The 576,716-nt window shown below is 39.1% G+C and overlaps 2 protein-coding genes, 23 non-coding genes and 1 pseudogene across 26 annotated transcripts; 18 read left to right on the top strand and 8 right to left on the bottom strand.

The window, feature by feature from the left end:
• Positions 1 to 32,710: 32,710 nt before the first annotated feature.
• LOC117387416 (urotensin-2 receptor) lies at positions 32,711 to 115,052 on the bottom strand. Its single transcript, XM_033984925.2, has 4 exons — positions 114,591 to 115,052; positions 107,668 to 108,374; positions 94,016 to 94,394; positions 32,711 to 33,439 (listed from the first exon to the last, which is right to left on the bottom strand). The coding sequence occupies exons 2-3, from the start codon at positions 108,355 to 108,357 to the stop codon at positions 94,017 to 94,019; spliced, it is 1,068 nt and encodes a 355-aa protein (XP_033840816.1). The 5' UTR covers positions 108,358 to 108,374; positions 114,591 to 115,052; the 3' UTR covers positions 32,711 to 33,439; position 94,016.
• Positions 115,053 to 178,065: 63,013 nt separating this feature from the next.
• On the bottom strand, positions 178,066 to 491,136 carry cacna1g (calcium channel, voltage-dependent, T type, alpha 1G subunit). Of its 2 annotated transcripts, none has more exons than XM_055229674.1 (34): positions 491,029 to 491,136; positions 463,943 to 464,076; positions 422,936 to 423,033; positions 378,871 to 379,030; positions 372,642 to 372,936; positions 370,286 to 370,378; positions 368,347 to 369,145; positions 364,449 to 364,840; positions 338,547 to 338,698; positions 337,621 to 337,806; positions 336,126 to 336,240; positions 331,416 to 331,571; positions 314,590 to 314,683; positions 310,369 to 310,550; positions 304,127 to 304,483; positions 302,944 to 303,126; positions 302,152 to 302,252; positions 293,161 to 293,284; positions 284,029 to 284,097; positions 281,022 to 281,206; positions 262,908 to 263,034; positions 252,741 to 252,866; positions 252,571 to 252,660; positions 250,817 to 251,009; positions 220,475 to 220,626; positions 215,861 to 215,970; positions 209,922 to 210,055; positions 205,922 to 205,992; positions 200,646 to 200,724; positions 199,043 to 199,164; positions 195,295 to 195,759; positions 181,697 to 181,898; positions 180,343 to 180,512; positions 178,066 to 179,733 (listed from the first exon to the last, which is right to left on the bottom strand). In XM_055229674.1, exons 1-34 carry the CDS (start codon positions 491,119 to 491,121, stop codon positions 178,996 to 178,998), a joined length of 6,747 nt encoding a protein of 2,248 aa, XP_055085649.1. In that variant the 5' UTR covers positions 491,122 to 491,136; the 3' UTR covers positions 178,066 to 178,995. The 2 variants fall into 2 exon arrangements, with proteins under 2 accessions (XP_055085649.1, XP_055085648.1); XM_055229673.1 differs by having other exon boundaries at positions 220,475 to 220,623; positions 491,029 to 491,121.
• LOC117387849 (U6 spliceosomal RNA) lies at positions 332,629 to 332,740 on the bottom strand (annotated as a pseudogene).
• Positions 389,332 to 389,404, top strand: trnat-agu (transfer RNA threonine (anticodon AGU)). The gene has a single exon. It is a non-coding gene; the product is annotated as a tRNA-Thr (tRNA).
• trnat-agu (transfer RNA threonine (anticodon AGU)) lies at positions 389,653 to 389,727 on the top strand. The gene has a single exon. It is a non-coding gene; the product is annotated as a tRNA-Thr (tRNA).
• On the top strand, positions 392,496 to 392,569 carry trnat-ugu (transfer RNA threonine (anticodon UGU)). Its single transcript has one exon. It is a non-coding gene; the product is annotated as a tRNA-Thr (tRNA).
• trnar-ucg (transfer RNA arginine (anticodon UCG)) lies at positions 392,621 to 392,693 on the bottom strand. Its single transcript has one exon. It is a non-coding gene; the product is annotated as a tRNA-Arg (tRNA).
• trnat-cgu (transfer RNA threonine (anticodon CGU)) lies at positions 392,821 to 392,894 on the top strand. The gene has a single exon. It is a non-coding gene; the product is annotated as a tRNA-Thr (tRNA).
• trnat-agu (transfer RNA threonine (anticodon AGU)) lies at positions 393,107 to 393,180 on the top strand. Its single transcript has one exon. It is a non-coding gene; the product is annotated as a tRNA-Thr (tRNA).
• trnar-ucg (transfer RNA arginine (anticodon UCG)) lies at positions 393,232 to 393,304 on the bottom strand. The gene has a single exon. It is a non-coding gene; the product is annotated as a tRNA-Arg (tRNA).
• On the top strand, positions 393,433 to 393,506 carry trnat-agu (transfer RNA threonine (anticodon AGU)). Its single transcript has one exon. It is a non-coding gene; the product is annotated as a tRNA-Thr (tRNA).
• Positions 395,886 to 395,959, top strand: trnat-ugu (transfer RNA threonine (anticodon UGU)). The gene has a single exon. It is a non-coding gene; the product is annotated as a tRNA-Thr (tRNA).
• Positions 396,011 to 396,083, bottom strand: trnar-ucg (transfer RNA arginine (anticodon UCG)). The gene has a single exon. It is a non-coding gene; the product is annotated as a tRNA-Arg (tRNA).
• On the top strand, positions 396,211 to 396,284 carry trnat-cgu (transfer RNA threonine (anticodon CGU)). Its single transcript has one exon. It is a non-coding gene; the product is annotated as a tRNA-Thr (tRNA).
• trnat-agu (transfer RNA threonine (anticodon AGU)) lies at positions 396,498 to 396,571 on the top strand. Its single transcript has one exon. It is a non-coding gene; the product is annotated as a tRNA-Thr (tRNA).
• On the bottom strand, positions 396,623 to 396,695 carry trnar-ucg (transfer RNA arginine (anticodon UCG)). Its single transcript has one exon. It is a non-coding gene; the product is annotated as a tRNA-Arg (tRNA).
• Positions 396,825 to 396,898, top strand: trnat-agu (transfer RNA threonine (anticodon AGU)). The gene has a single exon. It is a non-coding gene; the product is annotated as a tRNA-Thr (tRNA).
• Positions 399,279 to 399,352, top strand: trnat-ugu (transfer RNA threonine (anticodon UGU)). Its single transcript has one exon. It is a non-coding gene; the product is annotated as a tRNA-Thr (tRNA).
• Positions 399,404 to 399,476, bottom strand: trnar-ucg (transfer RNA arginine (anticodon UCG)). Its single transcript has one exon. It is a non-coding gene; the product is annotated as a tRNA-Arg (tRNA).
• trnat-cgu (transfer RNA threonine (anticodon CGU)) lies at positions 399,604 to 399,677 on the top strand. Its single transcript has one exon. It is a non-coding gene; the product is annotated as a tRNA-Thr (tRNA).
• Positions 399,891 to 399,964, top strand: trnat-ugu (transfer RNA threonine (anticodon UGU)). The gene has a single exon. It is a non-coding gene; the product is annotated as a tRNA-Thr (tRNA).
• On the top strand, positions 400,055 to 400,128 carry trnat-cgu (transfer RNA threonine (anticodon CGU)). Its single transcript has one exon. It is a non-coding gene; the product is annotated as a tRNA-Thr (tRNA).
• On the top strand, positions 400,342 to 400,415 carry trnat-agu (transfer RNA threonine (anticodon AGU)). The gene has a single exon. It is a non-coding gene; the product is annotated as a tRNA-Thr (tRNA).
• trnat-cgu (transfer RNA threonine (anticodon CGU)) lies at positions 400,829 to 400,902 on the top strand. The gene has a single exon. It is a non-coding gene; the product is annotated as a tRNA-Thr (tRNA).
• Positions 401,116 to 401,189, top strand: trnat-agu (transfer RNA threonine (anticodon AGU)). The gene has a single exon. It is a non-coding gene; the product is annotated as a tRNA-Thr (tRNA).
• trnat-agu (transfer RNA threonine (anticodon AGU)) lies at positions 401,774 to 401,847 on the top strand. Its single transcript has one exon. It is a non-coding gene; the product is annotated as a tRNA-Thr (tRNA).
• Positions 491,137 to 576,716: the final 85,580 nt, after the last annotated feature.

The raw sequence follows: 576,716 nt of genomic DNA, 5'->3' as shown, positions 1-576,716 counted from the left end.
AACGTCAGCCTACGACCCCGCACTCTACTGTCTGCTCCGTCAATCTACATTTACATTTCCGTGTTCAACTTTTTAATCCGAGTCCGAATCTTTGCTCCCCCTGACATTACGACAATTCCGCAAATATGACCTGTATGACGTAACTGTAGGGTTGCATAAGTATCAAACATCAGATACTCACAGATACTAAAACTTTTGATTTAATGTTGAAATTCTATCATATTCTATTGTCTGAAGAAAAAATGGTTTTAATTATCATCTTGGTATTGAAAATCAGTATTTAGTTTCAAGTTTATTCCTTAGTATCAAAATTGAGTTTGAAATTTTAGTATCATGACAAAACTACCTGACCGTGTCCCTCGATACAAGGCAAACAAGTTCAAATCAAATATAGCTCTTAAATAACGTAAAAATTGTCATGTTGATGTATTTTTAACTACAAAAACAATGCACACGATGAAGCTGTTTTCGTTCTTAAGACGATCATTTAAGTTGCCAGTTTTATTGCTGAAATCCACTTGGTTTGAACCTAAAATGACCCGCCCACTTTTGCCTTTAAATCCTAGCAATTTCCGAAACGTTTTGCTGCTAAAATATGATATAAAGTTTGTGTAAAACCGCACCGAGGCTTTAAAACAGCTTTGTAGTCCGTATAGAAGTTGTTAGCGTCAAGATGCAAAATAAATTAACCACAATGACGAGGGCGGCTCACAGCAACTTCAGGGATTAGCTGAATATTAATGACAAAAACTTGTACGTGTCGTCTATCCGCAGGTTAAGACACTGGCGACCCAGGTTCAGTTGTGCGTGCAGTACCTTTTTAAAACCGTGAGCCCAGCGTCACTGCGGCACTGTCCCTTTAGCGACCTTCACTGCTCATGTCTCAGATGTCAGTATTAGCATATTGCACATTTGCATTCATAATTTGGGGCTGTGACTTGAGTGGCGATACAGCAGTAAGAGCGCGGTGTACCCAGATGAGCACATGTCCCCGCTCTGTACTCACGGGGGGGCTGCTCATCACGGCTCCGACTCTCCCGCTGATTGAGGTTTCTGATCTATGTTACAATGTTGTTTCCTCGTCCAAAACGTACCTGGAGATACCTGGAACACACAAATCCTGCATATTTAGGCTCAGTTCTGAGTTTCTCAATCAGAAAACTCGATTAATTTGGATCGTTTCAGCCCTGGAATTACCGATCTCTACTGAACAAACTACCACTACATGACATCACAAGGTAGAACGGAGTATTTTGAGCTTGACAGACTAGTAATAAAGGGCTATTCAGGTATTTTTTTAATTCGATAACGGCATTATAACGTGACTTAAAGTTTACAAGAATGCATTTTGTATAATATGAGACCTTTAAAGCATAATCTGGAATTACATTTACAACTGATAAGCCAATACTCCACAGCAGCATCATTATGTCACTAAGTAAACCAAGAAATTGTATCTTTATGTTGTATTTTGGACATTTTAAATCGCAATATTGATCTAAAACGACTTAAGAAAAGAAACAACTCCTAAACGTGTTGGAAACTGCAGAGCTGGTTTCTGCTGCTCCTTTATTTATCGTAAACGTCATCGCAACGAGCGGCCTTTTTACACGATGTTGCCGAATCCTATGCGGCTATGGCTATTTGTATCAGCTAAAGATATGTTCAGTGGTTTAATCTGTCATTTTCCCTCTGATAAAATGTACAAAACTGAACTGGATTTAGGGACTTGACTAGTTCGTACTCACTTGTATTTAATATGGTGCAAATTGCGTTAAATCAGTCAACACCACTCTTCACCAGTGAGACAAAACAACCTTAATTGTTGTTTTAATCAAAGGTACGTTTTTTTTGTCCATGTATTTCAGAAAATCTGTCTTGCCCCAGTACAGATATATTGTATAAGCAGCCCTCAAAACAAGTCCTCTTCGTGCCGTCTGCATCTTATTAAAAAGCGTTTTATGTCCGGTAATTAGCGTACTTAGTTTATACTAGTTTGTGTTAATGTTACTGTGATGGGAAACTCTGCTCTGAGGTCTGAAAGTTGTGAAAAGTGCTTATAAACCCATTATGGTGAACAATTAGGGCGCTCAGAATGCATAAGGTAAGAGAAGAGTGGCTTTGGACGACTGACAAACCGTTTAGTCTTGTTTTTTCCACATTTTAAGGCAATAAAAATCTGGTACAGCGGCTTTTAGATTATTATTGCTGTATTTTTTAACTACAATTACACTTTTTTGACAACTAATAGAACTCACCTTGATGGTAGCATGAAAAATAAATCTATTATTAAACCAAAAAAAAAGCCCAAACTAACACTAAAACCTTGAAAAGTGAACTTAACTGAGAAAAACAAAGTCAAAAAGCCACAAAAGGATGATTGGACCCAACAACTGACAACCTTGGTGCTGTCGTAACCCCTATTTCTCCTTTAATTAGTCACTCTGAGTTGATTTCTATTGATTCCAACATCTCTTGTGTTGTGTTGGAAAAACATGCATAGAAGGTAAAAAAAAACAAAAACATAATTGAACTTGGGTTGGAGTCAGAGGTTGCTCTTTGTTATCCAGCTCTCAGCTACAGATCAAATGGCTGCAAACATGGGACGAATTACATCTCGAGGCGCTGTCTATTCCTTTGAAAACACTTGGAGGACCCCAGTGTTGTTGTGAGCATCTTTGATCCCAAAAAGCCCTTCTGAGCACAGGGACAGGAGTGGAGGACATGGAACTACAAAGGACAGAAATAATGATACAGTAGAAGAAACAGTAACAAAACCATTTTAAGGATTTTTGCACATAACAGATAGAATTGAGTCTCTATAATCCTCAAGACCTTCAGCTGAAAAAAAAAGAAGACAACTCTATGCGTTGAGGGCTTTAAAACAGGACGAAACACCTAAACTCCGCCCACAATCACATTTCAAATAGAGCTGCTGAACTGGGCAGTAACTGGACGACTAAAGAAAAGACTGAAGGACGAGGAGGGGTGTGGTCTGGATATATCAGGAACAGTGTGATTGGTCTAACAGGTGTCAAACTCCGCCCCTGCAGCCAGGTGTAATGAGAAACATCTGGCTGTAATCAGGGCAGTCCCGTGTGACGTCACATGATACTTGAAATCGCAATGTCCACTGGCGACAGCAGTGTTTTTCACCACAAAGCTGCAAATTTGCCTCCCAAAAATGACAAGACACAATGACATTAAAACAGCATATACACAGTTTAGTAGCAAAAAAAGTTGATTTAGTGTTTAGCTCCACTTTAAATCAGGGATATTTGGCATTGTCCTTTCTAACTGAGTTCAAGCAGACCTGCTAAAAACTTTTTAGAGTTTTTAACCATGTTATAGTTGTTTCCTCTCACTATTTAGACTTTACTTTATTGTCCCCGAGGGGAGATTCTTTTCCACATACACAGAGCACGTCTGACACATACACAGATAAACACCAAACATCACAGTCACATAAACACATTACAAAACAGACATTATACCTCAGCGGGGCCTGTTGTTTAAGAAGGTAATGGCTGCTGGGATCAGGCTGCTACCAAACCGAGCCCTCCTGCCCCTGATCGCCCTGTACCTCCGTCCTGAGGGCAGAGGGATCACGTGGTCCTGGAGGGGGTGAGTGGAGTCCTGTGTTATGGCGAGTGCGAAGCGTCCAATAGCCCGATTATTTAGATCTGTGAGATTGGGTGTGGGGAGTCCTATGATTTTAGCAGCTATGTGTGTTACTTTTATGAGTTTGGTCTGATTTTTAACAGTAAGCGTGTTATAGAAGCAGGTGGAACAGTACAGTGGGATGGGCTGAATGATAGATTTATACAGCAGTAATAACAGGTGTGGAGAAACATAGAGTCCTTTGAGTTTTCTTATTACTGATAGTCTTTGTTGACTTCTTTTATGAATGTCCGTGATGTGATGTTCAAATGTAAGTGAGTTGTCAATTGTAACCCCAAGGTACTTCAAACTGTCCACTGTCTCTACTGTTTGGTTGTTTACTCGCACAAAGTTGTATTTGGAGTGATTCGTGCATGTTTGAGCAATCTTTAATCACTAATTTCCAAGACGCCATATTACAGATCCAGCCTCATTTTCACCACCACTGGCATATTTCCACTGCTCTGTACTTAGCAAAAGACACAATTCAATCTGTCAACTGGACAAATCATAGGAGTGAAGATGTTTCGCTGCTTCTTCAGTTCTGGTCAGATTGCTGGTGGACACTGTCTTATATCTGTCTGAAGGGAGGAGCTAACTACACTGAAACTGGAAACAGCTATTGTCTCCAGTTTCAGCTTTAACGACCCTATCCAACCTGTAACGGCCGCCTGTTGTTCTCTTTGTTTCCTGTTTGTTTTGGGTTTGAGGATAGAGTTGTAGATCGGTGAGCGATTATGTCTCAGGCCCCCATGCCTGTTTGTTTTTACTAATAAAAATAGCTTCTTTAACTCCCCTCTCAAACCATTTCTTTTCTCTGTCTAAGATCTGAACTTCACTGTGTTCAAAGGAGGTTAGTGTCTTTGAGGTGGAGTAAACATGACATGGAGTGGCTGTTTAGTTTCTCTAAAGTACCACTCACTGCACTCTTCACTACACTGAACGGAGTAGACTACATTACTTTGTTTATGGCTTGGGGTTTTGTCCTTTGGGTGAACCAGTTTCTAGTTGCTCTGTACTAACTTCGTTCTCCACTTTTATTGTCTTAATCAGTAATACGCGCAGGATTTGTCAACGTTGCGTAGTCTAATGTGCAGCTATCTATCAGAGGGGCCGATTCTTTGTTGTGGCGATGTTTACGGCGGCATCAGCTCCCATTGGGCACCACAGTTTTCTAATGCAGAAGTCAGCAAACTTTTCTTTTATTAAGTCGTTTTAGATCACATGTGTCAAACTCAAGGCCTGCGGGCTAAATGTGGCCCTCCACATCATTTTATGTGGCCCTTGACAGGGTAAATTAAAAGGTATGATGGTCTTAAAATGTCATTTTATCAGGAGATACGCAGTTACACAGCCATCTTTTTACATCTTTGCAAATGTATATGTAATATTTGTAACTTGAAGAAGTAATGAATACAGAAACATTTAACAATTTTAAAAAGTAGTTACATTTATTTTACATCTGGCCCTTTGATGGCAGCCATTTTGTGGATGTGGCCCTCAGTGAAAATGTGTTTGACACCCCTGTTTTAGATTAAAATTGTGACTTAAAATGTGCAAATCATAACCTAATGGTCCATGGGTGTAATAGATTATAACTATAGAGCAGACTCTTTAAATTGGACTAGGCCATTTATCCATTTTTCCTGCCGCGCATGTAAATGTAGAGAGTAATTCAAATTGATGGTTCCTCAATTCACAGCCATGTCACAGAACGGTTCCTAGTCTGACTGGAAACAACTTGTCAAGAACAAGACCCAAAACTGTGTCTTCAGTCACTAGTTTGTCCCCCTTGTAAAAACGTATCTAAAGAGCCTTTCAATTCTTCAGTCACATTTGAAAATTAACGGTACGTTGATACATTTATAGACTGGTGGATCAAGTCGATTATAAATTGTAGCTGGACCAGATCATAAAATAGCGTAATGGCCGTCTCATTGGTGTCAGCTCGTTCATCACATCCTCTTCTCTGGTTTGAATGATTGTCACCATTTGCTCTTCCGTTATTCGTCAGCAGCATTACAATTGGAGGTCATAACCCCCATTTACCGCGTGTCTTTAAATAACAGTTAAATAATAAATCATCCCCGGAGTATAGCATTGTTTACCACACGAAATGCTGTGTCCAATGTGTTGTCCCGTTGCTAACATTATTGGAGAATGTGCCTCTATTCTGCTGCCGTCCGTGCTACAGGACGCTAGCTTTTCACTTTGAGTAATGGGCACGTCACAGTCAAGGTAAAGACCATTAAAAGCATCGGGTTTGAGGGAGCACCAGGACTAAAACAGGGCTAAACCAGGATTCAACCGGGACTACAAACTGGACTAAACCAGGTATAAACAAGAAATAAATCAGGATTAAACCAGGTATAAACCAGGATTAAAAACACAAACTACAAGCCAGACTAAAACAAGTCTAAACCAGGATTCAACCGGGACCATAAACTGGACTAAACCAGGTATGAACAAAGAATAAATCAGGATTAAACCAGGTCTAAACCAGGAAAAAAACAGGAAGTACAAGTCAGACAAAATCAGGTCTAAAGCGGGATTTAACTGGGACGACAAACTGGACTAAACCAGATTTTAATAAGGATTATACCAGGACTACAGGTCGATCATAAACAAGTCTAAAGCAGGATTCAATTGGTACGAAATACTGGAATAAACCAGGACTAAAGCAGCTCTAAACCATGATCAAAGTGCTACAGATTGAACTAAAACAGGTTTGAACAAGATTAAAGTAGGACTACAGGCTGAACTAGAACAGAAATAAACAAGTACAAATTGGACAAAATGGATATAGGCTGGACCAAACTAGAAACGAACTACTGGGACCATCAATTATAGATCAGAGGTCTCCAACCTTTTTCTTCTGGTGAGCTACTTTACAAAACAAAAATGAGAGCTCCTCATTTTACTGGTCACAAGAAACTGGGTAAATATAAGAGCCACGAACGACAGCCTTTAGATGAGGCGCAGTCAGATGCCTATAAAATATAAACCCATATTGATTTAGGAGTGCACGCAGTTAGACATCAACATGACACACTTACAACTGTAATTAATCAAAGTTTTGTTATTCAGCACAATAAGGATAATTAAGAAATCCCTTGGTGAGCTACTTGGAAGGAGGTGGAGAGCTTTTGATACTATATACATGCAGCAGAAATAGAGAAAAACAACACTATCAGCCCTGTATTGTGTCTGCCTTTATCACATTCGCCCCTGCATTGTGACTGGCTCTGCATTGTGACCACTTTTGCCCTGCTTGGCCACTGCCCAGGCCACTATCTGACCCTCTTCAAGCTAAGTGTAGAATAAAGTGTGCCAAATGGCCTCATGTGGTCCAGGTCATTCAGCTGGCAACCAACTGGCCATGGTGTAGTTTACTTTTTTGACTGGAGTGAACTAAATAATGTCTGTGTCACTTTTCAATAAATGTCTGTCTCTGTATACAGATTTGAAAACCCCAATATGAAACAGCGGATGTTTGTGTTCCCAACTTGCCCAAATCCAAACCTGTTGGCTCACTATGAAAAATGCCCAATATGAAAGTAGAATTTTTTGCATCTTCTCGTGCATAAAATTTTATCCCCAAGTTTAGAACAAATCAGATAATGTTGATGTTTCCCGTATAAGGTAGGGGGCGCTATAGTGTATACTGGTCATATGATTATTAGTCAGTTATATTCAGGCCGGGATCATGCAACAATGATTCAAATTTGAGTTCTGTAGACCAATGCCCGTAGTCGTGAGTCGTCTTCAATAAACAGGAAATGAAGGCGTTTTTGTTGGCGTGCTACACAAAAACTGTAAGGAGTATACAAAAATAAATAAATAAATACATAAATAAATAAATGACTGAATACTGAATTTCAGTATCTCTAGATGTAGTATCCCAAGTCTGAGCTCATTCAGACTAAAAACGTAGGATTAGTTCGTTTATAAATGCAGTCAAAGTGGAATCAAAATTTCAATCCAATATGGCTGACTTCCTGTTCATCATAGAGCAGTGCTACAATTCATTTTTAGGCTTGTCTCATGGAGCTCTATTACGGTTCTGAATTTTGTTGAGTTTCAAAATTTGCATGTTTCCTCTCATAAGGGTCTACTTCTAGGCGGCGCTGTTGAGTCAGTTGGTATCGGACATTCTCGTGATGCTCATTTTTGTCGGGCCCATCATTTTTATACCCCCATGTGAGGCTTTTCGTTGATGTTCAAGGGGTCAAAAATATGTAAATTTTGTCAGGAAAACACCCTCAAAAAATACAAACCCAAGAACAATACCCCTTCCCAGTAACAAACTGTCCATAAGTCCGTAGATTCCAACATATCTTAAAAAGGAAACGGGAAGTTTAAACGCAATAAACTGCACCCCTTTCGCCTGAATCAATCTACAAATAACATCAACCAGCTTCTTTTTAACAATAGTCTCTCAACATTAGCTGGATTCACCATGATTTACATAATTTACATCAGCCTAACATCATTTCTATTGACTTAGGAATTTTCATTATCTCTACAAAACCCAATTAAACACATTCATAAAGTCTCACATACGTCTGGACCATTTTATATACGATAACACTGATAAGCATCCACAGTTACAGCAGTCTGTTCTATTGTCTATTATCACCACCAGGAATTTAATTAGCTGAGTTCTCTGTATATTTATCACATTTACGTCTTTGTTTATCTTCCTGTTTGCGTGAAATAAAAAAATAGGTTGTTCCTGCTGAACCACATTTGCAGTTTCCTCATGTTGGAAGTGATTGCATCCAGTAATCTGTGCAAAGAAAAATTAAAATTAAAATTGTACCATCTGCAAATAATACAAGTTTTGATGTATTACATAAGTCATTGATGTGAATATGAACATTTTTGGTCCTAATACTGACCCCTGAGGGACACTGCAGGGAATACCAAAACGCAAGGTATCATTTTCTCTTATGTAGTTTTTACATTATAGTATTTCTTTTTACTACGAAATGATAAATCACTATTAATTAAAGAGGGAGTATTACATTTCTATAGGGTATTAACAGCTAACACATAACATATTTAGATCATGATGTTACCTTTTATTGTTTGGAAAATTCTATATTTGCTAAAAACAAAAATGCATTAAAATGTGTCATAAGTGTCAGGGGTTTTTTTTTGACGCTCTGAGCAGCCCTCTCTTTACTCTCTGCGCTAAGTTACTTCCCCTTCAGAGCTCTGTTATACTACAATCGATGTGCATTCCGCTAATGAAGTACTGGATTGTTTTGTATTTTGTATATTTATGGAAAATTGCTGTGCAGGAGCATGGTTAACGTAGGCTTGTGGGTTGAACTTTGGATAGATTCGTGCTACTAACCGTAAAGAGGCTTTGAAAAGGGCCCAGGAGAGATCGCTAAATCAGTCAAACATGCATGGATGACATCTAAAACCTCTTCAGGAACATTTTTGAAGCGTGAACAATGTTATAACACGGTAAAAAGCCCCAGAAAATCAATTTTGTACCATACCCTCTCTTTAAAAATGGCACTCGTAAATTCAGTAAAGCACTTTGAAGGTGAACCTAAACTGTATTTTACTGAATGTACCCTGTCAAGAGATCCATAAGGGTGAGTGAGCATGTCCTACCCCGCTGTCCCACAACCCCTCAGGGCTCCAGAGTGTGACCAATCCTTGGACGCACTTCCGCACCTGTCAGATCCTCATCACATCTCTTCTCATGCATCATCTTTCCTCGTTAAATAATATAAAACTGACTAAAAGAAAATGTTAATTCACTCGCTCTGGTCCGTGTTTATCTTTAAAAAGAAGCATCAAAACCTGCAGATCCTCCACACTGTGTTTAGTTAATCAAATGAGGCTGTTGTTGCGCGAAGTGAAAAAGAAAATAAAACTAGACGGCAAAAAAACGTCAAAGATCAACTATTGAAACTGAAAGAGGTCTCACTCTGCATGTGTTATAGCGAACTGTAGAGATCCTTAAAAGTACAGACCGCTCACTCTGACTAATTTATGAAGCCAATATTTATTTAACAGTTTGGTTTTTTTTATTAATTAAACTCAAATAAGCTTGTAACTAATTTTGTTTTAACTTAAAGAAAAAGTAAATTCTTAATGTTATTTGTTATCAGATAAATTACTTTGTATATATAAAATGAGTCACTGAAATATAATTTAGTTAATTTTGATGAATTTTATGGATTTTTATTTTTAGTTTAATTTTTTATTATTTTTTTTATTTCATTTTTTCATATAAATTGTATATCCTGGTATACGTATTTTGCCCTTATTGTTGAGGCAATTTAAGGACAATACATTACGATACACAGGCTTTGGTGGATGCAGTTGTTGGTCTGAAGCCCTGCCCCTCTTGTCCCAGAACACCCCCACGTCTGATCTAAGCACCTACAAGGTCAATGTCATGGGTTTGTATAAAATATAGAGAGGGAAAACCTAAAGGGAGAAAGTACCAGGGTAATTGTAGCAAAAAAGAACTGGCTCTTTCCCAAATTCACTCACAAGGACGACAACCACAGAAAAGTGTTATATATTTATTATTGAGATGACGGTCGTGCAGATGAAGTGATGTTTGAAGGCCGGTTTCCAATGAGGCGATGAGCTCTTGGGTTTTGTATCCCCATCTTATCTAATATATGGGGGGATAAGTAGAAAAGAGTCGAGAGGGCGGGGCAGGTAAACGAGTAGATGAGAGGAAGAGAGCGGGTGGTAAAAGGCCCGTGTGAATCGACTTGAAGTGGGACTAAACGTTTAAGCTCCGCCCACAAACGTATTTCAAATAGAGCTGCTAAACTGGACGACTAAAGAAGAGAGTGAAGGAGGAGGAGGGGCGGGGTCTAGAGGTATAACAAACAGCGTGATTGGTCTAACAGGTATCGACACTTGGCTGTAATCAGGGCAGTCTTGTGTGATGTCATCAAGTACTTAAAATTGCAGAGGACAGTGGGGCCAGGACACACTCATTTTTGTACATTCTTGACCACAAATTTAACTAGTTTGCACTAAAATTGCCCCAAAAGAACAAGCAGTAAAAGACCATATACACAGATTAGTACCAAAGTTGTTTTAGTGTTTAGTTTCACTTTAAGATAACTATAAACTGCTTTAAATGTGTCCTAAATCTCAAATTCTAACAAAGATGCTAAAAATGGTAAACACACATTTTTACGTAGCGCTCTTCCACCATCAAGGTACGTCAAAGCACTTTACATCAGGGAACCACACACCCATTGACAGACACATTCATACACCGGTGTACACAGACACTGGGAGCAAAGTAGTTCAAGTGTCTTGCCCAAAGAAACAACAACAGTATTCATCTGTGAGAGCTGGAATCAGACCATTCAAACAATGATGTTTACGTCAAGATTGGGATTTGAACCACTAACTTCTGAATCACTGGACAGACACTCTACCAACTGAGCTACAGAAACAAACAAACAGAACAATGAATTTCAGGTTGCATATTCTAGTTATATTTACTAAAGTACAAGTACAGTCAAACATCATACTTAACCTTGTATAATATATTGTATGGTAATATAGTGTCGTAATGCCGGTGTGGGTGGGACCAAAAAGTGCAGAACTCGGGGCAAGTTTACAATGTTTATTTACAGAATGTGAAGTGTCAGACAGGTACAGATGAGACCGGTGAGGGGCAAGGTGCCGGGTGCGAGCCAGAGTCCGGGAATGTGTCGCGGAGAGCAGGGACAGGAACAGGGAGTAACCAGTACCGGAGTGGGAGACAGGAACAGGGACGGAGCCAGGGGCGACGGAGGCAGGGAGCGGGAACAGAGCGGAAGGCGAGGTGTTAGGGGTGCAGGACGAGACAAGGTGGTGGAGACAAGATGGACAATACCAGAGCAGGAACACAGGGTCAGGAGCAGAGCCAGATGCAGAGGAGCTGGGGCGGTCCAGGGAGCAGGAATCTGAGGGCAGCAAAAATCCAATCAGCATCAAAAGGGTAACATGAGGGTACAAAAGACGAGCAGGAATAGTCACATTTGACACGCGGACGATCTGGCACCGAGTGTCTGGTCCTGGCTCCTCTTATCCACGGCAGGTGGCATTGATTGCGCTGATGGGATGCAGGTGCGCGCGGGAGGAGCCAGGAACTCCGCCCAGCTCCAGGTTCAGGCAGGTGGGGGAAAGGAAAAGCACACCGGGAGACAACACAGGAGACAGAAAATGTGTGCATCATGACATAGTAAAGGAAAAGTTGTGGTAACTCTGCCTACTGGGACAAAGTCTATAAGTAACAAATTAATACGACTTAATTCAATACTGCTATAATGACAAGTGTTAGCTATAGTACACACAATTGCCTAAATAACTATTTCAACGCTCCAGTGCATAGCTTTTAGCCAAAAATATATTGCAATATATTGATTTTGAATGTTTTTATTCCACTGAAAAATATATCTTCTTACCGTGAGCGAGCGTTCATCTCCACAAACACGACTTTTACTTGCTCAGCTATAATATCACCCAGTATGACATAAAATGTATTTATCTCCACGGGGAATGTTTAGACGTATGGTTTTAACTTTTTATTTCCACGGAATCTAGCAGGTTTAAGATTTCATAAAAAGTATCGTAAAAGGTACTTGCGGTGGTGCCTACATTTTTTGCAGGGTGTTCTTTGGCAGATCAGTTACGCCAGATGCCTTTTCTGTCACAATTTGCCACTCTGATGTGACTGGAGTGGGAGAAGTTTCTTAAGGACACAGTAATAGCATGCACACAGTTATAGAACCAGCTACCATGTGGTTAACATATGATTCACCGCTGCCTTCAATTGTTTATCCATAGAATACATAAATGTTCAAACCTTTCAATATGCAAGCAATTTGTGCGCTTTTACATCTAACCTTTGAAGGGATTTCTGAATACACTTGTGGATACATTTGTTAAATGTCTCTCTGATTGTTTATGATGGCGGAAAGAATAGTAGTAATCAATTCAAAACAATATCAAGGCTCCAGTCCTGGGTAAGATAATGTATGTCACTTATCCTGTAACACCTGTATTTTAACTGTACAAACATGTTCTGAAATGCACAGGGTTCTTGAATTGGATTAAAGTGGGCCTATTCTGCAAAATCGACGTTTTTAGAGCTTTTATTCATGTTATGTTAGTTGTTTCCCTTCGCCATTTACTCACGCAAAGCTGTATTTGGACTGATTCATGCATGTTTGAGCAATCCTTTCACTAAACTCAACATTTTCACCGCCACCAACATAAGCCTATTGTTCTGTACTGGCATCTTTCTCCAGTTTTATTTTCCTAATCTGTGATACGCAAAGGATTCGGCAGCTTGCTAGCCTGATGTGCAACTGTCCAATGGCTCTTTGTTCTGATGATATTTACGGTGACGTCAGCTCCCATTGGGCACCGCAATTTTCTAGCACAGATGTCAGTGGACTTGTTTCTTTTATTAAGTCATTTTAGATCGATATTGCGTTTTAAAATGTCCAAATTATGAAATAGTCATCCACGGGTGTGTCAACGTTCTGTCAATAGTTCATAATAAAATGTGGACAAAATTAGTATTGAAAAAAATCCTCAAATTCTAGAGAGTGAGTGTAATTTATTGAAACCCATCATAGCCAGAGGTGGGTATATTTACCTGAGTAACTTTTTAAATTGTACTGTTATGGCTTTCTTTAGCATAAATCTTTATTTGTATTATTATGGATCATTTTGACCTAACCTTCATAATACTATCTGTTATGTATGTTATGTTGTTATGTCTTTTCTGTGCATCTAGCGGCCTCCAACCACTTCGATTAGACTAAACTGGCAAGATTGTTTTGGTGGTATAAATACTCTGTATTGTTTACATTTGTTAGCTGAGGGCGAGACAACACCGTTAGGGACACAGCTCTTTGACAATTGTGCACAGTTGATTCAATAAACCAGACCTTTGATTCAAGACAACTTCTCTGTTGATTTTTATATCTTTAAGGCTTATGACTATTAGAAATTCCACAACAGTACTTTTCTAGAAGCATACATTTACTCCTACTTGAGTAAGTGACATTACTCTTAGCTGAGTATAAGTTTTAGATACTTTTCTTTTAGATACTCTTCCCAATGTGAGTTCTGATTTGTGTTTCTTGCACTGCTCCTTCAGATGTTTTACAATTTTGGGTCTATCCTTTTGAAAATACCAGATTTGCTGTACTTTTTTTGCAAATTATAAATCAGATGTTAGGTCTGGACAGTTACTCTTTAGTTTCTCTTACTTAGTTTTCCTAAATCCTAAATTTAACTCTTACTTGAGTAATTTCCTGGACCACTACATTGTACTTCCACTTGAGTAATATTATTTTGAATATTATTTTTTGTTACTCTTACTTGAGCATAGCAAAAGATGAAGTTTAAATCTGTCAACTGGACAAATCATTGTAGGAGTGAAGATGTTTCCTTTAACAACCCTGCTATTGCTCTCTTTGTTCTGTTTAAGGAAGGATTCTCTTTCCTAACAAAAATAGCTTCTTTAACTCCTCTCTCAAACCATTTCTTTTCTCTGACAAAGATCTGTACCTCACTATCTTCAGAGGAGTGGTTAGTGTCTTTGAGATGGAGATGAACAGCAGACTGGGGTCCTGAGCTGCTCTCACAACGGTGTCGGTACATTCTCTTATGGAGTTTCCTTTTAGTTTCTCCAATGTAACGTTCACTGCACCATTCACTACACTGAATGGAGAAGATGACATTACTTTGTTTATGGCTTGGGGTTTTGTCCTTTGGGTGAACCAGTTTCTATCTTAAAGTGTTTGCAGGTTTAAAATAGACCATTTTTCAGACAAACCCGCTGTGTAAGGAATAGTTACACCTTTCCTTCTAGGTTCCGTTCTTACTTGTGTACAATTTTTTGCTATGTTACCCACCTCTGAACACAGCCTAATAGTGAGAACGCAACAGAAAAGTAGAAATCAGTCTTTCCTAATCCGTTTAACACTTTTATCCTACACTGTACACCTTCAGAACCCAGTGTTCCCATACCTGGCTGGGTTCCAGACTGTACGTTAGCGTGATGGATGTGTTGACGCACTGTTTGGGGACTTGAGGGGACTGGACAAGGGCACTCCGGCTATTTGTATTCTCCCTCTGCGATGTTGATGTTTCTGCGTCGCCGGATACAGGATTACGGGTCTATTTTGGAAGCCGGCTTGACGTGGGGTTTGGGCTGCTGGAGGTCAGTGAAAGTGGACAAGGGGGGAACAACAGTGTAAGACGTGCTAATGCTGTCGTTTTACTGTGTGGTAATGCAATCCATCTGGTTGGATTGGTCAGAAATGGTAATTAAAGGGCCCAAATTACTCTGTTTTCTGATGTTGTTTTCTTTCATTCACATGTTTAACCCACAAACCCTGCCTAATTTTACTGAGTTCTTCTCTCAAACAGAAAACACTCTGTTCCAGCTTGTGATGCCATGTGGTGATACAGGAACCACGCCACTGTGTACGACTTCAATAGAACCATTTGCATAATTTCAGCCCTGGAACTGCCAATCTCTACTGAACAAATGGTAAAAAACTAGGTGTTTACATGACATCACTTGGTGGAGCAGAACATTTTGAGCTTTGGAGATATAAATAGAGGATAAATAATGCAGAATTACTCAACATGTGTGAATGGAACAAAACAACTCTGGGTATGTTTTTGATGAGGTAACAACATTCTCACAGGGCCAAAAGCTCACAATAGTCCATTTTGCGTAATATAGGACCTCAAAAAACGTGAAAAAGCATGAAGTGTCATCCATGCATGTGTGAGTAAACTTGCTATCCGTCTTGAACACTTTTTTAACCTTCCAGTATGAGCCTGTGCAAGACTCAACCCACAAAAACCCTCAAAAACTAAACTGAAACGTATTAAACATTTCAGTACGCTGTTCTGGGTAGGTAACATGGTGATCTAAATATGTTATGTGTTAGCATTTATTACCCCATAGAAGTGCAACACTCTGTCTTCAAGTAAGTGTTTCCAAACTCATGTACAGGGACGACTTACATCATCACTTTGTAGGGCCTGGGTGATGAAAAGGCCGTCCCAGGACAGGACTGTTGAATGAATCTCTATAATAAATTCAAATGGTGCAAAAGTGGATATGTGATTACATGTGAAATTCATTGTTTTGAAATAAACATCCAAACGTATGATCCACAAATGTTGAATCTTTTGTTTGGGACTGGCTCCACAAACTTGTCATATTAATCTTATGTCATAAAGTCCTTTTAATGGACAATAATCATGTCTTTGGGGTTGAATAATGGCACCACTTCAGTAGACCTAGTAGATATTGACCATAAACCAGGTCAACAAATCTGCAATCTGACAGTTAAACAGCAAATTCTACAGACTCTACAATATTGTGATGTCATGTAAACCCAACCGTTTGACGTATTCCTGTTTTATTTAATGTATTTAATATAGTCTACTCCATTCAGTGTAGTGAAGAGTTCAGTGAGCGATACATTGGAGAAACTGTGGTGGCATTTTACATCTTGCCATAGGGACTGCAGTTGGAAACTAGCTGTATAGCTAATACTGGCGCATTTACAGAAATGTCGATTAATGTGCATTGTCCCTATTCAAATAAACTAATAAAAAAAAAAAAAAAAAAAACTAAACAGCCACTTCATAAGAGGATGTACCAACGCCATCGTGAGAGCTCCTCTGCTCCATCTCCATCTCAAAGACACTAACCACTCCTTTGAAGAGAGTGAAGTTCAGATCTTAGCCAGAGAAAAGAAATGGTTTAAGAGGGGAGTTAAAGAAGCTATTTTTGTTAGGAAAGACAATCCTTCCTTAAACACAAATGGGGACCTGAAACATAATCTGTCCTCCATCTATAACTCCATGCTCAAACCCAAAACAAACAAAGAGAACAATAGCAGGGTCATTCAAGTTTGAAAAGGGTAGTTTCAGCTGAAGTTAGCCCCTCCCTTCAGACAGATATAAGGCAGTGTCCACCAGCAATCTGACCAGAACTGAAGCAGCTTGGACGAGCAGCAAAACATCTTCACTCCTACGACGATTTGTCCAGTTGACAGAATTGAACTTCATCTTTTGCTATTTAATATAACAAATATTAACCAGCTGTCCTATACAACAGTCCACTGAAACCCTCATCCACGCTTTTGCCACCCCCCGTCTCGTCTACTGCAAGACCCTACTTTACGGTTCACCTTCCAAACTTCTCAATAGACCCCAGTAAATTCAAAACCCACCTCTTCACCTGCACCTCGTCCCTTGAACACATCACCCCTGTCCTCAGATTTCTCCACCGGCTCCTTATCCCCCAGCGCAACCAATTCAAGTCCCTTATCATCGTGTACAAGTTCCTCCATAACCTGGCCCCTACAAACCGCTCTGAGCTGATACCAACCTCCTGTCTTCACCCATTAGGACTTAAGATAAGACTTGTTGGGGAAAAGGGCCTTCTCCGCTGCTTCTCCCACGCTCTGGAACTCCCTGCCCAAACACATCGGAGACTCATCCACACTCACCGTCTTCAAAAACGCTCAATGCCAGTGAAAGTAAAGTTTTAAAATGCTCAGCAGCAGACAGTACAATCATTAAAACCATAAAATGAACTCAAAATTGGACTGAGAGCCAACAAAGAGCAGCTAAAACAGGAGCTATTGCCGGTACTCTCTGAAAAATGGCTTTTTACTGCAAAATTACTCCTCTGCCAAAATAGAAAACACAACCTAAAGACTTTTCTAACTTGTTTTTGTTTAGCAAAACCATAATGTGCCATTTTTTATGCATTGCTTTTTGGGGACAAACAGGCCGCTGAAACCCAATGTTGAGATTTTAAAGACAAATGTGTCAGTCAGGTAAAGCTCAGCGATTCTTTACAACGAATCCTTTTGACAAGAAGCTCTAACTTTGGAAACATTGTCCCTAAAGAACACCAGAGCGGAATGAAGAGTGGCTGTGTGTCAGGGGCAGTTAGGATGAGTGGCATCGAAAGGCAGTGGTGGGAACGTAATGAGGTAAAAGTATACTTTAATACTTTTATTTAAGTACATTCTTTCTTTTGATATCTTTTTTTTTTTTTTTTTGCTGTTATCTGCACTTTTACTTAAATAACAAAACTGAGTACTTCTTCCACCACTGCATATAATAGATCATATACTTTTAAACATAAACTGAAGTAAAAGTAGTAAAGTAGTGTACTTAAGTAGAAAAAAAAAACAAATTGGTATCTTTACTATAAGTAGATTTACAGTGGGTATTTTTTTTTACTTTTACTTCACTACATTTGAGAAAAGGTATCTGTGCTTTCTACTCCACTATATTTTTTTATTTGGCTAAAAAGTAAAAGCATTTTTTATGATTGTTTGAGACCTGATAGGCAGATGGATTATTTTTATGTTTATATTTTGGAGCAAACAAAAATATACAATTAAAAATAGTTAGAATAAGCTAAAACAATCAATACAATTGTTTCTGTTGAACAAAATTCAGCACAAATCTTCATCAAAGTCACTACATTTGAAGCGTTATTAGATCTCAAAATCTGCGCGAAACGGATACTTTAATACTTTTAACTGAGCAGATTTTTTTAAGGTGATACTTTTACTTTTACTAGAGTATTTCTGTGCTCTGGTATCTGTACTTTGACTTAAGTAGCAAGCTTGAATACTTCTACTACAGTTGGAAGGCGTAAATATTGTATTTTTATAACAGTAAAAGATTTATTTTTTTTCAAATTCAGTTCAAAATAAAGTTATGTACATAATAATGTAACACTAATAATGAATATTTCTTGACCAAATCTTTTTACACCTGATCTTTATATGACCCATGTGTAAAGATCAGGCAACAAATGTGACACAAAGGGGAGATAAAACAGTCACACCATCCTGCAAATCTCGTCAGACTTCAGAAGCTAAGCCGCGTTGGGTTTGGTTAGTGTGGCTGGATAGGAGACAGCTGGAAATACAAAGTTCCGCAGACACTTATACATAGTGTAATTGTGTCCTTAGGCAAGACACTTCACCCATCTTGCCTTGTATTAATGTGGTGTCTGAGTGATTGATGGTGGACGGAGGAGCTGATGGAGCAGATTAGCTGCTTTGTTTCCATGCGGAGTGAATGAAAATTATAGAGCAACTTGAGTCTTGAGATCATTATTATTTAAACAACACATATGACACATTCTTGTTCTTTCCCTTTTAAACATGCTTTTGGTTTCCTCAGGATAAGTCTTTCACATTTTATAACTCAAAAGACTGTCTACATTTGGAAAACACACTTTATAAACTACACTTATGTTTCCAAAGAGGCATTAAGAGACATTAAGAGCTCCCTCTGCTGTCAGCAACGAATGAACATTAAAAAAGTAAACAGTTGAAGTCATTATGACCTATTAATGCTATGCTAATAGAGCCATGCATTCGCTGTGAAACAATTTGACCATAGAGTGAATCCAATGATTGTTTATGGGCTTAAAAACTGCACAAAAGAAGCTGGGAGTTTTACCTATGACGCAACTAAAATGGTAAAATGCAACGGGAGGATTTTCGAGTGCTGAGAGAAGATGACTTTGGATTTACAGGAATAACCAAACAGAATACAATGGGACAACATTCAACATATGTGTTCTTTCATAATAATGATGATTGTCTGCGTTATATGTCCATAGTAAAAAAAAAAGTTATCTGTCGACTTGAATATTTCTTTTACCTTGAAGATGAATGGCAAATGCTGCTGTTTTGAATGGAGCCAGATGAGACACAGCACAAAGGAAGAACTGCTCCACACACATACATTATCTATTACCTATATTCCCTCTGAAGGACCAGAAGTACTGGCTATTATAAAAGGCTCTAAATCTGCCCCTTAAAAGCTCCTGAAGGACACAGTATTTCCTGTAATCACTGCCATGGCGCTCAATGATTCCCTGTATTCTCTTCACAACCACAGGCCGTTCACAAAGACTGAATGTTCCTGTCTTTATACTACATTTTCTGCATGGATTTGCCCAAAGATTAAGTGGATTCAAAGTCAAAGTGAGGATGTGTACTTTCCCCCCAGCTTAAATTGTTTCCAGAGCCTTATCACGGCAGGCGGTCAGACGGTTAATGGATTTGTAGCCTTTTTGAAAAGATACAGCTCTTTGCCTTATATGAGTAGACAGTGCGGAAATAGCCTTCTGATTGAAATAAAATCCATTTATTTATTGATGACGGTCGCTAGCAGCCAATCACAGGCCTCCGTGTGTGATTATCGACCAGTCACGTTTCAAGCCATGCATAGAAAACCGCGTATCCTCGTACATTTTCGGTAATTTTAACTGCCCGTCCTATGTTTACCGCAGCAATAGAACCATCAGCCCCCTCAACCTCTCTGGCAGTTCATTGTGGAGAAGGTGAAACTGAATTAACTGATTGATTTAATGAACACTGTGTAACTTTTCTACTTTTGGGTCCATCACCTGCTTGGGAGTTTTGTCTATGACGCAACTAAAATGGTAAAATGCAAAGGGAGCATTTTTGAGTGCTCAGAGGTATTATTGTTTTTTTCAGAATAGTTAAAAGTATGGTATCTTGCATTTGTTTAATTACTGTACGTGGTTTGTGTTTTATTGCTAAAATAAATGGCTGACTTTTCACAGATCTTACCTGTAACTTGGCTTGGAGGCACAAAAAGTCTCCACTCATCTCTGATTAATGTGCATATAACGAGTGGTGGAACGTTTCAAAGTAAAAGTAGTAAAGTACTTTGCTTAAGTACAAATTTTAGGGATCTGTAGTGGATACTTTTACTTCATTACGTTTAAGAGCAGGTATCTGTACTTTCTACTCCACTACAGGATTGAAAAGCTAAAGTATTTTTTATTAGAGTTTGAGACCTGCTGAAAAGTCCAAGGGATTTATTTTTCACATGTTCATAATTTGAGAAAAATGAAACAAAAATAAATAAAAACGGCTAGAACAAAAAGATCGTTATCAAAGTCACTACATTTGAAGCTTTATTAGATCCCAAAATCTGCACGAGATACTTTTACTTTTTTAGTCTTTAGGTACATGTACTCTTTACTATTTAAGTACATTTTTAAACTTTCACTTCAGTAGATTTTTCATATGATACTTTTACTTTTACTTGAGGGTTTTTTTGTGCCTCAGCATCAAAATTGACAAAACAACTGCATATGACTGATCATATACTTTTAAACATAAACTGGTCTCTGGACAGTGAGCAGTGATGTGAAGAAATGTCAATATTTAGTAAAAGAAAAATCAAATCTGTCAACTGGACAAATTGTTGTAGGAGTGAAGGAGTTTCGCTGCTCATCCAAGACGTTTCTTCAGTTCAGGTCAGATTACTGCTGGACACCGCCTTATATCCGTCTGAAGGGAGGAGCTAACGGCACTGAAACTCAAATCTAACCAGAGCTGAAGAAGCGTCTTGGATGAGCAGCGAAACGTTTTCACTCCTACAACGTTTTGTCCAGTTGACAGATTTTATTTTTCTTTTGCTATGGATCAGACCTGGACGACTGAGGGATATCACCGAAATTTCAATGTGGCTAAAAACAAGAGCTATATGTCTGAAACGTATGTAGGAAACGTAGGAGATGCATTGTAATGAAAGGCAGATAAAGGTATAACGACTTTAAAAAATAGGAAAAAATCTGTAGAACTACTTCATCCATCTGAACAAAATTAATGTCCCTCACTATATCGCGGTTCGCCTCACTGTTTCGCAGATTTTGCAAACTTTTTTTACAGCATATGAACGTGCATTATGTTCTGCGTCCTGATTGGCTGTTGGACTGTAGACCATTGTCCATCAGTCTCCTCCGTGCCGTGTCTCCTGTACAGTCCAGAATGTGTTCGGACAAATTTACATAAACGTTGGATCGCAGTGTGACTCTGAAGTGCTGTACGTTCGCAATATGTTTTCTCCCCGACAAAACCCACAATGTCGATGAAACGTTCTGCACCGACAGAGACGCCTACGAAGGTTTGAACTTTGAGAGAGTTTAAACAAGAGAGAAATGTGAGAAAATGTTAACGCCTGTGTGAGAAAAGTGTATAAAGTGTGTGGTGGGGGGTTTTACAGACAAAAACATATAGAATAATTGTAAAAAATAACCATTACATAACCCCACGATAAATGAGGCACCACTGTACATATATATTGTATTAGCAGCTCTTGAGGTCAAAATAAGACCTCAATGTTCTTATAAAACCTTTTTCTGGAGAATAAAGAGGTGTACGGTTAGCATGCTAGTTGTCCTTAACATTTCCGTGATGGCAAACTTCATTCTAGCCTCTGAAAGTTGCTTAAGTAAGTGAGGAAAACTAACTTTGGACCACTGCAAACTGTTTAAAATTATTTCAGTTTTTTTTAAGTTTTTAACACAGTAAAAATCAGGTACAGCTCCTTTTTAAAATGTAAAATACCAACACAAGCGACGCCAAAACATGCTCACAAAGCCAGTGCAAATAAAAAACGATGAATGATAGCGTGTCCTCTAAGATATTGCTCGTACATTGTGTTCCCTTGTTCATATCGATCTGTCCAGCTTTGCCCATCAGTGTCAGTGATGGGGTCCCTTTAGCAAACACACAGACTCCGGGAGGTGCAGGAGGATTACTCAGGTGTGCACGAGTAGAAGGATATACTTTTGTTACTATGGAAACACGCCGTGAATCCATTGAAGTGTTCATGTCCATTTGAGTGAGTCTTTTCAGAACGGGTAAGGGACATTTCCTCAAATAAAAACAAAACAAAACACACATTGATTTAGACTTGAGGGTTTAAATAATCAGGCAAAGTTAAATTGATCCAAATTTTTGATCGTCATGAGATTTTATGAGAATTAAAAAAAAAACACATGCGATGCAAACATTTTCCCGGGATTGTTACATCACAGGTAAAGGCCCCGGTGCAGTTTTTAAGTTCACATATAAATCATTGCCAGACTTAAGTTTAAGCCTTTCTGCCAACAAACTGTGTTCATTTTAACTCCGTGCTTACATTAGCATGTCTGGGCATGTTCCTTAATTAGCTAACTTTTTTTTCCCCTTGATAATTCACTCTACTGCCAATATATAGAGCTCTAAATCCGATTTGAGTATGGGGAGCATCAAAGCTGGAAAAATAATGTCTGGTTCTGGTTAAAACCTTTATTTTAAGTTCTAAAACATGAAATGCCAACGCAAAGGTACTTAAGAGTTTGTGTAAATGCCAATGATAATACAAATAATGCACAATATTTGTTATTTAAATGATCTATATTATGTAAAACAGTTCTGCAAGGTATTATATATATTTTATTTTATATATCAGTGCAGCATTACATCTAACTGGTATCTTGATTTACTGATACTAAGGTGAATAACACAACAGTGGATATGGAAACGTGAGGTCTTACAAGGACGTGTGGACAATAAGATAAAAATGGTGTTCTGGTCATTTTGGTTAAGGCCTTTTCTTATCTGTAGCCCCTGTCACTAAGAAATGTGTGACCCCAACTCTGAGAGGGTTATAAAACAGTCACCTTGTTCAACTTTGCCTAAAGTTTCTTAATGTGTAACGCCATGTAGAGCAGAAGAAGACCCACCTCACACAAACATACACTGAGAGACACTATAAAAGTTGTCAACAGGCACATCTCAGGACTCTCTTCTGTCCTTTCCTGAGAGTCCGTTGCTTCATTGTTCACTTTACCTGTGTGGAACTCATTAAAACCCTTCTGACTTTATGTTTGAGACTCTCGGTCCTATTTGACGCTCTACATCAGTTCTTTGGTAAATGTTCATTCTGTCTTCAGTTTTAAACTACACTGCCTGGCCAAAATAAAAGTCGCCACTTGGATTTAACTCAGCAAATGTCCTCTCCTCCTTCAGTTGGTCCGGTCGAGGTTCAGCAACAGTCTGTGCTCAAAGAATGAGGTCAGCTGACACCTGAATATACTGAATGACCAGGTTATTCCATCAATGGATTTTTTCTTCCCTGATGGCACGGGCATATTCCAAGATGACAATGCCAGGATTCATCAGGCTCAAATTGTGACAGAGTTGGATCAGGAGCATGAGACGTCATTTTCACACATGGATTGTCCACCACAGAGTCCAGACCTTAAGCCCACTGAGAATCTTTGGGATGTGCTGGAGAAGCTTTGTGCAGCGTCAGACTCGACCATCATCAATGCAACATCTGGGTGAAAAATTAATGCAACACTGGATGGAAATGAATCGTGTGACATTGCAGAAGCGAAATCAAAACAATGCCACAGCGAATACGTGCTGTAATCAAAGCTATTAGAGTGTGTAATCTTTGACTTTTTTTGGCCAGGCTGTGTAATATTCTCCTTTTATGCAGAAGGAAGGAGCATAAATCGAGTCGAGGGAGCGGTAAACAGAATTCTCCTGACAAAAATCAGACTGAAAAAGACAAAAAAAAAGCTTAGACAGCATGTGTAGTAAAACTTTTGATTAAAAAGTGTATCATATAAAGCTGAGGGGCCTGGGGGATGTTGGCTCTATACTTTTTTACTCTGGTTCTCTATGATGAATAATACATAACTTTAAAGTGCAGAGGTCAGGTTCAATTATAGATGTGTCACGGTGACCAAAGCGACCGGGTTCACTGCGCTTTGATCCACTCTGATGACGCATCGTACGACATAATATACAGTTTTTGGTGGGAAAAGTTTCAGAGGATATAATTTAAAACTGGGTGTAACGAGTTCTACGGAGTTTTTGTTCGAGGAGAAATCGTATTGTTATGTTATTAAAGGGTGCGTGTCAACCGCAATCAGCTTTTATGGGCTTTTAGAAATGCTTTTCCTTTCTTAGACTTGTATTTCGATTGACTCATGCATGTTTGAGTGTTTTGTTGTCAGGAAATGTCTGCTTTCACCTGCCCCAATTGCTGCTCACAACTCTGTACTTCTTTCTCGCAGTGTTTTTGGAAAAATTCTGAAAAGTTATGCCGAAAATGTTCAAAAGTCAAAACAAGTAAATGAAAATCTGCAGCTTGTTACAGTGAAAAGCCACCATGAAGAGCCCGGGCGAGCGTCAGAGAATATGTTCTGAAGTTCTGAACAGGAAATCAAATGACCTGTTCTTATTTTTGAGTCGTTTTAGATGAAGACTTCTGTTTACATGAACCAGATTGTTAAATTATGATCTTTATATGCAACGTAATGTATTACTAAGTGTTACCAGTGTTGGGGTAACACTTTTGTTCGTGCAAAAGATGAAGTTTAAATCTGTCAACTGGACAGGAAGATGTTTCACTGCTCGTCTTCAGTTCTGGTCAGATTACTGGTGGACACTGCCTTATATCAGTCTGAAGGGAGGAGCTAACTACATCGAAACTCAAACCTGACCAGAGCTGAAGAAGTGGCAGCAAAATGTCTTCACTCCTACAACGTTTTGTCCGGCTGACAGACTTTTGCTATGGATCAGACCTGGACGATTGAGGGATTACACAGAAATTTCAATGTGGCTAAAAACAATAGCTGGAGCTGGAGGACGTGTCTGGGGTGAGGGAAGTCTGGGAGTCCCTGCTTAGACTGCTGCCCCCACGACCCGGCCCCAGATAAGCAGAAGAAAATGGACGGATGGATGGATAAAAACAATAGCTATATGTCTTAAACGTAGGTATTAGCAGGAGATGCATTGTCTACTGTTACTAGCTCTTTTTGGGCAGTTTTAGTGCAAACTAGGTAAATTAGTAGATTCGTGGTCAAGATGAGCAGCGAAACGTCTTCACTCCTACAACAATGGATCAGACCTGGACGACTGAGGGTTTACACAGACACTTTTGTTAGTGATGCTATTAGAATACTAGAGCTGTACGATACCTGAAATGTTGGTATCAATTCAATAGTGAAGCATTAAAGCAGACCTACTCTGCAAAATCGACTTTTCGGAGCTGTTAGCCATGTTATAGTTGTTTCTCCTTCTCATTTACCCTCTCGAAGCTGTATTTGGAGCGATTCGTACATGTTTAAGCAGTCTTTAATCGCTTATTTTCAAGCTGCCGCATTGCCGATCAACCCCCGTTTTCACCGACATACGGCCAATACTGTGTACTTACTTTGGTATTCAATTCTATTTTCGTAATCGATGAAACGTGAAGGATTCAGCAGCATCGCAGAGTCTTTTTGAGACAAATGGAAAAAAAAAAAAAAAGGATCGAAGGTGCCAACAACTTACGATGATATTTACCGTGATGGGAGCTTATATTGAGCACCGCAGTTTTATGAAGCAGTTCCCAAACTTGTTTCGAGTCGATTTAGATTCAGATTATTTACAATTTACACATTTTAACACAATGATCCACAAGTGTCATAGATTATAACGACAGAGCAGACACAAGCACAATATGTCCTGTTTAAAAAATGTCTAACAGATGCATGAAATTACTTTAAATGATGCGTTTTAATACATTATTATATCCTCAAAGAACGAACACACGGTTGCGTCACGACCGGGCCTAATGTCCAATCTGCTGTGCGTTATTTAAAAATGTTCTGTCTGATGTTATGCGTCATACTTGTGCTTGTCTCGTTTGATTTAGTGCAGTGCATGTCCTTCCTCTTCCTCGTCTGTACAGTTGACGCTGCACACGCTGATCTTTGTGAGGGTTTAAACCGTGTACTTTTGTGTCACAGCCTTTAAAAATGTTTGTAGGTTTTTATTTCTTAGTATGTAGTTCGCAGACGAGTACCAGACAGCGACATAGTGCGGTTTTGATTGAGGAGGCGGAGTTTAACGCACTGCCAAACCTGCCACTAAATGTAAAAAAATCCTGTGAGGAAATAAGAAAAGTGATGTCAATAATGTGCACAAAAACAATAGGAAAACGTGAGTATATTCATTTTGGGAACAGCTCGATGCTTAAATCATTTAGTTTTCCAGCTAATGATTTTTTTAAAAATTGGTAACATGTTAGTCTTGTTTTCCTTGTTAATTACTTTTTTCAAATCTGTAATGGGTTTTTGTCCAGACCCAGCCGGTCCAGAGGCTGCCCCGGTCCCATCTCCAGAGCACGACACAAACACAACACAAACACGACACGAACTCGACACAAACACGACACGAACTCGACACAAACACGACACGAACACGACACAAACACGACACGACACAAAGACAAACACGACACAAACTCGACACAAACACGACCTCGACACAAACACGACACGAACACGACACAAACACGACACAAACACGACACGATCACAAACACAACACAAACACGACACGAACACGACACACACATGAACACGACACAAACACGATCACAAACACAACACAAACACGACACGAACACAACACACACATGAACACGACACAAACACGACACGAACACGACACGAACATGACACGAACACGACACGATCACAAACACAACACAAACACAACACAAACACGACCTAAACACGACACACAAACAAACACGACACACAAACAAACACGACACAAACACGAACACGACACGATCACAAACACAACACAAACACAACTGTCCCTGTGTCTGGTCTTCTGTTTTGTTTTGGGGTTTTTAGGTGTTAGTTTTCCAGGGCAGTAATGAGATAATATCACACTGTTAAATACATGAAATCTGCAAAGATCTTGTCAAACCAAAAATATTTTTATTGTCATTGCCCCTACACATGAATCAGCAGACTGTGTACAAAATGAACCAAAGAAAATAAGAAATTTATAGTAGAAAAGAAGAAAAAAATGAAATAACTTTTGTTTCTTCTTATTGTAAGAACTTACACGTGCACTTCTGTAAAATTCTCAGAAAATGCAAAATGTTCATTCCTGGAGAACAACTGTCCTGGCTGTTCTCCCTTTGTGCTTAAAAAAAAAAATAAAATAACTCCAACTTTTACGAAACATGTCTGGCAAAGGAATTTAAATCACTTTAAGAAGAATACACATATTGTAACAAATATGAAGAGCTGTTTATAACATTGTGCACATACTTCTGACAAAAAAAAAAACTAAAAATATTTTGTTCCAGGAAGAATAGAAGGAAGTGCTGCATTAGTGAGCGAGTGCCCCAGTGCACTATGGGCCAAACCAGGGTGCGGTGGTACTGGAGGGTCAGGTTGTGGTTGGCTAATGGCTTGTTTGGTGAAGTACGCTTTTCACCACAACGATCCAAAACAAATGACCAACACATCTGAGTTCACCTAAAACATACTGCCTTGATGAAAACAAACTGTCCCCAAAACTAATAAGCATCAAAATTGATTTACCAAAACCTTTTCGTACATTTTCTTGTCCCTAAGTAACTTCTACACACGTAATCAAGACTTTGTAGAGTTTAGAGCATTTTTCAGGGTTTCAAAAGCAAAAATAAATAAATAAAAACAAATAAATAAAACAAATGCCACACTGCATACTCTGCATACATTTTCTGGATTAGAGTTACACATAAAAAAAATAAAAAAAATAATAATAATAATAAAATAAAAATAATTAAAAAATAAAAATGTTTTGAAAAAATCTGATAGAAAGAAAAAACAAAAAAAGATGTTGATGTAGTGATAGTTTTGTAGAATATTTATCTAATTTGAACAGCTTTTGGTCAAAATATTTTGTATTTTAATTGTGATGCTTTCATTAAAAACATACTGTTGGTTCATTTTATTATTTTACTTTTACTTCACATTGTGTAAAAGAAAATATATCCGTGCAACAATTTTTTTCTGTAAGTAATTCTTCCTGGAAGTCTTGTCTGACAAATTTTAGACAAGAAATGTTTCTATACAAACCATTAACAGAGCAGTACTTTTTATTGGTGTCACAGAACTGTCAACATAGACTAACAATGAAAGAGTTACATAAACTTTAAAATTATATAAAGTGATAAAATAGAAAACTTTAAGCTGATGTAAATATATCTACGTTACTTTAACTTAAACATTTTGCCTGTTAGAAATGTGTATTCTGACATATTTACAGGTATAATTAATATGCACAGTCGTTATAATAAATACATGCACCTAAAAAATACAAATACAAAAATGAAAATGTGATATGTCATAAAGTGTAGTTAACGCCTCCTCTGCCCGCCTAGAGTCTTCCTGCGCCTCCTTCCCTGGTGCGTGGCTCCTCCCCTCCTCAAACACGGACTTCTCACAGTCGACTTACAAACTGGTGAGTGAGGAGGAAATGCCAGACACGGTTTGGCTGACAGAACGATGGCAGAGTTTATGTGGAGAGGTGCTGATGTGTGAACTCCCACACTCTCAATGGGCCGTGTCACTGTTTTCTTTTCCTCAAACACGCAACGGCGGCTGCTCTAATCTTCCCCTGTTCAGCCAATTAAAAGTAACCTTAGATTAAAGGATTATTGGCCACACGTGAACACAAGGCAGTAATGAGGAAACTTAAACATCCATTTTCTTCTGTTTATCGCGGGGGCAGCACTTTAAGCAGGAGCTCACAGACTTCCCTCACCCCAGACATTTCCTCTAGCTCCTCCGGTGGGACCCCAAAGTGCCCCCAGGCCAAATACAGTAATATAAGGACTATATGTGCTGGATCTCCCCTGAGGTCTCCTCCAGTTGGGACAGGTCTGGAGCACCTCCACAGGGCGGCGTCCAGGAGCAGATGACCGAGCCACCTCAGCTTAACGTGGAAGAGCTGCGGCTGTACTTCTCGTGTATGACTGACCCTCTCACCCCATCTCTAACAGAGCACCCCGCCACCCTGTGGAGGAAACTCCTTTTGACCACGCGTATCCACGATCTTGTTCTTTCGGCCATTACCCACAGCTCATGACCATAGATGAGGGTAGGAACAGACTGACCAGTAAATGAAGAGCTTTGCCTTTTCATTCAGATCCTTCTTTACCACAGCAGTCCGATACAGCGACCGCATCACTGCAGACCCTGCACTGATCCTCCTGTCAATTTCACGCTCCATCCTTCCCTCACTCATGAACAAGACCCTTGTTCAAGATACTTGAACTCCTCCACTTGAGGCAGAGACTCTGCTCCCACCTGCAGAGGATAAACCACCTTTTTCCATATATTATGCAAAATTGTGTTTTTTAACCATGTTGTAATGTTTTTCCCTCTTTAAAAACATACTTCATTCATGCTGGTTGCCATAATCCTATATATAAAATCCTTTCCCTCTGAACCTCACTAAACACTCCATTTGAAAGTCCCAGGATTGTGACGTCACAGGTAGATGTCCTGTGCAGTTTTGAAGTCCATTAATCATCAGTTGTCTCATTCTAAGCATTTCTGACATCAAACTGTCTTCCTCATTACCTAGTTTAATTGTTCCCCATAAGGTAATTCCCTCTGCTGCCAGTAGATGGCGAGCTGCAGCAGAGATCAGGTTATGGGGAGCCCCGAGACTGTGAAATGTCAGCTTTTTTCAATCAGCCATTATTTTAAGCTTTAAATCATGAAATACCAGAGCAGGTTTAAAGGCTACTAACAATAGAAAGTTACTCAGAAAGTCTCAGAAAATGTTATTTGGAATGTTTATCTTGTCCTTTTTACATAATCAATTAGTGAGTTGTGTAAAAATGAGACAACAGCCTCTCATCTGAAATCAAAAATTCAAAACAGTTATTATTTAGAAACTGTCCAATTATCATAATAAACTTGTCAAAACCTTTGAAAATAAGATCTACTTATTCAAACTTTATTATTCTCAGGGGAGCAGTAGTCTGAAATATTTGTCACACTATGCTGCTTCGAGACTTTAATAGCCTTTTGAATCTCAGAAAAGCACTTTTTTATGTCACTTTGTTTTCATTGGATCAGTTTTACGAGAACAAGACAAAAGCACTAAACGATGCCTTCCAAACCATGTGCCGGCCAGACGTTAATTCCCAGACACTTTTATTCAGTTAAATCCCTGCGTGCGTCACTGTAAAAACATCTTGTCCTTTTCTGATAACAAAAGCGCCCTTTGGCATAACGTGGTCGGATTTCACGTTTCTGAAATTTTAAGCGTTTCGCTTTAAGGCCAGTTTCGCCAAGTTCTTTGTTCTTCAAAAACATGCAAATTGCTTAAGAAGTTGTAACAAAACCCCTGGGTTGGAAAAGGATCTTTTATTGTGCCAGTTTTACAAAGACGAAGGTGAACAGGATAGACTGTGTTGTCGCTTTTAGCTAGTTTTTAAGGTTGCCGGTTCGAATCCAGCGAGAGTCGGTTGATGCTGTTGTTGTGTCCTTGGGCAAGTCACGTACTATCCCACTATGACGTTCACAGTCGCAACTGCGTCAGTCAATAAACCTCCCAAAGACTTATCACGATTGATTTGTTAAGCGAAGATATCTCCAAGACACTGTCGGTGGTGAAGAGGATGAAGAAGAAGATGGAGAGGCTGAAGAGGGTGAAGGTTGTGCTGCTGCTGCGGTAAAGCTTGGACAGAAAAAAGGTTGTACAGTACGTGAAACGGCTCAAAGTGTGCGCGAAGAAATGCATTTACACAGTGACTCTAGAACACATATTATGCAAAATGTACTTTTTTTTGACACTTGGAGTTATACTTTGCTTCAAAATCAACTTTGTCCCTCATCATAAAATACGCCAGAAGAGGGTTTACGTCATCCATGCATGTTTGAGTAATTTAGTGATCTCTCTCTCTCTCTGGCATCGGTTACGGTTAGCAGTACGATTTTTTTGTCAAAAGTTCAGCCCACAAGGTGACGTCAACCATGCTCCGAAAGCGTGATGCAAAACTGTACACAACTTCACAAACCTGATGCAGTAAATTCAGCAGAATACACAGTGATCTGAAGGGGGAGTGACTTAATGCGGAGAGCAAAGGGAGCGGGGGGATATTAATACATTGTTAATACATTGTACATTGTTTTTGGTGAATATAGCATTTTCAAAACAATAAAAGGTGACATGATGATCTAAATATGTTATGTGTCAGCAGTTAATACGCCATTGAATCCATTTACCCAAAGCTGTCTTCTCTGAGCACTCTCCACATATTGGCTGGTTAGTTGCGTCATAGATAAAATCACCACTGGACTCACTCTATGGTCAAATTGTGTTCACAGGGATAAAGACTTCGCTCGTTTACTTTATAAATGTTAATATCAATTGCTGACAGAAGAGGGAGCTCCAGTGCCTAAATGCCTCTTAGAAAATGTGAAATACCAAATTTTCTTGAGTATAAGTCGCACTTTTTTTCATAGTTTGCCGGGGGTACAACTTGTAGTCAGATGCAATTTATATTTGAAGTGATTAAATATATATAATTTCACATCTTCATTATTGTCACACTGAGAACTGCATGAGGACACTACGATTGTGTACCAGTATGACAGCCATCTACTTCCAGAGTTAGTGGAGTTGTTCAGAAGAGACACCGAAAATGAAGAATGCAATGGATTTAGTGATTAGGAGTGAGATGAAGAGTAAACTTGTTAGCTTGTGTTTTATGCTTTAGTTATCTGATTAACTGTTAATGTCTTACGTTAACAAACCAGACACGTGTTCAGTTTGTTGTCTATGTGTTACGTTAGCGTGCTGCACTGCTATTCAGCCTGTTGTCTATTTTATACACTGCCTGGACAAAAACAAACTCGCCACCAAAAAAAAAAGTTCACACACTAATATTTCGTTGTTCTGCCTTTAGTTTTGATTGCGACACGTATTTGCTGTGGCATTGTTTCGATTTCACTTCTGCAACGTCACAAGATTTATTTCCATCCAGTGTTGCAGTAATTTTTCACCTCTTGCATTGATGATGGTCGAGTCTGACGCTGCACAAAGCTTCTCCAGCACATCGCAAAGATTCTCAATGGGGTTAAGGTCTGGACTCTGTGGTGGACAATCCATGTGTGAAAATGATGTCTCATGCTCCTGATCCACTCTGTCACAATTTGAGCCCGATGAATCCTGGCATTGTCATCTTGGAATATGCCCGTGCCATCAGGGAAGAAAAAATCTACTGATGGAATAACCTGGTCATTCAGTATATTCAGGTGTCAGCTGACCTCATTCTGCTGAACCTAGACCGGACCAACTGCAGGAAGTTTGTACCTATTTGCTTAGTTAAATCCAGGTGGCGCGTTTTTTTTTTTTGGCCAGGCAGTGTAACGTGCTTTTAAAGATAAAATGTCTGTTCTTGGTCTCCAATTTTGTAAAATAAAGTTCCCCAAAAGTGCGACTTATATGTTTTTTCTTCATTATTACTCATTTTTTTCATTATTACTCTATTTTTTCACTGGTGCGACTTATACTCCAGAGCGACATATAGTCCAGAAAATACGATAATTATCCTGAGGTGACCAAAAACATGTTTAAAAGAAAACTTAAAGCCACAAGAATGCATAATATGTGTTCTTTAAGAGGTAAAAGTAGCAGATTGTGGTTGGTTGACAGCGACAGACAGAACAAAGGACGGAACAAAGACGAAATACAGTGAGCAGTCGTAAGATTTAGTTTTAAAGGGCACAAAACATAAGCATTCACTAATAGTATATTTGTAACCATTATCTCTTCTATTAAGTTCGTATAATTTATTTTCTGAAAAAGGCATCACAAACAAAAATTGTTCTGAAGCGTAAAGTCTTTTCACCAAAACACGTCCCAGCGCAGCGTCCGAGTGTCTCAAAACATTTACAATAAGCGACTCCTTCAGCTAGGTACTCCTGTTCCTGCTCCTGCTCAATATCTGGAGATGGGTCCCCGGGCAGGTGCACTGGTCCTGATGGGTGTCCCCTGACGGCTGTGAAGGATGGGTCGGGTGCAGAGAGGAAATTTCCCTGGGGAGACAAACAGAAAATCAGATAGTTTTAAAAAATGGAAGTTATTTTGAGCATAGTATTCTGTTTAGACAGTGTAGTATCTATAATTTCACATGGATGTTTCAGTATCAACAAAGTATTATTATGCATTAATTGTAGTTATGTTAAGTTATTAGTTAAGTTATTGTCCTTTAAACATGCTCCTTTTGTACCTCTTCACTCATGTTTTAGATCTTAAAATAATAGTTAGCTGTAAATACAGACATCATTTCAATACTTTGATCTGGTGCAGTAATGGGGAACATGTCTGGACATTTTAATACAAGCACGCAGCAGTAATGAGCAAGATTTGACGGCAGAACTGCTTCAAGAAAACATATTGTGCTTGTGTCTGCTGTATAGTTATAATCTATGACACCCGTGGATCATTATGTTGCAGTTTGCACTTTTTAAATCGCAGTATTCATCTAAAATGACTTAATAAACGACACAAGTTCACTGACTTCTAATGGATAGATGCACATCACACTAGCAAACCATGGATTATTTGGACATTTGTACCAAAATTAGGCAATGCTGCAGAATCCTACACATGTTACGAATAAGGAAAATAAAACTAGAGAATGCAATAAGTGCAGAGCAGTGGGCATACGCTGGTTGCGATGAAAACAGGGTTGGATCAGCAATATGGCGTCGTTAAAGGTTGCTCAAACATGCACGAATCACTGCAAATACAACTTTCAGAGGGTAAATGAGAAGGGAAAACAACTATAACATGGTTAACAGCTCTGAAAAGTCAATTTTGCATAAAGATCTGCTTAAAAATTCGTCTACCAGTGATTTATGGACTTAAAAACTTCTGCAGTCTCTGTCAATGACGTCATAATCCTGGGAATTTTAAACATAAGGCTCACAGACAAAGGGCTTTCTACAGAGGATTACCGAAACCAGCGGGAATGAAGCTAAATATAACTCCAGGTATGTTTTTGGTGAGGGAACAATGTTATAACGTGCTTTTTCTGAAACCTGGGTATCAAATAAAACGTGAGAAGGAAATCAATACTAAAAATGACACTGTTTTTCATTGTGGCAGACAATATAAAATAGTTGGTGTCGCAATTTATGTTGAAGATCACCTGTCTGTGCACCTTTTAGTCTCCCGTTCAAAGCCTAAATGTTTTGAATATCTGTCTCTGTCTGTTAGTTATGTAAATGATCCTGATAAAAAAAACAAAAAAACAAGGTCTCAATTAATGAATAGCCTGAATAATAAGTGGATGGAGAAAGAGTCTGAAACTTCGAAAGACCTCTGCAATGACGTGAATCTCACACAATTAATTTCTATTTCGACCAGACCTGACCATAGATATGTAAATAAACCCATTCATTAATATAATCTTAACAAACAGACCCCATAATTATAAGGCAAATGGTGTTTTCCCACTAGATTTTAGCGAACACTGTCCAACTGGATGTACCCGAAACACAAAAGAGAACAAAAAACACATCCATTTGCAAAGGTGAGAAGATCGTATAAATATTTACACGAGCTGCCTTCATCTCTGACCCGTATTACAGTGATATCGGGCTAACGTCAGCATTCCCCGACCCTGATATGGCCTTGAAACTGTAGACCGACATGAGCCAAAAAGCAAAATTAGAATGAAAAACTGGAACAATTCTTCGTTCAACACATAAATTGCAAGTTTAACCAGAGAAAAAACAAAAATGCTGCGTATAAAACTGCGCAGACAACTAGGTCAGATTTGGATTGGGGATAAATAAAAATAAATAACAGTTCAAAATGCAAAAATGTCTTACTTCATGTCTGCGGTAAGAGAGTCACAGAAATCCGGCAAACTTTTAGTAGGCGTTTTATCTCTGCGTGTGATGTTTTGGATAATAATGATGATCCTTCTGATCTTGATTATGTTGAACCTCGGGCACAAAACAGTCATATTTTCTGCACTAAAACTTCTATCACTAGCTGCTCCATATTTAATTCAATATCTATTACATATTTTTAAAGTATCAACTCAAATGTTAGATTTACCAGAATTATGGAAAACGTGTCTACAGAGGATTTCCAAAACCAGCGTGAATGAAGCTTTTTAGTCCCATTAAGGTGGGACTAAAAATGTAAATTATTGTCTTTCAAACGTTTTAGAAAAGTTAGTTGCAAATCAAGTTACAGGTTATTTAAATAATTGCTCTATTTTAAAGTCTTATCAGTCCGGTTTCAGAAAAGGGCAAAGTACTGTCAACCACAAAAAATAAGACTGTGTCGCTCTGTTTATTGATTTAACTAAAGGTTTTGTTTCAGTAGATCATAAAATCCTCTTGAAGCACCTGAAGCATGTTGGATTTGACAACATGCCGATGGGTTTAAATGATTTTTTAGTAAAGTAAAGAAGTAAGTAAAGTAAGTAAAAGAGTGCCCCAAGGCTCAATTTTGGACCCGCCACTTTTTACTATATTTACTAATTCCATTGGCTGCAATTTAAGAGAAACCCTCATATATTTATTTGCAGATGGTAACGTTTTGTATGCAATTACTCCCAGTGCTGATCAGACGCTTTAAAAACTGCAGCAAGAGTTTAATGAAATCCAAAATTCACTCAAAAATATAAAATTATCATTCTTTATACACTAAATGACACATTGATTGAAAGAGCCAACACCTGTAAATATGTTTTCGGTTGACGAAAAGTTATCCTTTAAAATACACATGTCGGAATTATGTAACAGTTTAAAATCAAAAAGATCATGTTATTATGGAAACAAATCATGTATCTTATTGATTTACAGAAAAGAAATTGTTCAAGCGACTTTTCTTTCTGTACTAGATTATGGAGATATGATATAAATACAGACTACAACTTTGAAACCTGTTCACTGTTCAAAGTACATTGTCGATCTCGAGAACAACACTGTATAAAATGTATTAATAAGGCACTACTTGATACGCTCCCTGAACAACTTGTTGATGCATAACTTGTTTGTTGAACTTTGATACAGAAGCGTTTAACACAAGACGTCGCGATTGTTTAAGTCTTGAACTGAAATGGTTCTTTTGCTTCCCAACAGTTCAAGGACATGCAAACCTGGATACTTCAGTGCCACTAATGCACTTTAATAATCTGGTGATAAACATTTATACTCATATCTGCTCTTGTTTTTAATGTTTTAAATGGACCTATGTAGTTTCGTGTTTTGTCTGGAGCTCTCATTGGGCTCTCTCCGCATAAATAAACATAAATAAATGCAAAAATGAACGGTTAAAAGCTCAAAAAAGTGAATCTCGCATTATATGTCTTCTTTAAAAGCTTGTTTTTTAAGTTTTTTAAGCCAATGGAAACAGACAATGGCAAATCTTAATGGCATATTGTAAAATTCTAGACAAAGTAATTACATCAGCCAAACATTCGAGTGAGTAAATGAGAAGAGGAAACAACTAGAACATGGTTAAAAGCTCTAAATACTCAATTTTTCATAATAGGTCTTCTATAATTGGAGGTTTAAAGTGTCTCACTAAACAGTTCCTGCATTTTGGATGGAATTTTCAGTGTTGATGACATAGGTAGAAGAAACTCATTGATATTTCCTGTATTTTTGTAATTCTAAGCATTTTCCACAAACCTCCACTTAACTGATGTAAAACTATGATAAATATAAGGTGCTATCCCACCAAACCAAAACATAATAAGCAGTCGTATGCGTTTTAAGCCGTGTAAGAATTTTCGTTTCTGGTGCAAGCGTGAAAAAAAAACAAGAGTGAAACATAAAGTCAGACGGGTTTAAATGAGTTTTACACAGGTGAAGTGAACAATGAAGTAACGGACTCTCAGGAAAGGATCGGAGAGAGTCCTGAGATGTTACAAAAACTAAAGGTGTATAAAAGAAGCTCAAAAAAAAGTTGCTACCTGGATTTAACTAAGCAAATAGGTCTGAGCCTCCTGCAGTTGGTCCGGTCTAGGTTCAGCAACTAGTCCAGACCTTAACCCCATTGAGAATCTTTGGGATGTGCTGGAGAAGCTTTGTGCAGCGTCAGACTCGACCATCATTAATGCAACATCTTGGTGGAAAATTAATGCGACACTGGATGGAAATAAATCTTGTGACATTGCAGAAGCGAAATCGAAAACAATGCCACAGCGAAGCTAAAGGCGGAACAACGGAATATTAGAGTGTGACCTTTACTTTTGGCCAGGCAGTGTACAGTATAATGGTATTTCCTCATCAAAAACACACCTGGAGTTGTGTTTTGCTTCACTCACACATGTTTAACACACTGCCTGACGTCTTCACTCAATGAAAACTCATTTCATTTGGATAATTTCAACCCTGGAATTGCCGATCGCTACTAAACAAAAGATAAAACGAACTGGAAAATGACCGCTTCATAACATCACGAGGCGGAACGGAGCATTTTTTTGAGCTTTAGAGATGATAAAGAGCATCTCAAACGTGTGAAAGAAACTGAACACAATGGCGGGTAACATTATAACATGGCTTAAAGCTCACATGAGTCAATTTTGCGTAATATAGAACGTTGATGTCTCTCCACAATAAGGACAGCCTGGAGTACGCGCATTATACTTTATCCCCTAAAGAGTGTTGAGTGAAAACAGTGAAAACAGTGAAAACAGTACTAGATCCCTCGGAGAATCATCTGCATTTCGGAAAACGCGGGGAGGAAGATTGTGTTTACATGACAAGGAGATCTGGCCAAGGGTAACAAAGACAGCAGCAGATGTAAACAGTACTTAAAATGCAAAAAAGGGCTACGTGGATTTGCGAAAACTGCTATTAACTGTAAGAAAACCTGTCTGGGTGTAACAACTGATGTATAATTTGAAGTTAAAGGGCATGTAGCGCCTGATTTTTGTATTTGAGCAAAAAATATGTCCTCCCCCAGTCCAGATGTATTATATAAGAAGCCCTTGAAGTCAAAAATAGTCCATCGCGTCCTGTCTGCATTTAATTAGTCAGCGTTTTATTGTCACATAATAAGGAACTGCGGGTTGGTTCGGCTCTGTTCGCTGAGAAGGGTGAAAAATGTTTATGAACTAATTGCGGTGAATAACTGGGATGCTCGGAATGTGTGAGGTAAGTGAAGAAGAACTTAGGACCACCGCAAACTGCTTAAAATCGGATGACAAAAATGAGAAAAACGAAACCATACATGAAGGAGTGGCGCAAGAAACGTAAATGTTCAAATCATTTCGTATTGTCAAACATAAAGCTTTTCTAAAAGTTCAAGTAAGACTGTCAAATATATAATTAGATCTTCAAATACATACGTAGGAGTAAAATTATAGCGTCTGAAAACTATACTATCCACCTCTCAAACTGAAACACATAAAAATAAAATAAAAAAATGTCTATCGGCCAAATTCTGAATCCGTTTAATCTGGTTGTTTTTAGTAAAATAATGTACAAGCTCAGCATCCGCCCTCCACTGCAGCTGAAAGTGTCCGCTCTGCACTTCTGCTCTCACGCTGCTGCGCTACTGGGACACGCTGATATCCACACGTATTACAGTTTTTATACCCCAAAGCACACGAGCAGCATCCGCCCGCAGAAGCCTAAAGGGCACTGCTTACTTTTGCAACTGCTACTGCTATAAATCCCAATGCTCCAGGTGTAATTATGTTTTTAAAGCTGGTTCCCAAACGTTTGCTTTAGATGATTGTATTAAAACACAGTACCTGATTTTTACTGTCTCAAAAATATGAAAAATACAAGTACATCTTAAAGTGTTTGTACCAGTCTTCAGTTATAGCCTCTACTTTATACATCCCAGGTGTAAATAATGTCAGTCCACTGCTGCTAATGCAGCAAACCAGGCTGGTTTAATGAGGTGAAAGGTCACACCAGACTCATGTGTGTCAATCTGAACTGAGTTCTACACTTTATCAATCTGGGACGGCTCTCACTGAAAAGGACTGGAAAACACATCATGACAATTATTTGAATCTGATTAGTCAAAAACAGCAGAACAAAACAAAAACCTAACTTTTGTTGCATCCAGTTGAGAAAAGCACAGATGTCTCCCCTGTTCACAAATGCTCAAAGCACTTCTGCATGTTTTTCACAAACAAAATAATACACATTGATGTGAGGCTTAAGTACGTCTGTCGACGCCGCCAGGTTTGGTTAAGTTCACTTGAGCTTTGGCTTCTGCACAAACCCCAGTGCTGCTCTGTGACTGCTGTGCCAGCCACCTGTGAGTTTGTGAACTCAAATATTACAAGAATCCATCTTGCTGTGCAAGGTTAGGAATCTTTGGACAAGAGCGACAAATGTGTCTCTTCTATTTATAAAAACAAACAGAAAAGAGTGGGACCAGTCAAGTCAAGTGCGCACAAACACCACAGCAAAAACTGTGGCATCAGCTAAAACGTGAAACATTTATTTGTTAAAAGGTAATTATGTCATAACGACTTGTGTTTCACATGTTAAATTTTACATTTTAACAAGTCGACTTTCGCTTAGACTGAACTTGTCGTGGGTTTTGTTGCAGTGATGACAGTCGCACACAGACGGTGCTCTGCTGTGCTGTTGTGGTCACCACCTTTAAAGTCCACACGGACCAGACCACATGTCCACGCCATAACTAAACATTTATCAGGGAAGAGGCTGCAGTGTCAGGTAAAAATAGACTCCCAACGGAATGAATGTGAAGCATCGCAGCACCTGTGCTGTGTGCTGAGGACTGAGCTCCTCTCGTTACCATTTAATAACCTGGAATGCAAACGGCCTCTGCACTTGTGCAGTCTGAGCCAGAGGTTACAGTCAGTCTGTGCCTACAATAATTGTATTTTGTGCAATCAGACAAATTTGTCAGTAACATGCGGAGTTGGATCTTTACACGGCCGTCTGTGCCAAATGAACCAGGGCCATGTGTGTCTGTGCCAGTCTGGAGCTGGTGCTTAGGTAAGTGCTGTAAAGCCTTGTGCACTTGGCGGCCAAATTATCCATAAATGCCCTGGACTTAGGATGAGATTCAGAGGAGATCTATTTACAAAGCTGGAGCTCTTAAACTCACACATCTGAATAAAGTTCTCTGTGTGTTTAGTTTGTTATGGTTGGAAATACTTAAGTCCACAGTGTCGGCCAGTTTGGACTTAGCTTCAGGTCTGCTCCACAAAAGTTGTTGTCTTGCAATTCTGCAGAGACCAGAGAAAAAATATCAAAGTACAAGTCATAGTAAAACTTAAAAAAGTAAGCAGATTCAAGTACTCGAGTATTTTACACTGACTTTACGTGAGGAGATAAAAGTGAATGATACAGATGTAGATTTATAATGACCACATCAGTCTGATCTGCTCGTCTCCAGAGATGCCCTTGCTCAACCTGGAATGATCCACAGTGGGGCATTGAACTTATTTATGTCTGTGACAAGTCAGATCTACAGAGAGGCAAGCCAGCTCACAGCGAGGATGCATGTTGTAATGTAAATACAAAAATGTGAGTATAGTTAGAAGGTCTATTTTCACTTCATTATTCCACCACTGCTTATCCTCAAGTCCAGTGAAAACAGCTCAGAGTTTGTTATGTTTTCCATGTAAAAAAGTCAAATTTGCTCTGCCCCAGCGGCCTGCACAGCTATACGTCTATATTGTAAAACTCTCTTAGGGTCCATGGAGATTGCTACATTAAATTATGAAGCATTTTTATCTTCCGCAAACCAAGGAGTAAGGCTGGAGCACTGTTAGGACACTATTTGTCGTTAGCATTACCGTGATTTCCTGCCACTGTGCTCTCTGGTCTCTGAAAGTTGTGAAAAGTCCTTATAAACTCATTAAGGTGCTTCAAACTGCTGCGTCAGGGGTGAACGCAGCATGAGGAAAGTGAGGAATAACTGGACAGAAGGTTTAAAATGAACTAGCTCTGTTTTTCACGTTTGTAAGGACAGTGAAATCGGACAGAACGGCCTCTCCGCACCTTGACAAGGCGGAGTCTTCAGCCTGAGCCACTTCATCAGTCTCCGCCTCCCTCTCCCTCGAGACGGCACATTTCTCCACACTGCGGTAACTTTTTCCATTAGGAATCAGTCACAGTATGTTCTCGCACGCCGCAGGTCCATTTTATTGATAGAGCTGGACACTAGCAGTCGCATTGCCCTTGCCCCGTGATGTGAAAGTGAATTGACGTAGGACTGCACCGTTACGAACAAGATCGTGTTAAACCCCGCACATTTGAGCAAATATCAATACTGAAACAACGTGAACAAATCGTGTCTTTGCAGAACTGTCAGAATTAGCATAAAAACACATGATGATGTTATAATAGTGATGGGACTTTCGGGTCTTTTATGGGATCTGAATCTTTTGGATCTGTTCATTTCAAAGAGACGTTCAAAGGACTGGCTCTTTTACTTTTTATTAATCGGACAGATCTCATTTTATCTACAAACTAATCACAGAGAGTCTTCAAAAATGGTTCAAACTGAGTGACAGAGTGTGTTTACCCTTTGAAATTACTAAAAATCTACTTAAAACGTTGCGGTACAATAATAATAATTTAAAAAGTAACTGTTTTTTCAATGTCAAGTATGTTTTTAATGCACAAATCTCTAACGTGTGTCGCCTGCTCTGCTTCTGTGCTGATTCTTGTGTCGGTGCAGTGTTAATCAGTATAAAATGCATAAAAAATCTGAAAGAAAATGATTCAGTTCTTTTAAAAAATGAGATCCGGATACAACTGTTCATGTTAAGGAACCGTTCAAAAGAGCCGACTCGTTTGCAAACGTCACATCACGAAATTTACTTCACTCATAAACATAATTGATTGGTAAGAAATTGTTTTTGAAGTTATATAAATTACAATCATGCAGGAATTTGAATATTTGGAAGCATTGGGAGTGTAATAATATTAAATACAGTTGAAACTATTAAACATTAACTCAAATGTTGTCAATAAACCAATCAGAAGCTTCCAAAGACGTGACATCATCATCTGCAAAGTGTTTAAATGTATAATAATCTTACTATGACATTGAAGAAATTAATGAAAAATTGTGTTTAAAAAAATCTTTTTCATTATTCAGGCATTTAGCAAATAAGAAAAAAAAAATGGTAATCCTGATTGACCTAAAACAGGAATGGTTTAGTCTGATTTCATGTCAAACAGTGAGAAAAAATATTGTGTATCTAAACTTGTTCTTGGGATTTGTTCTTCCACAAGAATATTTACAATAATAATAATAATTTAAAAAAAGCAAAACACCAAAAATGTTCATAGGATTTGCTCTTCCAGGAGAACATTTTGTGAAAAGCTAAAAATATTTGAAAAAAGGCTTTAAGTACAAATTTGTTCTTAAGAATACTTCTTGCATGAGCCCCAAGTGTAACAGAACTTCTACTTGAGTAACATTTGTGTTTCTTGTGACAAAAGCTTTACATTGATAATATGAAATGATCTGAACATTTGTGTTTCTTGCGTCACTCCTTCAGACACGTTTAACATCTTCTCAAGTTTGTAACAGATTTTGTGCATTAGTGAATATTTTTATAAATCAGATACAAGTCTCTCCATGGACCAGCACCAAAGACTAAACCAGGACTGAACCAGGACTAAACCGGGACTGAACCAGGACTAAACCAGGACTAAACCAGGACTGAACCAGGACTAAACCAGGACTGAACCAGGACTGAACCGGGACTGAACCAGGACTGAACCGGGACTGAACCAGGACTAAACCGGGACTGAACCAGGACTAAACCAGGACTAAACCAGGACTGAACCGGGACTAAACCAGGACTGAACCGGGACTGAACCAGGACTGAACCGGGACTGAACCAGGACTAAACCGGGACTGAACCAGGACTAAACCGGGACTGAACCAGGACTAAACCGGGACTGAACCAGGACTGAACCGGGACTGAACCAGGACTAAACCGGGACTGAACCGGGACTGAACCAGGACTGAACCGGGACTGAACCAGGACTAAACCGGGACTGAACCGGGACTGAACCAGGACTGAACCGGGACTGAACCAGGACTAAACCGGGACTGAACCAGGACTAAACCGGGACTGAACCAGGACTAAACCAGGACTAAACCAGGACTGAACCAGGACTAAACCAGGACTGAACCAGGACTGAACCAGGACTGAACCAGGACTAAGCCAGGACCAAAGAACATCTCCAACTAAACCAGGACTAAACCAGGACTAAACCAGGACTAAACCAGGCCTAAACCAGGCCTAAACCAGGACTAAACCAGGCCTAAACCAGGCCTAAACCAAGACTAAACCAGGCCTAAACCAAGACTAAACCAGGCCTAAACCAGTACTAAACCAGGACTGAACCAGGACTGAACCAGGACTGAACCAGGACTGAACCAGGACTAAACCGGGACTGAACCGGGACTAAACCGGGACTGAACCAGGACTAAACCAGGACTAAACCAGGACTGAACCAGGACTAAACCAGGACTGAACCAGGACTGAACCAGGACTGAACCAGGACTAAGCCAGGACCAAAGAACATCTCCAACTAAACCAGGACTAAACCAGGACTAAACCAGGACTAAACCAGGCCTAAACCAGGCCTAAACCAAGACTAAACCAGGCCTAAACCAAGACTAAACCAGGCCTAAACCAGGACTAAACCAAGACTAAACCAGACTGTCCCTGTGTTTAACATCATTCAGTCTAACTTTTCACAAATAGCTGCTTTTATATTAATTACAAATCACAGTTACAGCAACGAGATGTTTCCAAAACTAAATGTAAAAAGCCCTGACATTAGACACAGCATAGACACATTTAACACTATATATACAACAAATGTCTGAATAGAAGCTGAAACAATGGGCCTCTTTGTTCTCTGCTGCACTGGTTTTCTGTAATGACATTGAAAGAACATGGAAACAGATTTTGGATTACTATTGGCTGCATGAAGACAAATATGAATGAAGTTTAAAAAAAAGATGCATTTTTGAGTAACGCACATCTTATGAAAAGCTATACGTCCTGCGATCCAATTCTACTGACGTCATACAGTAAAAACATAAAACTTAATGCAATTTGTGTACCTAGTTGTTTCCCTAAAGCCTACTTAAACTCTACCATGCTCCGAATGGATTAACGTAGATTTTTGCGGAAATTCTAGCCTGTAATTATGGCATACTAAAGGTTTTCTTAGGACACCGCAGCGGTCTGGCAGAATGATGTCACGGTAAACTCAACAATAATGCGACTGTGGACTGATGCGTTTAGCTTTGGTATTAATGACAATTGTCCACGCCATGTTGACTTTATGGAGCGGATTTGGAAAAGGCGTCGTTGCTAGTACAAGCTAATAAAGTTAATTGTAAGTTAGGTAAAAGCAGCTAACAACGCTAGGGTGAAAAAAAAGCGAACAACTGCTGGAAATCCAAATGTAAAAAAGAGAATATAAAGTTATGATATGAAGTTATGAAGGTTGGTGCATGCTCTGGTCGTGCAATTGAGCAAGACACTTCTTTAAAGCAGTTGCACGGTGAAACTACATTTGTATCGCGCTGTATCTACACTACGGTTGTCGAAACTAGATGCTTATTCGAGCAAGAATAGAAAGTTGTAAATGCAAAGTTGTGGAATAAATAAAATAAATAGGATGCTCGGAATATGTTCAGAAAGTGAGGAATAGGTCTGGACAAATGTTTAAATTGAGCTAATTCCTGTGCTTAAATGTGGTGTGTGAGTGAAATTGTTTAGTGGTTGTAGACAGGGCTGGTTCTAGCTTTCAGGGGGCCCTAAGCATTTGACAACATCATGACTCTGCTCTCTTGTATTTGTATTTATACGACCAACATCAGACTGATTTTTTTTTTTAAATTCTAGACATTTTTTCTCTGTTTCTGGTGGATTTTAATGTGTTCCAGTTGGCGACAGTGGGTTTACATTTGCATAATGTCTAGTGTAAACACATAGCTGCTCTCATCGTTTCCCAATTCAAAAACAAACGTAGCAGCAGCAGATATTTTGCTACTATAGATATAAAACAAATCTAATTGTTTTAGATATTTAGGCTGCTGTAAACACACAAGCTCTGTGTCCAATAAAACTCTCTATATTGTATTATTTTCAATCCAAATGTATGGGCTCTTGGGGGCCCTCTGGTGGCCTCGGGGCCCTAAGGAACTGCTCAATCTGCTTATAGGTTGGACTGGCCCTGGTTGGAGGGGCTGTAGTGCAGACAGGCAGCCACACGTCTGTCCTTTACTGCACTGGTCCCCAACTATAAGGCTGAGGTCTGGTCCATTACACATTTGTTACCAGGCCACACAAAAACAGTAGATTTATCAGTGAGCTCCTCTTCTTTGACGTAACTTTCGCCTGTCCCTCATGACGCGCTAATAAGCTTGTCCGTAGATATATAATGAAAATCCGGATAGGAAATCACCAGATCTGCTCTTGTCTCCGCGATGACGCATCACGTATAAAACATCAGACACTTCGCTCAAAAGTAGAGCCACAAACTAGTGAAAATGAGCCAAAAACAAAGGTCTTTGTAGAGCCGTTTGGAAAGGAGAAAAGGCCAAAAGAGGAGCCAGAAGAGGAGACTACGACCTCCAAGAAAAAGAAAGCTAAATTTAACAGACAATACCAGGAGTTGTACTTAAAATATGTCCGCTCTGTGTAATATGTGGGGAAAAGTGAACGAGGCAATGAAATCTTCCAAACTTCTTCAGCACAGTGAGACTAAACACCCTGGATTAAGAGATAAACCTTTAGAGTTTTTTGAAAGAAACAAACGTGAACAAGAAGGAAAGAAGAAACAAACGCAGGGTTCCCACTGATTCAGCGGTATGGTGAGTTGTATTTCTTATGCACTTAACTTATTTTTGCCATATTTATCTGCCACGTGTAGAAGGCCGGTCCGTGAAAATAAAACCTACATTATTCCGGTCCGTGGTGCAAAAAGGTTGGGGACCCCTGCTCTACCGGGTAAATGTGGCTGTAGCAATATCTCGCATGGAAGAGCTTTGCAATTCAATTTATTTGTAGTCATTGTCACAGAAGAACAACGGAATTGCATTTGGAGCATCCCATAAAGTGCAAACCCATACATAATAAATACCCCTTAAACCCAAGTGTAAACATTAACCCAGTGTGGCTTCAGTACAACATGAGGCAGTTCTTGTAGCAGCATGATGGTGTCAGTAAGATGCACAAAAACAGGGACATACAGACAGGGACCTGAGAATAATGACAAAATGCAACAATGCAACCAGTTCAGTGTTATTAAGAGTTGGATGTGATTTTTGTCCATGAGAGGGGGGCAGAGAGGGGCCGAGAGGGGAGAGGGGCAGAGTTCAGGAGCCTCACAGCCTGTGGATACAGATTGTTGGCCAGTCTGGATGTTCTGGCCCGTATGGACCTGGACCTTCTCCCTGAGGGCAGCAGGTGAAAAAGATGGTGCGCAGGGTGATGTTGATCCCGCAGGATGTTGTGCACTCTTCTCAGACAGCGAGTGGAGTAGATGGTGCTGGCAGAGTCGTTCCGATGATTCTACCGGCTGCTTTCACCACCTGCTGGAGTGCCTGCTGGTCGGCCTTAGCTGGAGAACCACACTAAAAGTCCATACGTCAGAACGCTACTGATGGCACAGTTATAAAAGTTCAACATCAGAGGTCTGGAAATGTGGACACTCCTCAATTTCCTCAGGTAGTAGAGGCGCTGTTGGGCCTTCCGTACGGCTGAGGTGATGTGATCGCCCCAGGACAGGTCCTCAGTCACGGTTACCCCCAGGAATTTAAAACTGCTCACCCTTTCCACCACTTCGGTGCCAATGAGGAGAGGTAGGTGGTTGTTGTGACTTTTTTTGCGGAAATCCACAACAATCTCCTTGGTCTTTTTAGTGTTTAAAAGCAGGTTATTGTGGTGGCACCATGACTCTAGGTGTTGCACCTCCCTTCTGTAGTTAACCTCATCAATGTTGGATATGAGGCCGAGCACTGTGGTGTCATCAGCGAACTTAACGATGAGGTTGGACGCAGAGGAGGAAAGACAGTCATGGGTGAAGAGAGTGTATAGCGGAGGGCTCAGAACACACCCTTGAGGGGCCCCGGTGTTGACAACAAGTGTGGGGGAGGTGTTCCTGCCCACTCTAACACTCTGTGTACGGTTGGTAAGAAAGTCCACAGTCCAGTTGCACAGAGAGGAGTTGAGTCCCAGTTGGTGGAGTTTGGACCGAAGTTTATATGGCCGGATGGTGTTAAAAGCCGAACTGTAGTCTACAAAGAGGAGCCGAGCATAGGTGTTCTTGTGCTCCAGGTGCTCCAGTAGCGTGTGCAGCACCATGGCTATGGTGTCCTCAGTTGACCGGTTCTCTCTGTATGCAAACTGGTATGGATCCAGGAATGGTGGCAAAGCGGCTTTGATGTGTTTGGGAGGGCATCAGGGCTATTTGGGAGGGCATCAGGGCTATTACGGACTACAAGAGGAAACCAACACCACTCTCAGCTGACAGTCCTACTCTGGCTGAGGACGTAAACCTCTTTTATGCCCGTTTTGACAGGAATAACACCGACCCTGTCCTGTCCCCTCTCCCCTCGACTGACCCTGCTCCAGTCCTGAGCACTCATGAGGTGAGACGTGTGTTCCGCAGCATCAACACCAGGAAGGCGGCCGGGCGATGGAGTACTGGGCCGGGTGCTAAAAGACTGTGCTGCAGAGCTGGCGGACGTCTTCACCTCTATATACAACACCTCACTGTCCTGTTCACTGGTTCCAGCTTGTTTCAAAGCAGCAACCATTGTCCCCATCCCAAAACAGTCAAACGTCACATGTCTGAACAATTACAGACCTGTGGCACTCACTCCCATTCCCACCAAATGCCTTGAGAGACTGGTCATAAAATACATGAAGAGCTTTGCAATATTATTAAAAAACAAAAAACTAAATACAAAGTACATTTTTGGACCCTCATGTTGTCTGTCTGAAGTCAGAAACGTCTGAAATCGAAACGTAAAGCGTGACGGTCCAACCACAGCCTCTTATTTGTGTCTCAAAACAACACCTCTCCAAAACTCTGGTATCATTCAAAACAAAATAAATAGTTAAATAGGAGTTTGGGGCTTCGTTTGTTGATTCTGCAGAAAATTCTCCTCATCCCTCTGCGTTATTTTGTTCCTTTTTTACTCGTAAGCCGCTGATTGGTTAATTCGTCTGTCAATCACACCTTCCCTGGAATCGGTGAGAAACGATTCGAATCCACACCCGCACATTTTTGTAAAGTTTTGTCGAGGCGTGTGGCTCTGGCTGGACACACAAATTGTCCAGTGTAACGTTTGAAACCTGGGAGCAATTTTTGACGGGGGGAACTGAAATTTGACAGATAAATGAACGCTGTTGTATCATCAAAGCTCTTTTTTCAGCTGCGTCTGTTGGCCAAAATAAAGCCTTTTCTTTCCCAAAACAACATGAAAAGGCTGGTTGTGCTTTTATCAATTCATGCTTTGTTCATACCTAATTTTTCATCGCTAGTTTTGCTCCAGCTCCTCTAAAAGCAGAAGTGGAAGAGTACTGAACATGTGTACTCAAGTAGAAGTACTGTTACATGTACTCACGTTCACGTATAAGTACTGCTGATGATATTGTACTTGAGTAAGTAAAAAAGTGCAAATGAAAACAACTATTCTGTGTACTAGTTAGTTTATAACACAATTTTAGAAGCGTTTTATATGACATTTTTATAGAAAACTTGATCAATCCAAAAGTGTAAAACTGAAGTAGTTTTAGTAGTAGCTCTGGGACAGTTGGGGCGTGTACAGTACTCAGTAAAAAATAATAAGTACAGGTTTAAAACATTGACTCAAAAAAGTAATATTACATCAAAAATCAACTAGCGATGTAGCGATATGCAAATCTCATGTCACGATATTCATGCCATGGTACGATATTTATTGCGATATTGTGGAGATGCTTTGCCTGACAAATCCAGGATGATATCTCTCGTTTTTTTATACAGATTGATATCAGTCTGGTCCCCACGTCCTCCATTGCGTCTCAAGCCCGGTCAAACGTGATCATGCAGTCAGATTTGTTTTGTCAGAAATGAAGGAGCTCACTTGTCACTTATGACTTTCTCTCACCACAGATTAACACAGTTTAGTGCTTCGCTCATTGATTGAAGTTTTTTTGACCCTGCATCTCCCCGATTGGCTAATCCACCTGTCAATCACACCCATTTGAAAACAGGGAGATTCACCCAGGACCAGACTCACATCTTTGAAGAAATGTGTTTCTGGATCCCAGGCGAGGAGATGTGAACAAAGATTCTCAATGGGGTTAAGGTCTGGACTCTGTGGTGGACAATCCATGTGTGAAAATGATGTCTCATGCTCCTGAACCAACTCTGTCACAATTTGAGCCCGATGAATCCTGGCATTGTCATCTTGGAATATGCCCGTGCCATCAAGGAAGAACAAATCCATTGATGGAATAACCTGGTCATTCAGTATATTCAGGTGTCAGCTGACCTCATTCTGCTGAACCTAGACCGGACCAACAGCAGCAACCACAACCTATTGCATTTGCTTAGTTAAATCCAGGTGGCGACTTTTTCTTTTCTTTTTTTTTTTTTTTTTTTTTTTGGCCAGGCAGTGTAACTTTTTCCTTTTTTGGCGCTAAATTTGTGTCATATTCCAAAGAATTAAAACAGAAAAGTTCTTCATAACAATAATTTCTTCCCACTGTCTGCAAGGAAATGGAACAAAACATCAAGATCTATGTAGTTCCCTCTGGTTTTTTGCTGTAACAAACCAATGTATTTAATCAAAGCAAATAAGTTTATAAGTCATTATATTGTGATGCCCCACGATATTATTGACCCGACCTTTGACGATACAATATAATCACGATATTTTGGTCACTGTCACATGCCTAAAATGCACTCAACTCCAGTAACGTGAGTATTTATAATTAGTTACTTCCCACTTTTGATGAAATATGTTTGATTTTGCCTTTTAAAACTCATTTAAACCAGTTTACAGCCTGATTTCTCAACAGAGCGGAGCCCTCAGGAGCTCCAAAAGCGCATTTTTAAGACTACAAGTTTGTAAAATCTCCACCAACTTCAAAAAGTCAATGCTTCAGCTCAGACAGCATCTAGCTACAAGATAGATGCTGTCTGAGATCCACTCGCCGAAAAGTGCAAAGTCAAATAAACTAGTCCAGTCTTCTTTTATTTACCCACAATACAGAGTGCTACACTAACACTAACCTCCTCCAAACACCGCTGCAACAATATACACTCAATGCAGCAGGGACAGATGTGTAATATTTGCTTTCCAAGAACTTTGTCTGTCTGTCTGTGAGTGTGTTTACAGGTCACAGCGAGCGGTCCACATCCTGTATTTAAACACGGAGCTGAGAGATTTGTGCTGCCCTGGGGGACGACAACGAGCCAGAAAATTACCTCCTCAACGCGAGCGAAGGGACTCAGCGTGTGCACGGAGGAGGACCTGCGGTATTTGCTGTAAATTGAAAGTTGTAACAGAAAAAGTGACAAAAGTAGCTAAACTAACTCAAGAAATGTAAGCGATAGACTGTATATAGATGTACAAAGCTAATCTGCTAGCTGTCGTGTTCCAAAAAGGAAGCGAGCGTGGGTTTGAAGTGGTTCCTTCGAGGTCTGTTTCCAATTGACTTGAAAAATCTGTGTCTCTCTCTCTGTCTCTCTTTGTAACTGCTGTCAGGCTGCTCATTCAGGCTTTAAAAAGTATTTTTTTTAACTCGCTTTACATGATTCTGGTTGCAGATTAGCCGCTATAACTGCTAACCTCGATAGACCCTGTGCATGTTCGAGTTTCTCTTACACTAAATGTCTGCAGTGGCTCAAACTATTCTGCTTTATCCTCGTGATAACATAAAATACATATGTTATTTTTATATATAAACTACATTTTTAAATGTATTCTATTTTATTAAACCTTTATTTAACCAGGAAAGTCCCATTGAGATTAAAAACCTCTTTTTAAAGGGAGTCCTGGCCAAGCGGCAGCAGCAAATAAAAAATACAGTTACATAATTAAAAAGAGACAAGATAACAGGAAAAGACAAACAGATTATGAAAAACAAGTGCATGTTGTGGAGTCGGCCTCGAGACCTCTCAGTTTAGATTTAAAAGCATTCAAGGAAATCAACTCTGTCAAGTTCCAGTCTTACATGCATAAGGTGCAGAGTGGACACAAGCCTTTTTGCCCAGTTCAGTGCGAGCAAATGGAACAGAGAGCAACACATGATCTCGTGAACGAAGAGAACAAGAATCAGCCCTTCTCTGTGACAGTAAGGAACAGATGTAGGTCGGCAGTGGACCAAGCATTGCCCTATAAATGAAAGTGACCAATGATTTTAAGAGAGTATATTTGGTTAAAGAGTTAAGAGCCCTCCTTGCACTGACATAAGGCTTATTGTAGAGTTTTATTCACGTTCAGGTGCACTTTTATTTCGATTGTGACATTTAATGACTTTGTTTTTATTTAACCTAAACACAAAGGCATATTACTTTTACATAGGCCCTTTTATATTTAACAGTGCTGCTGCTACTAAAATACTTGTCATAAAACCTCAATTGGCAAAAATTACATCTGTCAACTGGACAAAACCTTGTAGGAGTGAAGTCGTTTCGCTGCTCATCCACGCCGGTCAGATCGCTGCTGGACACTGCCTTATATTTGTCTGAACTGAGGGGCTAACTACACTCAAACTGTAAACAGCTATTGTCTCCAGTTTCAGTCTTAATGGCGTTCATTGACTAAAATGTAATTAAACACATGATTTACTGTGAGTAAAAGCTGAGTTGTTCATTCACTGGGTGCTGTCGGCTGCTTATTCATCACCTTTTACGTGTTACTGCTGCTTCACTGTCACAAACTGTCAGTGTGATCTCCACTTTTATGTTGAAGGAGGACAGAGCTGGACCAGCCCAGACCAACGGTGAGTCAGAAGAATCCAATTTGTATAAGTGCCTTTTATGATATAATTAAAATAATCAATTCTAGGTTTATTGACGCATGAATGTCCTGGTCTTTATCAGTACTAACCAGGGTCTAAGACAATTGCTTATTACTGACACTATCAATGCGTCATGTTGAATTTACTGGAGCAAACTGAAGACACGTCTCTCATCTGTCAAGAGGAAGGACATGTCCAAGTGAAGTGTCCCCACAGCTGTGATCTGAGCACAGTGAGCACCATTCAGCATGTTTCTACTGACTCTACGGCGATGCAAGTCTATCACAGGAGTAAAAATGACATGTACAGCACCACCTGTCACAGCTGGACTGGCATGAAAAGATTAGACATTTAGTTACTTCTACGTTTATGGCAGTAAAGGCAAAGTCACATTTGTTACATAGTAGCAGTATATAGTTTTTGTTGAGCTTGTTTTTGTTAATATTGGGGTTTATACTCCAGAACAGAACCACTGAAACAGGAGTTAACACAAAATATGCTTTTATAGTGTCTTATTTCAGATTGCACAGATTAAATTACTCTAGTATCTTCTTATACAGTACATGAAATATTACGTTTGAATATGTACTGTGTGGATGCTCATTCCATTACTGAAATAAACTAGGTAAATTTAGGTTTGTGATCATGTTTAATCATATTCTTGTACTTGTAGTGGCTCATAGGTCATCTGGCAAATCTACGATGATATCTCTGTATTTTTTATACAGATGGATATCAGTCTGGTCTCCATGTCCTCTGCTACATCTCACGCCCGGTCAAACGTGATCGTGCAGTGAGATTAGCTTTTTTCAGTGACACATGTGATCACCTATGATTTACAAATAAAATGTAATTTATCTCACCTCAGATTTACACAGTTTAACGATTTGCTGTCATTGATTCTGCAGAAATCCGTCATGTTTTTTCGTCTCCTGTGATATTTATTTCCTTTATTTTGCTCGATTCGAATGGAATATGCATGTCCCTGATTGGCTAATCCACCTGTCAATCACGCCCATCTGAAAATGAGCAGATTTGTAAAGTATTGAGGACGTGTCTGTTCTGTTCTCCCAGGCTAAAGTGAAAGAAATACAGAAACTAGTGAAAAATACACTCACCAATATGACGATCTGAGCCAGCCGGGGTTAATAATAAGTCCAATTTGCACAAGATCGTGGACAAAATGTAATATCTCACACACAAGTCTAAAACAAGTGTTAAATATATTTAATATGGGTGCAAATGAGAAGTCTTTTTGCACAATCAGTTCCCCATTTAAAACGTACCTTGTAAATGATTTTATTATTGTTATAAAGAGAGTGCTTTCCATTCAAACCAACTGTGCCACAAATCACCCCCAAATGAGCTTTTATGTCTATTTTTGACCTGTTTCTTTCCATAGAGACGGTGAGGTAGGTTGAGACGCAGCTAAAACAAAACAAACACGGGATTCGGCGTACGATTTAACAGAAAAAGATCGTTGGTTTATCCGTCTAAATAAAATAGCCACATAAAAAAGCTCAATGCAATTAATTAATGCGGTTAATTCATAAACTTAATAAGACAAGTTCTGGTCCAAAATCAGGAAGTTAGACTGTATAAAGAAGTGGACTAAGTGAGTTTCAATTAAATTTATTTTTGTAAAGTCCAAAATAACAGCAGCAGTCGCCTCTTAGGGCTGAACTTGAGAATTAATTTAAGCAACAGAAAGTTAGAGAATCAACAATGAAAGAGAAACAGACAAGCAAATCAACAGAAAACCAGCAAATGGAGAACTGTCCCAGAACATCCCCTGTCCTTAGACCCTCCTTCTCGACAAGGAATAACTCAAAAACACCCAGTGGGAAAAAGAGAAACCTCGAGGGGAACCACAGTGAAGGAGAGACCCACTCCCAAGGACAGGAGTGGATGTGATGTCACTCATAGCGTTTGGCTCTAGTCAAATGAAGTTCATCGCGGCTAGAGCGGTTATAGCGGCGAATTTGGAGCCGAGGGTATCATAGCGACCAATGAGCCAATCTGGGGCGAGGCTGTTGAAGGTAACGCCCCTTCCCGCCCGCACCACTGGTTTAGCAGGGACCAGGCGCTTAGTAACGCTGTCAATCAACCTGTTGCTAACGTTGGCGAGAGCAACCTCAGTCAGAAGGCGCCTGATTTGTCTGTTATTAACGTTCACATCTTGATTTAAAAACACAAGAGCCAAATAAAAACCCCAGGATCATGTAGAGCGGGTTAATACGAACATTTTAAACCAAAATGTTTCGACCAAAATGATGAGACTCACCGCTGCAGTTCGGTCACTCTCCTTTGTGATCCAGAATGTCCCTTACTAATTAAACTTTTTTATAGGCTTTACAATTTTATTCTGTAATAATTTAAAGCTGACGCCTTTTTTCGTACATTTTCTGTTTGTCTCCATGCAGATGTAATTGCTTTGCCTGGAATGTTCCACAATATGACATAAAATTGATCCATCTTTACATTTAATAAATTGCAGGTGTTTTCCTTGCATCCTTCGAGTGCTCTCGCTTCTCCACGGATCTGACCTGTTACTCGGCCTAGTGGTGTCACATGCTTCTATCCATAGGTTTAAAGCCATACTGTGAAACATTTCAGACAAAGTAATAACATCTCTGTAGGGCAGTGACGGATGAAGTACTCAAGAGTGATACTTCAGTAAAAGTACAGATACCAAAAAAAAAAACACTAAAGTATTTCATGCTGAAGTAAAAGTATTTCATGCTGATTTTGGGATCTATAACGAAGCTTCAAATGTTGTGATTTTGATAAATATTTGTGCTGAATTCGGTTCAACAAATTGACTCAATCGTTTTTTTCTCGCTGGTTTTGAAGTTGATGAATTATGAAGTTGATAAAAACAAACCTTCAGCCTTTTCAGCAGATCTTAAACAAGAATAAAAAGTACTTTTACTTCTCAGTCCTGTTCAAATTGTAGTGGAGTAGAAAGTACAGACACCTGCTCTCAAATGTAATGAAGCAAAAGTCAAACATATTCGCTTTAAAACTGACTTAAGTGAAGTACAGATACCAAAAAATGTGTCCAAAAGTACTGTACATTACTACTTTTACTTTGTTACGTTACATCACTACTGTAGTAATGGACCTTCCACTAGAAAAGACATGCAGTAGAGCTTTAAAGAGAAACTAATCTGTTACATAACCTATTTGGATCACATTTGTATCGTTTATTTGGGTTATAAATGCAATTTCAACTTAAATTGTTGCCTTATACTCGATATTTGAGTATCAGCAGAAACATATCGGTGGGTTGTTGGTATCAGAACTGAAAAAGCTGAATCCTACTGAATCCTTAAACTTTTGATGACGCCACAGAGCTCAACAGAATCACAAACGCAAAGTATTTATTTACTTTACTGAAAAACATGTCCGATTGTTACGTCATAAAGGTCTCCACAGTCGATCCGAACAGTGGCGCTCTATTTGTCCACTTAGAGAAAACGCTTTTATTCCATGTTACCCATCAAAGATAAAAAAACATACTCATTTCCCCTCAACATGACTTCACAATCACAAATGTTTTCCCGGTTATCTGCAGATCAAAAACATACCCAGAGGAGTATTTTGAAGTCTGTTTTATGCCAACATGTTTGACTAATCATGTTTTGATTTCGGCTTTTAAAGAGCTGAATAAACGAGCTCTTGGTCGGATCAACACCGTGTTTTTTTTTTTTTTTCGTGTTTACTAAGATTAATTTGCACCTCCAGCATCAGGGTGTTGCAAGTTAGGCAAAATTTGTCTTGCCCCAGTGAAGATATATGTTGTATAAGCAGCTCTTGAAGAAAAATAATTCAGTTGTTTAATGCCCGAGAGTCAGGAAATGTGCGCTTAGCATGCTAGTTGTTCATTTCCGTGATGCAAACTCTGATCTGGCCTCTGAAAGTTGTGAAAAGTGCTTATAAAGTCATTGTACTGAGTAATTTGGAGGCTTGGAATGGCTAAGGTAAGTGAGAAATACTTCAATACTTTAAGAAGATGTGAGTCTGGTCAAAGGTGGATCATCCCGAGTTCAGATGGACGTGAGTGACAGGTGGATTAGCCAATCAGGGACACGCATGGTCTGTCAGTATCAAAACAAATATAGTTGCTTGCAAGGAAAAAAGTTAAAACAAATCAATGAGCGAAGCACTAAATACTGTTAATCTGAGGTGAGAGAAATGTTAGATGACCAATGAGTTCTTTCAAAAAACAGACTTAGAGAGACTTATCCATGCATTTGTCTCCAGTAGGTCAGACGACTGTAACGTCTTGCTCACTGGCCTCTCCAAACGAGCGTTAAAACAGCTGCAGTACATCCAGAACACTGCTGCTCGGGTCCTGACTAGAACCAAGAAGTACTTCACACATGTGTCCTGTGGTTCAGAGAATAGACTTTAAAGCAGCTCTGGTTGTGAACAAGTCTCTCCATGGCCTCTAGTGTCACTGCCATATGAAAAACTTCAGGGACCGGCCTCCTGCTGGTGCCCAGAGTCATGACTAAACATGAGGAATCAGCGTTTCAGTTTTATGCAGCTAAAACCTGGAACAGTCTCCCTGAAGATGTGAGACAGGCCTCTACTTTGTCAATGTTTAAATCCAGGCTCAAAATAGTTCTGTTTAGCTGTGCATACGACTGAAAGGTTTTTATTCTGCGCTCTTCTCTTTTAACTTTAATTTGATGATGATTATTTATATCTTGATTTGTTTTTATTGCGATTTAATGTCTTTCTTCTTCTGTAAAGCACTTTGAATGACTGTGTACAGATCGTGCTGTACAAATAAACTCGCCTTGCCCTTGCCTTGCTCTCATTTCACAAGGGTGACTGAGAAAGAAAAACAAACATAATCTGATTGCACGGTCGTGGTTTTTTTAAGACTTCACTACGAACTTCTACGAACTTCACTACGTTAACCAAGGTGGAAAACTATTTGACACATTAAAACGATTCATTCAAGATTCGGGAGACTGCATTGGAAATATTGGGCAGGACTGGAAACACTAAAGGTGGTGCTTATTTAGCCGTTTGTGCAGGAAAGTGACACTTGTGGTCTGGGGAAAAGCCTATAAAAGACGTGAGAGGATAATCAACGCTCAGCTCTTTTTTTAGTTTATGGCTGACTCAGACGTGCATCATTTACACTGCAAGTCAAGCGTTTGGACACATCTTCTCATTCAAAGTCTTTTTTTTTGTGTTACTACTTCCTGGAGTTTAGATACAGACTGAAAACATCAAATACATGAAGCAAGATGTAAAGAAAAACTGAATCATTAAATAGATCTAAATGCTCTCGCTTCTCCACGGATCTGATCTGTTACCTGGCCTGGTGGTGTCACACGCTTCTATCTATAAGTTTAATGCCATACTGTGGAACATTTCAGACAAAGTAATGACATCTCTGTAGGGCAGTGGCGGGAGAAGTACTCAATAGTGATACTTAAGTAAAAGTACAGATACCAAAAAAAATACACTTTAGTGAAAGAATCAAATGAACAAATCTGCTTAAGTAAAAGTATTAAAGTATCTGTTTAAAAATGTATGTAAAGAGTAAAAAGTAAAAGTATTTCACGCTGATTTTGGGATCTATAACGAAGCTTCAAATGTTGTGATTTTGATAAATATTTGTGCTGAATTCGGTTCAACAAATTGACTCAATCGTTTTTTTCTCGCTGGTTTTGAAGTTGATGAATTATGAAGTTGATAAAAACAAACCTTCAACCTTTTCAGCAGATCTTAAACAAGAATAAAAAGTACTTTTACTTTTCGGTCCTGTTCAAAATATAGTGGAGTAGAAAGTACAGACACCTGCTCTCAAATGTAGTGAAGTAAAAGTCAAATATATTCGCTTTAAAAGTGACTTAAGTACAGTACAGATACCAAAAAATGTGTCCAGAAGTACCGTACATTACTACTTTTACTTTGTTATGTTACATCACTACTGTAGTAATGGACCTTCCACTACAAAATATATGCAGTACAGCCTTAAAGAGAAATGGATCTGTCATATAACCTATTTGGATCACATTTGTATTGTTTATTTGAGTTATAAACGCCATTTCAACTTCAATTGTTGCCCTATACTTGATAATTGGGTAAGACGTAAAGAAAAATGGAATTGCCAAATAAATCTAACTGTTTTATATTTTAGATTCCTCAAAGTCGCCACCTTTTGTTTCGCTGACATCGCCGCAAACAATCAACCTCTCGCAGCGATCTTTATGATGAAGTCACCTGCAACGGTTTTCACTTCAGAGGTTTGTCTCGTCTGGGTTCGTTAGTGGAAAACCGAGAGTTTGCACAGCAGCGATCAAAGCAAAGGGTGACTGTTTCGAAGAATCTAAAATCTACTGTTATTGCGAACTCAAACGACCTACAGGGATTGCGCAAACTTGCCATGGCGTGTACATTTGGGGTGTTCCGATGATTGTTCTACCCGAGCGTGTCCTACCTGTTTTAGCGGTTGACTGTTGAGGATGCAAACAAGAGAATTAAAACTGTTGCTTTGACTACTGAAGATCTCTGCATGTCGTGACAAGGTTTATGACATGTGTTACAGACTTGTATTACAAATCATGAACTAGATTATACTTATTATATTATTCGGCATGTGACAGGTATTTTTCAGTCAAAGCCAAAACAGCACATCTGCTTATTAAAGTGGAACTAAACACTAAATCATTTTTTAGCTACTTAACTGTGTATTTATCGTGTTTTGATAGCATTGTCTACTGTTCTTGTAGTGGTTCTTTGGTCATTTTAGTTCAAACTAGGTCCATTTAAAAAAAAAAAAAAAAAAAAAGCCTAAATCTAAGTGCGTGCTGCTTTCAATGGTCTCTGCGATTGTAAGTGCTTGGTGACATCACACAAGACTGATCTTATTACAGCCAGGTGTTTCTGATAACGTAAAAACTGGCTGCAAGGGTGGAGTTTGAAGCGTGGATACCAGACGCCATCCCTCCTCCCCCCTTGCGTTTCCCTTTAGTCATGTAGACCCCTCCCCTTTTCCTCCCTCGCTCTTCCCTTTAGTCCTTCAGACCCCGCCCCTCTTCCTTCCCTTTAGTCCTTCAGACCCCGCCCCTCTTCCTCCCTCGCTCTTCCCTTTAGTCCTCCAGACCCCACCTCTCCTCCTCCCTCACTTTCCCTTTTGTCCTCCAGACCCCGCCCCTCTTCCTCCCTCACTCTCCCCTTTAGTCCTCCCGGTTCTGTCTAGTTTAGCAACTTTATTTGAAATGCGGTTGAGGATGGAGTTTAGTCCTACTTTAGTCCTACTTTATAGGTGCTGATATTAAAGGTAAATTATGTTACTTTTCTGGAGGGGGGTCCACCATCTGCTTGTTTCCAGAAGGATTTTATTGCATTGCCTGGAATGTTCACAGTATGGCTTCCTACATACCTACCTGGCCTGCTACCTGGCTACCTATCTACCTGGCATCCTACCTACCTACCTACCTGGCTTTCTACCTACCAACCTACCTACCTACCTGGCTTCCTACTTGGCCTGCTACCCGGCTACCTAACAACCTACCTACCTATCTGGCTTCCTTCCTATCTACCTTGCTCCCTACCTGGCTACCTATCTGGCTTTCTACCTACCTGGCTTCCTAACTACCTAGCTATCTACCCGATCTATCTACCTACCTGGCTACCTACCTACCTACCTACCTACCTACCTACCTACCTACCTGGCTTCCTTCCTACCTACCTACATACCATTAGTTCAAAGTACTTTCAAGGTATTTTTCTGCAAAATTGCCTTGAAAGACATGCCTGGTGCTGTTATTTTTTTTTGTCTCCATGCAGAAAGGTACATTTAATACAATTCTTGGCAAAGCAAACCTGTCTCCATGGAGAGGAGCAGGTGGCAGACCCTCAACCCAGCTCTAATTATTACAGAGTTGTTAGCATTCGTGCCAATTTGTGTGCTAACTGCTACATGATTTTAAAAAAAGAAAAGAAACATAAGCCAAACACGTCTACAGAGGGTATGTTTTTCTAATGAGGTTCTAGTGTCACCGAGTGTTTATCAATCGCCAAAACAGCCCTGGTTTGTCGTAGCATGTCGTGTTTGGAGGCTAACGTTCCCGTTCCGCGAACAAAAATCGAAAGAGTCGTTTTGTGCCAAAGTTTGTTTTTTTATTTATTACCACCTATGGATATTATAGTCTAGAAAAATCTTACTAACTACTGTATACACATGTACAGAACAGAATAAAAGCTGAATGCTTTCACAGATTGTGTGAGAAATCCCTCCTATTATTTAAACATGGCACCACACGCACTTCCACTTTTACCAAGGCTTAAATAATTTGCACTCAGAGCAGCCGGAGCTCTAGATGGGAACATTCTACCCCGTCCTCTCGCTCTGCCCCCGTTTCCTTTCCTCTTAGCTAGTAAAAGCCCATTTACAGCACCAGAAAAGGAACAAATAGACTGAAACAATAAATAAAGTCACAATAAAAAGTCACCAGCTCTTTCCCGATTTAAATCTAAAGAGAAAAGTTTGTTCTTAAAAGTGCTGGATGAGATCAGACCAAATTTTCAACCTTGACTGACGTAGTTCTCTTATTGGATGAAAAGAGTTTGTCCCTTGCTTCTTTACTGTTCTCGTTCATCAAAATGCCTTTTATAATTTAGCCTAGAAGAACAAGCCCGTTAACGATAAATCAAAAGCGTGTTCAAAATTATATAGGCAGCCAGTGACGGGATACCGGGATTGGAGAGTCGAGAGGATTCGTTGCAAAATCCATGGTCTCCGAGATGTTGTTGAGTAGAACTGGCAACGCAAATGAGAGATTCACGTGAAGCTCATTCTGGTTTCTGATTGGATAATCGTCTTGAGAACCAAAATATCAAATTATAACATCAACAACTTGGCTGTCATGCCCAAAGTTTGACAATTACCATCAGTAAGAGCTATATTTGAGTAGTTTTGCTCATATCTTGGGGCACAGTTCCATCAAATTTATGGCATTTAAAATCAAAATCTACCTAAAATTCTTTTAAGTACATCATTATAATTACTATGAGAGTCTATAAAGTCGAAGGTTACAGGCATAACTCTTTGTAACAGAGACTAAATCCCTTGTCCATCACTTTGAAAGAGGTTTGGAAAGACGACACAAAGACTGGCAATCGATTTGAAACTCTACATTATTCCCCTGAAGGTAAGTCAAAGTACATATTGATTTGCCGGGCCATACAAGACAATACAACCTGATAGGGCCAGTACGTTCCATCTCCATTAATGAGAAAAGGACCAACTATTCCTACAACCAATCCCCAAAATAAGACCCGGTCAAGGTAATCAGTGTTCAGATATATGGTCGATCAATAATGCTTTCAGGAACCAAAGGAATGAAGGACTCCAGATTATCTCGGTAGGCGTGACATATAGATTTGATCTGCACACATTTTTCAGGCAAATGCAAACGTGCAAATGTCCCACCTTTGAGTGCTTAGCAAAGTGACAACGAAAAGGTCAAAGAAAATATTGAGGATTGTAGTGAATATGTCAGGTTTTTGTAATTATGACATACGTTTCGTGGACTCGTACCTTTAATGGACTCGTACCTTTCGTGGACTCGTACGTCGTTAAAGTTTATCATAGTTTTACATCAGTTAGATGGCAGTTTGTGGAAGAAAAGATTTTTTTAAAAGTACAAAAATACAGGAAGTATCACAGAGTTCTGAAGCAGAATACCTCTATCAACGCCATTAACATCAAAAATTTGAAAAAAGAACTGGACGATGTAACTTTTGGTTGATGGTAGATGGTCCACCACCTGCTTGTCTTCATGGAAATGCGCTTGGCTTGAAATATAGCTCAGTATGGCTTTTAAAGAATGTATCGCCATGAACACAAGCAGATGACAAGAAGGTCTATTTACAGATCAGCTCTGTGGAGAGGTAACCCCACTCTTTGTAAAAACAGATGGTAATAAACAAAAAAAAACAACACCTTCGTTGACCAGTTATATCTACTGACCCACAGGTTGGCGATATGATTCCAGTATTCATCGCTCAAAGATGAATACTGTCGTTGTGTCCTTGGGCAAGACACCTCGACACTTCAACCCACTTCGCCCCCCTCCCCCGTGTCTGCGTACACTTGTGTTTGAATGTGCGAGTGCGAATGGGTGATTCCTCGATGTGGAATGCTTTGAGCGCCTTGAAGGTTTACCAAGATTAATGCCATACGGTGGAAAATTCCAGGCAAAACCAAACAAACCGAGCTACACAATGCACGTTTAGAAAAATGTTCCTTTGTCTAAATGAACTGTTTTATTGCAGCAGGATGAAAAGCAGAAGGTACTACAAAGATCATGACCCTTTGTTCCGCTTCAGCTAACACGAACAATGCAGTAATTAAACACAATTTCATCCATCTTGAGAAGTAATTTAAGAGAAAAATTCCAATTCTATAGTGAAAAATCACAGTCCAAACCATAAAGCAAAGAACATCGTACAGTGTGAAATTTGGCTTTTGTTCCGTATTAATTATTATTGCTACGATCATCACTAAAAAATGCTTTCTTGGTCCGTAATGTCAAATTGTCACTTTTCCCCAAACATCTGGTGTACTGCTTGTGTTATTTGTAATTCTGCTATGGAGACTAGACTCTACTCAAACAGTCATCGTAAATGCCCTGTTGTAAAAGTCCCATTTGGGAAATGAATTGCCAGTAGCCATTTCATCCAAATCTCTGGCAGCTGAATCAACTGCTGTGATGTGAAAGAAATGCCGACCAAAACTCACATTAAAGGTACAACTGCCAGATTAGAATGTTCAAAATGTTCAGGCATGTTTGAGCGACTGTGAATATATTTGTGCATGATGTCATGTTGTGGTAAGCCAGAAAGCACGTTCTGATCATGTCAACTCTCACATTGGCTTCACTATGTATCTAACCAACTTATAAGCAAACATTTGTACAAGACCTATGTAAGATTTTAATTTGGGATTCCATAAATATGATCTGTGTCACCAAATATGAGGTAAACATGATGCAATTCAGTGCAGTTTTTACTCTGTCACAGTCCCTTTTGTGCCATGTTTTGTATTAATAATAATAATGTGTTTTTGGAGGAGATCCAAATGCACCAGGATACAGCAATTTAGGACAGTTTGCATATATTTATTATAAATTATCAAATATATGGTGCAGCAGAGAGCTTAAAACCTTTTCAGCTGTGTCTGCCCCCTTCCTTTATTGCGGCGTGACAAGTGGGGGCTCGGATGATTTTGAATTGCAGTCAGTAAAGTATTGCACCACTATTCTTATGCTGATTCATTGACATTTTCAAACATTGGGCATGACGAGCTCTTTATTTATGATTTTATGATTTGATGTTTTGGTTCAAGACAATTATCCAATCAGAGAGTAGAATGAGCCTCACACGAGTCTCTCATTTGTGTTGCCAGTTTCAATGACAGTTCGTTTAAACCTAAAAAGACTCTCTCTGATCTGAATCGTCACTACCTAAAACTCCGCACCTGCAGCCGAACAATAATCAGTGCTAGTGCAGCCTCTGAAACTCAGTGAGTGAGTCCTGGAGGTTCCACATGAGACATGGCCCATTCACATATTGAGAGAGAGAAAAACTTGTATGTGTCGTCTGTGGCAACCCAGGTTCAGTTATGATTGTATTACAGTTGTCCCTCGTTTATTGTGGGGGTTACGTTCTAAAAATAACCCACAATAGGCGAAATCCGTCAGTAGTCAGCTTCATTCTTTACAATTATTCTATATGTTTTTTGCTGTAAAACCCCTCACCACACACTTTATACACTTTTCTCACACAGGCATTAACATTTTGTCACATTTCTCTCTTGTTTTAACTCTCTCAAACTTAAAATCTTCGTATATTTTATCCCTCTTCCTCGATGATCACTTTAAATGTGTTGTTCACGTGCTTCTGCTCCAGCGGTATCACTTTTAAGTCCAAAAACGTTTCTGAAATTTGTCAGTGCAGAACGTTTCATCGACATTGTGGGTTTTGTCGGGGGAGAAAACAAATTGCAAACATACAGCACTTCAGAGTCACACTGCGATCCAACGTTTATGTAAATTTGAACACATTCTGTACTGTACAGGAGACACGGCACGGAGGAGACTGATGGACAATGGTCTACAGTCCAACAGCCAATCAGGACGCAGAACACGATGCACGTTATGCCATAAAAAAAATTTTTTTAAACATGCAAAATTGTACTAAAACAATCTGCAAAATACCAAGACTGCAAAAGGTGAACCATGATATAGCGAGGGACAACTGTATATCTTTTTTATAATCCTAATTCCTTTGTTATTGTAGAAGTAGTTAGAAAAAAGATGAAAAAAGTACGAGTGTAGATGGAACATGTCTTGTTACCATTAGTCAATCCCCAGGTCAAGGCTGTCTGTAACCACACTTCTATTTGATTTCAGCTTTAGAAACACTACTAATGACTTATGCAAACATGAAAAAAAAATGATGTCCAAGTTGGAAAATAATTGCATGTCATTTTGTCCATTAAGAGATTTCAATATCCTTTCAGAGGCGTTGTTGAATAAAATGAGTGATTAAGTTATATTTAAGCAAGACAAAAACACTTATGAAAGAACAGCATTAAAAGACTAATTGCGCGCTCGGGAAAGGTCATAAATATATTTCCACAGAAAACTGGCGGACAGCTAAGATCATTCACTAAAATGCTCTTTTGATCAACTGTCTGGATGGTGGAATTAGCAAATTTTTAGCCAGCAGCAGTGAAGATTAAAAGGGCTATTACTGGCTACATGAGTCAATCTGATGTAAAACGGTTAGAGACCTTCATATTTCTAACGTAATCATTTCAAGTTTATAGCTTTGAAGAGACGTACCCGCGGCATTCGAGAAGTAGATCTGAAGGCAGAGTTCGACATTTTTGAGCTGGTTTATGATTTGAAGTTAATGCATTTGGACAGACAAAATATTCAAGTCTGTGTACCTGATTTTTACTGTCTTTAAAAGATGAAAGACAGAACTGGTTCGTTTGAAACATTTCGCAGCGGTACGAAGTTAATCCTCACTTTTCACGCGGTTTTCTTGGAGCAGAGTCACGGCAAAGCTAACAACTAGCAAGCTAACTCGCGCTTTCTGTTACTCGGACAATAAAACGTTTTATAATTAAATGCAGACAGAGGACAGTGGATTTATTTGGACCACAATAGTCGCTTACACAATATATCTGTACTGGGCCAAGACTAATCATGCACAAATACTTAAATTACTTAAAAGTTCAAGTTTGTCACCACTTGATAAAGTTGCTCCGTGGGGAACTACAGGTACATCTTGCCAAATACCAGTGTGATTCTTCAGTTTGTTTTTTCCAATATTTCCACTATTTTGAGTGGAAGGGGCAGACGGAACAAGTCCAGCGGAACTTTTTGTGCTGCCAGTGTTGTGTGGGGAATTATTTGTTGGGTCTTTCTTGATTTGAAATCACCAACTGTTAAATGCAAGTTGGTCTAAGAACCACTCTGAGAAGTGCAATTTTATCTAAAAAGTTCATATAATTGAGTAAATATAACTCAGTACTACCCAACGTCTGCTTTTTGGAATTTACAACACATTCGCAGGCAACGTGGGGGAAAAGTTCACAATACGTCTTTTGAGTACACATTTGAGCAGATTTGGCCTAGCTATTTTTACAGTTTGTTTTAAATACTACCTGAGTTGTAAAATAGTCCCTTTATTGTCTTCCGGGCTGTGGGGGAAATTTGTCTTGGGAAAAGAGGTCACATGTTTTAACACACACAGAAGACATCATCAACACTATAAGCACTTTCCAGTCCATATCTGCCACTGAACAAAAGTGAGTCAGACGCCATCAGAGGGGCTGTAACTCACTGTATTCAAATAGATATTTCAGTTTGTAAGTGCAGTTTTGATTGCACATTTCCTAAACCGTACAGTCAACCATCAGCCAACGTGTACCGTATTTTCCGCACTATAAGGCGCATTGGAATATAAGGCGCACCTTCAATGAATGGCCTATTTTAAAACAAATTTCATATATAGGGCGCACCGCATTATAAGGCGCATAGAATATAAACTACTGTAGAAGCTGGGGTTGTGTTACGCATCCACGAGATGGAGCTGCGCTGAAGGGAATGTCAACAAAACAGTCACATAAGTCACTCAGTCAAACTCACAAAACAAGTTAATGCATTCACAATATAGTAACTCTCGAAATAGTGCAACGTAAAAATAACTCAACGTTGTTCAAACGTTAATGTCCATATTCACAATATCTCCCAGCCTTGTTTAGTTGTAAACACGTGAAAGAAGCACGTAAAGCTCACTTTTTCAGTTCATTCCTCAATCACGAATCCGTCGAGTTCTTCCTCTTCAGTGTCTGAGTTGAACAGTTGGTCGAGCTCATTCAAAGTGCCCGATTCCGTCTCGTCAAAATCGCCATTATCCGTGTCGCTGCTGTTGTCTTAACAGTTCAGTGACAATTTCTGCCTTCGTGAAGCTCGGACCACAGTTGAGACTGATATATCAGCCCAGGCATCCGCGATCCATTGGCAGATTGTGGCGTATGTCGCCCGGCGCTGTCTCCCCGTCTCCCCGTTATCCCTATAGCGTCGGATCCTGTCGTTGCAGATACAGCGGGTTGCGGACTTTCCAGCAGCGTAACTCCGCGCCCAGTCGTGCTCTCATGTAAACTCAAACGGCGTCTCAAAGCGGAGACACGGGGCTATCTAAATATTTTACCGTCATTACGGTAATCTGCCTCTGTTGTCCTGAAGGTGTTGAATGAGAGCGCGGGGCTGCGGGGATTTTCCCAGTCATTTATTCGACGCGTAAAAGAAAAAATACGGATGGATGTGTAAAATAGAAGTAGTTGTGTGGAAAAAATGCAGCAAATGCTGATACTTCGTTTAACATGATTTTTATGGCTAAAAAAGAATAAAAGTCTAGATCTAGGTGAGCTATACTGGCCCATAGTGTGCTCAGTCCTTAAAGGGTTATTACCGCTATTACTTCGGCGACGTCTCCTGACTACGGGTGTCATAATTGACCAATATTGATCCATATATAAGGCGCATCGGATTATAAGGCGCACTGTGGGTTTTTGAGAAAATTAAAGGCTTTTAGGTGCGCCTTATAGTGCGGAAAATACGGTAGTTTTGATTGCACATGTCCTCAGCCTAAGTGATATTTTGATTTCACATTCTTAAAACCTTTATTGCACATTCCCTTGGACCTATGTGCAGTTTTGATTGCACATTTCTTGAAGCTTATGTGCAGTTTTCATTGCACATTCCCCAAAGCTTATAACTGATCTTTTGATATCACATTCTCTTAAGTCTGGGTCATCGTTGCCAGGTCTGTGGTTTTCCAGCAGAATTGGGGGGCTTTTTAAGACATATCATGGGTGAAAAATACTGTCCATGAGTTTGGTCGGAGACATGGCCCATGTAAAATGTATTGATTTTAGAATAATCCTATTGAAACACCTGAATTTCAGTGACACATCTTCATATCCAAATCCATCCGTGCTCTGTGGATCTTCTATTTGTTCATGAGAGAAGCCTGAGGACAAGGGTCACTGGAGGAGCGCTACTTTCATAAATATAGTGGAAAATCCAGCTGTGCCGCAGGTTTTGGGCTGTTTTTCAGACGCTCTTACGAGGGGTGGATCGCTGAAATCTGGCAACTCAGGTCTGCTTGCAGTTTTAATTGGACATTCACAAAGTTTATGTGCAGTTTTGATTGAACTCTCCGTGAATCATATTTACAGTTTTGATCACAGATTATTTAAGACATTTATTCAGCTTTGATTGGACATTTCTTAAACTTATGTGCAGTTTTGATTTCGCATAGTATGTTTTTTCTTAAATGCACTTTTTTACCTGTTTTTACTTTACTTACTAATCCTGAGAGCCATGCACAAGAATTCAAAATTGTATGGACTTTTGAGTGTGCACAAATGGCAAATAAATGTCTTGAATCTCTTGGATCTTGTCATGTCCTCGGCTTTTGTGCCGTTTTGATTGCACATTTCCTAAAGCTTATGTATAGTTTTGATTGCACATTCCCTACAGCTTATATGTGCAGTTTTTATTGCACATATGTTTTTCTTAAATGCACTTTTTAATCTGTTTTTACTTGAACCCCAGGAGCCATGTACAAAAATTCCAATGTTTATGGTCTTTTGTGTGTGACAAATGGCAAAAAAAAAAGTCTTGAATCTTGACACATCCTCAGCCTTTGTGCAGTTTTGATTGCACATTCCTCAAACCTTTATTCAGCTATTATTGCACATTCCCTTGGACCTCTGTGTATTTTGATTGCACATCATGTAACGGCAATGTGCAGTTTTGATTGCACATTCCCTAAAGCCTGTACATGATATTTTAATTCCACATTTCCTCAACCTGTGTGCAGTTTTGTTTGCATATTCTCCAAAGCCTGTGTGCAAGAGGTACCTGCATTGTGACTTTTCTAAGATGTTCACATTATTTTTTTCACCGCGCTCACCGTGTTTAACAGATTAGCTGCTAATGGTACAAAGTTTGACAAATGACCCGGTCGATAAGATGTCTGGCTGCAACTTAACGTAAACTCATTGATTCCCTGGCTTTAACTTCCACCCAGAGAGGAGATAAAATCAACTTTCTTCTCTCTAAGGTCCTTTCTAATCACGGGTGGGATGATTTTCAGTCGAAGTATCGTGGAGTTTATGCTTTTCTGGAGCAAATGATGTGGAATGGAATGCACACGTGGAGTAAGGACTTTGTTTTTCCTGTTTCTGTTGGCTACTTCCTTCCTGTACTCCAGTAAGCTCTTAATGTTAGCACGCTTCTGCATTAAGGTTTTACTTAGTGCATGGAGAAAATTGCGTAAAGCCATAGCTAGGCCTGTTTTGATAATTACTATATGGACTTATCATTCAATATGTGGAAGCTGGAACAATATTTTTGAGGGGAAATAATGATCGTTTTGGTTATTTTTTGGCCGTGTGATAAGATTTAAGCCTCAAAAGGCTGAATTAATAGCTTCTACGACTCATTACAGATGCAAAATAAGTACTAAAGTCTTTCATTCTGCTGTTTATTTATTGTAGCTTGTGATTTTATAACAATATTGTAGATTTAGAATAGTTTTGTGGTTTAAATCTGCCCTTGGTTTATTGTGTGGCATAAATAGTTCCAATAATAGTTCCAATATTATCGTTTATCGTCTATATATCGTCTATATTTACTTCAGCAATATATCAAACTTCAAGATTTGTTATCGTGATAGGTCCAGCCATAGAGGGCCTTTGGGTTTCAAATGCTCGTTCAAGTGTTTATCGTTTCAAGTGGCAGTTTAAATGAAGTGAAACTGATGAAATTGCGTAATCGTGATGTGCTCTAACCACTTGTTCCAAATAAAAACATTCATAGCTTAATTAGTGTCCGGCTTGATTAGCTGCTAGCCCACTTAGCTGCAGAAATTCACAATATAGAGCTTTGTAAATCCGGTAAAAGGCAGAGTTTTTCTTCAACACTTGATAACGTGTAGATCCCGGTGCGCAACAATAATCCACAATCTCTGAAACTCATAAAGTTTGTGCATTACGGTTGATGCGGTTAGCTTCTATGAGAATTCTCCACCGCTACCTCTTTCAGTATGGGGTAAGAAGGTGCACGTAGCGATTGCGTGACAACAACTGCAGCTCTACAGGCTCTCCATGGGGAACTATAGGTCATCTGCAAGTGATTTAACACCAGGTTCTCCGCAAACATGAGGTGCGAGATAGGAGAGGAGCAACCCGTGTTGGCCGCGTCCCAGCCCTGTCACGAACGGCTGTGCTCACCGACCCCCGTGGGCCAGTTATCCTTGACCACTCAAACATCCACAGCACTACAGTATCATCAGGTTTAGGGGGGATTCTGACTTAGCCTTCAGTCATAATCCCACAGATGGTCGCGTCGCCCCATTGGTTTCTTGCTAGACACCAGTACGATCATTTGGTTTCTTTTTCCCAATCATTTCCACTTTCCTCCTTGAGTGGAAGGGTCGGGCAAGAGCAAGTCCAGTGGAACTTTTTGTGCTGCCAGAGTTAACGCAATTATACTGTGGGTCCCTGTGTGAAATCTGAAAGCATCAACTGTTAAATGCAAGGTGACATCAAAGTTTCTGGTGAAGATTCTCTAACGTACAGTGCCCTTCATTTCATAAAAACGTAAAAAATCAATAGGTATGTTTAAAGAGGGGGGTAGTATGCAAGATTTTTATTTTTTTTTAGATATCTACTATGTTATATAACGTTGTTCGCTCATTAAAATCATGCCTGAAGAGGTTTTAGTTGTCATCATTGCATTTTTCTCCTGGTCCCTATTCGAACTGTCCTTATAGTTTAACTGTGAGAAACTGTCCAAAGCTCACAAACCTAAGTCTGCCACACTCCCACATGACACTTCCCCATAAATTTACAAAAAGATGAGACAAAACTGCATCACAAACCTGATGTGACGTGCGGTAGTTGTGTTGTGATAGGATTCTGAAGGGGGAGTGACTTGTCAAAAATGAAAGTGATGTTCTAAACTTGTTAAAATGCTGTTTTCGGTGAAAGTAATTTTTTTTTTAAGGTAACATAGTGATCTACATAGGTTATAGGTTAGCAGGAATAAAGCTTTTTTAAAACAGTTTTTTTTTTTTTCTTTTTTTTTTTTTTTTTTAGGATGCGTTTATTGTACTGAAAAACAGAAAAACATGTGTCCTCACTGTGAGCGTGCTTGCTGTCAGCGGGCGTCTTTGGCCTGAAGTAGTTTCTCCTCCTGTTCCACGTTCGCTCTCTATAATCGAATAGTCTGTCCTCACATGCAACTGATGTCTAACAAACCAAACTTCTGCTCTGTGGGTTTTGGAGCAGCTCTCGTCAAACGGCTCTTCCGACTCACTTTAAAGAATCGGTTCTTAGCGGAGGACCTGAGCCAAATGACCCATCTGCCAGGCCACATCACCGCACGCACTCATCAGGTCAGTATTTTCCCCTTCTTTCTTTCTTTTATGGAGAAAAATAGGTCTAGCTTACGGTCTAATGCAATAAGCCGCAGTATGAGGTGTCCTGAGGTTATTAGAAAAACACAGTCACGGTTGTTAAAACGCGAGCTGAAACAATGAAATTTTTTAAGTGTTGTAGAAAGTGATTTTAAAGGTGCTATGATTTCATTATGTGAGTCAGTGAATAGATTTTCCAAGCGCTACACGGCCAAGAGTCGCCGGCCAAGAATAGCAGAGGTGCAGCTGTTACATCCAATGATTAGCTAATGAATAATGAAAACGACAATACGGGAGCCTGGAAAGAACATTTTACTGTCTGCTGTTTTTATGGTTGGCTAAATGTTTATCTATCTTTGCATTTTCTTTGCCCACATTAAGAATTCCATCACTCTTGCATAATATGAAGGATTCTGAGCATAGTACAGACGTTAGGAAATACAAAAAAGCTTCTTCAAAAACAAGATGCTAAGCTAACGATAAACAAAAATGTATTTAAGACTAAATTTAGAGCAATGCAACGAAATGCAACTAAAAATACTGTTTCTTCAGCCACTTAAGCACATTGTAATTATAATAATGTAACTGTTTATTCAGGTTGGGTTCAATTCTCATGCTATCAACCGCTTAGCAACTTGGCTAGTCCGGGAAGATTTTAAAACATCGGCGCTTGTCCACTGTATTTTTTTCCAATCTGCCTTATTCTGGAATTTACCGTGGGCGGCGCCATTGTCATTGGGGTTGTAAATGGGAAACGGTCACATTTTTATATATCGCTTTTCCACCTTCAAGGCTCTCAAAGCTTTTTCATTCGCGCGCACATTCATACACCAGTGTACGCAGACACTGTCGGTCAGTGGATCCGATCTCTCAAACGACGATGTTTGTGTCGTGAGCAGGATTCAAACCACCAACCAATATGGTATCTCGTGTCTTTTTCCCTATCCACCTTATTCTGGAATCTCCCCTGGGCGCAGACATCATCATTGGGGTTGTAAATGGTAATTGGCCACATTTTTATATATATCGCTTTTCCACCTTCAAGGCACTTAAAGCTTTTTACATCAAGGAAACACTCAGCCATTGCACATTCATGGGGGCAACAGACAAAGGGCAAAGCGGGTGAAGTGTCTTGCTCGAGGACACGCAACAGCATTCATTTATGAGGGCTGGAATTGCAACGCCAACCTGTACGCCATTTGATTGAGATTCGAGATGCCACCCTTTCGTATCAATGGACAAACACTCTACCAACTGAGCTACTGTCGCCCACTTGTTTTGTATTATTTCAAATGGAGCCGCAAAGGACTAAAGAGCCTGCCTGGCCAAAAAAAAAAAGTTGCCACCAAAAAAAAAGGTCCCTCACTAATATTTCGTTGTTCCGCCTTTAGCTATTGAGCATTTTCTGTGGCATTGTTTTGATTTCACTTCTGCAATGTCACAAGATTTATTTCCATCCAGTGTTGCATTAATTTTTCACCAAGATCTCACATTGATGATGGTCGAGTCTGACGCTGCACAAAGCTTCTCCAGCACATCCCAAAGATTCTCAATGGGGTTAAGGTCTGGACTCTGTGGTGGACAATCCATATGTGAAAATGACGTCTCATGCTCCTAAACCACCCTGTCAAAATTTGAGCACGATGAATCCTGGCATTGTCATCTTGGAATATGCCCATGCCATCAGGGAAGAAAAAATCCATTGATGGAATAACCTGGTCATTCAGTATATTCAGGTGTCAGCTGACCTCATTCTTTGAGCACAGACTGTTGTTGAGCCTAGACCGGACCAACTGCAGCAACACCATCATATTTGCTGAGTTAAATCCAAGTGGCGACTTTATTTTTGGCCGGCCAGTGTATTTTAACGGCAAAACCTTTCTCAAATTCTTCGTTGAAATGAATAGAATTCCTGTTTGGTCTTGTAGCATTTAAAGGGAAAACAGGGATAACGTGGAATAAGGTGGTCAATAGATGTTAATTAATAAAACCTTTTAGTGTTTTTAGATTATAATCAGTGTAAAACAGGCATCTTAGATTAACAAATTCAATCAATCCAAGTTTATTGAACAAACAAAATGTACAAATGTATTTATTTGTGTAAATCTGGTGATCACTGAACATCGTTTTTTACATTGTTTTTTATCGTTTTTTTTCGGTCCTCAGGGCCATTTCTCAAACATTTGACCTGGTTAAATAAAGGTTAAATAAAACTAAATAAAACAACCAGATGAATGACATAAATATATATAATATGACATAAACAGTTTAAACACTTTTATATGCGTCTATAAATGCCGTTGGGTTGGGTTCACATGACATCATAACGTTTTATAATGCCAAAAACAGACAGAACATAATTTTAATAACTAATATTTGTTATGATTATTATATTTATTGTGATCATGATTATGACTGTGCTGGTTATGATTATGTAATAGTGATTGATGGCCACCCAATTATGGATAAGTATTTTTATTTTAATTTTCCATGAGAAGTGCCATTGTTGGTGCGTGTATTTGTCTAACAGTTTAATATGAAAACACACCTATAAACATTATTTAATATATTGCGGTGAAGTGAGTCATAATGTTCTAATTGTTTTAACTAAGTGAGGGCGCAGTGTTTGGAGAATTCGGTCCACATTTTGAAAGATTGTGCAATGTTTAGGGGGGAAAAAAAGGTGCTATTTATCCAGATTCTTGTCTTATCAATTATGAAAAACAGAGAGATAATTATAATAACAGCTGTTTTGATTCCCGGTTGTCTCACAGTAGCAGATAATGTGAGATGACACGCTGTGCCAAATGCCTGATAGCTGTGAAATTATGACGTGTCACTCGGCGCTTAACCGTTTGTGTCACTATGATTAAAATCACGTTGCGGCGAATTAAAATGACAAATCGCACACAAGTGGGTTTAGCGGGGCGTAGCTGAATGGGTTTGGACATCAGATCTGCAAGATTGTAACTGGATGAAGTCGATCCCAAGCAGCTTCAAAAGTGCTAGATACGGAGAGACCCTATAACAGGGGTCTCAAACTCAAATTATTCAGGGAGTCTGGGTTGGGCTTATCAGGTATCCCACAAAAAAAGCTTTGTTAAAATCTCAAACGTCATTTCTGTTTTCAATATACATGAGGAAAAATACCAATTCTTTGCCAATTCTTGTGGATTTTATGGATGTACATCGTTATTTGTTGAATCTTTATTGAAACATGGTAATGCCGCACTAACATTAAACTTTCACGTTGTCCTGCGGCCCGCAGGATATTGATGATATTGTGTGGCCCACACAATATCATCAATATCATGGGCCGCAATTGGCCCCCGAGCCGCGAGTTTGAGACCTCTGCCCTATAAAGTCCCTAGGTCATTAAAAAATAGGCGAAATTTAAAACATTCATGATTAAGATTCAAGAAAATATTTACAAGCTGGAAGTATTTTGAAAGGGAAACATTCTTCTAACTGATAAAAAAAAACAAAAGCAGTTGTACATTCTATGGAATAACCACAGTAAATAGTTTGTTGTGACTTCTCTACTCCCTAGTCCTCATGCACATGCTCAAACAAAGCTCAAAGCGATCAGTAATTAACACAATAATTCGGATCATTCAGTTTTTACTATTTTATGCGCAATTTAGAACTTTAAACGCCACATTTTTGAGCTACTGTGTCCAAGTCATTCTTCTTGTGGATCTGTAAAGTTTTTCCGCTATTTTCTGATTTGTTATGTTGTTTCCTCATCACATACAGACCTGGGGTTGAGTTTTGTTCCATTCACACAAGTTTAACACACAAACACTGCATTTTTAGGCGTTAGGAGGTCAGTCGCGTGGGAGGAGCTCGGAGTAGAGACGCTGCTCCTCTATGTCAAGAGGAGTCAGCTGAAGTGGCTCGAGTATCTGTTCAGAATGCTTCCTGGACAGCTTCCTAGGGAGGTGTGTCGGGCATGTTCCACCAGAACGAGACCCCAGGGACGGCCTGGGAACTCCTTGGGGTCCCCCCGGAGGAGCTGGAGGACGTGTCTGGGGTGAGGGAAGTCTGGGAGTCCCTGATTAGACTGCTGCCCCCGCGACCCGGCCCCGGATAAGCGGAAGAAAATGGATGGATCTCAAACAGAAAACACTTTGTTCCACCTTGTGATGTCACGTGGTAATACAGGAAGTGCTCCACTGTGTTTTTAAACTCCACACATCTTCACTAGAATCATTTGGATAATTTCAGTCCTGGAATTTCCCGTCTCTACTGAACAAAAGGTTAAACGTAGCTGTTAACTACCACTTCATCACATCAAAAGGTGGAACAGAGCATTTTGAGCTTTGGAAATGAACCAAAATAAATAATAAATGGTTAGTCAAACATGTGCAAGTGAAACAAAATACAACTCCAGGAGGTAACATTGCTTAAAGCTCACAAGAGTCAATTTTATGTAATATAAGACCTTTAACTCTGACTGAATAAAAAACACTTAATGACATATGGACTTGTGTTACCAAAAGCTTCTGGTCTGAATAAAAAGTACCTGCTCCAGGACAGAAAAGTCCCCAAAGTCTCCCAGTTCCTGTTCGCTGTGAATGCGTGTCAGCAGCAGAGATGGACTGATGTATTGTTTGGCTGAAATATTGGGTGGATATTATCAGGTATTGGCTTTCAATCTCCAGTTTAGGTCAATATTTTGTTTGAGAACCTAACTGAAATATGAAAGATATTATTTTCATTACTTTTGTACAAAAAAGGCCCTTCACGGGATGAGATTACACTGCTCCCTCTGTGAATATCCAAAATGAATTGCCATAGATATCGATTTTTATGACCCATTATGTAGGGTAGTGCAATGTATAGACAGTAATTAAGTTTATAGTAATTTCAATTCATATATTTTGGGAAAAAATTAGAAAAATGGCCCAAAATATTGAATCCAAAAATATCTTACTGCTTTTCAACGCTCAACTAATTTAGATTCTAAAATATCCACATTGGTCAAAGAAAACCCCATATCAGTCGATCTCTAGTAAACAGCAACTCACAAGCCGCTACCACAACTGCGCTCAAACACACAACCATAGACTGTATATATAAAGGAGCAAAGCTAACACTAGACGCTGTGTTCCAAATAGGAAGTGAGCACTTCCGCCTCCATTGACTCTGGCTCTGTTCGCTTTACCTTTGAAAACTGTCGCTATTGTGGCCATAAATCAAGATATGAACATTAATAACACACAAGTCAGGCGCCGTCTTTCCTCGAGGTCACTCCCGGTAGAGTTTGCAACACGTTTGGTGGACGTTGGTGCGGGCGGAAAAGGGAGTTACCTTCAACAGCTTCGTTACAAACTGGCTCTTTGGTTGGCTAAATGTTGAACTCGGCTCCAAATTCATCCATATAACCACTAATGTCAATGAGCTTAATTTGACTGAAGCGAACGCGATGGGCGACGTCACACTCACTCAGCCCACTTCTTTAAATCGTCTAATGGTTACAACAAGCCCTCCACCCATCTTACTATTTATATACAAGTGCTAAAGAAGGACTACTACATGAAGAAACACGAGATTAGACAATTGTGTTTCCTCTCTACAGATCAGACCTCCAAAGCGCTGTATTTGAATTTTATCATCTGAAAAACATGAAAAACAACTAGTTCACTTTAAACAGTTTGCAGTCGTCCAAAGTTGTTCCTCATTTACCTTATACAAAAAGTCACTGACAGTTGAAAAAAATTCATAACTCTTTTGTTTCTAAACATTTTTCTTTTATTTTTTCAGAGCATTTAGAACAACTCTTCCCATATTAATCTGAGCAAATACAGCACCGAGGAACGAACCCTCATTGTACAGTGGAACTTTGAGCCACATGGGTCAAATTCACAAACCCAGCGGTGTTAAAGTCGACATTTTAACACCAGAGACACCCCGAGCGTAAATGCCATTAAAGGAATAATAAGTCTTTTTAAAGACAGGGGGCAGTATGTGATCTCCACAGACCTGACCAGTCCTGATTTCTTCCTGTGGGGCGATCTTAAAGAAAAGGTGTTTGTGAATAAACCTCAGACAATAAACGACTTAAAACGTAATATCGAGGATCAAATAAGAGCTATGAGCCGGAAATGCTTTCAAATGTTAATGCTATTCAGTCATTTTTACTTCCTCTAGTTTAAATAGTGATAAGTTAAAGTGTAAGTGAACAATTATAACGGTATATATTGCCAAAAATCTCAGAACGTTCAATTTACCTACTGCTAAAATTTGGTGAGTATAACTTAAGAATTATAGGAGCTACTGAAGATTTAAAAGTGTCATTCTATTCTGTTGTCACGATGGTAAAATTCAACGTAAAGGCCCTGTAACTGACTTTTGTTCCCCCCATTCGCCTAATTAGAACGTGTTTTAGTTTGTAAGACAGTAAAAATCCAGGCACATCGCTTTGATTCAAAACATTACCAAGAAATAACTCTGTAAAACGCCGCTAATTATAAACCACGACCCCAAACGCAATGCACTTTCCTCTACTTTTTCTTCTATTCAACTGCCCAAACCATAAAAATTTAAAGCCCATATTTAAACGCTGTATTTTTCTGAACATTTTTGCGCACTGAAGCAGAAATAAACTTGATTGTTTTTACTTAAACCGTCCAAGAATTTTGAGTGGCGACGTTAAACTCGTGGATAGATAGCGCTGTTAGCGAGATTGGAAGACAAAAAGCAGACCTCCCTACGCTCATATGAAATTCTATTGACCAGCGCGATGCCAATGCAATCTGATAGACAGCTGGGGCAATCTGGATACTAGCAAGGCATATTTCTGAACCATACATTTTTTATAAAGGTAACGGCTTCTGCGATTCTCTCCATGGCGTTTCTCAAGGCAGTTTTTCCTTTGCTGCTTGGATCCACAGTGTTTTTTCGTAAAGAACAAAGAGCAGAACGTGAATATTTTAAAATGTGGTAATGATTTTCAGTGGCAGCCGACCAATCAGTGTGTGCATAGATGTGATCGGTGGAGCTCGGAAGTCGGAGCTTGGACTTCGGGATAACGTTTTCGCCGAGTTTCTGTCAGTGGTGGATGAAGCGCTCAATTCTGTTACTTAAAAGAAAGTACAAATACAGAGGTAAAAAGTTACTCAAGTATGAAAAACATCTACTTAAGTAAAACTGTAACGTACCCGCTTAAAAATGTACTTTAAGAGTAAGAATTAAAAGTGTTAAATGTGATGACACTGATTTAAAAAATGCACACCGACATCCCACCGAGAGGAGGCCCCAAGGAAGAAACCTCAGGCCTGGGAACGCCTTGGGGTCCCACCGGAGGAGCTGGAGGACGTGTCTGGGGTGAGGGAAGTCTGGGAGTCCCCGATTAGAATGTTGCCCCAGAATAAGCGGAAGAAAAGATGGGAACGTATTTTGGTCAAAGTAACAATACGAATCAATTTCAGATGTATTTTATGAACTTTTGTGCATTTATTTATGTTTGCTCAAAGCTGAAACTTGAACTCGAAAACTTTAGTCAAGATGTTTCTATGAACATAGTAAAAATAACCCCTCAAATCATACGAAAAGTAGTTTTTACTTTACTTTTCCTGTAAAAGAAAGTATTGGAGTAGAAAGTACAGATACCAACTTGTAAATGCAGTCAGGTAAAAGTAAAAAGTATCAACTGTAAGTATAGATACCTAAAAATTCTACTACGACTTGTACTTTTTTACCTTCGTTTACTGGTTTCTGTTTCAGTGTTTGCAAGAAAATTCTCTCACCAGTACATGACATTATAAATACAGTAACAACTTAAAAGTAGAAATAAACTAGATTTAGCAGGTCTGAACTCAAATAGGAAAGTGTTGAAATCTGCCAAACCGCGGGTCAGTTTGAGTCAATTTATTAACCTGGACATTATTTATGCAATTGTAAGTAATAAATCAACGTGTATCAACAAGTGTATTTTTGCTTTTGTTGTCATAAGCTCTGTGTAACCATTAGCATAACAGAGTATATTTATTACTGCAGAGGCTCAACCGCGGCAGACAGCAGCTTCACAGACCAGGAGAGAGCGACTAAAGTGAAAATAACACAGAAACTATCCATATTTTAGCAGTCGGATACCAAACTTAATCCATAGGGTGCAGCCATATTGGATTTCCTAGCTCGGAACAACCTCGGGTTTCTGAAATTTTACCCGAGTTTCCGAGTAGGAATTCCAAGGCAGGTGTTCCAGTGTTAATTTGCAGGTCGGAACTTGGAAAATCCGACCTCCGAGGACGACTGGAACGCAGCATTAGACGTGTCAGGAGCAGCGTGAAGGGACTGTGTTCAGAAATGTGCGCGTGATTATTCAAAGTAGGTGGTAGACACATATTACATAGATTTTTCCGTTTTTCTCTCCTCCGCCTTTATCTCTCCCCTCTTTCCCTCCACTCTTACTCTCCAAAGAAAATATTTGGCCTTCTAAGTACCACCAGATCTAAACCAGGTCTATGACAGGACTGTTGAAATTATGGCCGAGGCTGGTTTGAAATAGGACCACGCTATTTCTACACAGGCGCTAAACGAGACGAGCCCAAAAGAGGAGAGTTTACTGATGACGATACCACAATAAACATGAAACACTCTTTTTTTAGCGATAGAATGCAATTTTTATTCACAAAATAACAATATTTTTTATGTTACTATGAGATCTAGTGCTGATTCTTAGCTAAACTCTTCAGGAAAGCTAAACATTTGCCCTGTTTCGACATTAGTTTTAGCATCAATTAGCATCTGATTTTCGATATTTTTGACTACACTAATACGTTCAGAGTTTACAAGCACTTTTCACAACTCTTAGTGATGCTGTGTAGTTTTAAAGCTATCGACAACTAGCATGCTAACACACATTCGTGATAATCGGACAATAAAACGCTTTTTAATTCAGACGGAATGGAGCGGACATATTTTGACGTCAAGAGCTGCTTGTGCTATACAGTGGTCCCTCGTTTATCTCGGGGGTTACGTTCTAAAAATAACCCGCATTAGGCGAAATCCGGGAAGTATCAGCTTAATTTTTTACATTATTCTATATGTTTTTGGCTGTAAAACCCCTCGCCACACACTTTATACACTTTTTTTTTTCTCACATTTCTCTCTTGTTTAAACTCTCTCAAAGTCCAAACCTTCGTAGGCGTCTTTGTCGGTGCAGAACGTTTCATCGACATTGTGGGTTTTGTCGGGGAGAAAACAAATTGCAAACATACAGCACTTCAGAGTCACACTGCGATCCAACGTTTATGTAAATTTGTCTGAACACATTCTGTACTGTACAGGAGACACGGCACGGAGGAGACTGATGGACAATGGTCTACAGTCCAACAGCCAATCAGGACGCAGAACACAATGCACGCTGTAAAAAAAGCATCTAAAACTGCACACACAAAATCCACGAGACAGTGAGGCCACAAAAGGTGAACCGCGATATAGTGAGGGACTGAGGTAAGGCAAATTTTGCTCAAATACCTGGGAAAAATTCAGGTACAGGACCTTCAAAAGAACAAAAACAGCCAAACAAACAACTAAAATTGGACTAAATGGAAATAAGTGAAGTCTAGACAATCATAGATTCCAGAGACCCACCACTACAATCTAAAGCCTCCTGTTGTACCTGAACCACAGTTTGAGAAACACTGCTATGGGAAACTGAAAAGAATTACCACGATGAAAATGCCAATAAGCTTGACGCCTCATATAGATATATTCTTCAACCACAGCGTTGTTATGATCATCGATATCCATTGGTTGCCAGACGCTCCACTCGGGTAATCAAAAAAACTGTTATATTTATTAGCTGAACTCAAGGTTGTGAAAGAAGTGGTAAATATTGGATTTTTTCCCCCCCTCAATTACTTAACCGTCTTCAGAATCTGTCAAAATGAAAAAGGATATTACGGGACGACATATAAAAAGTCAACATGGAGCCGTCGTAATCGCCCGCTGTGTCAATACGTTCTTACGACTTGTGGTTCGGAATCGTGGGGCTTTTACTGCGTCCGATGTTTTTTCAGCAAATAACATTTTTTGGAAGTTGAAAATCCAATGTCGTATCAACAAGATACATCATATTGGGGTTTTAGAGGGACAAAAGACTTGACTGCAAAAATGTCCGAGTGGGAAATTTCCAATCACACGCCGTGACCTGATTACCCTTCACCCCTCGCACTCCCGCTCCAGTCCATTGCACACATCCACGCTTAGCAGGTTCCCCGAGAGACGCTCTAGTGCCACCTCCGGAACATGTTACGAATGAGATGGTCCGTATAGACTAGGAGAACATGCTAACGCTCTTAGCAGTTGTTTCAGCTTCATTTAATCATAATATCACATTTAAAACATGCTACTTGAACTCAAATTCACACAGGGACAAACTTAAAAACTAAATCGTAAAAGTATTTATTGAAAAATGTTCACAACATCTGCACGTTTTTCAGAAGGAGTGGATTAAATTTGAGTGAGACAACAGGTAGCAGATGCTAATGAGTGTCAACAGAAGCGGTGGGGGCCGGCGCTAACACATTTGCAAAGCATTCTGGGATTCGTAGTATTAGAGGTGCATGCGCTATACTCGTGCGGATCTCGCAGGCCAAACATATTTATATCGAGGGCCAAATTTGGTCCACGAGTCTGACATGTCTGTTTTAAATTGTTTGCAGTCGTCCAGAGTTATTTCTAACTTATTTTATACATTTCAATCGTTGTAATTATTCACCACAGTGAGTTTATAAGAGCTTTTCACAACTCTCAGACACTAAGCTTAGTTTGTGTCATTAATTCATTAAATCAAAGTCGTCTTTTCTAAGCACTCAAAAATACTAAGTCCTAAAATTCTAAGCAATAAAAAATATGTTCAAATATTGCCCTTTTAGTTGCATCATAGGTAAAACTCCAGACTTCTCCTACATGTTTTTCAGCCCATAAACCATCACCGGCCTCGTTTTGTGGTCAAATTGTTTTCTCAGCTAACACATGACTCTATTAGCATAACATTCACGGGGATAAGGACTTCATTTGTTTATTTTCTCATTGTTCATTCCTATTACTGACAGTAAAGCTCCAGCACCTTGACGCCTCACTGGAAACGGAGGTGAAGTTTCAAAAGAGAATTAAAGCCACAAGAATGTAGAGTATGTGTTCTTTAAGGTTCTGACCGCTGATAGAGCAAAATGTAACAGGGAACAAGGTTTGAGCCAATATAAACATAAAAAATACATCAAACTAAAAAAAAATATTGGTACAGAAGGTCAGAATCGTGTAATTCTAAGAGGATAACGTCTCAATGCATTAGTATGACTGTAATAACCTGCATTGTTGAAGATTTCTGCTGTAAAATAGCTCAAAAACTCTTCCCAGTCTTGTGCGTCATGATTAATTCCTTGCAAATAAAACGGATAAACTCTTAGCACGTACAGCCGCTAACGATGACACAGATTAGCTCCCGAATTGACGTCACTCTGAGCTACGACAGCCACATCTTGCGTAATAACATTAGCAGCGAAAGCACTTTACATATGATTTAACAGTGCGCGTGCCATGAAATATTCAACGGGCGCGGCGCTTTGTGAAGAGTTTACGCAAAGGTCATCGCAGAGGACGCAATGTTCTGCAGAAATGTGTAGTGTACTTCAACTTTTTTTTCGTTTTTTTTTTTCATTTTGTAACCAAGTGACTAAGTAATTATCAGAGCTCTCAGGTTTGGATGAGCGCTCGGTGTGAGGACATGGCTGCCGAAGTCATTCATTAAATTCACTGTGAGGACTAGAATGATGATGATAATATTGCAGTTATTATTTATTTATTCCACTAGATGAAAAGAAGACGTGAGATTGGGCAAGATTCTTACAATAATACATAATAAATGACACTTTGAGGCATTTTAAACGTACACGTGGCATCAAATTTTCTTCCTTTTCTAATAAAAATCAAGATAAATGGTACAAAGAGTGCTATAATATGGTTAAAATCTCTGAAAATTCAATTTGGCAGTATAAGTTTGCTTTAAAAGAACGGTACGTAAGATTCTGATTTCACAAACATGAGATATCTGTGTCCCCAAGGTAAACATGTTCAAATCAAATATTGCTATTGCTGATAACAGTGATTTGGTCTTAATTGCAAAAACACGGGACGTTAAAGCGAAGTTGTTTATGTTATAATATGGTGTTTTGGTTCTCATGATTATTATCCAATCAGAAAGTACAACGAGTCTCACATAAGGCTTTCATTTGGGTTGCCAGTTTCAGTGATGAAATCCAGTTAGTTTAAACCTAAAAAGGACTCTCTCTGATCTGAATCGTCACTAAACCCCAGCACCTGCAGCCAATCATGAATTCTGGAGGTTCTGAACTTTCACATGAGTCATGACCTGTCCATATACAGTGGTCCCTCGTTTATCGTGGAGATTACAATATAAAAATAACCCGTAATAGATGAAATCTGCCTTATTTTTTTTACAATTATTCTATGTGTTTTTTGCTGTAAAACCCCTCACCACACACTTTATACACTTTTCTCACACAGGCGTTAACATTTTCTCACATTTCTCTCTTGTTTAAACTCTCTCAAAGTCCAAACCTTCGTAGGCGCTTTCGTCGGTGCAGAACGTTTTATCGACATTGTGGGTTTTGTCCGGGAGAAAACAAATTGCAAACATACAGCACTTCAGAGTCACACTGCGATCCAACGTTTACATAAATTTGTCTGAACACATTCTGTACTGTACAGGAGACACGGCACGGAGGAGACTGATGGACAATGGTCTACAGTCCAACAGCCAATCAGGACGCACAACACAAAAAAATCTGCAAAAGGTGAACCGCGTTACAGCGAGGAACAACTGTAAAGAGGATGAGAAAAACTTGTACGTGTTCTCTGTCTGCACTGGCAACCCATGTTCAGTTGCGTAGCACGTTTTTTGAGTAATAATTATTGTCATTTCAGTTCTTTTGCGTTTTATTTTCCAGTCCATTCACGTTTCATGCAATACCTGAACCTCAACCTTGACATTTTCACACGTTTTAATACATTTCTGATGGATTGCCAGAATATCGTGGAAATGTCACCAGGATAATCCCAAACACTGAGAGTTTTATTTTAGGTTTTACAATATGAAATCCCAGATAGCCCTAGTGCCCGGTGTACCTTCTCGTCCATCGTATAGCAGCTGGACGGCTCTCATGCTGTGCTGAAAAATACAGAAAATCAGGTTTGTTTTTCCCCTCCCTGTTCTCGTGATCAGCGTTTGTGCAGTGGTTTTCAGTTCACGCACATTCACAATAGGGCCAATTTCGAAGCTCAATCTTTGCACTTCTGTCCTATTTCTTAAACTCCACCGATTAAAAAAAAAATTTAAAAAATCACAGTTGGCTGAATAAAAGATGATATGGTTCATTTTGTGATTTGAAACGTTTAAGATCCACTTCTTCACTTAAAACCGTGACCGATATTCCGCTGATGTTTGCCTCAGTGAGCTCAAATGGAAGGCTAAATGAACGGGGAGATACTATCAGATAAACAGTGTGTGGCTGCGGCAGCGACACCAAAGGAAAGCGAACGACGTCTCATTTGCAGTTTAAACACATGCATCTGACTTATATCTGCTCAAGAAAATTCTATTTACTCCATTCGTATTATAGAAAAGAAGTGATTTCTGCAGAAAAATGAGAATAAACTGTCTTACCGATACGTTTTAAAGGGTATTTGGTTGATTGAGAAACTTAAGAAAGCAACTGCCAGGGAAGGTTTACCCAATCAGAGATGGAGTTGGATGAAAACCACATGGAAACAACTGCCTGTCACTATTGATGGGTTTCAGATGGCATCACGACGTTCTACTGACCAATAATAATACAATAATACACATGGGGGCAGATAAAATGCAGATATACGTGGTAATACAGTGAGTTCTTGGGCTTAAGTCTCTAATCGAAATGATCAGGTTCAACATTTAAGAATTAACTTTTTGGAAATCGTATGACAAGGTACAGAGTAATCAACAGGGAAAAACGGGTCTTGATCCTCAAATGAGAGTATGACATCATCACATTATATGATCGGAAAGCCACCAATTCCATGCAACTCCAACTGTGGATAGTCTTTGGTATTACTTGGCGTACCTGTTTGCAAGTTTTCTCCCCGACAAAACCCACGATGTCGATGAAACACTGTGTTCTGCACGGACAAAGGCGCTGACGAAGGTTTGAACTTTGAGAGAGTTTAAACAAGAGAGAAATGTGAGAAAATGTTAATGCCTGTGTGAGAAAAGTGTGTGGTGAGGGGTTTTACAGCAAAAAACATGTAGAATAATTGTAAAAAATAAAGCTGATACTTCGCGGATTTCGTCTTTTGCGGGTTATTTTTAGAACGTAACCCCCGAGATAAACGAGGGAACGCTGTAGTTATAATCTATGACACCTGTGGATCATTATGTTATAATTTGGACGTTTTAAATCGCAAAATTAATCTAAAACGACTTAATAAAAGAAACAGGTGCACCGACTTCGCCGAGAAGCTGTCGTGAATAAACCAAACCAAAATGACTACACAACGCTGCCGAATACTATGTGTATCATCGATTAAGAAAATAAAATTTGAGAATTAAGTCAGTAGAGATCAGAGGGGATATGACGTAGCGGCGAAAACGAGGATTAATCGGTTGATGGCGTCTCGAAAAATTAAGTGATTAAAGAAAAGACAGCTCAAACATGCACGAATCACTCTAAATGCAACTTTTTCTTGAAAACCAAACCAAATGTGCTAATATTATCCACTGAATCAAACCTGATTTCCTGAGATTGTTACACACAGGCACAGGTTAATATAAAAGAGCATTGAACCAGGGTAAATGCCACACTCTGGATCTTCTACTTTTGAACCTCTATGGCTGCGTTCAGAGCGTTCTGAACAGGTGTGCAGGTCTCAAGAGTGCATCCTGTCACATTATGAAGCAGGACAAGTCTGGTGTGAAGGTGACTCACTTCGGGCTGACCCACTTTCTCCGCACACTCCTCAGGTTTGACCAAAAACCACTTAGGAATATATACGCTGCAGAGCTGACCGCTTAGAACAGAGGTGCCCAAACTTTTTTTTTTTAATCAAGGGCCACATATCAAAACATATTCAAAGCGGAGAGCTACAGACCGGTGATCAATGCAGTGCGGTGCTTTATACACAGCTTTGACAGAGCCGCTGTGTATTAATAAGGTTTGAAATACATTAATTTTAGGCCTGTATCCCAGTGCAATGTGATGTTTGAGGTTGTAATGGTAGAAATAGTTTAATTTGCTGCTTATGATCAATTGGGCCGGTTCAGCAGAAGGCGTGAGGGCCAATAAAAAGTGGTCTGAGGGCCGCATTTGGGCCCCGGGCCATGGTTTGGACACAACCTCTCATCCCAGTGACACATCCCTTCCTGTCTCATCTGTTTTTGCGCCACACATTAGTCATCTATTTCTTTACAAAAAATCAGATTTGCATTTTTTTTTTATTTTATTCCTTTCTGTACCTGATTTTTATCTTAAAAAGTGAACCACAAAACTAGTTCATTCAGATGTTTAACCGTTTGCAGTGGTCCTGAGCTGTTCCTCACTTACCTCATGCATTTCGAACATCCTAATTACTCACCGCAATGAGTTTATAAGCATTTTTCACACCTCTAAGAGACAAGAGGAGAGTTTTTCTGTCACTAGTTACATTTCCAACGCCTTGTTTTAATGTGCATTTTGAAGATTTGCATAAGTTACTGTAGACAGAGGCGCATTTTCAACCCTTCATTCGCATAAAAGTGTATTCGCTCGTTTCAGGTGGATTTGATTTAAGTGCATAACAGTTAAAAAGCATTTTGGAAGGTGGAAACACATTTAGTCACATAAACACATGAATGAATATAAAAACCACATTGCCGTCGGACTACATACCTGCACCAGACAGGAATGCACACAGTTGATGGATAAAACCAAAATAATCCCGTCATGCTTGTTGTAGTTGGCGAAAATCCTCCAGAGAAGCACAGCCAAACAAATGTTGTTGCATTACCAGCGCAGTGAGTGAGCGTCAAGCTAAAAACAACCCGGGGAAAGTTTATGGGTGTCAAATGTTAATAAAAGTGTTGCAGCCTTTAACTTGGTAGTGAAACATATCTGTACAATTATTACAGTTTAAAGAGTTTAAGTTTTACAGTAGGTATTACCAATCAGACTGTGCACGGTGCGCCCTCTGTAGGATTAGCGATGTCACAACAAAGTAGACGCATGGCCAGTTATCCGCTGGAATGCTTTGATGGCATAAAGTCACATTTTTTATGTGTTTTTCTAATGTGAATTTTGTAAATATGCACATTTTATATGGGTGTAAATGCAGTTGCTCGATTGCTAGCAACAACTACCATGCTAACGTGCTCTTCCTGAATATTAGACAATAAAACATGTTAATTAAATGCAGACAATACATAGCAGACTTATTTTGACCTCAAGAGCTGCTGGTACAGTATATATGTACTAAGCCAAAGACAAATTTATCTTAAATACATGAAAAAACCCTAGGTCCCTGTTCTCCATTTGAGATTCTGACAAAATTCTACAATAACAGCCTCCTACAAACATTTCTCAGATAATGCTAATCTTGTTTTTGGTGATCGTGCATCTGATTGCTTTGGCTTTGAATCTGGAAAATAACATCAGCATCTTTGGATCTAACTAATCCTGGGAACATTTAAGATAAAACATCTAAACCACCAGAGATTATCCAGGTTTGTTCCCTTCCACATCAAAATAATACGTCAATAAATAGCACTGGCCTCTGCACCCTGTGTTCCAGTCTATTCACATGGGAGGAGAGCCTTGTCAGATTGAAGAAGACCTTTGAGCTCGGATAATGCTCATTCGGAAAGACAAATATTGATGGGAAATCAAAATAATACACTTTCATAAACAAGTGCTCTCAATGCGAGGCACAGGCACCGCTGGAGGTTCAGGTGGTGGTCAAAATATTAAGAATTAATATACAGTGTTATGTTTTGTTTTTGTATCTTTAGACCATGTTTAAGATTAGGTATCGGTGCTTTGCAGTCACATCATGCTAAGGGTGTTCTACATGCATCTCTATGGCTGAATGTTCAGCAGTTACACAAAGCAGACACTGGCAAACACTATCAAAAAGTATTAAGAAATCATATCTCTCTGTACAAAGAACACTTGCGCTCTCATACCTTCAATACAAATGTTTGTGGTTTCGTCACACACTTTGGCTCACCCCCCAGGCTGCTGTCACTGCCCTCGTCCCAACTTGCACAAATGCTAATCAAAATTGACAGTTGTGGTAATAATAGTACTTAGAAAGGCAACTTCACTTGTGTGAAAAGTCAGAATGTCTCTATTCTATGAAGCTCTCAATCAGTTTTTGAAAATAATATGAAAAATCCATGTCAATGTACAGTAGCTTCAGATTAATAGAATTTCCCATGGTATATACAATATTCATTCACACTGACGCTGCGTCCTCTTCACCCACGTCCATAAATAAACAGTCCATATGTCACTGTTTACACTGCTGTGGAATCTAGTGGGAACATGTTTTCAGAAGAGCGCAAATCAGATCCATCTGCAGAGTCACACATTTTCGTCACCATTTTTTTTCCCCCCATGCATCTGAGCAAAATTTGTCTTGGCCCAGTACAGATATATTGTATAATCAGTTTTTGAGGTCTAAATAAGTCCGTTAGGTACCGTCAGTATCTAATTATAAAGCATTTCATCAAGGTAATCAGGAAGTACGTGGCGAGAATGCTAGTTGTTGTTAGCATTACCGTGATGGCAAAGCTTCGTGAAAAGTGCTTATAAACTCATTGCTGTGAATACTTAGGATACTTTGAATGCATAAGGTACGTGAGGAATAACTTTGGGCCACTGCAAACTGTAAAAAAACAGGTACATCGTCTGAGTCCACTGGGTCACTGGGACTGAAATCCTGACCGTATGATTTACTCTCCACAATAACTCCTCCGCCTCCCCATCAGAGTGGTCTAAGCTCCGCTCTTTACTTTTTTAAGCTCTTGAATTCTTCCAGCCTCCGTACAACAGTTACTCTGTGTGCAGTTTGGGCTAAGGGCCAGTTTATTTCAGTGACACATGGGGGAAAAAAAAGCTCATAGGTCATTTATCATTTAAATCACAGAATTCAGTTTGACACTTCAGTGCTTTGCGCCTTGATTCCATAAGATGTTTGTCTGTCCTCTTTGTACATTTTTTCCATTTCGTTTTCCCATCCTAAGATGCCATGTTTGGATCATGACTTGTCAATCACGACCATCTGAACTCAGAGTGATAAGACCATAAACTGTATATATAAATGGACATAGCTAACCTGCTAGCCGCCACGCTACAAAAAAGGGAAACGATCATGGATGTGTTTCCAGCCCCAATGACCCTAGCTCCAGTTCACTTTACGTTAGAAAACTGTGGCCTGTCTCTCGGTAAATACTGCTGTCCAGCTCGTCATTTTAGTCTTAAAATGTTCGTATTAACCCGCTCTACGTGATTCTCGTATTTTAATTTCGCTATTGTGTCCGTAACTCAAGATATGAACATTAATCGCACTCACTTAGTCCACTTCTTTACAGTCTATGGATAAAACCAAGGTCCAGACTACGCATTTATTATGTCTGGCTGCGAAACAGATGCTAGCGATGCCAATATGATCATCTCTTGGATACGATGAGTTATCTGATTATCTTATTTAAATCATTCAATATAAAAACATAGGAAAACAACCAATGCAACAGATGGGTCCTGTTTAAACTATAGGTCGTACACTGGATGTTATGCTAAAACCCAAGAGCTTCTCGCTAACTGCGTGACGTAAAAAACACACTTCACACAGTTGAATCACGCTGCCTATGTTTTGAACAATAAACCCATAGACCTACTGTCACGTTAGCTTATCAGAATCCACTTATCCTTGGTTGTATTTGCATTGTAAATCACATCTTTCTAGCATATCTTTCATTCCCATGTTTGCCGTTTCCTTTTGGTTACATTCACTGTGCTTATCAGGCTTATGGGGCCAAATCTGTACACATACAACCCAAGTGGGAACATGGCTGGGGTCCAAATGTATACAGTAAAAATAATTGCGGTCACGAAAAACATGTTCTCACAAGTATTTACGATTCTTTATGTTCAGAAAGTTTGTTTGTGAGGGATTATCCATCTGTAACTCAGTGTCCAATGCATGAACTTTATTTATATTTATGCAACTTGGCACCAGAGAAATACAATGGGCGGATAATTTGTGACTAATAACTAGTTTGAGACTGCATTTGTTTAAATCAGTGGTTCTTAACCTTGTTGGAGGTACTGAACCCCACCAGATTCATATGCACATTCACCGAACACTTCTTTATTGAAATTTTTTTTTTTTTTTTGAAATTCAAGACATATGTATTTTTACTAGTGCACAAAATAAACCGTGCATTAACATCACTGTGTTCAAAGAATAAAACCAGTACAATGCATGAACTCAAGACAAATTACATACATACCTTTTCACAAAGACTCGACCTTTTTTAATACTACCACACTGAAATTATTTAAATTTTTAACCTTATGTATTCCAATAATGAACTTATTATACTTATGCTATTTATTATTTTTAACATTTTAACACACACCCTTCACCTAATTTCCATCAGGCTACAATAATAATGAATATTTACTGCAAATCAGTGCGACTTCTGCTGTTGCCTTTGAGAGACCAGTTCAGAAACACATGGCTTCACCTTGGCCACTCTCATGTCATTTTCACAGCAAAGTCTGTTCTTTTTCTTCGTTTTTATGTCATTTTATGTTTTTATGCCGTTTGAACAGCTCATTTAAGTCGAGCAGGTACTTCGATAGGCACATCAAAGGTGCATTTGTTGAATTGGGACACGGCCAGAATCTGGAGACGCTCACAGTCCACGAATCATATGAGTCGGGTGCGTGTCTTGACCTCCACCGAACCCCTGAGACTGACTCACCGAACCCCTAGGGTTCGATCGAAGCCAGGTAAAAGAACCACTGGTTTAAATAATAGTGTCCCTTGTAAACAGGAATCTCCTCTCTTCTTGCTAATAAAACCTGCAATTCTCATAGTTTCGACCAGTGATTCCCAACCTCTCAGTGATACTTTTAGCCATGGATGTTTCGGCGACACACCCCAACATCCTTCACCCACCTGAGAAGCTATAGTCGTAAGGAAAAATGTTATTATTTTCTGGTTAATAAAGATAATTCTGTATGCCATCATCTCATTAGATTACACCCCGGTCTAGTTTAGAGCTCCTGGGAACACCTGGGGACTCTTGAGAATCTTTGGCGACCCAGATTTAGGTCTCTAGGTTGGGAATGACTGGTTTAGACCTTTGCTGGTGGACACTGCTTTATATCTATCTGAAGGGAGAAGCTAAATACACTGAAACTAACACATTTACTTGTTTCTGTTTGTTAGTTCACACTTGGCTACGTCTATTGAGCGACACTGTGTTTGAGTAATATATTGCGTCCCTTGGTCCCTAATGGACACTCGAAAACGCATTAGCACACTGGCTTTCACTATTGTTTTCCTCGTTTTAATTTAGGACTGAGGATGTACGTAGTTATAAATAGGAGATAAATGACGTCCAAGTCCCCCATTTCTGTTCAAAAATGCATTGTCTCTACTAACAAAAATTCGAAAACTGCCTTTTTAATTCTTCTCTTCAATCATTTCTTTTCTTTGGCTAAGATCTGTGCCTCACTATCTTCAAGAGTTGAATTTTTCTTTTACTATGGCTCATACCTGCACAACTGAGATATTACACAGACATCTTTCCTGGAATTAAACATCTAAAAAAGACCTATTGTGCTTGTGTCTGCTGTGTAATTATAATTCATGACACGTGTGGATAATTATGTTACATTTGGCACGTTTTAAATTGCAATATTCATCTAAAATTACGTAAAAAACATGTCCGTTGACTTCCAATACAACTTCGAGAGGTTAAATAAGAAGTGATAAACCTATAATATGGTTAAAAGCTCTGAAAAAATTGATTGTGTGATTGGTCCTAGGTGCAGGTTATTACGTGCTCCGTTTGAGCCTGGCCGAATCACTCAGGCAGCCCACAGATGAGAACATCCTTTACGCACACCTTGGGACTCCCTCCGCTTGTGTTTACCCGGCTATATCAACTGGTCAATATGCATCACACAACAGCGTCCTCAACAAATGCGAAGTGGTGATACTGTACGCCACATAAAACAAAGGGACCATCAAAAAACGTATCGGCAACAGATTTTTGGCTACCTGATACTGACACTCCTGTTTGCCGGGGATGTGCACCCTAATCATGGATCTATTAAAATAATTCGATAGGGTATTGCTGGCTTAGAGCCGCCTTGAGTTGGATTAGTGGCCACTCATTGGTACTACAACGAAAAAATCCCTTCGGCCCAGAAAGGATTTTTCTCACAGAGCGGAACGTAATCACAAACTGCACCTACAAATAATCACAACGTAATCACAAACTGCACCTACAAATAATCACAACGTAATCACAAACTGCACCTACAAATAATCACAACGTAATCACAAACTGCACCTATAAATAATCACAACGTAATCACAAACTGCACCTACAAATAATCACAACGTAATCACAAACTGCACCTACAAATAATCACAACGTAATCACAAACTGCACCTACAAATAATCACAAAGGTCGAATTTGGTGGCGATTTTCACCTATTTTCAGATCATAAACGTTTTCTCAGCTCAAAATACGTCTGTTATCACAAAAAAACACTTTCTAACCGCGAGCTTCGGCTATGCTCTACGTCCACTCTAGCTTAGCTCTAGCACTGACTGGTTAGACTGGTCAGACATAAACGAGCATTTGAGCGACGCGAACGAGCCCAACTGTCGTGCACGAGCCGGAGGAAGCATAAACATTATCATTTATGGTTTGTAAATTATGTATTATTCCTTTGTCTCCTTCACAGCCACTCTTGTCGTGCAAAGTCTCACAGAACATAGTTAAACTGCACATCGTCCAGGACCTATCTGCTAAAGGCTAAACTCGCAACATGCACCATTGAGCATGGAAGATTGACTTCGAAATGCGGCCATGTTTAGACCCCAGGAGTCTAACCTGGGATCTGTCTTGGACACGTCCTCCACTCCTTATCCCGATACAAACTTGGATAACGGTGGGAATTGGACACATCAGCATGGATCAGCGGCAGCGGTACCAGCGTTGGACAGTTGAGCGACTTCATTATAGCTGACTCCTTACTCGTACAGTACCAAACTTAGCGAGTCTCGTGCGCACACAAACAAACTCAACCCAGCGTCTTAGATCTTGTCATAACGTGAACCAAGTCATCAACAAAAAACGCCGCTTTAAACTATTTCAAACTGTCAACCACATTTGCGTTTTATGGGACACTAGTAGAGCCAAACCAAGTGACCATCAGACGTGCAGTACCTAAACGTTGCAGTTAACTAATGTGAACTGTCTAAAATCAACACAATAAAACCTCCGGTCGTTCAAAAAGAAATCAATCTCACCTCACAGGCTGCTCTTGTGGATCCGCAGCGAGGCCGTGCGAGTTAGCATGAAGCTCTCGGTGCACTGCTGACTGCTTGCCGACGGCGACCTCCGGGGCGACCTCTGGAAGCGACTGCGACGGCTGAAGTAGCTGCCGGCCGACCACGTGCGCTTGTGCTTGCGCAGGTACTCCTTGTAGTTCTTGGTGAGCAGCGTGTAGAGGAAAGGGTTGATGCAGGAGTTGGAGTAGGTGAGGCACGTGGTCAGGTAGTTGATGTTCCGTTTGGCGCGGTTGGACAGGGACAGGGACGGGTGGAACTGACACAGCAGCTGCCACACCCAGAAGGGCAGGAAGCAGGCCCAGAAGAGGAGCACGATGGTGAAGATCAGGTACAGCACCTGGACAAGCAAGAAGCAGTCAGATATGTAAGATTTTGACCTAACTGTGTCCCTAGATATGAGGTAAACATGTTCAAATCAACTATAGCTTTTACGATAACAACTCTAATGGTGATTTATTCTTTGGACATGTTGGCGAAGTTATTTATGTGGCGTTATGACTTGGTGTTTTGGTTTTTAAGGCGATTATCCAATGAGAAAGCAGAATGAGCCTCATATGAGTCTATCTTTTGGCTTGAAATCCAGTTGGTTTAAACCTAAAAACGTCTCTCTCTGATGTGAATCGTCGCTACCTAAATCAGGGTCATCCAACCGTTTCGCATTAAGGGCCACATATAAAAACACAGACAAAGCTGAGGGTCGATTGAGGGCCAGAGACAGTGAATAGTTCAAATCCATGTTATTATTACAAGTTAGACTGAACCACTAGACGTTTATTCACGCTTACATCCTCAGTGCGACACATTAAATATTTGATATGAGCTTGTTAAAGTAGATTTTCAGTTTAAGGTAATATGGGCCAATTTACCTGGAAGCTTGAGGACCGAGAAAAAACAGTCTGAGGGCCGCATTTAGCCCCCAGGCCACAGTTTGGTTTGTGCCTGACCTAAAACCCAGCACCTGCAGCCAATCATGAATCAGCACTAGTGCAGCCTCTGTAGCTCAGTGAGTGAATTCTGGAGGTTTTGAGGTTTCACGTGAGGCCTGTCCTTACACTGAGAATGAAAAATAACTTGTATGTACCTTCTATACGAGTTAAACCCACAGTATGTCACTTTTTTGCCAGTATAAACAATCCTGGATGTTTTTTAATCACACAGACACAAACGTATACTTGTCAAAACCCAAAATATGTATGCTATGGTATCCTGTTATTTCTCGTCCTGATTAATCCCTGTGTTTATGTAACGTTTACACACAGCAGTGATAATAGTTTCCTTACATTGTGGCCGCCTCGTATCTGCATCACTATATTTAACTTTGGCACAGCGCTGGTCAAATGTTCAGATAAACAATAGTGACAGTAACTAATTGACATGTGCTGAAGTCACACACACAAGTCAGTTATATAAAGGTACGAGGATAGCATTGAGTTAAAGACATTGAGTATAAAATAGGTAGTTACTAAGCGCAAATCACTCTTAATAAACTATTTGTTCACTCTGAAGGTTTAGTCTTGGTCTTCACACATGTTAAAGGCTCTGTACTTGACTTTTACTGTCTTAAAACCGTGAAAAACGTACTGTATGCAGTCTGAGTATCCTAATTATTTACCACAATGAGCTTATAAGTGCTTTTCACAACTCTATACACTACGGCGAAGTTTTGCCACGATGGTAAAGCTAACAACAACTTGCGCACTTCCTGATTACCGGACAACAAAATGCTTTATGTTTGATTGAAACACTACGACTTATTTTGACGTCAAGAGCTGCTTATACAATATATCTGTACTGGGGTTCCTCAAATGCACAGGGCTTTTAATGTTTTTTTTTTATCCTTTATGTTACCTTATTATCATTTAATTATTTTTATTGATTCTTAAATACTTTGAATGTATATAAAGATTACACAAAAACACAACAGGATGGCAGGAACTTTCAAATGGAGAGAATAAAATAAAACAAATAAATAAATGATGAAAAATAATAAATAAATTAAAACAAATTGAAAATTAAATAAAAAATAAATAAATAAATAAAATAAAACTAAATAAAATACACATACACACACATATGCATAAATAATTAGGTTGGAATTGGACATACCGGTCAGTGTCAAAATCAGATACAAAAGATTGAATATATTGGTTCCGTAATCACACAAATAAATACAATATAATAAATCAATAAAATAATATAAAAATACATAAATAATGATAATAAAAAATAAATAAATAATGGGAAATTTAAGAAAAAAATTAGAAGGTGAAATAAGTGGGATCTTTTATGTTACCTTAGTTTTTACTGTTGGACCACTACTTTTAATTGTACTTGGTATTCATAGTTCATAGTACATTTCTGGCTACTTAACGTACGTTTTTAAATACATAATGCAAAAGATATGATGTCATCTTAACCATTTTACGAGACAACTATTCTACCTACAACAAAAGTTCTCAGATTTTTGGAACATCACAAAGTACTAAAAATAAATTGTGAACGACAACTTGTTTGCTTTCACAAAACCCATTTGTCTCGGGGCGTGTAACTTGGAGTAGGAGGATGTCAGGATAAATTTAGCTGTATCATTCATCTGGGAAGCCCCCCAACTGTTGAATCTGCATGTGCTGGAAAGTGGGTGTAGATCACTTCAAATCATTATAGTTGCCACCACACTTCTTTTTGGGACATTTTTTTCAGTTTCCCAAGCAGAGGTTCAAGTTAGTACTGCGAGATTAATCGTAACTGAATCAAAATGGCGCGAATGGACGCAATTAGCGAACTGCCAAGGCTGTAATTGCTGAAGTAGTATAATTTCCTCCATCAACAACAAAATATTCTTACTCTACCGCTATGTCTGTGCTGTCTTTCGATCCTACCTTCTGTGTCTGTGCCAGGGCTGGTCCCAGCTTTCAGGGGGCCCTAAGCTGAATTTGAGCCCTCCTGGCTCATCTATTGGTGATTCACATTTGACAACGTTATGACTCTGCCCTCATCACCTTGACCAGTTGTATTTGTATTTATCTGACCAACATCAGACTGAAAACATCCAGAATATCTCAGCTACCACAGTCACAAGAACAGAACACAAACATATAAGGGGGGGAAGTCAAGATTTTTGAAATTCCAGACAAGTTTCTGTTGGATTTTAATGTGTTCCAGTTGGGAGAGTGGGCTTACATTTACATTACATTAAAACTTGGTATATTAATTTCAATATAAATGACTACAGGTGTAAATGGGCTCTTGGGGGCCCTCTGCTGGCCTCGGGGCCCAAAGCAGCTGCTTCGTCTGCTTATAGTCTGGACCGGCCCTGCCTACAGCTGATCAGCAGTCAAGCCTTCACCTCTGGAGCACAAAGGGACCAAGGATTTCTACACATGGTCCAGATCGTCAGTGTGTTTGGTTATGTTTGAACTACTTTGTTTGTTTTCCTCGTTTCTCATTCTTACAGATCCTGTTTCTTGGACCCACCTCCGACCCAGCTTCCTACGACCAGTTCGAGCACCTCCGCCCCCCAAAACCAGCTACAGCGCTTTTCCACCTTCAAGTTCAGTTCTGCTTGGCTCAGTGTGTTTTTTGGTTATGTTCAAAGTACTTAGTTTGTTTTCTCCCTTTTTTTCGCCAGATGCCTTGCACCTCCACTTCTGACCCAGCTTCCTACGACCGGTTCAAGCACCTCAGCCTCCGACCCAGCTTCCTAAAACCAGCTCCTCCAACCAGCATTCACATTCTCTAAATTGTAATAAAATCTTTTAAATCTTTACTCCGAGCCTGTATCTTTGATCCCCCCAGACGTTACGACATGCTAGTACTAACCACGTAGTTTAGATCTGTACAAACACATTGGTCACGTTTTTATACAGCGCTTTTCCACCTTCAGGGCACTCAAAGCGCTTCACGCACAAACTGGGGGCGAGGTGGGTGTCTTGCCAAGGACACAACAACAGCATTCATCTGTGGGAGCTGGAATCGTACCGCTCAAGATGTTTATGTCGAGAGAAGGACTCGAACCGCCAACCTGACCTACTGCTGCCCATGTTCTGGAATGTGATTGTAGTACTAGTTTATCTGTCCATATTTCAGTATTTTTTGTAAATTCCTCTGGACACGTTTAAAATGTTTTCAAATGCTTTTCAAATATTTAACGCTATGGGAAATTATACATATTAAACACATTAGAGATTCTTTATGAAGTTTAAAACAGTGTAATTCCAGAAAGCAAACAGAATTTCTTTAAACTAAGAGTTGTTTGTTATAATTTAAGAGGTTTACATCATTTCGAATTCGCTAAAGTAAAAACAGATGTTAAATCAATCATGCGTTCCAGTTATCGGTGTAAAGTTATGAAACGAACTAAATGACAAATTGAAATGATGTGCTTCTTTCTTAACGTTTCAAAAATGTCTCAAACCTAAAATTACCCATGATTATCAAAATTACTCTACTTTTGTCTATTGCTAACACTGTGTTTTGCTTTCAGATGTGTTACTGCGCAGCTTTTCATGAGCGCCCTGTTAAAAAGAAACAAAAAACAAACAAAAAGTCCATTTAAATCATTTTAAACAGGTGCAGGTGTGAGTATAAATGTGGGTTACCAGATCAATAAATTGCGTTTGTGGCATCAAAGTATCTAATTTTGCTTGTCCTTGAAATATATTCCATTTTTGTGAAGAAAAAACAGCCAAAAGCCCTTTTTCCCCATCTCAGTTTTGGTGCAACTCGTCCTTAGACTCATACAGTCATGTGATCTTGTATTAAATGGTCCTGTATCGATGATTAACAAGCTCATTTCATAAAGTGTTGTTCTCTTCTGACAGACGGCGATGACCAGCCGACTGTTTCACAGAGTGAACACTGATGGGTTTCAAAGCTACGTATAAAGGTCGCCTAAAAAAATATTACGCGGGTGCTACGTGAAGAAAGGCATAATATTTTGACATTAACATCGTAATTTTATGAGAATAAAGTCGTAGCCAAAAATAAAGTCGACATTTAATGATTTAGGGTTAGACGGTTCGACGCTGAATCAAAGGCAGCGCAGACTGCGAAAGACAGGGCTTGGATGGGTGAAAATCTTACATAAATGCCCATAAAGGAGGTCAAACTTTGAAATACTGGCATTTTACACGTCTCGTATGTCTCATAAGTTATTAGACAGATCGCTTTCACAGTTCAGCTGCCACCTCTCCTCCCGTACGCATAAATCACAAACTGTTGAATGAAGTGGGCTACATTTTCTCCCTGTGACTGGACTCCTCCTTGGAATAAGCCCACTGAGGTTGGTGCTCCCTGGGGCTCATTGGACAGAACACAGACTCTGTGCCAATTTGCAAATAGGTGGAGGAGTTTCAGTGCGAGACCAATCTCTGCTCTGCTTGGCTTTGCTTCTCTACTATTGTTAACATGGTGGATATTGCCGATGTTGAAAGAGGCGTTGAAAGATGTGGTGATTGTAAATAACTCTCGTTATGGGCTTGTGGAGCCGTGCGCACTGAGCAGCCTTGGTTTTACTCTCTGATAATAATGAGGCTTAATCCCTATTGCCACTGCACTGTCCTGTTTCTGTCTCCAAATGTGAACTGTTTAGTCCAGTAAACAGAGCTGGGACTGGTTTCAGATCCTGATTTATGTGGACTGGACCACAGCATATTGTCCTCACTGTTCCTCAGTGAGGGTCTGGAGCACTGTGTCCACTCTGCATATGTGGATGTTCTAGGTACATAAACATGAGCTGCCACTACCTGGTTGTGCACGGCTCCCCGGGCCTGTAAATATGTGTAAACAAGTGTAGAAAGCTCAAAGTCAAGGGAACAAATTTGGCAAAAATTGCGCTAAGACGACCTTGACGACCCCTGGGGGTCACTGCCGGAGAAAAGATTCAACAGTCCAGCAATATAAAGTTGTACATCCATTGTGCGTAGGTTTTTATTTAATCTTTTAACTCAAATAAGTCATTCTTCTGCACTCTGGTCATTTTGGCAAATTGCTCTTCTACATTTTGACATTGACGTCAGCCCCTAAAAGATTCCTGAAATTACCTCTTTACTTTGACAATGACTTTATTCTTGTAAAATTTAATGTCAAAATGTTTTTTTGTTTTTTTTTAAGTGACCCTTATACTTGTACAAATCCATCCCCTGATGAAACAAAGGGCCAAGTGAAAGAGTGGATCCACACAGAGGCTGAAGTCTGCATGTACCACCAAATATACCACAGCCCCATAATCTAGTACAGAAAAGAAAAGTTGCAGTTTCTTTTCTGTAAAAGATTTGTTTCTGTACCTAAACCTAATTCAGAGACATGTTTTTTAAAGGATAAGTTTTTGTCAAGCCAAAACCCAAGATATTTATATTTGGTGACTCTTTCAGTCAATGTACTATTTAGTGTATAAAGATTTGTAGCTTGCACATCACTTCAATGTTTTAAATTAAAAAAACAAACAAAAAAAAAACCCAAAAAACATATACTTAGTTTTATTTGCATTCAATGATAATTTAAGATTCATGAGGGAATTTTGGATTTCATTAAAATCTTGCTTCAGTTTGCAGTATTGCCTAGTGTTTATACACTGTAAATTATGTTGTTATTATTGAAAAATATATATATATATTAAAAAAAAGTGTCATTATCATCAAATTTTAACCAAATTATATTATTAAAATATAAATCTAATCACAATTGCAATATTTGTCCTAAAAATCTCAAGTAGACAGTTTTACCCAAATCGTTCAGACTCTGTTCATGGAGTTGTCCGATACTGTACTGAAGTAAGAATAATACTTCAATAGAATATCACTGAAGTATAAGTAATTGCGTATCAAAAATAAGCAAGTATTTGGTTCAGGGCAGCAACATTATCACAACCAAACTGAAATTGCAAATAAAATGATTAACACAGTAAACTGCAAACATGATCCAAGTAACATCAATTCAATTGCAAATAATAAAACATCCTGTCTTATCATGTCTCAAACCTGCTAACCCTGTAGTGTAGACCTCTATGAACATGTTCTGAAATGCATGGGATTCTTGTTTAGCAGTTCATATTAAGTGTTAAAGGTACACAATGTGACTTTTCCACTAAAGAATCTGCCACCTGCTCGTCTACATGTTCCTGCTTGACCTGGAATGGCCCCACAGTCTGAACATCTGCGTATCTGGCATTTAAATTAAATCCTGGCAAATTAAATCGTAAAAAAACATGCATTGTTACAAACAGATGTCCACAGATGTGACCTGTGAGGACCCTGTCTGTCTCCATGGCGATGGATAAGTTTACATTCCAGACAAAGCAATGGCATTATTATAAGCTACGGGTGGAACATCTACGAGAAGAGTCACATAGAGGACCTTTGATGTTCTTTGGTCTGTTTAAAGAAGGACTAAACAGCTAAACTCCGCCCACAGCCGCATTTCAAACAGAGCTGCTGAACTGGACAGTACCTGGACGACTAAAGAAGAGCGTGAGGGTGGAGGAGAGGCGGGGGCGGGGTCTAGGGGTAGAAGGAAAAGCATTATCGGTCTAACAAGTATACACACTTCAAAGTCCGCCCCTGCAGCCAGGAGTTTGTCATCAGAAACACCCGGATGTAAACAAATCAGTCCTGTGTGATGTCACGTAGTACTTGAAAATGCAGAGGAAACTGGCGGCAGCTGAGTTTTTGGCGGTTTCTGAACACAAAGCTGCAAATGTATCTAGTTTTTCGCCAAAAAAGTTGAAAAAAAATGAGTCAGTAACTGTTTAGATCTATTAAAGCGTCAAACATGTCAAACAACTACTTTTTGAACTTGTTAATTAACTCTTTCTGTACTTATTACTTTTTCAGGTTTCAAATATTGCATATCCATTTGCCTAGATGTGAAAAATATGGCTGTGGAACTGCACATCTCCTGATAAAATGACATTTTAAAACCATCAAACCTTTTAATTTATCCTGTCGAGGGCCACATAAAATGAAGTGGAGGGCCGCATTTGACCCGGGGGCCTTGAGTTTGACACATGTGTATTAAAGGCTAGAGTAAAACTAAAGCGTTGGGTTCACTTTAACGCAGAACACCCAAGGCTTATGACAAAACAGTTGTGTCACTAGGGTTTTATACCTAAACTAAACTAAAGTAATCCTCTTTCGCTTCACTGTGATTGGTTAAATCCAGCTGTCACTCACTCAGAGCGCTGCTGAGGCTGACCAATAGGAGGCGTAGGTGAGGAAAAGCGTCTTTGTTTTAGCATAGAGCCACATTCAAGGCAAAATGAGTGAAACGCAATATGGCAATTTAATCACGGGAATGAGATCACAATTGGATTTTTATCACCATATTTTGCTTCTCATCTGAAGGGTTTTTTTCTCTCTGAGCTAAGAAAAAAACATCTCAAGTGGCACGCTCATCGTCAAGAGTGTCGCCAAATGTAAGACGGCGCTCACGAAATCGGGTTTTTCCCTCTGTTGTTCTGAGTCATGGGGTAAATTTGCCAACAGATTGTTACCTGAGGCTTTCAAATGTTCGTACGTCTGTCAGAGAAGTGGCTGATCTTTACACAAGTTTGTACACATTAGTGATGAATGTGATTGAATGATTAGTACAATGTAAAACGTGTGTGTGTAGAGCCCTGATGAAGGGTGGTAGGGTCAAAGGTGAGAGGGTAAAAGTGCATGTGCTTCTGTGTTTGTCATTCTGTCGTTTTTAGAACAGTATTTGAACAATGTGAGCCAAGGCAATATCATATTTAGGTCATTTGTGTTCAGTTTATCTGTACGTTGCATATTTTTAGTATTTCCACCAGTTTGCTCTGGGACTACAGGTGTAAATGAGCGTTTGTGCTATAACCTGGTACCAGCATCTCTCCTATGAATTGTCTTGGATACTGTATTGTTGTGCGCTGTCCCCGTACAAATAAAAAGCCCAACTTTAACCCTTTAATGACTGAGCACATTATAGACCAGTACAGTTCGCCTAGACTTTTATTCTTCATTTAGCCATAAAAATCATGTTAAAGGAAGTATCAGCTTGTACTTTTGTAATTTTTCACACAACTTCCTCTATTTTACATATCCATCCTTATTTTTCCTTTGATGCATCGAATAACTGACTGTGTGTCTTTCTGTAGCGATAGCATACGATGCTATAGGGTTAAAGAGGATATATTCTGCAAAAAATTGACTTTTTGGAGCCTTTTACCGTGTTGCAATGTTATACCCTCATCAAAAACATGCCTCAAGAGGTTTTCCATGTCATCCAAGCATGTTTGAGTAATCTAGCGATCTCTCCCGGGCCCTATTCGAAATCTTCTTACATTTAGCGGTGCGATCCTGTACAAAGCTCCGCCCCCCAAGCCTACGTCACCCATACGGCCACGTCGCAATTCTTCATAAATATACAAAAACATGGCACAAAACTGCACACAATTTCACAAACTTGATGCGACGTGCGGTAGTTTCACAACCGGGATGGACGCTGATTGTGTTGTGACGGCGCTCTGAAGGGGGGGTGACTCAGCACGGAGAGCAAAGGGAGGGAAGGCTCAAAAAACAAACTTTTTAAAACATGCTAATACACCATTTTTGGCGACTGTAGCATTTTCAAAATAATAAAAGGCAACACGGTGAACTAAATATGAACTAAAACACCCCCTTTGTAACACTGGCCAAAAGTTAAAATAAATAAATAAAAATGACCAAAACCATTACTTCTTTTACTTAAGTTCAGAAACAGGATGTGTTGTAGCTAGAAGCAAAATTCCAAAACCCACTGATGGCATAAAACGTCCTTTGAAGGCCAGACCCATGAGTGTTGAGAGTCTTTAATGGCCCACCAGTTCACATCCTATCCAATGTCATTTATCCTGCGGCCAGTTTCCTCAGCTCAGACGTTGGATGAGTGGTTTTCTCATTTATTTTATACTTTTCTGAAGGACACCGCTAAATTAAAGTCCTGATAAGAAGCAAGGCCTATTTTTTACTTATGTTATATTGTTACGAAAGAGCTGAGGCCTGTGTAAAACGAATGGATATATAAAGTTTATGTTGTGTTTGACTCTAAAAAAATAATCTCAATCGCAATTTCTATTTGATTTGATTTATTAAACGGTCCTATATTACGCAAAATTGACTTTTGTGAGTTTTAAGGAAAGTTCAAGTGTTGTTACCTCAGCAAAAACATCCCTGGTTTTGCTTCATTCACACACGTTTGAGTAACTCTTTATTATTAGTCTTTCTACATTTCCAAAGCTCAAAATGCTCTGTTCCACCTTGTGATGTCATGAAGTGGTAGTTTTCAAGTTAACAGCTACATTTCAGCTTTAGTTCAGTAGAGATTAGCGATTCCAGAGCTGAAATGAAGCAAATGATTCTAGTGAAGGTGTGTGGAGTTTAACAATGGCGGATTTTTCTTCCATTTAGATCACCATGTTGCCTTTTATCGTTTTGAAAATGCTAAATTCATCGAAAACAGTGTATTAACATGTCTTATGAGTTTCACTATCATTCTTCCTCTTTCCTCCTTTTGCTCTCCGCCAAAGTCACTCCTTTACAACACAATCATGCCACTAATAAAACTACTGCACATGCATCAGGTTTGTGAAGTTGTACTGTATTGTTTTGTATCCTTCTTTTGTTTACAGTTGTCTCTCGCTATATCGTGGTTCACCTTTCGCGGTCTCGCAGTTTCGCTGATTTTTTTTTTAGCAATTTTCCATGCTTTTTTACATCGTATGAACGTGCATCGTGTTCTGCGTCCTAATTGGCTGTTGGACTGTAGACCATTGTCCATCAGTCTCCTCCGTGCCGTGTCTCCTGTACAGTACAGAATGTGTTCAGACAAATTTACATAAACGTTGGATCGCAGTGTGACTCTGAAGTGCTGTATGTTTGCAATTTGTTTTCTCCCCGACAAAACCCACAATGTCGATGACACGTTCTTTAAATCTACGAAAGTTTGAACTTTGAGAGTGTTTAAACAAGAGAGAAATGTGAGAAAATGTTAACGCCTGTGTGAGAAAAGTGTATAAAGTGTGTGGTGAGGGGTTTTACAGCAAAAAAAACACATAGAATAATTGTAAAAAATAAAGCTGATACTTATTAGTATTAGTTATTTTTAGAATGTGACCCCCGCGATAAACGAGGGACCACTGTACTATGGAAAATGACGTTTATTACACTCCACAAACCTCACTCTTATTTGGTCTGGTGTAGGTCAGTTTCAAGAAAATGTAGTTCCTTTGGTAATAATCTACAAACTTATCTATGCATGAAGAACAAAGTAGTATGTTTTTAACTTTCTATTTCTAAGGAATCATGCAGGTGACTTTCCAACTCCAGAAAGTGTCATACTGCACTTTTAATACGCAAATAAGGCAAAAATACATGTTTTAAAATGCAAATATATCCACAAACCTGTTGTGCATTTGAAACTTATCCATTTTAACACCATCAAACGTAGACCACTCATTTCACTAAAACAATTAACATCATTATATTTCAGATTTTCCTAAAGATCTTGACGTTCCCGGTTGGACAAGTGCAGTAGATGTGACAAACGTAGAGGTACTTCCATAACTGTTACCTGGCAACCATAACAAGGTCTAAATTGTCTGCACTCCACAATAGTTATGATTAGACGACACCTGTGTTAAACATTACTTTAAATGAAAGACAGAAAAATTCCTTCCGTGCGTGTAAATTGTGTTTTGGATGGAATTTTCTACGTTGATGACAAAGGTGGACGGATTCCTGTGTTTTTGTACTTTTCTTCTCACCTTTTTTTCTACAAACTGTCACGTATCTGATGTAAAACTATGATAAATATTTACCACAGGTGCAATCTCACCAAACCAAGTCAGAATTTGAAAAAAAAAACACGAAAACCTGCCATGTTAAAACCCTGAGGTGGGGTCCATACGCCATTCCAATAATCCAAAACAGGAAGTAATACCATTTCCGTATCATAAGTCATCTGTATTTTATTTTAAAACCCCAATTATATGAATAACATGGAACAAAAAGCATTGTCTTGGCGCGCTAACCGCTAATCCACTTGTATGGACGTACTGAAAGCCCAGTGCTGCCGTAAACAAAGATGGAATGTTGTTCCTGGTTGTCTCCCAGTTTTCCAATAGAACGTGAACAAAATATTAGGCAAGACATTTGGACAACAATGGAGTTTTAATCCAGTGACCAAAAGCTGTTTAAACTACAGTAAATACACTAGTATACGTTATAAAAACGCTCAAATAATGATCTGGGGGGAAAAAACTGTAAATATATACTGAATAAAAAAGGAATAAAGACATGATCATGATTTAGTGTGACGATTATGAATGATTTGGGGTGATTTGGCACAATTTGGGATGATTTGGGACGATTTGGCATGATTTGGGGTGATTTGGCACAATTTGGCACGATTTGGGGTGATTTGGCACAATTTGGGATGATTTGGGACGATTTGGCACAATTTGGGGCATTTTGGGATGATTTGGGGCAGTTTAAGAAAGGAGCTATGGGTACAGATGAAGCCTCACACACCAAATATATCAAATAAAAACAGTACCGCCTGTTTAAAACACTTTTGAACATATTTTCATTTGGGCTATATACTGTCTAAAACTAAACATGAGGAATCAGTGTTTCAGTTTTATGCAGCTAAAACCTGAAGATGTGAGACAGGCCTCTGCTTTGACAATGTTTAAATCCAGGCTCAAAATGGTTCTGTTTATCTACGCACAAGATTGAAAGTTTTTTGTTATTTTTTTATTCTGCACTTGATGGTAATTTATGATGATGATTATTTATGTTATATGATTTGTTCTATTGTGATTTTAATGTCTTTCTTATTCTGTAAATCACTTTGAATGACTTTGTGTACAAATTGTACTAAACAGACAGACTTGCCTTGACTGGCCTACTACACGGCTCTTTATCATTACATCAGATTTTATAACGCCCTATAACGCCTCACATATCAGTATCTATCAATCTAGGTATGGACTAAAATGCAGTATATTCCACTCTGCTTGTGCTTTGACTGTTCTCATTTCAAAGTTGAAAGCTAATATCTCAAAAAAAATGTATTTCTGTATCTGTTCTGTTATTAAGTAAACAGAGTCCTGGCAGAAATACATATAAAAGAAGTCATTTTAAAGCTTGATCAAACTGGACAGAAGTTAATTCGGTGTACATGCTGACGTTGATGCGTATCAGAACGACTGATTAGATTAGACGAAACGCTGAGAAAATGAAGCTTTCCAATGATGTTCTGTTTGCTAGCCTTGCCTCACAGGGTGGAACGGGGCATTTAGAGCTTTGGAGATGTAGACAGACTAATAATAAAGTGTTATTCAAACGTGTGAATGAAGCGAAACGCAACTCCAAGGGATGTTTTTGACGAGGGAACGACATTATAGCATGGTTTAAAGCTCACAAGAATTCATTTTGTGAGACGTGCTACTGTTAATTATGCTGATGTCAGATTGTGCGGTTGCCAAGCCCCAAAGTCGAAACCCTGCAACCCAAGCCCACCCTGGAATACAAAATTACCAGGACAGAAAATACGACATAAGCACATGGCGGCCGCGTTGCCATCGGAAATATGACATAAGCATTTATTACACCCACCTTTTGATTGGGCAGCTTCTTGGTCTGTTTGAACGTCTCCGTCTGAGAAACCCAGTACGTTCGCGCGAGCTGAATGTACAGGTAACCAATAATGAGCCCCGGAGCGACGATACTTGTGCAAAACAGCAGCGTGATGTAAACTTTGTACGAAATCGGCGACAGCGTGGGCAAGCACATAGTTTTGTTCCCCACCGTCATGAGTTCGATGCTGACGATCATCGGCAGCGTCAGCACGAGCGAAGCCACCCACACCAGCAGAGCTATCGCCTTCCGGTAGCTCTTGGATCGCTTTACCGTGTCCAGCGGCTTCAGCACGGCAAAGTAGCGTTCCGTGCTCATGATCGTCAGCGTGAAGATGCTAGCGTGCATGGTCAAAAAGTCGATACTGATGAGGATCTTGCAGCCAGCGTTGCCGAAGTACCACCCGCCGAGGAAATGCGTGCAGACGACGGACGGGATGGTTAGCAGGTATAGCAGGTCGGCTAACGCTAGGTTTATGATGTAGATGTACATGGAGGCCGCCGATCGCATGGAGTGGCACATGACGACGAGGGTGTAGATGTTTCCGGAGACTCCGACCAGGCACATGATGGACAGGATGGTGCCGATGGTGAAGGTGGCCGCGTTGCCATCGCCGGTTCTCGTAGGGTCCTCTGTGGCGTTCGGACCCAGGATGTCCACAGGCTCCATGAGAACAGTGTTTATCACTAAAAACAAGAAAATAAAAAGAGTGAGAAGGACTGAACTTGAACAATGGTGAGGTTTTAAACGGTGGCAACTTTTCTGCTGGGATTAATAATACGAAGAAAATATAAGAAGAAGAAGAAGAAGAAGAAGGAAAACTAGTTAATACTAAGAAGTAAAGTGAAAGGAAGCTGGATGAAATTTTTGTTCAAAGTTTGAATCAGAAGAAAGGGGTGGGATTAAATAAGTGTACACTTCTTCCCACATCCCTTTTGAGAATGTTCAATGTTTTTATAGATGATATTTTATTTTATTTTATGGACTGTAATGGACATGTACTACATGATTTATGAACATACTCAAACAAATATTCACAAAATAAATAATATTTTGTCATCTGCTTGTCTTTATGAAGATGTAATGGCTTAACCTGGAATGTTCCACAGTGTGCCATTACTTTACATTTCTTTCTTGCATTTATTCAATTACAGGTGTTTTGAAAGGAACTGTAGCCTTTGCTCCTACTGAAAAAAAGGAAAAGCAATCACAACTGAGCTTGGGTTGAAACTTGCAGATAGGGAACACATACAAGTTTTTCCTCATTCTCAGTATTTGGCCTCATGTTCAGTCAAATTTACATAAATGTTCGATCAACACTACATCGGAGCGGCGCCAGGACGAAGACGCACGGTCAGAGGAACTGTGAAATACATGTGAGTCACTATTAATTAAGTAAACAAGAGAGAAATATGAGAACATGTTAATGCCTGTGTGAGAAAAGTGTATAAAGTGTGTGGTGAGGAGTTTTACAGCTGCAAAACATATAGAATAATTGTAAAAAATAAAAAGTAAAGCTGATACTTCGCGGATTTCGCCTATTGTGGGTTATTTTCAGAACGCAACCCCTGTGATAAATGACGGAACACTATTAACCAACTGGATTTCAGCATGAAAACTGGCAACCCAAATGACAGACTTATGTGAGACTCATTCTGATTTCTTATGGATCATCATCTTGAGAACCAAAATACCAAATTATAACATTACAGTGAGTAAAAGCTATATTTGTTTACTCAAAATCTTGCATACACTTCCTTTAATGCCTTGAAAAACATTCTTAAAGGCACTGCAGTGTGTGGGCTCGCCTCTTTACAGATCTGACCTGTAACTTGGCCTGGTATTCATACTGCAAAACCAAGAAAAACAATTAAATCTACATGAAGTTGCCATGTCTCACACTAACGCTTCAGAGCTCAATGTGTAAAAACTACAATACCACATGTTACCACCGGAGGGAGTGGAGAGAGCAATATAGTACTTGTATACAGAAGTCTTAATTAAGAGTTATAAAAATGAGATTTAAATCAGTTTTTGTATATTCAGTGTACTCAGTTAACATAAAAACCTATCTTGTTATAGTGTGCAATGTGAAATGTGTTGACAGTCAACAAACTGTTGTTAAGGAGTGGAGCCAGAATCTTTGGTTTCATGCTACTCCTTCTCAAACATATTGTGACTTGTTGAATATTACATTACACTATTGTTTTTGTTTCCAATGTTTGAGACAAATACAAATTAAAAAGTACTTGGACCGCTCGGCCATGTTTTTTGGCTTTTCGACTTGAAAAAGTGATTATCTGTAAATGTGAAATGTCAAAAATATATGTAGGGAAACGGACACACCAAAAAGCAATGTCTTTTTAGAAAAGTGATTCCATATTAGGTAAAGATACAAAAACATGCACCTACGCGTTTTGGCCCACGGAGCCGTCGTCAGGGCACAAGGACAGCCCCGGCTAAGACTTTATTACGTAAGGCGGGGTCTAAAGGGTCTGACCAGCACTTAAAGGGACTGTACTTGATGTTTTTGTCATGTTTTTGAGTAAAATTGAACCAATACAGACTGTATAATGAGCTGTTTGCATCACAGTGAGGGCAAAACTCCACTTTGGCCTCTGCTATTCAAGTGCGTGTTTATGCAGTGGACCTTGGTTCTCTGGTAAATAAAGGCTTGTACTATGGATTTTTATATGCAACATTTAGATTTTATTATTAAAATACAGGAAAAGCCCATTGGAAGCATTCAAACTGTACTTTTCACGGGTGTCTGGTTCAAATACAGAAAAGTACAAACCAAAGTCCATTTAAAACAGGGCTGTCAAACTCAAAGTCACAGTGGGCGAAATGTAAAAAATTCACGGGCCAAACTCAATATTTACTGAAAAACTGACTGAAAATTTGGAAATAAATTAATAAATAATAATAAATAAGAAAGATAAAAGAATAAAAGATAAATAAAATAAATTATGTCTCTCTCTGAGGTGACTAGTAGCTTGTTAGGCTAATGAGCGTCGACTGAAAAGGAGGAGCACTCGCCGGTCTTGACTACACACCAGCGTACTAGCAAAGCACTCTGGGATTTGTAGTATTAGTGGTGCATGAACTATGTACCCGCGGAGCAGCTCAAATGCACATCTGAAATGATCTCACGGGCCAAATATAATTACACCACGGGCCAGATTTGGCACCGGGGCCTGAGTTTGACATATGTGATTTAAAACATCAAAAACTTGTGAAAGTGTGAGTGTAAAAAAGTTTGCCAGGTGAATAATTGCATTTGTGGAACTAAAGTATCCAGTTTAGCTTGTCCTTGGAAATATGTTCCATCGTCGGGATACGGAAAAGTGTAAGGAATAACTTCGGACCAATGCAAACGGTTTGAAATGAACTAGCTCTGTTTGTTACATTTTTTAAGACAATGAAAATCCAGTGCAGCTTTCAGTCTTTTCGCGTCGTAGGTGAAGTGTCTCGCCTGAGGACATAACTGCTGTAGCACGCACTGGTTGGCAGTTAAATCATTAGAGCAATCAGTCCTTACATTATGCATAGTTAAACATGGCACCGGTGCTGTTTGCCTTGGAGGAGCACGGGTGCAATTTTGTAATTAGCGGCAGTGTTGTGAAGACATCTCTTTAGGAAGCTGTTGGAATGCTCTCATTAGTGACTCCGAGAACATGGAACGTATTTCAAGGAAAAGCTAAATTGGATACTTTGGTGCCACAAATGCAATTATTAATCTGGTAACAACCTTTTTTTACACTGACACCTGCACAAGTTTTTGACGTTTTAAATCACATATGTCAAACTCAGGCTCTCGGGCCAAATCTGGTCCGCAGTGTAATTATATTTGGCCCGTGAGATCATATCAAATGTGCATTACAGCTGCCCTGATGGTATATATTTCATGCACAACTAATACTACAAATCCCAGAGTGCTTTGCTAGTACGCTGGCGTGTAGTTGAGACCGGTAAGTGCTCCTCCTTTTTTGTTGACGCTCATTAGCCTAACAAGCTACTAGTCACTTCAGCCACATTAATTACTACAGAGAGAGATATAATTTATTTTATTTATCTTGTATTCTTTTATCTTTCTTATTTATTATTATTTATTAATTTATTTCAAAATTATCAGTACATTTTTCAGTAAATATTGAGTTTGGCCCGTGAATTTGTCAGTTTTTAATTTTAGCCTAATGTGAATTTGAGTTTGACACCCCTGTTTTAAATGGACTTAGGCGCTTTGTTGTGTTTGTTTTTTGTTTATATTTTTCTGAGTGCTCTCATTGGGGTTCTCCCTGTATAATAATAATAAAATTTAAATCTTATAAATAAAATCTATAGTACGAGGCTTTATTTACCAGAGAACCAAGGTCCATTTTTAGGACGAAGGGGTTCCGAATGTTGCTGACTTGTCCATAGGTGAAACTTTGTACTCTCGTTACTAGAATCTAAAGCACGGACAGCTGGCAAAAGGTACCACCAGCTAGGTACTCCTAATCAACATCTTAGCTCAAGATCTGGACACAATAGTGCAATTTTAACTTTGACTTTAAAGGTGCGGTACCTGATTTTCACTGTCTTATAATGAGCTTATTTTAAAGTGGGTTGGGGTAAGGGTTAGGCGGTCCAGCGGTTACTCCTCACTTACCTCACGCATTCCGAGCATCCTAATTATCCCCCGTGAGGAGTTTTTTTCTGGAGTTTTGCCATGCTAACGACTCGAATGCTAACTTCCACTTCCTGATTAGCGAACAATAAAATGCTTTATAATTAGATGCAGACAGCGCTGTGGACTTATTTTGACCTCAAGAGCTGCTCATACAACATATCTGTACTGGGGAAAGACAGATTTTGCTCAAATACGTGAAGGTACAGGTCAGGTCTGTGCAGAGGCAAGCCCGCTCACGGTAACAATGTATATACAGTATTCCATGGTAGTTTTTTACACCTGTAATTGAAAAAAAGCAAGATGCATTAATGCTACACTGCCATTATATTCCAAGCAAAGGAGAGATATCGCCATGGACACCAGACCCCACCAGAAAAGTTACATAGTGCACCTTTAACCTACTGTAGGGTTAAACGGAGGTGAGTTTACCATTGGGAGATAGGACGAATGTCGACTTTGCAAATGTATTATGTACATTATTTATACTAAGAGAGAATAAATTATACAACAAGATCTCAAGGTTTAATAAGCACGTGTTTGCCATTGCGAGATAGGACCAGTGCCTTGTCAGAGATCAATGCATTTTATTATTCAAGTTTGCAAATGTATTATGTCAATTGCTTTAAGTGTTTTATTCTCCACAGACAGATCTTTTGAACATCATTTACTCCAAAATTCGAAGATCTTCAGGTTTAAAGTGCACCAGTTCTACCATTGCGAGATAGGTCCAATACCATCTAGGTTCTGCACTTTTATGCTAATTATTCACGTATTTTTGCCATACATTGTTCGCAGCATTTACTCCCAAACTAGAAGATCTCAAGGCGTAAAGGCCACTAGGTTTAAGATTGCGAGATAGGACCAGTGCCTTGTCAGAGATCTATGCATTTTATTGTATTAATGTGTTATGCAAATTGTTTATTAATTCGCAACTTTCAACATTCACAGACGAATCTTTTGAATAGCATTTACATTAAAATAGAAAATCTGCAAGTTTAAAAAGCCCTAAGTTCAGTATTGCGAGATAGGTCCACTGTCTTCTATGTTCTATAACAGCATTTGACCTGCTAATGTTATTTTATGCAGATTATTTATGCATTTTTGTCTTTTATTGTTCTCAGCATTTACTCCCAAACTAGAAGATCTTCAGGTTTAAAGAGCACTAGAGGTTTGCAATTGCGGGATAGGACCAGTGCCTTGTCAGAGATTTGTGCATTATTTTATTTTGGAAAAGTATGTGTCAGTTTCATTTTGTGTGGAATAAAATGTACTTCAAAGTGAGAAGATCTTCAGGTTTAAAGGGTATAAAGTTTACCATTGCGAGATAGGGTCAATACCTTCTATGTTCTCTTAAGAGTCATAGTTTTTTGCTGCTAAACTATACCATACTATAGGTTTGCCATTGCAAGATAGGGTCAAAACCTTCTATGTTTTCTATGTTTGTGCCTTTACTGCTAAACTTGAAGATCTTCAGGTTTGAAAGGGTATAATAAAGTTTACCATTGCGAGATAGGGTCAATACCTTCAAAGTTCTCTAAGAGTAGTAGTTTTTTGCCTTTACTGCTAAACTATACTATACTATAGGTTTGCCATTGCGAGATAGGACCAGCGCCTTGTCAGAGGTCTATGTGTGCTTCCAGGAGTGGTGAAACAAAGCAAAGTAAAAGTAGTAAAGTACTATACCTAAGTGGGAATTTTAGATATCTGTACTATACTTAAGTACATTTTAGAGTGAATGCTTTTTACTTTTACTTCATTATATTTGAGAGCAGGGATTTGTACTTTCTACTCTACTTTCTACTACATTTTTGAACTGGACTGAAAAGTAAAAGTACTTTTTTTTATTATTGTCTGAAACCTGCTCAAGTGGCTTAGTTTAACTAAGCTTTCATAATTTGAGCAAACAAAAATACACAAATACAAAATACAAGGTAGGAAAAACAACAAACAAAATTCCGCACACATTTTTTATCAAACGCCTCGTAAGACCCTCAAAATCTGTGCAAAATACATTTACTTTTTACTCTTTAGGTACAATTTCTAAAAGGTACTAATACTTTTTACTTAAGTCGATTTTCACAACACAATTGAGTCCTTCCACCATTGGCTTCCATTCAAAAATTTCAACACTTTTTTGGCAATTCCGGGTAGTTTATTCATACCTTTATCATTTTTGAAAATCCGAAAATGAAAAATCTGAAAACAACAATAACACAACTGATAATCTTACCTGTCTCGCTGTGCCAAATATGTCAACAACGTGCTGTCCTTCCATAGCTGTTACTTTGCACCTCTCAACTTCACACATGCTGCTAAAATTTCATGCTCCATTAAAGTCCAGCAGGGAATGTCCTCAAGCACGCAGGCAGGTGTACTACAGTGTGCAAAAAAAAAATTAAAAATCCCCAAAAAACCAACAAAAAATTTAAAAATAAAACACAATTTCTACCAAACTACAAAAAAATATTCCAAAAATTCCGTAAAAATATTTGTAGAACTGACAGACACATGTGAACAAAGACTGTTGTTTACGCAATAAAATTAATAAAAAATGACAATTAACAGGAAGAAAAGAAAAAAAAAAAAAATCCCAAAACAAAAAATCTAAATGGAATTCTGAGAAGCTACTAAAGGCTATAGAGAATTCCCATTCCCATTGCCGGAGAGTTAGCCAGCGTGTGCCGGAGCTGTCTGCTGTGCATGAAGGAGAGGGAGAGAAGAGGAGCAGTACCACGCGCACAGGCATACACAGAGTGGGAGGGGCCAGGAGCGCGGGGCGAGCGAGGCATGCGGGAAACGCTCTCTCCTCCCTCTCTCTCTCTCTCTCTGTTCTCTCTGTTCTCTCTCTCTCTCTAACCTCAGCGGAACGCACAGATTTTTGAAACGCTAAAGATTATAATAGGTATGTTTTTAGTCCTGGTTTAGTTCTATTCAAACCTGCTTAGACCTATTTTGCAGTTTTTGTGTAGACCAGGTTTAGTCTAGTTTCAGTTTAGTCCTGGTTTAGTTCTATTCAAACCTGCTTAGACCCATTGTAGTTCTTGTGTAGACCGGGTTTAGTCTAGTTTTTGTCTAGTCCTGGTTTAGATCTGGTTTTAATTAAGTTTAGTTTTTTTTTCCCATTGGGTTGATTCAGACCATGATCCAGCCTGGTTTTTGAGGGAGGTATTACACTTCTGTGGGGTATTTACTGCTAACACATACCATATTTAGATCACTGTGTGACCTTTTATCGTTTTGAAAATACTACACAGTGCTCCCTCGTTTATCGCGGGGGTTATGTTCTAAAATTAACCCGCAATAGGCGAAATCCGCAAAGTAGTCAGCTTTATTTTATTTATAATTATTATATATGTTTTGCAGCTGTAAGTATGTAAAATTACAGTAAAAAATCCACGAAAAGTGAACCGCGCTATAGCTGTATTCACTAAAAACTTCGTATTAATATGTTTGATAATGTAATAATGTTTCATTTAAATTTTTAACGCCTTTCCCTTTGCTAAGTCGCTCCCCCTTCAGGACGCTATCACAACACAATCAGAGTACATCTCACTGATGAACCTATAATGTATAGTTTTGTATCGTGCTTTTGAGTATTTATGAAAATTTGTCTTCTGGGAGCATGGGTGATGTAGGTTTGTGGGCTGAATTGTACTGCTAACTGTACGCACATGAACGGATAACATATGTTGTAATATATATTTGGTACAGAAACAACATTATAACATTGTAAAAGCTCCATCAATTTTGCATAATACCATAGTCCAGACCTGGTTTAGTCTGATTTTAGATCTGGCATAGTCCTGTCTTATTCCATCTTTCCTCTCCTCCTCTTTCCATGTCTTCTTTCTCTCTTTCGCCTCTTAACCTCAAGGTAAAACGTTCACATTCGCAAAGCGCTTTTCTACCTTCAACGCACTCAAAGCTCTTTACATCAAGCAACTACTCACCCATTCACACACACATCCTCACACCAGTGTACACAGACAATGGGAGAGAGTGGGGTCAAACGTTTTGCCCAGGGACGACAATAATCATTTTTGGGAACAGGACGTTGAGTAACTGTCGCTCTTTTGCGCACACCAATGTCCTTGTTTTGATTCAGTCCTAATTAAAACCTGCTTAGACCTGGTTTACTCTTGTTTAAACCCACAGTATGCTAATGTTTTTAGCCAAAAGCGGGCACCAGGTTGGTCTGTTATTAATGTTCATAGAGTATCTTGATTTACAGACAAAACAGCAACAACAGCAGGATCACGTACAGCGGGTTAATATTAACGTTTTAAAGGCAGAATAACAAGTGTGAGAGCAGCAGTTACAGAGCGAGAAGTGACAGTTTTTCAATAGAAGTCAATTGCAATCAGTGCTCAAAGGAATCACTTCACGCCCATATTCACTTCCCATAGTGTGTTAGCTGTGTCCATTTGTACAGTCTATGCTCTGTGCAGTGACTGAGCTTGCATTTCCACAAACCTGACTCTTATTTGGCGTGGAGTAGGGCCTCCTTTTGCTAGTTCCCATTGACTGTATATATAAATGGACATAGCTAACCTGCTAGCCACCGCGTTGCAAAAAGGAAGTGAGCTTGGGCGCGCTTCCAGCTCCGTCGGCTCTGGCTCCAGTTCACTTTACATTGGAAAACTGTCACGTCTCGCTCTGTAACTGCTGCTTTTACGCTCGTCATTTTGGTCTTAAAATGTTCGTATAAAGCAGGGGTGGGCAAACTTTTTGACACACAGGCACAGTGGGTTCTAAAATTTAACAGAGGGGCCAGGTCAGGATATTTTGTCGTCCACTCCGTATTAAAGACTCAGCGCTCACTATCCACTTTTCTTTTCTTTGATAAGCTCGTTTTTGCAGAAGGGCTGATAAGAGAATAAGAGAGAAATACCCGTGAACAAGGTCGATGTAGCTGAAGTGCGGCATCTTTTGGGAAACGTAAATTGAGCAAAGTTTACCCGTATCTATTTTAATATAGTTTGGTCACGTTCGACGGGCTGGATTATTAAACCCAACTAAAAAGCCACTGGTATTTTTATTTCGCTATTGTGTCTGTAACTCAAGATTTGAACATTAATAAGAGACAAATCGGGCGCCTTCTTCCCCCAAGGTCGCTCCAGCTCGCCTTAGCAACAGGTTCGATTGACAGCGTTGCTAAGTGCCCGCTCGGATTGGCTCTTTGGTCGCTATCAGAATTCCTAATATGGAACTTCCCTCGAAATTCGCCCCTTTAACTGGAGCTGAACGCTACAGGTGACGTCACAGTCCTTTCGTGCACTTCTTTATACAGTCTACGGTTGTTCCTTTGGCTTTAATATTCCACATTATGGCGTGAAACTCATTTATTTCCATGCTGTCATGCAGGAAATGTGCCTCCAGAAATATACAGTTTAGTCCTGGTTTTAATCTGGTTTTGTCAATCTTTCCATCTGGTTGATTTAAACGCTGATATATATTGCAGACCCTTTTTAAATGTGCACTTTGTCACTGCGGAGGCGTTATTGCCTTGTCGGGAATGTTCCACAGTACGGCATTGAAAGTTTCTCAACGGATACAAGCGGATGACGGCGTTAGTCCAAGTTACACGGGTCAGATCTGCGGAGAGGGGCGACGCAATCACTGTAAGAACGCATGTATTTCGAGGACGATTGAACGATAAAATAACGTCCTAATGAAACGAACGCGTTTAACGTCAAACAGTGGGACGTTCCAGGTAAAGTAGGCGGCGGGATCAATCAGAAACGTTCCGCATTACACCTTTAAGTGCCTCCCTCAAGCCCCGCCCCCACCACTTTCTCCCGTCTGACCTCTGTGCCATCTATTTCCATACAAACGCGAGCGGGGGCTGCGCCAAAACTAAATACCAGTGACACAACGCATGTCGTAGTGTCAGTCAGCACACGAGTGGACAGCCAATACATTCCGATCTATTACGACACTGGGAGAAGCGCCAGAGTGCATTATGGGTAAACCAGTGGAGCGTGCCAGGGTCAATGTCACTAATATCTCAGTGGGAGCAGAAAACGTGATGGCGGTTAGCTCCAGTTATAGCGTCATGTTGGTTTTGGAATAAAAAATACGGTTGGCAGATGTTTTTATTTTAGAGAGAGATATACCGCAAAATCGACTTTTTAGAGGTTTTAACGCTTTTAATGTTATAGCTATTTCCCGTATCATTTACCCACTTGAAGTCTTATTTGGAGTGATTCATACACGCTTGAATAGTTTTTATATTCCTCGATTTAAGGCGCCTTTGCTCCGATCAACCTGTTTTCGCCATCGTCTGTATACAGCCACTGTGCGATATTAACTTAGTTCTCCAGTTTTATTTTCGTAATCAGTGATACGCGTGGGATTTGGCAGCGTCGCGTTTCATTTTGGCGCGAATGAAAAAACATCCACGGCTCGATATCGTGACGTGCAGCTGTCAAAGGACGTCCAGACTGATCCACGGCTCTTTGTTGTGACGATGTTTACGGCGACGTCAGCTCTCATTGGACACCTCAGTTTTCTAAAGCGGAGTTAACCGTTTAAGGACTGAGCACATTATAGACCATCATAGCTCGCCTAGACTTTTATTCGTTTTTTAGCCATAAAATCATGTTAAAGGAAGTATCAGAATTCCTCTGTTTTACATATTTATCCGAATTTTTTCTTTGACGCATTGAATAAGTGACTTGGAAAATTCCGGCGGCACCTGCGCTTTCATTTGTCATCTTCGAGGGCGACGTAAGCACATTACCGTAATGACAGTAAAATATTTAAAGAGCCCCATGCCTCTGCTTTGAGACGCCTGTTTGAATTTACATGACAGCACGATTGGTTGCAGAGTTACGGTAATGGAAAGTCCACAACCGGCGACAATAGCATCCGACGCTAAAGGGTTAAGCGGACTACAGTGACTTATCAAGATCTTGTTTCAATATCATTTTTTTTTTTTTTAATATTGGTATTTCTGGTGAATTATAGATATATATGTATATTTAAAAAAAAAAACAACAAAAAAAAAAACTTAACTTTGGACACTAGTTACAGGGCCTTCAGTTTGTATTTATTACTACAGCAACTTATTTCAGCCTCATTTTATTCTTTTTATATTAGTATTTCTGGTGAATTGTGTATATTTAAAAAAAAAAAAAAAAAAAAAAACGCTGTCTAAATCTACAATATGAAACATTATTTGTGATTTTTTTTTTTTAAATAATATAAACTGTTAAATGTAAAATAAATCAATATAATATAATGTACTAAATGCTATATAAATGCAAGATAGATAAGTTAATGCCACACTGTGAAACATTCCAGGAAAGGCGGTATCATCTCCATGGAGACAAGCCTTGACCAGATCCTGCACTAATAAAATTATCCATTTGACATGAATTAATTAGAAAAATAATAATTAAAGATGACATATTGTGCTTGTGTCTCCTATGTATCTATATGACACTTGTGGATCATTAAGTTTAGAGACATTTTAAATCACAATATTCATCTAAAACGACTTAATAAAAGACACAAATCCGTTGAACTCCGTGTTAAAAAAAACTGCAGCGCCCAATGAGAGCTGATGTCGCCGTAAACACCGAGCCGTGGATCAGTCTGGACGTCCTCTGACAGCTGCACGTCACGATATCGAGCCGTAGATGTTTTTTCATTCGCGCCAAAATGTAACGCGACGCTGCCAAATCCCACGCGTATCACTGATTACGAAAATAAAACTGGAGAACTAAGTTAATATCGCACAGTGGCTATGTACAGACGACGGCGAAAACAGGTTGATCGGAGCAAAGACGCCTTAAATCGAGGAATATAAAGACTATTCAAGCGTGTATGAATCACTCCAAATACGACTCCGGGTTGGTAAATGACACGAGAAATCGATATAACATTAAAAGTGTTAAAACCTCTAAAAAGTCGATTTTCCGGTATAGGTCTCTTCTTTTTTAAAGCGGAGTTCAGCAGAAGTTGTTTTAGATGAATATTATGATTTAAAATGTCTCTAAACTTAATGATCCACAGGTGTCATATAGATACATAGCAGACACAAGCACAATATGTCTTCTTTAATTATTATTTTTTAATTAACTGATGTCAAATGGATAATTTTATTAGTGGAGGATCTGGTCAAGGCTTGTCTCCATGGAAATGTTAATGCCACACTGTGAAACATTTCAAGTAAAGCAGTAACTTATCTATCTTGCATTTATATAGCATTTATTACATTATGTTATATTGATTTATTTTACATTTAAGAGTTTATATTGTTTTTAAAAGAAATCACAAATAATGTTTCATATTGCAGATTTAGACAGCAGTTTTTTATCTTTTTTTTTTTTTAATATATATACACAGTTCACCAGAAATACCAATATAAAAAGGATAAAATGAGATTGAAATAAAATCTTGATAAATCGCTGTAGTAATAAATACAGATTAAAGGCCCTGTAACTAGTGTCCAAAGTTATTCCTCAATAATCCTAAATATTCACCATTTTCCTATTACTGTAAATCGTAAACAACTAGCATGCTAATGTGCAATTCCTGAGTATTGGACAATGACACCCTTTATAATAAGACGCACACAGTAGACTTATTTTGACCTAAAAAGCTGCTTATACAATATATATGTACTGGGGCAAGATAAATTTAGCTCAAAAATATTGGAAAAACCCAGAATATCGCCCAAACTTTTTAACCATTCCAACCATGTGCCTGGTCCTAATCTATGCAAACAGCCCAGAGCAGATAGACAACACAATGCTAATGGAGTTCAAATATTTAATTTGTTTGGTGATTACAGCTGTCACGGGCTACAATGTTTGATGTATTTCGCTATAAAAACGTATTTTCGCCACCTTTTGTAACTTGACATTTAACTAAGGCTGCAACTCACAACGGCAATTAAATATCCTGTACCAGATTCCTCTCCAAGTATTTGAACAAAATGTGTGTTGCTCCAAGACAGACATATAAGCAGCTCTTGAGGTCTAAATACGTCTTTTGCGCAATTACAAAGCGCTGTATTGTTCGATGATCAGGAAGTGCACTGTTTTCCATGACATATGACACATCATCATAATTATCATGTGTGAAAAGCTCGTAAACACTATGAATACTGTAATTATGATGCTATAATGTATAAAGTAAGCGAGGAAAACGTTGGACCATCGCAAACTAGTTATGTTTTTCACATTAACACAATAAAAATCAAGTACAGCACCTCTAAACGTTATTTTTTGAGCACTTTAAAGGGGCCGTGTTATGCTAAATCAACTTTTTGCCGCTTTCTACCATGTTATAACGTTGTTCCTTCATCCAAAACTTGCCAAAAAGGGTTTTATAAGCTACGCATGTTTGAGTAATCTTGTGATCTCTCCCGGGTCCTATTCAAATCCACTTTCAGAAGGAGCCAGACACTAGATGGTTTGATTAGTCTTTCGCCCCTTGTACCCAGCAGTATCACTCTGTCCGAGAGACCACAAGCCTACAATCTTTGCTCCCGCACAGCGATTTTCCATAAATATACAAAAGCATGTAACAAAACAACTTCACAAACCTGATGCGACGTGTAGTAGTTACAGTAGCATGCCGATTGTAATGAGATACTGTAGTGGCCTGGTCTTGATTTCTGTGGTCCAGGTCCAAGTACAAATGTGTTTTTCATTTGGCTGCCACATAAAAAAAACAAAAAAGATAGAATGTTAGCAAGGTTGTGCAGATTACCCGACCGTATTTTCGTGAACATGGGTGTCTCATCAAAACCAGTCTAACAACATCGCAGCTCTAGTATGTGACATAAACCAGTCCAAACATGGCCGCTTCATGTTTCACGGCAATAATTCACTAATAGCTACTGCAATGAGTCATTTGGTCTTAATGATCTTATTCTGCCCCGCCCACTTTTGCTATAAATTCGTGAGCGCTGTCTTTCTGGCGGCACTTCCGATTAACTGGGAATCCCTTTCGTTTCAATGGAGAATTTATGAAAAGATTTGCAGCTAAAATGTGATATAAAGTTGCTGATTTGAGTAAAATGTTGAATGTTTTTGCAACAACAATTCAACACTGCACCGATTCTCCAGGGCAGGGGTGTCAAACACATTTTCACCGAGGGCCACATCAGCAAAAGGGCCAGATGTAAAATAAATCTAACTACTTTTTTTTTTTTTTTTTTTTTACTTTTTAATTAACAGTTTCTATATTTATTACTTATTCAAGTTACAAATATTGCATATACAATTGCCTAGATGTAAAAATATGGCTGTGTAACTCCGTATCTCCTGATAAAATGACATTTTAAGACCATCATACCTTTTAATTTATCTTGTCGAGGGCCACATAAAATGATGTAGAGGGCCACATTTAGCCCACGGGCCTTGAGTTTGACACATGTGCTCTAGAGGCTTTAAAACGTCTCTGTGGTCCATATACTTGCTGTCAATATCATCAGCTTCATGCAAAATAGTACAACGTGAATAGCCATGGCAGCGCCCACAGCAACTTCTGAAATAAGGTGAATAAAGTTTGTATCTTGTAGGTCGAAGGAGCTCATAGAGTGTATAAAAAAATGGACTAAGTGAATGTGATGCCATGAAGATCGTCAAGGCTAGGGCCAAATTTGGAGCAAGTTTCGTATTAGCCGACTTAGCGAAACTGTAAATGATGGCTATTTCGAGTTTCAGTGTAGTTAGCTCCTCCCTTCAGACAAATATAAGGCAGTGTCCACTAACAATCAGACCAGAACTGAAGAAACAGCTTGAATTAGCAGCGAAACGTCTTCACTCTTACAACTTTTTAGTCCAGTTGACAGATTTTACGTTTGGCTTTTACTAAGTTCCATATTAGGAATTGTGTCCGTGAGTATCATAGCAACCAAAGAGCCAATCCAGAGCGGGCACTTAGCAACGCTGTCAATCAAGCCTGTTGCTAACGCTAGTGGCTAGTGGGAACGACCTCAAGGAAAGAAGGCGCCTGATTTGTTTCATATTAATGTTCATATTTTGAGTTATAACACAACAGCAAAATAAAAACACCAGTGGGTTAATACGAACATTTTAAGACCAAAATTACGTGAAAGGGGCGACAGTTTTCCAATGTAAAGTGAATTGGAGCCAGAGTCGATGGAGCTGGAAGCGCGCCAATGCTCACGTCCTATTTAAAACGCAGATGCAAGCAGGTTAGCTATGTCTATTTATATATACAGTCTATGAGTTAGCTCCACTTTACATAAGACAAAGGTAACACAATACCTTATTTGAACTGTATGCTATTTTAACAGTAAACACATTTGAAGATATTAGGTAATTTTCTAACCTGAAATAACCTCAAAGTTCATTTTATTTTTACAGAAGCAACAACGATAACAGTAAGTGTAGTCAGTATAACTAATGACGGCATCAAAATGGAAGCACTCAAATGCCGTTTCGGAGAGGCCAGAGCAGCTGACCTTATCTGAGTAATGCATTTGCGTTGTTGCTAAGCTTTACGGCAGGCGGTGTAGGTTTTTTCCAGGATGTCAGTGTTTTTCAAGGACACATATTATGCATTATTTGTATTGTTATTAGTCTTTAAACTTGCTCTTCGGTATTTGGGTTCATGGTTGAGAACTTAAATTAATGCATATGTACAGAAAACACAGCGCTTGGCTTTGGAGTTAGCACGGCAGTGGGAATGGTAAAAAAAAGAAAAAGCATTGCATGTTACCAGCATGCTACTACAAGACCTCTGGATTTGTGCCTATGATATAACAATCTGGGGAAATTTGAAACAAAAATTTTTGAAGTGTAAACAGGAAAAATAAAATAAAACATGCTAGAATGAAGCACAATGCATAGTTAAAAGCATGTTCCAATAATTGAATATGAAGTAACAACTTTTAGCTGTGATTGCTTTTAGCCTAATTTAGCTACTACACACTTTCATTTTATGCCATCTAAATGGACCAACATTAATGGTGTATTTCTCCAAACATACACAAATATTAAAGAAAATGATGGGAGCTTTAAGACCTGAGACTGTATATATAAATGGACATAGCTAACCCGCTAGCCTCAATGAGCGTCATTTGACTGGAGCCGAACGCTGTGGGTGACTTCACACACACTTAGTCCACTTCTTTACACAGTTTATGCCTGAGACACAGTTAAGCCTAAAATACCACAATGTTTTGGATTCATGATTTAAGTTTGGCAGACAAAGTCTCATTTGCATGATCAGATCTTTCATGTTGCTGTAAACTGTGTGGTTTGAGTAGAAACTAGTGGAGTTAGTGCTTTAGATGAACTAACCATTTGAAACCCACTTTTTCATTTGAAAAAAAGCATTAATAGTGATATGATTGAATTTTTGTAATGTTCTTGTCAAAAACACGGGGGAGTTTTCTGTTTCATTCACACGTTTGAATGATCTTATTCAGGTTGTCCCTCTCCAGAGCTCAAAACGCCGTGTTTCAGTGCAAGTGTCAAGGTGTTACCTCCTTAAGGACTCATTGTGATTATTACATGAGTCTATGAGACAAAATGTGTTTTATGCACAGATCAAACTCCTCTGTACCAGTGAGCCAGTGTGGCTTTTGTGTGGTTTCTGTTATGTCCCCTGATATTAAATATTTATTATGTAGTATACTGTCTAAACTAAACTTGGAGAGACTTATCCATGGGTTTGTCTCCAGTAGGTTAGATGGCCTGATCACAGGCCTCTCCAAACAAACGGTAAAACAGCGGGAGTAGCCGAGCCAAGCCACTTTATTTATATGGCACAATTAAAAACAACATAGTTGTACCAAAGTGCTTCACAAACAGAAAAACAAAACATAATAAGTACAAAGATATAAAAACAACTAGACATTGGCACTAAGACAGTAGTAAGTAGTAGCATTAGTTAAAAGCCAGATTATAGATGTGAGTCTTTAATAGTTTTTAAATGAGCAACAGACGTGGTATTCTTTACATGGAACAGGAGCTCATTTCAAAGTTCAGGGCGATGACAGAGAAGACTCTATCACCTCCAGTACATCCAGAACACATTCAGGAAGTACGAGTCCTGGGCTCAGGTCCCTGCAGTGGCTCCTGTGGCTCAGAGAATAGACTTTAAAGCAGCTCTGCTTGTGTACAAGTCTCCCACATGTTAGTGTCATTTGAACCATCTCACACTCAGGACTTCAGGGACCGGCCTCCTGCTGGTCCCCAGAGTCAGGACTAAACATGAGGAATCAGCGTTTCAGTTTTATGCAGCTGAAACCTGGAACAGTTTTCCTGAATATGTGAGACAGGCCTCGACTTGACAATGTTTAAATCCTTCTCTTTTAATGTTATTTTATGAAGATTATTTATGTTTTTCTTTGTTGTACTGTGATTTTAATGTCTTTCTTATTCAGTAAAGCACTTGGAATTACTTTGTTTACAAAATGTGCTATACAAATAAACTTGCCTTGCCTGTTGGGAGACATTCTGAACTTGAAGCTAAGTTACTTCCATGAGGCAGGGGGACTGTGCTGTTGTGTACTTGTACTTGTATTGCGTGGATGTTGCAGTCTGTTCGCCTGACAAATCCGGAAAGATAGGTCTCTGTGTTTTTTTATACAGAGACATATCAGTCCGGTCCCTCCAGCCAGAAACAAACACGCAATCAGATATGTTTATTTTTCAGTGGCCGCAGTTACATGTGCACCCTAAATCAGATTTTTAAAATTAACTTACAAGACTATTAAGATGACATGTAAACAGCAAAATCATCTAATTTCTTTCTGATCATGGTCCCGCTGGTTACTCCCATCGGATTCTGTTCTGTCTGCATGTCATTTAAATAGTCTTAGTCCAGATATCAGTCAATAATCCGGTTTTAGTGTGCATGTTTACACAGCCACTGACGCAAGTGAAATGAAGAAGCTCATTGGTCACCCATCATTCAGAAATAAAATGACATTTCTCTCACCCATAGACTGTTTATATAAATGGACATAGCTAACCTGCTAGCCGCCACGTTCCAAATAGGAAGTGATCATGGACTGCACTTCTGGCTCCATCGACTGGCTCCAATTCACTTTACGTTAGAAAACTGCGGCTCCTCTCTCCGTAAATGCTACTGTCGGGCTCGTCATTTTTGGTCTTAACTTAACAACTCTATAGCGTTACGGTAATGTGCACCTGCGCTCTGCTTGGTCATCTTTGAGTGACCAATGACAGTAACATATTTAAAGACCCCAGTTACATGATAGGACAACTGGTTGCGGAGTTACGGTAATGGAAAGTCCGCAACCGCGAGTCTATCAGCGGCGACAGCATCCAACGCTATACGGTTAAAATGTTCATACTGACCCGCTCTATGTGATACTGGTATTTTTATTTCGCTATTGTGTCCGTAACTCAAGATATGAACATGAATAAGCGACAAATCAGCTAACTTCTTTCCCCGAGGTCGCTCCTGCCACCATTAGCAACAGGTTTGGTTGACAGCGTTGCTAAGCGGTCACTCCCTGCTAAACCAGTGGTGCGGGTGGGAGGGGGCGTTACCTTCCACAGCCTCCAGATTGGCTCCAAATTAGCCGCTGTAACTGCTAGCCTCGATGAGCTTCATTCGACTGAAGCCAAACGCTATGGGTAACGTCACATTCACGTAGTCCACTTCTTTATGCAGAAGAGTTTGATGCTCCACAATGATTTCCAGCTCCTTGTGATATATTTTTTCCCCTTTCTTTCTTCCTCATAAGCAGCCATATTTGTTTCGATACAGACGGACCGCGCGTGTCCTTGATTGGCTAACCCGCCTGTCAATCGCGCCCATCCGAACTTGAGGAGAGAGTTGATTTATCTCAAGGGGTTTATCCTCTTACTTAAATAAACTTGCCAGCGACCAGACTCACATCTCGACCCATAAAGTATTGGGAGAAGTGTGTATTCTGGATCTCAGGCAAGTGCTCAAGTGTCATTAGACCAGGGTAAATGAATAAGTCTGTCACATTGCATTGACATCTGAATATTATAGAGAGGGGAGCAATGATTTTGATGGTTGTGTGTGTGCACAGAAGGCTCTAGCGCCAAAAGCAACAGCCGCGTTGAGCACTACAAACATTCTCACGTCGGTGGGCTCCGCGGCCGTGTCTGCTTCCGTGACCTTATTCGAGTTTGCGATGCATTCGGGAACGATCCAACTGTCCTCCTCTTCGCTATGTTTACTGTTAACATAGAAATTTCCAAGGTATCTGGGCTTGATTTTCCCTTCTCCCTCCAAACCAAAAGCAGATGTCTTCTCTTTGACAGTTTTAATATAGCGTAACCTGGATGAGGACCTACGTAAGCCCACAGTTTATGTCTCGCTGAAGCAGAGTGAGCTACCAGCCACACCACATCAGTGCAGAGTCAATGGAAGATTTACCTAATATATGCACGTTATGGAAACTAGACATCCGTGGAGGTAATCCGAGGAACAAATCCAAAAGTCCACAGAGAAAAGCCTTGAGGAGCGTCTATGGTGAGAAGTGCAGATAAGAAATGGGGTTTTGACACAGGTGGGAGTTTAGTGGAGCAGAGTGAAGTATATGGAAAGTACATCAGCTGGTGAATGCATAAGTTCCATGTTTTCATTTTATGTCCTTCTCCGACTGTGTGGCACTTACCCTGAGTGACCTTTAAGGAATATCAGTGAATTTAATAATTTTGAGGTTATGCAAAAAAAAAAAAAAAAAATACAAAAAAAAAAGCTTGATGGTTATGTAAAATGTAATATTTTTCCACAGTTGCTACGATACATTTTTAAAGCTCTATAAATTATTTTAACGCATCTTGGCCATGGGTAACACTCGAACTGGTACTCGAACCTCACAGCAAGAAGGTTCCAGGGCTTTCGGTGCAGAGTTTGTATGTTTTTCCTGAGCCTGGGTGGGTTTAGTCCAGGTATTCTCGTTTCCCTCATCAACCAAAACATGCAGCTTCAGCTAAGGTAGATCTGACCAAGACTAGCTCAAGATCTGGAGGTGGGTCTCACTGCTCCGGGTTGCACCAGCAGCACAGTTAAATGCAGATGACAAAATTCCCTACGGAGACAAAAAATGTACCTTAACCTTAACCCATCCACCCATTTTCTTCTTCTCATCTGGGGCTTGGTCACAGGAGCAGCAGTTTAAGCATGGACTTCCAGACTTCCTTCACCTCAGACACTTCTTCCACCTCATCTGGTAGGACCCCAAGGTGCTCCAAGGCCTCCACCTCGTCCTGGATCTCCTCTGGGGCCTCCTCCTGGTGGGACATACCTGGAACACCTCCCCAGAGAGGCCTTCAGGAAGCCTCAAGAGATGCCCAAGTGTCCTTAACCAAAAAATAAAAAATAAGCTCTTCGTTTAACAATAAATGTTTTATTATTAACAAAAAAACCTTGGAAAATCATGCATTATTGAGCGTGTGCTTGCCTCTCCACAGGACTGACCTGGAAATTGGATTAGTGGGAATACACATTGACATTTGTGAGAAAGCGGACAAGCGGCACTGCATAACCTTTCTATCGTCCTGAGAAATCTAGGCTAGTCCATTTTTTAAAGAATAAAATTAATTTTCTCCAGTGAAACAGCTTATTTTCTATAGCTCATGTTTGTAATATTAGTTGAGTTGGCAGTTTTTGGAGCCGGAACACACACAAAGCATAACAGTATTTGGTGCCGCACTGTTGTGTCTGCTGTTACTTTTGTTGTCCTTTTTCGCAGTTCTGTACACACTGAGAAAGCGTGTTTTGTATAAGTTTGGGCCCAATTTGTGTGTTTTATCCAATGATAAAAAAGCCACATTTACACGACCAGTCCAAAGTTTGCACACAGGTTTTTATTCATGTTTATCTGTATTTCCGTGATTATTTACGTTGTAGATTCTCGCTGAAGGCATCAAAACTATGAACAGACACATATGGTAGAGTTTCCCAACCTTTTTTGTCTCAAGTGCCCCTGAAGATTTGTCTCACAGTCCAAGTACTCCCTAATGCGAGTACCAGGAAAATAAATATGTTTACTAGTAGAATATTGTCATTTTTCTTGTTTTAATGATACTGGCGTCTGGAATACTCATAAATTATTCTTAAATGTGTAAAAAATTACTACATAGAACATGTTAACATACACTGCCTGGCCAAAAAAAAAGTCGCCACCTGGATTTAACTAAGCAAATGGGTTGGTGTTGCTGCAGTTGGTCCGGTCGAGGTTCAGCAACAGTCTGTGCTCAAAGAATGAGGTCAGCTGACACCTGAATATACTGAAGGACCAGTTTATTCCATCAGTGGATTTTTTCTTCCCTGATGACACGGGCGTATTCCAAGATGACAATGCCAGGATTCATCAGGCTCAAATTGTGACAGAGTTGGTTCAGGAGCATGAACATCATTTTCACACATGGATTGTCCACCACAGAGTCCAGACCTTAACCCCATTGAGAATCTTTGGGATGTGCTGGAGAAGCTTTGTGCAGCGTCAGACTCAACCATCATCAATGCAACATCTTGGTGGAAAATTAATGTGACGCTGGATGGAAATAAATCTTGTGACATTGCAGAAGTGAAATCGAAACAATGCCACAGCAAATATGTGCCGTAATCAAAGCTAAAGGTGGTCCAACAAAATATTAGCGTGGGACCTTTTCTTTGGTGGCGGCTTTTTTTTGGCCGGGCAGTGTATAAAATCATTCCAATTACCCTCTTGGATGTGCTTGCGGACCTCTTGGGGTCCCCGGACACCAGTTTGGGAAACACTGACATATGGGATGTAGTAAACAAAAAGTAAACTCAAAATAATTTTTAACTAACTTGTTTTAGATTTTTCTTGACCCTGACACGGCACAGCTGTGAAGCAAAAACCATGTCAGGAGAGTTCATCATGAAACTCATTGAGGGAAAGCCAAGGGTTTTGCAGTGCTGTCAGCAAAACTATCAATAACAACTGTGTTATTTTACCTGTCTTCAAGTGTAAAAGTGGATTAACTCATGGCTGTGAAGCAAACGTCTCTCAGCTTTGATATGAATGATGTTTGTCATTCTGGTATAAACACTCAGATGCTCTGCGAGGGAGGCTGAGGAGAGACTTGCTTGGGATGCCGGGAGGCTGCTGGTTGGTAGCCAGAGCAGGCTAGGCCCTGTCATGTCCATATCTGTTGTAACAAAGACAATAAACCCGCAAAAAATTAAGGGTAGGAGTGCTACTGTGTAGAGATTGTGCAAAATTGTCTTTTTGGTGGTCTTCAGTATAGGGACCAATCTTAAATACAAATACAAATACAAGCCCAGGCTGAAATTGAATAATTTTGTACTTTTTGAGTGTCTCAGTTTTTTTCAACTTTGTAAAAGAGAATAAAGAGAGAGAGAATATCTCATAACTCAGCATATGTTTGTGTAATCCCTTTGTCGTCCAGGTCTGATCCATAGCAAAAGATACAGTTTAAATCTGTCAACTGGACAAATCGTTGTAGGAGTGAAGACGTTTCACTGCTCATCCAAGCCGTTTCTTTAGTTCTGGTCAGATTGTTGATGGACTTATATCTGTCTGAAGGCAGGGGCTAACTACACTGAAACTGTAAACAGCTATTGTCTCCAGTTTCAGCCGTAACAACCCTATTCAACCTTTAACGGCCCTCCTATTGTTCTCTTTTGTTTCTTCTTGTTTGCTTGGCAGCGTCCACCAATAATCTGACCAGAACTGATGAAGCAGCTTGGATGAGCAGCGAAACGTCTTCACTCCTACAACAATTTGTCCAGACAGATTTAAACTTAGTCTTTTGCTATAACTCAGCAATGTTTCGCAAATGGATTTTGATCAATATGATTTTTCCATGATGGTAGTAAAATCGAGTTTTGTACCATTTTCCTGGTACAAGAGAACTGAACTTTTAACTGTTGTAAAATGGACATCTAAAGATATCGGTTTCCATGGACAAGCAGATAAAGCCACAAGGCCAAGTTACAGGTCAGATCTGTGGAGAGATGACCCCACTCACAATAAGAATGCATGTTTTTGAGCAATAAGACAAGCTATAAAAAGTCTGAAACATTCCTGTCCTGGCAAATCAGTAAAATCTTCATAGAGATAAGCAAGTGGAAGACCGTCCATGAAGGTTTAAAGAGGGTATTAATTGCTACAAATATTATGTTATTTAGATCACCAAATTACATTTTAACCTTTTGAAAATGCTATATTTGCCAAAAAACAATGCATGAACATTTTCAGTTTCATTTTGGATGCTCTGTGGTCCAAAACCTTTCTGGATTCAAACAGAATGTAGAAGGGACTGGCTGCTCAGGTAAGTCCGATATAGGGATGCGTTGCCCTCTGATCTAAGGTCTTGTAATCGTTCATGAAATCTAACACTGCTCTTCACAGATTTAAACCCACACTTCTGTCAGTTTGGCCCAAGGCATAAACTTATTGATCTCCATTAGACAAGCCGGGAACATTCCAGGCAATTGGTGGTTTTCAGATTCTAAAATGTGATTATGTAATTTTCCTAGAGGGATACCACAGTTCCCTATTGATTATGTTGTATTTTGCCATGAAATATCCAAAAGGTAAATTCACAAATGTCAAACCTGATCATTTCTATTAGTGACTAGACCAAATAACTCACTGTATAACAACAAGTCAAAAGTCTAACAATATTCATTTTAGCTGCTCCCATCTGTATTAAATATAATTGGTCTATAAAACGTTGTGATGTCATCTGAAACCCATCAATATAATAAAAAAATTCCGTGGTTGCCAGGGTTGTGGTTGGCTGCTCTTGTGGCTGACTGGCAGATTTAATTTTTTTTTTTTTTTAGCTTATTATTTGGGGATTTTGATCAACCACGTGCAGCATGTGCAGTTCAATTTCAGGAATTCAGGAATTTAAGGACTGCTTTATTGTGAGATTTGAGATGTTTGTTTTTTTCTGTATCCATGGCGACCTTGCATGGATCTAGTGCTGAAATGTTACAGACTTTTTAACACCGATGCAACCGGCTTTCTACGCCAAATACGGTAGAAGATGTTCCAGAGGAAACACTTCAAGAGATGGTCTGTTTCATCCCCGACATCCCCCGAAGCTTTTCTGTTGTGTCCAGAGTTCACCTGCTGTGATGCTGCAGGATACAGATGAGGGTCACTTTTGTCCTCTGGGATGTTTCTCTCCTCAAACTGCCCTGACACTACACCCAATGATCCTACCTGTTAAGCTGCACTGAGACCTTTGTTTGAACTTTTCTATTATCATTGTATTTTATTGCTCAATGCGCTTAAATTGCCCCTCGGAGACAAATAAAGTGATATTGATCAGACAGTTTTTTTGTTAGACCAATCACACCTCCAGACCCCCCGCCCCCATCACGCTGACCTTTTGCCCTCCAGGTACTGTCCAGTTTAGGAGCTCTGTTTTAAATGTGGTTGTGGGCGGAGTTTACGTGTTTAATCCCACTTTAAGGATTTTTCATATAGGGAATTGTTTCATACCAACCAGAGTGTTTTTTTCTTAATATTGCCTGAATCTTTGCGCTACTTGCAGTTTATGTCATTTCAAAACATGGAGGGATGAAATATTACTTTTGTTGTACCATTTTTCATACTTGTATACAAATTGGTGTGTTTTGAAATAAAAATGAAGCTTTTTGCTCATCATTCAATCCATCTAGAAATTTTTAGCATTTTTGTGATTGTTTCAAACCATGTGTTTGTCCCCAAACCCCAGCTCTCCCTCCAGCCCCTGCACTGCACAAAACATTATCAATCAATAAGCCATCTGTGCTTTCAGTCCTCACTCATTTATCATAAGAAAAACATAAAAATTAATGATACAACACTGATACCTTGCAGGTGTAATTGTGGTAATTTTGTTCCAACTGGTTTAACCATTTTCCTGGTATTAGAGAACTGAATCTCTGAACTTATCATTATGTGTACAGCTGAAACCACAAGTTTGACATGAAATCAGACTAAACTTTTCCTGTTTTAGGTCAATCAGGATTACCAAAATTATTTCTATTTGCTAAATGCCACAATGAGAGAAGGATTTTTTAGACAAATGTTCATTTCTTCAAAGTCAGACGTTAAATTACTATGTATGTAAACTATTTGGGAAAACCCAGATGATGATGTTATGTCTTCAGAAGCTTCTGATTGGTTTATTGACAATATCTGAGATAATTAAGAGGCATTCCTGTGGATGCATCTGAGGGCACACCTAAAACACACTGCTTCTTTGTGTAACATCATGGGAAAGTCAAACGAAATCAGCCATGATATCAGGAAGAGAATTGTGGACTTGCACAAGTGTGGTTCATTCTTGGGTGCAATCTCCAGATGCCTGAAGGTGCCACGTTCATCTTTTGAAACAAGACAAACAGAACAAGTATAAACACCTTTGGAATGTCCAGGCATCACATCGCTCAGGAAGGACACAAGTTGTGTGTCCCAGAGATGAATGTCCAAAATGTGCATATCAACACAAGAAGAAAAGCAAAAGACCTTGTGAAGATGCTGCTGAAGCTGGTAAGAGTATCTCATTATCCACAGTGAAACGAGGACTGTACCGCAGGAAGAAGGCATTACTCCAAAACTAACATTAAAAAAAACAAACAGATTACAGTTTGCAAATGCACAGGGACAAAGACCTTTATTTTTAGAGACATGTCCTGTGGTCTGACTAAACTAAAATTGAACTGTTTGGCCATAATGAGCATCGTTATATTTGGAGGAAAAAGGGCAAACTTGCAAGCTTGAGAACTCCATACGGGGGTGGCAGCATTATGTTGTGGGGCTGTTTTGCTGCAGGAGGAAATGGTGCAGTATCTAAAGAAATCAGCCATGAGGTTAAAGCTTGAGTGCAAATGGGACAAAAAAAATCCTTGTCTCATTATTCTCACATTTAGCAAATAGAAATAATTTTGGTAATCCTAATTGACCTAAAACAGGAAAAGTTTAGTCTAATTTCATGTCAGACTGTGAGAAAAAACATTTATGTGTGTATTTTTATAGAGTGCATAGTGTTAACTTCTGGTTTCAACTGTACATATATGACTGTATTACTTATATAACTACAAATATACATTTTTATGTCTATCAAAATTCTAAATTAAGAATGAATAAATAAGTATGGGACAAAGCTGAATATGATTGATAGCGAATCCGTTCTATTCCAAATGAAAAGTTAGCAGATACAATAATCTTTTGTGAATATTACAAAGGGGCAGAGACACGCTTCTCTCCTCCATTAATTATGTGAAGTCTCATATGACTGCAGACATGCTTATTTTAATTAATGTATTCAAACACCAAGCAATATGTAAGACACAAATAGACAGAGATATGTATACTTGGCCATGTCATCAACATTCTTTGGGGTATGATGCTCACCCGAGGCACTCCTCTGTCTCTAGCTCTGTTAATCAAGTTAGACTTAATCTGAGCTTTGTTTTAACACAATCTGACCTGAAAGAACAGACTTAACTGGAACTACAGCATGTACATGTACTGATACTGTTCAAATAACATTAAATTGACTTTTCAGGGCTTTTAACCATGTTATATGTTACATTTACCCTTTCGAAGTTGGTTTTAGGAGTGAGTGGTGCATGTTTGAGCAATTTTTAATAGCTTATTTTCAATATGCTATATTGCTGATCAATCCCGTTTTCACCGTCACCAGTACATGGCCTCTGGCAAGTTTATTATAGTTTAGTACAGCACAATCCAAACACAAGGTAATACAAATTGCTTTACAGAATAAAAAAAATACAATAAAACCACAATGCAACAAATGAAAACATAAATAATCACAAATCATCATCATAAAATTAAAAATACAGGAGAGGAGTGCAGAATAAAAACCTTTCAGTCATATTCACAGCTAAACAGAACTGTTTGGAGCTTGCTCAAGCAGCAGTGTTCTGGATGTACTGTTCTGTCTTAACGCTCGTTTGTAGGGGCCAGTGAGCAGGACGCTACAGTCGTCTGACCTACTGGAGACAAATGCATGGATAAGTCTCTCCAAGTCTGGTCTGCTTTGTACTTACTTTGTTCTTCAATTTTATTTTCTTAATTGGTCACACACGTAGGACTCAGCAGCGTCACATCGTCATTTTGGTACAAGTTACAAAAAAATCTATCTGCAGCTATCCACAGGAGGGGCCGACAGCTCCACAGCTCTTTGGTGTGATGACGTTTACAATAGCGACTGCTTCCATTGGGCACAACAGTTTTCCAACATGGAAGGAAATGGACTTGTTTCTTTTATAAAGTTATTTCAGATGAATATTGCGATTTAAAATGTGCACCTTATAACATAATGATCCAGGCGTGTCAAAGATTATTATTATATAGCAGACATAAGCACAATAGGTCTTCTTTTAGTCACAGTCTTTTTTCAGCTTGTGACTCTTACCTTTTTTGTTAAATGTCAAACACCTAACACAGACTCTGGAAAATGTGTTTTTAGAGTCCATTCAGTAATTTTTTCTTGATCTTCAAACTTTTTCAGCAGTGTTTGCTAATGTGTGCTTTGTGTCACCATGGAAACCATACACCTACATGCAGAACACCCCCAGAATGATGTCACTGCAAAGTATCAATGTATAATAATGGTTAGAATATAACTCAAGAAATATGACTGTTCCTTGGTGCCAGCCACGCACTCATGTACTCGCTATTTAAGTGAATTATGGATGGTGTATTATAAATCATAATAAAAGTGTGAAGAAACATGTAATTCATCCATTTTCTTCCGCTTTATCTGGGGCTGGGTCACGGAGGCAAGAGTCTGAGCGGGAAGACCCAGACGTTCCTTTCCACACACACTTCCTCCAGCTCTTCTGAGGGGTTCCAAGGCGTTCCCAGGCCAGCCGATATAGTCTCTTCAGCCTGTCCTGGGTTTTCTCTGGGGCCTTCTCCCAGTGGGACGTGCCTGGAACACCTCTCCAAGGAGCCGTCCAGGAGGCATCCGGAGTCGATACCCAAGCCAGTACAAATGCCACTATCCCTATTTAATCCATTCTTAAAGGGCCTCCACTGTTATAACGTTGTTTCCTTATCACAAACATAGCTGGAGTTGTGTTTTGTTTCATTCACACGTTTAACGCACATCCATCCATTTTCTTCCTCTTATCCGGGGCCATGTCGCAGGGTCAGCGGGCTAAACAGGGACGCCCAGACTTTCCTCACCACAGACACATCCTCCAGTAAATAAAAAAAATAAAAGCAACTACTTAACATTATCCTAGAGTATTCAACAGTAGGTCAATCAACTTTAAAACTACCACTACATGACATCATAAGGTGTAACAGAGCATTTTGAGATTTGGAGATGCAGACAGTCTAATAATAAAGTGTTACTCAAACATGTGTGAATGAAACAAAACACAACTCCAGGTCTGTTTTTAGCAATAAAGTAGCATTATAATATGACAAAAAGGAGTCCATTTTGCGTAATATAGAACCTATAAAAGAAAGATTACCTGCTAACTATTGCTTTAGTATATTTAGTACCAGTCAACCATATTCTGCTGTGTTCCATTTTCCTTTTATGTATTCCAGTTTGAGATAAAAAGATTGCACATATTTTCTTAAAACATTAACATAAACAACACTGATAAACTGAAAAAAGACGATACATTTTGTTTGTCTGGTTTATGCGGCCGCCTTGTCGATGCACGATCACGTCAGAGTTTGGAAGCTAAGTGAGGCCGGGCGTGGTTAGTACTTGGAAATACCTCAGTGGGACAGCAGTGGCTCTCGTGTCTTTAGGCAAGACACTTCTAACTGTTATGAATGTGGTGTGCGCGTGAGTGTTGGTGAGAGTACCATTGTAGCGCAGGGCAGGTACGGCTACAATAGTTATTCAATTAAAGCAGGCGTTACATTCTAAAAAAATAACCCGCAATAGGTGAAATCCGCAGTAGTCAGCTTTATTTTTTACAATTATTCTATATGTTTTGCAGCTGTAAAACCCCTCACCACACACTTTATACACTTTTCTCACACAGGCATTAACATTTTCTCACATTTCTCTCTAGTTTAAACTCTCTCAAAGTTCAAACGTTTGTAGATTTTTAAAAATAACTACATTATTATAGGTGCCGTTGTCGATGCAGAACGTTTCATCGACATTGTGGGTTTTGTCGGGGAGAAAACTTGCAAACGAACTTAAAAAAGGCATGAAAATTTGCACTAAAAAAATCCACGAAACAGTGAGGCCACGAAAGGTGAACTGTGATATAGCGAGGGACAACTGTATTTTTATTATTATGTATCAAAAATCCACATTTGTAAACCCAACCCAATGTGTATCTCAAACGAATACGGCACCTACACCCCTCATCTGGGACTATGACATCACATCCTAACATCTGAATACCACCATTAAAATAAATAACGTCCAAAAACATATGTGTTGAGTGTAGATCAGACCTTTAGTCTGGATATTTTCTGTAATCACAGACAAAACATGATTCACTTTAGGAATTTCACCTTGAGTCCTACATAGCTGTCTGGAATTTTTATTCTGACCTCAGCTCTGCTCACTTGCCTCATGTTGGCAGGCTGCCATCTGGCTCCGCTACTTTGGCGTTAGTTTTTAGGAGCTGTCACTTCACCTCTCTCTAATCCCCTCTCTCCTTCCCGCTCTCTTTTTCTTTTTCTCTCATTCTTTTTCGCTCTTCCTTTGTCCTTCTTGCTCTCTCTATTTCCCTCCCCTCTCTCTTTTCTCTCCCTCCCTCTCTCTCTCCTCCTCTGTCTCTCTCTTTCTCTCGTTCTGTCTCCATCGCTCTCTCCCTGTCTTTCCCTTTTTCTCTCGTTATTTCTCTTTCTTTGTCCTCCTTACTATCTCTCCCTCCCCTCTCTCTTTCTCTCCTCTCTCTTTTCTTTTCTCTCCCCTCCTCTGTCTCTCTTTCTCTCATTCTCTCTCCATCTGTGTCTCTTTCTCTGTCTCTCTTTCTCCATCTCTCTGTGATTCTCTCTCTCCCTCCGTCTTTCCCCTTTTCTCTCATTCTTTCTTTTTCTCTCTTTCTTGTTCTTTTTCTTTGTCCTCCTTGCTCTCTCTCTGCCTCTCTACCTCCCTTCTCTCTCTCCTTCCCTCTCCTCCTCCTCCTCTGTCTCTCTCTTTCTCTTGTTCTCTCTCCATCTGTGTCTCTTTCTCTGTCTCAGTCTCTTCCTCTCTGTTTCAGCCTCTCTTTCTTTCTCTCTCTGCCTCTCTGTGATTCTCTCTCTACCTGTCTTTTCCTTTTTTTCTCATTCTTTCTTGTTCTCTCTTTTGTCCTCCTTGCTCTCTCTCTCTCTCTGCCTCTCCCTCCCTTCTCTCTCTCCTCCTCTGTCTCTCTTTCACTCATACTCTCTCCATCTCTGGCTCTTTCTGTTTCGGTCTCTGCCTTTCTCTTTCTGTCTCTTTCTTTCACCATCTCTCTGCCTCTCTCTTGTCTCTGTGATTCCCTCTCTCCCTCACCCTTGCCTTCCCCTTCCTCTCCACTTCTGTCGTCTCTCTTTCCCTTTCTCTCTCCATCTCTCCTCTTTCAGTCGTGTGCGTGTTTGGGGTGCATTTATCAGAGGAGCAGGGTTGTTGAATACTTGAGTTTATTTTTGTGAGACGAGGTGTGGATGAAATTGAAAGCAAAATGTTTTTGACAGACACAATACAGGTCTGTTACAAATAAAATCTCTGTCATTGTTTCTCTCCATCTCTCGTCTGTCCCCCCCCACACACACACACTCTTCTCTCTCTTTTTACTCCCTCTCTCTTGTCTCTCTGTGGTTCTCTCTCTCTCACCTGTCAGTCTCTCTCCTTCCCTTTCTGTCCGTTCCTTCCTCTTTCTCCCTCTCTCTCGTTCTCTCATCATCTGTCTCTCTCTCTGTTTCTCTCTTGTCTGTTTCTCTCCATCTCTCATCTCTCTCCCCCTCCTTCTTCCCCACTCTCTTCCTCTTGCTCCCCCTCTCTGTTTCTCTCTCCCTCTCTCTGGTCTGACTCTTTCACTCTGTCTTTCTTTTGTCTGTCTTGTCTGTCTCTATCTTTCTCATCTCTCTTGTTTTACTCTTGCTCCCCCCTCTCCCTCTCCGTTATTCTTTTTCCCATTCTCTTGTCTGTCTCTCTCTTCCTTTTATTCCCATTCTGTTTCTCTGTCTCCCTCTCTGTTATTCTCTCGCCTATTCTCTTGTCTCTCTCTTTCTCTCGTCTCTCTTCCTCTTATGACTCCCCTTTGTTTCTCTGTCTCTCTCTGTCTCTCTCCCTCTCTCTTGTCTGTCTCTCACCCTCTCATCTCTCTCATCTTACTCTCACCCCCTCTCTTGTTTCTCTGTAATCTCTTGTAGTCTCTTCTGTCCTTCCCCCTCTCTTTGTTTTCCTCTCTTTCTCTCCTCTTTCAGTCGTGTGCGTGTTTGGGATGTGTGTACCAGAGGAGCAGGGTTTTTGAATACTTGAGTTTATTTTTGTGCAAACAGCGCGAGGTGTGGATGAAACTGAACTCAAAATGTTTTTTGACAGACACAATACAGGTCTGTTACAAATAAAACCTCCACCTCTGACTCCCCCACTCGTCTCTCTCTGTTGTTCCCTCCCTCCCTTTTGCTTGTCTGTCTCTTTCTTCCTCTCTCCCCCCTTCTCTCCTGTCTCTCTCCCTCCCCTTCTCCTTCCCTCCTCCCTCTCTTCCTCTATCTTCTCCTCTCTCTTTCCTTCTCTTGTTCTCTCTTCATCTGTCTCCCTTTCTGTCTCTCCCTCTCTGTTGTCTCTCTGTCATTCTCCCTCACCCCCTGTCTTTCTTTCTCTCTTGTCTTTGTTATTTTCTTTCTCCCTCTCTCATCTCTTCCTCTTGTTCCCCTCTCCGTCTCCCTCCCTCTCTCTTATCTGTCTATCTCCCCCCTCGGTCTCTCTCTCATTCCCCCCTCTGTCTCTTGTATCTGTCTCTTTCCCCTTTAAGCCTCTCTTGTCTCTCTCCCATGCCCTCCTCTGTCTCTCTTATCTGTCTCTCTCCACCATCTTTCTCTTTAATCTGTCTCTTTCCCCCCTCTGTCTCTCTTTTCTCGTTCTCATTCCTCCATCTTTCTGTCTTGGCTGTCTCTCTCATTCCTCCCTCTGTCTCTCCTGTCTCTCTCCCATTAAACCTCTCCCTCCCTCTCTCTTATGTATCTCTTTCCCTCCTCTGTCTCTCTTGTCTGTCTCTTTCCTCCTTCTGTCTCTTTCCTCCTTCTGTCTCTCTTGGCCGTCTCTTTCCTCCCCTTCTGTCTCTCTTGTCCGTCTCTTTTCTTCCTTCTGTCTCTCTCTCCTGTCCGTCTCTGTCCTCCCTCTGTCTCTCCTGTCCGTCTCTGTCCTCCCTCTGTCTCTCTTGTCTGTCTCTTTCCTCCCTCTGTCGCTCTAGACTCTTTCCTCCCTCTGTCTCTCTTGTCTCTTTCCTCCCCCTCTGTCTCTCTTGTCCGTCTCTTTTCTTCCTTCTGTCTCTCTCTCCTGTCCGTCTCTTTCCTCCCTCTGTCGCTCTAGTCTCTTTCCTCCCTCTGTCTCTCTTGTCTCTTTCCTCCCTCTGTCTCTCTTGTCTCTTTCCTCCCTCTGTCTCTCTTGTCTCTTTCCTCCCTCTGTCTCTCTTATCTGTCTCTTTCCTCCCTCTGTCTCTCTTGTCAATCTCTTTCCTCCCCCTCTGTCTCTCTTGTCTCTTTCCTCCCTCTGTCTCTCTTGTCTCTTTCCTCCCTCTGTCTCTCTTGTCTGTCTCTTTCCTCCCTCTGTCTCTCTTGTCTGTCTCTTTCCTCCCTCTGTCTCTCTTGTCAATCTCTTTCCTCCCCCTCTGTCTTTCTTGTCTCTTTCCTCCCCCTCTGTCTCTCTTGTCTCTTTCCTCCCCCTCTGTCTCTCTTGTCCGTCTCTTTTCTTCCTTCTGTCTCTCTTGTCTCTTTCCTCCCTCTGTCTCTCTTGTCTCTTTCCTCCCTCTGTCTCTCTTGTCTCTTTCCTCCCTCTGTCTCTCTTGTCTCTCTCTTTCCTCCCTCTGCCTCTCTTGTCTCCCTCTCATCCCCCCTCTGTCTCTCTTGTCTGTCTCTTTCCTCCCTCTGTCTCTCTTGTCTGTCTCTTTCCTCCCTCTGTCTCTCTTGTCTGTCTCTCTCCCCGCTCTGTCTCTCTTGTCTCCCTCTCATCCCCCTGCTCTCTCTTATCTGACCTCTCTTGTCTCTCTCCTTTCCCCTCTCCCTCCCTCTCTCTTATCTGTCTCTCTTGTCTCGCTCCCATTCTGTCTGTCTCTCCTGTTTCTCTCCTTCCCCCTCTCCCTCCCTCTCTCTTATCCCTCTCTCTTATCCGTCTCTCCTGTCTCTCCTTCTCTCTCCACACGTCTGAACGCTGCACACATGGTCGGGGGGTTGAGTTTAAGTGCACACATCTGTTGTGAACGCACTTTGGCCCTTTTATGGCCCATGCCTCGTTACAGAGCGATGTCATTGATAGTCACGTAAGGCAACACGTACAGTATGTCCAACTTTAAGGAGGGAGCATAATCCCTGTAAAAATAGCATCCGAGCACGGAGCCAGCGGAGCGGTCCCGGGGGAATTAATGTACTTTATGTTTTTTAAAAAAGCAGGAAAGAAGCAACAAAAGTGAGTAGAGGACACGCTATAAACACGTCAGTACAACAGTGACACTTGATCTTACAAATTTACTTCCTGCGTTCGACTTTTTTGAGCTTTCTATCATGTTTTAAGGTCGTTCCTTCATCAAAAACACGCCTGAAGAACGTATTTGAAGTCCACTGAATCAGAGTTTCTTTGACTTGCAATAATAGTGTCTTTTTTGTCTCTATGCAGCTTTGTACCTCAACACTTTTGAACCTAGACAAATCCGTTTTTGAAAGTAAAAATTCAAATAACTCGATATAAAATGATACCTTTGAGAATTCTTGCAGCGCACAGACAAAGCAATGACTCCACTGATTGGGAGAAAGGGAATACTCCAAGTAGTCTTATTAACTTTTTTATTGATATCAAAGCCAAAGTCAACATTTGGACCCAAGAGCCATTGTAATTATGTTTATTCAAATTCTGGATTTTTGTATAATTTATTTTGGCATATCTGACACTTTTATGAAAAATGGGACCTATATGATTGACAGTCTGAGTAACCTGCTCATGGCCTCTGATTAACCGCATGAATTTAAAGTATTTGTGTGATCAAAACATCTTTCAGTTTTTCAAAAAGTCGGTCCAAAACTTACAGTATCCTCCAAACGCTAACAGCCTGTCTGATCAGTCATAGAGTGACACTGATATTTTTGTATAATCGACCCGGTGAGTGAAAAAGAAAAGTTACACAGTGCATCATAGTGTCTGCACCTGATATTTTCCCAAGTATTTCAGGAAAATGTGTCTTGCTTATAGACTGTATAAAGATTATAGTGGCGAATTTGGAGCTGTGTTTCGATGGCGAGTGTCATAGCAACCAAAGAGCCAATCTGGAGCCAGGCTGGAGCCAGGCTGTTGGAGGTAAAGCCCCATCCCGCCAGCACCACTGGTTTAGCAGGGAGCGGGTGCTTAGTAATGCTGTCAATCAAACCTGTTGCCAACGCTAGCGGGAGCAATTTTGGGGAAAGAAGCCACTTGGTTTGTACAAAATGGCGGAATAAAAACACCACGCGTTAATATGAACGTTTTAAGACCAAATGATCAGGTTCACTGCTGCAGTTACGGAGAAAGGGGTGACAATTTTTCAATGCAAAGTGAATTTGAAGCCAGGAGTCAGAAGCGCGTCCATGCTCACTTCATATTTGCAACGCTGCAGCTAGCAGGTTAGCTATGAACATTTACATTTACAGTCTGTGGTCTTGCCCTAATACAGATATATAATGTATATCATGTATAAGCAGCTCTTGAGCTTAAGACAGAGGAAAAATTTAAAAGCTTTTTACTATTTGATAATCAGGAAGTGCACAGTTAGCATGGTAGTTGTTGCTAACTATACCACATCACAGTAAGCTCTCGCCTCTGAAAATTGTGAAATATACTATTACAAACTCATCACAGATAAGGTGTTTGCTCTTCCTCAACTGAATTTGATTTCTTGGCTTGCTCCGCTGTTATAACACCTCGACCAATCAGCTTGGAGCGTTCAGCGAGAGCTGTCCCAGATTGATCATGTGTAGAACTAAATTCAGAGGGCTATAAATCTGGATTAGCCAGGATAGGGCCTATCCATAAAACAAGAGTTAAACGTCTTCTCTGTTGGTTTAAATTATTAAAGGATTATTTTTACATTCAAAAAGTGTATTTCTGCTTCAAAAAGTGACGTGAGTGTTATCAGTGAAAAGGACTAAAAGCAATAAGATTAATGTAGTACATTTGTAAACCCAATCCCAAACAATGATAAGTTTCAACCACAGACTGTACTGTATATATAAATGGACATAGCTAAGAAAGTGAGCATGGGCCTGCTCCGGACTCCATCGACGCTCCAATTCACTTTCTATTGAAAAACTGTCACCTCTCTCTCTGTAACTGCTGCTGTGAAGCTCATCATTTTAGTCTTAAAATGTTCGTATTAAACCGTTCTACATGATCCTTTGTTTTTTATTTTGCTATTTTGTCTCTAAATTAAGATATGAATATTTAAAACAGACAAATCAGGCACCTTCTTTCTCGACTTCACTCCCGCCAGCGTTAGCAACAGGTTTGATTGACGAAGGACCGGTCCCTGCTAAACCAGTGAGGGTGGGAAGTCTCGCATGTCTGTGACCAAGTTGTATTATTTTGAATGTGACCTCCTCCGTCAGAGCGCTGCATGCCTGACAGACTGTGGGTTTGAATGTTGTCTAGACAAAACAATGTCTGAATGCTGAATGGTGACACATTACGGACATGACTGCAGCTCTTACGCAACGGGCTAGCATGTGTTGTTGAATAATCGCTCATTCTGCCTCCCTCCCCCTATACCTCCACAGCTATCCAACCCTCCTCTGTGCAGAACCAAGAGAGTGCACGTCTAACTCAACGCAAATTGGCCCCACTGCACACATTAGCGTTATTTTTTTACGCTAGCTGCTATTGGATTAGTTTCACACTGATTACATCCTTCTCCAGATGCTGTGTTTGCGCCAACTGCTGGTGTTTCTAGAACCGAATCGTCAATCAAGTCATGGCGAAGAAGAACCTTTTGCGGTCAAACCTGTGGTGGAAGAATGACACACATCACATCTCAGAAGCTAAACACGGGAATATCAGGTGCTACAGTGGCGCAGAAGGACAAAGAACGTTGTGTTCTTAAGCAAGACACTTCACCCACATTGGCTAGTATCAATGTGGTGTAAGCGTGAGTGTTGGTGGTGGTCAGAGGGGCCGATGGCGGAGATTAGCAACCTCGCTTCCGTCAGTCGACCCCAGGGCAGCTGTGGCTACGATATCACTTGTGTCGCGCTTTTGATTAAGGAGTACAAAAGAGACAAAACACATGAAAGCGGATGAAGTTATTTAAAGGTGGTTTTGAGTTTTCAGAGGTTTTTTGAAGACGGAGAGAGTGTGGATGAGTCTCTGATGTGTTTGCGGAGAGATTTCCAGTGGTTGGGAACCGAACGGAGAGTACGAGTGGGTGTGTGGTGGTGGAGGAGCTCAGAGAGGTATATAGGGGCCAGGTTATGGAGGGGCTCGTACACAGCGGTGAGGGGCTTGAACTGGACGCGCTTTGGTGGATGCTGAGTCGGCTGAGAACTCTGAGGACAGGGGTCATGTACTCACAGAAGGAGGTGTGGGTAACGAGGCAGCAGAGTTCTGAATGTGCTGGAGTCAATTGAGCAGGCTACTACAGTATCCGAGGCGGGAGAAGACAAAAACGTGAATGGTCACATGGTAAATGGTCACTTTTTATATAGCGCTTTTGCACCTTGAAGGCACTCAAAGGGCTTTACATCAAGGAACCACTCACCCATTCACACACACTTTGTACGCATATAGTGTACGCAGACACTGGGGGCGAGGTGGGTTAAGTGTCTTGCTGAAGGACACAATGACAGCATTCATCTGTGGGAGCTGAAATCGCACTAACAACCTGTGGGTCAGTGAAGCCGACCGCTCAACCAACGACGTTTACTTCGAGATTGGGATATACGTTAACACACCAGACACATATTCAGTTCGCTGTCTATGCTTCATGTACGTGTTTACATATGTGTTAGGTAACGCTTGATTATACATGTTACAGTTCATTTGTTTGACCACTAGTTGATGCTGTTGTGTTTGTAATACCTGTAAGAAAATGTACTTGACTCGTTCTCTTTTATACATTTCATATTTAATTTCCAAATTTATTTCCAAATTATTATTTATAAGACCATGAAGTGATAATTTTTCATTTGGAACAATATTGTAAATGTTTAGTTTATCATAAGTCTAGTTTAAGTTCAGAAAAACTACTTCCTGTTTTGTGGTTCCGCCTTTTACGCTAATGCAAAGTCTTACCCGACAGATCACCATTTAAGAAATAATTGAAAAGTAAAATATACAGTTTTGTGTTTGTTTACTAGCAGGCCAAAGTGCTACGTATATTTTCAATGTGTTCATATGCACTTTTGTGTGTATATGTAATATGAGCTAAAGCTTATGTCATATTTGATGCGTTTGCTAGTTCTACGGTGTGAACTGTGATGAAGAAGTAACATCAGTGAAAAGAACTGTCATGTCTCTCGTGTTTGTGGACAAGCTGGCATATGTTACATTAGCATAGCGTATCTGATTGACTGTTAATATCTTATGTAAACATACCAGAGAGTATTCAGTTCTTTGTCTATGTGTTATGTTAGCGTGCTGTACTGCTATTCAGCCTGTTGTTCTCTATTTTATTCTTCTTATTATAATTTGCCTGTAAAGATAAAATGTCTGTTCTTGGGCTTAGATTTTGTAAAATAAATTTCCCCAAAAATGTGACTTATGTATGTTTTTTTCTTCATTATTATGCATTTTTCGATGGTGCAACTTATACTCTGGAGCAACGTATACTCCGGAAAATACGGTAGTCAGATTTCTCTTTGCTTCCCACCTAAAGCAAACCCAACAGATAATGCATTCTCGAAGCAAGCTAATGATAATATAAACGGTTGTGTCTGTACCAGGTGCTACGTCTCGATGTCAAGGAAGCAGGGGTTCGATAAGAAGTTGGCGGTTTGCCCGTGAGGCGCCAGTTTTCTTGGAAGGTAGGGGAATTAGTTTGGCCCATGCCGTGCTCACTTTTAATCAGCGTGTTTGCAGAGCTCTTGATTGTTGGCATTTCCCTAATGTCGCATTGTTGGATGACAATGGTGTCGTTAATGACTTGCATGAGGGTTTTAAGCATCACGCTAGCTAGCTCACTGTCGGAAAAGATAAAATAAACAACCTATTAATATTCTAATTAATTTAGATAAAGACTAGCCGATTATTTGTATATGTAGAATACTTCAGCCAGTGTCCTCCAGTGAAGTATTTATTTTATTTGTGTAGTTTTTAACATGTTGTCAGTGATATAAATCTGCAGCTCTCCGTCCACTCAGTAAACACAGATAAAGAGATACATGTGGACAGGACGTAGTGATGCTATGAGTGAGTTTGCCAGTCGTTATGTGCACAAAGCCAATTGTTGCTGACCTGCGGTGACTTAATGGACTGTTTATGAAGTATGAGGTATGACATTTTCAGATCTTTTAAAGAGGGGGTGCTTTACTTCTATGGCGTATTAACTGCTAACACGTAACATATTGTACAGTACATCAAGGTTCCTCAAACACACCCATGAACACATCACGCCTGCTCTCCAAAACCTCCACCTGCTCCCCATCCCTCATCGCATCCACTTCAAAGTCCTACTGATCGCCTTCAAAGCCCTCCACAACCTACCTCTCTGATCGGCTGCACCCTCGTACTTCATCCCACTTCCTTCGCTCCTTCGACGCTAACCTCCTGTCCCTCTTCTGCATGAACGAGCTCCGAACCTGGGGACACAGAACCTTCTCCATAGCGGCCCCCTTTCTGGAATTCCCGACCTCAGCGACTCCGTGACTGCACCGACCTCCGCGCCTTCAAGGAAAAATATTATTTAGATCACAATGTTGTCTTTTATTGGTTTGAAAATGCTATATTCACTAAAAATAAGGTTCCGTTTTTGACGCTTTGACTCTCCTGTCCGTTTGCGCCCTATTCTAGTCTCCCCTTCTACAGAAACTACAGAAACTACAGTACATCGCATCAAGTTTATGAAGTTGCTGTGTACACTTTTGTATATTTATGTAGAACTGTCATGTGGGAGCATGGGTGACGTAGTCTTGTGGGCTGAGCGTTGGACAGACTCTCACATTTAACCGTAAAGAGGGTTCGAAAAGGGTCTGGTAGAGATCGTTAAGTTACTCAGACATGGATGACGTCTAAAACCACACGTTTTTAATGAGAGAACTTTAAAACGTGGTAAAAAAGCTCTGAAAAGTCGATTTTGCGTAACAGGTCAACTTTAAACGTAGAGAAGTAGAGATTAAAATGATTTGGACTAACATAAATATACATCCTTACTGTACTTAAAGGCACTGTTAATTAAGTAAACAAGAGAGAAATGTGAGAAAATGTTAACATCTGTGTGAGAAAAGTGTATAAAGTGTGTGGTGAGGGGTTTTACAGCAGTGAAACATATAGAATAATTGCAAAAATAAAGCTGACTACTTCACGGATTTTGCCTATTTTTAGAACGTAACCCCCACGATAAACCACAGACCACTGTATTTTAATTTTTGTTCTTTTGTTAAACATTTAGTCCTCTCACCTACTAACCTCAGAGCACTCTCTCTCATCCCGGACTCGATACGTATTTGCCGTTTGATGAAAAGCTGCTAAGGGACACGCGGTTACGGGAAGACGGAGGGACACAAATCATGCGGACAGCCTGTGCGCTGCTTTACGACTCTTCCATGTCAGAGAGCAGCTATCTGAACTCAGCAGGTGCAAAGACCACACATTTGCCCATTGTGCCAACCAGAATCAGGTCTTTTCATTCTAAGTGGCTAATACATGAAATAATTTATAACTTTTAGAAGAATAATTACTTTTCAGAGTACTTTTCTAGCTGTATACTCCTAATTGTTAAATATTTTTATTGAAGTAACAGTACTCCTACTTGAGTAAAGGTTTTGGTTACTCTTCTTCCCACTGTGAGTAAGTTTACAAGTGACAAAATCTTTACGTTGACGATATGAAATGGTTTGAACATTTGTGTTTCTTGAGCCTCTTCTTCAGATACGATTCAGTTTGTCTCATTTTTGTGTTTATCTTTTTAAAAATACCAGATTTTGTGCATCTTTTACTGATTTGTCCTTTCAATTACATTAACTTCAAAAGATAAATCAGATGTTGCGACCTGACAGTTACTCTTTAAGTTACTCTTACTTGACCACCAGTAGTAGTTTTCTCAAATACTTTTTTACACTTACTTGAGCAATCTCTTGAATCATTACTTTGTACTTATACTTGAGTAACAATATTTCATACAAGTACAGAACAATACAGTACAGTTTTTGGCTGCTCTACCCACCTCTGGATATAAAGTCCAAACATTTTGTGATTCCAGCTTGAAGCAGCTTAGTTCCACCTTTTAAAATGCCCCAAAAATGAAATGAATCCACAGAGAGCCGTCCAAGAGCAGTTAAAAACTCTTTACTGAGGACTCGCATATTTAGGTCAAAAAACTGTTTGGTTCCACTCCATGTTACTCATGGTGCACCTGCATGGGCTTCAATAAGGAGCCATAGACCATGGAATAATGCAAAATAAACATTACCAAGGCTAAAAACTAATGACTGACATGAGCAATAATTAAAGTTGAAATAGAACATAAGTAAATCAAATGATATAGTAAACAAATCACGTTCATCTGCATCGTCATGTTAACTATAATAATGACCAAAATAACCACAAAGCATTTATTTCAAGTAAATATTACCTTCTCGAATTTGTCTGAGCACTTTTAATGGCTTATTTTCAAGGCGCTGTATTACCGATCGATCCCCGTTTTCACCGCCTCCGGCCCGCTGCTCTGTACTTACTTTGTTCTTCAATTTTATTTTCTTAATCAATGATATGCGCAGGATTCAGGAGCGTCGTGTAATCATTTTGGTACAAATTGCTTTAAAAATCAAATACTTACTACTATGATCTCCAGCTCCACAACTTATTTCTTTGATTAAGTATTTTAGATGAATATTGTCATTTAAAATGTGCCATAGTCGCCATAAATTATAACTATACATCAGAAACAAACGCAATAACCTGCTTTATGAAAATAACAAAACTGGATTACGGCTCTAACACAGGATTTTTTGAATTTTTATAAGCGAAGTATTGGATGGTAATTCAGTTCTTAATGGCTTAGTTTATGACAGGATAACACAGGGGTTTTAATTGTGTTTTGCTGACCTGTAATGGACCATTTATGAGGTTTGTACAACGCACAGCTCCAACATTTTTATACCTTTTAATGATGTTTAAGTTTCATACAATGTCCTACCTGCTGCCTTTTGTTTTTACATTGAAATAGGACATTGTAATATCCTTTGTAAAACTGCCGGTCTTTATTCTCTTATGTTTCAATGACCCACAGACCGGTGGTTGGTTTTATTGCCTGTGAACAAACCAATAAGGATGTTTTTGTAAATGGACTATCACCATATGTTCCATCTGTATCTTTAACAGCCCTTCAAGTTACACAAATGAACTGTCAAATCTTATAAAGTGTATTTTTACTGGAGCGCTGGGCAAACTTGGGTGTGTTTGCACTTGTCCTTGTTAAATCCTGGTTTGGGACCACTTTAGTCCTAATGTGGTCCTGTTCTAGTCGTGGTTTCGTCCTCTCTGTACGGTTTTGTTTAGCTGTGCATATGACTGGAAGGTTTTTACTGTGCGCTCTTCTGCATTATGGTGATTATTTATGTTTTGATTTCTTTGTATTGAGGTTTTAATGTCTTTCTTATTCTGTAAAGCACTTTGAATTACTTTGTGTACGAAGCAAACTGTGCTACACAAATAAACTCGCCTCGATTCTCCTGATCGAGTCCAGGTTTAGAACAAGATCCTTTCCAGTTGTAAATCCCTAACCGTGAGTGCGTTTTGTTCAAGTACTTTCTTTTATGCTTGTAGCAAAATAAAACATTTCACAAGCAAATCTACCTTTACCTTGACAAAAACACGTGCATACAGCCCAAACAAGTCGATTCAAATAAGGCAGAACTTTACAGATCGGTCAGAAAAAAAGAAAACTATAACCGCTTTTTATTTAATTACACTGAGAGGAAATAGACACACATTGAACTTGTAAATGCTGCGTGATTATGTGGGTATAAAAACGACCAGCTGGCAGGTGTAAAGGCCCTTCTTTCATTCAATGCAATCCGCCATGGCGCGAGGTCAAAGGTTATTTTCATCTCAGCAACACGGGCATTCAAATTATCTCCCAGTTCTGCGGTATAAAATATGACACGTTGTATTTAACGTAATTCCCGTAGAACATAAAGGCAGCGTTAGTCTCAGTTTAATCACAATTGAGGTGTGAAGCAAATTCGTGATCCACAGTCGGGATTTTGGACGGGAGGAGCTAGTTTGAGGATTGTGACTCATTTACACTTAAAGAGCCCGTGATACGCTATTTTACGCTGTGTTACAATGTTGTTTTCTCATCAAAAGACAGACCTGGAGTTGTGTTTTGTTCCATTCACACATGTTTAACACACAAATCTTGCAAACTGAGGCTAAGTTCTTCTCTCTGGCAGAAAACTGTTCCACTTTGTGATGTCATGTGGTGATACTCCACACGCCTTCACTAGAATCGTCTGGATAATTTCAGCTCTAGAATTGCTCATCTTTACTAAGCAAAAAGGTAAAAGGAGCTGTTAACTTAACAACCATCACTGCATTTTGAGCTGTGGCGATGCAGACTGACTAATAATAAAGTATCACTCAAACATGTGTGAATGAAACAAAACACAACTCCAGGTCTGTTTTTGAGGAGGTAACAACGTACTAACATGGCTTCAAGCTCACAAGAGTCAGTTTTGCGTAGTACAGGATCTTGCAGACTGCCTGTCACACCAACTATAGTGTACTGCGGTGCATATTTTACTAACACAACACAGATTCATGCAATGACACAGAGAAGTACTGATTTAATTGCCCATAAACCACTTCAGACCTTTGCGGTGTATGAGAAAAACAAAAGCAGCTTTGAACAGGAATTCATAGAACTTATTTGCCTTACAAAAGTGGGACTAAACACCTAAACTCCGCCCACAACCACATTTCAAATAGAGCTGCTAAACTGGGCAGTACCTGGACGACTAAAGAAAAGACTGAAGGAGGAGAAAGGGCAGAGTCTGGAGCTATAGAACAGTGTGACTGCTCTAACAGGTGTCCACACTTCAAACTCCGCCCCTGCAGACAGGTGTTTGTAATCAGAAGCACCTGGCTGTAATTAGGGCAGTCCTGCGTGATGTCACATAGTACTTCGAATTGCACATACACATTACTTTTGACTAAAAAGCCGCACATAAGTTGTCAAAAAGGAGAACAAGAGCAGTAGACAATGCTATTAAAACCAAACACCACATACACAAGATTTTACTGTACAGTTGTCCCTTGTTATATCGTGGTTCACTTTTCACTTTTGTTCAGACAAATTTACATAAACGTTGGATCGCAGTGTGACTCTGAAGTGCTGTATGTTTGCAATTTGTTTTCTCCCCGACAAAACTCACAATGTCGATGACACGTTCTGCACCGACAAATTTCTGAAACGCCTTGGACTTAAAGTGTTTCTCTGTGGAAACCGCTGGAGCAGAGGCACGTGAACAAAAAATTGAAAGCGTTCATCGAGGAAGAGGGATAAAATATACAAAGGTTTGAACTTTGAGAGAGTTTAAACAACAGAGAAATGTGAGAAAATGTTAACGGCTGTGTGAGAAAAGTGTATAAAGTGTGTGGTGAGGGGTTTTACAGCAAAAAACATGTATAATAATTGTAAAAAATAAAGCTGATACTTTTTTCACCTACTGCGGGTTATTTTTAGAACGTAACCCCCACGATAAACGAGGGACCACTGTATTCCCCTAAAAGCATAATACCATTTGCATATAAAATGTGCCATAAATTTGCCATAATGCTTTATCCATTTCCAGTTGCACATGTTACTACACACACACGATTCTTCAGCTGCAGCCAATGACCGGAACACAGAACACAAACAACGGGATCAATAGGATTATTAGCACATGCTAGTAGCCTGGATGTGGTTATCTTACACCGCAAACAGCTGGTAGAGGATCGGCGCGGACTTAGACCTGTCTCCACTTTGGGTATGATGGACTGGACAATTTGTAACGTCATAAAAATGTTCACCTCGCATGGCCCTCGATACACTCAGGGTTTCAAATGACAACACTCCATAAGCCCGTAAAAGGGTTGAGGTCATAACAACATAACAGAAAATGTCATTAACAAATCAGATGGTTCAAAGATATGAAAATTTAAGTCAATTTGCTCATGTCCCCCATTAAAACTCATAATTTAATCCTTACTTAGTGTAATAAGCGAAACACTTGTAAGATCCTAAAGAGTATAAGCAACTTAGAGGACATTTGGTTCTCAGTATTTGGGGATAATTGATGAAGTTAAGATAAGAAATATATTAAGCCTCTTTCCCAATGGCACGGTTCGCTTGGGGCCGTCCTGGAACTGGTCTGGTTGGTGCGGTTCCTTTCAACCAATTTGTGTTTCCAGACTCCAGGCACGGCTCCCGAACATAAGTCATGTTTTCTTAATAAATTAAATCTAAATCGTACTTGAATGATAATTTTAATCGTAAGGACAATCTCAGCAATTCACAAAAATATGTTTAGTAATTCGAAGTGTGTGGTGCTGTGAGACATGGCTAAACTACTTCTTTTTGCAATTAAATGAGCTGGTATAGTTCACCTAAAGGGCCCATATTTTACGCTATTTTCTGATCTACGTTATAATGTTGTTTCCTCATCACAAACATATCTGGAGTGAGTTCTTCTGTTAAATGTACTATAAATTTCGAACTATAACCCGCTACTTTTTTCCTCATGCTTTGAACCCTGCGGCCTATACAACAGTGTGGCTAATTTATAGATTTTTACTGGCTAATGGCCACCAGGGGGCACTCTACCTGTAAACACAAAAGTGAGACAGATGTGGGGAAAGATTATGTGCTGAAGAATACACTAGTTTTAATTTTGAACTGTCATTTTGCACATCATACACACCCTCATCATGAAAAACAAGAAGAAATGCAAATGATGCAGCTTTTAAGATAAAGGCAATGGATCTGGCATCAAAGAAGGAAATAGAGCTACTGCACGTAAGTTTGGCATTAATGAACTGATGGTGCGACGTTGGAGGCGGCAGCGGGAAGAACTTAGTCAATGTAAAAAGACGACAAAAACTTTCAGAGGAAATAAAAGCAGATGGGCCGTGTTGGTGCAGTTTTATTTTCTAAACCTGCAGGTATGTTCATCCCGTGTTGATGTCGTGTTGGTGCCGTACTGCCGATTTTCAGGCACAGTTTTTTAAAAAGCGTGTCTTAAATTAAAACTGTAAATATCTAATGTTACAACATGAAAACCTGTGGCTTATACTCAAGTGCGGCCTATATATGTACAAAATGTATTTTCTTTTCAAATTTAGCTAGTGCGGCTTATATTCAGGTGCACTCTAGAGTCCAAAATTTAAGGTAAATCACTCTCTTCCACCTTGTGATGTCATGTGGTAATACAGGAAGTGCTCTACTGTGTTTTTAAACTGCATACACTTTTAAACTGCATACATACAATCATTTGGATGATTTCAAACCTAGAATTGCCTATCGCTATTGAACAAAAGGTAAAAGGAGCTGTTAACTTCATGACATCACAAGGTGGAACAGAGCATTTTGATCTTTGAAGATGTAGACAGACTAATAACGCAGGATTACTCAAGCATGTGTAAATGAAACCAAACACATCTCCAGGTGTGTTTTTGAGGAGGTAATGGCATTATAACATGACTAAAAGCTCACAGGAGTCGCTATATGGGAGTTTTAACAGTGGAGACACTTTACTGATCTGGTCCAAAGTGAGTCAATGGAAACAAGGCTTTAGCCGTATCAGGGATTTAAATATATACCGTGTTATTTTAGGTAAGCAAGTTTGATTTAGACGAGAGAAGAAAAACTTAATACTTCAAGTTTAATTTTAACATGAGTGAAATTAGAGAGTTCCACAACTGTTTTGCCCCATATGAAGTACTCCATACCAAATGTAGACCTAATGAACGTAGCCTGGGTAATCAGTCAGCAACATGGTGACGAAGATTGGAGACTCTTCAATCAGACCAGCACACGCAGCTCTCAAAGGCACAGTAAACAGACGACATCCTGAGAGCGCACATCAACGCTCCCCCCGGTCTGTCTGAACCACGCTGTACGCAGGTGTTCAACTCATTACCTCACACGTCCTTGGCCTTTTGGATGTACGGAAGGATGTGTCAGTCTAATTTACAATGGTAGTCATTATTTTTCTGTTTAAAGAGGAGGTATTGCACGTCTATGGAGTATTAACTGCTAACACGTAACATATTTAGATCCCCGTGTTATGCATGACACAATTAGCATGCATCCTGCTAATAAAACTGCTCCACATTGCGTCAGGTTTGTAAAGTTGTAGTGTGTTGTTTTGTATCATGCTTTTGTATTTTTATGCATATTCGTCATGTGGGAGTGTGGGTGATGTAGGCTTGAGAGCTGCTAACCGTAAGGAGGGTTCGATTAGTGCCCGGGAGAGATCAAACGAAACAAAGATTACTCAAACATGCCTGGATGATATATAAAAAACATGTCAGGCATTTTTTTTTTAATGAGGGAACAACGTTATAACATGTTAGACAGCTACAAAAAGTCAGTTTTGCATAATAGACCCTCATAGTCAGTGACTTTTATAACGACTTTTGGAAGTTTGGTGGGTTCCGTCCTTTTTGGGACTTGCTCCTAAGAGGGATTTTTAAATCATAACAAAAAGGTATTTAAAACCTTTCGGTAGATCTGTTATGTATTAATAGTAACATTTTAAAGTTATTTATGATGGTAAACATTTAATTGAAATGTGCACTTCTACTTACTTGGCACTCAGTGGTAAGACTAATTCAACTTTAAATTTATTACTGTCCCAGAGGGAAACTGCTTTGCGGTCTCTCTACTAAGATTTTGAACCACCAACTTATGTGTCATGGTATTTTACTTGGTATAACTCACAGTGTGGCCATAGGGAAATAAATTAAATGTATGAGACCTGTTTTGTTTGAATTCAGTTGTTGTGTCTTCAGGCACGACACCTACAATGCCTCGTTGAATATGATGTGAGTCAGACAGTGATTAATGGTGGTGGTTTGAGGGACCAATGATGCATATTGGCAGACTCGTTTCTGTTGATCTGCCCCAGGCAGCTGTGGCTATAGAAATAGCTTACCACCACAGTGTGGAGTGAATGAATAATGACTACAGTGTTACATTTCAAGAAGCGTTTTTAAGCTTATAAAGCACAAAACAAATGTAAGGTATTATTCATGAAATTATTTTAGTAATTATTCCTGCCCACGGCTCTGTACCATTTCTTTGAAAAATTTCACATTTCCATACTCAGATGTATGCAGAAAATAAAAAGACTCTATGCAGAGGACTTCTGCAGTTTTTGTCAAGAAGTCAATGGACCTCTTTCTATTCATGCTGGTTTTGAATTTCCCAGTTTTGTCACGTCACAAGTAAAAGTCTGGAGGACTTCTGTGCTGTTTTTAAGTCTATAAATGAAACTCTGCACATTCCTGCTGTTAAATCACATTCATCGCAACTATATACTTCGGTAATTGTATACATGCCGCCAAAAGTTGGTAACCCCAGCTGTGGCTTGTTTATTGAATAGTAATTCCCCATAGTGCCAGTAGATGGTGGCCTGACCCTTGTTCCCAGTCATGGAGTGCACCTGTTGAAACAGTGTCTATGGTCAGAAAATGACTATTACTTTAAAGAGAGGGTATGACGCTTCTGTTGGGTACTAAATGCTCGCATATATAGATCACCATGTTACCTTTTACTGTTTTGGAAATGCTATATTTGCCAAAGCAACAAATTAACATGTTTAATTCATTTCAGTTTAGTTTTTGACGCTCTGATTTACCACTCCCTTTGCTCCCTTCACTAAGTCACTCCCCCTTCAAAGTGACATCGCATCACGAGTCTTAAGGCTCGTTTGGACAGGCCAGTGAGCAGGGCGTTACAGTAGTCTAACCTACTGGAGACAAATGCACGGATAAGTCTCTCCAAGTCTCGTTTTAACAGTAAATCTTTGATTTTTGCAATGTTTTTACCATCTAAAAAAGCTAACAGCCACATCAAATCAGTAACATCTGCAAAGTTCAAGTCTGAGTCCATTATTACGCCTAGATTTCTAGCCTGAATTGAAGGTTTTAGAGAGAGAGACTGGAGGTGACTGCTGACACTTTCTTTATGTTTCTGCGGGCTAAAGACTTCAACTTCAGTCTTGTCTGAGTTTATCTGGAGAAAGTTGTTTGTTGTTGTTGTGAGTGAATCCACTGGTCCATATTCACCTGTTGCAGTGAGACATAGATCTGAGTGTCGTCTGCAGACTTGTGGTAGGACACATTATTGCTGTGTATTAACTGGCCTAACAGCAGCATGTAGAGACTGAACAACAGGGGTCCCGAGATTGACCCCTGGGGCACCCCACAGGTCAGGGATATTTTATCTGAGACATATTTTCCAATTTCAACAAAGTACTCTCTGTTTTCTAGATAGGGCCTTCTTTAAGTTCTAAAACATGAGTTAGGTACTCAAGACCATGTTTCAAGGCCAATATCTATACAAATAATGCATAATATTTGTTCTGTAGTAGTTAATATATTGGTCAATATCCTTAAACCTCAAAAATTGAGTGTTGGTTGGGTTCAAAAGCATGTTAAAAGGGCACATAGCCTTCCCACTTTTCCACATCATTGACCCTCTGTACTTGCCTACTTGATTTACGATTTTCATTTCTCTTTAATAGCACAATTCACCCAGCACATGTAAGTTTCCACACTATATAATTGTCCCCCCGAAGCAATCCACGGAACAGATTTGGTACCCTGCAGCCCTGATTACATGTATTTGATAATCGTCAGCTCATAGATATCGCAGTTTGAACACCTGGATTATGAATGGAGCAGGTGAAAACATAATTTGCCATAGTGTGCCCGCGGGGCTTAAGCTAATGCCCTTTTAATCTATATAGAGCTAACATGACGCACAAAGAGGAGGGAGATGGATGTGCGATAAAGTGAATTACCTTGAGACCTTGAGTTGGGCTTGTCACGGTCAACTCTCAATGAGGCACTTAAAATTCCCCGTCCATCAAGTTATATTTCTTGGTTTTAGAATAATAATAAGTTAAAGGGGACATATTGTGCAAAATCAACTTTCATGTTTTTTTGACGATGTTATAACACTGTTCATGATTATCTAACACAAAGTTGTAGTTTGATATTTTTTTCCAAGAAATGCTGATTTTGCATTTGTGTTATTAGCCTGCTTACTTAAAAGTCTTTCGACCTTTGTCACTTACATAAAAATAAGTGAAAACACAAAATATAATTTGGGCCGTGTGCGCTCAAACCTCAATTTACCACACACAACACACTAGCAGGCGTCAGAGTAAGATAAATAATGAAACTCACCCTCTACATGGGGAAATAATGTCCCTACACATTTGCTGGTGGTCCAGGGGGCATGTGTTAAACTATCACTGTTTAACAGAATCGTGTTATGGCAGCAACATGTATGTTGATCTTAATCTGACTCCACTGTCCTTATGTGTGTCACTGCTGACCACATCTGTAACCTCTTGAACCCAGTACATGGGATCCTGAATGACCACCAATACAATCTGTTCTACAATATCAGCACCTGACGTCTCTACGCACGTCTGTGCACAGCCCATAAGCGCAAGTGATGAAATGTAACTTCATTTTTTCCTATTTTTTTCTCATAATGATGCTGTCCTACTCAGATGAATATATCCACCGCTGTGAGACAGGGGGGATGTGGTTTTGTCCCGTGCGTCTTCTCTCACCGTGTTAACATGCTAACATGATACATTAGTCTTAAACAAACACGACCTGGACACATACTCCAGACTGTAACTCTAGCAAAGTCCAAACTTTTAGGGATCCATGTTGTTGTTTCTTCCTCTTTTGGCAAAAGAACAGAGAAAAGGACAGTGGACAGTCTGCTGTTGTCCTTTTCTCTGTTCTTTTGCCAAAAGACCTCCACAAAATAAAAAAGCGATACCCTGCTGTCAATGCTTAGTGCTCACAGGTTAGCACGGCGCAAATGAGCGCGTAACATCACATTCAGGTTTAGTTTATCCACAGTTTAAACTTCAGGCAACCAGTTTATTGCTGAAACAATTCAATAAAGTAAAAAATATAAATGTATTTAAAGATAAAATGTGTACTTTTATAATAATAATAATTATTATTATTTTTATCTCTGTTAAGAATAGATCTAGTTTTGCTCAGGGAGATCCAAAAACCAATGGGCCTTCTTGCAGCTCCCTGACCCTCCAGCAGGGGGTACAATAGCTCCCCCAGCACCACTAGTTCCCAGTTATGATTTCAGTTCATTCATGCATGTTTGTGTAATCCTGTATTGTTCTGTGTTTGAGGCTTGAGTGCTTTTTCAGTTTTCACTCACCCCTTATCTCCACCCACTTCTTAATTTTTCAACTATAAAAACATAAGTGAAAATCTGTTACTTGTTCTGGTGACATTTCACTACATAGATGTGGTACCAGTATCAGTTCTGCAGTTTTGAACGTATGTTTCTTTCATTAAGCCATTTTAGATCAATATTGCAGTTTACAATGAATAAAATGTAAAACAATGATGCATGTATGTTATAGTTTATTATTAAATCCAAACGGGGCAGGAAGGTTTTTCTTAAATATATCATTTTACCTTTTTCTATTAAAATGTTAAATTGATCCATCAGTGGTACCGTATGTAACTTTGTGGCGGTGCCACATCACATGATTTAATAGAAACAGAAAGTCAAAGTCATACTTTAGAGCTAGATAAGTTTTATGCCGTACAGTAGAATATTACAGCCAATATTATTGCCAAAGGAATTTCCATGGAAACAAGCAGGACTTTTAAACTCATAAATGTGACTTTTAAACCCGTAATTATGACTTCTAACCTCGTAATTATAATTCAAAACTTGTAATTATGACTTCCATTGACGCTTTTATTTGATTTTTTTTTTTAATGATACACGGATCACCTAAACAAATCCCCCCAAAAATTGGAGAATGAAGTACGCAGGGAGAATACTGTGGTCTATACTGTGGTGGTGAAAACGGGAATTGATCTGCAAAATAGCGTCTTCAAAATAAGGGATTAAAGATTGGTCAAAGATGCACGAATCACTTCACTTGAGTCAACGGTGAAGGGAACCAACTAAAACATGGTTAAATCTCTGAAAAGCCAATTTTGCAGAATAAGTTTTCTATAAAAAATACAACGTGAACAACTTAGAGTTGAAACCAGAACTTTACATAAACTATATAAAAAAGACATATGCGACTTTTTTTTCTCACTGTCTGACATGAAATCAGACTAAACTTTTCCTGTTTTAGGTTCATTAGGATTACCAAAATTATTTTTATTTGCTAAATGCGTGACTAATGAGAGAAAGATTTTTTTAAAGATAATTTTCATGACTTTCTTCAAAGTCAGAAGTTTGCATACATTTCATTAGTATTTGGTAACACTGCCTTTAAACTGTATGACTTTGGTCAAACATTTTGGATATATTCTTCCACAAGCTTCTCACAATATTTGGCAGGAATTTTGGCCCATTCTTCCTGACTGAACTGGTGTAACTGAGCCAAGTTTGTAGGCCGCCTTGCTCGCACATGCCTTTTCAGGTTTGCCCATAAATTTTCCATAGGATTGAGATCAGGACTTTATGATGACCACTCCAAAACACTGACTTTGTTAATTTTAAGCCATTTTGTAACCAGTTTGACAGTATGCTTCAGGTCATTGTCCATTTGGAAGACCCATTTGTGCCCAAGCTTTAATTTTATGGCGGAAGTTTTGAGATGTTGCTTCAGTATTTCCACATTAATCGTCTTTCTCCAAACGTAACGCTCATTAAGGCCAAACAGTTACATTTTAGTTTCATTAGACCGCAGGACATGACTCTAAAAATTAAGGCCTTTGTCTCTGTGGGCATTTGTAAACTGTAATCTGGCTCTTTTATGTTTCTTTTAGAGTAATGGCTTCTTTCTTCTTTCTGAGTGTCCTTTCAACCCATGTCGGTACAGTACTCGTTTCACTGTGGATAATGACACACTCTTACCAGCTGCAGCAGTTCTTTGGTTGATATGCCCATTTCAGACCAAAGGATGTTTATCTCTGGGCCACAGAACCCGTCTAGTTCCTGAACGGTGTGATGGCTGGACATTCCAATGGTTTTTATACTTGTTCTGTTTGTTGTCTTGTTTGAAAAGTTGAACATAGCACCTTCAGGCATCTGGAAATTGCACCTAAGACTCATGAAAGTCCACATTTCTCTTCCTGAAATCTGGGCTGATTTCTTTTGACTTTCCCATGATGTTACACAAAGAAGCAGTGTGTTTCAGGTGTGCCTTCAGATACATCTACAGGTATGTCTCCAATTAACTCAAATGTTTTCAAGAAACCTATCAAAACCTTCCAAAGACACAACATCATCGTCATCTGTGTTTTCCCAAATTGTTTAAAGTAGTAATGAAGTAATGAAGAAAATGTTCTCTCATTATTCTGGCATTTAGCAAATAGAAATAAGTCTGGGAATTGTAATTGACCTAAAACAGAAAAGGTTTAGTCTAATTTCATGTCAGACAATGAGAAAAAAAGTAAGTGTCTTTTTATATATTGTATGGTTTCAACTGTTTGTATCATTAGACAAGTAAAAAACAAAGTTACCTTCTCTGTAAGTTAATTGCACCGTGACGTCGATTTATTCCAACTAATTTCCATTTTATGAGCAGTTTTGTCCTTTTCGAATGCATTTAGTGTCTTTTTACGCAACTCCTTCCACTTTCAAGGACTTCCATTAGTCTTAAATGTCACAAGCTTCGAATTTTCAAGAACGGACTATTTTCATTGTTTCATCTCAGCATTTGAATACCGCCTCCCGTGGTCGCCGTCTCCTGGGTCCACAGCCGGTAAATGCGGTCTTACTCACCAGAGCATGTACTCACTTTGACAGGCTGGAGCTATTAGCGAGGGATGAGAGACAGGCGTACTTTGTTGTGTTGAGCAGGCAGACCGCCGTGCAGACTGGGTACAGAGCCAGTAGATCGTCCCTGGTAGGTCTGGTTTCTTCCACGTGGTCGTCAAAAGGAAAGCCTCCGGTAAGAGATAGTGAGCCAGACATGTGGAGCGCTGGCACTGCTCGTGTGGAGGTAAATACAGGGCGCGCTGAGGAGAAGTGGTTCGGAGGTAGTAAATGAGGGCAAGTGAGGGAAAATAGACTGGATATATGGTTAAAGGTTGCAGGCCTATTCTGCAAAATCAACTTTTTAGAGCTTTTAACCATGTTACACTTGTTTTCCCTCACTATTTACACTCTTGAAGCTGTATTTGGGATAATTCATGCATATCTGAGCAATGTTTAGTCACTTATTTTCAAAATGCCATATTAGCAATCAACTCTCGTTTTCGTCGGCACACAGCCATCGATCTGTACTTAGTTTGTTTGACAATTTTATTTTCTTAATTAGTGGCACAGGTAGGATTCGGCAGCGTCACTTACTAATTTTGGTATAATTAATGAAAAAAATTATGGAAAAAAAAAGAGAATCGATCTGCAGCTGTCCATCGGAGGTGCAAGCTCTTTCTTGTGACATTTACGACAATGTCAGCTCCCATTGGGCAACGCCGTTTTCTAAGTTAGATTTGTTTCTTTTAAGTTTTTTTTAGATGAAAATGTCCGAATTATAACACAATGATCCACAGGTGTCATAGATTATAATTACACTGCCTGGCCAAAAAAAAGGCTGCCACCTGGATTTAACTAAGCAAATATGTCCGAGCCTCGTGCAGTTGGTCCGGTCTAGGTTCAGCAGAATGAGGTCAGCTGACACCTGAATATACTGAATGACCAGGTTATTCCATCAGTGGATTTGTTCTTCCCTGATGGCACGGGCATATTCCAAGATGACAATGCCAGGATTCATCGGGCTCAAATTGTGACAGAGTGGATCAGGAGCATGAGACGTCATTTTCACACATGGATCGTCCACCACAGAGTACAGACCTTAACCCCATTGAGAATCTTTGGGATGTGCTGGAGAAGCTTTGTGCAGCGTCAGACTCGACCAGACTTTACGTTAGTGCCATGTGGTGGGTATCCAAACAACAATTTAAATAAGTCCTGCTTTGGTGTGGTGGTGGCTTAGTGGTTAGAGCACTTAAACTACCACAAATAAGGTGCACTTTGGCAACGACTCCAGGGCAGCTATGACTGTAAACAGCGACTGTGATAGCGCTAAAATACTACCTTAAAAAACATGCCTTCTTAAGATCTTGCACACAAGGAGATAATCTTAAATTTGTACTGATCAGACAAGTAATGGTGACCGACCGCCTGTGTGCAGTTTCCTGTGATTTGGTGCTTAGAGGAGGTCAGGGGAGCTGTTTTTTGTCTGTATCTTTTATCTGTGATGATAATTCACTGCAGTTACTTTACCTTAATTTTAGCCTCGTGTAAATCTAAACATTTGTGTCTCCCTCTGTGGCCCAAAATCTATAACAACGCATTTAGCAGTTTTTGTCTGTAAATCAAGATATGAACATTAATAACAAACAAATCAGGTGCCTTCTGTATCTTTTATCCGTGACTATACTGCGCTGTAGCTAGCTTACCTCCATTTTGGCCTCGTGTAAATCCAAAAGAACTCAAGAACTGCTTATACAATATATCTTTACTGGGGAAAGAACAATTTTGCTCAAATACACGGGGACATGGAGACACATTACATTGGTCTTGTCAGTGTTTTGTCTCCTAAACACATGATTGACTGACTGTGATTTGTGGATACAAGAAGAGCATAAAACATTTTAACTGACTATATTTTAAAATCTTAACGTGATTTTCTGTGATTTTTTATTGCAGCAAATTACCCTAGAGTATAGGTTTCAAACGAAATGGACTATATCTTATGAATCATGTGACCGCGCAGCCTAAAGTGCATATGTCGGGTTATTTATCATAGCTTTACATCAGTTAAGTAGCGGTTTGTGGGGGGAAAAAATACAGGAAGCAGTGGTGAATTCATAGCTAGTACTATGAATTCTAGCTATGTTGTCAGCATGGAAAATTCCATCCAAAATACAGAAACATTTATGCACGGAAGGCATTTTTATGACAGTTAAACAGTTAAACAAAATAAATGTGTTGTCATTCATTTTTACTAGTCTAGTCATAACTATTGTATAAATCAGACAAGTTTTCATAAGCAAGAAGTGAGCATGGGCACGATTCCAATTCTGTCGATTCTGGCTCCAGTTCACTTCCTATTGAAAAACTGTTAACCCTCTCTCCTTAACTGGACTCAGACTTGAACTTTTACAGCCACATCAAATCAATCTGCAGCCTTTTACCATCTAAAAAACATTGCAAAAATCAAAGGTGTACTGTCAAAACCAGACTTAGAGAGACTTATCCATGCGTTTGTCTCCAGTAGGTCAGACGACTGTAACGTCCTGCTCACTGGCCTCTCCAAACGAGCCTTAACACACCTGCAGTACATCCTGACCACTGCTGCTCGGGTCCTGACTAGAACCAGGAAGTACTTCACACATGTGTCCTGTGCTCAGGTCTCTGGCTCCAGTGGCTCAGAGAATAGACTTTAAAGCAGCTCTGTGTGAACAAGTCTCTCCATGAACCAGCACCAAAGAACATCTCACACATGAGCCACATGAACCATCTCACATGAGGAGGACTTCAGGGACCGGCCTCCTGCTGGTGCCCAGAGTCAGGACTAAACATGGGGAATCAGCGTTTTAGTTTTATGCAGCTAAAACTTGGAACAATCTTCCTGAAGATGTGAGACAGGCCTTTACTTTGACAATGTTTAAATCCAGGCTCAGAACGTTGTTATTCTACACTCTTCTCTTTTAATGCAAATTTTATGACATTTATGTATGTTTATTTATGTTTTTTTTTGTTGTATTTTAATATCTTTCTTATTCTGTAAAGCACTTTGAATTACTTTGTGTACAAATTGTGCAATCCAAACAAACTTGCCCTGCCTTAACTGCTGCTGTCAGGCTCGCCATTTTGGTCTTTAAATATTCGTATTAATCCACTCTACATCATCCTGGTATTTTTATTACGCTATTGTGTCTGTAAATCAAGATATGACCATTAATAACAAATAAATCAGGCACCTTCTTTCCTCAAGGTTGTTCCTGCTGGGGTGACAACACACTCCTTTAGTCCACTTTTTTATACAGTCTATGGTCCAACCAGAACATAAAATGATAAACTTCTCTCTCACACACACACAAAATAAAAAAGCTAGGCAAGATTTCTAGTAAAACCTTAAATATGATGATGTTAACTATGTTTTAGTGAAATACGTGGTCTAACCTGTCATGCACTTTGGGCCTGGATTGCGCTACTTTATGAATAGACCTGTAGTATTGCGGTGATGCGTTCTTAGCTTCAGCCAGTTCTGACAGGTCTCACCCACACCTCACAAATACCAGTCTGCACCAAGTCTGTGCCCAAATACCGCTCTGCCAATCCCAACCCTCCATCCCCAGCGTCCAACTTTCCCGTAATATATATTTTCCAGAGGTGGAATGCCACTGTCTTGGAAAGTAATCGCTCAGGTTGTAAGATGAAGGTGAGATCAGGTCAGATGTATAGTTTAATCAGGTAGTAATATTGAGCTTTTAGATTTGTGCAGCGTATATTATACTCAGTTGGTTTAGTCCAGTTGGTGTTTGCAATTTCAGCCTTTTTTGAGGGGAGGGGGGGGTTGGAGGGGTCATCCACATACCGTATTTTCTGGAGTATAAGTCGCACCAGCCAAAAAAAAAAAGCATAATAAAGAAGAAAAAAAACTGTATTTCACATATAAATCACATCTGAATATAAGTTGCACCCCTGTCCAAACTGAAAAAAGTGCGACTTATGCAGATAGTCCGGAAAATACAGTACTGAGAATGAGAAAAACTTGTATGTGTCCTCCATCTGCAGATTAAGGCTCTGGCAACTCAGGTTCAGATGAGTTCAGTTCAGTATAGAGGACACATGTACGTTTTTTTTCTCATTTTCAAAGAGAGGCTTAAATCAACAGGATTTCAGCACTGAGACGCATGTGAGGCTCATTCTCCGCTCTGATTGGATGATTGTCTTGAGAACCAAAACATCAAATTATAACATAAACATCTTGGCTATCACATCCAATACTTTTTTAATTAAGAATAAAGTAAAGGATATGTTTGATTTGAACATTTTTACGTCTTATCTGGGGACACAATTAGGTCATGTTTATGGAATTTAAAATCAAAATACGCTTCCATTAAACAGTCACAGCGGAGGCTATGTACTGTACTTTTAATAAACATCACAGAAATTTCAGATTCTGATTGCAATAATAGATATAAGAGTAAACGAATAATCATCGCATAAGCCTTGTATTTACATGGCATTTTTGGAGACCCTCAAAGTGCTTTAAAGTGCATTTTTTGCTCACTCCAGACTTGATGATGGTAATCCTCTGTAGCCACATCTGCCCAGGGGTAGAGTGAAGATGAATAAACAGTGTTATGAAATAAAATGTGGAAGGATTGTACGGTTAAGTCTGTTAAACATTACTGCTAATCATTACGTACACTCTAAACCACTTTTTCAGACTTTTCCATGACTCTTGCTTTGTTTTCCAAGCGTCGTAGTCTGGGAAACTCCAACCAAGAACTTAATCCAAACAATGTGGGCCTCATCGTACCTGGTCCAAGTCTACCACTTTGGCCAACTGTGAAAGGGAATTCTATCAGACAAAAATCGAGCGGTAACAACTTTCCAAAACATGCCGTGCTGAATAGACCGAACAGCGGCGTGCGGAGGACGGCAACATCTGACCTTGTAAAAATGAGTGAAATCACCTTCAAACCAACCGATACCACACTGACTTTCTGTGTTCTGAAAATGATGAGATAGTCAAAAGTTGTTTGGACACTATTTTCTGGGTAAAGATGGGTAACGCATTTTCAAACCATGAAAGAAGAGAGTTGGTATTTCAATTTGGTTAAACTTTGACAAAAATGTTGGTACATTGCCAAAAACAATAAAAAAAATTAAATAAATTCTCTTAACTGGAGTGAAGAAGTCAATAGACCCAACAAAAAACAAAACAAAAAAAAACCTGTAAATAACTGTTTGTTAGTTTCAGTGTAGTTAGTGCCTCCCTTCAGATTATAAACGATATATATAAATGAACGTAGCTAACCTGCTAGCCAAATAGGAAGCGATCATGGGCGCGGTTCAGGCTCCATCGACTCTGGCTCCAATTCACTTTACATTGAAAACTTGTCACCACTCTCTCCGTAACTTCTGCAGTGAGCCTCATTTTGGTATTAAAATGTTTGTATTAATCCGCTCTACGTGATCCTGGTATTTTTACTTCACCATTGTGCCTATAAGCCAAGAAAGCTCCGACCACGAGTATCGTAGCAACCAAAGAGTCAATCCGGAGCCAAGTTGTTGAAGGTTAACACCCCTTCCTGTCAATCAGTCCTGTTGCTAACACTACCGGGAGCGACCTTGGGGAAAGCAGGCGCCTGATTTGTTAGTTATTAATGTTTACATCTTGATTTACGGACAAAATGGCGAAACAAAAATACCAGGATCGCGTAGAGCGGGTCAATATGGACAAAATAATGAGTTTTTTCAACGTAAACTGAATTGGAGTCGATGGAGCCAGAAGCGCGCCCATGATCACTTCCTATTTGGAACGCGGCGGCTAGCAGGTATATTTATGTATAGTCTTTGTTGCACGATCATGTTTGTGTACGAGTCAGCTCTTTTGAATGGTTCTTTAACGTGAACGGTTGGAACTGGATCTAATTTTACAAAACAGAAAAATATTTATGCATTTTTATACTAATTACCAGTGAACCAACACGGGAATCAGAGTAGGCAATAGGAGTGAGAGCTTTATGCATAAAAAACATATTTAGCATTGTAGAAACACACTCCCGCTCTCAGTATGAAGCGTTTTAATCAGATCTTAGCCTTGGTCTTTTCTTTATGCGATTAGTTTGCTCTTAAACAAAACTCTCACCTTGGCCTCTGTCGTATAAAGTCTTTTGAATGGCTCTTTGTGATGCACACATGAACATATCCAAAAGATTCGGATCCCAGAAAAGAGTCGAAAGTCCTATCACTCATAGTTTCATAAAAGTGCTCCTGTGTGTTATTTTGGCCTTTATTTTCCCTTTGGTCACCTTAGCATTTAGTATAAAATGTTTTAGAACTTAAAATAAAGTCTATATGCTTGGAAAACGCACTTAGGTCCCATTTCCATGCTATAAGAAGACGGGCAGGTGATGATTTATGAACTTAAACTGCGCAGATGACACAGAGGACAGTTTTCCGATCTATTTCATGACGACCTGGGGAGTGATTCCTGGGTGTTCAGAGAAAGATGGCCTCGTAAACAAGATTAATGAAACAAGATGAAATGATTGAAGCTAAATACAACTCCAGGTATGTTTTTTTTTTTTTTTTTTTTTGTCGAGAGAAAACCTTATACCGGGGTTAAAAGATTAAAAAAGTCAATTTTCCTTTAAAGAGGGGATATTTTACTTGGATGGGGTAATAACAGCTAACACATAACATATTTAGATCACTGTGTTACCTTTTATTGTTTTGTAAAGTATATATTTGCTGAAAATGCTATATTAACAGGTTTTATAAGTTGACGCTCTGAGTGTACCCCTCCTTTGCTCTTTGTGCTGAGTCACGCCACCTTCAGAGCATCGTCACAACACAAATCAAAGTGCATCCCGCTAATGAAGCTACTGCACACCATCTCAAGTTGTTGTGTACAGTATTGTATCATGCATTTGTATAATTACGTAAGCATTGGACAGAATCTTGCGGCTAACTATAAGGAGAGATCGCTAAATTACTGAAACACGCATGGGCGACATCTCAAACCTCTTCAGGCATGTTTCTGATGAGGGAACAGCGCTATAACATGGTAGAAGAAGCGTTTTTGCATAATACGCCCTCTTTAAACTACACTTTTTTACAACACAATCTGCGTAAATGTCACTTACGAAACTGCCGCACATCACATCAGGTTTGTGAAGTCGTAGTGCATCGTTTTAAGTCCTGCTTTTGTTTGTGAAAAATGGTCAAAAACACTATCATTATTTTGTTTTTTTGTAGTAAACATAGCTGTTTGATTCTGACTTTTAATAAAAATACACCTTGTTTCAACATCGAAGGCACTAAAATACATGTTCAAAGAGAAAAGGAAATTACGGCGGTAGTTCAGACGGGGAGAAAACACATACTGCGAAATGTGAATGTTTGAAGTACTGAAAACCAAGAAAGAAATGGTGTCCTTGAACTTATGTCTCGGTCCTCACTGCCAAGTTATGTAACGCTGATCTTAACCAATTTTTCCAGTCCAATTTTTAAAACAAAACAGCAATCAACTTTACCTCTTGGTTTTCCTTCTTGCCTCTGACCTTGCTTTTGTGTCTGCCAATTGTATTTACATAACTACTGAGGGAATTGTGTTAAAATTATGTGTGGATAATTTGGAAGAGTTTATTGTGTTCTTTGGATGAATGCTGTATTATCAGAATATTATTTGCAATCATGGGACTTGCACCTGTACTTGAGGGAGGAGGATGTGATAAGTTGCGGAGACAAGCTGGAGAATGGCTCATTTCCTAGATGAGGTAATAATTTCACAAAATGACAGTGTGTATTGATTATGAGTCTTCATAATGACACAGAATTAATCACAGGGGCCGGAAGCTAAAGATGAGAGATGATGATGATGAAAATATTATGAAAAATACATGAAAATGCAGAGCTGTGTATGCAACTTCTGACGCGACATACACCCAGGGACAAGATTTCAATAGTTAACTTTCAAGTACTTAGTTTACAAAACACGGTGTACTTTGTTCTGGCGTTTTACACAAATAGTTTACGTATTGTTAGCGTGACACGTAATGATTTATGAAGAACCTACTAGGACAAAAATCTGGACAATGAGATCTTTTGGCAGCAATCAGGAAGTACTTTTGAATTCACGCCGAAACATCTTGATCTGTCAAACGTAGCGCTTTCAGAGTTTAAACACAACGGTAACCTGCACTGCACTGGGAATTACGACAGCGCCCCATGGGTTTAAAGCTCAGGGAACACGAGGATTTGAAGTTGTCCCACAAGGTCACGCGGATTAAGCCAAACTAATGAAAGAGGACGAGGAGACAAAGGGTAATTAGGTAAGTGGAAAAATATCTTTACAAAGCCAGTAACCTTTAATAAATCACACGAACAGTATAAAAAGTTAAATGACATTCACACCAGCTTCCACTCTTAACTCTCATCAGAAGCACACACATAGAGCCTGTCAACATGATGAAAAATATTACTTAATAGATCTTATTCCGCCCCGCCCACTGTTGCCGTAAATGCGACTAAACCATGCTTTCTTTGAGGTGGGAATCATTTTCATTTAAATGGAGAAATTGAGAAAAGTTTGGCTGCTAAAATAAATAGGTTGATTTGTGTAAAATGTTCAATGTTCATGTGACCAACAAGTCAACACTGCACTGTTTCTCTGGGAGGCTTTAAAACAGCTCTGTAGTCCATATAGAACTGATTTGCTGTGGAGATCAGCAGGCCCACGCAAAATAATACAACTCGAACGATGATGAATAGCAAGGTTTGATATTTTAAAAATATTTGTGACGTTGCTTTAAAGCTACCACCTGTAAGTTTGTTTTGTTTTTTTACCAGTAAATGGCAGATGTGAAACCTGTCCCCCCCTCCTCACCTGGCCCCTCACCTGGCCCCTCACCTGGCCTCTCCCCTCATCGGCCTTAGCCTTTAGGGGCCCTAAGCTAAATTTGCCCTTCAGGGACCCTCTCCATTTCAATGCCACATATTCATATTTGACAACATTAAGGCATCATCACAACCAGCTGTTAAAAGACTGAAAATTCTAGGTGCTCACAGCAGCAATAGCCACAAGTACAACAGTGTAAAAAACATGTAAGGAATGAGGGTCTGTCAGAGACATTTTTAAATTCTGGTGCATTTTAATGTTTTCCAGTTGACTAAATGGGCTTACATTTATCAATCCTTTATGTCATAAAATGCATAATTGGACAGAGTAGCCAAATGATGTCCTTAAACAAGGGTACACTTCAAAATGTTATCACTCAAGAAGTACAAAGTAGTGCTCCAAGATAAAAGTTGCATAAGAGAAACAGCCTGGACATAACATCAGATTTATAATCATCAGATCATTTGGACTGAACCTTAAATAAAAGAGGATTTATTACGTTATTTTTATGCTTATTGTGAGGCTTTGGATGCTGTGATTTCACATAAATGTGCATATTAATGAGTAGAGGTGCACAGATACTGACCCCAGTGGGTGCCAGTACTTGTACTCATCAATGGGCTGTCGATACCAAGAGCCGATACCACTATATCTGTGCTGCCTATTGTTTGACTCACAGCTCATCTCTCCACAGAGCTGCTCTGGACATAAAGCTGCACATTCACTGTTCTGCACATTAAGCTGTGACACATGTGACTGTCACAGGAAATATACAAATATTTAGGACTCTGATTTTACTCAGTATCAGCGAGTTCTCAAAATGAAGTACTCCTTTTTGCAGTTGTATCAGTTCATCTCTATATGAGCATTCACGACACATTCAGGAGTCGTTCACAGGTCGTTCTTTCGTTCATCAGATGTAACAGGTTTCTGTCATAATCATCGTTGTTAATGTGACAGGAGCAGATTTAACTTCACTCACATCATCTGATGTTTAGAGACAAAAGAACAGACACAACCACAAACAGACAGTGTAATAAACAGACTCACCTGCTGTCCTCATGTCTCTGAGGTGTGTCCTGTCTGTCCTCTGAGGTGTGTCCTGTCTGTCCTCATGTCTCTGAGGTGTGTCCTGTCTGTCCTCTGTCCCTCTGAGGTGTGTCCTGTCTGTCCTCTGTCCCTCTGAGGTGTGTCCTGTCTGTCCTCTGTCCTCTGAGGTGTGTCCTGTCTGCAGAATTACACACGTCCAGCTTCACTGTTTTATCTGCAGGTCCGATGGTGTAAAGTGGGACATATTTCGAGACTTCTCTGAAAAGTCCTGTCCCCAAAACATCTTCCTCTGGGCTCTTCATGTTTTGTCCCAAACTTTAGATAAACTTAACTTCACTAACTAAAGTATATTAGTCTGTAAAACATCCCTTCAAATGTCCCTCTGCTACCTCAGTGCACCTACAGCACACCCGGAGGGGAGGGGTCCTTCACACCGGTGTAAACATGTAGCTGTCCACATCACTGCCTGATTAAAAAACAAATGTAGGCATCACAAATTTAACTACTAGAAATAAAACACATTTAATTGTTTAACAAGGATATTTAGACTAGTATAAACACCGAACACCGTTTAGTTTTCAGAAAAAAAAAACCTTTTCAATCATTGTTTTCAATATAAATATATGGGCTCTTGGGGACCCTCTGGTGGCCCAGGGTCCTAAGCAGATGCTCAGTCTGCGTATAGGCCCTTTCCTCATCTGTCCCATCTCCTTACCTGGTCCCACCCCTCACCTGGACCCTCTCCTCATCTGTCTCACTCTCACGTTCAGGCTCACTTGTGCTCTCTGGTCTACTTCTGTCAGGCCAAAGCAGGCACACGATCAGACAGCAGTAATGTAGACAGCATCTAGTGGTGGTATGTGAGAATACAACAGGAGCCAATCTAATTACAGATGGTCGCTTTAAAGTGGGTCCATCCAGGACATGGAAATTGGCTGTCCTTTGTCGGCAGCACTGTTCATTATGTGTATAAAATAATGTTCCCACCTTCCTGAAGCAGAGTTATAGTATCTCACAATCTTTCAGAGTCTTTCAGTCTTTGTTCCATGTTAAATGTGAAAGTAAAAATGTGTTTAATTACAGTGCGGAGGAATGACAAGCAACATAAAAAAGCAATTGCTCAACGTGAATGAGTTGTTCCTTAGCAACTATATCTCCAAAGTTTTAGAGCTAATGCAAAGTTACTAGATGCCCCCGAATGTCTCTAACTCCATATTTGCACTTATTCAGCTCTTTGACCTGCTGTAGACTGAGACTGAAGAGTGATCTGACAGGTTTCTCTGGAGAAATGAAGCAAAAATGGGATCAGAGTAGTACTAATCGGTGGTTGTAAACGTAGTGACTGAAATGAGTTTCCTCCAGTGGTTGGGTCCAAGCTTAATCACAGTGTTGGCACGGGACCCTCACACTGACATCTCTGCTTAGACAGCTGCATCCACAACCTCGTCCAAACAGTAGATACACGACTCGAGTTAAGGAAAAGGTGTGTAAGACCCGCAAATGTAATAAAAGTCAATGAAATAAACCCACAAACGTAATAACAAGAAGATCCCTGGCCTTTGCTCAGGCGGCTTTTTCATTTCAAACCCTCAGACAGTGGAATCAGCTCCAGACAGTCTGAAATTGTCTGTAGATCTTAATCGTTTTGCTAGAAATTTGAAAAAGCACATTTTAGAAAAAGTGTGTCAGCATCAGTTAAGTTCATTTGTACTGTTCCGTATTCACTGTAAAAACTTGCACATAATATTTTTTAATACTTGTATGGGCTGTAGTATCATGTACTGGGAATGGAGACACTTGAATGGAGATGTATTTACTGCTAATGTTAATGATGAACTGTTAGTCTTATAATGTAAATGGAATGGAATGTGCATTTTTAGTGTGTGTTCACCTGCAGCTGCACCTGATACATGATCCCTGACAAATAAAGAATAAAGAGAGAAAGAACAATTCTCCACCACACACATAATATATTTGTAGGAGTTTATTACGTTTGTGGGTGCATGTTGTCCCAAAAATGTAATGTAATACAGTGTTTATTGGTGAATTATGAACTCATTTATCTTATAATATTATGGATACTTACCCACTCACAGTTGGCAGTTTGATCCATGCTACAACAACACTGCACACTGCTTTGGGTATTTGGGAAAAACATTTAGGTCTATAGTCTTTTTGAACGCCGTTAAAGTCTAATTGGAGTACAGTATCCAAACAAAGAAAGCAATAGATCTAGGATGCTAATAGGTGTAAAAGCATCCATTAAGAACTGAATGACTGTGCTAAGTATGGCTCAGGCACAGTGCACACTTAGTGTAGCTCAGTAGACCTAGCCTACAAACAGAAACTGGAGACAATAGCTGTTTCAGTGTAGTTAGCTCCTCCCTTCATGTAAATATAAGGGAGTGTCCACCAATGATCTGACCAGAACTGAAGAAGCGACTTTGATGAGCAGCGAAACGTCTTCACTACTACAACTTTTTGCACAGTTGACAGATTTTACTTTTGGCTTTTACAATATAGTATTCATTACCCTTACAGTTTGAAAATGTCATTTATGTATTTCTCTCCCTAGGGAGGTGTTCCGGGCATGTCCCACCACCTGGAGGGACTATATCTCTCGGATGGTCTGGCTTTGGGGTCCCACCGGAGGAGCTGGAGGAAGTGTCTGGACAACTCTGTATTGTTGTCCAGATTTCATTGTTTGAGGGAGTTTAGATTTGGACTCTCCCCCAGTTTGAGAAGCTTTAAACCAACTTTCACTCACACAACACATTAACATTTGAAAGATTTCAGTGCCAATACAATCGTAATCACGCTCATAAAACTGGAGTTAGTCAGGCCAACTCTGCACAGCTCCTCGTAATAAACTGGCCGAAGAAAACAAAAACAAAGGAAACATCTCAGTCCAACGTTTGGACACCATAAACCCTAACTCCCGCTTTATTTATTTGTAAATATACATTTTTTAGTTCATAGTAAAATGTTTAATTAAAAGAGCTTTTTGTGTTTACAATCAGAACATTTCCCTTTTCATTTTGAGTAAATGAAAAAACATCTGGAACCTTGAGCATCTGAACAACACATTTTCTGATTTCTCCTGTTCTGCACTGATGTTGTGATTAAAATTATACAAATGCTTTTGAGACCAAGAATAGTGTAAAAGTGTAAAAGTATCGTACAATACAGTTTCATTCATATCACCAAAGACAAGAGTGCCAACCTGTGTTTTTTATTAAAAGACTGGTGATAATTTGGAAAAAATAAGAAAAACAAGAAAATTTTTATCCTATTGCATGCGAGATTTTTTTTTTTGCTTATTAAACAAGAGATACTGGTCTATAATATGTTATAATTGGTAGCTATTTGTTCATTATTCACCATTAAACCTTGTATTCTGTTTGTGAAAAGTTATTATATTTGCAGGACAACATGTCTGCACCAACAAGCGTCATAGACCCACACAAATGCACCAGGCATTACATCTGTTATTGGGGTTATTACACTGAGTTTTATTATGTTTGCAGTGATTATTACGTTTGGGCGGATTATTACGGTTGCAGGTTTATTATGTTTCCCGGGATTATTACATTGAGTTGTATTATGTCTGTAGGGTTTACTACATTCAGTTTTATTACGTTTGAAGAGTTTATTATGTTACATTGAGTTTTATTATATTTTTATTATTATTTTATTTACAGGGATTATTATGTTGAGGGTTTTTTTACATTTAAGGAATTATTACGTTGAGTTTTATTATTTTTGCAGGGATTATTACATTGATCTTTATTATGTTTACAGGGTTTATTATGGTTGGGGGGATTATTACACTGAGTTTTATTACATTTATGGGGATTATTACATTGACCTTTATTATGTTTACAGGGATTATCATGGTTAAAGGTTCATTACATTTGCAGAGATTATTACACTGAGTTGCATTATGTTTGCAGGGATTATTACATTCAGTTATATTATATTTGCAGTGTTTATTACATTTATGGGGATTATCACATTGAGTTTTATTATGTTTGCAGGGATTATTACATTGAGCTTTATTACGTTTATGGGGATTATCACTATGAGTTTTATTATGTTTGCAGGGATTATTACATTGAGCTTTATTACGTTTATGGGGATTATCACTATGAGTTTTATTATGTTTGCAGGGATTATTACATTGAGCTTTATTACGTTTATGGGGATTATCACTATGAGTTTTATTATGTTTGCAGGGATTATTACATTGAGCTTTATTACGTTTATGGGGATTATCACTATGAGTTTTATTATGTTTGCAGGGATTATTACAGTTGCAGGTTCATTACATTTGCAGGGATTATTACATTCAGTTTTATTATGTTTGCAGGTTTTATTACATTTATGGGGATTATTACATTTGTGGGGCCAACAAGGCGCAATGCGTAACTTCGCCTTTGCCTCTCTACAGATCTGACCTGACCCTACCTGTCTCCATGGTGATATAAAACTGTAATGCCATAATGATGAGTGCTCCCCCTTCACCTCGACTACTGCTGAATTCCACCCAAAAGCTGTCAGAGGAAAATTCTCCTTATTAACCATTCGAACGGTAGAGTTTCCACCCACAAACCGATGTAAGATCTCCCTGTAGATTCTCTGGAAGGATTGGCTCGGGCCTGTCATGGCGTGAAGTAGGCGCAGGACTTTATGAATCCTAAGAATAAACTCAAAGAACTGTCAAAGCAAGAAGTGAAAAGTGTGGCTGGATGTACTGGATTAAACAAAATCCACTAATTTCGCTCTGTCCATCAAAATGAGTCAAGTTTAGTTACGAAAGATGTTTTAAATACATCATCTTGAAACCACACGGATCCCTATTGCAACACTTTATTTCCACACTGCAAAACTTTTAGAAATGTAAAGAATTAGCAACGTTTTGGAGCTTTCTACCATGTTATAGCATATGTCGTCCATGCGTGTTTGAGTAATCTAGAGATCTCTCCCAGGACTCTATTCAAAACCTCTTTTCACCCATGCTCCCGTACGACAATTTTCCATAAATATACACAACCAGGATACAAAAAATGGATACAAAACACAACAATCTGACAAACCTGATGCGATGTGCTGTAGTTTCGTTTAGCGGGATGCAAGTTAACGCTCTGAAAGGGGAGTGGCATGGCATGGAGAGCAAAGGAAGAGGAGATTCAAGAAACAAAAGAGGGGGACTCAAAAAACAAAAGAACAAAACAAAACTGAAACTAATTTAACACTTTAATACCTGCAGCAAAAAAGAACTGTTCTATATACAAGTGCACACAATTCACATTCATTTAAAAGACTAACTTGCCGTCCTCGGGTTGCCTCGGGATCCAGAATACACACTTCTCTAATACTTCGTGAAAATGTGAGTGTAGGATCAATGTGCAAAACAATAAACTCTTTTAATCTGAGGTGAGAGAAATGTCATTTTATTCAAAACGATGCGTGACCAATGAGATTCTTTGTTTCACATACGTCACAGAAATAAACAAATCTGATTGGACAGCTCTGTCAGAATCTGGATCAAGGTGTTAAGGGAGCAGTGACCAGACTGATATCTTTCTACAAACTCAAAGATATCAATCAGAAACTCTGGACAATTTATTTTTTTTGTGCTAACTAAGGCACATGACACGCTGGAAACGCAAATCTGGAACTTGGGCCAAACCTGTAATGTGACTTCGACAGACGACGTCACCTGCTGTGTGGAAACTAGAGGTTACTACATTTAGCGGTTTAAACGTGAGCGAGTTGTCCGTATCATAAAACCAACAGATCTGCGCAAGAAAGACCCGGCACCACAGTTTAATTTATTTCTAAGACAACGTCAGCAAGCTAAAGTAGAAGTTGGATGTTACCGAAAACAAAGAACGTTTAGCTTTTGAGAATACTAACAAGAGCCAATCTTACTGGTTAGCTAACTTAATGAGCGAACTCAGCAATTTTGATGTCACCAATAATAAAATCACTGTCTTTCCGGGATAAAAGCGGATTATAGTCGTCCCTCGCTATATCGCGGTTCATCTTTTGTGGCCTCGCTGTTTAGTAGATTTTTTGTGTGCAATTTTACATGTTTTTTTTTATGGTGTATGAGCGTGCATTGTGTTCTGCGTCCTGATTGGCTGTTGGACTGTAGACCATTGTCCATCAGTCTCCTCCGTGCCGTGTCTCCTGTACAGTACAGAATGTGTTCAGACAAATTTGCATAAACGTCGGATCGCAGTGTGACTCTGAAGTGCTGTATGTTTGCAATTTGTTTTCTCCCCGACAAAACCCACAATGTCGATGAAACGTTCTGCACCGACAAAGGCGCCTATGAATATTTGAACTTTGCAAAAAACCCAGCTGACTTACCTGAAGTTACAGCGAGTGTCAAAGAAGATCATTTATTTTAATTACATTTTTTTTTTTTCATTTATTTATTACCAGTTCAACCATTTCGCTCAACACTGTAGCCCTTTACAGAAGACCACTCCAGGCTCCACAAGTTGTGCTTAAAAATCCAAGCTCTGTTTAATGAATTGCATTTTTTATATATATTTATATTTATATATTATTCCTACAAATACATGGTTTTCAGCACTTTGAAAAAACGTCCACTTTCTTCAGTAAAACCAAGAAAGCTAGAAATATCCTACAGTGAAAAAAGGACAGACAAATAAAAGAAAAGTCACAACAAAAGACGTAAAAAAATAATGAAAAAATAAAAATTAAAAACAACATCCTGTACAAACACTATGGCCCAATAATTTAAGAAAATAGTGTCTCTAAAACGTCCGTATTGCTTAGTGCGTCCAGGGAGCAGCACGGGCAGTTCATGGTCCAGAGGCGCGGTGCGAATCCCCATGCGCTCTGGGTTTGGCAGTATCGTACAGAAACAAAAACAGCTCACATTGAAAGAGTACCACGCTCCCAGGGTACTTTTATTACTCTCTACAGCATTATTACTACTACTACCACCAGCCTGGAGACGCCGAGTGCACTGTGCGGTGGGTGGGGCGGGTGTGTGTGTGTTTGGGGAGGGGGGCTTCAGGTACAGTACACTCACAGGACGGCTCCATGTGTTTACAGCAGGTATGATACAAACCTCATACAGTGATCCTTAAATACCCCTTTACCCTCCTTCACTGTGGATCATAGATGTACAAAACAAGTATTTGTCACTGTGGATGTTTGATGGAGCTACCACACGTTCACATGACCAACTCAATGGCACATATAAGGAACATGTATTCTGCACTTTTCTTCATGTATGAAACACACAGTGTAAGATAGAATTTCTTACAGAACCACGCAAAGGCCTAATGAAGTGGTGCCCTGTCTCCCTGAACAGCCCCCTCTAGTGGTTGATGTTTCCCTGTGTGTTTTCCCTCAGTGAGCGCTCCTGAGTGGGCCTCCCACAGCAGAGGGAGGATGTCCTCTGTAGGGTTCAGTGCTCAGAAGTGCTCTTCTCAAAAGAGAGGCTGGGCAGAGTCAACAGTTTGGGGTTGGTGCTTTTGGGCGAGCCCCGGTCATGCCCGATGCCCTCCCCTACAGTCAGGTCAAAGGAGTCCTTGGAGTCACTAGAGGGCGCCCTCCTCCTCAGGCAGGTGTCCTGTCCTGGCAGGAGGGGGGGCAGCCCCGTGAGTGCACTCAGACCAGAAAAGTCCGGAGGGTCCACAGAGATACAGGGGGGGCTCATCTTCTTTTTCCTGCGGGGGGAGGGAAGCTGGGTGGAGGTCTGCAGACTGTCACCTCGGGACACAAACCCAGAGGAGGTGGAGGCGCTGCTGCGTTGGGGACTGGACTCTACAGATGAGCACACCTCCACAGAGTGACGACGCGGCTCGTCCAACCACGACAGGGGGCGGGGCCGGGGCAGGAGCCTGCTGCGCCCCCTGGTGTCCACACTGTGGAAGCGTTTGAGCCCGCGGCTCTCCTGTCTCTCCCCGTACGCTGTGCTGCTGGTGAGGAGGGACACCTCCTGGTCCACCAGGCTCTCCTCCTGGGGCCCACAGGGGGCGTCGCTGTGCTGCTCACTGTGCGGGGGGGCTAAAGAGAGGGGCTGCTGCACCACCAAACAGGAGGGGGGCGGGGCCAACACTATAGACGCCACATTCTCCAGTCCTTCACTGCTCTGCCCTGTGTCCGCACACAGCGCCTCCTGAGAATCAGTGGACACTGCCACCTGCAGGTCAGAGAGGAGAAGGGCATAAGGAAGGATCAGGGAAAAGAGAGAGTGAGGGATCAGAGAGCGAGAGGGAGGGGGAATGTTAGAACAGCAGCATGACCAGGAGAAGCTGCAGTGCGTCAGAGACATTCAGTTGAATTTTATTTATATAGCACATTTATATAGAACTTCATTTGCCCAAAGTGCTCCAGAAAAGAAGTCAACAAAAATATATATTATCTGATCCCATTGGATTATTTTTTAAATGATAAAGGCAGAAATTCCATCTGCTTAAAAATATTTGAATGCACATTAATAGTTTGGATTTTGTTTGTTGTGTCAGAATGATTATTGGCACATTTAAATTTTGTTTCAAAAATTGCACCGTGCAGCCAATGAGCTTGATATGAGGTAAGCATTTGGCTCCATCTACTGGATTAAACTGCCAACTACAGGCACCTCTTTTCAAATCACAGCACAATTTACATTTTCATACTGTGTCTATTTATCTTCGTAGCTGTTCTTGATTTGTGGAATAAACTACATTTTTACAATATTTTCATCCACCTTCTTGGCTCACACTTGTCGTTAGTGCCAGTCTGAACAAACACAGTGTAGATGTGTCACCTGTCTACGGAGGGGCCGGGTGAGCGTGTGGGCGCGGCGGGGAGGGGGCAGGCGGGGGATGCCCTCTGAGTCCGACACACTGTGGGGGCTGATGGGTCTGAAGAGCTCCGCTGGGATGCTCAGTTTTTGGGAGCTCTCCTCGGGCTGAGAGCGCACCGAGCTACTGGAACCTGCACAAAAACACATTCAGTTTACACGTCTTAGGAGCCTTGTACTGTTGGGACACTTATATTAATTTTCTGGAGAGCACTGCTAACCTTAACCATAATTATATCTGCGTACCTTTAACCTGAATCCCAATCTTAACCTAAATTAACCTATATCTGAACTTTAAAGACGGGGTATTACGTGAAATGGGGCTTAATGCTTTCTACCATGTCGTTCCCCCATTAAAAACATGCCTGAAGAGGTTTTATATGTCATCCATGCATGTTTGAGTAATTTAGTGATCTCTCCTAGGCCCTATTCGCATCCTCCTTCAGGTTTGATGTACAAGACCACGTCACTTCTCTAAGGCTCAATCCTGAACCCTAACCAGGAAGCTTTCCCCACGCTCCTACCACACGGCTCATCCCTGTTCAAACCTCCTCCTAGAGCACATATGTCAAACTCAGGCCCGGGGGCAAAATCTGGCCCACAGTTTAAGTATATTTGGCCCGTGAGGTCATATCAAACGTGCATTAGAGCTGGCTGCCGGTATCAATTTTTCAATAAATAGAGTTTAGCCCATGAATTTGTCTCAGTTTTTACTTGGGTCCACTGTGCATTTGAGTTTGACAACCCTCTACTCTAGAGAGACATAGCTCCGAAAAGTTGATTTTGCATAATACCCCCTGTTTAAGGTAAGAAATAACAGCTTTCAATCTTTTAACTGCTATAGATCGATATTGGGTATTTGTGTTAGATCTAAAAAAAAAAAAAGGCGGCGCATTCATCTATAGACATGGGCCTTTGCAACAGGAAAATCACTTTATATCCAAACAAAAAAACCTTCAACTGTTGAGCTATATAATTATTTGCTTGGGAGTGAGCGTGCAAACATATAAACCTTAAGGCTTAGAGTCATTTCAACTGAAAACAGTCCCTTCCTGGCACTGTGTTTACGTTTGCTGACAGAGACGGCGTAATTGTCCTTGGGAATTACTTGGCCTTTCCATATTAACGGCAAATCAGGACAAAATACCTGTTCGAGAGTTAAAAGACAACTTCTAATGGGCTAATTTGGGACTAATTGTGTCTCAAATTGCCTTTCTAAACCACCTTGCAAATTCACCTTCTTCCCTTTATCGCTATTCGAGAACAAGATAAAGCACGTGACCTTCAAAAACGACTGCGGTGCTTTGAAAAATCTCACCTGACTGTCCCCGGTGTGAGCCCAAGACGCGGTGCGGCCAGTGCGTCTGCGGGAGGAGCTGTGCGGAGGTGCTGGCGGCTGATTGGTCGAGGGGCGGGAACATGTAGCTGTCATTGGGCAGGGAGTGCGTGCGTCCGACCGTGGGTTTCCTGACGCTCAGCAGGTTTTCTTCCCTTGGACCTTCCCCATTTAGGCTCTCAGGCTGCGGGTAGAGACGGGCACGATCAGGCTTCAGGACACGAAATACTACTACTACATCACTCTCCGTTACAGTGAAGGTTAAGTACACACAGGAGAAGAACACGGGGTCTTTGTATCGGAGTTGTCAATGCAGAGAGATCGCAAAGACAAGTTCGAACTGCATATGGCATTTCATATTTTAAGTTTTTTTTAATGTGCTACTAAACTGCATATATAGCGTTTTAATTGGGTTATCTACTGCCCCTAGTCAATTTTTGGCAACTTTAGTGCAGCTTTCTGGTCAAAAACACCTAAATCTAAGTCTGTGCTGGCTTCAGTGGCCTCTGCAATTTGCTATTTCAAGTAGTTGGTGACATCACAAAGGACTGCACTGATTACGAAGCTGCAAGAGCGGAGTTTGAACTGTGGAACCTGTTCTAGACAAATCATGCTGTTTGTTTTTACCTTTAGATCCCGCCCCTCCTCAACCCTCACTCGCTTCTGTGGACCTCCAAGTACTGCCCCGTTTAGCAGCTCTATTTGAAATGTGGCTGTTGTGGGCGGAGTTTAGGTGTTTAGCCCCACATTTTTGATATTTGAGTCTGAATTTTTCTTCAAAGCCTGATTAAAAGGAGGAAAAGTGTCTGTATTTGAGCATAGTGCTGCAAAAAACTGCATAAAAATTTGTGAATCGCAATATGATGATCCCCCAAAAATAGCTTATCGTCACAGGAAATTGGCTCACGGTTTAGTTTTTTGATGAGATGAGACTGCTAACCACTCTGCAACTGTGCCAATGAGAGCTGGATGATGTCATTTTATACAAAATTTCATCAGTTACGTTTGTTAAACCCCAATTAAAATCAGTTTGGTCCGTTTACTGCATCACATTGATATAAAAAGCTTTGGAAGTTAAAAAAGGAAGAGGTCAACTCTGTTACAGTGTTTTTTACTATTACTATTTTCACTACTACTAATACACCCACATTTTTTTTTTTGCAATTATTGTGCAGAGCAGGAGGTCAAAAGACTTTTTTGGCTCAATTGCACAGATTGGAACAAATAAATGAGCTTTTTCTTAGCCAAAATGGTCAAATCTGTTACATTCAACCCTGTTACTGTCAACCCTGTTACTCGGCTTGTTATAGGGAAACATATTTGTAGCATTTTAAGAAGGCAATCTGCTACTTTTCACTAAAGTTTGGTGCTTTTTTTTTTTTATCATTTTAGCTGCTAAGTCTGAAGACAGGACATAACACGAGTATTAGAGTGAGAAGAGGACGCAGACCCACATAGAAAGCACACAGGATCAACACAGGGACAGGAGAAAGACAAGGAAGGTTTAGGGGGAAGAGAAAGAAAACGTGGAGCCGTGGAGAGGCGCACTACTCTACTGGACTGGACTGGAGAACAGACAGGAGGCTGAAAGGTGGAATGACAACATTAGATTCTCCGGGGTTCTTCAATGCTACATGTTCCACAGCTTTTCGATTTGGCTTGTTTGGGTGTTTTAGTTTGTGAACAACTTTGCAATGCCGTTTCAACGTTGAAAAAAACTCATTCGATGTGTAAATATATACATTTTTGCTGGAGAAATTTGAAGCTTGTTGTTCTGTCTTGTACAATCTTGGGAATGAAGAGTGGAGTGACAAATTCAGCAAAAAATTTATTTCACAATTTAAGATAAACACTGAGCCAGTCATATGTGATGCAGCCAAAACTGGACTTAGATTATCATGTAGCCTTGATTTGTATTGTCTGTTTGATCGAATTGAAACACTCCAGGTATGTTTTTGGTATAAGGAAAAATCACAATAACAGGTCAAAGAAAAAATGGTGAAAGATATCAGTATATTATTCTCACAATTGCTTTTTTCAGGTGTGCAAATTAGACTACCGAGTGTATCACCCACTGCAAGAAAACTATCAAATACTGTAATATTTCAGTATAACACGGTTCACCTTTCATGGGTTTTTTTAGTACTCTGAAGTGCTGTATGTTTGCAATTTGTTTTCTCCCTGACAAAACCCACGATGTCGATGAAACATTCTGCACCGACAAAGGCGCCTACGAAGGTTTGAACTTTGAGAGAGTTTAAACGAGAGAGAAATGTGAGAAAATGTTAACGCCTGTGTGAGAAAAGTGTATAAAGTGTGTGGTGAGGGGTTTTACAGACAAAAACATATAGAATAATTGTAAAAAAAATAAAGCTGATACTTTGCGGATTTCGCCTATTGCGGGTTATTTTTAGAACATAACCCCCGTGATAAATGAGGGACCACTGTGCAGTCATTTTTTGGCACATTTTTGTTACTTTTCACATTTGCAAAACTTAATAATAGCTAAAACGTCCTTGGGTAGTGCTTTTCCAGACACTCAAAGTCACATATTGTAGCCACAGCTGTCTTAGGGCAGACTGACAGAAGCGAAACTGCTAATTCGCGCCATCGCCTCCTCCAACAAGTGTCATGCCTAAGGAGAGTTTTTACTGTGGCACCTGGTATTTCCAACTCTCCAAATTCTCCCGTCAAAGTACTACCTACGCGTAGTTTCTGGCTCAAACTAGAATGTGGTGTTTCTTTTCATACTGCCCAGCACTTGTTTAAAGCTGAAAAGAGCTAAATTGCATATCCTGTGACCTTTTTATCATGAGCTACACAAACCATTGTACACAGCAAGGTGACCCTTCCTCCTCACGTGAGCAGAGGGCGCTAACGTCGATGCTAACACCGCCTACGCCGAACCCACCAGGCTGATAATTACCTCCTGACGCCGCAGTGACACTCTATTCACGTTCGATTTGGGAGGGAGATGTCCTTTACCACGGCGACTGGCTTTGGAAGTGAGGGTATTATGCAGCGATGTATAGATCCGGCGACGTTAGATAGGGCTAATGGGTCACGTGATCGCCTCAAAGAAAGAGCTGATATGTGCGGAACGACTTTCAAGAACTTATGGAGGGCAGCGGTTTTCTGTCACAGGCCCACGGTCTGCACGAGATGTTTGCGTGAGTGAGAAGATCATTGTGTGTCCAAATCCATCCAGTTCTTTTGAGTTTTGTTAAGTTAAGGACATCTCTTTAAGGTTTATGTAGCTTTGCAGGTGGAGGAGATGTTATTGCATTGCCAGGAATGTCCCACAGCATGGCATTAAACTCATTACAGGTGCTTTTATTGCTGTACAACATACTTTAAAGAGGTACTGCACTTCTGCCATTCTGAAACTGCTATGCTCTTCAAAAACAACGCATTAAGTTGTTTAATTAGTTTCAGTTTTTGATAATCTGAGTCCTCCGTCACTTTTGCTCTCTGTGCTAAGTCACTCCCCCTTCAGAGCACTATCACATTACAATAAGAGTGCATCCGGCTAATGAAAACTACTGTATTTTGCATCAGAGACAGTGCAAAATTTGTCCAACATGCTTGATTGGGATATAAAACATCTTCAGGCGCGTTTTTGATGAGGGGACAGCGTTATAACGGGGTAGAAAGTGCATCAATTTTGCGTAACACCCCCATCAATTCTTACAATTTGATGCTGGTTGTTTTCTGTGGAGCATCTCTGACAAAAGAATGATATCTTAATTTAAAAAAAAAGGGCAGGTGGAGGACTTGCAACCAAAAAAGTTCACATTTAAGTTGAGTTTGGTAAACAAAACAGCATTTCGACAAATACATCATTGTGAATAATTGCGGGTCTGTCAAATTCGATTTCCAAAATGGCCATCTTCAATCTACAATCCTGACTCACTTTAGTCAATTATTGAACATGTAGCTTTGAAAGAATCCCGGGAAAACAGTGTAACAAACTGCAGAGAGGAGAAAAGACGATGGGAGTCAAAGCAGCAGTATAGATCAGTACATTGCATTCCAGGCTGGTTAGAAAAAGAGGATTAAAATCATCGGCGGTGGAGTCGTCGGCCAGCGACCAGGATCTCTCCGAGGCCAGAGACAGAGCTTCCATCTCCGCTAGAGGGATCTACAGCAGGAAGAAACAAGCGCATGAGCACCAGCCAAACCACAACTCTACACACTACAGGCCGGGGAGGGGCCAAGGGGATACGTTAAGGTGACTGCGGGGAAACTAACATGAAAATTGACACTCCTGGTCAAACCTAAGATCATCTGTGACCTTGTGTTGTTGTTCGGGAGACTTTCTGAAGCTAAAAACCAACTAACCCGAGCAATTCATGGAGATTTGGCGCCAATGGAACTGTCCTCACAACAAAACAAGACTCTTAAACGAATTCAGAGCACTTTTGGTATGATTTTATAATAAATACACCTTATATTGCATTAACAAAGCATGGACAAATTTGAAGTTCAAGCTTATTAAGAACGATTCAAGCTCAGTAACTACTTAATAAAAGGGTTAGGGACTTGTGATATTGATTACTTACTATTAGTTCCTGAGCTTGATGCTATTATTAATGAAGTTTTTGTCCATGCTTTGTTAAGGTTTTAAGCTTTTCTTTACTCGTGTTTGCCAAAGGTGCAAATTACTAAAGCGTACCATGTCAACAAAACTCAAATGTTCATGAAAAATATTTGTAATGTTGAGGTAATCCATAGACTGTATAAAGAATTGGACTAAGCGAGTGCGACGTCAACCATAGCGTTCGGCTCCAGTCAAATGAAGCTCATCGAGGCTAGCGGTAATAGGGCAAATTTGGAGTTGAGTTCCCTATTTCGAATTTTTTTTTTGAGTATCATAGCAACCAAAAGAGACAATCCGGAGTGAGACTGTTGAAAGTAACACCCCTTCCTGTATGCAACGCTGGTTTAACAGGGAGTGGGCGCATAGCAACGCCGTCAATCAAACCTGTTGCTAACGTTAGTGGGAATGACCTTGGGGAAACAAGGCGCCTGATTTGTCTGTTATTAATGTTCATATTTTGATATAGTGAAATAAAAATACTATAATATGAACATTTTAAATTGATGAGCCTGACAGCAACAGAGAGACAGACGACGTTTTTTCAATAGAAAGTGAATTGGAGCCAGATTCGATGGAGCCGGAAGCAGCTACCAGGTTAGCTATGTCCATTTATATATACAGTCTACGGTTGTATCTAGATTGAAACTAGAATGCAACACTGAGAGACACGGTGTCAAAATGAGAGCGCCTCATGTCACGTTCAGACCATGAGTTATTGCATTATGAATTATAAATAAAAGTAGAATTTGTGGTTAGCTTTATTGCATAGAGTGACAAAAAGCCGATGATAAAGAAGGAAGAGGGGTCATTCATGGTTGTTCTAATGATAATAATAATAATAGTAATAATAATAATAATAATAATAATACTGAGATGATTAGGCTGGATTTAAGTGCATATGTTGAACTACAGGGATCTACAGCTGTGGACAGGAGACGTGGTTTAGCTGAACTGACAGAAAAGTGAATGGATTGCAGAAACTGAAGCATTAATAAAACAGATTCACTTCATGTATAAAAAGCATAGAGCTGCACAGTTTGACTTTTATGTTCTCAGAAATGAGTTCAAAAAGTCAATGTCTGCATTATGTATTACACTGCAAAGAAGTCGTACATTTATAATATTGTTTTGGTTTAAATATGTACTTTTTTTTTTAACATATTGCCCTGTTTTAATCTAGGTCTAGTCTGGGTTTAGTCAAAAGTTTAGTCCCAATCCTCATGCAGTTTATGAAGTTTGAAATTTAGTGAAACAAGTCAAACAAGTGACAGTGATAATAAAAAAACACTCTTTCTTTAGACAATTGAATGTGATTTTCAACATTAAATGCTAGTACTTTAGTATTTTATAGCTTTATATCTGTGTAATCGTCATCGTCCAGGTAATTTCCGTAGTAATCCATGTGCGTATACTAGCCTAGGTGTCTTATACTTGTTCAGAAACAGCTCAAGATCATTCTAAAACTATTCAGAAAAGGTTCATTTCCGTCCTATGAATGTGACTTTTCAGTATCCATACTTGCTCAAATGTGTATCTAGTTTTGATACTAGTTTTAATATCTGATTTTTGATACTTTTGGCAACCCTACTGCGATATAAAATACTTGGTAACATTTTATTAAAACTCAAAATTTACCTGCGGCACCTTAGAAAAAGTATTGCTGCTAAACATGTTTCTCATTCCTAGTTAAACTTATTTTACCGCATATGACTTTTTTGCAGTATAATTCCATATAAATTGTTTTTCGTGCAGCCCTATGCCTATAAACTAAAACTTTAAAACAAAATGGCGTCAAAGGGGGGGGCGGGCTCGGAGGCGGGGCTTGACCTTCTCGTCGGAGCGGGGCTTGCCGGGCCGGGGCGGGAGGGCGTAGAAGTGGCAGATAGAGCCAGAGAGGTTGTCCATCAAACTCAACTCGCCAAACTCCATAGAGCCGCGCATGACCAGGGACACCGAGTCGAGAGGCGCCCTCCGCTGGTCGCGCAGTGCAAGGACAGACAGGACACAGAGGTGATGGGACAGGAGGAGGGACAGGTGGACAGAGAAAGAGAAGACATTTATCAGTGAGACACACACAGACAGGAACAAGACAGAACTACATGTATAAAAAGGGTCCAAACTTGTGCTATATTATTATTCCGTTGGAGATGACGACACTGATTACAATAAACAAGTAAATAAGAGCAATAATTTTTACATTTTACACAATTATTTCATTATTTTTAGTACAGATGAAGGCACTGCAGGTTAGGTTGTGTTGTTCTTTACGTCTCTGCTTGACGTAGGAGAATGAACAAGTCGTTTGCCCAAGTCCCGCCTTGAAATTCCCGTTTCCCTCTATCATGGGAGGAGTCATGACCAAACTCCGCCCCTCTTTTTCCCAAACTGACGCTAAAAAACGGATTCGTGCCTTTATCTCCTCAAGGTTTCGCTGGCAGGAGCAAAAGCTTTAACACATTCAGGACTTGGACTTAACCCTCACTCCTTGAAATGCAAAGTACAATATAAATAAATGCTTTGGAATGTTCTACAGTATGGCATTAAACGATCTATCTATCTTGCATTTACTCCAATACAGGTGCTTTTTTTGTTTTAATTGCTTAAAGATAGCTTGGAAAAACCTATATTCTTACTGTGAGTGGGGGTCGTAGCTCCACAGATCTGACCTGTAACCTGGCCTGGTTGTGTCATCTGGTTGTCTCCATGGAGATAGACAACTTCCCATGGTGCAATACGATGGAGCAATCCAGGCAAAATGATAATATCTTCATGGAGACAAGCGAGTGTCGGACCCTTCTCCGGAAAAGTTACATAGTGTGTCTTTAATCAGACTCTCTCTACAGTTAGTGTATTTTTAAAGTCCATAAATCCTCACTTTTTTTCTGTTTATTTATTGTTCTAATCACCAGTCTCCATCAAATAATAAAGATTTTGGTTTTTTTTTGTGTTTTTTTTGTCAAACCAGAAAGTAAAGATGGTGCACTGTTAGCATGCTAGTTGTTGTTAGCATCACCATGACCGCAAAACTCCGCTCTGGCCTCTGAAAGTCGTGAAAAGCACTTATAAACTCATCATGGTGAATAATCAGGATGCTCAGAATGCATAAGATCAGTGAGGAATAACTCTGGATCACTGCAAACTAGTTTTGTTTTTCACATTTGGAGGCAGTAAAAATCAGATCAGGTTTATCCGCACTCTCCTCTGCTTTGGAAACCATCTCCTTCCTCCATCTCAAAAACATGACCAAACTCCGCCCCTCTCTTTCCCAACCTGACGCTGAAAAACTGATTCGTTCCTTTATCTCCTCAAGGTTTGATTACTGCAGTGCCCTCCTCGTCGAGATCCCTGGCAGGAGCAAAAACCTCAACACATTCAGAACTTGGACTTAATCCTCCAGCTGCAGCACTTTGAGATTCACTTGAAATGTAAAATGCAATATAAATAAATGTATTATTATTGTTAAATCGCTTTCAAACCATGCTGTGACGTACTCAGGAAATCTAATAACAAGCCCAGATTGTTCTATACTGTACATTTATTAACTGGAGACAATGGCAAAGTTACATGCACACTCAAAACCAGATTATTATTTGATTTTTGAAGTTATAAGACCATTAAAATCCTATCTAAACCGCAAAATTATCTGATTTCTTTCTGATCACAGTCCCTCTGATACTTGCATCTCTTTTTGCAGTTTGCATGTCATTAAAATGATATGAAAAAGTCCATAAATCAGATAATAATGAGATTTTGGTGTGCGTGTAAACTTTCACACTCAGGGGACTCTAAACCAGGGGTGCCCAAAATATTTTCCATCGTGATCCAAAATGAATACACATTAGCGAGTTTGCACAGAAAAATATGTAATTTCATTGACTTAAAAAATGAGGAAATGGACCGGACTGTCTTTCCACCTCCTGACAGTCTTTTCACTACAAACCTAAATCAAAACAGGTTATTCCTAAAACCTCAGAGCCCCCTTGTGGGCCAAATTAGCCAAGCTGGAGGGCCAAGATCAGCCCGTGGGCCACACTTTGGACACCCCTGCTCTAAACACACCAGTTTAGAGAAGGAGAAACCGGTGTATCCTCATAAACAGCGCAAACATAAAACACTTAAATCTCTTGTGCTTGATTTCTTCCAATGTTTTTGAGTTAAATGTGTCTTTCTCCAGTGCAGATATATTGTTTATGCAGCTCCTGAGGTCAAAATAAGTCAGCTGTGTACTGTCTGCATCTAATTAGAAAGCGTTTTATAGTCCGGTAATCAGAAAGTGCGTGTTAGCTCTCCTCTGGTCTCTGAAAACTGTGAGAAGTGCTTATAAACCCATTGTGGTGAATAATTAGGACGCTCTGAATGCATAAGGTAAGTGAGGAGTAACTTTAGACCACAAACTGTTTATAGTGTTTTGTTTTTTCGCATATAACACCTTTAAATTAGAACAACAGCACTCAGTCTTCATGTTAGAACACTCCTCAATACCCCAGGCTTCCACACGGGGGCACTGCTGCACTGCGTATCGCCTCCCTGCCTCCCTCCTTTCCTTCTCCCACCCGCAGTACAAGAGTCTGGGCCGTGTTTTTAGAGAGAGAAAGTCCCTGCGCTCTGGAAATAGTCTCTTTAGTCGTCAACAAACCCCAGCGGCACCGCTTTCCCATGGCACCCTGACCCCTCCGACTGGCACGTCCTCTCCCCGCGGCACTGGCTAATGTCTGAAATGCTCCTATCTATTTTCTGGACGGGGATGTATTCGGTATTTTGGATCATCATAATATCCTGGTTTATTTTGGTTTAACAGAACTAGAGCTGTGCGGTGTGTGAGTTTCAGTATTTTTGCATATTAAAGGTGTTTTTTGGCTGGAATGTTGCACAGTCCGGTATTAAACTGATGTATCTTGCGTATATTCTTGCTGTGAGCGGGTTTGACTCTCCACAGATCTGACCTGTAACGTTGCCCGATGCAGAGGTGGGCAGAGCAGCCAGAAATTGTACTCGAGTAAAGGTAATGCTACATCAAAATAATATTACTCAAGTAGAAGTGCAAAGAAATGGCCCAAGAAATGACTCAAGTAAGAGTGAAAATGTATGTAAAAGTAACTGTTAGGACGTAACATCTGATTTATAATTTAAAGTTAATGCAGTTTGAAGGAGAAAACATTAAATAATCCACAAAATCTGTTGTTTTCTAAGTATAGACAGAAATGAGACAAACTAAATCATATCTGAAGGAGAGGAGTAAGAAACACAAATGTTCAAATCATTTCATATCGTCAACATAAAACGTTTGTCACTTGTGGGAAAAGTAACCAAAACTTGTATTTAAGTAAAAGTACCGTTACTTCAATGAAAATATTACTCAAGTAGGAGTAAAATTATGCTGCTACAAAAGTACTCAAATGTAACTGAGTAGTATCCACGTCTGCTGGTTTAACATATCACTAAAGTTGTGTTTTTTCTTTCTTTTCAGTAATCCTACATATTTAACGGTGCATGATGTACCCTTTCCAGTGAAGCAGCTCCATGGAAATGTTATTGCTTAGGAATGTTCCACAGTTTGGCATTAAATGAACTAATGAACTAACGAACAAACTAACAAACTAATAAACTGACAGACAATCAATCAATCTATCTATCTATCTATCTATCTATCTATCTATCTATCTATCTATCTATCTATCTATCTATCTATCTATCTATCTATCTATCTATCTATCTATCTATCTATGCATCTATCTATGGATCTATCTATCTGTCTATGCATCTATCTGTCTGTCTGTCTGTCTGTCTGTCTATCTATCTATCTATCTATCTATCTATCTATCTATCTATCTATCTATCTATCTATCTATCTATCTATGCATCTATCTATGGATCTATCTATCTGTCTATGCATCTATCTGTCTGTCTATCTATCTATCTATCTATCTATCTATCTATCTATCTATCTATCTATCTATCTATCTATCTATCTATCTATCCATCAACCAATCCATCTATCCATCAATCTATCTATGCATCTGTCTATCTATCTGTCTGTCTGTCTGTCTGTCTATCTATCTATCCATCCATCAACCAATCCATCTATCTATGCATCTGTCTATCATCCATCTATCTATCTATCTATCTATCTATCTATCTATCTATCTATCTATCTATCTATCTATCTATCTATCTATCTATCTATCTATCTATCTATCTATCTATCTATCTATCCATCTATCCATCTTTTTTTAATTGCTAAAAAAATACCTTGTTAAAACCTATATTCTTACTGTGAGAGGAGTCGCATCTCCACAGATCTGACCTGTAACCTGGCCTGGTGGTGTCATCTGCTTGTCTCCATGGAGATAGACATCTTGCCATAATGTAACAATCCAGACAAAGCGATAATATCTTCATGGAGACAAGTAAGTATCAAACCCTCCACTGGCAAAGTTCCATAATGTGCCTTTTTATAGTCCATAAATCCTCACTTTTTCTGTTTATCACATTGTTCTAACCACCAGTCTGCAACAAATAATAAAGTTTTTTTTTTCTTTTTTTCTCAAAACAGGAAGTAAGGCTGGTGCGCTGTTAGCATGCTAGTTGTTATTAGCACCACCATGACAGCAAAACTCCACTATGTGCCTCTGAAAGTCGTGAAAAGCACTTATAAACTCATCATGGTGAATAAACAGGGTGTTCAGAATGCATACGGTCAATGCATACGGTTTAAAATGAACTACTTTTTTGCTTTTTTTTTCACGTTTGGAGACAGTAAAAATCAGGTACAGCGCCTGATTTTTACGCCCCCTGCTGGCAATGTAACAAATTCTAAAAAAAAGGTAAATTGACTCCTTTCTTCCGACTTATACATTATTCAAAGTTTATCTGCAAAAGTGTCCGAAAGTCGTTTTAAAGCTCTAAATAATGCACAGGACCTTTAAATTACTGTAAGAGCGGCTGAGGTGAGCACTGCACTGGAAATCCATTAAGAGAGACAGACCCAGCAGGTTTCAGTGTGCGACACTCAGGGGTCAGGTGAACGGGGCCGGTGCAGTTTGGCCCCTGACAGGAAGTGACCTAAGCGCTCCTGTGTCCTCTGAAACGCTGACACATCATATAATAATAATAATGATGCTGCTGTCTGTGGTTAAAGTGGATCTATACCATTTACACCCAAATTTGCATTCGGAGTGATGTTTTAAGCTAATATTTTTGAGCAACGTTGTCCAGTTTCATTTTCTTAATCGACGATACGCATACGATTTGGCAGCTTCGTGCTCATGTTCGGTACAAATGAAAAAAAATCTGTAACTTGCCGGCGTGACGTGCAGGTTTCCACAGGAGGGGCCGACAGCTGCGCAAGTTTTTGTCGTGATGACGTTTACGGTGAAGGCAGCTCCTACGGGGAACGGTAACTCGGTGGACAGCAGGCATGGGACGATGAAAATTTGTGTTGCGATTATCACGGCCAAAATAACTGCGATTAACGATTATATCACGATAACGATTAAAGCTGCTGACGGTTTAAAAATGTTATAGATATGATTTTAATTTTAATGTTAAGAATAAGTTCCTTGTTTAAACAGCTTTTGTATAGTTGTGCTTAGTGTTATCAGTGAAAACAGCTATGATTTTCTGACAGAGAACATTGTGAATAAACAAGGGCCCTTGACAGAGATTTGGGGGCCCGGAACGAGAAACCTCACAATTCTGGGCCCCTAAAACCCTGGGGCCTGCGATAACAGACCACTTTGGTGATTATCTTTGTTGGCGATTATCACGATTAAATAAAATGTCCCGCGAATTATTATCATTATTGTGTTCCCCTTTTATCACGATAAACGATATTATTGTTTATAGTCCCATCCTTAGTGGACGGTCAGCGGACTCGTCGTTTTAGATGAATGTTGAGCTTTAAAATGTTCAAATTATAACGTAATGACCCACAGATGTCGTAACTTATGACTTTACAGCAGACACAAGAAAAATATGTCTCCCTCAATAAAAATGAATCAATTAAAGGTGCACTATGCAATTTATCTGATAGAGGGTCAGCCAACTGCTCACCTCAATGGAGATATTATCGTCTGGAATGTTCCACAGTATGACATTTAAGTTGTTTATCTCTATGGAGACTACCAGGTGACGCCAAAAGTGGCCAAGTTACAGGTCAGAGTAGATCCCACTTGCACTTGCAGTAAGAATGTATGTTTTCCCAGGTATTCTAACCAATAAAATCATCTTAAAGTGAATAAATAATCTTTTTTCTATCAGGGAAGAATATGGTCAGACTGACAGAATCAATCTGGCATTTGCTGAATTCCTCGCCAATATGTCTGACAACACAGCTGGACATTTTAGGCATCATTTAAAAGCTTGGGCTCTCGTTTCTAAAACTAATAATGTATGACATAACAAACGTGCTTACATGTTGGGTTTATAACAGCTAGAATCAGCTTTGGATATAACATTTGTGTTCAACTATTGTTTATTGAGCAGAAAGCACTTCACATAATGGATGAAACAGTGGTACTCAGCATTAGGTGCATCAGTACTTAATATTTGTATGATATAAGTTTGTATTTTTACAGAGGGATATCAGTCTAGTCTCCACTTTTTCAGTCATGTCTAGCCAGATTCAGACAGTACCGTCCAATCAGATTTGTTTATTTCAGTGACACGTGTGAAACAACAGAGCTCATTGGCCACCCATTAGTTTGAACAAAATTATACTTCTCTAACCTCAAATTAACAGAGATTAGAGCTTTTCTCATTGATTGTGCAGAAATCCACAATGTTTTTCAGTCCCCTGTAATATTTTTCCTTGTAAGTAGCCATATTTGTTTTGGACCGACCATGCGTGTCCCCGTTTGGCCAATCCGTCCGTCGAACACGTCCATCTGAACTCGAGGAGATTCGCCGTTGACCAGACTCAATATCAACACAAACACCCACATTTTTGGTTGCCCCCCATTGAACTTTAAACAACACTCACCTCATATTGTGCCTCCGTCTCCTCACAGGGCTCCTCACTTTTCACACAGTCTCTCGTTATCTCCGGGACGGGCGAATCTCTCTGCCCTCCCCCTCCCCGTCCTCCTCCTCCTCCTCCGTTTGACCTCCAGGGAGACCCCCCACCACTGCCGCATCTCTCCAAGCCCAACCCGAGAGGCATGAGCTGGGGCGATCGGCAGCCCACGTCCCCCCCTCCTCCTCCACCTCCTGCTCCTCCTCCTGCTGCAGCGATGGCCTCGTTGTGGATCTCCATGTCCAGCTCGCCCTCCATCTCCGCCTCCTCCTTGGCCTCCTTGTTGCTCTCCTCCAGGTGCTTCATGAGGACGGCGATGACCACGTTGACCAGGACGAACTGGGCGGTCAGGACGAAGGAGACGAAGTAGATGGGGGAGACCACGGTGTTGTAGCACGTGCTGGTGTCGTGGGCGCAGTCGCGGAGTGTGTCCTGGTTTAAGATACAAAAATATAGTTACTTGACAAACAAAAACATATGTAAACCACCTTATTTTGTTAAATGAATGTTTAAAATACAGTGTGATTGGTCTAAACAGGTATCCACACTAAAAACTCCACCCCTACAGCCAGGTGTTTGTAACCAGAAACACCTGGCTGTGATCAGGGCAGTCATGGGTGGTGTCACATAGTACTTGAAATTGCAGTGGACACTCTCCCTAGCGTCATCTATATGTTTTACAACTCCACTCTACTTCCTGTAATTTTTCAACGTGTTATTTTTCAACTTTCTTCGCAAACTGCTCCATCATTTTATCCCACCAGATTAAGTCAAAATGAGAAAATAATCTTCACTTTAACGGCACTGTACCTCATTTTTACTGTCTTAAAAACATGAAAAACTGAGCTAGATCATTTTAAACGCTTTGAAATGATCCAAAGTTATTCCAAACTTAGCATATGCATTAAAAAAATTGGTTTATAAGTGCTTTTCACAACTTTCAGAGGCCAGACATGAGTTTTGCCAACACAGGAACAACTAGCATGCTAACAAAGTGGCATAATAGCTGCTTATACAATATATCTGTTCTGGGGCAAGTCATATTTTGCTCAAATACATCGAATATTCAGTTGAAATATTTGCTGGAATTTGATTTTTGGCACATTTCGGTCCTCGTTTGGGTTAGTCCTTGTTTAGAAGTACTAATTGCGTAGTTCTGTTTAAGACCTGGTTTAGATCTGGCGGTACTCGCAAAACCAAATATTTTCTGAGGTGGTACTTTGTGTGAAAAGTTTGAGAAGCACTGATTTAGACCCCATGTGATATATTTTCTTAAGTACTGTATTTTCCGAACTGTAAATCATTCTTTTTTTCATAGTTTGGGGGTGCGACTTATACTCAGATGCGACTTATATGAGAAATTATAAGTACATAGTTTCATGTAATTGTGTTACATTAGCGCACTGCTGTACTGCTATTCAGCCTGTTGTTATTATTATACTTGCTTTTAAAGCTAAAATGTCTGTTCTTCGTCTCGGATTTTGTAAAATAAATGTCCCCCAAAAACGTGACTTATACTCCAGTGCGACTTATATATGTTTTTTTCTTCATTATTATGCATTTTTTTTGCTGGTGCGACTTATACTCTGGAGCGACTTATAGTCCGGAAAATACGGTAATTATATCGTCATCCACTGATGTCTCTACTCACCTGTTTCAAACTGTATGTATGTAAAATATATGCATTCAACTGTACGTTTAATTTCCTGGTTTATATATTGATGTCACATGATGTCAAGTAAACAGCTGTTTCCGTTCACTTCCTGTCATAAGTCATTATACTAAACACACAATCAAATGCAGTTTGAACGTGGCCATCTGTCAGGGCCAAACTGTGCCAAAATAGTTATGGAGAGGGTACCGGGACATTAGCCGAGGGAAGCTGCCATATGGGCTACGCTAATGCTTCTCAAACTATAGGAAGAACCAGAAGAACTTCAATTATCAGATCACTGTTTTGGGCTTTTAAGTACACGATAATGCTTTTTCTTCATAAACCACATACCGGGAGTTGTGTTTTACTTTATCTATGCCTGAGAAATCTTGGTTATTTAGGTTGGCTTTACTAGCAGTATCTTCAGAGCGATTAGAAGTGGGTTTAACCTTGTTTTTAAATGACGTGTGATAGTAGCGGGAGTCACTTTGCACTTTGGTCTATGGGCCTACCTGAAGTACAAGAATGATTTATGGTACTCTATAGCCTCGTTTCCATTAGTTTACTTTGGCACGGATTGGTGTGGGCCGCAAGTGTCTAAAGTGAACTGTACCGTCCCGTTTAAGGATGGCTACACAAGAAACAAGATGATTGGACAAGACAGAATGCAGACTCAGGATGGTAAAAAGCAGATATAAACAAAAAAAAAGGATTATTTCTCACCAAACACAGACTGGATCTTATGATAAATCCCTGTATTTCGTATAGTATGGATTGAACAATAAACAATAATAACGTTTATCATGATAAAAAGGCTAGACAATAATCATGGGACATTTTATATCCCGTATTTTCTGGAGTATAAGTCGCACCAGCCAAAAATGTATAATAATTAAGAAAAAAAAAAAAATCACATATAAATCGCGTCTGAGTATAAATCGTACCCCGGCCAAACTATGAAAAAAGTGCAATTTATAATCCAGAAAATACGATAATTGTGATAATCCCCAATAGGGCCAATCACCATTAAAAACCGAATTCGCCCTGATCATCCCGTGTTTAAACGTAGAACCCTTTCATAATATTAAAATTATAATGACTCATATCCATAACATTTTTAAACTTTTAGCAACTTTAATAATTATCATGATATAATTGTTAATCGTTCTAATTTTGGCCATGATAATCAGGACACCATATTTCAATATTGTCCCATGCCGAATTTCCAATACGCTTAGCAAAACACAGCTAGCACGTTAGCAGCTGCCGTTTCGCGTTTATCGATGCACGGAACTTGCGTAAAGATTTTAAAAAAAACTGATATTTCCAGTGCATAATACATCTAACATGAGCCAACCCCAATGCATTACATAAAGAGACATTAAAATGCGGTGTAGAGGAGCAAAGAAGTGAAATAAACGCAGAAAAAACGATAAACAGGAAGTAGTTTAGCGTTTAGTCTAGCTTTGCCATGTCTCACAGCGCCACAGACTTGGAAATACTAAACATCTTTTTGTGAATCGCTGAGATCGACCTTAAGGAGGAGCCGCACCAAACCGACCCGCGCCAAGGCACCCGCAAGTGCGCCGGCCAATGGAAAAAAGGCTTACGTAACCTATTTGTTTTACCTGGAATGTTCCACAGCATAGCATTAAACATATCCATCCTGCGTTTATTCAGTTACAGGTGTTTTTATCGCCAAAAATACCTTGTATGTGACGTGCAACTTAAACTGGTGATGAGAGCGATAAGTTTAATGCCACTGTGGAACATTCCAGGCAACACAATAGCATTTCAATGGAGACAAACAGGTAGCGGACGCTCTAAAGTTGTATCATGTAACGTTTTGTAATCTAGCACTTTACGCAATCTTTCCTACAAATGTTTTTTCAGGCATAAAACTGTTGAAATGATCACACCATTGTGCATTCAACAGGCTAATGAGAGAAGGATAATAAACACATTTCTTAGGTTCAATATTCATTCATCTCAGGTAGCGTCCAAGCAGGAAAAGTGGTTACAGTGTCTTGCCCAAGGACACGATGGCTGATGTGACCGTACCTTCATAATGCCGTTCCAGTTGTCCCCGGTGGAGACCCTGAAGAGCAGCAGGAAGGCCATGCCGAAGTTCTTGAAGGTGGCGTAGCGACCCAGACCTTCACACGGGTGGAGCTCGTCACAGACTGTGGAGAAGACGTCGTCAGTGTTGCAAATGATATTATTTTTCTTTGTGATAAATAAACAAATGCGTGTGTTTGGTAGAATCGCAACACCTAACCAAAGAGATGTCTGCGTAATCCCTCAGTCTTCCAGGTCTGATCCATAGTTAGTTAAATCTGTCAACTGGATAAAACGTAGGAGTGAAGACGTTTCGCTGCTCATCCAAGCCGCTTCTTCAGTTCTGGTCAGATTACTGGTTGACACTACTTTATATATATCTGAACGGAGGAACTAATGAAGAGTGCACTGAATGTTACCTTGGAGAAAGCTCTTCTTGACCACAGTCTGTTGTACATCTCCAACTCAAAGACACTAACCACTCCTTTGAACACAGTGAAGTTCAGATCTTAACCAGAGAAAAGACACGATATCTCCCCCACAGACCCAAAGAAAACAAAGGAAACAAAGCGAACAATTACGTGAGCCAGTAGGGCCATTAAAGGTTGAATGGAGGCCATTAAGGCTCCTTTCAGACAGATATAAAACAGTGTTCACCAGCAATCTGACCAAAACTGAAGAAGCGGCTTGGATGAGCAGAGAAACGTCTTCACTCCTACAACTTTTTGTTCAGCTGGCAGATTTAACTTTGGCTTTTACTATTAACCAAAGACATATTGAAGGTGCGACAGTAGCTCAGTGGGTACAGAGTTGGTCCACCTAAGGCTAGCGGTTTGAAAATGTGACCAAGTAATTGTGCATATAAAGGCTTTGTTCATCTCCAGAGCTCACATAATACACATAATGGAATACCGTTCTATTATTTTGCGAATTAATTAATGATATCTGCGGTATAACTGAGCAACGTTCATGATACATACACTATAGTCAAAGGTTATTATTTAGTATTTCAGGATTTTTTTTTAATGTTTACTGCTTTTTACATTGTAGATACAAACTGTAAACATCAAATATACGAAGCAAGATCTGTGGAATTATATAGGAAATTAAAAAAACAAACAAAAACAACCAAACATGTCTTATATTTTAGATTCAGAATCCTCAAAACAGCCCCCGTTTGCTTCGTCGACAGCGCTGAAAACCCTTGGCCTTCCCTCAATGAGCTTCATGATAATGTCTCCGTAGTTTCCACTTCTCAGCTGTGCCTTGTCAGGATTCATTAGTGGAATCCCAAGAGTGTGCGAAGAAGTGATTCAAGCGAAAGGTGGAATTCAAAATATAAAACAAGCTTTGAGTTATTTCACTGTTTTTTGTTTACTACACTGCATATGTGTTCATTCATGGTCGTGATGTCTTCAGTGAGAATCTACAGTGTAAACAGTCACGGAAATACAAAAGTGTGTCCAAACTTTTGACAAGTAGTGTACACACAGTATCTTAAACTAGTCAGTACACGCTCTCTTTAAACCGTAGTACTTCTTTCTGCAGCTGTCTTGCTTATTGTTGCGTAACGGTGGCACTTTGAACCAAACTAGTGCATCCTTACTCAAATCCCCGAACAGCTCCACTCCCAGCGCCGCGAAGATGAAGAAGAGGAGCATGAAGAGGAGACCTAGATTCCCCACCTGCAACACACAACAAAAGCGAGTCAGAGAGACAGTCATACACTGTTTTTATGTTAAAGTTAGAAATTATAAAATTGCAGAGAAGAAAATGAAACTCATGGGTCTGAAAGTCTGACATTTTGAACATAAAAGTCATTGTTTCCTGAGCGGAAGTCGAAAAAGTACAGCACAATGAAGAGCAAGTATATAAGTAAAAAAATGAGTTTGTACTTACATATTTACTGTGTGTTGGTTGGTGTTTTATGCAAGGTGCTATATACATATTTAAAGCCACTAAATGTAACTTTTTAGCTGCAAAATAGACGAAAAAGCATGTTTTTTTTTGGTTGTTTTATTGCACTGACACAAACTTGACTCTTGTTAGGCGGCCTCCTGATTTTTTCCATAGAAATGTTGTTTGTTTTGTGATAATCTACCACAATATGACATAAAACTTATTTAACTCCATTGAGACTGTTGCAAAGTATGGTTTTAACTTTGTATTTCTGCAGGTGACACGCTACTTCCAGAAAGTTACATACTGTACCTTTACAACAAGCATGTAATAAAGAACAATTTTGTCGCAATATTGTAAACACTGCTCTTAGGGTCAAAGTGAGACCAAAGTGTGCTGTCTGCATTTAATTATAGACCATTATTATTGTCCGCAAACCAGGAAGCAAGGCTGGTGTGCTCTTAGCATTACCAATAACAGCAAAACTTCGCTCTAGCCTGTTGTGAAAGTTGTGAAAAGCGCTATAAAACTACAAAAATCACTGACACTTTTAAATCTTCAGTAGCCCCTATAATTCTTAAGTTATACTCACCAGATTTTAGCAGTAAATAAACTGAACCTTCTAAGATTTTTGGCAATAAATACAGTTAGAATGTTCACTTAAACTTTAACTTATCGCTACTTAAACTAGAGGAAGTAAAAATGTCCAAACTTTTAAAAATAATGTTTTTTAAGTGTCCACCATTTTCATTTTCGCCCTGAACAGCCTGATCCAACACACTTTACATAACATTTGAAAGCATTTCCGGCTTATGGCTCTAATTTGATCCTCGATATTACGTTTTAACTCGTTTATTGTCTGAGGTTTATTCACAAACACCTTTTCTTTAAGATCGCCCCACAGGAAGAAATCAGGACTAGTCAGGTCTGTGGAGATCACATACTGCCCCCTGTCATTGAAAACCGCTCAAAGTACCACTGTACAATGAGGGTTTGTTCCTCGGTGCTGTATTTGCTCAGATTAATGTCAGAAGAGTCGTTCTAAATGCTCTGGAAAATAAAATAAAAATATTTAGAAACAAAAGAGTTATGGATTTTTTTCTAACTGTCAGTGACTTTTGGGCCACCCTGTATAACTGAATGACTGATGGATGCTAGAAACACATTAATACTGTTTCCACGGAGATAAATGGGTTTAATTTCATACTTTTAAACATTCCAGACAAAGCAATAGCATCTTCATGGAGACAAGGATCCCAAGAGCACACGTTTATTCTATTTCTGTGCGTTTATATAACTTAAATGGCCCATATTATGCTATTTTCTAATGTATTTTACAATATTTTCTCTTCATCAAAAGCATATCTGCTCAAAAGGGTATATTTTGCGTAATATAAAGCCTCTAAACGTTTCATACGCATTGTTATGTATATAGCCTACTTCTATGCGAGTATAAAGCTTAAAATCTATGGCATCAGAAAACCCATATCCGTCGCTGCCGGCTACATTAATACTTTACATTTTCTTTTTCAGTCTCTTCAGCTGCTGAGATTAATGATGAGAGTTCAAAAAGAAAGATATATGAAACACTGCTGCAACACCTTTTCGTTTTCCCCCCGAAACACCGCCGAAGCCGCTACAATTTGACAACGCGTAACCAAACTTCTTGAAATCCACCCGCCAGCCTTCAAAACAAACCCCACAGCCTATACTCCCGCTCTCAACTCCGCAGGGGCCCCGGTTACGCAAAGACACGGGTCCCCAGAGTTAGAGGGGTCCTCCTGGGAGCCAACAACGCCCCAAAACAGCCAAACATTCGCAGGAGAAGGAGGAGAAGTGGATTATGGGGACAGTTTTGGAAGGGAATGGAATTTTAATGGATTTAACCCTGTGGAGCTCTGGTGTCATTTCAAAGTAAACTGCGCTTAAAGATGCATTATGTAACTTTTCAGGTAAAGGGTCTGCCACCTGCTTATTTCCATTATTGCTTGGATGGGAATGTTCCAGATTCCAGATTTTTTTCCATGTAGTTGAGTAAAATTTGGCTTTTTATATAAGCAGCTCTTGTGCTCTTATTGAACAAACTCCGCTCTGGCCTCTAAAAGTTGTCAAAAGCACTTATAAACTCATCTCTGAGAAGAATTAAGATGTTCTCAATGCAAAAGTCAAACAAGGAATAACTTTAGACCTCTGCATTTTAAAATAAAGTATTTAAGATAGCAAAGATCAGATACCGCACTTATTTTACCTCATACTTCATTCGATTATGGGTGTTTCTGTTGCATTCTAACTAAGTGGGCTCCCTTCTCCGCAGTTCTGACCTGTAACTTGTGACAGTGGCGTGGTAGTACCATATATTTGTGTCCTCGTAAGCTTACTGCCATACTGTGCAACATTCAAGGCAAAGCAACAACATCTCCAAAGTTCAGAGCACTTTTAAGTTGACGACTCTGCCAAAATGGAAATCAAGAACGTACGCTATCGATGGGATGTCGTTTAGCTAAAAGTATTGCATCAACCCAGAGATGACAAGAGGTATTTCGGACGTTAAACACTGCTAAACTAATTTAACTTCACACCTAGAAGCAATAATGTTGGTGCACTAAGCCCTATCCTCTTGTTGTTTCTTCTTCACCTCTTGTGTCTTCATCAATCAATCAGTTTTACTTAGTTTACCTGTGGTCTGTTCATTGCTATTCTCAGGTTGTCCCTTTCTCTCACTCTCACTTAACTCATGTCGGCATTACTATTTGTCGCAGTATTGGCCCCCAGCCATACAGCTCAGCTCATCTGACCGGACAGCTCCTTCACCTTCCTTAATGACTTCCTCACAACTTCAACTGCCTCGGTGACTTCCTTGGCTGACTGGATGATTCCCTCCATCACCTTCCAGCCCTTCACCTGTCAGATTTACTTACTACGTCTTCATCGACCTGGAAAACATCCTCACGATTGGAAGACTCCTTCACCTGTCGGCATGACTCCATTTTAAAGTATAACGTTGAGGTACAGTCTTCCAAAACTTGAACTAGTCTCGGTCAGGACTACCTCACTAGAGGATTTTACCTTTGGTGCCTATGTTTAAGGTTGATGAGGAAAACCGGTGTGTCGGGAAGAAACTCACCAAGACGTGCAAACTCCGAAAAGAAAGGCCCGGGTACTCATGTAGGAAGCGATTGCAGAACGGGTGGAGTTGAAAGACGTTTGACGAATGGTTTGATGAATGAAGGTGCAAATGTTACAAAGGAGCCATCCAGTACTTATACTCAAAGAAAGGTACTATCTATAGAAGGCTGGATCTATGAGGACTTATACTGAGTTTAAATACTGCTCATACAAGGTCATAAATGGGTAGACCGTTGCCAGAAGGTAGAATACGTCACTGAAAAGAAGTCTTGCAGATGTCTTTTGTCACAGAACAAAAGTAACAGGTGTCAGTGAAGACATCTTAAAATAAGGATGTGTAGCATTTTTACTGAGAAACAAATTCACCTCAATGTTTAAGATGCACAGTATTCAACACAAAGTTTAAGAGTAAAGTAATGAAACAAAAAAAAAAATCATGTTTTCAGCCTGGAAATCCAACCTGGAACCTTCTTGTTGTGAAGCATGAATGAAAGCCACTCCGCCACCTGCCAAGATGATGCTCTTACCCCTTCACCTGCCTCGATGATTCCCTTCGCCTTCGCCTGTCTTGATGAATAAAGCTGACCACTCGTATTTTTGGGAAAAATCTAAATGAAAAATGTAAGCTATCACTTGTATGTTGTTAGGTAAAAAGCATTCCATTGTATCAGAAGTCATTATCTACTTTTAAAACTCGTGCAATCGTTCCATCTTGGAGGAAAAACGCTGGACCACCGAGCCATATCCTCTGGTTCTTTCTACTTCACCTTTTGTGTCTTCCTCAATTAATCAGGTATATTTAGTTACCTGTGGTGCGTTCATTGCTATTCCCAGGTTGTTCCTCTCCTTCGCTCTCGCCGAAATCACGGACACATTTTTGCAGAGTTAGCCCATAGAAGGACTAGTTCAAAGCTACGAGTCGGTCACTTGTTCACCTGCCTGGTCAACTCCCTCAAAGACTTTTGATTCTTGGCCCAAGTCCTAATCTGGCCCATGTCCAATTCTTCTGCTGTGTTGTCAGTTTGGGCCGGGCCCGTGTCCAGGATGAGCATGTGTTGTCGCATATACTTTCTGAGGATGATTGACAGCTGCTCTAGCACGTTAAGATCAGCCAACGTCGTGTTTTTTTTGTTTTTTTTCTCTCAAGCAGGCCTGTCACGATAAGGCATGATATATTGTCAAAGCAAATATAGACGCTAAACGATAATACCAAACCATAAAGCAGAAATATCCTCCAAAAATGATTGCAAATGCACAATATTGTTAAAAAAATATGAGCTGCAATAAATAAAAACACGAATGCAACACTTAGTAGTACTTTTTTTGGTATTGGTTATATAATGAGTCATAGAAGTTCTAATATCATCATAGTACAGTTAAAAAAAGAAAAATCCTACCTGTACAAAGAAAAAGTACCAACAATAAATAAATAAATACCAATGACCCCCCAAAATTACAGCTCCATTTGTCACGTACTAAACGATAAGTCGATATAATATTTATCGTGACAGCTCCCGAGCAAATAAAGTGGTGAAATATGTGTGAGGGGAGGAAGTAAAGTATATGCATGAAGGTGTATTGCTGTTAAATGGAGCAAGGGGAATGCAACATGGCTAGGTTGGTCTGATTACATTAGTAGCTTTAACTGCTACGGTGCAAACCCATGGATATCTACAGTATTGGTTAATTGTTTGGCTACATCTTTGTAAAGTCTTACGTTCCGACCGTGGCATCAGGGGCGTCAGGTTTATATGCAAAGTCTACGGGATGCTATTGGTATCAAACTAGAGTCCCTGAGGAAGTATCTGCTTTAGAGACACAGAACAAAACAAATGACACTGAGATAACGGTACAAACCTGAGGCAGAGCTTGCATAACAGTGTCCAGCAAGGCCCTCATCCCGACGGCCATTTTGAGCAGCTTCAACACTGTGGGATCAAAAAAAACAAACAAGAAAATACACAAATATTTAAAAGCGGGTTGCGACAGGAGAGACCTTGAAGTTTTGCTAATGTGTGTGCGGTAGCCTGAAGTTAATGCGACGTAGCGTTAGCCTAGCAGTTAGCAAATTGTTCAATAATAGACTTTCTTACTGTAACGATTAGCATTAGCCATTAAGCGTTACGCACTGCAATCAAACGGTAGCTAACTCGAACCTCGCTGAGCCATCACGTTGGTTTAGCTTTACATTTCTGCCATCACGCGGTAATTCACACTGTTGTTACGCCGTTGGGAGAGACATTTTAACCATTTAATATGTTTGGTTTCCTGAAGTTAGCCTTAGCATCGCAGTTACCAAATTGGTCAATAATAGACTTTCTTACTTTAACGATTAGCATTAGCATTAAGCGTTACGCACACACCAATCAGAAGTTAGCGGAGTCAAGTCGCACAGTGCCAATAAGAAGGTTTACGGTTAGATTCCTGCATTAGACGATTCACTTCACCGTCTTGACTTTGATAATTAGATGTGTGAATATTTGCAGTTAGTTAACGATGAACTAAGAATATATAAATATGAGTAAATGTGTATTATAACTTCTTTTTTTTTAATCAGTGTACAATCCTTTTACATCTCACTAAACTACACGTGCTAGCTCTTCCTTAGCCTCTTCTCTCCCTCATAAGCCGCTTCATCATGAGTTCATTGCTATTTTCAGGTGAGGCGTATCCATCATGGCCGCCGCTCCTCTCTCTGATCATTTATTCCTGGCTCGGTTCACTTTGTCACGGGTCTAGTTCAGTCAGTGTCACCTTAGTGGACCCACCTCTTCCTTCTTTCTTTCTTTCTTTCTTCTTTCGACCAGTGTGTATATATTAGGAATAGTCTGATATTTGTCGATTTTTGCTGTTGTGGGCGCTAACCAATATTTGTCGATATGTAAAAAAAAAAAAACAATATTTAATCTGGGATATAATTTGTTTTTTCACTCATGAGTCTGCTCAAAAAGACAAATCAAATGCATTGAGGACAAGCTGGGATTGATACATAATTTGTGATATCAGCCCTGGGAAAATCCTTCGATAAACGATACCTGATAAACGATAAACCATCCCTAGTATTTATAGTAACAACTTAATTCAACCTCAAATTATTCGATATTGTAGGACTATTTATTTTGTTTCATTCACACATTAAAATAAACATGTTTGTTGAAGCAAAGATGAGTCGTAACCAACCTAAAGGCCAGTGATACAAAGCCTATAGCAAGGGTGTCCAAACTACGGCCCTGGGACCAAACGCGGCCCTCAGACCATTTTTATTGGCCCTCAGACCTTCTGCTGACCTGGCCCAATTGTTCATACAGACGTTTTCTTAGCAATTTAAGAATTTCTAGTGCTATAACCTCAATAATATCACATTTCATTGTGAAACAGACATAAAATGAACGTTCAAAGCTTTATTAAAAGGTATAGTGATGACGATAAAACTATGTCAAATGCACCCAACAGAACTCAGAGTATTGACTGTGGCCCTCCGCTTCGAATGTTTTAAAAGTAATAAAAGTTTGGATAGCCATGGCCTATAGGTTTGTATATATTCAGCTGTCTTGATCAGATCATTTCTAACGTTAAGACGATGTGTATTATGCCTTTTCTGGTATTCAGGGATCCATTATTTCCACATTTTGTTCATTGTAAACTTAAAATCTCTTCTAGGCCTATTCTGCCAAATCAACTTTTTAGAGCTTTTAAGCCTGTTATAGATGTTTCGTTCTCATTTATCCTCTGAAGTTGTACTAGAAGTTGAAGTGCAATCTTTAATCGCCTATTTTCAAAACGCATTATGGCCGATTAATCCCCATTTTCACTAGCACCAGTATACGCCCACTGCTCTGAACATACTTCGTTCTTCAGGATTCAGCAGCGTCGCATAGTCATTTTGGTGCAAATGAAAAAAAAACAACTGCTATTTGGTAGTGTGATCTGCAGAGGAGGGGCCGATAGTCACACAGGTCTTTGTTGTGATGTCGTTTTAGATGAATATAGCAATTTAAATGTGCAAATTATATAATCCACACGTGTCATAGCAGACAGCAGACACAAGCACAATATGTCTGCTTTAAATATCAATCTCAATATTGTTTTCATGACAGAAACCAAACCGTCCCACTGACTTTCTATCAAAATCATGGAACTCATTCTTTGCTGAAGGCCCTAACTCTGGCAATCTAGCAGCACTTTTATATCTACATGTTTTTATGTAACATTTTGAGACCTATATGTATGACCCAGAATATAAATGTTTAGAACAATCGCAAATACATAACTGGGGACAGGAACAAGCGCAGGTGCACAACTAGTTTTCAGATCACTCAAGCCTCTAATGCAGGACGATGCAGGATTACTCAAACATGCATGAAGTACTCAACTCAGACTAAACTATAACATGATTCAAAGCTCTCCAAAGTGCATTCTTCAAAAAACAAAACACATATCACCAGTATGTTAAATTTACTTTTCAACCTTTGACCCATGTTATATTGTTATCTCCTCATCAAAAACACACCTGGAGTTGTATTTTGTTTCATTCATGCTTGTTTGATGAATCCTTGTGGGTAAGTCAGGTATTTTTAAGCCCCATAAAACACACAATTTGGATTTCTCAGTTTTATGGTGTGAAAGGCAAAAGTTTAGAGTTCTCCTGAGCAGCTTTTAAGTCCATAAACCATCATCGGATCCATGAACGCACGGCTCTGTTAGCGTAGCATTCACGGTTTCTCATGGTGTTTATTTATTTTCTCATTGTTCATTCCCGTTGCTGACAACAGAGGGCGCTTTAATGCCTAAATCCCTCATTATGAAGTCTGTTTTACAAAGTTAGAAATTGTGAAATGTGAATCCAAAGGTGCCAAAATCATGTTTGAATAGGAAATAAAGAACAAAAACGCATAATATTTGTTCTTTAAATGGCTCATATTACACCATTTTCTGATCTGTTTTAATGCTGTTTCCTCATCAAAAATACACCTGGAGTTGTGTTTTGTTTCTTTCACACATGTTGAACACACAAATCCGGCATATTTACTATAGGTTGAGTTCTTCTCTCAAACAAAAAACACTGTTCCACCTTGTGATGTCATCATGTGGTAATACAGGAAGTGCTCCATTGTGTGTTTTTTTTTAATCCATACATCTTCACTAGAATGTTTAGGTAGTTAGTTGGATAAATGTCATAAAAGTAAAGTAAATAGACCCAGTAATGACTGAAATACAGGCTGTTAACAGTTAATTAATGTTTTAAAGCTGTTTTTGTTAAAGATTTAGCGCAGAACTTTTTAGCGAAAAAATAGACAAAAAGAAAAGCATGTTTTTTTTTGGGTGGGCATGTTCATTTTGTTTGTTTTTATCGTACAGAAACACTTCCCTTGACGTTCTTTCTCTAAGCGGGCTTGCATCTCCATAACCCTGACTCCTATTTAGCCTAAAGGACAGACTTTTCCGTGCTCGTTTCCATGGAAATGTTGATCCTTTGGCTGTAATATTCCACAGTATGGCATAAAACTTACCTAATTTAGATAGTTATTTGGCTAATTTCCTCTTTGAACTTTTGCCAATCTCTACTAAACAAACGGTAAAAAGGAGCTGTTAACTTGAAAACTACCACTTCATGACATCACGAGGTGGAACAGAGCATTTTGAGCTTTGGAGATATAGATGGACTAATAATAAATCGTTACTCAAACATGTGTAAATGAAACAAAACACAATTCCAGATACGTTTTTGATGAAGTAACAGCATTATAACATGGATTAAATCTCACAAGAATCATTTTTGTGTTATATAAACAGAATCGTACACATAAAAACTGATCAAAACTAGTCAAAACACAAAGATGGTAGTGTTATCCGAGACCTCGTGCGATCCTCAGGACCCTCATGATCCGGATGATGGTGGGGTTGATGGGCAGAGACGCGTTCACCTCGATCTCCTCCAGAGTGATGCCCATGATGGACAGAAGCACGATGGCCAAGTCCAGCTGGTTCCACCTGCGCAACACAAACCAACACAACAGGAGTCAGGAGGTGACACTGTGCAGCTAACGTTTTCTCTGAGGTTGTGATGCAAACTGTGTGCACTGCTCTGTCTGAGGCTTTGTTTTAACACAATCTTGACCACAAAGAACTGAGCTGGAAGCACAACAGGTGAGATGATTTTGTGCAGTTAGATAAATATAACAATCACAAGACAGACAGAATTAGCCAACAATTTCTCTGTTAGTGACTCGCACCTTTTTGTTTATTTATTTATTTGTTTTGCATTGATCAGAGGCTCCTGAAAATGTGTTGTTTAAATCCATTTTGTATTTTTTTTTCTTGAGTTTTAAAACTTTTTTTTTTTTTTTGGGAACGTGTGCATTGTGTCACCATGGTAACTGATAACCTTTCCGCCATAGACATATATGTAGATACCCCCAGCGTGTTGTATCAATGGGCTTTAGAACAGAGGTGGGTCAAGCCAAGTGAGGGGCCCAGGTGTGTGCAAGTGAGGGGCCCAGGTGTGTGCAAAATGCTGTTGGGGGGAAGATTCTTGATGAGTTGTTTTGTCCTGTACTTTTTGAGTTAATATGACACATTTTCACCAATTTCAATGTATTTCTAATCACTCAACACATATTATTTTTATTTATTTAGGTCTATTAATCCATGGTGTCAACTTTACATTGTTTTTTTTTTAATAGCACTTGTTTCTTTTATTAAGTTGTTTTCAATCAACATTGCAATTTAAAGCCAGAATATGTAACTAACTAGCCAAAAATAGACTAAAATAAACATTATTTTTCCCATTTTCATTGTGTTTATTGCACTGAAAATCACAGAAAAACACACGTCTTTACTCTGAGTGGACTCGCATCTCTACAAACCTAGCCTGAAAAAGCCCCCCCTCCTGCGTGTTTCCATGGAAATCCTGTTCTTTTGGCTATAATCTTCCACAGGATGGCATAAAACCTCTCTGTCTTTATGAATGTACCATGTAAAATGTCGTATTCATTTTCTATTTCCATTAAATCAGGTGACACAGGTTAAACTTCCTGTATCTGGTCAAATGTAACAGACAAACCACAGTATTTCTTCTTTAACATGGGGCAGAGTGAAAAGCAGGGACAGTACGATTTTCTCTTAAGTGTATCGTAAATATTAATCCGCCGCAGAAAGACCGGGGCCATGCTACTTGTTTTATTTCCCACACAACTCAGCAGCGATCAAAGAGCCGGGGCTGACTGAACTTTCCAGCTCTGTGCAATAAAAACTGAAACATGTTTGGGGGGAAAAATGCCTGCGCTTAAGACGGATCCGATGGAGAGGGACTGGAGAGAGCTCGGGTGGCCACGCAAATGCAGTCGTTCGCTACATTTGTTGTGTCCGTGAGCGCTTTTTGCTGACTTTTTGATACTTTTGGCAACCCTAGATCACAGTTCCTTTTAACTGTTCCAAGGTAATGTCATAAATCTATGGAGTTTAACAGTGACCGCCTGTCTCCAGGCTCCAGAAGTACATTTTTCATTCACTTTTCTCGTATAATTTCCAAAAAAAAAAAGATATTAAATGCTCAGGGTTAATTATTTTTGTGATAACTAATGATCACAAGACCTATACCAGTAAGTTTATTTAAAATTTGTGTCTAAAATTGTATAAAGTGGGAAGTTATTAAAATATTTTGCAGAATTTTTAAGTTTTAAATGTGCTTTTTGGACTTATGACTATTAATTAGCACGTAGCTGGTTAACCTCAATGATGTTTTTGAACTCTTACCATTTGAATTTTTTGAAAAGTGAAAGAGAAAAAAGTATTTCTGGAACCAGGACGGACTTGGAAGTGGGTGTGACTTATGAAGCAAAATGTAGAAGGGCAATAATCCCATATATTCTGTATAATTAATAATTTGTACAGTGATATACCTTTTTATGAAATACCACGTAACTTTCTAAAGGTGTAAAATCATCTGAATGAGTCCATGGAAATACAAAGATAAAAGCATAGTTCTGAACATTCTCCATAGAAATAGGTATGTTTTATGTCATACTGCGGAAGATTATGCCCAAATAAAACAGTATTTCCATGGAAACAAGCAAGCGAGGTCAAGTGAAAGTCAGATTTGCGGAAAAGCAAGCCCGCTCATAGTAACGCCGCAAGTTTTTCAGTGCAATAAATACATTAAAAAGGGGATATTTTACTTCTATGTGGCATTAACTACTAAGAAATTACATATTTAGCTCACCGTGTTACCTTTATTGTTTGGAAAATCCTATATTTGGCAGAAAAAATGAATTAACAAGCTCCTCTCCCTTTGCTCTCCAGGCTAAGTTGCTCCCACTTCAGAGCGCTATGACAACAGTGCACTGAATTTTGCAGCTAATCATAAGGAGGGTTTGAATTGGACCCGGGAGAGATCACTAAATTACTCAAACATGCATGGATGACGTCTAAAACCAGGTTCAGGCATGTTTTTGATGTGGGAAAGCGTTATAACATGGTAGAACGTTGCATAAAAGTATAATTACTTCGACAAAATAAGTTACAGACTCGATAATAAGTAAACTGTATCAAGTCTAAGTACCAGGATGTGGCGCTACACAACATAGTTTGTACATTAGCTGTTGATAATTTAATTCTTTCTTCTCGGTGTTCATTGGCGGTTTCCAGATTCAAGAATGAGATGATGTCATTCTCCCAGATGAGACCGAAGAGATTTTTTTTTTCCCTTTTAATAATTACATTGTACTTTGCCATGAAATATCCAAAAGTAAATGCACAATTGTTTAATCTGGTGGTTTTTATGAGTGACTAGACCCAAGAACTCACTGCATACAACACATGTCTGCATTTCAGCTGCTCCCATCTGTATTAAATATTCCTGGCCTATACAATGTTGTGATGTCATCTGAAACCCAGCAATACAATAACTCAAATCACAATACCCCAAACTGACATCCATTTTTGGTTATTTCATGAATATAGAACCAGATTTACTTAAAACTGCACTGCAATCATGTCTGGAGGTGCCTTTAAAGGTCCTATATTACGCAAAATTGACTCCTATGAGCTGTTAGCCCGGTTATACTGCTGTTACCTCATCAAAAACATACCTGTAGTTGTGTTTTGTTTCATTCACACATGTTTGAGTTTATTAGGCTGTCTGCATCCCCAAAGCTTGTGATGTTAGTTAGTGGTAGTTTTAAGGTTAACAGCTATTTTTAACTACTTCGCTCTATGATACAATAAAACAGGGCTGTCCAAACTTTTTTTTTTATCAAGGTACACGAAGCGGAGGGTTGATCAAGAGCCACAAACTGAAGGTCAACATAGTGAACAATGTCAGTATGTGCATTTATAATATGCTAGATTAGGCCATCAAACATAATCCCTCAGTCGTCCAGGTATCTTTTGCTCTTTTTTCAAGGTAAATTCTCAAAAAACTTGTAGTAAAACGTACTACTTAAGTCAGGGCTGTCCAAACTACGGCTCAGGGGCCAAATGCGGCCCTCAGATCAATTTGTGTTGGCCATCATGCCTCCTCCTAAACTGACCCAATTGATCAGGAAGTATTTTTTACAACAAACTGAGGAGATTCTACCTCTATAACCTGAATAACATCACACTGCATCGTGACACAGACCTAAAAATAATCTTCAAAGTCTTATTAAAAGTACAATGTCTCTGTCAAACCTGTGTTAAATGCACAATTTGACTCTCTGTATCGACACTGGTTTGTGGCCCTCTGCTTCAAATCAGTATGTGGCCCTTGGCGAAAAAAGTTTGGACACCTGGAAGCCTGATGACCAAGAAAAAATGGTCCAAGGACATGCCTCCTCTAGACTATATTTGAGTTTTTGGTTTTATTTTTGAATCTTTTTGTTTGATCTTTTGTACAGTTGAGGATGAAGCAGTTTCAATAAGGCTAAAACAAGAGCTGTAACTTCATCCGAGGCTGAAATGATCCTGAATGATGTATTACCACTTAATGACATCACAAGGAAGAACAGAGTTTTTCAGTTTTAGAAAAGAACTAGGCGTAAATATGCAGGACTTGTGCGTGAAACATGTGTAGACGCAACAAAACACAACTTCAGGTCTGTTTGTGATGAGGAAACAATATTATAACAGATTTTTTTTAAAGCACGACATATGACCTTTAACCTTTCGTGCACAGTTCCCATAGACTTTCAGGTAGAACTGTGTGCTTAAACCGAACTGACCCAAATGGATGTTGAACAGTTGGATCTGGCAGTGCGAGTGGACACAACGGAGCCTGCAGTGGTCAGCAGTTCAAACATGGCCGGCCCTTAAATGTTTGTGTTTGTTGATTATGTGGTTTGCGTTAAGGAGCCAGGGATTTCCAAGCGGTGAAATCATCCAGCAGGCGCGTTTTACGAGAGTTTAACAAGGCCGATTGAATCTAAAAGAGATGGTTTTGTTCCTACGTGACTCAGAGGTTAAAGAACGATGCTTGTATGAGGTCCAATGTTACGGGCGTTCAAGTAAAGAATGCCAGGTCGTAATAAAATGGACTAGTTTCATAAAGGAAATAGAAACACAACTGGACTTGGGTCGCTCTGAACGTCCAGAAGTCACTCACTGAGCTGCAGAGGCTGAACTAGCACTGGTTCATGGTTGGCTGCCTTGGGGTTTAGGTAGAGAGAGTGTTTTTAGGTTTAGACTGTATTAACAAGTGGACTAAGTGAGTGTGATGTCAAATGAAGCTCATCAGGGCTAGCAGTTATAGCGGTGAATTGGAGCCAAGTTTCATATTTGGAATTACAACCACGAGTATCATAGCAACCAAAGAGCCAATCGAGACCAAAGCTGTTGAAGGTAACGAAGGGGGCAGGACCTTAGCAACGCTGTCAATCAAACCTGTTGCTAATGAAAGCAGGGACGACCTCATGGAAAGATAGTGCCTGATTTGTCTGTTGTTAATGTGAAGACTTTGACTGAATCAATTAATGAAATACAAAATACTATTATTATTATTATGAATATTATTATGAATTGTAGCAAAAGACGAAGTTTAAATCTGTCAGCTGGAAAAATTGTTGTAGGAGTGAAGATGTTTTGCTGCTCATCCAAGCTGCTTCTTAAGTTCTGGTCAGATTGATGTTGGACACTGACTTATATCTATCTGAAGGGAGGAGGTAACTTCATCTGAAACTACCCTATTCAAACATTAACGACCCTGCTATTGTTCTCATTGTTTTGGGTCTGAGGATGGAGTTGTAGATGGAGGAGAGATTATGTCTCAGGCCTCCATTCCTGTTTATGGAAGGATTGTCTTTCCTAATAAAAATAGCTTCTTTAACTCCCCTCTCAAACCATTTCTTTTCTCTGACAAAGATCTGTACCTCACTATCTTCAGAGGAGTGGTTAGTGTCTTTGAGATGGAGATGCACAGCAGACTGGGGTCCTGAGCTGCTCTCACGCCGGTAATATGGAGCTGCTGTTTAGTTTCTCCAATGTAACGCTCACTATACTTGAGCAGCGAAACGTCTTCACTCCTACAACAATTTGTCCAGTTGACAGATTTAAACTTCGTCTTTTGCTGGGGGTCAGACCTGGACGACTGAGGGTTTACACAGACATTATTATGAATTGTTCCATGTATGTAAAATAAAAGACAACCAGAAAGTGCTACTGTGTATTTTGAATATCCAAACACATGGTTTCTGTTAATTTCCGGCACTTCAGAGCATATGTTTGCATCAGGCAGTGACTAAGTGTGACTTACAAATAGGAAAAAAAAAAAAAGGAAACTCAAATTAAAATGTCATATTTGAGGGATAAAAGCAGAGTACTGACTTGTCTTTGAAGAAGCGTCGGAAACCAAACGCCACCAGTTTGAAGACGGACTCCAGGACGAAGATGAGCGTGAAGATGTAGTTACAGATCTTCAGGGCCTCATCCAGCTCCTGATTGGACAAATAATAAGACAAAATTTGAACATTATCCATTAATAAGATGATCAAAGTAAGAAAAACTGGTGCTGGTGAAGAGGAGGAGATGGAGAGGCTGAGGACGCTGATGTATCTGCTGCTGCGGTGAAGCTAGCGGGTTTGCAATTTTTACAGATAAAACGCAAAGATCAAGGCTAAACCAGTCTTAAGTGAAAAATTTATGATAGAACTCAAACAAAAATCATTACTTTTCAATATCTGACTATCCACACTATACACTGCTTTCGTATTGAATAAAAAGTACGCTTGTTGCCATGGCGATTAACAGTTTTAAACTAAATATTATACCTCTCGCAGGGAGTAAAAGTGCTTAAAATGTTGCATATAACAGTCCGCAGAACCCATGAAAATATATATAATGTAGGAATATTAGGGAAAATCTTGAGCGCTGATTGGCTGAGAGACAAAAAAATACTTAGTGGTGGTTGGTTGACGACAACAGTGACGAAATAAAGATGCGCAAGCTGATTGGATTGTAGATTTTGCTTGTAAATCCATGTCTTCCTCCCCGAATTAGACGTTCTGTTATTAGATCTCCCACGCAGCACTGCTTCCCTGACCGCCCATGAAAACGCCACTGGAATCCGAGCGTCCCTTTCGGTTCGGAGAGTGCGGCGGTCTGACCTTTTTAGCCGCGAGTCCGAAGGGATTTCTGTAAACTCTCCCCGGAGCTCTCTTACGGACTTTGCTTGGATCATTTTCAATCATAGCTCAAATTTAGACCCACAGTTTATCATTTTGTATAATAAACGACACAGGGAGCTGGCAAATGTACTTAAAACTGCACTCTGTAGCTTTTCTGATGGGGATCTGATACAAATTGCACCTGAAATGTTCCACAGCATGGCATTAAATCTCTTGTTGTTTCTTGATTTCATGTTTCTTGCATTTATTCAGTTACAGGTGTTTTTATTGCTCAAAAACATGCCTCGAAAAACACGCATTCTCACAGCGAGCGTGCGTCATGTCATCTCTCCACAGATCTGACCTGTAACTTGACCTGTAGCCTGCTTGTCTCCATGGCGACAGACAAGTTTAAAGGCGCTGCACCTTTTAATGGAGCCTGTAGTTCATTTTAAACGGTTTGCAGTGCCTTATGTACCTTATGCATTCCGAACATCCTAAATATTCACCATGATGAGTTTATAAGCGCATTTCATAACTTCCAGAGACCGGAGCAGACAAATAGCATGCTAACCGTGCACTTCCTGATTCTCTGACAATAAACCGCTAAAATAGAGGGCTTATTTTGACCTCAAAAGCTGAAATACATGGGGGGAAAAAGTCAAATACAGACCGTTTAATGCCATACTGTATGATATTCCAGGTCAAGCAATAACATATCCATGGAAACAGTCAGATAGAAAAGTTACACAGTGGACCTTTATAGGCGACATGGACTTTTTTTGGAGCTTTTAGCCATGACACTCCTTCATGAAAAACACACTTGGAGATGAATGTAGCACTACGTCATTCACGCTTGTTTTGTTAATCCTGTTTATGTCGTTATGCTGTAAACAAATTTGAATCCTGATTAGATTTTGGAAGTTCGCTTTGACGAGTTGACACGTACAAGGAGGGTGTAGTCCTGAGGCACTCGCAACTCCCTCAGCAAATTAGGAAAAATGAAATTCTAATTTAAAGTACAAACCTGTTATTAACCTCCTGAAGACGATATAATACGCAATATAATAACTTCAAAGCCTCTCCAGACGTTTTCCAGACATTATATATGTTTTATTAATGCTGCGACATCAGAATGGGAAAAACTGCATAATGGAGGCGGAATGGGGAACATGAGGAAGGTTAGAGGGACCGAAACGTATTAATAAAAGTGAGCCAAGAGTGAGAAAGTGTCCGGGAGTCTTCTTTTAACCTTTCAGGAATGCGGTATCATAAAATGTTTCAAGATTTTATAACAAAACATAAGCTACAATTTGGAATTTCCATGGTAGAAATGACAATTAGTTTTCTTTACTGTTACAAAAGATGGCAAAAATAGGGGCTGGGTCGCAGGGACAGCAGTCTAAGCAGGGACTCCCGGACTTCCCTCACCCCAGACACGTCCTCCAGCTCCTCCAGTGGGACCCTAAGGTGTTCCCAGGCCAAAGAGACATAGTCCCTGCAGAGTGTCCTGGCTTTGGGAAGCTACTAGAGTATAGTAGCTTCGCAAATAGTATAATTTGTTGTAAAGTATGTAAGATATCTGTAGATAAAATGAAAAAAGTATTGTACAATCAGCATTTCTGCCTAAAAATTAAGATTAAGCCTTTAGCCTTTAGCGTTTCTAATAATCGCCTATTAAAGGTCCTATATGATGCAAAAGCCATGTTATAAGTTGTGTGTTTTGTTTCATTCACATGTGTCTGAGTAACCCTTTATTATTAGTCTGTCTACATCTCTAAAGTTCAAAATGCTCTGTTCCACCTTGTGATGTCATGAAATGGTAGTTTTCAAGTTAACAGCTCCTTTTACCTTTTTGTTCGGTAAAGATCGGCAATTCCAGAGCTGAAATCATCCAAATGATTCTTTTGAAGGTGTATGGAGTTTAAAAACACAGTGGAGCACTTCCTGTATCACCACATGGTGACATCACAAGGTGGAACAGAGCCTAACTTTGCTGGATGTGTGTGTTAAACATGTGTGAATGAAACAAAACACACATGGGCGCTTTAAATAACAATGCAAAACACAATTGTACATGTCTTTAAACTCTTTGGATTCTTGATGTCACTAATTTGCCAAACCCCTTGTTCCTCTTCACTTTCTCCATTCCAGACTTTATAATGTTTTTGTTAACACATTTTAAAAGGGTCCATATGATATACAACTTTCATTTTCCCTCACTGTTGTTATGTCTCATTGTGAGCGATTTTCCTCTTTGCAGTTTATTGTTATTGGCAGCTTGCTCACCGGACTGTATTTTTAAGTCGACCTGGGCCGTAAACCTAATGTTCCAAAGCTATTTTAGTGCGTGCGTTTTAAAGCCATTATTGATGTTTATTTATTAGTGTGACACCTTTAAGGCAAGGTCAGACGGAGCAGTTTTAGTCACAAAACCAGACAGTTTATTCACGTGTCCAAGGCTAGCAGCTAACTTTAAAGAACAATGGTATGCTAATTGAGCCATGAGTTCGTTGTGAGCAAAATTTGACCAAAGAATGAGTCCAGTGATGGTTTATGGACTTAAAAACTTTGCAGAATTTAGATTTTTACCTATGACGCAACAATCCAGGAAAATGCAAACAGAGCATTTAAGAGAAGATGATTTTGGATTAGTGGATTATTGAAACAAGCGTGAATGAAACGAAAATACAACTCCAGGTATAGTTTTGAAGAGGAGACAACATTATAACACGGTTCAATGAAAAAAGTTTTTTAAAAAGTAACATTTGTGACGTAATATGTGACGTTCATGGCGACCAGTATGTGTCATGGTTGGTTTTATGTCCATTTCAACATTCTTAACTGCAGATTCTAAAGTTTAAAATTACTGGGATTATAGTAGGAACCAGGTCTAGACCAGGATTAAACCAAGAATAAACCGTTTACTTGGACTAAATTGAGTTTTAATGGATTTAAGATTAAGGTTCTAGGAATATTGTGTTACAGCAAAGTTTTTAATAGACCGTTGAAAAAGGGGTTGCTTTTCTATGTTTTTTGAACCCGTAAGCTTAAAGTAATATTCCATAAATTTTCTACTATAAAACGCACCTGAATATAGGCCGCACCAGCTAAATTTAAGTTTTTGTACATATATAAGCCGTACCTGAATATAAGCCGCAGGTTTTTATGTTTTAACAGGAGATATTTACACAGAAAGATGGAACACAAAAGGTTTTTTTTTTTTTTTTTTTTTATTTAAGACAAGCTTTTTTTAAACTGTCTAAAAATCGTCAGTACGCCACCAACACGCCTTCAACACGGGATGAACATACCTGCAAGTTTAGAAAATAAAACAGCACCAACATGGGCCATCTGCTTTTATTTTCTTTGAACGTTTTTGTCGTCTTTTTATACTGACAAGTTCTTCCCGCTGCCGCCTCCAACGCATCGATTCATTAATGCCAAACTTACGTGCATTGGCTCTATTTCCTTCTTTGACGCCAAGTCCATTGCCTTCAACTTAAAACCCGCATCATATTCATTTTTTCGTGTGTTTTTTTTCATGATGAGGCTTTGTGCATGAGGTGCAAAATGACAGCTCAAAATCAAAACATGTGTATTCTTCAGCACGTAATCTTTCCCCACGTCTGTCTCACTTTTGCATTTACTGGTAGATATTGCCCCCTGGTGGCCGTTAGCCTGTAAAAATCTATAAATTAGCTGCACCGTTGTATAGGCCGCAGGGTTCAAAGCGGGGGGAAAAGTAGCGGCTTATAGTAAATTTACAGTTGTAATAAGAGTGATGATGGTGGTTTGTACTTTTTTTTTTTTGGACTTTGATCTCTCGACTCACCATCGGTTGCTGGTAGTGCTCCATGGACATTGTGATCACGTTGAGGCCGATGACGATGGTGATGAACAGGTCCAGGTAGTGGCTCGTGCACATCTTATGGATCAGCAGGCGCGTCGGGGAGTAGTCCGAGTAGTACGGCTTGCTCTGAGCTTCTGTGAAAAGTGGGAGGAGCACGGGGGGGAATGGGGGCGGGGATAAAGGAGGAGGAGGAGGAGGAGGATGAAGGGGGCGGGGCAGGGGGCGGTCACAAAAGTGAGATAGGGCGAAAGGATAAGCGGGATATTTGCTGGTTAGAAACGGTGGCTGCTAGAGGGCACTGTGGAGGAATAGTGGTTATTGGACAAAAAGAGGTTACCATGGAAACGTAAACGCAAGCAACATTACGCTGACGTTCACGATGCCTCAGATTCATTATGTAGTTGAATTTTAAGCACCGTTCTGGCTGTATATTGACAGTATTAGCATAAAAAGTGCAGGTAATGTTGCTTTTATACAACAAAAACATCATTAAGGGACAGATTGGGGCTGCTGCTTTTGGGCAAAGAAAAAGAGAGACCAGACAATTATTCACAAAGTTTTTTCTATGACATTTTTATGATATTTCTGTGATAAAAAAATATTATGTGAGCGTTTGATATAGAATTACAGTATAAATATAGACTAAAATGTAAAATAAATAGTCCAACACTTTACTGTAAAATCTCTAATTTGTATTTTAATCCAAGACTTTTAAGTATTTTGTGGAATCACTCGTCAATTTACAACATAATTTAATTCAGTAGCATTCAATTAAATATTTTTGAAGGTTAAAACGTAACTGCAATTGTTGGTCGTGGATCACACTGTTGAGTTAGCAAGCTTTAAAGCCACAGTGCGTAACTTTTTACCCAACAAATTGACTAAAGTAAAAGCATGTTTGTTTGTTGTTGGTTTTTTTGTTTGTTTTTTTGTTATTCTTCTCGCACTAAAAACATATGTCCTAACTAGAGTGGGCTTGCATCTACACAAACCTTACTCTTACTTGACCTGGAGGAGGCGCTCTTACTGTTTTCCATGCAAATTATATTCTCTTGATGATAACTTTTCCACATTACGGAATAAAACTTATTTATATCAATTTAAAATGTTTCTGAAGTATGATTTTACCCTTTTACTGTATGTCCATGGAATCCTGTAGGTGACATACGACCTCTAGAAAGTTACACACTGTACCTTTAAGTTTATATTCACATTTAATATTTCCAATTTCATTACAAAATGTAGAATTAAAACTGGATTCCACAACTGTGTCTGTTCCGTGTAGCTTAGCATATTGTCTTTTTTTTTTTTTTTTTTTTTTTTTCCACTTCATATGTCCCAAACAGTGTTCCGTACCCCGTGGTCTTCAAAGCCTATTAATCAACTTCAAAGCTCTTGGATCTACTTGTCTAAATGACTTTCCATTCGAGTAGATCTTCTCGGAGATAAACTAACTCCTTCCCCACTGCCTGGAGTCCACTATCCCGCTTTTTCTTCGAATAACCAGCAGCCCCATTCTCTCCTTATCTTTTTTTTTTTTTTTTACCATAAAATCCACAAAAAAAAAAGCTATACTCATCCATCACTTCGATTCTTCACCCGTTCCTCCACCCAATAAGAGCAGGACGGACAGGCTCTGCTTTCGGAGGAGGCTACACCTTATCCGATCATCAACCACGGTCCTTTGGGTGCTGTCTCTCGCCCAATTAACCCAATAGTGCAGCTGCGCAATGCTAGCGAGCTCCCCCCATGGGTTTAGCTTGGTCCGCTACAAGATATAGTAGGTGTTTGAATCGGATTTCCCTTTTTTGCCTCGGAGAAAGCCCGCTCATACATCAGCGCGGGAGACAGGTGCAGCTGAGTAAGCAAGAGGAACTTCAGTGTATAAATATAACGAATAATATATGTCTGTGGTTATATATACACCTGCAGATGCAAACGGAGGGGAGCCTCTGGTAGCGAACCCGAGCAGGTGCAGCGCGAGCTACTGGTGGAAACTGTTGCGAAGTGGAACAACTTGGAAGGTTTTCAGGTCATGGATTTTTCATTATTTTGATGATTAAAGGGACAGATTTAGATTTTAGATGTTGGATTTCATAAACGTGGCTTATCTGTGCTGCTAGATACAAGGTAAATTTGTGAAAATCGAATATTACTGGTAAAAATTGTGACACTGATGCTTAATATGGTTGTCAAAAGTATCGGAAATCAGATGTTAATCGATGCTACAACTAATATCGAGAGTGAATACTTATTTGAGCAGGTATCGATACTGGAAAAATTATTTTTAACAGACAAATTTGAGCTTTTATGAACAGTTTTAGTAAGAATTTAACCTTTATTACAACTAGAAGGTATCATGGTAATATAAAGAAATGACTACTTTATGTTGGAAATGACTATTTTACTATTACTAAAAAAAAAGCACTTTTATCTTCATTGCGGTTTTGTAATCAGCATCATCTATTAAGTCAATTCCTTATTGAGTATCGAAATCAAATCTGCAATTTCAGAATCGTGACAATACCAATTCTTAACTACAATGGTCAAGTTGTTCCAGTTATAATTTGGTGCTTTGGTTCGCAAGATGATTATCCAATAAAAAAGCAGAATGAGCCTCACACGAGTCTCGCATTTGGGTTTGCTAGTGTTAGGACATTCTTTGCCCTAAATCTTTACTTGTATTCATATGTATTATCATCTATCTGTTTGACCTGTTTCCTAAATCTTTACATGTATTGATATGTAATATTATCTATCTCTTTGACCTAACTTTCATGATTTCGTGACTATCTGTTGTTACGCACGGACATATCTCTTGTTTGTTAGTACAAGACAATGTGTCCAACAGCCGGAAGTCACTTGGATTAAGACTGGTATGATTATTTTGATGATATAAATACACTGTTTGTATTTTCATTTGTAGCTGAGTGGCTTTTAACACTTAGCCCTGTGACACTTTCTTTATTTTACTGGTGTAATGTGCTCTGTTGATTTGTATGATGTTTATTGTTTTTAATCGTGTTTTTAATGTTGTACAGCACTTTTGGCAGCTTTGGTTGTTGGAAGGTGCTATAGAAATAAAGTTTGATTGATTGGGTTTGATTGAGACGACACGATCAGGGACAACAGCTCTTTGACGATTCTGCACAACTGATTTAATAAATATGACTTTTTGATTTAAGACAACTTCTCTATTGATTTAATATGTTTTTAAGGTTTTACTATTAGAAATTCCACAACACCAATTTCAATGCTGAAATCCATCAGGTTTAAACCTGAAATGACTCTCTCTGATCTGAAAGGACACTACCTAAAGTCTAACACCTGCAGCCAATCATTAATCAATCCTAGTGATCTGTGTTCATAGATACAAGGCAAATTTGATAATTCACTATTACTGGTAACAATTGTAATACTGCTCCTTAATAGGGTTGCCAAAAGTATTGAAAATCAGACATTAATCGATACTACAATATCTGAGGAAGTGACACATTCTGCAAAATTTACTTTTATGAGCTTTTAAGGCAAGACAACTTTATTTACAAGTGAATCATGATCATGGCCCCTGTGATTACTCAAATCAGATTGTGCAGTTTGTCATTAAAGTCGTTTAAAAAGTCTAAAAATCAAATATTAATCAGATTTTGGTGAGCTTGTAACCGCAGCCATTGATACTCTTTGTTAACCTTGTACTGGATATTTCACACATCTCAAATTTCCTTCACTGTAAAGAAAGAATCTCTTACTTCAGGCTAGCGGCGACTGTTTTTAACCTTATTGCTTTCCCCGCCCCACTGTCTGCGGGTTTAAAACTGATTATAACAATTCCTTATAATGTTTTTTTCTTCCTTAAACAGTTGCTGAGCCTTGTTCTCTGCAGCTCTGTTTAATGATCATATATTTGTGTTCAGGGTCATCGCGGTGGAGAGCTACAATCGCACCTGCTGATAGTTATTGATACTGCTGGCAGGGTCTGGACTTGCAGCTTGAACTGTGGGTCGTTTTTTTGACTGGTTCTGACCTCCTGCAGAGATGTGCGTGCCCCAAAATGGAAGTAATAGGATTTCTGGAGCGCGAAGGTTTGGCTCTTCAAATGAACTGAGCCGCGAGGGCACAGTGCGTCAATGCAGGACAGTTTCGGAGGTCGCTGGGGTTACAAATGTTTGGATTTCTCACTTTGTATTGGGACTTTAATGGTAAATCGCAGTTTTATTGTTACTTTGGCCTGTTTGGTTTGGGGTTAAAGGTAAAAAGAACCCGGTAACTATGCTCCGGAGGTGAATATATGCAAGAGTATAATGCAAATATAACAGTATTTATGACTGACTTGTGTGTCTCTTATCTATTTTTTTTTTATATTTTGGGGGCAATTCTGGACAATTAAAGCTCTTTTTAATATCATGCAGACATTTGTAAAGCTTTTAGCTAATTGCTAAAACATTATTTCCTCGTCCAAAACATATCTGGAGCTGTGTTTTGTTCCTTTAGTCCATTTGCATATATTAAAATCTTTATCAAAATATTAAAAGATCAAAATAATGAATTACTTTAAAGGTGGGCTAACAAACACATGGCACCACCAAGACAATTATCAGTCAGATCTGTTGACAGGCGACCATGCTAACAGTAAAGATGCATTTTTAACTGTATTTTTGAGCAAACCAAAAAGTTGCACAGTGCACCTTTAGAATATAAATTTCGACTTCATAGGGAGCCTTCCTCTTTCACGCTGGATGTTTATAGACTCACCATTTCTTCTCGTAGCCCTGAGAGTAGACGGTGATAAAACAGGTGTAAGGACATCTTCAGCAAGTCTGGCTAAGCCTTAAAAAACACTTTCTTCTTCCCTTTTCGAAAAACAGGCACCTTGGGATCAGTATTTCACATTTTCTAACTTAAAATAACGTGTACATTTGTAATATATACTTTACAAACCGGTTTCCAATGAGGCGTTTAGACAATAAAGCTAAAAAATGATGTGAAAGTAAACAAGTTAAATTCTTGTCCTTCATGATTGCAAGTCCAGGAAATCACTTATGGGCTTTAAAACTGCATTGGATTCTTGCCTATGATGCGACCAAACAGGCAAAATGCAAACAAAGCATTTTTTTTTAGCGCTCACAGAAGACAATTTTGCGTTAATAGATTCATAAAATAAGCGTGAATGAAGCAAAACTACAACTCCAGGTATATTTTTTACGACGGAAAACAACATTACACGGTTAAAAGCTCAACGAAAGTAAATTTTGCGTAATGTGTGTTCCTTAAAGGTCTTGCCCTAAAGGGACGTAGCAACAGCTTGTCCCATTCACGGGGAGTTCTGATATATACCTTTACAAGCTCCTTTATCTTCAGCGGATGAGCAAACATTATTTTTACACCGTTCTACTTACTATTTTGCAGGTGCACAACTCCAAAGAACATCGTTGTCTTTGTTCCGCCTCCTCCCTGTGTCATCCTTCATCTAAATGCGGTTCTATGTTTTGTGCTCAGAGGGTTTGGGGGTTGGAAAGCCAAAGTTTTCGCCTCATTTGTAGAAGTTGTTACAAAAAAAAAAAAGCTCTCATTAATATAGATGGAGGAGAAAGGGCGAGAAGGAACAAGAGATTTGGGATGAAGCAGGGCAAAGAAAAACACATTTTCACTGCGTTTTTTCTCATCTCCAGAGACACCCAGGTATAGGAGGTGAGAGTGGAAGTTAAATTACTTGCTCTTTTAAACTCTGGAGAGGAATTGAAGCACTTTTTAATGAGAGTGTGAATTTCATTTGTATTCAATTTGGCATCGAGTCACGTTGGTTAAAAGTATTTACATCTTTTTCAGGGAGGTTTCAAGCTTTATAGTGAGAGATGCTTTCAAGGGCTTGTAATTCGCCAATTCATTACTTAAAATCTCCCACATTTATACTACAAACTATTTCTTGATAATTAAAATAAATATTAATAAAAATAAATAAATCCATAAGGTTTTTTGGTTTTTTTTTAGTAGTGATATGACATTTTTATTGACTGCAATTTATTTATTTATTTAAAAACAATCTTATTATCACATAAAATTCAGTTTTGCTGGCACTTTAGAGGTTGATGGGGCCCTAAGTGTAACCCGCCTGCTTAGAATCAGATAATGTTTTAATTGTTGTGAAATTTTTTAATTTCACGTTATACATAAGTAGTTTTATTTTGAAAAACGGAAGTTTATTTTGACGAGAAACTGGAAGTAGTATGAACAAGCGCAGATAGCTTAACTTTTGCATTTTGTCTCACGTGTTGGTTGAAAAGAAAGAAAAAGAGGCGAGAGAGCCACTGAAGAACCACTTTTAATTTGCTGATCTTGGTCAGGTTTTTTGACTTTGCGGAAAAGTGATACTCAGCCTTGGTGTCCAAGGTTGACGAGATCCATTGATGGCGAGCGTCCCAGCCGAATTGTGAGCCTCTACCACCCCATACAACGGATCTTTTGGTAGGATTGTGTCATTGGTACCAACGAGAACCTACTCTGGATACATTCCCTGACTTGACTATTTCCTTTGACTTACTGACTCGAGCACTGATTGAATTCGCCAGGCAACAATTTTCAAAAGAACAATTCCTAAGGGACGCGTCTGGGCCCTTATTGTAATTGCAAATGCATTGTCCATTGTTGTGTTGGTTTTTTTTAACTATTTACTACAATTACTGGTGTCCATTGTTCTTGCTACATCTCAGCTCTTACAAACTAGAGCCGAAGACGTGAACATACGTTGAAGTGGTTTGCATAAGCTACTGCACAGCTTGCCTATGCCATGAAACAAACCTTTTTCTTTTAAGGTTTTTTGTACAAATTAGATCATTATTTACATATAAAAAAAGTAGTAATAAAAATATTTTATTGAATGCATCACTAAAGGTTATCAGTTTTGGAACACCTTATATATATATATATATATATATATATATATATATATATATATTCAACTGAAAGCATTGCAGTGATTGAAAAATAAAAATGTCAAGCGCATTTCCTCTCGCTAGTTTCCGTGCTTTGAAGTGGCAGGTGTAGCCTCCTCTCCTTTCAGAGCGCACTGTAAAGATACATATTGATGTTTGGGGGGAAAAAAAGCAGGACACCACCTGTGAAATCCTGCAGGTCATGACCTCATTTCTGAAACACATTTCCAGGGACATTCAGGCAGGCTTCTTTTGGGTCGTTGAATCAATCTTATCGGGTGCTCCCATTCATCACTCTATTGATAGCACTTATAGGTGTACGGTATACCTTTGGGGATTATTATTATTTTTTTGCAAAAGGTTTTTCACAAATGTTAATGCCATGTCAACGATACCTATTTATTTTACAACAATTGCCAGGCGCCATATAGACATATTCTGCATTTAAATATTTAGAATTAAACTATAATATAAAGTAGGGGTGTCCAAACTAGGGCCCAGGTGCCAAATGCGGCCCTCGGATCAATTTTTAATGGCCCTATGACCTTCAGTTAACCTGGCCCAATTGATCAAAATCAACACTTTTTATGGCAAATTTGAGTAATACTACCAATATAACCTAAATATCATCACACTGCATTGTCATATAGACCTAATATTAATATTTCAAGACTTATTTAAAGTATCAAGTCATCTGAATTATCCACTGTATTGACCACTGGCCCTCCGTGTTGAATCTTTGGTGAAAAGAGTTTGGGCACCCCTAATATAAACAAATCATCATTTTACATTTTGTTCATGATTTATTTTTGAAAATTAGCCAAGTGACATTTTAGAATCACACACTTATCACTTGGGAGTCTTGTCGTGTTTCAAGTTTGTCTACACTAGTAATGAGGGAACAGTTAGTACAAGGTTAAAAGCTCAATAAAGATTTTGTTCCCTTTAATTTCTCCATGCACCTATTAGCATTTAGCTGCTATTAGGCTTGCTGCTAATCAGACATTTTCACATCTATTCTCCACTGTTGTTGTCAGTGCGGGTGTCGTCTAACCCAAGGTGTTCAGAGATTTAGTTGAATTCAATACATTTATACACTATACACATATAAGCTTAAATGGTTAAACCTCCAAAAATTGCCCAGTTTCAGGATCCAATTGGTGATTTTCAGATGCTAAAATGTCATAATGTCATAATCCCAGATGGGGGTTGAGAGCCAGTTTCCTGTTGATTACATTGTACTTAAATTCACAAATGTTGAACCTGATAATTTGTATTTTTGACTACACCCTAGAACTTTTGTAGTTCCATCTGTAATGACGTCAACTCTAACCCAGCACCACCCAATTCTGAAATCTGCCTGATGTCCCGCTAAGAAGAACAGAACGTTAGCCACATAAAAACACAGAAGTTCCCTGTCCAAAAACAACCCCGTGACCTTTACATCCTTAATGTTCCGACATGCTACTTACCTTTTCTCACCGTCTTTTAAACCCTATATATATGAACATTAAGGATTTGGCTTAGGGTGGTTGCTTTTGCACATGTCCACTCTCAAAAACATATGGCTAAAATACATTTCCGAGGCGGTCTTTGTTGGGAAATACAGAGTGACAAAGGGGCAACCTTGTCTTGTACCTCGATGCATACGTCACACAACACAGCACTATGGATACCCTGTGACCGTCAAGGTGCGCACAGGTCTAGAATTGGGTATGTAAGGAATAACAACATGGCTCCGGAACAGTTTGGATGTGTCTGTGGTGAACTGTGAGGTGGAAAGTCTCTACAAAAGTACAAAATGCCAAATATCACAAGGGCCCAACAAAGACAATCCACAACACGAGACTGAGCGATGCAAGCGCGGATATTGTCCTCTTAGATTTATGAAGTTGCATCAGAACTGGACAGACAGCGGATGGAGAATGGGATTTGGAATGGATGTGAATATGAAGGGAAAACATATAAATGATAAAAATGAACATAAAAAGGTTTTGGGGTTAAAAGTAGCAGCAGTGTTTGTCTTACGCTGGTTTCAAACTCAAACTCTTACTGGATTCCCTTTCAGTAGTCAATGTTCAATACGGGTTAATCGTTTTTCAACATTTAAATCTAAAGTTCCCTTTCTATTTATAAGTGACGAGGTTGTCAAAACATTCATACCCAGATACGAATCAAAATAAAACTCAAATTGAAGCAGACACTCTTTTAGAAAACATTTAAAATCAATACTAAAAAAACAAAAAACAAACAAAAAACAAAACACTTAAATAGAAGAAATTAGAGCTTTCCTGAGTAGTTTTAGAATGGTCTCCATCGATATCAGAACCAATGTAACTAGTATAGCACATGGTAATATTATCATTAATTACTATTACATTTATTGCAACTATTATTTGTTGAAAATGACTTTTTTATTATCATTCTGGTTTCAAAATAAATATCAAGCTTTTTCTTTCCTATTAATTTTTGAATTTTAGTATGGCAACACTAGAGCTGAAAAAGTATGATCAGCAATTATTATTATTCTTTTTAAAAATAGTTTTGTCCCCATTAGTTTGTCATCTGCTCAGGCTAAAACGCCCACCCATGTTAAATTCAGTTCAATGGCAGTAGAAGTACCACTTTTGGATGACTACACCTTAATTAGCCTTAATAAAGCATGAAACACTTTAGTAGGTGTCTAAGCCTGAATCGTTCTTAATAAATGATTTGATAATTTTGAATTGAGTCTTTTTTCATGCTTTACAGAGCTAATTTAAGTGTTACAAACATATTCCATTCATCAATACGAGCCAGAGGAACAGGTGTCTGATAAACTGAGCGTATTCACATTCACGATTCTGACCAGGAAATAGTTGCTGCTACTTTTATGCCCCAGACCTTCACTGTAATGTTCACTTGTAAACCTTGAAACTCAGTGCCTGCCCGGAATGAAACATGCCCAGCTTCATATTAACCACGAAACAATTTAGAATTCCAGCAAGCACTGAGCCTATGAAAGAAACTGCAAACAGAAAGGGTTAAACAATCCAAAAACAACTGGAATTCCTACACGCTCTGCTGCTCGGAAGACAAACATAGAGATAAAACAAGTCGACAAATTTATGGAAATTCCAGACGTGCAGCAGAGCAAATTAAGAAAACCAGACACGACACAAAAAAGTAAATATTGGAAATTATATATTTAAAGAAATGACATGGATAGACACACTGTTGCTGGTTCCAATGGTGGACTGACACACCTCTTTCTGAGTCATACTTGAGCAAGATGGTAAAAATCGGAAATGGCGTTCTGAGATGGTGAAGCGGATAGCAGCGTGGGGTGACGGAAAAGCAGAGGGGTGGGTTGGGGTAACATGGATGACTGGGATACACACCAACTTCACTGATGCTATAGAAAATGTACTCCTACTACTGTTACTACTGCTTAAAATGACCTAATTAAGCAAGATTTGGCCCCAATGTATAATGCTTCAAACAACATAGCTTGCTACGCTAATTGAATTGCTGCTGAGAATCAACTGACTGGAACTACACTGACCAGGATCCTAACTTTTTGTCTGTTTTGTTGCTTAAATTAATCAAATCGGAAATGGGGATGGGATGGTAAAGCAGTTGGTTGCGTTGCATGAGGGGAAAATGGAGGAGTAGATAGGTACATAACACGGATGGTGGGGTGCACACCAATGAAAAGTTCAATTAACACAGAAATGGTACAGAAACTTTACTACTACTGTTTACAATATGGTTCTACGGCGCACAATCTTATCACAATAACGGCGGAGCTTCGAAAGCACTTCAAGCACTAACCACGTAGTTCCACATAACTGCATTTATGGCCCAAAAAACTGAGTTTTGTCAATCCACTTTCAACAAAAAGAAGCAACAATAAGATTCATTAAATATCGTAAAGAGAAAATAGGCGAAGTCACAAAGTTAGCGATGTACGTTAAAATAAGGAAGGGTTTGGTTAAGAATAGGGCTGCGCAATCTATTGCGATATTGCTACAGTTCATATCACAAGAAATGTTAAATATTGCAATGATTTACTACATTTAAAGCCAAAGTTAAATCTGTCAACTGGACAAAAAGTTGTAGCCTAAACGTTCCTGCATTCAGCTTTAAGGGCACTAATGTCTCGTTCCATTGATCTCTATGTTTCCTTTGTTTGCTTTGGGTCAGAGGATGGAGTTACAAATCAGAGATAGATGATGTCTAATGCCCCCATTTCAAGGAAGGATTCTCTTTCCTAACAAAAATAGCTTCTTTAACTCCTCTCTCAAACCATTTCTTTTCTCTGGGTAAGATCTGTAGCTCACTATCTTCAAAGCAAACAAAGAGAACAATAGAGTGAGCCATTAGGGCCATTAAGGATGTTTTCTCCTCCCTTCAGACAGATATAAGGCAGTATCCGCCAGCGATCTGACCAGAACTGAAGAAGCGTCTTGGATGAGCAGTGAAACGTTTTCACTTCTACAACTTTTGTCCAGTTGACAGATTTAACTTTGGCTTTTACTGTGGATCAGACCTGGACGACTGACATATCGCAATGATGTTAAAGCTCTGCATCTATCAAAAACATTTAAATTTGTATTATTACTTTTTTATTCAAATGCAAAAAAGTCTGATTTTAGTCATTTTTTAAATTATTTCATCCTAACTTAGCCGTGTTTTTCTTAGGTCTTAGTTATATTTCATTTAGACACAGCTAGACAAGCAAATAAGACCTTACTGCGTCAAAAAGCATCACAATATATTGCAGGTTAGCTGAAACGTGTGGATAAAAGAAGGCAGAGACAGTGTACGCATATGAAGGCTTGAACTCTGATTGGTTAAAAGGCTAAAAGGAAAAAGTTAGAACGGCTTTGTCTCTGGTATCGTCAAACTTGTTCCTCGCCCGTCTTCACCTTAGCTCCTCAAGTATCATTATTCAAACCTGATTACTTCCACCATACCCTCCAAACAACATAAAACATTTCATAGTGGAACTCACAATATGTCCATAGGCAGACTTCCTCCACACTTTAAAATAATTCAGCGACGGAAGAAACCATAAAAAATTCAAAATCTCGCTACTTTACGTTAGACTGCATAGCCCGGTACAATCCTACTACCATTCTACAGTACACACCTCTCCTCCAGACATTTCGTGAGATTAAAAATTCATAGACCAAGTTTCCTACATTAAACATTTATGCTTAGTGATGTTGGGTCTCTTTCTCACTTTCACAAATTACTTACAACTTCCAAACCCAAGTTAAGCCATTACTTCTATACGTGCTAAGCTAACGTTGAAACAGTCATTAAAACTACACGATGGTAACGTGAAATGAATCGATGCGTGAGGTGTTTTTCATTTGCGGGCACAATTGAGTTGTTTTTGTCACATTTCCGTGCTGATTTAAGTTAGCAAAGGGTGAAATCACTTGGGTCTTACTGAGAGGAGATTTGTATAGTTTAAAGCAGGTCTATTATGCAAAATGGATTTTCCAGAGCTTTTAATCAAGTTATAGTGGTTTCCCTTCTCGTTTACCGTCTCTCAAGCCGTTTTTGGAGTGATTCGTGCATGTCTGAGCCATCTTTAATGGCTTATTTTCAAGACGCCATATTGCCGATCAATCCCGCCACCGATAAGTGTAGCATTCTGCAGTATTTCGTAGTCATTTTGGTACAAATCCGCTACTCGCTTGTGTGATTTGCAGCTGTCCATCAGAGGTGCAGACGGATCTACGGCTCTTTTTTGTGATGATGTTTACGCCGACGTCAGCTCCCATTGGGCACCACAGTTTTCTAACTCGGAAGTCAGCGGACATTTCATCCTTTATTAAGTTGTTTTAGATGAATGTTCAGATTTAAAATGTGCAAATGTCGACTTTTTTTTTTTGGCCAGGCAGTGTATAAAATGGAGTATCCAGAAAACTGCTGAATTACTAGTTGCACGTCTACATCCACAACTACAGACGGTAAACTAAGGACTGGAAGCATGGCCTTCCCCTGGTTCCTAAAGAAAATCTATCATGCATCATTTGATTGACATAAGTTTACAAAAATGTTCCACTATGAATGTTTTTTTATGTTCTTGTGGTAAAAATAAGATTAAGTATATTTTGGCTTGGACATTTGCTACTTGTTGAGAAGCAGAGAATGATAAAGAGGTATGATTATAGCCATAAAACATTTTAAAGCTACCTTATGTAGGTTTATATAGGCTCACCTGTGCTCTCTGGTCTTCTTCTGTCAGACTACAGCAGGCACATTATCAAACTGCACTAATGTAGGTCGCATCTAGTGGTGATATGTGAGAATACAACAGTCTAATTACAACTTAAACTGGAACTTAAACCATGAGTATCAGAACCAAGAGGAAAATGACCAATAGCTTTCAAGCGATATTGTGTAACTGCTGCATTGAGCCTCATCATTTTGGTCTTAAAATGTTTGTATCAAGCCGCTCTACATGATCCTGGTCTTTTTATTTTGCCATTTTGTCCATGATTCAAAATATTAATGTTAATAACAGACAAATCATGCACCTGCAAAGCTCGCTCCTGCTAGCGTTAGCAACAAGATTGATTGACAGTGTTGCTAAGCGCTAAAAACCAGCAGTGTGGGTGGAAAGGGGTGTTACCTTCAACAGCCTCGCTCTGGATTGGCTCTGTGGTTGCTATGATACGCGTGATCGGAATTCCAAATGTGGAACTCCGCTCCAAATTCGCCGCTATAACCGCTAGCCTCGATTAGCTTCATTTGACTGGAACCAAACAGTCTATGGTTGAAAATATCCCTAGCTGTCCCCATACTTCAACTTTTCTCATGTAAAATGGTAATACATTTGAAAGTCATGACCCACTGTTGAAGAAAAAGTTTCATTGGAACGTATTTAGAGAGATGATGTAAGCGCAAGTAAAAGTCTAACATAAATCATGCATCGTAATCCGCAAACACGCTGCATGGCTCACCTCCCTGAAACCGCACCAGCCTAACTCTTTGTCCATTACTGGTCCCTCAACTTATGAAAAATTCAATACATTTGCCACTCCACTAAACACTGCTACCTACACCGCGCGCCGTACAACTTCCTGAACATCCCATTTTCCAAGATTTTTCCAAGACCATGGATTAATTTATTAATTGATGGAATATTTAATCATCCATGAATGTATTTGGATTGTTATATTGTATAAACTGGAGCTGAACGATTTGGGATTTTTCTGACAAGCGCCGCAATTAGATTTTTGGTTTAAAAACAGGATTCTGTCCAAAGTTCACATTTGAAACGCATCCAGAAGAATATGAACTGACAAACTAATATGAGAACCATATTTCAGAACATGTTTGTGCACATCTAAACTATGTGGTTAGCAGTTTTTATGCAGAATTAGATAGATTTTTAGAGGAAATTATGGTTGTAGCCTTTGCGGTTTGCTAATTGCATTCATTCAAATTGCGATTTTGATTAGATTCCAATTAATATTGCAGCTTTTGTATGAATCCACTATTTTCATATATGCATACTGTACAAAAATACACCTGTCAATACTTCAGACAACTTGAGATTAGAGTTCAGACTCCTTTGAATTGAAGTGGAAAAGTAGTAGTTTTGGCCGACCAAGTTGAGTTTCCACAGGTTTATGTTGACACCCAAAGCCAGTTGAGGACACTGTTTTATTTTGTTTTTTATTTTTTTGGTTGATAATCCTATTCTCCTTGCGCTTTAGGACCTGCAGTGACAAGAAAGATTAAGGCCGCAGTATACATTATAAAACGACTTTTTGCTGGGCTCGAGGTGATATGATGAACACATCCACGTTCACATTATTAGAATTATCAGGACAATTGCCCATAACACACTGCATAAAGCGTTTAAAAGCTGAAACGTAACTGCTTGTAGACTCAGGGTGACTACAGATGTGAATAAAAGCGAGATGATGTATTCTGTGGATGTTAAAAGGCTTAGCAAGACTCAAATGCCTCATGATAATAACAATAGCAGTGCCTTCCATTCATAATGTGTTTTACAAGCGTCTCAAAGCGCTGCACTACATTGTTCACTCAATACTTGCTAATAATAATGCAACCACAGCTGTCCTGGTGTAGGCCGTGTCCCAGTTTGCCAAAGTGCCCTTAAATGCACAGTTCGAGCGGTGCATTTAAAGACTTACGTAACTTCCGGCGTGACAAAAGCTGTCCCATTTCACGCACCCGACGAATGCGGCCAAAAATGTGACCTGTGTTTCCATGGAGATCGACCGTAGCCAAAGCTTGCCTATGTAAAAAAGAGACATAAATGGAGTGCACTATGGAATACATGTTCAAATGTAAGCACTGGTTTAACAGTGTGACATGAAACTGTTTAAATTTGAGTAAAGGCGACTCAACCTTAGTGAAGTTCTGTTAATTTGGGTTTAGAGTAAGAGCTGTGTAACTTACCAAACAGTTAGCGGAATTATCCCTTACACATATATTAGTGTAGCTATTGTAATTTTTAATATTCGTCCTTATTTAAGACTACTCTTTTGTCTATAGGCAGTGATGAATGGTATGTGAAAGGGTACTTCGAACAGTACATGAAAGGGTACTTCGAATGGTGCGTCAAAGGATACTTCAAATGGTGCATCAAAGGATATTTCGAACGGTGCGTCAATGGGTACTTCAAACGATACATCAAAGGGTACTTCGAACGGTATGTCAAAGGGTACTTCGAACCGTGCATCAAAGGGTACTTCGAACGGTACGTCAAAGGGTACTTTGAACCGTGCATCAAATGGTACTTCAAATGGTGCATGAAACGATACTTCAAACAGTGCATTAAAGGTTACTTCAAACGGTGCATCAAAGGGTACTTCGAACGGTGCATTTGGCAAACTGGAACACGCCCGTTGTCTACAAAACCACCACCAATCACACACACACACATCACATTCATACATGATCAAGTCGAGGAACACAACTACAGCAGCCTTTGTGTTGTTTGGCTAAAGCTTTAACCACTGAACCACTGTATCCCACAAAAGTGAACACAACAATTATTAGATGTGTTATGAACATCATTTGCTTATAAACAAGTAAATTCTTCTATGTTGGCTTAATATTGTGGTGCATGTCTGGGGTAATTGACTAGATACCAAGTTATGGGTATTTGGCAGCACAATTAAATAATGGTCTCTAAGAAAAATATGTTGCATACAGTATTTTTTTTAATTGCTTCATCAAATAAACTCACAATAACACAGCTTAGATATGGCAAACTACATGGTCTATTCAATTTGTAAATTCACATCATTATTTTCCCTTAAGGTACAATATTAACTTTCAGGATGTGGCATGTTACCTGCATGATTCCATGGAAATACCAAATGAAAACCATAATTCGTAACATTCCACACAGAGATGACTTTTTTAACATACTGTGGAAGATTATGAACAAAGGAAGAACATTTCCATGGAAACAGGCAGGAGAAGGCACCTCCTGCAGGCTGAATAAGAGTCAGATTTGTGGAGATGCGAGTACACTCACAGTAAGAAGAGTCTGTTTTATTAAGAAGAGTCTGTTTTATGGCTAAAAAGTTGCATACTGCGGCTTTAATGGGGCTGTAAGACTAATCAGATTTTGGATAGTTACTCTTCCTTCATGACAGTGGTGGAAGAAGTACTCAATTTGGTACTGAAGTAAAAGTACAGGTAGTGGAGCAAAAAAACAAAACAAAATCACACTCAAATAAAAGTAAAAGTTTCACATGGAAACATCGACTAAAGTACCCATTTAGAAATGTACTTCAAGAGCAAAAAATAAAAGTATTTTGTACAGATTTTGAGATGTAATAAAACTTCAAATGTGTTGATTTTGGTAAAGATTTGTGCTGAGTTTTGTTCAACTAAGTATTTTTTTCTACTTATATATTTGTGTTCGCTCAAATTATGAACTTGATAAAAAAAAAAAAGAAATAAATAAATAAAAACTCAGGCTTTTCAGCAGGTCTCGATGAGTAATAAAAAATACTTTAATTTTTAATTTACATTTCAGTCCAGTTAAATAATATAGCGGAGTAGAAAGTACAAGTACCGTCTCTCAAATATAGTGAAGTCAAAATAAAAGTATTCACACTAAAAGTCATTTAAGTAGCGATACCTAAAATTTGTACTTTACTACTTTTACTTCATTACGTTCCACCACTGCTTTGTGATGATAAAGGTGCAGACGTGAGCATTATCTAACAGCTCACGTGCTCCACGTGCTCCGATTATTAGCCAAACCGTGTGTCAGGTTAGCACGCTAGTCCGCTATAATGTTTGTTTGATGCGAAGAATATTTAGTTTCATTTATGTCCACATGGCGTGCCAACATGCTTTCTGCTCCGGCCTCTCTCTGGTGGTTGGCCAAGCAGTTTCCGTGGTAACATAAAAAGGTGAGGAAGTGAAGCAGCGGGAATGTTGTTTATGACGGGCACAGCGAGACTTTGTACAGATTAGCGCTGTGTTTCAGAATGCATTAGGTTAAAAAAGAGCCCTGCTATTTAAGATGGCAATCGTGTAAGCTACTTTTTTTGGACAGAATTTCAAGGTACAGCTAAGAGTTTTCCGGTTTCGTGATCATCAACTCAATCTCGAATGATTGTGCATGATGTTGTCTGGTTTGCTTCATCAGTACTTTTCATTTAAACATACTTAGCGTAGTTATATTTAAAATGTTGCCTAGTTTTGTGCATTTTTTTCGTCTTATTCTGGTGAAGTTTTTAATTTTACTTCCTGGTTCGACATGGGCAGAAGATATAACATCGGTAAAGGTAATTTAAGTTCTCTTACGTAGCATCTATTATCATTTTTCAGCGACAAAAACGTACAACCAACAACAGCGGCCTAAGAACTACAGAAGAGCTGCGCGTTTTCTCTTTCAGTGGAGGATTTGTCTTTGTTTTTTTGATGAAACTCAGTCACGAGACAGTTACCATTGAGCTTAAAAATGGCGCACAGGTCAGAGGTGTTGACCTGAAGAGGGTCAGTGAGTGAGTGAGAATGATGTATAGGTTGCGTGTTAATGCTACACAGTTTTTCTTTATCCATTTGTTTACTGTTTATGTCAAACAGCTCAATAAAAGCCTTACTCATAAACTATAAGGCCAAACTTGTCTAATTTGCACAATACAGTAGTTATGATTAAACTAATGCAAATGATGATAAATGAAGGTTTAAACTGCCTTCTTTATAAACTATCCCTGCATTTTTTTTCCCCAGAAAGTCTCACTTGATTAATGTAAAATTATGATAAATATTTACTATAGGTACTATCCCACCAAACCAGATCATAATAGAAAAAAATGAAAACCTGCCATATGCACTATAAGCTTGGCCTGGGTTGGTTTACATGTGAGAAAAGATGACGCTTTACTAAAATTGTTGATTATTTGTATTATATATAGTGAAAAGTAAATTTATGAACTTTGCAATAACTTTTTAAATCTTATCAGCACCAGATTACTGTATTTTCTGGAGTATAAACTGCACTGGAGTATAAGCCGCACCAGCCAAAAAATGCATAATAATGAAGAAAAAAACATATATTTAACATATAAATCGCATCTGAGTATAAGTCGCATCCCAAAATATAAAAAAAAGTGTGACTTATAGTCCGGAAAATATGGTATATTATGGGGTATTCATTGCTAACACGTAACATTTTCAGATCTCCATGTTACTTTTTTTTGTTTTGAAAATGTTATATTCGCCGAAAACAACATATTAACAGGTTTAATAAGTTTCATTTAAATTTTTGACGTTCCCTGCCTTTGCTCCCTGCGCTAATCACTCCCCCTTCAGAGCACTATCACGTTACAATCTGCGTGCACCCGCTAATAAAACTACTGCACATTGCACCAGTTTTATGAAGTTGCAGTGTATCGTTTAGTATCTTGTTGTTGTATAATTATGAAGAATCGGACCCGGGAGAGATCGCTAGATTACTCAAACATGCGTGGATGACATTTAAAACTTCTTCAAGGGTATAACATGGTAGAAACACATTTATTTCTCTTATTTTTTATTATTTCTGGGCAAGAGGAAGCAGCACAGAGAGTAGAACAAACTTAAGACAAGATAAAGACAGAGTTAAAACGGGTCACGTCCCATCTGGAGGTCCTCGGTAAAACCTCTGTCACTTGGCTGGGGAATACCTCACGGTCCCTGGACATTTTCATATCTGTTCCATGTTCTGTTGTACCGCGTGAGGAGCTCGTGATGAGAATATTAATCAGGCTGAGTTCACGTGGAGGCTGACCCATGCAGCGTGTGTGAAAGTGAGAACCCATCTGTTACATGGCACCACCTCAGAGGACAGTCACACCCGCCACAGTGCGAGCAGCTCGCTCCAACACCAGAAAACACCACAAACCTGGGTTCATTTAAAGTGCTACTGGACACTAAATCAACTTTTTTGCTAGTAAATTCTGTATATGGCGTTTTAATACCATTGTCTACCGTTTCTGATGCTTTTTGGCAATTTTACTGCAAAACTAGGTACTGTATTTTCCGGATATAAGCCATAGTTTGTTCGGGGGTGCGACTTATACTCAGATGCGACTTGTATGTGAAATTATTAAAAATATATAATGTCACATCTTCATTATTATCACACTGACGACGACACGAGGGTTCTCTAGACTTGTGTACCAGTATGTACTACTTCTGTACCATTGACATTTTTTGATTTCAACATTATGATAATTATGAGAAGCCACGTAGAAGAGGAAGAGGACACAACACTTCATCTTCCTCCGGAGTTAGCGAAGCTGTTCAGAAGTGACACCGAGGATGAAGAATTCAGTGGATGTAGTGATTTGGAGTGAGAGTAAACTTGTTAACTTGTTTTTTATGCTTTACTTGTCTGATTAACTGTCAATATTTTACGTTAACATCCCAGACACGTGTTCAGTTCTGTCTGTGCTTCACGCTGAATAAATATAAATGTGATATTCAGCCTGTTGTTCTCTATTTTATTATTATTATAACTTGCCTTTAAAAATAAAATGTCTGTCATATCGTGATTTACAATAGTGAAATTACAGCCAGGTATTATTATTACAAAGGGGCGGAGTTTAAAGCGTGGATACCTGTTAGACCAATCACACAGTTCCTCATATATCCAGACCCCGCCCCTCCGACCCCCTTGCTGTTTTCCTCCAGATACTACGCAGTTTAGCAATTTAACATAGCTTTACATCAGTCAAACGGCAAGTTATGGAAAAGTAGAAAAGTAGAAAAATACAAGAAGGAGCGCTGACTTCTAAAGCAAAAAAAATAAAAAATAAAAAATCTGTCGAAAATGCACGGACAATTTACGCACAAGGAAGGTTTTTTTTTCCTGAAACATGTATTTAACAAAATAAAGAGGTTATAATTTATTTTGGGCTTGTTAACATTACGTCTGCAGGTAAAAGTACAGTAGACCCAGTGCACTGCAGATGGTACAAAGTAAACAAACGCTGTAGCTTCCAGGGGACTTTTTGGCGAACACTCGGATGGAGCTTTTTGCATGTGCTCCAAAAGTCCAGTTTTTCACACGAACACAGCTCCATTTTCTCTGCTGTCATGTACCAGAGCCAAATGTGCCAATCACTCCACCGCCTTTTCTCCTGTTTGTTTACTGCAGCGACACAGTGCAAGGACCACAGGCTCGATATGGCCTCAGGAAGAAGTACGTCTAAACAGAGAGAGACGGAGAGAAAGAAAGAGAGAGAGAGGCAGAGAGAGAGAGAGAGCTATGGCCTCAGGAAGAAGTACGTCTAAACAGAGAGAGACGGAGAGAAAGAAAGAAAGAAAGAGAGAGAGGCAGAGAGAGAGAGAGAGCTATGGCCTCAGGAAGAAGTACGTCTAAACAGAGAGAGACGGAGAGAAAGAAAGAGAGAGAGAGGCAGAGAGAGAGAGAGCTATGGCCTCAGGAAGAAGTACGTCTAAACAGAGAGAGACGGAGAGAAAGAAAGAGAGAGGCAGAGAGAGAGAGAGCTATGGCCTCAGGAAGAAGTACGTCTAAACAGAGAGAGACGGAGAGAAAGAAAGAGAGAGAGAGGCAGAGAGAGAGGCAGAGAGAGAGAGAGCTATGGCCTCAGGAAGAAGTACGTCTAAACAGAGAGAGACGGAGGGAGAGAAAGAAAGAGAGAGAGAGGCAGAGAGAGAGAGAGAGCTATGGCCTCAGGAAGAAGTACGTCTAAACAGAGAGAGACGGAGAGAAAGAAAGAGAGAGAGAGGCAGAGAGAGAGAGCTATGGCTTCAGGAAGAAGTACGTCTAAACAGAGAGAGATGGAGAGAAAGAAAGAGAGAGAGAGAGGCAGAGAGAGAGGCAGAGAGAGAGAGAGCTATGGCCTCAGGAAGAAGTACGTCTAAACAGAGAGAGAGAGATGGAGAGAAAGAAAGAGAGAGTGAGGCAGAGAGAGAGAGCTATGGCCTCAGGAAGAAGTATGTCTAAACAGAGAGAGAGAGAGACGGGGAGAAAGAAAGAGAGAGAGAGAGCTATGGCCTCAGGAAGAACGACGTCTAAACAGAGAGAGAGAAAGAAAGAGAGAGAGGCAGAGAGAGAGAGAGAGAGCTATGGCCTCAGGTAGAACCACGTCTAAACACAGAGAGAGAGAGAGATACAGAGAGAAAGAAAGAGTGGGAGAGAGCTATGGCCTTGGGTAGAACGGAGAGAAAGAAAGAGAAACAGAGAGAAAGAAAGAGAGAGATACACAGAGAGAGAGAGAGAGAGCTATGGCCTCGGGTAGAACAGAGCGAAAGAAAGGGTGAGAGAAACAGAGAGAAAGAAAGAGTGAGAGAGAGCGAGAGCTATGGCTTCAGGTAGAACCATGTCTAAACAGAGAGAGAGATACAGTGACTGAGAGACATACAGAGAAAGAAAGAAAGAGTGAAAGAGAGAGAAAGTGTTGGGGAGAGATACACAGAGACACAGAGGGAAAGAAAGAAAAAGTGAGAGACAGAAAGAGGGACACACAGAGAGAGAGAGAGATAAAGAAACAGTGTGAGATATAGAGAAAGAAAGAGACAGAGAAAAAGAAATAGTGAGAGAGCAAGAGACAGAGAGAGAGAAAGAGAGTGACAGAGAAACTTTGAACAAGTGTGAGAGAGAAACAGAGAGAGAAAGAAAGTGTGAGAAAGAGAGCGATAGGGAAGAGAGAGCCAAAGAGGGAAAATGTGAGAGAGACAGACAGAGTAAGAAAGAGCAATCGAGAAAGACTGAGGGTGACAGAATGAGAGAGCCACAGAGAGAGAGAGAAAGAAAGAGATGGAGAGAGAAAGAATAGGAGAGCAAGATAGAGAAAGAAAATGAGAGAGGCTGAGAGATAAAGAGTGAGAGAGACAAAGAGAGACAAGACAGAGAGAGAGAGTGCGGAGGAAGATGCATATTTTACACATTGTGGCGCACCATCTGTTCACTTGTACAGACACAATACACATTTGCACAAAGGAAAGCAACTACGGTTCAGCTTACACGATGAGATCTCAATTAGCAGATACTTAGCTACGTAAACACCGCACAGACGCACGGGTCGACACTTTAAGGTCACATCATCTGCAGAGCTGACTTCTGTAAAACATTTTAACAACGTTTAAATGTTCTAACCTTGCGCAGATGGAGCCGGAGTCTGGACCAATCACAGCGCAGCATTGTGGTTTGGGTGGAAGTTTTTGTGTTTCTCTGCTTTTCTCTCAACTGGATTTAACCAAAGTTTGATTTTTGGGCTTGTTCCGCTGTCGTGACGCCCCCTAAAGGTCCCAATCGCTTTCAGAGAGAGCCGTTCCAGACTGATAAATGTGCAGAGCTCCATCCAGAGTGCTACACACATCAATCTGACGCGCGCCACAATAATAATGTTGTGTTCCTTTCGTCCATAAATACCCCGGGACTGTCACTTTCTCCTGAGCTCAAAATGCACTTTCACTGCTTTATGTGATGTGGTAACGCCCATCTTCTCCAGGATGTGGTACTTTGTGTTTTTAAAGTACATTTACCTTCATTGTACTGCTAAAAATATCAATATCGAAACTGCCTTCACCGTGCTAAATCCTTTTTGCCAGTAGAGGGCGCCAGATACTAATTTAATCATGTTGCGGATGGAAAACAGTATTTTTTTTTGTATTTAAAACATCACAAAAAATTTAAAATAGCGGCCAATATATATAATTAAAGGTACAGTATGCCTTTTATTTGCTGTATGTGTGTAAAATGTTCCAAAGTATGGCATTTTTTCATTTATATTTGATGAATTTGATGATTCTGGCAAAGAAAACAGACAACCAAACCAAAAATTGTGAGCATACAGATCTGTTTTTCCAGAGATTTGTAATTTGGCTCATCACCGTGGCGATAGACAACATTAATGCCATACTGTGTGACATCTTTAAAGGTCCTGTATTGCGCTAAATTGACTCTTGTGAGTTTTAAGCCATGTTATAATGCTGTTACCTCATCAAAAACCTACCTGGAGGTGTGTTTTGTTTCATTTACACATGTCTGTCTATATCTCCAAAGCTCAAAATGCTCCGTTCCACCTTGTGATGTCATAGAACAGTAGTTTTCAAGTCAACAGCTCCTTTTACCTTTTGTTTAGTCGACATTTGCAACCCCAAAATGATTCTAGTGAAGGCGTATTGTGTCTAAAAACACAGTGGAGCACTTCCTGTATTACCACATGACATCACGAGGTGGAACAGAGTGTTTTCTCACCTTAAATATGCAGGATTTGTGTGTTAAACATGCGTGAATGAAACAAAACACAACTCCGGGTGTGTTTGTGATGAAAAAACAGCATTATAACAGATCAGAAAATATTGTAATAGCGTGGGCCCTTTAAATTTACAACGGGACCTTTGTTTTCGTTCGAGAGTCGTCACGATTCAGGAAGTTTATCCAGAGACAGCACAGAAGATGTCCTCCAGCTAACCACGACTGTGAGGAGGAGTGGGCTCTGTGTCGGAGGAATGTGGAGTAAACCAGAGAAGGCAGAGTTTGACGTCATTTGTGTGGATATAAACAAGTCTAGATAACTATATGTTAGCCCCGCTGCGGTTAGATTACGCATTTGTGGATATATAGCGCGTTTTAACTGTTGTGTAGTGTAATGAACTGACCTAACCCCAACTGCACCCTACTGAACTATACACAGGGGTGGAAACAGGGCTCAAAATGTGTACTCCAGTAAAAGAACAGGTTTTATATCGAGCTTTACGTCAAAAACATACACATTCATACACTGGTGTACGCAGACACTGGGGGCGAGGTGGGTTAACTGTCTTGCACAAGGACACAATGACAGTATTCATTTGTGGGGAGCTGGGATCGCACCTCCAACCTGTGGGTCAGTGGATCCAAATGCTCTACCAGTGATGCTTTATGTCGAGAGCGGGATTCGAACCAACCTTTTGATCAGAGGACACTTTACCAACTGAGCTACTGTCGCCCAATTACTTAAGTAAAAGTATAAATAATGCACGAAAGACACCACTTTAGTTTGTTCTAGTTCAGGGGTGTCCAAACTTTTCTCATTAAGGGCACATATATAAACACAGACAAAGCTGAGGGCCGATTGAGGGCCATGACTGGTTGCGAATACAGTGAATACTTTAAATCTGCATTATTATTACAAGTTAGACCGAACTACTACACCGTTATTCACGATTACATCCTCAACGGGACACTTTAAATATCTGATATGGGCTTGTAAAAGTACATTTTCAGAAATGTACAGTAAAAAGTACTGTTTAAAGTAATATGGGACAATTCAATGGAAGCTTGAGGGCCAAGAAAAATTGGTCTGCGAACTGCATTTGGCACTTGGGCCACAGTTTGGGCATGCCTGTTCTAGTTGGTAGTACGACTCTGCAGTACTCTAATGTGCGTATTCTACTACTTTACCGATTTGCTGTACTCTGCTGCCCTTTACCAAACTCTACTACTAATGTACGATACTTTAAAATACTGTAGTGTACTGTACTTCACTTCAGTCTACTGCAACTACTCGGTTCTACACTTTACGGTGCACAGTATTGTATTTTTATGTACTCTTCTTTTAAATACTCCACTCTCTTGTTTCTCAAAATGATGTGGTAATAGTAGTCAGTGTACTTGAAAGGTTTGAACTGGAACTTAAAGATTTGTGCAAACATACATGGAATAAAGTAAAGTAAACTTAAACTAATACTAATACTAATACTAACAAATATATAGTTGGTATTTGGATTCATATTTTTGTCACTTTTCTCAGATCTTTCAGCATAAAAAAAACCCAAAAAATGACTGCTTGACCATACAACTACATTCTTTTAGTAGTGAATATACTGCATTTTACTTTACGATACTTTATACAACCACAAAAACGTACTTCTTAAACAAAATATATTAAAACAACTCAAAATACTCCATCGTTCTGCATAACCACCACGAGCCAAAACAACTCCGAGATCTTTGACCCTGAGACGTTTAACTCTCCAGTCTGTAACCGCGAGCACCAAACCAGAGCCTTCGGAAACACGATTTGGCACAAACATCTGGCAAAAAAAGCTTTTCACTTTCGTCCAAGTATCCGGTAATGCACATTTGCAAAAGAATATTGTGTTCTTTCAGTACTGCAAAACTCAGTGGGTAACTTTATAAAGAGGTAATGTGATTCAAGCTAAAAGTGGCAAACATGGCAACCGAACTTATGAAACGTTTTACTTCACTGATTTGTTGTTGTTGTTGTTGCTCGCTGGGTAATAAAAGTGCTGGATTAAATAATGTGGAGTGAAATATCTTTGGCTAAACCATACTGCATCAACGCTAATTAATTTTGCAGATGTGTTGGACTGAAAAAGTGTGACGTAGCGTTTGTTCAAGCCAAATGAAGCCAATCGAAGCTAGCAGTTATAGCGGCTAATCTGCAACCAGAGCCCATATTTAGAAATCTGAGTTTGAGACCAAAAATAGCAACCAAAAAGCCAATCTGGAGTGAGGTTGTTGAAGGTACACACCCTTTCCTGCATAGCAACGAGGCGTGATACCTGTCAATCAAACCTGTTGCTAACGTCAGGGAAAGAAGGCACCTGATTGGTTTGTCACTACAGTTCATATCTTGATTTATGGACAAAATACCGAAATGATAATTCCAGGATTATGTAGAGCGGGTTAAGTTGATAGTTTTAAGGTCAGAATGACGAGCCTAACGGACGTAGTCACAGAAAGAGGGAATAGAAAATTAACTGGATCCCGATTTCGATAGAACCATTTCGCGCCCTGTTCACTACCTGGCAGGCTAGCTGTGTCCATCTATACAGTTGTCCCTCGTTTATCGCGGGGGTTACGTTCTAAAAATAATCCGCAATAGGCGAATCCGCTTTATTTTTTACAATTATTCTACATGTTTTTTGCTGTAAAACCCCTCACCACACACTTTATACACTTTTCTCACACAGGCATTAGCATTTTCTCACATTTCTCTCTCGTTTAAACACTCGCAAAGTTCAAACCTTCGTTGGAGCAGAACGTTTCATCGACTGTGCGTTTTGTCGGGGAGAAAACAAATTGCAAACATACAGCACTTCAGAGTCACACTGCGATCCAACGTTTATGTAAATTTGTCTGAACACATTCTGTACTGTACAGGAGACACGGCACGGAGGAGACTGATGGACAATGGTCTACAGTCCAACAGCCAATCAGGACGCAGAACACAACGCACGTTCATACGCTGTAAAAAAAAAAAAAAAACATGCAAAATTGCTCTAAAAAATCTGTGAAACCGACAAAGATGAACCGTGATATAGTGAGGGACAACAGACTATGGTTCAGATATAAAGGTTAAGCCCATATGACGCCGCAACATTTTGACTCACGCTAGCAGTTACCATAAAATTTAGCTGACAGCGACGACACGGCAACCGAAAGTAAACTTGAGTGAAACAATAGCTCTGCAAAGAAACACTATCATTTATGCTGCCCACGTTCTGCCACTCACACTATGTAAAAATTCTTGGAGTTTCTCGACATAGAATACATTAACAGCCCCGTAGCAACCAGCACGTTCAACGACTGCTCTTGTTTTTGATAAACCGAGGAAGGCTACAGTACATCATGGTGTGAGTGGTGCAGTGGATGGACCAGTGAGGAGACAAACCCACAACAGAGATAACAGCACAGCATGCCTCCGTCTGACTGCGAGCTGATGGGAGATAGCTGATGGGCCCTGAACCCCCCGCGTGGTATCACTGGACTTGGAAGAACAGAACCCTAACCCCCATGGAGGGTGGTCGCGGCCGGTGGTGGTTGGTTGGTTGGTTGGGTGGTTTGGTGGTTGAAAATTAAAATATAAAAAATAAACGTGGGTACTTTTTGTTTTTGTTTTTTTAAACGGGACACACAGAACATGCTCTGTACCTTTGAGTGTGCCGTCTGATAGGGCCCAACTCACCCCCGGCACCATAATATCTAGAGGGATGAAAGCCAGTTAGTCGTGCGGCAAGCAGACAGCAAGAAGCAAGAGAGGAAGAAGAGTAGAAAGGAGCCATTTTGAGGACTTGTGTAACCTGTGATGTAGTTTTTGTCAATATCTTTTTGGCAATGAAACTTTGGAATCAAAATAAGTGACGCCATCAATGTGAACGATGCACTGTGCAACTTTTCTAGCGTAGGGCCGGACACCTCGCTTTTTTTTCCATGAAGTGTTGGCTTTCCTGGAATATTCCACAGTATGGCTTTAAAACAAGGTGACACGGTGACACCAACAGGTCAAGTTACAGGTCCGATCTGCGGCGAAACGAACCTGTTCCCAGTACTAATGCATGTTTTACACACTTTCGAGGGACTTTTTCTGCAATAAAAACATTTGCATCGATTTGTTTAATGCCGTACTGTGTATAATTCCAGGGAAAGCAATAACATCTCCATAGAAACAAGCAGGCAACAGAAAAGTTACAGACTGCAAACTTAATACGGTTCAAGTTAAGTCAAAGAGCCTCATATGATATACAGAGGCAAGCAGTGTTTCGTTCTGAAGAAACAGTCCTTCATGATATAATTATTCTAAAAATGTGTTTTTCTTGGCTAAATGTATTTGAGTTTGTCGAAATAAGTTGCATGACATTTAGACTAAAATAAGGATAAATAATCCTTGGATTCTGCATAGCTCTTGATAAAAGCCGTATGATGAAAACTGAACTATAATTTTTTGGCGAAAAATGAACAGTGGATGAAAGAGACATTGAGAGAATCAAGAGAGTCAAAGAGAGAGAAAGAGGAAAAGAGGGATGGAGTAAGGCCAGAAGGAAGCAATGGAAAGTTAAGCTGGTTTTGTGTTCCTGCATGTCTTTCCAACAGTTCTGAGTCCATTCTTACAACCTAATCCAGAAGCTATCAATCCAGTAAGTACCTCAAATCACCAAGAACACCATGTCTACACAACATACATCTGCCTTTTATTCAGTTTACAAAAAAATAACATCCTGGTAAGTCAAAAACGCCAGGAGCTTTAAAAAATGAAAAGAAATCTGGAGAACAAAAAAAACGGACTTCCAAGAAAAGTTAGTTGTGAGTTTGTTTGTGTGTTAGTATTTGGAAAGGAAGAATAGCCCGTGATCACCTCCTAAAAGGAAAAAAAAAATCATCTGTATTTCTCAAGAAAACATTGCATTGTCAGGTTAAAAAATTGTTTTTTCAAAAAAGGACAAAATAAGTTCAAAATCAAAAAGGTCCACTGCTCCTTCAGCAAATTAGAAAGGCTTTATAAGAGAATTCAAGAACGTTGGAATGCTCACTAGCGTCACTTGCGATGCTAGCGTTAAGTCTTGTCATATATAAATATAGGAGGCAGTGGAAAGAAGAAAAAATAAGAATAAAAAAACAAGCAGATTGTACCACGCCTATACAACCGAAGGAGAGGAGCACAAGATGGCCGAACTGCTAGAAGAGAGAAGAAAAAAAAGCTAGCTAAATTGTGCGCTATTCCTCCTCCTTCGGTTGTACTAACCTGCATGCACAAAGAGGTGAGCGGAGGAGTGTTACGTCCACGTCAAAGAAACCCCCAAAATTTCAATGGCATCATCCTCCGTCTAGCTCTAAAAACCAGTACCATGCACCATGCTCAAAGGGTCGTCCCAACCGCCAACGTAAACCAGGCAAGGCTAGCTAGGGTAGCGACAGGCTAACCATGTGGTCGACCGTTCTAGCTCTGCACATGAGTCTACGGAAGCTCTTTTACATCCAAATTTATGAAACGTTAGAAGTGTAAAAAAGCATCCGTAAATAGTTGCGGAACAGAGCAAGTGACCAATGGAACGCCAAGTGAATTAGGCTGCAAAAATTGGAATATCTAAGTTAGTTAAAATGATGGAAATTCAGAATCTTGTTTTGAGTAGATTTGGCTCAAATTTGTTTAGTACGTTTATGGATTTTGTTTTACTTGCGTAGTATTTTCACTGGTTCTAATATACTGTATTTTCCAGACTATAAGTCGCTCTAGAGTATAAGTAAAAAAATGCATAATAATGAAGAAAAAGCGTGGTTGTCAGTTTGACCGTAATAAAGAAATTATATTCTCAGATGCGACGTATATTCCACATATAAGTCTGAGTATAAGTTGCACCTCTGGCCAAACTATGAAAATTTTTAAAAGTGTGAGTTGTAGTCTGGAAAATACGGTAATTTTTGTCATATCAGTTATCATATATCATAAATCAAATGACTTGTCTGCAAAGGAATATTTTCAACATGGTAAATAAAAGGTTTTTATGAAATTGTCAAATAATTTATCTTGCTAAGAGACCATGTAATGCCTCATTCGTCCAGGTCCATTGTTGGAAACGTTTCAGGGGTACTTATTTGGACGGTATTTCTGCAATAACGACGTTTCGGCTCCCATCCAGAAGTAATTTTCAATCATAAGATTCTATCATTTATTCAACGGAAAATGACTTCTGGATCGAAGCCAAAACTCCTTGATTGCAAAAGCAGTGGTAAGATGGTAAGCTACCTCTGAAACCTTCTCTGCGTTAGCTTGATAAGACAAAAAATATAGCCAGAAAGCAGCAAGAAACACGTAGAAACACCTAATAATGATAAAAAAAAGTTAAAGCTTAGTTAAAACTGCTCAATAACAAGATTAGTCAAAATTCATATTAACTAAAGTAGATTTTCTTATTTTGCAGCGTAAGAAAAATGTTGGGAAGCCGGTCGGGGGTTGAGGTTCTACCGCAGCAACTACTGAAGCTTGCTAACTGCGTTCTTCCCGATTCGGCGAAATAAAAAAAAAAAAAAAAGCAAAAATGAAATAAAAAATTTTAAAATTAAAAAAAAATTCAAGCTCAAGCTCAAGCTGGTTTCAAGCAGGACTCAGAAAGATGTGGAAAGACTACCGACCAGCTAGCTCCTTCTCCTTACTCCGTCTCTTTTTCTCCAGCCGTTTCAGTCTCTTCTCCTCCCTGCGCTTTGCCTCCTCGGCCTCCTGGTGGCGCCGGCACTTGTGGAAGTTCTCCACCACCACGCCCACGAACATGTTGAGCACGAAGAAGGCCACGATGAGCAGGAAGGAGATGAAGTAGAGCAGCATCCACGGGTTGTAGTTCATGATGGGCTGCCACACACAAACGGGACAAGGTTGTTAACAGGATGAAATGATACTTGAAATTAACAGTGAAGTAAATATCAACAAAAATATCAATATTTAATTTTAATCAAATTTTAAACTACATTACCATATTTCAGTTTCTCTGCGGTTATATTAAATTGTTAGATCAGTTCAAGCTGGGGTGGAGTGCAAATTAAGATAAGAAACATATTTATTTAATTTATGTATTTATTTATTTATATGTATTTATTTAATTATTTTTATTATTACTATTATTTAATTTTATTATTATTATTATTATTATTTTTTTATATATATATATAGTAGAGCAGTCTAGCATTTAGGATCAATACAAAATGTTGTGATTTTGTCCATTGACAGGGAATTTTCACTGCTGTGCCAATAAACACTGCCAGTTCTGTCCTTGTTATGTGGTCTACGTCAATAGAGGTATAATACTCCCTACAACGGAAGCATCCGCTTAAATGGACAAGTCCCGAGTCTCTTTTTACAGCTCTCGGACTGCAGTTTATTCTACTTCAGTTTATTCTACACCCATCACTACTTCTCTTTATCTAAATCAAAACTGGGCTATTTAAAGTGCATTTAAACTACAGGTAAATGAATAAAAGTGATATAAAAAGACAAAACTTGTTGTTTGAACAGTGATGGTATAAGAAGTACTCAGTTTTGTTACTCAGTAAAAGTACAGATTACAGTAAAAATAAAACAAACAAAAACAAAAATTAAAAGTAAAAGTATCACATGAAAAAATCTACTTTAAATTATTATTATTATTTTATTTATTTTTTTTATTCATTATTTTACACCTAAAGCACATCTCCTAAACTGTTCTCAGACAAGCTCAAAAGGGACTGGGAATAAGAAAACTTGTCTAGTCCCACCCCTGTCTTCCATCAGGACACAAATCAAACGCTTTGTTTATGCCTCCTATTCCGTTGAAGGAAAAAAGAAAATAAAGAAATTATTAAAGTTTAAAAAAAGTACTATTTTGTGCATATTTTGAGGTCTTCGAAGGCTTCAAATGTAGTGATTTTGAAACATATTTTATTTTTTTATACAGATTTAAGTTTTTTTTCTAGGTATTTTTATGTGTATATTTGTGTTCAAATTCTCAAATTATAAACCTCTCAGGCTCAGGTCTCAAACAATAATCCTTTAATATAAAACTTTAATACTTTTAATAATAATACTTTTACTTTTCAGCTCAAAAATGTAGTGGAACGTACAGATATCTTCTCTCAAATGTAATGAAGTAAACGTAAAAATGATCCACTTTGAAATGTACTTAAGTAATGTTTAGATACCTAAAATTTGTACTTAAGCATAGTACTTTCCTACTTTTACTTCGTTACTTTCCACCACTAGTTCTGAAAGGTGATTATTATATTTGTTTAGTTCTTCAAAATTCAATCTCTCAAATATACATGCTCCTCGATGTGTTAATATAATCTATTCTGTGAACATAAACATGATTTTTAAAACAAATTGCCAATGTAATCTCAAAAGAAAAGCTGTGATATAAATATTTTTCAGAATCATCTACCTGTTGATCCACTCCGACAGCGTCCAGTCCGTCGTACATGATGTCGACCCATCCATCTTTAGACGCCAGGACGAACAGGGACATCAGAGCCTGTACCAAAAACGATAAATTACGTAACATCCATAATTTGTTGCAATAACTTCATCAATAGCGTTTAATTATCCCCATACCTGCCCCAAGTTGTCAAAGTTGTACTTGTGCCTGACCCATTTGTAGTTGGCCTGCATACAGTCCGACTTGTTGGTTATGTTCCTCACATCTTCTCCTTGACAGACAAAGAATTTCCCCTTGAAAAGCTGGAAGGAGAAAAACAAAGAAAAAAAACGCCCATATTTTATAATTGAAACACTGGAACAAAATCTACTTTTGGGACAAGAAAAAACAAATACTTCTTAATTCTGTGCTCGGAATGAAATGGGTTGTGTCAGCCTGAACCATGTTAGTCAAAGTATTAAATCAGATCTGAATAAACATTTCATAAACTACGTCTTAAACATGAGTAAACTAATCAAAAGCTGGTCTACCGAGGACTAAACATGGACTAAACCTTGTATGACGAATCCCTCTACCATCCAGGAGCGCTTCATGATCCAGATAATTCAAAACTTTTCACTAAAAACTAGTAATGTATCTTTTCAGAAATGACTTTGCTTTACAAATATCAGAGCTAAGCCAGGTCAAGGACTAAAACTGGGCTAAGCTACGGCTAAACTGGGTCTAAAACAGGACAACCGTAACTTTCGGACTATAAATCGATACTTTTTTCCTCACGCTTTGAACCCTGTGGCCTATACAACGGTGCGGCAAATTTATGGATTTTTACTCGCTAATGGCCACCGGGGGCACTCTCTAGCAGTAAATGCAATAGTGAGACAGACATGGGGAAAGATTATGCGCTGAAAACACGCAAAGAAATGCAAATGAAGCAGCTTTGAAGTTAAAGGCAATGGATCTGGCATCAAAGAAGGAAATAGAGCCACTGCACGTAAGTTTGGTATTAAAAAATCGATGGTGCGACATTGGCGGCGGCAGCGGGAAGAACTTAGTCAGTGTAAAAATACGACAAAAACTTTCAGAGGAAATAAAAGCAGATGGCTCGTGTTGGTGTTGTTTTATTTTTTAAACCTGTAGGTATGTTCATCTCGTGTTGATGCTGTACTGCCGATTTTCAAGTGCGTCTTAGATTAAAACTCAAAAAAACTTCCATCTTGTACCATCTTCTGTGTAAATATCTCACGTTACAACATAAAAACCTGCGGCTTATATTCAGGTGCGGTTTATATATGTACAAAAAGTGATTTTCTTTTCAAATTTATCTGGTGCGGCTTATATTCAGGTACGCCCTGTAGTCTGAAATTTACGGTAAATAATGACTCAGAGGTTTTAGGCGAGAAACTAACCTTAAGGAACACCAAAGTATCAGTATATCTGTGCCTTAAAGATACAGTATGCAACTTTCTGGAGATGGAACTTCACCTGCATGATTCCACGAAAGCAGTACGTAAGTTAAAGCCATATTCTGGATCATTCTCCATGGAGACAGATAAGTTATATGTCATACTATGGAAGATTGTAGCCACGAAAACAGCATTTCCATGAAAAAAAAGCAGGAAAAGGCCCTTGTAGAGTCAGGTTTGTGGAGATGCAAGCCCGCGCACAACTTCTCAGAGCATAAACACAACCAAAAACTTTTATTTTAGTCTGTTTTTGGCTAAAAAAGTGACATGGTTTGAGTTTCAGTGTAGTTAGCGCCTCCGTTCGGACAGATATAAGGCAGTGTCCATGAGTAATCTGACCAGAACTGAAGAGGATGAGCAGCGAAACGTCTTCACTCTTATAAAAAGTTGCAGACTGTGGCTTTAAGTAAACAAGAGCTACAACTGCAGAGTCTGTGAATGACGCAGACTCATGATAGTTTGAGTAATAACGCACTAAAAGAGGACTACAACAAGTCTAAACCAGGACTAAAGTAGGACTATTACAGCTAATAAAAACCTCAATATTTCAAAACTCAGTCTACGAATGCAAACAGTCTGAACAGATGAATGAATTTGAAAAAAAAAAAAAAAAAAGGAAAAAGATTCGCGTTCATCTTTTCTGCGGTCACATAGTTTTGATCCATTCATCACGGGGAGATTAGCGGAGAAGTCGAAATGAAAACCTTTGGCAGAGCGCGTAGGAAAAGCATATTTTTATAATACAATAAGCTCTGTCTGATTGTAATGGCCGCCGCGATTGTTCTTTCAAAGTTTCCTGGCAGCAGGTGGAAGCAGACAAGAGGCATTTTTGTGGTCAAACGAACCACCTCTGGTCTGTGTGTGTGGACAGATCTAATTCGATTGTTATCTTTGGCTCAACCACAGAATGCAGGATATTGTGGGATAACTTTTTTTTTTCCAATAAATCAAAGGGGTGTAGGGAGTTGTTCAGAAGTCTGGATTAAGAGACAAGTTTAATAAGTCAAAACAGGATAGCCACATGTAGCCGCAATGACGTGATTGGACCTGATACAGAATGAAAAGCTGTATCGCATTAAAACTGACCTAACTTCATTTTTCTTTTCTTTTTTCTTGTTTCATTCAAATACATGAATGAATGGACAAGAGGCAAATTTATCAGTGATTTTTTTGTTTTTATTTTATACCAAAAGTCACTGACACTTTTAAATCTTCAGTAGCTTTTATAATTCTTAAATTAAACTCACCAGATTTTAGCAGTAGGTAAACTGAACCTTCTGAGATTTTTGGCAATAAATACAGTTATAATTGTTCACTTACACTTGAACTTATCACTACTTAAACTAGAGGAAGTAAAAATGGCCTCTTTAAAAAAAATAATGTTTTTTAAGTGTTCACCATTTTCGTTTTCGCCCTGAACAGCCCGATCCAACACACTTTACATAACATTTAAAAGCATTTCCGGCTTTTGGCTCTTATTTTATCCTGGATATCACGTTTTAAGTCGTTTATTGTCTGAGCTTTATTCACAAACACCTTTTCTTTAAGATCACCCCACAGGAAGAAATCAGGACTAGTTAGGTCTGTGGAGATCACATACTGCCCCCTGTCATTGAAAAACACTTATTATTTCCTTAATGGAGTTTATGCTCGGGGCGTCTCTGGTGTTAAAATGTCGACTTTAACACCGCTGGGTTTGTGAATTTGACCCATGTGACTCAAAGTACCACTGTACAATGAGGGTTCGTTCCTCGGTGCTGTATTTGCTCAGAATAATGTCAAAAGTGCAGTTCTAAATGCTCTGAAAAAAATGAAAGAAAAATATTTAGAAACAAAAGAGTTATGATTGTTTTTTTTCAACTGTCAGTGACTTTTCGGTATATTATGCTAATGTCGGAAGGGTCGTTCTAAATGCTCTGGAAAAATAAAATAAAAATATTTAGAAACAAAAGAGTTATGGATTTTTTGTGACTTTTGGGCCACTCTGTACTTACACTTTAAAGAAGACATATTGTTCAAATCGTGGCAAATGCAGAATGATATCGATGTATTTTTTTATAAAGGTTTGTCAGTCTGGTCCCCACTCCCTCCGCTGCGCCTCAAGCGAGATCGTGCCCTCAGATTTGTTTACTTCATTGACACGTGTGAAACGAAAGAGCTCATTGGCCATCCATCATTTTGGAAAAAAATAAATAAATCACACAGCCATCTTTCTTTTGATACAAACAGACCATGCATCAGTCGCCTAACCACGCTGTCAGCTACAGATCACGTTCACAAGCAACTTCAATACGAAACTAAAATTGGAGAACAAAGTAAGTATTAGCTCTCCAAATCTCAGGTCTAGACTAGAACCGGGAAGTATGAACACATAAGTCCTGTGTCAGGTCTCTGGCTCCTGTGGCTCAGAGAATAGACTTTAAATCAGCTCTGCCTGTGAACAAGTCTCTCCATGGACCAGCACCAAAGAACATCTCCAGCTTATGAACTGAAAAGTTGTGAGGCAGTGTCCACCAGTAATCTGACCAGAAATGAAGAAGCGGCTTGGATGAACAAAATGTCTTCACTCCTACAACTTTTTGTCCAGTTGACAGATTTAAATTTCATCGTTTGGCATAGATCAGACCTGGACGACTGAGGGAACCATCTCACACTCTGAGGACTTCAGGGACCGGCCTCCTGCTGGTGCCCAGAGTCAGAGTCAGGACTAAACATGAGGAATCAGCGTTTCAGTTTTATGCAGCTAAAACATGGAACAGTTTTCATGAAGATGTGAGACAGGCCTCGACTTTGACCATGTTTAAATCCAGACTCAAAACGGTTCAGATTTTTATTCTGCTCTTTTCTCCTTTAATGTTAATCTCATACTGATTATTTATGTTATTTGTTGTATTGTGATTTTAATGTCTTTCTTATTCTGTAAAGCACTTTGAATTACTTTGTGTACATAAATAAACTTGCCTAAGTACTGAGCAGTGAGCTTGTACCGGTGGGGGGTGGAAACGGGGGTTGATTGGCGCAACAACGACAACTTTGAGTGAAGAAGGTCAAAAACGAAAAACAACTATAACATGGTCAAAATCTCTGAAGAGTAAACTTTGCAAAAAATTTAATAAAATACAAAAAAAAAAAAGATAATTGAAATGAAATTGAATTGAAACCAAAAATAAAAATAGTGTTGCCTTTAGTAATAGTATAATGCCCAAACTTTTACTTGATAAAAAGGAATAAATAAATAACTAAATAAATAAATAAATACATTAAAAAATCTACTAATGTGATTATTTTCTCCAAGCCACAATGAGTCAAAAAAAAAAACAAAAAAATCAATAAAACCTACATTTTCTTATAACCACAACCACAGTACAGACATACTACATGTACACACATTTACTTCTTATTACATGACTGGTCCCGGGTGCTGAAGCTGTATAATTCTCCCTTTAACGACGGGGTTAATGGTTCTACTGTCCGCAATGTGTTGTGGTCCCATCATTAACCTTTCACTTAGACAGATGCTGTACGGATGTGAACATTGTGCTCGTGCTCCAAGGGCGCGCGCTGGCACCTATAGACTTTGTCCTTGGATGTGCGTACTCGGGTGAAATAGGAGGACGGGGGGATGCAGAGCCCTTCATCTGTATCGACACTTGGGCTAAAATCTATCATGTTAAAGTGGGAGTTGTTTCGGAGACTTGGGGGCGACAGCGGCTCAGTGAGAAGGTTTGACCAACAACTAAACGGTTTCTGGTTTCGTTTTGCTGCAGCTTTACTTTATACTATGTGAATATACCATGTTTTAACAGAAACGTGCAGATGGTTTTTCTCTTTGTCTATCTCACTCTCTCACTCTCTCTATCTGTCTTTCTTTCTGTGGAATTTTATGATCCAAGAAATAAATAAAAAAATTAAAAAATCCAAGTGTTACTTTTTTTTTTTTTTTTTTTTAAAGATTTAAGCAATGCCGAGCTATAAACCAGAGGAAACAAGCAAATAAAGACATTTAAGACAGGTAAAGGTATGCTAATGATTTTTAAGGTTAGTGGTCTAGGCCAGGGTGAAGGAATAAGTATGAACAATTTGGGGAAAAATAAAATAAAATACATTAATAATAATAATAATAATAATAATAATAATAATAATAATAATAATAATAATAATAATAATAATAATAATAATAATAATAATAATAAACTAATAATTAAAGTTAAAAGTTAAAACATCAAAACACGGGCTCATATTTGTCAAGGATGTCAATGCTCATAGTTCTTATTGGGGAAAACTTTGCAATTATTAATTAAAAATTTAATTTTAATTTTTAAAATCCATTTAAAACCACATTTCTTCATAACCTTAGCTCATATTTGCAGAGGATGTCAATGCTCATAGTTCTAGTTGGACCAAACTTTGCACTTAAAATTAAAATAAATAAAAAAATGTTTAAAACCACTATTCTTCATAACCTTGGCTCATATTTGTAGAGGATGTCAATGCTAATACTCCTTAGTTCATAGTGCTAGCTGGGCCAAACTTTGCAATTAAAGTTAAAACTAAAATTGTATTAACTTTAATTAACTGTTTAAAACCACTATTTTTCATAACCTTAGCTCATATTTGCAGAGGATGTCAATGCTCATAGTTCTAGTTGGACCAAACTTTGCACTTAAAATTAAAATAAATTAAAAAAAAAGTTTAAAACCACTATTCTTCATAACCTTGGCTCATATTTGTGGAGGATGTCAATGCTAATACTCCTTAATTCATGGTGCTAGTTGGGCCAACCTTTGCAATTAAAGTTAAAATTAAAATGCTATTAACCTTGGCTCATATTTGCAGAGGATGTCAACGTTTGCATAGGGCACTTCATCTCTGGTCCCAGCAGGAGGTCTCCTTTCTATAGAATGCTGGCATGTTCCAAAGGTCACGCCGGAGGAGATGGTTGTTCCGTGATGGAACTGCGGCGCCACAGAAGCAGCGGCGATGTCATATCTGCTCTCCCATCCATCAATACGGGAACGTGAAACCTCTTTCCCTCACGGAGATGGATGGGCTCAACACAATGACTTTGATGAGGAGGAGATCAGCGGGGCTCCGTACTGCTGATTTGTGTCGAATGTCTTAAAAGATAATCTAGACGGGTATGTCGTCTCGCGCCTGCTGCTAGTTTGAGTAGCGGCTGCTCTGGGGTACTGCTAATTTCACATCGTATTGATTTTTTTTTCATTATGCACAATCGATTTTTTGAGCTTTCTACCATGTTATGGAAAGCTCAAACAAACTCTTCAGGCATGTTTTCTGAAAACCTCTTCAGGCGTGTTCAGAAAACACACCTGAAGAGGTTTAAATGTCATCCATGCATGTTTTAGTAATTTAGTGATCTCTCTCCAGCCCTGTTTGAACCCTCTTTACGGTTAGCTGTAAGATTCTGCCCGATGCTCAGCTAGCAATCCTACGTCAACGCAAATCTCCATAAAACTCCATAAAAAATAAAGCATGATACAAAACTGTCAGGATTTTTTTTTGTGTGTGTGTGTGTGTTCTGTGCTGTTTTCCCGCCTCCCTTCTGTGTTTGAGCCTGGAGCTGGGCGGAGACTCACCTGCGAGGAGAAAAGGACTGAGGATCCAACATATCGTCGTGTCGTCTTCACGTCATGCTCCGGTTTACTTGCTCGTCTACCCACAGTGATCCCACTCCTTGGAACTACCCTGCTCCTCCGTCTCCGACCCAGCTCTCCGTGTCCGGTACGAACATCCCATCCTTTGACCCTGCGACCCACTGTGACCCATTCCAGGACTTCTGCCTACAACACCGCTCCAAACTGTCTGTTATGATGACCTTCATTCAATTTCCTACATCTACAAATAAACTCTGTTCTAGCTGCTTCCCTGCGTCCTGCCTCTTTGGTTCCCCGTGTCAGTCTTTACGGCAAAAACTGTGCAAAGCAACTCGACAAACCTGATCGTTAACAGGATGCAGGCTAATTGTGTTGTGACAGCGCTCTCAAGGGGGAGTGACTTAGCGAGAAGAGCAAAGGCAGGAGAGACTCAGCGCATGCTAAAAACATGCTAATGCGTTGTTTTTGGCGAATATAGTATTTTCAAAACAATAAAAAGTAACATGGTGATCTGAATATGTTACGTGTTACCTCTTAATACCCCATCGAAGTAAAATATCCCTTCAGAAAAACACCCTTTGCAATCTGTAGTGTGTTATGCATATTCTAGTAGACATTTTATTGGATAAGAACCATGAAGTAACAACTAGGTGTGACACTCCAATTCCCGTCCTGAGTGTAATAATAATAAGAATAATACATTTTATTTATAACGCACTCTTCATTAAACAGAATCTCACAGTCCGACAATAAAAAAGAACTTTAAAATACTAATTGCTAAAAGCTAAAAACATCAGTAGTAAGCTTTTCTAAATAAAAAGCTCTTTAAATTAGCTGCAGCTGAAGAGAAGGCTCGGTGCCCCATTGTATGGAGCCTGGTGGGGGGGGGGAACCTGGAGGAGCATGCTGCCTGTAGATCTGAGGGTGCGGTTTGAGGATTGTACAGTGAGTATCCTAAATCTCTGGATGTTGCAGGGCTGTCTTGGCTGATACTGTTTGGGACAGTGCCTGTGGACGGGCAGACCAGGGTGGTAGTCTCTCTGTTTAAGAACCAGAGGGTGTGTTCCAACTACAGGGGAATAATCACACACCTCAGCCTTCCCGGTAAGGTCTATTCCACATATGTCAAACTCAAGGCCTGTGGGTCAAATGCAGCCCGCCATGTCATTTTATGTGGCCCGCGACAAAGTAAATTAAAAGGTATGACTGTTTTAATATGTCAGTTTAGCATTAGATACACAGTTAAACAGCATTTTTTTCATATCTATACAAATCCATCTGCAGTATTTGTAACTTGAATAAGTAATAAATATAGAAACGGTTAATTAACACGATTCAAAAGTAGCTGCATTTAGTTGACATTAAATTTGGTTGCATTTAGTGACATTTATCTTACATCTGGCCCTTTGAGAGCGGCCATTTTGTTGATGTGGCCCTTTGTGAAAATGAGTTTGACGCCCCTGGTCTATTCCATTGTTCTGAAGAGAAGAATCCAACCGATAGTCAAACCTCGGATCCAGGCGGAGCAGTGTGGTTTTCGTCCCGGTCGTGGAACACTGGACCAGGTCTATACTCTCCATCGGGTGCTCTAGGGTTCATGGAAGTTTGCCCAACAAAGTCCACATGTGTTTTGTGGACCTGGAAAAGGCATTCGACCATGTCCCTCATGGTGTCCTTTGGGGGGTGCTCCGGGAGTATGAGGAAAAATGAAACTCCAATTCCCATTTTGTTAATTAGCTACAGTCGGCTGCTTATGAGGGAACGCCCACCATCAGGGACTGAAACTGCTCCGTGATGGAAAACAAACCGTTCATTTTAATGTACAAGGGCCGCTCTGTCACCCGCTGATCGACAAATACAAGAGCAAACGCAGACTTTTGGATTTATATTGTGCCAAACGCAGACACAAAGGCACGGAAAAGAACAAAGCGCTCCAACAGCTCACATTTGTATAATTATCCGAGAATGCTAATGGTGGCGCCACCTGCTGTAATTGAACATCAACAGAACAATTAGTTTACTTTTCCGGGGTAACAACGTCTTTTAAGACTCACCCAGAATCCACAAGGGACAATCTGGGAACAAGTGTCTCCCCTACGCCAGACCACGCCCCCCGCTTTGACGCGCTGCAGACTCTATCTATAATGCATGGTGTTGGATGAGAACCATATGGAAGCAACTGCCTGGAATTATCTCAGAAACTTGTGTGCATCGTGGTGGATGTAGTGAGAGAAATGATCTAGTGGGTGGAGCGCTCGTGGTTCCAGTTGGCGATATGGCTTTTAATGATATTACACGGTGAATTAAGATCAAACACATTTTGACTAATAAGTGATGCTTCAGCCGGAAGACTTTCACGTAAAAAAGAAAAAAAACATGACTGAAGAAATGTACTACTACTACTACTACTACTACTACTACTACTACTTAATTATGTGCAAAAAAAAAGAAAAAAAACATGACTGAAGAAATGTAGTAGAAGTAACTACCACTACTAGTATTACTACGACTACTACTACTATTAATACTATTACTACAGTCTATGTAAAAAAAAAAAAAGTAGAAGTAACTATTACCGAAACTACGCCTACTACTTACTCCTACTACTACTTCAGTCTATGTAAAAAGAAAAAAAAAAAACCTCAAGAAATATACTACGACTGCTACTACTACAACTACTACTGCTGCTATTAATACTACTACTACAGTCTATGTAAAAAAAAAAAAGAAAAAACTTGAAGTAACCACTACTACTATTTCAGTCTATGTAAAAAGAAAAAAAAAACAACTCAAGAAATATACTACTATGTCTACTACTACTACTACTACTACTACTACTACTACTACTACTACTACTACTACCAATACTTCAGTCTATGTAAAAAAAAAAAAAAAAAAAAAACTCAAGAAATATACTCCTATGGCTACTACTAGTACTACTAATACTTCAGTCTATGTAAAAAAAAAAAAAAAAAAAAAAAAAAACAGGACTGAAATATAAAAAATATATATATATCATACTAAAATACCAAAATACCACATCATTTTTCTATCTTTTGTCCGTGTACTCTCTCAGGTACGACCCACAGCAAAAGAAAAATTCAATTCTATCAACTGGACAAAAGTTTTCGAGTGAAGATGTTTTGCTGTTCATCCAAGTGGCTCCTTCAGTTCTGGTCAGATACTGTTGGACACTGTCTCATATTTTCAATGTATTTCTGTCTTTTGTTGAGATATTTTCTACAGACAAAATGGCCGCTCTCACCTGGACTCCGAGGATGCCGAAGATGATGAAGAAGGCGCAGCAAATGACCACGATGTTCCCGATTGGTTTGAGGGACGACATGAGGGTCTCCACCACCAGCTTCAGGCCGGGAGCTCTGCTGATGACTCTGCAACACAGCACACAACAGCAGGGTAAGGATTCAATCAAACGTTTCTGAGATTTATTATGAGGAAGGGACTCTCTGGATAAATTATTCCAAGTTGCTCTAAGGAAATATCAAGGCGTCTTCTTTTGCACACCTTTGTCATACTGTCCCAACACCGTAAGATACCCTTCCTTGGAGCTGGACTACCACGGGCCCAGATCCAAGGGAAAAACTAACCCAATCCCTTACCCTAACCCCTAACCCTTAACCCTAACCTGACTCTAACCCTAAATCCTAACCCTAAACCCCCCAACCCTACCCCTAACCCTAAACCCCTAACCCTTACCCTAACCCCAGAGCTGGACTACCACGGACCCAAATCTGGGGAAAAAAACTAACCCTAACCCTTTCCCTAACCCTAACCCCTAACTCAACCCTAACCCTTAACCCTAGCCCTTAACCCTACCCCTAACCCTAAATCCCTAACCCCCAACCCTTAACCTAACCCCGAAGCTGGACTACCACGGACCCAGATCTGGGGTAAAAAACTAACCCTGTCCCTAACCCTGACCCTTACCATAACCCTTAACCCTAACTCAACCCTAACCCTACACTAAACCCTAATCCTTACCCTAACCCCTAACCCTAACCTTACCCCCTAATCCTAGCCCTAACTCAACCCTAACCCTACTCTAACCCTCCCTGGAGCTGGACCACCAGGGGCCCAAATCTGAGGGAAAAAACTAACCCCTAACCCTAACCCCTAACCCTACCCCCCCTAAACTCAAGGATTCGTGTAGGCCATAACCCACAGCAAAACAAGAGCAAAACAACAGCAGCTTCAACTCACTAGAGCCAGTCTCCAAAACAGACCTGTAACTGACAAACCGCACTTTAACTTTAACTTCAATTTGTCGGCATAGCAACCAAGCGTTACATCCAAAAGCAGCTACATTAACAACAACACATAAACAGTTAAAAGAACAACAACAGTCTGAACTAAACACAAAATATCAGATCATTACAATACAATAGAAGACATTTGCACGGGGCACTTTGAGGCCACGGTCCCAGCAGCAGTGGGAGCAGATGGAGCTCAGATGCCCTGCAGTGTCCCCCTCCTCGTCATCCTCCTCCTCCTCTTCCTCACTGCTCCATAGCCCACCGGCATACACTGACTCTGCATTCTGTTAGTACAACACTGACACTGACCTGGTGGCAGTATTTGCGTGAGAAAAAAGCGGGGTTCACTGTTTTAGACGCAAGGTCAAGTAGTTAAAAGAAAAAACGGGGACTAATGGGGAGTTAAAGTTCTGCCGGATTTTATATATTTAGTAAAATGCGTGTTGCCCCAGTGCAGATATATTGTATAAGCAGCTCTCGAGGTCAAAATGTGTAGGCTGCAAGCTGTCTGCATCTAATTATAAACCGTTTACTGTCCAAAAAAGTGCGTGTTAGCGTGATAAGTGCTGTTAGGCTTTACTATCGCAGCAAAACTCCACTTTTCTTCCTAAAAGTTGTGAAAAAGCTCTTATAAACTCATCGTGGTGAGTAATTAGGATGGTCTGAATGCGTAAGTTAAGTGAGGAATAGCTTTGGACCACTGCAAACTGTTTAAAATGAGCTAGTTCTGTTTTTCACGTTGTTACGAAAGTAAAAAAAAAACAGGTACAGCTCGTTTAAAGATTCTGTATGAGGTGTGTGCCCCTGCTGGTTGGAAACAGCACTGCAGTCGGTTTCAAATTCATTTTTTTCTGATTTGATTATCTGTAAATTGGGCCTTTCGTCACATAAAACGTTTAATTAATAAAAATATGTATTTGAACTGGGGAACATCTGGATTTTTTTAAATGAAAAAAATACTGTATATAGAATCTCATTGTTTATTCTATTTTATTTAATTGTATAAAAATAAATATAATGGAATAAATAAATAAATGTGCATGTTTTTTTTTTTTTTTTTTTTATAGTGACAAAAACACCGGTGACAAATGTTGACATCTTTTAACCTTTGTGTACACTCAGAGCACTTTAAACCAAGAAAGTATTCACACTCTTACTCATACGTCAGAGTTCACAGACCCTGGAGGAAGTGTCTTGCCCAAGGACACATAGGGTCCATTGCTCACTCCACTCCTAGTAATGTGAAAGAACCCTCAGCACATATGTCAACTTCATCATAAATGTACGTATAAACCCTCCATGTTTACCTTGAAATGAGGGCAAAACATGTATTACACTGCTTAATAGACTTGAGATTTATAGCCAGTCTAAATAATCATAATTAAAGTGCATATGACAGGTTTTCATGGTTTTTTTTTCTAATTCTGACTTGGTTTGATTGGATAGTTCCTGTGTTCAATATTTATCATAGTTTTACATCAGTTAAGTCTAAGTTGTTTTAGATCAATCTTTTCTTTAAAGGACAGATATTACTCAACATTAATTCTGTGAGCGTTAAATCATGTTATAATAATGTTACCTCCTTAAAAACATATCTGGAGTTGTGTTTTGTTTCATTCACACATGTTTGAGTAACACTTTATCATTAGTCTGTTTACGTCTCCAGTTCAAAATGCTCCGTTCCACCTTGTGATGTCATGCAGTGGTCATTTTCAAGTTAACAGCTACTTTTACCTTTTGTCAGCAGAGATGAGCAGTTCCAGGGCTGAAATCATCCAAATGATTCTAGTGAAGGTGTGTGGAGTTTGAAAACAGAATGGAGCACTTCCTGTATTACCACATGATGACATCACAAGGTGGAACAAAGTCTGTATAATCCCTCAGTCGTCCAGGTCTGATCCATAGCAAAAGTCGAAGTTAAACTGTAAACAACTATTGTCTCCAGTTTTAGCCTTAATGGCCCTATTCAACCTTTAATGGCCCTACTACTGTTCTCTTTTGTTTCTTTTGTTTGCTTTGGGTCTGAGGATGGAATTATAAAACTCTATAATTCCATCCTCTGACGACTTCACTCCTACAACCATTTAACTTCGGCTTTGGCTAAATTGGAACAGAGTGTTTTCCGTTTGAGAGGAACACGTGTGAATGAAACAAAACACAACTCCAGGTCTGTTTGTGATGAGGAAACATTATAACATAGATCAGAAAATAGTGTAATATGGACAATTTCTTCTTCAAGTTGTTACGTTTAATGTCTTGCCTGGTGTTAGCGTAAAACCAGCTAGCGTGACTATATAATTAGCATCACCATTGGCCACATCCAAAGTCTACTATGGGCTTTTCTACGCACAAATCAATAGTGATGGAGATACATGGAGGTGAGCTACCCGCAGCCTGTCCGTCCCCGTGTTTGTGAGCTGACAGCCGACTGAAGGCCTGGTCAATAGCGCATTACACTGGACAGGAGGATATAAGCCGAAGGGGCAGGAGATCGATGACCTGATCGGATAAAAATGAGCTTTTGTTTCTCACTGGTTTGGGTCAAAGCGGGGAAAAACAAGAGCTGGAGCATAGACTGTATAAAGAAGTGGACTAAGCGAGTGTGATGACCCTTAGCTCATCGAGGCTAACGGTTATAGGAGCGAATCTGGATCCAAGCTGAATATTAGGAATTCCGACGACGAGTATCATAGCAACCAAAGAGCCAATCCAGAGCCAGGATGTTGAAAGTTTTTCCCCGTCTTTTCTCGGCTGCGCTGTTGGTTTTAGCAGAGAGCAGGCGCTTAGCAACACTGTCACTCCAACTTGTTGCTAACGCTAGCGGCAGCAACTACGGGGAAAGACGGCACCTGATTTGTCTGTTATTATTGTTCATATCTTAAGTTACAAACACAATAGTGAAATAATGTGAATTGGAGTCAGGGTCGATGGAGCCGGAAGTGCGTCCATGATCACTTCCTATTTGGAATGTCACGGCTAGCAGGTTAGCTATGTACATTTATATATACAGTCTATGAGCTGGACTAAGATATAGAGGGTGTAGTACCAGTGAGAGGCTGTAGAGGGAGCTATGGCTATGATTCTGGTAGATTTTGGTAGAGTCACTGTTTAAAAAAAAAAGATACTGCAGCACACCAACCGCTAAAACATGATCGAAAAAGCCCAATTTGAGCAAACAAGCGTGAATAATGTCCATGTCACTGTGTCTGGCACTAGGGACTTTGCAATAGTGGTAATTTCTGTGTGTTTTCAGGTTCAGACATTTGCTTTAGACTCTCCAAAATGGTTGCCTGGGATCCAGAATATACAATTTTCTTTAATACTTAATGAAGATGTGAGTCTGGTGAATCTCCATGTTTTCAAATGAGTGTGATTGACAGGTGGATTCGCCAATTAGGGACACACATCGTCCGCTGTATTGGGAAAAATAAAGGAAAAATGCATTTGTAAATCATAGGTAACCAATGTGCTGAAAAAAAAAACAGATTTGATCACATCTGACCCGGCTTGAGATGCAATGGAGGACGTGGAGACCAGACTGATATCAATCTGTATGAAAAAAAAAACAGAGATATCATTGTGGATTTGCCAGGCAACCAAAATGGCCAATTGTTACATTAAATAAGGTTGTGAACTAAAACTGGGATTTTTGGCACTCTTGGCTCACTACTGTTCCTTGGCACAATGGTAGAACATCAATAATATAGTGGAAGCCAGCACTGGAAACAAAACAGAACAGAAAAGGCTTTTTTTTCCCCTGGATACGATGAGGAGAGAGAGAAAAAAAAAAAGAATGTTAGCGAAACCCAAACATTCCCTGGTATGTTAATGTAAGCGCAGTTGTAACTAATGTGATTTGACAGCAGAAATGCTTTGAACAAGTCTGTAGATGATTTATGAGCTTAAAAATGGCGAAGGGTCTCTACCTCTGACGTAACAATCCTGGGAAATTTCAAACGGGTGTAAAGATTGTATTTAAGATTGTTGATAGCGTCATGGAAAACCAGTCTGTTGCGCTTAAGTATGTGCATGGTTACCTCAAAATTGCATTCCTCATTTGCACATTAAAAGTACTAGTACATATAACTATTTGTACTGTGTATCTGACTCTTATTTTACTGTAAAGTACACATTTTGCGACATGACGTCTTTAAGAAGTTTCAGTTTATTGTTGTTCGTCAGACAAATGAGCGGTTTTGGAGTCTCCAGCTCCAATCACACCTGTGACTGTTTTGCATATGAAACAGCAGACCTGCCTCTCCACTTCTCCCCGTTCTCCCTTTAATGCTCCTATATTGTGCTAAACAGGTTTTTGATGTTAAATCCATATTATAAAGTTGTTTCCTAATCTAAAAACTATGGATGTGAGTATTTTTTTTGAGTCAATGTTGATATCTGTCTTGCTGTTGCGGCCGATAACCGATTTTTGCCGATATCATGCCTTTGAAAGCTATAGTAAGGACCAAATCTATGCTAAAAGTTCTACACAAAACAGACTCTGGTGAGCTTTAAATCATGTTATAATGTTGTTACCTCCTCAAAAACATTACTGACGCTTTATAAAGTGTCTTTTTCACTTCAGCTCAGAATCAGAAGACTTTTATCGCCATTGTCAGTGAACAAAACTCACAAACTAGGAACTTTCTCGGTGATAAAGTGCAACATAAAACACTGAATAAGTACAAATAAGGGCGTGCATAAAGTAAAAAAAAAAAAAGATATGCTTAAAAATAAAATAGTCTTAGAGGTAGATATATACAACAACATCGGAACAACAGTGAAAATATCACTTATTAACGTGACCGGTATTATAAAGTGTCCAGTGTAGTACAGATATTCTAAAGCGTCAGTTGGTACAGATGCAGTTTATACTATCACTTTGTTAGCGTGTTAGCGTGTTAGCCTGTGCATACATCATGGCACATTGTCTGTAGACGTCCTCGTCATCTGACAGTTCATCCATAATAAAAACATCTAAAATATCTGCATTTGTTCCATGCAGTCAGGTCATTACCACACAATACAAACTGAGGAAACTTTACACATTTATCATCTTTAGTTCTACAGATCATTATTACACTTGATTATCGGTAACAAACAAAAGCACCATTGTGTCAAGACTCAAGACTTCTTTTTTTTTAAGTTCTACAATCTCTGACATCTTCATCTAACCTGTTCCACACCAGAATGTGCAGAAAAAAAATACTTCTCCATGATCATCTCCTCTAGATCACTGTTGGTTTCACTTATAACAAACTCTCATCAATAATTATCGTGATATAATCGTTAATCGCATTTATTTTGGCCGTGATAATCGTGACACCAAACTGCGATAACGTCCCATGCCTAATCACGTAGTCATTTTGGTGCAAATCACAAAAAATCTGCTACTCGCTCGTGTGATCCGCAGTCGTCATCGGAGGCGCAGACGGCTCCACGGCGTTTTGTTTGGACGATGTTTATGGCGACGTCAGCTCCCGTCGGGCATCGCAGTTTTCTAACGCGGAAATCAGCGGACATGTTTCTTTTATTAAGTCATTTTAGATGAATATTGTGACTTAAAATGTGCAAATTCTAACAGAATAATCCACAGGTGTCATAAACTACAGAGCAGAAACAAGCACAATGTCGACTTTAAAGAAGTCTCTGATGTAGTGAGAGGACGGCCCACGCTGCGGCACTTTTAAAATTACATCTGACACGGGCGAAGGAGGACGAGGAGCTTCTGTTTCCGATCTGCTGCCTCAGCCGGCATCTGCAACGTGTCTTTGTGTTTTTTACTTTCTTTTTTGGATGTGGTTTACAAAAGAAGAAAGTAAGAAAAAGAGAGAGATAGAGAAAAATGTGATGAGCAACACCTGCTTGTATTGTTCCCTCAGTGGAAAGGGAACAACAAGTAGGACACTACATGCAGGAAAGAGGGAGGGTAATTATGAGAAGTGTGGAAGAGAGGGAGAGGAGGAGGGAGGAAGAAGAGAAAGAGGCAGGGGAGGAGGAGGGAGGAGAGACAGGGGGAGAAGAAATGGGAGAAAGGAAGGAGGAGAAGGGGGGGAGAACAGGGACTAGGTAGGGGGAGAGGAAGGAGAGAGATAAGAGGAGGGAAGAGCGAGTAAAAGGAAGAGGAGGAGAGAGAAAGGGAGACAAGAAAAGACAGATGAGGGAGAAAAGAAAGGGGATGAACGAGAGGAGGGAGGAGAAACAGTAGAGCGTGAGGAGGATGGAGGGAGGAGAGAGAGGAGGAAGAGAAAGAGGAGGGCTGAGGGAGTCGAGGGTGGGAGAAGAAAGGAGAAAGAAGAGAAAGGGGAAGGGGGAGATAGGAGAGAAGGGGAAAAGAGAGAAGGAGAAAAGAAATGGGAGAATGGAGAAATGAGAGAAGGGAGAGAGAGGAAAGAGGAGAGAGAGAGTGTAGGGAGGATGGTGTAGAGATGGAGGGAGCGGAAAGAGTGGAAAGAGGAGAGAGGGAGAAGAAAAGGAGGAGAAAGAGAAGAGAGAGGGGAGAGAAGGGGAGAAGAGAGAGAGGAGGGTGGAGAGAGAAAAAGGAAGAGGAGGAGGAGAGAGAGAGGAAGACAAGAAGGGAGAGAGGAGGCAGAAGAGGAGGGAGAAGAGCGGTGGAGAGAGGAGGAAGGAGAGAGGAAAGAGGGAAGGGGGGTGGTGGAGAGATGGAGGGAGGAAAAAAAGGAGGAGAAAGAGAAGAGAGAGGGGACAGAAAGGAGACGAGGGAGGAGAGAGGGAGAAAAGAAAGGGGAGAAAGAAGAGACGAGGGAGGAGAGAGGGAAAGAGAAGAGCAAAAGGAGAGAAGCAGGAAGCAGAAGCATTACAAACACCTGGCTGCAGGGGCGGAGCTTAAAGTGTGGATACCTGTTCAACCAATCACATTGTCCTTTATACCTCTAGACTCCGCCCCCCCTGCTCCTCTTGCCCTCTTTTCTTTCTTTTCTTTACCCTCCAGATACTTCCCAGTTTAGCAGCTCGATTTGAAATGCAGTTGTGGGCGGAGTTCTGATGTTTTTAGTCTCCAGCGTTGGACATAAAGCTGGCCCCTCCCCCTGTCTCCTCCTCTTTTCCTCTTTTCTCCTGGGCTGGCCGGGTGTGATGATGGCGGTATGGGGTGATGGATGGGTGCGGAGGTGGGCGCGCGTGTCCCGCTAAACAAAGCCCATGCATCAGGGTGTCAGGACTACACACACACACACACGCTCCTACGGCGTCATCAATATCCCTAATGAGGAGACGCCACCTGCGGGGACGTGACGGACATTTATGCACCGTATGAGTGTCTATGGGAAATACTGTATGTTTACATTATGAACTTTTACTGTTTACTTAAAGCTCCTCTATTACGCAAAAAACTGATTTGTGATCTTTAGTAGGCGTGTGCAGAAATGTTGAAATATTGACATATCGTATCGTTTCATTTAATAACACAGTATTGATATCGTGGGCTGCTGTATCGATACATCGCCGAGAGTATTTTTGTGTATATTTTACCTAATTATTCTGTCACTGCGCTACATTTGTGTGTTTTTTTTAGAGGAAAGAGTCTCATTTATGCAGAACATTTGACATTTGATTCAATGTTTTGATGATTAACTTTTATTTCATAGTAACTTTTAGTATCACAGTTGTGTTTTTCTAAATATGTCGTGATCCTTCAGAGTCGTTAAACTGCACATGTCCCTGTGTAAATGTAAATGTGGAGCTCGTATAAACTGTGGATGAGTAACACTGACACATGGAACAGTCTGATGTGTTTTTCTAGTTGATAAAATGCACAAAATAAAATGCACTGATGTGTTCATTCATCAAATTCAAATAGAAGATTTAAAAAATTAAAAATGTTTATGAATTTTTGGTGAAAATGGGGTTGATCATTAAGTGGCCCGAAAGTGTTTATTTTTCATTGAATCACATTGAACTGATTTGAAATATATCGTCTCGTATTGTATCGAATCAGCAGTGGCACAGTATCGAGATCGTATCGTATCGTGGCCTATGTATCGAGGTCTGTATCGGCAACTTCTTAATGATACCCAGCCCTATCTTTAAATCATGTTATAATGTTGTTACCTCGTCAAAAACAGACCTGGAGTTGTGTTTTGTTTCATTCACACATGTTTGAGTAACACTTCATTATTAGTCTGTAACATCTCCAAAGCTCAAAATGCTCTGTTCCACCTTGTGATGACATGAAGTGGTAGTTTTCAAGTTAACAGCTACATTTCATCTTTTGTTCAATAGAGAATTGATTAGGTAACAACATTATAATTTATTTATTTATTTATTTAGAAAAGGGACAGTGCATATTAATGAACATAAGATACATATGTAAGTATGCGAGATTTTAGCCACAGGCTAATTTCCATCTGTTGTCCCTGGACAGGTTGATGGTCACATTTAACATAAAATACCAGATAAACAAAATACAGTCAAATACATACAGGGCAGGACAGAAGCCATGTCAAAAACCTAAACTCAGGAGGGTTACTACAACTTTTAAAGTGCTGTGTGTATTGCACAGGTCCTAAAGTGCTGTGTGTATTGCATAAGTTCTAAAGTGCTGTGTGTATTGCACGAGTTTTATAGTGCTGTGAGTATTGCACATAACCTAAAGTGCAAGGTGTATAATGACTTATCGCTCACAAGAACCCATTTTCTACAATATAGGACCTTTAAAGATGCTGTGTAACTTTTCTGGAGAGTTTTTCTCCACTGTGAAATTGAAAAAATCCACATTATGGCATTAAACGTCTTGCATTTATTCAATAACAGGTGTTTATATTGAGAAAAGCAAAACAAAACAAAAAACAAACAAACATGCATACTGTAAGCGGGATCACCTCTTCACAGATCTGACATGTAACTTGCCCAAGGTGTTGTCTCAATGGAAACGGACACATTCAGGTTAAGCTACACTATATTATTGGGAAAATTTGACCTCTGCATTTGACCCATCTTTCAATCCAGATTTTGAGCTAGGCTTGGTCAGAACAACTTTAGCTGAACCAATTGTGCATGTTTTTTTACGTTTAAAGCCACACTACGGAACATCCCAGCTATATATCAATGACAAATCAGTGGAGACAGTATATGGTGAAACCCTGCAACAGCAACGCAATCCAAAATGAAACAAGCAGCAAGAAATATGACATTTGTGCAGTGATGTTTGTCCAAATCACGACCCTCCGCTACTCCGCCAGTTAAGCTAGCTCCTGTATTTGACTGCATTGCCAGATTAGCCTGAGGGACTAGCGTGTGTTATTGTAGCTTGTAAATAAATGGGGATTGATTTGACACATTTACTGAGCGTGTGTAGAGATGAACCCTCAGTGCACCGCACCGCCACAGGGCAAAACACAGACACGCTCATATTTAATTCAAACTCCCACAGTGCAATGGGGTGACAGGGGCAACGAGACGCGTTTGCAGCTAACGCATGAGCTTTTAGACAGCAAAAGTACGGCTGCGTTCCAAATGGGGCAGAAAGGAGGTTTGAGGATAAAATATAGGCCTGCAAAACGTGAGCAAGACTGGATTTTTGTGAAACCTATGAAAATTTTGTCATATATAAATAAAGAGATGGTATTGCCGGGGGGTTCTGTATTTGTGGCTATGGCGGAATGTGCAGCAGTTGGTGACACAATGCACACGTTAGCAAATGCATTTTCAGCAACCAGTGATAAATACGAGCGTTCAAGGTCCCGTTTAGGAGAGAGTGACAAACTCAAAAAATTTTGGCTAATGCTAGCTAGCTTTTGACTCTGGATTTGTTTAAAAGCACAAATCAGCTCACTTTGTTGTAGTTCTAGCTAAGTTCTTTATGGTCAGATTGTGTTAAAACAAAGCTCAGATTAAAGTCTAATTTGAGTAACAGATCTTTAGACAGAGCAGTGCCTCTAGATAGCTTCACCACCCAGGGAATGTTGATGACATAAGCCGCAAAGAATCAATAGTATACTTTTTTTTTGTACCCACAATGAAAAAAATAAATAAAATAATAATAATAATAAAATAAAATACAATTAAATTATAAAATAAAAATAAAAAAATAAAAAAATAAAATATTAAATTAAATTAAATTAAATTAAATTATAAAATAAAAATAAAACAAAACAAAATCTGTAAGTGTAATGTTGGTAATAGCGGTGTTTGTGAGTTTTTGTGTATTTTGTGTACTGTGTTTTTCTGCAATCACCTACAGAAATAAAGATGCAACACAAAAATACATACGCCATGTTCACTACATTTTCTCGGAGAACCTTTAAAGGGGTATTCACATTTGCAACTACACTACATCAAAATTGGAACTGAATTAGAACTCATTTCGGCATTAATCCTGCGCTACACCAGGAATAAACCAGGTCTAGAACAAAACTAAACCAAGTCTACTGAACAACTCAACTAAACAAAAACCAGGACCCAGAAAGTGAAAGTGTGAACCAGTGGTGGAACGCAACGAAGTAAAAGTAGTAATATGCTGTATTTAAGTACACATTTTAGGTATATGTACATAACTTAGGTCAATTTAAAAGTGGATAGCAAAAGGCAAAGTTTAGTAGTAAACAGTAAACAGCTATTGTTTACAGTTTCAGTCTTAATGACGCTATTCAACCTTTAATGGCCCTCCTATTGTTCTCTTTTGTTTCTTTTGCTATGAATCAGACCTGGACGATTGAGGAATTACACAGACTTAAAAGCGGATACTTTTTACTTTTACAGGCAGGTATATATACTTTCTACTACACGACATTTTTGAACAGGACTGAAAAGTAAAAGTATTTTTCATTACAGTTTGAGACCTGCTGAAAAGTCTGAGGGCTTTACTTTGAACACATTCATAGTTTGAAAAACAAAAACAGATCGGAAAAAAAAGACTGATTCAAATCACAACATTTGAACCTTTATTAAATCTCCAAGTCTGTGCAAAACACTTTTACTTTTTACTCTTTAACTACATTTTTAAACGGGTACTTTAATATTTTAAGGAGATTTTTTTCACATGGTACTTTTACTTGAGTTTTGTTTGTTTTTTTCTTGAGTACTTCTTCCTCCACTGGAACACACACATAAAAAGATTGAATTACTTGAATTAGATCACCTCAATGTTTATAAGCATTTTTCACACCATCGTTACTAAAATGCTAACGCTAACTATTAAGCTAACAGTGCCCCAGCCTCACTTCCAGATCGGGGATGATAAAATTGCTTTAAAATTACGCAACAGACAGTACACAATGGTCTTATTTTGACCCTTAGTGCTGCCTATACAATATATCTGCACTGGAATGAGACAAATTTCGCTTTTATTTGCTGAAAATAATCGGTTACAGCCGCTTTAACACTGTTGCGTTCCAATTAGCCGGGCTGGAAAATCATGCCAGTTTGAGTAAAATGCGTGGGCAGGTTATCCAGGTACAAGGCGAGGTGATTTGAGGAAGCTTGGCTCTCTCCTCAGCTGACTCTGCATCTAACGAGCATCATGCCAATGTAGCCCAATCATTTTAGCCTGCTTGTTAAGTTCTGGTCCAAAAGGAGAGAGCGTAGAATTTTACTATACCGAGTTTTACACCGTGTTTGGTCAGTGCTACGGCAATTGTATTTTACAGCAGGCACTTCAAACGTTCGTGTGCATGGGTGAATAAAAGTCAAATTGGGGTTTAATAAGAAAACAGAGCAGCTGATAGAAACAGAAAAGGTGGAAATATGGCAGTACCAGCAGCAGCTCATGGAAGTACAGAAGATATTTTACTTTAAGATGAGGTATTATACTTCTACCACGTGTTGACTGCGTAGGTTTTGTTGTTTTAACCTCCTGAGACCCGAGCTCTCGCAAGACTTTATTTGCAAAAACTATTAAGTGCCTGAACACACACATTTTTTCTGAGTGTAAAAAAACGAAATGAGAAACAATTGTACCTCTAGGAACACTGTGTCTCATTTGAAGTGATACTGACAGGTGCAGGAAAACATATGCCTTTAAATAAAAAATAAAAATTAAAAAAAAAATAATAATAATAATGATAAATAAATAAAATAAAAAATAAAATAAAATAAAATAAAAATACATTAAAATAAAAAAATAAATATTCTAAACTCTTAAAAATAATCAAAATTGAACATGTTCTTGTTGCTGTTCTCTGTTCTAAAAATTTGCACTGTGGCCTAAACAACCCAAAATGTGTTTGATGAGGACGCCAGGTCTCAGGAGGTTAAAAATGCTATATTCGTTGAAAAACAATGTATTTAAATGTTTAATTACTTTCACTTCCATTTTTGATGCTCCGAGTCTCACGTATGTTTGCTCGCCACGCTAAGTCACCCCCCCTTCAGAGCGCTATCACAACAATCATCAATCGCAATCACTGTGCATCCCGCTAATGAAACTACTGCAGGTTTGTGAAGTTGTAGTGTATTGTTTTGTGTCATGCTTTTGTATATTTATGGATAGAGCCCGGGGAGAGATCGCTAAATTACTGAAACATGCATGGATGACGTCCAAAACCTCTTCAGATATGTTTTTGATGATGTTATAACATGGTAGAAAGCTCCAAAAGTTCAGTTTTGCATAATAGCGCCTCTATAAAGACCCTGTACCTGATTTGAGCAAAAATGTCTTGCTCCAGTACAGATATATTTTGTTAAGCAGTTATACGTTAGCATACTAGTTGATGTTAGCTTTACTGTCACAGCAAACCGCTCTGGTCTCTGAGAGTTGTGAAAAGTGTTAAACTCTTCGTAGTAAATAATTAGGATGCTAGGAATGCATAAAGAAAGTGAGGAATAACTTTGGACCACTGCAAAAATTGTTTAAAATGAACTAGTTCTGTTTTTCAGGTTTTTAAGACGGTAAAATCAGGTACGGAGCCTTACATATTTGTGTTTCAGCTTGCAGTTTGGATCCTTTTTTGCACAGATGCTGTCCACTGCAGATCAAACAAGAGCTGTACTAAACCAGGACTAAACCAGGTCTAACTAAGCACTAAACTAGCTCTAGAGGACTTCTGATAGATGTAGACAAAAAAGAACACTCGAAGAAGAACTAAACCAGGACTGAACCATCTCTATTCCAGGACTAAACCAAGTCTATCCCAGGACCAAACCAAGTCTATCCCAGGACTAAACCAGGTCTAACCAAGGACTAAACTATGTCTAAAGCACTTCTGATATAGACAAAAAGAACACTCGAAGAAGAACTAAACCAGGACTGAACCATCTCTATCCCAGGACTAAACCAAGTCTATCCCAAGACTAAACCAAGTCTCTTCCAGGAGTAAACCAGGTCTAACCACAGATTAAATTAGGTCTAAAGGACTTCTGATAGAAAACCCAAAGAACTAAACCAGGACCAAACCATCTCTATCCCAGTACTAAAAAATGGCCTAACCAAGGACTAAACTAGCACCTCTTTAGCCAAAACTAAACCATTTCTAAGTCCAGATCTTGAGCTAGTTTTGGTCAGGACTGAGATGGGGCTAAGGGCTAAGGTAAGGTCCTCATCAAGACTAGCTCAAGATCTGGAGATGGGTCCAATGCACAGAGATTGATAAAGGTAAGATAAGATAAGATACATCAAAGTACATCTTTTCATTAAACTAATGACAATAATAAAGTAAAACCACTATATATTCCCTTTCAAGAAATCCACGTAATTCAGATGATACACGCCGTTTCTTTCATTCATATTAAAATCACAGGTGTTTGGGAGTGAACAGAATGTTGCATAAGAAGGAAACAATAACACAATAACAGTCACAGCAGTGGAAAAGTATAATAAAAGCACAGCGTGAGCCCTTCCGGGACTATCAGACCTCCTGAAGCAAAGTACCTGGGCCATTCTGAGGCTGTCTACGGCACGTCCCCGCTTTAATCCCACCAGGCTCACGGCTCACGCAGCATTACTGTCAGATCAGCGCGGGATTCCTGTCAGAGTTTTCCAAACACCAGGCAATCGCACACATTTTCACTTAAAGAACCAAGTATTACTCACAGATCAAATGTTTGGAGGGGAGTACTGCACAATATATCTCACCAGGATGGCCCACGGCTTTCTAGAACACAGTATTATATCAGGAGACTATATACCTCTATGGGTATTTCAAAGTGCTTTACAGTGCATTATTTATTCACTCCATATACGGTGATGATGTCTATTGTAGCCACAGCTGCCCTGGGGTAGACTTGCGCAAAACCAAGGCTGATAATCTGCTCCATCCCACTATAGCAACACTCTAATAAGACACCACATTCATACTATGCGAAGTGGGTGAAGTTTTTTGCCTAAAGACACGACAACAGTTTGTAATAGTTAGATGAAGTACTTAATTTTGTTACTTGAGCAAAAAAAATGTTAAAAAGTACAGATACAGAGGTAAAAGGGACTCAAATAAAAGTAAAATGATCACATGAAAGTCTGCTTCTCTAGAAATATTTAAGTATCTGTTTAAAATCTGCTTTTAGAGTAAAAAGTAAAAGTATTTCACAAGTGTTGTTAAGGTATTAATGTGTTAAATGTAGTGTATTTATATATATAAAGAAAAGCTACATATATTGGTCAACACTAACAATATGAATCCTTTTCTTATTTTTTCTTATGAATTTTGTGTTTATTTGTCTTTGCTCAAAATTGAAGCTTGAACTCGAAAACTTTAGTCAAGATATTACCAAGAAAATGGTAAAAAATAACCGCTCAAATCATATGAAAAGCACTATTTACCTTTCATTTCTGTTCAAAAATGTAGTGAAATAGAAAGTACAGATACTGCTCTCAAATGTAGTGTAGTAAAAGTAAAAAGTATCCACTGTAAAATGAACTTAAGTAAAGTACAGATACCTAAAAATTCTACTTAAATACCAAAAGACGAAGTTTTAATCTGTCAACTATAGACAAATTGTTGTAGGAGTGAACACGTTTTACTGCTCATCCTCACTATCTTCACTAACCACTCCTTTGAAGATGAAGATGAAGAGGTTCAGATCTGAGCCAGAGAAAAGAAATGATTTGAGAGGGAAGTTAATGAAGCTATTTTTCTTAGGAAAGAGAATCCTTCTTTAAACAGGAATGGGTGCCTTAGACATCATCTAACACCCATTTATCACTCCATCCTCAGACCCAAACAAAGAGAACAATAGCAGGGTCGTTGAATAGGATTGTTTAAAATGAAACTGAGACAATAGCTGTTTACAGTTTCAGTGTAGTTAGCTCCTCTCTTGGGGATAGATATAAGGCAGTGGACACAAGCAGTCTGACCAGCACTGAAACGTTTTCACTCCTACAACAATTTGTCTAATTGGCAGATTTAAACTTCATCTTTTGCTCTGGATCAGACCTGGACGACTGAGGGATTACACAGACACCTACTTAAGTACAGTCCTACTACTTGTACTTTATTGCCTTCCACTTCCACCACTCAGTATTCCCAGCAGTCTCCCATCCAATTAGTAACCAGACCCGGCTTTGCTTAGCTTCTGAGATCTGACAAGGACAGGCTTTGACAAGAGGTTTGGCTCCGAATCTTAAACTCGATCATTGTTTTTTTAGCGGTTGGCTCCACAAATCGTCTACGCTTAAGCTTAATGTGGGCAACAGTAGCTCAGTTGGTAGAACGTTTGTCCACTGACCCACATGTTGGCGGCGCGATTCCAGCTCCCACAGATGAACGCTGTCGTTGTGTCCTTGGGCAAGACACTTAACCCACCTCCCCCCCAGTGCCTGCGTACACCGGTGTATGACATTAAAATCATAAATTGTATCAGTTTTCTATCGCCTTTAAAATGTCGTCGTCTTTTTCCACTTGTCACAGTCAGAACCTAACAAACGCTGACCAATTCGAGAAGTGGGTGGGGAAATTTTTCATTTATCATATCACAAATGGCAAAAAAAAAAAAAAAACTTAAAAAAAACCCATTTAGTACCCCAAAAACTTCTCATTTCCCTGCACTCTCATTGAAGGCCCTGTCCTAATTGTCCTGGTCCTGCTTATTTAAGTGACAGTCGAATAAACCAATCACGTGTCAGGAATCAATGCGGTGTCGAGCCTTGTTTGTCTGTAAACAAAGAGGTCAATGGGGGGCGCCGACGTGCACAGATGAGAAAGTCACTACCTGTTTAAGCATGCGAGCAGTCAACGAGCCAGCAGAATATGCCGAGGCAATGGGTCCATCGCCTTGTGTTAGAATTAGATTAGACCAGATTAGGCCATTAACGAGACGGAGAGAGACGTATTTTGCGTCGTGCCGAGAATACAACATTATTTCGATTAGCTAAACGGCATTTACGTTTCGATAATTGATAAGAAAATAAGTGCAAGTTTATACAGTTACCAGCAAAGGACAAAAATAGTTAAATATTGAAGATGAGGAGCACTTCACGAGAGCTGCACTAAACCAGGTCAGTTAAACGATTAATCACGACTAATAATTGAAATAATAGTCAACTAATTTGGTAATTAAAGAGGAGGTATTATGCAAAAATTGAGCTTTCTACCGTGTTATAACATTGCGTCATCAAAAACATGTTTAAAGAGGTTTTTAATGTCATCCATGCGTGTTTGAGCAATTTAGTGATCTCTATTCAAACCCTCCTAACGATTAGCTAACCTGATTGTGTTGTGACAGCGCTCTGAAGGGGGAGTAACTTAACGCGGGAAACAAAAAGAATAGAGACATGAGCATCAAAAACGAAAGTGAAACTTATTAAACATGTTTTTGGTCAATTTTAGCAATTTCAGAACCATAAAAGGTATCTAAATATGTTATATGTTAGCATAGCGTACACCATAGAAGTAAAATACCCCCTCTTTAATGCTAATGCTGATATTTTTTATAGACTTAAGATGAACAACCCTAAATGTTTTTAGTCGTTGTTATCATTTTTAGGTTCAGCATTCAAGACATGGCCCAAACTTCACCTCTTGCAAAAATACTGAAGCAAAATTATGAAAATCCATCAGTAATGTGCCAAAAAATGCCTGTAAATTATGTTTTTCAGGTTTAAGTATCGTAAAAACCTGAATACACAGTAAAATTCACCAAAAATGTTCAGAAAAATAACTGTATCCACCAACAATACCGTTTTTATCAGCTTTTTTTGCAGTTACAGGAGTAGTTACCGTAGCGGCCGCAGAGTACGCAGTAGCCGGAGAACCCGCAGCATTCCCAGGATCTTGGTGCCCGAGTTGGAGATGAGAGAAACCAGGATGTCTATGACGGAGATCATCACCAGCATCCCATCCAGAACGTTCCAGCTGCTCCTCAGGTACGCCTTGTCCCCGAAACACCAGCCTAAAGCCACGATCTGCACACAGCAATAACAAAACTTTTATTTTTCCAAGTTTGAATAATATCTGTTCTATTAATAAATAAATACATGGAATAAAAAAGTTTAATTAATTAAACAAAGAGTCTGACAAACTATATAAATGGACTGTGTTGCCATGTCATTAGCTGGACAACCTTTAGCACCGGGATGCTTATAGCTGTTAGCGAAATTAAGCTAACAGATGATTGTTTGTAAAGGCATTTCAAGTTAATAAATAAATAAATAGTCTGACAAGTCATATTATGTTTACACCATCTTGTTTACTCATCTGTTAGCATCAAGTTGGTGTTAGCTGGGCCACTGCAAATTACATGCAAAAAATCAAAATGTTTTGTGCAATTAAAAGATACAGAACCGGTCAAAAATAGCCATATTGTACATCACATTAAGTAAAATGTAAAAGGTATTTAAAAAAAGGCTAGTTAGCAGCCTACTTATAGAGATATTAGCTTTGTTTTGTTTGTCTTTTAGTGTTTGGGTTTTTTTTTACTTTTGATGTGCAAAATTTATAAAAGACCTGGCTTCTCTGCTTTCAGTGTGAACACTTGGATTATGTGTCACTTGTCAACTTATAGCACCACAATGCTACTGCTATAGCTATTAGCACAAAGCAGCTAACAGATAAATGCTTGTTCATGAGGGCAAGTTAATAATTAATAAATAAATAGTATGACAAGCCATGTTACATTTTTATGCCAGTGTATTCAGCAAGAAATGTATCAAGAAAAAACAAAAAAACAAAAAACAAATCCCTGTTCTGTACATTATCTGAAGTTACAAAATTGAGGTGTTCAAAAGTAATGCTATTTAAAAAGTTAGAATAAAGATACTGTGAGCTAGTAATTATGGGTAACGTAGCATAGTCTTTTCTATGTTTTTGTTATATATATAGCTAGATGACATTTAGCACCACAATGCTTACAGCTATTAGCACCGTGAAGCTAACAGTTTTCTATAAAAAACACTTGGATTATGCACCTGATGCCTTTTGCTGGCTAAAAACCTAAGGATTGGACTGTGTGACAATGGCTATACACTACAGGACAACTTTTAGATCCACAATAGCTACAGCGCCATTATGCTAACAGACAGATGCGTGTTAGTGAAGTCAATTTAAGTGCTAGAATAATCAGGGCAAAGCTCTTTTAGTGTATGGATATATCACTGAAACATGTGTGCATGAGCATGTTTTAAAGAAAAAAGTAGATTTTGCACTATGTGTCTCTTTTAATGAGGCAAAGTAGATACATAATTTAACCACGCAGTTAAATTAAGTTTATATGCCTTTAAAATGAGCAGAGAAGATCCATAAAAACACTCTAAGCTTTTTTCAACACCCCATTTTAAATTCTATAGGCGCGGTTCATTCGGTATTCTGCACGTGAAGCAAAATTAGCGTTGCATAAAATATTAAACCGCGGTGGACTTTTTCTTTTACTTATTAAATCAGGCCAAATACTGCTCATCAACAACTTATTTTTGGCCCCTGCACCTGCTGTCGAGATAGGAAAGGCAGAGAGCGAAGATTTACATAATGAGGTTAGGCTGAATGATTAAAATAATTCAAATTAAAGTTCCGATATCCTGCCAAACTGACTTTTATTGAGCTGTTAATCATTACAATGTTGACTCCCTTATAAAAAGCATGACTGGATTTGAGTGTTGCTTCACTGCTTCACGTTTGAGTAAACCCATAAATTTTCCAGAATTCAAAACACTCGGTTTAACCTTGTGATGTGATGAAGTAGTAATCCAGGATGTGATTTTTTTTTTTTTTTATGCACATTCTTTGGACTTCTATGATCAATAAAGAGTTAGGGGAAAAAAAAAAGAATACAAGTTACCAAGTTATGCTATTTTTGCCATCATGATGCGAAGTTAGCGATGTAGCATATTGACATTTATAACGCCGGCGACCGCGATATTCAAAATGGCAGCCGTATCAGAATGATTTAGTGCAGGCCTGTCAAACTCATTTTCACCAAGGGCCACATCAACAAAATGGTTGTAAAATGTAAAATAAATCCAAGTACTTTTAAATCTTCTTATTTAACCGTTTCTATATTTACTACTTATTCAAATTACAAATCTTGCATATGGATGTGCATAGATATAAAAAAAATGACTGTGTATCTCCTGATAAACTGATATTTTTAGAGTCATACCTTTTAATTTACCTTGTCACGGGCCACATAAAATGACATGGCGGGCCGCATTTGGCCCACAGGCCTTGAGTTTGACACATGTGATTTAGTGTAAAGTTAGTACATTACTGATTTTAAATGGATAAAACCTCAACAGTTTCCATTTAACATGTTTTTTGTCACCTTGGGATACATATTTCACATATTCTAACTTAAAATAACGTCTACATTTGGAAATCACACTTTAAAAACTAAGCCTCTGTTTGAAATGAGGTATCTAGGGATTGGAGCTCCCTCTGCTGTCAGCAATGAAAACGTAAAATAAAATACAAAAACAAAAGAATGAGTCTGTATCCCCCATGAATGCTATAACAATGAGTCCGGTGATGGTTTATAGCCAAAAACTGCACAGGAAAAGTATGGATTTTTACCTGTGACGCAACAATCCAAGCATTTTTGAGTGCTCAGAGAAGATGACTTTGGAATAATGGATTTACATAAAGGAAGCAAGATTTGTTTTTGATTAGGGGACAACATTATAACATGATTGAAAGCTAAAAAAAAAAGTCCGTTTTCCAGAATATGAGTCCTTTCAAAGCTCACAAAATACATCTCAATTCGATCTCAAGTTTGCACAAAAGAATTGAGTCTTACCTTGACGGTCATCTCAGCCACGAAGATGGATGTGAAGATGTAGTTGGACAAAGTGAGGAAAATCCGCTCCTGTAGAAGAAGAGAAATAAAGTTTATAAAATGCTTATGCACAAAAGCGGTGTTTTTGGATTCATTCAGGCTACAGCTGAATAATGCATTATAGAACTAGAATCCCCAGACAATTAATATTTAGCAAACAATCTGTGGCTCCTGCTAATGATGGCTGGCAGCACTTCTGAAGTTTACTGTTTACAAGAGTGGAGAAGACCCAGGGCCAGCTAATACAGTATTTAGTATCAAAGTTAAGAAAACAAGTGGGTCACCTGTTTCATGCTATGATAATAAGAGCTAGGGCTGCGAGATTAATCACAATCAAAATCACAGTTTTACGGAAGTAGCAAATCGCACATGCTACAGTTTTACCATCATTTCCTGTTCTATGAAGTCTTACTCCGTGTGGAAAAACAGCTAATCGTGTAGTTTAGATCTGTACAATCACGTTCTGAAACCTGATTCTTGTCTTTATCCTGTTAGATCTGAGTGCTGCTTTTGACACTGGTACAAGTCCAATCTAGAAAACAAGGGAGTACTTTGTTGAGATTGGAAATTGTGTCTCAGTTAACATGTTCGTGACCTGTGGGGTGCCCCAGGGGTCAATCCTGGGACCCCTTTAGTTCATTTTCTACATGCTGCCGTTATGCCAGTTAATACACAGCAATAATGTGTCCTACCACAACTCTGCAGATGACACTCAGATCTATGTCTCACTGCAGCAGGTGAATATGGACCAGTGGATTCACTCAGTGCATCAACAGATCAGTGTGTGGATGTGAAACAACTTTCTCCAGCTAAATTCAGACAAGACTGAAGTCATAGTCTTTGGCCCAAAGAAACATAGAGAAAGTGTCAGCATCTACCTCCAGTCTGTCTCTCTAAAACCTTCAAATCAGGCTAGAAATGTAAATGTAACAGCCACATCAAAATCAATAGCATCTACGGCTTTTTACCATAAAAAAACACTCCAAAAGTGTAAACCAGACTTGGAGAAACTTATCCATGCTTTTGTCTCCAGCAGGTTAAACCACTGTAACAACTTGCTCACTGGTTCATATTTTGTTTTTTTGTCAATTCCTCTAGACACGTTTAAAATATGAACTTTAAACCAAATCCAATCACAATGCTGGTTTGAAAAATCACAATTCGATATTTTTTCCCAAATCGTTAGCGCTAACAAGAGCTGCATTACCTACCGATGTGTACTAACTCCACAATATGTAATGGGTGCGGAGTTGCAGAGTGGTTAGCATTAGCATCTGACTCCTTCTTCCATCAAAATGCATAGGGATGGACAACATATCTGTGCTAATATTGATTTTAGTGATATGGGGAGATCTTTTTCCTAAGTGATGTGGACACGCTGGGCAGATATTTTGTCGAAGACTTTTTAAATATGTAAATGGATGAGCAAAGAAGCTAACGAGGTGGCTATATATTACATAACCATCCTAAAAATACAACAATTGCATAAAAGAATATAACTGTTTACAAAAGTAGTATAACTTTACTTCAATTTATGGGTCTGAACATCGACATCGGCTCAACTCAAACATCAGAAATCCTCTCAGCTGCCAAAAATCCGTGTTACGTACCTCCCCGCGTGTACGTAATGTATGTTTATTTACATGTTTACAAAGATTTTTATTATTAAAGACACTGATTGCCAACAATGTTATGAGCACAGGTGTTTTTTTTTTGTTGTTTTTTTTTTTGCGAGCTTCATTCTCTTAAACAATGTTGGTCTTACTGAGTGTAATTTTTGCCCGTTCTACTCATCTCCGATTAGAAGGGGCTGTCTTTCCCACGGTACCCTCCGCTACATCTCCGGGTGATTATATAGCATTATATAATCACATTCAGTATAGTGATATTGCCCCGTGGAGCACTCCAATCAGCGAGGGGAGGAGACGGGGGAGGGGGACTGTGGGAATGTGACATCACTTGGGGGCTGTTGTACATTCCAGGACTGAACCACGAACCATTCAGCACATCACAGAGAGGAAAAACCAGAGAACAGACCATAAAGCTGCACTGTGTAACTTTTCTGGAGAAGGATTCACCATCTGTTTGTCTCCATGGTTGTAATTGTGAAGGAAGCGATTGCAGACCAGGTTTAAGAGTAGAGTAATTGCCTTTAGTCGCAACGATTTGCCTGAATGTTCCGCAAAATGGCCTTACACTTATCTATATCTGCCGAGTTACAGGTCAGATCTGTGGAGAGGCGACCCCGCTCTCAGTAAGAACACGCCACAGGGCTGTACTGATTTGTTTTTCTCATGTAATAAAGTAAAAATTGTCTTGACCTACATCAGATATATTGTAAAACCAGCGTATCAGGGAACATGAGACCACTGTGTGCCGTCTGTTAGCATGCTAGTTGTTGTAAGCAGCAGCGTGATGGGAAAACTCCACTCCACAATTGTCTGAAATGTGCAAAAAAGTTATAAAGTCATTGCGGTGAGTATTGGATGGTCCAAATTTTTAGCATTTTTAAGCACCTTTAATTCACTTTGACAAATTTTATATTTCTTATTCTTTGTACTGAAATAAAAACAAAAAATAATAGTAATACAAAAATTTTTCCCCATGTATTTGAGCAAAATTTGTTTGTTTATTTGCCCCAGTACAGATACATGGTAAAAGTAGCTCCTGAGATCAAAATAAGTTTGCTGTGTGCTGTCTAATTAGAATACATTTTACTGTCCAAAAATTAGGAAGTGCACTGTTACCATGCTAGTTGTTGTAAATCTTACCAAGACGATTTACCAAAACTCCGCACTGGTCTCTGAGAGTTGTGAAAAACGGATATAAACTCATCGTGGTGAATAAAAAGGACACTTAGAATGCATAAGGTAAGTGAGGAATAACGTTGGACCACTTTGATTTTTTACTTTTTACTTTTATCTAAAACACTGCAAAAATTAAAGGTAAAGTGCCTAAACCAGACTTGGAGAAACTTATCCAGGCGTTTGTTTCCATCAGTTTGGACTATTATGACGACCTGCTCACTGGTTCATATTTTGTCTTTTTGTCAATTCGTCTAGACACGTAAATATGAACTTTGAACCAAATCAATCGTAATGCTTGTCAAAAAAATCACAATTCGATATTTTCCTCAATTCGTTAATAAGAGCTGCATTACCTAACAATGTGTAATAACTCCATAATACGCAGTAGGCTATTAGGTGCGCAGTTGCAGAGTGGTTAGCATTAGCATCTGACTTTGTTCCATTAAAATGCATAGAGATGGACAATATATCTGTACTAATATTGATTTTGGTATGAGATTTTTATCCTAGGCTTATCATAATTTCGTCCATTTCTTTATTTGGAAATGGACGAGCAATGACGCTAAAGAAGTGGCTATACACATCCTAAATATTTGTGCTAATATCGATTCTGGTGATACAGGTAGATTTTTATCCTATCACTTAAAATGAACTAGCGTTATTTATTCAGTCTTTAGTCTAATAGTCTAATTGTATTTTGACCCCCTCTTGTAACCGTAATTATGTATAACTAATCACACAACATTAACGTATTATTAAGTCCTTTACATGTGTTGATAATCTACCACACGAGGCAATACATTCAGTCGTTCCGGTGTTCCTTCTTTTGATTGTCTTAAGATATAACACTAATCCACATGTGTCAAACTCAAGGCCCGCGGGCAAAATGTGGCCCGCCGTGTCACTTATGTGGCCCGCGACAAGGTAAATTAAAAGGTATGACTGTCTTAAAATATCAGTTTATCAGGAGATACACAGTTACGCAGATTTATTTATTTTTTTTATATCTATGCAAATTCATATGCAATATTTGTGACTTGAATAAATGATAAATACAGAAACGGTTAATTAACAAGATTAAAAAATAGTTTTACATTTACATTACATTATTTAGTTACATTTACTTTTTGAGAGCAACCATTTTGCTGATGTGGCCCTCTGTCAAAATGAGTCTGACACCCCTGCACTAATCCATCCCCTAGAAAGTTTATACTTCTGCTTTACACTCGTACCAGTTTATCCATTCAGTAACATTTTCAAAAAAAACACTTTCCATAAACCCATTTCCTCGCGTATCCCACATTTCGGTCTGACTTCCAGTGCCCTCGGGGGTATCTACGAAAAGCAAACCATCAACACACCGCACGGCTCCACTTCTGAACGATAATTTTCCTATTTAACCCTGCCAAATGTTAAGACAAGCTTTCATCACTGTCCAGCCTTGTAATGCTCCGTAGCCGTAACCCGGTGCTGACAACTCATCCCCTCCCCGTTTCATTTGGTTGATGTTAAAATAATTCAATTTGAGCGGTAGACAGTGATGCATTGTACCCGCCGCTCAATTAGAAATAATGCTTCGTATGATTCGTAATGATTCTTCATGTTTTTTTTTGAGTATGTGAGTATGTGGATTCTACGGCCGTAAAGTTATGTTGTTTTTGTAATAAATTGAGTTGAGAGTCGGAGCCCTGCCCCTCTGTTAGTGCACAAGTGTAAATCGGGTTAAAACGATAGCGGCGAGATTCAAAGTGGGTCTTCGTAAAAACAATATGAAGTGTATTGTCACGATTCAAAATGACAAACTTGATACGGAGGAGTTTTGATGCTTAACACTGATTTTCATACAAAAAAAACCAAAAAAAAACATTTTTTTGACAATAAAATGGTTACACATTTTGGGCACGGTGTTTTTCCACCTTCAAGCCACAATAAAGCCCTTCACATCAAGGAACGACTCACTCATTCACGCTCACATTCTTACATTCGTCTTGCCCAAGGACACAACAACAGTATTCATCCGTCCGACTGCTCCATCAACGATATTTATGTCAAAAACGGGATTCAAACCGTCAATTTTGAATCAGTGTATAAACGCTGAGCTACTGTGTGACAACAAAAAGGTCCAGTATTATCATATTTTGTTGGAAGTGCTCGTTAGCATGCTAGTTGTTTACCGTCACAGCAAAATTCCTTGTTGCGAGAGTTGTGAAACGTGCTCATGTGGTTGTAAAATAGTTCTGAAATAGCTCAAGGTTATTCTAAAATTGTTGCTGGCTTTGTCATATTTGGTGATTTTTTTTTTTTTTTCCATTATCGATACTTAAACTGGAGGGACTATGTTTCTTAGCTGGCCTGGGAACGCCTTGGGGTCCCACCGGAGGAGCTGGAGGACATGTCTGGGGTGAAATCGTACCGTCAACGTATGGGTTAGTTGATCTGAACGATCTCCCAATGACGATAACATTGGGACCGGGATTCAAACTACGAACCTTCTGATCATGATGAACACTACCAACTGAGCTACTGTTCAGTGTGTATCTAGTTTCAATACTAGTTTTAGTATCAATACTTTTGAAATGTTCACATTAAACCTGGTTTGAAAGTGCACGGACTTGAAGGCAAATGCAACTTTCTGGTTACGTCACCTGCATCATTCCATGGAAATAGAAAGTTAAAGCCACACTTTGGAACATTTTTCATGGAGACAAACACATTTTAGAACTTACTGCGGAATATTATAGCCAAACGAACAACATTTCCAGAGAATCAATTAGGAAGAGACCATTCTCCAGGGCAAATAAAAGTCAGGTTTGTGGAGATGCAAGCCCGCTCACTGTGTAAATACTGTGTTTATGTGTCTATTAACACAACCAAAATGAAAAAAAAAGCTAAAAAGTGACATACTCTGGCTTTAATAACCCTTTAAGGACTGAGCACACTATAGACCAGTATAGCTCGCCTAGACTTTTATTCTTTTTAGCCATAAAACTCATGTTAAAGAAAGTATCAGCATGTACTTTTGCCCTTTTTCACACAACTACTTATATTTTACATATCCATTCATATTTTTCCTTTTACGTTTTTCCTATTTTTCTAATAACCGAGTGTAAGAATCCTGCGGCACCTGCGCTCCGATTGGTCGTCTTCGAGGGACAACATAAGCACATTACCGTAATGACAGTAAAATATTTAAAGAGTCCGATGCCTCTGGTTTGAGACGCCGTTTGAATTTACATGATGCACAATTGGTTGCTGAGTTACGGTAATGGAAAATCCACAACCACCAGTCTATTGGCAACAATACCATACGCCACAAAAGGGTTAAAGAATACGGAGAATCTTCCTGAATTATCCGATAATGAATGATGCTTTTCTAATTCCATTTTAAAACAGTAGCCAGTTTAAAGGTACACTATGTAACTTTCCTGGTCGAGCTTAAACCACATCGTCGTCTCCACAGATATGTCATTGTCACAGAAATAACCACGGAAAAAAGCAGTTACGGGACCCTCCGCCGAAATGTTCCACAGTGAACCTGATGCGCACGGACACACAGAGACTGAGGCTGAATATTATGTGATACTTTCCACGTCAGTTTGATTTACAAAAAGGTCCGCTCATGTTGATATCGACGCCAGTATTTCGCGCATGCATTATTCAAAATACCGCATGAATCAACATATCTGTAAATAGAAACTTGCCACTAGCCCACTGCTAATCAAATCAATTTGTACTACACATCTCCTCCATGTTCCACTAACCAATCTGGCACATCCACAGTGGTAATAAAACGAAAAAAAAAAACAAAAAAAAATCAACTGTCCAATTATTGCCACTGGAAATGTTGTAGCACGCCGCTGCCAGCCCCCTCCGTCTGATTGGATGGTGCATTGGAGGAATAATGTTGATGCAATGCAGCAGATTTGAGGCTATGGCACACGACGCTATAAGGAAACAAACGGAGGATCACTGCGCTACGGTGTGTCTCTCATTACACTCAAGCGACTTTTTAAAACTGCCCGTGGGAATGTTTGAGTTATTTCGCTTTACGTAACTTAAAATAATGAAACAATTGGTGTAAGTGAAGAAAAAAAGGTTATAATACAGTTGTTTCTCACTGTAACGTGGTTCAACTTTCGCTGTTTCGTGGATTTTTTTAGTCTGAAGTGCTGTATGTTTGCAAGTTTTCTCCGCGACAAAACCATGTCAATGAAATGTTCTTTAAATCTACGAAGGTTTGAACTTTGAGAGTGTTTAAACGTGAGATAAATGTGAGAAAATGTTAACGCCTGTGTGAGAAAAGTGTATAAAGTGTGTGGTGAGGGGTTTTACAGTGGCAAATCATATAATAATTGTGAAAAATAAAGATGATACTTCGCGGATTTCGCCTTTTGCAGGTTATTTTTAGAACGTAACCCCCGTGATAAACGAGGGACCACTGTATTGGAGTTAATCTTTTGCCTTCTGAATTTGATAATGTCATAACAGGCTGGGGCTTCAGTCGCTCGTGAAAGAAATATCTGACTGAAAATCTACTAAATCACATTCTAATTTGTTTGAGATTACGCCATATTACCCTTGATAAATCCTTTCATCAGCTGTTTTGTTGGAGCGGGCCGGGTTCTGCTCCTCCGCTCTCACGTACGCGCTCTGCGAATGACTGACAGTTGCCCCAGATGTGCAACGTCCGGGTAAATAAAGCGGCCAAAGATGAGACGTGAGAGGAGGAGGCGTGTGAATTAAACTGTACGGCTGATACACAGAGCGATGAGAGGAGCAGAGGTGAGGAAGAGAGTTGCAGATTCCCTTCCTACAGTGGTGGAACGTAACAAAGTAAACCTAGTAGTACTTTTAATTTTAGGTACCGTACTTAGACTAGTCGCAGTTGGCCGGGGGTGCAACTTATCCTCAGAGGTGTGTGGAATATCAGTCACGTCTGAGTATATAATTTCACATCTTCGTTACGGTCACACTGACAACCTCGTTTTTTTCTTCATTATTATACATTTTTTGACCTATACCCTGGAAAATACGGTACTTTAATTACGTCAATAGTGGATATGTTTTACTTAACTACATTTGAGAGCAGGTATCTGTACTTTCTACTACACTTTTGAACAAGACTGTAAAGGAAAAGTATTATTTATGATTATCTGAGACTTGCTGAAAAGTCTGAGGGGTTTATTTTTAACACATTGATAATTTGAGTGAACAAAAATATACAAAAAAAAAATTAAATCTGCGTTAAATACTTTGCCTTTTCATGCTTTAAGTCAATTTTTAGACAGGTACTTTAACAGTAAATTTTTTCTTTTATTTGGATTTTTTTTGTCTTTGTATCTGTACTTTTACGTTAATAACAAAAAATCAAGTACCGCCTCCCTGAAAGAGTGAAAGAAGGTGAGGTAAGTCCGGACAGCACACCTCTTCCCTCGCTCTGTGCCGTACATACATGTCAATGAAATCCGCGGTACTTCTGTATTTAGCATTTAAACATAAGCACGCTGATGTTTTCACCACGTGTCTCTGGACAAACAGTCAGGACTAGGGCCCGGGAAGTATCACCTCCGGGTAGGATAAGTGGGCGTCATTTTACTGCTCCACATCTGAGAAGACTGAGGTTTGTCTGAACGTCTGAACGGTCTGAAATGTTCGAAAACACTTAATATAATATAGCACAATATATAAGACTCTGGTACAGTTTAGGATATGAAAAAAAAGTTCTAAACCCCATAAGCTTTGAGTTATTTTTTTATTTTTGGTCTACCCTTCCCTTCCCTGTCCAATGTTCCAAAAGATTTATCCAAAACCACTGATTTGTCCCAATTTTATACAAGAAATGTCCCAGGTGTCCCTCTTTTGATCAATTTTAGTCCGTGTCAACAGTAAAGAGGTGCAACATATTGTCAGTTGTTTAGCTAAAATACAGAAAATCAGAAAAGAAAAGACCGTAGGAAAAAAAATACACCGACAAAAGTCCCTAAGATTATATCCTGAAGCTCAAGTGAGTCGAGAACGGACAATGTTAAATGCTCTTTTCGCTATTTGATGATTTATAGCAACCATCCCAACCCGGGTCTATCTACCTCTTGCTCACATAATTTTTAACAAAACAACTGATGATCTAACGCGTCATGAAACTTAAGAACTACAAATCCAGGATGATCCAAAATGACCCAACTTCCCTACGATACAGTTCCATTCAGACGTACAAACTTTACCGATATAAACTACCAATAAAGTCACAAAAAAACCCACAAAAATCTATGTGAAGTATTGGACTTACGGCACTGCTGGGGTCGATGCGCGGCCTCTCCATGGCGATCGTGATGCAGTTGAGGAAGATGATGACGAGCACCACGTGGTCAAACATCTTGTGAGTGATGATCTTGTTGCAGGCGATACGAAACCTACGGGACACACAAGAGAGCCATTTATGTAGGATTATCTGGGAACGCAACAAGTTATTCTGATGATACGATTTCCATGACCAGCGGAGATTAACTATAAGAAAAGGCTGGATAAGAAGAGCTTCCTGGTTAGTTGGTACTTCCTGGAGTAGGCGGGGAGGATAGTTGAAGTGGGCGGAGACAAGTTGAAGCAGGTGTCATGTATTATCCTACTTTATTGTTAGTTAAGATGTATTTTGGGGCATCTTCATACTGGTATTTCTTATTATAGAGCTGGTAACAATTGGGAGTACAGTGGTCCACAGTTTATCACGGGGGTTACATTCTAAAAATAACCCGCAATAGGTGAAATCTGCAAAGTATCAGCTTTATTTTTTGCAATTATTCTATATGTTTTTGTCTGTAAAACCCCTCACCACACACTTTATACACTTTTCTCACACAGGCATTAACATTTTCTCACATTTCTCTCTTGTTTAAACACTCTCAAAGTTCAAACCTTCGTTGGTGCAGAACATTTCATCGACATTGTGGGTTTTGTCGGGGAGAAAAAAAATTGCAAACATACAGCACTTCAGAGTCACACTGCGATCCAACGTTTATATAAATTTGGCTGCGACTGATGGACAATGGTCTACAGTCCCTTAGCCAATCAGGATGCAGAACACAATGCACGCTCATACGATGTAAAAAAGCATGTAAAATTGCACTAAAAAAGCCTGAAAGGTGAACCGCGATATATTGAGGGACAACTGTACACATATAAAAAAAAATGTTTGTAGCATTGTTGATTTTGTACACACGTAAAGCTTGCAATTTGTATACTAGAACGTATGACTTATTAGCTCGTGAATCACTCCTAGCCCCACCTGCTCTACTCCATACCTCAAAAGCGCATTGATTCACCATACAAAGAGTTAATTAACCCTGTCTTTGATTAGCATTGGCGTTCACCGTTTAGCTAGTACCAACACACAGATCACAATTAGCGGGGGAACGTGTATTACAGTGCGACGTAGAGCACTGCCGGAGATGAGAGACGCTCCAGATCTGCTTTGAAGCCCGGTATCAGACACGGGGCAGCGGGGGACATCATTATCAGCTCTGTGGACTGTGGCCTGCAGCGAGGAACTACGCCAAGCGATAGAAAGGTTTTACGGCGGATACAGTATTTCTGAAACAAACGCTAAAAAAACGTATCGCGTTGTAGAGTTTTGGAGGAAAACTATTTGTGGGAATGAGCGATAATGGTTGTAGTATCAGAACTGTCGAGCATTGATATTTGATGCCAATATTTGAAACCAAGATTTTATACGACTAAAGCGTAATATCGGTATCAGCAAATATCGGTTATCGACCACAGCAGCAGATCATACATTGGATATCGGTATCAGCTAAAAAAAAATCCATATCGCACCATTATTTATTTATGTATTTTCTTTATTAATATTTATCTAATATCCCTCCATCCATCCATAAGTAGCCAGCATTACTTTGCCCGGAATGTTCCACAGTACGGCATTAAATCTATTTCACATTTATTCAATTACAGGCGTTTCGTTGCTCAAAACTAACTTGAGCAATGTGCGTTCTTACTGTGAGCGATGGTCAACGCTTCCACAGAACTGACCTGTAACTTAGCTTGGTGGCTTTACCTGCTTGTCACCATGGAGACAGATAGGTTTAAAACCATACTGTGGAAAATTCAAGATCAAGGGTATTGAAATATTTGTGAGTTACATGGCCCACCTCCCTCTGTTGTGATTGCCCAGTTAACCAGTCGTTCAGACCAATCAAAGAGCAGAATTGTGGTTTGGGTGGAGCCACAGGTGAAGCACTCAAACCATGGATCTATAAAAAGACCCGGATAAGACATTCCCTCTCCGTCCTGGAGCGAGTTCAATTAGTGGCCGCTCCATAGGTGCTGCAGCTCCCAGGAGTTTGGGCCCAGAAAGAACTCTCCCATAGAGCACAAGGGATTTTTTGGGAAATCAAATTGCCCGTTCCCGTCTGACGCAGCATCCACAGCTTTCACAAACATCGGATTTTTAAGAGATTATTCAGTATTTTCACAACATGAACTTTTATAATACCTTAATACCTCACCTTAATAAAGTCATGTTTGCACTGCTGTTCTGGTGTACCTTTATGACTATTTTATTTTTAAGCATATCTTTTTTTATCTTTTTAACTTTATGCATGCCCTTATTTGTATTTATAACAGCTATATTTCTATTTTTTTTTTTTAAATCTTATTACTATTCAGTGTTTTATGTTGCACTTTAACACTGAAGAAAGTTCCTTGTTTGTGAGTTCCGTTCACTGACAATGGCAATAAAAGTCTGATTCTGATTTTTAGGATTGTTAAATGCTCACAGTGCCTAAGTGTTAGCTTTGTAGGGTTTTGTCTTGCCCGACTATGACCCTGTGCAAGCTCCGCAGTGCACGTTTGTATCATCACACGTGGGGCAGTATTCAGTATGTAAGGCAGAAGAAAAAAAATCAAAAAACGTTTGGGGACATTTCGCGCCAATGAGCTCAGGACATTGAAAGCAAAACGATGCCGTCTTTAGTTCATCTTCCAGATCTTATTATACTTACATTATTACCCAAACCAACGCAAGCATAGTGACACAGATGGAAGTACTTTGGCCTCTATCAGTAGATATACAGATTATTCAGCTTTTGGGGGGGACAAAGTGCTTAATTTGTCCATTTGTGGAGCGAACGACGTCTGTGCTTTTCTCTCAACTGGATTTAACAAAGGTTTGATTTCTCGGCTTGTTCGCCTTGGATCCAGAATGCACACTTCTTCAAAACTTTACGGAGATGTGAGTCTGGTCACTAGTGAATCTCCCCGTTTTCAAATGGATGTGATTGACAAGTGGTTTTGCCAATCAGAGACACGCTCGGTCCATCAATATCAGAAAAATAAATAAAAAAACATCACAGAGAGCTGGAAACATGTTGGATTTTTGCAGAATCAATGAGCGAAGCACTAATTTCTGAGGTGAAAGAAGTTTTATTTTAGGTGACTAATGAGGTCCTTCATTTCATGTGTCACTTATTGGACGATCGTGTTTGACTGGGTTTGATGCAACGGAGGATGGCGTAACCAGACTGATATCAATCTGTATAAAAAATAGAGATATCAGTCTGGATGTAACGCTCGGACCAATCAAATCAATCAAATTCAAATATTTTCCATGACGTTCCGCCTTTTCTTGATCACTTTCTAGACCGATACATGCGTAGAACTCGCATTAATCCGGCCTTAACTTAGTGCACTTTTAATCAAGCCACTCCCTTTGGCAAATTCTCAAATAAAGAAATGACAAAATACGAAGACATTTAAACCCTCCCACTTTCCCTTTATCAGAGTTATGTCTCGTAGACGCAGACACCTCCTGGTAATGAGAAAGCTGTAGCCATCGGTTATAGTTAAGGAGGTGACAGATGCTCCACAGCCCTAATGTTCTTCATAAATACTCTTCTAATGGCTCTGCGTAAAAAACATGGAGCGGGGCATCATTATTTTGACATAAACACCACCCTTATTATTATTACGGGGCTTTAATTTCACCCTAAATCTGCTGCTGCTCAAACTGCTTCTAAGGCTGACCCAGTTTCGGTTACTGCGCCGGGATAAATATGCATCAACTTGAAACATACTGAATATACAGCTGCAGTTTTTGAAAGTAAAAAGATGCCAAAGATGAGATGGTGTTGCCAGCTGCAGACGCATTTTTACTGTCTTAAAAACATGAAAAAACCCAAACTAGTTCATTTCAACGATTTGCAGTGGTCCAAAGTTATTCCTTACTGACCTTATGCATCCTGAACATCCTAATTATTCACCCTGATGAGTTTATAAGCGTTTTTCAAACTCTCAGAGACCAGTGCCGAGTTCTGCGTTGACATTAAAGCGAACAACAACTGTCATGCGAACACACACTGCCTGATTCTCGGATAATAAAACTCCTTTTAATTAGATGCCAGTACAGTGGGTTTATTTGGACCTCGAGAGCTGATTGACGCAAATTTTGGACTATAAGACGCTACTTTTTCCCACGTTTTTGAACCCTGAGGCCTATACAACGTTGCGGCTAATTTATAGATGTTTACAGGCTAACGGCCACCGGGGGGGCAATCTCTACCAGTAAATGCAAAAGTGAGATAGATGTGGGGAAAGATTATGCGCTGAAGGATACACTAGTTTTGATTTTGAAGTGTCAGTTTTGGAAAACACACGAAGAAATGCAAATGATGCGGCTTTAAGTTAAAGGCAATGAATCTGGCCTCAAAGAAGGAAATAGAGCCACTGCACGTAAGTTTCTCATTAAGGAATCAATGGTGCGACGTTGGAGGCTGCAGTGGGAACTTAGTCAATGTAAAAAGACGACAAAAACTTTCAGAGGAAATAAAAGCAGATGGCCGTGTTGGTACTGTTTTATTTTCTATACCTGCAGGTATGTTTATCCCGTGTTGATGGCGTGTTGGTGCCGATTTTCAGTCACAGTTTGAAAAAAACATGTCTTAAATTAAAAAAAAAAAAAAACCTTCTGTGTACCATCTTTCTGTGTAAATATCTCATGTTACAACATGAAAACCTGCGGCTTATATTCAAGTCTTATTTACGTACAAATTCTTTTAAAATGTATCTGGTGCGACTTATATTCAGGTGCAAATAGTCCAAAATTTATGGTAAACAATATAAGTGTACTGGGACGAGACACATTTTGCTCAAACACATGGGGAAAAAAATCAAGTACGGGACCTGTAAATTGTCCAATATATACCCCAGGGCAGACTGATGAACAAGTGGCAAGCGAATTTGTGCCTACAGTACCGTTTGAATCATTTGAACATATTCATACTAAGGCAGGATGAGTGAAGTTTATTGCTCTTGGACACAACGATAATGTGCACTGGTCAGAAATGGATTCGAACCATAAAGCTTCGGGTATGTGGGTGAGTCCTTTACCCAATTTATATAACTTTTCTGGTCTCTATTGAGATGTTGTTGCCTGGAATGAAACTATCTAGCTGGTATCACTTCCTCGTATCCATGGAGACAGACGGAACACATCAGGAATCTCAATGAGGACAAGTTACACAGTTCACCTTTAAAGTTAAAACATTTATTCTGCACAAATCTGTGGTGTTCTCCCCCTTTTTTCTCTCTTAAACAGCTATATAAATCTTTTTAGAAGGGCACTATGTAACCCATAGTATGATGTTTAAATTATCTGTCTCCATGGTGACAATCAGATGACTCCTACAAACCAAATTACAGGTCAATTCTGTGGAGAGGGGCCCCCACTTGCAGTTAGAGCGCATGTTATTCAAGGTATTTGGGGCAATACAAACACCTAACTGAATGAATGCAATATAGACAAGTTTAATGCCATAGTGTTGAACATTCCAGGCAAATAAATAACATCTCAATGAAAAAAATTAGATGACAGACCCACAGAAAAGTTACATAGTGCACCCTGATTGGTAAATGGTCAAATTAGCGCTTTTTCTTCATCAAGTCACTCAAAACGCTTTACATCACATGTGTCAAACTCAAGGCCCGTGTGCCAAATTCAGCCCGCCACATCATTTTATGTGGCCCCGAAAGAGTAAATTAAAAGGTATGACTGTCTTAAAATGTCAGTTTATCAAGAGATACAGTTAAACAGCCAGTTTTTTCATGTCTATGCAAATCCATATGCAATATTTGTAACTTGAATAAGTAATAAATCTAGAAACAGTTAATTAACAAGATAAAAACGTAGTGGCATTTATCTTACAGTTACATCTGGCCCTTAAGAGCAAACATCCTGCTTTACATCAAGGAAACACTCGCCAACCTGTGGGTCACTGGATCTTACTGCTCTACCAATGTTAATGTTGAGAACGGGATTCTAACTGCCAACCTTGCACTAAAGTATTGCAGTATTCCGTATCCCAGTTAACTCGTCCATGAATTTTGCATCAGATTTTACCGTCGTGCCCAATCCGCACCACAAAGTTGAAACTAACTTGAGCTCTCCTTGTCGTAAGTCAAACCTCCTCCCTGCAGTTGCTCAGAAGCAGGTGGACTTGCGCTCTGGCCCGTGTGAACACCGCCGGGAATCGGACCCCCAACCCGGCCTGTCTCTTCATGTGATTGTGAGCACAGGAGGCGGCCATGATGGTTTGGAGGTGCGAGGAAGCCCCATGCGGCGTTTTGTCCTCAGTAGGAGAGAGAGGCAGTGCACAGGCCGGTGGAGCCGATGCTTGGATGGTTAGCCGCACCAGGGAGCTAGCTACTGACCTTTACGTGGATTTGACGCTGTGACTTGTAGAAGATTCCGATTGGCGTCTAAATCGGTGTTGTTATACGATGATACAATGGGCAGTTATGAGCAAAGGAATTTATACAGTAGGGTAGAAATAGTTTTTAATCTTATAAATGTTCATTCCTTGCATGAAAATTTTTTTTATCGAAGGCATATAGACTACAAATCAAGTTTTTCGCAGCTTTCTACCATGTTATAACGTTGTTCCCTCATCAAAAAACGCTCCTTATAAGGTTCTAGATGTCATCCGTGCATGTTTAAGTAATTTAGGGATCTCTCTTGGGCACTATTCAACCCCTCCTCACAGTTAGATGCAAGATTCTGTCCAATACTTCACCCAAAAGTCCGCGTCACGCAGCTGTGTTGTGATATCGCTCTGAAGGGGGGGTGACTTAGCACGTGGAGCAAACAGCGGGGAACTCAGAGCATTGCAAAACAAAACTGAAACTAAAACAGTTGGCGACTATAGCATTTTCAAAACGATAAAACGTAACATGGTGGTCTAGATGTTTTGTCTTAGCAGGTAATACCCCGTAGAAGCGTAATACCCCGTCTATAAAAACATGGAAGAGACTTTTTGGATTATGGGGGCTGCACGGTTAAAAGTTTTAAAAGGGAAACGTTAGTGTCTGTTAGAGCTGGCCTGGAAATCACAGGGATAATCACGATATTCGATACAATATGATACATGCTACACTGAGAATATCAAGATACTGCAATAATCGTTATATTACCCCCAAAATATCTTCTATTCAAATACTACCTGCAGATACTAATTTTAATATTTCCAAAAGTTAATATGTGAAATGTATTACACAATCAAATTTCCTCTATATGCACCAGACTCTAGCAGGTTTTAGTCTTGTATAAAGTAGAGGTAGTAGTAGTAGTAGTACTGTACCTGAGTATAAATTTTTGTACTTTACTTTTGTTTTGTTTTGGGTTTTTTTTTTTATTATTTTTGAACAGAAAAGTAAAAGTATTTTTCTTATTGTCTGAAACCTGCTGAAAAGGCTGAGGAGTTTAATTTTAACATAATACATTTTTGATATAATAATAATAATAATAATAATAATAATAATAATAATAATAATAATAATAATAATAATAATAATAATAATAATAATAATAATAATTAATTAATAATTAATAATTTGAAATAAACACACCAAAAAAAAAAAAAACTGCTAAGAAAAAAAATACTGATTCAGTTGTTTCTGTTGAACAAAAGTCTGTAAATATTTATCAAAATCACTAGCTTTATTACTTTTACATTTTACTCTTTAAATATATTTTTAAACAGATACTTTAATACTTTTACATAAGTAGATTTTTTCATGATACTTTTACTTTTACTTGAGTATTTTTGCTCTGGTATCTCCACAAAACTGAGTGCTTCTTCCACCACTGCTGTGTGTGTATTAGTTGCTCATCTTGTTAGCTATTGAAACAAGATGTGCTTTTCCAGCTCTTTCAGTTCTGCTCAGCCTTGAAACTCAAGCGCTAAGTAAGTTCTAACTGAATAAATTGGAACTACACAAAAACTGATCTGAACTATTTTTATTCAGTAGATTTCAACAAGGTGAAGGACGTGTCTTTGTTTGATGTGGTAAAGTAGCCAGTTTTACCCCAGTATGGAAATATGTGTCCTGTATTTGAGTTGTCCTTCACTGTCACTGGGGCAAATTGACAACAAATGGACACAGGCAGAACATGCAGATTCCATTGTGCAATAACAAATCTGGGTTTTGTTGCTCTGAGGCTAACAACTTTGCTATTAACACATTTCCTAACAATGAAATGTAATGCAAATTCTGTATTGTCCTGCATTTTAAACTTCGACGGTCACAGCTCTGTACTTACTCGTAAACCTATAGCTGCAGTTCACACTCTAGAGCTGCTATTTATGCCACACAGGGTTGTCAAAAGTATTAAAAATCAGATACTAACCGATACTAAAACTAGAATCTAAACTACATACTCATTTGAGCAAGTATCAACACTAAAACAGCCACATTCACAGGACAGAAATGAACCTTTTCTGAAGCTTTAGACTGATCTAGAGCTGTATCTGAACAAATATAAGACACATAGACTAGTATACGCCCATGGACCACTGTGGAACCTACGTGTACGACTGCGGGATAGCGTATATGTAGAAAAGAAAGTACTATGATGTAATGTGGAAAATCACACTCTAGTGTCTAAAGAACGAGTGTTTTTATCATCGTAGCATCTGAATCTGTACTGAAATTTTAGTATCGTGACAGCGCCAATCATGATAAATACAACTTTAGAGAGGCAATGAGAAGAGAAGCAACTATAACATGATTAAAAGCTCAAAAAAAGGTCAATTTTGGATAATAGGTCTGCTTTAAATCCACAAAAATTCATTCTAACCATTTCAGTGTTCAGCTCTTTCAGTATTTCATCTCTTCAAATTTTAAAGTTCATCTGCGTGCAACACCAAACTGCACATGCACAAAGTTAGCTTTAATAGCCTGGGAATTATATGACTTAAAGTGACTGTAGTGTTACCTGGACTCTGGGGGGAAGAGGTACAAAGACCACGTGTCCCGCTGCTTGCACCAGTCCGGTTGCTTCTTCTCCAGGTAGTGGAACAGCCGCGCCGAGCGACCCTGAAAATTACATGCAGAAAATGTACGTGAAAAAATGTAAAATAACATAATTACTATACTGGGAGATGACTTTGAGAAAGAAATGTGAGTTAAAATACTGCAAAAACATGGATATTTACAGAATTCATTAACAGAATTACTTGGATTGCAGTGGAGGAAGAAGTACTTGATTTTGTTACGTAAGTTAAAGCGGAACTAAACACTAAATATACTTTTTTTCACTACTTAACTGTGTATATAGCGTTATATATTGTTCCTAGTCATTTTTGCCGATTTTAATGCAAGTTTAACGCCTTAATCTAACTGTGTGCTGCCTTTAGTCACTTCAAGTAGTTGATAACATCACAAAAGACTGCCCCGGTGTTACTGATTTCAAACACCTGGCTGTAGGGGCGGAGTTTGAAGTGTTAAACCAATCACACTGTTTCTTATCACATCCTTCTCCCCTCTCACTCTCCCACTTTAGCAGTTCTATCCGAAATGTGATTGTGGGAGGAGTTTAGGTGTTTAGTCCCACTTTAACCATACTCTGTCAGAAATGTTTGCAATGAGTCTTTAACGTTTGAAGGTTTGGTTGACAAAAAAAAAAAAATACTGACAACATACAATAGCCAAGAAAAGTCACATTGTTATTTCCGTATTGCGCCGGTACAAGCTCAGGACACAGTAGAAACACTGACAGAGCACTAACCATCTGGACTTCCTCCTCTGCGTTCTCGTCCTCCGTTGTATTCTCCTCCACAGACACATGTGTGGGGCCCAGCGCGGTGGGGGAGCCTTTCCCATTACAGTCCCTGTGCTCCGGGGGCCGCAGTGCCAGCAGAGAGGGCGGTCTGGAGCTGTGCATGCTGGCCGAGCGGTACAGGAACGGGACCTATAAGGGAAACAGCCATGGGTTACATTTACTTAACTTTAAAAAAAATTGTACTGTTGTAGCAGCATACTTCTACTAATGTTTGTATTCAAGTAACAGTACTCTTACTTATTTGATTTTAATAGATCACATGAGGAAGAACGCTAGTGTTAGGCAAACTGTTAGGTATGAAAACAAATTTAATCTTGGTCTTGAAAAATAATCTATTAAAATAAATTAACAGAAGACCAGATGAACCTCATTGGACTAGTACCTTTACTAGAGTAAAAGTTTTAGTTACTCCCCTCATTGTGAGTAAGCGCTCTGAAGGGGGAGTGACTTAACGTTATAATGTTAAGATATTGTTTTAGGCGAATACAGTGGTCCCTCGTTTATCGCGGGGTTTACGTTCTAAAAATAACCTGCAATAGGCAAAATCCTCAAAGTATCAGCTTTATTTTTTACTTTTATTCTATATGTTTTTGGCTGTAAAACCCCTCACCACACACTTTATACACTTTTCTCATGCAGGCATTAACATTTTCTCACATTTCTCTCTCGTTTAAACTCTCTCAAAGTTCAAACATTCGTAGGCGTCTTTGTCGGTGCAGAGCGTTTCATCGACATTGTGGGGTTTTTCGGGGAGAAGACGTTCAAACATACAGCACTTCAGAGTCACACTGCGATCCAACGTTTAGGTAAATTTGTCTGAACACATTCTGTGCTGTACAGGAGACACAGCACGGAGGAGACTGATGGACAATGGTCTACAGTCCAACAGCCAATCAAGACGCAGAACACGATGCAAGTTCATACGCTGTAAAAAAGCATGAAAAATGACACTAAAAAAGTCCGCGAAACAGAGAGACCACGAAAGGTGAACCACATTATACTGAGGGACAACTGTATATAATTTGCTAACAATAAAAGCTAACAATAAAAGCTAAAATGGCATGTGTTCTAGTTAATATCCCATAGAAGTAAAATACCCTCACTTTAATTATGTTGTGCTTTATTTTACCTGCAGCAAAGCATCAGGCGGTAAGTCCATGGAACTCCTCGTCTCCACCGACTCCATCCTCCTGTGCCGCGGCCTGGTCTGCTGAGACATGGAATCCGTCCTGGCCAATGAGGCGTCGTCGTCCTCCAAAAGCCCGCCTCCGCCCGATTCCCCGCCCCCTCCAGACTCTCCGCCTCCCTCTGCCTCGTCAGAGCTGGACCCGCCTCCCTCTCCGGACAACAGTGACCTCCTCTCTCCTGATTGGTGCTTGGGCCTCTTGAGGGAGGGGGCTCGGTTGAGGCTGTTCCAGCTGGAGCGGCGGCTGGAGCGCACACTGCCACTGCCCCACGGCGTGTAGGGCGAAGGGCTACGGCTGGTCTGGAAGAGGAGAGAGAGTCCGAAATGTTAGTCAAAAGTTTGCCAAAAATTTGTCAGAAGTTAGCCAAAAATTGTGGAAGTATTCGCCAAATGTTAGTCAAAATTTCACCAAAAGTTACCCAAATGTCATGGAAAAATTTGCCAAATGTGAGTCAAAAGTTAGCCAAATGTTAGCCAAGTGTAAGACAAATGTTAGTCAAATGTAAGTCAAATGTTAGCCAAATGTAAGTTAAAAGTTAGCCAAATGTTAGCCAAATGTAAGTCAAAAGTTAGCCCAATGTTAGCCAAATGTAAGTCAAATGTAAGTCAAATGTAAGTCAAAAGATATCCACAACTTAGCCAAAAGTTAGCCAAAAGAAAACTGATTGTTGAATGTTTGGGTGACCGTAATAGATTTGGTAAGCGTTCACCCATCACCAGAGGGACATTGGTTCAAACCTTAAAGCTCCATTATATAACTTTTTTTCAAATACAAACAAAAATAAAAGCATGTTTTTTGCATTATAGTTTATTGCACTACAAAACTGTGAGCTCACTTGCAGCTCCACAGACCTAACTCTTACTTGCCCTTTGGCTTGTTTCCATGGAAATGTTGTTCCTTTGACTGTATAATCCTCTACAATACAGCATGAAATGTATCTTTTTTTCATGGAGAATGTTCCAAAATATGGTTTTAACTGTATTTCCATGGATCTGCATCTACCTTTCAAAATACTTCAAATGCAAAATGGCCACTTGGGACAATAAGGCAAGTTTATATGTGCAGCACAATTCATACACAAAGTAATTCAAACGGCTTTACATTAAAATCACAATACAACATCTTAAAACATAAATAATCACAAATAATCATCATAAAATTAACATTAAAGGAGAAAAGTGCAGACATTAAGGGCATTCTGTCTATATAACTGTTCAATCGAGCAACGTGACACAAACAGTAATAAATGGACACACTTGGTTGGCAAATTAAATTAAAGTTAAGTTAAGTTAAATTTATCATTAACAGGTGAATACTCACACATCACTGTCACTTATTATTATTTTATACTTTAGCTTTTATTTGGTTTGACTGGCTTTATTATTTTAAGACTAGAACCCTTAGAACTCAAATTTGGCATTTTTATTTTTTTTGGTTTTTTGGTTTTTTGATGCAGCACTTTAGAGACTGTCCTTGTTCTTTTAGAATTTTAAAATTCACTTCCCAAACTGCCAGTTGACCGGTATAAAATTCTGAATAATACTTAGCCCAGGCACTATCCCACCAAAAAACATGAAAACCTGTCTCATGCACTGAATATAAAATATATTATTCTGTCTTGGTCCTGTTATTTTTGTATTTTTTGAAACTCTACTTAATACCTGGATTCGATTCAGCTGAGCAAAGCCAAATTATTTATTTCACCTTGGTCTTCAGGACTTTCGGGACAACAAAATAAACCACTTTCAAGTTACGCTGGTTATTTTTGCTCAATTTAAGTTAGTTAGTTGGTTGGTTAGTCCTTGGGGTCAGAAAGTCTAAGTAACCTTCCTCAGAATATTTTCTTTTCCAACAATCCCGACACTAATTAGGTACGTTTTCAGCTTAAAATGACCCAAAAAGTTAATGTTTTGTTTGTTTTTTTCTATTTAACATTTCATTTTAGTTTTGTTTTTAGTGCTTTTATCTTTAGCCAGGATTACTTTAAACATTTAGAGTTAGGTTTAGTGTCTTTCTTGTTCTTACTTTGTGTACAAATTATGCTTTAGCTTTAGTTGATGATTTGTCTGCATCTAAATCTATAAGTTAATTAGAGAATATTGAGACACATTGCACGACTTCGAGGAGCTTCCGTTATGTTCCGAGCTCCTACCGTTTGTTCCTTGGATGCAGAGTTTGTACATGGTCTGGTTTTGTCGCTCAAAGTCATGTTTAAACTTGTCCCCACATTTTAATTTTACTTTAAAGAAAACATATTGCGCTTGCGTCTGCTCTATAGCTATAATATGTGACATCTGTGGATCATTGTGCTATAATTTCGACATTTTAAATCGCAAAATTCATCTAAAACAACTTAATAAAAGAAACAAATCTGCTGACATCCGCGTTAGAAGACTGCGGTGCCCAATGGGAACTAACGTCGCCATAAACGTCGCCATAAACGTCATCGAAACGTAATCGAAACGGCGCCTTTGATGGATAGCTGCAGATTACGCGAGCGAGTAGCTGATTTCGCTCCCAAATTCCTATATTAATGTGTAATGATTAATTAGACTTTATTTGTATAGCACTTTACAACAGCAAAAACTGAACCAAAGTGCTTTTCATAAGTGCATTAAGATGTAAAAACCACAACAAAAATTCTATATACAAAACTACAAACAATTAAAAAAAAAATATCATTAGCTGAAGGCAATCGTGAACAAATGAGTCTTTAGTTTGGCTTTGAACAGCGACAAAGTAGTAACTGAGCGTAACTCTAGGGGCAAAGAGTTCCAAAGTCTGGGACCAGCCACAGAAAATGAACGATCACCCCACTGTTTCCTTTTGGTTCTGGGGGCCTCCAGCAGGTGTTGACTGGCCGACCGCAGACCTCTGTTGGGCGTATGAGCCGTTAACAGCTCGCAAAGATATAAAGGTGCAAGACCATGCAGAGCTTTAAAAACAAACATTAAAAGAAACGATTAAGAAAATAAAATTGGAGAACAGTGGACGTATGCCGGCGATGGTGAGCACGGAGTTGATCGGCAAATCCAAAAACGACTCTGAGAGGGGAAATGGTGAGGGGAAACAACTATAACATGGTTAAAACATGGCTCTAAAAGTCAATTTTGTATAATAGGTCTGCATTAATATTCCTCTGTGCTGACCTTAATCATTCTCATTCTCATAAACGTCTTAATTTTATTTCAAAGCAGACATATTGTGCTTGTGTCTGTTCTATAGTTATAATCTGTGACACCTGTGGATCATTGTGTTACAATTTTCGACACTTAAATCGTAATATTTATCTAAAACAACTTCATAAAAGAAACAAATCTGCAAGCTGCGTATAGCTGTTGGCACCTTCGATGGATAGCTGCAGGTCACGCGAGCGAGTAACTGATTTCGCTCCCTTATTCTACGTTTATAACGATAAAGAAAATAAAATTGGAGAACAAAGTACAGAGCAGTCAATGTTTATCAGTGACGGTGAACACAGTAGTTGATCGGCAATATGGCGTCTTGAAACTAAATGATTAAAGACTCCTCAAACACAAACAACGCCTTGGGGTCCCACCGGAGGAGCTGGAGGACGTGTCTGGGGTGAGGGAAGTCTGGGAGTCCCTGCTTAGACTGCTGCCCCCACGACCCGGCACCGGATAAGCGAAAGAAAATGGATGGATGGAGATTCCTCAAACATGCACGAATCGCTCCAAATACGACTTCGAGAAGGTAAACGGTGAGAAAAACGACTATAAACATGGTTAAAATCTCTGTAAAGTCCATTTTGTATAATAGATCTGCGTTAATATTCCTCTACGTTGACATTAATCATTCGCATTTACTTTATTTAGTTTCAGAAAACAAGAACACATCAGCGAAAACTGACTAAACATATCAGCTGACAAAATTCACACCTATCTCAAACATTACTTTTCCACATGCTCTTCTCGTCTACACCAGCTGTTGAACTTATGCCTCATGCCCTCCCTCCCTCCGTCTCATATGCACCGGGCTGGGCTGACTCACCGGCTGGTTAATGAAGTGTTTTGAGAGAGCGCGGTGTTGACAGGCAGCACTTCTCCGCAGGTTCCCTTAGGTCGATCACAGCTCAAATAAAGAGTGGCAGGTTTGTACTGCTCCGGAGCTCTGTGGAGGCAGGCCTAATCACGAGGCATCAACGGCGCTCACATCGCCGCGTTTACTGAGGCGGAGTGGCAGAGTGGCAGGTCGGACCGGCGCTGTTCTTTTTTACGAATGTGACACGGCGGTGCGGAGAGATGTACCGGAGCTGTGAGTGGTGATGTCATAATTCTGCACCCCGGGTCAATGGAATTCCAGAGTTGTTCACGATGGATGCTTGTGTCCACGTGTCCACACTATTCCCTGTTTACGGATCGTGCCTTTTTTAGTGGAGTTCGAAGGTCCAGTTCGTGAAAAACTAGCGCAATCTAGACCATAATGCATTGCAAGAGTCAGAAAAACAAAAGAAAGCAGATAGAAGCACTGGTTTATCACGCTACTATTAGCTGATTATTAAAAAAACACTTTTAAATAAACCGTTGCTGTATGAAGATGAAGTATTAGCTGCTTACTTTGGTTGGAACTGATAATAGGGCGATAATTTCCACATCTCAGATTAAAAAAAAGAAGAATCCGATAAGTTTACATGAGATCCAGCTTGACAAAAACTTGTACGGTTAATATTAGTCCATAAATACTTGTGTGCCAGTCCAATTTGATCATTATTTAAGACAGAGTTTTATTAAAGTTTAGTGGACTTTTTTTTCACCTACTCACCAGAGTCATGTCATGTATTTAAGGACTAATGGTGCGTTCACACTGGGACATCTGGGGCATCAGGGACGTCGAGTTTACATGTCAAGTCTAGAGTGGACGCTTGTCTAGGAGACCCTGCGTTTCTGCGGTGCGTTTTCAAGCATCAAAATGTCGTGAATCTCTCAACTTGGTCTGCCATCGTTCACAAAGAGACCGGGAAAATAAAACATGCAAAGGCACTCGCAGACCGCAACGGACTCCCTGGATAGGCATCAAGTATTCTTCTCTGACGTGTGTCCACAGCATCCATGGAGCACGGCAAAGGCATCGGCCCTCAAATGCAAAGGTGTCCAACTAGAGACGTCCAACTAGAGACGTCCAACTAGAGGCGTCCAACGTGTTTTTGACGGGCCGGTCTGACGGTACTATAATAATAACAACCACACACGTTTTGTCAAGCTGGATCTCATGTAAATGGACTGGATTCATCAGATTTTTGTCTGAAATGTGGAAATTATCGCTCTTTTAACAGCTTAAGCTAAGGTAAGCGGCTAATGCTAGCAACTTTACACCAAAACAGTTTATTTAAGAGTGTTTTAATCATAATCAAGACTCAACAGTGTGATAAAACAGCAGTTCTATCTGCTTTCATTTAGTCGTATGCAGTTAAAGACCTATCACTGTCCACTGTTGCTTTTCTGACTCCTGCAGTGCATTGTGGGAAATTGACTTTAACTTGAGTCTTGGTTCAGTTCTGGTTAAGTCCTTGGGAGAGGATCTCTGCTTCACTTCCAGGTTTCTTTTTTTCCCCCAGTTTTTTTTTATTTTTATTTTTTTTTGGCATTTTTCCTGCTGAAGGAGGTTGTAAGGACAGGGGGCGCTCTGGGACAGTTGCCCATTTGCTTGTTTCCTGTGAATGTTGATAATCTGCCTGTCTGTTATTGACCAGTGACTGTTTCACTGTTTGACTTTCTAACTTTCTGCTGGTTAAATCAACAATTTTGTGAAGCCCTGCGTGACGACTGCTGTTGTGACTTTGGGCTAAACAAAAATAAATTGAATCGACGTCACTAACAAGGCTGTGTGACTTGTAATGAATAGCATATTAAATCTCTCTCCCCGAGGGACAGATGAAGCTATTAGATTGATTGATTACTGGAGTTAATGCTAATGCTAATGCAAATGTTATTTCTGAGGCCAAAGCTAATAGTATTGAAAATGCTAATGGTAATGCCAATACTAATGGCATTACCAGTACCACTGCAGACACCAATGCTAACGCTATTACCAGTGCTAATGCAAATGTGAAAGCTAATGCACATAACGTTGTATTTAAAGACATACAAAACTTATCAAGTTAGACCCAAACTTTTATAGACCAACCCTGCAGTACGCTAATGCTAATGCTAATGCTGATACTCACTGGTGACTTGTCATAGCAGGCCGGATCCATGGAGACGCTGCTCCCTCTGCGTGACTCGTAGCCCAGGATGCTATCTCCGCCCACAGGAAGTTTGGGGATGGGCATGGGCGTGGCCGCGGTGTGGGTGATGAGGGGCGGAGTCAAACTGGTCTTCAGTTGGTCCACGTGGCCATTCACCGGCACTACAGGCACAACATCAGAAAAAAAAGTTAGCATTCAGTTCAAAGTTCAATTTAGAGGAACTGATTAGAAATATGAACTGACAAACGAATACAAGAATCACATTTCAGAACATGTTTATATAAATTTAAAGCGTCACCAGGCTTTGTGCAGAATAAAACAAGAGATTTTGTCTTTTGTGGAGGAAATTATGGTACTTCAAATACTGCAGCCTTTGCGATTTGCTAATTGCGTCCATTCAAATTGCGATTTTGTTTGATTGTGATTAAAACTGCAGCTCTATACACTTCAAAGCACTTCGGATAGGTGTGTATAATGCCCTCTACTGGCAAAAATGAGGAGTGAAACATATTTAAATGACAAAATAGCAGCATGGCTATTGCGTTTTATTGACTTTTAAGGACTTCCTGGTTTGAATTGCTTTTATAGCGATTTCAAAACCCCAAATTTATCATGAATTTCAGACAAAAAAAGGTTCTGTACCAGTTTTTTTCCCATATATTTGAGCAAAATGTGTCTTGCCCCCATACTGAAATACTATATAAGCAGCTCTTGAGGTCAAATATGTCTGCTGTGTACTGTCTGCATCGAGAAAACATTTTATTCTTCGATAATCACGAATTGCAAAGTTAGCACGCAAGTTGTTGTTAGAATTAAACAACTAGCATGCGCTTTCTGTCTCTGAGAACTGTGAAAAGCGCTTATAAACTCACCGCTGTGACTAATGAGGATCCCCAAAATGCATAAGGTAAGTGAGGAACAACTTCGGACAACTGCAAAACGGTTCAAAACGAACTACTTCAGCTTTTCACATTTTTAAATGTTGTAAAAATCAGGTACAGGCGCCTTTCAACGTGACACCTCCAGGTATGTTTGTGATGAGAAAACAGCATTATAATGTAAAGCCGGCAAAGCTGTGAAAATGTGACTTCGCAGAATGAGGGACCAGAAAGATATCGCCGTGGCAACACAACTTCGCAGCATGTAGCACTAATTCCTATATCTTCAAAGCTGCATTTGATGAGCGCCTGGCAGCCATAGTAAGCAGTTTTAGCCATATCCGCTGCAGGGTGAGGGGAAGGGCATGTGTGGGTGGGATATGTTCTTTAGGGATGTATCATAAACATTGCGCTAATATGCAATTCAAATCGTTAGCAAGGGAAGGAGACGAGTTACACGTTTTTGATTCAGCCCACCAAACATGGAGGCGGGGGATGAATCTGCCGCTTTTTCATGGTGACAATAGACGGAGAGAGGAGGAAACTGCAAGACGGCACAGAGTCAATAGAGTAAAGAATGACATTGGGGAAGCTGTATTCAAACAAGTACAGGTGCATAATGATAATCTTCATTTGGTCCATGATAATTACATGGTCAAATGACTTAAAGTGCTACTAAACTGACTGCATGATATATATATTTTTTGTTTTATTACTTTACTTTGAACCATTGTGTTGAATACTGTGCGTTACAAACATTGAGGTGAACCTGTTTCTCTAGAAGAATGCAACATATACTTATTTTAAGATATCTACACTGGAACCTGCTACTTCGGTCACATGACAAAAGGGCTTGTAATACATCTCTTCAGTGACTGCAAACACCTTTTTAGCGATATATTCTACCTTTGTGTAAACAGCTAACAGTATATCCATTTATGACCTTGTACAAACAGTATGTAAATAGGACCAGCCTTCTATAGATAGTGCCTTTCTTGGGGTATAAGTACTGGATGGCTCCTTTTTAACGTAACTCACGCACATGCGCCTGCTGTTTGTACCTACACCTCCTCTGATATCAGATAAAACTTCTTTCAACTCTCTACCAGGTCTGGAATTGCTTCTGTGTAGATGTTGTTTTAGTAGCTTTAACTACTGGTCCTGGTGATTTTTGGCGAATTTAGTGCAAACTAGGTCAATTTGCATGTGTTCTGGTCAAAACTGAATGTGCGCTGGCTCCAGTGGCCTCTGCAATTGCAAGTACTACGTGATATCACACACAACTGCCTTCATTATAGCCAAACAAACACCTAGTTGCCGGGGCGGAGTTTTAATTGTTAGTTAGGTTACCTGTTAGACCAATCACACTGTTCCTCATAGTTCCAGACCCCGTCCCTCTTCCTCTCTCACTCTCTTCTTCTCTTCTCCCCAGTTTAGCAGCTCTATTTTAAATGTCATGGGAATAGTTTAGGTGTTTGATCCCATTTTGAAGTTTTTGGTTTTGTTTTGTTAAATGTATATATCAGTTTTTATTCACTCAAACATTTGACAAGAAAAGACAAACCGAACAAATTCTATAAAGCAGAGAAGTTTAATATCACAACACTAACCTCTGACTTACTATGGGCTTAAAACAAAAGTTCAAACCTCTCTGCATTTAGCATAGGGCTCCTGCTAGCATCTCCACTGCGCTTACATATGTGTGCTAGTTTGGGCCAATAAGAAGCGCTGTTAGCAGAATTATGAATGAGTTTGTAGCAGAAGACAGCTAGCAGGTGGTACATGTTTGAACAAGACACTCTGAAATTTAAGACTTTTATCCGAACCCAAATTTACCATTCATTTTTTAAAAGGCAGAGAGAAAGTGTAATCTAGGCGGGTGGAGCCGGTATTAAAGGATAACTCATGTTTAAACTGTAAATGAGGTGAGACAACTGCTGCGGATTTGAGCTAATCACAGAGTCTTAGGTTGAGCGGCTCAGTAGTCTAATGTCAATATGCAAAAGCTGGCAAGAATTTTGAATACATGCAATTTTAGGATTTAACTGTATTGTATTGTATTATAAGAGAGATTTGGGCAAAAACCTAGGCATTTATAAGAAATTGGAGGTTTTTAGGAGTTCCATTAAAATATTACAAACATATTGATAAAACAGTAACACCTGGGTGAAAGGTTTTAAGAAGACTCCCGCACACTGTTTCACTCTTGTTTCACTTTTATTAGTACAATGTTTCGGCCCCTATGATCTTCCTCAGGTATAAGAGGGGCCGAAACGTTATACTAATAAAAGTGAACCAAGAGTGAGACAGTGTGTGGGAGTCTCCTTAAAAGATTTGAGCCATGTGCCCCTCCTCCAACGCACCTGTTTCCCAGTCAGATGTGCAGAGTCTACAGAGAAACGAATATAATAATAATACCTGCATGACTAAATGGAAAGAGAAAGTTAAAACCATACTTCAGAACAATCTTGATGGAGATTTTACACATTTTATACCATACTGTGGAAATTATAGCCGAAGGAATAACATTTCCATGGATTCAAGCAGGAGGAGGCCCTCTTTCAGGCCAAATGACAGTCAGTGTTTGTGGAGATGCAAGCCAAAGTAAGGAGTCATGTTTTCAGTGCAATAAACAACTAACTGAATTGAAAAAAATATATATAAAAGCGTTTTACATCAACAAACCACTCACCCATTCACACACCTTCCCAGTTTCTGTGTACACCAGTGTACACAGAAACTGGGGATGAGGTGGGTAAAGTGTCTTGCCCAAGGACAAAATGCAAATATTCATCTTTTGGAGCTAGATTTGCACTGCCAACCTTTGAATCAGTGGACAAACACTCTACCAACTGAGCTATTGTCACAGTTTTAGTCTATTTTCTGGCTAGAATGTTACATACTGTGGCTTTAACGTTAGCTTTTTAGTGTCAGATTGACATAAATACCATAGAATTGTACTTAACAATACTTTGCATTTATGGCATTTAAAGATTTTATATGATAATTTCTGATTGAGAAGCAGGGGCCAATGTAACTTTATGGGAGATAAAAAAATATATATATCCAAACTGAAGCTACACAAATGTTGGGTTCAAAACATTTACCAAAATATGGCACAATAATTAGAGATATTAACCATAAGCCAGGTCATAGCATCTGAATTTTCATAGTTAAAATACAAACACTACCAGTGAATTTTGACCTGCCCTCCAACTCCAGCAGTTAAGAAGTCCACAGAGTCTCAAACCTCCCCCGAATTCATCACTCCAGAATAAACTGTCTTGTTTTATGTATTGGTTCATTCAGTGTGTTCACTCACCTGCAGATGCAGACAGGTCCTTCTTGCTCCCGTTCACATCCTCCATGCTGCGAGCCACAGAATCAATCTCGGAAGCAGGTTTGGACTCATCACCCTTTGGCACACACAGATACAAACCGTTAGCAAACAAGCACCAACACGCGCACTTGGCTAACGTACCAGGAAACAACAACAATTTAATACAAACTACAGATGCAACGTAAACAACTATCAAATCAAGGAACCATATGTCCAAAGTCACACTTTCTGACACATTTATGCAAAAAAACACATCGTACAAGACAATAAAGCATGCAACAGTCAACATGCATTCAAACACAAACATTTATTATGAAGTTAAAAGCATCAAATTGATTAGAAACCCAAAAATCAATTTACAAAACTGGTAGTTAGTTAGTCTAGTTTAGGTAGAGGCAAAACCTTCATGTTAGCACCGTTGAGTGTTGATACTAAGGAATAGACTAGACGCTCAGTACCAATTCTGATACCAAAATGAAAATTAGAAACAGTCTTTGAGCAATAGAAAGTGATTTTTAACATTAAATCACAGTAGTTTCTTTTATATTTCCATGTGGACTTATATCTGTGTAGTCTCAGTCGTCAAAGTAGAAGTTTCATGGACGTTTACTCGTCTATGTGTCTTATACTTGTTCGGATACAATTCAAAATAATTCTAAAACTATTCAGGAAAGGTTCATTTCTGTTCTGTGAATGTGACGTTTTAGTATCGATACTTGTTCAAATGAATATCTAGTTTCGATATTAGTTTAGCTTTGTGCTAACAGTGGCGTTCCCTGTCTCCGACTCGACCAAACGCACCTCAGCGATTTGTCTGTTTGGATGTTTTCTGCTTTTGTGTGTGCCCGGGGCTAGCTGGGTGCTCACATTTGGGGCCGTCTCACACTTGCGTTGGAACAAAGTTAACAATGCCTCCAGAACTTGTCTCCATACGGCACGTTTTAATTCAAATGATTTGTTTTTCTGTCTCTCTGGGTTGGACAATGTGAAGACACAACAAAAATATGGGAATAAAACTTGCTTCTCTTGGGTTAATATGCGAAGTATAACTATAAACTTCCTTCTTTGAACAAGTATTGGGGACCTTTCCCCCATTTATCTGTAACTCCATCCTCAGACCCAAAGCAAACAAAGGAAACAAAGAGAACAATATCTGATTAGCTAATTACGTCCATTTAAATTGTGATTATTCAATATTGCAGTCCTACTCCAAACTATATAAACACTAAGATTAATAAATAATACTATCATTTTTAATAAAACTTTATCAAACATTTTTAATATATATATATATTTTTTTTATAAAAGTTACTCTGAACCAGCATATATTTTTTTATTTCATATTTTGAATTCCAGTGCGTGCTTTAAATGTGCAGATTAGAAAGTGCAGGTGTTCAGATGACTTTGAAGTTAGATTTAAAAACATTCGGTGTGAAACTAAAAAGAATATAACTTCAAAGGACAAAGCTACAAAGAAATCAAATTGACACAAATGTAAAGAAACCAAAGCATCACAGTAGCTTTTTAAAATATATGAAAGTGTCACATCAAAGAGCCAACTCAAAGTAAACGTAACCATTATGTCACTCAAAGGAACTTCAAAACAGACAAATATCAAAGGACTTTTTTCTTGCGTTTTTACAGGCATTAGTTGCTGTTTTGGTTTTGGTTTTTTGTTGTTTTTTTTTAAATACATTATATACATGTATTTAATGAAATATAGTTACCAAATGCAGAGGTGGTGAGCTACGTTTGTACCTGCCGCTGTCCTGGGGCTGACTAAAGATACTGTCATGCTTATTGGTGGCATTTTGATGACATTTCACCGTTCAAAACATGTCAAATTTTGTTTTAAGTTGTTAATTACTATGGCGATAGAGCAAATTTTCATCACTCTGACACCAATAGATAGGAAAACCACTCTGTTTGAGCCACTGTGACACTATTTTTTAAGGCCATAGCTATGATTATGGCTATTTGATTGGATGGATCTTTAGTTTCCTATTTGTCCTTTCTATTAATTTAAAGTTGTTGTTTTGTTTTTTTATATTTGGCAAATATATCAATACTGTATGTCTTGTCAGTTTTGGTCTTTATAAATTCGCTGTCTGCATTTTGTACATTTATAATTAGAGTTGCACAAATTTGATGAAAAGTTGAATAGTGTTTTTTCTTTGTTATTTTTTTTTTTTTTTTGCCATTGCTTGATAATATTCAAATTTGCAAACAATTCCATGAGTGTTAACTATTGAGAGATTAGTAAAATATGTTAAACTAATACAAGAATCTCATGCATTTTAGAACATGTTTATAGCTACAACTTGTCTCCATACGCCAAATTTTAATTCAAATCATTGTTTTTCTCTGTGTCTCTGGATTGGATAACGTGAAAACACAACAAAATATGTGAATAAAACTCGCTTCTCTTTACTTAATTTGCAAAGTATAACTATAAACTTTCTTCCTTGAACAGGAATGGGGGCCTTGGACATCATCTTTCCCCATCCTCCATCCTCAGACCCAAAGCAAACAAAAGAAACAAAGAGAACGATAGAGCTTGCCAGGATGCTAATAGATGTGAAAAACACCCATTAAGAGTTGTATGAACACGCTAAGTATGTTTCAGGTACAGTTCACACTAGATCTAAGCCTACATACAGAACTTGTACTTGTATAACTAGGGCTGCACAAATTTGATGAAAAGTTGAATAGTTTGTTTGTTTGTTTTTTGCGATTGCTATAAAATATTCAAATTTGCAAACAATTCCAGGAGTGTCAACGTTTGAAAGATGGCAAAAATATCTTAACTAATACAAGAATCCCGTGTATTTTAGGACATTTTTGCAGCTACAAGTCGATTTTTCTACAAAAAGACAGAATATGTAGTTCTAATTTCTATTTTTTTTATCAAACGTATTGTATTACTAACCAAATAAACACTTGGTTGGAGCTGCATTTGGATCTCAGCACACACCGTCGCTCTATCCTCCTTATTCCTAACCTCCGTCTCCCATTTAGCCTCATTTCAGTGGGTGTAATTGGACTGCCCCGGAGCCGCGGTGCCTCCCGTGTTATTGTGGCTATCAGCAGCAGCGGTCTGGCCCATCTCCTGTCCCAAACGTTCGCTCCAAATTGGGGTGCCAGCGTGTAAACAAGCCTCCCAAACATAACTGCTATTCTCGGAGCAGGGGGGTTCGGAGCGCCAGGCGTTTCAAAAGGACTCTGTTTTCTGATAACACGTTCAACTGCCTCGGTTCACTTATTTTGTGTGGTTTATCCTAGATTTTGAATTGTATTAAACCTCCAATTAGGGTAAAAGTTTTAATAGAATATAGATCAAATAGTTTAAAACGGTCAGTGATTAGCTTGGGATTGCTAATGTTGCTAATTGCTAAGGTTTAGAGTTGGTTTCGAAGTTTAATTACGTTCATTGAAAGTCTGTCTTGTTGATACTCATGAAAAAAGATATAAAGACATATTCATTTGTTTTTAATAGGAACAAATAAAACATAATCTGGAACGGTGATTGATCAATTCAGAGAAAAAAAGCAGAAGCGATCAATACGCTCTGTACACAGCTAGCTCACTGTTTCTCAAAGCTAATGCTAACTTATATTAAAGCAGATAATATAAAATAAACAACCAATTCAAGTAAAGACAGTTTGATTGTTTTATATGTAGATTATGTTAGCTTGTGTCATTATTTTAGTTAGCATTAGCGTTAGCACCGAAGCACAAACACCTGTCATTTATCTAATTTGTAAAGTCCAGCTCTTTGTCAACTCCGTCATCTTTAAGTAGTTAATAAATTTAGCAGGAGTCAGCAAAACAACAACAACACAGAGATAGAATTGGACAGGAAGTCGCTAACCGTGAGCCAGCCGTTTAGCATTGTGCACAGAGCCCATGTTTTTGGCCGTATCGCACAGTCCTACACCTTTATACACCAGCCTACAGCGTGAAAAATATATACTGAAACAAAGGGACACGTTTATGCTTTATTAGAAATTACATTTTTAAAGCTAATCTAAAGACCTTTTTATCTAGAAAAGCTTCTTGTTGATGTTTTGTTTTTGTTGTTTTTTTAGCATTTAGCATTTAGCATTTAGCATTTAGCGATTAGTATTGGTTTAAAGTTCTTGTTTTATTGTAGCACTCTTGAGATTCTATGAAATGAAGAGTGCATTATAAATAAAATGTATTATTATTATTATTATTGTATTATTTTATTATATTTTTACTGTTATTATTATTATTATTATTATATTATCATTATTATTATTATTGTATTATTATTATTATTATTATTATTATTATTTTATCATTATTATTATTACTGGTGATGGCAAGAATACTTTGAAAATGTATTTATTGTTGCATTAAAATATATTCCAATAAATGGTCCAATCAGTTTGATAGATATTTATTTATTCGGTCATTACATTCAAATCAAACATTATTCAACTTGTATAAGGTTGTACATAACATTTCTATCATGACTGAAGGGGTTTAGGCTGAAGTAAAGAGTACTGCAACCTGAATACTTGTAATACTTTTAAAATAATAAAACCATATGATCTTTGCAGTTAGCTGGCATCCCATTAAAACCAACCACATCCCGCTATAACAACCCCAAACTCCACTTTCCGTCCACCTTTCCCTTATTCCCCGTGCGTGATTACAAAATCCAACAAATCGCTAAATCCTGGCTCACTCCTGGCTCTCTCCTGGATCCCGCTGAAAGACTTTACAACAGCACTCGACGGCGCACTGCTCATATCGCCGTGGATACCGGCCCGGCGTTATACGAGCCCGATCCGTGCAAACAGTAGTGATCTCCCAGCGGTCTTTATTAGCTAACATCCCATAATAGTCGAACGGATTTATCGCCTGATCTTCGGACTCCCCATAAGCCAAATGAACCCCTCTAACTCTGATGCAGCAGACAGATAAAACAGAATTGGAAATGGGGAGTCTTTTTTTTTTTTTTTTTTTTCAAAGTTTTATAGCTTGTAGTAAACCGGGGATAGAGTCTCTTGATAGGTAGTTTAAAGTTGTGTAATGTTATAGATTTCGATGTCATAAAATGCGCAGTTTTTGAGACAGATACCCAAACTTACGACTTACAAATGTTGAACCTTATCGTTATTTATTTGGTATTGGCTCCACAAATTTGCTAATCAAATTTTATGGCTTCAAGATGGGGGATTTTACATTTCTGGGGTATTAACTGCTGAAACATAACATATTCATATCACTATGTTACGTTTTATTGTTTTTAAAATGCTACAGACGCCGAAAAACAAAGTATTAACGTGCTTTATGAGTTCATAAGTTTCTACTCCCATTGCTCCCCAAGATAAATCGCTCCCCCTTCAGAGCGTTAACACAAAAGCCTGAGCCTGAATGAAACCACTGCACATAGCATCGGGTTTGCGAAGTTGTAGTGTACAGTTTTGTATATTTATGGAGAATTGTCATGTGTCTATAGAAATTTTAGATTGTTATGTCATGTGAGCACAACCTATTAACAGAAAAATAACAGTTTAACAATTATCCTTCAGAAAATACCTAGTTTAAATGAATGTGTTGTGGCAAAAAATTAAATAAAATAAAAATAAATAAATAAAATATAAATAAAATACAATATAAATAAAATAAATACAAAAAATAAAAATGAAATAAATACAAAAAATAAAAATAAAATAAATACAAAAAATAAAATAAAATAAATACAAAAAAATAAAATAAAATAAATACATAAAATAAAATAAAAATAAATACAAAAAATAAAATAAAATAAAATTAATGGGAATAAAAAGAAAAATAAAACATGTAAAAAAAATTGTACAGAAGCTCACTCAACATCATGCCCTTTTAAAAGCAAATAAACAATAGCTGCAGCAGTCATGCAGAGCAAAATCATGCATTCCTTTTTAATCTATTTCATTGTTGGCACAAATCATGTACAGGCAACATGCAGACTGCAGAGGGAGAACTTTCAGAAAACTTTACCTTGTGTACATTAGTTTTTTGTTCAGGTTTTTTTTTTTTTTTCAATCTTTGTACTTCTGAGCACAGTAGTTGGTGTTCCTCAGGGATCAGTTTTGCGCCTCCTCGACCATTATTTACACCAGTGGTTTCCAATCTTTTTTTGTCCTGAGCGCCCCCTACGAGTCGTCTCACATTCTGAATACCCCCTTTATTATGTACTTTTACTTCTTTTTTATTGTGAATTATATTATTTTCTTGTTTTAAGGAGTAAATTATGTTTAAACAGGGACAATTCCAGGTCCAAACCATGTCTGAACCAGAATTTGCTCTGTGCACAATAGCCCCAGTTATCTTACAGTTGCATCTTTATGGGAAGCGACGCCTTGCTGTTGTGCGTCTCTCTTCAGACAAAGCCAACATAACATAAAATTTTATCCCAGACACTATTTCCAGCGTCCCCTTGGCTCCTTTTCATTGGCAACTGGTCTGTGTGTGTGGGTCATTGAACAGGCTGCTCTACTGGGGTGCGTCACAAACATGTTTGAATGACTGTGACTGGGGTGCAGTCACGTCTTTCTGCAGTGCACAGAACATATTCAAATGCTATATTAGTTCCAGTTTTCTTTTGAATCTAAAATCGTTGCAAGTACCTTGGTCAAATGCTTATGTACACCCATACCCCTGGTTACAACTTAAAGGGCCCATATGACGCTGTTTTCTTAGTGTTACAATGTTGTTTCCTCGTCAAAACAAACCTAGAGTTGTGTTTTGTTTCATTCACACATGTTTAACACAAAATCCTGCAAATTTGAGTTGTTCTCTGAAACAGAAAACACTCTGTTCCACCTTGTGATGTCATGTGGTGATACAGGAAGTGCTCCACTATGTTTTTAAAGTTGGTGTTTTTGAAAAAGATGTGGGAAAAAAAACCTTAATCTAGTCCTAATCCTCTCAAAATATATTCATTCATATTCATGAATCATTATTCATATTCATTGTTGTACATTTTCTAACCAGAAACCCAAAGTTGCTGTATTGTTGTTCTTATATAATTTCTTTAAACTATCGTTCAAACCCAAAAGCCCTGAAAACAAAAGAACTTTGCACAAATTTAAAGAATTTAGGAATTAAATATGTATGAATTAGTAGGAATTAGAATTTAAAATGTACCACTGTATTTATTTTGTATACGTTTCTTTAATATTTTTGCACATGCTGTATGAATGTAATGTAATGCTTAAGCCTCTTGTCATTGTTCACTGTTTATATATTTGTATATTTGTAATAAATTTGTAATAATAAAAAAAAATCCACATAAAACAAAAACTGACACAATGTTCAAAATCTTCTCTGCAAGTATAAATAAACTAACATGAAAATATTTTGTCAAAAAAAAAAAAAAAAAAAAAAAAAAAATATATATATATATATATATATATATATATATATATATATATATATATATATATATATATATATGTATATATATATATATATATATATATATATATATATATATATATGTATATATATATATATATATATATATATATATATATATATATATATATATATATATATATATATATATATATATATATATATATATATATATATATATATATATATATATATATATAAACATGTGTCTTTAAACTCCATACACCTCCATACACTATTATTTCAGTCCTGGAATTTCCAATCTATAGTAAATAAAAGGTAAAAGGTAGACGTTAATTTGAAAACTACCACTATGTGACATCACAAGATGGAACAGAGCATTTTGAGCTTTGGAAATGTAGACAGACTAATAATAAAGTGTTACTCAAACATGTGGGAATGAACCAAAACACAACTCCGAATATGTTTTTGAGGTGGTAGCAACATTCTAACATGACTTAAAACTCACAAGAGTCAATTTTGTGTAATACAGGACCTTTAAACACAGGAGGATTTTTGTGATTAATGTTGAAAATGGTCTAGGTCTAGCAACATGTCCCCTTTTGTCATATAAAACACTATAACATAACATTTTAACGTAGCACCAACACTTTTCTTCACACCTTTTAGTAGAAACTTGCTAAAAATGTGCATATACCTTTAAACGCTGAACATTAGCACACATTTGAACAGTAAAAATAACATGTATTACAAGAATATGCATCACAGTTTGATTGCCCTTTTACACTGGATTGACCTTTTACACTGGAGGTCACGGGTCAAGAACAAGGTCAAAGGGTCATGTCAGTGTGGAAAAGGAAGCAGGCCTGAAACTTGCAGTGCGGTACCTACCCCCGGCTCTACAGGCAGCTGGATCAGACTTAGCTGGGCATGCAAGTCCTCCCGCTTGGCCACTTCCTGGAGGTTGGAGAGGAAAGGACAGGAAAGGACAGGAAAGGACAGAGGGACAAAAGACAAGAGACGCACAAGAGGAGAGTCAGAGGGTTAGTTGGGGTTAGTTTTGAAAGTTAAAGAGCTTGTGCCTGATTGGAAAACATGAGTGAGGAACATGTTTGAGCGTGAACTGTAGCCCCTCCCACTTAATCCTTTCTGTTGTTGTGATATTGCACCATGACCGAGAAATGACTGTCTGGCATAGGGTCAGGCAGGTGTTTCCCATAATCCTTAGTGACTACTGTTTATGATTGGGTGAATAAAAACAATCTAATCAGTAGCTTCTTTATTAGATAGTATTCATAGACTAAACAGTATATATAAATGGATATAGCTAGCGTGCTAGCCACTGCATTCCAAACAGGAAGTTAGTATCGCCACGCTACTGGTTCCAATTCACTTTTTACTGAAAAATTGTAGCTGTTGCTGTCAGGCTCATCATTTTGGTCTTAAACAGTTCATATTCCACGCTCCTGGTGTTATTATTTGGCTATTTTATCTGTAAATGAAGATATGAACATTAATGACAGACCAATGAGGCGCCTTCTTTCGCTAGTGTTAGCAACAGGTTTGATCGATAGCACTGCTAAGTGTCCCTTTATTGCTAAACCAATGGTGCAGGTAAGAAGTGGCATTACCTTCAACAACCTCACTCTGGACTGGCTCTTTGGTTGCTATGATACTCGCGGTCAAAATTCCAAATATGCAACTTCGCTCCAAATTAGCCGCTATAACTGCTAGCCTCGGCAATCTTCATTTGACTGGAACCGAACGCTATGGGTGACGTCACACTAACTCAGTCCACTTCTAAAATTTTCTCAAACGTCATCGCTGTTTTCAACGTACATGAGGAAATACGCTAATTCTTGTAGATTTTATATTTGTTATTTGTTGAATCTTTTGTGACGGGAGTACACAGCGCGAGTGACACGTGTGTTTGGGGTTTACCAACTTGGCGGAACCTTCTACAGGCAACATGGTAAAGCCACACTAACAATAAACTTTCATATTGTCCTGCGGGCCACAAATTATCATCTTGCGGGCCGCAATTGCCACCCGGGCCTTGAGTTTGAGACACCTGGTCTATGGTATTATCTGACACAATGCTGTTTAATTCCAATAACATAAAGAGTTTTTAATCTTAACTGGAAGAGATTAAAATCAGGCACAGGCTCTTTAACGTCAGCTGAGAAGAGGAGAGAGGAGAAAACTGCAAAAGCTGCTCAGATCAGGGACAAAATGGGTTAAAATTAGATGAAATGTTGTGTTTCCTTATGCTGGATTGAAGCATATTGACATTTAATATGCTTTAACGTTAGGGTGAAGAGAGAAATCGAAACGTACAAGCATCGACACATTGGATTACCTGCTAAAAACACTGGTGAAATGCTAATCAAACCGTTAGCATAGCGTTCACTTAGCATTGCGTTGATGACACAAACATGACCATATAGATTTTCTTGTCCATTAATGGTTTTGTTAACCGAAAAAAAAACCCCAAAAAAACTCAAATAAAAGTATCACATAAGAAAACGTCAGTAGACATATTAAAGTACCTGTTTAAAAATGTACTTAAAGATTAAAAAACAAAAGTACATCACACAATAAACTGATTTGTTCAACAGAAACAATTAAATCAGTCTTTAAAAAATAAAAAGTCCTGTACAGATACCTGCCCTCAGATATAGTGAAGTAAAAGTAAAAAGTATCCATTTTAAAATTACGTAAGTATAGATACCTCAAAATTGCACTTAAACACAGTACTTTACTACTTTAACTTATGTTCCACCCCGTATATGACCAAAGTGATGTAACGCACGTATGCTAGCAGTACTGTCACAACCTTTTTTCAATATAAAACAAAAAAATACAGGTTATAAAACAAAAAAAAAATTGGTTATATTTAATTGTGTTGTTAATGCTGGGGTTTTTTTGTGTTTGTTTTTTTATTTCCATTTCAACATTTAATTTGGTTTTCCATAGTTTTTCCATATCCCAAATGAAAAACAATGCTATTTTAAGTGAAAAAAAATGTACCACTCTCTGCAGAGGATTCGATTTTTGGAATGAACACATCAAAACCAGTAATTTATTTATTTATTTATTATTACTTTTTTTTTTTTTTTTAAACAAGATTAAACCATGAGAGACAAAAGTACTTCTTTATCTTCTACACGACTGATAAACTTTGGGAGTTAGACTTTGGCAGGAAAAGACATAATTTGATGACAGAAGAGTAGATTTAAATGGAGAAGAGGAGGAAATGGAGAGGCTGAGGAGGTTGATGGTTCTGCTGCTGCGGTGGAGATGAAGCGGGGAAAGGTTGTAGCTAAAATGACTCGATGAATGAATGAAGAGAGAGTGGATTTATATGAATAGTTTTAGAGGTTGAGTAGCTTGAGAGGTTAAGGTTAAGGTACAATGTAGTGAAATTTATGATTTGCCAGGTTGGAGAAGTCATATTATGCTTTTTTATGGTATTTAGTGATAAACTAATGTTCTTAGATAATTATTTTAATGACATTTCATAATTTAAATACGTTTTAAACTGCAAAATGGATCCTCTACTGATGTTTCTGCCTCATCCTTGTGGCATTTCACTATAGAGACTAGTGAATTTCTACTTTTATGAAATTGGTTTGGCAACATTGTTTTTAAGAGTATGACCCGGAGCTCGAATTTTTCTGGGAAACTGAAGTGTTGTGCTGTGGGCAAGAATTTTCTGAGCACTCAATTCTCAGAAACACAATACAGGAGTACTCAAACTTGCATGAATCGCTCAAACACTGCTCTGAAAATGCTAATCATGGACGACACAAACTATACAAAACAATTAAAACGTTGAACTTTGTACCAGTTTTTGTTGCATGTTGATAGGCCCAGTAATTATACAGATATTAACCATGAACCAGGTCAACAAATTTGTCAAAAAAAAAATAAAAAAAAATACATACATACATAAACAGGAGGTTGGAATTAGGTTGAATTTACTCATTTAAGAAAATTATTTTTAAAGTGCATATGATAAGTTCAACTATTTAATTTAGTCAAACTCAGCTCAAACTCTTTTCACCAAGGGCCATATCTTGAAAAATAATCGACATGGAGGGCCAGTGATCAATACAGTGGATAATTCAGATGGTGCATTTAACATAGTTTTGACTTCATACTTTAAATAAGGCTTGAAATATTAATATTAGGCCTGTATGACAATGTAATATGATGTTATTTAGGTTAAATTAATAGGATTACTCAAATTTGCCATAAAAAGTACTGATTATGCGCAAATGGGCCAGTTTACCTGAAGGTCTGAGGGCCGCATTTAGCCCCCGGGCCCTAGTTTGGACACCCCTGACCTAACCGTATTTACAATTTTACAAAAGACAAAAAAAAAAAAAAAAAATCTAGTCTATTTTTTGTTTTCTAGTTTTAAATTGTACTTCCTGGTTGGACACAGGCAGTATATATGAGAAACATAAAGGTAATTCTGTAACTGTTACCTGGCAACCATGCTGTTCACAAGGGCCAAAATGGGTTTAAATCGCACAATATTTATACTTTCAATACTAAATCCTGTTGATGACATAGGTAGAGGTATTCATTTGTAGCACTCACCTATACTTGTTGTATTTTTGTACATTTTTCCATGAACTGCCTATGGACTGATGTAAAGGTGTGAGTATTCACAACAGGTATTTTCCCACCAAACCAAAGTGATAATTAGAAAAACATGAAACCTGCCATATGCACTTGAACGATCCTATATTACGCCAAATGGAGTCGTGTGAGATCTAAACCTTGTTATAATGCTGTTATCTTCTTAAAAACACACCTGGAGTTGTGTTTTGTTTCATTCACACATGTCTGAGTAACACTTTATTATTAGTTTGTCTACATCTCCAAAGTTTAAAATGCTCTGTTCCACCTTGTGATGTCATGAAGTGGTAGTTTTCAAGTTAACAGCTCCTTTTGGCTTTAGTTCAGTAGAGATGGGCAATTCCAGGGCTGAAATAATCCAAATGATTCTAGATTCAAGGTGGTTGGAGTTTAAAAATACAGTGGAGCACTTCCTGTATCACCACATGACATCACAAGGTGGAACAGAGTGTTTTCAATGTGAGAGAAGAACTCAGGCTAAATATACAGGGTTTGTGTGTTAAACATGTGTGAATGAAACAAAACACAACTCCAGGTGTGTTTGTGATGAGGAAAAAACATAACATAGATAAAAGAAATAGTAATATGGGCCTTTATATTATTATTATTATTATTATTATTATTATTATTATTATTATTATTATTATTATTATTATTATTATTATTATTATTATTATTATTATTAATTAGTATTATTAATTAGTATTATTATTTATTTTATTTTATTTTTTATCATTATCATCATTATCGTCGTTACTGTTGTCATTGTTATTATTTCAGGTTTATAATTGTACTTCCTCAAATTAGGAAATTCCATAATTGGGCCAAAACTACTTTAAATTAAACAAAAATTATTATCTGACAAATAATAAATAAATATACAAAACTGCCTTTATTTTGATTCATTAAAGTTTAAAGCGTCAGACTATGTTTCTGGTGAGTCTTTTGTTCTTATTTTCAACATATTTTTCAACTTTTCTTCACAAACAGCAACTCGCTAACCCGCTAACACGTAACATATTTAGCTCAACATGTTTTCTTTTATTGTTTTGAAAATGCTATATTCACTGAAAACAATGTATTAGCATGTTTTACAAGTTTCACTTTTGTTTTTGGCGCTCTGAGTCCTCCTCCCCTTTGCTCTCCGCGCTAAGTCACTCCCCCTTCAGAGCACCATCACATTACAATCGTTGTGAATTCGGCTAATAAACCTACTTCACATCGCACCAGGTTTGTGAAGTCATAGTTTATTATTTTTTATCATGTTTTTGTATATTTATGGATAATTACCGTGGTTGTAGCGTGGGTGACTTTGGATTGTGGGCGGAGCGTTGTACAGAATCTCACAGCTAACCGTAAAAAAGGTTAGAATAGGGCTCGGGAGATATCACTAATTTACCGAAACATGCACGGAAAACATATAAAACCTCTTCAGGCATGTTTTTAATGAGGCAACAACATTATAACATGGCAGAAAGCTCAAAAAGTCAATTTTGCATAATACCTCCTCTTTATATTTATGTCTCATGCACACAAATTAAAAATACACGTTTGCGTCTTGGCTTTGAAGAACATTCTCCTAACACCCTTACCGCATTCAGACGAGCGTAACTAAGCAACGCTGAAGTTTGGACGGACTAAAAATACATTTGTTCGGGAGGAAATGCGTGTAAAGTTGAATAAGGCTGAAGAGAATGGGTTTGACAGCAGCAATGATAGAACAGAGAAACCACAGGAGACTATCGCCTCCTGCTGATCTCAGAGGTACATAAACACGTATATACTAAAGAATACGTTTCATTCTGGGTTTTTCCAACTACTTTTGCAGGTTATTTTTGCGAATAAAGTTACGAAGTGCAGGATTAAAGGTTCTATATTACACAAAATTGACTGTTGTGAGCGTTAAGCCGTGTTATAATACCTCGAGTTGTGTTTTGTTTCATTCACATCTACATCTCCAAACCTCAAAATGCGCCATTCCACCTTGTGATGTCATGAAGTGGTTGTTTTCAAGTAAACAGCTACACCTTTTACCTTTAGTTCAGTAAAGATTGGGGCAATTCCAGGGTTGAAACTGTCCAAATGATTCTAGTGAAGGTGTGTGGAGTTTAAAAACACACTTCCTGTATTACAACGTGACATCACAAGGTGGAACAGAGTGTTTTCTGTTTGAGGGAAGAACTCAGGCTATAGTAAATGTGTGTGTTTGTGTGTTAAACATGTGTGAATGAAACAAAACTCAACTCCAGGTCTGTTTGTGATGAGGAAACAGATTATAACAGCGTGATATGGGCCCTTTAAAGGTGCACTACGTAACTTTACAGTTAGAGGCTCTGCTACGCTGTTGTTGTGGATGTCTAGGGCTGAACGGGGCAATTTTTTAGATTTGCAATGTTTGTTTTAATAGTAGGATTCTGTTCAAAGTTCATCATTTAAACGCATCTCGAAGGATTTATAAAAATACTAAAATATGAACTGATAAACTAATACAAGACATTTCACATTTCAGAGCAGATTTAAATTACAGGGTTAGCGGTTTTTAAGCAGAATAAGACCCCATGGAGACACAGGGAGGGCATCTGACACACAGGGAGGGCATCTGACACACAGGGATATTTTAGAAAATTAGCTGTTTTTATGCAGAATAAAACAGGAGGTTTTGATTTTTTTATTTGCTATTTTTTTCCATTCAAATTGCCCTAATCTAGATGTTATTGTGTTGCCTAGAATGTTTCATAGTATGGCATTAACTGTTGTATCTATCTCCGTGAAGTTGAGCTACTGATACCTCCGGGTCAAGTTACAGGTCAGGTCTGAGGCGAGGCAAGCCGACTCACAATAGATAAGTGTTATTATGTTTTAATTTTGTTTTGGGGTTTTTTGTTTTGTTTTTTACTATTCATTTTTCAATACAAACTCTTGCTATTGAAAACATCTTTATACAGACAAGCAGATGCTGGATTGTCACCACCAAAATACCACTTTTGTGATGATTGGCGTAAACATAAATGATGGAAAAAATGCGTACTTTTAATAATACTTTTCATTAAATTAAAAAAAAGCTATTTGAACTGAGCTAAAAACAATTGTCAGTTTGATCTAAAGTGCGTTCGCTGCTGGTGAGGACAAGCAGCTGTTGTATTTCTCGTGGCCAAACTCAATTCCTGAAAGCTTTTAAGATGTAAAAGCCGATTGATTTGTGCCTGTGTGGAGCTGGGGTCCATCAGTATCAGCTCTGGTGTCGCCTCACAAAAGGACCCCGCTCTGCACCGCCTCCTGTAATGTGCACGCAGCAGACACATGCACTGTCCGCACAAAGACTCAGTCAGGCCAGTCCTTTTTAAAAGCCCTGGTTTTGTGACCATAACACACAAAACACAATAAAAACACTGGGGTTGAACTCATTGTATATTAGACAAAATTTGCTGCAGAGAGTGGAACATGAAACGTGTAATTATCATAAATTGTATGGGTTGTTTTTGTTTTCTTTTCTGTCACCCGCAGAAGGGGACAACAACATTTTCTTTAAGTAATATATATGACCTATGATATACTATAAATAAATTATATATAAACTCTCTTGCTCACCCTCTGCGAGCGATCTCATCCTTTCTTTTCAAGCTCGTCTGTGAGCTGAGGGTTCTGTGCAGTATCTTTGCTGTTTCTAGTACTGCACTTTTCTGGACTGAGATGTCTCATGGTTTTCCTGGGATCTGCTGTATCCACTCCTCCAGTTTGATATTTCTCTAGTTTCTCATGTTCCTTTTTCCTGATATTCCCATCAGTTGGTGTTGGTACTGCGATGTTCACCACAGCAGCTTTGCTCTGTTGTTTATCCACCACCATGACGTCCGGTTGGTTCATCTTCAGTCTGTCAGTCTGTATCTGAAGTCCCACAGGATCTTGGCTCAATCATTCTCCACGACCTTTGGAGGTGTTTCCCGCCTCGATCTTGGTGTCTCCAGTTCATACTCATTCACGCACAGTTGTTTCTGTACATTATGTCCACCACTTGTTGCAGTGATGTGCTGGAGTGTCTCTTTGCACAGACTACATCTTGGGTCTTATCTGGTGTCTCCATGGAGATGTTTTTGCTTTTCCTGGAATGATCTATAGTATCACTGTAAATATATCCATCTCCAAGACAAGCAGACACCTGTTTCAACTGAAGCCTGTGGCCCATGGGTTCAGTAAATATTTAAATTCACATCGTACTATGCATTTTATTAATTGTAAATGTTGTACGTTTTAACTGTGCACTCAGGACTCCCTTGAAAATGAAATGCAATCTCAATGGGACTTTCTGATAAAATTAAATTAAATTAATAGCTCACATAAGTTACAGGTCAGATCTGTGAAGAAGCAACCCCACTCACAGCAAGAATATGGATCTGAATAAATACAAAAACTGTGGAACATCCCCAGGTGTAGCAAAAACATCCGCATGGAGACAATAAGATACTGGACCCTCCATTAAAAGGTCAAACTTCAACAACAATTTATTTATTAAACTTACTTAACATTTAGGTTTTAAATATGCATATTATAAAAAATATATACTAGAAAATAAAACAAAGAAAAATTATCACGTGCTTTGCTATTTTGCATTCAGGCCTGGATTCTGAACCAAGCAAAAACAAAGCTCCAAACTTGCAGAACAAACTGTGCAGTGTGTGAAGCATGAGCGCATCCTTACACAAGCCATTTCTTCACCCACTCTATCCAACTTTCTGTACACCTCATTATCGTAGACACAGCCATACCTCTGCCTGGAAACCCTCCACCAGGATAGCCACCAGCAAGTTGAAGAGCACGTAGTTCCCAAAGGTCATGAGAGCGATGAAGTACAGAGCAGCCACAGGGGTAGTGGAGGCCATGCCGTTGTACAGGACCTTGTTCCAATCCTCCTGAGTCAGAATCTGGCAACACAACAGACGTCAAATCAGATCGAGTCCAGAAATAAATCTGCTTTAACCTCAATTTTGATGCAGTGATTGCGCAACTATACCATTTTTCCCTCATGTATTTGAGCAAAATGTGTCTTGCCCCAGTGAAGTTATATTGTATAAGGAGCTCTTGAGGTCAAACTAAATCCAATATTCAGGAAGCAGTAACGTGATGGCAAAACTCTGCACCCATCTCCACTGAAAGTTGTGAAAATTGCTTATAAACTCATCACAGAGAGTAATTAGAGTGCTCCGAATGCATAAGGTAAGTGAGGAATAACTGCAAACCATTGAAAACTAGTTGTTTTTCACGTTTTTAACATAAATGAGGCGCAGTGTCTTTAATGTGCCCTTATTTTCTTTACTTGGTATGGCTTGAGTCTCTTTAGTCCTGCTTTAGTCCTGCTTTAGTCCTGTTTTAGTCCTGATTTAGACCTGGTTTAGTCCTTGTTCAGAACCTTTAGGATGCATGCACATTTGCACATCAAAATTGGGAATAAAGTGGGACTAAACCCGGAACTGAAGATAGACTCAACCAGGACTAAACCAGGACTAGAACAGGAGGATCAAACCAAGTCTACATCTGGACTAAACTGGGCTAAAACTAGCACCCAAAAAGGCTGATAAGTGTTTGCAGTGTCTGAAACTCAAGAAAAAACACAAAATAGATTTAAACAATGTATTTTCAGGAGCCTGTAACCATTTCTTTTTTTAAATTTTATTTTATCTTTCTAGAGTTTTACTTTAGAAACATAAAAAGGACAGAGACGTCACAACATTCAAACAGTAAACAAAAGAAACAAAATCTCACATAACCAATAGTCACCGGATCAGACGAAGACAAATTCTGTTCTTCGAAGCAGAATATAAGACTTCCATTTCTCCCATATCTTGTCAAATTTGTCCTTTTGGAGTCTGTTGAGGTTTGTTTTGACACAATCTGACCATAAAGAACTACTGTCTCAGCTGAAACTACATCAGGTGAGCTGATTTGTGCTGTTAAACAAGTTCCTCTCGAATAACATTAGCCAAAAGTTTCAGTCACTCTTAACTTTTTTTGTTGAAAACACTTGAACAGGGGCCGTGCTAATCTTCTCTGTATCGTTCCAATTTTAGTATATGTTTTAGCGACACATATAAACACAAACCTCAGATTAAAATCTAACTTGAGTAACAGATTTTTAGACAGTGCAGTGCATCGGTTAGCTTCACCAACATAGTGAATCTTGACGACATCAGCTTAAAGGGATCAATTCGGTTTGCAAAATAAACGGTCATGGCAAACGGTTTCTCGAGTCACTCAAAGCGCTTTACATCAAGGAATCCCTCACACATTCATACACCAAGTTTAAGTGTTTTGCCCAACGAAACAACGCCAGTATTCATCCGTGGGACCTAGAATCGCACCGCCAACCTGTGCGTCAACGAATCTCCCAGCTTAACCGATGATGTTTATGTCGAGAGCCGGATTCGAACCGCCAATCTCCAGAGGACAAACGTTCTACCAACTGAGCTACTGTCGCCATAATATCTCAAATAGTATAATTAGATTTCTAAATTATTAAGTTGTACGTTCATTTCCTGTCTCAGTAATGCACAGTCCTACATTGCACAGAGGAATAGTCATGTCCAGTACATATATACACACATGTACACGACTGCCAGACAGCACATGTACCATTCAATTATATATCACGTCTATATATAGGCTACAAATGCATGACTTAAATTACATGTTTCACTAATTTCACTTGGCATATGCTTCGCCTCCTGAACAAGGGAAAAAAATACATATATATCTTTGGATAAATGTAGGCAACGAAGGTCAAAATAGTAGATTTGAAATGATTTATTGATTTAGGAGATATTTTTCTTCCGTAAAAGAGGGGAGAGGAGTTTTAAGGGCGCGTTATAATTGGCCGATTCGTTCAAACTCCATCGGCTTTGGGTCACCGCTCGGCTGACTTGTGTTAGCAGGGACACTGAGCATGAAACCAGAGCTAATTGGGCAGAGGACAGTGAGGAATGAACTGAAAGAAATTAAATTAAAGGTCTCATATTTGAGCGTTTTGAAATAATATAATACAACTTTGACTGTATAGATATAGATATAGATGGGCAGAGCTAGCCAGTGCTAAATAGAAAGGGAGGATGTCTGGTTCGAATCCACTTTCTGTTGAATAATTGTCGTCCGTCTCTCTGTAACTGCTGTTGTCAGGCTCGTCATTCCCGCTAGCGTTAGCAACAGGTTTGATTTGCAGCTGTCACGGTTCATCTAAGTGCTCAACCCGTGGAAAAGGTGAGTATCTGCAACAACTTCGCTCCTGATTGGCTGTTTTGTTGCGCAGATTTCCAAATGCGGGTCTTAGCTGCAAATTAGCGGCTATAACTGCTAGCTTCATTTAGCTGGAGATGTACACTATGGGCTACATCACTCCCTTAGTCCATTTCTAAACATGATCTATGATTTAAAGTTACATAATTGAAATATATTATCTTTGGAAAACTAGTAATAACAATGTTCTTCACAAAGCTGTGGAATAAAGTCTCAGCTAGTGCCAGAAGAAGGCACGAGGACTAGGCTAAAAATAGTCGCAGCTAGCTTTAAAGTTGGATAACTGCGTACTGTTGTCATAATACAAACATTTCTAAAATTTCAAACCTGATTCTGATACTAAAAGCACATTATTCAATACTAATTTCAATACTTCAGTGTAACAAACACTCACTTTCTATACCATTCAGAGTCATTTATATGTAAAACAAAACAAAAGTCGTTTTTGAAGATAACCATTAAGTCTGTTTTAAGTTTTAGAGTGAATCTTCTGTTTAGATTGCTGCTGGATACTGCCTTATGTTTGAAGATCTATATCTGAAAAGAGGAGCTAACTACACTGAAACACACCACACCTGTTTATAGTTTCTGTTTGTTGGCTTGGTCTAATGAGCTTTACTAAGTGTGAAGTGCGCTTGAGTCATATTTTGCATAATCGTTCAGGTCCCTAATGGGTGCTCTCACAGCTATTAGCATACTGGCTATCACTATTGTTTTCCTTGTTTTGATTTAGGTCTGAGGATGCAGTTATAAATAGGAGATAAGTTGTGTCCAAACCCCGCATTCTTATTCAAATATGGATTGTATTTCCTAACAAAAATTGCTTCTTTAACTTCCCTCAAACTATTTATTTTCTTTGGCTAAAATATGTAGCTCAGTATTTTCAAAGCAGTGGTTAGTGGCTTTGAGATGGAGATGAACCGCAGATTGGAGTCCTGAGCTGCTCTCACGGTGGTATTGGTACATTCTCTTATGAAGTGGCTGTTTTTATTTTAACCCACACTGTGGTCTTCACTACTTTGAACAGAGTAGACCACATTGCTTTGCTTGTGGCTCGGGGTTTTGTCCTTTGGGTGAACCAGTTTCTGTCTTAAAGTGTTTGTAGGCCTAAAATAGACCAGGATTTCATGCTGTTTAAAAATCCTCTGAAGTTTTTCAGACAGTCCAGCTGTGTAGGGAATAATTCTGAAGTCTGCTAGTATTACAGAACATAGATCAAGACACCATTCAGAAACGGTGAAATTTTGTCCTATTTGTATGTTTAGTTTTTTCCAGTTTTGACACTTGATGACATCATGAAGTGAAAGCATTTGTAACTCTAGAGCAGAGGCGTCAGACATCAGGAAAATGGCCGCCATCAAGGGCCAGATGTGACTGTGCGGCAGGATAAATGTCACTAAATGTAAACAAATGTCATGTAAAATAAATGTAACTACTTTTAAACTTGTTAAATGTTTCTGTATTTATTACTTATTCAAGTTGCAAATATTACGTGTCTGTGTAACTCCGTGTAACTGTGTATTTCCTGATAAAGTGACATTTTTAAAAGTGTGTGTCTGGTCAGAACCTTCAGCTCTGCTTCAAAAACAGACTTTTTTAGCCTTTTAATTATTGGACAATTTGTTGTTTTTCTTGCAGACTAACTTTTTCACTTTTTCATTAGCTCCATGTTTGTTGTCAGAATGTCTACGTAGATTGTACCGATCCCGCCTCATAACACAAAAAACATACAGATTTTCTCCTTAAAGCACAAACTTGTATTCACCTTTAACACCTTTCTTGAAACTGCCTTCCACGCTGACAATTTTCCTCTTCCTCAACAATTTGGGATGATTATTTGCAAATATTTCTCAGTGCCATTTGTTGGGAAAATCTCATTAGTTTATTGTCGATGCACACATTAAAGCAGCACAGACTTATTTTAAAATGACAGTCAAGTCTTAATTTACCTTCTCGTGGGCCACATAAAATGACGTGGCGGGCCGCATTTGGCCCCCGGGCCTTGAGTTTGACACATGAGCTCTAGAGAGAAAGCCTAAAGAGCACTATTGATCAAACATCCCTTATTCAAATACCACTCCAAGTAAGGTTTTTAATGAATAAATAGTCCAACATAAACACTAAATCCATGTCTATTTAGCATAATATTGTTTTTTGGGTTTTTTTGCTATACACAAATGAAACTGCGTTACCTGGAATACAGTGACGATGGCCCAAAGAAGGGAATCAAAGTTCTTGCGATCAGGAAGTGTGTCTCCATCTCTTTCCGAACCGAATTTGCAGCCGAACAGATGCATGCCGAGGATACTGCAAGGAAAAAACAACAATATATTTAGTGTTTACAAAATGGGAATTGAAAAAAAAAAATACTTTAAATGAGCACAGTTTGGAAATATATGAATTTGGATTTAGACGTTTGTGACTGGAACTGCATCTGGTGCTAAAAAAAATATATATATTTGAAGGTCCTACTTTATGCAAAATTGACTCTTGTGAGCTTTAAGACATGTTATAATGTTATGTTACCTCCTCAAAAACACACCTGAAGTTGTGTTTTGTTTCATTCACACATGTTTGAGTAACACTTTATTATTAGCCTGTCTACATCTCCAAAGCTCAAAATGCTCTGTCCCACCTTGTGATGTCATGAGGAGGTTAACTTAACAGCTCCTTTTACTTTTGGTTCAGAAGAGATTGGCAATTCCAGGGCTAAAACTATCCAAATGATTCTAGTGAAAGTGTATGGAGTTTAAAAACACAGTGGAGCACTTCCTGTATTACCACATGATGACATCACAAGGTGGAACAAAGTGTTTCACAGTTTGAGAGAAAAACACAGCCTAAATATGCAGGATTTGTGTGTTAAACATGCGTGAATGAAACAAAACACAACTCCTGTTTTTGATGAGGAAACAACATTAGAACAGATGAGAAAATATCGTAATATTGTAAGTGACAACTAATTTTGTATATTTCTCTGTATCAGTTTCCTGTTATAGGTGACATTTTGGGGACTTTTCTCCATTCAAAAGACAAAATATTTAGTTTTAAACAGTTGAGTCCAAACATGGTGCTGAACTACATGTGCTGCCAAGTTCAGCACCACGGACAGCACCAAAGACAAGTGACAGTGTTACTGACGCTGGGACTAACCTTTTAAATCAAACTAAATATATACGAGTGTCATTTACAAAGGGATGAATTCAGTGAAGAACAAGAACTTGGGTTTTGATACGATGATATGATGAAAACATTCCAATTTAATGATGAACCGATTTCCGTTTTAGGGTTATGTGTTTATTTATGGATTGATTTATTGCACTAAAATGAGTTTATGTAAGAATATTTGGTTTTGGTGATGGTGAAATTTTTATATAGCACTTTTCCATCTTCACTGGGGGAGAGTTGGATTAAGTGTCTTGCCCAAGGACGCAATGACATGACTATTCATCTGTGGGAGCTGGAATCACACCGCCAACCTGTGGGACAGTGGATCTGACCGCTCAACTAATCATGTTTATGTCGAGAGCGGAATTCAAACCCCCAACCTTCTGATCCATAGACAAACACACCACCAACTCAGCTACGCTCACCTTATTTTTTCCCTTTTATTATTCATTTTGCTTAAAAAAAAGTGCATTAAAGCATAAATAGTCACAATTCCGACCTTCCCAAACCCGTACCGACCTGAAGATGAAGATGAAGAGCATGAGGAGCATACAGAAGGTGGCCACGTTGTCCATGGTCTTCATAAGGACCACCAGCTGTCTCTGCAGAGCGGGCATGAACCTCACCAGCTTCAGCACACGCATTAGACGGAACGTACGGAGAACCGAGAGACCGCCGCCCTGCTGGCCAACGATCTCCCACACGCTGGAAGAAATACACACAAGCACAGTCGCTAAAGGGAGGATGTAAAAGGTATGTGGCACTTTTTTATATTGTAATTCAAATTTTGTGAGCATGACCAATCCGTGTACGTGTTAAAAATTGTAATGCTGATTTATTCTTAATTGTAAAAAACATTGGACATGATGTTTTTATTTGGTGTTTTAGTTCTCACTCGAGTCTCTCATTTGGGTTGCCAGGTTCAATGCTGAAATCCAGTTGGTTTAAACACCAGCACCTGCAGCTAATCATGAATCAGTGCTAGTGCAGCCTTTGCAGCTTTGTGATTAAATTCTGGAGGTTCTGAGCTTTTCACATGAGCCTGTCCTTATACTGAAAATGAGAAAAACTTGTATGTGTCCTCTATCTGCAGGTTAAAGCTCTGGCAACCCAGGTTCAGTTTCTTCTTTTTAAACCAAAATAGTGCAAAATATGTACTGTACCTTTAATTGTACAAATAAAATTTTATAGACCCAAAAAATCATAATTTAAAATGTCATCTTTACAAATAAACACCACTGACTGCCAATCATGGAATATTAGTTATTTTCACACGTCAAGACAGACAGAAAATTAAATATGGCTAGTAAATAATAATAATATATTTTTTAAAAGCCATTATTTTCACACTTCTAAATTTTTTATTAGTTTTTTTTCTTTTTTTTTTTTTTTTCTAATGAATTAAAATAAATGAAATAAAAAATCCAACGTCAGTGAGCTCTGACCTGATGACGACGATGATGCCGTCGAAGATGTTGTAGGGGTTCTTGATGTATCCAAAGGGGCCGTACACCAGGACTTTGAGCAGCATCTCCAGAGCGAAGAGGCTGGTGAACACGATGTTACTGATCTCCAGGGCGTTGGTCAGCTCGTCCGGCTGTATGACACACACAAACACACAAACACACATGCAGGCTGGTAAGTAAAGAGGTCACTTTTCACGCTACATGCAGTACTAAAGAATGCACTAGTTTTACACATTTGCACTCATGAGACTTGAACGTCACAACTCTAATATAAAAATGTATTATGTTATTGAACAAAGCTGTTTTTTTTGGGTTGTTTAGCACAGTTGTAGCACCATAGACTGTATAAAGAAGTGGAGTAAGTGAGTGTGACGTCACCCATAGCGTTCAGCTCCAACCAAATAAAGCTCATTGAGGCTAACGGTTACTGAGGTGAATTTGAAGCCACGTTCCATATTTGTAACTTAATCACCAATCTGGAGTGAGACTGCTGAAGGTAACGCTCGATCCCGCCTGATCCGCTAGCTCAGCAGGGAGAAGGCGCTTAGCAACGCTGTCAATCAAACCTGTTGCCAACGCTAGCGGGAGCGACCTCCGGGAAAAAAGGCGCCTGATTTGTCTCTTATTAAGTTCGATATCTTGATTTACGGACACAATACCGAAATAAAAACACCAGGGTCATGTCAAGCGGGTTAATACGAACATTTTAAGACCAAAATGACGAGACTCACTGCAGACATTATAGAAATATGGCAACAGTTTTTCAATGTAAAGTAAATTGGAGCAGTGGCTAGCAGGTTAGCTATGTTCATTCATATACAGTCCACGTGTAGCACAAAATAACACCACTAACAACAGGATGTTCACTGATAGATGTGTTTAATTATCAGTTGTGAGAAGAAAACTTTGAAGATGTATTTAGTTATAAAATACTTAAATGCACTTTGTAATATTTACCGTCATCAAACTACTGCACATGTCAAACTCAAGGCCCGTGGGCCAAATGCGGTCCGTCAAGTCATTTTATGTGGCCCTTGACAAGGTAAATTAAAAGGTATGACTGTCTTAAAATATCAGTTTATCAGGAGTCATTTTTTTCATATCTATGCAAATTCATATGCAATATTTGTAACTTGAATAAGTCATAAATACAGAAATGGTGAATTAACAAGAAAAACAGTTAAATTTATTTTACATTACATTTGGTTACATTTACTTACAGTTATACTGTCTTACATTTCCATCTGACCCTTTGGGAGCCATTTTACTGATGTGGCCATTTGTGAAAATGAGTCTGACACCCCTGGACACTATTGCATTCTGAGTACTTCTGATACTTTCAGCTGCATTATGTTATAGCGCAAAAACAACAAAAACAACAAAAACAACAAAAACAACAAAAACAAAATGACGAGCCTGACAGCAGCAGTTACGAAGAGAGGGGAGATGTTTGTTTTTTTTGTTTTTAATAGAAAGTGAATCGGAGCTAGAGTCGATGGAGTCGGAAGCGCGTAAATGCTCACTTGCTATTTGGAGCGCGCCGGCTAGCGGGTTAGCTACATCCATTTATATATACAGTCTATGATTCGAGTGCACGTTCGAATCACAGCTCTTTCAAATCAGACAGTGTACATGTCTGCTGCCTCTCTGGAGAATTCAGCTGGCACTTTTCACTGTACAGTCAGATCAAAGCATCGCTCCGTGTTCAAATGTTCAGATCATAATTCATAACATCTTTTATAGACGGGGGGAGATACAAATAGAAAAAAAACCAAGGCAATTGGAAAAAGCTGCAGGGGACAAAGGCAAGACTGGAAGATAAAAGGGATGCCATTTTTTAACGATTGACACAAAAGAAAAATGAGAATTGTATTGTGTGTGTGGTATGTGGTATGATTATTTTCTTTTTTTTTTCACTGTACTGTATAAGCAGTTCAGGCTATGTTAAAAGTCAAATAGTAACACTGACTATTAAATACTTAAAAAAACACACAAATTGACATGTACAATGTTGTGATGACGACTTATATGTGAAATATGTTTGGTTTTTTTATTATTATGTTGTTTTTTTTGGCTGATGACTTATACGATGGAAAATATGGTACAGATGTGTTATTAAAAAAAACAACAAAAAAACAAAAAACAAAAAAGAACCCAAAAACAACAACAAAGAGAACAAGAAAAAACAACAACAACAACAAAAAAGAAAAAAAAACGTTTGCATCACCTTCTTGTCTTAATGGAAATACGGTATATGTTTGTAACTTATACTCAGATGCGATTTACATGTGAAATATGTTTTTTTTCTTCATTATTATGCATTTATTTGGCTGGTGCGACTTACACACCAGAAAATATGGTACAGATGTGTTATGGCAAAAACAAACAAAACAAACAAAACAAATAAAACACAAAAAAAACAAACAAACAAACAAACAAACAAACAAACAAACAAAAAGCAAACCCCAAAACAACAACAAAGAGAACAATAAAAAAAAAGAAAAGAAAAAAAGTCTTCATGGAAATACAGTATATGCTTGTCATGTTTACCTGCACAGTGACACAGTCAAGGCAAAAATAAAACAGACTCCATACACTCCATTACAGAAGAAAGAAGGTACGGTGGTTGAGTAGCTAGCACTCTCAAGAAGGTTTCAGGTTTGACTCCCAGGGTGGGTTTCCTTCGGACATTCAATTTTTTCCCACCATCAATCCAAAACATGCACAATTGGTAAAATCCTCCAGCTAAGGTCGTCCTGACCAAGACTACAGATTATGGTCAGGAACAATGGGACCTATGTAAAGAAGTGAGTCAGTCAAATGAAGCTCATCGAGGCTAGCAGTTATAGCGGCGAATTTGGAGTGAAGTTGCATATTTGTAATTCCGATCGCATCATAGTGACCAAAGAGCCAATCCGGAGCGAGACTGTTGACGGTAACGCCCCTTTTCTGCTAAACCAGTGGTCGCTTAGAAACGCTGTCAATCAAACCTGTTGCTAACGCTCGCGGGAATGACCTCGGGCTAAGAAGGTGCCTGATTTGTCTCTTATTAATGTTCAAATCTTGATTTACGGACACAATAGCAAAATAAAAACACCAGGTGAACGTAAAGCGGGTCAATATGAACATTTTAAGACCAAAATGACAAACCTGACGACAGCAGTTATGGCGAAATGAGCCACGGTTAACAGATTAGCTATGTCCATTTATATATACAGTCTATGCTCCTGACAGGTTGCCCCAGATGAAAGATAGGTCAAATGCAGGGGACAAATTTCCCTACGGAGACAATAAAGTGAGAACTAAACTTTTTTGTTTTTGCTCTCTCTCATTTGACAGTGTAACAGAGCTCCACTTTTTCATATCCCTCGTTCATTCTTCCATTGTGGTTGGGTTGAATGTGTGTTTTTGATGTGCTGATTGCCTCTCAGACACGTCCTCCATTGAGCCCCCGCTATTGTCCACATAACAGCAGTTCAAAGGCCTGCGTGAATACAGGGCCCGCTCTCATTTGGGCTCTGCTGAATGGAGAACAATGCGCTCACAAGTAGGTGGGTGACGCTAACACCTGTCGCTAGGAAAAATATTGCCTGGCGAGTCGGACACATTTACTTTTTTGTTAGAATGGAGGAGAATCTGGGACCGTGGTTTCTCTTTTGATACTTTTTTGGAAATATGTCTAAAGACTGTTATGTTGGCTGCGCAGGTTAGGAATAAAAGTCAAAACTACTCAAATTAAAGGTCATATTACACAAAAATTGACTCTTATAAGCTTTGAGTCATGTTAGAATGTTCTTAGTCTGTTCTTAGTCTGTTTACGTCTCCAAAGTTGAAAATGCTCTGTTCCACTTTAGTTCAGGAGAGTTTGGCAATTCCAGGGGTGAAATCATCAAAATGAATCTAGTGAAGGTGTATGGAGTTAAAAGCACAGTGGGGCACTTCCTGTATTACCTCATGACATCACAAGGTGGAACAAAGTGTTTCCCATTTGAGAAAAGAACTAAATTTGCAGGATTTATGCAATTGGGAATTAAACAAAACACAACTCCAGATATGTTTGTGATGAGGAAACAACATTATAACATAGATCAGAAAACAGCATAATATGGGCCCTTTAAGGTAAATGTGCACTATGTAACTTTTCTGATTACCTGCTTGTCTCCATGGAGATATAGGCTACTCAAGTCCATGGAGACAAGCTGGTGAACCCATCAGGCCAAGTTCAGATCTGTGGAGAAGCAACCGACTTTACTGTAAAAAAAAAAAAAAAAAAAAAAAAAAAAAAAAAAAAAAAAAAAAATATATATATATATATATATATATATATATATATATATATATATATATATATATATATATATATATATATATATATATATATATATATATAATTGTTGTTATTTATTTTAATAATAATAATAATATATTTTTTTTTATAATAATAATAATAATAATAATAATAAAATACCATGTTTTTTCAAAGGTTGTTTAGCTATAAAAACAAGTGATGGAAGACATGTTTAATGCCATATTGTGTACAAAACATCTCCATGGAAATAAGTAGAGGCCAATCATATTTTGTAAAGACATAGGGCATCTGCTCTTCTTACATAACAATGCATTATTTGCTTGGTTTTTATGCTGGATGCCCTTCCAAGTGCAATGGGAGACCTCAACTCAACCGCACCAATGCTATTCCACATAAAACAACCACAATGAACTGCAATAATCCAGCTTGTGGAAACATATTTATTCTGACATGTTTGACTGCATTACCCATAAGCCCTAGGGCAGATCTAACCCAACTTTAATTACCTTGTACGCAAACCGCTGCACATGGGCCCTGTAGTGTCTCACGCACGCTTTGGAGTAACTGTTCTTGATGGCGCTGAGGTAGTACTGCACTTTTATGAGGTGAGATTTAAACTTTGGAAGATTAATTATTCCTACAGCCGCCATATTGCTCTCTCCAAACGTCACGGTAGATTATAGTAACGCTAACGGAAACTATGCAAACTTTGGCTTGTAGTTTGTGTTTGCCCAAAATTCGATGGCGAATAACGACGATGCATGAAATTAGTAAGCAATGGTAAACGTTTGGTCACGTTTTTATATCGCACTTTTCCACCTTCAAGGCACCGCTCGCTCATTCATACACCAGCGTATGCAAGCATTGGGGGCGATGGTGGGTTAAGTGTCTTGCCCAAGGACACAACAACAAGATTCATCCGTGAAAACTAGAATCACATTGCTAAATCAACCGACGATGTTCAAGGTGAGAGTGGGATTTGAACCGCCAACCTTCAGATGGGTGGGTGAACTGGCAAACATTCAGTAATTTGAGTTTTTGTTTTATATTTTTAGCTAATTTTGTACTTTTGCTGTGTAGTTATGAAGTACTTTTCGGATCTAGTGCATTTACTGATAATGTTTTTTAGCGAGCTTTGTTTTGATTGATTTATAAAACCTAATGTAGGATTCGTTTTCTTGTCTTGTTTTATTGTAGCCGAAATTCGAACACACAGCGGTTACCTTTGAAAACCTTTGGCCAAGATGAAAGTATCATCCTAACTAACTTCTTCATGTTCTTCTGCCCAATTTATAAGAATGATAATGACTTGCAGTTTAAACTTTTACTTAACTCTCTATTTTTTAAAAGGGGTATTATGCAAAATCTTCCATATTATAACATCGATCCCTCATCAAAAACATGCCTGAAGATGTTTTAAATGTCACCCTTAAATGAACCTCTCTTATGGTTAAATGTAAGATTCTGTGCAACGCTCAGTCCACAAGTCGACATCATCCGTGCTCCCAAACAACAATTCTGCATAAATATACAAAAACATGATATAAAACAAACCGGGGAAGACCCAAGACACGCTGGAGAGACTATATCTCTCAGCTGGCCTGGGAATGCCGAGGCATCCCACTGGAGGAGCTGGAGGAAATGTCTGAAGTGAGGGAAGTCTGGCTTAGACCTGGCCCCGGATAAGTGGAAAATGGATGGATGATACAAAACAATACACTACAACTTCACAAACCTGATGCAATGTACAGTAGTTTCATTAGTGGGATGCACGCTGATTGTAATGTGATATATAACACATGTAAATACATTGTTTTCAGCGTACATAACATTTTCAAACAATAAAAGGCAACATGATGATCTAAATATGTTACGTGAAAAATATAAAATGTGTCAACTGGACAAAAAGTTATAGGAGTGAAGACGTTTCACTGCTCGTCTTCAGTTCTGGTCAGATTGCTGGTGGACACTGCCTTATATCTATCTGAAGGGAGGAGCTAACTACACTGAAACTAGCACATCTATTGTTTACAGTTTAGTTTGTATGCTAAATCTATCTATTTTGTTCACAAAGAAAACAATAGAGCTAGCCAGGATGCTAATAGGTGTGAAATCACTCATTAGGGGCTTGAATGATTATGCCAAGTATGTCTCAGGTACAGTGCACACTTAATGTAGCTCAACTATAAATAATTTGTGTTTTTAGTTTCAGTGTAGTTAGCTCCTTCATTTAGATAGATATAAGGCAGTGTCCACCAATAATCTGACCAAAACTGAAGAAGCGGATAGGATGAGCAGCGAAACGTCTTCACTCCTACAACTTTTTGTCCAGTTGACGCGTTTTATATTTATCTTTTACTCTGAAACACACCTGGACGACTGCGGGATTACACAGATGTCTTATGTGTTAGAAGTTAATACCCCACAGAAGTAAAATACCCCCTCTTTAAACAAACAGACCTACTGCACTGAATACTATACTACAAATATTCCTGTTAGCACGTCATCATTAGCATTATCTCATCAAACATCCTTCAAACTGATGAATGTGCCCCAGAGGTGTGTGGATCCCTGGGGCCAGATGAATGAGGGCCCCACGTGAAAGATGATCAGGCTCTTCTAATGGGACTGCAGCGATGTTCGGAGGGAAAGGGCACTCCATGTGGGACACGCTAATCCAGTTAGCGCTAATGTAATGTCACTTTATTGCAATATTACGGTCCATCGCAGACTGTCAATGATGCCGCTAAATGTAATTAAGTGCATCAGAGGCCACGCCACACAGGAGGAGTTAGTCAGGAGGACACTGAAAGAGGTCAAAATGAACTCAAATAAATATAATAACTGTATTATTATTTATTTATTTAGTAAGAGTATAGCTTAAAGGTCCTATATTACTCAAAATGAACTCCTCTGAGCTTTTAGCCTCGTTTAAATGCCGTTACCACCTCAAAAACAGACCCGGAGTTGTGTTTTGTTTCATTCACATGTTTAAATAATCTTGCATTATTAGTCTGACCACAGATTTGCATTTTATATTGTTGCAAAAGTCGAAGTTTAAATCCATCAACTGGACAAATCGTTGTAGGAGTGAAGACGTTTCGCTGCTCGTCCAAGACACTTTTTCAGTTCTGGTCAGATTACTGCTGGACACTGCCTTATATCTATCTTCTGATATAAATTGCTTTGTAAAAGTTGGGAGATTTGGGGTACTTTCGTTGTAATTCAATAAGATTTGAGCTGTAGAGGGTGGAATAAATCACTTCTGTGGCTAATTATTGGTCCATTCTGCTCTTAATTTGTTGCAGCTCATGTCACTTAATGATATTGTCTATTTTAAAATGGTTTACGGGGATTATCTTGCATTATTATTAAGAGTGTAGTCACATTTTGTGCAGTCTCCTCTTTGGATTAAAGTGTTCAAATGAAGCTTTGCACATATATTTAGGCAGTCAGTGAGCACAAACTAAATATCAGCTGCGGGTGGAGATTCGAGACCAATAGCTGATGCGCTAAAAGGTGCAAATACCAGCCTTGTTTATTCTTTACTTAGTACTGTTACTAAGAATCATAATAAAAATGCTATTCAGTAACTTTGGTACGACATGTAGCTAAATCATGGGTGGACAAACCTTTTGACACACAGGCAAGGCTCATTGTACAAATTGTTTTCCAAATGCATTCTTTTAAAAACTAGCGGTCAGAGAAACGCTTGCTAGCTTTTGTTCATTTTAATGCCAGCTAAAAACTTGATCGGACTTCGGTGAAAAAATATTTTGTTGTCCACTCCATTATTAACACTCAGCGCTCACTATACACTTCTCTTTTCTTTGATAAGTTCATTTTTGCAGAAGGACTGATAAGAGAATAAGAGAGAAATACAAGTTTGATGTAGCTGAAGTGCGCCATAATTTGGTCATGTTTGACGGGCCGGATTAAAAAGACCAACGGGCCGTATTTCGCCCCTGCGCTGTAGTTTGCCCACCCCTGAGCTAAACCATCTAAGGATTGATTAGACAGACCAAACATACACGGTTTCTCAAACATACACAAGTAACTCCAGGTGTGTTTATAATGATGAAACAACTAGGACTGTCACGATAAACACTGTATCGATTCATCGTTCAGTATATGAAATCAGGAGCAGTATTTTTTTGAGGTTTAATATGTACCGTGTGTGCAGTTGCTTTGGAAAACTTGGGGAAGTTTGGGTATTTTTGATGTAATATGATAAGATTTGAGCTGTAGAGGGTAGAATAACTAACTTCTATGGCTAATTATTGCGTCATTCTGCTATTTATTTGGTTGCAGCTCATGCCACTCAATGATTCTATCTATTTTAAAATGGTTTACTGGGATTATCTTGTGTTATTGTTATTGTATCAGTGGCATAAAGTATTTTCAGTATTATCGTTTATCAAAGTACATCTCTGTAGCAATATATCGTGGCTTAGAAACACCATTTTAACAATAATTGATCAATACCGAACACTTTTATTAAGAATAAAGGGACACAAAAATCAGGTGCAGTTCTGGTTTGCGTCGCACAGAATTAGCTCATGAGCATGTAAAACAGGTCAATTTTGCCACAACGCGTAACATTTGAGGCAGAAAACAATGCTAATTATATTCTTGTGTGATTTATTACGACCAGGAACGTTTGAAAAGAAGGTGTAAACTTTTGTACAGACTTTTTGCACACCAACGAAGCTTTAGAAATACTATAGAGTCCTTTAAAATGCTCATTCACAAAGTTAAAACGGTCACGTGTTGTTTTGAAGCAGCTGTGCAGACGTCCCGGGAACACTGGCACTCCCCTGAGCCTCGACATTCACACTCGCCGCCGTTATATAAACCTGTTAGCCGTTAGCATGGTTAGCCTTTTATGTCTGATGAGTCAATGATATCACAGTCTCTCCATAAAAACTTTTGTATAAGACATTGTAGCCTATAGAACTTAACACATTATTATTTTATATCTTTAGGCGACTAATTTAACAATGCTCAGTCATATGAAGCTACTAATCTGTCATCCTGACGTTGTATTCGGCTGTGAGCTGCTCTAATAGCACTCAGTCATATTAGGCTAATATAGGAGCAGAAGCTAGGCCTGTCACAATAACAAATGTTCCCAAATATTAGCCCCCAAAAAAGAATTCTAAATGTATAGTAAAAGCCAAAAGTTTAATCTGTCAACTGGATAAAAAGTTGTAGGAGTGAAGACGTTTCGCTGCCCATCCAAGACATTTCTTCAATTCTGGTCAGATCACTGCTGGACACTGCCTTATATCTGTCTGAAGGGAGGAGCTAACTACACTGACACGGAAAACTGTATGTAGGCTAGGTCCGTTGAGCTACAATAAGTGTGCACTGTGCCTGAGCCGTAATTAGCATATATACACAGCTCTTAATGGGCGCTTTCACACCTATTGGCATCCTGCTAGCTCCATTGCTCTCTTTGTTTTGTTGTTTGCTTTGGGTCTGAGGATGGGGAAAGCTGATGTCTAAGCCCCCCAGTCCGTTATTCTAGATCAGGCATGCCCAAACTGTGCCCCGGTTGCCAAATGCGGCTCTCAGACCAATTTTTCTTGGCCCTCAAGCTTCCTTTGAATTGTCCCATATTACTTTAAACGGTACTTTTTACTGTACATTTCTGAAAGTCTACTTTAACAAGCTCATATCAAGTATTTAATGTGTCCCACTGACGATATAAACGTGAATAAACATCTAGTGGTTCAGTTTAACTTGTAATAATAACGCAGATTTGAAGTATTCACTGTATTTGCGACCAGTCTATGGCCCTCAAACGGCCCTCAGCTTTGTGTGTGTTTTTATATGTGACCCTGAATGAGAAAAGTTTGTTCTAAATGTACAAAATTGCTAAAAAAAATATGAGCTGCAAGAAATAAATGACAGACTGCAACAGTTAAGTAGTTAATTCGTGTTTATAATGAGTCATAAAAGTTCATAATTCAGACTTCTACAGGTCAAATCTCATTGTAGTACAGAAAAGTCAGCTAAAAAGTTCCCAGTAGTGCAAAGAAAAAGTACCAATGATAAATACTGACCTCCAAAAAGTATTGTTCCTCCTATCTACCTATATACTGAGGACACTTTTGCTCCCACAATTCTCTCATTTACATATCAGTTTTGCTTTAGAGATAATACGCGCAGTTTCCAATAGTAAATCATACACAACACGCCCCCAAAAACTGCACATTTTTAGTTTGCACACGCAGTTTTGCACTTGCACTGACATATCTGACCTTTACTGTTCTACTCATCAAGGGGTCGGCTCAATTTCGCTCTTGTTTTCACAGCTACACAAACAAACCAAACCCTTAATCAATCTGGATATGGGAGATACGTGTTGTAAAAAGCGAACGCATCCCACGGCTCGTGTCCCTCCGCGGCGGACATACCGTTGACCTTTGACCCTTCTGTGTGTCTACTTCCCAGACTGTCCCTGACACTGAGCAGAGGCGACACGTCTGTTTTTTATCTCCTCATCCCCCACACACCGCACAGTTCAACGAGGGAGCAGGGCTTGTACATGCTAGTACTACACAACAGAAGGACAGTGAGTGGATGTTAAGAGGATGTAGTTGTAAATAGGACGGGAACGCGGAAGACGACACATTTTAACCTAAACCTTTTCATCTCTTCGTCCTCTATAGCATTTACAGTTAAATTAATTCTTCTTATAGGCATTACTGAGCAAAATCCTGGTCAAATCCTTGCTAAATCCAGATTAGGGTTGTTACAATACAATTTTAAACTCGATTTTAGTACGAAGGAATAGACTTGAAACTCCAAACCGATTCTAAGACCACAATGGTAATTAAAAGCATTATTCGTTTTTTTTCCAGCATTAAATATTAGTACTTTCTGCTATATTTTCATGTGCTTTTATATCTGTGTAATTCCTCAGTCGTCCAGTAGGTTCCACAGTGGTCCACGAGCGTAAATCAGTCTATGCGTCTTATACTTGTTCTGATACAGCTCAAGATTTAAACCTATTTACGAAAGGTTCATTTTTGTCCCATGACTGTGACTTTTTAACCCTATAGCGTCGAAAGCTGTCGCCGCCGATAAACTCACGGTTGAGGACTTTCCATTACCGTAACTGGCGGCACCTGCGCTCTGATTGGTCGTCTTCGAAGCGATGACGTAAGCACATTACCCTAATGACAGTAAAATATTTAAAGAGCTCCATGCCTCTCCTTTGAGACGCCGTTTGAATTTACATGAAGTACAATCGGTTGCGGAGTTACGGTAATGGAAAGTCCACAACCATGAATGTATCGGCAGCGACAGCATCCAACGCTATAGGGTTAAGCATCGATACCGGCTCCAGGGAGTATCTAGAGTATCGGTTATTAACAGATTTTCTATACTTTTCACAAATATTCAACAATCTACTGTAAAATTGACCCCATAGCTAAAACAAAGCCAATCATTTTCAACAACTTTCCTAATTACAATAGTATAACTTTTCTTTTGGAAGATTCATTTTTGCTTCATATCTCCATGGAAACGAGCTGGCAACACCACCTCACAACGTTACGAGTCATATCAGTGGAGAGTCGAGCCCCCTCAAAATAACAATGAATGTTTTTTTTTTAGCAATTAGCACATTTGTGATTGAAGAAATGCAAGGTAGATAAGTTTAACGTCGTACTGTGAAGCGTTCCTGACAAAGCAATAAAATCTTTGTTGAGACAAGCAAGTAGCAGAGTTAATGAGTTTACATCACGCAACTTTAATTATTTACATGTTACATTTTCAGAAGTAATTCGTAAGTTAGATTTCTGCGAACTTACGCATAACTTTATACATTAAAGGTCATAGATTACTCAAAATTGACTCTTGTGAGCTTTAAGCCATGTTTGAATGTTCTTACCTCATCAAAAAGTACTTGAAGTTGTTTTTTGTTTCAGAAACCCATTGTTATTATTGTCTGTTTACATCTCCAAAGCTCAAAATGCTCTGTTCCACCTTGTGATGTCATAATCCAGCACTTTTTTTTATCCAGTTAACGGCTACATTTTCCCTTTAGTTTCAGTAAAGATTGCCAATTCCAGCATCAAAATCATCCAAATGATTCTAGTAAAGGTGTATGGAGTTTAAAAACACAGCACTTCCTGTATTACCACATGATGACATCACAAGGTGGAACGGAGTGTTTTCGGGTTTGAGAGATGAAGGTTTGTGTGTTAAACATGCGTAAATTAAACAAAACACAACTCCAGGTATGTTTTTGATGAGGAAACAACATTATAACATAGATCAGGAAATAGCGTAATATAGTCCCTTTAAAAAAAAATTAAAAATGTAATAAAAAAAATGTAAATACACTTAAATATTAACTTCAACCATCTTCAGCACAGACGAAAAACACAGATTAATCCTGCTGTTGGACTGTGTTGCAGGCAGACATGTTGGATAAGTGTGGAGAGGGTGTCCGCTTTATCTCCAACCCCTTTAAGAGCATCCCTTTAAAGAGCATTGCCTTTTATGGGCGTCCTGATGGAATAGTTGTGACTGTGCCAGCTATGTGCCATGGCAAATCGTCTGTTCGCTGCAGAAGGTCAGACTAGCTCCATGTTTTTCATTTGGCGTCTCCATAAAAAGAGAGACGGATCCGGCTGTTCACCTTCGCTAAAGGCTGGATCGGATATGAAAAGAGTTCCCGGCGACATAAAGGTGTAATATGTAACTTTTTATGTCACGGATGCATCGTTACTTTGCAAAAAAACAGAAAGGTTTACAAGAGAAATGCATTAAAGCTGCTCTATGGAACTCGCTACCTGCTTGTCTCCGTGGAGATGTTATTGGTTTGCTCGGAATGTTCCATGATATGACATTAAACTGTCCTATCTTGCATTTCTTCAGTTTAAATTGCTAAAAAAATAATAAAAATCTTGATATTTTGCTATACTGTGGAACATGGAAGCAAAGCAATAACATCTCCATGAAGACAAGATGGTAAAACCTACAAAAAAAAGTTGTTCAGTGCAGCTTTAAATGATAATTTCATGTTTGGGCCACATGGCGACCGTAGACTGAATAAAGAAGTGGAATAAGTAAATGTGACATCAACCACAGCGTCAGGCTCCAGTCAAATAAAACTCTCATTTTAGTTCAATATTCATCCACTAGGGGTCTCTATGCAGGGGTCAGAAGTGGCACTCTGGGCTTTTGAAGTTAAATTTGATTTTTTATTTTTGTTAATTTTGGGTAGCAGCAATCAACTGGAGCCAAACATGATCATGTGAGTTCTCCAGGGTTAAGAGCGTCGCTTTTGGTTTCCACTTAAATGTCAATGCTGCTCTGTGATTGGTCCACCCGCTTACGTAACCTTACAGCGGGAGTATTTCAAAATGGACGCTCGTGAACTCACAAATATCATGAGAATCCATCTTGTAAAGCTACAGAATGGGTACTTCCTAAATGCTCCTGAAGCAGCTCTGGCCAAAAGCAGTTTTACATTTTGGAGTTGTATGAATAATGGACCAGGGCTACACTTAAACTCCCATGAAAAACAGATGTTACATCACAAACAAAAGAAACAAATACCATTTACCATAATATTATTTTTTAAATTGCCCCAGCAACGTAATTCTGTTTTGATACATTATATTTGAAAACATCTAGATAGACAGTATTTATTGTTCTAGTCTTTCACTCTTTAAATAAAACCATTGCATTCTTCTAAGTAGCGGGATTAGAGCGTTGCGTCCTGCCAATACCACTTCTTAGATCCCATGTCCTTCTGAATACTGGGCAGTAGCGGCGATGCCAGTTTCTACAGACAGTAGTTGGTTGGGTTGCCAGATCCAAAGAGCCCATGGAAATGTCCTCAAAATTTAGACAATGTTTATTCAACTTTATCCTGTCCCAGAGAAACTGGCATCCAAAGACGACATGGCATCGACCCAACGCAAGCAAAAGAGAAAAGGATTTTAGTGATTTGTACTGGCGGTCTACCCCAGTTTAGAAAGAAAGACATTTTTGGAGGTGAAAAACGGGGTAGTGATCGAATGATGGATGGGGGTATTTCCTGCGCTCAGAGGAATGTGAAATAACGGTTGCGGTAGATGGTTACTGTAAGAGCTGCTGCTTTAGTATCGGGATTGGCAGGATTGGGACATTTTGAGAATCGATTCTAGTACTTGATACCGATACCGATACACATAACATATTTACATCACCGTGTTGCCTTTTATCGTGTTTGAAAAAAGCGATACTAGTCGGAAACAACATTGAAATGTTTAGGTTAAGAGTCAGATGGGAAACGAAATGAAACTGAGACTAAACCTTTGCTCCCTGCGCTAATTCACTCCCCCTTCAGAGCGCTATCGCAACAAATATCAGCATGCATCAAGCTAATTAAACTACAGCACATTGTATCAGGTTTGTGAAGTTGTATTGTGTTGTTTTGTATCATGCTTTTGTATGTTTGTGAAAAATGGCCGTGTGGGAGCGTGGGTGATGTAGGCTAGTGGGCGGAGCCTCGTGCTGCTAACCATATGAGATGTCTGTGTAATCCGTCAGTCGTCCAGGTCTGGTACATAGCAAAAGAAGAAAGTTAAATCTGTCATCTGGACAAAAAGCTGTAGGAGTGAAGACGTTTCCCTGCTCATCCAATCCGCTTCTGCAGTTTTGGTCAGATTGATGATGGACACCTGCCTTATACTTATCTGAGGGGCGGGGCTAACGACACTGAAACTGTAAACAGCTATTGTCTCCAGTTTTCAGCCTTAACAACCCTATTCAACCTATTGTTCTCTTTGTTCCTGTTTGTTTTGGATCTGAGAATAAACTTGTACATTTTGATACCCTCTCTTTAAACATCCTTGCAACATAATTCCATACGTCTTGTTTCATATATTTGAAGTCTTCAATATGTGTCCACGATATATACAGTAGCACAGTGGTCCCTCGTTTATTATTACGTTCTAAAAATAACCCACAATAGATGAAATCTGCAAAGTATCAGTTTTATTTTTTACAATTATTCTACATGTATTTGGCTGTAAAACCCCTCTCCACACACTTTATACACTTTTCTTACACAGGCATTAACATTTTCTCACATTTCTCTCTTGTTTAAACTCTCTCAAAGTTCAAACCTTCGTCGGTGCAGAACGTTTCATCGACATATGAGGTTTTATCAGGGAGAAAACTTGCAAAAAAAAAAAAAAAAAACATGTAAAATTTCGCTAAAATAATCCACGCAAACAGCGAGACCATGAAAGGTGAACCGCGATATAGTGAGAGACAACTGTATTATATTATTTTGTATCATCCTTTTGTATGTTTATGGAAAAATGGCCGTGTGGGAGCATGGCTAATGTAGGCTTGTGGGCGGAGCCTCGTACTACTAACCATAAAAAGGGTTCAGATAGTCTGTAATAGAGATCGCTAGATTACCCAAACATAGATAGACGACAAACTGAACCTCTTCGTGCACGTTTTTGATGAGGGAACAGCGTTATAACATGGTCTAAAGCTCCAAAAGTTGAAAAGTTTCGCACAATACCCTCTCGTAAACATCTTTGCAACATAATTCTATATATCTTGTTTCATTTATTTGAAGTCTACAATATATACAGTAGCAAAAAAAACAACAAAAAGCATTGACTGGTAGTGTGCATCCGCAATATGTTTTCTACACTACCATAGTTAGCATGTATATACAAAGATGAAACTATATAAATAAAGATGCAAACTACTTCTCCCCAAATAGAGCGTTATCATGATGCTTGTTGGGAACGTCAGCTGGTACAAGCACTTAGTGCGGAGTGGAAAAGTTGTGCTCAAAGTGCATTTGCATCGAGTTAGTTACATAAGAGAACATTGTGAAATTTTCAAATGCAGAATTATATCCATGGCCAGACAGACGCTGTATTCGAAGCATCAGGGAAACATTAGATTTGCTTCAGTACGGAAAGTCTTGGAACTGTCAAAATAAAAACTCTAATCTTTTGTGTCAGTTGTAAGTATATGTTTGAAGTATATTATCTGGAAACCGAAAACAGTTGCTTTGGCACAGCACAAATGTTTGATTGGAAACGGTGACATAAAATATGTATTTACACTCATTAAATTAAAGAGGAGGTATTATGCAAAATGTACCAGGTTATAATGTTGTTCCCTCATCAAAAACATAACTGAAGAGATTTAAATGTCATTCATGCATGTTTTAGTAATTTAGAGATCTCTTCCGGTCTCTGTTTGATCCCTCCTTATGGTCAGCTGTAAGATTCTGTACAAGGCTCCGCCCACAAACTTACGTCATTAATGCTCCCACATGACAACTCTCCTTAAATATACAAAAATATGATACAAAACTATACAACAACTTCACAAACTTGATGTGATGTGCAGTAGTTTCATTAGAGGGATGCACAGATTGTGTTGTGATAGCGCTCTGAAGGGGGAGTGACTTAGTGCGGAGAACAAAAGGAGGGAGGACTTGTCAAAAAAAATAAAAATGAAACGTATTACACTGCCTGGTCCAAAAAAAAGTTATCACCAAAAAAAATACCTCACCCCTCCATCTTCACTGTTTTCTTTAGTCGTCCAGGTACTGCCCAGTTTAGCAGCTGTATTTGAAATGTGTTTGTGGGCGGAGTTTAGGTGTTTGCAACTGGCCAATGACAGGTCCTTAAATAAGAACACATGATAAATACCTGGTAAGACATTGGTTAGATGTAATGGTCACTCTCTCAGAGCAGGAATATGAAGTAGGAGAGTGACCAATAGGAGGCTAATGGGAAGTGGGGAGTGGCGTCTATTTGAGTATAAAGATTTTAAACTTTTGTGTGATATATACACTGCCAGGCCAAAAAAAAAAAAAAAAGGTCACGCACTTTAATATTTCGTAGTTCCGCCTTTAGATTTGATTACGGCATTGTTTCGATTTTGCTTCTGTAGTGTCACAAGATTCATTTCCATCAAGTGTTGCATTAATTTATCATAGATGCTGGTCGAGTCTGACGCTGCACAAAGCTTCTCCAGCACATCCCAAAGATTCTCAATGGGGTTAAGGTCTGTACTCTGTGGTGGACAATCCATGTGTGAAAATGACGTCTCATGCTCCTGAACCAACTCTGTCACAATTTGAGCCCGATGAATCCTGGCATTGTCATCTTGGAATATGCCTGTGTCATCAGGGAAGAAAAAACCCACTGATGGAATAACCTGGTCATTCAGTATATTCAGGTGTCAGCTGACCTCATTCTGCTGAACCTAGACCGGACCAAATGCAGCAACACCAACATATTTGCTGAGTTAAATCCAGGTGGCAACTTCTTTTCTTTTTTGGCCAGGCAGTGTATTTATGCATGATGTGAGAATATATCTTTTTCAAAACAATAAAAGGTAACATAATGATCTAAATATGTTATGTGCTAGCAAAAAATAACCCACACAAGTAAAATACCTCCTCTTTAATATAATAAACTTAATTCTGACACATTCTTTTAAATATTGTCATGATTATGTTATTCTTAATGCATTTAATTAGTATTTTATTGTAGTAATTGTAATATTATTCCCAATCAGTTACTCAATAAATTGCAATTTTTGTTGAGCAAATATCTGAATCTAAAAATGCACATATATCCAATTACTTAGGTAAATTTGTTGACAACTATCATTTTACAGTGTCAGTTTCCATAGTAACATGTGTTTTTTTTTAATTAGACACAACAAAATCCATCAAAAACACCATTAGCGGCTGAAGTAACCCTTTTTTGTCATCTCATGTTTATAATTATCCAAATTGATGATGAATAAGCGCATTATGTGCAATCAGCCCCAGCAGTGACACCCATTAGCGTTAGCGAGCGCAGCGTTTTTGATCGTTTTTAAGTACGACAAAGTTAGACCTTTAATTAATGAAAGCTCAAAAATGGAGGCTGGACAAAGCACGGATTATATTTTCCATTATACTCCAAAATAATCAAAGGTGCATTGTGTAACTTTCCTGAAGTGGGGTCGATCAGTTACTGCATTGCCTGGAATTTTCCACAGTATGGCATTACATTTGGTCATATTCCATTTATTCAGTTAAAGGTGTTTTTTAGTTGCTCAAAAATAACTTGGGAAAAAAATGCATTCTTATTGTGATTGGGCCCGAATCTCCACAGATCTGACTTGTACCCTTTGGCATCAACGAAAATAAATAAGTTTAATGCCATAGTGTGGAACATTCCAGGAAAAAACGCAACATTATTTGAACACAAGCAGCTCTGCCAGAAAAGTTACATGGTGGTAAAAATCAGGTACAGCGCCGTTAACCTACTGCACATGAACATGATTAGCGTTAATCACTTTTTTGGTTTTAAATTTCCGATTTAAAAGTAATTACGTTCCATTATAGGCTATAGCGTTAATGAATAAGTCGTACTGCGGTTTTGGCACTGGCTCATGCCCAAAGCTGTATTGATATTACTGTATAAACGTCCAGTTTAATCTTTAAGGTCTGCGGCCAATGGGACTTATTTCAGAGAGACAGAGGGGGACGAACTTGATGTCTGCAGGACCAATGGACGTAAAAGGCTCCTGATTTTTCTTGTGGAGGTGTTAGCATGTAACGTTAGCTTGCAGATAGAGTAAATTAGCGCATTGGTGGAGTTTGAGTGAATTAGCTGCCATTGTTCGACTTGGAAATGTACCCGATTGCGCACTTTTTTTTCAAACTGCGCATGACCAGATACTTTGGCACAAACACTGAAGTTACTACAATCGTGGTATACTCAAGACTTGTTCAATCTCTTGGAATATAAACCTTTTTATTAATAATTATGTGCTCAATGTCAGTGAAAATGATGTATTTAAACTGTTAATAAACATTAGAAAACAGAGCGGAGCTAAGTTAATTCTGGTAAATGGTCACTTAAAGCGCTTTACATCAAGAAACCGCTCACACACACCAATGTACAAAGACACTGGGGGCAAGGTGTGTTAACTGTCTTGCCCAAGGACACAACAGCATTTATCTGCGGGAGCTAGAATCACACTGCTGAGGATGGAGTTATAAATCAGATAGATGATGTCTAAGACCTCCCATTCCTGTGTAAGGAAGGGTTCTCTTTCCTAACAAAAAAAATAGCTTCTTTAACTCTCCTCTCAAACCATTTCTTTTCTCTGGCTGAGATCTGAACTTCACTGTCTTCAAAGGAGTTGTTAGTGTCTTTGAGATTGAAATGTACAGCAGACTGGGGTCCTGAGCTGCTCTCACGCCGGTGTTGGTACGTTATCTTATGGAGTGTCTGTTTAGTTTCTCCAATGTAAACTTTGATATGAAAAATATTTAAGCTTAGCAATAAGTGTGGTTACAGCAGACAGAACACATAATAAACATGTTTAAAAGAGTAAAAAACATAAAAAAACCTGCCAAATAGGACAGGGCGTCAAATCGGACAACATTAGCGTATGTTAGAATAAGTTAGTAGGTAAAGAGAGTTGGGTGGAGTTTGAGTGAGTTTAGCATTTGGTGTGAGTTAGCATTTGGAGAGGAGAATGAACAAATGTGAAATTGGTGGTTTGGTGCAAAAAGATAACAATAAAAATAATTGAATACAGTACGAGAAAAACATAATGACTTTGCACCTGTCCAACTTTGTAAAAAAAAAAGGAGGTGGAGAGAGTCGACATGTGGAGTTAGTTAGCATGATGGGTTAGTTAGCATGTGCAGTTAGTTAGCAACAGAATGCAGGGTTAAATGGATAAATCTAATAATGTTGATTTAGCATACATCACTGTCATATTGATAAAAGCCATGTGCAAATAAGTCTTTTCTAAAAGCTTCGCTCCATTGTTGCCAAAAGACGACAGTAAAGTCAAAACATTGAAGTGAATTATAACAGAACAATGCTCCTTTTCCGTGCAAAACATGCAATACCGAAATGAATCCTGATACTGTACATCCCGTTTAACTATTTGGCTATTGACCTTATTCCGCCTTGCCCACCTTTTCCTCGAAATCCCATTCATTTCAATGGAGAATTTAGGAAAAGTTTTACCATAAAAATATGATATAAAGTAGGTTTGTTTATGTAAAATGTTCAAAGTTCGTGTGCACCAACAAGTCAACACTACACCGATTATCTGGGAGGCTTTAAAACGGCATTGTAGTCCGTATAGAACTTATTTGCTGTCAAGATCGGCAGCAACGTGCAAAATAATACAACACAAATGACAATAGCGCCCACGGAAACTTTCGGAATAAAGTGAATAGAGCTCGTGGGTTGTGTTGCACCATCTCAGATGATTTTCAGTTAGCCAAATGGTAAAAAAATTGAGAGTTTAAGATGCAAAATACTAACGTTAGCGTTCATTCAACAGTATTCTGACGCTGTAGTGTGACAAATGTATGTAACAAACAATTTTAGTTGACCAAAACAACACAACTCAAAAGGTTGTCGTGCTTCTTGGTGTCTGTATCTACTTATAAAGCATTTTTATTGTTCCATCAAGTAAAAAAACTCCACTTTTGTCTCTGAGAGTTGTGAAAAGAGCTTATAAACTCATCATGGTGAATAATTAGGATGCTCTGAATGCATAAGGTCAGTGAGGAATAACTCTCAACCACTGCAAACCGTTTAATGAATGAATAACACAGTCAAAATCAGGTACAGTGACTCTCTGGGAGGCTTTCAAACGGCTTATATTTGTTTTATGTATTTACCGAGCGCTGAATCATTTTGAAAAATATTTTGTGCTGCTATTCATGTTTTAATAGTAAGATTCTGGTCAAAGTTGACATTTTTAACATGCCCAGGAGCAATAACATTTGAGAGAAGACTGAAATTTGAACAGCATGGGATTCTTGTCGTACTTTACACAATACAATTTAGTAGTTTACTAATATGAGAATGGATTTCAGAGTATGCTCGCTGAAGTCATGCTTTTACATATTTTGTTGTAGTGTGTGTAGAAGAAATTCAGTACTTAAATAATCTGATCGCAATACAGTGGAAATACAGTCGTTTATGGCAGGGGTTATGGTCTAAAAAATAACCCGCAATAGGCGAAATCCACGAAGTATCAGCTTTATTTTTTACAATTATTCTATATGTTTTTGTCTGTAAAACCCCTCACCACACACTTTATACACTTTTCTCACACAGGCATTAACATTTTCTCACATTTCTCTCTTGTTTAACCGCTCTCAAAGATCAAACCTTCATAGATTTTAAAAAATAAGTGCAATATTATAGAACAAAACCAAATACTTTACTGTACTGTAAATAAAAAGAAACACAGAAACAAATGCAATTTTAATGATCAACACACGGGTTTGGACACATAAGAAATGATTAATAGTGACTCTCGTGTAGTTCATAGTTCCTCTGACCATGCCTCTTCCTCTGACCACGCCCCTTCCTCTGACCACGCCCCTACCTCTGACCGCGCCTCTTCATCCTGGTGCCACTCCGCTGTCGTGTTTCATAAAGCGTTTTAGCTTTTGTGCTGATGATTTTGGTTTCCAGCGTAATGTTCTTTTTCCTGCAGTCGCTGATCCACAAAGCCAAAGCAGACTCCATCTTTATGATAGTCTTTTTGCTGTTACAACCCTTTTTGCATCCTTATTAAAACGTATTCCTTATGTTATTTTCCTCCTTTATATGATGAAACGAAGATTCATTTATGCATTTATTTATGAAGAAAGTAAATAATGTAACCAACATACTATAATAAATAACATTCATTGTTAATAAAATAAGTACAGGAGACGCTGCATATCCCTTTAGCCAATCAGGACGCAGAACAAAATGCATGTTCAAACACTGTAAAAAACAAAAAAGCACCGAGACCGCAAAAAAATTAACCGTGTTACAGTAAAGGACAACTGTATATCTTGCAGCCCCCAAACAATAGTGACCAAAAACTGTATCTGTTGTTCATGGCTCTTTATTTACTTTTGTTCCTTGCCTTTTAAAATACTTTGTGCTAATGTTGTACCTCTATGGATCACCGGCAAATCTAACCACTAACGCAAGTTTTTGTGGTTCGATCCTGAGCTCTATTACCACGTCGAGCGAACACAATGGAGAAATGTTGAAACAAAACGTGAGTACAAGCAAAGGAATCTCCTAAAGGTAGAGCTCGTATAAACCCACATGTACCAGTGATGTTGGACATATGGAACAGTTTACAGGCAGTGGGTCATTGGCCGAAGGTAACCCCATTGTAAAAACCAGGCTCCCGCTGCTACACACATGCACGCGAAAGTACACAAACGCACACTTGCACTGGTGTCGGTTACTTCACGTGGGTTATATAACTTTATACAGGACCGCACGCGCCAACAGAGCTCAGCCAACGCCAAGATAGAATACCAAGCACTAAGTCGCAGCAGGCAACATAACAGGCGCTGGGCTACGTTTTTATCATAGCACGATACATCACACAACACAAAAACATAACCAAAAGCAGCTCGTTTGAAAAAAGAGATTGACTGATATGGGGTTTTTTTCATGGTTGATGAAAACGGCCGATAACGATTGTTTAGATTCCAGAAAAAACGAGGTCCGATAAGCTCTGTCGCTATTTTGAGTTGATGTGCAGGGCAGATTTTGGACTTTTTCACTGAATTATGTGATTTAAATTTAGTACAAACGCAACCACAACCATTCTGTAACATAAACTGGACAAGAGCAACACCAGTGACAATGGCGCGCCCACGGAAACTTTCGGAATAATGTAAATCAAGCTTGTGGGTTGGGTTGAACCATCTCAGACAATTTTCAGTTAGCCAAATGGTAAACCAATGGAGATTTTAATGCTAAAATACGATTGTTAGCATTCATTCAACTGTATTTTGACGCTATAGTGTGATAAATGTCTGTAACGAACAATGTTAGTCTATAAAAAAAATTAAAAAACAATTAAAAACCGCATCTACATTTAAAGCATTTTTATTGTCCTATAATCAACTCTTTTGTCTCTAAGAGTTGTGAAAAGAACTTATAAACTCATCGTGGTGAATAATCAGCATGGTCTGGAAGCGTAAGGTCAGTGAGGAATAACTCTGGACCACTGCAGACCATTTAATGAATGAATGAAAGCGCTGCGTAGTAACGTTTTTGTACAAAGTCCTCAAATAAAACCTTATTCTTGAGGCATCAAACAAAATATTACCCTCCGCTGCAAATTTAAGGTCGATAGCCGCTACGCTAAAAGGTGTATATCTTCCTTTCTTGCCGTGAAGAGTAATAGCTACCTACTCCACCACTGTGCCGCTAGATCTTGAGCTAGCCTTCGTCGGGACTGCCTTAGCTGGACGATTTAATCTATTTATAACATTGCATAATTGCTTCTGAGCTGAGCCATTGGGCGCCTTCGGTTTCCCCTGTCCAGCCGGGAATACAGACTTCTCTAATAGTTTGGGCACCAATTTTACCTCCTGGAGTTTGGATGTTCAGATCAGCGTGATTGACAGGCGGATAAGCCAATCGAGGACAACCGTGGTCTGTGCGTATCAAAACAAACACGGCAACTTTAAATTCGAGAAGTTTGGCTTTGTTTTAAATGATAGATGACCAGTGAGCGGCTTTATTTCCCAATGCGTGTCTGAAATAAACAAATCTGATTGGACGGCGCTGTGAGTTTGGTTAAAAAGATCCAAAGAAGGAGGTGAAGACCAGACTGAGATTTTTTGTGTAGTATATATAGACAAAACCAATCTAGATTCCAAAACTGTAAAGAAAATGCATGGAAATTAGCTTATAGCAATTAGCTGCTGTTATAAATAGACAAAAACTTAAAAAACAAATGTCCACTTTCGAGCTCTGTATGAATTGGCAGGTCTTGATTGAATTCTGAACATATCTCCACGGCATATGTTTTTACTCAGGAAACTCCAAAGATCCAGATGATCCGCAGATGTTACCCCACAGCCCGGAGTACGAGCGTGCCCTTTTCTTGTTTGCTTTTCGCTCTTGACATGCATTCTCTTTCATCCCCGCACGGCTAACTCGGAATCGCATGCTAATACCAGGTGAATCCAGGGTCAAACAATACAATACCACACGAAAAGCGCTCCAAACCGTCGCACACATGGAGCTGTCCACGAGTTACATCACATCTCCAGTTCTTTTTATATCCCCGGTGTTAGCTAGCAAGGTCACATGGCTGCAATTAGCTTCATGTAAACAAGCTAGCCCGGCGAGAAGACATTACGGAATCCCAATCTTGAGGGGAATGGAGAATCCGAGCCTCGTCTAGCTAACGGCAGCCAAATCCTCATCCACTAGGGGGCAGCATAAAAATAAAAGTTGTACCTCATCTGAACACAAATAAGTTTGCTTATTTATATTTATTAGTTTGGAAGTTTTATTTCTATGGGGCTTTAACTGCTAACATGTAACATATTTAGATCACCATGTTACCTTTAATTGTTGGGAAAATGCTTTATTCGGCAAAAACAACGTTAACATGTTTTATAAATATCACTTTATCTTTTCCCTTTGCGCTCCATGTAAAGTCACTCCCACTTCAGACTGACAATACAATCACCGTGCATCCCGCTAATGACATTACTGCACATTATATCAGGTTTATTAAGTTGTATTGAACATTTTTGTATCAAGTTTTTCCATATTTATGTTGAATTGTCAAAGCTAATGGAGTAGGACCTGGAAAGTATCACTTAAATACTCAAACCTGCATGTATGACATCTAAAACCAACAATGTTATAATATGGTATAGTATAGTACAAAAAAAAATTGCATAATTTTCATAATACACCCATTTAAGTTTTATAATTTGCAATGAAAAGGCAAAAAGTCACACAACTCTAATTTTATCTATTATAGGACTCCGTATAAATTCAGGAAATATTGCCTATGTATTAAGAAACATTTATTTATTTATTATATATTTTTTTATGAATTATGTATTTTTGTAGCAGCCCACAGAAATATGGTCTCTGGGATTTACCCATTATCACAAACATCCACGCACATCTGTTAGCAACAGTGGAGAAAAGTGTCTTACGCGTGGACACAATGACGATTGGAAGATTGAACCACAAATCTTGAGTTACTAATAAAGCCTTTATGTGTCATGTTGTTTGTTCTAGTTATTGAAACAACTCTAATCTCTTCTGTACTAAACATTCTTCTGGTCAACAGCTCGTCACTACATCTATAACTTCTGAGCGTTTATACTGATCTTGAAAATACACTTCCTGAATCAATCCAAATGCTGAATTTTTTAGTTTTTTCCATCCATTCACTTCCAAACATATACCTCATGAGGCAAAGTCCAAAGTCCTACTACGATGGCTCTCGAATATGTACAAGTACTGCAAAAGATCTGGGTTTCCATGTAGTACCAGATCTAAGCAGGTCTAAAATAGGACTAAGCCATACCTAAAACAGGACTACACCATGAAACTAACAGTAACCGAGAACCTACCGTACGGCAAAAAAGTGCGGAACCACCAACCCAACTATATATTTCCATCTACACCTCAAAATACCTACATTGAAAACTTCACGAAACTACAAATTATGGCAAACCAAGCTTAAGAAACCAACCGGACACTCACCTGCTCATGATACTCGATCCCCATACTCAGCGTATTGATCATAATAGCGATCATAATCCCTCTTCCGAAGTATTTACTATCCACAATCTTCCGAAACGTGTCGCACACCAGCCTCCAGAAGCGCACCACCTTGGCCGCCGTTTTGCCCAGGCTGTGGTGCTTCTTCCTGGGCTGCCGGCTGTCCCTGCGGTCCCGGTGGTGGAGGTCTTGGGTGAATTCGTAGACCCCTTCGCTGTCCGAGTCCCCCGGCGTCTCGTTGCCCCCCTCTGCAGCCGCTTCAGCTTCCTTGGCGCAGTAGGGGCAGTTTTCCGGGTCGAGGGTGAAGCCGGCGGTGTCCATGGCGATGCCCGAGTGGCTAAGGTCGCGGGCGGACAGCTGGTAGGAGAGCGGGGCTGTGGACAAATGGACAGAGCGAAAAAGTTGAGTTTGTATAGCAAGATTTAGCCTCATGGTTCCATCTGTGTACTTATGTAACAATGACATAATAATATGCATAATTACGGGTTGACGGTTCAATCCCAGTACATACAACCACTTTGTCCTTGAGCAAGACACTTCAACAATCAATAAATGTGAAGTGTAAGTGATTGGTGGTTAACGGTGGGTCCACCAACTTTGGCACCATGGAGATGTTGTTTACCTAGAACAGCTGTGTCAAACACATTTTCACCGAGGGCCACATCAGCAAAATGACTGCCCTCAAAGGACCCGATGTAAAATTAATCTAACTATTTTTTTAACTTATTAATTAACTGTTTCTGTATTTATTACTTACTCAAGTTACAAATATTACATATGTATTTGGCTAGATTTAAAAATAATGGCTGTTTAAATGCATATCTCTTGATAAAATTACATTTTAGGGCCATTGTACCTTTTAATTTACCCTGTCGAGGGCCACATAAAATGATGTGGAGGGCCACATTTGGCCCGCGGGCCTTGAGTTTGACATATGTGACCTAGAACATTTCACAGTATGACATTAACCATACCTGGCCAGCCCAAATTACAGGTTAGATCTAGAACTATGGTGACGCAAGCTTACTGTAAGAATGTATCCAATAATTAAACAAATGCTAGCTAGATGTCTAATGCCATACTGTGGAACATCCCTGGCAGAGCAATACCAGTTCTATTGAGACTAGTAGGTCAGAAAAGTTACGTAGTGCACTTTTAAAGAGGCCATTCGCATAGAGAGACTGTAATATATCTATAGTCATTGATTTTCATGCATTTTTCACATTTGCTTTGATACTTCATATTATTATTGTTACGACATTGAAGTGTTTTAAAGAGACTGTCACTACAACTGTCAAATCAGTCCAAATTTCTGTCAGGTTACCGCGAGCATGGCCAGTCAAGACGAACTCTTTCCCAGTATAAAAGTAAATTAGTCTCAAAATGTGTTGCTACCTCCTGAGTATTAAAGATTATTATGTATTAAGATTGACAGGTAGATGAAAGCAAGGTCTATATAAGCATGTATAAAAAAAAAAAAAAAAAAAAAAAAAAAACTCAAGCAGTTATAAAAGCAAATCTGCCAACCCAAGAACCAATCAGAAACGAGATTGTTAAACGTACATGCACTTTCCCGTCTGCCCCGCTGTTAGGCTAAGGCTAGCTGGAGCCTCGCGGAAAAAAGACACCTGATTGGTCTGTTATTAGCGTAGGTATCTTGATTTTATGGATGAAAACGAATAGTAAAAGTACAAACATTTAAGAACAGAATAAGAAGGATGTAACATGGAAGTAACAGAGAGAGGGAACAACTGGAACCCGATTTGGATGAAACCACTTCGCACCAATATTCAATTTTTATTTGTAAAAAGTGAGAACAGGTGCGATTACAGCGGCTAATAGGTTAGCTAGGTCCATGTATATACGTATCAATAAAGATGGCAGCAGTAATTTAAAATCCAAATTGCAAAGAAGACTGAAAAACTAATTTGAGCAGAATCAACAAGCGAAAAACACCAATATTCTAAAGTTTAATCTTAAAGCTACACTTAGTAACTTTTCCTTGCAATGAGTCCGCCATCTGTTTGTCTCCATGGAGATGTTACCACCTTCCATGTGATGTCCCACGGAATTACATTAAGCTCAACTATCTTGCACTTATCACATGCCCGTCACCATGGAGATCAATACGTTTAATGTCATATCGTTGAAGCAGGAAGCTGACCCTCCACCAGAAAGGTTACGCAGTGCACCTTTAACGTTTGACAGGGTTTGATATTTGGACTTCATGTTTTTTTTTCCACAGATCAAGCTGGTGAGAAACATATCGACAAGTACAATGAATCTAGTTTGCATTTCTTCCCCGCCTGATTTGTAGCATTGACTCGGGCGTTTGAGTAATGCCTTGTCACTGTCGGCGTGGACGCTGGCGTGTGTAGCAGCTCCTGATGTTTTCCAAAGCGCTCGGCTCCATCTGAACCGTCTGCGAGTCCGCCACATGACTGATTAGCATTTATCGACGTGTAATTAGCGAGCTTTCGTTCTCTGACTGAGAAATAGAGCACTCGGGATAGAGATGGACTATGGTTACAGCTTTAATTACAGCAGATCAATACCATACTGCGCCGATAGATCAAAGTAAGAAAAATACACGGACCGCGACGCTTAATTTGAAGTTTGTTTACATATTTGCAGGTAGCTTCCAGGTCAATTATGCTATTCTGTTATACGGTAAACGAATATATTAGCCAGCTAAAGCTTTACCTAATCTGTTCATAGGCGATCTTTTGAGGACTTTTGACCGTTCAAAAGACGTAAAATTTAGTTTAGATGTGAAAAAAAAAAAAATGCTACGGCAACATTGCAAAACTTTAAGACTTTTTCTTGGGTAATATTAATTTAAAATAGTGTTCTGTAAGTGATGTTTGCTGCTTGATTCCATGGAGGGTTCCTTGGCTTGCATGGAATTTTACACAGTATGGCATTAAATTTGTCTATCTCAACAAGGTGATGCTGAAAACGAAGTCAGAGCAAAAAAGCAAGCAAAGCGAAAACGTTAATTCCGCACTGTGAAACATTTTAGATAAAACTACTCCCATGATGTCAAGAAGTGGAAAAAAACCCACCAGAAAAGTTACATAATGTGCTTTTAAGTCAGTGGAAACATGCTATGTGACAGTAATGTACATTTAATTAGCATAATATACCGAAAAGTCACTGACAGTTGAAAAAAAAAAAATCATAACTCTTTTGTTTCTAAATATTTTTCTTTCATTTTTTCAGAGCCTTTAGAACTGCACTTTCGACATTAATCTGAGCAAATACAGCACCGAGAAACAAACCCTCATTGTACAGTGGTACTTTGAGTCACATGGGTCAAATTCACAAACCCAGCGGTGTTAAAGTCGACATTTTAACACCAGAGATGCCCCGAGCGTAAACACCATTAAAGGAATAATAAGTGGTTTTCAAAGACAGGGGGCAGTATGTGATCTCCACAGACCTGACTAGTCCTGATTTCTTCCTGTGGGCCGATGTTAAAGAAAAGGTGTTTGTGAATAAACCTCAGACAATAAACGACTTAAAACGTAATATTGAGGATCAAATTAGAGCCATAAGCCGGAAATGCTTTCAAATGTTATGTAAAGTGTGTTTGATCGGGCTGTTCAGGGCGAAACTGAAAATGGTGGACACTTATTTTAAAAAATTAGGTCATTTTTACTTCCTCTAGTTTAAGTAGTGATAAATTCAAGTGTAAGTGAACAATTATAACTGTATTTATTGCCAAAAATCTCAGAAGGTTCATTTTACCTACTGCTAAAATTTGGCGTGTTTAACTTAAGAATTATTGGAGCTACTGAAGATTTAAAAGTGTCAGTGACTATTAGCATTAGCGTATATATTATAATGCTAATCTGCGTATAGCATTGTGTGACATTACCTGCCGGGTTGTGCGTATCCACCAGACAAGATGGCCGGCGCTCCAAAGCCATGGGCGGAATGTTGAGGTTGAAGTTGAGGTTGCTCACCGCGACGCTCCCTCTCCTGGACTCCGCGAGCGCTCTGGCCTGCAACGTCGGGTAGTTTTTCGGCGCCGCGAATGGCACCGAATTCCGTTTGAGCGCTCCCGGCGTCAAGGAGAACGGATTCAGCGATGTCGGAGAAAGCGTACAATCCGCGGGCATGGGCAAAATCGTTATATCCGTATCCGAGGTGGTCGCTACGGTCGGCGGCACGGCTACTGTCAAATGCCCGCTCGACGCTACAATAGATCCGCCATTGTTGTTGTTCGAAGCTGACTCGATATCGCTAGCATCCACGCCTCCTCTGACCACGCCCCTTACGCTACCGTTCCCCAAGTGGTAATGCTGGTGATGTTGGTGATGCGTCATGTGGTGGACCAGCATAGATCCGTGGCGGGATTTTCTACGTCTCCTCTGGCTTTGGGTGCGTTGAGGTTCCTGGGCAGGGGGAGAAGCTGCGATGTTCAACCCAGCTCGACGTGCCAGGAACCGGAAGATGTGGGCGACCTGCTTGGCCCCCTTGCGGACGATGTGGACGAGGTACTTTAGGAGCTCGTCGTAGCAGGACCCGGGCTCGGACAGAGAGGCTAAGGTGCTGGCGTTGGACATGAAGCGGACACGTTGCTCCTTCATGAGTTGGCTCTCGCGCTGCTTGGTCTCGGAGAACTGGGTGGCGATGACGACCAGGCAGAGGTTGATCATGAAGAAAGAGCCGATCTGTGGACGAAAAAGTAGATAAATTGTAGAAAATTTGGATTTAAAATTCTAGAAAGATGACCCTGTTAGGAGGTAAACATGTTAAAATCAAATATAGCTTTTACTGATAACATTTATAATCCTGATTTATTCTTAATTACAAAAATATTGGACATGACGATCAAGTTGTCTGTTAAAATTTGCTTTGTTTGTTTTGATTCTGTCTAATCAGAAAACGAAATGAGCGTCATGAGTCTCTCCAGTTTCAATGCTGAAATCCAGTTGGTTTAAACCTAAAATGACTCTGTCTGATCTGAATCGTCAAACCTCAGCACCTGCAGCCAAACATTAATCAGTGCTAGTGCAACCTCTGCAGCTCAGTGAGTGAATTCTGGAAGTTCTTTCACATGAGGCCTGTCCTTATACTGAGAAAGAGGAAAAAAAAGTGTATCTTCTATCTGCAAATTAAGGCACTTGCAACTCAGGTTCAGTTGAAGTCGCAATATTTTTGTTAAAACGGTAAGATCTCGGGCTACATATGGCTCCTTTAAAACAAACGATTTTGTGTTATGTGACTTTTTAGTAGGGGGAAACTACCAATCTATGTTATTAGTTTGCACAATATGGCGTTACATTTAATCATCCACTTACACACAAGAAGGTTTAAGGAATTTTTAGAAATTAATGTCTTGAACAATAAGATATTCACACACACACAAACTGGAATAAACTGAGACTAAACCTAGAGCTAAACTGGAACTACATCATGACTAAACCAGAACTAGAACAAGACCAATAAAGTCAATTACATTATTTTAAACATACTTTGACAATCATCATAAAAAGTGACAAATGTAAATGTTTAAATCCAGGCTCAAAACGGTTCTTTTTATCTGTGCATATGACTGAAAGGTTTTTATTCTGCACTCTTCTGTTCTAATGGTAATTTTATGATGATTATTTGTGATTATTTATGTTTTGATTTGTGTGATTTTAATGTCTTTCTTATTCTGCAAAGCACTTTGAATTAATTTTTGTATGAATTATGCTATACAAATAAACTTGCCTTGCCAAAGAGGCACAAAGTCACCCTAAAAACAGCTATAATACAAGTAATATATAATATAACGTAACAAAAAAAAAAAAAAAAAAATCACTTACGATGATGAGGAGGATGAAGTAGATGAAGTTGTAAAAGGAATGCGCATCCATCACAAAGTACATGATGTCCACCCAGCCCTCCAGAGTGATCACCTGTAGGACAGACACGAGAGAGAGGTCAGCAGGTTAACCCTACACGGAACCAAGCAAAAAATAAGTAAAAAATACAAAATTTAAAAAGAAATAAAAAATAATAATAATAATAAAATAAAAATAAAATAAAATAAATACAAAATAAATTATAAAATAAATACATGCCGATACATTTAAAAAGCATTTTGTTGGATGAGAGCCATGTGGAAGTAAGTGCCTGTGACTATGCCAGACTATGCCAGCTGTTTCCCAGTCATGGTTCACTCATGGTTCAAAATTGGAAGAAACTGGTCAGAAGTATTGAGCTTGATTTAGGTGATGGAAAAAAAACAAAAAACTAAGAATTTCATACAGAGACATAAGAAGAACATGCAAATTAAACACAGTTGCATTGCAACCAAAAAGTGAACCTGTGTACTCCTAACCACTTTGTAAACACGCTGCCAAGTTTTACGGAAATGAAACACGCTGTACCTCATTTTTACTGTCCTAAAAACACGAATAAAACTTTGTAATTAGATGCAGATAGCACAAAGTTGACTTATTTTGAACTCAAGAGCTGCTTATACAATACATCTGTACTAGAGTAAGACACATTTTGCACAAATACATGGGCAAAATCAGGTACACAGCATTTAATAAACATTTTCAGAGTGTCATTTTTATCTTCACAAAGTGACTGTTGACTTCCTCACAGAAAAATATCCTATTGGGTTTCTGTTGAGTTTCAGACCACACAAAGCCAAACTTGATGGAGAATCTGGTTTGTGCTGTGCAGACTTAAACTCCTTGCACAGACAGTGATGAATGCAGACTCATGGCAGAGAGCTTTACAGATGATGAGGAGATAGAGGACAAATGGAGCAGAAAAGTAAGGGCCCAGACCAGACGGGCTAATCCTCTAATTCCCCCGAGGATGTTGGACGATTAGTCTTTCTGTCTGCTATAGATCGGTGTTAAGGATTTAATAGTATCCAAATCTTTTAATATGATAACCACACTTCATTCACCTTATGTACAAGATTTATTCTGAATGCAATGAATGTATGTGGAAGTGCACTGTCATGTTCCTTAAAGAAGAGGTTTTCAAATGTTTAACACCAACTATGGTTTGCAGAAGTGTCTAAAATAGGTCTACATGTGTCTATGATGACCATAGACCATATAAAGAAGAGTGTGAGGTCAAAACGTTCTGCTCCAGTCAAATAAAGCATCGTCAAGGCCAGCGGTTATAGGGAAAATTTGGAGCTGACTTCCATATTTGGAATTCTGACCGCGAGTATCATAGCAACCAACGAGCCAATCCGGAGACAGGCTGTTGAAAGTAATCCCCCTTAGCAATGCTGTCAATCAAACCTGTTGCTAACGCTAGACAGAGTGACCTCGGGGAAAGAAGACACCTGATTTGTCTGTTACTTTGTAGGTTCATATCTTGATTTACGGACACAATAGTGAAACTAAAAACAACAGAATCATGTGGAGCAGGTTTAAAAAAAACAACAACATTTTAAGGCCAAAAAGACGAGCCTGACCACAGCAATTAGAGAAAGAAGGACGACGAGTGATTGGAACCGGAAGTGCACCTTTGCTCACTTCCTATTTGGAACGCAGCGGCTAGTGGGTTAGCTATGTCCATTTATATATACAGTCTATGACAAGGACTAAATTATGTCTTAAAATAGTTTAATTACAGTAATTTCGTCATATTGGCCATAAAACTGTTCACATTTATATACACTGCCAAAAAAAAAGTCGCCACCAAAAGAAAAGGTCACACACTAATGATTACAGCACATATTATTTCAATTTCGCTTCTGCAATGTCACAAGATTTATCTCCATCCAGTGTTGCATTAATTTTTCACAGATGATGGTCAGGTCTGACCGCTGCACAAAGCCTTTTCCAGCACATCCCAAAGATTCTCAATGGGGTTAAGGTCTGGACTCTGTGGTGGACAATCCATGTGTGAAAATGATGTTCATGCTCCTGAACCAACTCTGTCACAATTTGAGCCCGATGAATCCTGGTATTGTCATCTTGGAATATGCCCGTGCCATCAGGGAAGAAAAAATCCACTGATGGAATAACCTGGTCATTCAGTATATTCAGGTGTCAGCTGACCTCATTCTTTGAGCACAGACTGTTGTTGAACCTAGACCGGACCAACTGCACCAACCCCAATGTATTTACTTTATCCCAACCCTACTAGGGTTCCAAGTTTATATGAGACTGCGCATTTTGTAGATGGTATTCCCAACGTTACCTGAAAGATGGCTATCCAGGCATAGCAGATGTTGTCGAAGTTGATGGCCCCTTTGAACGGGTTGACGGGTCCGGCCGAGCAGTTGGTGTAGTATTGGTTCCAGTTGACGCAGGTGGTGTTGTCGGTGCTGTTGTACGAGTCCATGTCCATGTTGCACTGCACGCCGCCTTCCTCGTACAGCCGCGGCACCGTGTCACAGCCCCGCATCCCGTTGTCCCGGGGCATGGAGCAGATGAACGGGTTCTCGTCGTCATTCTCCGTCTTGTAGTAGTTGGCCAGTCCGAGGGAGAGAGGGCTGGAAGACAAGGGAAGAGATAGTAAGAGTGATAAAATAATAAGTATTAATGGGTTTCACAATGATGGGAAATGAGCATCGTTGCCAAAGCGATTGACTATTCAAAGCTAAATATCTTTTGAATGGGGAACAGTCCTCAAAATGGCACCTACTGACCTTCTTCTGCCCACTTTTGCCTCTAAATGCTACTAAACTGCACTTTTGCTGCATTTAAGCAGGAATATCATTCATTTAAATGGAGAATTTGAGAAAAGTTTCGCTGCTAAAATCAGATATAGTAGAAGTAGTTTGATTTGTGTAAACTGTTCAATTCACCATTTTTCAGGAGACTTTAAAATGGCTTTGTAGTCTGTATAGAACTTGAAACAACCCAATCCTAAAACCTGTACCATACTTAAAATCCTCCAGCTAAGGTAATCCTGGCCAAGACTGGCAAAAAGATCACGGAGATGAGTCTCTGAACACTGTCCTGTAGTGGTCACTGCTATTGATGAGGTGCCCCAGTGGTATTGAAGGATGAGTCAAATGCAGAGGACAAATTCCCTACGGGGACAAAAAAATTAAACTTAACCTTAAATTTGAGTCATTGTCAAAATCATCAGCCCCATGTAAAACAATACAACCCCAAAGACAATGGCACCGCCCAAAGCAACTTCTGGAATAAACCATCAAATGGGAGGCAAAGTTAAAATGATTTCACTAAAACTTAATTAACATATTTCTGATGAAAATTTGGACAAATCTTTTTCTGTTTAACAAGTTTGTGGTGAAGTTCATTTACTTCCTGGTTGGACATGGGCATATGACATATATAGATGTAATTCAGGGTAATTTGTAGTCATTTTAACTCGGAATTATACTGTAAACACAAGCCAAATATCATGTTATTTATTACTAACTAGTTATTATTTGATGAAATAAAAACATGAAAACGCTTTTATTTTGTTTTAAAGGGTCAGAAAATCTATTTCTTGTCTGTACATTTTTCCTGACTTATTGTTGTCCAGTTCTGTATGAATGGAATATCATTTTTTTCTTCAGAAACTGGTGCAAAAACTATTATTTATGTTTAATCCATAGCCTGTACATATAAATGGACATAGCTAACCTGCTCACCGTCATGCTCCAAATATGAAGTGAGCATGGGCGCACTTCCAGCTCCAATGACTCTGGCTGGTTCACTTTACATTAGAAAACTGACATTCCTCTCTCCATAACTGCTGCAGTCAGACTTGTCACTGGTATTTTAACTTTGCTATTGTGTCCGTAACTAAATATATTAACATTGAAAACTGACAAATCAGGTGCCTTCTTTGTTCAAGGTCACTCCCGCCGGCATTAGCAACAGGTTTGATTGACAGCGTTGCTAAGGGAAGGCCCTCAACAGCCTCGGTCCGGATCGGCTCTTCGGTTGCTATGATACTTGCGGACGAAATTCCTAATATGCAACGTGCCTCCAACTTCGCCCTATAACTGCTAGCCTCGATGAGCTTCATTTGACTGAAGCTGAACGCTGTGGGCGACGTCACGCTCCATTAGTCGACTTCTTCATACAGTCTACGGTTTCATCTCGCAAAACTAAAATGGAAAAACATGAAAACCACACGCAATTTAATGTGAAAATATTGTTTTTGCTTTGTTAAAGATTATCAATTGTTTCAGAAATGCTCATTCACAAAGCTTGTTTTACTGTACACCTACATCAGTATAATTTTACCATTCCAAACTGTTACAAATCTCTAATGTACTCAATGTCATAGCCTGAAAGTACTTAGTTCAAATTTGTGTCCAAACCGTATTGTGTTAAACAGAGCTTAAACGCACCATATGGCACCATATCACCACACTGCACCTGTGTCTTGTGCTGCAGCCAGTTTGTGATTTCCTGGGAGTGATAGAGGCCAAAATATATTCTATTTTTCTATTTTTTTATTTTTTATGATGCACATGACCCCACCGGTGAAATCTGTGTTGACAGTTCTTATTTGGTGCAGTGTCACAGATATGGCAACTCCACCTCTCTCTCTCGTCTCTCGCTGTCTCTCTCTCCAGTCCCCTTTCTCTCCCTATTCTCAGTTTTATTTTCTACCTCTTCTTCCTCTCTCTCGCTTTCCCTCTGTGTTTCTTGCTCTTCCATCTCTCCATCTTCCCCATTCTCTCTCCACCCGCTATCTCGATCTCGCGGTCTCTGTCGCTCTCTCATCTCCTCTCTCTTGCTCTTTTCTCTCTCTCTGTCCCTTCTTCTCTATCTCTGCTTCTATATCTTCCTCTCCCTGCCTCCCCCACCCTTCCCTCTTCTATTTCTCTCTCTATATCTTCCTCTCTGCACCCCCCCCCTCTCACTCTCCCTGTCACTTCTATTTCTCTCTATATCTCCCTCCATCTCTCACTCTCTCTCTACTCTCTTCTATTTCTCTCTATATCTTCCTCTCTGTCCCTCACTCTCTCTCAACCCCCCTTTTCTATTTCTCTCTATATATCTCTCCATCCCTCTTCTTTCTCTCTGTCTCTCAGCCTGCCCTGCTCTCTCTGTCTCTATCTCTTACCCCCTCTCTTCTCTATTCTATTTCTCTATATATATCTTCCTCTCTCTCTCCGTCCTCTCTCTCTCTGTCTCTCTCCCTCTCTCAATCTCTATCTCTCACCCCCTCTCTTCTCTCTGCTATTTCTCTCTACATATCTTCGTCTCTCTCCTTCCCTCCTCTTTCTCTCTCTCTCACCCTGCTATCTCTCTCGGTTTCTATCTCTCAACCCCCTCTCTTCTCCCTGCTATTTCTCTCTCTATATCTTCCTCTCTGACCCTCCTCCCTCTCTTCTATTTCTCTATATATCTTCGTCTCTCCCTCTGTCCCTCCCTCCTCTCTCTCTTACTCTCTTCCCCTTCTCTCTCTCTCTCTCTCGCACAGACACCCTCACTATTTCTCTCTCTACATATCTTCCTCTCTCCCTCCCTCCTCTTTCTCTCTCTCACCCTTCTCTCTCTCCCTCCCTCTTTATCTCTGTATCTATATCTTCCTCTCTCTCCCTCTCTCTCTCTTGCACACACCCTCACTATTTCTCTCTATATATCTCCCTCTCACTCTCCCTCCTCTCTCTCTCTGTCTCTCTCTCTCGGTCTCTATCTCTCACCCCCTCTCTTCCGTTTCTCTCTATATATCTAACTCTTTTTCTCTCTCTCTCACCCTGCTCTCTCTCTCTCTCGCTCGGTTTGTGTCTCTCACCCCCCTCTCTTCTCTCTTCTATTTCTCTCTATGTATCTTCCTCTCTCCCTCCCTTCTCTCTCTCTCTCAACCATTTCTCTCTATATATCTTCCTCTCTTGCATGCACACCCTCTCTATTTCTCTCTCTACATATCTTCCTCTCTCTCCCTCCTCTTTCTCTCCCTCACCCTTCTCTCTCTCCCTCCCTCTTTATCTCTGTATCTTTATCTTCCTCTCTGTCTCTCTCTCTCTCGCACACACCCTCACTATTTCTCTCTATATATCTTCCTCCTCCCTCTCTCTCTCTCTCTCTCTGTCTCTCACACACACACACACACACACACACACTTGGCCCGGTGGATGGTAAACACAATTACAGCTAGCATCACTGATTACCTCGCCCGTTCCGTCTCACACTCCGCTAATCAAGAGCCAAAGTCCAGTCCAGTTTTGCTTCGACTGCCCCCTTCCCTGGACCAGGACCATAACGTTTAAATCACGCCACAATTTGCTGATTTGAATAAATAAATGACTATTGATTTTCAAATTAGAATTTTTATTTTTACATACCAAAACCTGTCTGCTTTCCGACCGCGAGTATCATAGCAACCAAAGAGCCAATCAATGGACCGCTGGTTTAGCACAGATCAAACGCTTAGCAACGCTGGATTTTTTAGCGTTAATGCCACACTTAAGGAGACTCCATTTTAGAACGTCATTTTTTTTTTAAGTAAAACTATGATAAATATTTTGTTATTTCGTTAAATAATGTTTAAAATATGATTAAAACATCTTTACATTATGGATGGACTTTTTGGCATTGATGACAACGGTAAAACGCACCACTTCCTGCATTTTTGTACGTTTCTTCTCAACATTTTTTCCCCAAACTGTCTTTTTTTTTTTTTAAGTAAAACTATGATAAATATTTACCACAGGTTCTAACCCACCAAACTGAGTCATAATTACAAAAACATGAAACCCTGAAAAACCACTTTAAGACCCAGACATCCTTACCGTTTCATCACATCCAGAAATAAGTCTCAAAATTGATGACGGTGATGAAAAAAAAAATGCCATCTCATTCTCTCTATTACGTATGAATTTCAATTACGCCGGGCGGACCATAAATTCCATAGAGACTAATGGATTCACTGTCACCTTCCATGAATCCGTCATACCTACAGTGGACCACACGGGGGGGTTCTCATTACCAGCTCCCATCCATCACCAGTCCACATAACCACCGGGTCAGACCGGTTTCAGCGGCCGCCGACCCGATTTAGTGCCTGGGTTCAAGGTCCGACGCCGCGTCCTACCTTGACCTCCAGCGGAACCGTGGGGGCCTTCCGTATACATCTTGTTTATCTCAGCTGCATTAGGCCGAATGATGAATGCGATGATTAGAGGGCTTGTCACCTTGTGTATGTCCCCCATAAAGCAGACACGTAGGCGTAAATACAAGTCGTACATCAGAATCGCCGTGTAAATAAAAGCGATTGTCCCGGCCGTTTTGAATTTTTTTCAAGCTAAGAGGTTCCATATTGTGTAAATTTAGTTACCGGAGCTTTTAGCCGTGTTATGATGTTAGCGGACGTCAGAAATATGTACGTAGAGCTGCGTTTTGATTCAGTTATGAATTCATTTATAGGAATTGCTAGCTTGTTTTTTGGCTAACCGCAATGTGACACACTTCTAATCATGTCAATAGTGCCATTTTGGTTTATTTTTGGATGAAATATTACATTAAAAACTGAAATTATAATTGGTTACAGTGGTAGGCTTTATGTAATTGGTTAAAGGTCATATATTACACAAAACTGATTCGTGCGAGCTTACGCCAAGCTATAATGCAGTACCAGCATCGAAAACATACCTGGAGTTGTGTTTTGCTGCATTCACATGTGTTTGAGTCCTGGTTTATTAGTTTGTCTACATCTCCAATGCTCAAAATGCTCCGTTCCACCTTGTGATGTCATGTAGTGGTAGTTTTTCAAGTTAACAGCTACTTTTTTTTAACCTTTAGTTCAGTTAAAGATCGTCAATTCCAGAGCTGAAATCATCCAAATGATTCTAGCGAAGGTGTGCCGAGTTTAAAAACACAGTGAAGCACTTCCTGTATTGCCACATGATGACGTCACAAGGTGGAACAGAGTGTTTTCAGTTTGAGAAAATAGCTAAATATGCAGAATTTGTGTGTTAAACGTGTGTGAATGAAACAAAAACACAACTCCAGGTCTGTTTGTGATGAGGAAACAACATTATAACAGAGTAGATCAGAAAATAGCGTAAAATGGGAACTTTAAATCCTACGGCTACTCACTTACGGAGAAAGCGCAGGGAATTCAAGACTAATTTAAATATTCAGCATTATTTCACAGCAGTATTGTGAGAGGTTCTCAAATTATTGCAGTGTTATCTACTCCCACAAAGTTAAACTAAATCCAAAAACATGTTGGCGATTTATGTCATAGTAACATTAAAATCATGGTACACTTTATTGTCCCCATAGAGACATTTTTCCTCTGCTTTTGACCAATCCTTCAATGCAACTGGGCCATCTCCTCGTAGCAGTGGGACCCATCTGTAGATCTTGAGCTACTCTTGATCAGGAGTACCTTAGCTGGAGGATTTTAAGCACTGCATTCTTTGGGTTAATTGGGAAAACTCATTGTAACAGCCACTACTCTACAAATTAGCCAAAACACACATAGGTATAACCGGTGCACTCACAAGGAGAGGTTGTCCTCCAGGAAGCAGCGGTTGCGCAGAAGCCCCGCCCACAGCTGCACGCCCACGATGCCGAAGATGAAGAAGACGAAGAAGCACAGCAGCAGCACGTTCCCCAGCATGGGCAGAGTGTCCAACAGCAAAGTGACCAGGATACGCATACCTGCAAGAGACAAGGACGAGACAGGAGGGACATGAGGACATGAGGACGCGAGCGAGGGGAGGATACGAGGACGCGAAGGACCAAGGACGCAAGGTTGCCAGATTTTCAGACAGGAAATAGCAACCGAGCTTTTGAGAAACGAGCACAGACCCACAAAAAAAAGTTCAAAATAAGCAACTAGTTAAGATTTTGTGTGAAATTTTTAATGGTATATTTAAAGAAACACAACACAAAGTAAGTCTTTGGAGGCAGCACCTGCACAATTCCATGGAAATAAAACGTTAAAACCCTACGTTGTAACTTCATTCATGGAGATAGAGCAGCGGTTTCCAAACTATGGTACGGTTTCGCTGCACAGAATGACCCCAAGGACTTGTGGAAGAAAGAATTGTCATCTCGTCTTTATTTACTGGTAAAAGCCAAAAGAAAAATCTATCAACTGGACAAAATCTCTTTGATCAGACCTGGACGATAGAAGGATTACACCGACATCTTTATTTAACAATGAAAAAGGGATGTCCCAGGCCAACCTTAACATATTAAACGTAACGATCATGCTTCATTAAGGGGAGTGTAGGATTGGTCTTTAAGGGTCTCAGGAGATGCGCGACCGTAAAAAGTCTGGGCACCGCTGAGATCGATAAGTTTTGTGCCAGACTGTGGAATATTACAGCCAAAGGATCAACATTTCCATGGAAAAAAGCACGAAGTCTGTCCTCTAGGCGAAATAAGAGTCAGGGTTGTGGAAAAGCAAGCCCGCTCAGAGTAAGAACGTCAAAGGAAGTGTTTCTATGTTAGGTTTGGGCATCTTTTTTTGCCCCCGTGTTCCTCAATTTTCTAGTTTTTTTTGTTTTGTTTCAGTCATAAGAAGATATTCCTACTTTTTTCCTTCATATTTTTGTTTTTTTGTTGTTTTTTTGTTTTTTTGTCATTAGTTGAGAATCTTTGCCCATGTTATTTTGATATACTATTTTAGAATCTTTTATTTGAGTGTTTGTTACTGGTCTGGATGTTTTGGTTTTGCGCGCCGGTCTTCCACACTGGGTCTGTATAGCTTTTTGTTTGTTTTTTTCTTTGGCCTGGTGAGTCTGGACATCCTGTTTTTGTTCTTTACTTTATGTACGGAAAGTTTATGTTGTTTTTTTTTGTTTTTTTAAGGTAGGGACAACGCACCGTCCTTATTTTACGTTAACCGATTCACCATGGTCATTTTCCTTTGTTACGTTGTTTTTTTAGTTGAGCACGGGGTCTGGTAAGGTTTTTTTTCCCCCACCTGCTTTTCAGTTTTGACCAAGAAACCAAAAACTATAAATATAAAAAACCTGCTTGAACCCCTTACTCTTGTTTCCTGTGTCCTTTCGTAAATATGTTTGATTTCTCTGAGTCGTAACTTTCTGTACAATAAAAACAACCAAAATGTTACAAAACCTGCACAAAGCTCACATTATTCAGGCTCGTCTGGTTGTTGGAGGAATTGCTGTTTTCAGGGAGCGAATCGTTTTCATTTGTTTTGGGAATTTCCAGTGATACAGAATTTTTGGAATACTCTTCGATCAAATTTACAAAAATGTCTTTAAATTGGGATGAATTATTGTTTGGATTTTTATATTCTCTAGACACAAGCACTGAGATGGGACATTTGTTTGGTCTGTTGAGTTTAGCGGCACAGAATGTAACTCAATAACTAAAAAAATAGTTAAAGGCGGACCTCCCCACCCTGGACGACTGGCACAACCTGGTGAACTCAATATTAGTCACGGATTACAATGTACAACAGACTCAAACAGGACAAATTTGACAAGATATGGGACAAATCTTATATGGAAATCTTATATTCTGCTTAGAAAACCAGAATTTGTCTTCATCTGATCCGGTGATTGTTAAATATGTGAGACTGTAACTGTACACCCACTTTTTCATTCTTTAATTTTTTATAATTTTTTTACTGTTTGAATATTGTTATGTATGTTTTTTATGTTTCTTTTTTTTTTCAAATCAGATCAAATTCAGATCAAATTTTATTCAAGTATTGTTCTCAACTGCAGCTATATATTCTTTTTTAATGTTTCTAAAGTAAAACTCCAGAAAAATAAATAAATAATAATTAAAATAATAATAATAATAATGATTTTAAAAAACCTACCTCCTCCAAAAAACATGCTTTTCTTTTTATCTATTATTATAAATTAAATTACAATTATTATTATAAATTGTTATGTAAATTGTAATTTTCACATAATAACTGGCTAAGTACACAATAGCGCTACTGCTACTTCCTGTCTAGTTCTGTCTCTATGAGGTTCTTGCCAGTGCACGCCAAAATGAATGAATATTTAAAGATCAGGCACATGCTTTTCTTTTTGTCTATTTTTTCGCTATATAAAGTTATGTACTAGTTCTTTAACAAAAAAAACAGCTTGAAAACAATAATTAACCGTTAACAGCCTGTATTTCGCTCATTACTGGGTCTATTTACTTTACTTTTATGACGTGAAAGTGCCGCCAAAAGTCGCTATAAAGAAGCAAACTAGGCAACTCTGGCAAGGACCGCTGTCAAGGGCGGACAGGGCGCCAGGTCTGCTGCGTCAGGCTGCGTATACTAAAGCATACATGTAAGTTAATTAACATTATCGGCATATTTTTGAAAGTCTAATTACCAAAAGGTCGTTGGTTGGATTTATGCATTTAACATATCATTTTGTCAGGTAATAACTAATACAGAAGCTAATAAAAGGGTCACCTATTTTCGGTCATGTATTTTTGTCTAATCAGGCACATTGTTACTAAGAATCATGGGAAGAGATTGGACGATTATAAGGAAAATACTGCATGACGCAATCCCCAGAGCTGTTTCTGTGTCATGGAGCAATATCACAGGGTAATTCAAAGTGTGTTACTGAATAAAAAAGGCATTAAAATCACGATACAACAAATCAAAACATAAATAATCACAAATAATCATCATAAGGTTAACATTAACAGTCGTATGCACAGCTAAAAAGAACTGTTTTGAGCCTGGATTTAAACATTGTCAAAGTAGAGGTCTGTCTCACATCTTCAAGAAAACTGGATTTAGTTGCATAAAACTGATACTTTGGAAACTCTGGGCACCAGAAGGAGGCCAGTCCCTGAAGTCCTCAGAGTGTGAGATGGTTCATGTGGCTCTAACATGTCAGAGATGTTCTTTGGTGCTGGTTCATGGAGAGACTTGTTCACACAGAGCTGCTTTAAAGTCTATTCTCTGAGCCACAGGAGCCAGAGACCTGAGCCACAGGACTTATGTGCTCGTACTTCCTGGTTCTAGTCAGGACCCGAGCAGCAGCGTTCTGGATGTACTGCAGCTGTGTTAAGGCTCGTTTGGAGAGGCCAGTGAGCAGGACGTTACAGTCGTCTAACCTACTGGAGACAAACGCATGGATAAGTCTCTCCAAATCTGGTTTTGACAGTTTACTTTTGATTTTTGCAATGTTTTTAGATGGTAAGAAGCTGCAGATGTTACTGATTTGATGCGAGTCCAAGTCCATTATTACCCCAAGATTTCTTGTCGGATTTGAAGGTTTTAGAGAGAGACTGGAGCCAGAAAGGACAAAGTGGGCGGAGCAAAAACATGTTCCTGTACAGACCCTTTACTGAGGTGGGTGGTTGGATATCCTGCCTTTACGTCGTTGGTCATTGCCTCTAAGAACGTGAGATTGCGTGATGGGCAGTGACAAGATGGGGAATTTCTGTTATCCAGGTCCATGTCTTTCAGTTTTAAGAGTTTAAGCGTGTTTATTTTATATTTTCTGATTTGAATAAAAGTGAAACTCGTTCTCGTTCTCGCCCCCCATCTGGGAGTATGACATCATAGCCACGATAATTTTCCTGATTGCTACACAGACATAAAAATCTTGTATAATATTTTTTGGAAAGCGTATTTGCACGGCTCATTTGGTGATTGGAAAGGGAGCGTCAGACGTAACATAAACAATTGGATCTAAAGTGAATGGAAGTAGATTGTGAATTTGTGCCAGTGTACTTTCAGCTAGATGATATCACAGGACTGTTTTAGCTTATTGAGCAGGGCTCCCACTGTACGCACCAGACTCAGACCAGAGACAGTAAGTGGGAATGATGGATGCTTCTGAGATGACTGGCTCCGAATGGACTTTCTAAAATGTTGCGAAAAAGTCCAAAAAAGAACTGAAGGAGGAACAAGCGGGAGGTCAATCGTTATTAATCACTGTACACTTTTGGTAAATGGTAAATAGTCACATTTTTATATCGTGCTTTTTTTACCTTCAAGGGACACGAAGCACTTTACATCAAGAAACCGCTCACCCATTTAAACTCCAGTGTACGCAGACACTGGGGGCGAGGTGGGTTAAGTGTCTTGCCCAAGGACACAACAGCAGCTTTCATCTGTGGGAGCTGGAAACGCACCGCCAACTTGTCGGTCAGTGGATCCGACCGTTCGACTGATGATGTTTATGTCGAGAGCGGGAATCGAACCGCCGACCTTCAAATCAGTAGATTAACAAGCCACCAACTGAGCTACTGTCGCTTTTATTGTCAAGATTGTGTTTTTTAGTACCGTATTTTCTGGAGTATAAGTCAAAAAATGCATAATAATGAAGAAAAAAACTTGGCTGTCAGAGTGACCGTAACGAAGATGTGAAATTATATACTCAGATGCGACTCATATTCCACATATAAGTCGCATCTGAGTATAAGTCGCACCCCTGGACAAACTATGAAAAGAAAAAAAAGTGTGACTTATACTCCGGAAAATATGATAGTAGCTCCTCTAGCAACCACAATAGAGGTCATGAACAGGATCTGAATAAAATATGACTTGTAGATTTTATTTTGTTTGACTTTTAGAAAAACAAAACAAAAAAAACCCCAAAGAAACGAGCACATCATAGCAATGCTTTAATATTAACTTAAAGATGGAGTATTACACTTCTGTGGGGTTTTAACTGCTAACACATGCTAAGTTTAGATCACCATGTTACCTTTTATTGTTTTGAAAATGCTATAATCACCGAGAACGACTGTTACGGACTAGTCCTATTTCTGTTTTCTGTCAATTCCACACATCAGCCCCAGAACCGCCACCGGATCAACGACCAGTGCGTCCTCCTCTGCAGCAACTTTTCAGCTACTTATAGTTTATTTTTGCATTATCTAGTTTAATTTGTACACATTTTTGAGTATAATTTTGGTAAAAAAAAAAAAAAAAAAAATCTTGTTTATCATTTTGAACACGTCTACACGCTCCCATTTTGTTCTACGCCCAGTTTTACATTTTTCCTTACTTGCCACCGCCCCTAGACCAAGCGACACGTAACAACAACGTATTAACATGTTTTTTATGTTTCTCTTTTGTTTGTTTGTAGACAGTTTGTTGAGTCCCACCTCTCTTTGCTCTCCGTGCTAAGTCACTCCTCCTTCAGAGCGCTATCACAACTCAATCTGTGCATCCCGCTAATGAACCAGGTTTGGAAAGTTGTAGTGTATTGTTTTGTGTCATGTTTTTTTTATATATATATATTTATGGAGAATTGTCATGTGGGAGCATGGATGACATAGATTTGTGGGCGGAGCATCGGTAAAAAAATCTCACAGCTAACTGTAAAGAGGGTTTGAATAAGGCCTGGGATCGCTTCGCCATTTTGCTCAAACATGAATGGATGGCATCTAAATCCTCTTCGGCCGTGTTTTTGATAAGGGAACAAAGTTATAACATGGTAAAAAGCTCCAAAAAGTCCATTTTGCATAATACCCCCTCTTTAAATAAAAATTCCAATGATAATATGCTTTTATTTATTTACATGAGCAATATCCAAACACAATAAAACACTAAAAGATGAGGCTGTTCATTGTCGGTAATTGAAAAATCTAAATTAAAAAAATCATTATTTAACATTAGCAATCTTGCAAATTTTACACAAAAAACATCACGGACAAACGTTAGCATCTACGTCAAAGCCTATCCAAACAAAAACTCCCCATTAGCTTAAGCACTACAGTAACGCTAACAACACCACTGTTATATGAAACCAGCGACTGTAAAGCATCCGCCGTAAGAGAACAATCGCAATAACCGTAATGTCCAAAGGTTAGCCACCGGGCCGGTCAGCTGTCAGTCACTCACCTAGCCTGCCGCTACTACTTTTACATGTACGGAGACTTCAGAGTGCGGCGAACAAACAAATTCAAATTGTCTTTGGTCCAAAAACCTGTCAAGACCATTCCTATGACTTTATTTGAGTAAAGTTTTGCTTACTCTTCTCACTGTTGATAATGGGATCCTCTTACAGACTAGAAAACTGGTTGGGCATCTCTGGTAATGCACTAAACTGGTTCAAGTCCTATCCAAAAAACAGGGAGTACTTTGTTGAAATTGGAAAAAGTGTCTCAGATAAAATGGCTCTGGCCTGTGGGGTGCCTCAGGGGTCAATCTTAGGACCCCTTTTGTTCATTCTCTACATGTTTCTACAGTTAATACGCAGCAATAATGTGTCCTACCATGACTCTGCAGATGACACTCAGATCTATGTCACACTGCAGCAGGTGAATATGGACCAGTGGATTCACTCAGTGCATCAACAGATCAGTGTGTGGATGTGAAACAACATTCTCCAGATAAACTCAGACAAGACTGAAGTTGAAGTCTTTGGCCCGCAGAAACATAAAGAAAGTGTCAGCAGTCACCTCCAGTTTCTCTCTCTAAAACCTTCAAATCAGGCTAGAAATAGGGGTAACAATGGACTCAGACTTGAACAATAACATCTGCAGCTTTTTACCACCTAAAAAACATTGCAAAACTCATAGGTAAACCATCAAAACCAGACTTAGAGAGACTTATCCACGCATTTGTCTGCAGTACATGTTTGTGTTTCTTGTACCTCTGCTTTAGCTAATGTGTGTCTATCCTTTCAGATTATTATGTATGTTTGTGTTATTTATTTACTGTTTTGCCATTCCTTTTACATTATTACTGTTTCTGTAGGCAATGTCCTTCCAGTCACAACCCTGTCACAAAACCCCAGCTCAGTGTCCTGATCTGGGCTGGCCCTGTGGCAACCGGAGACCTCGGTTTTATTCCTTATTTACTGGTCGGCAGCTTGTCTGATGGGCTCAGTGCCACCATGACACACAGTACACTAGACACGCAGAGAAGTAGAGATGGAGACAGATATAGGACTGGAAAAACATCACATGACACCACGAAATGAAACCACAACAACTAGCAGCGTTTACAATATGGAGAACAAGCTACTTATGCTTCTTCACTAGCATTTTAGCAGCTGTGACGCCACTAAAATAGATTCTGTGAGCTTAAAGTTATGTTATAATGCTGTTTAGTTCATGAAAAACATTACCTGGAGCTGTGTGTTTGAGTAATTCTGGATTCTCCAAAGTTCAAAATGCGCTGTTCCACCTTGTGATGTCATGAGGTGGTAGTTTTCAAGTTAACAGCTGCTTTTTTTTTTTTTTTACCTTTAGTTCAGTACAGGTCGGCAATTCCAAGGCTGAAATGATCCAAATGATTCTACTGAAGGTGTGTGGAGTTTAAAAACACAGCGGAGCACTTCCTGTGTTACCACATGATGACATCACAAGGTGGAACAGAGTGTTTTCCATTTGAGAGAGGAAACTGAGGAAGTGTGATGAGGAAACAATGTTATAACAGATCAGAAAATAGCGTAATATGAGCCCTTTAAGTCAAATCAGGACGTATGAATCAATTCAAATCCTAATAACCCGTGATGAGAGGTGACCTTTAAAAAAATGAAATACTATACATGAAATCTAATTTAGCATAATCCGTCTCCTTTAATCTATTTTTAGGCTATAAGATATAAGCTACACCTGTGATACCACACTGACAAATACTAAGAATAACAGCAAGTTAAGGGTGGACTATGTAACTTTTTTTGTGACCAATTTGTTTAATTTAATTGTCATTTTCAAACAAAAACTGTAAGAATGCATTACAATATAAAGGCATGTAACACCAAATATATAAGGAACCCTGCTGGAGTTCAGAACAACAAAAAGTAACACAAGGCAGCTACAAGGTTGACATGAGAAAACATAAAGGCGTTAGCTGTCCCTTGCCCCCTGCCCCCATCCCGGGACCCAGCAGTCGGTGTGTATCGGGTGGCAATATGGCGGCTTGAAAATGAGTGATTTATACATGTTTGAGCAATCTTCAAACACTCTAAGATACAAGTTTGAGAGGGTAAATGAGAAAGAAACAACTATATCATGGTTTAAAAGCTCTGAAAGGTTGATTTTTCCTAATAATAAACACCCAAATGGCCCATTTTATGCCATTTTCTAATCTATGTTATTATGTTTCCTCGTCAAAAACATGCGTGGAGTTTTATTTATTTCATGTTTTATTCCATTCACACATTTCACACAGAAACCCTGCAAATTTTAGGCTGTATTCTTCTCTCAAACAGAAACACTCTGCTCCACCTTGTGATGTCATCATGTGGTGATACAGGAAGTGCTCCTCTGTGTTTTAAACTCCAAACGCCTTCACTAGAATCATTTAGATCATTTCAGCTCAGGAAATGCTCATCTAAACTGACCCAAAGGCAAAAGGTGGCTAGCGAATAACTTGAAAACTACCACTTAATGACATCATGACGTGGAACAGAGCATTTTGAGGTTTGGCGATATTAAAGTGTTACTAAAACATATGCGAATGAAACAAAACACAACTCCAGGTGTGTTTGTGATGAGGCAACAGTATTATAACGTGACTTAAACCTTGCAGCAGTCAGTTTTGCATAATACGTGAGCTTTGAGACTTCATACAACAGAAGCTTTTCAATCCCGCTCTAATCCACATTTGAAACTTGCTAAAGCACTGTATTGGCGGTGCTGCGTCGTGCTTTGCTGCTTGCCCTGTGGTGCCCATCGCTCTTGTCGCAGATGTGGGGCTCGTCAGCTCTGGCAGAGGTTCATTAGCGCCTTCAGTAAACAGCGAGCGCACACGAGGCCTGGCTCTGTCGGTCTGAGCAGGGTAGAGAACTGCTGAGCTGTGAGGGGAGCGATTACCCGGGCAACAGCTGGGATCAGTGTATACAGCACCAGCATCCCCCCTGTGAGCGCGACGCCACGAACATTCAGAGACCTACCCCGGAATGCAGATGAAAACGTCAACAGAGATACAGCTTAGTTCAGACATTTAAAGGTCCTATATTATGCAAAATTGACTCTTTTGAGCTTTAAGTCAGGTTATAACGATGCTACCTCCTCAAAAACGTGGTAGTTTTTCAAGTTAACAGCTACTTTTACCTTTTTTGTTTAGTGAAGATTGGAAATTCCAGGGCTGAAGTGATCCAAATGATTCTAATGAAGCTGTATGAAGTTTAAAAAACGCAGTATTACTACGTGAAATCACAAGGTGGAACAGAGTGTTTTTTCTGTTTCTGAGAGAAGAAGTCAGCCTAAATGTGCAGGGTTTGTGTGTTAAACATGTGTGAATGAAATAAAACACAACCTCCAGGTCTGTTTGTGACGAGGAAACGTTATAACATAGCTCAGAAATCATGTAATACAGCTTTAAAGTGCACAACATATTATGCAAAATTGTTTTTTTCTGATTTGCTACCATTCACAATTGTTTCATAAATACATCAATCCAAACTCGTCTTCTTTAAGCACCTAAAAATGATCTGTTTGCATTTTGGCCTGTTTAGTTTACGTCATAGATTAAAAATCATTTCACTCCCTGAAAGTAAGGACACTGGCTCAGTTGAAGTGTTTGTCCATTGATCTGAAGAAGGTTACTGAGAGTAGCTGCTGTGGCTTAGCCAATAAATCAAGTATGCTCAGTTACCACTAGAGAGATTCAAACTTTCTAACAGATGCTCATCTGAAGTCAGACGCCTTATCCATTGGGCTAAATGGTCATTTCGAGGCGGGCTATTGTCTTATTCTTTATTTTCTTTCTTATTTTTTACTTTTATTATCAAAATCTCATTTCATAAAATCACAGTACAAAGTACATTGGGGCAAGTGGGGAGGAGGGACGGGGGGACGGAAACACACATGGAGGAAAATGGGGAACATACAAGAAATAATAAATAAATGTGTACATGTACATCACAAGACAGGTGACACTGGGCAAGTAGGGAGGGTGCGGGGTTGGATAGACATATGGGGGGGCGGGGCGGACTGTGGCGGCTATTTGTCTAATTATGCAATGACAAAGATCGTTTGTAAGAGTCATGGTTGAGATGGGGTTTTTTTTGTTTTTTTGTTTTATGTGAGTGTTTAAAGCAATGATTGAAGGTGCTGTGGCTTAGCTGGTCAAAGTGCCTGTCTAGTAAACAGGAGATCCTGGGTTCAAATCCAGCAGTGCCTTTTTACATTCTGTTCTCTGGTGGAAATGAAGCCAGCTCATTTTAACCACAAAGGGATTTCGAACCCTCAATCTTCTGATCCGAAGTCAGGACGCCTTATCCATTAGGCCACATGGTCCATAGATTTTGTTTTTTTTTAGAGTGCAGTCTGCTGCAGTTGAAGGTGCTGTATGTCAACCGGTCAAAGTGCCTAGCTCAACAGGAGCCTTTTTTTTTTTGCTGTTTGTGTTTTAGAAAAAGCCAGTCAAAGGCGCTGTGGCTTAGCTGGTCAAAGTGCCTGTCTAGTAAACAGGAGATCCTGGGTTTCAAATTCCAGCAGCGCCTTTTTTTTTTGCATTTCTGTTCTCTGATGGAAATATTCACAAATGAAGCAAGTTCATTTAACCATGAAGGGATTCAACCTTTTCAAGCATGGTCAGTTACCACGAAGGGATTCGAACCCTCCAACTTCTGATCCGAAGTCAGACGCCTTATTCCATTAGGCCACATGGTCCATAGATTATTTTGTTTTTTTTTATGAGTGCAGTCTGCTGCAGTTTGAACGGTGCTGTATGTCCACCCGGTCAAAGTGCCTAGCTCAACAGGAGCCTTTTTTTTTTTGCTGTTTTGTGTTTTAGAAAAAGCCAGTCAGGTCAAAGGGCTGTGGCTTAGCCTGGTCAAAGTGCCTGTCTAGTAAACAGGAGATCCTGGGTTCAAGTCCAGCAGTGCCTTTGTACATTCTTTTCTCTGGTGGAAAAATACAAAAATCAAGTATGCTCAGCTACCACAAAGAGATTCAAACTTTCTAACAGATGCTCATCTGAAGTCAGACGCCTTATCCATTTGGGCTAAAATGGTCATTTTTTTTTAAATAAACTACAGTAAACACAAAAAATGGCTCGAGAGCGTCGAGGACAACACCTTGCGCCAGCGCATCCAACACATCTGTGCAGGTGCGGCTTCTCAGGAGGGCCGGGTTGACCCTGAGCTTCTCCAGCTCAGGGCCCGTCTGGAGGCCCTGGAGCTGGAGAAGAGCAAGGGGGCCATTCTTAGGGCTAAGGTGAGATATACAGTGGAGGGAGAGAGGGGAACAGTCTTCTTCTTTGGGCTGGAGAAGAGAAAACAAGGCAAGCTCTTCATCCAGCAACTCACCGATTCTGCAGGTGTCACCTCAGCGGATCATTGTACTTTGCTCAAGACAATTCAAAGTTTTTACTCTGACTTATTTGGTGCGCAAGGTACATCGTCACAAGCCACCCACACCCCATAAGCGTTCTTGAGGCCAGACTGACCGAGGGCGACCACGACCTCTGCGACGGGCCCATAACCGTAGCGGAGGTCCGGGAAGCCATCAAAGGGCTAAACAATAACAAGAGCCCCGGTCAGGTTTCACGAGTGAGTTTTACAAGACCTTCGCTCACCGCATCGCGCCCATACTGCAGCCACTGTACACACAGATGCAATCTGAAAACCGCGTCTCTGCATCATTTTGCACCAGCGTCATTACACTGCTACACAAGAAGGACAGGAAATTGGACTTGGAAAATTATAGACCCATCTCACTACTCAACACGGATTACAAAATACTCGCTAAAATTCTCGCCAATCGTCTTAGATTAGTCATCGCGTCCGTCATCAGCCCGACCCAATCCTACAGCATTCCACACCGGGACATCGCTGACAACAATCTCACCAACAAGTATCTCATCAGACACATGCATCACACGGGGGGGATACATGTCAGCGTGGACTTCCGCAAGGCGTTCGACAGGGTCGAACACTCGTTCATGTGGGACGTCTTGCGGGGGTTCGGGTTTGGCGACACATCCATTTCATGGATACAACTACTCTACCAAAACGCCCGGTCGAGAGTGAAGTGGTTCGCAGGACTGACACCTTCCCGTTAAGCAGATCAGTGAGGCAGGGCTGTCCCCTCTCCTCTCTTCTGTACAGCATCGTGGCGGCGCCCCTGGCTGTACTCATCAAGAAGAACCCCCACGCCCATTGTATCCTCTCCCCCTCCCGAAGCGAGCTGAGGGTCATACAGTATGCAGACGACACCAACCTCTTCGCCCGGGACGTGGAGATCCTGGGAGCAGCTCTCCACGAGCTAGGCGTCTACTGCCTGGCCTCGGGCAGAGAGGTTAATTGGGCCAAACCATCGGTGTCGTTCTGCGGCGACGTCGCCCCGCCGCGCCTCAGCGTGGACATGTGGAGGGCGGACAACCAGTACAAGGTGCTGGGCGTCCTGATGGGGAAAGACAAGGTGGTCTGCGCCGAGAAGCAGTGGGAGAAATCCCTACTGAAGATCGGGCAGACCATCTCGCTCTGGAACCTCAGGGCCCTCACTGTAAAAGGGAAGGTGCTGGTCATCAACGCCCTCTGCATGTCCACACTGGTGCACGCGCTGACAGTGCTCCACCTGCCGGGCGACGTCGCAAACAGACTGAGGAATGTGGTGCCGCCCGCCGCATAGCCCGGTACAACATCTATCACGTCAGGAACATCCACCTCCATCGACAGTGCACTGCCCCCCTTTGGACTCTTTTCACCACTCACCTCACCACCCACCTCAGACACCTCCACATGGCCGTCCCCCACCACTTCAACAGGACTTTGCTTCCCCACAACACCCTCATCACCACTAACCCCCAAGGACACCTCGATCTCCATTTTTGACCCCCCTCAGAACAATGGACAGAGACTCTAATCTAGGTTCAGAAATTGCGTGCTCATTCTCTCTTTAATTTCATTCATTATGTCCTCGCCTGCCCCATTCCCTCATGTCTCCTACCCTATCCCATATCCCCGCCCCCCCCGCACGCCCTAATGTTACCTGTGTTGTGATGTGCATATACATATATATATTTATTATTTCTTGTATGTTCTCCCCATTTCCTTCATGTGTTTCTTGTACATTTACTGTGCTTTTACTTTGTAAAACGATATTTTTGAAAATAAAAGACAAAAAAAAAAGGTCATTTCGGGGCGGCTATTGTTTAATTATGCAATGACAAAGATCATTTGTAAGACTCATGGTTGAGATGTTTTGTTTTTTTTTGTATTTTATTTTTTTTTTTGTGTGTTTTCATGTGTTTAAAACAATCATCGAAGGCGCTGTGGCTTAGCTGGTCAAAGTGCCTGTCTTGTAAACAGGAGATCCTGGGTTCAAATCCCAGCAGTGCCTTTTTACATTCTGTTCTCTGGTGGAAATATTCACAAATGAAGCCAGCTCATTCAACCACGAAGGGATTCGAACCCTCAATCTTCTGATCCGAAGTCAGACGCCTTATCCATTAGGCCACATGGTCCATGGATTTTGTTTTTTTTAGAGTGCAGTGTGCTGCAGTTGAAGGTGCTGTATGTCAACCGGTCAAAGTGCCTATCTCAACAGGAGCCTTTTTTTTGCTGTTTGTGTTTTAGAAAAAGCCAGTCAAAGGCGCTGTGGCTTAGCTGGTCAAAGTGCCTGTCTCGTAAACAGGAGATCCTGGGTTCAAATCCCAGCAGTGCCTTTTTGCATTCTGTTCTCTGGTGGAAATATTCACAAATGAAGCAAGTTCATTTAATCACAAAGGGATTCAAACTTTCTGACAGATTCTCATCTGAAGACAGACACTTTATCCAAAAGGCCACACAGATCAATTGTAAGAGTCATGGTTGAGATGTTTTTTTTATTTATTTTATAAATTTATTTTTTATGTGAGTGTTTAAAGCAATGATTGAAGGTGCTGTGGCTTAGCTGGTCAAAGTGCCTGTCTAGTAAACAGGAGATCCTGGGTTCGAATCCCAGCAGTGCCTTTTTACATTCTGTTCTCTGGTGGAAATATTTAAAAATGAAGCCAGCTCATTTAACCACAAAGGGATTCGAACCCTCAATCTTCTGATCCGAAGTCAGACGCCTTATCCATTAGGCCACATGGTCCATGGATTTTGTTTTTTTTAGAGTGCAGTCTGCTGCAGTTGAAGGTGCTGTATGTCAACCGGTCAAAGTGCCTAGCTCAACAGGAGCCTTTTTTTTTGCTGTTTGTGTTTTAGAAAAAGCCAGTCAAAGGCGCTGTGGCTTAGCTGGTCAAAGTGCCTGTCTAGTAAACAGGAGATCCTGGGTTCAAGTCCCAGCAGTGCCTTTGTACATTCTTTTCTCTGGTGGAAAAATACAAAAATCAAGTATGCTCAGCTACCACAAAGAGATTCAAACTTTCTAACAGATGCTCATCTGAAGTCAGACGCCTTATCCATTTGGCTAAATGGTCATTTTTTTTAAAATAAACTACAGTAAACACAAAAAATGGCTCGAGAGCGTCGAGGACAACACCTTGCGCCAGCGCATCCAACACATCTGTGCAGGTGCGGCTTCTCAGGAGGGCCGGGTTGACCCTGAGCTTCTCCAGCTCAGGGCCCGTCTGGAGGCCCTGGAGCTGGAGAAGAGCAAGGGGGCCATTCTTAGGGCTAAGGTGAGATATACAGTGGAGGGAGAGAGGGGAACAGTCTTCTTCTTTGGGCTGGAGAAGAGAAAACAAGGCAAGCTCTTCATCCAGCAACTCACCGATTCTGCAGGTGTCACCTCAGCGGATCATTGTACTTTGCTCAAGACAATTCAAAGTTTTTACTCTGACTTATTTGGTGCGCAAGGTACATCGTCACAAGCCACCCACACCCCCATAAGCGTTCTTGAGGCCAGACTGACCGAGGGCGACCACGACCTCTGCGACGGGCCCATAACCGTAGCGGAGGTCCGGGAAGCCATCAAAGGGCTAAACAATAACAAGAGCCCCGGTCAGGTTTCACGAGTGAGTTTTACAAGACCTTCGCTCACCGCATCGCGCCCATACTGCAGCCACTGTACACACAGATGCAATCTGAAAACCGCGTCTCTGCATCATTTTGCACCAGCGTCATTACACTGCTACACAAGAAGGACAGGAAATTGGACTTGGAAAATTATAGACCCATCTCACTACTCAACACGGATTACAAAATACTCGCTAAAATTCTCGCCAATCGTCTTAGATTAGTCATCGCGTCCGTCATCAGCCCGACCCAATCCTACAGCATTCCACACCGGGACATCGCTGACAACAATCTCACCAACAAGTATCTCATCAGACACATGCATCACACGGGGGGGATACATGTCAGCGTGGACTTCCGCAAGGCGTTCGACAGGGTCGAACACTCGTTCATGTGGGACGTCTTGCGGGGGTTCGGGTTTGGCGACACATTCATTTCATGGATACAACTACTCTACCAAAACGCCCGGTCGAGAGTGAAGTGGTTCGCAGACTGACACCTTCCCGTTAAGCAGATCAGTGAGGCAGGGCTGTCCCCTCTCCTCTCTTCTGTACAGCATCGTGGCGGCGCCCCTGGCTGTACTCATCAAGAAGAACCCCCACGCCCATTGTATCCTCTCCCCCTCCCGAAGCGAGCTGAGGGTCATACAGTATGCAGACGACACCAACCTCTTCGCCCGGGACGTGGAGATCCTGGGAGCAGCTCTCCACGAGCTAGGCGTCTACTGCCTGGCCTCGGGCAGAGAGGTTAATTGGGCCAAACCATCGGTGTCGTTCTGCGGCGACGTCGCCCCGCCGCGCCTCAGCGTGGACATGTGGAGGGCGGACAACCAGTACAAGGTGCTGGGCGTCCTGATGGGGAAAGACAAGGTGGTCTGCGCCGAGAAGCAGTGGGAGAAATCCCTACTGAAGATCGGGCAGACCATCTCGCTCTGGAACCTCAGGGCCCTCACTGTAAAAGGGAAGGTGCTGGTCATCAACGCCCTCTGCATGTCCACACTGGTGCACGCGCTGACAGTGCTCCACCTGCCGGGCGACGTCGCAAACAGACTGAGGAATGTGGTGCCGCCCGCCGCATAGCCCGGTACAACATCTATCACGTCAGGAACATCCACCTCCATCGACAGTGCACTGCCCCCCTTTGGACTCTTTTCACCACTCACCTCACCACCCACCTCAGACACCTCCACATGGCCGTCCCCCACCACTTCAACAGGACTTTGCTTCCCCACAACACCCTCATCACCACTAACCCCCAAGGACACCTCGATCTCCATTTTTGACCCCCCTCAGAACAATGGACAGAGACTCTAATCTAGGTTCAGAAATTGCGTGCTCATTCTCTCTTTAATTTCATTCATTATGTCCTCGCCTGCCCCATTCCCTCATGTCTCCTACCCTATCCCATATCCCCGCCCCCCCGCACGCCCTAATGTTACCTGTGTTGTGATGTGCATATACATATATATATTTATTATTTCTTGTATGTTCTCCCCATTTCCTTCATGTGTTTCTTGTACATTTACTGTGCTTTTACTTTGTAAAACGATATTTTTGAAAATAAAAGACAAAAAAAAAGGTCATTTCGGGGCGGCTATTGTTTAATTATGCAATGACAAAGATCATTTGTAAGACTCATGGTTGAGATGTTTTGTTTTTTTTTGTATTTTATTTTTTTTTTTTGTGTGTTTTCATGTGTTTAAAACAATCATCGAAGGCGCTGTGGCTTAGCTGGTCAAAGTGCCTGTCTTGTAAACAGGAGATCCTGGGTTCAAATCCCAGCAGTGCCTTTTTACATTCTGTTCTCTGGTGGAAATATTCACAAATGAAGCCAGCTCATTCAACCACGAAGGGATTCGAACCCTCAATCTTCTGATCCGAAGTCAGACGCCTTATCCATTAGGCCACATGGTCCATGGATTTTGTTTTTTTTAGAGTGCAGTGTGCTGCAGTTGAAGGTGCTGTATGTCAACCGGTCAAAGTGCCTATCTCAACAGGAGCCTTTTTTTTGCTGTTTGTGTTTTAGAAAAAGCCAGTCAAAGGCGCTGTGGCTTAGCTGGTCAAAGTGCCTGTCTCGTAAACAGGAGATCCTGGGTTCAAATCCCAGCAGTGCCTTTTTGCATTCTGTTCTCTGGTGGAAATATTCACAAATGAAGCAAGTTCATTTAATCACAAAGGGATTCAAACTTTCTGACAGATTCTCATCTGAAGACAGACACTTTATCCAAAAGGCCACACAGATCAATTGTAAGAGTCATGGTTGAGATGTTTTTTTTATTTATTTTTATAAATTTATTTTTTATGTGAGTGTTTAAAGCAATGATTGAAGGTGCTGTGGCTTAGCTGGTCAAAGTGCCTGTCTAGTAAACAGGAGATCCTGGGTTCGAATCCCAGCAGTGCCTTTTTACATTCTGTTCTCTGGTGGAAATATTTAAAAATGAAGCCAGCTCATTTAACCACGAAGGGATTCGAACCCTCAATCTTCTGATCCGAAGTCAGACGCCTTATCCATTAGGCCACATGGTCCATAGATTTTGTTTTTTTTAGAGTGCAGTCTGCTGCAGTTGAAGGTGCTGTATGTCAACCGGTCAAAGTGCCTAGCTCAACAGGAGCCTTTTTTTTTTGCTGTTTGTGTTTTAGAAAAAGCCAGTCAAAGGCGCTGTGGCTTAGCTGGTCAAAGTGCCTGTCTAGTAAACAGGAGATCCTGGGTTCAAGTCCCAGCAGTGCCTTTGTACATTCTTTTCTCTGGTGGAAAAATACAAAAATCAAGTATGCTCAGCTACCACAAAGAGATTCAAACTTTCTAACAGATGCTCATCTGAAGTCAGACGCCTTATCCATTTGGCTAAATGGTCATTTTTTTTTTAAATAAACTACAGTAAACACAAAAAATGGCTCGAGAGCGTCGAGGACAACACCTTGCGCCAGCGCATCCAACACATCTGTGCAGGTGCGGCTTCTCAGGAGGGCCGGGTTGACCCTGAGCTTCTCCAGCTCAGGGCCCGTCTGGAGGCCCTGGAGCTGGAGAAGAGCAAGGGGGCCATTCTTAGGGCTAAGGTGAGATATACAGTGGAGGGAGAGAGGGGAACAGTCTTCTTCTTTGGGCTGGAGAAGAGAAAACAAGGCAAGCTCTTCATCCAGCAACTCACCGATTCTGCAGGTGTCACCTCAGCGGATCATTGTACTTTGCTCAAGACAATTCAAAGTTTTTACTCTGACTTATTTGGTGCGCAAGGTACATCGTCACAAGCCACCCACACCCCCATAAGCGTTCTTGAGGCCAGACTGACCGAGGGCGACCACGACCTCTGCGACGGGCCCATAACCGTAGCGGAGGTCCGGGAAGCCATCAAAGGGCTAAACAATAACAAGAGCCCCGGTCAGGTTTCACGAGTGAGTTTTACAAGACCTTCGCTCACCGCATCGCGCCCATACTGCAGCCACTGTACACACAGATGCAATCTGAAAACCGCGTCTCTGCATCATTTTGCACCAGCGTCATTACACTGCTACACAAGAAGGACAGGAAATTGGACTTGGAAAATTATAGACCCATCTCACTACTCAACACGGATTACAAAATACTCGCTAAAATTCTCGCCAATCGTCTTAGATTAGTCATCGCGTCCGTCATCAGCCCGACCCAATCCTACAGCATTCCACACCGGGACATCGCTGACAACAATCTCACCAACAAGTATCTCATCAGACACATGCATCACACGGGGGGGATACATGTCAGCGTGGACTTCCGCAAGGCGTTCGACAGGGTCGAACACTCGTTCATGTGGGACGTCTTGCGGGGGTTCGGGTTTGGCGACACATTCATTTCATGGATACAACTACTCTACCAAAACGCCCGGTCGAGAGTGAAGTGGTTCGCAGACTGACACCTTCCCGTTAAGCAGATCAGTGAGGCAGGGCTGTCCCCTCTCCTCTCTTCTGTACAGCATCGTGGCGGCGCCCCTGGCTGTACTCATCAAGAAGAACCCCCACGCCCATTGTATCCTCTCCCCCTCCCGAAGCGAGCTGAGGGTCATACAGTATGCAGACGACACCAACCTCTTCGCCCGGGACGTGGAGATCCTGGGAGCAGCTCTCCACGAGCTAGGCGTCTACTGCCTGGCCTCGGGCAGAGAGGTTAATTGGGCCAAACCATCGGTGTCGTTCTGCGGCGACGTCGCCCCGCCGCGCCTCAGCGTGGACATGTGGAGGGCGGACAACCAGTACAAGGTGCTGGGCGTCCTGATGGGGAAAGACAAGGTGGTCTGCGCCGAGAAGCAGTGGGAGAAATCCCTACTGAAGATCGGGCAGACCATCTCGCTCTGGAACCTCAGGGCCCTCACTGTAAAAGGGAAGGTGCTGGTCATCAACGCCCTCTGCATGTCCACACTGGTGCACGCGCTGACAGTGCTCCACCTGCCGGGCGACGTCGCAAACAGACTGAGGAATGTGGTGCCGCCCGCCGCATAGCCCGGTACAACATCTATCACGTCAGGAACATCCACCTCCATCGACAGTGCACTGCCCCCCTTTGGACTCTTTTCACCACTCACCTCACCACCCACCTCAGACACCTCCACATGGCCGTCCCCCACCACTTCAACAGGACTTTGCTTCCCCACAACACCCTCATCACCACTAACCCCCAAGGACACCTCGATCTCCATTTTTGACCCCCCTCAGAACAATGGACAGAGACTCTAATCTAGGTTCAGAAATTGCGTGCTCATTCTCTCTTTAATTTCATTCATTATGTCCTCGCCTGCCCCATTCCTTCATGTCTCCTACCCTATCCCATATCCCCGCCCCCCCGCACGCCCTAATGTTACCTGTGTTGTGATGTGCATATACATATATATATTTATTATTTCTTGTATGTTCTCCCCATTTCCTTCATGTGTTTCTTGTACATTTACTGTGCTTTTACTTTGTAAAACGATATTTTTGAAAATAAAAGACAAAAAAAAAGGTCATTTCGGGGTGGCTATTGTTTAATTATGCAATGACAAAGATCATTTGTAAGACTCATGGTTGAGATGTTTTGGTTTTTTTTGTATTTTATTTTTTTTTTTTGTGTGTTTTCATGTGTTTAAAACAATCATCGAAGGCGCTGTGGCTTAGCTGGTCAAAGTGCCTGTCTTGTAAACAGGAGATCCTGGGTTCAAATCCCAGCAGTGCCTTTTTACATTCTGTTCTCTGGTGGAAATATTAAGAAATGAAGCCAGCTCATTCAACCACGAAGGGATTCGAACCCTCAATCTTCTGATCCGAAGTCAGACGCCTTATCCATTAGGCCACATGGTCCATGGATTTTGTTTTTTTTAGAGTGCAGTGTGCTGCAGTTGAAGGTGCTGTATGTCAACCGGTCAAAGTGCCTATCTCAACAGGAGCCTTTTTTTTGCTGTTTGTGTTTTAGAAAAAGCCAGTCAAAGGCGCTGTGGCTTAGCTGGTCAAAGTGCCTGTCTCGTAAACAGGAGATCCTGGGTTCAAATCCCAGCAGTGCCTTTTTGCATTCTGTTCTCTGGTGGAAATATTCACAAATGAAGCAAGTTCATTTAATCACAAAGGGATTCAAACTTTCTGACAGATTCTCATCTGAAGACAGACACTTTATCCAAAAGGCCACACAGATCAATTGTAAGAGTCATGGTTGAGATGTTTTTTTTATTTATTTTTATAAATTTATTTTTTATGTGAGTGTTTAAAGCAATGATTGAAGGTGCTGTGGCTTAGCTGGTCAAAGTGCCTGTCTTGTAAACAGGAGATCCTGGGTTCAAATCCCAGCAGTGCCATTTTACATTTTGGTTTGAGAGGGGATTTCAAGTTGGAGTTTTGTTTTGTTTTTTTTTTTGCTGTTTGTGTTTTACAAAAAGACAGTTGAAGGCGCTGTGGCTTAGCTGGTCAAAGTGCCTGTCTCGTAAACAGGAGATCCTGGGTTCAAATCCCAGCAGTGCCTTTTTGCATTCTGTTCTCTGGTGGAAATATTCACAAATGAAGCAAGTTCATTTAATCACAAAGGGATTCAAACTTTCTGACAGATTCTCATCTGAAGACAGACACTTTATCCAAAAGGCCACACGGATCAATTGTAAGAGTCATGGTTGAGATGTTTTTTTTATTTATTTTTATAAATTTATTTTTTATGTGAGTGTTTAAAGCAATGATTGAAGGCGCTGTGGCTTAGCTGGTCAAAGTTCCTGTCTAGTAAACAGGAGATCCTGGGTTCGAATCCCAGCAGTGCCTTTTTACATTCTGTTCTCTGGTGGAAATATTTAAAAATGAAGCCAGCTCATTTAACCACGAAGGGCTTCAAACCCTCAATCTTCTGATCCGAAGTCAGACGCCTTATCCATTAGGCCACATGGTCCTTAGATTTTGTTTTTTTTTAGAGTGCAGTCTGCTGCAGTTGAAGGTGCTGTATGTCAACCGGTCAAAGTGCCTATCTCAACAGGAGCCTTTTTTTTGCTGTTTGTGTTTTAGAAAAAGCCAGTCAAAGGCGCTGTGGCTTAGCTGGTCAAAGTGCCTGTCTTGTAAACAGGAGATCCTGGGTTCAAATCCAAGCAGTGCCATTTTACATTTTGGTTTGAGAGGGGATTATAAGTTGGAGTTTTGTTTTGTTTTTTTTGCTGTTTGTGTTTTACAAAAAGACAGTTGAAGGCGCTGTGGCTTAGCTGGTGAAAGTGCCTGTCTCGTAAACAGGAGATCCTGGGTTCAAATCCCAGCAGTGCCTTTTTGCATTCTGTTCTCTGGTGGAAATATTCACAAATGAAGCAAGTTCATTTAATCACAAAGGGATTCAAACTTTCTGACAGATTCTCATCTGAAGACAGACACTTTATCCAAAAGGCCACACAGATCAATTGTAAGAGTCATGGTTGAGATGTTTTTTTTATTTATTTTTTTAAATTTATTTTTTATGTGAGTGTTTAAAACAATGATTGAAGGTGCTGTGGCTTAGCTGGTCAAAGTGCCTGTCTAGTAAACAGGAGATCCTGGGTTCAAATCCCAGCAGTGCCTTTGTACATTCTTTTCTCTGGTGGAAATATACAAAAATCAAGTAAATGAGCATCATTTACCACAAAGAGATTCAAACTTTCTAACAGATGCTCATCTGAAGTCAGACGCCTTATCCATTTGGCTAAATGGTCTTTTTTTTTTTTTTAAATAAACTACAGTAAACACAAAAAATGGCTCGAGAGCATCGAGGACAACACCTTGCGACAGCGCATCCAACACATCTGTGCAGGTGCGGCTTCTCAGGAGGGCCGGGTTGACCCTGAGCTTCTCCAGCTCAGGGCCCGTCTGGAGGCCCTGGAGCTGGAGAAGAGCAAGGGGGCCATTCTTAGGGCTAAGGTGAGATATACAGTGGAGGGAGAGAGGGGAACAGTCTTCTTCCATTTCCTTCATGTGTTTCTTGTACGTTTACTGTGCTTTTACTTTGTAAAACGATATTTTTGAAAATAAAAGACAAAAAAAAAAGGTCATTTCGGGGCGGCTATTGTCTAATTATGCAATGACAAAGATCATTTGTAAGAGTCATGGTTGAGATGTTTTTTTGTTTTTTTGTTTTTTTTATGTGAGTGTTCAAAGCAATGATTGAAGGCGCTGTGGCTTAGCCGGTCAAAGTGCCTGTCTAGTAAACAGGAGATCCTGGGTTCAAATCCCAGCAGTGCCTTTTTACATTCTGTTTTCTGGTGGAAATATTCAAAAATGAAGCAAGTTCATTTAATCACAAAGGGATTCGAACTTTCTGACAGATTCTCATCTGAAGACAGACTCTTTATCCAAAAGGCCACATGGTCATTTTGGGATGGCAATTGTCTAATTATGCAATGACACAGATCAATTGTAAGAGTCATGGTTGAGATGTTTTTTGTTTTTTTTTTTGTTTTTTTTATGTGACTGTTTAAAACAGTGATTGAAGGCGCTTTGGCTTAGCTGGTCAAAGTGCCTGTCTTGTAAACAGGAAATCCTGGGTTCAAATCCCAGCAGTGCCTTTGTACATTCTGTTCTCTAGTGGAAATTTTCAAAAATCTAATGCTCAGTTGCCACAAAGAGATTCAAACTTCCTAACAGATGCTCATCTGAAGTCAGACGCCTTATCCATTGGGCTAAATGGTCATTTCGGGGCGGTTGTTGTCTAATTATGACATGACATTTGTAAGAATCATGGTTGAGAATTTTTTTTTTTTTTTTCTGTTCTCTGGTGGAAAGACTCAGCCAGCTCATTTAACCACAAAGGGATTCAAACCCTCAATCTTCTGATCTGAAGTCAGACACCTTATCCATTAGGCCACATGGTCCATGGATTTGTTTGTTTTTTTAGAGTGCAGTCTGCTGCTGTTGAAGGTGCTGTATGTCAACCGGTCAAAGTGCCTGTCTAGTCAACAGGAGCCTCTGGGTTCAAATCCCAGCAGTGTCTTTTTACATTTTGGTTTGAGAGGGGATTTCAAGTTGGAGTTTTGTTTTTGTTTTTTTGCTGTTTGTGTTTTAGAAAAAGACAGTTGAAGGCGCTGTGGCTTAGCTGGTCAAAGTGGCTGTCTCGTAAACAGGAGATCCTGGGTTCAAATCCCAGTGCCTTTTTGCATTCTGTTCTCTGGTGCAAATATTCACAAATGAAGCAAGTTCATTTAATCATGAAGGGCCTCCAACCTTTTCAAGTATGGTCAGTTACCACAAAGGGATTCGAACCTTCTGACGGATTCTGAACTGAAGTCCTTTGGGCCAAATGGTCTTTTAGGCACGACTACTGTCTAATTATGCAATGCGCCTCATCATTTGCAAGAGTCGTAGTTGTTTACAGCATATAAAATGCTGGAGGTTTTGTTTGTGGGTTTGAAATGACATTTCAAGGTGCTGTGGCTTAGCTGGTCAAAGTGCCTGTCTTGTAAACAGGAGCTCCTGGGTTCAAATCCCAGCAGTGTCTTTGTACATTCTGTTCTCTGCTGGAAATATTCAAGAATGAAAGCATTTAACCATGAAGGGATTCGAACACTCAATCCTCTGATCTGTCAGACCTTATCCATTAGGCCACATGGTTCATGTTACAGCATGTGACATAAATACAATTGATTACTTCGTCAGTCTAGCGCACACATTGGGAGTGGAGCTCATAGTATTCTTATAACGAAACTGTGTCCAAAATTGTATTCTCTTTCGATCCCCAGCTGTCAGTAATCACACGGTCAAACAAAATCCACTTTCAAATTCGCCCTCCATGCTGGAGCGTGGGGCGACCACAGTGCAGCACTCAGAGACCCTTCCAAACATAAAAAGAACATGCAAACTCCAAATATATCAGCCTTTACAATGATTATTTTGAAGGTCTCTTTTCAGTGTTTTGGCATTGAAAAAACGCATATATCTAACTCAGCCAACCTGTCACGTTCCTTCTTATATTTTATGTGTTTGACGTGTGTGGCAGAAACAATACAGCGCGTGAGTGATGTCGCGGGGACCAAAGACACGCTATAAATTCATAATAGTAAAGATTAGTTTCCTCAAGTGACACCGGCACTGCAGTCCATCGTAATATGACATCAATATCACAGAGGAACAACACTCATGCACTCATACCTCCTATATAAACGAGACAGTTCTGGGTTTGTTCCACAGACTGTGCAAAGAAGTGGACTGTGTGATGTCACCCATAGCGTTCGGCTCAAAAGCAGCTAAATAAAAACACCAGAACCATGTACAGTGGGTCAATATGAACATTTTAAGCAGTTACAGAGAGAAGGATGACAGTTTTTCAGTGTAAAGTGAATTGGAGCTGAATCGATTGAACCAGGAAGTGCACCCATGATCACTTCCTCTTTGGAGCGCGGAGGCTAGCAGGTTAGCTATGCACATTTATATACACAGTCTATTGTTTCTTCCTGGCTAGCTTGCTAAATGTACTTATTCATATCCACTGACGCTGCAGAATAAATAACTATTAGGTTCTTATATCGATGTGATGGGCGGAACCAAGACTAAATTGGGGATAAAACTGAACTAAACCAGGACTGAACCAGGACAACGCTGACTAAAGGGTGGAAATAGTGACTGAAGTTTGAATTTGAACAAGGACTTGCTCAGGACTAAACAAGAATTTAACCAGTACTACTATTACTTAAGTAAAAGTACAGATACTGGAGCAAAAAACAGTAAAATAAAAGCAAAGGTCTGTCTGCTTAAGTAAAAGTATTAAAGCACCTGTTTAAAAATGTACTTTAAGAGTAAAAAGTTGTCATTTCTATTTACTATTTCGTGCAGGTTTTGAGGTCTTATAAAGCTTCAAATGTACAGATTTTGATAAAGATTGTGCTGAATTTTGTTCAACAGAAACAATCAAATCGATAGTTTTTTTCCTAGCGGTTTTTATATGTATGTTGTATATTTATTTGTATATTTTTGAACGTGTTAAAATAACCTCAGTGTTTTCAGCAGGTCTTAAACGGTAATAAAAAATAGCTTTGTTCAAAAATGTAGAGTAGTAGAAAGTATGGATTTGAGAATTACAGCTTTGAAATGTAGTGAAATAAAAGTAAAAAGTAAAGTACACATACCTAAAACTGATACTTAAGTACAATACTTTAATCATTTTACTTTGTTAAGTTCCACCACTGGAAACAGGACTAAACCTTATCCAAATCGGGACTTAACAGGATCAAATCATGGCTTTACTCAAACTAAACCTAATCCAAACTCGGACTGACACAGGACTAACCAGATCATATGAGTTGGATATAAATCTACATTAGTGTAAAACAGGTCTTAAATTATATTAAACCAGGTCTAAAAAAGCAATTAAATGGCAGAATAAGCACCAGAACTAAACCAAAACTGAACCAGGACTAAACCAGGTCACTCCACAACCAAACCAGGCGTAAACTTGGATGAAGCAAGTACAGTAATACACAATCCTCTAGGTCAGCTCTCCTGTCCAGCCTGGAGACGAGGCGGGTGGCAGGGGGAACCATCTGCTCAGGCTGCCCAGCCCTGAGCACTGTGGTCTAACGCGCTTCCTGAAGTCCACCTGTGTCTCAGAGAATGTCGCCGGTCACACCGTTCCACTGTGTGTCCAGGGAGTGACAAAGACACAGCAGATCAGGCGTGGTCTGAAGAGGAAATATGAAGAGAGGTGGATGGAGGAATGTGGGCCCAACAGTGCAAATGGAGGTTAGGCCAAAGCTGTGTTGTGAGGTTCATCTGCTTGTGTGTGCGTAGTGATACATGTACAGGGTCACTTAGTTCATTCACTGTTCTAAAATAAAAAATAAATAAAAAGTAAATAAATTAATACATACAAAAATAAATAAATACATTTTAAAATAATACACATAAATTATTATTATTATTATTATTATTATTATTATTATTATTATTATTATTATTATTATTATTATTATTAATAATAATAATAATAATAATAATAATAATAATAATAATAATAACAATAATGTATAAAATATGTGATGTATTAAAATTAAATATAAATATATAAATACATAAAAATAATCTTATGTGGCACAAAATACAAACATACAAAAAAAAAGGTATTTGTTTGATTTTTTTAAATGTATATTTCTTTATTTTGTTGTTGTATATTTTGTTATTATCTGGATACACTGTAACAGGTATCCATTTGCTTGGCTGGCTGTTTCATTATTTCATTTTCTGACTTTCTTCTAGTTGTTAAATCAGTAAAGTCTTGCGAGGACTGTAGCTGCGATTTTGAGCTAAACCTAATACATTCAAAAAAGGACTTTTTCTTGCCAGATCATAGACTGTACAAAGAAGTGGACTGAGTGAGTGTGACGTCACCCACATTTTAGGACCAAAATGACGAGGCTCAGGGCAGCAGTTACAGAGAGAAGGGCCACATTTTTTCAATGTAAAGTGAATTGTAGCCAGAGTCAACGGAGCCTATGTTCACTAGTTAACTGGAACACGGCAGCAGGTTAGCTACGTCCATTAATACGTACCTTCCATGAGCCAGACAATCCCACAAACCACTAAAATGGCTCCACAGTCCACTTTTGTTAACATGTGCAGAACAGTTTCTCCACATTTGCGATGAACTGCAAACATATGGTAAGATTATTGCTGTTGATAGAAAACCACCCACCCTATAATTCAAAGCATTTAAAAAGTTATCCCTCTTGTTTTTTCATCTTCCCGCAGCCACAATCTTTACGCTGTTTCCTTGACCTTATGCACAGCCCTGAGTTTAGCCGTGTCGAAATGCTAGCTCGTTAGCCCAGGGTCGCCTTAACAAGCTAACTTCAGTGATCTCATCTGTGTCTGGCATTTTGTTCACACGACTCGCTGTGCATTTCAAACGACTACAGCTCAAACAATCTGCTCGTGGCTTATGTAATAAAGATGAAGCCGGCCAACTCCACACTGTAAAAAAATGAATATCAAATGTGAAATGACTGTATTCTAAACCAAACTATGCATGATAAGGTTAGATTGGACTTGGATATGGCTTGTTTCAAATAGGTTCAGTGTGATTGGAGTGTATGTTTCAAGAAATGTTTAGTATAGGGTATTTTTTTAAGGTCTGAGCGCCACGTACAGTCAGTTTTTACGCTCCATGCCCCGAACCTACTCAACGTGAAAGAATGGAGTTGGGCCTGTTAGCGCCGCAGACAGAGAGGAGAGCCAACTTTCATATGGGGGGATGAAAAGAGAGGAGAAATAGTTTTAGACAAAAATTATGGAGGTGTTCTGGGCATGTCCCACCAGGAGGAGGCCCTGGGGAAGATTCAAGACTCGCTGGAGGAACTATGAGATTCGGCTGGCCTAAGCTGGAAATGGATGGACACACGTTCTGGTCTTTGCACACTTTGCCCCAAAAATTTGTAAAAAAATGCCCCCATTTCTGCACCAAAGATGAAGAAAAGGTGCGATAGCCGATTGAGCCAGCCTTAGTATTTGGAGCGCAGAGGCTAGCAGGTTAGCTATGTCCATTTATATATACTGTCTATGGTTTTTTCCTGGCTAGCTTGCTAACTATTCTTATTTATATCCATTGACGTCGCAGAGTCAATAACTATCAGGTCCTTATCTCAATGTGATGGACAGAAACGGGACTAAATTGGGGATAAACAAGAACTAAACCAGGACGGAACTAGTTATAAACCAGGACAACACCGAGTAAAGGGCTGAAATACTGATTGAAGTCTGAATTTGCACATCCAAATCAGGACGTAACACAGGCATGCCCAAACTGTGGCACCGGGGCCAAATTCAGCCCTCAGACCAATTTTTCTTGGCCCTCAAGCTTTCAGATGAATTGGCCCATATTACTTTGAACAGTACTTTTTACTGTACATTTCTGAAAATCTACTTTAACAAGCCCTTATCAAATATTTGAAGTATCCCATTGAGGATGTGAGCGTGAATAAAGGTCTAGTGCTTCAGTCTAACTTGTAATAAACACACAGATTTAAAGTAGTCACTGTATTTGCGACCAGTCTATGGCCCTCAATCGGCCCTCAGCTTTGTCTGTGTTTTTATATGTGACCCTTAATGAGAAAAGTTTGGACACCCCTGACTTAATAAGACTAAACCATGTCTGGACTGAATAGCACCTCACAACTGGCAGTAGGTGTTACGTAAAGAGAGAAATTGATGGCTCCTCCCCGTGCGAGGGCCGATCATTGTCGCTTGCAGCTATATTTCTGCTTATTTTTTGCAGTGAAGGAAAATGGAAATTGTTTTTGGCAAATGTGTGTGTGTGAGATGCAAACAAAACAGCTTCGTCCATCAGCGTACGAGACAATAATGCGTTATGAGATTTAAATCAATGTTTCAGAGTGTCTGGCTTCTGCATAAGACTCATCCAAGTATAATCAAATATTAATAGTTACATAATGTTTAGCTTGTAGCACTGTCATTTAGTCACAGCCAACTTTCTTCTCGAACCGATAATGTAAATGTTGGCAGCAGAACTATCAGCCACCTCAGCTGCTTATCTATCTCCTCTTCATCTTCCTCATTGTCTCACCAACAAATCGAGTTTATCAATTCAGAACTGAGCGAATTTGACATAACAATTATAAAGTCTGGTGTTTGTACTATGACGGGGAAGGTTTGTACAAGACATTTTGTTTGTAAGAACATTTTGTACACCTAACTGTGGAAGCGCTAATGCACACAGCGAGATGCCGCCGAATATGTTAGTCTTGTGGAATCTCATCTTTGGTACTTTTTAAATTATACACGGGATGATCGTTTTAGACAATTACAACGTTACACTTTCAAAGAATTTTCCACATCATTTAATATGTTTGATATGAACTAATCCATAAAGTTCCTCCTTGTTCTGAGCTGTTTATTGCGGAAATTGCCGACGCTACGCAGCTTAGCAACGCTGGTGCTAGCTTCTGTTATTTTTATCCTGATACTAACGAGCGATTGGTGGATTTATACCAGTTATTGATATGTGGATAATGACTGCGGTATTGAAAAGTATCGACTCTCATGGGGAAATATCAATACTTTTCTATAATAATTTCTCAGATAACTTGCAGTTTTTGGATGAAACTGTGGTCAATTTTATAAAATATATTGTTTATATTTTACGATCTAGAAAATGCCTCCTGGACGCCTCTCTGGGGAAGCGTTCCGGGCATGTCCCATCGGGAGGAGGCCCCGAGGAAGACCCGGGACACGCTGCAGGGATTATGTCTCTCGGCTGGCCTGGGAACGCCTTGGGATTCCACTGGAGGAGCTGGAGGAAGTGTCTGGGGTGAGAGAAGTCTGGGAGTCCCCGTTTAGACTGCTGCCTCGGCAACCCAGTCTCGGATAAGAGGAAGAAAATGGATGGATGGATGCAAATAAATTAAGTTAATAGATCAATTGAAGCTGAGGTCGAGCAAAAATAATGATGTCAAACTAAGGTCTTTTTTAGTAGGGTTGTTTCAGTGTATTTTAATGCAAAACATGTGTAACCAGACGAGCTTTATCCTGCTGTACACTGTCGAATTACATAGTTGATGTCGACATTTTCAATGGTAAAAGGTCACAGTTTTATATAGTGCTTTTCTACCTTCAAAGCACTCAAAGCTTCCTGCCTAATCCAGAATGATATCTCAGTTTTGTCCACACACCCTTCGTTGCATCTCAAGCTCGGTCAAACGTGATCGTGCAGTCAGATTTGTTTTGTCAGTGACACATGTGACAAAACGAAGAAGAAGCTCATTGGTCACCTATGATTTAGAAAAAAAAAATCAAGTTTTTCTCACCTCAGATTAATGGAATTTAGTGCTTCGCTCATGGATTCTGCAGAAATCCACTATGTTTTTCAGCCCCCTGTGATATTTTTTTTCCAGTTTATTATTTCCAATAAAAACAGATCAAGCCCTGATTGGCTAATTCACCTGTCAATCATGCTCATTTGAAAACGAGGCTGTCCCACCTGCAGTATAGTTGAGTACCTGCTTAGCATTTGATTGGCTCATTGTCTTCTTTTTATTCCACGGGTTGAGAACTCTTCTGTAAACAGCTGCTAGATTCATTCTCACTCCTCGATTTCTGTTCAAAGAAGGATTCTATTTCTTCACCAAAACAGCTTCCTTCACACTTCTCTGCTTAAAATCGGCACCTCAATGTCTTCAAATGAGACATTTTGTGATTTTAAGACGAAGTTGGACAGTGGCAACATGTAAAAATGATGAACGACCACATTTTATACAGCGCTTTTCCACTTTTAAGTCACTCAAAGCACTTTACATCGAGAAACCACTCACCGGTTCACATACACGTTGATACACCAGTGTACACACACACCGAGGGCAAGGTGGGTTAAGTGTCTTGCCCAAGGACACAACAACAGCATTCATCTGTGGGAGCTGGAATCACATCGCCAACCTGTGGGTCAGCGGATTTGACCGCTCAACCAATGATGTTTATGTCGAGAGTAGGATTTCGAGCCTCCAACATTCAATCAATGGATAAACACTCTTCCAAATGAGCCACTGTCCAACAACAAAAACGCGAAATTGGTAAAAATGTTTGGCCTAATCTTGTAAAGTGCTTTAGTGATCTTGTCAAATACGCATGTCTTATTTACTATACAGTTACAGGATGTTATACAGGATGTCAGGCGATATACAGAGCTTCAAATTCCACAAAAATCACATGGCATTTTCCTCCTCAACACCTTTCTAAACTCCACCGGTACATCCCCGTCACGACAAATCAACTTTCCCCCACACCTGGCAACACATCTCCAGATCAGAGCCGTCTTTAGCGCAGCGGGGAGCCACAATCCCTTTGACAAATTGCCCGACTGTTGAGAGCGATTCCCGGCTTTCCCGAGGTCCCCCATCTCAGCGGGAAAACACCGGATCAAAGCGGAATTTCAGCCCGATGTTCCAGATAGACACGGAAATGAACAGAAAGAGGTGGAGCGGAGCTATCTTTGGAATGTGCGATGTTTCCCATGAGCATGAAAACCAACTGGGAGTTTGTGTTTTGAGCGATGTGCTAACGTCAATATTCAACTATAATTAAGATGTTGGCAAGGTTCACTGTAAGCTATATTTAGTGATGAGGTTTTAAAAAGGGCAAGACTGAAAGGGAAAAAAGGCGATTTCCTCTTGGTCCAGCTCGCTAATGAGCTGCTCAAGATGATACACAATGGTATACTGTCATTGTGTCCTTAGGCAAGACACTTCCATATTGCGTGTGAGTAAGTGATTGGTGGTGTTAGTAGAAATAGATGGCGCAGATTGGCAGTAACTTAGGAGCATAGACTGTATATATCAGAAGTCGGCAACTTTGAACCCCCAAAGAGACATTTGGACCTGGTTTCCACAGAAAAAAAAACTAAAAACTGGGAGCCGTGAAAATTTTTGTTACATCTAAACTGTAGATAACACTGTATATATTGTTTTTTTTTTACCTTTACGCTTTATATAAACAGCTATAGTGTGTTGCTTCTTAACCTCCGTGCACAGCATCTGTAAATCCGGGCTGTACGAAGTCACTTTCATCTTTACGCAGTCGTCTGTGAGGCAAGAGAGGTGTTTGTTTTTAATATAGCTCATGGTGGAGAATAGCTGCTCACATATGTCGGTGGATCTCAACATCGACAGAATTCCACATGGATATTTCTCAATAAATGCACGGCGTTTTGGCGGGTATACCGGCTTCCACGAGTTATTTTAAGTGATAAAAAATAATAAAAGATAGTTGTATTTGAACATTTCAAGATCACAATCATTTTCTGATTTAAACTACAATTTAAAAAAAAGAACTAACAAATAAAAAACACTTTAATTCAATATAAAGCTGAAAAAGATTGCCGACCCCTGATGTATATAAATGGACATAGTTAACCCGCTAGCTACTGTGATCCAAATAGGGAGTGAACGTGGCTCACAGCACTTCTGGCTCCATCAACTTTGACTCCAATTCACTTTCTATTGAAAAACTGTGGCCCTTCTCTCTGTAACTGCTACTGCCAGACTCGTCATTTTGGTCTTAAAATGTTTGTATTAACCCACATGTTTAGCAAAGGGAAACAGTCTGTTCCACCTTGTGATGTCATGCAATACAAGAACAGAGCTCCATTATATTTTTTAACTCCATAGAATCATTATCATTATTCTACAGCTTAAACCTCACAAGAGTCAGTTTTGTGTAACATAAGACCTTTAAACCACTAGACTCGTGTCCTTATTGAAACTTTCCACACATCCTGACACCACCAACGTATCCTTGACACTATCGCTGCTGTTTGGCGTCGATGTTAATTTTCACTTTCACAATGAATTTTAAATGAAACATAGTGCTTCATATGAATGCACCTACGACTTGGTCACAGCTTCAGCCAGTGCACATTGAAAGTCTCCCTTTTAAAATGAAACTGATGTATATTCCTCTATGCAGCTGGTAAAAGAAAACTCATTTCCCACATTATACTGAGTTTGGACATTGTCATTTTCTGGAATAAAATGTATCTACCTTGCGTTTATTCCTTGATTTTTATAATTTTTTCTAAGGCTATTGCATAATGGAGACAGATATGTAACATTTTGTGGAACATTTTAGGCCAGGGGCATCAAACACATTTTCACCGAGGGCCACATCAGCAAAATGGTCACAAAAGGGCCACAATGGTCTCAAAGGGCCATATGTAATGTAAATAAACTACTTTTTAAGATAGATAGATGTAAAAAATAAAAATATGGCTGTATATCTCCTGATAAACTGACATTTTAAGACAGTCATAACCTTATAAGTTATCTTGTTGGGGGCCACATTTAGCCCGGGGGCCTCAAGTTTGACACGTGTTTTAGGCCAAGCAATAAAATCTCCATGAAACAAACAGGTGGCGAACTCTTCACCTTATTCTACCGCGCCCATTTTAGTCGTAAATTCTATTAAACCACGCTTTTTTGTGGTTTTACTTCCGGTTAAGTGGAAATCCTGTTAATTTCAATGGAAAATTTGGGAAAAGTTTTGCCGCTTTAATCTGATATAAAGTTGGATTGGTTCAACACTGCGTCGCACTGATTCTCTACGAGGATTTTAAACGGCTTCATTGTCCGTATAAAACTGATTTGCCGTCAAGACCAGCAGCTCTGCACAGAATAATACAACCCCAAAGACGATGGTGACGTCCACGGCAACGTCCGGAATAAAGTGAATACGCCAACGACGCGAAAACAATGGCAGCTTGGCTCAAAGTAGCTAAACCGTGCAGTGGAGACAATTTGATGTTTGTCTTGTTTAGGTTTTTATAAACACAGAGAAGCTTTATCAATGAGCATAAGATAAGAATACAAGTCAAATAGCTTTATTAACAAAGATTTAAAGTTTAGCAACCATCAAATGGACGGTAAATCTGCATATAGACGACGCACATATGTTTTTCTCAGTATTTTCAGTAAGTCAGTTAATTGTCTGCAGGTTCTGGGCTTTAGGTGGTAAGAATCAGATCAGAGAGAGTCTTTTTAGTGGGTTTCAGCACTGAAATATGTGAAATATATGTTACTTTCTTCATTATTATGCATTTTTGGCTGGTGCGACTTTTACTCCAGTGCGACTTACACTCCAGAAAACACGACGGTACTTTGCTTGGAACGTTCCACAGTTAGCACTTAGCTCTTTCGTCATTCGGTTATCAAAACCATAAACTGTATAAAGAAGTGAATGTAGAGCAGTTTCATATTTGGATTTCTGACCGTGAGTATCATAGCAACCAAAGAGCCAATCCAGAGCGAGGCTGATGAAGTTGAGTTGAAGTTGACGCTCCCTTCCCAAGCCCATCCCCCGTTTAAACCAGCGTTGTAGCGATCAAACGTGTTGCTAATGCTAACGGGAACGACCTCATGGAAAGACGGCGCCTGAGTGTCTGTTATTAATGTTCATATCTTGATTTACGGCCAAAAAAGCGCAATAAAAACACCACGATCATCTAGAACGGTTAATACAAACACAACAAAAACCAAAATGACAAGTCTGAGAGCAGCAGGCACAGAGCGAGGGGACAGATTTTCAATAGAAAGTGAATTGAGTCGGAGCTGGAAGAGTGCCCATGCTCGTTTCCTATTTGGAATGAGGCGGCTAGCGGGTTAGCTATGTCCATTTATATATACGGTCTATGCTGGAAACCGAAATGACAGACTTTTACGCACCGCGTTTGGCTTTTTTATTGGATAATCATCTTGAGAACCAAAACAACAAATTATAATATGGATCAATTAACAATATTATAACTTTAACATGTTTATCTGATATCTGGAGACACAAATAGGTCATGTTTACTAAATTTCAAATACAAATACAGGCCTTACTTGTAAAATAAATGACGTTATTTATGCCGTTTTGGTGCGATTTAAAGGGCCCATATTACCCCATTTACAGATCTATGTTTTAATGTTGTTTACTCATCATAAACAGACCTGGAGTTGTGTTTTGTTTCATTCACACAGGCTTTGGGGCTTTGAGTTGGTTTGAGTCTGTTCCACCTTGTGATGTCATCATGTGGTAATACAGGAAGTGCTCCACTGTGTTTTAAACTTCATACACTTCATACTTGCTAGAATCGTTTGGATGATTTCAGCCGTAGAATTGACAATACTGACTGAACTAAAGGTTAAAAAAAAGTAGCTGTTAACTTGAAAACTACCACTTCATGACATCACAAGGTGGAACGGATCATTTTGAGCTTTCAAGACATGGACAGACTAGTAATACTACTCCAGGTATGTTTTTGAGAAGGTAACGACATTATAACATGGCTTAAAGCTCACAAGAGTCAATTTTGCGTAATATAAGCCCTTCAACAGTTACCCGTAGTTGAAGTTTGCAGTTTGTTGTCAACCACGAGAGATTAACAGTGCAGCCATTAGACAAATAATGAAATCCAAATGAGTCAGCGTCTGGGCATTGGCTCTAGTCCAAGTCCATTTGGCAGGTGTTCACACTGGTACCAGCTTCATTTAAGACTCGACAAATTAGGTTTGTAATGAACTCGAGCAGGACATGTGTTAGGTGTGACATCCCACTGTGAGCCAAAATGATTCTCTCTGTGTAATTAACTACCAATTATTGATACAAAACAGTGACAATATTTCAGCGTTACTGTACGTGTGCACCCTCTGCTGTTTGAAGGTCCTATATTGCGCAAATTTGATTCTTGTGAGGTTTTAGTTGTGTTAGAATGCTGCTAAATCAAAAAAATCAAAAACAGACCTGGAGTTGTGTTTTGTTTCATTCACACATGTTTGAGTGGCATTTTATTATTTGTCTGTATTTCCAAAGTTCAAAATGCTCCGTTCCACCTTGTGAGGTCATGAAGTGGTGGTTTTCAAGTTAACAGTGACCTTTTACCTTTTGCTCAGTGGAAATTGGCAATTCTAGTGCTGAAAGTATGAAACAAAACACAACTCCAGATCTGTTTGTGATGAGGAAACAACATTATAACAGATCAGAAAATAGCAAAATATGAGCCATTTAAATTTAAGCTGATTTACAAAGTTTTGGGTCATAATTTGTGGGTTTTCTGACCTCAAAACCCAACTAAAGTTCATAGAGATTTTTGCCCGTTGGTCCCGTGTTTATTACAGTTGTCCAAGCTAACTCAGAGGTGTCATTAGGTGTTATACGTAACTTTTCTGGTGGGGGATTTACTTCATGTTTGTCTCCATGACGACGTTATTACTTTGCTTGGAGCGTTCCACAGGTAGCACTTTGCTCGTTATTCACTCATTTATTAAACCCAATGACTGTATAAAGAAGTGGACTAAGTGAGTGTGACGTCACCCATCACGTTCAGCCCCAGTCGAATGAAGCTCATCGACGCTAGCGGTTATAGCGGCGAATTTGGAGCCGTTTGGAATCCCGACTGCGAGTATCATAGCAACCAAAGAGCCAATCCGGAGCGAGGCTGTTGAAGGTAACGCCCCTTCCTGAGTGTATTGCTGGTTTGGAAGGGAGCAGGTGCTTATCGACGCTGTCAATCAACCTGTTGCTAACGCTAGCGGGAGCAACCTCAGGGACAATTTGTCTATTATTAATGTTCATATCTTGATTTATGGTCACAATAGTGAAATAAAAATACCCGGATCATGTAAAGCGGGTTCATACAAACATTTTAAGACCAAAATGACGAGTCTGACAGCAGCAGATACAGAGAGAGGCAACGGTTTTTCAATAGAAAGTGAATTGGAACCACAATCATTTCCTATTTGGAATGCAGCAGCTAGCACGTTACCTCTGTACATGTATATATATAGTCTATGATTAAAACGTACATTCTTACTGTGAGAGATACATACATTTAACGCCATACTGTGGAACATTACCTGCAAATCCAGAGACAGTTTCAGTGATACTCATTTAGACACTGTTTTTTGCAATCAAGGCATTTCAGATCTCATCCAGAAACCATTTTAAATTTGTTTGGTGCTGGCTTGAAACACTGGGATTTGTATTATTCTGATTTAACCGAGTCCAGCCCCAAAACGAGGCATTTTTAAAGTGAAACTGCCCTGTTCTTGTTTACTAGCTAACATCATTACGGGTCAGCTGTCACACCTGCAGTATAGTTGAGTACCTGGTTAGCATTTGGTTGGTTTGTTGTCTTCTTTTTATTCCACGGGTTGAGGACTCTTCTGTAAACAGCAGCTGGATTCAATCTCACTCCTCGATTTCTGTTCAAAGAAGATTCTGTTTCTTCACGAAAACAGCTTCTTTCACAGTTCTCTGCGTAAAATCGGCACCTCGCCCTCTTCAAATCAGACTTTTTGTGGTTTTAAAACGAAGTTGGACAGCGGCAAAATGGAAAAATTATGAACGACCACATTTTTATACAGCGTTTTTCCACTTTTAAGCCACCGAAAACGCTTTACATCCAGAAACCACTCACCCGTTCACGCACATATTCATACGCCAATGTACGAAGATACTGGGGGTGAGGTGGGTTAAATGTCTTGCCCGAGGACACAACAACAGCATTCATCTGTGGGAGATGGAATTGCACCGCCAACCTGTGGATCAGCGGATCTGATCGCTCAACCGATGGCGTTTATGTCGAGAGCGGGATTCGAACCGGCAACCTTCGAATCTGTGGACAAACTCTACCAACTCTAATGAAATCACGTTATAAATTATTTATTAACATATTTATTTATTGCGTACAAAACATTCCAGTTGTCAGCGGTCGTAGCGAAGAGGAGTCGTAACTATTCAAACGAGGCGAACAACAATCGCCGCGGAAAGTATGAAATTGTATCTTTTTATCTCTGCAAATAAATATTCCTTTTGTTGCAGTGAACTCGCTCGAGGCTGCATATTCCATTTAAATAAGTCAACAATCGCGTTTCCGTGTTATTAAAATCGTCTCGGCAAAAACAAACTCGTGCTCGGAACAATCTTAAAACATATTAGTTGCGACGAAAGCTTGTGAGGCAATCTTCGGTCCTGAAAATGCACAATGTAGCGTTTTCACATCAAGCTAATCTGCGGGAAAATTGCTTGCCGTATGCTACACGTCGATGCTAAAGTAGGTTAGCGGTGGAGAAAGCGCGGCTGACGGCGCAGGAGTTGCCTTGAAAGCGTCTTCCCAACATGGCGTTTTCATTGTGCCGCCTTAAACGTCCGCTACAAATGGGTTCGTTCTGGCAAAGCGGAGGATTTGAATGGTTTGTAAGAGCTGGTAGCGCGAGGAGGGGTGACGGGACAAACGGACAGGTGTAGGGTACAGTGTGGAGGGTGTTCAGGTTTTTTTTTTTTGCTTTTTTTGCAGTCGCCAGGTCAACAGATAGAAAGAATTGCATGGTATAAACAGAAATTAGAGTGAGGGGAATTGAAGTGTGCCAGAGAAATACGACGTTTACCTGCAAAAGAGCCGCATTGGCCCATTTCAGACCGAATTAAAGACCAAGTCAGAACGAGCCGTATGTTTTTTCACAATTAGCGAAATGAAATGATTAATAGATTCATTTAAAAGAAGTAAGTCAACTGTTTGTAGCTATGAATACATTATTAAGAGGGTTTAAATATAAATATATCACATATAAATCACACTTTTTTCATAGTTTGGCCGAGGAGCGACTTAAACTCAGATGTGATTTATATGTATATTTGGTTTTTTTCTTCATTATTACGCATTTTTTGGTTGGAGCGACTTATACTCTGGAAAATACGATATGTAATTATGCAGTCATTCGTACACAAGGTAATTCAAAGTGATTTACAGAATAAGAAAGACATTAAAATCACAATACAACAAATCAAAACATGAATATTCTCAAATAATCATCATCAAATTAACATTAAAGGAGAAAATTGGAGACCTGGTTTAGTCCTGGTTTAGTCCTGGTTTAGTCCTGGTTTAGTCCTGGTTTAGTCCTGGTTTAGTCCTGGTTTAGTCCTGGCTTAATCCTGGTTTAGTCCTGGTTTAGACCTGGTTTAGACCTGGTTTAGACCTGGTTTAGACCTGATTTAATCCTGGTTTAATTCTGGTTTAATCCCAGTATTAGTCCTGGTTTAGACCTGGTTCAGTCCTGGTTCAGTTCTGGTTTAGTCCTGTTTTAGTCCTAGTTCAGTCCTGGTTCAGTCCTGCCTCTGGCACCAGCATGGGGTGTATGTGTATATATGTATATGTAATTTCATGCGTTCTGTTGCATTTTATGTGCAACATTTACAAAATCATCATTATCCTTTTCCGATTTTATACGTGCTCAGAAAAGAATAAATAAATAATATGTCTTCAATAGAATGCATACTCTTTGTGTTTGACAGTGTTTGTAGCATACCAAACTTAATAAATAAAGTATACCCAAAAAAAAAAAAAAAGTGCAAAGAGCCGCAGTGGAGGCTTTAAAGAGCCGCATTTGGCTCTTCAGGGAGTGGTTGCAGACCCCTGATTTAGACAACAGAATGTGACTTTCAACATTAGAACGTCGTACTTTTTTTTACATTACCCTGTGGCCTTATATCAGTATAATCCCTAAACATAATGTAAACACACACATCTCCATGGAGACGAGCAGGGCAAGTTAAAGCTTTATAGAGAGGACTTTTTGAGCAATAAAAACACATAAAACTGAATATTTAAGACGTAATGTAAGATGTAAGTTAGACAACACTGATGCCATATTGTGCTAAATTCCAGCAAAGACCCTCCAAAAAGTTACATAACGCACCTTTAACTCAACTTAGCTAATATTTCCAAGTAATAGTTTTGATTTTTTTTGAGCAAAACAAAAAACACAATTAAGTAAAGTGCGAAAATGCGTCCCAAAGCTTGATTAGGGCTTCTAAAGACAAATACGGGGCTAAGCTAACGTCAAAATGAAGAGGGCATCCTGGTACTATCACAGCGACATCCCTCCGTAAGTGACATTGGCAGAAACAGTGTCGCTATTAAGGGTGTTATTAGTCGTGAGACGATGGAGCGGCTGGATAATGACTGAGGGAGACGTAGCAGCGGTAGTACGCCGTTCAATACCGGTTAAATACACGCTTAGCATTAGCATTCATTGGGAGAAGGTACAGCAGACATAAATATTATACAAGTATGACGACTGATGAAAGTGCAAAGGGGCTGGGTTCATGTGAAATTAAACCTGAGCTGGAGGACAGGTCAGGAGTCTGTGGTGGAATTTGATGTTTAATTAGCGGTCGGGGAAACGGGAGCACCCAGCGTGAACCTACACAGCCATAGTTCTTGGGTTTTCTGACCTCAAGACCCAACACAATTTCATAGAGTTTTGCCCCCTGGTACAGAGCTACTTTTCAACTCCTTGGTATGTAAGGGTGCAATATGTAACTTTTCTGGTAGGGGATGTCATAATTGTATTTTCCGGAGTATAAGACGCACTTTTTTTCATGGTCGGGGGTGCGACTTATACTCAGACTTATATATGTGTGAAATCTTTTTTTTTTTCTTCGTTATTATGCATTTTTGGCTGGTGCGACTTATACTCCGGTGCGACTTATACTCCAGAAAATGCGGTACTTTTGCTAGATGTTACAAGTAACTTTTCTGGTGGTGGATTTGCTTCATGCTTGTCTCCATGACGACCTTATTACTTATTTGCTTGGAGCGTTCCACAGTTAGCACTTAGCTCTTTATTCATTTATTTATTCAAACCATAGACTGTATAAAGAAGTGGACTAAGTGAGTGTGACGTCACCCATAGCGTTTGGCTCCAGTCGACCGAAGCTCATCGAGGTTAGCGGTTATGGAGCGAATTTGGAGCCAATTTCCATATTTGGAATTCCGACAGCGAGTATCATAGCAACCAAAGAGCCAATTTGTAGCGAGACCCTTTCCAGCTTAGCGATGCTGTCAATTAAACCTGTTGCTAACGCTAACGGAAGCGACCTCTGTTATTAACGTTCATATCTTGATTTACGGACATAATAGCGAAATAAAAATACTTGGATCATGTAGAGTAGGTTAAAAACGAACATTTTAAGACCAAAAACCTACGCAGACACAGGAAGAACATGCAAACTTCACACTGAAAGGCCCAGTGTTGCCCCAGAATCAAACTCAAGAGCTTCTTGCTGTGAGGCGATAGAATGCTAACCACTGTGCCACCATGAATATATCACGGTTAATATATTCTCAGTTTCCAGGCCTAGCCACAAATCTACAAACCACAAATCTAAACTGACAGAAAATCATCTTTTTCTGTCAGTAAATATACACAAAAGTTCAATTATTTTGTCACACGAGCTTCAGAAAGTGGTGCCATTGTTCAACCAAAAAGACGATTGTTCTCAGGTGAAAGAACTTTAAACCATAAGATAAATATGACCAGGTTGAAGAAAGAACACTTTAAATAACAATAAAGTCTGGCTATAACGTGAACGCAACCTCTCGTGCCTGAACGTCTCACCACGCTGAACAGGATCGACGGTAGCTCGGTTGGTAAAGGGTCTGTGCACTGCTCTGAAAGACATTGACATTACCATCGTTCCTTGATGTAAAGAGCTGTATAAAAATGTGCTGCTAACCATAAAATTGGTTCGAATAATGTCCAGGAGAGATCACTAGATTACTCAAACATGCACAAATGACATATAAAACCACTTCAGGCACGTTATAACATGGTCAAAAGTTGATTTTGCGTAATATTCCCTCTATTACTACGAGCCACAGTGCAGTTTTTATCAAGTTGTGTCTGACTTTAACGCAGTTTATCTAAGTGCTACAATCTTGTCCACTTGGCCTGTATCCCGTCATTCGCAAACACAAGTCCTCCTGCCGCGAGGTTAATACGTTAAATCGGATCATCTTTGAGCGATGGAGTCGAAATGGCACAATTAAAACGTTAGCCTAGCCTGATCTATGGCAGGAGTGTAGTAAAATCTAAATGGACCAGCGAGCGTCTGAGGAGAGAACGCTCATCATTTATTTAAACATGAAAGTGTGCAGCGGAAATCCAATCCAGCCTGATTAAACCCTAATGGAGACGGATGAAAAAACTATGAGAGAGATGGAAAAGGGAGGGACGCTATTCAACATGTGGTCTGAGTGAAAAAGCGAGACGCAAACGTGAAACCGCTTCATCTGCAGTTCTTTGTTAAAGTGTGTATAATGGGTTTTTGTGGGGGTTTTTTCAAATTCTGACTTGGTTTGGTGGGATAGAACTTGTACTAAATGCTTATCATAGTTTTACATCAGTTAAGTGGCAGTTTATGGAAAAATAAGTTGGGAAAAAGTGCAAAAATAAGGAAGAAGTACCTATGTCTAATTCCAGCCAAAATGAAGGAAAACCGTTGGCAGTCCAAAGGTTGGCGGTTCGAATCCCGCTCTCAACATCGAAATCATTTGTAGAGCCACTGACCCACAGGTTGGCGGTGCGATTCCAGCTCCCACAGATGAATACGGGTGTTGTGTCCTTGGGCAAGACACTTAACCCACCTTGCCCCTAGTGTCTGCGTACACCAGTGAAGTAAAGTGCTGTGCAAAGCGCTTTGAGTGTCTTAAAGACGGAAAAGCGCCATATAAAAATGTGATAACTGTACAATTTAGACATGTTTGTTAACATTACGGTTGCTAGGTAACAGTTAAACTATAAATACAAAGAAAACAGAAGAAACTAGGCGAGATTTTTAGTAGAATCTTAATATGTTTTGGTGAAATTAGTAGTTTAATCTGAAATAAACACTACTGCACTAACTAAAATGACTTTATCTACAGTTATGTTACAGTAAGATCCTCTGTCCTCCGCTTTTGAGGAGCAGGAGCAGTGGGACTCATCTCCAGATCTTGAGTTAGTCTTGGTCAGGAGTACCTCAGCTGGAGGATTTGACCTATTGTGCATGTTTTAGTTTGATGGGGAAACCAAAGTACGCGGAGGAAACCCACCCAGACACAGGTACAGCATTAAAAACATTGCAAAAATCAAAGGTATACTGTCTAAACTCGACTTGGAGAGGTTTATCCATGCGTTTGTCTCCAGTGTTATGACCTTGCTCACTGTAAGACAACTGCAGAACACAAATCCAACATTAAATCCAGGCTCTAAACAGTTCTATTTATCTGTGCATACGACTGAAAAGTTATTATTCTCCACTCTTCTCTCTTAATGTTTATTTTATGATGATTATTTATGTTTTCATTTGTTTTTATTGCTATTTTAATGTCTTTCCTATTCCGTAAATCACTCTGAATTACTTTGTGTACAATTTGCGCTATACAAATAAACTTGCCTTGGCTTAAACATGTCCATTTAGCGTTGATTTCAATATTTATGTTTTCATTGCTCCAAAATAGATACGTTTTTACTGTGAATGGACTTGGCTTGGCTTATTTATCTAGTGCATCAGTTTTTATGAATGGCCTGTTCACGGTTGTCACTTTGCCTGCTGCAACTACAGATTCAAATGAGATTGTAGCTATCTGTGCAATATATTTACTGTACAAGGTACCTGTCAAATAGTTTCAATTATTTTCAGTCAGAACTTGAACTACAATTGCTATTTTGGCACCAACTTGTCTGAAAAAAACATGAAAAACTAGTTTATTTTAAAACTGTAGTGATCCAAACGCATTTCTCGCTTCCATTTTGCATTCTGAGCATCCTAAGTATTCACATCGATTAGTTTTCCGCCACATTATACTAACAACTAGCATGCTAACGGTGCACTTCCTGGATTGTGGATGATAAAACCTATTGTAAGTCTCATTTTGACATCAAGATCTGCTTATACAACGCATCTTTACTGGGGTGAAACTCATTTTTACCAACTTTACTACATGAAAAAAGTCGACACAGCCCCTTTTAGGTACTCACTTGGTACTCTGTTGATGGCCCGCAGAGGTCTGAGCACCCGCACCGTCCGTACCGCTGACAGGCTCACATTCTGTAGATTCAGGGAGTACTCCAACATCCTGCAAACACAATATATAACGTACGTGTTAAACAATACAATGTACACGTTACCACCGCGTAGGGTCATTAAGAATCCAGCTTACCGCGCAGCTTTTTAATATGCGCTCGGAGCTAGAAAGGCCATATTATGCAGCCAATTACAGCCCGCGTGTTTTACATGCTTCTACATTCTCTGGAGGTAATCAAGTCTCCAGGGTGACTCAATATACAGGCATGCAAAAGTGCTATCTTAATATTGTTTCAAGCACCGGATTCATGTACTCGTCTGGAGGCTCATATTGCATTTCATTTGTCTGTCCAATGTTTACACTCCTGGACATGCTGGAAGAAGACGTGTTGTGTTGTGCTTGTGTCCGTCACATAGGTATAATCTATGAGACTCGTGGATCATTGTGTTAAACTTTGCACATTTTAAATCACAAAATGAATCTAAAACTATGACAAAAGAGATTAAAAGTCTGCTGGCTTCCGTGTAAGAAAACTGCGGTGCCCAATGGAAGCTGACAGAACCGGAAACGTCGACACAACAAAAAGCCGTGTAGCTGTCAGCCGCTAGTGACACCAACTCCTCCCAGGAAGTAACACAAGATACTAATAATAAGTAGCTTTTTTACTGTTGGACAAGTGAGAGTATAATAAACAGTTCAGGACTGAAGAAGTGGCTTGGATGAGCAGCGAAACGTCTTCTTTCTTACAACGATTTGTCCAGTTGACAGATTTTAACTTCGTCTTTTGCTATGGATCAGACCTGGACGACTGAGGGTTTACACAGAAACAAACTTGAAGTTACACTACAAATAAAACTCAACAAAAGGAGGTTCTACGAGTACAAGATTCTAGATATAATTCTAAACACAAGAGATCAAGTTTGTAAGTCCAAATGTTCACAAAACATTCAATATTCAAAGTTAGAAAGGTGGCACGCCGATCAGAGAACAAAATCAGGCAGCCTAGAGTGACAGGGGGCGGGTCCTTTTAAACTGGAGCGGCCACAGGTGGAGGGCGACGATTGGCCAGGCCTTTGATTGTCCGTCCAATCACATGTAGAGCGGGGCTGTCAATCGACTGCCAGGAGAGGCCGAGAAAGAGAAAGACACACGGTAGGAGGAGCTGGAGGTCAGGTAGCGTAACAGTCAGCTTCTGTTGCTTTGGGTGAGTGATGGGTGGAGTTAACCAATCAGAGAGAAGTGTGGAGTCCAGAAGCAGCAGATGACTTTATACCTCCTAAATACAATATGGTAAATAGCGCTTTTTCCACTTTTAACGCACTCAAAAAGCTTTACATCAAGGAATCACTCACCCATTCACACGCACATTCACGCAGACACTGGGGGCAAGGTGGGTTAAGTGTCTTGCCAAAGGACCTAACAACAGCATTCATCTGTAGGAGCTGGAATCTCACCATCATGAGATCTGACCGCTCAATCAATGATGTTCATGTCGAGAGCGGGATCTGAACCACCAATGTTCGGATCAATGGACAAACGCTTAACCAACTGAGCAAAAGTGCACAGAAATTGTTATCAAATCGAAAAAATAATCAACACGTTCTTGGCATAATGTTCCACAGAGTAATTGTCCCTTGTCCTCCATTTCTGAACACGTGAGTGCTACCTGTAGTGACATATGGGGCTCGCAGATGGGCAGGGAGCAGGTGAGTAGCAAAGCGCTAACACGATCAAACAGGACTGACGGGCGAGCGGAGGAGCTAACCGAATCGAGCGCGCGGAGGGGCACAATTCAACAGCTGGGTAATGGACAGTAATGGGCACGCAGGAAGCAACATTCAAATGAGGTTAAGTGTTACGCGCTGGCCAAAGAACAAGGAGATGCACGTGAAGAGAACATATGCAAGGAAAATGGTTGTGGCTAAGGTTTATGTTACAAATATATGTCGTTTCCTTCTCAAAAACACCACATACCTGGAGTTGTTGCATTGTACAGTTGTCCCTCGCTATATCGTGGTTCACCTTTCGCGGTGTCAATGTTTCGTAGATAGTTTTTGTGCAATTTTACATGCTTTTTTCAGCGTATGAATGTGCATTGTGTTCTGCGTCCTGATTGGCTGTTGGACTGCAGACCATTGTCCATCAGTCTCCTCTGTGCCGTGTCTCCTGTACAGTACAGAATGTGTTCAGACAAATTTACATAAACGTTGGATCGCAGTGTGACTCTGAAGTGCTGTATGTTTGCAATTTGTTTTCTCCCCGACAAAACCCACAATGTCGATGAAACGTTCTGCACCGACAAATTTCAGAAACGCTTTGGACTTAAAAGTGATACCGCTGGAGCAGAAGCGCGTGAACAACACATTTAAAGCGATCATCGAGGAAGCGGGATAAAATATACAAAGGTTTGAACTTTGAGAGTGTTTAAACAAAAGAGAAATGTGAGAAAATGTTAATGCCTGTGTGAGAAAAGTGTATAAAGTGTGTGGTGAGGCGTTTTACAGCAAAAAACATATACAATATTTGTAAAAAATAAAGCTGATACTTCGAGGATTTCGCCTATTGCGGGTTATTTTTAGAACGTAGCTTCCAAGTTGTGTCTCAGTTGTCCAGGTTTGATCCATAGTAAACGAAAAATTCTAATCTGTGAACTGGACAAAAAGTTGTAGGAGTGAAGACGTTTCGCTGCTCATTCAAGGCGCCTCTTCAGAACTGGCTTGGATCACCAGCAAAACCTGTTCTCTCCTACAACTTTTAGTCCAGTTGACAGGTTTGAATTTTTCTTTTACTTACAAGTTTAGGTTATTTGACAGATAAAAAATAGTTCACCACACAGTTTGTCTTATATAGCACTTTCCTGATGCTCAAAGTCAATTTATCGTTTTTTGCATTATTCATTCCCTCCTCAGTTACTGGTTGTAGCCACAGTTGCCCTGGAGCAGACTGACAGAAGCAAGGTGACCAATCTGTGCCATCAGCCCCTCTGTTCTCCTCCAACACTCACACCACATTTGTACTAAGCAATGAGTAAGTTTTGCCACTGCCAGCAGTCTCCCATCCAAGTACTAACCAAGCCCAGCTCTGCTTAGCTTCTAAGATCGGACGAGATCAGGCTTTGACACGGAGGTTTGGCTACGTCTGTGTTATGTGGTGGTTCACGTCCTTCTTCGGGGTGCTCCAGTAAGTACAGCGCTGAAGGGGATGGGGGTAGATGAGTTGAGCGCTAAATACTCTCTTCATGTTCTGGTTGAACGCAGGGCGGTCAAGAAACCACATCTGAGAACCGTCCTTTGGAATATCCTCGAGAAATCCAAAATAAAATCTATAATTTCTCTTAGCTCAGATTTACAGAGTTTCGTGCTTCGCTCTCAGCCCTCAGAGCTGTTTTTCCTGCTAAGCCTCCATGTTTATTTTGAAACAAACAGACAATGTATTTCTCGCCTGTCAATCACGCCCATATAAAATCGAGGAGACAGAATACAGTGCCAGACTATAACATCTTTGTAAAGTACTGCAAAAGCATGAAGTCTTGACAAAGAGCAAAGACAGCTCTGGGTAAACTTCTTTTGAGAGAAAACCATTGTAACATGTCAGTCCTAATCAACATTTTCACTGGACTGCAAGCTGACACTAAAGCCACAAGGACACAAAGATGGACTGCACTGCAAATCTGTGAGGAAGTGGATCTGTCAACACTGTCTAAAAGTATGTAACATGCTCATTTCATGACATTCGTATGTGATCACATCGTCAACAGGAAGCTAAAGAACAAATATGATGCATTACTTGTATTGTCACTGGCTTTTAAACATGCTCTTGAGTATCTTTGCTTTGGCATTTCACGTTTTGGGACTTATAATGGTTATTTTCAGGCAAATAGGCAGGTGGGCTCCTTTTCACCACACCATGCACTTTTAATTAAGGCGATTTGATGAAAGAAATGCTTAGATTTTGATTTATGGGCTTAAAAACAGCACAGGAGACCTCCAGACTTTTAGCTGTGACGTAACAATCCTGAAAAGTTTAAAATTACAGTTTTTTTTTTTTTCTACAAAACAAAAAAAAGAGCTAAAACAGATCTATTCTGCGCAGTATCTGTCCTTTAAAAGAGTTGGTCTAGTCTAGTGGTCACTGCGTGCAAACAAATCACAAACTCAGTCTTATATTTCACTAATAGTTATACGGAAAAGTACAGGTGACTCACTCAAGAAATCTTTAAACTTTGCAGACTGGAAACAAGCTGGAATAAATGTTGAACATGATCATTTCTAATAATAACTAGCCTAAGACTCGAAGATTAACTGCAATCAAGTCAAAACTTAAAACACGGGCGTAATCAACAAACAACTAAACATCTTATTCTGCTTAAAAACCGCAAACCCTGTAATTTAGACGTGTACAAACATGTTCCGAAACGTGTTGTATCTTGTATTAGTGATTCTTCATATTCTGGACACGTTTAAAACATGAACTTTGAACAGAATACTTTTACTAAAACACAAATCGCTGGAGGGACAGTGTCTCTCGGCTCGCCTGGGAACGCCTTGGGGTCCCAACAAAGGAGCTGGAGGACGTGTCTGGGGTGAGGGAAGTCTGGGAGTCCCTGCTTAGACTGGTGCTTCCGTAACCCGGCCCCGGATAAGCGGAAGAAAATAGATCGATGGATGAATGGATAGATAAATCGCAAATCTACTTGTACCTGTAATCCTTGAAAAAAACCCTGATATTTTTGCGCAAGCGGTTCATTCTAAGACCCTAGAACTCACTATATTGCTAAAAAAAAATCTGCATTTAGCTGTTCCACATCTGTATAAAATAATATTGACCTATACGATGCTGCGATGTCATCCGAAACGCAGCCATACTCCGGCTAATACTCCGACTACACGGGCGCTGACCTGTCATCTGGAGTGAAGCGAGAAGCACAGGAGGAGACTGTTGTTGTGAGACTAAGACAGCAAACAGCCCAGGTTGGCAATGGGAGCAGAGGACAACGGGGAGAGGGAGGTAGACGACGAGGAAGAGGAGGAGGAGGGGGTTAGACGGGGGAGGCCCAACGTGGTCGACAGCCAGAGTGCGTGAGCAGAAAACCAAAGCAAAAGCACAGCACCGGGAAGAACTGTTTTCTATCTGTGACACAGGCAAAGCAATAAAAATGGTGTTCCCTACAAGGACAGTCGGACCGGGCGAGACGTAAAAAACAAGGGGCGGGATCACGAGTGCTTTGAATAATGGAAACAGAGCCGGGGCGGTTCTGGGGAATATTAATGAATATACGCAAGGGCGGGACGCGGCTGCATTATGGGATGGATTGGTGTTGGTCAAAAGTAATCATCCAAAAAGCATTGTTAGCTGTGCACTGTGGTTAAAGGTTTGGTCCTGGTTGTGGTTTACGTTTTGCCGATCATAAATATTATATCTGTGGTGGGTGTACTCTGTTACATTTACTCGAGTGACTTTTTGTTTTGGCGTAGTATTCGAACACCACATGTACAACTACTAGAGTAACATTGTTGAAGTAGCTACTCTTACTTCATTTGCTTTAGTAGTTTTGTCTTGGTGCAGTATTCACACACCACGAGTAATATTAGGCTTTTAAAGTAACAGTACTTTTACTTCAGTATAAGAGTACCACTTTGCATCTAACAACAAATAAAGACATCCGTCATCCATCTATCAATTTTCTTCCAATTTTCTTTCTTCTCCGGGGCCTGGTCACAGGAGCAGCAGTCTAAGCAGGGACTCCCAGACTTCCCTCACCCCGGATACTTCCTCCAGGTCTCTTGGGGCGACCCCAGGGCGTTCCCAGGCCAGTCGAGAGACACTGTCCCTCCAGTGTGTCCTGGGTCTTTCATGGGGCTTCTTCCCAGGGGACTGATTTCATCATGAACAAACTGTTTAATAAGAATGACTCAGGCTTAGAAACTTCTTGATGAATTACGTCTTTGTGGTTAATTCATGTGTATAAAGTGGTACCAGTAAATGTTTTGGTTGCCCTTCCCTCTATGATTAAGTCTATAAGTGATACAACTTCAAATGTGAAACACAAGCGCTACGAAGTCCAAAGGTTTAAAAAACATAAAAATAGGATGTTACAAGTAATACTTTCACATATGTGTTTTGTTTTTGTTTTTTTAAAGGTGCACTGAAGGATATGCCACCTACAGATGATGAAATCAGGTGAAGTTAGAGGTCAGATCTGCAGAGAGGCCACTTTAAAACATGCTCTTGACCAAAACAGCTGGGATTAAATACATGGAAAAGAGATTTTTGATGCTATACACTTGGGCATTGATTTTCAATCAGTGTGCACTTGAGGGATTGCGTGGTTTACCTTGGAAAAATGTCGAATTTGAGTTAACTCATTCACAACATTATTTAATAATATAAAAATGTCTGATCCAGAAAAGTCCATTATTGCACAATCCTTAGTGCCAGACAGTGACAGACATTATTTAGACATTTTTACTCAAATTGACGTCATTGGATAATGTTTGGCTGATGGCGTGCCATGGCAGCTTTTTTTTAAAATGACAATGACACTTGTGTGCCACAACTCAAAAAAAGGACGAAAAACACTACTATGGAACATTCAAGTCATAACCATAGAGAATGTATAGAGAATGCTTGCAATGCTGTCAATCAAACCTGTTGCTAACATTAGCGGGAGTAAACTCGAGGAAAGACGGCACCTGATTTGTCTGTTATTAACATTCATATCTCGATTTATGGACACAAAAGCGAAATAAAAACATCAAGATCACGTAGAACGGGCTAATACGAACATTTAAGACCAAAACGACGAGTTTCACAGCAGCAGTTACAAAGAAAGGCCCGCCGTTTTTTGCACCAAAGTAGGTAGCAGGTTATCCATTTACATATACAGTCTACGGTCACAACTATAGCAAACAGGCATCACACTCAGCAGCAAAAAAGTTACACAATACACCTTTAATTTAATGAACCTTATGTAATCGGCACATATTCAGCTTGTACCACTGCATAGAAGATCTCATGTCCCAACTCAACCTCTGGCAATCCCATCCACGTGAAGTAAATTGTGTACTTTATCTGCACATATGGACTTTGTTAGCATTGAGCAGATAGCATAACGGCGCATATGATATATACACGGACCATATGTGTTTGAAATATCCAGGAAATAGAACGCTCAAGACTGCAGTTTACATTAATGCACAAAATCACAGCTCACACAATGAACATTATAGTTAGATCATAAAGGGGTATTATGTAACATTTCTGGCAGAGGGTTTGTTTGTAGAGTATTTGTCTGCTGATCTGAAGGTTGGCGGTGCAATTCCCACTCACACAGATGAATGTTGGTGTTGTTGTGTCCAGCTGAGCTCTTTTCTCAAACAGAAAACACCGTGTTCCACCTTGTGATGTCATAATGTGGTGAAACAGGAAGTGCTCCACTGTGTGTTTAAACTCCACACACCTTCACTAGAATCATTTGGATCATTTCAGCTCTTGAATTGTCAATGAACTTGCACTAAAAGGTAGTTATTAACTTGAGAACTACCACTTCATGACATCATAAGGTGGAACAGAGCATTTTGAGATTGGGAGATGTAGACAGACTAATGATAAAGGGTTACTCAAATGTGTGAGTGAAACAAAACAAAACTCCATGCATGTGTTTGAGGAGGTAACAACATTTTTACATACAAAACTCGCAATAATCAGTTTTACTGTGGGGGTTACATTCTAAAAATATCCCACAATAAAAGAAATCCGCAAAGTATCAGCTTTATTTTTTACAATTCGATATGTTTTTGGCTGTAAAACCCCTTACCACACACTTTATACACTTTTCTCACACAGGCGTTAACATTTTCTCACATTTCTCTCTCGTTTAAACTCTCTCAAAGTTCAAACCTTCATAGGCGTCTTTGTCGGTGTAGAACGTTTCATCGATATTGTGGGTTTTGTCGGGGAGAAAACAAATTGCAAACACAGCAATTTAGAGTCACACTGCGATCCAACGTTTATGTAAATTTGTCTGAACACATTCTGGACTGTACAGGAGACACGGAACAAAATGCACATTCATACGATGTAAAGAAAAACATGCAAAACAACGTGAAACAGCGAGACCACGAAAGGTGAACCATGATATACTGAGGGACAACTGTATAGGAACCTCAAAATGTCAACATCAATGATAAATCAAAAATCGAGTCTATTCCTTTCAGAATAATCAGCAAACCTTCGAATCTAACCATCAACAAATCTTGCACGTCTTTCTCCAAATATTATACCATCTAATCTCGCACTACAAGACCCAAGGCATCAGTTACACAACCGATACATCACAATAACTGGCTCCTCCAAAACCTCCACATCAACTCCTAACGCCGGAGATTTATCGAGCATTGTTTCGTTTTTCTGGAGGCTCGCTATGTCTTATGCAAACGACAATGGATGGAGTTTGCAAGTGGATTTGGGCTGACAGACTGTCTCCACGCTCCATTTGAGGCCTGAGATGTTGTTTGATCAGCGCAGAACGATGGGCCGAATAACACTGGAAATAGTTTCACGGAATACGAAATGAGACGCACGTAGGGGGTTGATGGAAAAGGGGAGGATCAATGGGTGTTCGAGCCAGTGTTTTCGAGTTTCATAATAACTGGAATAAGTTGGGGTTGAAGAACGCGGCGCTCTAAACGGCACATTTTAAAAAGGCTCTGCGCACGACGACGCCCGGTAACTTCACTGTTAGCGTCTCTACTTCCTGTCCAATCGTATTAAAGCACTATGGCGTATTAACTGCTAAACGAAACCTGTCACGATAAGGCATTTTGAAGTAAATGTAGACGATCATATTGAAACTTGTTTAAGCCACTGACACAATAACCTGACAACAGATTCAAGGCACAAAAACTATTCGAAATCTACAATATTGTTAAAAAGCCACAAACTGCAATAAATAAATAGCTAAACGAAACACTTTAGTACTTGGTTTGCAGCTCTAATGAGTCATAGAAGTTATTAATTCAACCTTTTACAGCTTGAATCGTATCATACAGCCAAAAAATAACCAAAAATGTCCCAGTATTGCAATGAAAATGTGCACACAATAAGTACTGAACCACAAAAAATATTGTTCTATCTAAAATATAATGAACAATAAGTTGATATAATAATTATTGTGATGAACGATCATATTGAAATTAATTTACGTCACTGACACAATAACCCGAGAACAGATTTAAGCCACAAAAACTATTCGAAATCTACAATATTGTTAAAAAGCCTTGATCTGCAGTAAATAAACAGCAGAATGAAACACTTAAGTACTTAGTTTGCAGCTTTAATGAGTCATAGAAGTTATTAATTCAACCTTTTACAGCTTGAATCGTATCATACAGCCAAAAAATAACCAAAAATGTCCCAGTACGGCAAAGAAAATGTGCACACGATAAGTACTGAACCACAAAAAATATTATTCCATCTAAAATATAATGAACAATAAGTCGATTTAGTAATTATTATGACAGGTCTACTACTAACACATAACATAATTAAATCACCATGTTGTTTTTTATTGTTTTGAAAATGCTATAGTCGCTAAAAGAAACAAATTAACATGTTTTATTAGTTTCACTGTTTTTTATATATATATTTTTATTATGACTTGGTGAAAATACTATAGATATACTGCATTTGTCAGGCAAATCCAGGGATATCAGTCTGGACTCCGTGATATTTGTCTTCTCCATATATTACACTATTTTCTGATCTATGTTATAATGTTGTTTTATCATCAAAAAACAGACCTGGAGTTGTGTTTTGTTCCATTCACACATGTTTAACACACAAATCCTGCACATTTAGGCTCAGTTCTTCTCTCAAACACCTTGTTCCACCTTGTGATGTCATCATGTGGTAATACAGGAAGTGCTCCATTGTGTTTTTAAACTCCACACACCTTCACTAGAAACATTTGGATACTCTCAGCCCTGGAATTGCCCATCTCTGCTGAACTAAAGGTAAAAAAGTAAGTGTTAACGTGAAAGCTACCACTGAATGACATCACAAAGTGGATCAGAGCATCTTGAGCTTTGGAGACGTGGACAGACTAATAACAAAAGACAACTCAAACATGTAAGAATGAAGCAAAATCAACTCTAGGTCTGTTTTTGAGGAGGTAACAACATTATAACATGACTTAAAGCTCACAAGAGTCAATTTTGCGTAATATAGAACCTTTAATATCCTTCTTATTCTGTAATCCAGGGATCTTAGTCTGGACTCCATGATTGTCATTCAACTATACCCATGTGCAATACTGAATACCATGTAAATCTAGTCACTTTACTGAGATTTATTCTGTTCATATGCTGCACTGTCACTCTTATTGTACAGAATAGTCTATTTTTAGTTTATTTTTTAAGTCTATTTTTAAATTTTAAGCTATTATCTATTATCTTGTTTTATTGCATGTACCATTTCCCTGCTGTTCTTGAATTGTGCAGTGCAATACTGGAATTTCCCCACTGTGGGACCAATAAAGGCATATCTTATCTGTCATGTCTCAAGTCAGAAATGAAAAACTTTTATACACACACCTGCACCTGTTTTTAATGTTTATATACGGAATTATATACTTTCAGTTTGTATTATATTTTAAACAGGGCGCCCATGAAAAAGAGAGCCTAAGTCCTCTCATTGGGCTCCCGTTTAAAGAGTAAAAACTAAAGAAAGAAGCATGTGCAACGAAAAAGTTTAGAGCCCAACGCAGCTGTCAATCACGTCCATCTGAACTCTGGGAAATTCACGGGTGACCAGACGCACATCTTCGTAAAATATTGAAGAAGTGTGCGTTCTGGATCTAAGGCGAGATACTGCGTAGACTACAATACGAGCGACAGTAGTGACAGTGACAGCGAGCTACCCGAGCGCCGCGCACACAAAGCCGACTGTCTCGCACTGTTTCTATACGATCTCCGCTCTAACTCTATATTAGCATTAACATTTCAAAGGCCCCGTGATGGACGGCCTCGCCTTCTTCCATATGAGAGCCTTCCCCTGGAGCGGACACTGTACCATCCATCACATCCGTCTTGTCGTGTCTCATTTTCTCCGTCTAGACGTGTCCCCTGTCCCCTGTCTGCGGTCCCGTGGCCATATCGTGCAGCGTGTCTCCTTCTCGTCCTCCTCGTCAGAGATGGACAGGTAGCTCGGGGGTCTTTTTGGGTCTTTGTTGAGGTTTAAAAAGGTTGGTATGTGCAGTTTTGATGGGAAATACTGATTATCGTGTAGCGTTGATGGTGATATTTAAATATATAGGAATATTTTAAAGGTTCTACCATAGACTGTGTATTAAGAAGTGGACTAAGTGAGTGCGACGTCACCCATAGCGTTCAGCTTCGATCAAATGAAGCTCATCGAGGCTAGCGAATACAGGACCAAATTTGGGGCAAAGTTCCATGTTTTGTAATTCTAACCACAAGTATCATAGTATCATATTTGTTTATTGTTTGTATTGTCTCTGTCCCTGTCTGTTTTTTTATAACTGGACCTGAATAGCAACCAAAGAGCCAATCTGAAACATCTTCTGCCGTATTTGGTGTAGAAAGTCTTTTGCATTGTTGTAAAAAGTCTGCATTTTAGAGCTAGCTGGTTAGCATAGCGATGGACTTTGAACCAAAAGTTTACGATAAATATTAAGATAAGACATGTCTCCTTTAAACTAATGCATAGAACTTACCCGACTAATCAATTTATGCTCAAATATATCACAGCAATTGACCCTAACTGTACTTTTTGTAAATAATACTCCAAAACGTCATCTTTTTTGGAAATGGATAATGGAAAGACTGTTTAAAATGTATAAAAGACCAAACTGACCCTGACTTTTTACTCAGATTTGGAGATGTAGACGAACTAATAATAAATGACGACTCAAACATGTAGGAATGAAGTGAAACACAACTCCAGGTCTGTTTTTGAGGAGCTAGCAATGTTCTAACATGACTTAAAGCTCAAAAGAGTCAATTTTGCGTAACGTAGAACCTTTGATATCCTTTTTCTGTAAAGTACTTTGAATTACTTTGTGTACGAATAAACGTACCTCGCCTCCTCTTCGCCACACACCAGTATTTAGCTCCCCAGCGAAGATTTTCCTCCAACAAAAACCTCCTCAACAGTGTAACAGCAGTGTACACGACGAGCCCTGGGGATGTCCCTGCCAATGCGATCATCGTACCTTTGCCTCCAAAACAAATCAAAACACTAGACAATTTCGTTATTGCTCCCAGAATTCCAGGAAACGATTTACCGAGTGGCCTATGACGCAGTGAAATTCATATCTTCTAACCAGACCAGGTCCAAGTGAATCAGTCTCACCTCCGCCACCACCTTGGGGGATTTATTTCTGCGAAAAAAATAAGGCACTCTCTGTAATGTTTTTGGCAGATTGTTGCGTTTTCCTTGTAATTTGAGGAATGACTCGCAGAAAGATACAAAAAAAGAAACAAATTGGGCGACAGTAGTTCAGTTGGCAGGATTGTTTGTCTACGGATCAGAAGGTTGGCGGTTCAAATCCAGCTGCTACAGATGAATGCTGTTGTTGTGTCCTTGGGCAAGACACTTTACCCCCAGCATCTGTGTAATGGGTTCCTTGATCTAAAGCCGTTTGAATGCGTTGATGTTGGAAAATCATTGACCATTTACCATTTCGACCACCGCAAAACCAAGATGTTCAACCTATAACAAGCTTATTTTGAAGAGGACCTATTACGCAATTATCGACTTTTTAGAGCACGTGCGTCAAACTCAAGGCCCGGGGGCCAAATGCGGCGCACCAAGTCATTTTATGTGTTTTATGTTATTCTACATCTTTATTCTGATGATGTTTACGAAGACATCAGCTCCCATTGGGCACTTCAGTTTTCTAACACGGAAGTCACTTGTTTCTTTCAAGCCATTTTAGAGCAATATTGCGATTTAAAACTTCCAAATTATAACATAATAATCTACAGGTGTCATAGATTATAATTAGATACAGAAGCAGGCGCAAGCACGACAGATCTTTTTTAATTATAGATAAAAACGTTGGCCGATGATCGCACTTTAAAGCGAATCAGACATTTGTCTTTTCCTACATAAGCTAATATTTAGTTTGAACTGAAAAACTGCTTAAAAAATACATCCCCGATTGTATTTGTGTTAAAATATATCTTTCCCCAGTACAGATATATTGCATAAAGCCAAAATATATCCACCGTGTACTGTTCTCATCGAACTGCAGCGTGTTTTACCATCCGAGAACCATAAAGTGTAATGTTAGCATGCTAGCTGTTGTGGTTAGCATCACCATACCGGCTCTGGCCTCCGAACGTTCCCAAAATTGCTTATAAACTCATCCCTGTGAATGATTAGGATGCTCGGAATTCATTTGGAAAGTGAGGGATAACTTTGAACCACTGTAACAGATTAAAATAAAATCCTTTTTCACATATTTAACAAAAAAAACAAAACAAAAAAAATGTCCAAGTTCTTGATGAATGTGAAGGCTGGCATCGTGCCCATGGGCAAGACAGTAGTGGATTTGGCAACCAGTCAAGTAAGAGCACTACACCGAACAAAACGTCAGTACGAGTTTATGAAGCGCTGCATTGTAATCTACTTTCTCGTTTGCTTTTTGTTTTATTCGTTTGTTAATGCGTCGATATTTTTATTTTTATGATGTCCCCTGCTCTGACCTTGGCTCCGTTTAACAAATGCGAACTCAGAGGTGCGGACTTCTTATTTGTTTCCAAGAATTTGTTTGTTTATTTACATGAATAATGCACTGGGAATTAGATTTGGAGGCTTTCTGTCCAATTACTCCTGTACGCTGTGATTAAGGAGGATCATTCCGGGGTAAATGCTTCCTTTATCACTCCGGTCACAATTCCGTTTAACCTTGGATCCCCACGTTCACGCTCCTTGCACAAAATCCATCTATATTCCTCATTGCGTGACCCACTTGTAACACATGCATAATCTTGCAAATGAACAAAGAGGAAACTGTTTGGACAGGCGCTAACATATGGTTATGCTAGCTCCGACATGTGGATAAGACAGTTTGGACGATGCATTTCTCTAAAGTTGCTGATTTCAGAAGCGAAGCGGAGTTGGGCTTGGATGGGAGACCGCTGGGAATGTCAGGTGTCCTTAAGCAAGACACTTCACTACACATTTCCTGGTATAATTGTGTAATTCTGAATAAAAAAACATAAAAATCTGCACTAAACTGGACACTTTACAACACCGGTCACCGTAAAAAGCCACGTTTGCACTGTTGTTCTGACGTTGTTGTTGTATATATCCACCTCTAATTATTTTATTTTATTTTAAAGCATACTTTTTAACTTTATGTATAGCCTTATTTGTATTTATTCAGTGTTTTTATGTTTAAGTTCTTAGTTTGTGAGCTGTGTTCACTGATAATGGCAATAAATGTCTTCTGATTCTTATTCTGATTCTGATAAAAGGCACTTTATAAACTCAATGCATTACTAATACTGATTTCTACGAGGAGTGTCCATTATTTTTTATAAGGAGAGACACTTTTTGCAACTTATCTGGACCAAAAGGCCACAAAAATTTTCCATTTAACGTAGGTTTGACCGAGCCCCGCACCTTTAATAAGGCCTGGAAAATTTATGCTAAAGCTTTATCCCGTCAGAATGGTTGTTAATTAAGTAACGCTAGCACAACTTTTAAAAATTTTCTGTAAAAACGACTACTTTTGGTGATTTGGGGCGATTCGGTAGAAAGCCTGCGGGCCAAAAATAATTAGTGTGTGGGCCGTGTTTAGCCCCTGGGCCATACTTTGAACACGACTGATTTACATAATACTCATCATTTTAAGAATAAAATACATGACTTATATTTTGTTAAATGTTTATACTTGTAGAATAATGTCTGTACAGTTCATTTGACTTACAGTAATCATGTTTTTAGAGCTAAGCAGTACATGTATTTTTCAACACAGATATTTCATGCCGCTAAACTCATCTGAAAAACATAAAAACGCGTGTACTTCTGAGGAATGCCTTTTGTGCAGTGTCTTTGTCTATGACCTCCCTTTCACCGGGCGATTGCGACATCACTTTCCGACCCACAATGCATCAGGGCTGCGCGTGTCTGAGGAGCAGGGAATGTCGGAAAAAAAAGGGACAAGCCGCAAAAGACATTTACAAGGTGCGATCAATGTCAGGTTAGCGATTGGGACGTGGAGTTTCAGCCAAGAAGATAAAATATAGCAATGTTGTCTTACCTGTTTGTTGTGATGCTACTTAAGTTATATCAGCTGGGGTCATTTTAATCAAGACAAATGCCATTAAAATCATGCGAAACTGAGCATTGAGTCCAGACTTTGGAGGAATATATGTTACTAATTTGTGTGAAATGGCACTGGAACCATATTAAAATAAGTCATATTTACTTGTTTTTAATAATAAAGACAATTATGTGTGTCGTATCATACAGTACGACCCTGTTGGTTGTTTCAATATTCTAAAATAGGATGATTTTCCATAACAAAACTGGAAACAGGAGGCAGTTTTTAGCACAACTTTATAATAACTACACATTAATTAGCCTGAATAAAGCATAAACAGAGACCTAACTGAATTATAAAGAGTGTCATTGCCCGATGAGCAGGAAGTGTGCTCGTAGCATGCTAACTGTTGCTAACTTTGCTGTCACGGTAAACTCACGACACGAGGGGAACAAAGGGGTCGGTTGTCCAAGAATTTTAGGGGCCCAGAACTGAACCTCCGCCTGTTAATTTACACTAGAGTGGGGCCCGTGTAATCCTTCTTGCTCTGGGCCCCCAAATTTCTGTCGACGGGCCTGAACTCTGTTGTAAAAACTGCTTAAAAACTCATTGTCGTGAGTAATTAAGATGTTCTTAATGCGCATGGTAAGTGAGGCATGACTTTGGACCACTGCAAACTTTTAAACTAGTTTTGTTTTCCATATTTTTAAGACTTAAAAACCAGGTAGAGTCTTTGTTCATGCTTTATTAATAATATAAAAAGTGTAATTATTAAAAATTTTAAACCCAAAATGATGAAACAGCACATTTAGGTTTCGATTTTGCATCACAAACTCACAAAATCCCACCCAAACCCTGCAAATTAACAAGAGCTAACTGAATTATAAAGAGTGTCATTGTCCGATAATCAGGAAGTGGGTCCAGAATAGGAACCTCTGCCTATTAAATTACACTAGAGTGGGGCCCATATTAGCCTTCTTGCCCTGGGCCCCCAAATTTCTGTCGACGGGCCTGAAATCTGTTGTAAAAACTGCTTAAAAACTCATTGTTGTGAGTAATTACGATGTTTTTAATGCGTAAGGTAAGTGAGGAATGACTTTGGACACTGCAAACTTTTGAATTAGTTTAGTTTTCCATATTTTTAAGACATAAAAACCAGGTCCAGCGACTTCAAAGTCTTTGTTCATGCTTTATTAAGGCTATGAAAGTGTAATTATTCAAAATTTTAAACCCAAAATGATGAAACAGCACATTTAGGTTTCAGTTTTGCACCACAAACTCACAAAATCCCACCAAAACCCTGCAAATTAACAGTTATTATTACTGTCGTGACTCATCTCTTAACATTATGTATCCAGATTATGGTGGTCGCCTGGTGGTTATGGAGGTCGCCTGAAACCCCGCGATAGGTGTGGCCTCATTGACATTCCCTCCGATGGTTTTTCCGATGTCTAGATTGAAAAAGCCAACTGGATCCATCATCCTAAATGGCCGCCGGGCTGAGAGCTCTGGCGACACAGTTCACATTAATTGCATAATAAACAGTTTATCACCAGCCCATATTTACGCTGAATAATGACCACGTCTCCTCCCTCCTCGTCTCCTCTCCTTGTCTCCTACGACCTTTCCTCTCTCATTGTCCTAAACTGGCCTGGAGTCTGGCCAAAGAGTCTTGAATAAATGATAAGGAGATGGAAAAGCGCAGGTTGGGTTTAGTCCTCCTGAGAGCGTTTCACTGAGGTACAGAGAGCAGACTTTATTTGAAAAAGAAGAAGAAGTCGAAGTCCAGGTACTTCATAATTTCAGTTTTAAGAAACATTGTGAAGCCTAAATCAGTAGTGGTAGTATTATTAGTATTTGTATTAGTACTAGCAGTATTAGTAATAATAGTAGCAGCAGTAGTAGTAGTAGTAGTAGGAGTAGGAATAGTAGTATCCTGAAAAGAATCACAGGTCTTCCCATAAGTGCTCAGAAGTATTAAGACTAAGATGCAAGTACCATAGTGGTAGTATTATTAGTATTATTAGTTGCAGTAGTAGTTGCAGTAGTTGCAGTAGTAGTAGTAGTAGTAGTAGTAGTAGTAGTAGTAGTAGTAGTAGTAGTAGTAGTAGTAATAGTAGTAGTAGTAGTAGATTGAAATGGATCACTGGTATTTCCATAAGTGCTCTTGTAACATCAGAAGAATTAAGCCTAAGATGTAAGTGCTGTAGTGGTAGTATTATTGGTTTTAGTATTAGTATTAGTAGTAGCAGTAGTATCAGTAGTAGTAGTTGTATGCTGAAAAGAATCACAGGTTTTCTCATAAGTGGTAATTTAGCATCAGAAGAATTAAGACTAAGATGCAATTGCCGTAGCGATAGTATTATTATTATTATCATTATTATTATTATTAGTAGTAGTAGTAGTGGTAGTAGTAGTATGCTGAAATAGATCACGGGTATTTACATAAGTGCTCATGTAACATCAGAAGAATTAAGATGCAAGTCCTGTAGTGGTAGTAATTTTAGTAGTAGTAGTAGTAGTAGTAGTAGTAGTATGCTGAAATTAATCACGTATGTTCCCATAAGTGCTGATAATAACTATCGCTACGGAACTGGCATCTTAGTAAAATCAGAAGAATTAATACTAAGACACAAGTGCCTGAGAATTTCAAGCACCATCTCAGAAATAAGAATGAAGTACTGGCAGAGAATAAGAAATACAGTATGGAAGACCCAGAATTCAAAAGGTTAAAAGGTGAAAGTGAGCTGGAAACCATAAGGGAAGAAACAGGAAACTGTGCAATGGATAAAACAAATCAAAGATGACGCCAAGTCCCAAATGTGTCGCTAAACATTTCGCAGTGTCTAACAAATGAAGAAGGGATCACATTTCTTGAAGCACTGTCACACACGCCTAAGCCCACTCCATAGCGCCCCCTGTGAGTTATTCTCGCAGGTGAGTCCATTTAAGATCTCCAGGCCAAGTCTTGCAATACCCAAGCTGCTCCTCCACCGGGTTGCTCCTCTCTTTTTGGGCCACCCGCCTAGAAGCTCGCACCTGTGCACACTCCGCTTGGCACAGGTGAACGAGGCGGAAAATAACAGAATGCTCGAGTCAACCATAGCTAAAGTTAAAAGAAAAGTAGCTGCAGCAGTAGTAGTACTTACGCAAAGCACTTCACCCACATATCCTAGCGTAAATTTGGTGTGTGTGAGCGTTGGTGGTGGTTGGAAAGACCGATGGTGCAGATTGGCAGCCTCGCTTATCACTCTACCCAGGGGTACTATTGTTGCCACAGCTGCTAGTGAGTATTTTAGCGATCTCTCCCAGGCCCTATTCGAACCCTCATGGTTTGCTGTAAGATTCTGTGCAATACTCCGCGCACAAGACTACTATCACGACAATTCTCCATAAATATACAAAAACATGATACAAAACAATATACTACAACTTCACAAACCTGGAGTGATTAAAACAGGCGAATTTAGCATTTTTAATACAATAAAAGGTAACATAGCGATCTAAATATGTTATGCGTTAGCAGTTAATACCATATAGAAGTAAAATACCCCCTCTTTAAATACTCTCTATGCACAGTAGAGGCAGTGTCCAACCAGGAAGTAAAATTATAAACTTCTCTTCACGTCACTAAAATAAAAATGAAAAAAAACATTTTAAACTAGGACAGGCTAAGATTTTTAGTGAAATATTAAATATAATGATGGTTAATTATGTTTTAGTGAGTACTCTAAGCTGTCACGTGCACTTTAAATCCCAAATTGTACAAAAATGGACACATTGCAAACGGTTAAACGAATAACAAAGAGGTAAATAAAAATAAGTACAATTTAATTAAACCAAAATGAATAAATTAGTCTACCAGTTTGTTTCCATGGGGATTCAATATTCAAGAATTTATCGTCATCGTTACACGTAAAAACAGAATTACATTAGTGAATCAATCAGTCCAGATATGACACTAGTGTTATGGTATTGGTTTGAAAGTTTCACAGTATGGCTTTACATTTGTCTATCTTGCACTTATTCAAATACAGTTTTGTTATTTCTTATTGGTCACAAAATACATGGAATTTTAAATATGGACATGGATTTTGTGTCTCCTACTGTGTATAGTTGTAATCTATGACACCTGTGGGTCATTCTGTTATAATTTGCACTTTGTAAATCGCAATATTAATCTAAAACGACTTAATGAAAGACAAAAGTTTGCTGATTTCCATGTTAGAAAACTGTGGTGCCCAATAGGAGCTGAACTTATTTTTCATTTGTGTTACGACCCGCTCAGCTAGAGGCAAGGGAAGTAACAAACAACTAAAGGAATAATGTATTAAAAAGGAATGTTAAAGTAAAAGCTAACAAAAATGTAACAAAACAACCCAAAGACTACAAGTGTCTCAATTTACAAAGTCACAAAAACATGAAAGTCACAAAACAAAGGCGGCATGCGGTTCACTGACAGAATGCAGGAGCCAGGAGCGTCAGGGGGCGGGTCTTTTTTAGCGTTTTTTTTTTAGGCGTGGCAGCTGCAGGTGAACACCAAGACGTGGCCACACTCTAGGGCAGAAGTTTCCACTGCATTGATCACCGGTCTGTGGCCCGCCGCTTCGAATATTTTTTGAGATGTGGCCCTCAATAAAGGGGGTGTCGCACTAATCAGCGTATAGGACTCAGGAGCCAATCAGTTGCCAGCTTGACAGCAACGCACCAATCACAGGAGAGGTCTGTCGGTTCGAAACTTGGACATAGAAACATGGATCAGCTGCAGGGAGATGAAATATATATGGATGTAGGAGGAGCTGGAGAACTGGGGCTGTAACAGTTTGTACCAAAAAAGACTATGTGATGCTGCTGAATTCTACATCTATCACTGATTAACAAGATAAAATTAGATAAAGTGAGAACAGGGATCGGGAATAAACGATTAAAGATTGCTCAAACATGCACGAATCACTCCAAATGCAACTTCGAGAGGGTAAATGAGAAAGAAACAAGTCTAACATGATTAAAGTCAATTTTGCAGAATAGGTTTGCTTCAATACTGCAAGATACTACTCAGAAAAGTACACGTTATCTCAGTGTACCACACGACTACTCTCTGCATCGTTTCAAATGGATTTCAGTGAAGGTGCTAAGCTTGCATTGTACTGAGAAATTTCTATTAACACCTTTTGTAATTACATTAAACGAACAGCCTTTGGTTAAATGATGTCACGGTTCACACTTGGTACAAGATATTTTTTACCACCGTGGTCCATGTCCAATTGAAAACCACTTGTCCTTGAGATTCATTTCTTTAACATAAGCAGTGAGCTAATACAATTTAAACGCGCCATTCAAGTTCTTTACTGAAATTGAATGGCAGTTTTGAATGGTATGCCAAAATCAGAGCAGCAGGCTGAAGTACTTTACGCGGCCAAGAGAGCAGTTATTGTCTAATCTTACAACATATTTAAGTTAAAGGTTTAAAGCGGAAGTCTCAAACTCACGGCCCGGGGACCAATTGCGGCCCGCGAGATGATATTTTGTGGCCCGCAGGAGACAATATGAAAGTTTAATGTTAGTGTGGCATTACCATGTTGTGTGTAGAAGGTTCCGCCAAAACGGTGAACCCCAAACACACGTGTCACTCAAGCTGTGTACTCCCGTCAGAAAAGATTCAACAAATAACGACGTATATCCATAAAATCCACACAAATTGGCATATTTCCTCATGTATTTTGAAACAGAGATGACGTTTGAGAAGATTTTAGGAAAGCTTTTTGTTTGTGGGACACCTGACGCAGCCCAGCCTCACCCAGACAAAGTTGACCCAAAACAACAACATTACGTTTAATCAACTGGGTACAGCGTGGAGTTGTCAAAAGTATCAAAAATTAGACACTAACTGATGCTAAAACTAGTATTGAAGCGGGATACTCATTTGAGCAGGTATCAGTACTACAAAAGTCATATTCAGAAAACAGAAATGAACCTTTCTTGAAGCTTTAGATTGATCTTGAGCTGTTTCAGAACAAGTATAAGACACATAGACTAGTATACGCCCATGGACCACTATGGAACCTATAGGACGACTGAGGGATTACACAGATATAAGGCCACATGGGAATATAAAAATACTTAATGTTGAAAATCATGAGTACTTAATGATGAATATTGTGATTTAAAATGTGCAAATTATAACGTCATGATCCACAAGTGTCATAGATTAAATCCTTTGACTAGTTCTGAGATTTTAGTTTTACAATTTTCCATCTTGTTTGTTACTTCCCAAACACAAATCATAAAAAAAAAATTAAATATCAGCTGCTCACTAGCATCATCTGCAGTTATCCATCGGAGCTGCCGGTGCTTTGTTGTGATGACGTTTACGGCGACGTCAGCTCCCATTGGGCACTGCAGTGTTTTAACGCAAAAGTCAGTGAACTTTTATCTTTTATCAAGTCGTTTTAGATGAATATTGTGATTTAAAATGTGCAAATTATAACATCATGATCCACGGGTGTCATAGATTATAACTATACAGTCTAGAAAATGAGTTTTTCATGATATCGACTCTATTCCTTCGTATCAGTATCGAGTTTGAAATTTTAATCCATTGTTTCGTACATAATTTGTGAAAACATGATTTAAACAAGCCAATTTTTAAACTATCAGATCTGCACATTGTCAGGATGGTTTTTACAGCGAAGTATCATAAAGGGGCAGGTGGAAATCAGCGCCGCTCAACCAGAACTCTGCTGACTTGTTTCTTTTATTAAGTCCAGGTCCATAACTTAAAACAATGCCCTGATGATTCTAACTATAAAGCAGACAAAAGTTTAAAATCCATCCATCCATTGTATTCCGTTCATCCGAGGCTGTATTTTTACGTTTAAAAACTTTAGACTCAAATAAACGCCACTCCCGACTTCCCATTGGCCTCCTATTGGTCTGCATAATCCCTCAGTCGTTCAGGTACTCGTATTGGTCACACTCCTACTTCATATTCCTGCTCGGAGTGAGTCAAAATTACATCTAACCAATGTTTTACCAGGTATTTATCACGTGTTCTCATTTAAGGCCCTGTCATTGGCCAATTACAAACACCTAAACTCCGCCCACAACCGCATTTCAAATAGATCTGCTAAACTGGAGGTATAAGGAACAGTGCGATGGGTCTAACAGGTATCGAAAGTTCAAACTCCGCCCCCGTAGCCAGATGTTTGCAATCAGAAACACCTGGTTGTAATCGGGGCAGTGCTGTGTGATGTCACCAACTACTTGAAATTGCAGAGGCGGCTGGAAATGGGTCCACTTTTTTCTCCGTCGCCATGCCAACCCGCTCGTACCTTTTACGCCATAACTCAGCGCTTGTTTCATTACGTGTGTTATGGAACCGACTCGCACCGCAGCGCACGGCCTAAACTCTGACAACAACTACATAACTTTATTATTGCTTCAGATAAAATAAAAGAGACTCCACGGAGAGCTCAAAATGGCTACCGTTGTGTCCTCGCCTTTATTCGCTACGGCTTTGTGAGCCAGGGTCATAACAACCAATCACAGACGAGAGAACGAAACTCTCAGAGGCAACAGTTATTTTATCTCTTCAGGACAAAACCAACTACGGGAATCATTAACTGAGGATGAACAGATTTGAAATTGGTATAAGATCAGATCGGCGTGATACTGGAACATTTGCAGGATCGGATATCAGCTTCCAAATATCGGTTCAGTCGATACCCAAAGAAATAGATAGGGCCAATACGATTACTCACTGGTTGTCGTCGAACTGGAAAGTCTCACACTGTTTAAACTTCTCGTCAAAACAGACACATTGCGCTTGTGTCTGCTTTGTAGCTATAATCTATGACACCTGTGGATCGTTATATTATAATTTGTACATTTTAAATCTAAAATGAGTTAATAAAAGAAACACGTCCGCTGACTTTTGTGTTCGAAAACTGCGGTGCCCAACGGGAGCTGACGCCACAGTAAATATCATCACAGAAAAGAGTTAGTCCAAGGGTGTCAAACTCAAATTCACAGTGGGACAAAATTAAAAACTGAGGCGAATTCGCGGGCCAAACTCATTATTTATTGAAAAATCGACTGCACCTGATGTATAGTGTTTAAACTTTTAATATGGAAACAAACTTTAGTTTTGCTTAAACACAAAATCTGGAACAACTCAAGCTTGATATTACAAACAGAATGAAAAGATAAAGAAAATAAATTACGTGTCTCTCTGTAGTACTTAATTTGGCTAGTAGCTTGGTTGCTAATGAGCGTCAACAGAAAAGGAGGAGCGCTTGCCGGTCTCGACTACACGCCAGCGTATTAGCAAAGCGCTCTCAGATTTGTAGTATTAGCGGTACATGAGCTATATACCAGCGGGGCAGCTCTAATGCACATTTGATATGATGTCACGGGCTAAATATAATTACACCGCGGACCAGATTTAGCTCCCAGGCCTGAGTTTGACATATGCGAGTTAGTCCCTCGTATAGATAGCTGCACATCACACTAGCAAGCAGTGCATTTTTCAGCGGATTTGTACCAAAATGACTACGCAACACTGCCAAATCCCGCGCATATCACCACTTTCAAAATAAAGTTGAAGATCGAAGTAAGTACAGAGAAGAGGACGTAAATCAATCGCGGTGAAAACAGGGATTGATCGCAATGTGGCGTCCTGAAAAGAGATTTAAAAGTGCACAAACATCAACAAATACAACTTCAGGTTAGTAAATGGTGAAGGGAAACAACTATAACACGTTTCAAAGCTCTAAAAAGACAATTTTGCAGAATAGCACTACTTTAAAACACATTTGGATAGTTTAGTTGCTATATTTTAGTTGGGTTTTAAGATATTAAGTGCTGTTTTCAGTCTCTGCACCATTGGGTATGGGCAGATACTTAAATGAACCATATGAATCCACACGAAAAAAGAAGAAAGAAGTAAAAACGTCAAGATATCTTAATAAGCCTGACAAACACAGCCCTTAACATACAAAATCGATCCAAATATAGCTTCACCTTAGCTCGCATTTTTCAACCTGCAACTCGTAATCCAGCCCGGGAGCATATTCAGATCCTTTTTATCATTTTCCCTCCATCACTCTTTTCTCTCCTCCTCCGGCGTGTCTGTTTATCAGCGGGAGAAGCCCGACCGATCGACTGGGCCACGGTTCCACCACAGAGCAGAGTGCAAAGGTGGACTCTCTTACCCATCGACCTGCCCAAGCCACGAGGATCAATAGCAAGTCGATGCAGAGAGAAATAAAGGTGTGCACCGTAAAAGGGAGTACAAGGCCGTTTTATGGGCATACGTGAGTAAAACAGGGCCATACGCGGTCAGGGTTAAAGCAGATGTGTTAGAATAGATTGCCGTTTGGAGATTTTCACTGGGTTTCCATGTTAAACAATAATAGTAATAATAGTATATCAAACTTGTAGTGCTTTTTTGGACACTCAGAACCATGTTTTTTCTGGTATTTAGACATTAACTATCACATGCATAGATGATTAATTAATATTTTGTTAAATGTTGATCTAAAACCACTTAAAAATATAAAAGGGTCGATGAACCTTCCATTCAAAGTGGTTTATTCTTGCGTCTTCATAGTGGCATTTTACCCTAAAAACCAGCAGATTTAAATTTATAGCGTGTTTTTTTCTTCTTTTTGAGCAAAATGTGCATGAGATGGAGACTAAATTTCAGAAGGAAAACAGCAGTGGATATAGGTGGAGGTATAGGAGATAGGTGATGGTGGCAAACTCAACATTTCTTAGCTCTCAGTCTTAAGTAAGTTAAGTAGTAAGGTAAGTAAGGTTAAGGTAGTGGTTCCTAAACTTTTTTTTTTACTCCAATGCGCTCTGAGAAAATGTCTGAGAGCTGTACACATCATGCAATATCTAATGCGTATGTTGTATGTTTTTGGTTTATATTACAGCATGTGCATCACACTTAAAACATTTAGACTAGTGTGGGGAAGTCAAATGATAAAAGTTCTAATAAAATATGGACAAAATGGCAATTATCTTTTTTTCCAAAACCTATTCTTCGTACCCCCTACCCATACTTCAGTTTGGAAATGACTGGTTTAAGATAATTTTACCATCCCCACAGGTAAATTTGTCCTCTGCATTTGACCCATTCTTCAAAGCAACATGCAAAACATCTCCTAGCCTTGGTGAAGACTAACTTAGCTCGAGGATTTTACCTATTTACATGTTTTTGGGGCCGGGTCGTGAGTTTATATGTCTAAGCAGAGACTCCCAGACTTCCCAAACACTTCCTTCAGCTCCTCCGGTGAGACCCCAAGGCGTTCCCAGGCCAGCCGAGAGACCCTGGCCCTCCAGCGTGTCCTGGGCCTCCTCCCGATGGGACATGTCCGGAGCACCTCCCAAGGGAGGCGTCCGGGGACAGATGCCCGAGCCACCCCAGCTGGAGCCAGCTGAGGTGGCTTGGGCATCTGTCCCGGACGCCTCCTGGACTCTGCCCCGGATAAGTGGAAGAAAATGGATGGATGGACATGTTTTTGGACAATGCAGGATTGCTCAAACATGCATGAATCACTCAAAATAGAACTCAGAGGGAAAACCATTATGACATGGTTAAAAGCGCATAGTTTGGGTAATATTCCTCCTTTAAAAGCCCTGTAGCTACAATTTTACCTTGAATTAAAATAAAATCTTGTTTGGCCCATAGAACATTATATAAAAGCAGCTGTTTGTGAGAAAGAAATAGGCCACTGTGTACTTCCTGCACTGTATTATTAGACATATTTATCTAAGACTACCCTGATAATATTTGAGAAAACAAGTGAAAGCTGTAATTTGAAGTATAGAACATCATCAGTCTCCACATAGAGTGAAACAAGCACTACTGGTTTGTTTTATAATGTACTTTTCATACTCATTAAAAAAGATATATTATGCAAAACCATTTTTTTGAGCTTTCTACCATGTTACAACATTATTCTCTCATCAAAAGCATTCATGTGTGAGTATTTTTCAATCTCTCCCAGGCCCTAGTCGAACCCTCCTTGGGGTTAGCTGTAAGATTCTGTGCAATGCTCCGCTCACAAGCCTACGTCACCCACGCTCCCACATGACAACTCTCCATAAATATACAAAAACATGATTCAAATCTGTGCACAGCAACTTCACAAACCTGATGGAATGTGCAGTAGTTTCATTAGTGGGATGCAGCTGATTGTGTTGTGATAGCGCTCTCAAGGGGGAGTCACTTAGCACGGGGAGTAAAGAGACATCAAACGCAAAATGTTTTTAGCGAATATAGCATTTTCAAAACAATAAAAAGTAAAATGCTGATCTAAATCTGTTATGTGATAGCAGTTTCTACCCCATATAAGTAAAACATTCCCTCTTTAAAACAACTATTAGCTTCCCACTGCTGAATGCGAATAGAAATAACGCACAAACTGCTTCTGATATTGTAGTTTCAGCCCCCAAAAAAACATTGAAAAACTCCACATGACATTGCGTGTGGTGCTAGCCTAAATGCTATGCTAGGAATGCTGGGAACAGGGTGACATCAGAGTCACAGAGTCAAACAGAGGAAGAGCCAGTAAACAGCATGTTCTGGGATTGGTCATTCCTGCTTCCTGTGCGGTCAACTTCAGTTCATTCATAAAATACTGTACGCAGCTGTAGTACTCACCAAAATCTTAGCTAACCTTCATGGAGGACCTACGTTGTGATAATGCGACATCAATACTACTTTTGCTTTGGCTGTGACTTACCAGGATGAGCAATTAAAAATTAATCTTGATAGTAGTGCTAAATACCAAATAATTTATACAATACAAGCTAATTCTCCAGCTAGGTACTCCATTAACAAAAACAAACAACAAAACATTACAAAACATGCTAATCATCCACGTAGAGCCTCTAGATACTCCAGTTTCCCTCATTAGCCAACGAAACATGCTAATCTCGTAGCTAAGTACTCAAAGTTCTCCCAGTACCCTACAAAGCAGGCTAATCCAGCATCTAGGTTCTCAACATTTCTTTTCCCATTAATCTTCAAAACATGCTAATCTCGCAGCTAGGTTCTCACGTTTTTCCCCCAACAACCTGCAAAACATATATGATTATCCTCCTGCTCCAGCTAAGTATTCAAATTACACTCATTAGCCTACAAAATATGATTGTGTATCATTTATCTTGTTACTACATTTTGACCATTATCCTACAAAATATGCTAACTCTCCAGGTAGGTACTCCTCTTCCCCATTCCCCCAGGAACTGACACAAAGTTGCTGACCTCCATCAGCTAGGTGCTCCACTTTTACCATTGACTTATAAAGCTGGTTAATTCTTCAGCTAGTTACCCAACTTTTCCCCATTAACCTACATGCTAATCCTTCAGCTAATTATGTAAATTACGACCAACAACCGACAAAACATATGATAATCGTCCTGTTAGGTATTCAAATTATAATCATTAACCTGCAAAATATGCATGTGTATCCTCCATCTCGGTACTCCATTTTTACCATTAGCCTACGAAATATGCTAACCCTACAGGTAACTGCACCTTCTCTTTTCCCGATTAACTGGCACAAAATGCGAACCCATCAGCTAGGTGCTCCACTTTTACCATTCACTTATAAAGCTGGTTAATTCTACAGCTAGCTACTCAACTTTTTCCCATTAGCCTACATGCTAATCCTTCAGCTAGATATGCAAATTTCTACCAACAACCTAAAAAAAACAGGATAATCCTCCTGCTAGGTATTCAAATTACACTCATTAACCTACAAAATATGCATGTGTATCCTCCATCTAGTTACTCTATTTTCGCCATCATCCTACAAAATATGCTAACCCTCCAGGTAGGTATAGTAAAAGCAGAAGTTAAATCTGTCAACTGGACGAAAAGTTGTTCATTCTTCTGAATCAGCCTACTGGATTGCTCTATTGTTTTCTTTGTTTCCTTTGTTTCCTTTGGGTCTGGAGGATGGAGTTATAAATAGGACATACATGATGTTTAAGGCCCCCATTCCTGTTCAAGAAAGGTCGGGTTGACAGATTTAACGTTGGCTTTTACTATGGATCAGACCTGGACAACTGAGGGATTACACAGACCTCCAGGTAGGTACTCAATTTCCCCTTTCCTCCATTGACTGACACAAAATGCAAAACCATCAGCTAGGTGCTCAACTTTTACCACTGACTTGTAAAACTTGCTAATTCTACAGTTAGCTACTCAACTACCCAACTCCCATTAGCCTACATGCTAATCCTTCAGCTAGGTACAAAAAGTTCTTCATCACCCTAAATCTGCAAAATTAGCACAATATATTAGCTAGTTTTCAGAATCTAATTAATGTGAAGCTGCACTTTCAATTTTTGCACATTTTCAAAACCGTTTTTTTTTTTTTTTCTTCTATTCTCCTCGTTCTGTGTGCTCCGGTATCCCGCTGCTCTACGTGGTGATAATGAGTCGTGCAAAGGTACTGGATCTAAAGTGCTAACTATGCTAACATGTCAGACTATGCTATGTACAGCTAATAAGCACGCTAACACCTCCACAAACACTCACGCTCACACATTCATGCAGGCGGGTGGTGAAGCCTTCAAATCAAAGTAGCTCTCCTCGTGGGATGCTACTTGAACATGCTAAGGAAAGTTACAGATTCCATTTGCGTATAACCTCAAAGGGGCACTGCGAGTATGTCTATGGAGGAATGTCTGTGAAATCCCAAGTCGTCCAGGTCTGATCCATACCAAAAGATGAAGTTTAAATCTGTCAGCTGGACAAAACGTTGTAGGAGTGAAGACGTTTCGCTGCTCATCCAAGACGCTTCTTCAGTTCCGGTCAGATTCCTGGTGGACACCGCCTTATATCTAACTACATTGAAACTGTAAATAGCTATTGTCTCCATTTTCAGTCTTAACGACCATTTTCAACCATTAATGACCCTCCTATTGTTCTATTTTGTTTTCTTTGGGTCTAACGATGGAATTATAGATCTGTGAGAGATAAGGAAGGATTGTCTTTCCTAATAAAAATAGCTTATTTAACTCCCCTCTTAAACTATTTCTTTTCTCTGGCTAAGATCTAAACTTCACTGTCTTCAAAGGAGTGGTTAGTGGATTTGAGACGGAGATGCGCAGCAGACTGGCGTCCAGAGAGGCTCTCACGTTACTGTTTAGTTAGTCTATGGAGGAATGTTCAGCAGTTACCATAGTGACACAATTCACACATTAACAAACACAGCCTGATGAGAGTTTAGACAGTCTGAAGACTCAAGAATAAGTACAAAATAGCTTTACACTATTGATTTGCGTTAGCTTTTGAACAATACAAGCATTCATAGTCTCATTTAGGTGTTTAATGAATGAAAACTGTTGGCAAATGCTAGCTAGCTCACCTGTTGTAGTTCCAGCTAAGTCAGTTCTTCATGGTCAGACTGTTAAAACAAAGCACTTCAGTCAGTAGTGCCTCTAGTTAGCGTAACCCTACAAAGTACTACAGTGAAAATGTCTGTGTAATCCCTCAGTTCTGAAGAAGCGGCTCGGATGAGCAGCGAATCGTCTTCACTCCTACAACTTTTTGTCCAGTTGACAGAACAGATTTTCAAGACAAGATTGGACAAGTGTCTTAGCCCGTGGACACAATGGATCGCCGGTAGTGGGGATTTAACGTCTAATCTTCTGGAAATGGGAAAATGTTTAAAGCAACTGGGCATCAACCACAATAAAGATGTTTCCAAAAGCTAGCAAGGAGTCCAATCAACTAGCTAACATTAAATAGTACCGCAAATTAGAGCTGGGCCAAACGATGATAAAAATTGAATCGTGAACTTCGTGATTCCTGTGACAATATATTTTGATGAAATTGACTCAAAACATTGTGTTTTTTTTGGCATATTACCCACTCTCCAACCTAAAAAGGAGGATTTTAAAACATAGAGTCATATTTATAATGCTGTAAGTTTGTTTTAAAGGGGAGATATTTTACTTCTTTGGGGTATTAACGGCTAACACATAACATATTTAGATCATCATGTTACCTTTTATTGCTTTGAAAATGCCATATTCACCCAAAACAACATTAACATGTTTAATCCCATACTTTTATTTAGTTTCTGATGCTCTGAGTCTCCCCTCAACACAATCATCGTGCATCCCGCCAATGAAACTACTGCACATCGCATCAGGTTTGTGAAGTTGTAGTGTACAGTTTTGAATCACGTTTTTGTGATTTTATGGAGAATCGTCGCGTTGAAGCATGAATGACATAAACTTGTGGGCTAAACATTGCACAGAATCTTACAGCGAACTACAAGGAGAGTTCGAATAAGGCTTGAGCACTCGATACAATATTGAAACATGCATCAAAAACCTCATGGATGAGTCTAAAACCTCTTCAGGAATGTTTTTGATGAGGGAACAACTTTATAACATGGAAGAAAACACAAAAAGCTTGATTTTGCATAATACCTCCTCTTTAATTAATACAATTTCATGAACCAAAACTCAGGATGGCTACTGTGTTTGCTTCTATTTGGTTTTTGGACCGCACTTCGAACTGCCTTGAAACTTCACATTTCTTCATTGTTTATGTAGAGTCAGATACATCTTGGGATCACAGAATTTGAATAGTCATTTGTACGTGAACAATTTACAGTTACTTTCAAATTGTGAGCAGAGATGTTGCTATACTCTATAAGTCATGGATAAAGCACTCAAAAATTAAAGTGGGTGTTTATATAGCATTTTCAAAACAATAAAAGGAAACATGGTGATCTAAATGTGTCATGTGTTAAGAGTTAATACCCCGTAGAAGTAAAATACCCCCTTTTTACGTCCAGGCTCAGAACTATTTATCTGTGGGTATGACTGAAACATTTTTATTCTGCACTCTTCTCTTCTTTTAATATTAACTTTCTGCTGATTATTTATGTTTTGATTTGTTGTATTGTCATTTTAAAGTCTTTCTTATTCTGTAAAACACTTGAATGAATTACTATGTGTACAAATTGTGTTATACAAGTGTGCAAAAAGTCCCTTGCCATCGTGTTGCATCAATGGCAGTGAGAGTGATTAAAATTAGCACAGTTACCATAGCAATTAGCAAGTCAAACGTGATTATGAAATGTTTTAAATAGCCCAAAGTCCTCTAACAAGAAGCCTAAAGTCATGAATAAATCCCTTTTAAAACGCTTCTATTCTCCATGTTGACTCAAAATTTGACGATTGACTTGTTTTTTGGGGGTTTTTTTTTTTGGTTCTTCTGTGTTGTCAACTGGATAAAACATTGTAGAAGTGAAGTTGTTTCGCTGCTCAACTCAAAACTCACCTATTATTTACAGTTTCTCTTTGTAGGCGAGGTCTATTGAGCTACATTAAGTGTGCACTGTGCCCGAGTCCTACTTAGCATAGTCATTCAGGCCCCTAATAAGTGATTTCACACCTATTACCGTCCTTGGCTTTTTTGGATCTTCCTTGATTTTCTCTCTCTTCACCATCAAATTTGTAGACCGCCCTTTTTTCCACCGAGTTAAAGCACTCTATAAATAAAGTTAGATTGGATTTCGAGCAACCTCATCCCGTAATATCCTGGCTATACAAACTCCGGCGTTCCTCGGGCTCCTCTCCGCTGCTGTGTCAGGTGATTGGGAGATACTGAAAACCGGGGCTCGGCTCTCATTAACGTCCTACTGGAGAAGAACGGAGCAAAACAAACACACTTCATCAGAGCATCCTCCGCACAAACTGTTGCCAGGACAGATCCAAGCCGCGTTACCGTGGTTACCATTGTCTCAGCGCCGCAGCGCCGGACCCGAAGCGCACACGAGAAATTTCTTATTGTTCTAAAATGGCACCAATAAGGAAGCGCTGGCATTACGTTATGTTTGAGTGATCCAGTACTCTTCGGCGCCAAGTATTTAGGAGCTTGTACTGAACTCCGCCTTTCAATATACTCCCAATTTATTATTTTTGTAGCTTAACTGTGGTAGTGTACGTAGATTAATTTAAGAATAACCTATACAGGGGTGGGACAACACGGATCTCAGTGTATTTTTCTACTAACTATAATCAGATGATGTTTTTGCAATCCATCTGAAATGTAAATCGTGCCTATAAATGTCTTGGTTGAGTTTAAAGCAGTGGTGGAACATAACAAAGTACAATAAGTAATAAAGTACTGTACTTGAGTAAAACGTTTAGATATCAGTATTTTACTTAAGTCAATTTTTTAGTGCTACATTTGAGAGCAGTATTTGTACTTTCTACTTCGCTACACTTTCAAACTGGACTGAAAAGTAAAGTTTTGGTTTTTTTATTATTGTTTGAGACCTGCTGAAATGCCTGAAACTGAGGTAACGTCCCAACTCTGAGCAAACCAAACAAACAAATACACAAAAATAGCTAAAAAAAAAAAATTACAAAATCGACCAAATCACTTAAAATCCGCTACATTTGATGCTTTAATACAGTGGTGTCAAACACATATTCACTGAGGGCCACATCAGCAAAACTGGACAGATGTAAAATAAATCAAACTACTTTTTTAACTTCTCAATTAACTGTTTCTGTATTTATTACTTATTCAAGATACAAATATTGCATATGGATTTGCCTAGATGTAAAAATATGTCTTTATAACTGCGCATCTCCTGATAAAAATGACATTTTACGACCATCATACCTTTTAATTTACCCAGTTAAGGGCCACATAAAATGACGTGGAGGGCTGCATTTCGCCCGCGGGCCTTGAGTTTGACACATGTGCTTTAATAGTTCTAAAAGTCTCTGCCAAATGCTTACTTTTTACTCACTTTAAGTATATTTAAACAGGTAGATTTTTTCATGTGATACTTGTACTTTTACTTGAGTACTTCATCTACCATTGTTTTAAAGGGATATAGCTTTCTAGAGTTGGTACAGATGAATACTGTTGTTGTGTCCTTGGGCAACACACTTAACCACCCTTGCCTCCAATGTCTGTATAGATTGGTGTATGAATGTGTGTGTGAATGGGTGAGTTGTTCCTTGATGTAAAGTGCTTTTGAGTGCCTTGAAGTTGGAAAAACACTTTATTAAAATGTGATTATTAACCATTTGGAACATTCCCCATAGAGAGAAACACGTTTTTTTTTAAGATACTGTGGAATATTATAGCCAAAAGAGCACAATTTCTAGATCTATTCTGCAAAATTTACTTTTCAGAGCTTTCAATCATGTCACAATTTCCCCCTCTTCTCGTTTACCCTCTCGAAGTTGCATTTACACTGATTCACGCAACCTTTTTTCAAGCCATCGATGCTCCAAAAAGCCCTGTTTTCCCCTACCCCACCGTACACTCCCACACATGTCTCCTAACCACTTCATTATGTACTCTGTCACTGTCACTGCGGCGCCCCCTTAAAAAATCCAAACACATTACGTCAATGGAAGAAGAGTCCAAAATTTTTTAAACATAGAAAGATGAAACTTGGCATCAAAAACAGCTCCGTGTCCTGACAAGCGACGAGTGATTACACGTTTAATCTATTATAGCTGGGTTTCGAATGACATCATAACATTCTATAGGCCAATTATATTTAATACAGATGGGGGGGCAGCTAAAATTAATATTGTTCAAATGCAGATGTGTGTCGCAATACAGTGAGTTCTTGGGTCTAGTCACTGATACGAATGATCAGGTTTCATAATTTGTGAATTTTTGGGGGGATATTTCATGGCAAAGTATAATATAATCAATAAGGAACATACTGTTGCCTCCATAGACTGTATATATAAATGGATGTAGCTAACCTGCTAGCCGCCGCGGTCCGAATACCATTGATCCTGGCTCCAGTTCACTTTACGTTAGAAAACCATGGCCTCTCTCTATGTAACTGCTGCAGTGAGACTATTTTTGGTCTTAAAATGTTCAAATTAACCCGCTCTACATGATCCTGCTATTTTTATTTCGCAGTTGTTGTCCTTAACTCAAGAATCTGTCGCGTTCTTTCCCCGAGGTCGCTCCCGTTAGCGTAAGCAACAGGTTTGATTGACAGCATTGCAAAGTGCTCGCTCCCTGCTAAACCAGCGATGTGGGCAGGAAGGGGCGTCACCGTCAACAGCCTCTCTCGGGATTGGCTCTTTGGTTACTATGATACTCGTGGTCGGAAATCTTAATACGTAACTTAGCTCCAAATTTGCCGCTATAACCGCTAACCTCGATGAGCTTCAGTTGACTGGAGCTGAACGCTGTGGGTGACGTCGCACTCACTTAGTCCCTCAGTCTGAGAGTATGACATGATCACATCATGGTGGTGATTGGTGAGACTGGACCAATCACAGCGCAGCATTGCAGTTTGGATGGAAGCCAAAGGGTGAATCACTAAACCGCTAATAGAGGATCATCTGAATATACTCTGCAGACGTTAAAAAAAGATACTACATTGAAAATATGTCGTCTACAAATGTATGTAAACAAAGTCATATACCCTCCCATATAGCCTAAGTGTATACGAATGTACACAATTATATAACAACCCACCAAACATCAGGGCTGAGATATCAGACAAAAATAAAAAATCATCTAAAATTGTCTGGTTGATAAGAAATTTGAGCACTGAAATGATCAAAATGCATGTTCTCTCAAGTGTTTGGATGGATTTTACAAACACAGAGTAGCTTTGTACAAGGATGTAGCGCAGATAAATCGATACTAAAACTGGTACTGAAACTAGATACTCGTTTGAGCAGGTGTCGATCCTAAAAAAAAGTCACATTCACAGGACAAAAATGAACTTTTCCTGAATAACTTTAGAATGATCTTGAGTTGTAAAAGACCACAAAGACGAGTAAACTCCCATGAACTATTATGGAACCTACCTGGACGACTGAGGGATTACACAGACATAAGGCCACATGAGAATATAAAAGAAAGAAAAGAAAGTGTTTTTTATCATCATTGTGGAATCAAAATCGGTGTTAAGTATCGAGTCTATTCCTTAGTATCGAAATCATGATTGAAAATACAGTATCGTAACAAAACGCCACAAGGATCTAAACTGTAGCTTTAGACGACCTGTGCAAAACTACCAAACTAAATGAAACAAAATGTAACTCTTTTTTGATGAAGAAACAACATTATTACTTCACTAAATGCTTAAAAAGATTCTTAAAGCTGCGCTGCGTAACATTTCTACTCGAGGATCCGCCACCTGCTTGTCTCCATCGGAAAGTTGTTAGTGTCATCTAAAATGTTCTACAATACAACTTAAACCTGTCTACCACGAGGGACACAAGCAGGTCACAGCACTACATTACTACTACATTACAGTTCAGATCTGTGGAGTGTCGCCCCTATTCACAGAAGGAATTATTGCATTATTTTTAAGCAACACAAACACCCATAATGGATCAATGCCAGGTGGATTAGATATGTTTAATGTCATACCACGAAACATTCCAGGCAAAGTAAAAACATCTCCATGAAGACAACTTAAAAGTTCCGCACCGCAGCTTTAGGTTATGTTCTTATCTTTGTACGTCGTTGCTGGTATAGCTTCCGCGCTAGGATATGCTTCTTCATAACTTATGCATAACCTTTCAGTCTGTGATGGAGGTGACATTTCCATATTCCATATTAGCATCAGCAGGTAGCTAGCATTTGAGTTAGCGATATTACTTAGCTATAGCGCGCACTGTGACCTGAATACTATTAGCCTGCCTTAGGAAATTACTTTTTGAAATAACGCTGTCAATTTCCCTTTTAGTTGTGAAACTGTTAGCTTTTCCAGGTGCTATCTGGTTACGTGTAAATCTACAGCAGACTAGTAACGCACTTGGGTCGCATTTAGGATAACCGGACGTCCAAATTCACCCGGGACAGACCCAGTTTTGAGCTATTTGTCCCATGTGTCAGTGGACGTATCCAAAAACAGTGATTTGTCCCAGTTTTATAGAAGAAATATCCCAGGCGTCCCCATTTTTGACACATTTTTTGATCCTCGCCGACAGTAAAAAGTGTAATATATTGGTAAATGTTTTGGTTCAAATACAAAAAACTGTGCTGGAAAATCGCCAAAAGCTAAAACGTGCACTTAGTCGCAATGACAGAACTCTCTCGTGCTTTACACTGATTCACAAGTGAGTGGAGAATGGGCTAAGTGCTTTATCCATCCATCCATTCAGCCATCCATTTTCTTCCGCTTATACGAAGCTGGGTCACGGGGGCAGCAGCCTAAGCAAGGGCGCACAGACTTCCATCACCCCAGACACTACCTCCAGCTACTCTAATGGGATCCCAAGGCGTTCCCAGGCCAGCCGAGAGACATAGTCCCACCAGCGTGACCAAAGGTGAGGGTAGGAACGTAGGCCAAGTGCTTTATAATGTTCTTAAATACACGCTCTATCACAAGTTTATTATTAGCAACCTTCCCAACCCGGTGTGTGCCAGTTTAAAATAAAAAATCTCATCACCCTCGTCATGCTAAAGGCTATTTTGAATGTTGCTAAAATAGGTTCAAAAAATATTGTTGGAAAAATTCAACCTTCCAACCTTCAGATCAGTGGACAAACACCCAACCAACTGAGCTACTGTTGCCGAAAACAAAAAACATGCTAACATGCTAATATTGCTAACATTGCTAACATTGCATATTGAGGTCAGAAAGTACAGACGTGGACATTTTTGTACTTAAGTTAAAGGTACAGTATGCAATTTTCTGGAGGTGACACACAGCCTGCACAATTCCATTGAAATAGAAAGTTAAAACCACACTTCGGAACATTCTCCATGGATATAGATACGTTTACTTTGGAATATTAGAGCCAAAGGAACAATATTCCCATGGAAACAAGAGTTGCAAGCCAGATCACAGCAAGAACACATGTTTTATTAATAAAAACATCAAAATTGATAATAAATAGTTTTATTTTTGTATTTTTTTGGCAAATAAAGTTACATACTGTAGCTTTAAAGGTCCTATATTATGGAAAATCCACTTTTGTGAGCTTTTAGTCATGTTATAATGCTGTTACCTCATCAAAAACAGACCTGGAGTTGTGTTTTGTTTCGTTCACACGTTGTAGTAAACCTTTATTATTAGTCTGTACATCTCCAAAGCTCAAAATGCTCCGTTCCACCTTGTGATGTCATGAAGTGGTAGTTTTCAATTTAACAGCTCCTTTTACCTTTAGTTCAGTAAAAATGGGCAAATCCAGCACTGAAATAATCCAAATGAAAGTGAAGGTGTGTCGAGTTTAAAAACACAGTGGAGCACTTCCTGTATTACCACATGATGACATCACAAGGTGGAACAGAGTGTTTTCAGTTTGAGAGAAGAACTCAGCGTAAATGTGCAGGGCTTGTGTGTTAAACATGTGAATGAAACAAAACACAACTCCAGGTGTGTTTGTGATGAGGAAACAACATTAGAACATAGATCAGAAAATAGCGTAATATGAACCCTTTAAGATTCCCATTTTAACCCGGCTCGTGGTTTTACAAGCGCTCACAAAACAATCCATCACAGTTAGACAAGGCGCACACGTGTTTACTCCCTCCTCTATCTTTTAATCACAGGGAGATTATTGCCTGGTTATTACGCATTAAGGAGTTCCCAGAGTGCAGCCTTCTGTCGTTTTTGGCTCTACGGCAAAACATAAGCGACCAATCAGAACGCAGCATTTTCTTCAGCGATGAACCGTTTTTCACTGGGGTATGTTCGACACGAGCAAAGGAAGGTGCAGTCTTTGGCGAGGTTCTGTCCACGCTAGCATGCTACTTGTTGTTAGCTTATAAACTCAACATGGTGAATAATTACGTGTCTCGGAATGGATAAGGTAAGTAAGGAATAACTTTGGACCACTAGTTACAGCGCATTTAAGTAGAAAAAAGTAAATAAATCTGCCAATGAAGCTATTTCTCAACTTAAATAAAACGGAAATCAAATCTATACCATCCAGGCGTCAATATAAACGTAAAAAACAAAACAATGAAGTCGCAGCTAATCAAATCTATACGGTCCTTCTCGTGTCGTGTGATAGACAGAGTGATATTTTGAAGGGCGTGTAACAGACAGAAGGGAGATGGCTGGATCCCTCGGGTGGACAGCGCCATCAGCGGAGGCCGGGGTGGGGGAGGAGGGGGTGGTATCGGTGCACGGCGGGGGGCAGGCACAGATGAGAATGTCAGACAGGAAACAGCGGGAAGTGTCAGGCAGCATGTTTAATCAAATACTGTGGTGCTATAGACTCTATGAGGCTGTCAGGGAAAAGGGAAAGTGTATGTGCGCACAGAGGAAAGACAGGATTTGAGCCATGCTGTAATGCTGTTTACGCATCAAAAATATATCTGTTGAGTTGTGTTTTGTTTTGTTTTTCATTTTGAATTAAACGCAACACGCTCAACCTCCACTGGTCCATGATATATCTCTGTATTGCTGCGTTTCTGGCATAGACTGTATAAAAAAGTGGACTAAGTGAGTGTGACGAAGCTCATCGATGCTAGCAGTTATAGGGGCGAATTTGAAGCCGATTTCCATATTTAGAATTCTGACCGTGAGTATCTTAGCAACCAAAGAGCCAATCCGGAGCGAGGATGTGGAAGGTAACGCCTCTTCTCACCCGCATCACAGGTTTAGCAAGTAGCGGGCGTTTAGCAAAGCTGTCAATCAAACTTGTTGCTAACTCTAACGGGAAAGAGGCGCCTGATTTGTCTGTTATTAATTTTCATATCTTTATGGACACAATAGCAAAATAAAAATACCAGGATCATGTAGAGAGGGTTAATATGACCATTTTGAAACCGAAATGACGAGCTTGACAACATTTGTGTAATTCCTTAGTCCTCCAGATCTGATCTATAATAAAAGAAAAATATAAAATCTGTCAACTGGACAAAAAGTTGTAGAAGTGAAGACGTTTCGCTGCTCGTCTTCAGTTCTGGTCAGATTACTGGAGGACACTGCCTTATATCTATCTGAAGGGAGGAGCTAATGTCGGTTTCTGTTCTGTTCCATGAAGAACAGGTGCAGAGGGACAGGGACCGTTCTGTAGATCTTTATTGTCGGTTACAGCAATACTGTCGGGTCTAACAAAGTCAGTCTCAGAGTCACACAATCTGACAGAGTCTCTCAATCTCACAGAGTCTGAAGAAGTTGAGCTTGCACCAATGTTTTCTGTTTCTCGAGCAGTGGGAGTTAACATCCTTTAGATAAGTTTAAAGCACAATCAAACAATGTGATTGAATCAGGAAGTCAAACAATGGGATTGCATTAGTGGTCTATAATACCCAGAGTGCATGGAAAACAGATCATTTTACATTATTATAAGAAAGTAAGTAATATTACATTTATATATTGTCCACACTAACGACACTGAAGCCTGTTACGGAGAGAGGGGCGACAGTTTTTCAATAGAAAGTCAATTGGAGCCAGAGTCGATGGAGCTGGAAACGTGCCCATGCTCACTTCCTATTTGGAATCCAGCGGCTAGCAGGTTAGCTATGTCCATTGATATATACAGATTTCTGTTGTTTTATAGAGCGTTCTTAGGTGTAGTCTAATAGAAATGATCAGGTTCAATATTTTGGATATTTCGCAAACTTTTCACAACAAATACCACTTTCGAAATGACACTAAAATAGGACGATTCAAGTCTAAACCAGGTCCAAACCAGCGCTATAATACGTCTACGGAATGATTTGAGAAGATTTAAAATGTGACTAACCCAAAGAAGGACAAAAAATGGAACAAAACACAAAAACAAGAAGACAAAATCAGCCCATGTACCACGATTTGAGAAACATTGTACACTGCTAAAAAAAAAAAAGTCTGTTTTGGTCTTACATACCTAGACGATATTTAGCGATTGTGAATATGTAGCATGTATGAGGTAAATGTCATTCCACACAGCAAATCTGCTCCTCTTTAAACTTACAAACACTCATCACTGTACGGTCTGCTCTGATTGGGCAGAGCTAAATTCAGCCTGCACCTGTTTAATTTATCGTATTTTCCAGATTATAAATCGCACCAGCCAAAAATGCATAATAATAAAGAAAAAATCATATTTCACATATAAATCGCATCTGAGTATAAGTCGCACCCTTGACCAAACTATGAAAAAAGTGCAATTAATACTTTTGAGTTGTATTATTATTAGTACTTTTTACTTAAGTACAATTTTGGCAGCAGTAGTTGTACTTGTAATTGAGTAGATTCGAGCCATGTAGCCTAACTGCTTTTACTTCAGTACAAATTTGCAGTACTTTTTCTACCACAGTCTCTAATCTCAGCAAAATTTCAAAAAAAACGTGGGAACATAGAGCTGTGAGGGTCAGTACTAAACTTGAACCCACAATTATTTTTAGTACTTCAGTTTATTCTACACAGACGTAAATGTTATGTTTTTTCAGTTAAATTTACAGTGTTTAACTTTAATGTTTCTAAGGTGACAGAATACCATCTCTGCTGCCAGGATGTTAAATTTAATCAACTTTTCTTCAGTCTTAATTACAGCGTTTCTGCGTTTATTATAAGAACGCAAATGAACATAAGTGGTTTTAATGTTCCCACAGCACTTCAGACGGTGAAATTCTGGCAACTGCAGCTGCTCGTAATTCACCGTAAATTTGAGTTTTTATTTTACAGTGTGATAGTGGATTTTATATGTACGTTGGAGTGATTTTGGACTCACCCGGCCAGCACGATAAAGAAGTCCAGCCGGTTCCACGTGTCGCCTAGGTAACACTTCTTCCCAAAAATGCCGAGAGCCACCATCTTGATCACCATCTCGATTGCGAAGAAGGCGAAGATGAAGTCGTCAAAGTCCTGCAAACAGAGTAGAGAGTGGAGCAAGATTAGAAACAACATAAACCCCACACACGTTCACTAGAATCATTTGGATCATTTCGGTAAAGGTACAAAGTAACTGTTCATTTGAAAACTACTACTTCATGACATCATAAGGTGGAACAGAGTATTTCGAGCTTTGGAGATGTAGACAGACTAATAATACTTACTCAAACGTGTGAATGAAACAAAACACAACTTTAGGTCTGTTTTTGAGGAGGTAACAACATAATAACATGTCTTAAAGCTCGCAAGAGTCGATTTTGCGTAACATGGGACCTTTAAAGACGTCAAGATCCCAGTCTGTCCCTGTGTTTCTGTGCTGTCTGGAGGTGGGCGGAGCCTCTGCCACCACCCACTAAACACCTACAGCCGATCAACAATCAAGCCTGCACCTCGGAAGCACAAAGGGACTGAGGATCCTACACAGTCTGCCAGATCATCAGTGTATCCTCCGTGGTACAGTTCCACTTGGCTAAGTCTCGTTTTCATGATTATGGTCATAGTACTCAGTTGTTTTTTTCTCTTTTTTTTTGCCAGATCCCATTTCTCTGACCCACCCTGCACCTCAGCCTCCGACCCAGCTCTCCACGATCGGTACGAACTCCTCAGCCTCCGACCCAGCTCTCCACGATGACCGGTACGAACACCTCAGCCTCCGACCAAGTTGTCCACGACCGGTACAAACACCTCAGCCTCCGACCCAGCTCTCCACGACCGGTACAAACACCTCAGCCTCCGACCCAGCTCTCCACGACCGGTACAAACACCTCAGCCTCCGACCCCAGCTCTCTAATACCTGCTCCGTCAACCAACATTAACATTTTCCTGTAATAAACTCTTTCAAACTTTTACCTGTCTGTATCTTACGACAGAAGATTACATATTATGCTTTTTACTAGGGGCGCACTGATCCAGCTTTTTCAACTACGATACTGATTTCGATACTATAAGATCTGCCAATACCCGATACACACAGTCTGCAGGCTGCAAGGCGGCAGGCTGGAAACGACCACATGGCAAGCCCCGCACCCGATGGCTTGACGTCATTGCAGGCGACCTCCAACAACTTGGAGTCACCATAGAGGACGCAGAGCAGCTGGCCCTAGACCGCCAGCGTTGGATAAAACTGGTTCACCTGGTCGGCTCAACGCGTGGGGACGGGATACCCCCCTCCCCTATGCTGGAGCCTTAGATAGATAGAGAATACCCGATATCAACCAACGCCAGTGTAGAAACTGAAAACAAAATTTAAACAAAAATAAAATGAGACAAAACTGATCCAAATGTGATATGTGGCTGTTATTTATCCCTCCCAGTAACTACAGGACTTTGTATAAATAAAAACTCAAGTCTTATTACATCAGTTTATATTTCCAGCCATGATATTGGCTGAACCGGTGTTTGGAAACAGATATGCGATCCAGGAAGTACAGAGTTGTGGGCGGGGATAGGTGATAGGTGCAAACCAACATTTTCTGGCATTACTGAAACAGACATGATTTTGCTAAATGTTTCCTTTAAAGAAAATAGAACAATATATAGATTTTTTTGAGCTCATGGCGTGATTATGTAAAATGTATTGTTGTGTCCTTAGGCAAGACATCACCTACGGTACATTGGTACTGACACATAATGTAAAAAAAACAAAACAAACATCAAAGCAAATTTTTCTCTTTTTTATGCAATTTCCTTTATAGCCGTTATATTTTAGAACATATTGTAAACTATTTAAACCCCATTTCCAAAAGCTGACCACACCCTCTGCTGCAGTGGATGCTAATATTATGCTAACATGCTAACCGACTGTAGCTGTTTCATAATGAAGCTACACTGAAGCATTGCTGTAGTCACGGAGTCCATAAGGCTCTGTTACATAATACAGCAGCAGAGGAGGAGAATCCTGGTTTTCCCTGCGCCCTCAGGGAATGAAGATCCCAGTGGGAGCGGGGGAATCCGGACGGAAACGCTATCGGAATTCTAAGTCGGGCTTCAAGGCAATGGCGGCTTTACATAGAGTTTAGATTAGAGCTGCAGTATATACAGGGAGGAACGGGGGAAGAGGGAAGAAGTAGATGAAGAGTAGTATATCCCAAGTGAAAATAACCTTGACATATTTTAATTATGTAGATATATATATAATTAGATATATTTTGTGTTTGTTTCAAGGTAAAAAACTAATAAATAAATAAATAAATATTGCCACTGGAATAAGGTATTTCAAATAGATAAAAAAAATTATAATAATAATTACAGTAAAAAAATAAATTACAATAAAATTACAATAAATTAAAATTAAAAACAATAAAACAAATAATAATAATAATAATAATAATAATAATAATAATAATAATAATAATAATAATGATAATAATAATAATAATAATAATAATAATAATAATAATAATAATAATAATAATAATAATAATAATGGATTTTTGGAACAATTTAATTTAGTGGGAAAAAAAAAGAAGCATTTTTATAACTTGGCTTGGTGGTGTTACCTGATTTTCAGTGAAGATAGATAAGTTTAATGCTATACTGTGGAACAATCCAGGCATAGCAATACTATCTCCATGGAGACAAGCAGGTGACGGACCATTGTAGAAAAAGTTACATAGTGGATCTTTATTCCTATCAGGAGAAGGCCCCATGTAGAACCAGCACACTGTGGATGGACTATGTCTCTCGGCTGGCCTGGGAACGACTTGTGGTCCCACCTGAGGAGCTGGAGGAAGTGTCCGGGGTGAGGGAAGTCTGGGAGTCCCTGCTTAGACTGATGATAGGATGGATGTTTAGTTAAAATTACTCATATCAAGATAGAGTATTTTGTGCTTTTTGTGCTAAGATGTCAAATGGTAATTCCAGCCTTGAAAGATATATCTCATCTAACAGCTATTGTTTTAGCCTCATTTAAACCTTCACACTGTCGACATGCTAAGAAATCATTGAAACTTCAAACGATCAATGCACAAAATGACCAGCACTTTTGTTCTTATTATTGTTATTATTATTATTATTATTATTATTAAAGCCCTCACACATTGATCTCCACATTACCTCAAAATCACCATCACAACAACCACTAACGAAACACAGCCCAGCATCTGAAGAAGAGCTACGGGCTTCTTTTGGGTAGAAAAAATATGAATCAATAAATAAATCGCGCTGGTGGAGATGAAAATATGAAAAATAGAGAGAGAGAGAGAGAGAGAGAGAGAGACGGGGCCTGGCGGGAGATCAAGGCAGAGGACACCCACGATGCAAATGGAAATGCCTAAGTGTCTCAAATCCGGTTAGCTTAGATGCAGGCTAGCTAGTGTTGAGTTTGTTTGAAGATGACTAGATGGATGAAACATATTAAGACGTAAGTTGTGGAGAGTTGTAGCGATTCAGATAAGTGGCAAAAACTCATAATTTTTTGGTTTTGATTCATTGTTTTGGTTATGTTTGGGCTTAAAGTAACAGTGCGCAGCTTTCTGTAAATCATTCCATGGAAATAGAGTAAAGTAAAGTTAGTTATGGGCAGTTGATGGGTATGTTTAATGCTATACTGTGGAATATTATGGCCAAAGGAACAGCATTTCTATGGAAACAAACAGATAGTGGAGGTAGAGTGTTTGTCCACTGATATGAAGGTTGACGGTTCGAATCCCGCTCTCGACATAAACGTTATCGGTTGAGCGGTCAGATCCGTTGACGCACAGGCTGGCGGTGCGATTCCAGCTCCCACAGATGAATGCTGTTGTTGTGTCCTTGGGCAAGACGCTTAACTCGCCTGGTGTATGAATGTATGCGGGAATGGGTGAGTGGTTCCTTGATGTAAAGCGCTTTGAGTGCCTTAAAGTTGGAAAAACGCTATATAAAAATGTGACCGTCCGCTGTTTCACAGATTTTTTAGTGCAATTTTACATGTCAATTTAAATTAAAATGTAAATGTTGGATCACAGTGTGACTCTAAAGTGCTGTATGTTTGCAATTTTTTTCTCCTCGACAAAACCCACAATGTCAATGAAACGTTCTGCACCGACAAAGGCGCCTACGAAGGTTTGAACTTTGAGAGTGTTTAAACAACAGAGAAATGTGAGAAAATGTTAACGCCTGTGTGAGAAAAGTGTATAAAGTGTGTGGTGAGGGGTTTTACAGACAAAAACATATAATTGTAGAAAATAAACATGATACTTCACGGATTTCCCCTATTCCAGGTTACTTTTAAAACGTAACCCCCATGATAAACGAGGGACCACTGTACAGTATAAAAAATGATATTAATCATTATCAACTAGTCTGCTTCCCTATCCACAATAGGCACCGCGCGCTACTGCTAAATATACTTCGTACTTCCAGTTGTGAAGCGAGACATGCCCGCAGCCTTCCTATGACATTCTATGGGGTAATTACAGTATCGATCCAGTAGGCAGCTCATTGCACACTTCACTGGAGCGAGGAAACGTGCCGGGACCTGGAAAACATACCTGTGTTTTCATATCTACGACATTAGCATTTCACATGAGCATTAATGGAGATGTATGATAGCACCCGGGCATGCAGAAGCAGTATTACGGTATTGCATGCTAATGTGTGCGCGTGTGGACGTTGCAGGTAGATTGGATTTGTCAATTTGAATGTTTTCCGTTAAATTAAAGTCTCTGTACCTGATTTTTTTCCATGTATTTGAGTGAAACGCGTCTCTCAGGGGGGGCAGATAAATTGTATAGGGCGAGATTAGCTCAGTTGGTGGAGCGTTTGTCCAGTGACTCACAGGTTGGCGGTGCGATTCCAGCTCCCACAGATGAACGCCGTCGTTGCGTCCTTGGGCAAGACACTTAACTCACCTAGTATATGAATATATGCCAGAATAGGTGAGTGGTTTCTTGATGTAAAGCACTCTGAGTGCCTTGAAAGTGGAAAAGCGCTATACTGTATGAATACGAAGGGCGTGACTTCTTTTCTTGTTGGAATCAGGGGCGTTCCTACTCAACAGGAAATTCAGGCAAATGCTTGGGGCCCCCTCATCACTAGGGGGCCCCAGAGATTAATCCTCTGCCTTTAAACCAACAACCTTTGCAACCTTCAACCTTGCCTCTGAAGTCATTTACATTTTAATTTTAAGTCCATTCAACTCAAAGTAATTATTGTCAGCCCAGTGTTTAAAATTCAAATGATCTGCCTTTAATTAATACCGTAAATTTCGGATTATAAGCCGCTACTTTTTTTCCACGCTTTGAACCCTGCGGCTTTTACAGCAGTGCGGCTTATATATGGAATTTTACTGGATAACGGCCCCTGGGGGGCGCTCTCTAGCTGTAAACGTAAAAGTGAGACAGACGTGGGGAAAGATTCTGCTCTGAAGAATTCACTAGTTTTGATTTTGAACGATCATTTTGCGCATCATGAAATGGATATGATGCAGTTTTTAAGATAAAGAAACAGAAAGGAAACAGAGCAGGGGTCGGCCTTTAACACGCAAAGAGCCATTTGGACCCACTTTCCACATAAAATAAAACACTGGGAGCCGCAAATACTTTTTGACATCTAAAATGAAGATAACACTGTATAATAACAATAATGTAACGGAATAATGTAGGTTTTACTTTCACGGACAAGCCTTCTACACGTGGCAGATAAATATGGCAAAAACAACTTAAGTGCATTAAAAAAATACAACTCACCAAACCGCTGCATCATGCATCGCGCTGATTATGTGATTATGTCTACTCTACTCCGCAGTTTCTTTAAAAAAACAACAAAAAAACTCGTAGCGTATCGTTTAATCCCAGGTGCTTATTCTCCATGTGCCAAAGCAGTTTTGAAGGTTTCATTGCCTTATTTGCTTTTCCCGTATGTTACGCAGAGCGGACTGTGCGTGAGTCACCTGCAGCGACAAACCCAGATTTTAAGTAGGCATTGTCTGTTAAATTAATCTTTCTTTTTCTTGGAGGTCGTAGTCTCTTCTTCTGGCTCCTCAGTTGTCCTTTTCCCCTTTGTTAAAATCTCTCCAAAGACTTTTGTTTTGGCTCATTTTCACTCGCTTTTGGCTCTACTTTTGTGCGTCGTGTCTGATGTGTTATACGTGATACGTCACCGCGGAGACAAGAGCAGATAATATACTTGCTACAACATCAAATAGATTTCTGTGGCGATTTCCAGCAGGATTTTCATGATACATCTACGGACGAGCTTATTAGTGTGTCATTAGGGACGGGCGAAAGTTGCTCCTGACCCCTGTGTGCACAGCGTCTGAAAATCAGGGCTCTTTACGCAGGACTGTGAGCTGTGTCAGTGTCAGTTCCCAAGCCACGCAGAGCCGCAGTATGAGGCGGAAAGAGGCGCATGCGGCTCCGGAGCTGCGAGTTGCCGACCCCTGAAATAGAGCCACTGCACGTAAGCTCGACATCAATGAATCCAACTTGGTCAATGTAAAAAGACAACAAAAGTTTTCAGAGGAAATAAAAGCAGATTTTCCGTGTTGGTGCAGCTTTATTTTCTAAACCTGCAGATGTGTTCATCCCGTGTTGATGTCGTGTTGGTGCCAATTTTCAGGCACAGTTTAAAAAAAAGCGTGTCGGTGCACCGTCTTTCTGTGTAAATATCTCATGTTACAATATGAAAACCTGCGGCTTTTATTCAGGTGCGGCTTATATATGTACAAAATTGATTTTCTCTTCAAATTTAGCTGGTGTGGCTTATATCAAGGTGCGCTCTGTAGTCCGAAATTTACGGTATATTGAATAGTTTTCTGATCTCATCACAAACAGACCCAGAGTTGTGTTTTATTTCTGCAGATGATCAAATTTAAGACTAAAAGTAGCTTCTTGTCAAATAATAAAAACATATAAGCAGCTCTTGAGGTCAAAGGTTGAGGTATGTCCGCTGTGAACTGTCAGCGTCTAATTATAAAGCGTTTTATTGTCCGATAATCAGGATGTACGCATACTAGTCACAGCATACTAGTGGTTGTCAGCTTTACAGTCACAGCAAAACTCTGCTCTGATTTCTGAAAGTTGTGAAAACTGCTTATAAACTCATCGCGGTGAGTAATTAGATGTTCAGAATGCGTGAGGTTAGTGGCGAACAACTTTGGACAAATTAGTTTGAAGTAGTTCTGGTTTTCACAGTTTTAACACAGTAAAATCAGGTACAGAGACTTTAAACTTTTTTTAATTTGACTATATCATTGAAGAGACTCAGATTTATAGAAACTCTTTTAACAACTTTTGATCTCATATATGTCCTGATGCTGTTGCCTTAGTTTGGAAACCATCGGGTCAAGGTCTAGATTTTGGACATCTTCATATTTTGATTCAAAATGGCCGCCTTCACGTTGGACATAGGTTGCGGTCTCTGTTGAATTTTTTGCTCAGGGTCACATAAAGGATGAGTCCACCAAATTTCATTGAATTGCAGTGGCCCCTCGTTTATCGCGGGGGTAACATTCTAAAAAATAACCCACCCATTTTTTACAATTATTATGTTTTGCAGCTGTAAAACCCCTCACCACACACTTTATACACTTTTCTTACACAGGCATTAACATTTTCTCACATTTCTCTCTTGTTTAAACTCTCTCAAAGTTCAAACCTTTGTAGATTTAAAGAACGTTTCATCGACATTGTGGGTTTTGTCGGGGAGAAAAATTGCAAACATACAGCACTTCAGAGTGACACTGTGATCCAAAAATTTGTCTGAACACATTCTGTACTGTACAGGAGACACGGCACGGAGGAGACAATGGTCTACAGTCCAACAGCCAATCAGGACGCAGAACACAATACGTGAAACAGCGAGGCCGCAAAAATTGAACCGCAATATAGTGAAGGACAACTGTAATTTTTTTTAGGCGTGGTCATGCAAATTTAGGTGTAGATTGGGCATTCATTGGATCTTAATTGGCATTTTTGTTCAAAATCATAACAAGGGTTTGTGTACCAAAGTGAAATTTACAAAAAAAAAATTCTAAAAGTCTACTAAACTGTGTGTGTGGACCATGGTTACGAGTTTCATTTAAAATAGGGTGACCAGATTTTCAAATTTCAAAACTGGGACACACCCGGGTTGTTATGTTTGGGAATAATTACATTTGTGAAAAGAGCGTATCATTGTCCATTCTCGAATAATCTCATAATCTGAGGGACTTCTGTCAGTGCATTTTTTGGATTATGGTCATTTTGAAGCTCGGTTTTCTGTGTTTTAGCTAAACAAATCACAATATATTACGTTTTTTACTGTTGACGGGGATCAGACTGGTCCAAAGATGGAAGCCTGGGACGTTTCTTGGATAAAACTGGGACAAATTTGTGGTTTTGGATCAATCTGTTGGGATGTGGGACAAATGGCTCAAAACTGGGACTGTCCCGGGTGAATAGGGACACTTTGTTCCTATGTGCCTAAGCCAATACTGCTGACCTGTGCTTTGTGGGTCAACGCACAAACACTTCCCAAAATCTACCCCCCAATGGTCCCGCTGTCTGCCCAAATCGGCTAAAAAGGTGGAATCGGTTCCAAAAATGAAAATCTGAAGCTAATTATATTCCATCACAGCGTTAATCCAGTCCCTGACAAGACGCGATGAGATTTTATGTGAGGAAGTAAAGTGTGAAATGGACCCAGTCGATAAAATGAAATAAGACGCTGTAAAATATATAGAGAAATATTTAAAGGGGACACATTACAATGTTTTCTGATTTATGTTTTAATGTTTCCTTGTCACAAAGAGACCTGGAGTTGTGTTTTGTTTCATACACATAATTTTAACTCAAACTCTGTAGATTTAGGCTGAGTTTTTCTCTCAAACGGAAAACACTCTGTTCCACCTTGTGATGTCATCATGTGGTGATACAGGAAGTGCGCCTCTGGGTGTTTTTAAACTCCAAACAGCTTCACTAGAATCATTTGGATCATTTGAGCTCTGGAATTGTCAATCTCTACTGAACGAAAGGTAAAAAGTAGCTGTTAGTGTGAAAACTACCACTTCATGACATCACAAGGTGGAACAGAGCATTTTGAGCTTTGGAGATATAGACAGACTAATAATAAAGTGTTACTCAAACATGTGTGAATGAAACAAAACACAACTCCAGGTCTGTTTTTGAGGAGGTAACAGCATTAAAACATGATTTAAAGCTCCAAAGACATCGCCATAGAAACATAATTGTTCCTATGGAGATGTTCTTACTTTGTCTGGAATGTTTTGCAGTGCGGCATTATATATATGTCAATTTCCATGCAACCCGATAGGTAACACCACAGGACCAAATATTTATTTCATTAGCAACAAGAATCCCTGAAATAAAAATAAATATATAAATAAACAATGCAAGATATTCATGTTTAATGCCATACTGCGTAACATTGCAAACAAAGTACTAACATCTATAGACAAGCAAAAAAAAAGTTAGATGTTGTAGTTAGAAAATAATCCATTTTAAAAAAAAAGTGATAATAATAAAATAAAATGCAAACAAATTAAAATAAAATAAAAATAAAATACATGATAGTAATAATAATAATGATTGTAAATAAATAAAAATAAAACAAATAAAAAGAAAATAAAAAGAAATACAAAATTAAAAGAAAAAAATTAAAAGAAATAAAATTAAAGAAATAAAATTGAATGAAAAATGAAATAAAATAAAAAAGAAATAAAAGAAAAATAAAAAGTAAAATAAAAATGTAATTTAATAAAATAAAATGAAATCAAAATACATTGTTTTACTGGGATGTTTTTACCCAAGGACACAAAAACAGTAGTAGTATTACCTCCAAGTACTATGACCACCACTCTAAAAAAAAAAAAAAAAAAAAAAAAAAAGGTCAAATGGACAGAGGGACAAATGTTTCTCACCAATCTCAAAAATTCAGTACCTCAGCAATAACTTCTATTCCGTATTTTGATCAGAAATGAGTGAAAACCATTAGGCCCCAAACACCCTCACGAAAAAGCCCTTTGTTCAGCGTGACACGAGGGAGTGCCAGGAGATGACAACACTCGGAGGTGGTGAGTCACGCTTTGCCAAACATGAATCGGCACAAAATGTCTGCTGTGCCAAATGCATTAGGCTTATGGGATCCTGCCACCCGAGGAGCGCAATGAGGCACGTTTGAAATCTCACTGCAATCTATTTCAAAGTTTCCACAAAAAAAATCCCAATACGTCACAACAACATTTAAAATTCGGCTGCATAATTCATCATGTTACACTGTGGAAAGGGACAACATTTCCATGAAAACATCCAAGTAGAGGCCCGTCTTCTAGGCCAATATAAAATCAGATTTGTGGAGAGTAAGGACACATTTTTCAGTGCAGTGAAAAAAACAACCAATTTAAAGGATGGTGTGGCTTTAAAGGTGCACTATGTAACCTTTCTGGTGTAGAGGTCTGCTTCAGCATTTCATGACAACTCCAGCCAAGCCCCAAAGCTGCGTAGAGAAGCTTACAGTACTTAAAGCAATAGCAGGTAACTTTTGAGAGAAAAATAGATGAAAAACAAAATAAAAACATGCATTTTTACTGCATGAAGCTTGCATCTCCACAAACCTGACTTATCTGGACTGGGGGAGGGCCTCATCCTGCTCGTTTTCATGGAAATATTGTTCCTTTGGTTATAATTTTTCACACTATGCCATAAAACATCACTATCTCTATAGAAAACTATTACTCAAGTAAGAGTACTGTTACTCTACAATATATTACTCAGGTAACAAGTTACACTGTAGTACAATATGTTCCTCACACAGACATAGTATGGCATCTGAAAACTACACTCCAAAAAGTACAATTTGGTAAAAACTTTTCTCTACTTCTCCACCGAGCAGAAAGTTGGCTCCAGAGTTTTTCAAAGCTCTAAAAGTGTGTGTTGTTGTATCGTGGGAATGTTTTGTCAATGGAGCCGAGCTGGCAGCCTCGAGTAAAGACTCTGTGCCCTGATGGTGCGTGGGCGGCAGGTAACGCCGCGCTGCACCTTTCTATATTTACGCCAAACATAAGATTCTATCCACACTTTCAGACAGACTGCACTGTTCAAACCAACTACAGGAAATATGCACAGAGATGACAGCGAGCGCAGAAGTGTGGTGTGTGTCGTCAGGAGCACACACATGTAAATACTGAGGGGATAAACTCAAAATATCAACTTATCATGGCAGATTTCTAGTATCGATACAAGGAGTGACACTTATACTTATAGAACCACTCACTATTTACTCACCTGACGTTATATTTGGAGTGATTTGCGCATGAAACAATCTTTAAACGCTTATTTTCAAGACGCTCAATCCCCGTTTTCACCGCCATCGGAACACGCCCACTTCGTTCTGCAATTTTATTTTGTTAATCTGTGATACGCTCAGGATTTGGCAGCGTCTCGTAGTCGTTTTGGTACAAATTAAAGAAAAATCCGCTACTTGCTACTGTGATGTGTAGCTATTCATCAGAGGGACTGATTTTTTGTTGTGATGAGGTTTACGCCAACATCGACTCCGCAGTTTTCGAACGTGTTTCTTTTATTAAGTTGTTTTAGATCAGGGTCGTCAAACTCAATTTCACAGAGGGCCACATCAGCAAAACGGTTCATCTCAAATTTGCAAAGATATAAAAAATATTTCCGTCAAACTGCGTAAGTCCTGATAAACTGACATTTTAAGACATACATTTGCATTTACCTTGTCGCGGGCCGCATGAAATGACATGACGGGCTGCATTTGGCCCCCGGGCCTTGAGTTTGACACATGTGTTTTAAATTAATATTGCGCTTTAAAATGTCCAAATTCTAACAAATTCTAATTCTAATGATCTACGGGCGTCACAGATTATAACTATAAGGGAAGAAACAAGCACAAGATGTAAAAGGATTGAACTTTGTATATTTTGTATTGATTTTAAACTTCATCCGTGTCCCAAGATACAAGGTAGAAACATTCAAATTAAATCTATCTTTTACTGATAACAACTGTAAAGCTGATTTATTGTTATATAATTTGGTATTTTGGTTCAAGATGATTATCCAGTCAGAGAGCAGAATGAGCCTCACATTAGTCTCTCATTAGAGTTGCCAGTTTAAACGTTGAAATCCAGTTGGTTTAAAGCTAAAAATGCCTCTCTCTGATCTGAATCATTCACTAACTAAACTCCAGCACCTGCAGCTAATCATGAATCAGTGCTAGTGCAGCCTCTACAGCTCAGTGAGTGAATTCTGGAGGTTCTGATCTTTCACATGAGGCCTGTCTTTGCACTGAGAACGAGAAAAACTGTATGTGTCCTCCATCTGCAGGTTAAGATTGTTGGTAGTACCCAGCCTTAAAGGTCCTATATTACACAAAATTGATTATTGTGAACTTTAGGGCATGTTAAAATGTTGTTACCTACTCAAAAACACACCTGGAACACTTTATTATTAGTCTGTCTACATCTCCAAAGCTCAAAATGCTCTGTTCCACCTTGTGATGTCATGAAGTGGTGGTAGTTTTCAAGTTAACAGCTATTTTTCACCTTTTATTTAGTAGAGATTGGCAATTCCAGAGCTGAAATCATCCAAATGATTCTAGTGAAGGTGTGTGGCGTTGCAGGTTTGTGTGTTAAACGTGTGCGAATGAAGCAAAACACAACTCCAGGTCTGTTTTTGACGAGGAAACAACATTAGAACAGGTCAGAAAGTCGCATAATATAGGTCCTTCAATCTCTATTACAATTAACTTGTTATGAAGAAAATATATCGCAAGTTTTAGAGCATTTACAAAATATTTTACACAGATTGAAAATAAAAAAATCACTTGTTTATTTATGCTAGCAGAAAAGACGTTGAACTTTGTGCCAGTTTCTGCTGAATAAACCCAGTAATGACAGAGATATTAGCCATAAACGAGGTCAACAAGTCTAAAAATCGCACAATTCCACCATAGTCCTGTCTCCGTCTCCATTTTACACAACTAAAATCACGTGATCGCAGCTTATCCAGCCTCCATTTTGTGCTGACAGTCGCTCATCTCCTTCCACTTATACCCCATCTCTCTTATACACACACTATATATATAAATGTACATGTGGCGTCTTATCTTCCCTCCCGAGCTCGTCCCATTACTGCGATTATGTCTGGAGTTGTGTATCTGCTGCGCTCTGCCTGTCGGTGCCTTCAGATACTTTTCATATCACGCCCGTACGATACATGGCATATGCTTGTAATTGCGCTCCGCCGAATTTATGTCAGCGGTGGCGACGGAAACGGAGACGGAAACACGGCGCTCTGTACACGTGTTAAAGTAACTCCGCGTACAACAAAGGGACGCGTCTTTTGTTAAAATGTACGTACAAGTTATACGCATATTCGAACTACAGTAGTAACAATGTGAGCGGTAAGTTTTCCGAAGAGAGAAAACACGCTCTGTTACACTTTGTGATGTCATGTGGTGATACAGGAAGTGTTTTTAAACTCCGTAAACCTTCATTTGAATCATCTGGACGATTTCAGACCCGGAATTGCCGATTTCTACCGAACTAAAAGGTAAAACGTAGCTGTTAACTTGAAAACTACCACTTCATGACATCACAACGTGGAACAGACTAATAATTAAGTGTTACTCAAACATGTGAATGAAGCAAAACGCAACTCTAGGTGTGTTTTTGATGAGTTAACAGCGTTAGAACACGGCTTAAAGCTAAAGAGAGTCTATTTTTGCGTAATATAGGACCTTTTTAGCGCTATCAGGCACATTTTTTGCGAAAAATCATGGGAAATCACCGGCTTGACGCTAATCCAGACTCTTGATTATCTGTCATGGTGCGTTTTCAGGAAAATAAATCAAATAAATAATCGAAATAAATCAAATAAATAATCAAATAGTCTGCAGAGATAAGACAACTGTAGGGAAACAACCACATGGTACTATCCCAGACTGTTTCTGTGTCATGGTGCAAGAAAGCGACAAAAAGGACTAAGTGGGCGGAGCTAAAAGTTCAAACTAAAACATGTTTCTGGCTCATGGTTTGAAATCAGGTACAGAATTGTTTAAGGGTAATGGTTAGGAGTTGGTACGGTGTGTTTTTATAACCTCCTAGGACCTGGCGACAACCTCTAGGCCAAAATTCTAATTTTTAGAAGAAGAAGAACAGCAACAATGCAAATATATTCAATTTAGAATCTTTTTAAGAGTTTAGAATGTTCAGAATTTTTTTTTTACATTTTTTTTGTAAATGCACATGTCTCCTGCTCCTGTCTGCAGCTCTTCACATGAGACAAATCGTTCCAAGAGGCACAACTGTTGTTTCTCATTTTGTTTTTACATCAGGACAAATGTTGCTGTGTTCAGGGTCTTAATAGTTTTTGCAAATCATTATTCAAATGTTTTATCAAAATGATTAAAACGTACACATATGAGGACATTCATTTTATATCATTTTTCTCATAAACTACATAATGTAAATAGATAATTGTTTGTTTTTACACTCATCAGGTCCAATCAGCGTAAATAACAAAGAGAAATTAATAAAGTCATGAAAGCGCTCAGGTCTTAGGAGGTTAAAATACAGGGACAGTTTACAAAAAACGTTGACCAAAAGGAAAGACACACTGTATGAGGTTATAGCAAAAATACAAATTTAGTCCCTGGGCAGGTTGATAATAATCGTCAGGGTTAAGGTTTTCATTTATTTTCAAAGCCTGGATCATTCTTAAAACAGACATATTGTGCTTGTGTTTACTCTATAGTTATAATCTATGAAACTTTGGATCATTATGTTAGAATTTGCACATTTTAAATCACGATATTAATCTAAAACGACTTAATAAAAGAAACACGTCGACTGATTTCCATGTTAGAAAACGCCAGTGTCCAACGGGAGCTGACGTCACTGTAAACATGTCTCTTTTTTTTTTTAATTTATACCAAAACGACTACAAAATGCTACCGAATCTTGCACGTATCATCGATTAAAAAGATAAAACTGGACAAGGAAGTACGTACAGAGCAGAGACGGTGAAAACTGGGATTGAACGGCAGTTGGCGTCTTGAAAATAAGTGAGTAAAGATCGCTCAAACGTGCACGAATCACTCCAAATACATTCTGTGTGTAGAAAACTTGTGTTATTGCGACCAGCCGAGACACTTGCAGGTGAAACGGAGGATTTACAGGAAAAAGGCAACGTGTTTTATGATGGAACAGCACGTTAACAGCGAGATGAGATGGTCAACAGCGCAACGTCAGATTAGCAATAACACGGATCTTTTAAGTTTAGCATAAACTCGCTCATATTCGTACTTCAACGTGAGCACAACAGCTCTTCTGACGCTTTAAAACCTCACAGCTCTTTACAAAGGCGTCTGGTGATCGCCAACATCGGAGCGGCTCTCGTCACCTCGCGCACACCTCCCGCACGCAGCGATCGCTAATGCTAAGTGCACTTTAACACTTCCTAATGACGCTAACACCCGGCTCGGCTCCGTCACTTGTAAGGTGTCGCCGCGCTCGTTACATATTACGTTGATGAGACAGATCTCCTTTGCGGATTTAATAATGTCAACGCGATCGTGCAGGTGTGAACGAGACACGGAAAGAACGGCGGACTGAAGTACTTTTTATTTTCTGTTTTTTTTACTTAATTTCATAGGCTGATCTTCTCCTATAGTGTGTAGTATGGTATGAAGATTCTTTGTTAATGCAACACTGTGTAACTTTCTGGTGTCATCTGCATGTTTACACGGAAATAGAAAAGTTAAAGTTCCCGTACTTTACATTTTCCCCCAAATTTTGTCTTGCCAAAATGCAGATATATTGTATAATCAGCTCTTGAGGTCAAAGTAAGTCCACTGTGTGCTGTTTGCATCTAATTATAAATCAGAAGTGCGTGTTAGCATGCTAGTTATTGCTTTACTGTCACGGCAAAACTACACTCTGGTCTCTGAGAGTTGTGAAAAACTCTTATAAACTCATCACTGTGAATAATGCTTGGAATATATAAGGTAAAAGTGAGGAATAACTTTGTCAAAAATGTAAAAAAAAAAAACAAGTTCATGTTAAACAGTTTGGTCCAAAGTAAAATCAGCTACAGAAACTTTAAAACGATACTTCAGAACTTTCACCATGGAGACGGATATGTTTTATGCCATACTGTGGAATATTATAGTGAACAAGCAGGAGCAGGTCCTCATTAAGGCCAAATAAAAGTCAGGTTTGTGGAGATGCAAGCTCGCTCTGAGTAAAGACCTGTTTTTCACTTTTTTTTTCTTTTCTTTTTTTTTTGCAATAAAAAATATAAAAAACGGAAAAAAAAATGCTGATGTTTGGGTTAACTTTTGGCTAAAAAGTTACTGGGTCTTAATGTAATTTTCAGGTTGGGGTCCTTTACATGCTTGTCTCCACTGCTTTACCTGGAATGTTTCACAGTATGGCTTTTTTTTTTAATTATTATTATTGTTTTTAAAATATAGGACAAGAGAAAGAAAAAGAGAATAATAATAAAAAATAAACTAAATAATAAAAAATACATAATAAAATAATAACACTTAAAAACATAAATGCATAAATAAAAATAAATATATATATAAAAAAATAACAAAAGTGAATACCTGCACATACACATATATATACATACACATACAAATCTATACACATATTTATATTTATACATTTATACACAATAGGAGGACTGTCTCAGTATTTATTATTAAAATAATCAATAAAAAGCTGCCAGATGGTATGAAAAAGCTCTTGTTTGTTTCAAAGTGAGAATTAATTTTTTTTTTCTAGTTGTAAGTATTGCATTATGTCTCTCAGAAGTTTTTTGGTGAATTGTTTTTTTTTGGGTTTTTTTTTTTTGCTTTTCCAGTTCAATAAATTAAGCGTCTGTCCAACTATGTAACGTAAGATATTCTTTTGCTCATTAAGGCACCACAGTATGACTTTTAACTTTTAACTAATCCATCCTGCATGTATTTTATATTTTTTGCATTTGAGCAGGTGACTCTCCACCCGAAAAGTCACGTATTTCACCTTTAAACCCATAGGAACAAATATCACAGTCGTATTCTTTTTTTTTTTTCAATTACTGTTAGCTTTAGCTCTGTGACAGGTGCAAAATCTTCTCCGCTAAAGGCCAAGATAATGTCTAAATTTAACCTGCTCTTGTACAGCTCCTACCAAAGCCTCTATCCATGCTCTGAAAACAATCCAAAATAATATAAAAATATAGCCAAGCCACTCTGTATGCTAATTCTACCTGTCACGCGGGTGAACGCTATTATCGCCCGGGTCAAAAGAGCGAACCACGAGCGCAGACGTGGATGCGGTCGGACAGCTGAGATCTATAAGCTAACACAGGAGCGCAAAGAACAACTGGAATTATCATAAAAAGTATACAAAGTGCAGGGAGAAGGGGGTACAGGGAGGGGCGGGACGATATTTCTAGGTTAAAGTGAAACTAAACACCTAAACTCCGCCCACAAACACATTTTAAATAGAGCTGCTAAACTGAGCGGGGTCTGGACGACTAAAGAAAAGAGGCAACACTCATATGTAATGTTTATGAAATATTTTTAAACAAACAGATCAGATAAATCAAACATAGTCTACATTTACATATACTAGGCCACATGTGTCAAACTCAAGGCCCCGGGGCCAAATGCGGCCCGCCATGTCATTTTATGTGGCCCGCGACAAGGTAAATTTAAATGTATGACTGTCTTAAAATGTGCGCAGTTACACAAACATATTTTTTATATCTTTGCAAATTTGAGACGAACCATTTTGCTGATGTGGCCCTTGGTGAAACTAGGCAGATACGCAGTTGTCCTTCGCTATATCGCGGTCTCGCTGTGTCGTGGATTTTTTTAGTGCAACTTTACATTCTTTTTTACGGCGTATGAGGGTGCATTGTCCAAATTTACATAAACGTTGGATCGCAGTGTGACTCCGAAGTGCTGTATGTTTGCAATTTGTTTTCTCCCCGACAAAACCCACAATGTCGATGAAACACGGTGTTCTGCGCCGACGAAGGTTTGAACTTTGAGAGAGTTTAAACAAGAAAGAAATGTGAGAAAATGTTAACGCCTGTGTGAGAAAAGTGTATAAAGTGTGTGGTGAGGGGTTTTACAGCCAAAAACATAGAATAAATGTACAAAATAAAGCTGATACTTCGCGGATTTCACCTTTTGCCGGTTATTTTTAGAACGTAGCGATAAACAAGGGACCACTGTATAAACAAAAGATGTTTCATAAATCATAAATATATTTGATTAGATTTAAACGACACCACTGAATTGAATGTCATTTTAATTTATATATAAAAAAATAAAATAAAAAGCAAACATTGTATAGTTTATTTGTCCTGACGTTGATATTACACATACAGTAATAGTTATATTTATCTTATAATTCTCCTGTCATGTTCATTATTTGAGTAAATCTACACATGATTTTGAAAAATAACATTATATAACAAGCCTATTTTGCACATTCATCTGTCAGAATTTTACAGAACAGTATCTCAAATCTATATATAATGTGTATGTAATCTTGTACTTTACAAAGTTCATTTTTTTCTGAACACTGCAAAGGACAAAAGTCAAGAGACTGAACTCGACAAACACGCTCCAAAACAGGTGAAGTACTATCTACACTTCTCCGCATTTTGACTCAATTATTGTCTTCTGTGGTAGTTTAAATGTTTGTGAAAAAGCCAGAGTTTTCATGTTAATACAGATTTTTGATGAGGTGTAAAGTTACTCGTTTCAAACGTCTCACTACAGTACATTTCCATACTCACACTTTCACCTCTCTGTGGGGGCAGAAACTCATTTACCCGAGTCGAATGCTGACAGTTTTTTAGCCAATTAACATTAGCTCAAAGTCTGGAGACGTTTCCCTGTGGATTCCTACGGCGTAACTCACTTTTTTGACTGTGACGTGAGACTTTTCATCAGTGTTCAGAGAGTCAAAAACACAATTATTTTGGGGGGAAAATACGAAGAAGAAAACGATCAGGAACTTTTGTAGCTTCCTGTGATACTTTGGCCATCAATCTACTACTTCTACTACTACTTCCATTACTATTGTACTACTTCTCCCACTGCTACTTCTCCAACTACCACTGCTACAACTATTACTACTACCACTACTTCCACTATTAGTACTTCTGCTCCTATTACAACTACTGCTCTCTGTACTATTACTACTACTACAGTATTACAACTTCTACAACTACTACTATTATTAGTCCTACTGCCACTACTTCCGTTACTACTTCTGCTACTAGTACAACTGTCACTATCTGTACTATTACTACGACAATATAACTGGAACAAAAAGTACCATATCTATAATTCTGTTATCCTTTCCAAAATATCTCAATAAATATCGTGAGTAAATTAGATGAATGATGAATATCGTGATAATTGTGTACTGTGAGGTTTGGATATCGATGGCCCAAATACAAAGGATATTAAAGCAAAACTAAGTAATATTTTACCTGGTGAAATATGTATTTTTGGGGTGTTTGAAACATCCGGCATCTCCCTCTGCTGTCGCTAGGCGGAAAACTAGGTAAAGTTAACGGTATTAGTAATGGTAATGGTAATAGTAGACCTTGTAGTACTGACAATAGTAGTAGTAGCAGCAGCTGTAGTAGTAATAGTAAAAGTAGCAGCATTAGTAATGGCAGTAGTAGAATTTATAGTATTGATAATAGCAATAGTAGTAGAAGAAACAGATGTAGTAGTAATAGTACAGATAGCGGTAAAAGTTGAGATGTAACAAAAGTAGTGGTAGTAGTTGTAATAGTAGTAGCAGTGACAGTAGTAGTAGTTGTTGTAGTAGTAGTAAAGGTATTAGTGATATAGTTGTTGAAGTTGTCGTCTCTGGTCGGAAATCTACCTTTGCAATATGGCCGACACGACCCGAAAACAGTTCTCCTGGGAAACTCTGGCTTTTTTATACACATCAGGCAACGTAATATTTTTTTGTACGTGATCGTATTGTCTTATTTCAATAAAAAATAAATAAAATACTTTTGAGTCTGCTCCCTGATGAAGTACTGTATTCTCATAAAGGGACATACAGGGGACGCTCTATCACTGAAACTGACTTAGTTCTGTTTTGAATTAAAATGCAGAGCTAATCTTTTATGTACCATCCGTGTCCCCGTTCCTCTGACAGAGAGCGAGGTTAAGAGTACTCATAGCTTCAAAAAGTACTGCGTTTTAAAGAGAGACGTGTGCTTCAGGGAACAGAACAGCCTTTTACAGTCGGCCTAATTTGAAAATGCTACTCATGTCTTCAGCTTTGCCCTCAAATCTCTGCGGGGCTGGATGATTGACAGTCCATGATAAAACGCAGTAGTTTTCAGAGTACTTGTTGGAAGTTTTGTGTTGAATGAAACACAACGAAATAAAACAAAACTCAAACAAGACCGACGGAAATTTAAACTAGAATCAAGTAAAAGGGGCAAAATCCAATCAACCTATTTCCTCTACTATCAATACTACTACTATTAGTCCTACAGCCACTACTTCAGATACTTCAACAACTATTACTACTACCACTACTTACGTTACTACTCCTGTTACGATTGCTACTACTACCCTACTTCTCCCACTGCTACTACTGCTACAACTATTATTAATACCACAACTTGCGCTATTAGTACTTCTACTATTAAAACTACTGCTATCTGCACTATTACTACTACTAGTACAGTATAACAACATGTACAACTACTGCTGCTGCTACTATTACTACTACAATCACCACTTCTGCTACTTCTACAGCAATATTACTAGTACTGCTATCTGTCCTATTACTACTGCTTCCATTACTATCAATGCTACAACTTCAATAACTATATCGCTAATATCGCTACTACAACAACAATTACTTTACTTCTAATATTACCATTACTAACATTACTTTTGTTACATCTATAACTATTACCACTATCTGTACTATTACTATTACTATTAGTAGTCTTACTACCACTACTGCTACTATTACAACTATTATTACTACCACTACTTCCGCGATTACTACTTCTGCTACTAGTATAACTACCATTATCTGTAATATTACTAATACTACAGTATTACAGATTTAACTACTATATCAGTAAGACTGCTACGTAGTATTACTACGACTTCTACCACTACTATTACTAATATCTCTACCTCTAGTATTATTACAACAACTACTAAAGCTGCTGCTGCTACTATTACTACTACAGCCACTACTTCTGCAACAGTATTACTACTACTGCTATCTGTACTATAAATTACTACTACTACTTCCACCGCTACGAGTACTACTACTACTATCAGTGCTACAGCTTAAACAGCTATATCACAAATGCAACAGTACAATAATAACAACAACTACTACTAATACTACTACCACTGCTACTACTACCACTGCTACTACTACCACTGCTACTACTACCACTACAAGTACTGCCATTATCTGTACTATTACTACTATTTCTGCTATTACCATTATCAATACCACAACTTCTAGTATTATTCCTATTACTACTGCTGCTATATTACTACCACCACTTCCACAGCTACTTCAACTGCAACAACTACTGCTACTACAACAACTACTACTGCTCCCACCATTATTCACTTCACCTTTGCAGTATCTTCTCTCAGCGGTGTATTCAGGCGCATTACAGAGTCAGAACTTTTCCAAAGCCGTATCCCGCTGCGTCGTACAAACTGCAGACAGAGCCCCCACCCACATCTCCACCTCGTCTGATGTGGCCCCTGAAAAGTACTCCGGGGCCCCTAGACTCACATGAAAGAAGAGCAGCAGACTACGACTACAGAGTGGATGCTGGTGGTGCTGGTGGTGGTGCTGGTGCGGAGAAGTCATTTTAAAAACACGAGGTAGTTCAGTTCTGGTCTAGATGGTATTAAATCAAGAGAGTGCAGTAAAAGCAGCAGAGTGGGTTTAAAATGTAAATGTACAGCGGGAGGAAGAGGATGAAATATAATAGAGGAAGTACACAGAGGAAAATATTACGTTTCAGTTTTTGTGAAACTGTATATTCATGAAAGATAGAAAATATTTGTACACTCAGTTCTTTTTTAAAATGTATATTGTATAATGAATATGTACAATGCAATTTCTGCTGGTGTCTTTTGGTGGAGGAAATTTGCAATTACTGTATGTAAGGAATTCAAACCTGGATGGGATTACTTATTTTACTTTTTATATTATTTATTATTTTACCTTTTATATTTATTATTTTACTTTTTATATTATTAAATTTTTTATATTATTATTATTATTTTACTTTTTATATTACTATTATTTTACTTTTTATATTTATTATTTTACTTTTTATATTATTAAATTGTATTGATATTGCTTATTTTTTATTTATTCGTAAAAAAAAAAAAAATTATTCATTTTATTGTTTGCATTTAATATTATTATTATTATTAAATTGTATTGCTATTGCTTATTTTGTATTTATTTATTTTATTTTTTGTATTTATTATTATTATTACTATTATTATTATTATTTTTATTTTATTTTTTTCTTCTGTGTATATGCCTCAGGTGTGCGGTTTGAAAAGGGGGTAAAAAAACAAAAACGTAATCGGACTGTAACCTGTAGAGCTGCAGATGAGATAAATACTTGAATAAAAAATCTGATCACAAAAAAAAAAAAAAAAGTACACAGAGGAAAAGCAGGTTTAGACACAGTACATAGAGTATATTGAGCTTCAAAGCATGAAATTACACTTTTAAGACGATACAGCTTTAAAAATTGTAAATACTGTGTGATATAAGGCTGGAGTTGTTGATTTACCCTCAATAGTGTCGTCCATTCCAGTCTAGTACAGCCCAGTCTGGCTATGCTTCTGTTGTAGGGAGTATTATACCGCTGATAACATAGGCCAATATAACAAAAACTATCAATTGCTTTGCTTAGAATGTTTCACAGCACCACCAGGCCAGATTACAGATCAGATTTGTGTAGAGGCGAGGGACAAACGTGATGAAATAACTGCTAGATAGATAACGTTTAATGCCATACTGTGGACCATTCTAGTTTCAGTTTATGGTTAATTGGTTGTGTCTTGGTTAATCATTGCCGTAGGAAATTTTGGATACAATTCCGAGACAAACAGGTTTAGTTTTAACATTTAATAACGCAACAAAAGAGACGGGAACATCATCAACTTTCATTTTCAGAACACAAACATTTTAGTCCTACGAAAGATCCAAAGAAAGAGGCTCATTCGGCTTTTTTGATGAGACAACGTAAACGTACAAATTTTAGTTAAACAGAAACGATATTCATAAAATCGTACAAAATTCTCGCGATTTTTGTGGGTTCAGAAACTCTTGAGAACCAGTCTTATTCCGCTCCAGATTTGTCAGACGGGCCAATCACAGCGCAGCGTTGCGGTTTCGGCCGATGCTAGCGCCGAACAAGCCAAAACAAACATGGCGACGCAGACGGACGTACTTTGTTTGTGAAAAAGTGTTTGGTGCACTTCTTCCTATAGGAGCCGTTTCCCTTCAAACGACTCCTTAATGCATTGTCTTTTTGCGATGGTCTCGTAACATCTCCATTTCTCCAAGTCAGTGGACGGGAAAATAAGCGCGCTGATTTAATCTATTCAGGGCCACTTTGCTAGCACATTACATCTGCGCGCGGAAGATCAAGCTAGCCCGATAACGCTGCACCATTCTGTCGGAGCACGCCTCGACAAATCCGCTCATTGCATCGAGTAAAACTGTACATTTTGATTCTATTTCGCCAACAAAACAAAGTACAAAGTAGTCCCATTAGGATTAGCCGGGTTCAGCAATTAATGGACAACGTCTCCGTGTTTGTTTAGAAGAGAAAGAGAGAGAGAATACTGCAAGTCAAACACAACGGAAACCAATGTTTAAACAACAAAACATCTTTATTTATTTATTTTAGTAGTATTAATAGTAGTAGTAGCAGTAATAGTGATAGCAGTAGTAGTACCAGTGGTCCAGTGGTAGTAGTAGTGGTGGAAGTAGTAGTAGTAATAGTAGTAGTAGCAGTACTGGTAGTAGTGGTAGCAGTAGCAGCAGTAGTAGCAGAGGCAGTAGTGGTACCAGTAGTAGTAGAAGCAATAGCAGTAGTAGTGATAGCAGTAGTGGTGGAAGTAGTAGCAGCAGTAGCAGTAGTAGTAGTAGTAACAGTAGTAGTACCAGTGGTAGTAATAGTAGTAGCAGTAGTAGTAGTAGCAGTAGTAGTACTTGTAGCAGTAGAAGCAGTAGTAGCAGTAACAGCAGTAGAAGTAGCAGTAGTAGCAATAGTGGTAGTGGTAGTACCAGTGGTAGTAGTTGTGGAGGTAGTAGTAGTAGCAGAAGTAGTATTAGTGAGAGCAGCAGTAGTAGTAGTGGTAGAAGTAGCACTTGCAGTAGTCATAGTGGTGATAGTAGTAGTGGCAGTAGTAACGATGTGTGGTGGTAGTAGTTATGATAGTAATAGTAGTTTTAACATTAGTAGTAGTAATGGAATAGTAGCAGCAGTAGTAGTAGGGGTGGAAGTAGCAGTGATGGTAGTAGTGGTGAAAGTAGTTGTAGTAGTAGCAGCCGCAGTAGTGATGGTGGTGATAGTAGTACCAGTGGTAGTAGTGACAGCAGTAATAGTAGTTGCATAGTTAGTAGTTCTATATTATTATTATTCCACTTCACCACCAAAACAACGTAGCATCATTAGCATTAGCCGGGTTTAAACAGAGTAATGCCTCCACCCTACGTTTGTTTACAACGGAGATAATTGTAATATGTGAAGCTGCAAAAGTCAGATAGGACAGAAATAATTGTCCGTAGCGCATCATTTGTAATATTTTGAATATTCTGAACGCTCTATGCTAATATGCTAACACAAAAATAAGTCCTTGTAATGAATGCTTTTGCTGTCATGTCACGGCAGGAGTTTTTAAAAGTTAATCTGGCCTCAAGGAGAATACACGATGAGGTTTTTTTTTTTTTTTTTTGGGCTTAAGGGATTATAGACTAGTTTGACAGACTAAAGAATTGCAATGTCAGTACGCACGCCTTTACGAAGATAGTCCCAAAGAATTAGCCGTGTATCTTTGATAAAAGAAGTGACAAGCAAGCTTAAAAATGTCACCGCGTGAGCTTGTCTCCATGGCTATGGATACGGTTTAGCGGTGCCACGTAAGGATAAAACAAAAAGTAAAAAACACTAAATAACGTTTTTAGGTCCACGGACTGCTAATTTCACTAAATAAAAATAAAAACAAACTAAAAATTACCGCTCCATATTACGCTATTTTCTATATTCTATCTATGTTATAATATTGTTTCCGTAACAAAAACATAACCCAGAGTTCAGTTTTGTTTTATTTACCCTTGCGTATTTATACTGAGTTTTTCTCTCAAACAGAAAACACTGTTCCACCTTGTGATGTCATCATGTTGTGATACAGGAAGTGCTTCAATGCGTCTTTAAAGTCCATACACTTTAACTAGAATCGTTTGGATCATTTCAACCTTGAATTTCTAATCTTTACTGAACTAAAAGGTAAAACGTAGCTGTTAACTAGAAAACTACCATTTCGTGACATCAAAAGGTGGAACAGAGCATTTTGAGGTTTGGAGATGCAGACAGACTATCGTATTTTCCGGAGAATAGGTCAAAAAATGCATAATAACGAAGAAAAAAAATGCGGTTGTCAGGTTGTCAGTTTGACTATAACGAATATGTGAAATTATATACTCAGATGCGATTTATATTCCACATATAAGTCACATCTGAGTATAAGTCGCACCCCTGGCCAAACTATGAAAATAAAAAAAGTGCGACTTATCGTCCGGGTAAATACGGTACTAGCAAAGTGTCACTCAAACATGTATGAATGAAACAAAACACAACTCCAGGTCTGTTTTTGAGGAGGTAAGAACAGTTTAACCTGGCTTAAATCTCACAAAAGTCCATTTTGCGTAATATAAGACCTTTAACCTTTTTGACTTTAGCGCTAATTTCAGGATTAGGTAAACCAGTACCCATCATGTATTAAAAGTATGATTTGCGTTGCGCTCAGTGTAATGCTCTCAGCCCTGTGACAAAATGAGCCTTTGTCCCTTTAATATCACCATAATTTCGTTTATATTCACACATTTGCTAATTTCCAATACGCTAAAAACAATAAACATAACTATCCCGGGTTTGTTTTGTTTAGTGTTTAGTCGACCTCTCACATCTGTTACTTTAAAGATATATTATTTGCTTAAATTTATTCAATTCAGTTACGACATAAATGCAACTAGTCTTACGTGAATCTCCACATGGTCCAGACAAAAAGGGGGCGTGTCCTTTGTCGGCCATTTTGAAAGCCTTGGGTGTGGTTGTGGGTTGGATCAGGTGGAGGGAAGAACTGCTTTAAGTTCTTTTTTGTTTGTCTTTGAGTTAACGGGATTTAGACCCTCATAAGTCCGCAGTGTAGTATCAGATCCTGCTAAAGTTGTATTTACCGTACCTGTGAAGTAAATGGCGTTTACCTGGGGGAGATGCTTCCGGTTTGAGAGGGTAAATAAGCACGGCAAGTCAGTCTTTCAGGGAGAATCCGGTAGCGGTGTACACGTGGGTTTTTCCTTAGTTTCTTAATTTCAGTTGCTTTTTAGTTGAGCACAGTTATTTTTTGTACATTTGTGTATTATTTGTTCCACGATATACCACGGTGAGCTGCAATAAAATTCATTAATTGGAATTTTTTCTGAGTCTACCTCCTACTTCGACCACATCGGGCCAGCTTCCCCACAGGTCCTATGATTAAAGAGGAGGTATTATGTACTTTTTAGAACGTTCTATCATGTTATAACGTCCCCTCATCAAATTGGCGTAGTTACAAAAGAAAAAAATGCATGGAGATCCTGTCAACAAACCAACCGTTAAAAAAACATTTCCAGCAGTTAAGGTATAAACCACGTCTTACCTGCAGGATCTTGCAGCGTTCCGAGTGACAGTCGATGTCCTCGCACGGGTGGAACATTCCCAGAGTCACACAGTTCAGGAGGATGACCAGCATGGACGCCCGCTCGAACCACGTGGAGGAATCAGTTAAGGACAACAGCATGGGAACAAACACCCAGACATAATATATAACAGGCAGTGACCTCCAGTGACCCCAGGAAATTATTTAAACCACATGTTTGTTAAAATCGCATGCAGCCTCAATTTCTCATTAGCAACAATGGAAATACACTTAACTTATATGGGATTGTAAAATGTGAGTTCCATAGACACAAACAGCATAAGCGGGGAGTCTCGTCTGAAACTCCTGAGGATTTAAAGGCGTAGCAGCGGATATAAGCGGAATGAAGTGTTTGCTAAATATTTCATAGACGCAAAATATTTCATAGAAGCTAAATTCTTTCGATTCCTTGCTAGTCGCTGCTACCTGGAGTTATGCCAAATCAACGTGTATCAATGTGTTTTTCATGATAGTAAAAAATAAATTTAAATCTGTCAACTGGACAAAAAGTTGTAGGAGTTAAGATGTTTCGCGGCTCATCCAAGACGTTTCTTCAGTTCTGGTCAGATTCCTGGTGGACATTGTCTTTTATTTGTTTAAAGGGAGGAGTTAGCTACACTGAAACTAAACTGAACTACTGTACATTCCGGAGTATAAGTCGCACTGGAGTATAAGTCGCACCAGCCAAAAATGCATAATAATGAAGAAAAAAAACATACTCAGACGCTGTTTATATGTGAAATATGAGTCGCAACCCCAGCCAAACTATGAAAAAAAGTGCGATTTATAATCCAGAAAATACGGTAACTAGTAATCCCTCAGTCATCCAGGTCTGTTTCATAGTAAAAACAAAATGTAAAATCTGTCAATTGGACAAAAAGTTGTAGGAGTGAAGACGTTTCGCTGCTCATCCAACACATTTCTTAAGTTCTGGTCAGATTCCTGGTGGACACTACCTTATATCTGTTTGAAGGAAGGAGTTAGCTACACTGAAACTAAACTGATTTACTGTATATTCTGGAGTATAAGTCGCACTGGAATATAAGTCGCATCAGCCAAAAAAATGTTAAGTTAAAAAAACATATTTCACATATTAATCACGTCTGAGTATAAGTCACATCCACAGCTGTGAAAACTATGAAAAAAATGCAATTTATAGTCTGGAAAATACGGTAACTGGTTTAAGTGTAGATGTCTGTGTAACTCCTCAGTCGTCCAAGTATGACCCATAGTAAAAAAAATGTAAAATCTGTCAAAAGGACAAAAAGTTGTAGGAGTGAAGAGGTTTCGCTGCTTATCCAAGAAGCTTCTTCAGTTCTGGGATGAGCAGCGAAATGTCATCACTCCTACAACTTTTTTGTCCAGTTGACAGATTTCAGTTTTTCTTGTACTATGGATCATACACCTTTTCACTATTTCATGATATTTATGTCATGTATCTGTTCCTTTCACCAAAAGACGAGGTTCACCAGAAATCTCAATTCAAAGTTGGTTAGCCATTAGCGCAAATGCTGCTTTTAGGCTAATTATAAGCTAAAATAAAATGGATTAGATGCTCAACAATGACTTTTAATGCGGCTTTGAGACTGAGGGTTACCAGCTGACACCCTCTGGAATATGCATTGTTCATATTTTGTGAGTTTTGAGGGCTAATGCCAGTGTTGCCAGGTATGTGGATGTGGTTTTCCTGTGGAATTGGGCAGTTTGTAAGAGCTGACACAGATAAAATAATACTATCTGGGGGTTTGGCCAGAGCCACCTTCCACATAAAACATATTGATTTTAGAATAATCCTACTGAAAATCCTAAATTTTGATGATAAATCTTCATATCCAAAGGTATCAGTGCTCTGTGGAGCTTTAATTTGTGCGTGAGAGTCAACGTCTGTGTCATAAATATAGTGGAAAATAGAGCTGAGCCACATAGTCCATGAGTTTAGGGCGTTTTTTCAGATGTTCTTGTGAGGGTTGGGTCGCTGAAGCCTGGTAACCCTGGCTAATGCTAACCCCTACTAGCTCCCCGTGTTTTATAATCTCCCCAAACTCGCCTAGTTACCTGTAAACGCTGGTATCTGCACTTAATCGACCAACTGAGTGTCTCTTTACACATAGGATTAAACAGCAAAGCAATACAACTCCATGGAGCACCCCTATCAGAAAAGTTACATAGTACAGCTTTAGCAGCCCCTTGTAATTGTTAATTCTCATTTCAATATAACTAAACTTACTTTACCATGATCATCTGCACACAATTCTAATAATCCTCATAGAACCTTGAAATATAGCAAGCCCATTACTGTATTTTCCGTCGCACCAGCCAAAAAATGCATAATAATTAAGAAAAAAACAAGTCGCACTGGAGTATAAGTCGCATTTTTTTGGGGAAATTAATTTTTTATCTTTAAAGCATAGACAGAACTGAATATGTGTCTGGTATGTTAATGTAAGATATTAACAGTTAATTAGATAATTAAAGCACAAAAACAAGTTAACAAGTTTATTCTCGAACTCACATTAAATCACTAAATCCATTAAATTCTTCATCCTTAGTGTCACTTCTGAACAACAACTGAAATTTTATATTTTAATTTCACATATAAGTCGCATCTGAGTATAAGTCGCACCTCCAGCCAAACTAGACTAGTCCAGAGAAATACGGTACTTAGTTTGATATATTTAAAGCCCCACTGTGTAACATTTCTGACAGACGCTCTTGTCTCTATGGGGATGGATAATTACTTTAGATTTAGAACATTTAAGGCAAAGCGTCACCATGGAGACAAGCAGGTGACCAGAGCCAAACGGTGGCAAATTTAGTGACTTTTACAGTAACCGTACACAACCCCATTACAGCTACTACAGTGGATAAAAACTTCTACGCATTCGAGCCATAATGATGTTTTTTTCTGCGCATGGCATCACAAATCCAAAGGGACACCATTAAAAACACTGCTCAGTTCCAGGGCTTATAATAAAACGTGTAAAAGTGGCCGTGAAAGGGCGGAGTTAATTAAAAATAATGACTTGTTTTGTAAACCAATCAAATCGCGACGAGCCAAATGTCACATGGGTGGGTCTGGACGTCGTACATCAGCAGAAATCAAAAAGCAAGTGGCAGCAATCAAAGTTTTAGGATAATAAATGTGTCAACGCTATTACAAACTCTGGCGAGATTCCAGAGATCTGGCGAATTTTTTGAACTGACTGATGAATGAGAAGTTAATGATGCGCTGTGTAACTTCTCTACAGGAGGGACTGCAACTCGCTTGTTTCCATGGAGATGTTATTGCTTCATCTAGATCAGGGGCGTCTAACGCATTTTCACGTCATTCTCAAAGGGCCAGATGTAATCTAAAATAAATATAACAACTTTTTAAATTTGTTCATAAACTTTCTGTATTTATTACTTATTCAATTTACAAATATTGCACATGTATTTCCATAGATGTAAAAAAATATGGCTGTTTAACTTGGTAACTCTTGATAAACTGACATTTTAAGACAGTCATACCTTTTAATTTACCTTGTTGTGGGCCACCTGAAATGACATCGCGGGCAAAATTTCGCCCATGGGCCTTGAGTTTGACACATGCGATCTAGATGTTCTGATATGGCATTATTATGAGGAAAATGTGTCTTGCCCCAGTACAGATATATTGTATAAGCAACTCTTGAGGCTGTGTTTTATTGTCCGACAATCAGGAAGTACGTTGGTTGCATGCTAATTGTTGCTAAATGCTAACTAACTCAGCTGTTAAAAGTGCTTATAAAAATTTTGATGCTCAGAATGCATAAGGAAAATGAGGAATAACTTTGGACCGTTGCTGTTGGAGTTTTGTTTTCAAGTAAAAATCCGGTGCTCATTGATCTCCATGGAGACAACACGTGTCCAGGCCAAGTTACGAGTCAGGTCGGTACAAAGGCGAGTCTGCTAACAGTAAGAATCCACGTTTTCAAGGGTGATTTTTCAGCAAAACCATGCATAGTTAAATTTAATGCCATACTGTGGGACAATAACAAGCAGATAGCAGATTTCACATTAGAAAAGTTACATAGAGGAACTTTTTATAGAAACCACGGTTAATAATAATGCCATTAAAAGTTTCCCTAATTAAGAAAGTGAGGGTCAGCATAAAAACTTCTACAAAAAACAGAACAACCAAACAAAATAGATTCAAAACATTGTCAGATCTGCAGCCAATTCTGCACAGTATGAGGTTATTTTTACTGGGTTAATAAATATCGTCAGACTTCATTAACATCGCCATCCCCCATCAGTTCTGTGGCAAAATGGATGCACTGGTGTCGACTTTTAGATCCCAGGAATAAACTAATTTGTAAGACAATCCTGGTTACAATATTTTCAGTCTTCCTCAGAAAAAAAAAAAAAAAATAGAACAATTTTAAAACTAATTGTGCGCACCTCTGGCTCCAATTCGCTTTCTATTGAAAAGCTGTGGCCCTTTTCTCCATATCTCCTGCTGTCAAACTCTTCATTTTGGTCTTAAAATGTTTGTATTAATCCACTCTATTTGATTCTGTTATTTATATTTCGCTATTGTGTTCGTAAATCAAGATATGAACATTAATAACAAGACAAATCAGGCGCCTTCTTTCCCCAGGGTTGCTCCCGTTTGATTAACAGCGTTGCTAATCGCCCGCTCCCTGTTAAACTAGCGGTGTGGGTGGGAAGGGGGCGTTACGTTCAACAGCCTCGCTCCGGATTGGCTCTTTGGTTGCTATGATACTCGTGATCGGAATTCCAAACATAGAACTCTGCTCCAAATTCGCCGCTATAACTGCTAGCCTCGACGAGTGAAAACATGATTTCTGTCTTATTTGTTTTACTCTTAAACCTTGTGTTGGATACTGTGCGTTACAAATATTGAGGTGAACTTGTTTCTCAGTAGAAAAGTGACACAGGTTGACAAAAGGCCTTGTAATGCATCTTTTCAGTGACTGCAAGCGTCTTTTTAGTGACATATTCTGCCTTTGTGTCAACAGCTAACGGTATATCCATGTATGACCTTGTACAGACAGTTTGTAAAAAAGTCCTTATGTGACCAGCTTTCTATCGATAGTACCTTTCTCAGGCTATAAGTACTGCAAAAAAAACTCCCTTGAAATGTAACGCATGTGCCTGCTGTCTATCTTCATTCATCTGATCAGATAAACTTCTTTCAACTCTCTACCTCAGGGCTGTCCAAACTACGGCCCAGGGGCCAAGTTCAGCCCTCACATCAATTTTTGTTGGCCCTCATGCCTCCTCCTAAACTGGCCCAATTGATCAGGAAGTATTTTTTAGTACAAATTTAAGCAATTTTACCTCTATAACATGAATAAGATCACATTGCATTGTGACACAGACCTAAAGATAATATTCAAAGTCTTATTAAACGTACAACGTCGCTGTCAAACCTGTGTTAAATGCACCATTTTTGTGGCTCTCCGCTTCAAATATGTTTCTGTACGTGACCCTCGGTGAAAAAGGTTTGGACACCCCCGCTCTAACTGGTCTGCAATCTCTTCCTTCACAATTACGAGCTTCATTTGACTAGAACTGAACACTATAACATCACACTCCCTTAGTCGACGTCTTCATACCGTCCATGGCTTAAAATGTTGAAGCACAAAGATCTGATTCATTATGAATATTTCACAGATGCTCACTTTATACTTGGGGTTTCGCATGTTAAAAAGATGAGGAAGTGAATGCATAGGAGACAGTAGGTTTTATGGGGGACCTCTTAACACAAAATCAATTTACACTTTTATGCTTAGGCTTAAGTGTATTGCTCATTTAAAAACCACAGAATTTGTCATCTGCGTGTCCTTGTGCATAACATTAGTAGTCCATCAGCAGATTGAAGATTCGACTACAAACTAAAATTACTGACAACGGCTAAAATTATGCATGAAAAATGTGTGGCTTAATTATTCTAATGGTAGTTGGTATTGTTTAGAGGAGCATGGAGATGTTATTCATTTGCCTTGAATGTTCTACAACGCAATGAAAAACACAGATTTTTATTGTCAGGGGGCTTGCGTCGCCTGTCACCGTGGAGATAGAGACGTTTAATGAGTAGTACTGTAATATACTGGGGGAATATTTGAGGCAAGGTGATAATAATCCAGGGAAAGCAGCAAGTAGATAAATTGGGTCTAAAGCGGAATTAAACTTGGACAAGATCAGATCTTAACAATGGACAGGACCAACCTAAGTCCACATCAAGCAAGTGTCGATGGGTTTCAGAACGATAAGAAATTAGGATTTTTGCCATAGGGATTAACACTTGTCTGTGTAATCCCTCAATTGTCCAGGTCCGATCCACAAAAAAAAAAAAAAAAAAAAAAAAAAATCCAATCTGTCAACAAACTATTAGCACACTGGCTAGCACTAATATTTCACTTGTTTTGATTTAGTACTGAGGATGGAGTTATAAATATAAAAAAAGAGTGGTTAGCGGGTTTGAGATGGAGATGTACAACAGACTGGAGTCCTGAGCTGCTCTCATAATGGTCTTGGTACATTCTCTTATGGAGCGGCTGTTTAGTTTCTCCAATAAAACACTCCAAGTCTCCGTTACGCTGAATGGATTAGACCACATTGCTTCGTTTGTGGCTCAGGGTTTGAGGACTGGGACCTCCATGTAGAAGTCTTCAAGAAATCCACACAAACCGACCAATACATACTTAAACGGCTAAACGTCTTAACCCTAAAGCTCTTTTGTCCAGGAGACAGAATAGTGTTTTTCTTTTACAACTCTAAATATTGTTTGCCAAGATACAAAGATACAAACTTGTTCAGTACTTTACGAAGATGTGAGACTGGCGTGACTGACAGGTGTACGTATCGAAACAAAAATGGCAGCTTAAGAGGAAAAACAAAAGGAAAAAAATGTCAGAAGGGACTGAAACATTGTGGATTTCTGCATAATCAATGAGCAAAGCATTAAAGTGTTTCAATCTGTAAGAAAAATATTTTGTTTCAAGTGATACGTGACCAATGAGCTCCTTTGTTTCACATTTAAAAAGAAAAAAAAAATCAGACTGCATGTTTGGTTCTAGCTCGAGACGCAACGAAAGCAACAACATTTGATCTCCTGAAAGCAAAAACATCTCCAAAATGTTGCATATAACATGAAGCTGAAGCGTATTTTGGTATCGATCTGCTCATTACCAGTCCCCGCAAAGCCAAACCATCCCAGCGCAACGACCGAGAACACGTAATCCCGTCCCCGCGTCGCACTAAATCCCCTCCCACACACTCACACGTGCGCACACCTTCACTGTGTCAGCACATAAACAAGCCGTGACGCCTCCGGGGATGGATTCAATTAGAGAAAGATACACTCGGATATGAGCTGTCAAAACACGCTGGTGAGATAGTTCTACGCGATACAGGCTTTATCAAAGACAGGAGACAGAAGGAGAGACGAGAGGAGAGACAGAGAGGAGGTGTGATCATGATAGTTGACCCACTATTCGCTCGATAAAATAAAACGTTAACCTTAAAGCGCCCGTACAGTATCACGACGTTTTCTGATCTATGTTATAATATTGCTTCCTCGTGCAACATAGCTAGAGTTGTGTTTTGTTTCATTCATTAAATTTTTTTAACCAAAACCCTGCACATTTACGCTGAGTTCTTCACTCAAACTGAAAACACTCTGTTCCACTTTGTGATGTCATCGTGTGGTAATACAGGAAGTGCTCCACTGCGTTTGTAAACTCCATACATCTTCACAAGAATCATTTATTTATTTCATTTAACCTTTATTTAACCAGGAAAGTCCAATTGAGATTAAAAACCTCTTTTTTTCAAGGGAATCCTGGCCAAGCGGCAGCAGAAAATAAAAAATACAGTTACATAATTAAAGAGAGACAAGATAACAGGAAAAGACAAACAGATTATGAAAAATTTAAATCAGCGTCAGCCCTGCAATTGCCAATCTGTGCTAAACTAAACGTGAAAGGTGGTGGTTAACTTGAAAACTACCACTTCATGACATCAAAAGGTGGAACGGAGCATTTTGTGCTTTGGAAATGCAGACACGTCAGTAATCCAGGGTTACTCAAACATGTGTGAATGAAACAAAACACAGCTCCAGGTCTGTTTTTGATTAGGTAGCAACATTCTAACATGGCTTAAATCTCATAAGAGTCAATTTTACATCACGTAGAACCTTTAAAGAGAGGATATAACACTTCTGTGGGGTATTAGGCTTGTAGATATTGGACAGAATCTTAGCTAACAGTAAAGAGGGTTCAAATAGGGCCCAGGAGAGATCGCTAAATTACTGAAACAAGCATGGGTGACATCTAAAATCTCTTCAGGCATGTTTTTGATGAGGGAACCACATTATAGCATGGTAGAAAGTCCCAAATGTTGATTTTGCATAAAAAAAAAAAAAAACCTTGTGGAGTGCGTATGGCATTAACATGATTATTTTTAATTATATTTAAGTCCTGTACACAATTTTTTCCTCATATATTTGAGCTAAATGTGTCAGATATATTGTATAAGCAGCTCATGAGGTCAAAATAAGTGCTGTCTGTATACAATTATAAAACGGTTTCTTGTCCACCAATCAGGAAGTGCACATTAGCATTCTAGTTGACGTTAGCATTACCATGATGGCAAAACTATAAGCACTTTTCACAACTTTCAGAGGCCAGAGCACAAAGTCATCACGGTGAGTAATTAGGATGGTCAGAATACATAAAGTAAGCCAGGAATAACTTAAAATGAAGTAAATGTTTTTCATGTTTTTAAGACCATTTCAAAGTTTGTTTTTTGAAGAATCTAATCACATAAGCTTCCTCCAAAGTCTTTGGTGAGTTGGTGAGAGCCTCAAAACAAACGCGTCCTCAGATCGATACGAACCAGCCCACCAGACAGCAACATGTTTACTAGATACTTCTGCCGGGTCTAAGTACGTCAAAAAGTACCATTGGCTTTCAAAATCCATCCGCAAATCCATAACTTTCAAACATGATTTGCAGCCCTGTAACTTTGAAGAAAAACAGGTCTAATTATGAATATAATTACTGCGTTGTTATATTTCGTCTTGTGGCCAATTACTGTCAAAAAACCTGTGAGAATCAATACAACCTGAACATGAAAGTTGTTCTCAGTGATGTGTTCGATAATGTGCAGGATCAGTCAAAAGTTTGGACACGCGCTCTCATTCAAAGCTTTTTCTTTATGTTAGACTATTTTATACATTTTAGATACATAATGAAGACATCCCCCTATGAAGTGAGATATATGGAATTATTTAGTAAAGAAAAAAAGTGAAATAACTCGTAACTCTTTTGTTTCTCAATATTTTTCTTTTATTTTTTTCAGAACATTTAGAACGATCCTTCCGACATTAATCTGAGCAAATACAGCACCGAGGAACGAACCCTCATTGTACAGTGGTACTTTGAGTCACATGGGTCAAATTCACAAACCCAGTGGTGTTAAAGTCGACATTTTAACACCAGAGATGCCCCGAGCATAAACACCATTAAAGGAATAATAAGTGTTTTTCAAAGACAGGGGGCAGTATGTGATCTCCACAGACCTGACTAGTCGTGATTTGTTCCTGTGGGGCGATCTTATAGAATAGGTGTTTGTGAATAAACCTCAGACAATAAACGACTTAAAACGTAATATCGAGGATCAAACTAGAGCCATAAGCCGGAAATGCTTTAAAATGTTATGTAAAGTGTGTTGGATCAGGCTGTTCAGGGCGAAAACGAAACTGGTGGACACTTAAAAAACATTTTTACTTCCCCTAGTTTAAGTAGTGATAAATTAAAATGTAAGTGAAGAATTATAACCATATATATCGCCAAAAATCTCGAAAGGTTCAGTTTACCTACTGCTACTATTTGGTGAGTATAACTTAAGAATTATAGGAGCTACAGAAGATTTAAAAGTGTCAGCGACTTTTGGGCCACGCTGTATTAAAATCCTCAAAGTAGCCACCCTTTGCTTTGCTGACATCGCTGCAAACCCTTGGCCTTGTCTCATTGAGCTTCATTATGCAGTTTCCTGAAATGGTTTTCACTTCACAGCTGCACTCGTTTCTGTGTAGGTCTGAAAGGTCAAGAAAACTCCTGCACACTGTCTCACTCTTGCTAAGGCACTGCCCCTTTAAAAATAATCAACCGATCACAACAGCGAAAAAATACATTTACAATTAGACCCGAATGTATCTGCAAAACACTTTATATCAATCTTTTGTGAGTTAAAACACATCGACACTGAGAACGAAAATATAAAGATTATCATCGCGCTAAAAAGATAACAATTGTATACTATACATTTGACATTTTTTTGCAAAATAAGGGACTCAGAAAGTTCACATAAACCTCCCTCACGGCTCAGTTTACCGCTGCGCCTTGTCAGAAATGCCAAAAAACAGTGATCAAAGCAAAGTGTAAAGGCTTCAGCGAGATTCTACAATGTAAATAATCACAGAAATGACGAAAAAAAAGTGTGTGCAAACTTTTGAGTGGTATTTTGAGTGTATTTCTAGGCTATACTGGTTATGATCATATCTAATTATCATAGTTAAGTCATATGTTTGAGCAAAATTGTCTTTTATTTTGATCTCAAGAGCTGCTTATACGTCTGCTGTGTGCTGCCTGCATCTAAAAAGTGAAGTATTTTAATGTCTAATAATCAGGAAACGTGCGTTAACATGCTCGTTGTTGTTCGCATGCTAGTTATTGTTAGCAAAACTCCGCTCTGGTCTCTGAAAACTGTGAAAAAGCAAGGTAAGTTTATTTGTATAGCACAATTTGTACACAAATTCAAAGTGCTTTACAGAATAAGAAAGACATTAAAATCACAAGTCAAAACATAAATAATCAGAAATAATCATCATTAAAACTGAAGAGTGCAGAATAAAAACCTTTCAAAAGCGATTCATAAACTCATCACGTGAATGTGAATAATTACGATGAGGTAAGTGAGGAATAACTTTGTACCCCTGCAAACCGTTTAAAATGAACTAGCTTAACTGTTTATCGCATTTTTAAGATGATAAAAATCCGCTAAAGTGCCGTTAACAGTTTATTTTCCCCACAAAAACAATCTTCTATGCATGTTTTCCTTTGTTCCAGTAATTATGAAGGACCGTGCAGTACCCTTTTACACGTCTTTATAAGAATCCTGGCTTTAATCCTATTTGAAATATCCCTGGTCCAAATTCACTGGCATCAGCACTGGTCAGCTGCCAGAACACTGCTCCCCTTCAAGCGAACGTTTTAAAACATGGGTTATCAAACTATTACGCTACGCTACATCTATTCATACCTCATAGTCCAGGACCCCACAACCTGCGTACGGCCAGGTTTTTCCATGCTTTTTTTTCTAATTCTGACTTGGTTTCGTGGGATTGTACCTGTGCTAAATATTTATCGCAGTTTCACCTCAGTTCAGTGACAGTTTGTGGAAAAGAAGTTGAGAAGAAAAGCACAAAAATACAGGAAGCAGCGCTGAGTTTTTTAAAAGTCGTCAAGTCGTCAATGCAGAGACAGTTAACGCGCAAGGAAGGCATTTTTCTGACAATTTAAAGACTTTTCTAACTAAATAAAGGGTGTGTTTTTTAATTTGTTAGTCTAATCATAACTATTGCGTAATATAAACAGGTCTCGGTCCTTGTAAACATTACTGTTGCTAGGTAACAGCAACCGAATCACCTCTATGTTTGTCACATCTGCTGCCGCGTCCAACCAGGAAGTACAATTATAAAGTAGGAAAAAAGGCAAGATTTTTCGTCTGCGCTTAATTAGATTTAAGGTGCACTATACTTTTCTGTTGTGGGTCCCTTGTCTCCATGGAGTTGTCATTGTTTTGCCTGAAAAATTACACAAAGTGGCGTAAACTTATGTATCTGGTATTTGTCTCTATTGCAAGTGTTGTATTGCTCAAAAATACATTGAAAAACATGTACTGTATTTTCTGGACATAGTTTGACCCGGGGTGCGACTTATATGAAATATGTGTTTTTTCTTCATTATTATGCATTTTTTGGCTGGTGCGACTTATACCCCAGAAAATAGGGTATTCTTACTGTGAGCGAGTTTGCTTCTCCACTGATCTGACCAGTAAATTCCAGGTAAAGCAATATGGAGACACGCTGGCGGAGGACACTCATGCTATGAAGGTTTGAACTTTGAGAGTGTTTAAACAAGAGAAATGTGAGAAAATGTTAATGCCTGTGTGAGAAAAGTGTATAAAGTGTGTGGTGAGGGGTTTTACAGCTGCAGAACATATAGAATGGTAAAAAAATAAAACTGATACTTTGCAGATTTAGCCTATTGTGGGTTATTTTTAGAACGTAACCCCTGCTATAAAGGATGGACCAGTGTATAGTAATAATCTATGACGTGTGGATTACCGTACTTTGACAATGTTTAAATCCAGGCTCAAAATGGTTCTGTTTATCTGTGTATACGACTGAAAGGTTTTTATCCTGCACTTTTCTCTTTTAATGTTAATTTCATGATGATTATTTGTGATTATGTTTTGACTTGTTGTATTGTGATTTAAATGTCTTTCTTATTCTGTAAAACACTATGAATTACCTTGTGCACGAATTGCGCAATACAAATAAACTTGCTTTGCCTTATGTCGTCTTGAAAATAAGTGATTAAACATCGCTTAAATGTGCACAAATCGCTCTAGACCAGGGGTGTCAAACTCATTTTTCCCTGAGGGCAACATGAACAAAATGGCCGCCATCAAGGGCCAGATATAACTGCGGCAGTGTAAATGTCACTAAATGTAACCCAATGTCATGTAAAATAAATTTAACTACTTATTAACTTGTTAAATAGCTCTTTCTGTTGTTAAATAGCTCTTTCTGTTGTTAAATAACTCTTGCTTATTCAAGTCGCAAATATTACATGTTGGTTTATCAGGGGATACACAGTTACACAGACTAACACAGACGTCTTGCAGACTAACTTTTGCAAACTTGGCTCCGTGTTTGGAGTCAAAATTCCGAAATAGATTGTACTCTTTCACAACCGACACAAAAAACATACAGGTTTTTTCTTCTCGAAACACAAACTTGTATTCACCTTCACCTTTCTTGAAACTGCCTTAAATTCCTGCAATTTTCCTCTTCCTGAACATTTTGGGATCATTATTTGGAAATATTTCTCATTTCCACTTGTTGGGAAAATCTAATTAGTTTATGGTTAATGTACACATTAAAGCAGCATGGATTTATTTTAAAATGACAGTCATGCCTTTTAATTTACCGTCTCGCGGGCCACATAAAATGACGTGGTGGGCCGCATTTGGCCCCCGGGCCTTGAGTTTGACACATGTGCTCTAGACACAACTTCGGGTGAGTAAATGTTGAACGAAAACAATGATTAAAAGCTCAGAAACGTTGATTTAAGTAGTGAAATTAGTCGTTTAACCCGTCATGTGCACTATAAGCATTGCGCAAAACTTTACAAAAACTTTCCGACCGAGACACTGATCGAGTTTTTCACAATCGCAAACATTATACGATTATTATGACTGAACACAACGGAGTAGAAAACACCGTCATAAAGAATTCAAACACGTCCGCCAGACATTTGTAGGTAACGTAAATATTAATCGCTACTAGCTGTTTAGCATGTTGTCGCTAATTAGCATACACTGAAACACATTGTACTGTGTTTCTTAATAAGGCTTGTCTGAGTGATGCAACTTAGTGAAATTCAAGCCTTGCAATTTGTCATTATGCTCATGAAAGAGACAGATCAAAGCGCAGAGTGGGATTTTTTTTAGATTTTTTATGTTGTTTTTTTTAACCAGAATTCACAAAGGCTTCAGCATGATTAAAAGTCAGATCGCCTTCGAGTCCAAAATGCAACAAAAGACCCAAAAAAGACCCAAAAAAAGAGTACAATCCGTAATCCCCGAGTGTGAAAAGAGTGTGGTGACATTTAAATGCCTGGGATTGTGCAAAACGTATAAGATTGGAGAACAAAGGGCAAAAGAATGGAGAATTTTTGGCCGTTTTAATTTTATTTTTCAAGGTTGATTAAAGAAAAAGGGCATCGGAGATTAGATTATCACTGAATTTGATCAAAAACGACAGATAAAAAAAAAAACATGGTCCCGAGATGAAGGAAAAAGGCTTCTGAAGGATTAGTCTATTTTCTGAAAAGATTCTGTTCTGATAATATTAGGTCACTTGTTGGCAGAGATGGATAGAATAGCAAAACATTGTGCTCAGCGGTGGATGAAGTACTCAGTTGTGTTACTTAGGTAAAAGTACAAATGTCTGCGTAATCCCTCAGTCGTCCAGGTCTGATCTGTAGCAAAAGACAAAGTTTAAACCTGTCAACTGGACAAATCGTTGTAGGATCTGACCAGAAGTGAAGAAGCGGCTTGGACGAGCAGCAAAAACGTCTTCACTCCGACAACGATTCTCCAGTTGACAGATTTAAACTTCGTCTTTTGCTATAGAAGTACAGATACTGAGGTAAAAAGTTACACAAGTAAAAGAATAAGCATTACGTAAAAAAAACCCAAAAACACAAGTTTTCAAGTTTTTGTTGAAGTGTAAATGTAGTGATACTGATTAAAAATTATACATATGTTGGTCAACAGTAACGATACGAATCAGTTTCTTCAGAATTGTGTGTATTTGTGTTTTCTCAAAGCAGAAACTTGAACTCGAAAACTTTAGTCAGGACTTTTTGCGATCATGGTAAAAAATAACCTCTCAAATTATATGAAAAGTACTTTTTACTTTACAGTCCAGTTCAAAAATGTCGTGTAGGTAGGACAGATAAACTAAAAGTAGTAAAAGTATTAGTATCTGCTGTAAAACATACTTAAGTACAGATACCTAAAAATTCTGCAAAAGTACAGTACTTAACTACTTTTACTTGAGTACAATCAGTTATGGAAGGTAACAAAGTACGAGTGCAGTTACTTCATAATAATCAAGTAGAAGTACAAAGAGTTACGACTTACGAAGAATCGGCACTACGCCTGTCACGATAACAACTTTTGAAGTGCGATGTATTGCTGAAGTAAATATAGACGATAAATGATAATATTAAAACGAAAACATAAAACAGGATTATCACCCAAAAAGTATTCTTAAAGTCCAATACATGAACAGCAATAAATAAATACCAGAATCAACAAATAAGTAGTTACGTGTAGTCACAGAAGTTCATAATTCAACCTTCTACACCTCAAATCTCATAATACAGAAAAATAACCAAACTTTTCCCATTAGTACAAAGAAAAAGTAGCTCCAAAAAGTATCGTTCCATCTGTCATGTACTGAACAATAAGTCGATATAATATTTACGGTGACAGGCCTAGCACCTCCGACGGTTTGCTGCAAATCAAGCTAGTGAGTAGCGTCAAATCCTGCGCGTATCAACATTTAAGAAAATAAAACCAGAGAACAAAGTCAGTACAGATGGCGGTGAAAACAAAAGCTGACCCGCAATGTGGCGTCTTGAAAATAAGCGACTAAAGATTGCTCAAACTTGCACGAATCGCTCCAAAAACAATGGAGAAACTGAGAAGGGGAAACAACTATTACACGATTTAAAGCTCTGAAAAGTCCATTCTGCAGAACAGGTCTAACGAATTAAAACCACGTACGGGTTTTGCCAACTCCGATTCATCGTGTTCTCGTGCCAATACTTATTTTTCATGTCTAAAACTACTTCAATTTGCTCAGATTGCAAACCGGTAGCGAGTTTTATTTGTCAGATCAACGTAAAAGCATTACTCGACAAGAAAAGACAATAGTAAACCTCTTCCTCCGCCATTTTGTAGTGATTCAATAGAGGTATGAATATAAACGAGACTTCCCAGACCTATAACTCGACCTGGCGACGGCACCTGCTCGTCTGCACGGAGATAGAAAAGTTAAATGCAAATAAATACTGTGACACATTACGGGCAAAGCAATAGCCATGAAAACAAGTCGTCCACACCTCCCTCCAGGAAATTTACAAAGTGCAACTGTAATATACAATACAATATTCAACAACACGTGCCAAAACATTTTTCTCCACTTCGCACCAACATTCCGCGGCTTATTTTGGTCCTGCTTTCCTCTGGCATGAGTCGTCTCCCCTTCAGAGGGCACAAACTTTCCAAAGCTGTGCGTATGAATAAGTAAAAAGTATTCTCTGAGATGTGCTAAACAGCTAGCAAGACCGCGCGGGGTTTAAGCGTTGGGTTTTATCTGTCAGGCGTCGACAGGCTCCGCTCCACCTGTACGCCCCGTCCTCCATCAATCTCCATAGAAACATCCTCTGAGGTCTGCTTTCACTCTTCTCCATCTTAACTTCTTCTTCGCAGACGTGAAAACTTTTTAAGGGTCTCGGTATTGACTAAAAAAAGGAATAAGGGATAGAATAGAGAGAAAAGGGGCTCATGAAATATTAAGGGCGACCGCAGCGGTGGGTTTCTTTCTTTGTCGGCGTGCGCGTGTGCAGAGACAGGTGCGCGCGCGTGGGTTTTGTAAGCGGAGGTTCAAAAAAAGACATTTCAAAGCACAATGAGAAGAGATATTTAAGATTTTTTCAGCAGGAAGATTAGAATAGTGCGCTGTAAGGTCAAATTTTGGTTAAATTTCATAACATTTTGGCGATTTTTACATAGTTTTCTGAATATATATGTATAACTGATAGACTGTATGAAGAGGTGGACGTCACCCATAGCGTCCGGCTCCAGTCAAATGAAGCTCATCGAGGCTAGCAGTTATAGCGGCGAATTTTGAGCCGAATTTCATGTTTCGAATCTCGGCCACGAGTATCATAGCAACCAAAGAGCCAATCCGGAGCGAGGCTGTTGAAGGTAACGCCACTTCCCGTGTGCACCGCTGGTTTAGCACGGAGCGGGCACTTAACAACGCTGTCAATCAAACCTGTTGCTAACGTTACAGGGAGCGACGTAAAGAAAAGCAGGCGTCTCACGGATAAAACAGCCAAATAAAAACACCAGGATCATGTAGAGCGGGTTAATATGAATATTTTAAAACCAAAATGCCAGTTTTCCAATAGAAAGTGAGTTGGAGTCAGAGTCGATGGAGCCGGAAGCGCGTCCATGATCACTTCCTGTTTGGAACGGACCGGCTAGCAACTTAACTATGTCCATTTATATTTACACTCAATGGTACAGCCAGAAATTTTATTCAGTAAGAGTGTCGCTACTTCAAAATAATATTAATCAAGCGTAAAGTAGTGGTTCAGGAATGTATTTAGTGAAACTACTGCTAGGTAAGAGTCATCCGAAAAGCAACTGTAGTCATGTGGTAATAATACTGCAAGATATTAGTAGAAGTAAATATCATGCCAGAATTGACCAATCTCAAGGTAGTTTATCTTTTAGAAGGTCAACTATTTCTTTTTTTTTAGATTCTAGGTTATATCTTAGCGTCTGGTGTCTCTATCTGCCAAGAAAGGACATTCGTTACATTAGTTTACATAAATACTGTAGCTCCCTCACAAACATACATTGATTGCAAATGACAAACTAGACCTTCAGGGCAGAACCAAACAACTTTCTACACAGCAAGAAGTAAAGTAAAACTAAAAAATACAAGTACATCGATGCATATCTCATATAACACTCTGTTCTGATCAATAACACTGGGTTAAAGATCTGGCCTCTACGTTCGCTCTTTAAAGTTGCATAAAGTTGCACCGCCTCCTGCAGGATTGAAGTTTGAGCGGCAATATTGACCCTGTACAACAAATCGACAAAGCAAAAATGTTTCTGAAGGTATATACAGACGGTTAACTAACTTTTAACCATGTTGTAATTGTGTTTTACTCATGCACGCTTGAGTAATCCATAGTTTTTATCCAGCGCTCACTTTTTTGGCTTTCTACCATGTTATAACGTTGTTCCCTCATCAAAAACACGCCTGGGTTTAGATGTTTCAGTAATTTAGCGATCTCTCCCGGGCTCTAATCGAACTCTTCTCACGGTTAGCTGTACGATTCTGTCCAAGACTTCGCCCATCCATGCTCCCATGTGACAATTCTCCATAAATATACAAAAGCATGATACAAAACTGTACACTACGACTTCACAAACCTGTGCGATGTGCAGTAGTTTCATTAACGGGATGCACGCTGATTATGTTGTGTGTGATAGCCATTTCAAAAGTAAGTGATGGAGAACAAAGGAAGGGGGGACTCGTTAGCTAGACTAGTTAAAATCGAAAGCTAAACTTATAAAACATGCTTATACGTTGTTTTTTGGCGAATATAGCATTTTCAATAAAGGGTAACATGGTGATCTAAGTATATTTATCCCCCATAGAAGTAAAATACCCCGTCTTTAAGCAACTTGAACCTGACGTTACCTGAAATAAGTTACATAGTGCACCTAGATTGTGCAACTTCAACAAACTCATTTGGGTCACTTTAAAGCTAGCGTCAGTGTAATTCTTTGAGACGTTTTGGCCTAATATGAACCCATTCTAGTCTAGCTGACAAATATTTAACATTTAGCATGAAATCGTTTATATTTTTAGACTGTGAAAGAATGTCTGAAAGCCATTTTGTCAAAGCAAGTTAATACACTGCCTGGCCACAAAAAAAGTCACCACCACCACCACCAAAAAAAAAAAAAGGTTACACACTGATATTTCGTTGTTTTCGTCACACATTCGCTGTGGCATTGTTTCGATTTCGCTTCTGCAACGTCACAAGATTTATTTCCATCCAGTGTTGCATTAATTTTTCACCAAGATGTTGCATTGATGATGGTCGAGTCTGACGCTGCTCAAAGCTTCTCCAGCACATCCCAAAGATTCTCAATGGGGTTAAGGTCTGGACTCTGTGGTGGACAATCCATGTGTGAAAATGACGTCTCCTGCTCCTGAACCAACTCTGTCACAATTTGAGCCTGATGAATCCTGGCATTGTCATCTTGGAATATGCCCGTGCCATCAGGGAAGAAAAAATCCACTGATGGAATAACCTGGTCATTCAGTATATTCAGGTGTCAGCTGACCTCATTCTGCTGAACCTAGACCGGACCAACAGCAGCAGATTCGTACCTATTTGCTTAGTTAAATCCAGGTTGACGACTTCTTTTTTGTGTTTTTGTGTGTAGGCCTGTCACGATACTTACAATACCGACAATCGTTCAGTACATTTTAGTTGGAAGAAGTAATTTTGGAGGTCAATATTTACCATGGATACTTTTTCTTTGGGGTAGTTGGGAGCTTTTTCGTATGTTTTGTACTTTTTCCTGAGGATTTGAGCGGCATACGCTTGAACAAAGAACTTCTTTAACTCATTAAGGGTTTCATTAATATGTAGCAGCTAAAGTTCATGAAAAATACCACGCACAGAACAGATTTTTGGGCGGTGATCGTGTCAGTAATACATGTTAAAAATACCATGCTCAGCTAAAATCCTTCCAAAGTTTCAATCGCGTACCCTCTTTTATCCCCTCACTGCTAGTCCCCGTTCGTTCTTCCTCGCAGCAGTTCAGAATCTCAATCCCCCGTCTTTGCAGCTCGCTAAATAAACAATAAGACCTGCAGTCTCCTCTTCAAACGTACAAGGACGCCCCATTGCACCAGTGTTGTTTTAGCCTTGGATATCTCCCATTAATCACCATCTCGTCTCCGTGTTAACTACGCCTCACGGAGAAAAAAAAAACAAAAAACGCCTGACAGAATCCGGCATATTTTTTCATATGGGACTTGTGGCGTAGAGAATTGCGCAGTGTAGCTAGCAGAGCATAAACCAGAGCAGTTGCTGACATGGCTACTTATCGCTAGCTGAGTAAGGGACTAGGGAGTTAGCGCGCAAAAAGAGGGATTGCTAGGTTTAAGCAGGCGCCGTGTTTGATATTATGCAGCGTTCAATAGAAATGGGGTCATGAAATGTTAGTGATTTGTGATGAAGTTGGATTACTCTAGAAGTTATAATTCGATTTCAGAGTTGGGAAGAGTACTGTAGTCGTCTGATATTTTGTGTTTAGTTCAGAGTTGACAGGTTCTATTCGTCAGTTACGGGTCTGTTTTGGAGACTGGCTGTAGTGAGTCGAGACCGCGGTTGTTTTGCTCTTGTTTTGGCGCGGGTTTACGACCTACAGTAGCTCTCGTGTTCGGAAAATAAACAACCAGAAGAAATTTGGCTTGTTTCCTTACACCAGAAAGCCACAGTACTTTGAAAACGTATTTAGGTACAGAATACTAAATACTTGCTTTAAAATGTAAATTATAACATATTCCATTCACATCGAGCTGTGAATACTTAAAATACTTTCACTTTAAAGGCACTGTGCAGGATTTTTACTTTTTACTTACTGTTAAAATCATGAAAAACATCTATTCTTTTTTATGTATGATTTTTTTTTTTTTTTTTTTAGATTTTCCAGAATATAAATGAAAAATTAATAATAATTACATAAAAAGGTGTAGCATCCAGGGCTAATATGAGAGACAAAACAGAAAAGTACCTACCCCCTCCCTCCTCAAAAAAACAAAACAAACAAAAAACAAACAGATCAGTGAGAAAAAAACAAGAACAAAAAACAGAATATGTGCTACTAAACACAGCATAGTTCGATCAACCACTTTATGTCCATGAATATATGAAATAAAAACCAGCTCATGGTGTTTATCTCAAAAAACAACTATTCTAAAACGGCTTGCAGGGATCCAAAGCATTCAGAACATCCTAGTTATTCACCGCAATGAGTTTATAAGCACCGTTCACAACTTTCAGAGGCCAGAGTCCGCAACAACTAGCATGCTAAGGGCAGACTTCTTGATTAAAATGCTTAATAACTGCATGCAGACAGTACAAAGGACCATTAAGTTGCATTATATTTAGTGTATAAAATGCAATATAGGATAGAACGGGGTTATGTTTGTTGCACGATTTGTACATTTATTTATCAGAAAAAAAATGACACATGCATGAACCAAATAAGCTGTATTTTCTAAGTTTTTCACTATGCAGTTTGGAGCCTAACTGGCATGATCAAATACTTGACTACTACCAAATGAAAGGATAACTCTGCCAGTATACAGCTATTAATACTGTGCATAAGTATTTTGCATTTTTGGTACATTTAAGGTTTGTTCACACTTGCTCTGACGTAGACTTTGGCTTGGTTCTGTTGCTGTCCTGGTTTAGTCTTGGTACAGTCCCTTGAATAGTCCCTGAAGTCCCTGTTTAGTCATAATTGGTGTTGTTCAAATGTCCGCGCACAAATTTCCCTTTGGAGCACATTTTTTCTACGATCTGTAAATGTACAAACACAATACAAACACAATACAATAGGGTCCGTTCATGATCCACATTTTAGCTTTACTCACGGTAATGAGGCAAAATGTTTTGAAAGAAAGACTTTTAAATCCACACACGCTTTCTTTCTGTGGCTTTATAAAAAATAAAATAAAAAAAAACGATTGTGTGAGATTTGCTGATGTGATTTAACAGTCAATTCAAGATGGTGCCCATTTTGAAAGCCTTTTATGCCTGCAGCTTATGACTATGGATTGTTAACTCCTCTGACACAATGGGTTCTCGAGTGCGCAAATCAATTCTTATGAGCTGATTTAAAGGGGGTCAATCGAACTTGCTTTTTTGCTGTTGGTTTAGATTCCTCTATAGTCCAGCGTTTTGGATAGCATACCGTAACAGACCAGTACCTTCCGGACCTTTGAAACCTTTCCTATAAAACATACTATTATATTTTCCCCATAGTTTGAGCAATTTGTAATACAGTTTGTAGATTGGCTATATCACGAAATCTATCTAGTGTGCTTACAACTGTGGCATTTTTAGCAAAACGAGATGTTTTTTATACTTTTTTCCAAACCAACAATGTATTAAGTGAACAAAACAGATCTAAACTAGGTCTAAAACAGGTCTATTTTTGTCCATATAGCATAATCTGCCCTTTACATAACCGTAGTCTTATAGCTTTACTCTACAGCATATGTGTCAAACTCAAGGCCCGGGGGCCAAATGCGGCCCGCCATGTCATTTTATGTGGCCCATGATGAGGTAAATTTAAATGTATGTCATGTTCAAATGTCAGTTTATCAGGAGTTATGCAGTTACAAAGACATATTTTATATCTTTCCAAATTTGACACAAACTATTTTGCTGATGTGGCCTTGCTTCACTGTAATTTCCCCATTGTGCGACACATAAACCTCATCTTATTAGAAATGCATTCAAAAAATAGGGACCACAACTAAAACTAACTTTTTTCTTTCACTTGTTCACTTGGCTGATTGTTAAAGACGCTGTTTCTGATCTTCAAAACGTGAAAAACAGTTAATTTTGAACAGACTGCAGTGGTCCCAAGTTATTCCTCACTTACTGTGCGTATTCCGAACATCGTAATTAGTCACCACGATGAGTCTACAAGCTCTTTTCACAACTCTCAGAGACAAGTGCAGAGCAGTATTGCAGTATTGACGGTAAACATGCTAACGTGCACTTTCTGATTATCGGACATTACAGTATTTTTGACCTCAAGAGCTGCGTATACAATATATCTGTACTGGGGCGAGACATATTTTGTACACAGGAAAGAAATCAGGCACAAGACCTTTAAAGCAGACATATTGTGCTTGAGCCTTGACACCTGTAGATCATTATTTTAGAATTTGCACATTTGGAATCGTAATCGTATCTGGTAACGTCCATGTTAGACAACTGCCCAAGTGCCCAATGGGAGCAGACGTCGCCGTAAACGTCATCGCACCAAATAGCTGCCAACTCTTGTTACTAGCGAGAAACAAAATGACAATGCGACACTGCTGAATCCTACATGTATCACCGGTTAAGTGCAAGTGTATTAAATTAAGTACAGAGCAATGGGCGTGTGCTCGTGGAGGTGAAAACGGGGGTTGGTCGGCAATATGGCGTACATTTAACGATCGCTCAAACACGCACGAATCAGTCCAAATACAACTTCGAGAGGGTAAATGAGAACGAACAACGATAACTCTGAGAAAATCTATGTTGCACAATAGGTCTGCTTTAATGAAACTGCCGAAATTTTATGCTAGGATTCGATAAAATCCAGATGTATCGATATGCGACTATTGGGATCTGCACAATGAACAATGAGAAGCTCTGCAGTAGAGGACATCTTCACTGTGTCGGCACGCTGCTACTGAGGGGAAAGCACAGGCAGTTCAGTCTACAGCGCACACACACAGACACACAGAAATGTCATCAGCCAGGAAACACCCCGCATCAGTTGCTAGGCGACGCCGGCTCTCACGTCCTGGTACAGTGAGGCGGCTTCTCCTGCCTGGGGATGTCTGCTGCAGAGGTGATGGGGTGCAACTTGCAAGATGCTTCTACTGGATGCACTGTTTACATATTTATGACTATTTTTTTCTTATTTTTTAAACTTTATTTTATTCATGCTATCTTGGCTGTGTCGCTCACTATCAACACTAGTCTATTTAACACATATCGGTTGATTTCTAGAAGTAGAGATCGACCGATATGTGTTTTTTTTATGGGCGATGTTGATAACAATTGTTTAGCATACAGAGCAACCATTGGCTGATAAGCTCTTACGATATTTTTGGGCCGATATACATGCCGATTTTGGTTATTTTGCTCAAATTATGTCACTTTAAGTTGCTAAAAACTGACTCAAAGCCATATTTTTTTTCCCACAGGCCTTTAAGAGAGCAGTGTATCTTCATATTAAAGCGTTAAAATAAAGCTTTATGTGTATGTTCTTTTTGTCAGTGTCATCTTTTTGCTGACGAAAAACAAAATAAAAACTAAAGCTACGCCTAAAATTCCTCACTTTTTCGATAAAGGCGATGTACCTTATCGTGAAAACATGAAAAACAGCACTACACGTGTATTTCCTCATTTGTTTAGGAGGTCATTTGAACTGTTTTTTCCAGTCAAGATGTTTTGAAACGTCTTGGAAAAACAGCGTTTGACGACCACCACTGAAACCTTCACTAGAATACAGAGCAACCGTCTGCCAATAAACTCTTTCGATATTTTTGGACCGATATATAGAACAGATTTTGATTATTTTGCTCAAATTATGTCATTTTAAGTTGCTACAAACTGCCCCAAAGCCATTTTTTTTCACCACAGACCTTTAAAAGTGCAGTGTATCACATTTAGTGTAGTTGTCTCTTCGTATTAAAGTGTTAAAATAAAGGTTTATGTGTATTTTCTAAGCGTCAAATCAACCAAAACAAAAATCAACCTACGCTGGAGATTTAAGGCCAATAGACAATATGCTAAAACATCCAAATATCAGCCTATCTCTAATTATAACTTGGTATATCTATCTGTACTTTAACATCCTACTGACTAAAATATTTCCATCATGTTTTTTGTCAGTGTCATATTTTTGCTGATGAAAACAAAATAAAAACTAAAGCTACGCCTAAAATTCCTCCTATTTTCGATAAAGGCGATGTACCTTATCGTGAAAACATGAAAAACAGCCCTACACTTGTATTACCTCATTCGTTCAGGAGGTCAAGATGTTTCGAAACGTCTTGAAAAAACAGCGATCGATGACCACCACTGAAACCTTCACTACAAAAACAGTTAGTTCATCTTTAACAACCAACGTGGACCATAGTTATTTCATGCTAACGTGCATTTCTTGATTACTGGACAATAAAACGCTTTATAATTAGATGACGACAGCACACAGCAGACTTATTTTGACCCCAAGAGCTTCTTATACAAATTATCTGTACTGGGACAAGACATCGTTGCTCAAATACATGGGAAAACATCGGGTACAGAGTCTTTAACTAAAACAATGATTACTAAGAGATCATATCATCAACAAAACACTATTCAATCCCCCTCGGAGCCCCAAACCAGACCATAAACAAACACACCGTCCAAGGAACCCGTTATGTAATGCAATACAATTATAAATCTGTTTGACTATTATGCATTTAGTTGACAAAATTAGCATGACGCATGACATTTCACTGACGAAAACTAGTCTAAAAACAGTTATTTGACAAAATCTTGACCAAAACTAAAAATACTCTGTCAAAAAATGTCAATTTCTTTTTTGACATTTCAATGAACACTGCATGGAAGTCAGATGTCTGTTATTTTAAAATGTCAAATCACGCTGAATGGATTTTTCTTTTGCAAATGGAATCTGCGACAAAGGTACTAACATTGTATTCGCTTTGTCGCTTCATCCCCACGATGTCCAAGCTGCACGTTCAACCCACCCCATCCCGCGTCTCTAACCTCCTGAAAACCAAAAAAACTGACCAAAGAACTGCTCCTAAGTGACCCCGGGGCAGCAAAACATCTCCCGTTAGACGCCAGCAGGCCAAATTAACACTGACGGAGGAGGGAGGAAGCAGATTTCACACTTGTGCATGAGCTAACTGATGATGTAACATGAAGAAATGTCACCCTCCTGTCTCCAAGTCAGCACAGCCCACACATTCTCAAGCCCGGGAACTGTATATCAGAAGGAATTCAAGGGCTAAACTTTGGCTGTGCTGTGTTATTAATGTTAGGGGTGTTCTACAAGGCGTCGTACTAGCGCCATAGATGTTTGGACTGACATATTTCTTTAGTGCACCAAATAACACTTAAAAATGCTAATAAAATGATCAAATACGTTTGTGCTAATTTATTTTGTGTTAATTTATCTTTTGTCATCAGATGTGAAATGCTCTAACTTTTCTCAATTGACACATTCACATTACATTTAATATCCATCCTTTTTCTTCTGCTTATCCGGAGCTGGGTCATGGGGGCCGCAATCTAAACAGGGACTCCCAAACTTCCCTCACCCCAGACACGTCCTCCTGCTTCTCCAAGGTGTTCCCAGGCCAGCTGAGAGACATAGTCCCTCCAGCGTGTCCTGGGTCTTCCTCGAGGCCTCCTCCCGGTGGGACATGCACGTTTGATAGCATTTTTCGTATCTTGTGGATTATAAACCATCCCACGGTGGTGTTCCCCAAGGCTCCATACTAGAGCCGTACTTGTTTTATTAACTTGGTACATTACAGAGAGACACAGTGGTGCAGCTAGTTAAAAATCCACCCACTAATCTGAGGATAACTGGTTTGAACATCACTTGAGTACTTAATGCTGTTGTGATAGTAGACTGTCAGACCAATTAATCCAAAGGTTGGTGATTCAAATTTCGACATAAACATCAATGATACCAGTTTTTGGTGCGATTCCAGCTCTCACAGATGAATACTGTTGTCGTGTCCTTGGGCAAGACACTTAACCCACCTTCCTGTGATCACTGGTGTATGAATATGTGTGAATGGCTGAGTGGTTCCTTGATGTAAAGCCTTTGAGTGACTTAAAGGTAGAAAGGCGCTAAGTAAAAATAAGACCGTTTGTCCCCAGGCAAAGCTAACATATCCCATTCCAGTGATGGATTTGTGGCTGAAAGACATCTGACATAGAATAGAGAGAAATAACGATTATTTTATTGTAGCAACCGTACATTGATAGCATTGAGTGGCAAAGAATTTACACATTTGTTTGGTTTGCTAGATTTCTGGTACATCACTCATGTCTCCTGTATGTTATGGGAGTAATAGCCAGTATCAAAAACGATATGGCGCTTTAGTCTTCATGCTTCGGTGCTAATGTAGCGGCTATTCTGTTTAGTGCCATTAAAGGGATGAGAGCGCATGTTTATATGATGCCCTAAGTCAAGACAATATGAGACAATAATATTTTAACACACTTCAATAGGCTGCTAATAATGTGCGTCCGGCTGGTATCGCGATCGGTGATCCTTGACAGTATGGGTTTAGTCTCAGAATGCTTAGCAGTTAATTTGCAAATTGAGGCACAATTTTAATGCTTGTAATGGTTTTATGTAGATAAAATAATTCAAAATGTCAGCATGGGATATTTAAAGACGTCATATTGTGCTTTTGTCTGCTATGTAGTTATATATATCTATGACACCCATGGATCCTTATGTTACAATTTAGACATTTTAAATCGCACTATTGATCTAAATTGACTTAATAAAAGAAGCAAATTTTTTGGCTTCTGTGTTAGAAAACTCATTTGGGCCAGATTGACTGTGCAGCATTCTCCAAATCCTACATGTATCACCGATTAACCAAATAAAATTACAGAACAAAGTAAGTACAGAGCAGTGGGTACTAGTAGTCGTAGGAAACAGGTCGATGACAATGACGACTTGAATACAGGACTATATAAAAATTACTCAGACATGCATGAATCAGGCTAAATACACTTTCGAGAATGTATACGAGAAGGAAAAACAGCTATAACATGATGAAAAACGCTAAAGAAAATTGATTTTGCACAATAGGTCTGCTTTAACATGTTTGTAGCATAGATCCATAAACACTGACTACTGCTTATTAAGTTTTAAATCAAATAATTTTACTTAGCAACAAAACTGGCGATGCCAGCTGTTAGCTTAGCCTCATCGTTCGCACTACAGCTGCAGAGCGATTATACAGGTCTGGGTTTCTCAGGGTATTTTTGAGCAATGAAAACAGCTTCTATAAAAAAATAAATAGAAAAAAATAATAAAGATGAAGCTAGATACATGTGTTCAATGTCATATCATATCATCTCCTTGGAGTCAAGCAAAAGTTACATCGTACAACTTTAAATCAACTTTTTTAATTGCTGTTTATGTCTCCTATGGTAGAATAGATGCCTGAAGTTCTTACCTAGGCCGGCTTCCATCTCTATAAAGAAGTATCGTTGCAGCAAGTTCCAATTATTTTTCACCTTGCTTTGCTTTGTACCTCAGCAAAACACCATCAGATCGTTTTATTTGCATCTCCTTGACAGCTCATCCAAGTCTTCTCATAATTAAGCGAGCATTCAAAATCTTACTTCTCGAAACAGATACGGAGTAAGGCGCAGTGCGAATCCAGGACTGAGCCAAAGCTTGTGTGAGTGCCATAGAAAATCATAAAACACATCAGTCATCCTAATTGACAGGTAGATACATAACTGCTCTGAATAATGGAGAGACTGAGTACTGCGCTGGTTTGAACAAGGATAGACTAAGTGCTGATGAAGACTGTGAAGCAACAAATGAGATGGGATTTATTCATTGCTCAAAACCGGACTAAATTTGATATGGTTAGGTTTTGGTTGCCAGGAGTAACAGGTGCAGAGCCTCTTGAGCCACGACCTTGGTCAGGAGAGTCCGACCGAGGTCTGGAGGATTAGATTAACGAAATCCACGATTGTTTGTTTGGGATTGGCTCCACAAATTTGGCAAATCTTGACAACAATCACATATTTGGAGTTGAACAATGGCACCACTTTCAGAAGCTACTGTGAAAAAAATATGTGCTCCTTGTTTATTTGTCTTGACAGATGAGTTAAACTTGCAAAAATGTTCAAAAGTCCAAAATTCCCTGCTGACGATTCTAGCAGCAGCATCTAGCGGACAAAAGAATTTCAGATAACCGAGGTCAGGGGTCAAGCGTCCATTCAAATCAAGCTAATTACACACGCAACATAATCCCCATTCTTCGCTATTTCATTCATAAACGCTACCCATTCAGCACAATCGGCTAGCGTCTAAAAATACCACACAGGAAATCCAACGTCAAATGCCAGTGCAAACAAATCGCCGTTTAATCCCCGAGGTAAAGAAGAAAGGAAGAAAACACACCTAGCGCAGCATCGTCAGGTTAGCCAAAGGTCGTACAGATACAAGATAAAAGCTATAGAGCTAGCGCTGGGAGGAGGAACTGAACGCCATACGCTAATTACAGCGGGAAAATGCGAGCCAAAGTCAGCATGATTAGCATAGCGTCGGGGGTTTATCAATGAAGCTAATCTCGCCCCACAAGTAATCAACGGAGCTAGAAGTCACGCTACCGCTAGCCTGTACTCATATACAGGAAGTCAGTGGTGTAAGATGCTGGAAATTAGCAATCAGCCCTAACAGCAAGACGGCGCAGCTAGGCTAATATGTTGACGGCACGCACATGTATAAATGGAGGAGATTTCAGACTTCCTTGTTCAAACAGATTAAGGGCCAAATCTGTATTGGATCAGGATGCAACCCCGAAGCAATTTGCGAAATGAAAACATGGAAATATTACATAAACAGGATCCGATTTGAATATGTTTATACACCTATTAAAATAATTGAGCCGGGACCCATTGAGAAAACAAATTGTCTGCATTACACTTAATCATGGGCAGAAGTTAGCATACAGGAGTTTCCTTTTATGGGTTGCAAAATATCAACCAAAACATTATGGCCAAGGCAATGCGAGAAGATTACAATGTTGGCAAGTTTTATCACTTTGCATCACTCATTTGGATGGTTTTTGCCAATACATATCATTGTAATTTTCAAACTACACCAGAACTTAGGTCTTTACAAAGTCACTCATCTGGAAACTGAATGATTAAGTGACAAAAGGTAAGACGGCCTATGAGATTGTTCAGTGATAATGTACTTCCGGGTCAAATAGAAACGTCACAACCGATTTCTAGCTTTGTTTTTGTTCCTTATTCATAAAACAAGAGACAATTACTTTTCAAAAATGTTTGTTTAACCACAACAGGCTAAGTGCACAACAGCGCCTCACTGTTAGCATCACTACTTCCTGTCCAACTGTATCTCTATGAGGTTTTTGCAGTCAAATGAATAAATATTTAAAGAGAAGGCAGTGGACAGGGAGCTGTTGGTGGGTTGGAGGTCAGGGGTCAGAGGTTATGGAGTTAGGGTCAGAGAGTGGACAGAGAACTGTGGGTGGATGTCACTGACAACATGTTAAACACTACACAAAATGAATACTTCACCAGGGGACACTTCTTTGTTTACAGATGTTTGTGTCTAAGTGCTAACGCTAATGCTAATGCTAATTTTGAGTCATAATATTAAACCAAAACAAACTGAAGTATTCTACACATAAACAATTTAGACTATTTTAATTAATTTGAATTGTAATAGGTTGTTTTTTTATGTTTTCTGACAGTTAGCTTTGAGAGACAGTGAGCTAACGAGTACGCCGCTTTGCACAGAGCCTATTTATATCAGTTATGCAAATAATGTAGCCTAGTAATAATCTAGCCTAGTAATAATCTAGCCTAGTAATAATCTAGCGTAGCAGAGGATTACCAGGGTGTGTGTCTCACTAACGGACGCTCTTAGCCTAGTCGCTTATCTCAACTTTACACACTTTCTGTCACTTATAAACTAAAAAAGTAAAAGTCGTTTACGGGAGTTTTGAGGTCTAATAAAGCTTCAAATGTTTCAATAGGTGCTGAATTTTGTTCAACAGAAATAACAGAATTGATAATTTTTTCCTGGCTGTTTTTATTTGTATATTTTTGTTTGCACAAACTACGAAAGTGTTAAAAATTAGGTTTTTTTTCAACACTTTTGGCTTTTTCAGTCTCAAACAATAATAAAAATACTTAATAACTTTTCAATTTAGTTATAAAATGTAGTGGAGCAGAAAGTACAGATACCTGCTCTCAAATAAAGTAAAGTTGCAGTAAAAGTAAAAAGTATCCACTTCAAGACTGACTTAAGTAAAGCACAGATACCTAATTTTTTTTACTTAAGTACAGTACTTCACTACTTTTACTTCGTTATGTTCCACCTCTGATAATAAACACGCTGTATTTTACGCTTTTCAAAATGATAAATGACAAAATCTGTAACCATTTTGGAATTAATAACAGCGCAGTATTTTGATCACTTCATGTCTAAATAGAGGCCAGAGACACAACAACAATAACCACTGACGTCAAATGCAATTACAGTTAACTTTCAAAATAATATTCAGACTGCAAATCGCAAATTATCTGGAACCATTTTTCCCTAAATATGCAGAAAGTTTTGCAGAATTCCACATGTCCTCGTTTATCCTTTTTACTAAATTAGCATCATCATCTCGCCAGCGATTATCTCAATTATCTTTTGCAGAAGTGACACACGTTACCGGGGTCGCCCTTTTCTAAATCTCATCTTTTCATGAGGATCTCCCTGTCTATTCACTCTGGTTTCGTCTGGGCTCTTAATTATGACTATTGTGGTGGAATAATGACAATCTGGCACTTTGAGTATCGTGTGATGGACGGTTGGCTGCAAAAGAATAATAGAGATGACTTACTACTAGAGAAATTACTTCACAGGAAATGGCAAAATATGAATGTTTACAACTTAATATTTAAACACAATGTCTGCAGTAGTAGTATCAGTAGCAGAGTTAGTAGTAGTAGTAGTGGTAGAGTTATTACTAGGAACAGTAACAGCAAAAGTATAGTAGTAGAAGTAGTAGCTGTTGGCAATGATGTACTGTGTGGAATGTATACGATATCGTTCAGTTTATGAAAGCTGGAACAATATATTTAGGGACTAAAAATTTATCCTGTGTACAATTTGGAGTATTTTTGTTGTAATATGATAAGATTTGAGCTGCAGAGGGTTGAAAAAGTAACTTATATGGCTAATTATTGCATCATTTTGCTTTTACAGCTGTCTCTCGCTATATTGCGGTTCACCTTTTGCGGTCTCGCTGTTTCATAGATTTTTTTTTTTTTTGTGTAATTTTGCAGCGTGCATTGTGTTCTGCGTCCTGATTGGTTAAGGGACCGTAGACCATTGTCAATCAAACCCTTCCATGCTGTGCAGAATGTGTTCAGACAAATTTACATAAACGTTGGATCGCAGTGTGACTCTGAAGTGCTGTATGTTTGCAATTTGTTTTCTCCCCGACAAAACCCACAATGTCGATGAAACGTTCTGCACCGACAAAGGCGCCTACGAAGGTTTGAACTTTGAGAGAGTTTAAACAAGAGAGAAATGTGAGAAAATGTTTCAGAAAAGTGTATAAAGTGTGTGGTGAGGGGTTTTACAGCTGCACAACATATAGAATAATTGTAAAAAAATAAAGCTGATATTTCACGGATTTCTCTAATTACAGGTTATTTTTAGTACTTTGATTATCGTGCATTATTGTTATTGTATCAGTGTCATAAAGTACTTTAAAAAATGCAATATGTTGTGCTTCAAAACGCTGTCGTAGAAGTATTATTAGTCATAGTACTGGTGGTTTAACAGTAATAGTAGCAGTCAATTTGTAATGCAAACTAAGCAGAAGTGAGTGGTCTGATTTTGCTCTCATTGCCCACGTCAGCGCAAGGTAGAAGAAAAATAATGCAAAAACGACTAAGTAATGTGGCAAAAATAAGAATAAAACATGCACGCTCAGTTCTAAGACTATTACAACAGTAGTGACGTGTAAAAAGCAAAATCGTCTCATTTGTTTCTGATCATTTTCTCATTTTTCTCGGCTCTGATCACTCACGTCAGATCAGGTTCACTGACCTTTTACCGGCCATGTTATTGTACCTACTGGGAGACAGTGGCTCAGTGGTTTGAGCACTCGTCCATTAACCCCAAAGGTCAGAGGATCGATTCCCACTCAGACAACTTCTGACGCATACGCAGTAACAGGACACATCACCATAGACTGACTAGACTCGTCATTTTGGTATTAAAATGTTTGTATTAACCCGCTCTACATGATCATGATGGTGTTTTTATTTCGCTTTTGTGTTTGTGACTCAAGATATGAACATTAATCACAGACCAACTGCCAAAACCACCTTGATCTTTCACATTTTTTATTGTTTGTCACGTTCTGGGTCACTTTTGCCTTGAGTTTCCTCCATTTCGGAATTTACAATGTTTTTTTTTTTTTCCTGGCAAATCTAAAATTCTCACCCCATGATCTCAATTAAGTAAACCAGAGATTTAAATATAATTGCAAAGTCTTAAAGTATGCTGTGATATCACTTCCATGCATCTGAGTGGTTATGACCAAAACCACCTTGATCTTTCATATTTTTTCGTTGTTCTGGGTCATTTTTGCTTTGAGTTTCCTCCATTTCGTAATTTACAATGGGTCTTTTTTCCCTGACAAATCTAAAATTCTCACCACAACTTGCCAAGGTCTAAACTATAGACTGTATATATAAATGGACATAGCTAACCTGCTACCTGCCGCGCTCCAAATATGAAGGTAGCCATGGACGCTCCAATTCTTTCTATTCAGGTTCATCATTTTGGTCTTAAAATGTTCGTATTAGCCTGCTCGACATGATCCTGTTTTTATTTCGCTATTGTGCCCGTGACTCAAGAAACGAACATCAATAAGAGACAAATCAGACGCCATCTTTTCCCGAGGTCGTTCCCGGTTGTGTTAGCAACAGGTTTGACTGACAGTGTTGCAGTGTTGTGGGGGTGAAGGGTCTAACTTTTTATCTTAAGTTCAGTAGAAATGGGCAATTCCAGGGCTGAAATTATCCAAATGATTCTAGCGAAGGTGCGTGAAGTTTAAAAGACAGTGCCATCATTTTAAATATTCAGCATGGACGTGGTATAAAAGCATCTAAAACTGTATCTGACTAAGTGCAAGACATATATTTTCATCAAGTAATAAGTAAAAACATCACTATGGAAACAAACAGTTCGCATAATGTCCACCAAAAAAGCTACATAGGGCACGTTTAAAGCTACAGTAACGAACCTTTGAGCAAAAAACACTGAAAAACTATGATGAGGCTTGCATTTACACAAACCTGACTCTTATTTGGCTTAAACGAGGGCCATCTCCTGCTCGTTTCCATGGAAATGTTGGCCAATTGGCTATAATAATCCACAGTACGGCATAAAACGTGTCTATTTCCATGAAGAATGTTTAAAAGTATGGTTTTAACTTTCTATTTCTAGAGTTTAGAGTTTTAGTGGAGCACTTCCTGTATTGCCACGTGACATCACAAGGTGGAAAAGAGTGGGTTTTTTTTAAGAACAGAACCTAAATATGCAGGATTTGTGTGTTAAACATGTGTCCAAGTATATTTGTGATGAGGAAACGTTACAACATAGATCAGAAAATGGCGTAATATGGGAAAAGAGTTGATCAGTTTCCATTTTTGTCAATTCTTTCTGCATCTGTCAGTGGTTGGCGTTGAGCGGGAGACGGCAGCACATTCTGTTCCTCCTTCTCTTCACATAACAGGGAAATCAAGTCACTGTTGATTGCTAGGTGCAAAATCAGCCGCATTATGTAGCATCTTCCACTCCACTGCAAACTCAGGGGAGACAGCGAGCCCGAACACAGCTATTATTACCGCCGCTAAAACCCATCCAGGACGAGTGGAGAGGTTTTATGTAATGGCAGTGGAGGGCCAATTTTAACAGCTCAAAATTATACGTCTTATCGTCACGCCAGGCGATCATAATTGGGATGGGGGGGGGGGTCTTGTAATGTGTAGTCTCTATTAAATCAAATTTAGCTTATAGGCTTGTGAAAGTTGTGTTAGGTTGTAGGGCTGGTGCTCAAAATTTACGCAAAGGGAACTGATTTTGGAAGTTTCGAATTGTACCGGATTATATTTTTGAAGCGTTAATTCAAACAGTTCGACTACAGACTTCCTAATCCTGCCACATGTATACGGTTCATATAAATGCACTCACTTTGTCTTCCAAGTTAGCTGCAATACTTTGAGCCTCCAGTTTGAGCTTCTACACTCTGGGAGGCGCTGTAGAGTCCCACAGTTTTGTCTGCTGTACTGTGGAAAAGCTCATATTGTATTGTATTCTATTGTCTCTCTATAAAAGCAGGAGAAGTGTTAGCCTCCTCAGCCTCTCCATATCTTCCTCTCAACACCAGACTTTCGACCAGAGATGTTTTAAAACGCTTTTTCAGCAGAATGTTAAAAATTCAAAAACGGACGCCAAATGAACAAACCACATTTTTAACGATTAGCCAACATCAGATCTAAATGTCTACTGTCTTTCTGACAAAAAAAAGTTATTTTTCTTTTCTAAAAATGGTGAAAAAAGACAAGTTTCTAGTCTGAATTTTGCATTTAGTCTTCACAAAAAGTATGATTTGTGGTGAAGGATGTAATAAATCTTTAAATACAACAAAAAAGTATAGTGGGGGTCAACATTTTTGTAAGTATTTGTCACGTCAAACCTAAAAAACTAAGAATTTCACTTCTGGAGACAACATTTAGCATTTCTCCTCAGGGTTACATAAAGTTACATCGATGATTGCTAATCTACTATTATGATCTTAATTAAATAAACCAGAGATTGAAAATACAAAACCACCTTGATCTTTCATATTTTTCATTGTTCTGGGTCATTTTTGCCTTGAGTTTCCTCCATTTCGGAATTTACAAAGCATCTTTTTTCCCTGACAAATCTAAAATTCTCACTTGCCAAGGTCTAATCCATAGACTGTATATGTAAATGGACATAGCTAACCTGCTACCTGCCGCGCTCCAAATACAAAGGTAGCCATGGGCGCTCCAATTCTCTTTCTATTGAAAAAAATGTTGCTCCTTTCTTTATAACTGCTTCTGTCAGCCTCGTCATTTTGGTTCTAAATGTTTTTAGTAACCCGCTCTACTATGATACTCGTGATTAGAACTGCAAATATGGAAATCAGCTTCAAATTCCCCCCTATAACCATTAGCCTTGATGAGCTTTATTTGACTAGTTCACTTCTTTATGCAGTCTATGATCTAAACGCTACAACTTTATCCAAATTGCGCCTCATTTATTCCTTATTTCTGTTGACACAAACACATAGTATGCATTCATGAGGCTTTAATCCCTTTTTAAATGTACTTTTGGACACCTTGGGATGAGTCTTTCACATTTTCTCACTTAAAATAATGCCTACATTTGGACAATTTGCTTTATAAACTTCACATCTGTTTCCACTGAGGTATTTTAAGGTACTGGAGCTCCCTCTGCTGTCCACAATGAGAATGCACAACCATAAAATAAACAAATGAAGTCCTTTCCTCTGCAAATACTAGGCTAAAAGAGACATGCATTCATTGTAAACAGAATTACTCGAGTGATGATGCTTAAAAACCATGTAGGAGACGTTTGAAGTTTTATCTATGACGCGACTAAACTGGCAAAATGCAAACAGAGTGCTCAGAAGACGACTAGATTAATGGATTAATGATGCAAAATACAACTGCAGGCATGTTTTTGATGAGGAAACAATATTAAAACATGGCAGACAGTTCCAGAAAGTCCATTTTGCATAATAGTCTCTACTCCTAGGTTGAATGATCATATCTATTGTTGTGAGATTCCGATGCGCTGTTGTTCTACTGTACCACCTAATTCAATTACTACAGCAAACGTACAGCTAAACCACATGCTGTTTTTCCAATTAGATCTTGGGGTAAGTATGGGCCCACAATAGCGATGATCGTCCCTCTATGTTCCACCACATTTCAGTCTTCAGTGCTCTTGTCATTCCAGCTAACCCGCTCGTCTGGCGCTCTGCAGACTACTATAGAAAAAGGAAACAGGCCCTTGCGATATAGGCTCCGACGACACGGAGAAGAAAAGTCAATATGTGGTTACGTTGAAACCCGTAGACTGTATACAGAAGTGGACTGAGCGAGCGCGACGTTACCCACAGCGTTCGGCTCAAGTCAGATTAGACTCATCGAGGCTAGCAGTTATAGCGGCGAATTTGGACCAGAGTTTGACACTTAGAATTCCGATCACGAGTATCATCGCAACCAAATAAACAATCCGGAGCAATGCTGTTAAAGGTAACGCCCCTTTCTGCCCACACCTCTGATTTAGTAAGGAAAAAGTGCTTAGCAACGCTGTCAATCAAACCTGCTGCTAACACTACCGGGAGCAACCTTAAGGAAATCAGGCGCCTCAGTGGTCCGTTATTAATGTTCATATCTTGATTTACGAACAAAATAGCCAAATAAAAACACCGGGATCATGTAGAGCGGGTTAATATGAATATTTTAAAACCAAAATGCCAGTTTTTCAATTGAAAGTGAATTGGAGCCAAAGTCGATGGAGCTGGAAGCGCAACCATGCTCACTTCCTGTTTGGAACGTGCCGCGGCTAGCAACTTAGCTATGTCCATTTATATTTACAGTCTTTGGTATAGATAGAAATTTGACTCAAGTAAGAGTGTCGCTACTTCAAAATAATATTAATCAAGCAAGTAGTATTAGTAGTATTAATAGTGATTCAGTAGTAGTTAGTTGGTGAAACTACTACTAGGTAAGAGTAATTCGAAGAGCAACTGTAGTAACGAGGTAATGGTACAGCAAGATATTAGCAGAATTAAAAATCATGCTAGAATTCACCAATCTCAAGGTAATTTAACTTTTACACGGTCAACTTTTTTTTTTTTTTTTGATTTTAGTGTATTTCTTGGCAGGTAGAGACATCAGATGCTAAAGGACATTCGTTACATTAGTTTACATAAATACTTCCCTCACAAACACACATTGGTTGCAAATGACAAGCTAAACCTTCAGGCTGGTTTAGCAGAGAGCAAGCGCTTAGCAACGCTGTCAATCAAACCTGTTGCTAACGCTAAGAAACCATCTGATTTGTTTAATAGTGTTCATATCTTGATTTACGGACACAATAACGAAATAAAAATACCGGGATCACGTAGAACGGGTTAATACGAACATTTTAAGTCCAAAATGAAGCACGCCCATACTCACTTCCTGTTTGGAATGCGGCGGCGAGCAGGTTAGCTTTATCCGTTTATATATACAGTCTTGGTCTGGTTGAAGCCGTACCAATAATCTGATCGTTATCCGATTTCTGGAGTTATCAGATTATTAAAATGGCGCACAAACAGTTGATGGGAGTAATCTGATTTCTTTCAGATTGTTCACACCTGTGCTGGTTTTGACGTGCAAAAATAGTGCAAATTAATGTGGCAAAGACAAACAAGAAAGTCGTTGTATTTTATCTTCCAAATACAACAGTTACTTTAAAAATCAGATGTAATTATTGGGTTTTTTGCGTAATCTAGTTATCAGATTTTTTAAATTTATTTATATGGCCAGAGTTGTGTTTTAATCTTTATTTAAAACTCCCTGTACCTGTTTTTTTTTTTCATGTATTTGAGCAAAAATAATCTTGCCCCTGTCCAGATATACTGCATTATCAAAATATATTCACTGTGTACTGTCTGCAACCAGTTAGAATCAGGAAGTACGTGTTAGCATGGTAGTTATTATTAGCTTTACCATGACGATGAAACTCTGCTGTGGTCTTTTAGAATTATGAAAGGATTAATTCAAATTTAAAGTAGTTAAACACATTTAAAAGGTATAAAATGAGACTTTTCTGGTGGTGGAGGGTCTTCATGGATTATTATTGCTTTGCCTGGAATGTTCCACAGTACAGCTATAAACTTAACAATCTCCATGGAAACAAGCAGATAGTACCAGAAATGGAAGTTAGGAGTCAGTTCTGCGCAGAGACAAAATTTTTTCACAATAAAAACACCCATGAGGATATAAATTCCAGATACATACTGCGGAATATTCACCCAAAGCGACATCTCCATGGAGACAAAATGGTGAAAAGTTACACAATGCACTTTTAAATAAGGCTGAAATAATCCAAACCCCTCTTTAAATGAGTTAAAGACATTTAAAAGTCACAAAACGTGACTTTTGTGGTGGAGGGTCTTCATGGATTATTGCTTTGCCTGGAATGTTCCACAATACAACTATAAACTTAATCTCCATGACGACAAGCAGGTAGTACCAGTAGCCCAAGTTAGGAGTCAGTTCTGTGCAAAGACAAACGTTTTTCACAATAAAAACAACCATAAGGATATAAATTCCAGATACATACTATGGAATATTCACCTAAAGCGACATCTCCATGGAGACAAAACAGTGAAAAGTTACACAATGCACTTTTAAATAAGGCTGAAATCATCCAAACCCCTCCTAACTGCGTCTGACCTTTCAAAAATGAACAAATTGTCGGAATTCCCACTTTTGTTCCCCCCCGAAAAACTTCTGAACAACAACGGCAAAATGTTTACGCTCCAACAAAGGCAGCTCTCTCTGTTCTCATTGGCCGAGGTCCTGTTTCCATAGCGATGGGAGCGTGCGTCGCTGTGTTTGGGCATTGGGAGAACCTTGTGTGTAGATGTTTTGTACAGTACCAGAATGCGTGGAGCACATATGGACATAATTACGCAAACACACAAGATTCCATGCACCGCTTATATTGTGTGTTTCGGAAAGGGTCGGACCGATCGCGGGGCTCAAAGGGAACAGGAATCATTTTGACTTGGGAAACTTGGGAACGTTGAGTGCTACTGTTTTATGTCTTCACGCGTGGCCGGACATTCTACACATTTTACTGTAATTTTAAATATTCAGCATGGACGTGGTATAAAAGTGTATCTGACGAAGTGCAAGATTTATATTTAATCAGCGTCACTATGGAAACGAACAGTTGGCAGAACCTCTATCAAAAAAGTTACATAGGGCACGTTTAAAGCTACAATAATGAACCTTTGAGCCAAAAAATGTGTTTTTATTGCACTGAAAACTATGATGAGGCTTGCATTTCCACAAACCTGACTCTTATTTGGCCAAAAGGATGACTTTCTCCTGCTCGTTTCCATGGAAATGTTGGCTAATTGGCTAAAATAATCCACAGTATGGCATAAAACATGTCTATTTCCACAAATAATGTTTCAAACTATGGTTTTAACTTTCCATTTCTAGAGTTTAGAGTTGACACTTTTTGTTCTTCTATCTGTTCATGTTGTTAACATAACTTTTTTTTGCATTTGACTCTTGGTTGCTATGCCGACAAGTTGACGTTTTGCTCTTAATTTGGCGCGAGTTACGGCCTACAGTAGGTCTCATGTTCAGAAAATTAAAAAACAGAAGAAATTTGGTGTTTCCTTACACTAAAATGCTAAAATACTACAGCTTTGATAAATACAAAAGATAAAAATAGAGTTTCAGTGCCATTCTGTGGAGCATTACCAACAAAGCAATAACGTATCCTTGGAGATAAGCAGGTAGTGGACACTCCCACCTCAAAAGCCATATTGTAAAACATGCACTTTTAATATTTGTGGATAATTTTCTTTTGACCACTTAAATAGTGACATCAAATTCTTTATATAGTAAAAACTACAAAATCCAGTGCACAAGCAAAAACTTTAAGATGCCCTATGTAACATTTCTGGAGTCTATGCGACCGTCTTGTCTCCATGGAGATGTTATTGCTTTGCCTGGATTGTATGGCATCAAACATATCTTTTGCGTTTATTCAATTACAGATGTTTTTATTGCTGAAAAATGCATTGCTAAACATTCTTTCTTAGTTTGAGCGGGGTTGCCTTTACACAGCTCTGACCTGTAACTTAGTCTGGGGCTTGTAATGCTCGTTTCTGTGACAATGTTATGTTTAAAGGGCACATACTGAGTTGTGTTTTGTTTCATTCACACATGTTTAAACACACAAACCCTGCACATTTAGCCTGAATTCAACTAGAAAACACTCTGTTCCACCTTGTGATGTCATCACGTGGTAATACAGGAAGTGCTCTACTTGTTGTTAAACTCCATACACCTTCACTTGAATCATTTGGACAATTTCAGCCCTTGAATTCATTGCTGATCTCGACTGAACTAAAGATAAAATGCAGCTGTAAACTTGAAAACTACCACTTGATGACATCACAAGGTGGACCAGAGCATTTTGAGCCTCGGAGATGTAGACAGACTAATAATAAAGGTGTGGATGAAGCAAAACACAACTCCAGATACATTTTTGAGGAGGTAACAACACTCACAAGAATAATTTAAGTGTAATACGGGACCTTTAACACCATTATTCAAAGAAATAACATCACCATGGAGACGAGCACGTAGCCTACACCCTCCTCCGCCCATTTAAAGTGCACATTTAAAGTAAATCGTAGCCTTGCCGTCTTTACCAGCATCTTTGAAAAATCTGCCTACTCTGACGAAAGAAGGGCGGACATCTTGGTACTACTTTATAACGCTAGCTTTAGCTTCGTCGCGCTATACGTCCTCCCTCCTATAGCTTCCTGCAGCGCTAGCACATGTCCACATCACAAGCAGAAAGCAGTCGCCCATGGGCAGCTCCTGTAAATCAGGGAACTCCACCAACTGCCAGGGAAGAAAAGAAAGAAAAGGGAAAAAAAAATGTACGGAAAGATGGAGGGAACGTGGAGCAGCCAGGAGGAAAATCCAAACAGAAATCCTACCCGGCACACGGAACAATGGCCGTGGGTGTAGCGCATTCAGAGCAGGAGTTTAATTTTTCCTTTGCTGTAAATAAGGAGATTTTTGAGCGTCAAACGGGGGCTAACGTTTGCTAGCAACAACAGTTCAGCAGCCGGATAATACGAAGAAATAAGCTGTCAAAAGAATCGATACCGAGATGTGAATCGGTAATGAAACTAGATGCTTATTTGAACAAGTATCAACACAAAAAAACTAAAAAAGTGCAAAAAATAGGACAAAGTTGGACGTTTTCTGAACAATTTTTGAGGATATATTTAAAAAGAATTATTACTTTTTGTTGAAAATTACATTCTATTGTATTAAATAGAGTACTGTGTTAAATTATCATTGCAGAACTGTAATTGCTATTGGATCATTTTCATATTTACGTATGAAAATCAAGTGAAAGTTGAAAGTTTGGCATTGCTAGCGCCTCATTACACGCTTAAACCTGTACGACTTACTAGTACTATTCTGTATTTACTTGAGAACGTGAAGAAATTGTGCGGAAACTAGTTTTTATTTTACTTATAAAAAGGTAATACTATTTTGAAGGAACACTTATGGCCAGTTATGTTTACTCTCCTCAATATAACCAATTCTGTAAGTGGCAAGACTTTTCTCTCTCGCATATCGTTTTTGACCATTTCATTGGAAGAAACACAATCTGTATTACGTTTATGGAAAAAAAGCATCTGTATTAATGTGTTATTTTGCCAAGAAATTAGTTTTTATTTGATATTTATTAGGCCTGTCACTATAATTACAATATCGACTTATCGTTTAATGTATGAAAGCAGGAACAGTGTTTTTTTGGGGGTTAATATTTATCATGTGCACATTTTCTTTGCACTACTGGGACATTTGTGGTTATTTTTTGGCTGCTTGATAAGATTTAAGCCATAAAAGGTTGAATTAATCATTTCTATGACTCATTAGAGCTGCAAACTAAGTACTAAAGTGTTTCATTCTGCTGTTTATTTATTGCAGCTCGTGGTTTTTTAACAGTATTGTAGATTTAGAATAGTTTTTGTGGTTTAAATCTGCTCGTGGGTTATTATTGTGACATTGGCATGAATTAGTTTCCGTATTATCGTTAATCGTCTTGGTTGAACGCTGTAGTTGAAGGTGCTGTGGCTTAGCTGGTGGAGATGCTTTATCAACGGGAGATTTTGGGTTCAAATCCCAGCCGGGACTTTTTACATTTTGATGTTTTATCGTGACAGGCCTAATATTAGGGATGCAAGATTAATCGTGATCGTATCGAAATCGCAATTTAAATAGACGCAAATAGCAAAACGCAAAAGCAACAGTTTTTGAAGTACTATAATTTCCAGCAAAATCTGTCTCATTCTACATAAAAACTGCTAACCCCATAGTTTAAATCTGTACAAACATGTTCTGAAATGTGATTCTCGTTTTCGTTTGTCAGCTCATATTTCAGTATTTTTGTCACTTAAAATTATTAAAACCATAAATTGTAAATCTAATGCTTGTCAGAAAATCTAAAATGCAATTAATAAGTATTTTCTGGACTATACGTCGCTCTGGAGTATAAGTCGCAAAGAGCCATAATAATGAAGAAAAAATATATAAGTCGCACTGGAATATAAGTCGCATTTTGGGGCGAAATTTATTTTACAAAATCCGAGACCAAGAACAGACATTTTATCTTTAAAGGCAAGTATAATAATAACAATAAAATAGAGAACAACAGGCTGAATATCAGTATAGCACGCTAACATAACATATTTACATTTATTCAGCTACATGAAGCATAGACAGAACTGAACACGTGTCTGGTTTGTCTCAGACTCAGCAGAATAGGATTTTCTTTTAGGGGCATTTTTGTTCAGTCTTTTAAATTACCGTAATGTGGAAATTTTAAAATGTCAATGGTACAGGAGCAATAGATACAATAATACAGACAATAACATAGATGCAAAATCATATTTTAATTTATAGATATTTATTTATTTATTATTTATTCATTATTATACTTGTATAAGGTCGTACATGACATTTCTATCATGACCGAAAGGATTTAGGCTGAAGTAAAGAAAAAAAATGGTTATAATACCTAACCCATTTTAATAATAATGCACAAGAATTCAAAGAAAAGCAGCATCAGTTCTACAACATATGACTAAATATGTAAACAATAGAATAATTAATAATTTCACATATAAGTCGCATCTGAGTACAAGTCGCACCTCTGGAAAAACTATGGAAAAAAGTGCGACTTATAATCCCAAAAATATGGTAGATATTTTCCCCAAATTCTTCCAAATGGATTCATTCAATTTTGCCAAACGAGAATTCCCAAAGAAAACTGTTAGCATTGCATTTTATCCGACACGTTATTGCTAGCTGAAACGTCTACACCAAATACATAGAATTTAGGGACTCGACGAACTCTTCAAATCTCTCGGTACAATATTATCAATCGGTATTTCAACATATTTACCCTTTATCCTTTGGTACGAGTGCGTAGAAATCAAATTAGCGAGGCTCCGCGCTCCATGCTAAGAGATTCCCAGTTAGCGGCGGGATAGACAGATGGTGCTAACTGTGCATAGGGGTCCAAGCAGGTGTCAGTGAAAGGACGAAGAAGACGTGTCCTTGGTAACAATTACTGACCACCTGTACTCAATTACCGAGCTGCTTTGGACCACCACCAATTTACTGTATCCGCAATTATGTACAAATTATAACTGTCAGAAATGTGAACGACGCAAAAATCATATACACCTAAAACGTGTATATGGCGTTTTCACAACTGTCTACTCATTTTAATCCGTTTTAGAGCAAGATAGGTACATTTGCAGGTTTGTTTTCCAAAACTGTGCGCGCAGCCTCCAGTGAACGTTCTGAATCCAAGTACAACATGACATCACATATGACTGCCCCGTTTACAGCCAAGTTTTTCTAAGCAGTTAGACCAATCGCGCAGTTTGAAATGTGGTTGTGGGAGGAGTTTAGGTGTTTACTTCCTCATTAAACGTCCTAAATTGCACAAAATTGAGTCTTGTGAGCTTTAAGTCATGTTATAATACTGTTACTTCATGAAAAACAAACCTGGAGTTGTGTTTTGTTTCATTCACACGTTTGATTAACACTTTATTATTAATCTGTCCAAAGCTCAAAACACTCTGTTCCTCTGATTCTAGTGAGGGTTTATAGAGTTTACAAACACAGTAGAGCACTTCCTGTATTACCACATGATGACATCACAAGGTGGAACAGAGTTTTTTCTATTTGAAAGCAGAACACAGCCTAAATCATCTCTCAGGCAACGCATTTGGAGCAGCCTGTCGGAAGCAGAGGTTGAATACGACTACTTCAACCAGGAAATATCTAACAGGAGAATGTAATGTTCATGTTATATAGTCAGTTGTTGGTTGTACGAAGCCATGTGGAGCGTCTTGTGTTGAGGTGACGGTGCTGGCTACTTTGCAAAAATGACACCAATTAGCGAACAGCAAATTGGTGTTCGACTTTTCAGCAGCAGATTGAGATTTAGACGAGTGCGGGGAAGATTTTCAAGTTTTTGCTGAAAGTTCATAGCTGCCGTTAAAATAAGACACCAATGGAAGAGTTTGTAGTGATCAAAGAAACAGAAATAACTCATTAAATCGTAAAATAATTGGTTGATAGAATGATAGTAATATATTTCACCAAAATATCCAAATATATAGTCCGCCAAATTTCCAAAGTCCAACATATTTCCATTGGATAGATTCCCAAACAAACAAAAAAATCCAGCAACTTTAAGTATGCTAACATCCCCTTAGAGAAAAGCAACATTTTATTTGGATGGCTAGCAAAACAGTATGCTAGAAGTCGTCTTACATAACCATATCTGTAACAAAGAGTCATTTACCTGTCTATTCATTTGTATATATCTTCACGGCAGATGCGAGACACAACTGCACGCCCAAACCAGCTTTTAGCATCCCAAATTGTATCATTAGCAAAGCAGCTAATGGGCGCCTAGCTTACCATATCTGTCCGCCGGGTTTGATGCACTTCACTGATACATTTGCTAGCCTCGCGACGGGCGCTTACCTTCCAAGCCTAAGTGGCAGCTGGGGGATGCTAATTAGCCACGACGGCTAGCATTCAGATGTAATGTGGAGTGTGCAAATAGCAGCAGTTGGCTAATAGCTGCTAAGAGACAGATAAGTGCTGAATTATTTGCAGTGAGATTGTTGTGGACATGTTGAAGCTAGCATCTTCTGTAATGCACAATCAAGGCCATTTTTTCTTTTTTTTGGGGGGGGGGTTAGCTTAGCCTAGTCCTACAAACATACATTCAAAGCACAAGGTTGGTTAAAAAAAAAAGAAAAAATGACTCTGTGGAGTTGCTTAAATAAACCCAAGTTTAAAAAGTGTATTATATTATTATTTATTTATTGTGTACTATTATCATCATTAAATATATTGGGAGATATATCGGCTTTCAGCATCGAAAAAGCCCCTTATATCGCGGCTTGAAGTCAAAAAAGTTGTACAGTGGTCCCTCGTTTATTGCGGGGGTTACATTCTAAAAATAACTCACAATAGACGAAATCCGTGAAGTATCAGCTTTATTTTTTACAATTATTCTCTATGTTTTTTGCTGTAAAACCCCTCACCACACACTTTATACACTTTTCTCACACAGGCGTTAACATGTTCTCACATTTCTCTCTTGTTTAAACTCTCTCAAAGTTCAAATCTTCGTAGATTTAAAGAACGTTTCATCGACGTTGTGGGTTTTGTCGGGGAGAAAACAAATTGCAAACATACAGCACTTCAGAGTCACACTGTGATCCAACATTTATGTAAATTTGTCTGAACACATTCTGTACTGTACAGGAGACACGGCACAGAGGAGACTGATGGACAATGGTCTACAGTCCAACAGCCAATCAGGACACAGAACACAATGCACGCTCAAACAATGTAAAAAAGCATGAAAAACGGCACTAAAAAAAATCCACGAAACAACGAGACCGCGAAAGGTGAACCGGGTTATATTGAGGGACCACTGTATATTGGGTTTCAGCACCTCGAAAGCCCCATATATCTCAGCTTTAGGTCAAAATAAGTTGTATACAGTCTGTGTACAAAACATATCAGGACGTGCTCGGTTAGCATGCTGTTTTTAGCTTTACTGTGGCGGCAAAAAACTTCGCTCTGGCCTCTGAAAGTGATATAAACCCATGGCAACAAATAATTACTGTTTAGTATGTGAAGAATAACTTTGGACACTGCAAACTGCTAAAAATTAACTATTTCTGTTTTGCACGTCTAAAAAATTCAGGCATCTTAACCATTGCTGCTGAAAAATTTAAATTAAACCTAAAAAGCTTAAATATGTCAGCTATATTCCGTAATTTCCTTAAGAATCCAAAATGCTGAATTGAATTTTTTCCCGACTCTTTCATGTCATTCAAAATTGGCGTGCAGACAGTGGCGAGGCGAACCCTGCTAAGTTGTTTGCAGATTAGCATCGGGGAGACGGCTTGATTGCAGCTAATTCACTGGGATCACACAATGCTAACGACGCTAATGGGGCCCCCGATGAGCGATGCAAGCTACACGTGAGAGCTACAGGCCACTTTGCTTTGTTTATACCGCACCGCTGAGGGGGAGAGAGAGGAGCAGAGGGGATGACCTTTGGCGGCGGATAGTGAAGGTAATCTGACTTTTAACGGGCCTGTGCTGCACTATTTTTTGATTTAATGTTGTTTCCTCATCACAAACAGACCTGGGAGTTGTGTTTCGTTTCATTCGCGCACGTTTAACACATAAATCCTGCATATTTAAGGCTCTAAGTTCTTCTCTCACACTGAAAACACTCTGTTCCACCTTGTGATGTCATGAAGTGGTCGTTGAAACTGCAGATATTAAGAGACTTTCTGTGATCGTCTCTACTGAGCAAAATTCTCTAATAAAACCAAGATTATTCAAGTGTATTAAAGAGTAAAGCGGTTCAATTGAGGCTAACAATCACAGTTAAGGTTAAGAAAACTACCACTTCATGACATCACAAGGTGGAACTGAGCATTTGGAGCTTTGGAGATGTAGACAGAATAACGCAAACATGTGTGAATGAAACAACACACAAGTCCAGGTGTGTTTTTGACGAGGAAACAGCTTTATAACATGGATTAAAGCTCATGAGTGTCAATTTTGCGTAATATCGGAGCTTCAACTATTTAAATTTTTGCCTATTTGAGTAATTTTGTCCATCTTCTTTGGATCATTTCCCTCTCCAGAACGCCAAATGTCTAGTCACTCTTCCAAAAATGCTCCTCAGTGTTTTTGAAATCCACCCACCTTTACCAAATACAAATTTAAAAGAGTTATAAAATATCCAGAGGTGGTTAAGTCATCCAAAAACAGTCTGGAGTTTGAATAATCCATAAGTAAGACCTCAAACCACTGACTTCACTTCACTTCACTTTGTGTGTTTCCATTGTTTCTATACATTTAAAAAGGTGCACTGTGGAAAACTTTTGGATTGGGGTGTGCCACCAGCTTGTGTCCATGGAGATGTTATTGCTTTGCCTGGAATATCCTGCAGTATAGGATTAAATTGATGTTTCACTAATCGATTACAGGTGTTGTACTGCTCAAAATTACATCGAAAAACAGGACTGTAACTGGTGGTGTTTCCACAGTTCAGTGCAGAAGTGGGTGATTTTTTAAAAGAAACTGCACATTTCCGAGTACTTTTCTAGCAGCATACTTTTCTCTATTGTTGCTATGAGTCAGTGGAAGAGTTGAAGCCAAATGAGATTATAACATGCACAAGTTTACAAAAGTTTGCACATGTGACAAAGAAATGGCTAATATCAAAGCAAGTCTGTACCAATTAGTGAATGTGTATGAAAGAAAGAGTATTTGTGTATCTGAAATTGAGTGATTGTGTGCGCGTGTGTGAATAAATTGGTATGGTTGTGTATGTGTGTGTGAACTGAATGTTTTTAGAAATGTCATATTTGAAGGGCGAGATGTGTTGTATTTGATGTATGTACCACATGTTTACATACTTTCATCCATCTACACCAAACTGTTACTTTTACTTAACATCAGCCTGTCCAGGGACTACAGCTGGAAACTAGTATTTTTGCTATAACCTGGCATTATACATCTTTACTGATTATTTTTTAAGGTCAATGTGTTGTTGTGCACTGTCCCTGTCTAAATAAAAGCATACCAAACCATACCATACTCATAATTGGGTCATATTTTTAATTGAAGTACTTCTTGAGTAAACATTTTGGCTACTCTTCCTTTTGCAAGTCCTCCAAGTGACAAAAGCTTTATAAAAGGATTTGAACATTTGTTGATGTAGTTTCTTATTTTTGTGTCTATCCTTCGATAACACCAGATTTTGTGAATTATTTAGTGCTTTGTCCTTATTTTTAATTTATAAATCAGATATTATGAGCTCACAAGTAGTTTTTCTTTAATACTATTCCCATTTAATTTTATTTAATTTTTTTTTTTTTTGTACGTCACCTTGAGTAATATTATTTTGAAGTAATGCTATTCATGCTTGAGTGTAGTTTCTGGCTACTCTACCACCTCTGGTTTAATGCCATACTGTGGGAAATTCCATCTCACAAGCCACTCCACACGAAAGCACCTTTTATTAAACTCATCATAGTACGTCATTTTATCTTTTCCTTCACAGATTTTTCCTCAAACGTGTGACCTGACACCAGTATTCTCCTGTTCAAAGTCCAAAGCCCCATTGGACACAGTGGATCAAACAGATCAACAGGGGGCACTAGTCCGATAGCGGCTCTAAATGTCACAGCGGACTCCTGTCGAGCGTTACACAGCCGCCAGCGAAAATCATTCAGCTATAAAACACAGCAGTGGTGGAAGAAGTACTATGTTTCTAAGTGAAAGTACAGATACTGGAGCAAAAAACGACTCCAGTATAAGTAAAAGTATCACATGAAAGTATCGACTTAAGTAAACATATTAAAGTACCTAAGTAAATGTACTTAAAAGGGTAAAAAGTAAAGTTTTTCACACAGATTTCAATCAGATCTAATAGTACTTTTGATTTGCGCTGTATTTTGTTCAACAGAAACAACAGAATTGGTCGGATTTCTTTATAGATTTTTTTTTTTTTTTTATCATATTTTTGTTTGCTCAAACTATGAACATGTTAAAAATAACCCCCCTCAGGCATTGCAGCGAGTCTCAGACTGTAATAAAAAATACTTTAACTTTTCAGCCCTGTTCAAAATGTAGTGGGGTAGAAAGTACTGACACCTGCTCTCGAATGTAGTGAAGTAAAGTATCCACTAAAATCTACTAAAGTAAAGTACAGATACCTAAAATGTATACTTTATTACTTATACTTCATTACATTTCACCACTGCAGCACTATTTTGAGAACTGGTGCCATGCTTTTACTTAACTTAAAGAAGCGCTGTGTAAATTTTCTGGTGAGGGCTGCATCAGAAAGTTACACAATGTGCCTTTAATAACAGTTTATTGTGAAGTTTGTTGCGTCGTTTGACCCAGTTTCACTCAAATCTATAAAAGCTACAGATTAAATACAGTAGAATTACATATCAAGAAATCAAGGTTATCATTAAAATAACAGTACACTGAAATAAATTGGTTTTATCATTCAAATTTACACAAGCAAATATGATCAATTTAAAGTAACTTGTACATTTTAGACAATTTAACAATATTTTCAAGCTGTTATGTGCACTTTCTCGTTATAAGCCCCAAAAATGTATGTTAAAAAGGAAGTATTTTACCACACCATGCTATTTTTTATTGTTTTAAAAAAGCTATATTCACCAAAAACAACGTATTAACATGCTGTGTACTTTCCCTCCCTCTGCTCCCCACACTAAGTCACTCCCCCTTCAGAGCATTTCTTACAGCTAAGCGTGAGAAGGGTTTAAATAGAACCAGGGAGAGATCGCTAAATTACTGAAACACGTATGGATGACATCTAAAACCAGGCATGTTTTTGATGAAGGAACAACGTTTTAACACGGAAGAAAGTTCTCAACTGGTTCATGGACTTTTTTGTAATATTTTGATAATCATCTAATATAACTAAACTCCACCCAAAGGTTATTTTCCTTGTTTAAAATACTGAACCTAAGCACCGCTCAGCCTTGCACTCCCGCCCAGTCTACGCCAATCAATTTCCATTTGCATCGGAACTATCCTGTCTTCATTAAACGAGGCTTGCGCCATCTCCAGGGGACTTTATCAAACACTACATCTCTCCTCTGCCCTTCCCAGACTCTCTCCCGTCAGGCACCTCTTTAATCCCCGCTGCTCGCCGTCCATTCGCTCTAGTAGAAAACAATCACCGCCGAGTCAGACGTGCTGATCTGAGTCAGGAGTGCAAATCTAAATGGTGAACAGGTTCAGGTTTGAGTAAGGCAAACTTTGGGTGGAGTTAAGATGTGAGTGTGAGATGGTTAAGGCTGCAACAAACGATTTTAGAAATTATTTTCATTTTTCGATTAGTCGACGAGTCAAACTATTATTTCTATTGTACACTGAGACTTTTTAAATACACACAGTGGCTCGGACCAAGTTCTGTCGTTGTGTCCTTAGGCAAGACACTTCACCCACATTGCCTAGTATGAAAGTGTGTGTGTGTGAATGATAGGTGGTGGTCGGAGGGGCCGATGGCACAGATTGGCAGCCTCGCTTCCGTCAGTCTCCCCAGGGCAGCTGTGGCTACAATAGTAGCTTACCATCACCAAGTGAAATGAATGAATAATGACTATAGTGTAGCACTTTGAGAGGCTTTGACAAGCCCGTAAAGCGCATTATAAGTGTAAGCCATTATTATTATTATTATTATAAATACATTATGAACTAAATAAAGGCTGAAATCAGAATTTGTTGGTTCTTTTGACATTTTGATGTAATAATGGCATTATTTATGATTAAAATGGTATTTTCTATGTGTTTTAATTCATCTAAGTCCGTATAGTCCTCATAACAATTACGATTACCAAAATACCAGCTGATAATGAATACAATGGATTATCAAAATATGACTAAACCACTAACCAACTGAGATCTAACATAGCTTGAAAATATTGTGTGAAAATGCTATATTCATTGAAAACAACATATTAACTTGTTTTATATGTTTCGCTTTGGTTTTTGATGCCCCTCCCTTATTCGACAAGTCAAACGATTACTTCTATTGCACATTGAGACTTTTTAAATACATTATCAACAAAATAAAGGTTGAAATCATGATTTGTTGGTTCTTTTTTGACATTTTGATTTAATAATGCCACTGTACTTATGATAAAAAGTTGTGTTTTAATGCATTTAAGTCTGTATAGTCCCCATAACGATTGTGATTATCAAAATACCAGTCAATAAAGACTACAATGGATTATCAAAATATTACCAAACCGCAAACCAATTGAGATCTAAAGTAGCTTGAACATATTATGCAAACAAGCTATATTCACTAAAAACAACATATTAACTTGTTTTATTCGTTTCCCTTTAGGTTTTAGTCACTCCTCCTTGAGTTCTTTACTTAGAATGTCTTAAAAAACTGACCAAAAGCAGGTTTAAAAAAGGAAAGTTAAGCCACGAAAATGTCTAAGTGGGATAAGTATTTCAAATTTTCTAACTTAAAATAATGTTAACATTTGGAAAAAAACTAACAAACCTCCACCTCTGTTTCCAGTGAGGCATTTGGGTGTTGGAGCTCCCTCTGCTGTCAGCAACGGGAACTAACATTTAGAAACAAAACAATTCCCAGTGAATGCTTTGCTAATCGAGTCATGCGGTCGCTGTGAATACAATTTGTCTGGTGATGGTATACGGGCTTAAAAACTATACAAGTGTAGCGTTTTTTATCTATGACGCAACTAAACAGGCAAAATCGAATAGGGTATTTTGGACTGATGGATTAATGAAGCATAAAAGTCCATAAAAATACAACTCTAAGTACGTTTTCGATGAGATAAGACAAAAATATAACATGATTTCAAGGTCAAAAAAGTTAATTCATCATAGTCCGTGTTCTTTAATCGTCAAATTTACAAATGTTCTCCAGGGAACTACATCTCTTCTGTCCTTCCCAGACACTCTCCCACCAGAAACCTCTTTAATCCCTGTTGCGCCCCATCCATTTGCTCTAGAAGAAAACAATCACCACCAAACCAAACATTGATCCGAGTCCTATAGCAAAGTGGCTATTTTGGGCAGAATAAACAGAATGTGTAGGCGGTGGGAACGGCTCTATTTCTGACTCGCCCGGGGTTAGACCGGTGGATTTGTGTATGTAGAATCGATGCGGCTCTAATACTGCACCAAAGGAACTCTATGGATTTGACTACGAATGTTACGGAACGAGAGCCGCGAACGAGATCCATGTCCGGTTCGATTCCGTTGGTGCGATTGCTGCGTCTCAGTGGACATGTTGTAAGCCTAGAGAGCTGAATTTAGATAAGTTGGCACGTTTCCTTCACATCAAGACGATCACATTAATTAATTACAGTTGTCCCTCACTATAATGTGCATTGTGTCCGTTGTCCATCAGTCTCCTCTGTGCCGTGTCTCCTGTACAGTACAGAATGTGTTCAGACAAATTTACATAAACGTTGGATCGCAGTGTGACTCTGAAGTGCTGTATGTTTGCAATTTGTTTTCTCCCCAACAAAACCCACAATGTCAATGAAACATTCTGCACCGACAAATTTCAGAAACGCTTTGGACTTAAAAGTGTTTCTCTGCACGGAAAGGCCGCTGGAGCAGAAACACGTAAACAAATTTTAAGTGATTATCGAGGAACGGGGATATAATATACGAAGGTTTGAACTTTGAGAGTGTTTAAATGAGAGAAATGTGAGAAAATATTAACGCCTGTGTAAGAAAAGTGTATAAAGTGTGTGATGAGGGGTTTTACAGTCTTAAAACATATAATAATTGTAAAAAATAAAGCTGATACTTCGCGGATTTCGTCTATTGTGGGTTATTTTTAGAATGAGGGACCACTGTACACCTATGTTTGTAGCTACAACTGCCTCGCGGTGCATTGATGAACTCACAGCTGCCATCATGTGCCATTTCCCCTTCAACTACCACCCATCACTCACCCAAACGCCACATTCATGAGCAAGTTGAGTAAAATGTTTTGCATAAGGACACAATGACAGTTCGCACCTCTTTTTCGCACCAATCTCCCGTCCAAATACTAACCAGAACTAACCCTCGGGCGTTCTCGAGATAGTTTTCCCTTGGTAAGAGTGAAGGAATAATCGCATCTACAGCAACTCTGAGTGACCACAAAACCCACTAATATCACTATTGCATTTTCAGGCTTGCACATTTCTCCTGGTTTGTTATTTTTTTCCCTTCTTTGCAAAATCGAATGCCTTAATTCAATAGATTCTTGCTCGGTCAATCAGTATGCCCCTACTTACACCACACAACTCCACAGAGACTGCCCGTTGAACACATGTGTGATGCTAGCTGCTTCACATTCGGACTGTTCTATGCTAATTATGTCTTAGCGACGACCTGGGCATAGTAATGGGACGCAGCAGCTAGCCGACACAAATTAGCCCCTGCAACATTTGTTTCCATGCTGAGACGTGGAGGGAATGGAAGGGGGGAAAAAAAAATCAAGCTTGCGCAAGGTGAATCCTAATTAACAAAGGAGTCCCGATAAGCTTTGGGGATTTACCGGCAAGCCAGTCTGAAAAAAAAAAAAAAAACCCAACAGCAAATAATGAGGAAAAAAAACAACTCAGGAATGCGATATTGGTTTATTTCCATCACCGCAAGAGACATAACTTTTTTATTACTAGGAAAATAGAACTGAGAATAAGTTTTTGCTTTGAGTCCTCCTGGGAACAAAACACATCACTACTTATTTTCAATGATGATTTTTATCAAACTCGTGATGTTGCAAAATCCCTCTTCGTTAATTCGGTAATGCATAAGGGATATCTGATGCCCAACGCAACTCAAAGTACAATTTCAGCTATAGTTCACATGGAAACGCAATTTACGATAAGTGGCTATCACACTCCTGGGATTATATTATTTACTGTAACATAATATGATGATTTGGGGTTATTCCATTAGCGCATTGTATTCAAAGGTGGGAAAAGTACACAAAAAAACATGTATTTATGGGAACTGCTACTCAAAAGTAAATTCTAAATTAGCTGTCGGGGCCTAACATCTGATTTATAATTTGTAGTTCACGTCTTTCCAAGGATACAACATTAAATAATGCACAAAATGCGGTAATTTGAATTAGACAAACTAAATCATACCTGAAGGAGCGTGGTAAGAAACATAAATGGCATTTCATATCATCAACATAAAGCTTTTGTCACTTGTAAACTTACTCGAGTAAAAGTTTTGGTTCTTCCACTGTGAGTAAGAGTACGTGGGTCTAAAAACCTGTTAACTATAGTTTAGATATAAACTTAACATATCAGAAATGTATTTGATTCCAATTCTGTTTGTTATTGTTCTTTCAAATGTTTATGCTCCTCCTTGAAACTTGTTAAAAAACAAATAAAACCATTATAATACATTTTGAGTCACATTTACATATATTTGCTCAAGTATTCAGGTTAAAAAGTGACATTTTCGGATGTTCAAGTACATATAGTGTACGCTATAGCCATAACTCTAATAGTGCACTGCTTGTACATGGACTTTAGTGTACCATGTTAATACTGATGGAGTTATAACTGACAATGATCAATATCTAATCAGCGCTAATGTCCTGGCTACATGGAAAGATTGCTTATTTATTCCTACACTGTATGGAAAATGGGAAAATGGTCTTAATTACACACCAGTTAATCTAGAAACAAAGACATATTGATGTTCACTGAAGAAATATGATACCAAAAAGTGAAAATTAATTAATGCCAGTATGTAGCCTTGAGGAACTCCAACATGGATTTGGACATTATGGTTTAAAGCGTTGTTAAAGAAACTAAAATATTAGCCACTAACATTCAAGTGGTTGAACTGTATAGGAAGGTTTGAGCAAAGAAACGATCAACATGAGTGTGGTGAAGGGGATTTGACATTAAAAACACAAGGGAGCACCCTGGATTACCAATATTTAGTGAAATTCTACTGATAAATGTGTAAATAAATTTGAAAATTCATTGGTGCCAGAACACAGCCTTGAGGTCCTCCAGCATAGATTTGTTTAAGCCTGAGTAGGGTGAACGTAAATTGATTTTAAAAACATGAGGGAGTGCCCTATTACCATCATCATGTAAAAAGATCCAAGTTTGCAGCTGAAAAAACATAAAAAATAGAATAAAAACTATTTAAAAAACACAAACTGTCTAATGAAACCAGGCTATAGAATCCTGTAGTATAGTTAACAAAATATGTAAATATTGTCAAAATTCAGTATAGTTTCTTATTGAGCTAATATTCCTTAAAAACAAAAAAAACAAAAAAACAAAAAAAAACAAAAAAAACAAAAGTGAAAATATATTGGCTCCAGAACACAGCCTTGTGGTGCGCCAACATAGATTTGATGGTGTCAGCATTGTAAACAAAGCTACAAACTTATATTTAAGTTGTTCGGCTGCCAAGTGAGTGCAGTTTGAACAATAAAACGAAGCCAAATGGACTGTAAAACACAAAGGAGCGCAAACGGATTAGATTTTGAACTTTCTAGAAGGAAAATACACAAATGTAGCTGGACTGCTTAAGTGTGTGAGTGTAACACAACTTCACAGCAAAGCTCACTTGGGTGGACAGGTAGATTGCAAACATTACTCATTTTCTGTCAGTTGTTACTTGTCAGTATCAATACATATCACGGTAGCTTGTCACAATATTTGAGAATTGATGGGGCTGACAAAAAAACGGGAAAAAAAATGAGTTGACATTATATTATTTTGCCAAACTTGCAAACAACTACTATTTTAACACATATCCTGAGGTTGCGTCTTATAGAACGATGAAGGATGGGTTTCCTCTCCTTCTCTCATTCTGTCACTTTCTATCCCGGGCTGCATTCGTTCCTCTCCTTTCCTTTTCAGCGCTTGTCTCCTTCTGTCTATCTCTCTAAGCATCATCCACCCCGAGCCAAACTTATAAGAGCTTTTTAAGTAGAGGTGGTGACAGGTCCACATGCATGACTTATTAAGCGGGGCAACGTTGGAGATCGGTTTCCATTTACAAGCTCGCATCATCCATCTCGTTTAATTTTCATTGTAATCCATGTCAAGTTGAATTTATTGGAGAGAAAAAAATGTGTAAATGTGTCAGGGTGTGTATAATATATAGATTTGTCTCCCGAAAGCTATGGAAAAAGTGTCTACCTTCTAATTTTGACGATTATAATTATTTAATAGGTAAAAATAATGGGCTAAAATATAAAATTAATGAAGATATCTGAGGACCGTAGACTGAATGAAGAAGTGGAGTAAGTGAGTGTGACGTTAGCCATAGCGTTCGGCTCCAGTCATATGAAGCTCATCGATGCTAGCGGTTACAGGGGTGAATTTGGAGCCATAAACAACTTAAAGAGCCAATCAGGAGCCAGGCTGTTGAAGGTAACGCCCCTTCCCGCCCAGGAGTGTGCGCTTAGCAACGCTGTCAATCAAACCTGTTGCTAACACTGGTGGGAAGGCACCTGATTTGTCTGTAAATCAGGATATGAACAATAATAACAGACAAAAATAGCAAAATAAAAACACCAGGATCATCTATAATACGAACATTTTAAGACCCAAATCACAAGGCTCACTGCAGCATTTACAGAGAGAGGTGACAGTTTTTTAAGAAAAGTGAATTTGAGCCAAAGTCGATGGAGCCAGAAGCGTCCTCATGCTCACTTCCTATTTGAAATGTGGTGGCTAGCAGGTTAGCTACGTCCATTTATATATACAGTCTATGCTGGAGAAATACATTTAACTTGTGCCTGTTTTGTTTCAGTGTTGGTTCCTTAGCAACTCTCCATGTTAATTATAAAATGTAGATAAATATCATACAATATAAATGTAACTTTACAGGCAAATCTGCAATTTTTGATTTAAGCAAGTTAAAAAAGGACACTAATCATGGATTTCAGCCTCATGTTACAGAATTTTCTCATCCAAAAGATGTTGTTTTAACCCTATAGAGGCAGATGCTATCGTCGCCGATAGACTCGCGGTCGCGGATTTTCCATTACCGCAACTTCGCAACCAATTGTGCCATCATGTAAATTCAAATGGCGTCTCAAAGCAGAGGCATGGGGCTCTTTAAATATTTTACTGTTATTACGGTAATCTGCCTCTGTTGTCCCTCAAAGATGACGAATGAGAGCGTACAAAAGTCTAGGCAAGCTACACTGGTCTATAGTGTGCTCAGTCCTTAAAGGGTTAAATGGTCACTTACTATGACAATGGCTCAAATTTCTCATATTTCTGAAACGAATAGGCCCTACAAAACGTTATGTCAACCTTATACCGCCTGTTGATACAGCCCCAACATGGTAAAGCTTAATTAATGAAATGACAACCATATGTTACAATTGATTCAGCGTCTCTGAACCAGCACTGACTTGTAGACCCCTTAAATGGCTTCTGGGAGATGGGAGGTTTTATCTTTGCCAGAATTAGCCTTCTCTGAAAATGTCCCCAGACTCCATCTTGGCTCAAACTGCTCAAGTGTGTCCAGACATCTCCAGGCATCTTCTGAAGACAAGCTTCTGTCAGCAGACTGTCAACAAACACATTTTGTTTTTCATTCAGTTGTGTCTCCCATCTGAAAGTCCATAATAACCGGTCCATTAAAATGCATTGTTTTTATTCAGGGATTTCCTTTTTCTTTTTTTTTTTTTTCTATTTATTGTTTCTTCGTGGCTCTAATTGGTTTTATAACATGATAGAACGCTCAAAAAAGATCAATGTTGCATAAAAAAAAGATTTATGAGCAAAAAACAGGAAAAAAACCTATTATGACTAGCATTAAAAATTACATTTCGTGAGATTCAGACATAAAAACTCAACCAGCTAAGCCATTTTTTAAGTGCTATCTTGACTCAAACTGCTCCTGTGCGAATATATCGATTTTGAAGTGAAAGTCAAAACGTTTGGGTTCAGCGATTACTTCCCACCATCCATTTTTGACACAGCGCAAGTAAAGATTATGCTGTACTGCGTAGAATGTCAAATAAAAGTGGAATTTGATCTGAACATGAACCTCATTTAATTCAATAGTTTTTAGCCAGCATCAGCATATAGGGAACTGCTGCCATAGACATGCTGAGTTTTCAAGTTGTCTCAGTGTAAAAGCGTTGTTTGTGCACTTCGGATGAACGGCGGAGACAGACTGAATATATAGGAAGGGGGAGCACGTGACTGTTTCCATGGAGATGTTTTTTCGTCGCCTGGAATGTCCCACATCATGGCATTAAACTTGTCTATCTTGGATTTATTCAAGTAGGTGTTGCAGAGTCCTTACCTCTACACAGCTTTGAGTTATAACATGGCCATGGAGCTCAATATGGTTAAATGCTTTACTGTGGAACATTACAGGCAAAGTGATAACATCTCCATGGACAAAAGCAGGCAGAAAAATTCCCTTGTAGACCTTTAACAAACATGGGTCCTTGATAAGACGCCCAAGAAACCCAACTGTGAACATATTTGGTCTTCAAACCTAAAGGCACTGTACCTGATTTTCTTGTACTTTTCCAAACTCTCAGACCAGTGCGAAGTTTTGCCATGTTGGTAAAGCTAACAACAACTAGCATGCTAACACAAACTTCCTGATTATCGAACAATAAAGTGCTGGCTAATTAGATTCAGACAGCACAGCAGAAAGTCGACTTATTTTGACCTCAAGAGCTGCTTATACAACATATCTGTGCTGGGGCAAGACACATTTTGCTCAAATACCTTTAATGATTGCTACTTTTGTCAAACTATTTGCAATAACGTCATTTGTGGAGGGGTCTGGTAAGTACAAAGCTTCTTCCAACCTACTTCCCATGCTTACGGCTTTCACACACTCGTAAAACTGCAAGCGCTGCATCTCAGGCCTTCTAAAAAGGTACAAAAAAAGTTCATTACAAGCACACAAAGCGCATCGGCTGAAATACACTTACAGTAGACCCCCCCACGCACACATACAAACACACAAACACACACTCGCACTACCCCAAAGACCGCATCTGTTTTGCGTTACCACGTTGACGGCGGGGAAGTGCATGGGCGCCCTCTTCCCATTGGTCCGTTGCTTTCGGCACTGGTTTTAATTGGCTGTTGCAGTGCCAGACCCTCCAGCTCGCGCGGGTTTGAGGGGGTGGGGGCTCTGCACAAAAGGAAGATCGAGGCCAAACTTTCAAAGGTGCGCTAATTGGGAACTATTTTCTCTCCCGTTGTTCTTTGCTAGTATACAAACTGGCAGCTCGCTAAATTCTGTTGGCAATTAGAAGTACCCCCTGGTTTGTATCAAGGTAGTTTGAAAATATTATACTCGCTATTTTGTTGCTTACTAGTTGCTTCTACTTTTACTCATACATGCTTTTACCACTTATACTATTTTAGACGTTGCCGCAGAAAACTGGAAAATATTAGGTTTATAATTTATAAAAATACTAAAAAAGTATTGTTTTTATATGTTATGTTGTTTTCATGTGAAGTAGCAAACTTACCGGAGCTAGCTTAAGCTAACAAATGTTGACAAGACATGGTTTAGTTTGTCAATTTTATGTGTCAATCCTCTGAAAATACCAGATTTCTAACATTTTTACATTTTGTCCATCCAATTAATAAAAAAAAAAGTATTGTTTTTATATGTTATATTGTTTTAGAGCTCATGTCCAGTAGCAAACCTACTGGAGCTAGTTTGATTAGACAAACAAATGTTGACAAGATATGGTTTAGCTTGTCAATTTTTTGTGTCTATCATCTGAAAATACCAGATTTCTAACATTTTGTCCATCCAATTAAAAATACAAAAAAAGCATTGCTTTTATATGTTGTTTTAGAGCTCATATGAAGTAGCAAACTTAACGACACTAGCTTGACTAGGCTAACAAATGTTGACAACGTATGGTTTAGTTTGTCAAATTTTGTGTCTATCCTCTGAAAATATCAGATTTCTTGCGACGTTTAACATTTTGTCCTTCCAATTAAATAAACTTCAAATTATAAATCAGATATTACTTTCAGATAATTACTCTTACTTGAGTAGTAGCTTCCCCAAAAACGTTTTTAACTTATACTTGAGCAACGTCTTGGATCACTAACACTTTGAACTAACGTCACTCGTACTTGTGTGCATTTTTTAGCTCCTCTACCCTCCTCTGCCGATACGTTCAGAGCATTTGGGTTAGCCCCGTTACCTCCACTTCACTGGGGTCTCCCTGCGTTAGCTAGCCCCAGACAGTTCCCCCCTCTGATCTGCGCTGTAGTACACACAGCTGTGCACCACATGGCCGAGCGGGTCTCAGGAGTCCCAAACATGGCATTTCATTCTCCGCACGCTTCGTAAAGTTTGAGCATGCTCACGAGCTCGCATCACCGGCTTATTTATGTCTGGCTAAGCTAACCGTCGTGCCTAGCCGTGATTCATCAGAGTTTGAATGTTGAATGCCAACTTCATGCTGATTCATGGTTTGTATTGAGCGGCTATTAGCTCAGTACATACAATTACAGAGGGGGGCGTAGAAGCAACGGAGTATAGCATCTCATTTGTATGTTTGACAGACATGGATATAAAATCTGTGCTGGTGTATGGCGCATAAGCACACCCAGCAACTGCAAGGTAACTGGTTCAAATACATCGTAAGTGCGTACTGTTTTTGTGCCTCTCAGCTAGACTAACATTTATTTTTATATACCGTAGATGTTTATGTTTCAACAGGTAGGGCATCTTGCGTAATAGTAAAAAATGTATATAAAATGTGTCTTGGTAACTTGTGCATAAGCATTTACCCATCAACTGCAAGGTAACTGGTTAAAATACCTCACAAGTGCGTACTGTTTTTGTGCCTCTCAGCTAGACTAATATTTATTTTTCAGTCAATATACCGTAGATGTTTATGTTTCAACAGGTAGGGAATCTTGTGTAATAGTAAAAAAATTATTAAAAATGTGTCTCGGTAAATTTTGCATAAGCATTTACCCATCAACTGCAAGGTAACTGGTTCAAATCCTGCCTGAATGCATGCTGTTACACTTCTCCGTTAGGCTAAAATTTACTTTTACTATCCATAATATACTGTAGACAGTATGACATGTTCTTTTTTTTTAATTATGAAATGGGTCCTAGCACAGTACCTTGTGGAGCCCATATGTTAAAAGTGAGTAAGACTTAATGGATTTTGGTCAGTTTGTTGCTTAGTTATCAGATTTCACGCCAAATACGACATCTAACTTGGGACTAAACTGGTACTAAACCTGGACTAAACCAGAAACAGTAAAAAAAAATAAATAAAAAAAAATAAAAGAAAAAACAGCTCAAGATCACTCAAACTATTCAGGAAAGGTATATTTTAATATCAAAACCTGTTCAACTGAGTATCTAGTTTCGATACTACTACGATTAGTACCTGATTTGAGTTGTTTTTGTGTGGCTAAACTAACCATCATACCTTATTATGACTCATATTTGAGGTTTGTATCTGAAATAGCCATTGCTCCAGATTCATGACAACTATGGTCAAACTTATGCGTCAGGAAAATACAGTCCTGGAGCAGAGCGGAATGGAGAGGCAGTATATCTGTGGGAACAAACCCCACAAAGATGAATCGATAACTGAGCTCTGGTGCACCGCCAAGTAGGGCTCTGGCTCCCAACTGCATCGCTCAAATGGAGATCTAGGGATGACAGGCGCAGGATCTACCCCGCTCCATGGAGGATGGAGGTGGGAAGAGGTTGCGTTCACAAAATTCCATAATGTGATGGCAGAATTTCAGATGGAGGGCAGGGGGCTATGTAATTCTACGGGAGATTTACTGTTATTGCTGAAAGAAATTGAAACTGAAACTGAGAATCCAGAGCTTATAACTTTTCTGTTTGGGATTGGGTCTGCAAATAGGGCACTTTAATGCTTCTGACAGCCTTAACTCTAAGTCTCAAAGGCCTAAATTGACCTATTATGTCACATGTTTTATCTAAATATTAGTTTAAATGAATGTATATCTTTTAAACTAGTAAACTTAGAGCGTAATTAAACACCAAATCAGCTGTTTTTGCTACTAAATTATATATATAGTGTTGTAATAGCATTGTCTATCTAGGAAAATTTGCAGATTTTTGAGTTTTTGCTGCCTTTATTGGCCACAGATGAAGATATGAACTTTAAATCAAGGAGAAGCTCTTTCTTGTCATTTTCAGGGCAATATTTGAAAGCATATTACCCAGCATTCCTCGCGTTTCTAGCTGTAAAATCAGGCTATTAATATTGAGAGCAACATTGACAGATCACTCGCCAAAGTACATAATACAAACTTGTCATTCTGTTTTGGCTTGATACTTGTGTACTTTTCTGATCCACTGTGTAGGAGTATCGAGCTGCAGTGCACGTCAGCCCGGAAACTATCTGAATTCGGAAAGAAGCAAACTTTTTTTCTTTCATAGTTTGAGGGGAATTTGAAATAAACTTGCTCTACGTAAAGTGTTTGTCTATAGATAAGAATAAAAACAACAGATTCCAATGTCTTACTGTAGAAGCCAAGACTGAAGTCATAGTCTTTGACCCACAAACAAAGAGAACGTGTCAGCCGTCATCTCCAGTCTCGCCCTTTGTAAAAATCTTCAAATCAGGCTAGAAATTTAGGCGTAATAATGGACTCAGACTTGAACTTTAACAGCCGCATCTAATCAATAACATCTGCAATTTATTACAGTCTAAAAAATATTGCAAAAGTCAAACGTATACTGTCAAAACCAGACTTGGAGAGATTAACCATGCATTTCTCTCCAGTAGACCTGCTCACTGGCCTTTCCAAACGCTCCTTAAGACAGCTGCAGTACATCCAAAACGCTGCTGCTCAGCTCCCGACTACAATCAGGAAGTACGAGCACATAAGTCCTGTGCTTTAATCTCTTCACTGGCTCCTGTGGCTCAGAAGAGACTTTAAAGCAGCTCTGATTGTGTACGAGTCTCTGTATGGCCCAGTAAGCTGATTCAAACAGATTCTGGGGACGGGACAGAGGAACCTTTTTACTCTCACACATCTGGGATACTGTCCTGAAGAAGTCGGACTACAGATGGCACCGTCGTCCTGCCTCCACCAGTAGGAAAACAGCGCCAAACCTGACCAGACACATCACGGCAACATCCCGTGACCACTCTGAGGAACACCGTCGTAACTGTCAGGTATGAAAACAAACTGTAAAAAGAATCTATTAACATAAATTAACGGAAGACCAGACGAACCTCATTGGACTAAATCCAATAACGCTTCCTGTACTGAGCCTGATGTCCTTGTCTCGGGAGAGCGGCTGCAGCTTGTCCTAGAATACAAATATCTTGGCGTTTTAATTGATTCCAAACTATCACTCAAACCATACAGCAGTAAGATCTGTAACCTAATGAAACTGAAAATCAGCCACTTCAGCAGACACATTCGCCACCTGCCTTCTACTTATGTGGTCACTGGCTACTACCGCATCTCCGAAAACTCTGCAATAACTCCATAAATACACAAAAAATCTAACCGCTATCACCACTGTCCAATATTACGTAAGCACCGCCTTATCTACAAAGCTTTCATCGTCTGTTATCTCCACCGCTCAGTCAGTTTACCAACATCAGAACCATCTGTCACTGCATAACGAGAGGAACGGGAGAAGGGGACTTGTTCATTTGGTCAAACTGCTTTTTCTGTCTGTGCTACCTCTGAATGGAACCTGTGAGCTGCTGGTGAGGTCTTCTGGGTGGAGGTCTGCAGGGTAAGTTCAGACTCTCTTGATTAATTTTGCAGCTCTACTTCTTTCTAGTTCTCACAAACCCTTAGAACAACTGAAGCAAGGAAAACCACCAACATGCTCTCATCCCAAAACATCCCAAAAATGCTGATGTTTTGGTTTTATCCTAGTGATGTTTTAGAACCGCAATCAAGCCTCACAGTGAGAAGGTTTCGCCTTTGATTCCTGGATCGCCCAAACCTTCTTCTGGGTAGGTTTCCTTCAACCCAAAACATGAACAACAGGTCAAATCCTTCAACTACATCAAGACTAGCTCAACATCTGGACATCGGTCTCCTCCTGACAGGTTTCCCCAGCAGCATTTAAGAGTAGGAATCGACAGTATCAGCGTTTTTGGGGTACTTTTGCGGTTAATTTTTTTCAATATCAATACTCAAAACTAGTCTAACCTTATGGGTGGAGGCATCTCAGTAAATATATGAATATAAAAGGGCTTCAGAGAGCGTCTATAGGACAAATAAAACATCTGAAACATGCATCAGTCCAAATCTGTCCATATTTGCATAACAGTATCCCATAAAGTCCCACATTTATACTCAACCGGTATCAATATATCAATACTGAAGAGCAGAACCTGTCAAAGAAAAGTAGATTTCGAAGTGTTAAGTTCTGGGCTCGTCTACTGCACCTCTTCTGAACGCTGCTGTAAAAGTAGACTCTGGCTTTTTCCATAAAAGTCTATATGCCACAGGGCTATTGGAGATGGTCCATTCTTCACCACAACACGCGGAGTCCAAAACCTGCAACAGTGAAGTCAACACACGAAAATGCAACGCTGAGCTCACTCCCAAGCCCCCTCAAACCCCCCGCCCCCCTCCAAACCTCCCCAAAACCCGCAAGTATGGCCCATCAAACTTTCGTACAGTCTTTGGCAAACCACTACGATCACGTCATCCAGTTAGAAGCATAAATCAAACAAAAGGTAAGCGGAAAAACTGACAAAGAAGGTGGGAATTATCAGATATTAAACGCGCTGAACCTGATTTTTGACGAAAAAACCTCCCGAAAAAACCCAAGTTCATTTAAAACGGTTTATTCCTCAGTTACTTTATACATTCCGAGCGTCCTAATTATTCACCATGATGAGTTTGCAAGTTGTTTAACGCCATAGTGTGGAAGATTATAGCCAAAGGAACAACATTTCCATGGATTTTTCAGTGCAATAAAAACAGCCATTATGAAATAAAACCTGCTTTTATTTTAGTCTAACTTTGGGCAGAGTTTTTCTGTCACGCTACTGCTAACAATAACTAGCATGCTAACTGTGCACGTCCTTATTTCAGACAATTTAAAGGCTTTACAATTAGATGCAGACAGTGAACTTATTTTGACCTCAACAGCTGCTTATATAATACATCTGTGGTGGGGCAAGACACATTTTGATCAAACGCATGGGCGGAAAAATCTGTACAGAGCTTTTAATAAAGGATTCAAAACACAGCAATAAAAAAAATCAAAACGTTCTGATCTGAACAGGATGCAGCGGTGAGTCAGGGTTGCTAACTAGACCGTCATTCATTGATTTTCTGTTGGAGCGGGAATGGCTTGCGTCAGCGTAAAATCTTCAAAAACGGTGCCTAAATCCACACTATAGGCAGGAGTAGGGTTTTGTGGAGCGTGCCAGACTAATGATCACACTACTGGTTTTAAAGGCGACGGCAGATGCGCATTAGAATGAAACAAAACGCAAAATTATCAACTTTCTACGTGATATAAAAGTGTTGAGGTTTGTTCAATGTATGCAAAATTTGAGAGCTGTGGCTGCTTGGACATTTAGTGGTGATTTAGTTTAGTTTATTAGTTTAGTACCATAGATTGTAGATATAAATGGACGTAGCTAACCTGCTAGCCTCCGCGTTCCAATAGAAAGTGAGCATGGATGCGCTCTTGGCTCCTTTGGCTCCAGTTCTTTTTATTGAAACACCGTCGCCCCGCTCACCGTAACTGCTACTGCCAGACTCGTCATTTCGCTCTTAAAATGTTCGTATTAATCCGCGCTACATGATCCTGGTGTTTTTATTTAGTTATTTTGTCCATAAGTCAAGATATGAACGTTAACAACAGACCAATGAGGCTCGAGGTTGTTCCCGTGAGCGTTAGCAACAGGTTTGATTGACTGTGTTGCTAAGTGCCTGCTTCCTGCTCAACCAGAATCAGTGGTGTTGGCGGGAAGTACGGATTGGCTCTTTGGTTGCCATGATACTCAGTCAGAATTCCAAATATGGAACTCTGCTCCATATTCAACCCTATAATTGCTAGAATCGATGAGCTTCATTTGACTGGATTTGTACGCTATGGGTGACATCACACTCACTTACTCCACATCTTTATACAGTTTATGATTGGTACTCAAAAGGAATAAGTAAAAAAACAAACAAAAAAAAAACCAAAAAACTAGTCCTGACACTGTTACTGTCTTGTGCAGTTAAATCCTCTCAAAATTTGAAATTGAACAGCTTATGTGCATGCCCTTATTTATTGTGAACAACATATTACTTTTTGTTCAAAAACAGCAAATAAAAAGTTAAGTTAAATTGCCACAAAATATATATCTAGCTATATATATTTTGATATGTTTATTTTTTTTTGTTTCATTAGTAAAATATCTAATACCTTCTATGTTAAAAAACAAATTTAAAAGGAAACTTAAAGGGCCCATATTATGCTATTTTCTGTACTATGTTATGTTTTTTCCTTATCAAAAACACACCTGGAATTGTGTTTGTTTTTTTTTTTTGTTTAGGCTGAGTTCTTCTTTCAAATTGGAAACACTCTGTCCCACCTTATGATGTCATGTGGTAATACAGGAAGTGCCCCACTATGTTTTTAAACTAAATACACCTTCACTAAAATCATTCAGATACTTTCAGCCCTGGAATTGCCAATCGCGACTGAACTAAAGGTAAAAGGAGCTGTTAGCTTGTAAACGACCACTTCATGACATCACAATGTAGCACCGAGCATGTTAAGCTTGGGAAATGTTGACGGATCAAAAATTAAGGATTGCTCAAACGTGTGTAAATTAAATAAAACACAACTCCAGGTCTGTTTTTGAGGTGGTACCCCCATTGTAACATGGCTTGGAGCTCATAAGAGTATATTTTTGCATAATACAGGACATTTAATTGCCTTTTCCGTGCAGAGTTTTCAAAAATAATGCTTTAAGACTTGAAATTTTGAACTGCAAAATGATCTTGTGCTTGTTTAAAAAGCATAAAATAAAATCATCTACCATAACTTCATCGCCTCTGCCTAAAAACATGACTTATCCTTTGTTTGCGCTGTTTTATCTTACTCATGGAATTAATTAAATAGGCTAAATCTTTTGTGCTTCTTACAGTAGAATATGATTTCTTGAAATAGCTGAACACCTTGACACCACAGATGGCTGATCGGTGATAAAATGAGGCCGTAAACGTAATGGCCATACGATGATCTTAATTTTACACTATCTGGTCCTATGGAGACACCTGAGCCTTTAAAACAGCACCTTTGAGACCCAACATCTCCTCTGCAACTCCTTCTCTCCATCTTTATGCTGTATGGTAGATTAATATTACATTATTATTATATTTTTCTTATATTCAGAGGCGTTTCAGGAGATAGGCAGGTTAGGCAAGTATAGAGGGGCCCAAAAACCAATAGGGGGCCCCACAATTGAACTATGTAAAACCTATAATTGGCTTTTCTTCAATGATATTCACCACTAAACTGCACGTACAATTATTATTAGAAGTAAAGAATCGCCAACATTCTTAAAACTTGGAATAATACTAATATAATAATTAAAAAAATGTGTAATATGTCATTTTACCATATTTGAGAGATCCAAATTTTGACAAGAAATTAGCTTTAAACATGCTCAACTTGGTTTGGTGGGATTATTATCATAATTTTACATTAGTTAAGTGGCAGTTTGCGGAAAAAAAAAAAAAAAAATTGAACAGAAAAGTAAAAAAATACAGGAAGTAGGCATTTTTCTGACAGATTACACATTGATTTAACAAAAACGTGTAATTTATTTTTATTAGTCCAATTATAATTATTGTATAATGTCAACATAAATAAATGTTGGCCGTTTTAGCATTACGGTTGCTAGGTAACACAACTAGCATACTGTCTGTGTCCAACCAGGAAGTAAAATTTGAAACTTTTAAAATGTGTTAACGTGCTTTAGTAAAATCTCAAATATAATGGCGCCAACTACTTTTTGTTGAATTAGTAGTTTAACCTGTCATATGCACAATAATTTATTTATACTATTGATAAGGAACTATGAATGAAAGCCCCCAAAAACCATGTTGATCTGGTCCCCTGAAAAGCTAGCCACGCCCCTGTCCATGCTCAAAACTGCATTGTAAAATCCATAACTTTATAATAGGTCAAAGAAAGGAGCACGCATGAGCAGTTGACAAACTTTGAGCAGTTGTCATAAAAATCTTTCAGGATTTGAGTGACGCTGATGAGACCTGACTTTAATCTCTTTGCTCTCTTCCTCCTCTGACCCTTTTGTCCCTTATGAAAAATGTAATATCTGGCAACCCAAAATACATTCAACAATATTTCAACCAGGAGGGATTTAAACAGACATAGACAAATGAGAGAGGTGCTATAAATACTTTTATAAATGGGCACATTTTGGACTGAACTTTAAGATGGATTTGAAAGGCAAAATACAGTATATCTCAATTCTGGGCTAAGACAAGTGGGAGAGGCTGAGGAGGTTGATGATTCTGCTGCTGCGGTGGTCTTCCTAGTAAAAAGTGCATTGTGTAACTTGTCTATGGATTGGCACTCGGTTTAAAATGACTTGATCTTGGTTTGAGTAAAGTAGTAACATTATCTACCAGAACCTTTTGTAATGAAAATATTATTACACTTTGGATAAGAAAAACAATATTTACACAAAAAAATAAAAAATACAAAAATAAAATTAAATAAAAAATACATAATTAATACAAAAAATAATATTAAACAATAAAAATTTAAATATAAATAAAACATAAAATTAAAAAATACAAATAAAATAAAAAAAAATACTAAATAAAATAAAATATCTTGCTTGAATGAAGAAAATAAATCTTACTCCATTGGCACATAATTGTACATGTCAAGTCAAATTTACTCATTACATTAGTTTTGCAGTGTTGTCTCCATGGAGTTTTGCATACAATGTTCCACAGTATGACATTAAAATGATTCATCTCCTTAGGAACAAGTGGGTAATGTCTCCAGGCCATATTACAAATCAGAACTATACACAGGCGAGCCCACTCAAAGTAAAAATTTGAGCGGGTAACTTATGAAGCTTAAACAATAATTTTTCAGTATCCAACTAATCAAAACTACCCTGCTTTTGTTTTGTCTTGTCTTTCCATTAGTCTAACTTTAATATGATCACCACAATCACCTGCTACTTTAAAGATATTTTATTAGGTAAGACTAGCGGCATTTGTTAAACTGAATTGACCAAATATAACCTGAGTCTCCACATGGTCCAGACAAAGAGGGGGCGTGTCCTATGGCGGCCATTTTAAAGCCTTGGGTGTGGTTGTGGGCTGGACCATGTGGAGGGGGCAACTGGGTTAAGTTTTTTCTTTTGTTTCAATGTATTTTGTAATGTTTAAGTGTTTATAGTTTTATCTTAAACACTTTTTGAGTTACAGGGATTTAGACCCTCATAAGTCCGCAGTGTCGTATCAGATCCTGCTAAAGTTGTACCCATCGTACCTGTGAAGTAAATGGTGTTTACCTGGGGGAGGGGCTTCTACGTCTCTCCCGGTTTCTCCTGCCTGTTTTTTAATGCTGTTTCCCTCCTTCCCTTCTGTATCTGAGCCTGGAGCTGGGCGAAGATTTGAGCCATGTCTCAATTCGCCAAATGCACCTTTTGAAGGGTCCCTTCGAAGTACTCTTCAAAGTGTAGTTTGAAGGTTCCGGACGAAAATCTGCCCTCCTCAGTGTACCACCATCTTGCTGAAGTGGGACAGGCCCACACCACGGACCGCACTTCCACCGCTGTCTTTGAGCGTACGATACGTACATTACATACGTTATTTTTAATTATTTATTATTTAATAGAAGAAAAGCCAAGATGTCGTCACAGTTTCTATTTTTTATTTTTTTAGATTGAATATCAATAGGCAAATATAAGTTTCAAGGTGATTTTTTTCTCATTTGTGGCTACTTCATAACTTTAACAAAATATACCTTGTGAAAACGTAATAATAGAGACAGAAGTAACAGTATCATTTTTACATTCAGAGAACACTTATTAGTGGTGCATAAAGTGGGATATTGCAGTTTAACGATTCAGTATTTTGGCCAGTGGCTACACCACTTTAATAACAGTAGAGGGTGATGTTTACCTTCAATGCCGTGCCAGTTCTTTCCATCTTATTACTGTGAGGTATTTTCTAGCAGTGCAGCGCTACATCAAACTAGTGTCTTCATTTACTAACACTAAGGTAAATGACACGTGCCCACGAGGGGCGCAGACCTATGGAATGTACCGGAACACATGAAGATTTTGTGCACGTCTCAGGACTCTCTTCTATTCTTTCCTGAGAGTCCGTTGTTTCATTGTTCACATTACCTGTGTGGAACTCATTAAACTCTTCTCATTTTATGTTTCAGTCTCTTGGTCTTTGACGCTTACAATAGAAACGAACATTCTTTCATTATTCTTATTGCAGTAATAATTTCTAATGATAATAATGTCTTCTTATTGTCTAGCAGTAACTCCATTCCTTTATTCCATGTAACTCCTTTTTAATCATCACACACACAGCCTGTACTTATCTTTATTCAGATTTAACAGTTTCATGTCGCACTGTTGTAGATGAGGTAAACCAGTACGAACACTTGAATGTGTATTGCGCAACGGACTCCATTTTCTTCTCTTTTTTTGTGTAGTTGCGGTGCATGATGGGATATAGAGGTACGTGAAGTGTGCACAGATGCACGCTTCGGTTACGTTCGATCTCCATGGAAACGGTGAAAAGGGAAGGGCAGTTTTGTGGGCGCATTCAGTAGGGTGCCTTGAAATGGGACAGCCCTTGTCGCGCCGGAATTACGTAACTGCCCTTCGATGCACACTTCCAATGGTGATCCTAAGGCCAGTTTGGCGAATTGGGACACGGCCACGCAGCGCCAGATCGTCCGTGTATCCATTGTGGTACAGCTCAGGCTCATGTTTTTGCTCTTTATGACTCTTTCTAAGATTTTTTGCTCCTCCTGGACCTGCTCAGCTCCTCTGTTTCCGACCCAGCTCTCCACGACCGGTACAAACCTCACGTCTCCCGACCCAGCTCACCTCTCCACTACTGCTCATGCGCCACTCCCGGACCACGGCAAACCCCCGCTCTCACTCCCTGATCGATCCACCTTCATTTGCACATTTAAACTGCCAATAAACATAATTAAACTTTTCCCCGAGTCCTGTCTCTTTGGTCTCTCCTGTCAGTTGTTATGACAAAGTCTGTCTTTTAGGGAGAATCAGTGTAGCCGTGTAGATGTGGGTGTCCTCAGTTTCTTAATTTCTGTTGCTTTTGTTTTAGTTGAGCACTGTTATTTTTTTTTTTGAAAATTTGTATTTTACCACAGCAATAAATTATGGTAACCGGGAATTTTTCTGAGTCTGCTTCCTATTTTGACCACGTACATGCACATAAAATACTACGCCTTTTTCTTTATAATTAGAATATATGATTAAAATTTGATGAGCACATCCACAAAATACAAAACCAAAACTGTAACATCTTGTTTTATAAATTTGACCACAAAAATGTCTGAAAATTGTCAACGTGTCAGTGGCAATAGCACAAATAGTTCAAAAATGGTTAAAAGGTGAACATATATTTTTTAAATGTTTTTATTATTTACTATTATTACATTGTTTTTATTTATTTATATATGTTTATTTTGTCTTTAATGTGTATTTTTTATTATTATTATTACTATTATTAACTTTTTTTTGTCTATATACCCATCGAGGTGGGTGAAAAAGGAGGGGGGAAAAAATGTACTTGGATTGTACCCTGTATAGCTGCTGTTGAGATTGATACTTAAATAAAAAAAATATCACAAAAACGGTTTAAAGGTGAAGGGTCACATGGTTTTTATATAGTGCTTTTCCACCTTTCAGGCACTCAAAGCAATCAGCCATTCACACGCCAGGTGGCTTAAGTGTCTTGCCCAAGGACACAACGGCAGCAGTCATCTGTGGGAGTAGGACAAACGCTCTACCAACTGAGCTACTGTCTCCTCAATCCCATAACTCATTGCACCAACATTTGTATTTCAACACTGGATCAATTAGTGACATGGGTTAGCAACATGATACATTAGCAAACATATTTTTCTGCAGTAATTACCCCTGTTAAAAAGATCAGAGAAATGGGGGAAAACAACAAACCCTAAAAAAAAAAGCTGCATTTGGTGGAATGTTTTACAGTATTGGCACGTGAGGTTAGCAAACTGACAGAAAATCCATTAAAAAGTGCCTTGGAATGAACGCAGAAGGCCTGTGTCGAGTTAGCGAGGCCTGAAATTGCGATGGGTATAATTCATAAACCACGGTAACGGAGACTGTTTGTGCTTTCAATAAAAGTGTGCATGCAAATGTACTTAGCGACTACAGCAGACCCAAATGCTTTCATTATTAGAATTTGGTGATTCTCAGAAAAACGTTACGCAGCAAAAAATGAATTTAAAGAAAACATATTGGGCTTTTAACTTATAGTCTGTGACACCCGCTGATTGTTATGTTATATTTTGGACTGTATTATCTAATATTGATCTGAAACGACAACAAAGAAACAAGTTTGATTAGTTCCGAGCTGGAAAATTGCGGATCCAATGGGAGCCAATTCCTGTTTGCCTCTTTTCAAGCTGTTTGCCCCGAGTATGAATAGTTGCAGAGTATGTTAGCAAACAGCAGATTTGACTGAAATGTATATTATCTGTATTGACTGATGCTGGATTTCAGATGATAACAACATTCTATGAGCGAATTATATTTAACACAGATGTACAGTTGTCCCTCGTTTATCGTGGGGGTTACATTTTATAAATAACCCACAAAAGGCGAAATCCGTGAAATATCAGCTTTAGTTTTTACAATTCCATATGTTTTGGAGCTGTAAAACCCATCACCACACACTTTATACACTTTTCTCACACAGGCATTTACATTTTCCCACATTTCTCTCTTGTTTAAACTCTCTCGAAGTTCAAACCTTCGTAGGCGTCTTTGTCGGTGCAGAACGTTTCATCGACATTGTGAGTTTTGTCGGGGAGAAGACAAATAGCAAACATCCAGCACTTCAGAGTCACACTGCGATCCAACGTTTATGTAAATTTGTCTGAACACATTCTGTACTGTACAGGAGACACGGCACGGAGGAGACTGATGGACAATGGTCTACAGTCCAACAGCCAATCAGGATGCAGAACATAATGCACGTTCATGTGATGTTAAAAAAAAAAAAAAGCATGCGAAATTGTCCAAAAAAAATCTACAAAACAACGAGACCGCAAAAAGGTGAAAAAAGTAGGTTAAAAAAAAGTAAAACAGTAAGTTCTAAGGTTTAGGCATAGAAATAACTAATCAGATTCAACATTGTGAATTCACCTTTGAGATATTTCTTGGCAAAGTAAAATGTAATGAATAGGAAAAACTGGTTCCTGCCCCCCATCTGGGAGTATGACATCATCACACATGAAAACCACCAATATGGGCTCCATTTATAAGGACGGCTTCAGGTGTTTCCTATTTACAAAATGTACTTTCTTAACTGCGCTCAGTGTTTTTTTTATTGTATATTACATAATTTCATATTAAACTAAACACTGCTGTATCCTATGCATATCACGGATTAAGGAAATACAATTGGAAAATGAAGTAAGAACAGAGAAGTGGGTGTGTACTGGGAGCAGAGAAAATGAGGGCAGATCAGAGCAATGACATCTTGACTAAAGGGGTATAAAGATGACTCTAACATGAATCAGGCTAAACACAACTTCAGGAGAGTAAATGACAAGAAAAAACAACTATAACACGGTAAAAAGCTTTAAATGTTTCATAATAGGTCTCCTCTGAATACCTTACATGACTCAGAATATTAAGTAGTTGTGTCTGGTTTGTATTTATTTACTAATTAGGTCTAAATTATTAATTACATTTGTTTTAAGATGCATTTTGTTGGTTTCGATGAACTTCTGTCTTTTGTTTTACAACATATTTTTCTGATTTCACTGGGTAATATCTGTCAGCGGAATTAAATTTGTTTGTCAAAGATACTATTTTATTTGGCAGTTTGTCCATGTAGCTGAGTCCCAGTACAGATATATTGTAAATGCAGCTATTAGGGTCAAAATGAGGCCGCTGTGTGCTGTCTGCATCTAATTATAAAGCGTGTTATTGTCCAAGAACTAGAAAAACTCCACTGTGGCCTCTGGAAGTTTTGGAAAAGCACTTATAAACTCATCGTGGTGAGTGATTAGGATGGTCATGCTGCATAAGGTCAGTGAGGAGTAACTTTGGACCACTGCAAACTGTTAAAAATGAAGTACTTAGATGAGTAAAATCTGGTTGAGAGCCTTTTATTTTGCTTTGAAATCTGAAAAACTGTAGTAAGGAGTAAGAAAATACACCAAATTTATTCCTGTTGTTTATTTTCTGAACGCAAGAGCTACCGTAGACCGTAATCCACGCCAAAACAACACCAGAGCCAGTCTCCAAAACAGACAAGTAACTGCGAAATAGAGCCTCCACATCAACTTGTCGGCATAGCAACTAAATATCACGTATGAAAGCATTTACATGAACAACAACGCATGAAGAGTTAAAAGAACAAAACATGCCAACGCTCAACTAAACACAAAACAGCAGATAGTTACAATATAATGCTTTTTGGGTGCTTAAAATGCCGTCACGTCTCTTAGTATCAGCTTTTTTAAGTGTCTTGCTCAAGGACATAAAGGCAGTACGCAATAGTCAGCTTAAAAATTGAACCAGCAAACTTTGTGTTGAGGGGCGAATCCTCTATAATCCCCCTTAACATGTTGTAATATTTTTGGAGCCTGGGCTTTGTGTGCATGCGGATGTAAGCTGCCCACACACAGAGAGGGAAAATGGGCTTGAAGTCTCCGGGCTGTCCCCCAAAATAGTCTTCACGAATCAATAGCCGGTCCAACAGAGCATGGCGTGAGATGTCGAGATTATAGACGGCTAAATAAAAAGCACATGATATGAAATAAAAGAAGAAAACAAAGACACAAGTCCAAACTGTTGCAAAGTTTCTAACACTGGATGAACTTGATACTGGTTTGAATCAGGGAAGGAGTACATGAGTCAGGTGTGGAGGAGGAAAAGGAAAGTCTAAGCTGAGGTGGCTGGGGATTCTGCTGCTGCTGCGATGCTAGATAGAACAGTGAGTGTACTAAGTTTACTGGCTTGAGAAGTGATTGGTTGAGAGGCGAAGTTATCAGTCTGGGATTGGCTGACAGGACGTGTAGTTATTGGCCTTTAAACGCGCTCTTAAGTTCCTTTACTTTGGCATCTCGCGTCTTAGAACTTATAATAATACTGTCTGCATTTAAAACCGCACAATTTTCTACCAGTAAGACATTCCCTCGGAGGGATTGGTGTCAACACTTCATCTAGCAGCAGTGGGAATTACAATGTGGAGAAATGTTAGCCTAGCCTGACATTCTATTATAGCACTAGTTGTAATGAGTTTATTTCTATCACAGAAATGCACAGAATGAGTTTGTTAATTTATAGACTAATCTACTAATCCAGGTGACCTTTGGATTTCTACCTGTGACGTAACAAATCTGTAAAATTTAAGAGTTTCAATTAAGCTAAATGGTAAATTATGTTTTTTATATAATGATTTTCTACCTTTAAGGCACTCAAAGCACCAAGGAACCACTCACCCATTCGCACACACACATTCACACCGGTGACACTGGGGGCGAGGTGGGTGAAGTGTCTTGCCCAAGAACACAATGACAGCATTCATCTGTGGGAGCTGGAATCGCACTGCTAACACCTGTAGATTAGTGGATTTGACCTCTCCACTAATGATGTCAAGAGCGGGATTTGAACTAGCAACTTTCAGATCAGTGGACAAACCTGGTTAAAAGCTAAAAAAAAGTCGATTTTGAAGGACATGTCCCTTAAACTTCATTTAAACTTGTGCGATGTAACTTTTCTGATGGGACGTTCCAGCTATGGCTGCCTCTGGAGAAGTTATTGCTTTGCTCTCAATGTTTGACAGTATTATTTATGATAGAAGAGCTTTCAAATCTGAAAGTACTGACCGGAGAAGATACAATTTAGAGATTAAATTAGATTATTCCTGCCTTGAAGAGATCATTTATAGCCAGAAACTCCTCGGACGTTGTTTAGCCGATGGCGCTTAAAGACAATTAGCTAATAACCTAATTCAGCCATATTCAACCTGAAAATAAACGCCTAAATTTTGACTTCTGTAAGAGTCTTTATTATCAGCAACCCTTTTATTCGATTTTCGTTGAAGACGGTATCACAGATGGTAATTTTGTGCAAGCGGCAAAAACGCACGGAACAGTATAAACTTGTGGATTAGGAGTGTGTTTAATGCCGCAGTGAAACAATTAATCTAAGCAGTAAAACTATGCCTTAGGTGAATGGGCGCATGCAATTTCAACGTTTATGATTTTTATGTCTTCTTACTTGTCCACTTAACTTCTCCTTCCCATCTTATTTTTGTGCAACGACTGAGCGCAGCATTCTGGACTAACTGTTACATGGTCGCAGGTTCAATTCCTGTTTGAGTTTTATGTGTGCGTGTGGGTTTTCTTTGGGTCCATCAACCTAAAACATGCACAATCTCCTAATATACCAGATAAAGGTACTCACAGTTTAGCTCTGGGTTGCACTGATCCATCTTTTTCAGTTCCAACACTAATTTCGATACTATTAATACCGATATCAGTGACATAGCTTTAACCAATATTGTTTTATCAATATTTGCCACCAATTAAGGTTAATACAGTTCTTCTCTCTGTACACAAGGCCATATATTGTCAATGACATAACAATAATTCAAATCACCAACATTACTAATATATTAATCAAATTGCTATTTCGTTACAATATCTCCTGCTATTAAAAGAATAAGAACTTGAACGGGCCCATTATAGACCCTTGTGGAACCCCAAGCAAATCCATCAGTGTATTGTCATATTACGACAAGCTGGTTTTGACAAATTCACTATATATTCTACAACTAAATCCAAATCTCACAGTTAAAATATTAAAAGACTGATGTATTATGCTTAAGCTGATCCATCGTTTTCAGTCTCGATACCAATTTCGATACTATAGCTTGATACCGATACCAGTACAGTGACTGAAAACAGCATTTATTTCCTTTAAACAACAATAAAATAAGATAAAACTAATCCAAATGTTTTACGTAGCTCTTGTTTATCTCTCAAGTAACTACAGAACAGTTTTGTGTAAATAAAAGTTCAATTACAAGAGTTTCTGGGCCAACTACAACTGGTAAATAGTCATTTTTTATCCCAAACAACAATATCAGCTCAATCAATATTTGAAAGCCAATATTCGACTCATCAAATTTTTCAGTACCGGTGCCAATATCTGATTCCAGTATTGATTCAGTGCTTCCCTGAATACTCTATATCTAAACTTGAACTATAATGGTAATAAAGCGAGGCTAATCTGTACAAGGTTTTGTTTAGTTATTTTTTTTTATATTCAACCAAAAATATCAGTACTTTTAGTTAATGAAAACATCTACTTTTAATCAACAAAAAAATGATGTAACCTTAGTCATAGTTTCCGCCATCATGATTACTTTTTTAAATTTTGTTTTAGTTGGCAAAATATAACATTGGCAAAAAACTATAACAAAAATAGTTTAATCAACAAAATTAACATTGTACCAGTGTGTCTATATGAATGAAAAACACTACTGTCGCTCTGTCTTTGTCTCTTTTTTTCCTGTCCCAGAGGAGAGTACAGTGAGAACATGCTAAAGATCACACCTCCGTTGGCACACACCTGGGCTCACACTGAATACTACACAACTAGCTGCTTAAACGCAAAAAAAACCATGTATAACAAACAAGGCACAACTGCATTTCCAACAACAATTACTCTAAATAAAGTATTTTCCCTGTTATAAAGAGCATCTAATCCAAACGCTAAGTATGGTATGTTATCACTTTACCCAGAATGTTCCACAGAATGACATTGAACAGATCCTTTTTGCTTACAATCGGTTAAAGGTGTTTTTTTTGCTTGTCTCTATGGAGATACACTACTGTGAAACACTCCCGTAAAGTCATAACATCTCCAAGAGAACGAATATGTACATCCTCCACCAGAAAAGTCACGTACTGCACCATTTACTATTGAAATTATTTAGTTAAAATTGTATAAGCATTAAAACTACTTCTCTCCTTATGTTATTTTATACAGAATGCTTAAGAAACATTTTGCACATTTTTTTTATTAGAGCCAAAAATGCATAAGATATTTGTACAATTTTCAGACAGTTTTTCCATGTTGATTTTGGACGTGATTGACAGGTTGATCAGTCAATAAGGGGTAAGCATGGTCCATACGTAACAAAATAAATATGGCTGAGAAATACGAAAGGAAAAAAGGTAAAAAATATCACATAGGACTGAAAAATATTACGGATTTCTGTGCATTTCTGGCTCGAGATTCGGCGGAGGGCGTTATACAAAAAAAATATCACTTTTGACTATATTGGGCCTTGAAAATCTTGCAAAGAGGCACTCCCCCGGTGTCCAAACTATGCAAGAAAACAAATAAATGAATCTACATTTAGCTTTCTGAATATAGAAGGCCGCATGGGGTAGGCCTGTCTGCAGAGCTCCACTTGTGATCTGTTGTTCCCAAAATAAATACCTCCTTAATGAAGATTCTCTGAGGCAGTCCAGTATTACAAAAGCTTTACTTAAGATCAAGGTGCATGGGGAATTACACACACGTATTATTCACTTAAAAGAGAAAGAATATTCAAAGTTAAAAATCACTTTGTTTATTTTTTTATTATATATTAAATTTTCAGACTGATGCAACAGAAACATTCGCCAACTTTTCTGGTCATCTTGTCTCCATCGAGATGTTTTACAATATGACATTAAAGTTATTTACGATGAGATAAGCAAATGAAGTCACTAGGCCATGTTACCAAATCAGATCTGTAGAAAAGCGATTGTGCTCACATTAATCATGTTTGTCAAGATATTTTAAGCAATACATACTCGGATAATTTAAGAGAAGCATGAGAGATAAGTTTAATGCCATACTGCGGAACATTTCAAGCAAACTAGAGCATTTCCATAGACACAAGCAACCAGAACAGTTACATAGCTTTAACCAGTGTTGTTGTATTAACATTTGCCACCAATTAATGTTAACACAGATCTTCTCTTTGTACACAAGACATATGGTCAATTGTCAATGACGTAACAATAATGGGTAATTCACACTAATAAAATATACTAATATACTAATCAAACTGCTATTTCATGATACCTCCTGCTTTTAAAAGAATGAAAACTTGAACGGGCCCAGTTTAGACCCTTGTGGAACCCCAAGCAAATCAGTGTATTGCCATATTCATTATACATTCTGCAGCCCTTTTAACAAGTCTGCACTACAACGAGTTTCACCCAAATTTCACAGTTAAAACGTAACAAGGTTGATGTATTATGCAGAGGCCGTGTGCGAGGCGAGGCTCAGTGTCACATGGGTTTGGCAGCAGACATGCATACATAAATAACGCAATAGACGCCCAGCACTTCATGATTTAAGTGTATGAATACTCTGACTCTGAGGGATTGGTTAAGCTAAGGGAGCATCTCATAGAGCACACTGGTGGATAGTTGGTTCAGTCATTTAAAGAACGTATTGTTTGTTAGGTTTAAAGTTAAGGTTGATTTAATTCGGAAATTGTGTCAGTTGCTCTCAAGCTTTTCACTCAAAGCACCGCGAAAAACAATAATATTTGGCATTCCACATACCACCAGACTTACACCAGGTCGATGATCGCACTATTTCCAGTCCGTAACATGCTTTTTTCAGACGCTCAAAGTTGTTTACAATATCGTGCGTTATTCATTCACTCCATGCTCCTACTATTGTAACCACAGCTAACCTGAGATAGACGGATCTCCACCACGGGCCCCTCCGACCACCACCAACACTCACACACACACCGCATTCATACTACGCAATGTGGGTGAAGTATCTTCCTTAAGGACATGGTATTCTAAGAAGTCTAGTCCAAGTACTAACCAGGTCCAACCCTGCTTTGCTTCCGAGATCTGGCATTGACATGGTGGTTTGGCTGCAAAGTTTAACCTAAGGCCAAACTCCATCGAAAACAAGAATACATCACAGTGGTTTCGGTAAAGAGTTAATGGGAAAAGTAATGGTTAACAAGAGTTGAAGTAATAACACTGCACTTTGTTGGACACTCAAAGTTACTTACAATTATAATTTTATATCTGATCGTGGAGCTGACATTGATTAAGTAAGTATTAGTAGTAGTAGTTTTTGTCACGGTTGTTGGAAAAAGAGCAATACTGAAAGCTTTAGCGGTGACAGCGTTTGTGGTAAGAGTAGTAGGAGTTGTTTTTTGTTGGTACGTGAGTCATAATTGTGAAAATATCAGGCATAAATAGTAATATACAATGTGACAGTATTATAAGAGTAGTATTAGTAGAAGTTGCAGTATTTCTCCTTAAGTACTGCACTATTTCAAAAAACCAACACTGTTTGCATCTTATCTTACACAAACACGTTGGAAGACTTCATTTCTCACCCCGCTAATTTAGCTTAGCGCCGCCAGAGTAGACTCCGTGCGATTGTTTTGAGCCATTATTAAGTGAGACTGGTGACAATCTCCCCTGACAATTCCGTAGCGAGCCGCGGCTAATCAGGTGTGCCGGGTAAACAAAAACTTTTCCTTTTGAACGTGAGAGGCCAGCTGAATTATTCATACTCCAAGGTGCTAGAAGAAGTGCTAGCTAGCCTGACCCAGTTACCTCCCACTGTTGTGTTCAAAGAGCTGTTAGCAAGCGCTCCACCAGCAGAACTAAAACTCCTGTGCGGCTAGTATTGGTAACGCGTGTGTGTGCTAGAACGTTTTGTACTTTGCAGTCACGGGGTTAGGAGAAGGGAAAGTTTCAGTAAAGATAGTTCAAATTATTGCTTCACGGTAACAAGAATGGCAAATGACGCAGACTGCTAACATTTTGATGGATGTTTTAAAGCACTTCTACGGGGTATTAACCGCTAACACGTAACATTAAGATCATCAAGTTAGTTTTTATTGCTTTGAAAATGCTATATAAACCCAACACAACATATGAACATGTTTTATACGGTTGTGTATGGTTTTGCATGATGCTTTTTATATTTCTAGAGAGTTACGGTGTGGGAGCATGGATAACGTAGATTTGTGGGCGGAGTATTGGACAAAAACAGTTTGAATAGAGCCCGGGAGAGATCGCTAAATTACTGAAAGGCATGTCTTTGATGGGGGAACAACGTTATAACGTGGTAGAAAGCTTCAACATGGCGATTTTGCATAATTTCTACTTGAGATTGGCGGTTAGTGTTGCTTTGACAATATGCAAAATTAGAAAATTGAGTATATTGTTTAGATTTTTTGTTCAAATGCAGCAAAAAGAACTGATTAAAAAAGAAAACTATTTGCAGTTTAGACAAGTTTTGGCCCTTGTTTACTTCTAGGTTGGACACGGGCAGCAGATTTGACATACATAGAGGTAATTCGATAACTATTACCTACCGACCATAATGTAAAGAAGGTCCAAGCTATGATTAGTTTAATACAAATAAATAACAACACCTCTGTTTATGATAAATTAAAGTATAAACTGCAAATTGCCCCTGCATTTACAGTAGAATTTGCTTTTTTGATGGCATAGGTAGAGTTAAGCTATTACATTTTTTTTTAACTCACTGCTAATTGTGAACAATATACAAATTGTTATACAAAATGTTCTGTTTCCCATACAACAGTGCCATTTCTTGTAATCACAGAAAACTCAGGAACGATTTAAAACAATGGTGTAATCTCAATTTGTTAGACTCTGCATTTGATTCTGCTTTGCATTTTGCTGTACGCTGCCTTTAACCCGACTGTACAATAAAGATCTACAGAGCGATTCCCGAGCCTCAGAACAGAAACCGACATAATTCCTTTTTTTTGCACCTTTTCTTTTACATTTTTTTTCCACAATCAGGCTGAGAATAAATATTTACCACAGGTCCTATCCCACCAAACTAATTCATAATAAGCAAAACATGTAAATCTGTCACTTAAAGCCAAACATTTGTGGGAGTTGTGCCCTCAGTCACGGTGATGCCAAGGAGCAGGCACTTCACACTAAACAAACTGGGCCGGAGAGCAGCTGGTGTGAGAACTGAGAGCTGCTGAGGAGCAAATGGTACACAGGCCGTGCTCCTAGATCTTTGGTGATGGAGACCCAGGAACCTCAAACAACCTTTGGAAACGCAGCTAAATATGTGATTTCTGTCATATAAGAGCTGCTAACCCTGCTAATAAGTTCAGGAATCAATTTGAGTCTTGTATTAGTTTAGCAATTCAAATGTGAGCAGAATCTTGATATTAAAAATTATTTATAACTGTAATCTCAAACGTGTTTAGTTTCTCACATTGGACGAGATTAAAGCGGGGGGCCACCAACGGGTAGTTAATACCGTGAATGATTCAGATGGGTGCAATTGACCCAGTTTTGACAGAGCCATCGTACTTGGAACATCTATTGGTCAGTTGTCAACGGTCACAGTTTTATAATGGCGCTTTTCCATCTTCGAGGCACTCAAACATCAAGGACTCACTCACCCATTCACACACGGATTCATACATCGTTGTACGCAGACGCTAAAGGTGAGGCTTGTTAAGTGTTTTGCCCAATGACGCATCTTTGGGACCTAGAATCGCATCGCCAACCTGTGCATCAGTGGACAAAAACTGCACCAGCTGAGCTACTGACGCCCCAATGAGCAGCCGACGCCCCGATTTTTATTCTGGGCCGATGTTTTTGAAGTTATAGTGGTAGAAATACTTGAGTAATCGTGTAAAATTACTGCCTACGATCATTTGGGTCAAGTCTGCAAAAGGACTAAGGGCCAACAAACTTTTCAAAGCTCCAAACACGATCGGACGGACCTTTAAACAATGCGAAGGACAACACCCAAACTCCACAAAAATGAGCCCACCCTTAAATAAATCATGGTTTTCCTTCACCCAAGCTCATCATAAGCGTGTTCTGAGTACTGTATTTTAAACAGTATAAGTCGCACCAGCCAAAAAATGCATAATAATGAAGAAAAAAACATATTTCACATATAAATCGCAGCTGAGTATAAGTCGCAGCCTCAGCCAAACTATGAAAAAAGTGTGATTTATAGTCCAGAAAATACAGTAAAGACTATCTTGCACCAACAAATCCTATTTTTGTTAAGTTAAAACTAGTAAAATTGTCTGATCTTGTTGATTTGAGCACAGCCGTAATGATGTACAGCATAAGGCAGATAATCATAAGCTTTACCCTTCTTTACAGATGTTATTCGAACAGAGAAAGAGTCAATATCATCTTAGAACAGGCATGTCCAAACTGTGGCCTGAGGACCAAATGCGGTACACAGACCAATTTTTCTTGGCCCTCAGGCTTCCAGGTAAATTGTTCCATATCACTTTTTACCGTATATTTCTGAAAATCTACTTTAACAAGCCCATATCAAATATTTAAAGTGTCCCATTGAGGATGTGAGCGTGAATAAAGGTCTAGTGGTTCAGTCTAACTTGTAATAATAACGCAGATTTTAAGTATTCACTGTATTCGTGACCAGTCTATGGCCCTCAATCAACCCTCAGCTTTGTTTGTGTTTTTATATGTGGCTCTTAATGAGAAATTTTGGACACCCCTGTCTTAGAAGAACAGGTATATTCAAAAAAGTAAGACCAGAACCACTAAAAAACATCATTGTATTTCTGTTCGAGGGTTTAGCGAGTGGAACAATCTTGATGATAAATTAAAAAGCTCCCCCACAATAGCATTTAAAAAGAGGCACAGTATAAAACATGACTTTTTGGACTCAGGAATGACTCATGTGAACTGCCGTGGTTTGTAGTTTTTCTTTTGTTTACATATTGAGTCACAAAAGCAATTGATACGCTGCTTTTCTCGGAATTTATGTGCGTTATTATTAAATATGGTTAGGCATTATAAGTCAGTTTTACTTCAGAAAAAGAAAATGTATAGTCGTAAGCTACATGTTGTTTGGTTTATTTCCAAATATCATAAAAAGCTTCTTGTCTTCTTTGATTGTTTTAGTGCAGCCGTTCGAACTGCGAGTTTCTGATGACTTTGTTAGATTGTGTTAATGAAGACGTTGTAAGTAGCTGTGGTTGCTTTGGGAACAGGAAGACAAGACAGCGCACTGGATAATATATGGTCCGGGAGCAGTGCCATGGTACTGCTGCAGCCTCTGTGGCGTGCTCAACAGGCCACATATGGTTTGGGTTTATTCGACGTTTTTATCCCTTCATCTGAACACAGCACAAACATGACGGAACAACAAGCTACACAATAAATCTGTGTTTCTGTTGTTTTTTTTTTAAACCATAAATCTTGTGTTTTTCTTCTTCCTTTTTCATTTGGAAGTAACAATAAGAAAGTAGCCGAATGTTGCTGTTGTCGTAAATAATTAAGCTATAAACTGTATGAAAAGGAGTGACTCGTTCGAGGGCGACAGTAGCTCAGTCGGTAGAGTGTTTGTCCTCTTATCTGAAGGTTAGCGGTTCAAATCCTGGTCTCAAACTTGAATTATCTTGGAGCCGCAGGAGGCAGAGTCTGGGTGAAGCTGGGTATCAGGTATTCCACAAAAAAAAGCCTTACTAAAAAAAATCTTTTCAAACGTCATTGCTGTTTTCAACGTACATGAGGAAATATGCCAATTCTTGTGGATTTTATGGATATACATCATTATTTGTTGAATCTTTTGTGACGGGAGTACACAGTGTGAGTGACCACACTAACATTAAACTTTCATATTGTACTGCGGGCCACAAAATATTGTCTCGCGGGCCGCAATTGGCCCCCGAGCCGCGAGTTTGAGACTCCTGCCCTATAGTGTTTGGTGCACTGGTGTATGGATATGTGAGTGGTTCCTTTGAGCACCTTGAAGGTAGAAAAGCACTGTATTGATGTGGCCATTAATTTAACTCAATAGCTTCAGATGCTTTCGCCGCCGATCGACTCTGCCGGTTGCGGACTTTCCATTACTGTAACTCCACAACCAATTGTGCTCTCACATAAATTCAAACGGCGTCTCAAAGCAGAGGCACGGAGCTCTAAGGATCGAACACATTATAGATCATTATAGCTCGCCTAGACTTTTTTTTTTTCACACAACTACCTCTATTTTACATATCCATCCTTATTTTTCTTTAGATGCATCAAATAGCTGAC

This window comes from Periophthalmus magnuspinnatus, chromosome 19 (genome assembly GCF_009829125.3).
Source record: "Periophthalmus magnuspinnatus isolate fPerMag1 chromosome 19, fPerMag1.2.pri, whole genome shotgun sequence".
In the NCBI taxonomy this organism is placed as follows: Eukaryota; Metazoa; Chordata; class Actinopteri; order Gobiiformes; family Gobiidae; genus Periophthalmus; species Periophthalmus magnuspinnatus.
The sequence above is the reverse complement of the archived record's forward strand: the minus strand, read 5'-3'. Positions and strand labels throughout refer to the sequence as shown.

Coding starts and splice junctions, on each gene's coding strand:
- cacna1g (XM_055229674.1), bottom strand. CDS start 491,121: ATGCTGGTCATCCTCCTGAACTGTGTGACTCTGGGAATGTTCCACCCG. Junction 252,867..262,907: donor TCGGCATCCTCGGAGTCCAG/GTGAGAGCGGCC, acceptor TTCTCCTTCCAG/CTTTTCAAGGGGAAATTCTT. Junction 252,661..252,740: donor ACTTTGACAACTTGGGGCAG/GTATGGGGATAA, acceptor TTTTTGGTACAG/GCTCTGATGTCCCTGTTCGT.
- LOC117387416 (XM_033984925.2), bottom strand. CDS start 108,357: ATGGAGCCTGTGGACATCCTGGGTCCGAACGCCACAGAGGACCCTACG. Junction 94,395..107,667: donor AGAAGCTGCCCAATCAAAAG/GTGGGTGTAATA, acceptor TTGCTTGTCCAG/GTGCTGTACCTGATCTTCAC.